This window comes from Miniopterus schreibersii (genome assembly GCF_964146895.1).
Source record: "Miniopterus schreibersii genome assembly, chromosome: 17".
Taxonomy (NCBI): domain Eukaryota; kingdom Metazoa; phylum Chordata; class Mammalia; order Chiroptera; family Miniopteridae; genus Miniopterus; species Miniopterus schreibersii.
Window position 1 is genome coordinate 35676740 of NC_138117.1, and position 576716 is coordinate 36253455.

General features: G+C 45.8%; 2 long non-coding RNA genes and 1 pseudogene across 8 annotated transcripts; 2 read left to right on the top strand and 1 right to left on the bottom strand.

Annotated features, from left to right (window-relative positions):
• Nucleotides 1–23916: 23916 nt before the first annotated feature.
• Nucleotides 23917–325925, top strand: LOC308547039. 6 transcript variants are annotated; one of them, XR_013997430.1, is made up of 8 exons: nucleotides 23917–24119; nucleotides 84306–84638; nucleotides 145942–146072; nucleotides 199425–199534; nucleotides 221520–221600; nucleotides 316997–317197; nucleotides 317414–317518; nucleotides 324295–325925. It is a non-coding gene; the product is annotated as an uncharacterized lncRNA (long non-coding RNA). The 6 variants fall into 6 exon arrangements; XR_013997431.1 differs by having other exon boundaries at nucleotides 316997–317193; XR_013997432.1 differs by lacking the exon at nucleotides 316997–317197.
• LOC308546909 (large ribosomal subunit protein uL5 pseudogene) lies at nucleotides 147225–147776 on the bottom strand (annotated as a pseudogene). Its single transcript has one exon. The product of its transcript is annotated as a large ribosomal subunit protein uL5 pseudogene (transcript).
• A 186375-nt stretch (nucleotides 325926–512300) lies between the features above and the next one.
• Nucleotides 512301–523741, top strand: LOC308547217. The gene is made up of 2 exons (XR_013997471.1): nucleotides 512301–512595; nucleotides 523327–523741. It is a non-coding gene; the product is annotated as an uncharacterized lncRNA (long non-coding RNA).
• Nucleotides 523742–576716: the final 52975 nt, after the last annotated feature.

A 576716-nucleotide genomic window follows, 5' to 3' on the forward strand; every position in this document is an offset into this window, starting at 1 on the left:
ATGCTTTGAGATCTGAAAGGAGAAAATAAGATTAAGCGGATGGTGAAGAACCAAGAGGCTGAAGAGGCTGGACTAACGCCCACTAAAGGGAGGGCATCCAGGCCTGAGCTGGTGGGATCAGACCAGAACCAGAAGTCTGGCTCATCCTTTAGACCCCAGACACCATCTAGTTCTTGGAGCTGCTGGCCTTTTCACACTGCAAATATTTTGCAGATGAAAATTATATCTTTCTTGTTGTTCCCCACTGTATCTTTAGAACCTGCCAAGTACCTGGTATATAGAAGATGCTCAGTAAAAACTGTGGGACGAATGAATACATGAATGAGGAGTTGTTAAGTATGTTCTAATGAGAAAAGTATAGCATACCTTCCCACTCACTTTCCTGTCTCCACCATCTCTTGTGGCTCTAAAATTTTCATAAAATGAAAAAATAAATAAATAAAATAAAATAATAAAATAAAATTTTCATAAAATGTATTCGTGAGGGGCAATTTGGTTGGAAGGGCTGACTTGAAGTTGTGTGAGGAGCACTTTACATAAGCTGGAAAAATAATAATTAGCCACAATGAAAGAAGGGGGACAATGGGCATTGCCGAGGAGAAGGTATGTCCAGCCCCGCCCCAAGCCCCCGTAAGTACCTGAACTCCACTCCTCTGGCTGACAAATTCTGCAGTTGCTACAATGACCTCAGCAGCTGGCATGAGCGCCAGCTCATTATTCAGAATATTGGTTTTCCTCAGGACAAGATGCCAACAAGAGCATCCCAAGCTAATGGATGGGAAGCAGGCAGGCAGACAGGGAGAAAGTCAGCAGTAATTAAACCTGCCTTGGTGCCCAGCAGCCAAGCCCAGAGCACGCAGGAGGGATACAGGCAGGAGCTGCCGAGCGCCAAGCAGCGGGGAAAGCGTGAAGAAACAGGACAGGAGGAACAGAGAAAGCACCGAGGGCCCGTCTCTGAGGGAACGGGCGATTTCAGAGACTCTCCTGATGGATAGGTGAGACAGCCAGGCCAGTGGGACGGGCGAAAAACACGACAGTCACAGATCAGATCGGAAGTTGGATTAGACTATATGTCAAGTTCTCTTCAGCCCTGAGACTCTCCATAGAATGGTGAATGCATTTAGCCAATAGCTTGTCAATTCCTTTACATTAATGCTGACAGTCATCATTTTCTAACATATGCAAGGACTGCCCAAGGTCAAAGGGAGGGAAAGGAGAAGAGACGGGCCACCGACAGGAAATGGAAGCTCAGGGAATGTTTCCTACCGGCCGGGCCCAGCATGTTCTATGCATGGTGCAATATTACACTGTGTCCACCCAGCGGGGTACGTCCTGCTACAACTGCCCTCCCATGTATGAGGAGGTGCAGGCAGGTTGAACTGTATGCCCAAGGTCACCAATAAGTGGGTGGTGGATTTAAGTTTGACAGCCGTCTGTCCGACACCACATCCCATCGTGGTGGGCACCGTGGCCCCCGGTGATACGGGTCACTTGGTATCCACAACCTGTGTCATTCCTCTCTCCAGGTGTGGGTTGGACCTTGTGACTCGCTTATAACAAACATAATAGAGCAAAAGTGAGGGGATGCAATTTCTGAGGTTAGGTCATACAAAGACTGTGGCCCTGCCTGGGGAGACTGTCAGGCACTCCCCTAGAGCCCTCGCTCCGGGGGAAGCCAGCTGCCATATAGTGAGGCTGCACCACGGAGAGGCCCACGTGGCCAGGAACAGAGTCTCCAGCCAATGGACAGGGGGCACCTGAGGCCTGTCAAAAGCCACGTGAGCAACCTTGGAAAGGAATTCTCCCCTAGGCCAGCCTGAAAACGACTGCAGCGCCGATTGGTAAGAATATCTCCTTTGAGACTTTGTGTTTCAGGTTCTGTTGGAGAAAGTAACTTGGCCCTTAATAAGTGCCCTTACCAAATTTTACTTCCTTCCTTCCTCAACTCAAAACCCCTTGAGTTGCTATTTGCTCTTGAACTTGCTCAATCATGTTCCTGGGTGACCTGGTAAGCTCAGAAAAGCATTGCTGCTGAGGAAATGGATTTTAGCTGCATCAGGAGAACCTTGGGTCAGAAGGAAGCTGGGGAGAGAGGGCCAGAGAAAAGGAAGTCACAGCTGTCCAGTGCTTGCTACGGAACTTCACGCAGAATCACAGTGGAAAGAGAAGGTGGAAACTCAGGGCTGGGAGGCGCTGGGATGTGTCCTGGGAACAGGTGTGGGGGACGGCCTCTGAGGGGTTTCCTGAAGAACAGGATGTGAAAAGCAGGAGGTAGGTTATACCAGTTGACGTTTAAAAAATATTACCCATCTATCTAATTTTGTATGAGCGTGGAGGACTTGGTATCTGGGTAGGATGATTCTCTGTTGTGGGCACTGGCCTGTATTTTGTAGGATGCTTTGTTGTAAGTATCTCTGGTTTCTACCCAGTAGATGCCAGTAGCCGCCCCTCCACCCCCAGGTCATGGCGATCAAAAATGCCTCCAGACATGGCCAAATGTCCCTTGAGAGGGAAAATTCCCCCCCTTACTTCCTCTGAGAACCATTGGTGTAGAGTAACAAAGCACTGGACATCATTTAGTGTCTGTTACGTACCCACAAAGAGTTTGGGGAAACAAAAATGCTTACAATATGGTCGCAGTTCTCACGCAACTTAGAGCCCACCCTCCAGTAGGGGAGATGGATGAGTGAGCACACGGCTGCTGCTCAGTGTGGCCAGCACAACAATCGAGAAATGAGCAGGAGGGGGGCACAGACTGGGCTTTTCTGCAGAGAGTACGTGGGTGTTTGGATGGAGCCTTGATTTGAAACTACTGACCACCCTTCCCAAAGTGGTCCCCTGTCCCCGCACTGTCGGGATTCTTTTCCAGACTCTGTTTCCTACACAGCAATGACTATAATTTGAAACAGATTTTTTTGTTTTGTTTCCTTGTTATTTTGTTTGTCTATCTCCTTCAGCAGTCTATAAACTTCATGAAAACAAAGACTGTTTCTGTCTTGTCTACCCTAGAAATTCTGGACCCTGGCACAAGATAAAGTCCAGAGGAGAGACTCTCCAACTGTTTACAGAAAAAAAAACTAAAAAGAAGAAAAGGAAGGAAGAAGGAAGGAATAAAGGAGAGGAAACCTAGGGATTTCCCCAGGCAGGAGAGGTGGGAAGAGCATTCCAGGCAGGGAATAGTATGTGCAAAGCCACAGAGGTGTCAACAAGACTGGCTTCCTAATTTGCAGTGCTCAGTGCAAAGTGAAAACACAGGGCCTCTAATTCTAATATTATTAAGAATTTCAAGGCAGCTAGAGCAGAACATTTGACTAAATGTGGGCATTTCTGCGTTCAGGGCCTGTGTGACTGCATGGGTCCCCCTCCCGTGAAGCACCTCCTAGGAGATAAAAAGGGGCCATCAGCAATCAAAGTAGCTTGTCTCTTTCAGTCCACACATCGGTCCCATGAGGTGACCGATGTGACCTCCAGAAACCATACCATGTCATCTAACAGCTGAAGCCATTTTCCCAGAAAGGAACAGAGCCCATCTAAGTGCATTCTACCGAATTCGATGTTGATATTAAGAAATACTGCAGGACAAGGGAGCCGGGCACAGGTTCCACAGAGTGTTGCTTGGAGGAAAGCTCTCGAAAACCCTCAGCAGGCCCCAAACAAAGCCGCAGTGTGTGGAGCTCTGGATCAGAGCCTGCTAGCTGGAGGCAGAGCGAGGACCGAGTTTCTACTTAACGAGGCTCATTCAGAGTCTAGTCAAGTCCTCCTCGACTCTGTGCCTGCGAACAGGACAATTTGTTATCAGCCCACAGCACGAGCTGCAGATAAATGCTCTCTGATCCTGTCTTTGGGAAAACCTATAATTTACAGGCTATCTTAGGGGATAACTTTAATTAGGACTTACATGTTGTGTTTGACTTCCAGTGTGATTACCTAAGTCATGTGCTCAGATCTTTCTAAAGGGTGCAAGCTATTGCGGAAATTCCGGCTGGTGACTGCTTTGTGTGTGGTGTGAGGAGTGTGAGTGCGTGAGTGTGTGGGCCTGCACACGCACAACCTCTCGTGAGATTTGCACATATCCGAACATGAAAACGATCATTGCTTTATTTGCTTTGTCTCTTTTAAGCCTAGAAAAAGTTGGTAATCCAAGAACCTTTGGAATGACCTTTCCTAAGGTAAGAGAGAATATGACTTGGTTAATGAGACCTCTTTCAGGAAGAGAAAGGAAAAGAAAGGACAGTCCCATTTACTGAGCACTTACCTCCCATCTGTGAGGCTCTTTCATGTGCATGATTTCATGGGCCCTTCACAGAGAGACAGGTGCTAAAATACCCATTTCATAGATGCACAAATGAAAACTCAGGGTTTTGGTGATACCCCCACCTGTAACATCGCATCATGATTATAACCCAGGGCCCTGATTCTAAAACCAGGTTCTTTCTGTGAAACCATGTGGCCTCACACAGGGAGTGAAAAAGGGATGCAAGAGAAGCAGACAGTTAATTTCCTTTCCTTCAGGATGAAAAAGCACACTTAATATTGCCCCATGATTTGGGCAGTAGCCTAGACTCAATCCCTCCCTCGCTGGCGCTGACAGTCTCATCTTTTCTACCTGTTCAACCCCAGAGTCAATAGGCCACCAGGCAGGCATCATGGCCCACAGAATCCATAGTAATGGAAAATCCAGAAGAATAATTCGGATGATGTATGATTTCAGAAAGCATCTCTCACTTCTTCTTGATGTTGAAATTCTGGTCATTTCCACCATTTCCAGCAAACTATTGATTCCACTCTGTGTTCCAATTCTTGAGGCTCTAATAGCTCTGCCCTCTCCTTCTGTGTGATTTTCAAGTTACAAGAAGAAATGGACGGTCCCTCCCTGCCTGCCGCTCAGAGGAAGGAGAGAGGACACCGGGGTCTGGCTTGAGAGAATGGACAGTCATTTGCTTCTCTTTGAGGCTCTTCTTCTTGCGGGCATCCTGCTCTGCCTCTGAGATTTTTGCCCTAGCAGAGGACTCAGTGAGACTCAAGTACCAAAATATGGGTTGGAGTGCCAGCTCTGCCAAGGACCAACTGTGTCACTTAACCTCTCTGGCTCTGTTTCCTGGTCTACAAAATGAAGATAATAATACCCAACATCTGTCATATACTATTGTTGAGGGAATTTTGAAATGCATCTACTTTGTTTTAACAAATCTACTCATAAAAATTTATCCAAAGGACATACCCAGACAAGTACACAAAATGATATAGGCACAGAGATGTTCCCTGAGACATTGTTTACAATATTGAAAACTTGAAGCAATCTAATGTCGGACCACATGGAATTTGTTGAGTCATTATGACATAGCCGTATGTTGCAATAAGTATAGGCATTTCAAATGATGCAGTAGATCTCTATTTGTTGAGATATCAACTTATCTTATAGGTGATATTATTATCTATGCAAATAATTTTTCCTTTGTTACACTTTTCTGAATTTTCCAAGTTGTTTGCAACAGGCAGGCATAAACTTACAATAATGAAATTGAATGAAAGGAAATAATAAAATCCTTTCTGTTTTAGAAAAGAAAAATCAACCTGCTAGGTCTAAACTCTGGTTTTTAGAAAACTCAGAATAGTTATGAGATTATTGTATTAGTTATCTCTTGCTGTCTAACAAGTTACCTGCAGACTTAGTGGCTTGAAACACCAGTGAACACTTATTGTCTCAAAAAGTGTGTGTGGGTGAAGATTTTAGGGGCATCTTAGTGAGTGGCTGAGAGTCATTCACAAAATTGCAGTTGTGAGCCTAAACTGCTGGCTGTAACCACTGCTGGCTGTTAATGAGTCTCAATTCCTTGTCACATGGACCCATCCACTGCTTGAGTGTCCTCATGACAGGCCATCTGACTTCTCCCAGAGCAAGTTTTCCCAGAGGGAGCAAGGCAGAAGCCACGCTACCTTTTATGACTCAGCCTCAGTAGTCACATGCATCCTCTCTGCAATACTTTATTGAGGCACAGAAGTCAACTCTATTCGGCATGGAGGGGACCACATACAGGTACCACAGGGTCACTGGGACCATCCTGGAGGCTGGCTACCATAACTCGACACATGAAGGGGCTTCCATGAGCTGCGAATGCTAGCCAGGTGACAGGGAGCCTGGCGTTTTGCCCTTCCCTTTCCCGGGGAGCATCCTGACAGCAATGTCTATGCGTTTGCACATCTGACCACTCACTGTTTCAAACCTGTGTCTCCAAAGAGCTTTTCCTTTGAAGAATTCTAAGTAACATAGAACAAAACAGGGAGTAGAGCCCTAAGAACTTACTGCCCATCTTCTTGTCCACGGACCCTCCATTTCTCAAACGGTGTCAGAACATTGCTCACAGCCACTGGTCCCCTTCGCCCACCTGTGCCCCTGCACACAGATGTCCTGGAGCGTCCCCGGAATGAAGAAATGAGCCCCCCCAAGCTCAAACAACCGGAGTACCTTTGGGCCAGTATGGGGGTTGTAGTCATCTCTCTATCCCAAGGGCTTCTCTTGCACAGTGCTGGCTCAGCAGCTGCTGGAGAGTCGCTCGCTGATCTTAATGAGCACAAGGAAACCGTAGTCGGAGAGGCAAGTCTGCTTTGGCTAAAAGAAGCGAATGCAACCGATGGCCGGATAATCACTCGGCCCCTTCAGATCTCACGTGCGCTGCTCTGTCTGCTCGCATCTTCTCTGCCTGGCCTTCAGCCCAGCCTCCCCCTGCTGCTTCTCCGCCCTTCCTTCCCCACCCTCAGCTCCTCGGGTCAAACCCCCGGTCCAGCCACCTATTAGCTATTTGATTTCATGCAGATTACTTGAAATTCTTGAGCCTCAGTTCCCTGACCTGTAAATCAAGGATAATAGTACTTCCTCGCAGAGCTGTAGAAAGCTGAAATGAAAGAATAATACGTACGGTGCCAGGAACTTAGGAGAAGTTAAATAAACATAATTTCCCTCTCTGTTCTTCACGTTGTCGTGAGTTTAGTTCACATTTCATTCTGTGGTTTACTTTTGTCATTTAATATGATTTTGCAATCATTTTTACAAGTTGTCACCAGGTGTTCATAGTTATATTTTTTATTAGCTGCATAACATTTTATCAACCATTTCCAATTATGAGACATTTAAAGTCTTGCAAAACTTTCGTTGTTGGTACACATGACATGTCTTCTTGGATTTTTTTTTTTTTTCCTTGCAGGGTAATTTTCCAGGGTAGATATTATCTGTCCACAGGCAATTTGAGTTTGAATTTTTTTAAGTTAATGTATAAAGTTTGGGTGCCCTTTTCCCAAGCTGGGGTTTATACCCCATTTTCATTGGGCAGAGCTGTGTGGTGGTTAAAGGTGCACATTTCGGGACCAGACAGACCCAGGTTTGAATTCTGGCTTTGCCCCTCTGAAATTCAGCACTCCCCATTGTGAAGTAAGGGACCTATATGGACACATGGGCATTACACCAGGTATAGATTTCTGTATCAGGAATCATCTTAAATCCAAATGCCTTAGGATAGCGGCAATCATTTATCTGGTTCATGTACCTGCAGTTGGGCAGCACTCGGCAGACACCGCCCACCTCTCCTCCAGGCAGTGTGAGCTGAGGTGGTTTGGGGGAGCTGCTTTCAAGACGGCACCTCACATGACTGCCAAGAAGGTCGGTGCCATCTGTTAGCTGGGAACTTAGCCGGGTCTCCTCCACGTGGATTTGGTCCTAGATTTCTTGTATTATCTTACAGTATGGTGGCTCAGTTCTAACTGTGAGTGTTCCAAGAGCTCCAGGCAGAAGGTGCATTGCCTTTTATGACCTAGCCCCAGAAGTCAGAGAGTGTCATTTCCGTTTTAATCACAGGCTCATCCGGATTCAAGCAGAGGGAATATTGACTCCAAATGGCACTGATAGGATGGGAGATTTTGCTGAGTAAAATCTCATATATTTGGAGAGTAAATGTGGCCACAGAGTTGTAAGAATTTAAAAATTAAGTGAGTAATATATGTTTAAATGCCCAGTAGAGTACCTGGTCACAGTAGGTACTCAATTCATGGTGACTGGTTGACAGGTGGACAGGAAACCAAGGGTAGTCAGGATCTCAGGGCAGACCCTGAGCGGTGTTCAGGGTTGAGTGATTTTCAAATTATCTATGCTGCAGTTATCCCATCCTTTTTTCTCACCTCATGGGAGTAACAAAGAGTGTGTCTGTCCTGGTATTTTGCTTTCCCAATCATTCTTGCCTTTTACAAGTTCATAACCTACTTATTTGGTCAATCATGAAAAGTACTAGGAACAGGCAACACTGTGTGGCATTGTTTAGCCACAGCCCATTGATCTCGTGGTTGGGTCTTTCCAAACTGTGCTGTGTGGCTTGGCCTCCAAATGGTTTGTCTATAGTGTGTAAAAGGGTGTAGTGATAAGACAGGATGTGAACCTGACCCACTGTCAGTCACACAGTAGGTTTTGGCTTGAAATGCTCCCCGGCCACCCAGTCTCAGCCTCAGAGACTCCAGGTCCTGGGTCCAAGGGAAGAACAGAGCTTGCTCTGTCTGACTGGGTTGGGCGGAATTGAAAAAAAACATGGAAAGGGACCCAGAGGCAAGATGGCATTTGCACAAGGTCATGGAGCAAGTTGATGTCAGAGTCATAGGTTACAGCAGGATTTCTCAACTTCTACACAATTGACATTTTGACCCAGACATTATTTGTTGTGAGGGGCTGTCCCGCACATTATAGGTTATTTAGAAACATCCCTGGCCTCTACCTACCAAATGCCAGCAGCATCCTCTTCATTCGTGCAGCCAAAAATGCCTCTAGACATTGGTAAATGTCTCCTTAGGGGCAATGTTATCTCTAGTACAGAACCACCAGACTAGAGCTCAGGTCTTCCAGCTGCCTGTGAATCTATCCAACTAAAACATCATTTTGATTTACAAAAAGTAAATTTAGGGCATTTGTACTTGTCTTTGTAGAGTAGTATGGCTTTTGCTAGAGAAAGACACCTCCCCGCAAAAAAAACACAAGCACCTAGAACACAGGAAATGTATAAAATAATTGCCTTGACCTCTTCAAAAAGCCAAAGTGATGAAAGAAAGAAGGTGAGGATGACTGTAATAAGTTAGAAGAGACTTATGACCTTGTCCTTGATTGGGTAACACACACACACACACAGTCAAAGATGTTTGAGGGATAACTGAGAACACTTGAATATGCAGTTATTGTTTAGTTTTTTAGGTGTGGGTATGATACTTAGTTAATAGAATGTCCTTGTTTGGGGAAAAGTTCATGCTGAAACACTTAAGAGTTAAAGAAGAATTATATCTGTAACTTACTGTAAAATGAATCAGTGATCAAAAGTAAGCACATATGGCCCTCCCCGGAGTGCCTCAGTTGGTTGGGTGTCGTCCCATGTACTGAAACGTTGCCAGTTCCATTCTTGGTCAGGGCACATGCCTGGGCTGTGGGCTCCATCCCCAGTCAGGGGTGTGCAGGAGGCAGCTGATCAGTGACTCTCTCATCATTGATGTTTCTTTCTCTCTCTTCCTTTCTCTCTGAAATCAATAAAGATATATATATATATATATATATATATATATATATATATATATATATGAAAATTTTATTAATTAAAATGATGGGGAAAGTAAATAACAAAAACTCCCACCTTAAGGCCTTTGCACTTGTTCTTCCTCCTGCCTGAAATGTTCTTACCATTCACATGACTCACTCCCTCACGTAGCTTTAAGCCCTTAAATAATGTTACCTTGTCTGTGAGGTCTTCCTTAATCTCCCTATTTAAATTTGCAAGGCCCCTGTCTTAGTTTGCTAGAGCTGGTATACCACAAAGTGGGTGGCTTAAACAACAGAAATTTGTCTCACAGTTCTGGAGGCTGGATACCAAAGATCAAGGTTTCAGTAGGGCCATGCTCTCTGGAAGGCTCTAAAGGAGAAGGTATCCCATGCCTTTCTCTTCTGAGCTTCTGGTGTCACCCGTAATCCTTGGTGTTTCTTGGATTGTAGATGCATCATGCTGATCTCTATGTTTGTGTTCCATTGTCCTTCCTTCGTGTGTGACTGTGGCCAAATTTCCCCTTTTTATAGGGACACCAGTCATAAGGGATTGGGGCCCATCCTACTACAGTTTAACTTCCTCTCAGTTAAACTAATTATATCTGCAATGACTGTATTTCCAAACAAGGTCACAATTTGAGGTGCTGAGCAGTAGGACTTCAATTTATGAAATTGGGGAGGGGACACAATTCAACCCACACCAACTCTCCGCTCTGCTTTTTTTCTCTGCAGTATTCCTCACCTTCTAACATATGGTAGCACTTACTCATTTGCTGTATTACCGTCTGCCTTCCTGCACAGAGTGCAAGCTCCACAAAGGCAGGACATTCTCCTGCCCTCTTCACGGCTGTGTCCTCATTGTTGCCGAGAACCATGCTTGATCTCTATTTGCTGAATGAATACAAAAAAAGAAAGAAAAGTCAATTTCTCACCTTTCTTTACAGCTTTGGACACCTGCTGAGGCTCGGTGCTAAATAAATCCACAGACACACAGGCTATCGGGGTTCTAAAGCTCTCTAGAGATCACCCTGTGAAGTTCTTCCATTTCACTAAAACTGAGATCCAGAAGCGGCAAGTGTCTAATCCAGTAACACAATAGGAGCAGAATCCACCTCCTCTTTCCCGCACTTGTAACCACGATTGCTGTCTTTATTGAATGTAATTTTCCCGGTAGCCAGGAAATTCCTGGAGGACCAATGACAGATGGGCACATGGTTCTGTTTGCTCTAGATAAACTGAGCTGATCAAGACATCAAAGACCTTGAAGCGGAGGGGCCAGTCCAACCAGCCTATGATATTTGGGGTTGATGTCAATCCATTTAAAAAGATGATAAACCAACCTCATTAATCTTGGCCATTTATAAGGAAATGCTTCCTTTTAACAGAACCTGCGCTTCTGGTTCTGGACTAAGAATTGCTCTCTCTGGACCTCAGGGTGGGGCAAGAGCTCACAAGACCTTCCATCTCACTTGGATTACCTGGGAGGCCGGGGGAAATAGGACACTGATCTCTAGTTAGAGCTGGAAACACCTAGTATAAAGCCTGGCTGGCACTTAGTAGGTCCTCTAAAGACATCAGCTAACTCTAACTTTAAAAAAACACTGAATGTTCTAGAGCGGTTTTCCCTCCTTTTCCTGGCAATCTAATGGTTACAATTAAGGGCTCCGGAGCTGGCTGAGTGAGCATGAAGAAACAGCAGGCGCTTTCAGTGCCTTGGTCTCTCCTTCTATAAAATGAGAATAATACCAGTGCTCACTTCATAGGTTATTATGAGACTTCAGTGTGATCACCCACAAAAATCACTCAGCCCAGTGTCTCGCACACAAATCAACTCTATGGAAGCCTGGCTATAGCTTCTCCCTTAGTTCACTCATTCATTTACTCAACCAGGTACTAACATGCACTGAGGACTTGTTTTGGGTTCTAAGCTCTGCGTTAGGTGTAAGGGATACAAAAGTACAGAGACGTGGTCCCTGTACTCCCGTGGCCCACAGCCCATGGCAGATATTGTTAACTGAGACTCCACAGACCCATGAAGTCGTGGGATGCATTCATGCAGATGTGCACAGGTATATTTTCTCAAGACGGGGGCTTGTAGTCTTTATTATTTTCTCAAAGGGATGCATGACCATCCCCCAAACAGATTTTTTAAAAATAGCTAAAGAACATCCTTGAAATAAATGGAAACAGATAGAAAATTCAATAGACAAACCGAAAACAATGTGCTCATGCTATACTTGGGGTTTGTATGAGGCACAGGGAAGCGGGGACCAAAGCCTGCGTTGGGGTCTCTGGCCCGGCTTTGCACAGAGATGGCCATCGTAAACGTATGAGGGCATCTTGGTGAATCTGTGGAGGAATGGTGGACTCTAGACCCACGTGGGAGAGGTAGGAGAGGGTGAGAATATAATGACTCGGAGATATTTTTGCTCTGGTTTCTGGGGAAAGAAACAAACTCACAAAGAAACTGAGCAAGTCTTCTTGTGCTCTGATTGTAGTAAGAGAGGGGTCAGAGAAAGGACATGGGCTTTAGAGTCAAGCAGACCTGGGGGTGAATCTTGGCTCTGTCACCAGCTCTGGAGAACTTGGGCAAGTTTTAACCTCTCTGAAACCTATTTTCTCAAATGAAAAATTGGGATTTGTGAACTAATACAGGGTGGGGCAAAAGTAGGTTCACAGTTGTGAGTACATGAAACACAGGGTTTATTCTTTTATGATTATTTATTAATTATTGAATTATTTTTCATGCCAACCTAAGCCTCCTTTTGTCCCACCCTGTATTTGTTACGTCCTCAATTCCACATCTGGCTCTGAAAGGTGCATGGATGATACTGCTTGTCGACCATTGCTCGTTTCTCTTCATTTCTTCGCTGCTTCCCCGTCGGGGGAATGTACTTCGGCATCCAGCGACTTCGGGCTGAGCCATGTTAATCTGAGCAATGGGCTGCGAGTGGGTGACATGTGTCGAGTCTGCTCAGACCTGTTAAGCACCTGTGCGGGGGTGCAGATGCCTCCCACCTCTGCTGTGGGAGCTTGCTCCATGCATGGGCCCAGCAGCTCAGAGCCAGGAATGAGCAGACGCATGGAACCAAGCTGAGCACAGTCACAGATAAGCTGCACATCGGCAAGAAAGGAAATTCCAGCCACTGAAATGTGGGGGATATTTGTTGCTGCAGCAAAAGCTGACTAGCACACTGACACATGAGGCTATTGGGGCTACGGCATTTTAAACTGTTAGACAAAACTTCAACTATAAAGACTAAAGAAGAGCATTAGCAAGGGGTAGGATGGAGTTGATTACAATGTGTACCAGAGCCTGTCAGCTGTCCACCAGGCCCACCTCCTCTTTCTCTGGGTACACAGCATGCCACTGGGTTCCTGCAGAAGGAATGTGGATGGATGTGATGGGAAGCACTTCTGTCACATTCGTCCAGGCTCTTTTCCCCTTTAGGGCGATTGGAATGGTGACCCAGGGCAACTTGCAAGCTACATATAAAGGATGCAGAGCTGTTATCAGCCCAGAGCCCCAAATAACTATGTATGTGGATCCGTTACTGTAAAAAATGAACACAGCCTCCCAAAAACATGAACACAGCCAGACATTAGTTTAAGTAGTGAAAACAGACTTTACTCACTAACTACCACCATAGGGGAAAGCACTGAGTTCACCTTCCAACTTATGCAGAGGTGACTGGAAGTTTCAAAGGGAGAAAAAGGGAGGGGGGGGAGTGGAGGGGCTCAGGAGTCAGGGAAGTGAAAAATTACAAAAAATGGGAAGGGGGTGTTGGTTGATGGGAAACCCACCTGGGTTTGCTAACTGGTGTTTATCAAAGTTAGGGTCCTCCCCTCTCTCAGGGATGGGAGACAGGGGCCTTATCTTCAGGTGTTGGCTGGAACAGCCCATTCTTCGGGCAGCCTTGGGTTTTCTCAGGCAGGCACTTTAAGGGGGGCTGGGCTTGTCTTAGGGATGTGGCCTTGAGCTGTTAGAAACTGTGTTAGTGTTTGTTCAGGTCTTTATAGGCCAAGGCTGAACCGAGAAAAGGGCTGAGAGGAACCTGGATGGAGCTTGGTCAAGAAGAGAAACTTTGTCATTCTCTCTCCTGGGTTTGTTCTGCTCGTTTACAAATGAAACCCAAGAAATACTAACAGATGGTACAAGCCAAGGGTTTAGGTACTGATAATTCTTGACAAATGTTTATTAAGAGCTTACTAGCTGCCAAACACTGTACCACAACCTACACCCACATGCCTCATTTCGCCCACTGTACAACTCAGTTTTGATCATGGGTCTGGAGAGTGGCAGAAGCAGACTGAAAGCAGTTAATTTGGGCTCCAGATTCAGTGTTGTGACTACACAGCATTGATATCTTGTGTTCAACAAATTGGAAAAGACAAGTAGATGCCAGGTAACTTGTTTTGACTCAAGACCCAGGTACAAAAATGTAGGACATTGTAAGGAAAAGATTCTACTTTTCCAGAAATGCTTGGGCCTGAGAGACCACTGAGTCTAGATATTTGGATGGTAAAGCATAGCGGAGCCAAGACAGACTGGAAGGTGGTGAGCTCAAGAATCAGGGCTGGACAAGCAGCCAAGGAAACTTGGTGAGAAGTGACAGCACATGCCTACAAGGGATCGGTTTATGTTTCATCCTGAATCAGTCATAAGAGTCACACAAGACCATTCATCTAACTTCCCTTAGCAGTGCACACTGGAGAGCCACTAATTTCTCCCCAAACAGAGACATGATATCTACGCATTCAAATGGACAGATAAAAGGCAGGGGTTCATCTAGAAAAAATAGAGACGTATCCTGGAGACAGAAATAATAAAGAGAAGTTAGTGGTTAAGGTGCCTGGTTTTAGTCTTGGTTTGGCCTACTAGCTGTGTGAACTTGGGCAAGTCAGTTTCACCTCTCGGAGCCCATGCATAAACAGGGGGTTAGGTTGGAAAATTTCTGTGGTCTCTTTTAGCCATGACAGTCTGGTCATTGGCAGTCATTCATTAAGGCCAGGTTCCATGGAAACAGATCTCTGTCAAGTGTCTTCTCTCCTCTGGCAGGAAAAGTAAGGTAACATGTGTGGTCTTTGTTATGTATGGGGTTATAACTCATTCAGGATCACACAGCTGCAGACTGAGATACCTGGAGGTGATCATCTCCTTGGACCCTCCTTATACAGATAAGGAAACAGAACAGAAGCACAGAGAGGGAAAGTCCCTTTACTTAAGTCACACAGCTCTGCACCAACCAAGCTGGAACTAGGACTCTGTTTTTGATGCTGTGAGTTGGTCTTATTCCAAAACAGCTTACTGCCTAGGTATTGGAGAAAAAGTAGGAGGGAATTGACATTTCCTGGGCACTTGCTATACAGAACTTAGGTTCTGTACTCAGTCTGTAAATACTTAACACGTTTTATTGAGCAACTGCTATGTACTAGGCCCTGGGGATACCGAGATGAACAAGACAGACAAGGTCTCTTTTTGGAGTTCACGTTCCCATGACGGGGCATGGGGATAGCCAGTAGGCAAAATGTAAGCATAAGGAAAGGTCAAGCAGTACTATTAAGAAAATACCCAGCCCTGGCCAGTTTGGCTCAGTGGTTGGAGGGTCGGCCTTCCCACCCAGGGGTCGCGGGTTCAATTCCTGGTCAAGGGCATGTACCTTGGTTGCAGGGTTGCAGGCTTGATCCCCCCCAAGGTTGGGGCGCATTTGGGAGGCAACTAGTCGATGTGTCTCTCTCACATTGATGTTTCTTTCCTCTTTCTCTCTCTTTTTCTCTCTCTTTTTCCCCTCCTTCCGCCCCTCCATTCTCTCTAAAAAAGAAATAAATAAGAAACACATCCTTGGGTGAGGATTTAAAAAAATACTACCCAGATGTGCTATCAAGAGTCTAAAAATGCTGCACACAGGCTGGGCAGCTATGTTACACAGGTGGACAGAGCTTTCCTCCTAGAATTTATCTTATCTCTGACCACATCCCCACGAGCACGCGGTGAAGTAGGTATTAGTATTCTCATCGCTCAGATGAGGAAACTGAGACTCAGATACCTGGCGAAGGTTCTTTGCAGATCCCCACTCAGCTCTCTCTGGCCCACAGCCCCCGCCTCGCTTCACATCATCCTGCTTTGAGTTGGTTTTAAAAATGAGAATATAAATACATAAAGTGCATACCTAAATGTACATACTATAGCAGAGGGAGATTAGGCACTTGACGAAATCATCTGGATTCTTCCTTGCAGTCGTCTCTATCTCTTGGGGTCATTTTCAGTACCTCAAGCCCAGCGTCTCCTTTGAAGGCCCTCCCTTCCGTGGGAGGCATCTCACTTGGTCTATGGGTAGGAGCTCAGATATAAAACAGACATTTCTCGATTCTGCAGACTTGCTAAGTTGGGAGTTAGGGAATGGATCCTACAAGTTTAGACTCAAGAGGGTAACGCTCTGACCTAGGATGCCACATCACCCAGTCCAGGACAAAACTCAGCAACAGGTCTTCCTAAGTACTCCCACCCAGGTGGGACCAGGGACACGGCTCTCAGCACAGACTTCTGGACATCAGCCCTCAGAATGCTCTGCGGGATTTGCTGTGTCTGTGTGTGCTTGCATATTCCAAGGCACTCATGAGGAAAGTTCTAGAATTCCAAGATCTAATAAGACTAAATTTCTGACAGATTAGAAAGTTTAGAAGTAAAAAAGGAGACTGTTAATACAACTAGAAGAAAAATATTCAGGCCTTCTATTTAAGATTTACTCTAATCATCAGAAACCCCAGCTCAAACTGGCAGACGCAGTCCCCTGATTAACACAGCCCAGTTCCGAATTCCTTCCCGCTCGGCTGCTTTGCTACAGAGGTTGGAAAAGCCAAGTGTCTGTGATTGTAACTTCATTTGGAGATAGCAATGGCCACGTGACAATTCTGGCCAAGGAGACCGGATGCCCACCAAGGGCTGGTGGGAAGACTTTGGCTTTATTTGGTAAAAGGCTCACTCTTGGCTGATGCCACTCTGTGTACATTTTTCTGCTTTAATGGTAGAGGTGATGCCTAAGGCTGCCCCAGCCCCCAGACAGCTACGAATGAGCCATTGCACCACTTTCAAGAGGTCTCCAGACTACTGGTTAATGGGAAATATAAGTTCTTATTTGTTTAGTCCACTTAATTCACCTGCCACTGACAACACCTCTAAGGGTAACAATGGTCTTAAACAACAAAGAAATGTACGTTTCTTCCTTTTTCAACCTAAGAAGAGAATAGCCTTCATTTCACATGCTGTTGTCCAGAATCGAATCAGCCAGTGCATCCCCAAACTGATCACTAGCAAGAGAGATGGAATACAGGTCTAGGCTTAGACTGATTATGGGTGGAGGGGGCATTGAGGCACCAACTAAGACGTGCCCTGTAGGAGGCAAATGTGATCTCAGGAAGAGTAATGACTTTTGGGCAAAGAAACAATAGACATATATCACAAATTCCAGGGCTAGTAAATACGAGCTTAGTGAGATTGAAGCATATTTATAAAACAATCCTTTATAAACAAAAAGAAAAGGCAAATCAGGAATCAGGGAGAAATATTTGCAATTTATATGGCAAATGAAGTGTTAATATCCCATAAGTCACTTCTGGGAATCTACCCTGAGGAAATCATTAAGGACATATGCAAAGATTTAGTCACAAGGATGTGTGTAGCAGTCCTGTGTTTAATAATGAAAATTTGCAAGTGAGATGAATTGCCAGCAATAAGGTACTGGTTAAGTAAAATATGATAGAAACTTGCAATGGAATGCTACAGAACTATTAAAAAATAATGCTGCAGAAATATATGTACTGTCATGGAAAGACAATTGTGATGTATTATTAAGTGACATGAGTAGAATACAAATAATGTATATTGTTTGATTCAATTTTCCTGATGAAAGACGTACGTGTGTGTGTGTATGTGTGTGCATGTGTGTGTGTGTGCACATATAAGTCTCCAGGAGCATACAGCCCAGAGTTAACAATGGCTACTTCTGGTGGGTGATATATTTGCTCATCTTTTTTTAAAATAGTGAGCTGCTTTTGAAAAAAGAAAGAAAAAAATAAGGAGGGAAGGAAGGACAGAAGGAAGAAAAGAAGAAAAGGAACTTAATTCTGAGAACAAATACCAAAAAGTAAAAGAACACCTCCTCAGAAAATTGGGCCATGGGCCAAAATGAAATATGTTCATTAACAAAGTGTGATGAGCCAATAAACACATATGTGAGTAGTCATTGTTGGCAATAACTCAACTTGCAATTAAAACAAAAATGTGATATAATTCTTTCTTCCTCCCTCCCTCCCTCCCTTCTTTCTTTCCTCTCTCTTTCTCTCTCTCCCTCTCTCTCTCTCTCTCTCTCTCTCTATCTCATTAAACTGAAATCCTTCTCTCCCTACACAAAGACCTTGGTTTGGATCACAAGGACATGTGCAAGCTCTCAGATAAAACCTTCCCAAAGAACAACTTGTTAGTAGACAGCTTCAAAAGCCTGAGTTCCCACTGACCCCACAGGTCCACTTAGGACGGAGACCTACAGAAGGCATTAGAGGTGCCCACCGAGACCGCAGTTCCGGCGCTTCCACGTCAGCTTTCTACATAGTGAAGGACGAGGACTGGAAGCGGTCCAAGTGCTCAGGGAGAGAGAAACGGCTGCATCTCTTATGCTGCATAGGCACCCAGGACATTATTAAACAAGTATTTAAAGGCATATGTGATAAAAACTATTTGATACTGGAGGAAAATATTCAGGATATAAAGATAAATTAAAGAAAAGCAGCTTATAGGCCCCTGGCTAGGAAGCTTTGTTGGTTAGAGCATTGTCTCTATACACCAAAGTTGCAGGTTCGATCCCCGGTCAGGGCACATACAAGAATCAACTAATGAGTGCATAAATAAGTAGAACAGCAAAGCAATGTTTCCCTCTCTCTTTCTCTCAAATCAATAAATTAAAAACACACACACACACAAACAGAAAAGCAGCTTATAGAGAAGCACATACTAATTTTGAAGAAATGAAACATTTATATGCTCAAGTTAGCATATGGTTAAGAAAGTCTGAAGGAATATAAGTAAAAATGTTAATAACAGGTGTCTCAAGTAAAGGGATTATGGACATTTTTGATGTTATTCTTTACATTGTACTTTCAAATTTTTTGTAATAAATATTCGTTCGTGCATTACTAACCAAAAAAAAAAAATCTAGATGCTATAAAGATACTCAACAAGCCCTATGTGACACTTGTTGAAATCAATAAACACTAATATCTTTTATAGCCTGCAAAGTGCTATATATGAATTGTTTTATTTCATTCTCACAACCATTCTCTGATGTAAGTAGCCTTATTGGACCCATTTTATAGATGAGCAAATTGAGGAACAGACAGCTGAAGGGATTTACCCAAGGATGCAGAGCTAATAGATTCAAATTCAGCTTTATCTGACTACAAAGCCCATATTCTCAACTAACTCATAAGAACACTACTGCTCCAGAGGGAAAACAATAAGCACATATTTCCACTTCAGCTTTATTGATTAGCTATTATCTCAAAAATATAGACAAAGAGTCTTTTGGGGCTTGATTGATTCAAGTGTGATATAAACAAATCCTCTGTGAAATTTAGGAAAGAGCAAGAGTTTTTTCCAGTCACTTATATTTTTTATCGAAATATAATCGACATATAACATTGTGTAAGTTTCAGGTATACAGCATGTTGATTGGATACATTTATATATTGCCGAAGTGTTCACTCATTGAGAGTCAGCTTTTTTTGTCTCTGTTGCTTGAAATACAACCATTCCTGGCAGGTGAGCTGTAAGGGACCCAGGCATTTGACTAGGTGTCAAGTACTGGTCCTGCTGCTTGCTGGTTGTCTCAGTCAAGACCAGTGAGCTCTCTGGGCCTCAGCTTGCCTGGCTGAAGTGGAAGGCGAGGCCTACTCAGTAGCTACTGAAGTTGCCAGGTAGGACTGGTGCCAACAAGACCATGACCTCTGCAAGGGGAAGGGCTTGAAGTCTATAATACTTTGTGAACTGCTTGTGGAAGAGGAGAGACTGGGGCCCAGACGCAAAGGACAGAGCACAGCTGAGCCCTAAAGAATGACACGTTAGGAGAAAAGAAAGCGAATGAGATAGGACAGTTAAATACCAGGTGGCTAGGGTGGGAAAGAGAAACCCACACCTTCATAAAGTAAACCTGGGGAGACTTTTTAGAGGCTGTCAGAGTGGAAATACTGGTTGTTGCAGAATCCAGAAGGAAAGGATGGAAGCCTATTCCAGAGTGATGACTTAGAGCACAAAGAAGGGTGGTCTGTAAACCCCAATCACTGGATGAACACTGGGAAGAGGAGAGTGCACAGGCTTAATGCCTCAGAAGTGGTGAGGCCTTTCTAACTGCTATCACGGCCTCTAAGGTCAGGCAGAAAGCAGAGGATTAAGTTTTAAATCAGAGATTTTCAGAGAACATTCTGACTATAAGCAGCCTCTGCCTCTTTCTTCCCCATAAATGTTCATTCCCCAGTGTTTGATCCTGGTCACTTAAATAGACGGGCCTGAGTGTATGAGCGCCTGGGTGAGCTCACTGCTGCCCGATGCGTCGACCACTGTTCTGTATGTTGATGATGCTAAGCTGATAACTTCAGCTGACACCCCTCTGGAGCATCCAGGTGGGATACCTAGAGCCACTTGCCTCCTGGACTCCACATGGAAGGCCCAAAGGTGTGTTCAACTCTACCTGTCTGCAACCAAGTGCACCCAGTTTCCCACCCAGATCTGCATCTTCTCTGCATGTTCCCCACCTGAATGAACAGGTCCAACCCCCAGCTCCTGAAACCAGAAACCTGGTCCTCACCCTTGATTCCTCCTTCCCCTCCCCCAGACTTGCCATCTGGTGGGTTTGTGTTGTAAATGTTCTTCGCATCCCCCCCTTTCTCTCCATTCCCAAGGCAACTGCTGGGGTGCAGGCTTTTTACTGGTTCTTATCGAGATTTCTGCTGCCACCTCCTAATGGGTCTCCTTGCTTCTCATAGGTCCCCCTGAAATCCGTTCTGTGTGTGGCAGCTAATGGGATCTTTCTACCAAGCAAGGCATCTCATGTCCTGGTCCTGCTAACAGGTCCTCAGAAGCTTCCTCCTTTTTTTAGGGCCAAGGCCAGTCCCTCAGCATGGAATTAAAGGCCTCTCAGAATCTGGCCTACCCTTCACCACTTTTCCAACAGTGATTTACGCTCTATCCACACTGAACCGCTTATAGTTTGTCAAACTGCACAAGCATACATGTTCCCTTTGTTTAAATGTGCCATTCTCCTCTGTCAAACTGGAGAACTCCAAGCAATTTCCAAGTTTCGGCTCAGTCCCCATTTCCCCTGGGAGCCTTCTCAGCCAGTGTCAAATAGATGGCTCCCTCTACGCTTCTACTGCACCTGACGTCTTTCCCTTCTCCTGCTGCTATCACAAGATCCAGCCTGTCCATTCATTCATTCATTCACTCGCTGCTTCTACAGAATTTACTGAGCTGGTGCTGGGGATAGAAAGGCCAGCTGAAGACACGTGACTCCTGGCTCAATAGAAACGATGACTGTCCCTGTTTGCCTGCCTGTCTGACTCAATAAGCCTTTGTGAAATGATTGATGATCTTGTTTCCATGTGCCTCTGAGCCTTTGCCCTTGATGTTCCCTTGGCCCGGAACACTCTCTCCAGTCTGCATGGCTGGCTTCTTCTCGGTCAGATCATCTGGAGTCACTTCGCCTCCTGCCCCTTCCCTCTCCAGCTCTTCATCCAGATTTACCCTCTCAATAGCGTTTATCACTGTTGAAAGAACCTTGCCAATTGGCTTGTCTGCCTCTTCTGACTCAAATGTAACCTTCTCAAGAGCCTGTTCTACTGCCCACGGAGTCTTGGGGACTAGTATGTGTCTGGTGCACGGGTGATAAATGAATGAGTGGATTTTGTAGATAAGAAAGCAGATGTAGAAAAAGGAAGGACTGGTTGTGACCATGAAATTATTTAATTATAGATCCAATACCAAAAAAGCATGGGGATTTCAGATACAGAATGGAGGGTGGCAATTAAAAAACAATAACACAGCTACCCATATAGGAGGTTACCTAAGGAAAGTGGGAGAAAATGTGCTAATGTCACAGCAGGGAGTGGCCTGCTCTCTGAAGTGGAGAGATCTCCAAATAAAACTCCATTACTTCACTCTCTTGTTCATCACCTCTTTTCTGATCCTTTCCAGAATTTTTTAGGAAAATGTGGTTTAACAAATACTTAACTTTTAACAATTCTTTCAGCTTCATGTTAGGTTCCTTTTCTTCTATTAAGAGAAAATGAAATATCTTGGATTTAAAATGAACAACTGTAAGGTGTTGATATTTTAAGATAAATTTATTTTTCCTATCTGTCAACACTGCACTGATCCATATACATGAATAATATATATGTGTATATATATTCCTATAATATATATGCCTAAAAATGTCTGGGATTTATCTAATATTCATGATCCATATACATATATGAATAAATATATATTTCTATGCCATATATATGCTTAAAAAGATGTCTGAGTTTTATCTAATATTCATGAGAGTTATTTCTGACTGATAAAAATTTGATTTTCTTTGATATCCTGTGTTTTCCTGCATAGTTTTAATTTTTTACAATGTACATGTATTGTAGCAAGTGATTAAAAATTTTGAAAGCAGATATATCTAAATGTAATTGATAGTCAATTTTGGATGATAGGAATATTAAGATAACTTCTTTGTATTTTTTTTTTCTGAAAATTTTTCATTTTATTTTTATTTTTTTTCATTTCAAAGTGTAATTTTCTAACAGGAAAAATGTGAGTCAGAGTCAAAGTCAAGATTGAGTGAGTCCTGCGTCAAGGTGTCTTTTCAGCCAGGAGAGGCCCCAGCACAGACGGCTAACAGAAAGAATCCTGTAGCCAGGGCCGGGACCCAGGGGCCGGGGAGGTTATTGAGAGCTGGGCCTCTCTGGCCTGCGGGCCTCGGGCAGGACTCCGGCTTCCCCCAGGGGACAGCCCTTGGTTCCCGGGGGACCTGAGCAGGGAAGGGCTAAGTTCTCGCAGCTCCTACAGCGCCCTAGACAGAGGCAGAGGTCTGGCCACCGTAGGGAACAACCGTCCAGCCCCTCTGGGGAGCCGAACACAAAATCAATGGTTCCAGGTTACAAACGAATGTGTGTAGCAGGCGGTACAGGAACATTAACTAAAGATTTTTTTAAAGAGGAAAACCTTTCGCGCCGGAAGAGCCACCAGAATGGGCCAAATTGAATATGACAGAAAAGGGAGGGTTGGGTGAAATGCTGGGGGATACATCCCAGCACTTACGCGGGGCCCTGGGCAGGGGACAGGGGCAGCCTTCCCTTCCCTAATCCTGAAGTCGCCCACTTGCGTGTCCATCTCTTCTCCCGACTGTGGCCTCCTTCTGCGGCCTGTGTCTAACGCGCTTTCAGTCCCTCCCCCACCGCCCAGCAGCGCGCCTGGCTCCCTCTAAGAGCTCCACCGTGTTGAACTGAACCGAGGCTGCTCCTAGCATCAGTCCCGTCCCCGGGATATGTCAGGAAAGCGAGAGAAACACATCCTACGCAGGAGGCAGGCGCTCTCTTGCTCCTTTGGGGAGACTGTTGGGGGTTGAAGGTTCTACTTTGATCCTCGGGGAGCAGCGCAGCCAGCCAGCCCTCTGCACCGTTTTGCAAACCTCAGCCTCGGGGACAGCTGGAGATGTCCAAGGAGGCGGCAAGGTGCGTGCGCCTCTCTCACCCGGCCCGCGGATGCTGGTTGGTACCCAAGCAGGCACTGGGATCACTAGGGATGGAGCAAAGCCAGGGGTCGCGTGCGCGACGTGTTCCCATCTCAGAGCATCTCGGTCCTTCCAAGCCGCTGGACTCGCCTTGCCGTGCCACATCTGGCAAGTGGGAAGGCTCCCCGCTTCCAGACGCCGGGGTGGGGAGGAGCGCAGGGAGCAGGACTGCGGAAAGCGCCGGGCGCTAGCGAGAGGGCATCCCCGCGGGGCTGGCGCCGGCTCGCGCGCCCCGGGGACCGCGCTGCCGGGACCCCATCCGGGTGCGGAGCGCGCCCTCCCCTCGCCCTCCGGGCCCGCGGCGGCCCAGGCCCGCCCCGCCCGCACGCGGCCCTCGGCGGCTCCGTGGCCCGCGTTGCCCCGGCAGCAGGCGCAGGGGCCAGCGGGGCTGCGGGCCGGCCGGGCGGCGGGGGCCGGGAGGCCGGGGGCGCGGGTGCCCGGAGCGCACGCGGCGGGCCGGCGGCGCGCGCGTCCCCTCCCCCGCGGCCGGGGAGCGAGCCGCCGTGACGTCACGGGCCGCCCGCCAGCCCCGCGCTGCACGGAGCCCTGCGCGTGCGGCCGCCGAGCACATGGGCCCTCGGGCCGGCCGGGCTTGGGGCGGCCTGCACCCCGAGGAGCAGCCGGGGGGCGCGGGCGAGGATGGGGTCCGGTTCCCCCGGGCGACCCCGAGTGGATTTCCACGCGGAAAGGATGTTGGCGGCCCCGGTGACACGGCTTGGACCCACCTTCCCGTAAGTTAGACTCTTGTCCTCTGCGTTTCTGGAACTCGTGAGCCTCGGGGCCTTGCGGGTAGGGATGCTCAGTGAGTAGCTGGGCGGAGGAAGGGGCTTCGGGTTCACACGTGTGTGGATCGTGCGCTTTCCTCATCACCGGACTCTAGACGGGCGTTTGGGGAGAGGGGGAGGGGTGGAGGGTGACATCGAATGCCCGGTGCAGAGAGATAATTCTGGGTTGTATGCACTTGATCCAGGGCTTATTGCCTCGTCTCTAAAAATAGACCATCTCCAATCAGAACCGAGGTGGGGTCACAGGTGTGGTTTGGAGGACCCCCTTGTGAAACTAGAAGCCTGGCACCCATATGATGCTCCCTCCATCCTCTGACCATCTTCTCCCGCCCCCTCTCCCCCAAGGTGATCTCGGAACACTCTGCAACTCCGTTCTTTGAAACTTTTGCAGTGTATTTCCAGATTTCCCGAGCGCCCCTTATCGTGGTGCTTCTTTCGGATGGGCTGTTGATTTAATTAGCTGTGCCCTCCCTCCGCTAATGTGCTCTTATTTATGCCAGTGTTTGCGGTCGGGTGTAGACTTTCAGGAAGGGCAGCCATGAGGCTGCATGTGTCCGGTGCGTGGATACACCACGAATTTTCCGATGGTTTGCAGGCGGGGGATATTCTTCTGTATACTCGAGCCCCTGACTTCAGGCCCCTCTAGAAGATGAGTTTTTAGGGAGAAGGGGAGGAGGTTCTGGTGGTTTCTCCTGGTCTTATATTTCCCAGAGAGAGGGTGGCAGCCTCCTCTCACCCACCTCACCACCACAGTTAGTCCTGGCTACTGGGGCTGTTTTGTTGTTGGAGGAAACCATGGAGAAAAGCCTGTTTGTGTGTGGTGGGTGGGCGGGGGCCCTGGGGACACAGGGACTGTATCGGCTTTGCTGTTGGTTACTGGATGATGCAGGCCTATTTTGCATACTGGCTGTGACAAGTTGAGGCTTGTTCACTTGACACAGTCCTGTGGTCACAGTGAATCTTCCTAAGGCTCCCACCAGTGGAATAGGGGTTGTATGGATCCTCTGAACCCGGAGTGGAACTTCCTGAAAGATTTATTAGGAGAAAAACCTCCCTGGGAGCAGCAGGAAAAACAATCCCTGGCTGGGCAGAGCCTCGTGGCCTGGTCTCCACTGTCTGAGAGGAGTTACATCGTGAAGGTAAGGACTGCCTCGTGGTCTAAGGCACTGGCAAGAGGGCTGGGCTGGAATTCCACGTGTGAGTCTGGGGATGGAAAGGCCGGGTGGGTCCAGCGCCTACCCTAAGGCTGTACCCGCTAACCCCAGAGGCCATTTGCTGTGTGGTCACATTGCTGTTTTGCCGGGTACTGGTGACTTTATGTTGTTATTGTTGCTTTACCTACTTTGAGTGCAGAATTTTGCATAGAGCAGGCTTCTCTTGAGAAGTAAATCAGTTTCTTTTTCTTATTGATTTTCCTCTCCCCTCCCCCGCTCCCCTATGCTGTCGTGTGTGCTCTTCTGCTCCTGGCTGGAGCTTTTCTGGTCTGGAAAGAGGGAGATTTTTCTTGGTTCCGGAATTTCTGACCCCCGATGGTTCGTGTAGTTGCTGGTCCAAAGACCTGGCGAATATCACTGTCCCCATCCCGTCAGTCCCTTGTGCTTTTAGTTTTTACTCTCCTGATGGCAGGAAGACTGGCTGGCTGGGTTTGGGAGCCCATCCTCACCATGCCCAGAGCCTCTGCCTGCCCAGGATGGACACTGTGCTCGGACGGCTCAGCTAAGGGGTCTCCCAGATGAGAAGACACCTTTCTTTCTTTCTCTTTGTGTGAGTGTGCCTGAATTTGGTCGGACCAAAGGCAGATCAAACCCTTTCCTGGGGAAGTGAGGACCTTGGATAGTTGCCTGGTCTGGTCCCTATTCCTTGGAGAGGTGGCTGCTGGCCTGTTTGCTTCACGGTGTGTGTTTTTGATGTTAGATACCCTCCTGGACACTAGGGCTTTTTATTTTGTATTTCCTTTCATAGTTGGGTATAAATATGGCACTCTCCCTATTTTTTTTTTTCTCCTGATGCTGGGTTGTGATCTCTGTAAGAGACCAAGAGCCCTATCTTTATACACCCAGTGTCTGCTGGGCACCCTGACCCTACAATGGGAACAGAGCAATAATCTAGAATAATTCTGACCATGGTGGGCCCCGTTGATGGTCCCTCCTACACCTTCCCTTAAAAACCTCAGAAATTCTAAGCCTTACAGGCCTGGAATGCATTCTTTCATGGTGCCTCCTCTGTCTCCTCTGTTTTTCTGGCCCCAAGTAACTAATGACAGTACTAGTAATTAATAACAATAACAATAATAGTAGTAGCCCCTATAATAACATTGAAATAGTATATCATGCCAAGTATATGTTCGTTGCAGTTTATGCTCCCTAGAACCCCACGGGGCAGATATAATAAATTGTCTAGCAATGATGACGTTCTCATAGTGGGCCAATCTCAGTTCCAAATGCTTTAGGTATATTATCTTATTTAATCTCCCAACAATCATGTAAGACAGGATTATTATTATTGCTGTCTTACAGATGAGGATCCCACAGATCAGAGAGGTTAAAAATATTCCCCCAGGTCACACAGCTAGGTAGAGGCAGAGTCCCTTGGATTTGGACCAAGTCTGCCCGACTCCCTGGGCCCTCTCCCAGCCATTAGAGGACACTGATATTCAGAACAAAGGATGCCTCTCGGCTTGTAGCAGGAGGACTGCGTGTGTTCTCCATTCTCCCCACCTCACTCAGGCACAGATAGAAAGCCCAGAACCTTTCATGAAGACACCACTTGCTTTGGCTGCAGGCTTGTTTGGCAGGCCTGCAGGCTGCCAACAGTGGGACCAATCTTGAGTGGGGGCTTCAGTTCAGGGAAAGTTCTGGGCTGAGGGTCTGGGGAAGGGGGCCTCTTGGGCCCCAGCAGGACCCATGGATAGATTTCAGAAACCTCAGGCTTGGTGCAGAATCTATGTGCATTTGCAAAAAGCTACACCCAGGCATCCTGCCTGGCTTTGTGACCAGCATGTCATTACTTTGCACCTTCACAGTGGATGGGAGCTAGAACTCTTTTTGCAAATAATCAGGTCACCTCCCCCTGCCCTCCGTCTGTTCTGAGTGCCTGTCTCTATCCTGGGTGTGTTTAGGTCCAGTAGCAACCCTAATAATACAAAGGTTGTGGTGGCTGCTCTCTTGACCCTATCATTAAAACCAAAACCAGCCCTGGCTGGTGTGGCTCAGTTGGTTGGAGCGCCGCCCCATGCACCGAAAGGCTGCAGGTTTGATTCCCGGTTGGGGCATATGCCCACGGTGTGGGCTTCATCCCTGGTGGGGGTGCGTGTGGTAGGCAGCTGACCGAGTTTCTTTCTCTCATCATGTTTCTTTCTCTCTCTCTCCCTCTCCCTTCCCCTCTCTCTAAAACAAAACAGAATGCCCTTCCGGGTGTGGCTCAGCGGTTGAGCGTAGACCTAGGATCCAGGCGATCGGGGTTCGATTCCCGGTCAGGGCACATGCCCAGGTTGCGGGCTCGATCAGTGACTCTCTCATCATTGATGTTTCTATCTCTCTCTCTCCCTCTCCTTTACTTTCTCTGAAATCAATAAAGATATATTTTAAAAAATAAATAAATAATAAATGAAACAAAACAGAACAAAACAAAACCAAAACCAAAACGCTGGGTCATAAAGCACAGTAGTCTCAGCAATTTTTTAATTGTGGAATTCTGAATGGACTTTATTTTCTCTTCCTCTTTTTGGGAGGGGTATTATGGGGTGTTGATTGGCTGGGGCCTGGTGGGGGATCTGAGCTGCAGTATTGTTTGTTTACCTGCCTTTTTCCCTCCTTGACCATGATCGTCTGAGAGCAGCCGCAGCCCGGGGTAGTCATCTTCACGGGTCTGTTGGCTAACCCAGCCCTGGTACTTTGCTGAAGCGGGCGGCTGCCAGAACTGCTTTGTTTTCAAGGAAACAAGTCATGCTTAGTCTACAGCCCTTACCCTGTTAGGTGTGAAACAGCCTGACATGGTGGGACGTGGAAGGTTTGTCCCCGGGAAAAGGACACTGGAGGAAGAGACCAGCAGAAGGCGTCTGCAGAAATTAAAGAGGAGTCCGGATCTGGGTTACTTTGGAGTAAGGTGCTTCACCTCTCGAAGCCTCGGTTTCCTTGTCTGTAAAGTTGGGAGAATAAAGCACCAGCTTCATAGGTTGCTGTGAGGAGGAAATACGAGAAAAGTCTGTGATTAGCAGAGAGCCTAGGATCACAGTACTGCACTCAGTACAAGTTAGCTAATATTATTAGTTATTATTATCGGGGTTTGTTACTTCCTGTGGCTGCCTGGAGTGGTGGTTTCTGAATTTTAATGTGTAAAGGCAACGTTCTGGTTTTATACAGACCGTAAGTGTCAGTGCCTTCACTGGAGCTCTTTGCAAGCATCTGAAAGGAGTGGTGGCTACCATAAGTAAGAAAGAGCTAGGAAGTCAGGAAGACTGCAGGAGCAGGTCCCAGAAAGGACAGGAACCAGAGGGCACCGGCCAGGTGGCCCTGCCTTTGCCCGTTTCTTAAGCTCTGTGTGCATCCATTTCCTCGGCTGCTGCTCAGGGAGCACGGTTCCCCCCTCCCTGGGATGGTGCAAAGCACTTAGCACAGAGGAAGTAAGCTCTTGTAAGACATAAAAGCAATTGCTATTATTTATTATTCCTCAGGACTCCCTTTTCCTGGTAAGGGAGCCCCAACCACCACTTGCTGTTCTGTTCAAGATGGACTCATTGATGGATTCATTCATTTACTAAGCACTTGCCGTGTGCCAGGCATTCTAGATGCTGGAGATGCAAAAGAGACAAAAACCCCTGCTCTCCCGAAGCTTCCGCCTAGTCCAGGCCAGGCAGTGAGGATGGTCCCTGAAGGAGCAGGGACTAGACGGCGACATGCAGGCAGAACTGCCCGGCACCACTGTGTTCAAGACGCAGGGTGCTTAGCGCAGGGCCTGGCACGTGGTAATTACCACATACAGGGTAATTGCTGTATTTGTTGTTATTATGATTATGATTTTCCTTTAGTGGCTGCCTCATAAAATGGCAACCTCCCTTTCTCCCGTGTTTCTTCCCGAGTTTTATTTTTCCCCATCATCCTTGTTATGGGCCGAGTGGTTGTCCCCGTCCAGAATTCCTGTGTTGAAACCTAACTCACAGTGTGGTGGTATTTGGAGATGGGTGGGGGGGCTTTGGGAGGTGATTAGGGAGAGATGAGGTCATTAGGGCGGGGTCCTCATGATAAGAGTATAAGCAGAGACACCAGAGAGCTTTCTTTACCCTGTGAGGACTGAGAAAGAGGGAAGGTAAAAACAAACAAACAAGGGGGAGAGAGAGAGAGAGGGAGGGAGGGAGAGGAAAGGTGGCTGCTTACTATCCAGGAAGAGAGCTTCACCAGAGACCTCATCAATCGCAGCCTTGATCTTGGATTTCCTAGCTTCCAGAAGTGGGAGAAAGAAATTTCTATTGTTTAAACTGCCCTGCCCACAGTCTTTGTTATGGCAGTTCCAGCAAACCAAGGCACTATTTACCGGGACTTGATATTCCAGATGCCTGTCTTCTCCCACCAAATTGTAAACTCTAGAAAGCTAAGGGCTTACAGCAATTTATTATTTTTTAAAAACATTTTTTTAAAAAGTTTATTATTTTTTTTGCCCATCACCGTTTACCCCCCATTTTATTTATTTATTTTCATTAATTAAACAAATATTTATTGTGTGTCTACTCTGTGCCAAGCACTGTTCTTGGTGTTGCAGAAAGGAACATAAAAGATTTCTGAGATTTCTGTGCTCATGATGCTTACGTGTAGCCAGCTGGGATGGACAGGTAAGGGACGGGGGACGTACTGAACGAGGACAGTAAGAATGTATGAGGGGGTGATGCGTCCTGTGGGGGTGAGGAGAGCCGGTCAGGGGCTGCGGGCTGGGTGGGCTGAGTGCGAAGTCGGCGGGGCAGGGCAGGCCGCGCTGAGACGCTGATGCGGAGCCACCCTGAAGGGGTGAAGGAGCTGGTTGGAGGATGGTGACTCAGGCCCTGGGCAGAGCAGGGCAGAGGCAGAACCCAGGAGTGGGCCTGCGAGGTGGGGGCAGAAGGAAAGGCTGGCAGTGTGGCTCAGCAAGGGGACAGAGGCACGGGGAACCGGGCTTTCCGTGGTGCGCTCGGGCCTTTCTGAAGACACTGCCTTGTACTTGGTGAAGTGGGGAGCCACTGAAGGGTTTTCAACAGAAAGCCGATTTGAAATGCTTTAGCTTTTGAAACGACCAGTCTGCCTGCTCTGTTGAGATGCAACTAAATCCGAGTCAGAAGCGTCAGGGGCAGACCTGCACCTAACGCAGGCGCTGGTCCAGGCTGGCGGCGGTGGCCGTGGCCGAAGGTCATGGGCTTCAGGACCCTTCCCCACTGTGTTCCCAAGCCCCTAAAAGTGCACTGTCCGATGTGGTGGCCCCAGCCTTCTGTGGCCACTGGGCGCTTGCAGTGAGGCTAGTCTGAATGGAGACATACTGTACATGTAAAATTCACATTGGAGTTCAAAGACTTTGTACCAAAAAAAGAATGTGAAAGAATTCATTAACAAATTCTTTAATGTTGATTACATATCTTGAAATGAAATTTTGGATTTATTAATTTAAATATGATATATCATTAAATTTAATTTCACCTATTTTTTAAAAAATTTATCTTTATTGTTGAAAGTATTACAGATGTCCTCCCCCCCTTGACCCCCTCAACCCACTCCCGCCCCCTCCCCAGGTCTTCACCACACTATTGTCTGTGTCCTTGGGTTATGCATATATGCATATAAGTCCTTTGGTTAATCTCCCCCCCGCCCCCCCCCCCCCCCCCCCCGCCTTCCCTCTGAAAAAGTCAATCTGCCCCATGCTTCAGTGTCTCTGGATCTGTTTTGTTCATCAGTTTATTTTATTCATTAGATTCTACACATAAATGAGATCATGTGATACTTGTCTTTCTCTGACTGGTTTATTTCGCTTAGCATAATACTCTCTCGGTCTCTCTACGCTGTCTGAAAGGCTAAGACTTTCTTCCTTTTTATAGCTGCATAGTATTCCATGGTGTAAATGTACCTCAGCTTTTTTATCCACTCATCTACTGATGGGCACTTGGGCTGTTTCCAGATCTTAGCTATTGTAAATAACACTGCTATGAACATAGGAGTGCATATGTTCTTTCTGATTAGTGTTTCAGGCTTCTTAGGATATATTCCTAGCAGTGGGATCACTGGGTCAAATGGCAGTTCCATTTTTAATTTTTTGAGGAACCTCCATACTGTTTTCCATAGTGGCTGCCCCAGTCTGCACTCCTGCCAGCAGTGTACTAGGGTTCTCTTTCTCCACAGCCTCGCCAGCATTTGTCATTTATTGATTTGTTGATGGTAACCTTTCTGGCAGGTGTGAAATGATACCTCATTGTGGTTTTAATTTGCATCTCTCTGATAGTTAGTGACGATGAGCATTTTATCATGTCTCTTGGCCAGCTTGCAGAAGTGTCTATTCAGGTCCTCTGCCCATTTTTTAATTGGGTTGTTTGTCTTCTTTTGTTGAGTTGTATGAGTACTTTACATATTTTAGAAATTAACCCCTTATCAGATATATCATTGGCAAATACAGTGGGTTCCCTTTTCATTTTGATGCTGGTTTAATTTCACCTGTTTCTTTTAACTTTTTTTAAAAAAACATGGCTACTAGAAAATCTAAAAGTACACGTGGCTCACATTTATTTCTTTTGGACAGTGCAGCTCTAGGACAGTGCCTGGGACAGCATTCACTGGTAGGCATTCAGTGAATTGAATGAGTGAATGAGTGCCAGGCACAGGGGATCCTGCAGCGAATAAGAAACCATCCCTGTCTTCAAGGAGCTCCCAGCATGGGCCTGAGGCAGATGGCTGGTAACTACTAGCGTGGAGGGGAGACTGGTAGAAATGGGCCCCAGGCAGCCAGGTGTCATATGCTGGGGTGGGGGTTAAGGGGTCTCTGGTCTCAGTAATGACCTTGCAGAGAGGTGAGAGCCCTGCACCTAGGGACTGTGGCTGAGGTGGGAGAGGCAGGGTCTCTAGGTGGCCTGGAGGGCAAGGATCTCTCAAGAGCCTTAAAGATCAGGCAGAAGCCATTTATTTAAAGTGCCTTGCAAACTCTGGGCACTTCCCAAGGACTGTAACCTGGGAGTAACTTTGCAGATTTACATTTAGAAAGATGACAGAAGCAGGCGGGCTTCTGTGGGAAGTTACCTGAGTGGGATTCAACTGTGACGGGAAATTTAAGCTATCTTTCCTCAAATGAAAGAAATGTAAGCTTAGCTTAAAATTCTGGAGAAAAAGTCTATTAAAAAAGATAAATTTTATTTCTTGGCTTAACTATACCACTGTTTTATCTTTATTGTTGTTTTAAATAACAGTTGTAATTATGACATACTGTACATGTAAAATACACATTGTAATATATGTTTGCATTCTGACTTTTAGTTATCAAGTTATAGGTATGTCTGAATATTATTACATATACTTTGTCCATATTATTTTTATTGGGTCGATAATATTTTATTATTCAGTTCCATGGCCGTTTTGTTGTTTAGTTAATCATTCTTTTGATTTGGATGTTTAGCTAATAATAGACTGTTTATATGTCCAGTTTTCTATTTTTCAGTTCACTTTTTATGGTAAATCCCAGGACTGGGATTATTGTATCAGAGCATCTCAATATTTTAAAAGTTTTAGGAAAATATTGTGGCTCCAGAGATTTACACTGAAGCTGTATTTTTTGGTGAGATGTGTAATGTTTTTGTCCATGATAAACTGCTATGTCATTAACATTCATGTACAGTGAAGACATATACATGCTACACATTTTTATGTATGTCATATGCATTTGTATGACTTTTTCTTTACTGTCATTTATTCAGCAGATATTTGTGGAATGCCTGTTGTGTGCCAAGCACACGGTTTTAGGTCTGGGGTTTTCAGTAGCAATCAAAACAGATAAGGTACTAGTTCTGAAGATTATTATTTAGTGGGGAGACAAAGAAGCAAACATCCACACAAAAAATAACATATTGTAAGGAACATGAAAGAATATGAAAATAGACTAATGGAGCGAGGGGATTAACACTGAAATCCTACATTTGAGTGAGACACGAAGGCTTTGGGGAAGTTAACCAGAAAAGGAGACAAGCATAAATAAAAGGAAAAGATTGAAAACTGTGGACTACATATTAAAGAAAAAAAGCACCTCTAAGTGCTGTTTATATAATAAAAACCCGTAATAATAGAGAAATAAAGAGTTCCCGAAAGCCAAAGACCAAAAAACCAAACAACCTCACAGCAGATGGGGAAAAGACATAAGTGAGCAGTTCTCAAAGGAAGAAAGCTGAATGCCCACGGCTCGCGAAAGGTCTGACCCTTACTAACAACGGCAGGCGTATCGAGGTCCAGTGCACATACAGTAGCGTTCACCCTTTCCAGGCGCGGGCTTGGCGTTTGCAGAAATGCACGCAGCTGTGTAACCTAGTCGAGTCCCGTCACCCATTTCCATCGCCCCCGCGCTTCCCTCCAGCCCCCCTGTAGTCCCCCTCTCCTAGCCACCACTGATTTGTTTTCTGACGTTACCACCTTGCCTTTTGCCTATAACTGGGATCAGCCATAGGGTGCGAAGCCCTTTTAGTCCGGTTTCTCTTGGGTGGCCTTGTGCACGATTCTCCCATGCCGTGGCGGGTATTGGAAGGTTAGCGGCTTAGGTTGCGGGGTACCGTCTGTTCTGTGGTTATACCTCTGTGTCTTTACCCATCCTTCAGTGGAAGGGCACTAGGCTTGTTTCCAAGGGGTAGATTCTCATATTTTAAAAAATGCCAAAAATAGGAAGTCTGACTCAAGTCTTGGCGAGGCTGGGTGACAGGATCCCCCACTTAGCTAGCTAGCAAGCGTGTGAGGTCTTTGGAGAGACCCGTTGGCAGCATGCAGTAAAATGGAAAACATCTGTGCACCCGCTCATAGGTGAACTTGAGAATTCACAGCCCATACTCTGTGTTGGATACTAAGAGATGGACAGGAACCCTGAAAAATGGGCGAGAAAGATCTAGGTCAAACTAACTGTCATCAGACAGGGAGGAGGGAATAGGGCTGGTGGTGAGGGTCACAGGTCACTTTAACTTCCCCTTTAAGGCTTTTTAAAAGGACAGTATAGACACATATGTCACTCACACTTTTTGAAAATATATGGAAAGGGAAACAGACTGCTAATGCATATGACAACATTTTCCATTGTTGTAAATTCTAGGTTCTTAAAATTTCTTTTAAAAGTGTAGTTTGAAGTAAGGACCCAAGACAGGAAAAAGTTCGGGGCGTTCCTATTATCAAGAGACTCCTGTGAGTGGAGTGGAGTGAACATCCAGGGGCCAGAGACACAGGATGGGGTCCATGGTGGGCAGGTGGCAGGGCCTGGAGGGCCCTAAGCACTATTCCAAGCCTTTGGGAACTGCTAACCGGATGGGGCCTGATTTGATTGACCTTTTTGTGGGAAGACAATGGGCTGGATGGTTGACAGTGGAAGTTGGAGGCCCCTTTGGAGGCTGTATTACTGCATTCTAGGATAGAGACCAGAGCCCTGGCTTTAGCAGTGGGGAAAGAGAGAAGACGGATCCAATATTCATTTTGGAGACTGAAAGGACTTCTGCCTGGAGGGCAGGGTTGAAAGGGTTCCAGGTGGGAGTAAAGAGGTAGCCAGGGCCCTTCCAGGCCCAGCAGAGGGGCTTAGACTTTATCCAGCAGGCAATAGGGAGCTATGGAAGGTTTAAGCAGGGGCAGGGACTAGATGAGAGTGGGCTTTCAGAAACATCTGTCCACACGTGGCATCGCCAGCCTGGAGTCTGAAGAACATTCTAGTTAATGCGGCTGTGCGTGTACCACAGGTACCCTCTGGCTGGATGCTTCACTTTTCCCATTTTTCAGAAGGACATGGGGAAGAGGAAAGGTCCCCTGTGAGGAAAGTCCCCTGAAACTATGGAAGAGCAGCTGAGGGAATAGAGGCCCCTTCCTGCTTTTATTGTGACAGGGTTTGTTACGCAGCCCCGAGTAAGTAATGACTCATCCAGCCGGGCCAGCAGCAGCCTTGGATCGCTCCTCCCACTGAGCGATTTCCAATCCTTGTGATGCTTCACTCTTTACAAAACAGACCATTGCATTTGGTCCATGGGGACCTGGGAGGCGGAGGCCGGAACGCCCGGCCCGGTTTACACTCCAGGCGCTAGGGACCCACGGCTTCCTGCCTCCCTCCCTCCCCTCCCTTCCTCCCTCAGGCTCTGCTTCCCATGGTCCCCCCCCCACCCCCCACAGGGTTGCCTTTGCCTCTGGAGCCTGGAAGGAGGTGGCTTCGCAGGAAGTGCCCTGGGAATAGAAAGGCCCTTGTTTGCTTTGGGCAGAGCTCCTGGCCGGCCTGAGCCTCTTCTAGCCGTCAGGTACGTCAGAGGCAGGATCTCTTCCCTGTCGTTTTTCTGCACATTCCACTCATGCTTTCTCCATCAGAGGCATTCCCCACATACTCACTCCGTAAAAAAGGAAAAGCAAAGAGTTTTTAAAAAGCAAGGGGTGCTGAGGTCAAGGGGAGATCCACTGTTTGAGTAATTGTAACATATGGAAACTGGCTTGGCAGCCACGACATGGATACCACAGTAAGGTGTTCACCTTTTATAGCTGAAGGATTTCTGACACCCTTGACCGTGATGTGCAGCTAACCGTTATCTCATCTTTGGTCCAGCCGTAAGACCTGGCGTCCCTCCAGCCAGAACCCCCCTCCTGGGAGCACCACCCTTCGCTTAGCAGGTCCTGGGTGTCTCCCTGCTCCCACTCCTGCCCTCCTGACTGGAGAGTGTGAGCTTTTGACGGGGCAAACTGTATCCTGAAACTCAAGGACTTAATAGCTTTTAATGGCTTCTCATTATTAGTTCAAGTACCTGCTATATAATAGGCCCTCAGGAGTATTGATTGAATTGCTGAGCGGATGTGAATAGTGAAACTCTGGCCAGAGGCAGCCTGCGAATCTGGGGCTTGAATAATGTTGAAGGTTTGGTTGCTGTGACTCTTCCAAGGACTGATGTCTGCAGATTCATCTCTAACAAGTCACGTCTCACGTGGGGAGGGAAGCAGCCAGCCAGGGAAACGGGACAGATTCCCATCTCTTTTTCCACGTAACTATTATTTACGCTTTATGTCTCAGCCTCCAGGTCACCTCGTCCAGGAAGCACTCCTTCCTCCCTAGTCTCCTGTGACCATCCCCTCCGAGCGCCCTGCATCTCGGTTATCACAGCTCCCGCCCCGTTGTATTGTGTAGCTGCGGGGCTTTCAAACTCTGCAGTTTAGGGAGGGTGAGCGGATTATGTAAATGCACCAGGTGGGCCCTACAAGAGGAAGTTGGCAGACTGGTAAACAACCTGCCCCTCTCTAGAGGGGGCCCCGGCTGCTCTTAGATCCAGCCCTATCCCCTGGCCCTTTTCCACAGGCCGGAAGATCCCTTGTTTCCAAAGCTTCCACTTTTTAAAGACAAGCCAGATATCTTGTTTTTAAAATGTAACTTTCCTGATTTTCAAATGTTTCAATTCAGATTCTTAAAGAACACCCACAGGCCAAACAAAACTTGTGTGGACCCTGTGCAGCTCCCCGGGGGCCAGCAGTTTGCAATCCTTGCTTATGGCTGTCTCTCATTGCACAAACTCCTCCAGACAGGGCATGATTTCTGTGCCCCCAGCGCCTAGCAGGGAGCCGGTCTGTCCTGGTGGACGCTCCCGGCTTCAGTCCTTGCTGACTCTAATGCCTCACCTGAGCAAAGACCTTCCGGCATGTGCAGTATTAACATTTTTCCCTTCAGAACTGTTTGCACATAATGTTATTTTGAATAGCTTCTTCAGTCCCTTGCATGCTTTTGAGATTGGCTGTGTGTGCCTGGAAAAGTAATAATTTCTGAGATTTTTAGACTGTTTTTTTTTTTTCCTTTCTCCCTTCCCTCTCCCCCTCAGCACATGTTGCCTTTTTTTTTTTTTTTGGGGGGGGGGGAGTGAGCCTTTTGTATCCAGCTGGGCTGGGAAGGTAGTTGGTGGGCTGTTAGCAGCTGTGGCTTCCAGCCAGCTCATTGACTTCTGCCTTCCAGTCGGTTAGCCATTGCTGATGGCCTTAGGGGGACAGGCATGAGTTCAGGTTTCTTGTCATTGATGGTGAGCTGTTTCGACAAAATTGGGTAAAGAAACGAATTAACAGCTCCCATGGTTAAAAAAGCCCACCCCATCTAGAGCAGTGTTTCCCCATTGTGTTATCTTTCTGAGCATAGTGGAGGAAAAATCAGTGAGGGCATGGCTGGTTGGGAACTGTAGGAGCTTAATATGTGCCCCGCACTGAATTGTATCAGGCTCTGAGACGGGGGTGCATAAAAAAGAAGGACCATGGATTTTTTAGTTTGGAAGATCCATCCAGTCTTTGCCTTCTAGAGATACAGAGTAAGAGCAAAAATGCACTGAGATGATAATATAGCATTAATGTAGTTACGATGCAGCACAATGTAGTTTAGTATTATTAATAGCTATAATAAAATGGCATACATATGGTAATTCCATGTTTAAATTTTGGGGGGGAGCTGCCAGACTGTTTTCCATGGCAGCTGCACCATTTTACGTTCCCACCAGCAATGCGCAGGGATTCCCATTTCTTCACATCCTTGCCAACACGTTATATTCTCTGTTATTATTATTTTTTTAATAATAGTAATCTGAACTATGAAGTAGTATCTCATAGTGGTTTTGATTTGTATTTCGCTAATGACTAGTGAACATCTTTTGAATGGTTTATTAGCCACTTGTATATCTTCTTTGGAGAGCGTTTTTTATGTTGTTGACTTGTAAGAGCTCTTTATATATTCTGGAAATTCATCTCTATTCAGGTGTATAATATGCAAATTTGTCCCATTCTGTGGCTTTCTTTTCACTCTCTTGAAAGTGTCCTTTGATGCACCAGTGTTTTTAATTTTGACGACGTCCATGTTAACCTAGTTTTCTTTTGTGGCCTGTGCCTTGGTATGAGGCTTGGCCGTTGTATGAAACTCAGTGGGGCCTCCAGCCAGAGGCGGCCGAGCGCACGCATGTCCTGACCAGCTGCGGACTGCCTGGAGTCTTCATCCTTTGGATTCCAGTGGCCAGTGTTCACCCCAGGCTGGTGTCTCCGTTCAGCTCTTACGTGTGTTATCTCATGTGTTATCTTGTCCATCTTCTTAGCTGCTCGATCAGCTGGCCGCTTTTACCTCACTTCCCAGCAGCGGAGGGGAACACCCAGCTTCCCAGGGGTCAGTGTGCCCCCACCCTGGACATTCCGACTCAACGCATCACTTTCAAAGGCGCCTTAGGAATTGCTTCTTGAAAAAGAAATAACTAGCAGACATTTTTGGTGTGACAAAATCGGTGAGCGAATTTCATATAACTTCAACAATTAGTTCATTATATTCTACTGAAATCTGTGAAAAAAGAGACATAATTTATAGGCTCGTCATGAGGCATAGTACATAAGCACCCGTGAGCTCTCCGCCCTGCTGAGGAAGCAGAATGTGGCCGGTTAATAGCAGGGCCAGAGCCAAGAGGTGAGGCCAGGTAGCCTGATTTTAGGATCTCTGCGCCTTAACTGCCATGCTCTCCTGTCTGCAGGCGATCTCTATCTTACCTCAGGGCTCCAGGTAGCTGCCTGAGATGAGCAATGAGGAAGAGCTCTGGGCACTTGGGAGAACCTCATTAATGTCGGCCCAGCCCGACCCTCGAGCACAGAGCAGTAGGGGGATGTCCCCCAAGGTGAGCCGAAGTGGCGGAAGTGGGATTCGAACTCAGAATGCAGATCTGATGGGTCCCATCTGGCATCTCCAAGGATCGTTCACATTCTTTCACCCTCAGGAATGCCGCTGGATTGAGAATTGTTCTAAGGGGAGGGCCGAGCTCTTGGGGTTTGGAACTCTGCCTTTTTCAGAGGTGTACTTGTAGTGTGGTTGCTCCTGGGGCTTCTGTCCTGAGCCCCCAGTTCAGCCAGCTTGGGGGTGAATCCCTATTTAGACAAGAAACACAGGTTCATGTCCAGTCATCGTCCCTCCTGCAGACCTGACCTGCGATGGGGAAGGGACGCCTCTGTGCCGGCTGGGACTTAGTGAGAGTGGGTTAGCGGCAGGCTCATTCCTTCTACTCTAGTAGGTCATGGGGTCCAGGGCAAACGTACAGCCTCCCAGCCAAGAAACTGATAGCTGCAAAGTTGTACCCTCCCTTAGACTGACAGGGTGGTTTTCTTTTTTGGAGTAATAGATTATGCTTTTTAAGAATGAGAATGTCTGCCAGCTGTTGAGCGATTTATACTTCCAGATGTTCCCCTGCCCAGGAATCAGAGAAGGGTGCAGGATTGGATCTCTTTAAAAGCTGATGCACAGACAGTTCATTAAATTCCAATGACTTGCCTTTGTCCCCAGGGGAAGTGTAGTATTTCCCTCTAGGAAAGGAGGCGCCAGTTTGCTAGGGTGGCCTGAGCAAGACACTTAGTAAGCAGTAAGTGAAGACAAGTGAATTGAATTTGTAGCCAGGAGGCCTGAGTCTGGTTCCCACAGGCTGTGTGGCTCTGGACTGGGCAGATGACCTCTCTGAGCCTCAGTTTCTGGCTGCATTTTTTTTTAAGAACTAGAGAAATTATCGTTGTCTGGTATAACTTGAGAGGGGCTATGCAGATGTCAGCTCTTATGATCTATGAAAGGTTGTGAAACTGTTTCTGACAATGAGAGAAGACATAGAGAATAAGTCCATCCTCACATTTAAAAAAAAAGTTTTAACATTATAAAAACATTTACCCATTCCCCCCCCCCCCCCGTTCCCTCCCCTTTGGCAACTCATCAGCTTATTCTCTGTATCTACAAATCTATTTCTGTTTTGTGTTTGTTTTTTTTTAAATTCTACATATAAGTGAAACCATATGGTATTTGTCATTCTCTGTGGAATGTATTTCAATCAGCATAATACCCTCCGGGTCTATCCATGTTGTCTCGTCGAAAATGGAAAGCTTTCATTCTTTTTCATGGCTGAGTAATATTCCATTGTGTATATGTACTACATCTTCTTTACCCATTTGTGTATTGATGGACACCTAGGTTGCTTCTCTACCTTGTTTGTTGTAAATAATGCTGCACAGTCCTCACTTTTCACGTAGCTATATGGAGGCCCAGAGAAGTTGGGGTTTGTTTAGGCCGTAGCTGGACCTTTGCCATCCAGTCTGGTTGCCAGTATGTGGCTGTTGAACACTTGAAATGTGGGAAGTCAGATTGAAATGTGCTGTGAGTGTAATATGTGCACTGAATTTCTAAGTCATAGTACAAAGAAGACAATGAAAAATATATTTTTTATTTTTTTAAAAAAATATATCTTTATTGATTTCAGAGAGGAAAGGAGAGGGAGCGAGATAGAAATAAACATCAGTGATGAGAGAATCATTGATCTGCTGCGTCCTGCAGGCCCCCTACTAGGGACTGAGCCTGCAATCTGGGCATGTGCCCTGACTGGGAATCGAACCGCCACCTCCTGAATCATAGGTCAATCGATGCTCAACCCCTGAGCCACACTAGCCAGGTAAAAAATATTTAATAATTGTTTATATTGATTACATGTTGACATGATTTACATGAGGAGATTTGGATATATTAGATAAAATACATTATTAAAATTAGTCTCACCTGTTTCTTTTTTTTCTTTTTAATGGGGCTATTAGAAAATTGAAAATTACATATGTGTCTTGCATTGTATTTCTGTTGGACAGTGCCAAGCCAGACTGTGGCATTGGTGGTGGCTTCATAGTTGTGCTGAGTAACAACCTGCACAACCTACGCGGCGGGCCTACCAGGTCTGGATCAGACTACCTGGGCTTGAATCCTGGCTCCACCAATATTAGTTGTGTGATGTTGGTTAAGCTGTTTAACTTCTCCGAGGTTCAGTTGTTCTACTTGTAAAATGCATATTGTAATGGTACTTACTTCATAGAGTTGTCATAAGGATTAAATTAAATAGTGTATATAAGGGTCTTAGAATACTGTCCGACCCGTTTTAGGAACTCGCTGAGTCTTGGCTGTTGTAGTTGTTATCATAGTGGTTTTTTAGGACCTGGAGACAAAGATGGAAGCACCAGTCTTTGGGAACCAGAAAGGGAAAGAGACAGAATATAAATGCAGTGATTATTAGAGGGTGTAAACCCATCCGAGCAAATGAAGGAGCATTCTTATGGAGGCAGGACGTAGACTGAATCTTAGAAGTGGAAATGCCGACCTCGTTGGCCAGACAGAAGATAGAAGGGCACTGCGGGCAAGTGGAACAGCATCTACAAGGCTCAGATGGGTGGGAACTGTTTTTCTGAGCAAACTGCAGTGATAGGAAAGGAACTTAAGTTAAAAGAAGCTGATAGCTAGGCATAGAGTCCACGCCGGATACTCTACGTGGAGAGCCAAGGAAGAATTTTGAGCCAGAGAGTGACATGATTGGATTTGGGGATGGGGCATTCCTGCTTTGAGGAGGTTGTATTGGAGAAGGGCAAGGAGCCCGTGGCAAGAAGAACACTTTCAAAAGCCCATGTAGTGTATGTTTTTCTGTTACAGGTAGAAGTCTTTATGTTCAAAGTGGCATGTGTAATACGACCCACAGCTGGCGTTCCTCCCCAGCTTGGCTGCATAAGCGAGATTCACCTGAAAGTCGCCTCTGGGTTTGTGCCAGGCTGCGGGGAAAGCTTGTTCCCAGCAGGCTACCTGCTGGTCCCTCTGACAGCGAACTTTGTCTGGATGCAGGTTTTGAAACACATTGAAGAGAGAGGGATGTGAGCATTAAAGTAGGAAGCTCCTGCTTACAGCCTGCTTGAATTCAGAGTCTAGTGCCTTTTTAAAAGAATCAGGCTTTTACTCAAGATAATACATGCACATCTAAAATCAAATGGGAAAGGCTTATGTGGAAGAGCCAGACACCCCGTCCCTTCCCGCCTGCACTTAGCCTTCTTCCCAGAATGAAGAGGAGTCATGGGTGGGGTAGGTCCCTATCTCTAAATGATAAGCTCTGCGGATTTAGGCCTTGATCCTGGGCCCTCCTGTGACTCACGCCTGCTGCTGAGGTATCAGCATGCCCGTCTCCCCTCTTCCTCCTCCCTCCCTCTGGCATCTGTGTTTCACATGGGCGAGGCATGTACCATTTTTACCCTCTCCCACGCCTGTAATTAAGACTTCTGCACTTGATCTGCAGGGTTCATTCTAAAAGTGGAAACACTGGGGAGAAGCCTCTATGTGATTACGCCTGTCAGTGGCCTTCCAAGCGGTAGACGTTGAGCATGTTTCCTTTCTGGCCAGCTCTCGGTTTGCCCTGGGATTTTGAAGCATTTTTCTACTTCCCACCCCCACTCCCAAACGACTTACAGGCTTTCTCCTGAGAGTAGCTGCCTTTTGAATTCTCTGCTCCATCAGTGCTCCTTGCCCTGTTTCTCGGATCACACTGTGGGGACCTCCCTGGCCCCTGCTCCCCAGGGTTCTGGTTACTGTGGACCTGCCACCGTGTAGCGGGTGCTGGGTCTTCCCTCCTCTGCTCTTCATGGCTCTTCTGGCTTTGAGCCACTTTTTACTGGATTTCCCCATCAATCTCTTTCTATGTTCGCTCCCTATTTTCCAGGGTCATGTAACTTATTAAGAGCATAATCTGAAAACTCAATGAATTCCTCTCAATCTTCTGTTCCACCTGTTATGCGTTTTCTCCAGGAATATGGGTCCTCATTTCTTTCAGATAATGCTTATTTTTATAACGATATTTTTCTTTGCAGAAAACCTGGGAAATGCTAGAAATGCTAAGAGTATAAGAAAGAAAGTAACATTAACACGTTTTACTGCATTTGCTTTCTTTTTTTCTTTGCATATTTCTTTTAAATTTGAGGCGACCTAATGTCGATAACTTCATTGGATTTTTCTCTGAATGTAAGAGAAGTGTTTCCACGTGGTGTTAAAAGCAGGCTTTTAGGTATCATTTTTAACACGATGTAGCGCTGTAACATCCCATTGCAGTGATAGCTTGTCGTTTTCCCAATTTTGCCTGCAATTTTGAGTATTAAGAATATTTCTTGTATTTTTTCCGCATCCCTAGAGCTGAGATAAGTGTGTGCGTGCGTGCGTGTGCATAAACAAACCTTTTTTCATCTTTCAGATTTCCTTAGGAGAGATTTTCGGAAATGGAATGACCAAGTCAAAGGTTCTAAACGTTTTAAAAAAATATGTTTTGATTTTTTTTAGAGAGAGAGGAAGGCAGAGGGACAGAGAGATAGAAACATCAATGATGAAAGAGAAACATGATCTGCTGCCTCCTGCACCAGGGATTGAGCCCACCACCCGGGCACGTGCCCTGACCAGGAATCCAGCTGGGGACCTCGTGGTTCATGGGTTGATGCTCAGCCACTGAGCCAAGCCAGCCAGACGAAGGTTCTAAACATTTTTAAGGCTTTTGATGCACGTTGTTAAGTCGCTTTCCCATTTGATTTTGCTCAGTGGCAGCCGCAAGTTGATGGCCAACACTGTCCCTGTATGAGCTTGCGTTCTCGTTAGGTTGGGTTTGTGAAGACCTGGAGGACAAGGCGATCACTCTTCAGCGAGTGGCACTGTTTCTCAGTATGATTTTGGTTTTCACTTAAATACCATATTTTGCTTAGAAAATGGGAGCAGCTCTGTAGGACTTCAGAGCAGCTCCTGCCCTGTGCTTTGCTGTGGCTAAGTGGAGAGAACCCTGAGCCTGAGCACCCATCGCTGTCTCACCTAAGAGACTTTGGAAGGTCACTCAGCTTCCGTCGGCCTTGTTTGCCCACTGGTTAAGGGTTGATTATGCCACGTCCTTTAGGGTTGCTGGGGGAACCGAGCTAATGGAGACTAGACTGCTAAAGAGGCACCTCCATATTCCATCCTTGGGGAAATCTGAGTCTTGGATGCAAAACCAAAGTGCTTAAGTTTTGCCTCCGACACGCTTGGCTACATGTGTGTTCCTTGCAGTCAGTCAGTCAGGCTCACTGGGGATAAATACCTATGTTATAGGTGTGCAGTTCCACCCTTGCTCTGTGTGTCCACAAGAGAAGTGCGTTTGCATCCTAGTTACCTACCACTTACCAGCTCAGGACCTTGGACAAGTTGCTTTGTTCTTGGACCCCAGCTTCTTTTCCTATAAAATGGAATAATAATAATAACACCAGGCCTGACCTCCGAAGGTGGTTGTGAAGGTTGGACGAGATAGTGCCTGGAACTTGCTTCGCCCAGTGCCCCATCTTGGGGAGGGCTCAGTAAAGGTTACTGGTTGCCCCTAGTGCACTCCAGCTGACGCTACACTTTCCCGGGGTTGAGTCAAACCACCCTCTGGGTGAGCTTCTCCAGCTGGTTGCCAGTGGCTTCTTGGCAGGTAGGTTCACAGTGTAGACTCTTCCAGGTCAGAGGGGGTCTTGTCAAGCTTGTCAGCTGATGGTTGACAGTCAGGCTTCAGATGCTGAGTTGTTAGTTCTTTTGGAATTTGCTCACTCTTTCCACTTGGGTGTAAAAGGAAGCACACACATGCTCACGTGCACGTTCGTACACATGCGCATGCACACACAAACCATCTGGAAGGACACACAATGAAAGTAGTGGTTTCTGCTAAAGGGCCCACTGGGGCCTCCTGGGGCAAGAGGGAAGCTTAGTGTCGAATCTGTGACTCTTCATCCTGTTGAAAAATTTCACCATGTGCATGTGTTTCTCAAATCAGTAAGAAATAACTTCTGAAACACCCAGCAGGTAGGGAAAGGTCTTTGAATGCCATCCCACAGGCTTCCTACTTGCGTGAATAAGAAGCTGTGGAAGTATTCGGAAATCTCTGTTTTATAGCTGTCCATCTGAACCCACGTCCCCTGAACCCCAGAACAGAGGGCTGTCTCTCACTCACAGACCACCTCCCCATCTCTTGCTGGCCTCCCTTTCTCCCTTGTGGACTCTGCCAACCCGAGTGCTGAGTCCTCCACACCCGCCCCTGGTCCCCAGGCAGCTGACCGCCTCTCTGTTCTGCCCTCTGGGGGAGCCCTGGGCCTGACTGAGCAGGCCCGCCGCCTCTGCAGCCCCCTTCCCAGCCCAGGCGCCTCCCGCTGCAGAAGAGCCTGTGCAGCCTGTTCCGTGGCCTCCTTTGAAGCGAAGCCAGTTCCAAGAATTTCAGGGCTGCTCTGCACGGCAGGGTTGAGCTTCTCCCCCAGGCCCCATGCGTGGAGCTGGCAGCTCCCTGGAATAATTCCTTTTCCTCTTTGTTTCTGGCGCGAGGGTGAGTACCTGCCCCACCCAGCCCATGCATCTCAGGGGTCCTGTGAGTTGAGTCCCGAGGAGCGTCTTGCTCTGCACCACAGTACCACAGTGGGGCAGGAAGCCTGGAACGCCCTGCTGCCTCCCTCTGAGAGCCGTGGATCTTCATCCTGACCGAAGCCCCCCCCCGCCCCCCCCATAGTCACAGTGGGTGAGCCAGGCTGTTAGCTCCACCCTTTAGACCTCATGGAGCTCAATGGCCAGCGCTTTCCTTTTCACCCTGGGACCAGTGCAGCAAACACAAAAGTGTTTATAGGCCCACTTGTGTTTTTTCATCCAAAATGAAAATAGCCATATTGATCCCATTTTGGGGTGGTGGGCAAGGGGGTGGTGTATCTTCTCAGTGTTTGGACTGTCCAGTTTAATGGAAAGAAAGCTGCTACTAAGAAGATCCAGCGCTCCCTCGCCACTGACACGTTGGCACATTTCAGCCGAGTAGACTGAAGCTCGCCTTCTCTTCATTCTCAGAGGAAACCTCAGGCCAAGGCTCCTTGCTATGTGTGTGGCACAGGTGAGGGAAACCGAGGCCCAGAGCGCATGTGACATTCGAGAGACTCTGTCGGGGCCTGGGTAGGTGAGATTTATAATGATCACTCCCTCTACCACTATAATAGTGATAATAGAATAATTTTCTGTAGGAGCCACCAAGTGGGCTCCTTTTATTTTTCACCTGGGACCCTGACGCCTGGTGGCTTCTCTTCTCCTCTCCTTGGCAGCCCTTGTCCTGTGGTGTTTGCATTTCTCCTTGGCCAGGAATTCGTTCTGAAATTTAAATGATAAAGCAAACAAGCCCTGGTTTCATTGAGGCTTTAGAAAACCTCTCCAGGGTGGTTTTGCAAGCCAAGGATAGGCAAAGTTTCCCTTCAGCATGGGGAAAGAGGGACATTCAGGACAGTCCCTCCTCGGAGAGAATGGCTGCATTCATCTTGATTAAGCCCAGGGAATTAGCGAAAGGATGATGCATGTGCTACCAGACTCACCCTTTTATGTATGTGCTTGTGGCCAATTTGTCTTTGCCCAAAATGGAAAGCTGACAAGATGGGCTATTTTTTTCCTGTTAAAAATAATTATACGCCAGATGCCGTTCCAAGTTTCTGCGCCTCAACCGGTTAAAGATTTTTGGATCTTTTGCCCAGAATGCCTGTTCAGAAGGTAAGCTCGTTAGCATCGGAGCCAAGTGTAATAATGATGATTCAGGTCAGGGACTACAAAGGACTCTGTGATGAGTAAAAATAATTATTGCATATAATGAAACCTTTTAAATATATATACATATATAGATACACACACATACACACACACACACAGAGGAGATGGGGTGGTCCTAGCAAAAAATAGAATTGTTACAACTGCGGAAATAAACCTCCTTCTGCCTTTCAGTTTGTTCTTAGAAATGGTTGGTAGTCATTCCTCTCCTGGTAACCAGAGCTTCCCAGAAACCCTTTGGAAGAAGAGCTGCCAGAGGCCTTTTAAACAAGCAGGTTTTCAGGTGGTGTTTCTCAGGCTTCCTATTTTTAAATGTTTTGCATCCCTTCTGTAAAAAGAGGGTGACTGCTGAGCCCAATGCGAAGAACTGTCTTCTGGGGCCCGACTAGGTTTACCTCCCGGCTCTGCCACTTCCCAGCTGTGTGAACTGGAGCAAAGGTTGCCTGTGTCCCATCTGTAGAGTGAGAACGAGAATTCTACCTTTGCAGGGTTGGGGCATGGACTGGAGAGCAATTTATACGATGCTGAATTCCTTTCCCAAGGCCAGTGTAACAAACTGGGTGGCTTCTAGCCACAGATATTTATTCTCTGTAGTTCTGGAGTCTAGAAGTTCGAAATCCAGGTGTCAGCAGGGCCGTGGTCTCTCCAGAGGCTCCAGGGAAGAATTGTTTCTTGTCTCTCCCACTTCTGCTGGTTGCTGGATATTCTTGGCATTTCTTGACTTGTAGTCATTGCAACTTCTGCCCCCATCTTCACATGGTCTTCTCCCTGTGTGTCTGTGTGCCTTTTTCTCTTACAAGGACACCAGTCGCTGGATTTAGGGCCCATCCTACTCCAGTATGACCTCATCCTAGCAAATCAGTCTGCAAAGACCCTGCTTTCAAATGAGGTCACATTATGGTGTTCTGGGGACACATGGATTGCAGGGGACATTATTCACCATAGTAGAGTTGCCTAGTATATTATGACAGGTAACATCCCAGCAGGTGACAGCTTTTAGTATTTTTATGATTGTCATTTACCAGAGGTATGGGTAGATATTTCTCAAATAAGATGGGAACACTCTTACTTATTTGAGGAACAGAAGGAGGGCCAGAAGGCAGAATCTGAGTGGGGCGGGGGTGGGGGTTGAATTGGTGGTGGGACAGCAGGCGGGACAGGATCAAGCAGCTGGCATTTCTCCTTGGCCAGGAATTCAGTGGAGCTGAGGAGACAGTGTTGCTTTATTACAGGTGAGAGTGATGGTGGCATGGGTGGGGTGGTGGCCAAGCAAGCAGAGAGAAGGTGCATTCTAGATTCACGATTTGTTGTGTATCCTCTTGGCCACTTTAGGCCCTGGTCTCTGCTTTGCTGTGTCACCTCAGATGATGAATGTTACTTAGGTGGAGGGGAATGAGGAGAAGGCAGAATGCTCTAGAGTCTGTGCGGCAAGTCTGACTCCAAGGCCTGTGAAGTGAATTGTTCTTTGTGGCCTCTGCACACAAGTCCTGGCTCTGTTTGCTAGTTGGCCCCTAGTGAGCCCAAGGGAATAAATGGGCTGGTGCTACAAGGATTGTTGATGGATTCGTCAGACTCTGCAGGTCAGTACTGGTCAATAATAGCAGGCATTCCATAATCCTATCTGCCGCAGGTCAGTCCTGCCCCAGGATTCAGCAGGATGGCCTACATTCTTTCCCAGAATGGGCGTGAGAACCCCTCCTCCCTCCTGCCCTCTGCTCCAGCCCCGCTGATGCTGACAGGCTGGCCACACCCGGGGTAAGTGGACATCCACCTTATGGGCAAACTCTTTTCTAGAAACTCCCATGTAGATCTCAGTATCTTGGCCTTAGGGGTTTGGGTCCTCTGGCCTTAGAGGGATCTGAAGAAGTCCCAGTGGACACATTTTTATGTTAGCTAATATTATCAGATATCTAATCTATTGCTTCTCAAACTTTCGTGGATCTCAGAAACATCCGGAAGGTTTGTTAAATCCCAGATGGCTGGCTCCACACCCAGAGCTTCAGGGTGAGGCATGAGAATTTTATCTTTAACAAGCTCATAGGTGACACCAAAGTTGAGGACCCATGCCTTATTTTGAATTCCACAGTTTAGTCCACTCTCCCTCCAAAGTCGTCTTCTCTCTGCCTCCAGTGTCACCACCCGAATCTAGGCCACCATTGTCTTTCACTGCCCATACATAGCATCTGCTTAACTGGTCCCTCTGCTTTGGCAAGAGCCCCCTTACAACCCATTCTGTATACATTAACTGGCAGAGTCCTAGCACATCGCCTGCCTAAACCCTTCCCAGGCTCCTCATTGCAACTCCCCACTCTTATGAAACCCTGAGCAGCCTGGCCCCTGCCTATCTCCCAGCCTCACCTAGGCCTCTCACCCAGGCCTCTGGTCTTTGGCTAGTTCCCTGACTGCCTACTCTACGTGCCACAGGACCGTTGCACTTACTGGTCCCTCCTCCTGGAATACTCTTCCCCCATCTATTTGAAAGGCTGATTCCTCCTAATCCCAACTTCAATCACCCCCTCAGATAATCCCATCTATGAAGTCGCTTCCCCAACCTCCATGATTCTGAATCACTGGGTTCTGTTGATTTTCCACTGTGGCACTAATCTTGTTCTGTAAAAATATAATTGATTTTGCTACTTGTTTTTGCTCTTCCACTAGAGGGTAAAAGCTGTGATTTTGTCCTTCCTGTGTTTGGTGTGTTTTCTGACACTTAATGGGTGGATAATAAATATCCTTGAATGAATGAGAAATGAATGAATGCTAGCATACAGACTGCAGAGGTCTGGTTCAGGTCAAGGATGAACCACATATTTTGAACTTTGGGGTGACTGCAAGTGACATTTTATCTTTTAAGCATAGAATTTTTTGAATACCAGAAATGAAGGAGAAGTTTAGAAACTTCATACTGGCTTTATGAACCGTTGCTCTTGGAAAATGGGCGTTTGAAAAATTCCCTCGATGTATTCTTTTTAGGAGGCTGTGGGTAAGTTTAATGTTATTATTCCCATATAATTTCCTAGGTTATCCTGTCAAATAGTTTGTTTTATTAAAGGAAAAAGAGAACTAATATTGATTGAGCCCCTTCTGTGTCTGAGCAAAATGGGTGTTCCTTTTACTTCTGGTAGAGTGGTCCTGCGGGGCGGGGGATGAACATTCTTACCTTGCAGGAGAGGGAGTCTCAAGGCAGGGACTGGATCGTGGCGGGGATTCAAACTCTACCCCAGCACTTCTAACCTTGGGGCGGCCAGATAGGATGGGTCTGTTTATTGCTTCCTTGACTTAGTTTGTTTTGGGTGTTAGTTTGTGGATATTAGATGTATTTCAAAAGTGGTCTGATTGTTTATGGATTTAAAAAATAGATATGTACGTATAATACAAATTTAATTATATCCAGCATCACAACTTGCTTAAAGACTGAGGGTGGGTCTTTCCAAAGCTATTGTCTTGAGAGACTGTGGACAGATGCCAGTAATGTGGCCCATGCTCTGAAAGTGTCGAAAACATGTCTGAAGGTTTGTCATCTGGGGGCCTATGGAAGAACTAAAGCAAGTGACTCAGCTCAAGCCATACGGGGTCAAGGGGGAGGTTGCAGAGGGTAGAGGGGATGAAATATGTGGTGACAGAAGGAAACTAAAGTTTGGGTTGTGAGCACAATAGACAGATGATGTAGTGTAGAGTTGTACACTTGAAACTTACATAATCTTATTAACTGGCGTCACCCTTATAAATAGAGTAAAAAAAATGTGGGGCCAAAAAAGAGATCTGACTTCTATAATAGTCATAATAGCTTGTATTTATTGAAGTTTACTACCTGCCAGGCACTGTTCTAAGTGCTTTCTATCAGTTAACTCATTTCACCCTAACAGCCCTAGCTGTTCTAAGTACTCTTATTTCCATCCTCATTTCACAGATGAAGAGGCTGAAGCACAGGATGGTTGACTAACTCTGCCCAAGGTCACCCAGGTAATAAAAGGCAGAGCTGGGATTTGGACCCAGGGAATTGGGCGACACAGGCTGGGAGCTTAAATGCTTGGTTAATATATTCAGGATGGGCCGGCTTTTCTTGCAGGTGTCATGAACAGACTCTGAAAGTCAAGCGCAAAGATGGGTTTGGTCATTTATTCAAAGAGTATTCCTGGATGTCTTAATGGCTTGTCAGACAAATGAGAAAGGATTCCCGTCATAGGCTGCTCCCCTTGCTGTGGGAGGGAACGTTGTTTCCTTTTCCATTGAGGCCGGGCCAGGTCAATGAAATGGGAGCAGAAGAGTGTCCCTCCCTGGTGGCAGCTTTAAGCTCTGGGCGCTTGCTTTTCCCTCCTCTGCCCTGCAGGTGGAGGGGTCCAGGCTGCGGCTGTGCCTTCGCCATGAGCAGGAGCCCCCAGTGGACCCGGGAGGGATGGGCCTGCATCGCTAATGAGAATTAAACCCGGAGCAAGGTGCTCCGTGACTGTTTCTATAGTGGGATCTCAACTGGGACAAATGTTTAACTTCCTGAAGTGATGGCATTTATGCAAAACCACACAGGTGTGCAGGCACAATGCTGTCACCTTCACATAACGCCGGATGCCTCCAGTCATAGTGCCCACTGTGCATGCAGATGGGTGACCCTCCCAGGAGAGAAAAGGTAATTTTTCCTTAAAAAGCAGGTTTCTCAAATTCATGAAATATATGCCCCGAAGGGTACAGAAACAAGTTCTTAGGAGTGACTACCACCCCACATTTGTGTGCTATTAAAAGTAATGGTTAGAAATGTAAATAAAGGGTTTTAAAGTGTTTCTTTTTCACAGCACCACAGACCTTTGTAAATGACCATGTTCCCCGAGGAGAAAGGCTTTGTCTGTCTTCTAATCCTGTATCCCCAACTTATAACAGAGAGGGCTCTTAACATTAGCTGAAATACTGTACAGTCTTTGACTTATCTGAGTAAAGGAGTTGGCCAGTCGTTCTGCTATCTCTATATATAGTAAGGTCAGGGTTAGGATTGAGGATAAGGATTGGGTTAGACTAAAAATATGTATATCTTTTAAAAAGAGTAGTAATAAGCTATCCATGAGGAAATGAATATTTTTAACTCTTTGGACTTAAATATTAAGGCAGCTGGAATATTTGAATTAAAAAACAATAATCCATCAGAAACTCACCCCAGCATTTGCCCTTCAGAGACATAATGATAGCTTCCATTTTTTCCTTTCGTGCGTTTTTGCTTTGCGCCAGGCGTTTTACATGCAGGGTATTGAATCTTCGTGGTAGCCCTGGAAAAACTGAAGATGATTCTTCCCATTTTACAGATGAGGAAACTGAGGCCTCAGAGGTGTCCAGTACTTTGCCTAAGGTCATGCAGCTGGTGAGTAGCCGAGCAGGGATGTGAAGCCATCATAGCTGACTCCAGACACTCCTGTTGCCTCTGGTCATCATTAGAAGCCAGCACAGGGCACAGGGTCATCGAAGCTCCCAGTTCCAACCACATGACCACCCCCGTTTGTTTGTAAACATCTGAAATCAGCTGGCTAGTGGAGGTGCAGATGGCTTGAGACAGCAGCAGCATTGTACATTCAGACACCAGGAGGGTGCTCACAGTCAGGCAGAGGGAATGCTTGCACACAGCTAGTTCATCAACAGCAGCATTTAGGCTCCAAGTCAGGACACGGACCTGCTGAGGCAGGGTGGGTCTGAGCGGGCCCGGAAGATGCTCTTTTGAATGGGAGCTGGCGTGCTGTGTTGGCCACTGTACATTTCCAGCGTCTAGAAGAGGACCTGGCATGCAGTGGGCACTCAGTAAATGTTGGTCCGATGATGGCCATAGCTAATGAGCTCAGTCTTACAAACATCTGTTAACAAGTTTATTCAGCAAGTACAGATCACTCATATGGCCTTGCGCTAGGCACTGGGAACAGAAGAGCAAAAGAAACAAAGTTTGTGCTCTGATGGAGGGAGAGGGAATTAGACTATATTAGGAAGTAGTTGGTACTACATAGAAAAATAAAGCAGAGAGAGGTCTTATAAGGGCAGGGGTTCAGGGACATTCTGAATAAAGTCGAGGAATGAACCAGGCGGTGGCTGGGAGAACAGAGCACGAGAAACACCCAGGTCAGTCATGAGGTTAGATGAGCCAGGGTCCCAGTGGCTCAGCTGAGGAGGGTATAATGAAGGAGCCACGGTTAGAGGTGTGGGAGCGTTAAGGAACCAACATGGGGCATCATGCAAGCCCAGCCCTGGCAGGGCTGTAGTGTGGAGGGACCCGGCCCCTGCTGTGCGGAGAGAATCCCATAATTTCTTCCTTGAACTCTTCCTCCTTTTGCACTCTGACCTCCTGCTGGTGCCTCCCATTGGCTGAGTTCAGCTGAAAACCAGAACATTAATGGAGCCCACTGGTGTCTATGCAGGGCACAGAGTGGGTGGAGAAGGGCAGAGCCTGGATTGGAGTTGGGGAGGAGGTTACAGGAGAACAGCCCAGAGAGTGAGGAGGTTTATGTGGTTGCATAGGAGTGACCAGGTGAGGGAGGGGGAGGTGGTGAGGTCTGAGAGGTGAAGGGTCTACACCACATGGGGCCTTTGGGTTTTATTTGGAGGGAAGTGAGAACTCGGTTGGAACAGTTGTATTTAAATATCGACACTACCATCAGGATAATGGCTCCCTGTACAGTGGCTTTGTTCAGAGGCCCCTTAGGGTGAGTGTTGGGACCCCAGAGCCAACCCAGGAGACGAAAATGTCCTTCTCTCCTGACCCCCTTGGGTGTGGCATTTGCCTGGTCTACGTGCCGTGTGCCCACCAGCCCTAAATGACAGGAAAGAGAAAGGAGCGGTACTTCTCAAAAGAGGATATTCTGGAACTCTTGATAATCAGATCCCATTGTGAAGTCAGGCTTTGAGTTACAGCACTGAAATATTTGTTCCAGTGGAAAACTTTTACAGACTGTCCCTGGTGAGCCTTGAATCCGGTTTGGATCTCAGAAGGCCTTAAAATAGTGTGGGATGCTGAAAGACAGGCTCCAAGGGGCAAAGGTCATGCGCTCACTGTGCTGGCCACACCTTGGAGGGATGCCCTGGCCACGGGGACTCCCGCCGCTCTCACAGCTGTGCCTGGCAGAGCAGGGCACACAGACGCTCTCTCGTCTGGTTGGGTTTCCTGAAGACGGTGGCTGCGAACTGGTCCCTCCCAGCCAGGGCATGAAACTTCGCCTTCTCAGGCCAAACGGGCCTCGTCCCTCTTGGTGAGCTGGTTCTCACTGGATGCCCAGGGATGGGGGGCGTACTCGTGGGTCTTGAATCCATGTTGAGTGGTATAGCAAGTGAGGAGGGAGGGCCGGGGCTCAGACTTCTGGTCCTGTCTGGTTCTGCCACTGTGACCAAGTAGGCTGGAAAGCTTTTGGAAGCAGGAATCCTCTTTTTCATCTTGGTATCCCCTAAAGCTTGCTCTGGGAATGGATGGTTTGGGGGAAAATGCTTCTCATCTTTCAGTCTCCATCTCCACTTCTCTAGAACGGGAATGATATCCATCAAAGAGCTATTGGGAGTGAGGCAAGGTGCCCAGCACATAGTATGTGCTCAGTAAATTCCTTTTCAATTCAGAATTAGATCTTATCCACCTCATTGGCCAGGAGGAAGGGGAGGCAGATACTACTGGCCCCGTTTGATAGGAGATAGGATTGAAGGCAAGAGGCTAAATACCTCCCTGAGGTGAGGTTATGGTGGGATCCAGATCTTGACCCGAGACCCTGTGTGCTCCACAGTAATATTTCACACCCATCACCTGACTGAAGAGATACACATTCCATTTAAAAAAAAATTTTTTTTAATCTTTATTGATTTCAGAGAGAGGAAGGGAAAGGAAGAGAGAGAGAGAGAAACATCAATGATGAGAGAGTTCTCATTGATCGGCTGCCTCCTGCACCCTCTGACGAGATCGAACCTGCAACCCGGGCATGTGCCCTGACTGGGAATCAAACTGAGATCTCCTGGATCCTAGGTCAATGCTCAACCACTGAGCCACGGCCTGCCGGGCCACACTCCATTTTTATTTGCAAAGGCACATTAGTGCATTTTTATGTTTTAAAACAACTTTATTATTATGACTATTATTCATTTATTTTTGTTATATTATTTTATTCTGTATTTTTAAATTGTTTTATTAAATTAATAAAACATAAATAAATGAATAAATAATACAGTCATAATAATAAATAATTTTAATTGCATTTTGGCCCTTTACATTTTTATGGGAGTGGCTTATGTTCACATCCTTGGAATTTTACGCCTTTCCTCTCACCTTTGATCCATTCTGAATACAAAAGCTGAGAAACTGTTTTGCCCTTTGACGTGTCTCTGTTTGCTAACGCCCTCTCCTGCAGCAATTCTGGATGGAAAGGCAGTGTCTCTGACCCAGTCCCCTGAAGGTCATCTGTCCCCTCCTTCCAGAGAGGGCCCAGCTGGGCTTGTAGAAACCAGTGTCCATGAGCCTCCCTCTTGCTTCAGGAAAGACCTGGTTTGTCCTCCAGCTGATTAATCAATCTTCGGACACCAGTATCTCGAACCATCCAGCTCAGTCACCAGCAGGTCACGGAGCCCCTCAGTCCCTCACTGGGTATGGAACGGAGTTGGACACGGTGGCCTCCAGGGTCCGCCCAGTTCCAGCAAGTAGCATAGGGGAGAGGGCCAGGTCACAGTCCTCTGTCTGGAACCTGCTGCGTCTGTAAGTCTGCAGGTAAGAAACCAGCTTCCTGGTCTGCAGACACGGCAGGCAGGACCCTGCCCACCACTCCAGGTTGCTGTCAGGATGAAAACAAGCGATGTGGTTGGAAGGGTTTGTTACAGGCCAGGTGTTCTTTAAATCAAACAGTTCAGGAGTGGCACTTGCCTTTGTACACAAGGTTGGAATCCCTCATCTGGACGGACCAGAGATGCTCCTGTGGAGCTTGGTACGGGCTTCTGAGAGAAGCCCCTTTGGTTCCAGAGCACTGCCTCTGGGCCACCTAAATCAGGCAGGGGTCTTGATGTTCTTCATTGGATCTTTGGGGATCCTCCTGGCCTCTGAATTATTGATGCATATCTGCATTATTAAAAGGCTTTATTTGCATTAGTTAGCTGAATTTGGTGCCTCTGTGAATAGGAAAGCTGCCCAGGGAAGGCAGTCCTGATTGCAGCCTCATGCTGGGTCTGAAATAATAAGTGTGAAAGAGCGGAGGAGAGCTGAGGTACTGTTATCCGAGACTGCTCTTTGGCGCTCATGTTACACATACAGCTTGCTTCCCTTTCTCCCTTGCCCACGAGGCCTTCCGAACCCAGCTCACCTCTTCCCATGCTTCTACAAGCCATGCTTCTACAAGCCACCTGACTCTCCTGCTACCTGTAATTCTCTGAGTCCTAAAATTGCAACTCCGTTGTCACCTCCCCCAGGAAGTACTCCCTGACTTCTAGACTTAGGACAGGTAGCTGGAGCCATTCTCATCCTCTTGCACCAAAATATCTGTCTCATCCACTAGACTGAACTTCTTGGGTGTGAACATGTGCTTTATATGCAGTTTACTGCCTGGCACAGTGCCTAGCAGGTGCTCTGTTGGTGAGAGGTGTTGGTTGCAGTAGTGGGAAAAGGCCTCTTAAAGGAGGTGGAATTGGACTTGACTAGAGTGTGAGAGAGGATATGTGTTGTGAGGGGGATGGCACTGGGGCCACAGTAAAGGCTTTATTGTAGATGCTGAGCTGGATCTTTTCCTTAGAGCCGATGGTCAGAGCGAGGGCTGCTGGGGACTGCGCTTGGAGAGAAGGTATAGGCTGGCTTACTGAGACAAGTAGCCTGAGCCAGTCGCGAGGGAAGAGCGTGGCCTTGAAGGGAAAAGTGGTACCTGAGGGCTTTTGAGCAGGCAGGCCTCAAGATAAGATCATCTCTTTAGTGGGCCGGCTGGGGTGGAAGTGAGAGGGCGAAGGCAGGGAGCAGGAGGAGGTTTAGAAGCATTTGAGAGCCCAGCCCAGGTATATATGCTGGCGGGGAGAGGAATGGAAGGATGAAGGTATTATTCGAGTCTAGGAATTCAAGGGCGCTAGCCCTTGACCCTAAGCTTACATATAGCTGATTCAGTGTTGCCATCTGCCATCTGCCGGAAGAGGTTATGCAAGTGATGACCCAGAGCACTCTGGAAGCTGGCAGGGCATAGATCGTACATCAGATATACAGATGCGCTGCCCAGGTTATCTGTGGTCCTGGGAAGAATTTTTAGTACACCTGAGCTGTTTGCAGAACAGAGTGTTCCGTTTTCCCATCCAGCCTCCAGGCCTGGCGCTGATTCCTGAGTGTGAGAGATTTCCAGGTGGACATCTCTTTTGCACCAGCGCGTTTCAATCCAGAGCAAAACTTGAGGACTGGCCACACTCGTGTTTGTGGGCGCTGCTTCACCTCCCATCCTGCCTGAGCTTCCACAGAGCCCGGCTCTCCCTGGGGGCCCAAGTGGGCCTTTATCAGCGACGCCCAGGAGAATCACCCCCCTGGGGTCCCCTGTCCAGCGCACCCCCGGCCTTGTGGGGACTGGAAAGTATGCTTTGTAAAGGCTTTTCAGGGGATTGAAGCTTAAGAGCTAGTGAACCTAAAGCAAACAGAGTAACTGGTCTCAGTGTCTGTAGAATGTCAAGAGAGAAAATGAGATTGGAAAGTTCCCCTCTACTTGCCCTGAAGACCCAGCTCTGTCTGTGGCTTGGTGTTCTGGGCCTTGGTGGGCGTCTATGCTGTGCTGCCTTTGGTCTTTCTTCCCTTCTAAAAGACCCCACCGTTTGTTTCCTGCTTCCTCAGGCCTCCTGGAACCTCAGCCTCTGTGGGTTCCTGCCCAGTGAGATCCTCTCCTCCCATCTCTGCGAGTTACAGACAATACTTGGAGGCTTTGGCTGAGTCCTACGTTCTAGACATGAAACCTTCCCTGTGACTCTAGCCACAGCTGGGCCTTTCCTTTCTAGAAGACTTCAAGTTCTTTTTTAAAATTAAAACAATTTTAAAATTTTCAATTACAGTTGACATCCAGTATTATATTAGTTTCAGGTGTACAGCATCGTGGTTAGACATTCATATAACTTACAAATCGATCCCCCTGATCAGTCTAGTAGCCACTTGGTGCCACACATGGTTATTCCAATATTATTGACTCTATCCCCCATACCACACGTTATGTTCTTGTGACTATTTTGTAATTGCCAACTTATACTTTTAATCCCTTCACCCTTTTCACCCTCAACCCCCTAGAGTAGTTCAGGTTCTTACCTGTGCGTCCTTACTGCCTGCTTCTGCAACTGCTGGCTCCCTTTCTGTGATCGGCCCATGTGCGTCCAGGCAGCGCCCACACCTAGCCCAAGGCTAAGGGGCAGCTAATACGCGGGCATCAAGTAACTCCTCAGGCTATGGAGACAGGTCACAGAAAAGGAATCCCGAAGGGCCCTTGAGCATAGGATGAGCTACCCGGTCACAAAAAGGGGAATATAAATCAGAAATTCCACTTTCCCCTATTAAGATTGTATAATGTACACGTTGGGGATGTACTCCGTTGTTGACAGAGCTGCGGAAAAACATGTTTTGAAGAGAATGCAAGTTGGTACAGAATTTTTGGGAAGACACTTGGCCCTCTCTATCTAAACGACAGATACACGCGCCCTTTGACCCAGCAATCTCACCTGAGATAGTTCCCTTCCTGCAGGTATCTGTGTGAAGCGAGCAATGCATGAGATTCGTCACGGTCGCATTTTTGCAGTAGTGAAAGATTTGGAGCCGCTCAGACGTCTGTGAGTGGAAGACTGGTTCAATCGATGATGGCCCCTCCTAGATGTGGGAAGGAGTAAGGAATTGCCCTGTGCACGACACGGGCAGGTGTCGGGAGGTACTGAGAAAAAAGCAAAGTGTAGACTAGCGAGCACAGCATGTCATCTTTTGTGTAAAAAGCGTGTGTGTGGGCATGGGGAGTAAGAATTTACATTTGCCCAGATTCTGTAAGGAGACACCAGGAACCTGTGTGTTGGGGGGAGACTAGGCAGAGAGGGAAAGGGTAGGCAGTGGCTTTGGACTGTGCGTCTTTGGGTATCATTTGAATTTTGAATCATAGTGAACATATTATCTATCATTTAATTTTAAAAATTATGACCTCCTCATGATTAGACTGGGGTTATGGGTTTTTGGCAGGAAACCCGCAGATCACTTCTTATCAACAGTGTGTACTATCAACACAACTTGTACACATCCCACCTGAGAGACATTTACAAAATACCAGATCAGTACTCCAAACTGGCAAGGTCACCAGAGACAAGGCAAGCCTGAGAAGCTCCCAGAGCTAGAGGAGCCGGAGACATGGCAGCTAAATGTGATGTGGGTCCCGGGACAGAAAAAGGCCACTAGGAAAAGACGAAGAAAATCTAAGTCAAGTACAGACGTTAGCTCATAATAATGTATCAATAATGTATATTACTTATAGGAAATGTACCTAACTTATATAAAATGATAATAATAGGGGAAGTTGGGTGTAGATTATATGGGAATTTTCTGTATTGTATTCACAAAATCTAAAACCATTTTAAAAAATTAAGTTTATTTAAACATAAGTTCAAAAAAATTTCATCGCCTTATGATTCTCGCGGTAGCCTATGAGTTATTTCTGTCTGACGGATGAGATTGTTGAGATTCAGAGAGGTTACCGATGGGCCCAGGTGATCACAGCAGGTGTGTGATGCTGGGAACCCAGGTGTGGCACAGCCTGGCAGTGAAGGTGCATGAAGTGAGTGTGGAAACGACCTCTGGGATGTTGCCAGGATGTGAGAAGGAGAGTGAAGTCCTAGCCTGTATGTGGATGTGGGGTGGGCCATTTTTCAGGTAGTGGGGTTGGAAACACAACTGGGGATCAAGTCCCAGTGAGAGGTGCTGAGTTCCCAGGAAGGGGATGGCAACTGGTCTCATTTCCTGGACCAACCCTGGTTGACTGGGTGGCTGCTGAGAGCTGCCCTGGCTCCGCAGGAGGTGTGTGATCACTTAGGAGGTTACCAAGGACAAGGGAAGAGGGCAGCAGGCAGCAGATAACTGCTGGGACCTGGGGACCCCGGACAGGCCTTAGCCTGGCGAAACTGGGCCATGGCTGCAGCCACACTGTTTCCTGTTCTTTTCCTTAGACCTCAGAAGGCCTTTATCGTCTCAGTGTCTCTGTAGTGGGGTCAGGCAGTTTGGAGATTGAGTGGTAGTAAGCCATGGGTGGAAAGGCCCCTGGGACCCTCCCAGGCTTGAATCCTTGGGGTGGATTTAGGATAAAGCAGAACTTGCATCCTGGCCCAGTTTTCAGAACCAGGTGTTCTGGGAGGTGGAAAGACTGGTTTTCAATCAGATAAAGGTAGAATCCTACAAAAACTTCCAGAGCTCTGCCTTCCCCAAGAGGCATCTGTTATCATGCTCTGGGCTGTTCAGGCCTGGCAGGTAAAAGGGGATAGAGGAAAAAACAAGGACACTTAAAAACAAGAAAAGGGAAAGACTGTGTGTCCTTGTGTGTGTGCCTGCATATAGGTGCCCATGAGTGTGTGTGTGGGCCAGGGGCTCGCATAGCTGTGTGCAGTCTGTCAGGGCTACAAGCTTCTTTAAAAGGCAGCCAGGCAAAGGAGAGAGCCTGGTGGCCAGACATCCGGGTTACAAAGTAGGTAATTGAGGAACAGCACTTTGGCACTAAAAGGAAACATTTCCTAAAAGAGTTTTAGTCTCTGTCGTTTCCCCGATACAACATTTGAAGCTTGACTTGAAACTCAGGCCACATATACCTGTGGGGGCTCATCTTTGTGTTTTAGGTGATGCTGTCCCTGCTCCTGGTTCAGGGACTCCAAGGATGATAACTAGTCATAGAACCAACAGATGTTTATATGGATTACGAAGCACTATGATTTGTCCTGTAACACACAGCAATGGGGCACACCTGGGCAGAGCCAGCTGTGCACATATTAAAAAGAATCAGTTTGCCTGATCTCTGTGGAGCTCGTGGCAGTTTTCAAAGCACGTGATTTGTGTCTACATGTAGGATTGAGCAATGGAAGATGGATATGTGAATTTTGTCCTTTGGCCTCTTGTGTAGACTCACCAATGGGTCATAGTCCCTTTTTCTTAAATTAAGGAAATGCTATGACAGTACATTTGATAGTAAAACGAGAATGCAGAAGGAATCAGGGCAATTCCAGAAACGAGGGGAGAAATTTCTCCTAAATTTTAAATATAAAACTTCTGTTAGGGTGGGAGGTGAATTTGCTGACTTATTTGTTGTGGTCACCTTCCCTGTGTTAGTCTAGCTGACACATTTGGGGGTGGGCATCCTTCCTTGGGGTTTTTTCCTTTCTTTGGGACACTGCAGTTGTGTGAGAAGAGTGAGGGCCACAGAGCTGGATAGTCCTGAGTTGTTAATCCAGACTCAATCCCCAGCTGTGTGACCTGGTTACTGAACCCCTTAAAACCCCCTCATGGTCCTTGTCAGTTCACTGGAGATGGTAAGTAGCACCCACCTTGCAGGCTCCTGGTTGGAATCAGGTGAGACAATGTATGGCCATGCCAGCCCAGCACCTGACACGTGATGGGCATTCAGTCCATGCAGAGTGATTCTCTGGATGTGACCGCTCCCATCTCCCGTGAAAGGAGGCAGGCCTGGGAGGGCAGGTCTCAGTGGTAAGTGGCAGGAGTCATTTCTTCTCAGCCTTCTAGGAAGGTGAATTTGGACCAGGTCAGGAGTCAGAGAGGAGATTCCATTCATTTTGAGTCAGATTACCAGGCGTTCTAGACCACGGGTTCTCCATGTAGGAGTGTGATTGGGACAAGGGGTCTTCGTGGGCTTTTGTGTCCTGTCCCCTGTGCTTCTGTGGACTGGCTTCATCACAGGAACCCATCAAGTTACTCCAGCCCGGATCTCTTGGGCTGTGATGAAGTCTGCTCTTGCCCTCCTACATGGGAAATTTGCCAAGTCACTTGTGCGAGGGCTCATCTAGATCCCCAAGTGCTACAACTGTAGCTTAGCCAGCGCTTTGCAAAGACCACCTGGAGCCTGTTCCTGTTGGCCGACCATCTGGGATTTTGGGTTGCCATGCCCAGGCTCAGAGGCCTGGGGAAGCAGTCTTGATTTCTGGCTTTAGAATTCTTGGGGCTGAGTCACAGTGGTAACTGCTGTGATGAATTGTGTTTACTTGGTGTCAGTGCCTGCAGTGGAGGAGAGCAGCTCTGCAGCTTCTAGGCAGAGCTGGGAGTCGACACGGAGCCACATTGCACTAATTAGGCCTCTGATCGCAAGGGGCCATGAGCCCAGCGGCCCGAGGGAGAGACATTCTGGCATGAGTAAGTGTGGAGCCCTTGGACACATCATCTGAATTCTGCTCAGTACATCATTCCCCCACTTGGAGGCTTTGGGAGAGAGAGCCAGTGATGTTTAGGGTTAGTGAATCGGCCCCCGGTGCTAGCCTGCCTGGTTTTGAATCCAGCTGTGATCTTCAGTATGATATTAAGCTCTCTGGGCCTCAGTGTTCTCATTTGTGAAATAGGTACTTAGAGCTGAAGGGGTTGGGGTCTTAAATGAGTTAACATGTAAAGTGAACAGTGCAGTGCCTGACCCTAGCAAAGCTGCTGTGAGGATGGGAGGAGGTAAGGTGATCTGAGGGGGCTCCTGGTGGTCGCAGAGGCTTTCTGTAGGGGTGTAGTGTGGTCCTGAATGCTGGGCAGGTGGTTGTGACTGAGCTCTCTAAAAATGAGTGGGAGAGAAGGAGAGGAGAGATGTTAGACAGAGAGGGAACACAGGAGGAGAACCAGAAGAGGTGAATCCAGAGATGGGGGGCCAGATGCAAATGAAGTCTGAATACGTATGGAGCAGTTTACACCTTGGCTTCCTACTGTCCCATGGGCGAACCCTTCTCTGTCCTGAGAGCAGTCATTTTTCTTTCTGACTTCTGGCTTCCCAGCCCCAGAAACCAGTGTGCTGGCATTCTGGCCATTTCCTGTCCCAAGAGCCACCCACTCTCCTCTGATCCCAGGCCCCTCCGCAGGCATGACCTCACCCTGAGGCCTGGAAGCAGGGCTCTTGCTCCCTCCTGTTTATCCTGGCAGAGTGACAGGCCCATCACATGGCAGCATCGCCAGGATGCCAGCTGCGTGAGTCGCAGGCAGTGGGCACAGGTGGGCGGGCGGGGGACATTCCTTGGGGCTGACTCTATCCAGGCCTGCCTGGCACGGGACCCCCTCTTTCTGGAGGCAAGTCAGGGGCGCTTGCCTGCCTGGCTCTGTGCTGAGTCATTGCCCTGAAGTGTAGCCTGAGTCACCAGGGCAGCCCTGTCCTCAATAGGGAGTTCTTTGTCGGACCCTCCTGGGCCACAATTTGCATTTGACCCTCTCTGCCACTGGCTACTCTGAGATCTCTTTTCCCCATTTATTCTACAGACCCATCCCAATGGCCTCGTAGGATTGGCTGTGTCCCTTTGAGATCCAGAATCCAAGAGTTTAGCTCAAGTCAGGAGCTGACTTATAGGAAAGTAGCGTGGGCAGATTGAGCAAGCTGGGGCTGGAACAAACAGGCAAGGTCCCAGGGGAAGAGGGCTGGGTCTCATGTTCTGACAGGGCCATAGGAGGGGCCCACAAATCTGTGTCTTTTGTATTTTGTGAGCATCTTGAAATGACCTTAAAAACCCACCTGTGCTATTGTGAGGGAGCAGGTGCAAAAATTGCATCTGTGTGTTGGCATGGGGCACTGTCCTCATTCCCATTTCACAGTTGAAGAAACCAAGGGGTTAGTAGGAGAAGACACTTGCTCAGTCACAGAGAGAAAGTGGCATATCTGGAATTTGACCCCAGACCGCAGTTCACTCTATTAGACTCTCTGATTCAGGTTTATTTGTTTGTTTCTTCCATTCTCTCTCTCTTCCTTTTCTTTGTTTCTTCTCTCTTATGCCTTGGTTGCTGGAATCTTCCTTAAGGAAGGCAGCTGTCCGCCCTGCAGGAAGCAGACTATTGAGAGGAGTCCTGCTGTCACTGTGGATTGAGCCAGCACGCTGAGCCCTGAGGGTGCACTGGGCCATGCACCTCAGCAGCAGGGATGGAGAAAGCAGCTGGAGGCCTGGGCTGGCGACTGACACTTATTTAATTTCATTCAAACCTCCCATCCTTGTGTCATCCCCTTCAGCGGATGCATTGACTGAGGCTGAAGAGCACAGTTTAGTCTAGTGTAATCAGAGTGCATGTCCTGTGCCTGCATTGTACTGGGTACTGGGATGCTGAGATGCGCACAACCTGTTGTGGACTCCTGTTGACGTTGTCTTGAAGAGGAGGTGGTCATTTTCCTTGGGAACTCTCAGTGAGTTAGGGACACTCCAGGGGCGCAGGTCCACTTTTTCTGACTTTAAGTTTGTTGCTTTTTTTCCCTTTGTGTGTTCCCTCCTCCTCTGCCCCTTGTATTGCCTGGTGCACGTAGGCATTCCGCCAATACTTACTGAGTGGGTGAATGAATATTAAATCGTGTGTGTTTTCTACGGTGGAAAACTCTGGTGTCTTGGAAACATCTTCAACACGGGTCAGTTTGTATGGTTGACTCTGATGAAGTTAAACCCAGGTTGAGAAAAGAGGAAACGTAGGTTTGAATTGAAGAAACTAAGATACTAGAATTTAATATTTGGAATTTTCTGAGGGCTGTCAGCCTGTACAGGCCTGATAGTTATCAATTCAGCTGCTATCTTGAGTGTGTAAAACCCTAGAAGACTCAAGTGTGGCACCATCAAGATGGCTGCGAGGTCTCTGTTTGTCCTGAGGTCACCTCCTGCAGCAGGTGCAGGAGTGAGTGGGGAAGTGTTGAAATGGACACTTTTTGAAGAGAACTATTGAATATTGGCAGAGATTTGGCTGAGAGCTTCAGGGCAGTCTTTGGTATGAGAGTGGTGGTGAGATCCAGGTTTCCAGAACTGTAGCTGGCCCGTAGACGGTGGCCAGTATTGCTGTTTTGAATGAAATCTAACAAAGAGTAGTGCTGTGACCTTGCGCTCGTCTCTTTTTCTCTAGTTACTACACCTGAAGACTTGTTTTTAATGGCACTTTTGTTTGTTTACTTTTTTAATGGCACTTTTACGTGAGGGAAAAACTGAGTATTTTTCCCTCTCAGTGCTGTTATGCTGTCTCATTTTGGACCATTTCGGTTGGTGACTTGGCTGCCCAGCCCCCGAACTGCACCCCTGGAACGTGAAGAATGGCTGAGTGTGGGTGCTTATCTTCGGAGGAATTGGAGGAAAGGATAAGCAGCCTTTCCTGGACGGCCGGGCAGGACCGTACAGGCTCGCCAAAGAGCCGGAATGTAGGTTAAGCGGCTCGCTCGCTGCCACACAGTGGCAAGGTCAGAATTTAAACTCCGGCCTCTGCCTTTTGAGCTTGCTTTCTTCCTACTACCCTGGGCTACTTCTAAATAACTGTAAGGTCAACAGAGCGCAGGCCCTAGTACATAGGGAGCTGGGACGTTGGGACAGAAACGTCCACTGCTAGCCTGAGGACTGTTCGCGCAGGTCTGACTCCCTGCCGGATCCTGTTCAGCATCTTTGTGCTTTCTGTCTGGGCTGAGCCGCTGTGAGGCTGTGTTGGACTTGGAGGAATCCGTGCAAAGTCAGATCTGGGCTCTAGAGTCATCTGGGGTTGGTCTTGGGCCTGCCCTAGCCTCAGTTTCCTTCCCTGTAAAATGGATGTGATGCCATCTGGGTCAAAGGCTGTTGAAGAGGACCTCATGTGTTAAGTGCCTGGAAAGTGGGAGGCCTTCAGCAATCATCTGTTTCTTTGTCCCTACAAGTAGAGAGGCGCTGAGTCACGAGTCCTGAGGGAAAATCGCTTTCTCTTTCCTCCTTAAATGTGTCATCTCCCCCTCCTGAAGCTTGTGTTTTAGGGTGTGGTGAGCCCCAGGAATAATGCTGCAGTACAAGCTGATTGGTGACATGAAACCCTGTGAAACTCCTCCTTTGATGCCGGGCCCAGTGAGTGGCTCGCAGCTGCCAGCAGTGACAAGAACTGGTGGTGCCTGAGGGACTGCGGGGAACAGTGTGTGCGAATCTGGGCAGGGCGACTTACTGGAATCGCAGGTCTGTGAAGGGACCTGGTTGCCAGGTGAAGAGAAGAGGAGCAGGTTCTGGTGGTGGATGTGGATGCTGCGGGAAGCAGGGCTCCTCCTGGCAGAATTGGTTCCCCGGTGTGGGCGCTGGGGTGCAGTATGGGACTGGGAACTGCTGCTCCCCAAAGGCACCTTCAGAGGGCTAGGAAACCCAGATTGGAGCATTTAGGAAATTCTGGGATCTTAGTTGCTGGGGCAGTGCCTTGGGTAGACTCCACCAGGTGGGTTGCCTGCGGACAGGTAGACTTTGTAGAGAAGAGGAATTGATAATGATGCGCTAGCTCCTGAGGCTCAGCCTCCTGTTTATCACTTTGCCATATGGCTGTTTCTTTCCCTCCTACTGTGTGACCATCTCAAGGGCAGAGAAGCTCCTTGCAGAATACCCTTCATATTGAAGCATGTTTAAAATGCCTCTTGATGATCCACAGTTATGATGTGAACTTGGGGGTGTCACTGTGGACATATCACACAGCCTTCCTTCTCCTCTGTCTGCTGCTGTTGTTTTGCTTGGGAGCTTCTTACCTCATCCTTTCCTCATGATTTCACCACATTGTTTCCTTTCTCCTATGCTTCTATTTATTCCTCCATCTATATTTCTTTTCTATGCTTCCTTCCGTTCTTCCATGCTTTTTTCTCCCAACCATCCTTCTGTGTTTTACTAAACCATCCATCCTTCCACCCAGCCACCCTTCCACCCAACCAGCCTTCTGCCCACCCAACCTTCCACCCAACCACCCAACCAGCCTTCCACCCAACCAGCCATCCACCCAACCACCCAACCAGCCTTCCACCCAACCAGCCATCCACCCAACCACCCAACCAGCCTTCTACCTAACCAGCCATCCACCCAACCACCCAACCAGCCTTCCACCCAACCAGCCATCCACCCAACCACCCAACCAACCTTCCACCCAACCACCCTTCCGCCCAACCAGCCATCCACCCAACCACCCAACCAGACTTCCACCCAACCACCCTTTTGTCCAGCCATCATTCCACCCAGCCATCTAATAGTTATTGCCTACCTACTATGCGCTGGGCACTGTCCCTGGCTCTGGAGATGCACAAATAGATAAGCGCCAACAGGGCCTCTACTCTGAAGGAGTTCGTACTCTGGTGCAAAGCCAAGCATATAATTAAGTCATTTTAGCATTGTCTAGCAAGTGCTAGGATAGAAGTATTAACAGGGTACACTGGAGCATGGAGGGGAGTGAAGGGAGTGAAACATTCCCCAGGACATCACCGGAGAATTGCTTGAATTAAGTCTTGGAGGGTGAATTGTTTTTTGGGGGCCAATGGAGGCCAGGGAGAGGAAGCAGAGGTGAGTGTGGAGATCCTGAGACCTTGAATTAGTAGAACTGTAAGGGATCAATGGACTCAGGCCGGAGGCCTCACTGCAGAAAGCTTGTTAAATCTTTGTTACCTTGTCATCCCAGTGCCCAGTGTACAGTATGTTCTTGGTAACTATTAGTTCACCTCCTTTCCTCTCCTTTCCAGAGGCTGAGTTCCTTCTGCATCCATGCTTTTGTCCACAGTTCTAGTCGTGGGCCTGGTTGGGAAGCAGCCGCTGTGAGAAGCATGTGCTCCAGTGGTGTGAGGGGGCTCGTACCCTGGCAGAATAGTTCTGAGCCTCCTCCGGGTCCACCATTACTCAGACCTCAGTCACAGAACTGAAGGTAATATAACAGGCAAACGAACTGTTTTCCCTGAGCATACTTATTTGTAGAAATGTTGGAAAATACAGGCAGAAAATAAAATCAGAAAAAATAACAGCACAACAAAGCAGAAAATATATGTCCCCTATAACCCTGACCCTCAGGGATAGCTACTTTAACATCTTTCTTCCTGCTTCCACATGGTTGCCTGTCTTGGCTTTGTTCACTTAACATATCATTATCATTTCCTGGTGTCATTCAAAGTTCTTAAAACTTGTTTTGAGCAGCGTTCCCAGATGTCATCATGCACCTCTACAAGAAAGGTGCCCTGAAATCAGTTTCTCCTTTGCAGGGGGCTTGAGCCCTTTCTGTGTGAGCTTGTTGTGAGGGATAGGTGGGGTAAGAGGTCTCACCTAGGACAGCTCAGGCTCAGTGCATGCAGGCTGCTGCAATATGACTGTCCTTGCCGCCATTAGCCAAGTCAGCACTTCTGGCCATTCAGAGTTCCTTCTACTTTTGCCTGTTATAACACACACACCTTCCCATGCATCTCTGCTGTTTCCTTGGCAGAGCTCCCCAGAAAGGTATGAGGAGTTCACAGAGTCTCGCTACATTGTCAGATTTCCTTTGAGGAATATTTCACCAGTGGCCACTCCACAGACAGTACTAGGAGGGGTTGCTGAGTGGGCTTCCTTAGGTTTCAGCATTCTAATTACTGCAGTAAACCCTCCAGCGGGAGTGCAGCTGTGTGGTAGGGGAGCACCCTAAAACAAAGCAGTGTTCTGTTGCTTTTCTCTGCCTTCAGGTGGGATTGACCAGCTCTTCGTGTGTGTTGCCTGTTTGTAATTTTTGTCACTTGCTCATTTACTCTGGGGTGTCAGCACCTTTTTTCTTACTGATCTGTAAGATCTGTTTTGATTAATGTGTGAATGTTGCTGGTGGGAGGGAGTGGGGAGCCCCGTGGCACTCTTTGTTAAGCATGCTCTTCCAGGCAGGGGCACCTCCTAAGGGAGACTTTGCTCTACAAATCTGCATCTGATTGGGGCAGCAAAATCCTGCTTTGCAAGTAAATGGGGGACCTGGCTTACTGATCTGGGCAGCCTGTTTTAAATGTTCCCACTTGAGTGGTATTTGCCTAGGAGCTTCTTTTTCTCTTCCTTCCATTTTCATAAGCAAATAAAAAATTCTGATAATTTTTAGGTGTCAGGATAAATGGCAGCTCCTCAGAGAACTTCCTCCTGGAACCCCAGATTAGCTATTGGGTGGTGGGGGTGGGGGTGGGGGTAGTTGGATGGACTTTTTATTCCCACCATCAGCTGCAGTTTCTAACTTAGTGGATGTTCATGTGAACATTTGCCTCTCAGTGGACTCGAATCTTGAGGGCAGAGACCATGTCTTTTATTGCACTGTATGTGTTATCCCAACCCTTAGTGCAGTGTTTGGAAATGAATGCCCAGGGTGGTAAAGTGACTTTTCTAATGCCACCCAGCTTGGACATGGCTGATCCGGGGCTTGACCCAGGTGTGTGTGCCCACCTCTGCCCTGGAACCCCCAGGATCCTTTGTACCTGTGGTCAGGGCTTTGCTTTGGTGTCTGGGTGAGCTGAGCAAAGGTTGGCTGGCGTGGCAGGGCCTTGTGCCCGGGCCCCACTGGCATCCGTCATTCCGGGTTATTTTGGCTCAGTGAGGACAGAGAGATATCTAGGGGAAAGGTTGGGACTTTCAGGTGAGGGCCCAGGGATAGCTCGCTGCGCCCTCTGCTTGGCTTCACCCACATCCTGCACCTTGCATGGCTTCCCTGAGCCTACCGTGGAAGGGGACAGAAGCTTCCTTTGTCACAGGCCGAGGCATGAAACTCATTGAGAACTCTGGTTCCTCCACTCCAGGGCCCATCCTTCTGGCAGGAGAAGCCGCAGGTGGGGTGTGGGTCTGTGCTGGGGGTCTGTGCTGGGGGAGGGAGAAAAAGTGTTCATGGTAGTCAGGTAACTTCCCTGTGGGTTGGAATGCTTGGTTCCTGGTGGGCAGGGGTGGGGACGCCTCATGCTGGAGGGGAGAAAGCCTGCCAGCTTTAATTGGGGTGCTGTGTGTTGGGCATGCTGCTGATCTCTCAGAGTCCCAGCCTCCTGTTGGTAAAGGGAAGTCTTCAGGCCTGCTCTCAGGGTTTGTGGGCATATTCAGTTCCTGGCACTTAGTAAGTGCTCAGTGAATGCTGGTTTTCTTTCCTCCCCCAACCCCTGTTTTCATAATTGACATATGTTGAATTTGGCAGAAAATTTCTAACATTGAGAAATTCACCAAGTCGATGAAAACTCACGTTGGAACTCCTCCCGCCCACCAGAGGCCACCCTGTGCTGGAAGGGACCCAATCAGGAGGCTAAACACACAAGCTCAGAACCAATCTGAGCCCTTGGGGTCCCTGTGGGGGCGTGGAGAACATGCTGGGATGAAGACCTGAGTTCCAGTCCCAGGCCCACTGCTTAGAGCCGTGGGGTCCCAGGCAACCCTCTTGCCACCATCTCCTCATTTGTGAGGTGAGCATGAAGGAGGGTTGCTGCACTTAACGCTGGGAGAGGATCCCTGGGATGTGGAGGAGGTCAGAACTGTCCAGGAGCCACTGGGGTAAGGGTTGTTTCGGGGTGGTGGTGGTAGGTACCAGTGTGGGAGCTGCTTTGCTGGGGGTTTTGTGGGTACTGAGCAGCAGCCTGGTGTAAATATGGATGTGGTTGGTGGAATAATGCCCCCCCTCAAAGATGTTCACATCCTAATCCCTGGAACCTGTGACTGTTAACATGTTACGTGGCCAGGAGGTATTAAAGTTGCAGTGGGTTGAAGGCCAACCTTAGAATTGAGAGATAACCCTGGATTTTCCGATGGGTCCCATGTCATCCCAAGGGTACTTAAAGGTGGAAGATGGAGGCAAAGAGGGGTCAGAGTGATGTGATGTGAGAAGTGACGTTGCTGGCTTTCAAGATGGAGGAAGGGGCCATGAGCCAAGGATTGTGATGAGTGGCCTCTAGAAGTTGGAAAGGTGAGGAATCAGGAACCTCTCAGAGCTTCTAGAAAGGACTGGAGCCCTGTTGACCCTCAGCGAGAGCCCTTTGGACTATTCCCCTCCAGAACTGTAAGACAGCAAACTTGTGTGCATGGAAGGCGTGAGCTTGTGGTAATTCATTCCTGTAGCCCTAGGAAGCTAATGCAGTGGATACAGCATTTGGTGGCTACGCTTTGCGTCATGCATCACGGGGAGCGGGAGCTGGAGACTGTCCGGGGAAGTGTCCTCTTGGGTGTGGCACTGGCAGGCAACCTCTTATTTGGGTGTGATCCTTGGTGACTAGGGCCACCGAGGCCAGCCCGGTAACTTGGCAGGGATGGCTTGAGTAACTAGGTGTTCTGAGATCCTGGGATAAAAGGTCCTGTGTACATGCCAGATGCCCATCGTCTCTCTCTCTCTGAGCCCAGCTTTTGGCTGGGGCAGCCTGGGGAAGGTGGTGTAATGGTGCAAAGGTATTGGGACCCCTCCCCTTCCCTCTCCCCCTCTCCCCTGTGGTTTGAAGTTGTAATTGCTGGTCTGTCAGAGTTCCGTATGTCTGTAAGCATCTTGGGAGCACTTCCCAATCACACATTAGCCTCCAGTGATGAGCTCGCCTGGCATGCTGGCTGTGTCCCACTCAGGGCTCAGCACCTCCTTGATTTTCCTGGATACATGTCCCAACTCCTGCTGACAGCGGCCTCCTGAGCTGCCCCCACTCCCTATCCTCTGCCCCCACTCCCTATCCTCTCTTCTGCCCTGACCCCAGAGTGGGATATCAGGCAGCAGGCGGGGATGGGGGCAGGGAGGTGACCCTGGCCCTGTCTGTCCCACTCTCAGAGTGTAGACGCTGGGCCTTGCCTCAGTGTCTGCCTCCCACCCCCACCTCCTGTAGCACCTGCTGAGGCCTGCTGGGAGTCCAGAGACGAGCAGGGGAATAAAGGAGGACCGCTGGTCAGGCTGGGTGGGCGAGGGGTGGTGGGGACAGGAGGAGAGGAGCCTGCCATTCCCTGAGTTGAGGGTAGGGGAGGCGTGAAGCAGTGTCAGAAGCTGCCTGGAGGCCCTGGAAGCTGCCCAAGAACTCACGCTGGAGGCTCAGTTCATTGCTAGTGAACACAGGCATCATGGGAGAGACTGGTCCTGTTATATTCTGTATAGACAGACACTTGTATTATTACAGATCTAGAAACTTAGGCCCAAAGAAGTAAAAACACCTTTCTTGCCTCCTGTTCTCTAGATCTCTGCAGGTGCTGCGCGCTTTTCTAGGAACATCTGCCACCAGGAAGCCTAGAGGCCTGGGGCCAATTTAGAAGAAGGCATGTTGTGTCTGTGAGGGGTATTGCACTAATACTCCATGTGTGTGTGTGTGTGTGTGTGTGTGTGTGTGTGTGTAAGGTTTGGATTCACTCTATGGGATGATATTAAAGCCTTATTAAACCCATCCGTTCATCCACCCATCCCTTTATCCATCTGCCTGCCTCGTTCAACAACAAACATTTACTAAGGATCTACTCTGTTCCAGGTTCTTTACTAATCCAGACGGTGAAGGTAGAAAAATAGGTGAGAGGCAGGGCCTGCTGTCCTGCCCGTAGGTGTCTGCAGCTCCGTGGGGAAGGCCCCTGCTTACTCACCCACCTGCCAGACTCAGATTTAAGCTAAGAATAGAGGCTTGGGCAAGACAGACAAGGTGGGGTGTGTGAGGGAGGGGCTGTGTGAAGTGAGCTGGAAAGGAGATGGCTCTGCAACCAGAGGCAGGGGAGGAACGCACCAGGAGGGCCTGGGGATGCCCAAGTGGGGAGGGTAGACAGTAGATGATCTGAGATGACAGAGAGGCACCAGCAAAACCACAGATTCTAGGCACTTGTGACCAGGTTGACCCCCCCCCCCCCCCCCCGCAAGTAAGAGCGATCCGTGGGTCAGGCTGGGGAGATGAAGCTGGGGCTGGACTGTGGGGACTTTAAATGTTGGGGTGGGTAGTTCAGACTCAGTCCTGCAAGAGGTGTCCTCTCTGTTGTGTCTGAGTCCAGGGAGATGTGTATAATTGATGTCCTGCTCTTAAGTGTTTCTTAAACGTTCCTTCTGCCTGTCCTGGTTCTAGTACCTTCAGGAGGATTCCGTCCCCTCATCCTTCATGTCTGGGACCCCAGTATGTGCTACTGTTCACTTCCTGTTTTTGTGTGCTTGTTTTGAACTTTATGTGTGGCCAAGTTGTAAGTACCATATTGCATTTAAGAATTCAAAATATGCTTACTCTGCCTCACCTCATGCCTGTCTCTGACAGTGCAAACACTGCCCTACGATCACGCCTTCCTGTTGTATTTCCCCATGCAGTTAATCGGAAATAAATGCATCCTTAACAATTGCTTTAAAAAAAGAAGCCTCATTAAAGCCCGGCCAGGACATCTCCCCTGTCATCACCGGTTGGGCCTGGCAGGTACCAGGGCCACATGTGGGCTGTCACCTGCAGGGCAAGGCCCCACCCGGTGGATTTTGGCCTTTTTGGGCTCAGCCACCCGTTATTCCAGGAATGGCTGGGGATGCTGCCCGGCTTGTGTTTGGCCTCAGCCAAGGTCAAGTTGTCCAAGGGGACTAAGGGGAAAGTCTCACTTAATGGGGAGGTTGCTGGAGGAGGTGGAGCCAGGCTGCCACCCGGCAGCCCTTTTATGTGCAAACCTGACCCTTCAGCTCCTTCATCCACCAGGACTGTCCCCACTCACTCTCACCGGTTAGCGGGTGGGAGGTGAGGTATTTGCAGGGGCGGGGGGCATTATCGCTGATCCTGCTGTGCGCGTTCCTCTGCAATATCCTGGGCTTGGCCAGCATGCAGACACCTGGCTGGAATGACAATGAGCGGCTGCTCCTAGGCCTGCCTCCTTCAGTGTGCGGGAGGATGCTCCTCAGGGCAGGGCACTGCTGACCTAGCACTTAGGTCCCCCCATCTCCATGTCTCTGACAAAGGCCAGGCCACTGGGGGGAGGGTAGTGCCCCCTGGGCTGGTCTTGGCTCCGGTGAAAAATGAACTTTGAGGCCAGCCCGTGAGGCTGTGCAATCTTATTTTTTATACAGGCGTGCTGGGGGTGGGGGTGGGCCCCTGGGCACGTGTGAGTAGGGGTGTGTGTAGAGGAGGGGACTGGGAAGTCCTAAGACCTGAAACCAAGATTTTCTGAATTGTTGCCCCTTCTGGGGCATCTCTTTTGATGCTAATGTGTCCGAGGTCCTAGGCCACCCATCCTTCACCCCCTAATAAAATTACTCCATGCGGCTTTCAGGTGAATCCAAACTATGCCTTCACTGAGGGTGGAAAGTCTGCCAGGACCTTTATAAAAGAAAAATACAAGAAAAGGCAACAACACAGGCCGGTGGCATTGTATTGGGGCTTCTCTGATCATTTCTGCCCTTGTCCACCAATCGTTCTTTTCTTGGCTTTTAAAATAATTCATATTTTTCCTTATCATAAAATAAATACTTACTTTGTATAACAAAAAATTGCAAAGCCTTTCTTATGAACTAGGCAACTGTTCCAAGTCCTGTGCAAATATTAACTCTTTAAATTTAATCCCACGGCAGTCCTGCAAGGCTGTGCTGATGAGACACACAGCTTAGGTGACATGAGGGGTCATAGGGCCGCTTCTTGGTAAGGAGCAGCAGTACTGCCTCCAGGTCTGTGGCCTCTCCACTCTGCAAGAGAGGAAACTAAAAATGTTAGTTCCACTCCCCAGGAACAAACGCTCTGAGTATGTCCACAGTATGGGGCATATTACATGGCTATATAGAAAGCATTTCATTGCATAGATATATCAGTTTATTTAACTAGTTTCCCATCATTTGAATCGGTAACATTTTCTTGAATGGTCCTGCATGTATACTTTTGCACCCTGGTTCTCCTTCCTCTTCATATATTTCTTTTCTCATGCCTTCTCTTTACTTTTGAAAAGCGTACGAAACTTTACGAATGAGTTAAGATTCCCCCAAACACACCCATCAGCACTACTGTGACCCCTGTGCATATGTTGGATTAGGAGGTTGCTTCTGGTGGACTGAGGGTAGTAATAAGCAGCTTAGGACAGTGCTGATGCCAGTGATCACAGTGACCGGAGGCCTGGGGTCTGGGCTCAGGGTGGAGTCCAGTGACTGACTCAACAGGTTTGTACATTACTGTTAATTATTTAAGTGTCATTAGTAAGTCACGGAGCTGGTGTTATTATTCTTTATTATTCAATAACAGAATGATGCCAGTGCTGTCAAGTATTAATTACTTAAGTCTCATTATTCAACATGAAGCTTTGCAGTGTTGGACTCACATTGAAAGCCAGAGGAGCCCGGCCGGCGTGGCTCAGCCACTGAGCATCGACCTAGGATCCGGGAGATGGCGGTTCGATTCCCAGTCAGGGCACATGCCTGGGTTGCGGGCTTGGTCCCCAGTCAGGGCCGTGCAGGAGGCAGCCGATCAATGACTCATCATCCATGTTTCTATCTCTCTCTCTCCCTTCCTCTCTCTGAAATCAATAAAAATATATTTAAAAAAAGAAAGAAAGCCAGAGGAACAAAGGTGTTAGACAATGCCAGCCATTTTCCCTTTTTATGTTACTTGTCTCTATTTTATGTAGTACAGTGGAAGCTAGAATTCACAGTTTAGGCAAAATTGTAAAATTTTACCTTCCACTGAGTGACAGCATAGTGCAAAAGTTTCATACACATGACAAACAGTAATTGTTTCATTTTTAAAAAGAAAAGTAAGTGATGGGTTGTGCTACAATAAAAATATATATTTGGTCTTTGTCTCAGCTTGCTGACACACTGCTCCTAAATCTCCATCAGGATTTTCTCCCTCTCATGTCCTCAGAGCTTCACCTGTTTGCTTGTACTGTTCCCTGCAGCTCCATATCCTGGAAGTGGGAGAATGTTTCTATAGAAGATCATAGTAGACAACTGTACTGGGTTGAATAATGCTTCATCCCTCCCCACCCCAAATTTAAGTCTGCCGGAACCTCAGAACGTGGCATTATATGGACTTTGCAGATGAGGTCACGCTGGATTAGGGTGGGTTTAACTTCAATGCTGGTGTCCTTAGAGGAGAGGAGACACAGGCAGACACAGGGAAAGGCCACCAGACAGCCCAGGCAGAGGAGGGATGCAGCCACAAGCCAGGGTCTGCGGAGCGTCCCTGCAGGAGCCAGGAAGAGGCGAGGAAGGATTCCCGAGAGGGCCGCCAGCATAGCCCAGCTCCCTTGGAGGCGAGAAGGTGGGTGAGAGAATGGGTACCCGCCCTCCTGTCAGGTACAGGCACTAGGCACGTATTTGCTGCATGAAGGGAAGACGAAGCTTGCTCTGAAACTGGTAATCGCATCCCCCCTCCTCTGGGTGCTCCAGAAATGTCTGTCCAAACACCCTCTTCAGCTGGAGGAGCCGCCTTCTCTCACCTACTAGCTAAGGGACCTTGAGAAAGAGACATACATCCTGGACCTCGGTGGCTTGTAAAGTGTGAACCTGTCCTGGGCCATGGTGATGATAAAATGCAGTGACAACTGCAGAGCCCCAGCGGGCGGTTAGTGCCGTGAGAATGTTGGCACTTACTATTGTTGTTTGCCAAAGAGGTAAGTCCAGCTGGTGTAAGTGCCCCGGTTGCTATTAATCCTGTAACTGCTGCAGTCACAGCTCACATCTCCCTCCCCACCACCACTCCTCCCCCCTCCATTCCTCCCCTAGATAATGTGTGTGTTGTCACCAACTCTTTCCCTCTCCCGACCCCTCACATGCTGGCTGGAGGGGACATAGTGGGGCTGCCTTCTGAGCTGGGAGGAGGAGAGGAGGCCTGACGAGGGTTAGCTGCTAGGCTTCTCCAGTGTGCTGGCTGGGAGTTTGAAACAACTTTCTCTCCGGGGAGCACTGGGGGGCGAGCCCAGCACTGCCCACTCTCTCTGCTTGGCTCCCAGTCTGCTGGATTTTGTTCTCGCACCTCTTCCTCCTGCGCCACCCCCTCCACTTCGGGTTTACCCAGGGTCCTGCGGGCAAGGTTGGCTGCTGCCAAAGTTTACTTAGTGGAAGGTGCCTGTGTGACTCGAAGCGAAGACCTGCTTCCGTGAAAGTCAGAAGTGCATTCCGAAGTCAGGAGCGTGACCTGCCGGAAGCCCAGCTAATGCAGGTTTTGAAGAGGAGCTAGAACAAAGGTGGTGATTATGGGAGGTGTGGAGCTGTGGGTTGTGAGAAAGGGCAGGTGCAGCAGGGTTGCCTGGTGGAAGCCAATTCTCCAGCTCCCCAGAGGGGGAGCTCAGGGTGCTCGGAGCATGACCCAGATCCCAAAGCGAGGAAGCGGGTGACACGAAAGACCCGGAGGAGACGTGTTGTCTGATGGACTGGGTCAGGCCTACCTCTTGTTATCTGCGTAACCTCGGGCAAGGTGCCTACCTTTCCCATGCTGCTGTTTCTGCCACTTTGGGGTAACAGACTGGACTCTGGGGTGTGAGCGTTAATGGGTATTGAATGAGGGGAATTAAGAGGGGCCTTTTCTGTGATACATGAGTAACAAATGCTGCATCTCGTCTTCCTCATGTTGAGCATAACCCTCTCCTACTCTGAGCATTCTTTCCTTCTTCCCAGCTCACGTACCTCTTAGGGCCACGTGATCCGTCCGTGAAAACCGCTCTAATCTGCGCGGAGTTCCCGAGGCCACCACAGCTTGTGGGCCTGGTCCTCACTTGGCCTGCATCTCATGGCCCCGTTTCTTCAATGAGATTTGAAGCTCTCTGCAGGCAGCGCCCTGTGTGAGACTTGGGTCTCCTTCAGAGCCTCTTTCCTGGAGAACAGGCATGCTCTAGACCTTCACCGCCTCTTCAAGGGTAGGTCTGGCTTTCTGTGGAGAACTGCCTCCTTGAGTCATTGTTTGATGGCTCAGGTCCATGGCACCTTCCCCCTTTGTCCTGGGGAGTTGATTGACATTCGGATCTTTGCTGACCTTTCCCTGAAGGATTTTGTAGGCAAAGGTAAACAGGAGGAACTTTGGAAAAAACCACATCACTTTTAAGGTTTGTCGTTTGTTGAAGGACGCTGTCTGTGACTTTCTCAGCTCATTTCGGTATCTTAATCACGTTCAGGCTGTGAAGGAGGGTGGAGGTGAGCTGATGAAAAGGAAGGATTTCTGTTATGGGGGACTTGCTCTGTGAAAGCGCTTATGCAGTTTACCTTGAAGCTTCCCCTAAACTGTGCAGGGGGACCCAGTTTGCAGAGATGGGTGTAGATACAGAGGCCTGAAGCTCAGGGTTTCACAGCTGTTTAACTGAGCGTGGAAGCTGAAATTCTCACCTTGCTCTGTTTGTCTCTAAGGTGCGGGTGATCACTCCCTGTCTTGCCCTGTCTTGTCTGTCTGTCTTGCCAGCCTCTTTCTCTATATTAGACTTGCTATCGCTGTTTTCAGGTCAGGTCTAGTTAATGGAAAAGAGGCTCCTGTGAGGTCATCCCAGGGGCCTGTTATGAAGGCAGCTGTGTTTTCCTGTGATCTTTGGGGCCTCGGTCCTGATGGGTCTGTAGATAGTTGGTGAGATGTGCCCACATTCCACCTGGACCACTCCCAGGTGTCTCCAGGAGCATTTGTCTTCTCACCTTCAGGTGGGAGAAGCAGTCCGGTCAGTTTGGTGGAGATGTACCTCTCCGCTCCCTTCACGTCAGCCCAGAGCCTGGGGGAAAGGATGTCATGGCTCCAGGCCACAGCTGGACACTCTCCCTCCTCTGACCAGAGCTACCTGAAGACGTGCGTCATGGGTGACACAAAGGACTCAGTGCAAGGAAGAGCGAGGCTTGGGACTCACTGACAGGCCATTGGGTTGGGGCTCTTCTGGTCAGTGTTGGGCAGTGGACTGTGTTGATGCCTCGGGAGTCTCAGTCCATTGCCTTTTCCAGCAACCGAGCTACTGCCCTCCCCATCTCTGGCTTCGGGGACCTGCTTGTCTTATCACCCTGTCCCCTAGCCTTTCTCACCGCACTATCCTTCTGAGGCAGGACAGCCTAGAGGTTAGGCACAAAGGCCCCGAGGCTGAGTGCCGGGGCTGGTACCTCAGCTCCGTTTCTGACTGCCTTTGTGGCTTTGAGCATACGGCTTATGCTCCAGCGTTCTTATTGGAAAAATGCGACCAGACCTCACACTTGTTGAGGTTACAGGACTTAATACAGTCAGCGCTTAGAGCGAGTACAGCGCTTAGGGGCTGGGCCTATGGTTGTTTCGCCTTCTGCTGACAGCGCCCCTTCACCCACCAAATTAAGGAGCAGTTCCTCTCCCAGGTGTTGTCTCCCCTGTCCACTTTCACTCGAGGTCTGCTTCTCATCCTGCATCCTGCAGGTCTTAGCTGGGCGACCTTGGGCAAGTCACTTCACTTCTCTGAGCCTCCTTTCTCAGTTCTTCGGTGATGAAATTGAACCAGATTATTTCCAGGGTTTCTCATGCTCTGATGTGCTGGGGCCTCTCACATTTGGTGTGGTCCAGCCGCTCCTCCTCCGCCCCACCCTCGCCACCCCACCATCGGAACCTGTACATTCCTGATGCACCTGATTGTGGACACGCACTGTCTGCGTGGCTGGTTTTCTGGTTCTCTTAGAAAAGCCCCAGAGCTCCCTGTAGGCAGGGATCCCTTCCTTCTGGATTGATGTGATTTTGATTTCCAGCTCCTAGCACCGTGCCTGAGAGCTCAGTATGTAGCTGTGATGAATCGCTCCCTATCCAGCCCACGTTTGTTAAGCCTCTGCTGAGTTGTGCGTGCAGGGCTTCTGGAGCCTGGCCCAGGAATGGCTGTGGTCAGTGTACCTGGCAAGGCTCCGTTGCACAGTACAGGTGAGGGTGCCTGGCCACAGGAGGGCTCGCTCTCTGTGGGCCCCCTTCTCACCTCCTATGAAGGCCACAGTGCAGAACATTGTCCAACTCACTAGCATTAGTGAACATACTGGTTTCGGGAGATACAGTTTGCATCTCCCGAGCCTAATTGGTGGAAACTGCAAAAATATTAGCTGGGTCTGGCCGGGCGTGGCTCAGCGGTTGAGTGCTGACCTAGGATCCAGGAGATCGCCGTTTGATTCCCCGTCAGGGCACATGCCCGGGTTGCCGGCTCGATCCCCAGTTGGGGGCGTGCAGGAGGCGGCTGATTAAGGACTCTCTCATCGTTGATGTTTCTATCTCTCTCTCCCTCTCTTTTCCTCTCTCTGAAATCAATAAAGACATATTAAAAAAAAATATTAGCCAGGCAGGGCTGTTATTGTGGTTGATGCTGATGCTTTGTCTAAGTTGTGAGCCCACCGCGGGCAGGTCTGTTTGTCAAGTGTTTTCTATACAGTTTCTCATCCACAATGAACCCCAAAGCACATGGATTTCAATTGCTGGTTTTTATTAAACAGATGAGGAACCATTTTCAAAGACCACAAGGGATGTTCCCATAGTCAGCAACTGACTGCAGTGTTGGGAGTCACACTTGGTTTATTTGGTCCCCAAGCCCCATTTCATCCCCTATCCCATGAATGAGCGTGTGCCGGGAAATTCCAAAGCAGCTGATCCGTGTCATCCCAGCACCCTGTGGGTAGGGACTGAAATGAAGCAAAAATACAGTCTGTCAGCAGGAGGACAGCAGACACTTTCTCGGGGAACAGATCTCCTTGATTTATGTTCCCAGGCTAGGCAGGCCCCGCCAGAGAAATCACTGCCTCTCCCTTCGCCAGAAAAGGGCGAAGCCGACACCTCTTCTGTGGCATCGGTGTTGGAAAAACTCTTACTTTACAAACCTGAGAGAAGAGAGTGAGGCCTGTGAAGGTGGGGAGAGCATTGCCGACCTGACTCGCCTGGGAGAAATGCTTCATCATCTCTCCAGCCAGCGCGGCCCTTGGCTCCCTCTCAGAGGCGTGACAATCACCCTGCTGACTCTTGCTCATACCAAAGTCAGCAACATAACTGCTGCAAGAGAGGGAAAGAGAGAAAACACCCACAGAGGCCAGGCGCCCTAGAAGCAGAGAGAGGGGATAACACACGTCACCCGCAGGCTTGGAGACCTGCCCCGTGGCTCCCGCAGCAAACTGTGCCGGGGACTTCCTGACCTGGCTCTGTCTCTGTGCCTGGTGCCCCATTCGCCAGGCTGTGCCAGCCCAGTGCACCTAAGTCTTCCGGTTACTAGAGAACCCCTATGCATCCCACATTTAGGGGGTGTTGGTGTTCAAAGATGCTGACTTGGAGTTGGGTAGGAGGTAGAGGTACCTGTTTTTCTGAAATACCTGGTAGGAAGGGTCAAGAAGGAAAGGACATGTTTGGTCCTGACAGCCCAGGAGGCAGAGGAGAAAGACTCATCCAAGAGAATGGGGCTGAGGGCCATATTTCCCCGTGGGGCAACTCCATGTTGAATTCCGTGTCACCAGGCTCCAGCGTTTTATTTGTAAAGTATCCCCCTTAGCTCTTTCCGGGGGCAGGGTCAGCTGGAAGGCAGTGGGGCATGAAGATACCGAGGACCAGGGAAACCTGGAAGGAGCTGATTCCCAAGCCTCTAGGGCTGTGTGTTGCAAAGTCTGCATTATTCCAGCAACATACTTTCACAGGAGAAATTAGAAAAAAATGTTAACCAACATTTTATTGAGGTGACATGCATAAAAAAAAAAAGCACACCTATCACACACTGAACGTCTGTGCGTAGCTGCCACCTGGGTAAATAGGACATTAGCAGCATTTCAAGAGCCCCCTCCCACCCCTTCCATCACTCACTGCCCCCCCCATCACGGATGACCTTGACCTTGTCCTGACCTCTAACAGCAGAGATTAGTTTGACCTCTTTATGAATTTAATATAGATAATGTCATATCCACTCCCTTGCACCCGGCTTCTCTCACTCAGATTACGTTGGTGGGTCCTATTTGTGTGGTGTGCAGGCGCAGGTCATTCTCATCGCTCTGTGGTACAATCCATTCTGCTGTTGATGAGCATTCAGGTAGCTGCCAGTGTTGGGCTGTTATGTCATGAACATACTAAGACATGTGTCTTGGTGAACACACATGCACATTTCTGTGAGTTTATACCCAGGAGTGCACCTGCTCGGTCACGAGGTGCACACATGTTCAGCTTTAGTGGGTGGTGCAGAAGTTTCCCAAAGTGGCTGTGTGTATTTCTTCAGAGTGTCTGTCCACCCGCAGGTAGGAGAATTCCAGTTTCACACTGAAACCAGTCCTTGGTATTGCCTGTCTTTTTAATTTTGGCCAATCCATTACAGAAAGAGCAAATGACCAGAAAGGACTCACATACCACAGGAAAGGAAAATGCTCCCGGAGAGAGGGTTCCCTTCAGTGATCCTAGAAGTCATGTGCAGCGCCCTGCGTCCTGCATCCTGGCCGGGGGATCCCATGGCAGCTGCCAACTGGCTGCGCCTCGGCTCTGCCCTGCCCTGGGTCAGGGACCACGGCTTTGCTGCAGTAATACCCAACAGAGCGTGCAATAATTCCTTCCCAGGTGACGGAGCTTTAATGTGCCCGACCCCAACCAAACAGACTTGGCTGTAGACTTGCCCGGGGGCCTCAGCAAATATTTAACAGACTGTCCTCCATTCTTTCCGCTGCCATCAACTGGGGCCAGCACCGTAAGTCACTGCTCCCTCCCTGCTGTAAGGAGCCCCCTCCGCTGACTGACTGTGTCCTCACATTGTGGGGTGATGCTGGCCTGGTGGTCCTGGTGTTTGCTGTGGGAGCCAAGGATGGCTACTCCAGCTCTCAGTATGTGCAGGCAACATGCCCAGGCCTTTCTGTTGATTATTTCACGTGGCTTCACAGCAGTTTCATGAAGGGAGTAGGTGTGATTGAGGATGCTAAGGGTTAAACATATCCCCCCAGAGGAACATGGCTAATCAATTTGGTAGTTTGACTTCAAATTTTAATGTTTTAACCCCTGTCCTGTACTTTTTTCTTACGGCTGATATTTAGACTCTTTTCAAAAAAAAAAAAAATCTTTATTGATATTTAGACTCTTAAGCCCCCTTTTGAACTCATCTTTTTCTTTGGTCTAAAAACTATGTCAGGTGGGTTTAAGTGGGATGGGGGAGCCCACCCTGCGACTCCTGGTCACTGAAGAATGATTAAAGTGGAGGATGGGTGTCCTCTGGGGTGGCTGCTATGAGCAATGGGCCTCCAAAGATGTCCATGTCCACGTCCCCAGACCTTACGTGTCAGAAAAAGGACTTTGCAGACATGATTAAGATTCATGACCTTGAGATGGAGAGATTATCTCGGATAATCTAGTTGCGCCCAAGGGTATCTCACGGGTCCTGAGAAGTGGAAGAGGGAGGCAGAAGGGTCGGTGCAGGAGGAGATGTGACAGTGGAGGCCGGCCAGAGAGATGCTGTGTTGCTGTATGTGGAGGTGGAGGAGGGAGGCCTCAGCTGAGGCATCTCAGAGGAGCCGCTGGAAGCTAGAAAGGGAAGGAGACAGACCCCCTTAGAGCCTCCAGAGGGAATAGTCCAGCCAACACCTGATTTTAGCTCCATGAGACTATGTCAGACTCTGGCCTCCAGAACTGTAAGATAATAAATTGGCATTATTTTATACCACTAAGCATTGGAAAATTTGTTATTGCAGCAAATTGGTCTTGATGGCAGTTGGTGCAATGGTCAAGATTTGGAGCTAGACACCCAACTTCCAACTCTGTTCTAGGATTTTCTAGCTGTGTGATCTTGGGCAACTTGCTTAACTTGTCTGGGTCTCATGTTCCTCTCTCTAAAACTGGGATTGGGATAGTCTCTAGTACATAGAGGTGCTGTGAGGATTACATGAGGATTCTGTGCATGGGAAATGCCCGGTGGTAAGTTTTAGGTACGGATTTCTGGCTAGGCGTCCCTCACTAGAAACGAGGGAGTGGATTGGGGTGCAGACATGGGAGCTAGACTGGCCTCAGGTTTGGGCTCCCCTCTTACTAGTTTGGAGCAAGGGAGTTGTCTGTGCCCCTGCTTCCTCATCTGGAACATTGAGGCAAGAGTTCCAGTGTGGTTAGGGGTTTGTATCAGATGGTGGTCAGAGCTCTTAGCAAGGCAAGTTTCAGGCACTCCATGAAGGGCAGTTACTGTTATCGGTGGGCTGCTGGTGACTGTTGGGCCTCCAGGCCTGTGCATGGTGGATCCATTTGTTCTTCAGTTATCTCCGTAATAATTTAGTGCACTGAGGTGAGAGACGAAAGCTGGAACAGTCCTGGGTACCTAGTAGGCGCTCAGCCATTGCTGAATGAATGAATGAAAAAGGGAACAGGTCCCAGGCCTGCCCTGAAGAACCTCTCAGTACAGGACAAGGCCTGGAGCCTCGCCAGGGCTGAGTGACTGTCTTTAAAAAGAAACAAAACAAGGAACTACTTCCTACCCGCTGACCCCAAACCCCCTCAGCTCACTGCCAGGACCTCTCAGACCTGTATGGGAGACCAGGGCTGTGTGCCAGTCCTGGCTGAGCTGTTAATTCCCTAAGCCAGCCCCCTGACCTTTCTGGAACCTTCTTTCCTCATCTTTATAATGAATGAATCTCAACCCCTTCTGCCCTCCCAGGGTAGTTCTGAAGAGTACTATGCAGTAGAAAGATCCCCTTTGAGAAGTCTGATGCCCTTGGGAGGGAGGCAACACTGCCCTGAAGGTTTCCTGGTCCCCTGTCTCACTTTGTTTGGTACCGGAGCTCTAGGGCACTATTTTTAGAGGGTTCCCCTCTAAGTATGTTAGGGACAAATATAACGAAAGGAGTATAACCAACTATGGCTCTGGGTTTGTGATTTTAACAAGATTGGTTTTTCTTCTTCTTGTCCCCAGGCGTGATCTTTTGACCAGAAAGGAATTAAAAAGATACCCCCATGATGGCCATACCTGTCAGCTGCATGGAGCTTCATCCAAGGATTTTCTGAGCTGTATGGATTTACAGTGATGTTCAGCTGCCTGGAAATAACACTGGTGGAAGCCCTCTGGAATTACACACATTTCTGGATGCTGAAGGTGGATTTGAGGAAGGCCCCGGTTGTGAGCTTCATGGATTCCTGCAGCCCGGATGCCCGAGGGGGACGGAGGACCACAGCTGCCTGAATTCTGATCTTGAACAGGAATGTTTGTTTGGGTCTCTCCAGCTCCCTGTGGGGCTCCCTAGGAAATGTAAGTCCTGCCTCACGTCTAATGCATGTCTGTCAAGAACTCACGTGGGCTTCAGGTGACTCTGGCCTGGCTAGTCATAGCAAGGTCACCTGATGTGGCTGGCTCTCAAAAGGAGCTGTACTTTAACCAGCTCACTCTGTGTGTCTGGCTTGGTGCTAGTGCTCTGGGAGACAGATGGAAATAGATAGGTGCTTCCTGGGAGCCACCCCTGTTTCCTTTGCTGACATGTGTCATTGTATCTGTCACCCTCACTGGTTTTCCCTGGTTTTGTGTCTGTCTCCATCTAGCTGACTGTTAGTGCTTGAAGGCCAGCCTCTTCCGTGTGGCTCTCAGTCTCTAAAACACAGCATAGTGCCTGGCATACAGTGTCTCTGCTGCAAGGACGGTGAATTAAGACATGATCATTGCTGAAGTAAGACACTGGAGAGTAAATAAGCAGGTAGCATTAGGGGGCAATTTTTTGGCTCTATGCTTAGAGCTACACAGAGCTGGATGTCAGCAGGGTCCCTGTGGAGCCCAAGGACCTGGTTTGAATCTCTGACCTGTACCTACTGTGTGACTCTGGGCATGGGACTACTGCATTCCTTTCCCTCTCTATTCAGTACGAGTGAAGTAATGTCATACTTCACGAGATTGGTGTCGGGGATCGCAGCATAGAGGCTGACTGATGTGCTGACAGCCAGCATCATGCCTGGCCTGCAGCAGACACTGAGCCATGTGAGGGCTCGGGGCTGCTTGGGAGAAGCTTCTGGGGAAGGGAGGCTTCGCTTGAGTCTTTCTTAGCACAGCCAGGTGGGCTGTGCTGGACTGTGAACTGGGCACTGCCGGTTGGCATGGACAGTTGATCAAAGGTTACAGCCCGTGGGAAGGCTGAGTGACAGGTCAGCAGCAGGTGAGGGAGGCAACAGCTGGACTTGGACTTGGCAACAAAGGCCTGTGGTGGTTCTGCAGTTGACAAGCAGGAGGCCTGAGTTGGCAGCTGTGAGGCTGGCAGCTCCGGGGACATTGCCTTAGCATTGGGCTGCCCGCGGGAGAGTGGCAGCTCCAACAGCCCAGCAGTCCCACTAGGTGGGCAATGGTATGCCCATTTTACAGTTGAGAACTTTGAGGCTTTGGGAGGCCATATAACTTTCCCAAGGTCTTTTATCTAAGAGAATGCAGAGCAGGAAGCCAAAGGGTGTGTATTTGTGTGTGTGTGTGTGTGTGTGTGTGTGTGTGCGCGCGCTCAGTACTGCCAGCCATGGCATGCTCTTGGGGTCCTTAGGACTGAGTGCCCTTTTCATCACCCTGGAGAGAGACTTTTCATAAGACCTCAGTCCCCCACTGCGTGAAGGAGGCAGGCACAGTGCTGGGCCCTGGGATGCAGTGGGGTTGGCATCACAGTCCAGCACCTGGGCCTCCTGGTCTTCAGGGAGCCTGTGCCCTTGGGTGAGTGGTGATCTGCAGGCCAGTGTGGTGGGTGCTGTGCTCATTGTCCGGTGGCCAAGCAGGGCAGGATGAGGAGTGATCCAAGGGGGGCTGTTCGGGTGTCGGGGCATGGAAGGCTGGGAGGTTTAGCTGGGCTTGCAGTGGTGGGCAGACTGATCCTGGGGTTGGCAAGGGCTCCGCTAGAAAAGTGAGTGGGGACGCCAAGGCCCAGAACTGCCCCTTTTGTTTCTGCCTTCACAGGGCTCTGGCACCTCTTCTGGCCATCCCTCCCCCTGCCTCCTGTTTTGGCTGCTGGCACCCTCACTTATCACATGGCTTGCAGCCCTGGATTTTCTCCTTTTATCAGTTACTTCCTAGAACAACCCCATTGTGGTGGTCCTGGTTATCTCTTGCTCCTCCTAGGAGAGTGAGGGTGGGCTTGGGCACCAGAAGACACAGAAGGGTCACAGCAAGAAATGAGACTCCTGCTCCCCCTCCTTTCTGGCTGCTCAAAGCACCTGCCCTGAGTCTGCGAGGGTGCCCCCTGTGGACAGCGATGGAGGAATAATCACTGTTTACTAAGCTGATCTCTGTGCAGGGTACGTGGCAGACCTTATTCTATTTCAAGCCTAGAACATACCGATGTAGTAGGCACTATGATTATGGTCTTTTTTAGTGCTGAAGTAACTGGAGCACAGAGAGGGAAAGCAGGTCTCCCCAGGCCACACAGGCAGGATTTGAAACCAGTTCCTTCTGATACCAAAGCCACTGGGCCAAATACCTGGAACTGAGAGATGCAACTTCTACTGCCTTCTTGGCCCCCAGGGCTGTGTGACCTTGGGCAGATCACCTTCGTTCTCTAGACCTTTCTACCCTCATTGGTAGGGAAAATGTCTACTTTCTCTTCTAAGCTGGGACACTTGAGACACAGCTTTTAGGAGCACTGTGACACTTGCTGTGGGACACAGTTATTGGAAGAATGTGGTCTTTGGAGCAAAAACCCCATGGCACACTCTTGAGTACCACTGGCTAAGAGCAGCAGGGAGGTAAAGGGTGACAGATTGGAGTGCACACCAGGTCTCCTCTCTCTCCAGAGGTAAGCTTGGCAGTTCTCTGGATCTCTCTGAACCTGTTTCTTCATATATAAAAGGGGAGGCACACCCACCTTGCCAGGTTGGAAGGTTAACCAGGCACATTCTGGACATTCATAAACACTGGCCATTAAGCTATGCCATGGTTGTCATTGAGAACCCCTGGTCTCCAGATTCATCCTGGAGAGCGAGTCACAGTACTTGCCTCATGGTGACCCTGTGCAGACCCAAGGGCGCCCAGGTGCCCCTGTGGGAGAAAAACACAAGGAAGTTTTGAAGCTTTGCTGTTTCATAGCTGTGTGACCTTGCTTTAGTTCCTAAACCTCTCTGAGCTGCACTTTTTTCATCTACGAAGTTGGGACCATAATGATGCTGAATCCCTGGTTCTTACCTCAGTGTGGCCAGCTACTATTTGCTCTCTAAATGTTAGTTCCTCCTCACAGGGGCCCTGTGGCTGCTGGTGGCTGCTGGTGGCTGCTGGCCTCATCCCTCCCTTTTCCCCAGGAAGCTGCGACCTGGCTTTTCCATCTGGAGCCTGCGGTGTGAGGATTGCAGCCTTTTCCTCTTGGGTGAGTGCTGAGTGTTGGAAGGCTTGAGAAAACACTGGCCTGTGGAATTCCAAAGTTAATGAAGGGAGCGGATTCCAGGAGGGTCTCTGCTTGACCTCCCACCTTTCTCCAACCCCCCTTTATCCCTGAGTGAGTTTGGAGGCAATTGAAGGTTTACAGCAAGTGCACGTAGAACTCTTGGTAGTGAGGCGGGATGATGGCCTTGGCTTGGCTACTAGAAACCTGGGCTAGGGTGGGTGAGTTTGAGCCTCTTGCCTAAGGTGCCTTGGTTAACCAGAGAAAGGCACTAGGAACAACCCAGGCGGGGAAAGCAGGCTGTCTTGGGAGAAGGGAGTATGTGTCAACCAGTTGGGGGATAATTCTCAGCTGTCAGAAGGAGGGGCAGAGTAAGGGGCTATGTGAGATGTTTGAAAGAAGACCCGGTTGCCTTAAACAAAGAAACAAAAATGAAACATTCATTATTTTTCTGACCGGAGGACCCCAGAGGCTCTTCACTTAGGGCTAGTGGTGTTGGGTAGAAAGAACAGGCTTTTGGTGACTGATACAGTTTAAGATGCATTCTCTGTTTTGGGCTTGTAGACCCTTCATGGAAAAGGCCCATGTGAGTGTCCGTGGGCCCCGGTTGCTCACTCTCCTGTCTCCTCCCTGGCAAGTGGATTATTTCCCATCATGGGGGTGGGCAAGCTTTGTTCCCTTTCTTGATCTTGTCAAAGTCGTTTTGCAGGGCAGTTGCAGGGGGTCTTTCTCTTCCATCTGTCTGTTACCATCTGTGCCACCCATCATATGGGGTGCTCATTCTGGGGAGAAGGGGTCAGCTCCACCGATTACCAGGAACTGGCCTGACCCGACCCTCCCCCGTCGAGGCTTATGTGGCTCCAATCAAAGAGCAGCTGCTGATGGTGAGGTTTCTGAGTCACTCCGAAGTTCTGGACTGGGTTTAGCGGAGGCGATGACATAAACAAATAAACATTCGCCAGGACCAGCTCCCAGCTTTCAGCTCCAGGAGCCCTGGAAACTCTTTGTCACATATTCAGAGGATGCTCATGTTCTTCATGAAAAAGAATTTTCCTGATGGAGAAATGTTCCAGAGAGGTTGTTGGGGCATGTTAGAAAACCCAGGACCTTGTAAGTCCTGGGGCTTCCTGGCTGTGTGACCTTAGGTAGGATACTTGGCTTCTCTGGGCCTTTATTGGCTCTTGTGTGAAGCCAGGTTATTGTGAAAATCAGATAACTTGGGATGAGAACCTGGCCCATTGTTAGTCCTGCCTCTGAACTTGACCCATAGTAAACCCTGAATCGAATGCAAGTCATTGCTTGGGGCCTCTCCTGTTTCCCAGTTGTTGAGTCAGCTCAGGCAATTCTTGGGACTGCTCTGAGGCTCCGGCTCATCTTTCAATGAGGTGGCGGTCCCTGCCTTGTGCCCCTCACATGCTTGTTGAGAGGACCAAATGAGTCACCTCTGGGAAAGTGCCCGAGGGCTGGACAGCACTGGCCTCGCAGAGCCTGCAGAGCCGGGCGGGATGGCTGAGACTGGTTCCTGGGCGAGGGAGTGAGGTGGTGACAGGTGATGGGGTCCAGCACATTCCTAAGGTGAAGTCCAGGCAGCAGTGGACAGCCGAGCTAGGCGTGTTCCAGACGCAGGCCGCTGCCTCCCTCCGCAGGGCTGGAGCGCTGGGCGGGCTGGCTTTCTCAGCCCTGCTTCCCTCGGTCCTCCAGACGGACTTGCTGGATGCTAGAATCTGTGGTCAAGCTCTGGGGTTGTTTCTTTGCACAATGTGAATTGTCCAGATGGGAATAGAAAACAAAGGGTCCTTTAACCCCTATTCCCACCCCCAGGATTAGCAAATGTAAACGGATGTGGCATGCTGGCTTCGCATCAATGCTCTGGAGAAATTTTAAGAAAAGGGGTAAAGTGAAGTGCACAGGTCCTGTTTTCCCATCCATTTCTTTCCTCTCACAGAGGTGCTGCTCTCCTGAACTTGGGCTGTAGAACGACATGCTCTTACATTTTTATTACAAATCTATTCGGAGGCTACTTGTAACACTATTCCGTGTGTTGAAAAGTTCTTGTGGAGGTGACGTAATGCAGGTGTGAGGTGACATAGTGTAGGTGTGTGGTGACGGCAATTTGCTCTGGTCCCTTTGTTTTAAGTGTGGGTGATGCCACTGCTCTGTTAGCTCCTCCACGCCCCTCATGGTGGATTTTGGGTGGTTTCTAGGTTTTGGTGTTGTAAACAGTGTTGGGGTGAACTTCCTCGAACACGTCCGCAGGTGCACGGATGGATGCTCCCAGGGGCACAGTGCACAGGGAAGGCACACTCTCAGCCATGCCCGAGGTGGCCGCACTGCGGTCCAGTTGCAGCGATCTGTTTACTGGGGCGTCTCCTTGGGAGCCTGTGAACTTGAAGGCAGGGGTGTGATGCTGGTTGCTGAATCCCTAGGCCAGGTGGGCAGTGCTGGGCCAGAACCAGTACCAGTTCATTGCATGCTTGAATGGGGTGAATTCCGGGAGATGAGGCAAGCTCCAAGGGAGAGCCAGACTCAGGATGCAAGGAGCATGCCACGGTGGCCCTGTGCTGCAGCAGCACTTGGTCAGCAGAGACGAAGCAGTGGGGCTGGTGGAGAAACTGAAGCTGGAAGGATAACTGTGAAGGAGTCAGCGGAAGTGTCTGCACTTGGATGGCTGGATGTCACTAGGACGGACATAGAGATCCCAGGAACCGTGCTGGGTGGAGTGTGGGGGAGCTGGGCGAGGCCCTGTTGGTGCGGCGCGGAGAGCAGAGCAGCACACGGTGGGGTGGGCAGGGGAGGAGGGCTGGAGCTGCCCTACCCTTACTCACCGATGCCCTCGGCTACTCAGATGTCTCCATCATGGGGGACGGAGAGTCACCATGACCACGGTCGGAGCCAGTCTCAGCCAGGAACGGGGTTGTCAGCAAAGTCTGCTGCTCAGGAGCCTTGAAGCATCGCTGGAGGGTGGTGGCCGCAGCAGGGCTTCTCGTAGACGGTCTACAGGGGAAGTTGCTGGAAGGAAGATCCGTGCTGTGGAAAAGCTGAGAGAAGCGAGAGGATGAGAGGATTAAACAGACACAAGGTTGAGAGATGTTTTCATCTTTTAAAAAATACGTGCTCAGAAACGGAAAGTTGGGTTTGGTAACGGGAGAATAATTGTGTTCATACTGTGAAATTGCCTCGTTTTCTTCTTAAGCGTTTTCCCTGATGATAAAATTAATATGAGGTTTTTGTAGAAAATGTAAGATGTATAGAAATGTTTGTAATAGCGGCTCCTATGAGTGGGATGACCGACTGGATCTGGAGGGACAGGGTGGTGTCTGGGACTTTCCTGGTTTCAGCACTGAAAGTCCCGGCTCTTGGGCAGGCCACGATGGTTGTCACCTTACCTATGAGATCAATTCTACCACTGAGGGTCAGGCATTCAGCCCATAAAGCATTGTAAGTAGCCATGTGTTTATTTGGCTCCAGCTGCGTGCAGGGCACGTGTGAGGCTGCAGGCAGTGGAAGGGACTCCAGGGTTGGTGCCCTGTTTTCTGTCCTCAAGGCGTTGACAGCTCATCTTGGGTATGGAGTAGGGAGTAAGGACGAGGGAGTGCTGGCAGCACCTTCCCCTGCAGCTTTGAGGTTTTCTTTCCCTTGGTGGGTGACCTGGTGTTGCAGGCTGGTGCCAGGAGAGACCTTGTCCAAAGGTTGTGTTTGACAGTTACCCTCCACCCCCCTCCAGTACAACACTGGGAGCACCAAGTGCTGCGCCTCCTTCTGTGGCCAGCTTACTGCGTCAGGGTGATGAGGGCGATGTCAGCACCCATCCTTCTGAGGTTGTGTCTCCCTGTGGTGGTATTGGACCCTCAAAGCACCCATGGAGTAACCAGTGCTGATAAAATAACCACATTTTCCAGGCAGCAAGCTGAGGGGGAAGCCAGCTCACGCTTGTCAGATGCTGAGCGCACGTGTCCCAAGCCAAGTTTGACAGCTCGGAGACAGGCATTCTGTCCCCATTTTACCTCCAGGAGACTGAGGCCGGGGAGGGGAGGCATTTGGCCCTGTCAGCGCCATGGCATGCAGGAGCAGCTACTTAATACTTGGGACTCAGGGCAAAATGAAATGCAGGCTCCCTGTTCAAAGTGAGTTAAGAATTCCCAGAGGTGACAGCACGGCACTAAATCAAGCCTGTGGCCCCTGTGAGCCTGGATCCTTGTGTGTCTGCACCAGCCCCATGTCCGTAACAGGCCCGAGCAGCATGAGGCTGGGACCTTGCATTCGTTTTCCCGGCCCCAGCAGAGTGAGGCCTGGATGTGTTTCGTGTGACTGCAGAGCCCTGGCCTAGCAGTCCTTGGGGCACTCGTAGGTGCCTGACTTCCTCGGGGAACAGTTACCGTCGTCCCTTCCCCAGGATACACTCACAGGCTCTCAGCTAGGAATCTGACCAGCTTCTGTCTGAGCGTGATCACATCCTGCTGCTCCAGGGGAACCTACTGGGGACACCTGCTGGGAGTGAGATTTTGCCATGCTCTCTCTCCCGCTCTGTACTACGCACACCGACGCTCCCACCTGCTCTTCTATGCGCTGTCTCTGCTGGGGTAGATTAGTGTTAGGGGTACACACCATTGGTGTGGTGCTCTGGGGGTGAATTCCTGGGCAGCTTCATCTGGGGAAGAGAATTCCTCTAGGATGTGCATTTTGTGAGTCCCTGGAGGGCTGGCATTCTTACATGTAGCATCACTTAATCCTTAGAGCACTGTGTATGGTTTTTACATTCATTGGTTGTGTCTCCATTTAGCTTATGCTTGTTGAGCACCTACAAAGTGCAGGGCACCGTGCTGGAAAATTGAGGCCCCACGGGTTCATTGAATACGCATTTGCTCTCTTTGGTATTTCTCATGGCTTCACCACGTTTAATCACTGTGGCAACCCGATGAAGTTGTTGCTGTTACCGCCATTTCCCAGGTGAGGAAATCAAAGTCAAGTAGTCGGGTCCCACTGTGGGTTTACCTGACATCACCGGCTCAGTCTTTTTTGACATTTCATATGCAACGCAGTGTAGTGCCTTCCAGGGGCCGGGTCTAATCCTGGCTCTGCCATTTGTGGCCTTGGGCAAGTTATTTAACTTCTGTTGATGTCAGTTTCCCTGTCTGTAAAATGGGTTCATAGCAGTCTTTCTGTTGCAGTTGAAGGTTTGTGTCTTCCCCAAATTCATGTGTTGAAGATTTAACCCTGAATGCAATGGCATTTGGAGATGAGCCCTTCGGGAGGTAATTAGGTTAGATGGGGTGATGAGAGTGGGCCCCCTGCAATGGGATTAGTGTCCTTGTAAAGAGGAAGACAGAGATCTTTTATGTGTGGGCACCAAGGGAAAGTCTGTGAGTGCACAGTAAGAAGGCAGCCGCCTACAAGCCAAGGAGCAGGATCTGCTGGTTCCCTGGCCTGCAGAGCTGTGAGGAAGAAATGTCTGTTTCTGAAGCTACTACCTCCGGTATTTTGTTATAGCAGCATTCAGAGACTGAGACAGCCTCCGTGCGAGAAGGTTTTGAGGTTTAGGTGAGATACTCTAATGAAGCAGTTAGCACAGCACCCAACACACACCAAGTATTGGATGAAACCCGATCCTCATTCTGGCCACCGCTTTATAAGTGACCTCCGGGGTGGATCAGAGAAGGTCAGGAACTTGCTGACGGTCACACAACCACTTTGTTGCAGCTCTCAGGATGGGCTGAGCTCTTCCTCCTCCAAGTGCCTTTCCTGCCCTGCCTTCATGGTCAGACTAATGACCACCTGGGTTAGGCCATTCCTGCAAAAGGCTTGAGAGCAAGACAAGGAAAAATGCCCGCTGCTGCTTGCAGGGTTAATTAGGCCATTCCTGGGGTTTCATTTGCTCTCTAGTTAGCACAAAAATAAATGCCTCCAAATGGCTCTGAGGTTTCCAGTTGACATTACATTTTGAATTCAGACAGCACTGGCATTTCTCATCTTCCTGAGAATGATAAGCGGTTAGATAGCAACAACGATACTGGTGAAAGGGAAACTGAGGGGAAATTCGGACTCGGGCTGAGCCGACCCTTTGGTGTGATGAGGGGGTGAGAAGTGGCTTAAGGACACGTCTGATGTCCTGTGCTCTCAGGTGTTGGGATGAGGGAAGCAAGGTAAAGGGGGGAGGGAGGGGCTTGTTATGCGGCCTGGAGAAGCCAGTGCTTGCTTGATGCTCCCGTGGTATGTCGGAGTCTCGTTCCTATCCATTCTCTCAGATGCTACAGCCTCCGGTACAGTGTCATAGAGGACATTGACGTGTAGATGTTGATGGCACAGTGCTTGTGTATTTATTCCCCTTTACCGAATGCCAGCCATGTGCCAAAATTTAAATACTCCTCCCAGCCACCCAAGAGGTAAATGGTGCCTGACTTGCACCTTATAGGTGTGGACACAGAGACTCAGCTAGTAAGGCCTAGGCTAGGATTCCAGGCTTCCCTGGGACCCCTGACCATGTTCCCCAAGATTCCGGGTCTGTACCCTAGAAATGTCAAAACTCATTGTGCTCAATGCCAGGACTCTGGTCCCGGATGGACAGAGGGGCTTGCAGGAGGCTGGATCTTTGAGCCTGATAGAGATGACACCAGCCTGCTATATTTACAGTCCCCGCTCCCCTGCTGTGTCTCCGGAAGTCATAATCCGATGGCCAGCACCGTGGGGGATGACAGGAAGTCATACCCCAGCTCTATTGGCTTGCTGGGTGCTTGTTGGTCTGGTGGCCATGGAGGAGAGGAAGGGCCAGGCAGGGCTGGCTACGAACAATTCAGACTGTTTTGTGTTTGGACAGATTCCTGGGTTATTCCATGGTGACTTAGATGACTGGATTTGGGTCAGGAAGCCTGGGCTGTAGAAAGATAATGTAGAATCTTCATATTTTTCCACAAAGAACTCACCATTTAAAAAGACTGTTTTCTAAGTCATCACCCTAGTGACTGTGGATTTTGGATTTTCGAATCCACAGATTTACGGAGATTGTGAGGAGGGGACTGGGGACAGGGGTGATAGCTGAGGAAAAGGAAGGCAGGACAGGAGTGTCGACTCAGCTCCTTCCTGATTCGGTCCCTCTCCCACCAGCGAGCGTGTGGCTGCAGTGGCCTCCCCTCCTGGCGCTGAGCTCCTGTGCCTTCCTGGGACCAAGGAGGAAATCCCGCTTCACTGACACTGTGGCCACGCAGCCTTCATGCCGTTCTCGGCCTTGATTTTGTGGTTGCATCATCTTTTTGGAATTTGCCTTTTCCTTTCTTTTTCTGGGTACTGTGTTGAGGCGACACGTGGTACGACTCCACGAATGCAGCCAAATCTGTCTTCCACACACAGTCGTCCCGGAGGCCTGGGCTTCACGTCGTGTTTGGAGGGCAGGTCCTCGTCACTTGTACACACACCTGAGTCTGTCCATCCTTGAGGGTTCCGTGTTCAGTTCCTAACTCGTGGTGGGACTGCTGGTTAAAACCATGGTCTGGACCCTTGAGGTAGATCTCAGGACTGCTGGTTTCCTGGCTCGCTAGAGTCTGATGAGAAATGCCCAGGGTTGTAGCTGGGAGAGCTGTCAGAGTGTCTGGACTGGTGGAACAGTAGGGCCACTGTCACAAGGAGGAGACACACCCCAGCATCACCAGTGGTGAAAGGAGATGGGAGAGAGAGAGACAGAGAGGGAAGGAGGGAGAGGTGGGTCATGCTAGCAGAAGCTCCAACAAAAACATTGCAGTCGAAGAGGATTCTGGGAAGTGATGGGATTGTGAGCTTTACTCCAGCCTCCCCCAGTCCCCAGTCCCAGGCCTGTGCCCAGAGAGCCCGGAGCAGGCGGGACCTGGACCTCCAGCTCCTTCCACCTGCTCTGAACCACCCAGGAGCGCAGAGGGGGCTAGACAGGCAGGACTGGAACTGGGTGACCTCCCCCTTTTATTTCCAGCCTGTACTCAGCTCCCCTTGGTAACTGCCCCCTCTTGGTGACAGCCACACTCCTTTGTTCTGCACGTGGCACTGGCTGGCCTGTCGATTGTGTGGGTCCAGGTGGGCCTGTGTTGGAAGCCCCCCAGGAAAGGCTGCAGCCCGAGTCCTCCCAAGTACAGTTTCTCCGACCTGCACAACTGACCCAAGTGGCCGCTGCTCCCATTCCCAGCTCTTTGCCTGCTTAGGGAAGCTGAGCTGTGGTGTGACCAAGGGGTCAGTGCTAAGGGTGACATCTTGGCTCTTTTCAGGCCTCAGACTCCTCTTATCTCAGGCGAAGGCAGAAAGGGCAGCTTTCCTTTCCATTAACTGTTGTAACTGAACCTCACCGCAGGTTTTTGGGCGGTGCTGGCTTCATGATGGATAAAGAGTGGGCTGGGTCAGTGCAGGGAAGCTGGCGGATGGGGAGGGGCAGGGCATAACTGGCTTTTGGAGGAGACCTGGATTTGAGCGCCCCTAGTTAGGTGAGCCTTTGGACTGTGTCTCTGCTTCCTCGAGAGGACCCTCAGTTTCCTAAGATCCCCAGTTTTGAAATTCTGTGACCTGTAGGTAGAGCACTCTGAGCATGGACAGTTAAGGGAGGAACTGTTTGTTTTACTGCAGGTATGTAATCATAATAACTATATTTTTTAGCATTGCCCAGGTGTCTTCTAAGTGGTTTACCTGCGTTAACTTGTAATGCTTACAACTGCCCTCCGTGGTAGGTACTGTTATCACTGCTCCCATTTCACAGATGAGGAAACAGAGGCTCAGAGGAGTTAAGATATCTGTCAAAGATCCCTCAGCAAGTAAGTGGCTGAGTGGGGATTTGAACCCTGGGGGAGGCTGCAGGGCCTATGCAGGTGAGCACTCCACTAAGGGAAGGACAGCCAGCCTTCTGGAGCTGACTGGTCCCACAGCCGTCCCAGGGGAGAAGTTTGATCATCCCCATGGTGAGAGATGAAAGAAAGGCTCTGATCGATTAAGGAATTTGCCCGAATTGGACAAGTTGTAAATGGTGGCATTAAGATTGAACCCAGGTCCACTGACTCCAAATATAAGGTTGCTCTTCCATTCTCCCCTCCCTTTCCTGCTAACATGGAGACTCAGCTCATGACACCTTGTCCAGCCGGCCTCTCTGTGCAACTGTCCAACTGTCCACATGGTGCCTGTGCTTTCTGCTGGCTTGCAGTGGGTGGTGTCCCCAGTGTCTTCCCTGTCAGTCGTGGACCTCTCAAGGTCAAACGTGATGCCCTCCTGACTTCTGATCCCCAGCACCTGGCATTCAAGCCAGGATTCCCTCTGCACCTAGGGTTATCAGAGACGTCATCCATGGAGCTAGGCTGGTGTGGTGGTGGGAAGCCACAGAGTACCAAGATTAATGCCAGGCCATGTGTGACGGCGGCCACATCCACCTCTTTGGCAAAGGTGTTTCTGTGGGGGGTGGGGGCCTGAGACCCCGTCAGGCACGGCTGCCTGGGTCCGTCCAGTCTGCTCCATGGTGGTCTGTGGTCCGTTCCAGGTGTTGGCAGATTCTGCCAGGTTTGGGCCTCATAAAGCTCTCCAGTGTCCGAGTACTTCCTTCTGCTTGGCCTTCCCCTCGCCCCTGCTGTGCACGTTTCCTCCTCTTCTGCTGAGGAAATGGAAACCAGCTGGCCACTGATGTCTTGAAGTCACCTACTTAGCCACTCCAAGCCAGAGTAATGTTATTAAGCATCCAGTCTTTCTGTCTGCACCCTCCTCTAACCTTCCTCACAGGTCCCACTCTCCAGGCCATTTAAGCAGTTCTTGCTCACCCTGGACCTTCTCCAGAGCCTCCAGCAGCCTTTCCCAGTGCAGGGCTTAGGGTTGCCCATGGGGCTGTCCTGCTCTGGGCCCGCATGTGGGGTCCTGCAGCCTGGCCTCCTGTCTGTCTTTGGTGCCTGCCACAGCTAGATCAGTAGTCTTGAGGCAGCCTGGGATTTTGTCATACTCCTGCGCAAAAATAGCAGAGGACTCCAGAGCAAAAAGACAACCAGCCCATTTAAAAATGGGCAAAGGCTAGAATAATATCTTCCCACAGAGAAGATATGCAAATGTCCAGCAAGCCCGTGATGAGATGGAAATGCTGATCAAAACCAGGAGATATCCCTTCATAAAATGGCTCAAATTAAAAAACAAACAAAACAAGTGCTGATGAGGATGTGGAGGAATTGGAGCCCTGTGTGTTGCCAGTGGGAATGTAAAATTGTGTAGCCACTGTGGAAAAAAGCTTGGTGGTTCCTCACAAAGTTAAGTATAGAATTACTATATGACCCAGCAATTCTACTTCTAGGTATACCCAAGAGAACTGAAATAGACCCGTACAGAAAAATTGGTACACAAATGTTCATGGCAGCACTACTCACAGTAGAAGGTGGAAACAATTCAAGTGTCTATTAGTGGATGAAATAAATGAATACACACAGTGTGACACATGTGTGTCTACATCTGTACCTACCTATGTAGCTATAGATACACACCTAGTGGAATATATATGTATATGTATTATGGAGTATGTATATGTATTCCATTATCTACCTGTCTATATCTACCTATCACCTATCATCTACCTATGTGTCTGTCTGTCTCTCCATCCATCCACCCACCCATCCATCAACTCATACACATAATGGAATATTAGTTAGCCATATAAAGGAATGACGTGCTGATACATGCTTTAACATGAGTGAACCTCAAAACATATGCTAGGTGAAAGAAATCAGGCACAAAAGGCCACATCTTGTATGATTCCATTTTTATGAAATATCCAGAACAGGTTAATTTACAGAGACAGGATGCTGGGGGTGGGAGGTGAAGAAGAGTAACTGCTTAATGGGTGTGAGGTTTTATTTTCGGGTGATGAAAATGTTTTGAAACTAGATAGAGGTGATGAATGCACAACATTGTGAATACACTAAAGACCACATGCCTTAAAATGGTTTATTTCATTTTATATGAATTTCAACTCAAACACACACAGTGGCATTGCAGGTCCCCTTAGGTAGAAAGATGAGATGTGGAACACTCACTTCATGCCAGGCACTGTGTCTGACACTTGATCCCACTGAATTCTGTGGAGATGGAATGGTCCCCATCATTTCCATTTTACAGATGAGACAATGGAGCCTTAGTCTGGGCTTATGGTTGATAGTGGCACAGACAGAAGTGGAATGGGTTTGTCTGATGCTGACCTGGTCACAACGCTTTTGTTTTGCTTTGCCTTAGATTCTTGGCTCATGTCAGGAGCTGTGTTAAGCCCCATGGGTACTGTACTGACGCCGAAGAGCTCAGCTCTGTGTTCTTTTGTGAGACGCCTGCCCTTACTTCCCACATATCCAAGTCCTCCGTGGTCCAGTACACTCTGGCACATGCCTACAGGGATTTCTTCCACAGACTTCTCACATTCCTCACAGGGAGGCAAAGCTTTGTAGCAGAAAGAAAGCAGAAGATGAGGGTTTGAGTCATGGTTCTACTGGGTGATTGTGGAAGTCTCTTAAACCCTCAGTGCCTCAGTTTTGCTAAATGTGCAGCTGGAGAGCCTGGGAACGCTCGCCTGCTGTCTCCCCCGGGTCGTTGGTAGGATTGACTGCGTCCATGTCAGGGAAGTGCTTTGAGAATGGAAAAGCACCATATAGACCTGACATGAGTGATGGGACTGATCACTCCTTCAATTAAGCTCAAGCTTCTTGCATACTCAGCAGAGAACAGACCTGAACTCCAAAACCCAGCAGAGGAGCACGTGGCTGGTGCTCGGCAGTGATTCATTACGTGAACGAGGGAATCAGTGAGCGGTGGGCAGTCAGTTCCTGAATCGTGGGCGTGGTGCAGGATTTAGACTTCTAATTGTCCTCTGGATGCAGTCGGCCGTCAGAAAATACTGCAGATTGATTGCCTGTATTCTTCATAACCAAGCCGGAGATGGCGATTTCATTCTGGCCTCTGGAGTTCGGCTGGTTTTTCTTTCATAGCAGGAATTATTGCAGGGAGATGGGACAAAAGAAGACCAAATGCTCAGTCAGCTCTCTTCCCCCCTCGCCCTGAAGAGTCCTGTAACTTGTATCAGGAGCAGGAGGACCGGTCGTCGTGGTGGAAAGTTACTGGGCTTGCCGTAGACCTGCATGCTTCTTCCCTGTCCCCCTCATCGTCTCAGTTCCGTCACATTTTTAGGAGCATTTAGCCAAAACAGTACCTCTGCGAGCGCAAGTCGGGGGAGGACCAGTGTCATTTTGGTTCTGGCAGCAGGGTGGTGACCATTTTTCCTTCTTATTGAGGCTCTCAAAAGCCCTGGCTGTTACCGTAGAGTCTCTCACCCTCAGTCACGTCACCTTGAACAAGGCGGCTCAAGTGGGAGTCATAGTCTTCACATCTGCAAACAAGGAGTGGGGGTGACACGACATCTTACAAGGCCTTTTGGTCCCAAACTTCCATGACTCTGGCTGCTGTGGTGGGCGGGTTTGATAGTCCCCGATTGCAGCCTCCTGTTTCTCGTTCCCCCTTTCCTGCGTGCACTTCCTGCCGTCTACGCACTTACCCCCCTTCCATCTATCCACTTATCCATTCCCCCACCCACCCACTCACCCATCTATCCACCCACCCACCCGTATTGACTAAGCAGCCCCTCTGGACCAGGTGTTATGCTAAGTCCTGAAGACACAGAAGATTAAAACAGGGTCCCTGGTCCTCAGAGCTCGCAGTCATGAGTGGAACATAAAAACTGGATGGAAAATGGGCAATTGACCGTGACCAGCACTGGATTCAGAAGGGCGCAGGCTACTCTGGTAGCAGCACAGGGTCCTCCATCTCTCCTCCAGATCCCTTTGGTGAGGATGATGGCCTGCCTCCTGCGACAACTTCAGGCAGGCTTGTCTTGCTGTGGGGCACTGTCGAGGACCTCAAGGCCCCTCTTAACCGCAGGAATCTGTGATGTGGAGTTTCAATTGCCAGCTTAGCCCAAGAAGAGAGAGAGAGAGAAAGAAAGAAGGAAGAGTCAGAGAGCTGGTCAGCCTCCTGCACATTTACGCTTCAGTCCCAAACCTCCGTTTCCTGGGGCGGCAGGCTGTGTGGGAGGCGCACAGCAGTGGCTTGGCTGGCCCGGCGCTCCTGCAGCCAGCTCCAGGGACGGCGTCTGCTGGCAGGGCCCTGCCTGTGCGGTGGTGGCCGCTGGCTGGACAGACCTCCCCCCGTTGGTTAGTCAGCATCCTGCGGCAAAGGGCAGAGTGGAGCCTGTGTTTCCGATGGCCCACCCGCCCCAGTGAGGCTGTGCAGTGATGCTGAGGGTGACGCTGGCATTTGCCCCCCGCTCCTGCCCCATCCCGCACAAGGGAGATTGTGGACAAGGCCGCTTTTCTAATAAGCAGCCTCTGCTTGCCCTGTAGGAGATGAAAGACGGTGTGTAAAAGTGGGTAATTTTGGGTTTTCCTGATGAAAGCAGTTGACATTTGTTAGGCCTCATGCGCACTGCAGCACGGCCTTTCATCTCTGCTATCAAAGCCTGGCCTGTGGCGGCCTGCATTCAGGGCAGGCAGTGCCACCGGAACTGAGTGGGGCCAGTGGCGAAATACCAAGGAAATGGTAGGCTGCCCTCCAAGGCTGCGGATGGGCGCGTGGAGGCAGTGGGCAAGTCCTGTTTCCTGGGAGAGGGGCTTCACTTCGGTATCAGGTTATATACTACTGCACCCGTGTCATGGAAAGGGTGTGTCCCTTGGGGTAGGGCAGGGTTGGCTGTATTGGAACGCTGGCCTCTCCACTTACTGAGCGAACATTTTCAGATCCGTGTCCTCATTTGTCGGGGAATATTACCACCAGCTATTGTGGCCTCCACAGCTCGTTTTGTGCATTGCCTGGAGCCTAGTAGGCCCTCAGGAATGTGCATTGGCTTCTAACCTAATGGATGAACTTGACCCATTGAGCTTTAGGTCCTAGGGGACTGGAACTGGGGACTTGCACTGTTCATCTGTGTTCTCTATATAGTGTCCACCACATATTAGGTCCTCCACAGATGTCAGGCTGATGGCTTGATGAAGAAAGGAGACTGCTGTGCCACCCACATGGCTCATCTAACGTGTGTGTGTGTGTGTGTGTACGAACAGAGTTAGGTTACATAATTTTAGTCTCTGAAACTAGGTTGTGCAACCTTCCCATGTATATTAGTAACACAGGGAACAAGTGCTCAGAGTTGATTCATTCACAGAATCCCTGCTGCAGGCCTGGCTAACCACCCATGAGATAAGTTGAATCCCCATTTATAGCAACTTGGCCACCTATATGTCCAATCAACCCTTGACTGCCTCTGCTGATGGGGAACTCACTACCACTGAAAGACAGTGATGATGGTTCTGAGCTTCTTCCTTCTGCTGAGTCTTGGATGCATTCTCCCAGCTCTGCGGGTTCTAGTTCTCAGAGGGGCCCTCTGATGAAACACCCCCCTCTCACAGACGGTGACAGCTTTCAGGTTGATGAAGGCAGATGCTAAGTCCCTTCTCAGTCTCTTGCATTGGGCTAACCCGTCCCTAGCTCCTGAGCACTATTTAAGGATGAGAGTAAATGAAACAATATACGTCCAGCACATGGGATGTGCCAAGTGCATGCTGGCATCCCCTCCCTCATGACACAGTCGCATGTGGAGGACAGGACCGTGACGCGCTGTCCACTTTTAAACGGAGCAGTGAAGCCTACGGAGGCATTTGTGTGTGTGTTTATTTTGTAAAGCTGCCTGCCGCTGCACCTCGGGCAGTACCCGGGCTGCCGGGAAGCGTGCACTTTCTAGCAAGGTGCCTTTTCAGCAGGTGGAGGGGCTGAATGTTCCTCTTTGATGTCAGTTATTCAAGAAATAGGGATTCAGATGGCAGGTAGCAAAGCCACTTCCTCTTCCTAAATCTCTCTCTGGAAAGGTGTTTATTAAGCAACACTGCCTGGGTTTGAACCTTTGGAGGCTGAGCATGTCTCCCTGGTTTTGTGAAATTGAGACTTTGGCCCCTCCCCTAGCAGTCCTTTCTCAGGCACTGTTGCTGACTGTGGCACAGCGTAGTAGAAGGACACTAAGCCAAGGACCTGGAGATCAGACACTTTATCTCTACTCTGCGTGGAAGACACCTTGGCCTCTGTTCAGGGCCTTCACCCTTTCTGGGCCTCACCTGTTTCAGGTGTGCATTGGCCTTTCCAGGCCCAGCAGCATGGGCATTCTGGGGGTCTCTAGGAAGATCAGAAAGTGGAAAGAGCCCGGCCGGGCATGGCTCAGCGGTTGAACATCGACCTGGGATCCAGGTGATCGGGGTTCGATTCCCGGTCAGGGCACATGCCCGGGTTGCAGGCTAGCCGATCAATGACTCTCTCATCATTGATGTTTCTATCTCTCTCTCTCCCTCTCCTTTCCTCTCTCTGAAGTCAATAAAGATATATTAAAAAAAAAAAGTGGAAAGAAATTCCCCGAGCCCTCCCCTATGAGCCCATTTTTAGGTTTCTCTCCCTGTCCGGCTACACTGATTGCCATGCATACCAGCAGTTTGGGGATTTGCTCAATCTTATGCCATTGGCTAGGAGCAGCAGCGGGCCAGTCGTTGGATATGAAGAGCATCTATAGACAGGGCTAAATCCAAGCCTCTTGACCCCATGCCTCTGCCCTAACTCTGAGCCCAGCCTTATCCCGTTCCCCCCCCCCCCCCTTGCCCCCACCAGCAGGTCATGCTCCAGTGACAACAGAAGTTAGGTCCTCCATGTCTGTGTTCCTGCAGACAGATGGCACAGGGAAGCAGAAGTCAGCATAACATGAAAATATGCTAACAGACTCGTTGCTAGCGTCCAGCCCACCCACATCCGACAGTAATCAGTCGTTTACTGATTGCCAGGCTTTGTAAACATCGGTCAGTCTAGGGCAAGAACTGCAGAAACTGAACTGATCTCCATTTGGCTCCCTCGCTGGAATAACAGCTGATGCCCATTCTCTTCCTGCAGCAAACTGAGCAAGTGCCCAGACTCCCTCGGGGCCGGTGGGCTACTCATAAGCCCAGTTTTTCCGATTCAAGTCTTTGTTCTGCCCTTGACTACCTGTGTGACCTTGGGCAAGTTACATAACCTCTCCGTGCCTGTATGCTTTATATGTAAAATCAGACTAATGCTAATGCCTCCCTTCCAGGGAGATTATGAGTATTAAATGAATTAATATGTGTAAAGGCTCAGAAGAGTGTTTCCTGGCACGTGGTAAATACCTGTTAATTGCTAACTGTTGATATTGGTGTGCCCAGAAGGCTTTTATCACCTGTGGATTTGTGTGCTGGCCAAACGTTAGTTGTATTGGTAATTAAATATTACATAAACTGATGAAACTTGGGTATAAAAAGAGGGTTGTTGCATGAAAACTAAGTTCAGTACTTTGGAAAGAATAGATAATACTGATTTGCTAAAAAGTTGTCCCCGAATCTCTCAGGGGACACAGTGGGAGGAAGGGAAGAAGGAACGGGGCCAGCAGGCTCCAGCAGGGTTCCAACCTTACTTCCTTGGGGCTGGCCTCCCTCTGCCTTTACTTATGGCCCATCTGGTGAAACGGAATGGGTGGGAATCCCTAGAATGAATGGGGAAGATGGGGTGGAGATTCTGGCGAAGCTGCTCTCAGTGCAGCAGGCAGTAGGGTCCCTGAGCCTTAGCCTCTCTCAGAGGTATCTAAACCCCAAAAGGAGTCATGGGGGACCCGGGGGAGCCTTAGTGGCCACCTCCCCACCCTGGAGTTTACCAGCAGCACAGATAGCGCCTGACGTGTGTTTTGGCAGTGTTTTGTAGTTTACCAAAACATTTCCTCATTTATTCTCATTTGCTGATAAGGCCACGGAGGCCAGCTGGGACAGTGACCGGAATAGGTGCCCATGGTCACAGCTGAATCAGAGTAGAGCTGGGAATCTAGGAATCGGTAGCAGGCTACTTGGTGCCAGATGCCTGAAAGTGCCATGTTATTTAGTACAAGTGACTCTGCGAAGCAGGTGGCCTTCTAATCATCATTTGTGGTGGGGGAAACTGAGGCAGAGTGGGCCGAAGCCGGATGTCCGATGTTCAGGTTGGGGTCCCGCCCTGATAAGCGGCATAAGCATGAGGAGAATGATTTAGGGGAGGCCTCGGGTTCCTCGCCCACTGTGTGTCCCTCCCTGCCCGTTTGGAGGCTCCCCTTTCTGTGTGGCAGGGACTCTGAAGGAAGACCTCTCCCCATAGCACCCCGCTGTCTCAGCAACCCCCACAAAACAAGAGCAAGGAGACCTGTGGCAGTTGGTGAAGAGGGTTCTTTTGTCTTATTCGGGGGGTATGGGGATGAGACTAAACACTGGAGACCCCCCACCCCAGGGCACCTGGAGGAGGAGGGAGCATCCCAGCTGCAAACGAAAGGGGGGAAGGTGAGGCCGTGCCCCCTGTGAGGTGCTTTGCTGTGTTGTGTAATCAGCTGTCACTCCAGCATTTCCCTGCATCGGGCTCTTTGAGTAAAGATTGGACATTAAACAAACAGCGACTGCTTTATAAATATTTAACTCCCACTGTTTAGGAATCGCTCGCGGCAGGAGACGAAATGGGAGTCTCTGGCTGTCCGCTGCGCGGCCCCTCTGCGGTGGTGGCGGAAGGTGGTGGCGGGTGGCGAGGTGTCCGGGGAGGTGGCTGGCCAGCCGCTATTCCCAAAGCCCTTTGGTTTTTTCTTGATGTCTCCCTCTTTTTCCGGGTTGTGTTTGGGGACACAGGCCTGTGTGTCTGTTCGTGGAGTTATTCACACCGAGCACACTGTACTCTAGAAACTACCAGCGTACGTTTCTGTGCGGGGCCTGGGATCCAGCGCGGGCTGTGCTATTGCCCTTCTTTCTTATGACAGCAAAACTCTCTCTTGCTTTAAAGTAACAGCTTTATGGAGATATAATTCCCATACCCTAGAAGTCACCCACTTACACTGTATAATTTCATCTGTATAATCTGTTTTAGAACATTTTTATCACCCCCCCAAAAGAAACCCTGTACCCATTAGCAATCACCCCTTCCGCCCTTCAACTCCTCCAGCCCCAGGAAACCACTAATCTACTACTTTCTGTCCCTAGGGTCCTGTCTGTTTCTGACGATCCTCTTGTCTTTAGTGCCTGGCTTATTTCACGTAGCATAAGGTTTCCAAGTGTCACCCATGAAACCTAGAGTGTATCAATACTGACCTCCTTCTTACGGATGAATAATAAATATTCCATAGACCTCGTTTTGTTCACCCATTCATCTGATGGACATGTGGAGATAGCAAAACCCTTTAGTTGACAAATCAAGAGGGGCTGATCTAGTATCATGTGGTTCAGGCAAAACCCACTCACAAACAAGTCTCTACCATTCTGAGCAAGGCCTGGAAGGTTAACTTGAAGTACCTGGTGGAGGCCGACAAGCGACTCAGCTTTTATTGAGCACTGACTGTGTGCCCGTCACTGTAGTTGGCCCATGTGGTCACTCGTTGAAATATCTGATTGTATGTAATCTCTTGAACAGATCTCCACAGTAACCATGGGCCATTCTGCTAGATTTTGGAAGGTGGGAGAGTGGGAGATTAAGTTTGTGTTCTTGGCCCATTTCATTGGCCTTCACACATTGAGTCTTTAGAAGAGAGGGGCAGAGAAGTGACTTCCCAAAGCATCCTTCTTGTCTCACCTCCCACCAGACATGAGTCTCTGCCTGTCTCTCCTGTTCCAGGGCAGTGTTTTCCTCATCTTCTGTGTCCCCCGCAGTCCCAGATGTTTTCAACACTCATTTGAGAGGCTGACTCAGGCCCGGCCCCGTCTCTGGCTTAGGCAGCCCGACTCTGCAGGAAATGTTAAAAAAAAATGGGGCTGTTATCATTCCTGGTCACCTCCCAGTCACTAATTATGACTAATTGTAGTGGATGTTGCCTCTGTCCTGCTGGAGGTCCCTGTTACCGGACCAGCACACTCACTACCAGCTGCTAAAGTGTATGGCAGCCCCCCTCTGGGGGTTTGGTGCCTCATCCAGGAAGTTGCTCACCCCTCTCCCCAGCCCCTGCTGACTCAGGGGTACAAAAGGCCAGCCCCCTTTTCCCAAGCGGGGTGAACTGTGGTGCCATTCACAAGCCAGAGCTCTGGTGGGGTCGGGCTGAGGCTGTTGTCCAGCTGAGATCATGTCCTTGCTGAACCCCTCCCCTGCCTGTCCTGTGCCCCTCACTTCCTTTCTCCTGAAAAGACTCCCCCATAATCCTGCAAACAAGAATTCCCACCTCAGGACCTGTCTAGGGAGCGCAGCCTAAGACACTGTCTGGTAACACTGTCCCTTTTCCGGGTCCCCTCCGATGACGTCTCGCCTTGGAGATTCTCTGCTCTGGCTTCCTGGCTTGGCCCGCCGGGTGTTTTGTTTGGTTGGTTTAGCTTTCAAAGTCTTTTCAGGCTAATCGGACACTTGGGAAGGCCTGCAGTGAATCACAGTCCTGGCAGGGTTCCCCTCCTTCCTTTCTTCGCTCCCTGCCTTCATTCCCCAGGAGCACCCTTTCCTGTGTCTACAGGGCCTTCAGCAGGAGAAAAGACTTGGAAAGACACATGGGAGGTTCATAGCCTGGGTACCACATGGCCCTGGGTCAAGTCCAAGCCCTGACACTTAGTTGCCAGGTAACCACTGGTGGTGGCTGATCTTGTTGCCTGTTTCTCAGAGTTGTTTGGAAGGTCAGGATCACTGGGGTGGCTGGTATAGTGCAGTGACTATCATCTACTTCAAGCTTAGTGTGCAGAGGCCGGGAGCATGTCCTGAAGGACCCCTGGACCTCTGTGATCATCCATCCAGGCCCTTTTGGGGTCTCATTGCGTTTGTTTCCATTGTACTTTCTTCCTAGGTTATTCTCACTTTTCCCTCTGAGCCCCATTGAAGGCAATGTTCAAATGCCACCTATTCCTGGATGCCTTCTCAGGTGCCTGGCATGCGGGATCAGTATTTCCCAGCAGAAGACTACCTGTGGGATAGCATAGGATCTGTAGGGTTTATGCCCTTGACTACACTGATGACTTCATGAACATGGGGTGTGTATGGAGGATGTTTTGCAGTCAGACAGGTGAGCGTTGGACCTCTGGCCCTGTCCCCCACTAACTAGGTGACTTTGGGGTGGGAAGCTGTGCCCACCCATAAGGCCCCATGTGCATTATAGGTGCTCCATCAGTGTTTTCTCAATACCTGCCACCCCTGGATGGGCTGGCAGCTGGAAGCGAATACAGGATCAGCATGTGAATTTAAAGAAATGTGCAGCTGTGCTTTCACACCTAGCTACGGGTTACACACTTTCAAAAGGTTCTGTTTGTGGTTGATGGGCAAGGTGGGCTGTTGCTCCTCTGGTCACCTTATAAAGGGGTGCAGGGGCCACCTCTTGCCACCTGTTTTTCATCTGCTTCTCCAGAGGTAGGACCCAGAGAGCTGAGCTGAAAGGGAGACATAAAGGACCACCACGTTCCTGAACATTGGGACCTAGACTTGATTCTGAGATGTGAGTTCACTCTGCTAATCAGTAGCATCCACCGCTGACCCCCCGAATGGGCACAGAGAGCAAGGGGGAGGCGAACGGGTCATGGTCAGTCTTCCGTCTCTGTCTCTGGCCTCTGTCTCTGGCTCTCTCTCCTCCCTTTGAAGGGACACAGTGCTGCTCACAGCCTGGCCCACTGCGGTGGCTGCGGACAGGGGCCGAGAATAAGCTTGTGTCCGCGGCAGCCCTCCAAATACAGCAGGGCTGGGCTGACCTTTAAATAGACGGGCTCCGGGCCACTCAGTTCCTGGAAGTTTGAAGAAAGTCGGCCTTTCAAGTGATGTGACTTCCAACCTCAGGAAAGATCCCTGTGTTTGCAAAGCCATAATTGCTGCTTCTGCACTCACTCTCTGTGGCCGCACAGCCAGTGGGAGCCAGCATGCCCGGGTTAGGAGGGGAAAATCCTCAAGTATTTTAATATCCCCCTTCTTAGAAGCAAGATAAACATACGTATTGTACTTTGTGACAGCGGGGACAGGGGGGCAGGGGGAAGGGAGAGGCCTGGCACCGCATGAAAGGTCTTTTCAAGCTGAACTCTGAGGTTTTTCTTTTTCAAAAATGGTTTTTATTTGTAAGCAAAGCTGGCATGAGCAAATGATGCCAGCATCTGTCCACTCGGCTGTGTAGGAACCGAAACCCCTCCCCAGACTGCAGACGGCTCAGTCCCTCCCTTGGTCATAAACTAGACTCCACGTCTTGCCTCCCTGATGAGAAAGCATGGGTTGAAGGTTGTCATCGATGTACTTTTGTCTGGGAAACCTTACTGCCCACTCTTGCTTTGCAGTCAGGCCAAAAAAAAAAATAAAAAAATGAAGTTGCATAATGTGAATCTAATCATGAGAAAACATCAGGCAAACCCAAACTGAGGGACATGTTTGAAAATAATTGCCTGTTATTCTTCAGAAGTGCCAGGGTCATGAGAGTTAAGGAATGACTGAGGGATGGTTACGGATTGAAGGAGAGTGAAGAGAGGTGACAGCTGGCTTGATGATGGGCCATTAGAGAAACTCGAGCAAGGTATAAGAATTAGATTGATCTATGTGTCAGTGCCGCTTCTGGATTTTGCTGGTGGCATGTTCTCACTTTGGGAAAGTACACACCCAAGCGCCCTGGGCCGATGGGGCATCAGCAGCCACTCGCTCCGGCACAGTGTAGGGAAGAGGGTTTGCACGGTACTTCTAACTTTTCTCAAGGTTGTGATTGTTTTTAAAAATCATAGTTACATAGTTTCAAACTGGTGGACGTTAACTAGTCTTATTGCGCTGATAATTTTGCAGTATATACATATATCAAATCATCATGTCCTATATTTGAAACTAATATAATGTAATACATCAGTTATATCTCAATAAAAAGGAACTCTAAACAAAATAATGATAATCATAATATAATTCAACTAACCAATGAAGGGGGAAATCCCTTTAGTGGAGAGTGAAACAGACTCAGGTTTGAATCCTGACCCTCTAAATGTACTCTAGGCAGGGAACTTTACCTCTGTGTGCCTTGGTTTCCTTGCCTTTCAACATAAAGGGGGTGTGTGTGGGAGACTCGTGTGTGTGTGTGTGCATGCGTGTACGTGGCAGCACCTCCCTTCACGGGCTGTGGCGAGGAGGAAGCGGCACCGTGACCGTGGGGCCCCAGCAGGCGCCTGGAGGTGCTGGTTTTGGGATGCGGCAGGTTTCTGCGTTCCGGTGCGCCATGTACCGCAGAGCAGTGGGTGCGTTTCAGACTCCACGAGCACTGACTCCCCCGCCTCGATCGCGGCATTGTGGGCCATGGCTGTGTCAGTTGAATTGGAATGAATTTTAAGATTTTGTTAAACTCTGCTAGTGTCTTCTTACATCTCCAGTAAAAACGCAGCGTCCCTTATTTTTCGTGCCCCCCTCCTATGCTGGCTGCTTCCAGGGAGGTCCTTGTCCGTTCGTTGCTAAGGTGCCCCGAGGAAAGGGCCATTCTGCTCCTCCTTCCTGCAGCCACGAGACCTGTTGAGACACTGCCGCAGCTCCAGGACCCTTTATTCTACTTGCTGTTTTGTCACCTGCCTTGAGTGGTGGGAGCAGTAAGGTGTTTGCTCCCAGCACCCTACTTGAAAGCTTATTTCGTACAAAGTGCCGTCCTGAGCACCCTGTGTGTCTGATGCCAGTTCATTCTCAGCAACCTCAGGATTCAGGTGCAGGCAGTTCCCTGTTTTGCAGATACGGCAGCTGAGGCACAGAGCAGGGGACGACTTGCCCAGATCACATAGCTGGTAAGTGGGGGGGTGGCAGCCGGCAGCCTGGCTGCTGAGCCTGAGCTTAACCACGGAGCCGCACGGCCACTCAGTAGCTGTGAGCTGATAAGTATGTGAGTTTCCGAGACTCCGAGTCGATTTCGTTCTTAGCGCCGAGCCAGCTGGGACTCTGGTTCAGGCTCTTTCCACCATCCTAATAAAGCCAGTGTTTACACAGGGGAGAGGTGCTCATCAGATGTTTTTGCCAATCCCCAAATACGGCCATGGCCAGAATGCGAGGGGGTGCCTGTTATGTAAGGCCTCGGCTGGTCCCCAGACAATGCCACTTCCTCGCTCGGCAGTGTGTAACTGCCTGACAGCGGGTTACTCATTTCCTTTGGGAAACTTGGCAGGGCCGCTCTGCCCCGCCTCTTCCTCCACATCCCTGTGCTTCCTCTGCCGAATGTTGTCCACATTCCTGGGAACTGCACCCTGGAGGGCTGTTGATGGGAAGAGGTGTTACGAGCAGGGCCTGCATCACTGCTGGGAGTGGGGTACGCTCCCAGCCCACCTGCCAAAATCCAGCCCTCCTGGCAAGCAGGGGTCCAGCCACAGGCTTAGGGAGACCCCAGGGTGTGGGTGCAGTTCAGGTGGGCAGCTCAGGCCATATTTTCACCCCTGCCCAATTTCTAACAGGTTTGCACAGCACCGCGTATCCGATTTAGCTACCTCCTACCCCTCTGCCCCTCTTCTGGCAGCGGGAAGAATGAAGGCATGAAGGGTGAGGAAGGGTCAGTTTGAGATGGACTGTGTCACGGGGCAGGAACCGTGCGGGGCATACAAAAAGCCTTTTGTTGTATGCGTCTTTCTAGCCTGCCTGTAAGACTTCGAAGGTGAGTGCTGGAGGAAATTGCCCCCGTTTCCTCCCCTCCCAGCCCCAGCTTCAGCAATCTCCCCACAGAAGCGGCTGAGCCCAGCTTGCTACGGGCACGTCACTGTCCATCACAGGGATTCCAGCGCAGGCTGCGCGGGTGAGCGGTCTGTGGACAGTTGACCTGACGAGTATCAAGCTACAGCTTTGCTGGCTGCACCTGAGTGCCCTCTCCCATTGTCAGTTAGAAAACAGCCACTTACACACATTACTGTCTCCATAAGTACACACACACACACACACACACACACATGCACAGACACACCACCCGCGCACGTCCAAGCACACATACTTTCCACAGTGCCTGTGGAGTATTGTGCTGTTATCCACACGTTTCTCTTTATCAACCATGAAGGTTGTTGGGAATCAGCAATATATTTATAGCGCCATGGACTCTGGTGAGCAGCTCTTCTCATGGGTTGTCCTTCCCACAGCCCTGGAGGTTGATATTGTTAGTCCCATTTTGTACATGGGACTTGATCAATTGTGTAATTCAGTGTCACTAGTATTTGAGTGCCTCTTGTGTGCTGGGCACTACTGAGTCCTGGGTTTAGAAAGAAGACAGCCCTGCTCCCAGCTTTCCCACTGAGACCCCATGTGTGTGCAGGGTGGGTTGGAGACAGGGAGCCCAGTGAGGGGCTGGTGGGGCAGAGAGAATCTTCCTGTGTTTGGTGGGGGCAGATCCTAGAGACATTTTCCCAGCGTGTGGTCGCCCTAAGATGGAGGGCTTCTGTTTTTGTTTTTTTAATCCTCACACGAGGATATTTTTTCCATTGGTTTTCAGAGAGAGTGGAAGGGGAAGAGAGAGAGAAAGAGAAACATGGATGTGAGAGAGACACATCAATTGATTACCTCTTGTGGTGCCCCGACTGAGACTGGGGATCTAGCCTGTAAGTGAAATATGTGGCCTTGATCAGAATCAAACCCAGGACCTTTCAGTCCACGGGCTGACACTGTAACCACTGAGCCAAAGAGGCTAAGGCGAGGGCTGCTGTTTTGATTTGCTTGCTGCTTTCTCTGGGCCTGTGCCTGGGCCCTGCCATGCTTCCAGCTTGGCCTAAGATCCTGGACTCGGGAGACAGGCAGAGCTGAGTGTGAATCCTGCCTCTACTACTTTGTAGATGAGTGACCTTAGCATGTTTGCTTAGTTTGTCAAAGTCCTGGGCCTCATCCATGAAATGGGAATGACATTCTCTGTCTCATAAGGTAAGAGGATCAGTTGCGATGGGCGTGTGGAGCCCTCAGCAAGGGACCAGGCCAGAGTCAGCCCTCAGCCTGGTGTGGGTGTCTGGAGCCTCATTCTGCCCACGAGTCGCCACTTTAGTTACCATACTACTACTCGGCTGCAGGGAACAGCACTGAGCCGATTTGACTCATTTCAGTGAGACTCTGTCTTGGCGTCTGCTGAACGTGACTGCAGGGGCCAGAGAAGCTCCAGTGTCCCATGGGGCATTTCACCGAGTGTCACTAGCTGCAAGGAGCCTGCTCATTCAGTCATTTAACAAAAATTGATCGAATACCTACTTTGTCCCAGGTACCTACTTTTGCAAAGGGCTGTAGAGAAGCAGCCCTGTCTTCCTCTTTAGAGAGCCACTAGTCTGGTGGGGTGTGGAGCAGTGCCCGCTAAGGGACTGGGCCCCTTGAACCCTTTACTCCGCGCCTTGTCCCCGTAAAGGCCTGGGCTCTGGGTGATCGCAGACTGCCTCCTTCATCCAGCACGGCCTCCTTGTCTCCGACTCTTTGTCTGCAAATTCCCCTTACAGCTTTGGAGCAGGATTGGGACTTTGTTCTCAGAGGCTCAGGTCTGCCTTGAGGTGATGGGAAGGTCCTGAAGCTGCTGCATTCTTCACGTTTCCTCCTCAGGGATTTATTGGCGACCGTGGAGCTGGGGTGGAATTGATGCATAATTGACGATTGCTTATGCGTTCTCCATGTTGTCACCCTTGGGGCCAGAGGCCATTGGTAAGAACACGTTGGACAGTTTTGTGTTGCTCTCGTTGCTGCACCTGGAGGCTCTAGTGTCCAACCAGGTTCTCCCAGGTTTTCTCTCCCTTTAGGTCTCTCCCCTCCGGAGGAAAGAAAACAGTAATCTACAGTGCTGGCTCCCCACAGCAGGGGGTGTTTTAAGGAGTTTCTTGCTGCGTTTTGTTTATGATGGTTAACTTGTTGCCTTTTTAGAGAAGCTGGGTCAGTCATCTGTCCATCTGTCTGTGTCTTTGTGTGTCTCATCTCCCCACCCACCCATTGAGTGGTTACCATTTCTAGTATCTACTGTGTGCGTGACGCTAGGGGGTACTTTCCTTTGTCAGCACTGAGCCACAACATGGAACACGCGTGATGAGGATCCTCGGGGGTAGAGCGGGAAGTGAAGCCTCAGAGGGATGCAGAGCCTGGTCCCAGGTCACACAGCTGGTAGGTGTCAGTCACATTTACACCCAGGGGCCTGGCACACAGACCATGGGAAGGCAAGATATGCATGGCCCAGTGGCACAGAGCACTGGTTTCTGGTGGAAGTTGCTTAAACTTGCTGAACCTCAGTTTTCTTACCTGTAAAATGGAATGATAATAGTACTTACCCCGAAAGGTCATTGTGAACATTGTCAAAGCCAGGTCATCTGTAGGGATGTACCAGACAGTGTGCATTGTGTTCCGACAATCATGGCCATTATGGTCATCATCCTGGTGGATTTGACAAAAGCTGGGTGACTAATTGGAGGCTGAATGATCCTGAGGTGTCAGTGTGCACAGCTGGCCCAGGAAGGAGCATCTTGTCAGGGGTGGCCAGACAGCTGAGTGAATGTGGTGGGGGTCCGAGTGAGCAGTGGTCTTGGCATGAGCCAAGTACTTTTTAAAGTGGGACTGAAGCCTTGTTGTGTCCGGGCTGGACCTCTGCTCTGTGATGTGAGCTCCCCACCCCGCCAGCCGCCTTTGCTTGGCTTTGATGGTCTTTCTCAGAAATGAGGAAGGCTGTGCTGGGTGTGGCCTCTGACTTCCTATGGTGCCCGACGCTGTCCTGTTCTGAACCTGTCAGATCTGTGTCTCTTTCTTGCCTCTGGCAGGAGCGAGACCCCCATGCCCTGACCCTGGAGACATTAACCCCTCCCCCAAGAGTGTCCATCCTCAAAGGCACAGGAGGCCCTGAGCAGAGCAGAGCACCTGCAGTGTGCAGGGCCAGGCTGCTTCCCCCTTTCCTTCCTCCTGAGGGGGCGGCTCATGTCACCTTGAGTATAGCCTCACCCTGAACAAAGTCTGAGCACGTCTTTGCTCCACAGCCCTGCCTGGGGATGCAGCCTTCTTTGTGACTTAGCTCAGCTCCTGCTTCTGCAGGCCACCTGCCCCACAGCATAGCTGTTCCTTTTAGACACCCTGCTTGCCTTGGATTGGACTTTTTAGATGAAAGGGACCAGCTGAAGTGTAACTTTGTTTGCATTCACAAAACACACCTCTGGATAGTTTTGCACAGAAAAGAATTTGAGATCAGGAAAATGACCACTGTTGCCTGACTCTTGTCCCTGATTTAAGTCCAGATCCAGCCCTTGGCCCATGTAGGCTGGTAGTCTGCATTGTTCAGTCACATTCTTATGGGTACCTAGTTGGCCTCTACAAATAAACTGGAAGCACGGTGACAGCCGGGACAAGGGCCGTGACAAATCTTGAGTGCAAGTCTTGAGGCGCCTCACTGCGTTATCCGCTGTAATCTTTCTGAGCATCGCGCAAGTTCAGGGTTATTTATGGTTCTAACCTGATGCTGAGAGAGATAAGACTTCTTAGTGTCACTCACTGAGAAAGCCACAGAGCTGGAGTGTGAGCCCAGGAAGTTCTGTCAGTCCAAATTATGACCTTGTTTTACATGCTCTGTCAGTTCGCAGCCCATTTGGATGAAAGCTGCAACGCCAGTCTCCCAGTCCTTCCTCTCTGGGCTCTTGTTCCGGTCTTTCAAGACCAGCCTCTGTCATGCCAGGCTAAAGCCACTGGTAGTCCCTGGCTTTAACCTCCTCAAGTGACCTCCCTGGGGTGTTACAAAGAGCAGACCAGTTCGGAGAATGGTTGTGTCTTTGCATGGGGGCCGGGGGGGGGGGTTGGGACCCGTGTTCTAGTTGGACCCCTCCCATCATTCCAGGAGCGAAGGCCCCCTTGGTTTACCAGCTGGGGCTGAGAGGAGCTGACAGTGATCGCATGTGAGTGATGCTAAAAATCTCCACACTTTCCAGGAACAGGACAGGACTGTGCATGGCTTCAGGCCCTGAGGAGGTCCTGTCCTAGGATGGAGAAGCCCGAGCTGCATCATGTTTCCTCTTGGCCAAAGATGAGGCTTATTCATTTCAAATAGCTGCTTCAGTGCCCACTCCTCAAGGGCGGCTGTGCAAGGTGAACGAGAGATGCCCCAGGGTTTGGAGGGGCTTGTAATGTGAGCCAGAATTAAAATTAGCCTTACCCTGTGGTTATATCCTGTAGCTACAAAGATATAAGTATATATATTAGAAAGTTCCTGGCAACCGAAGATTACACCGAGAGGCTGAATATAAGATTCCTTTGGGGTTCTGATTTTTTTCTTCAGGTGTTTTCTTTCTTCATTTTTAAAATCACACCTTTCAAAAGTAAGGCCATTTGTCCCCCCAAATGCAAAACTGGGAAAGGTTTAAGCTTCCCTGGGAAGGAATGAAAATCCTAGGCTGTTTCTACAGATGTTCAGTATCTCCAGTGTATTGCGCTTTTGTTACCTCATCCTGGGTCCCCACGTTGCGGGCGATTAAGTGGTGCCGGCATCTCGGAACACACCTTCTAGCTCACAGAGGATGTTCCTGTCTCACATGTCCTTTGAGTCCCTTCCCATGGTGAGGTAGACAAGGTGGGCATCATGCCCCTTTGATAGGTGAGGAAACCGAGGCTGGGTGGATCAGTGACTTGGGGCTGTGTGTTTCATTTCTCCAGCGGTGAGGTTAGATTGGCTGTGGAGGTTGTTCTAGGGGGTTTGCTTGCTTCATTTTTGTCTCTGCCAAGGCTTCGTGGTTACTGAGGAGGAAAGAGCTAAGTCTGTTTCAGCTCCTCAGTGATTCTTCCCTCCCCTCCCCTCTCATTTAGCCAACATGTGTTCAGAGTTGCCCATTAGATGGGTTGAGCCAGTGCCCTTCCCACCCGCTCCGGGGCTCTGCACCCTGATCTGGGAAGGGAAGGTGTACCAGCTAAAGGTAGCCATGCTTCATGGATGGGAGAGACGAAGAAAAGCGGGAGGTGGACAGGGGGTGGCCCGGAGGGGTGAGCTGTTCGGAAAAAGACCACTTTTAGAGGCATCAGGTGCAGCCACATGGGGTCTCTTGAAGCCCCCAAGACCCTTGGAATTCCAGAGTGTTCTGCAAAGCACTCGTAGTCGTAGCTGAGTCTTGTTCCGAGGTGCCTGGGTGCCCTTGGCTCCTTGGCACACACCGGTCATCATGATGGCTCTTGTTAAGTGGAGGCTGAACTCATGGGCTCTCTCCTTTGAGCTGGACGTCAGGTGGCCTTCTTGGTGTTTACATTTTACCTCCAAGGACCCTGAGATTTTGAGGCATTAAATGGCTTGCCCAAGGCCATGTGCTAATAAGAAATGGTAGAGACAGGCTCAAGGCCAGATCCAAGCGGCTGTGGCATTTCCCACACACTTCTCAGATCTCAGAGGCCTTAGGAAGGAGAGTTTTTTTCTTTTTTCAGGGAAGTCCAAGGTCACCTACCTGCTGGAACCACTGTTTTTCACCTCTTCTCACTCTCCCTGGGGGTGATATTCAAAATATTTAGGCTTGAGTAATTGGGATGTATGGCGCCAGTGCTGTGAGCCTCCTGGCTATGCCTGGCCTGACCCTGCATTTTATGGAGGTCTGGGGTGGAGGCTGGGGGCATGTGGCCCCAGGGGACAGGCCCAGATAGTGGGATAAGAGTTGTCCTCTTGGGGAAGCAGCCCCTTATCAATTGTTAGGTAAACATTTTAATCTTTCTGGGCTCATTTTCACTGCCATCATTCAGGCCCAGGCAGGCCAGAAATTTCCCCTCCGTTTTTCTGCAACAAGTTGCAATTGTACTATTTTATATATTTTTATTTTTATCAATTTCAATTATTTAAAATACTTGTATTTAAAAAAAAAAATCAAGCTCCAGGTAGAGTAAGTCCAAATTCAGCCTCTTCGTAGCCATCTGGGAACTTGATTTAGAATCATCTTTCATGAGACGGGAGAGCAGCAGAGTGGTCGTGGGGTCAGAGGCCCCTGGAGCCCCCCTGCTGCCCTTGGTCCCAGCTCTGCCCCTTGTTGGCTGTGTGGCCTGGGCCACTGTGATTCATCTCATCTACCCCCTAAGTGTGGCTATGAAGGCTTTTCCTCTAGTGAATCAGTTATCTATGGTGCCATAGCAAGTCTCCCCAGACTCAGTGCTTGCACAACACAAATTTATTATTGTGCAGTTCTGGGTGGCCTGGAGGAGATCAGAACAAAGCTGCTGGGTCCAACAGTGAGATTCTATGAGCTGACATCTTACCTGCGGTTATTATTCTTGGGAGCTGAGCCTGACTTGAGGCCTTCTCTGCCAGCTCTGTGATCCGTCTTCAGCTCTTATTTTATTCTGCCTGGTGTCTCTCTCCTGAGGTGCTGAAGGAAGAGAAAATGCTATTGTGGGGTTTTGGGCCTGAGGGCCTGGAAATGTCCCTGGACTGAAAGGCTAATGGTCTTCCCAACCCATCCAGTGGCTCTGAGACATGACCTGTGCCCCCCGGAGAGAAGGCACTTGAGTCTTGCATGTCACCGAGAGTGTGCAACATGGGGCCTGACACAGGAGTGAATTTCTTAGGCGATCTTGGCATCATTATTTCAAGCATCGAGCCTCACTCAAGGGCTCATTTCTGGCCAACTGATTTGAAGGCTTCAGTAGGTACGTTGGCCTCAAGAGTGATCCGTGTTCAGTTTTCATGCAAATCAGTAAGTATCATTTTATCGTATTGTGTGGTCAAGAAGTTCTTCCTGTATGAAATCAAGACCATGAAGAAGCTGAAGAGGCATGGGAGGGGTCTAGCAGGGTTTCTCGGCCTCGGCGCTGTTGCCGTTCTGGACCAGGTAATTCCCTCCGGGGGCTGCCCTGTGCACTGTAGGGTGTGTAGCAGCATCCCTGGCCTTTGCCCACTAGAAGCCAGTAGCATGTCCCCCCCAACCTAGTTCCTGGTTGTGACAATCCAAAATGTTTCCAGACATCGCTAAATGTTCCCTTGGTGGGGAGGCAAAATCACCCTTTGCTGAGATCCACTGGTCTAGAGTTAGATCTTTTGTGTTTCCCCAGCTGGTAGAGTTGACAGTCTCTTCTGCCGAGTCTGAGCACAGAAAGGCTTAGAGGTTTGGGGATGGGGATACTGGATTAAGTGTTCAAAGTGAATGTTATGCCAAATGCATGGGATGAGCGTTCTTCTGTTTCCTAACTGTGTGACCTTGAGCATGTTACTCACCATTTCAGAGCCACTCCCTCTTCATCTGTAAAAGAGAGAGGATAATCCCGTGCCCTTCAGGACTTCTGTGTGATTGAAGAGAAGATGGTCAAGTGCCTCCCATTCCACGGGCAGGTGGATTGGTAACAGGACATCTTAAAGAAAGCATCTTTGGCTCTTGTGCAGAGTTCCTTGGACCGTTTTTATGTTTAATTCTAAAGAAGGGAATATGTCATCGATCTCAGTGATAAAGCCAGTGTGGCTTAGAGGCCAAGCAGGGACTGGGGTCTGAAGAAGGCCCAGGTTCGATTTCTGCCTTGACCGCTTGCTAGCTGTGAACATGCTCAGAGTTCATAACCTCAGTTTGTTCATCTGTGAAATGGAGACAGTAAGAATACGGACCTCACAGGGTATTGTGAAGCTTCAGTGACAACATGGATAGGAATGGCTCGCCATGATTCTTGTTTAGAGGGGACCCTCTAGGCTCTGTTATGGGATCCTGGATTTTGACTTTCATCAGCCCCGAGGTGGCTTATTTGGGGAACTTTTCTGGGAATTGGATGCAGTTGTGTGGGGGAATTTTTTCTTTCTCCTTTGGCTTTCCAGGTCCCCCGCGCTGCTGGAGCCACACCTGTGGCACTGTTCTCACCTGTCCCTGTCATTCCTCGCTCTCTCTGCTGCAACTGACCCATGTTTGCTATGGTGACTTGAGTTTCATTCTGGGGGACCAGGCATTCGGGGGAAGGAGGGACCCCATATGGAGACAAAGGCACCTCGCTTGTCCCCTGCCACTGATGCTGGAGGAGATGTTGGCAGCAGAAAACTTGGCCAGATGGCTGGCAGGATGCCTCATTGGTAACAGTCAGTCCGGCCCCTTTGAAGCAGTTTTAAGACCAATTTGGTAACTTGATTTGGAAAGTGGTATCGATGACTCTGAGGGTGCAGGCTGCTCATTAGCCGCCTTCTGGGCATGGCAAATTGGGTTAAGTGGGATGAAATCAGCTTCTTCCCTCCCTGGGCTCATGGCTGAGTTCCAGCCCACTGTAACAGGAACCTCTCCTGGGTAAAGGACACTGAGGAGCTTTCCAGGGAGTCTGGCACTCTGTTTTCATATGTGAATTCCATTTTGCCCAGGAGGGCAGAGCAGTGGGTTGATAAAACATAAAAATGAACCTGGAGTGGACTAGCGAGTGCCTGGCAGGAGGTTGGGTCAGAAGAGAATGCACAAAGAGCAGTCATGGAGCAATTTTCAGGGGCCGTGATCCTTCTTCCCCTGGTGATGAATACTGAGCCTGATCCCCTCCCCTCCCCTCCCCTCCCCTCCCCTCCCCTCCCCTCCCCTCCCCTCCCCTCCCCTCCCCTCCCCTCCCCTCCCCTCCCATTCCATTTCCCCCCTGTATTATAAACAGGGCTGCTAAGACAGCCTCACGCCCGTGGCACATGTCTGCGCTCTCTGGGATTTATACCCTAAGTCACATTGCTGCCTCTGGGGCAGATGAACATATTCTCCATTTTACAGATGCTACCAAATCATTTTCCAGAACAACCATGCCAGTTCACATTCCCACTTGCTATACATAAAAGCCCCGTTTTCCCCACCTTCTCACCCCCCTTCAGTACATCTGATTCTCACGTTTTGCCAGTCTGATGGGTGAGATGCAGTTTCTGGTAGTTCCCCTGACGGCTAGGAGGCTGAGCTCCCTGTCTACGTGCACGTACCTGCCCCTGAGGAAGGACCCTAGAGGCAGCCCAAATGCTCACATCCCTCCCATTGACTCCACCCCCAGGGCTCATCAGTTGTTACCTGAAACGATTCTCCTTCCCGGCTCACCCGTGTTGTCAAGGATGTCAGTTTTAGACCTGCCACTAAGCAGTTTTCTCTACCATTTAGCCGCAGAGAGTTCTGAGTTCTTTGGGAAACTGTTGCACCATTGTTCCCATTTGTTCATTTCCCCCCCTTTAAGCAACCAACAGCCATTGAGCATTTTATTCAGTGCATGCTCTACAAGCGGAGGCCTGGGCTCCAGGTGGGCTTCCAGGGCTCCTGCTCTGTGGCCCAGGGGGAGACCCCCGAGCTCCTGGGCCTTATTTGTTTCTTTGCACTACAGGCCTAAAGCTCCCACACCTTATGGTCATGTGGAAAGGAGACATAGAGTTTGTAACAGACATGCATGTATACTAAGGTGTTTCGAGTTGAGCAAAGCGTTACGTGGAGGCAGTGCTGGCTGGGACACTGGAGCAGGCCCCGCAGACCTCTTTTGGCCAAATTGCTGCTGGTTGGCCTGGGCACAGGCCTGTCCTTTTGAATTCTGAGGCTAGATGTGCATGGAGAGAACGTAGTGATTGGCCTTTCTGCTCAAAGCTGTTCACTCAGACTTGTTGAGCAATGATCAGACACCAGTTATTCCATCAATTTTATTAAGTCCTTAATGTAAGTTAGACACCGTCCTAAGTGCTGGGGGTGTAATGACAGGCAAACAGATTCGCTTTCTGTTCTTGTGGGGCCTGTAAGTCTAGAAGCAGAAAACAGCAAAGGGTTAAAATGTGTGGGAAGTTGAATTCAATGTAAGAAACAGCCAGTCTCCAGGATGTTTCCAGGTAACCTTTTCACTCACAATAGAAAGGGAGCGTGGTGATCTTTATTGCTTCGGGAACTGCCCTTTATCTCTGAGAAAGTGCTGATTCCTAAGAAGACTAAAGAAAAGAGACCTTGGTAGGACAGTGGCAATAGTATTAAATAGGAATTAAAAAAAACACACCAGCTCACATTTATTGAGCACTCACTGTGTGCTTGACCATCTTGTTAAGTGCTTTGTACAAAGAAGGCAGGGAATATTATTACTTCCATTTTCCGGACAAGAAAACTCAATACAGAGCGGCAGTCTGTTCACAGAACCAGGGCACAGGGGTCAGGGTTTGGCAATGGTCCCTTTTATCTGAAAGTGTCTGTGCCTGGTGCCGTGTTGCTGGAATTTCGAGAATCCCAGAGGCAAGTCCTGGCTCTCTCCTGAGAGGACTGGTCAGCCTAGATGTGACCCTAGGTCATGACTCTCCCTCTGGCATTTTCACCTGGTTCTTGAATTCCTTTTCCCTTAGCTTTCTCTAAGCAGCAAGCCCTGGTAATGACTCTTTTCTTTTATGTAATACACACTTATTACGATGTTTTCACCATGGCTTCGCACAGTTAAACTCATGGTCACTTTTCCACAATGCGCCTTTTGTTTATGAAAAGGGATGATCTGTCCTTGAAGGCCTGTCACATGGCAGGTACCCAGACTTCCCTCACCTTACAGCTCTCGGTGGGTCTTTTCCTCAATTTGCACATGGGGAAACGGAAGCTCAGAGAGGTTAGGTAGCTCATGCAGTCACACAGCTGGGTTGAATGCATTCAGAGCCACGGGTGTCTGGCTTTTAATATCTGCACTCTTATTCCCTTATTGGGAAGGACTTGGACAGGTGATGGCATGTGAAGTTGGTCGAAGCAAAGAAATAATTACAGTTCCCCAAAGGCTGATATTGAAACAATCTGGGCAAAAATGCAATCGTGAACAAGCCCTGTAAAAGGTCTTTTGTGCTGGAATCTTATAGTCTGTACTTTCTAACTGCTCTTTCTGCTGTGTTTTCTCAGCAAGTAGGGGGCCGACCTAGCATTGGACCCTCGGATTTGGTCTCCGGAGCTCACACCCGATCACTGTATTGTTCCTGCTCCTGTTGAAATGAGAGGATGTGTGTAAATGTAGGTGCCCATGAGACCTGTTGAGGGTGGACCCCTGTGACCAGTACTTTCGTCTCTGCGTTGAGTTTGGGCTGTGTAGGCCCCAGGAGCTGTGTGTGTACACGTGTGCATGTGTGTGTATCTATCTATCTATTTGCCTCTCTTCTCCTCCCTTTTTGGGTCCCAGCCTCTCCTTCACTGTTACCCCTGCCAGCCTCCTCTCACTATTTATTCTTCCCACCCCCATCCCTGGTTTTAATTGACTTTGGCTCCTGCCCCAGAACTCAGCCTGGCACCCAGACCTGCCGTACTGTCCTGTAGTAACACCTCAGATGGTTATGTTAAACAAACAGAGGGCTGCTTTTGTTAAATGACACCCGCTGTGAACCTGTCCTTTCCTTCCTGGCTCTGTCTTTCTCACCGCTTGTGGATCCCAGGGCTCTGGAGTGTCCGCCTCTTTTAGGAAGCATCTCTCATCGCTGACCAGTGAGTGTCAGGCTCTGGGGATGGCACGGCCAGGCTTTGGAGTTACCCAGGCCTTGAGGTAAAAATGCATCACCCTGAATGCCGGCCAACCAAGGCCTCGGCCCAACCCAGCCCTGCCTGAGCAGCTGGATCCCGCCGGGCGCCGGCCTTAGTCACTGGCCAGAGACGCTCCTTGTTCAGGGTGAGGCCAGCCCTCTCTGCAGACAGCCCAGGTTCCTGGAAAAGCTGCATGCGTGGACCTTCCCTCTGACTTAACTCGTTAGAGCTCTGGTTCATTGAGCGCTCGCTGTGTGGCAGATAGCATGCTAAGCACTTCCAGTGCACCTTTTCATTTAGCCCTGGTAATAAACTTCTGGGGCACGTGTCCTCTAATCCCCCTCCTATGACCAGGACACCAGCTCGGCTGGGTGAATACTGACAGCAGAAAGTAGCTCACCTTGCCCGGGTGCTGCTGTGTGCCAGGCTCCTGGTTAACTCCCAGAAACCCTGCAGTGCACGCTGTTCTCATTATGCCTTTTTCCCAGATGGGGAGTTGGAAAGCCGGGTGTTTCTGGGTCTCCTGGCTCTCACGTGTGGTCTGCTGTTGAGCCCCTGGCCACAGAGCTGTGCAAAACGTGAGCTGGCCCAACTGGCCCCATCTGGAGCCTCAACGGTCCCACTCTTCCACGCTGCGTCTGCCGGATGGACCTGGGCTGGCTGGCTTTCTCGTTCTCAAATGGGCACCAGGGAAAGGGCTGGGTGGGGGCCAGTGCAGACAGTGAATTTACTTAAGGGACTCTTGAGGGAAGAGCTGGCTGGAGGGTGGGAGGAGGTGCCAGGGAGTCAGTTAGGGGGCAAGATGGTCACCAGAACTAAAGGTTGTTACCTGGCAGGACTGGCCTTTGCCCCAAGGGCCTGGGCCTACTTTTCCTGTTCCCTTCACAGACAGCCAAGGTTCACGGTGCAACCTTGGGACCAGGCCCTGTCTGTGGTTCCCCGGTGTCCACAGTCTCTTCTCCCTGTCTCTCAGTAACCAAGAGGAGCACCCTCCCTCCAGGACGGGAGGAAGGAGCAAGGATGGTTTTCATTGCTCAGCACTCTCACAGTTTCTGAAACATTTCACAGATGTGATCTCATTCCATTGAGCAATCACGTGGGAATATCAGCCCCCGTTTGACTGATCCCCAGCAGTGGCCCTGGAAGCAGGGCTGCAGGTAGGAAGTCTAGGCAGGGCCAGTGGGTGGAGTTAAAGGGGGCCTTCGTCAAAAGGAAGGTAGTGTCACTTGGTGGGGCTGACATTTCAGGGACATCAGGAGGTCACTGAATGAAGCTGTGGACTGGAGCTGAATAGACTGCTAGAGGAAGAGGAGAAGGCATGAAACAGGAGTACAGTGACGGTGACAATGGCCGTCCTGGGTAGTCAGAACCCACGCTCCTCACTGCGCTGGTCCTCGCACGGCCCTCCAAGGGAGAGCTGCTTGCTCCTTTCACAGACCGGGAAACACCTCTGAGCCCAAACCTTCCTGCTCCGCTCCCTGCTCTGCTCCTTAGAAAAACAAATTCAGAATTTCTTTAATGTTGCTCTAGGAAATTTATTTTTTAAAAATTAATTTCCTTTTGAGATGCCTGGCTCGTGACAGATCGTAGATCAAGAACCAGATCTTGGGTCTTTGCTGCCCAGGCAGGCTCAAAGAGGCTGCCCCCACCTCTGGTGGCAGAGGAGGCTGGGGAAACCCCCAGTTTCAATGGCTCAGCAGAGATGGAGGAACCTGTTAACCTGCCTTAGAAGCTAATAAAAGAAATCCCAATGAGATCATGTCTCTTAAAGCCCTTTGAGCTCCCTGAGCTCCGAAGCCGTATTAAGGCGTGCTTTCTTTATTGCTTACTCAGCAAAATTGTCCCCGGGCTGCAAAGCCCCTCCCTCCGTCCAGGCCCCTTGTTTCTTCACAGTTTTTATTTCATGTTCCCTTTGCATCTTGAAGACCTGCCAATTTTTTGTTAACCTGCTCTCTCCTAGAAGGAACCAGCATATGTAGGGGCAGTTGTTGACGCTATGCCTTTTTTATCCATTGACTCATTTTAACCTTACAGCCATCAGCGAAACAAGATGCACTTATATCCCCGTTTTCAGGGGAGACAACTGAGGCACAGATTGGAGAGGTCAGTGAGGTCGCCTGGTCACCAGAAGCTGCTCCGTTCTTCCTTAACTGGAGGAGGGGAAGGGCCCACCTGGAATTTGGCCCTGAGATGATAGTGATGGTGTGTTACTCATTTTTGCTGTGAAGGCAGGGCTGGGTCATTTCTGATTTTTTGAGTGGTTCTAGATATCTTGGCCCTGGTGTCCTGGGAAATCTCCCCACCGAAGCCACTCTGCGCAGGAACGTCTTTACCCTGCCCTTCCCCTGAGATGGATGGACAGGTGGGGCTTGAGGTTGGAGACACTTTTACCACCCTTTCCAGATGCCTTCTCAGATCTCCCATCTTCATCTAAGTGTGAGTCTAGCTCACCAATGCAGCCACAGAGCTGCTGCTGGCACTGTCTAGAAATGAGCTCAGTTTCATAAAAACCCTTAGAGCAGGAGCTATTTTGTTTCCCCCTTTATAGCTAAGTAAATAGAGGCCCAGAGAGGTTGACACATTTTCCCAAAGTCACACAGCTTTTATGTGGCAGTCTGGCTTTGTTGCCCACGTTCTGGTATGCAGCTAAGCCAGCGCTTGTCTTGTTCCAGGGGTGGCAGCTCGCGTTGTGCAGCTGATGCCACTGTGATCCCCAGAGTTGCACACAGGCAGGCAGTGTCCCAGGCAGTTCGGGGACCGAGGGGTGCAGGGTGCAGTTCCCAGGTTACCTGCCGCTCCTTGTTCCATCGGGAGAGGTCCCAGGGTGGGGCAACTGTGCCATCTGTGGGTGCACACGTTCTCAAACCCTGGCCACCGTTTCTAATATCCTGGCACCAGAGAGGCCTGGCTGGGTGATCAGAGCTGAGTGCACCTAATTGTGCAGGGGGACCTGCAGATGAAGTGAGGGACACAGGAGAGGAATAAAACAGGAACATACAGAGTGGCTGGTTGGCCTGTTGATCTAAGGGTGAGGAGAGCTTGTAATTCATTCATTTAAATAAATGTAATTGTTTAGCACCTACGGTCCTTAGCAAGCTTTGTGCTTTCTGTTCTATTTGATCCTATCCTCGGAAGATGCAGAGCAGGTTTTTATAAATCTATTTTCCTGAAGAGGCACTGGAGGTCCCTAGAGGGAAAGTCATGTGCCCGAGGCCCATGGAGGAGAGCCAGGATTTGACAAGGATTTAGGATTCTGAGTCCAGAGTTCAAGTGTATCTTGACCTCTGTGATCTAGAGTCAAGGACAAGTGCCTTCCATTGCTAAGTGACTCCGGAACTGTGACCATGCACCACCTCATTGAATAACTGTCGTGTAGCTGCAGGCCCAGTTCTAAGCATGTCACCTGCATTAACTTTTGGAGTCCACAAGGCTCCCTATGAGGAGTTACTGTCGCAGCAGGGACATTGAGGGCTCAGTAGGTTGTCCATGCTCACACAGCTGGAAATCCACAGCCTTGAGACTGGAGCCCAGCAGTGGCCCGGGTCCTGCACTTCTTTTGGGGCTGAGTATTCTGTGGCGTGGGGTGGGTGGGCACCTCTGAGACTCTAAGGGAGGAGATCTCCAAGTGATCAGCCATTGGAGTGCATTTGACACCAGTCCTTAGATGGCTTTCTGCCTGTGTTTTCATCTTATTCACGCTTTTACTGAGCAATTACTAAGTGACAGCTGTCTTCTAAGTGTGGACAGATTCTGGAGGTACGGCAATTAAAGACGTATGCACGCACTCGGGAGCTCTGCTCCTTGCAGACTCTTGAAGGAAGGGAGGTGGGAAGTGGACGTCTGTTCTGTGCCAGGCGCTGCTTTAGGGCGTTGCAGACATTCTCCGTTAAAGCTGCTCAGTCGATGAAGTTCAAGGAGGCTGAGAACAAGCCAGAGGAGATGGCTGGAGGGGTTAGGGCCAAGGTAGGCTGGCCCCTCAGGAGCCTGTGCTTCTTGGCCAGGCTGCAGCCTCTTTCTTGCTGCCCCAGATCAGCACACAGAAGAGGCCCCTAGAATTCCTATAGGCTGGACTCAGTCCCGGGAGTGGGAGATTGGCATGCACTCAACCGCCCATAACACGTGCCTTCCTGGGGTGTATCTGCCCCCATTATGGTTTTCCCCACATTCAGTTAGCAGTTCTCAGAAGGTCCCTCCTGAACTTGGCCATTTTGTCATCTGCAGCAAGCCCAGGATGACAATTCCTGGAAGCATCCCTGATTTCTTCTTTCTGCTTGACAGATCCCCTCTTTTGTAAAAGGGATACACAGAGGCAATAATGATACCAGTTTGGCTTGTCCAACCCAGTCCCTGAAATAATAATAATAATGATGATCATTGCAGTTTCCAAGCTGGAGGGCTCTTGAGCCCACCCCTTTCCTTGTACAGAAGGGAATGCGGGGGAGATGGAGCCCCTGAGAAATGGACTTGTTGGTCCCAGGTCACACTGCTGGCGGGTGGCAGGCCTGCAGCAGGAACCAGGATCTGGCCTTGGGGACAGAACCTTCCGTATGCCTCCTGGAGGTCTGTAGATAGGAGACACCCTTCCTGGAAAGACAACAGCTTAGGGACCTTGCAGATAAGGCTGGGTGGGTGGGTGTGCCTGGCAGGCCCAGAATAAAAGGATTACCAAGAGGGAGTTAGGGATCGACCTTCCTTGAGGTGGGTGCTACCGATAAGGATGCTTTTAAAGTTCGGTTGGCAGGAGATAGGATCTCTGTGGCAGAGCCTGTCACACATGCGCCCTGTGGATGGATGCTGTCTGATAGGGAAATCAGCAAGCTGAAGATAGAGACAGAGAACAGTTATCACTGGTGGCCTTTGAGGGGCTAAGTACTTCCTTCCTGTCCACCCTTGTTCTGGAGTCTGTCCCCACTTTGTATACGCAAAAACTGAGGCAGAGAATCATTTCCTGTTTTGTTTTTTAAAATCCTGATGGGGCTCTCATTGTTTCAACTTCAGAGGATACTTCAAAATGCAGGATGTTCCCCCTCCTGCAGCAGTTTAATTGGGCATATACTACAGGCTAGACACCGCTGTATTGTGGGGGCACAGAAATAAGGAGGATGCTCTTTTCCATTAGGGGACTTTTGGTCTCCTGGGAGAGGAGATTTAGATGAGAATTGGGTAATCACAGCAGAGGGTCCGAGTGCTGTGTTGGGGACACAGGTTGTCATAAGCACACAGAGGACCCTCCAGTGTGGACTCTGGATGGTTAGGGGAGGAAGGAGTTAGGCCAGAGAAGAGGCGGTCAGGATTGTTCTTGGTCAGAGGCAGAAGGGAAGAGGGAGCGGTAACCAGGTTAACTGCCTGCTCACCTGCTGTCCCTTCAGCCTTGCAGGCAGCCACCAGCTTTGCCTTCTCTGGGTCTCTTATACCTTTCTCAGGGTCTGGACCTACTAAGACCTGGTAACTGTTTGGTGAGCGAATGAATGCTGCTCTCTGTAGGATGGTTGTTAGTGGAAAGCATTCAATTCCTGCTCCTCTCACCCCTTCCTTCCTTCTTGTAGGAAAAATATGGGAGAGAAGCTCTCCAAAGTACAAACCAAGAGGGAATCAGTGCCCTTAGAGAAAATTTTATTTTTCTACTCAGAAGGCAGCCCCCTTTCAAGCAGTATTTACAATATTATGAATGACTTTGAGTATTCTTCCTCTGAATTCCGGATTCATTTAACAAACATTCATTCAACAAATATAGAACGTGCACCTACTGTGTGCCCTATGCAATTTTAGACACTGGGATGCATCAGGGAAAGATCTGTTTGGGGAGGAAACTGATCTAGCAAGAATTCATGTTGGGCCGGACGCAGAGTCTGGTGACAGTGAAGTTTTGGTCTGGATGCCTTGGGGTTGGTCCTGACAGTTCATTCTGCTCCTCTGACCCTCAGTTTGCACGTATGTGGAGTGAGCAGCTGGATTAAAAGTATCTTCAGAGTCTCTCTCTTTCCAGTTCTGGCATTATTTATTCTCTCAGCAGCTCTTATGTAGGGCTGGGTGACCAGTGGGGAGCTCAGGGCCAGTGGAGGGGACACCTGACCAGAGTCTTTGGAGGAGCATGTGCGAGGAACAGTGTGGGGGGGATTTGTGGGGGGCGGCTGTGGGACAGGCAGATGGGATGAGGAAGGGTGTACCCATGTCAGGTCCTAGGTGAGCAGCAGCTTCTAGGAGTGCTTTTCTCCCAGTTACCCTTCCCAGACTTGGGTGCCTTTTCCAGCATGGTGAGCCTGCTCCTTGATGTCAGAGCATGAGGCTGCTAGTTTATTTGTTCAGAGATATTTATTGGTTATGCCTTTTATGTGCCAGTCTCATTCTCAGCTTGCAGCCGACAACCAAGGCACCACTGGGACCAGAAACGGGTGACTGAGGTCCTTGGGAGGCGCTCGGCCACACCGGGCTTCAGACCTCATCTTGAGTTGGCACCTGGCTTATTTCCCAATGCTGGAGGCAAAGGTCCTGTATTAGTTTTCTGTGGCTGCCGTAACAATAACTGTAACCTAGATGGCTTGAAGCCACACGAATGTATCTTGTCACAGTCTGGAGGCCAGAATGTGAAATCAGGGTGTGAGCAAGGTTGTATTCCCTCTGGGGGAGAATCCTTCTTTGCTTCCTTTAGCTTCTGGTGGCCGCAGGCATTCTTTGGCTTGTGGCTGCATCACTCAGATCTCTGCCTCTGTCTTCATGTGGCTTTCTGTGTCTGTCCCCTTCTCTTACAAGAACAACTGTTAGATTTAGAGCCCACCCTAATCCAGGATGATCCCATTTCAAGATCCTTAACTGTATCTGTAAAGACCCTTTTTCCAAATGAGGTCATATTCAGAGATTTCAGGGGATATAGCTTTTTTGGGGGCGTGTGTGTGCTACCACTTAAACCCCTAAAGGTGCCTGCACTGTGTAGAAAGTTGGGAGTAATAAGCATATTTATCACCTGGGAAGGTGGCATCTTCCTGGCAAAGTCAGGGGCAGGCTGCTGAAGGTGCAGTTCTGTGCACCCCACTGGTGGCCACCCAGGCAGGGTTCCTGGAGCCTGTGCTTGTCCCTCTTCCCTCCCCCCAGTGCCTCAGGCACAGCACTCATTCAGTTAGGGTCCTTTGCAGAAGGTGATTCCTGGCTGCCTTTGGCCCCTTTTGAGCTGTCTCCACGACTCTGCCCCAAACCCAGGATCTGGCACTTTCAGCTCTGTTCATTTCACTGGAGAGCCCCAAGGGGAGGCCTCCACTGTGCCAGGCCCGGAGCTAGGCAAGGGGCCTCGAGGACCCCACTGGTGGGGCAGACAGTGCCATCGGAAGCTTGCACAGGGGTCACCAAGAAGGGTGGGGTTAGGCTCCTGTGGATGTGAAGTGGGAGTACTTCCCAAAATTCATGATGCCTGCTCTGGGTTTTGAGCCCAAATTGGAAGGCATTGCTCAGGTGGATAAGGCAGGGAGGAGCTGCAGACCCAAAGGAGCTGTGCTTGGGGCCAGGAAGGGTCAGCTGCGTCTGGTGCTGGGCATGGAGCAGGGGATGAGCAGGCTGTGCAGGGTCGCCTTGGGTATCTGTGCTTGAGGCTCTAAAGAACTTGCATTGTGTCTTCTCTGTGATGCCTCCTTAAGGGAGGAGGGAGCTACGAAGTTACTGGATTTGCATTTTGGAAGGATCACCCTGGTGTTACTGCAGAGTCAGGGATGGAAAACCAGCCAAAGAGAATGTCACAATAAATAGACTAATTGCAATTCCAGTTCTAGGGGTTTTGCAGGCGTGCCGAGAGGGTAGCTTGCTTGGTTTGTATTAAATTAAATTTCATTACTGAGAGGCCCATTAAATTCTGGTGGCTCGGTATAGCTGGCGTTTTCATAATGAGAAAAGCAGGATAATAATAGCATCTTGGAGAATGCAAACTGTAACTGTAGTTTTGTTTTTAATATTACCACTTTATGGTGTTGGGTTTACTTAGGTTTTGGAGTCACTGAATAGTCCTAAAGGTGCCGAAGGAGGCAGGGAGTGCGTTTCCACCACCATCAAATGGCTGAAAAAGTGGAGGCACTCACAGGTGACATGAAGTGCTTGTGGTCACACACCGGGTGGGTGGCAGAGCTGCATTTGGGCCTCAAGTCTTAGGTCTTTAGCCTGCTGTTCATTTGGTCATTTCTGAGCAATGGCCCCTCTCTCCCTGTGGATATTTCCCACCATACCTCTGGGACGCTGGGCGTACATTGGGGCATAGAAGTGGTGGGGCGGATCCTGTCCCACCTCCTACCGCCAGAGAAACCCCTGGCGCAGCATAGAGCTTCCTGTGGAGATGGAGTGTCCTGTACCTGCCCAGGACGATGCTGTCACCCCTACCCACAGGTGGCTGGTGAGCACTCGAAATGGGGTGATTGAGGAACTGCAGTTTTAATGTGAATTCATTTTCATTTTCTAAAATTTAAATAGCCACACGTGGCTGGTAACTACCCCACTGGACAGCCCAGGCCTGGCACTCTGGGGGCCTCCTGGCTGCTTTGGCTTCTCAGTATGTGCTTCTAAAAGGTTTCCTGGTTCTGAGCTCAGTGCTGCCGGTTAAGCGCTGGTTGGTGATGCTGAGCCCTTCCAGGTGGAGCTCTGGACAGTCCCTGCTCATCCTGCCTTCCCGGGCTCTGGCTCCCGTTCAGGTGGAACGTGAGAGTCAAGTTCAGGCCATAGTGGGGTGTAGGAAGGACTTTTGTGGAAACCACTTGTCTCTTTCAGGCTCACAGCAAGGAGAGCCTGCTGGTGGGGACACGAGAGTGTGTCTTCTTTCTTTCTCTTCCTGGGACATGCTCAGATGCTTTCCTTCCAGTACAGGTCCCTGAGCCATGGCAGGCATGCTGGCTGGTTGAGTGGGCCCTGAGCCCCAGGCTGCTCACGCCCAGAGCGAATCCCCCCAGTGGGCTGATGCCTGCTCTGGAGGACTAATTGTAGGGTGGGATACCTGACAGCTCCTCGGGGAATGAGTGTTTCTGTGGCTCCTGGGACATTGCCGCAGGCTGAGTGCAGGCTTTATGCTTTTTCAGGAATGGGTGTCTGGCTACTGTGACAAAGGGAGAGGTCAGAAGGAGGGCAGGGCCTTTCTTTGAATAGAAAAGCAGACCTGGGAGAAGGTCAGGAATGAACTGGAAGAAGGGGGATCGACTCCCCAGTGGAGATGGGGGCTTGGAGAAGGGGTGGAGAGAGGAGAGGATGCTGGGATTAGTGCCATGAAGGCTAGGCCTTTGTGTGCTCCCCTCTCACCGCATCCCCCAGACCCCAGTATAGTGCACACCGCATCCCCCAGACCCCAGTATAGTGCACACCGTAGGCTTGCAATATCAGTGTTGGTGAGAAGGAAGGTAAATGACAGTGGCTGGGGTTGGAGCTGCCCTGAGAAGGTGGGATGTTCTGCGTCAGATGCATGTTCTGGACAGAACCACAGGGTCGTACATGCCCCTGTCCAGCCCCGATAAAAGGCTCGATCCAGCCGTGTCCAGAGCGTGCTCCATGGCTCCACTGAGAGCAAGGCCACTTTGGGGCGAGCTTACACCATGTTTTCCCAGCCTCCTTTGAGACACCCCCTAAGGAAGGGACAGCTGACTTGGTCAGTCCTTCTCTTGCCTTAAAGAGGGAAAGGAAAAGTATGCTGAACACTTCAAGATTCCTTTTAATCTCAGGTTTATGCACCTAGTTAAGGGAATGACCTCACTACCAGGAGTTCTGTAACTTGCCCAGGGTCACACAGCAAGTCATTGAGAAATGCCTGAGCACACACATGGGCCTCATTATGGACTGGACACATCTGCCTGCTCAGTTTACCACAACTCACATTTGTCGGTGCCTGTGGTGTGCTTGGGTGCTTCCCTGCGAGGGCTCTGGGGTTGAAGGCCCTGGACTCCTGTGACCTTGGGGAGCCTGTCCCTTCTCTGTGTCATCCTTCTCTGTTTGTGCCCAGCCAGCAGTTGTGCACAGGAGAGGGGAGCTTGAGAAATGTGTGTGGGGGGCTGCCTGGCTGTCCTCCACACACACATTGCACAGGGTTTTCCAAGTGGCAGCCGGGGACAAGTTCTGGATCTGTCAGAACCATGTGGAAGGTCATGCAGACACCCAGAGTGGAATTGTTTACCCCCAAAAGGTATGCTCAAATCCTAATCCCATAATGTGAGTGTGACCTTATTTGGAAATGGGGTCTTTGCAGATGTCATCGAGCGAGCGACATGGTCATCCTGGAGTAGGGCAGGCATTCAGTCCAATGAATGGTGTTTTTATAAGAGAAGGGACACACACACACACACACACAAGAAGGCCATGTGAACACCAAGGATTGCCAGCAAACCAGGAGCTAGGAGAGAGGCGAGCAAGGATCCTTCCGTAGAGCCTCCGAGAGAGTGTGGCTCTGCTGCCACCTTGACTTTGGACTTCCAGCCTCCAGAACTGTGAGCAAATAGATTTCTGTTGTTTTAAGCCACCAAGTTCATGGTAATTTGTAACAGCAGCCCTAAGAGAGCAACATAGAAGGGAATTCCATTCTGTCCTGCAGTGCTGGTGTTCCCAGACTCCCTTTAGAGCCTACAATTATATGTTTATAAATTCAGCAAGGCCTAGAAGCTCCTGTGCCGGGAGTGGAGGGTTAATGTTTCATCCAGGAAGAGTGGTCCCCCATGTCTCTCTTCCTGGAACTTCATACCAAGCACAGCGCTGGCCACATTGGTTGAGAACTTTTTTGGGGGGAGGGGGAATGGGGAACACTGGACACATGGCATCTCAGCCCCCAGCAGCCCTGCAGGGGAAGTTGTACCCATTTCACAGATGAGGAGGGTCTGCAGGGGCTCAGGCTCACAGGTGTGATTCTCTGCACTTCATAGGTGGGCAGAAGGTCGGGGTGGGGCAGGGAAGGTCCCAGGGACTTGTTTCACCCTTGATGTGTCAGTGAGACTGCCCATGTTGGTCAGGTGCTTCCCAGTGGCCTCTGGGGGGCAGGTTGTTCCAGCTGGCCTGCTTTACTGCTTTGCAGGAAACCACTGGGCTGAGCAGGAGGGCAGCCAGTGGGGGGAAACACCTCTCCTTTTGCCAGTCACTCAGGGAGAACTTGACTTCCAGGAGGAGATATTGAACTATGGCATAAGTAAATGAAGAAAGACCGCAGCCTCGCACTCTGTTGGGCTTGGGGGCTTGGAGGAGAAATGACTGGTTGCTCTTGCCTGGCTTAGATGTGCCCCAGGCAGTGGCACAGTGGGACCAACTTTAAAAAATAACAATGCCAGGGCTCTACCCCCAGAGAACCTGATAAAATTGTGCTGGGAGGGACAGGATGTCCCTGCTTGTGCTTCTTGAAACAGCCAGGTGATCCTAACGGGACCCAGTGGGTTGAGCTTCATTGGGACATTTGTATGTGTACCCTGTCCTCACCGACTGCAGGTGCTACAGAAAGACCCAGGGAACATGCCGGTCAGACAAGGAGACTAAGAATGAAAGTCATGGGGACACCAGTTAGTGAGCGCACACAGTGCCAGACGCTATGCTGAGTGTACACATTTCTCTTAATCCCCACCACACCCCTACGAGGAAGTGTTGGTAATGCACCCATTTTATGGATGCAAAAATTGAGGCCACAGGGGTGAAATATCATTCCCAAAGCTATAGGGCCGGTAGAGTTGGAGTCCGGACTAGACTCAGGTCACATGTGGTTCCAAAGTGTTGACCTGACCCCTGACTTGACTGGCCCTCCCTGGGCCGTCAGTGGGGACAGCTGTGTGTTGGGATTTTTGTCCTCACTGGAAATCCCATCTGGGTCCCCCCAGAGAAAATGAAAGTTCCACATGACCCCGAGCGCCACGTGTAGAAACTGACCAAGGTGCCTTTTTGAAAAAGTCGTAGTTTAGGAAATTCAGTATTTAAATTATTTCTAGGCCTCTCAGCAGAGTTTTGTGTTTTAGGAGGGTGGGCATTTAAATATACACAGATCCGGGTTTTTGCGTTCCTGTGTGAGCACTGTGGGTGTGGCGGGAAGGCTGAGTCTCAGTCACACAGCTGAGCTGATCAGATACCGCCGGATGCACCGTGGGGCCTGGAAGACTGACGTCACTAATACATGACCCCGTGGGGTGACTGCAGTTTCCATTCTCTGATCAGAGATCACTTTTCTTTGCCATGATCTTCAAGTGCCTCTAGAGTTTTTGATCATTTCTCACATTGAGTTCTGTTTCTAGTACCCCAGAGTTCCGCCCCCCCATACACTATTGAAGTTTTACCCATAGAAAGTCATCATCATCATCATCATCATCACCATCATCATCAAGATTGTTGCCATTTATTACAAACACAGAACGGAAATGGATGAGAAAATGAAATAAATAATTCCTCCCCCAACCAATCAGATTGTTTTCTGATTTGGGCATAGGTGTAGGGGATATTTTGTAATTTTTTATCTGACATTATATCTTAAGTTTTTTTCCCATTTTGTTAAAACACCTTATTAATGATCATTTTTCAGAGTGTGTAATGGTTCATCAGATCAATCAATCATATTCTAAGCCAATTCTCTGTGGTTGAAACTTTAGTTGTAACTTGCTGTAATTCTTATGGGTACTGAGGACATCTTTGTGCATATTACTCTTCTCTTCTTGGGAAATCCTTTGGAAACATTCTCAGCAGATGAATTATTGAGTCAAAAGGCACAGTTTTATGACTCTTGACCCATATTGCCACATTATTTTCAAATACTGTTGTTTATGGTGCCACCATCTACGTGGGGATATACCGGTTTCACTACAGCCTCATCAAAACCGTGTATTACTACCTTAAGAAATTATAATTCAGTAGATGCAAATGACTTTGTTAAATTTATATTTTTTATCCTTAATGAGGACAAGTTTTCTTTTTCATCTGCTTGTTTGCAGACTCTCTTTGGGAAGGCTGGCTTTGGCTCCAGCTGGGTTCCTTGCTTCCCATGAGGATCCCTGCAGGTTGAGCCAGCCTTCACTAAAACGAGCGAGCTTCCAGATCGAGCGCGTGTGTGAAATGCTGTGGGCACACTGGCGCCGGGTCCGAGGCGGGGCCGGGCTGAGACACGGGCGGCCCTTGCTCACACCGTCACGTGAGTCTGCGCTGCCCTTATAGCTTCGTGACTTCAGACTCAAGAACAGTTGGTCTCCCTAGACTTGTCTTCTGAACACGGCAGGCTTTTTCTTCAGAAAGCTTTGAGATGTAACTCTTTCAACTATTTTTGGGTTTCCTAGCTATAAAACAGAAAAAAAGTCCCTGTAGGTTCCTGTTAAATTTATTTACTGGTGGTGCTGTTTGCGTTTCTAGATAGCTTTCTCTGATTTTCTCTTTGCTTCGACTCACCACATCCTGTGTAGTCAGGAGGCCCTGGTTAACTCGGCTGTCTGTCGTCGCTGGCCTTGGAGTCCTCACCCAGCTCTCCAGCTGGAACCTTCCTCCCCGGGAAGGCGGAGGCTAATGGGGAGAGGCCAGGATGGATATAAAGAGCCTGTCCCTAAGGAAGACTGAGGCTAACACCTTAGGATATGTAGAAACGTCTTCATTTCAGCTCAGGGGGGATAATTGGAATTTCGCTTTAGACTTACAGAATCTTACATTAAAAGAAATCTTGGGAGGTCAGTCTTCCCATCCTTGTCTGGAACAGGATTCCCCTGTATGGACTTTCTGATGGTGGCAGTGATGTTGCTTCCACCCTCCCTCCACCCCCCCATTCTGGACAATCTATGTCTTGCTTATTGAGTAAAATTTACCTCAGTCACGCTGATACCCTTAGAAATAGAAGAGTGCATGTGTGGGGGAAACAGGAGGGACATGGGCAAAGGCCTTTGCTGTGCAGGTCTTCTTGTATTCACACTGGACGCTGCGCACAGCGGGCACTCAAATCTGGCTGTGTCTTGGGGACTCGCTGAGCCTCATTTTACCCATCTGTCACTTGGGGACAGTATAGCTGTCTTTCAGGATTAGTGATCACACAGAAAGCCCACCAGTGCCTGGCACTGAGGAGGCTGGAGGTGACTGGCTGTTACAAGCGATTTCTGTAGGATTGATCTGTGCTATGATGTTAGGGTTTCCTTCCTTTTTGCTGATTCTTGAGTTGACAGTTGACCTGTGATCACTTGAGAGTATTTTCACTTGTGAGAAGTCTCATTCTTCTTCTATCCTCTCTACCCAGTGAGAAGTCAACTAACCGCTTAGATGGGTCTATACTATGGGCAGATGGAGACCCATGTGTAACTTTGGACAAGACCTGTCAGAGTATCCGGGAGCTGAGATTTCATGACAAGGAAGGGACTGGTTTCTCCTCCTTAGTTCCTTACCTCTCTTGTTCCTGATGTTTGTGGACTGAATCCCTTTCATGCCTCGACGGCCCCTCATTCAGCCCCAGCCCAGCTCTGGGAAGTTGTCCAGGGTAGACTGTCCCTCGCTGGGAAGTGGAGGGGGTCATGCCTAGATTGCTTCTCCACTTGACATCCTTTTTGTTCTTTGAACCAAGCTTTGAAGGCAAGGACTTGTGGACTTCCACTTGGGGTGCCGAGGAACTAGGGTCATCTCCTGCATGCTCACAGGGTGGGAGACTCATGCCTTTGAGCATTAGACCGCAGAGTAGGTACCCAGCGACTGCAGCCTTGGAACTGATGGCCTCTGTGTGAACTAGGGTCTCTCTGCATCTTCCGCGCCCCGATGACCCACTGTGTGAGATGAGCCCCTTGGTTTCTGGAGGCTTCATTTTTTTCTTATAATTAGAGCACAAACGTTTGACGTTATCTTACTTTCTCAAAGCCCTCAAACCCCTTGGGCATAACTGAAATCTATGTGCAGGCCTCATACAGATAACTGTTCAAAGAGAGCTATTTGGGTTAAAATGAGGTTATGGGCCTCCCATTGCCCCCACCCCAACTCCATCGAGTGCCCGGGGCGGCCTCACAGGAGACTGTTGAGCAGTGGGAAAGGGTATCCATGGGTAGCCTTAGACCTGGGACATATGATTAAACAACACCAGCATCGCTTATGAGCACTAGCTGTGTGTCCGGTGCTTTGCTTAGGTGCTGCTCAGCTCCTCCAGGCTCTCAGGGAGATAGCTTTACCTAACCCAGGTCACGCAGGAAGGAAGTGGTGGAGCCTCCAATCCAGCCCAGGGTGCTCAGCAGCAGAGCCCATCTGCTGAAATTCTGAGCATTACTGCCTCCCTGTGACTTGTGCCTCTGACCTGTCATTGGGAGTCCTGGCCTAGTGGTTGCTTTTTGAATTGTCACCCATCCCTACCACTTCTGATGGCCTCATTGTCAGGAGATTGCTCTGAGGAAGTTGTTCCCATCTAGAAATGGTCTGTTTGCCGCCTAGGTCCTGGGTCCTTCATCCTGGTGGCACCGGGCCTGAACGTCGCTCCTGAGAACCTTCTTGATGCAGATTGGGTCCCTGGGAAGCAGATGCTGAGATTTAGATTAGTGGGCAGGATGTTTATTGATGGATGCCTTTGGGATCAATGTCTCTGAAACTGAGAGGAAGAAATCAGGACTGGGCAGAGGGAAAAGTCGAGCTGTGACCATGTCTCAACAAAGGCCTTAGGCAACCCCATGGGAGCCCTGGAGCCCTTCAGAATTGTCCACAACTGAGACGAGGGTTGGTCCATCATTGTATGTAAGCTCCCCTGGAAGGATGCGTTCTCTTGAGCAAGGCGATTATCTTGAAGGTCATCATCTGCCATCCGCTGGCACTGTCAGCCACTGCCCTGGATGACGGCTGGCTGGATGTCGGCTTTGGTCACCATTTTATCCCTAGCACCTAGCGTACAGTAGGCACCCCCTATTTTGAAGGACGAATTACCTAAGCTTTATGGAAACAGCATGATTAATTCATTCAGCAAATATTTCCTATTTTAGCAATGATTTTTTTTGAGCTTCTATCACTAGGGAGGTCTGGGGTGGGTGGTGGTTCAACATTGGCTTCCTGGAAGAGGTAACTTCATTCTGGAGGTGTGACTTCCTGGGTGGTTGACCCTGAGCCAGTGTTGGACATGGTGCTTCCTTGGCTCCCTGGACGACGACTTACTGAGATGGAGAGTGAATGGGTAAGGGATGTTTTTCTTGGGGTGGGGAATCTCCATCCAGCCCACCTGTTGGTGCACCTGTCCGCCATGGGAAATTCCCTGCTTCACTTATGTTCACTGACGTTTGAACTCCCAGTAGCCTGGAACTTCCCCAGCGTCCCATTGGCCCAGTGACGTTACATCATTTAAGTAATTGGAGAATGGAGACACCACTCTTTTGAGCTGAGTGAAAAATATACGTTTTCTCCTCTCTGAGTCACCAAAAACTACAGCCCAGGGTCTAAGCAACCACTTGGTGTTTCCCCCCATATGTAATAAACTGTCATTGCAGCTCAGGAAGTAGAGACAGAGCAGAGAGGAGATGGAATCTGAGATTTCTAGATCCCCGGTCTCACCCCCCTCCTTTGCATGAAGCCCGAGTGGAGTGGGGAAGGGAATTGTAAGGTCATCCTGTGATCTGGACTTGGACAGAGGGGCCCGGTGTTTGACTCCCTGCAGAGTGTTTGTCCGTATAGGTCACTGCTTCACCCGGCCCACTCACCTCCCCTGGGGTCACCACATGGTGCTGCACAGACTGGCATGTGGCGAGTTTGTTTTTAGATGCAAGAAGCTTTTACCGAAAGCAGTGGCTTTGATGTTCTAAGTGACAGGACTTGTACTGGCAGGAAGAGGGGTTTTTGGGGTTGGTTTAATACTGTAACACCCCCGGGGTAGAAGGGGAGGTGGGAGGATGTTTGTGAGGGAAAGTTGAATGTAAGTGCAGCTACAGAAAGGAAAGTTTGAGGTGTCAGTGAAAGGCTTCCATGCTTCAGGGGAAGCCGCCTGGTAGGGGGGCCTCTCCAGGAGCCACCCTCCTCCCCCAGCGGCCACTGCACCCTCTGTTTCGATGGATTTGCAGCGCACTTCACAGTTTACAGAGCATGTTCATATGTGGTACTCCTTCAGTGCACGCACAGCTGCTGCCGCTGAATGCTGTCTAATTCATGCGTGCAGCTTTTAGGAGGAGCTTGGCTGCGAGCCCAGGAATCTCTGACTCCAGATCCTTGCTTCATGGGACAGTGGTGGGTCCTCACTCTCCCTCCCGGGGGAAGTGTGGGGTTTAGGAGCTGAGCTTCTGGAGCTAGACTTCTGCCCTCTGCAGAGAGCATGGGCACTTTCTTAACCGTCTCGTGCCTTCGTTTCTTGAGCTGTGCAATGGGGATGGTAAGAGTGCCCACCAGCCTCCTGTGTTGTCGTGGGGATGAGAGCACACACAGTTCCTGCACACATTGGTGTTGGAGAGCTGCATTAGGTAGGATTACAGGCACATCGCAGAGACAGTGCCTGTTCAGCTCCAGGCCACTGTGACAAAGCAAGAATCACAGTAAAGCAATCATATAGATTTTTGGGTTCCCCCTGTGCATAGAAAAGTTATGTTTACTCTCTACAGTGGTCTATTAAGTGTGCAATAGCATTATGTCTTAAAAAACAATGTGCATACCTTAATTAAAAATGCCTTATTGCTAAAAACTATCATCTGAGCCTTCTTTTTGCTGGTGGAGGGACTGACCTTGAGTGTGGAGACACACAGTATGTGCGAAGCACAGGAGAATGAGGCACGCCTGTAGGTTAGGCGGTTTTCCTGCATCGCTGTAACAGCTGCTTTGGCCACTCGTAGTATCACATCCAACACCCTCCAGTGTGATGGGTGACACTGTCCATCCCCAGACCTCTGTATCTCCACCCCAAAGACACCGATGTCTTCCGTTTGTTGGGTCCCCCAAATACTTTCTGTTGAACTCCTTGGAAAAGAAGATACATGTCTGTGAGTTCACCTGTAAACAGTGTTGAGCAGCTTCCGTGGACAGTGCTGGGCTGGCACTGGTGGGGGGACATGGCAGGGAGCCGGGGTCTCAGCATCCTGCAGCTTCCTGCTGCATTGAGACCTCAGCATTACTGGGCTTGGGGCCCCAGCACCAGGGGAAGGGCTGCTTTGTGGGCTCAAGGCGCCTGCCTCCCTTTTGCCTGTGGGAATCCCTGTGATCGAATTCCAGATCACCCACCTTGTAGATGAAAAGCCAGGCAAGCGCCTCCCTCTAGCCTCAGTTTCCTGCAGCGTGAAATGGGAATAACAACAGCATCTACCTTAAGGATTCTTGGGAGGATCAGGTGCCTGGCGATGGGTGTGGGCAGCTCTCCCAACGCTGCCTGGCACGCGGGAAAGCCCGCTGTGGCTGCCTTCATTCTGCAGCCCCTGCCCTCCTCCACGGGCCTCCCTGGTGTGCTGCTTGATGGCTGGCAAGGGTGCGGGCCCTCCACGCCTGGCTCTGGGGTGCAGAATAGAGGGAGCCATCCGTTTGTCTATCTTTTTCTTGGCGGGAGGGGTGGTGGTTCAAATTAAATTTCAGTTTTATCCTTTGTAGTTGTCTACACAATAAATCACACATTTTGCATAAGGAAGCATGGCTTTTGCGAGGAAAGGCTTGTGTTTTGGCGTGTGTGGGTGGTGGATACTCAGCCCTTTAGGTCTGTTACTCCTGTCCCGCTCCTCAGCTCGGGGTCATCTGGTATCTGGATAGGGTTTCAAACTGGCAGAAACAATTACAAAGATAGTACAAAGAACTGCTGTGCACTCAGATTCTTCAGATGTTAACTCACTGCCACCTGACCCCCTTCACACACACACATAACACACGTGCATACACTTAACACACGCACACACAACACACATAGGCACACACATGTACACATACTCGCACACAATTGTAAACATGTGCACACACGCACATGCCATTTTTTGGGAACCATTTCAGAGTAAGTTGCAGACATGCCCTTTTATCCCTAAATATATTCAAGCTCAGGGAACCGAGCATTGCTACAACTGTATTATCTAATCCACTGGCCACACACAGTTTCACCAGTTGTCCTAGAAATTGCCTCTTGGATTTTCCTGATTCCAGTTCACCGTTGCCCTCAGTGGCCATGTCTCCCTATCCTGGAACAGTTCCTCAGCTGTTCCTGACTGTGACATTTTTGAAGAGTCCGGGCCTGTTGCTCTGTGGAACGTCCCTCACTTTGGGATGGGTTCTCTGTATGGAAAGTGCATGTTGTACTACTTGTTTTACTATGTGTCCTGTAATCCTGGGTGGTCCAGTATGGCTGGTGGTCACACCCACATCTTGTACATGAGCAAACTGAGGCAAAAGGAGGTCAAGCAATTGGTCTGTGGTCGCATTCTCAGGAAATGGCAGAGCTGGGATTCAGACCCAGGATTATCTAACCTGCCTGCCCCACAGTAGGAGTAATGATAGCAGTGAGACCCTGAGAATAACACATATTAATCAAGCACTCTCTGTGATCTAGGCATTGTGCTAAGCATTTTGCATGCACAACAGTGCACCTTCACCCCATTCTTGAAAGTGACTGCTCTGAGCAGCCCTGATGTACAGATGGGGATCAGAGAGGTACAGTAAACTGTCCAGGCTGCACAGCTGCTAACTGATGGGCCTAGCTCTGCCCCGGGCAGCTTGTGTCCTTAGTCGGCACATGTGGCTTGTGCACTTAGGCCTGCTGGGCCTCATAGTCGGGGCAGCACGTGAGCCAGGCTTTGCCGACCCTCCGGTGTTTATGTTCTTTTCTGAAGCCCTCTCTAGGGGGAGTGAGCACGTCCCAAGGCCAGGGCTGCTCTCAGGGTCTTCCTTATCAGGAGAGGGGACCAGCCTGCTCTCTGCTTCTGTAGGTGCCTCTGTCCACCTCCGTGGTCTCTGTGGCAAACAGATGGCATTGTGATGATTTCCAGGCCAAGAGTCCCTGCGCAGTCGTTCATTTGATGGCTGGCTCAGTCTCTTCTGCTGAGCAGCCCGGGGCTCCTGCCCGTGAAGTGGCTGGTCCTAGCTGCTGGCAGTGCCGATGGGCGCCCTTGCTTAGGCAGTGTTCAGGTGGCATTTAAGGCGCTGCCCTGGGGATGAGGCAGACTTGCTCGCAGCAGCGCTGGTGACTAATGAGTCAGACCTGTGTGTCACACCCTGCGCCTCACCTTCTCATTGGAGAAAAGATATTACTGGTCTGAGAAAGCCCGTGGTTCCCTGGTTCAGATGCAAGTGCAGGGTATGTCTGTCAACCACAGAGCAGGTGACATCCTGTCCTTGGGACAGGATGGCCAGGGAGCAGCGGCCTCCGCACCCTCAGGCTCAGGCCTGGATATGTGCTGTGTCTGCCCCTACCCTGCTCCCTCTCCTGCTGGGCTGGATGGATCCTGAGGATCAGTGGCCCAGCTAGTCCTGTCACTGTGCTGGGCCAGTCTCCTTTTTCCCTGACTTGTCTCTATGTGTGGGAAGTGACCCTGCTGCCTGCCAGGCTCGGTGCATTGAGGTGGGGCTGCGACCTTTCCACTCTGACCACCTTGGCCGGCCCTGGACCACCTCCCCCTGCTCTGGCAGCGAGCCTGTGGTGGGCCCGCTCCTGGGAGGAACATAGAAATTCTAGTTCCCTAATTACCACGGAACATTGCTCCGTGGTTTAAAACATTAATTAAAAACATTAATCAATTTGGCTGCCTTGGAAGGAGGTTCCTTTTCGGCACGAGTTGACTTTCTGGGTTGTTGCTGCCCCCCTTACGAGGAGGAGGGGGTGGGCTTGTAAACCAACGATTCAGCTACATATTTGTTGATGTCAGGCAGCCTCCTCAGCCTCTCTGAACTTTCGTTTCCACATCTGTAAAATGGGCATGAGGGTTGTACTTTGACCTGCCCTCCTGGGGTCACTGTGGGTGCTCAGTGAGATTCCGGGAGGATATCCCTCAGCAAAGTGTCCTGCACGGAGTGCTGTTGTTAGAGTTCATTACATTTCTCTAGTCCTTACAGTTTCTAGAACACACCTTGCACACAGGATCTCGTGCGGCATGCCTGGGAGATGGTGAGGGTTACAGTCGGCTCCACCTTGCAGGTGCATAAACTGAGAAGGGAGCGTCATGCCAGGCCTGGAGCTGAGGCCCTTGGGCTCAAGCCCAGGCTTTAGCTCCATTCTCATTGGCTTTGCTTGCTCCCTGCACCCCGGGTACTGAGCCACGATGCTGACTGTGGGGAGATAGGAGAGGGGAGACCTTTTCCCTCCGTATTGGGAGGAGACTTAGAAGTAAGGCCCCACACTTGCTTGAGTGGTGTGCGTGTTCGCCCTTTGCCAGGCCACTCGCTCAGCTCTGCAAAAGTTCTTACTTTAAGAACAAACCTTGATGAGAAACTGAGGCTCAGAGAGTAGCTTGCTTAGGCCCCAGTTCAGTAGAACTGAGATGCCAACCCAGGCAGCTTGACAAAGAGCCTGTGGTCAGCTGGGAAGCTGGGCTGCTGCTTTTTGGGGTAATGAAGCCAATGTATTTGGACAATAAGGAAAAAGCGCCTTTTCTTTTGGGGCAAAATACCTGAGGAGTGTGGGAGCCTGCCCACGTGGGAGCGTGGATGTGCTGAGGAGGGCCTCTTCCTGAGCACACTGTCAGCCCGGGGGATTTCTCTCAGTGAGGGGGAATCCGTGTCTCCTGCTGGGAACTGGTACTCTGAGCAATGGATGGAAAGAACCAAGGCTTGAAGGGGGGAGGTGTCGTAGGTCCCCCGTGACACTAACACATCCAAGGGAGGAATGTGACAACCAGAGGGCTGCAGAGGAGCAAATGATGGCCAAATTTTTCTGGAAGAGAGAGGGAATTGATGACGGGGAATTCAGGCCACCTGGCCTCTGTCCTTGAGGCAAGGACATTTCTCTGGCTGTTTCCAGAATTGAGAGCAAATTCCCCTTCAGAACCTGTCAATCTTTATTCTGAGTCTGTGTTTACTGAGTCCCATCTTCTTGAGGATTTGGAATTCAAGGTGCTATGGAGTTTGGGGGGCAGGACAGAGGTCTGGAAGGGTCACTCCATTGGATGCAATTGTGTGGTTTTCTGAGGGTGCCACACCATCCCTTGAAGGAGAAGGACCCTGTCTGAGCTCACTTGCTGAGCATTTGGTCCTGCTCCAGGGTATCTTAGATGGTCCTCCCAGAGCTGGTAGGACCAGGGGGGCCCCCTCACCCCATTCCCGACCCTGTCTCTCCCCTTTTGGCCACTTCATGTAGCTGTTTTGATTATCAGTTAGGATAAGAAGCCTTGGTGAGGCTACATATTTCTTTGTTCCCTGAGTAATTCATGATGTCCATTGATCGCATGTTACCAGATGACTGTGGAGCCCAGATAAGGTTACAACAAAGTTAATGTGATACAGCTTCCAGGGTTTACATAATCCCCACTGTCTGCAGAATGCCATTAGGTATGTTTCTGATTCCCCTCTAGCCAGAATTCCCGGAATCAGATGAACGCAAGCTTTAGTGGAGAAGGGGAACAGGATGGATGGGTGAGGGCTTGGGAGTCAGGAGACCTGACTCAGTGCTGGCCTGGCCTCTCACTCGATTTCCGACATATGGAGCCATCAAAACCCATCTCATAGGATTAAATGGCTTCATGTATTTAAATATCACTGTACTTGACACCTCATAGTTGCTCAATAAATGTCTGCTCTCCGCTGCTTCTCATTTAGCACATAGTAAATAGATACTTGTTATTTATTTATTTATTTTAAAAAATATATATTGGTTTCAGAGAGAGGAAGGGAGAGGGGGAGAGAGAGAGAGAGAAACATCAGTGATGAGAGAGTCATTGACCGGCTGCCTCCTGCACGCCCCCGACCAGGGATCAAGCCTGCAACCCAGGCATGTGCCCTGACCGGGAATCGAACCGCCATCTCCTGGATCCTGGGTTGATGCTCAACCGCTGAGCCACACCTGGCCGGGCGGTACTTAATTTTTAAATGAGTGAAATATCTCATGTGGGCATTGATACTAATTATTCCTTGCCCTTTTCTTATATATTTGCAGAATCCTGTTATGCCTGGGATTTAGGTGCCTTTGATCTGAGAACACACCTATCCATTCAACACTCCAGAGGGACCTGAGCATAGGCCTTCCCTGAACAGCAGCTGCAGTATCTTGAGATTTGGAGAATGGAGGTAAGGGAATTCTCCTCTTGAGACTTACGGGACCAAGGATGGCTTTTGGAGTTGGTGATGTCTTGCATCACAACGTGAGTTGTGTGGTTCTTGACTCCTCGGCCTGGAGTGCCACTCCACAGTGCTGGGAAGTCGGCTTTCTGTCACCTCCTCCTGACACACAGGCCTGGCTCTTGGGTCGCCTGGACCATGTGCCTCAGGGACTCTCCTGTCCCTGCCACCATGTCCGAGGTGGCGCCCCACCCCTTTCTTCCTGGTGGAGGAGGGTGCTCTAGCTGTCCTGCTGTGACATGTGGGGACCATACCGAGGAGTGGGCAGGAAGGTGTGGTGGGGGTTAGTGATTAGGTCCAAATGCCTTCGAGACCATCTAGAAGGTGATCAGTTCCTCCGTCCCTGGGATGAAGGGTGTGAAGTGAACACAGGACTCCTGGCAGACCCAGCTTCTCCTGGTTTTGCTTCTTGCCTCCCCTTGGCCCAGTCACTCAGCGTCTCCAAGCCTCGGTTTCCTCATTTTAAAAATAGGTACTGTACTAGCGCCAGCTCAGGAGGGTGTCGTGGGGACAGTGGAGATAAAGAGCTTAGCATGCCAGGCAGCAGGGGGGAAGAAAGGCTCCAAAACGAGGTTTTTGTTTTGTTTGTTTTTTTAGTTTTTAAAAAAATTCATTATACGTTTTAGAGATCTTTCCATGCAGCAGGCTCTTTTGAAGTCCTTGGTCTGCTGTTCTCTCTGCCTCTCACCTGCTGCCAGATCTGCTTTGGGAAACTTGTGAATCACCTTGAGGGTGACGAGCGGACCCTCGCCCAGAACAGAGCTGGTGACTCCCCCGTCCGGCTGCAGCCGCGATGCTGGCCCACCTCCACTACTTCACGTGGGTGCTTTCCCCTCCCCTGCCCGCATCCCCAGCCGCTGGCGAGCTGGTTCCAGCAAGGACTGCCTCACAGGTCCTGGCACCCCAGGGTCGGGCCTCCCATTGTGCATGTTGTAAGAACAAATGGGTGAGGTGTTGAAAAGGAGGCAATAGAGAGGGGAAGAGAGAGCTACAGAGAGAACCAAAAGAAGAATGTTTTTAAAGATTTAGAGCAACGAATGAGGTCAATTGTAATTTTTTTTTTTTTTTTTTACATTTCACTGAAAATATTTTATTGGCCTTTTGGATAGAAACAGGAATTTATTTGCCAGGAAGGATGATCCCACCATACTTCTGCTGGAACTAGCGCATGGCCTCCTCTTTGCTGATTCTGTGTTTGGCCCCAGCGCAGCCTGTTCTGCATTTCTTGTCTGCAGTGCTGAAACCTGGCCTATCCAGCACCACTTAGAAGGCCGTAGATACCAGTGCTTGGGTCACATCTGATCCCCAGATCAGTGTGTCTCTGGATCCCAAAACCAAAGTTGCCAGTATCTGAGAAGTTATTTTTATGTAATTCCTACTCTCACTCCTTTAGACCTTTCTCCAAGACTTCTTCTGCCTTGGCCCATGAACTGTGCCGTGGAGGGCAATCTTTTCATTTCTCCTGATGCCAAAGGATCTGACGGGGTATCTGGCTTTGGAGAACGCAGGGGGTCTGGCCTGTGAGCTGCTCCAGGACCTTGGCTGCCTGGGTCAGTCTGCCTATCCTCTCCCCCACCCAGGTGTGGAGGCAGAGCTTGCAGATGTGAAGTCCCTGCACGGGGGGTTCTCCGTTTCGCCTTCATCCTGCACCATGAGGAGAAACAGGAAGAGCTGTCATAACACTTTTAAGTGTACAGTTCAGTGGTGTTAAGTACATTCATATTACTGTGCAGCCAATATCCAGAAATCTTTTCCTTGTGAAGTGACTGTGAGCCCTAGTGATGTCACGACGCGTCCTTGTGACGAGCCAGTGCGCCCCAGTGACGCGGTGCGCCCTTCAGCTGCCCTGCTTTAAAGGAAACGTTGACGAGCATAAATAAGGTGGTGGGAAGGAGAGCGAGCCCCACCACAGCTTCGAGAGCGACGCGAGGACGGGCAGGCGGGTGAGCCGTGGAGCGGTGAGAGGACAGCCGGGGGAGGCGCAGGGCGGGGCCAGGGCATCGCGTTGCTGTGCTTCGTGGGTCAGAAAGTTTTCCAAGCTCCTTGTGTTCAGCACCCTCGGGACAACGGGGAGGGAGAGGACGAGGCCCCGTCCTTCCTTCACCCAGGACACTCCACACTCACCAGAGAGGGCCCTTGTCCCTTGGGGAGGCTCCCCAAAGAGGGTGCTGCCTCTTCAGACCCTCGAGAGACGCGCGTGAGTAAGGCCCGCTGGGAGCTGAGCGGGCTTGCGGTGAAGAAGCCTCTCCGCCGCGGAGCGCCGCGCCTCAGGCCTGTTCCCACTCGCTTGCGTTTCATCAGCCTCCCGCTGCCTGTGTGACAGCTCTCCCGCTGCGAGGACACCCGCAGGACTCCCTGCGCACAGGCCCAGGCACTAGCCCGTCCTAGAGTCTGTCTCGGGAGCCCACGCTCCTGAAGCTCGCACTCAGCTTTGGGAGCAGGAGTGGACCAGACCTGCAGCAGCCTGTTCTGTGATCACCACTCCCGGCAGCACCTGGAGGGCTGGGGCAAGCTGCTCCGGGGGGAGGCGGTAAAGGCAGATGGGACTCCAGTCACTGGGGCGGAGGAGCTGGAAGCTGGAAGAGTTGTCTCTCGATGCCATGGCCGCAAAAGTGAGCGGGGTGGCCTGTGATCTGTGAATGGAAGAGGCTTGGCAGGTCTGTCTGGGGTGAAGGGAGAGGAATTTCCCTAGAATTCAGCTGCTGGGAGCAGGCCGAGCAGGGGTGGGTGCCGGGTTCAGAGGTGCACAGTCCTGAACACGGCCGAGGCAGGGCTGCTCTGTGATGGGGGTCTCCGGGGCCGAGTTGCTGTGTTATGGGGGTGTCTGGGGCAGGGCTGGTCAATGATGGGGGTGTCCGGATCAGGGCTGGTTGGTGATGGGGTATCTTGGTCAGGGCTGGTTGGTGATGGGGGTGTCCGGGGCAGGGCTGGTCGGTGATGGGGGTGTCCGGGGCAGGGCTGGTCGGTGATGGGGGTGTTCAGGGCTGGTTGGTGATGGGGTGTCTGGGGCAGGGCTGGTCGGTGAGGGGGTGTCCGGGGCAGGGCCAGTCGGTGATGGGGCTCTGATACAGGACCGAGCGCTTGTGCTGGGCCCATTTTCTCTTTGTTCTGAGGACCTTGCTCTCCCACTGGGGTCCTGTCCGTCTGCATCATCCCTGTCTAGAAACCGGCCCACCTGGGCTTCATGCCAATAGGAGGGCACTTGTACCTTTCCCATGCGTGAGCCTGGGCCATTTCACTCTTCCTGCCATGGAACAGAGGTGCCAGTAACCTGGCTTCTACCCCACCCCTCCTCCCACTCCCCCATGACCCTGGGCAAGTGCTTTACTGCTTTCCGAGCTCTTTTCTCAGTTGCAAAACCGACCAGTCTGCACTCTTCCACCTGCTTACCCGTCTGGCTCCCGTCCTTTTCAGAGTTACTCTGTCACCCAGGCCCCTCCTTGGACATGCACACAGGGTCGTCTTCCCTTTGATCCCCACCTTGCTCGTTCGAGCCCTCCCGTGGAAGCGTCTCTTGGCTCCTGTGTGATACTCCCAAGCTGACCCCCTCTGGGCCTTGGTCAGAAGCATCCAGCAGGCATCTGGCGGGCATCTGGCGGGCATCCAGCGGCTCCTGCCTGCTGTGGACAGGAGCCAGCGCTGGTCTTTAGCTACAGGTACATGTGTAAAGGTTGCTTCCTATATTCAGTGACCATGATACAGAAAAAACTCTGGCCCACTCGGAACTCTACACTGAAACAGATGCCTTTTTAATACACCTCTGGTATTGGCTCATTTTGTTATTGCTGTTTCTTGTGGTTTCATATTGAGGTTTTTGGCTCATTGCGTTTGACTGGGAGTTTATTTTTAGTAGTGAAGGCAGTTCAATTAATGTCTAAACATGAGAGCAAATGCAGAGGAGGGATACGTGTCTTGGAGGAAATTGTGCCTAATTTTGTTTCTTCTGATACGATCTGTCACACCAGCGGACACCAAGCTTCCTCGCGGTGCCTGCCATGAGCTCATGCGGAGGCAGGGAGCCGTGGCCACCCCTGAAAACAAAAGCTTTTCCGGGTTTCTTTCTGTCCCACTTGTCTAGCAGCTGGCCACTTGATGACAGCACCAAGGCTATTATGGGTGATCGTTCTCATAGTTAACATTAGAGTAAAGCTTGGACTTTGGAACCTTCAGCTTCTGTTACCTCCCAGTGGGTTTCATCCTGTCTTCAGAAGCGGCAGCTGACTGCCCTGGATTGGACATGTCTTGAGGGAAGGCTCTGGGCCTTGTTCTCGCTCTCACCCCGATTTCGGCTACTTGGCAGGCTCGCGGGTGTGGTTGGGGGGGAAGGCCTTCTCGGGTGGGCTGGACTTTAGGACCCTGGGTTGGGCCTGGCAGGCAGAAATGATTCAGAAAGAACCTCAAGGGCTCCTCAGCCTGCTTTGGGCAAAACGTAAGCACTGCTGTCTCCTTAGGACTTTACAGTTTGTCAAGCTCCTTCTCATCCTTTCTCCCTCTATTCCGTGACTGAGCATGTGCGCTGTGCCGCTGTGTGGGTGCCTGGAATAAAGCAGAGATTCCTTTGTGCATTTTTCTGCCGTCACAGAGCAGAGGTATGCTGGCTTCATGCCCGTGAGAAATCAGATGGGGGACCTTTAAAAATGTTGGGTTAAAGAAAAGTTTCATGAAAATAGAAGAAAAAAGAAACCCCAGCTTAAGTGCCATTCTCCCTGAGCTAGCTTTTCCCCTGGTATCAGCCCTGCCCTGGCTGGAATGGGAGGGGGGAACTGGGAAAGTGACTGGCCTGGGGGAGTGGGGGGGGGAGGGGTGCTGCACGGGGCACCTGGAAGGGGACCTGAGCCCAGGTCTCTGCTTTTGCTACTTGCCAGCCCTGCACTGGGAGGAAGGCTCTTGGCACTTCTGAGCCTGGGATCCTTCCTGTGCAGAGCAGGCCGTTCTGAGGGCCAAATGACATTATTGTCTGTGAATCCTCGAAGACACACACCTAAGATGCTTGGCCAATGGGTGTTGGGCTGACACATTCATTAGCCATTTGCTTCGGGTCTTTGAACCTGATTTTCCCCAACTATAATTGAAAGCAGGGGACTGGATGGCTGCCACAGTTCCTCCCAGCTTACACATTTCATGTTTATGCCAGTTTCTTTTTCAGGCTACTCAAATGTTTGAGTTTATTGGGGACAGGATAAAATAGTCATCAGGAGGAACAGAGATTAGAGAAACGGTTCCAGATGTCATCATTGTTTACCTGTACCCCCTACACTTCCACTCTGCTACACACATCCTCCACACACTTTTTAAACACAAACTTTACTTTTAGAACAGCTTTAGATTTTACTGAAAAATTGTGAACCTACTTTAGAATGGTCCCATATACCTCCCATCTAGGTTTCCCTACTACTAGCATCTTAAATCAGTGCGGCACATTTGTTATAATCAGTGACCAATAGTGATAAATTATTGTTAATTATAGTTTATATGTTTTTAGGTTTCCTTAGTTTTTATCTGATACCCTTTTCTGTTCCAAGACCCCATCCAGCACACTACAGGACCTTCAGTCGTTAGGTTCCTCTAGGCTGTGACAGATTCTCAGATGTTCCTTGTTTTTGATGACCTGGACAGTCTTGAGGAGCACTGATCTAGTATTTTGTAGAATACCCCCTATTGGCATTTGTCTGACGTTTTTCTCATTACACTGGATGATGGGTTTGGGGAGGAAGAACACAGAGGCAAAGGGCTGTTTTCATCACATTATATCTGGCTCTTTATTCTCAACATGACCGATCGCAGTGTTAACCTTGATTGCCTGGCTGCAGTACTGTTTGCCAGATTTCTCCACTCTAAAGGCACTTTCCCTGCCCCCATCCCCCTTCCTTATGCTTGGAAGGATGTCACCATATATAACCCACACTTAAGGGAGTGGGTTATGTTCCCCTGGACTGGAGAATCTACATGTACTATTTGGAATTTTTATCCATGTGAGATTTCTCTCTTACCCACTTATTTATATCAGTATGAACTCATGAATATTTGTTACATAATTTGGATTATAATTCAATATGACCTATTTATTTTATTGCTCAAATTTTTCTAGCTTTGGCAATTGAGAGCAATTTCAATTGTCTCCTATGTCCTTTTGATCTTTTGATATACCTCTGTCGTGTGTTTTTAAAATTTTTTTTTTTTTAGCATTTTCTTACATTCTGGCACTATATATGCTCCAGGTAATACATCTTGTGTATTATCTGCCCCAAACTTACAATTGGTCCATTTCTCCTGGGAGCTCTGGTTTGTTTCATTGGAGAATGATTTTAGAAACCAAGATATTGGTGCTACATATGCTCATTGCTACTGGGGTGTCATTGTTCCAGGCCTTCTCAGTTGAAAGAGCAATGAGATATACGTGTATATACTAACCCTTACATATACACATATGTACACATATTTCCATAGGTTTTCTTTTATAGCTATATCAGACTAACCCTGAGTTCATGTTCATGGTCCAGCTCTAATCCATGACCACACTCCACACACTTTTGAACAGACTTGGTTTTTTTTGCCCGTGTTGGGTGGCAAGAGGAGGTAATGAATGGTGAGGTCTGAAAGTCCATGTGGCCTGGGAGCAGTGGGCTGAGAACACTGGACTTTTCCCTGTGGGCAGTCTGGTCTCAGGAGCAGAAGTCAAGATGAGTTGGACGGACACTCAGGAACACATCTATTGCCCAGAAATGCTGGCAGATTGGAACGCTGTCATGCTCACAGGCCTGTGTGCCCTTCCTGGTCTCTCAGCCTCCCTGTCCTCCTGTGGGAAGCCTTCACTATTGTCCCTCCCCTCCCATGTCACCTCCAGTACATACCATCTCCCCTACCCCATATTCCTGGAGCTCCCTGGGCTAACCCCATCAGAAGTGCACCCACCTTGAAAAGATTATCTGCTTGTCTGTCGATCCCATGTAGACATTACCTGGGCAGTGCCTCATGTGCGCATCTGCCCCCCAAACCAAGGAAGTGGTTCATCCATTCAATTTGGGAGTTTGTAGGGGGAACAATGCAATGGACAAGACACGTGTCTTCTTAGAACCTGATGTATACTGAGTGCATGAAGGAGTTCACGTACAATGCAAACCCTTACCTGGTCTCCTTTCGGCCGGGGGTCTCAAGACTCTGGCGTCTGCAGGGGCCATGCGGGCAATATAAATAAGTAATGTGGGCTGGATGGTTAGACTGCAGGGATTAGTGCGGAGCTAGAAGGCATGCAGAGCTGGTGAGGAGCCAGGACACCTGGCCAGTGTCCTGTCTGGTGGCCCAGCGCCTGTACATGATGAGTTCTTTGTAAATTTCATGATGGCCCCTGTGCATGCCCAGTATAAAGGGTGCAGTGGCCACTCCGTGGCCACCAACTGTGGCCCTGAAGGACTGCTGGCCCAGTGTGGCCGGATCTGATTGCTCCTAAGGAGACTGGGAGCTGGGGGAGGGGGACGGCTTTGCCCCTTCCGATTTGCCTCCTGTCCCTGACATTGTCACTGTAGCAACACTTCTTCCCCTGGCAGCAGCCCTTGGCCCCAAAAGCAGCAGTTGCTTCCAGTTTGCAAGGTTTTTTTTGTCCCACACTCTGGGAACCAGCTTCATTGGCTGCTCTCAGAGATGACACCCCCAGCAGGAGCTCTGCAGGGCCCTCCAGGCTTCTCAGTTCTGATAATCTCCCTGCATGCCCCATCCCTAAAGGGCTGTGCTCGCTCTGTGCAGCCCACTGCTGCTCGGATACCTCAGGTCCCCCTTCGGCCTTTTCAGTAAACGGTTCATTCTTTATCTGAAATTCTGCCTGTTAAAATACCAGTGTGTTTCCTCTTCCTATGCTGAATCCTGATTAATACACAAGGTGTATTTCAGTATTTCCTAGCCTTCTTTCCTTTGCTCAATGGAGCTCGAAGCAGAGTTTCCAAGCTTGTTGCTTCAAAGGCCTGAGTGTAGCCCCCCACCGCCCACCGGCAGCCACTGCCCGGAAGCCCTGCTTCTCATACTCACTGCCTGCCCGCAAGCATGGGTGGTCCCGGGGGCTCACCAGCACCCCTGTTTCCACAGCCTGCTGCTCATGGAGGTGATGCTTTGGGTTTTCCACAGTGGTCCCCAGGGTGGGCTGGGCTCCGCGGTGTCTGCAGGGCTGTGTGCCCATGCGGGGTGGAAATAGTCTTGTCAAAATAAACTGGGGCCCTGCTACAGGGGAGTGAGGCTGGCGGGGAATGCGTGGGCCGGGTGCTCTTGGGGAGTTTCCTCTGGGCAGGTGCCCTGCAGAAGGCTGCTCTGGGCACTCCCGCCACACTTCATACCCACCCACGCTGCTCGCTGAAGAGTGTCTACGAAACCAAAACAGCTCTGCTGCCAGGATGCCCCCCTTCGTCCCGACCACCACCCATATTAGTGTCTGAACTCACCTTCCTGACCAGGCACGTCGACCATCCCCTTGTCACTCCGAGGCTGAAACTTGACGTTTCTCGGGGTACAATGTTACAAATAGCGAGATTCCTCAGGAATTCTCAGTGATCATGATCCCTGTGATGATCTACGTTGTCAGAGACAGGCCTGTGTCTGAGCATTCCACTTGCTGCTCATTGCTTTCAGCTTTACTCCGAGCGTCCACAGTGGGCTGATGTATCGGGGTTTGTATTAGTTTGCAAGGCTGCTGTAACAAAGTACCCCAAATTACCTGGCTAAAAATAACAGAAATGTGTTCTTTCTCAGTTCTGGAGGCTGGAAGCCTGACATCAAGGTGTCAAGGCCATTTCCTCTAAAATTCTAGGGAAGTATCCTCTTTTCCTGTCTTCCAGCTCCCGTGGTGGCTGGCAGCCCTGGGCTGGGCCTTCCTTAGCTTGTACTTGATCACTCTGGTTTCTGCTCCAATCCTCACGTGACCTTGTTTCCTGTGTTTCTGTGTCCCAACTTCCCTTTTCTTATAAGGATGAGATCCACCCTAATCCAAAATGACTTGGTTTTCATTCGATAACCTCTGCAAAGACCCCATTTCCAAATAAGGTCACATTCACAGGTGTTGGTGTCAGGGGGCACAGTTTGACCTACAACAGGGTTTTAAGAAAATGTTACAACTTCTATTTCTATTTACTTTATTTCTTTTTTTTATAAAATGTCTTAGATTTTATATATTTTATAATGATATAGGCATTTATATGTATTATAGTAATGTTAATTTCCTGATACATTTTGATAATTATATTGTGATTATATAAGATATCACTATTAAGAAATTGCAAGGCCCAGCCTTCATGGCTCAGTGGTTGGGAGTTGACCTATGAACCAGGAGGTCACTGTTCAATTCCCAGTCACAGCACATGCCTGGGTTATGGGCCTGATCCGCAGTAGGGGGTGTGCAGGAAGGGGCCTGTCCATGACTCTCATCACTGATGTTTCTGTCTCGCTCCCTTCCTCTCTCCGAAATCAATAAAAACATATATATATATGTGTGTGTGTGTGTGTGTGTGTGTGTATATATATATATATATATATATATATATATATATTAATGAAATTGCAAGGCCATGGGAATTCATTGTATTTTTTAACTCTTTTTGTGAGTGTGAAATTATTTCAAAAAGTAAGAAATTTTAAACACAAACAAGGTAAATTTATATATATTAACATGGAAAGGTGTCTGTAATCAGTTAATTGAAGAATAGTTGTAGTACATTTTGAATAGAATTGGACCAGTTTTGTCAAAATTGGAATAGTAGAGCACATGTGCACCCTTCTCCACACATGGGAGAAGTTCTGAGAAAGATACTTCCTGTTAACAAACATTTCTGGGAAATGCGGTTGGAAGGTGTGAAAAAGTGGGAACTTCTACTTGGTAACTGTTTTTTTAATCACCTGTTTTAATATTACAGTGGGGAAGTAATAGCGTGCGGCTTGTGCGTGTGGATGTGCTTCTGTACGTGTGTTTGGTTCCGATGCCCTCGTCCACTCCGCTTCTGTAGTATTTTCTTGCACAGGCAGTGCCGTGAAAACATTCTGACCTAATGGAAACTCACCTGGTTTCTGCTCCAGCCCCCACTTCCCCACATCGCATCCTTGGCGTCTGTTGGTTGTAGACACAAAGGTGACCCGCAGCCCCTGTTGGTTGAGTGACTCGGCTCACTCACCTTCCCTCATCTTAAGGAAGCTGGTGGTTGTTCATCCTTGGAAACTTTAGAGAGAACTTTACTCCTAAGCATGTAGCCTTGTGGGCTCCCCAGAGGGGTGCAAATTAGAAATGTGCCAAGTGACAGTCACCGTATTTGCTCCTCTAAGGAGCAATCGGTAAGTGGTGCTTGACAGCACTAAGCCCAGTTAGTGAATCGTCATCAGTTCCTCCCAGGAGTTTTTAATGTAAAATGAAGACTTAATATAAAATTTTGTTTAGGTGGATTTATTTTATTTATTTTTTGTTTGTTGTTTTTAAATTTACCTTTATTGTTGAAAGTATTACAGATGTCCCCCTTTTTTCCCCATTGACCCCCTCCACCCTGCATCTGCCTGCCCCTCCGCCCAGGCCTTCACCACACTATTGTCTGTGTCCATGGGTTGGCTTATATGCATCTAAGATCTTTGGTTAATCTCTCCCCACCTACCCATACTCGCCTTCCCTCTGAGATTCACCAGTCTGTTCCGTGCTTCTGTGTTTCTGGATCTATTTTATGTGTAGGTTTGTTTTCCCATTTCAGAGCAGATACTCCCTTGATCCAAGGAGGGAAAAGCAAGAACAAATATAACATCTTTTTTTTAAAATATGTTTTTTATTAGAGAGAGAGAGAGAGAGAGAAACATCGATCCTCTGCCTTCCACACGCACCCTGACCAGGGAATTGAACTCACAACCTGGGTGTGTGCCCTGACTGGGAATCAAACCAGTGACCTTTCAGTGCATGCAACGACGCTCAACCAACTGAGCCACACTGACCAGTGCGCAGCATAGAAAAGACTGGTGGCGAGTTGGGAGGTGGAGATGGGCCTTTCATGATGGTGAGACAGGTCAGGATGCTGTGGAATGTGTAGCAAATGGTCCTAATTCGTGCCTAGACATTGCAAGGAGACACTCCTGCCGAAGCTAATTGCTTCTCCTGCATTATTTCTTTATTTTACACACCTGATGCCCTGCACTTGCTGTAATTACTCACCTTTCCACCCACCCTCAGTATTTACCGACAGTCATTGCCTCGGGCTTGGGAAATGTGTTCTGTTCATTTTTGTGTTCCCCTTCTCCCTCTCTTGTCCCTCCTTTTTTCCTTCCTTCTCTTGGCTCAGTTTAGTTCAAGCAACACGTCCTGAAAATCTGTGTTAAATGGGTCACAGGAACGAAAAAACCTTTACAGAAGTCCTCACGGTCTTCTGGGAGAGTCAGCCATGTAAGTACACATAGGTTCGGACCACCTTGGCTGCTGTGACAGCTGTTGGTCCCTGAGGAGTGGGAATCCAAAGAGTAGTGGGCCCTTGAAAATGTATGGACCCAAAATAAACATGTCTGTGGCTCTCATTAAACCTAGTTTTTCGAGGTGACACACAGTAGGTCTGTATTGAATGCACGGAGAGTAGCTGGACAGACCGTCTTTCCTCTGGGAGCTTGTTCTCATCTCTAAGTGGAAGAGTAGCTAGTGTTTTGAAGCTTTCAGTCAGTGCTAGAGTCCTAGAGTCCTGTGATGGGTGCTGTCTCATCAGCGCTGCCCAAGAAGGTCACTGTTAGGCAGCATCCTCCGATTCTCCTCATTGCTAGAAGCTGACTAATTATGAGCAGGGAAGTGAGGGCCTTGAAATGCCCCTGTCTGTACATTTGGCCTCACTGTCAAGCTTAGGACTCATTTCTGATCACTTCTTTGTCTTCTGCGAAGCAGCCTGGCCATGTCTGGCTGTGGGTGATGCTCAGAATGAGCAGAATAGAAAGCAGACGGTGGTGGAGTGGGGGCAGGTGGCGTCCCAGGAGGTGGAGAGAATTTTTTTTTTTTTAGCTCATTTCAAAGTAATGAGAAGGCTTCGAGAATGGTTGGGGATATCTGCTACTCTTATTTGCCTTCTCTGTTTCCATAGAAAATGAAATTCTGGGTGGACTGAACCTGGCTAAGAAAAGGGACAGTGGACAGGAAACAGACGACAAGTGCGACATAGTTATTTCTAGAGTGCTTGGTACTTTTCAGAGTCTGTCCCCCTGAGCGTTTTTCCCCTGGACTCCCAGGGCGCTTGCAGCCCTCTTAGCATGTCAGTGGCTGGGCAGCAGGCGAGATTATAGACCTGGGACACTATTCAGGGAGATATTGAGAATCAGCACTTCACGGGCAGTGCAGTTCTGTCCAGTTTAATCTACCCCTTGGCATCTCAGTTACCTCATCCAGCGTCAACAACAAATGGTGGGACTGTTTCTTTTGAGTAGCTCTAGATGCTGGAACAAATAAACCTCAATGTTTAGTAGCTCAGCACAAAAGATGTCTATTTCTTACATAATGGCTCATGGGGGGTGGTTCTGGCCAGTGGGTGGTGTTTCTTTATGCATCGGAAGACTCAGGTCTCTCCATGTAGTTGGGCTGCCATACTTCAAAGACCTCGAAGTCTGTCCAGCTGGCAGAGCAGGCAAACACATCTTAAATCCCTTGTCCTGTGAGTGGCAAGTAGGCCCTTCACTTGCAGTCTATTGGGGAGAACTGGGCATATTGTCCACACGGGGGACATGAAGCAGCTGTCTTGGCCAGACAGTGGTAGTTTCCAGAATCAGATCTCCCGTGCTTCGGGGTCTGAAGTACAAAGGGTCCCAGTCCAGGTGAGAATGGGCACCTGCTTTTCCTGGGTTGGCAGCTCCCTTCTTTTGGCTTGGGTTTCAGAGCCTCAGACCATCAGAGAGGGGACCTCAGACACCATCTGGTTATCACCCCACTTCCCTCTGGATGGAAAAGCAGAAGCTCAGAGAGGTCGAAAGACTCATGGAGAGTCAGTGCCAACTCGGCTGGTCTCACATCCAGGGTCCCTGTCCTGAGGTAAGGCCTCTTGACCCCAGATCAAGCTCCTAGACTGCTGCTTTTCCAAACTTTGCATATGGCTGTCTCCTGGGCTATGTCAGAAGGATCTGAGTGCTCCGGGCAGTGGTGATGGTGAGAGAGATGATAGGTGGGTCCTTGAGACCCCGGCATTCCTGCTGCCTAGTTCATGATACTTGAGAATGATGTTAGCTGCCTCTTCAATTTTTCAGGCTGAGTTGATAGACTGGACACTAGCTCCCTCCTTTGTCTTGGCTGCTATATCTGCTGGGTTTCTGGTGTTCTCATTTCCCCACGTCAGGGATGACACCACATGTGACCAAGTGACAGGTATTCTGGGAGTTTGTAACAACTGAAAACAGGGAGGCTTGTCTCAGTGTTACTTTTCAGAACCCTGCTGTGCTTACGCACAAAGATGTTGGCGGTAGTGGTCTTTATCACAGTGACAAATCAGAAACGGCTTCAGTGTCGCAGAACATGGGAATGCTGAAGGAAATTAGCACGTGAGGAGAATTTATTATTCAGCCACTTAAACACCACAGTGGTGGTTAAAAAGGCCCACTTTACGGGACAGAAGGACAGGAGACAAATTGTTAACATGGCAGGGTGATATAATACGGAAAGACCAAAGTGCTATGAAAGTTCCGATAATTTAAATGGCCCACAGATTAGCAGCTCTGTGCAAGGCACCCAGGCTGCGGGGCGGCCGAGGCTCTCTCGAGCTGGGCAGCTGTGCGTTGGGCCTCTGTCTCCACCATTAGACTCCTGGAAGCCCCTGGCAGTGTGGCTCTGAGCTGACCCCCTAGAGAAATGCCAGGGGAAAGATGCTGAAATGTTCTAGGTGGAAACGCAGTGAATGCTGGGTGAATCAGGGAGTGTCTGCTTGGGGGGCCTCCGCTAGCCTATGGCCAGGTCTCCATCCAGCCTCCTGGGCAGGAGCCCACCTCTCAGGTCTGTGCTGTATGGGCTGTGATTTTGTGTTTTACCCAGGGCATCACAGATAAGAAAGCCTTCCATGGGCTGGGTAGGTGGTGGGTGTTGCTGCCTGCAGTTCAGTTGCCTTCCCGCTCACCACCCCCTTAAAGTTCTCTGGATCTAACAGCACAAAGGTCAGGGTTGGCCGGGGAGCAGAGCTGCGGCCCCAGAGAAGCTCTCCTGCCCCTTCACAACCCATGTATGATTCATAGTGATTGTAGCAGATGAGGCATGAGGTCTGCGTCTCAGTCTGCAGCTGATGAAAGTCTTTCCCAAAGGAGGCGTGCTAGCCTCGGGAGGACCTGGGGAGGACCTCAGCTGTCTGGCCGGCCTGGGCGGCCCGGGTCCCAGCAGCGTGGTCAGTGACCAGCAGCCTGTCGTGGGGCGGAGGTTCCCGTCTGCCTGCAAACGTCAGAGCCCGCTGCGCCCGGACCAGCTGGAGGCAGGCCTGGAGCTCTGGGTGCTGCACTTGCCTCCAGGGCAGAGAGCCTTGAAACTGGGGCTTGCAGCAGGCTGGCGTTTGTTTTATGGTCAGTATTTTTATATCTGGAAAATAATGTAAAAATTAAAAATCACTATAATTGCACCAATTTTAAAAATTAATAACATAAAGAAGAGAACTGACTGCCATCACTGTGAAACCCGTCTCATCTCTTCTTCCTGAGATATAGTCCCTATTACCTGGAAATACATGGAGACCCAGTGATGTACTACTGTTCAACCTTTCTCGAAGGAAAACAAGCCCTGAATTGATTTCTCTGGTGAAATCCCACCACGGCCAATTTCAGGCTACAAAAAGTTTAAAAACCAGCTTGCAAAATTCTTGAATATTTAACAACTGGCTTTGGAAACCGGTGCATGCTCACAGTGATTGCTGTCTGTTTTCTTTCAGGAAATTGGCGATGTGCTCCTCCGTATATTGGTCTGCATGCCACTTTCATTTCCTGTGTCACAGACCTCAGCTCCCTTTCCTTGCGGGATGGGGTTTCCATGAAGGTGCACTGTGTATTTCTGGAAGGTTCTTGGGAGGGCAGAATCACCCCGCCAGGATAGGGGAGGGTGACAGCAGCTCTCAGCATGCGGGGTGGCTGGCTCCCCCAACACTGTCCGCATCTGAGACCTGGCATGTTTCCTGAGTTTATTCTGGTTTCTGGCCTCTTCAAAACCTGTTATTCTAATAATCCATAGGCTAACGAGCTCTGGGGGTGATGCTTCCCTTCACTCCTGCTCGTCTTCAGATTCCATTAGATAATTTCATTTTTCTTTTGGCCCCTAGCCGATTGCCAGCAAAGAAACAATGCAGGGAACCTAATTTGGCCAAGGGCATGAGTGAATGAGCTTGAGGGTCCTTCCCACAGCCTCTGGTTAGTGCCCAACCAGCTGGCACCTTGCATCCAGCCTGGGCCACCCAGGGTGGAGAACCCAGCTGAGCCACCTCTCACTCTGACCCACAGAACTGAGGGAATCAATGTGTGTGTGCTGTTTAAACCCCTGCACTTGTGGTGATTTGTTTCGGCAGCTGTAGAAAACTAATAGAGCCATAGCGTTTGGAAACACAGGTTCTGGGCACGTTCCAAGACCCCCAGCGGATGCCTAAAACTGCCGATAGCACTGAACCCCATACGTACTATATATACTATGTTTTCTCCTATCCATACATATCTGTGATAAAGTTTAATTTATAAATTAGACACAAGAAGAGATCAGCAATAATAATAAAGTAGAATAATCGTAACAATCCACTCTAACAAAAGTTATGTGAATACGGTTTCTCTCTCTCAAAATATCTTGCCGTATTGTACTCAGCAGTGGTAGGAGGTTGTTAAGTTGAGAACTCTTACTTTTCGCTTAAAGGAAGCACTTACTGGCTTCTCTTTGGTGTATCTGATTTTCAGCATCACTACTCTTGTGTTTGGGGCCATTATGAAGTAAAATAAGGGTCACTTGAACAAGCGCTGCGGTGCCGTGACAGTTGATGTGATAACTGAGTGACTAAGTGACTAACGGGCAGGCGGAGTACACAGGACAAAGGGATGATTCACGTCCCTGGGCAGGATGAGAGGACGGTGAGAGATCTCATCACTTTATTCAGAATGGCTTGCAGTTTAAAACTTACGAATTGTCTATTTCTGGTGTCTTCCATTTAATATTTTTGGACTATGGTTGGCTACAGGTAACTGAAACCGCAGAAAATGAAACCACAGATAAAGGGGGAAACTGTATGTGTGCTCCTCCCCAGGAGACCTCAAGTCCCTAGTGTCTCTCTTTTGCCATGTCCCAGCCCAGCTTCTCCTCACTTTCCTGAATGAAGGGATTTCACCGTCTTCTAAACAGTTAATTTCTTCTGCCATCTATAGTCATCACTCAGTGGATTTTACCACCACAATGTGGGGTTCAGCCCCTGATGCCAGACCTCCTGGAAGCTGTGGTCACTTCCTCAGGGGTCTCCCAACCTCCAGACCTCCCCTTTTCCCACCCTCCACCATGTGCCCAGATGCACCTTGCTGAAGCTCACTTTCCAGCATCACTTGTCCCTCAGGTACAGGCATCCTGTGGTTCTCCTGTTCCCAGTGCAAACCCTTCAGCCGAGAATTACAAGTCCTCAGTGGGGACAGGAGCATGCCCTCTGGAGCCAATTTCTCGGGGCTCCCTCTGGGCACTCGCCTTCTGCTTTCGTCCCCTTGCACTCCCCAGCTTTCCCAGCTCCATGTTCCGCAGCTCTACAGTTCCTGCAGGGCCTTGCTCGTGAGCCATCTCGTCCCTGCAGCCTTCATGGAGTCCCCAGAGGTAGTACATTTATATGTGTGATACACAAGTGCCCATGAGACTGTAAATACTTTGTAGGGCCTCTCCTCCTTCCTCCCTTTCTTTCCCCAGTGCCTTGTGCATAATGACCCCCATCACCCTCTTCGCAACCTAGACACGGGATGTCAGAATGAAGGAGAGAAGCAATGGAACATTGGGGACCTTTTACCATATTAGGCATATCGCTTACAGTTGCTCATGGAAATACCTCTTAAATGAGTGTTCAGTGGGTTCATTTTGCACTGTTTTAAAATGAATGCCTCTAAGATCTTGAAACATCTCAGATGTATTTTTAGCTCATTTCTTTCTGCAATGGCATTTCTGTTTGTAGGAGTTGCATGTATTGACTTTGAAGATGGCTCAAACATTGGTGAATGATATTTTACTATTTATGACAGTATTATGTCACCAATTTTATAATAATAGCTAGCACGCATATTGATCACCATGGATCAGATCATTTAATCCTTACAACAGTGCTCCGAAGTTGGGACTATTAGTAGCTACAGTTTAGGAGTGAGGATGCTGGAGCACAGAGAGGTTAAGTGATTAATCCAAGGTCACACAGCTAGTTAGTATTAGAGCCCAATTTCCCACCCAGGCAGTTTGGCTCTAGAGCCTTCAGCATTTTGCTTCCTAAACTGTGCCACCTCCTGCTACAGCTGTCATTTTGTTCCACTCAACAAGGGGAGAACAAACTGAGTCCCTGGGTGAAGATCATTAGCATTATTGCTGTTACTGTTTTTAACACTTCATGTATGCACAGGGCTTTACAGTTTCAGAGATGTTCCCCTCGAAGAGAAATGAGGCTGGTGGACATGGGGAGGATGCTTCCCATCTTACAGATGCATCCCAAGTGAAATACCCAAGTCCAAAGTCACAATCCCTCTGAAGCCCATTGGGTGCAGAGGACTCGGGGCTCCAGGACCCCTCGTTTCCGGCAGGCTTCCCTTCTCCCACAGGCAGGACCTCTGACCCTGCCCCACTCCACCCACTCTGAATGCTGCTGTTCCCACACCAGACAGACGCTAGTCAAGTCCACATGAGCTACTGGCACAGGCCCAAATCAGAAGCGGTGCTATTTTCCTTAGAATTTCATTTTTGGATTTTCCATTTGTGAGTTCGCATCCCTGGCTGGCTCAGGGAAGCCCATTTTCATTCTTTCTTTTTTTCCCTTCGATTTTCCACCAAGCTGGGGAAACGTGGGGTGGGAGGGAGAAAAAAATCTTTCCATATTCCATCCTAGGGACGTTTGCCAAAGTGTCCGTCCTGCTGGCTGCTGGCGGGTGGCCCGTCCCCTTCCTCGGAAGCCACGTCCTCAGCGGGTGCTCTGCAGAGCCAGAGCCAGAGCCCAGCCGTGGTCCTCCATGGTGGCCCTGGCATTGATGGCCACAGGCAGGCCGACCCTGCCTTGGAATGTGCCTCTGAGAACACAGAATCTCCTTGGTTCCAGAACACCCCTTCTGCTGGGAAGCTGCACATTTCCTATTCCCAGTCCTATCCCCGCCCCTCTTCATTACTTTTAATAACTACACAGGAAGTCCCTTTCCCTCCAGTAAAGATGGTCATCACATTTTTCAGCCTGGGTGTTGACATTTTCTTTGAATCCCCAAGAGCCTTGACAAAGGTGCATGAATCACATTTTAACAGAGGCGAGAGCTTGAGCTCTAGATTAGACAAGACTGAAGTTCAAATATAGGGCTGGGCCTTGGACTGGCTGTGTGGCTGTGGGTAAGTTGCTTAACCTCTCTGTGGCTTCTTCAGTTTTTTTGTCTGCAAAAGGGGAGGACATAGCCCCAGCAGGGTTGTGTGAGGAGGGCATGCTCCTCACCGGGGTGCACACAGTAGCCCCGGGACAGTCACCTTCCTCATGCCCCTCTCTCCTCCTCTGTCTCGCACAGTGGCTTGACGGAGAATGGTGGAAGCTGCTTGAGAAGGTGGGCAGAAAAAAAGAGAGGTACTATGACTAAGCCATTCCCCATTGAATAGGCTTCTGTGAAAGGGTTAATGATCTCAGCAGCTTTGCTTTAAGGAACTGGGACCACAAGGCAAGTTCAACAAGTCTGCTGTCTTCTCTGTAAGGCACGCAGTGAGGCTTCTGGTGGCAGCAGCAGCCTCTAGGCACAGGACCTGGGCTCTGGAGTCAGAATGTCCGCTGATGCATCTGGATTTACTAGCTCAGGAACTTCAGACATTTTCACTTCTCTGTGTCCGATTTTCGTCATCTGAAAAAACAGCAGTAAAAACCTCCCCTGCCGTTCAAGATTATTGTGAGGCTTAGGTGCGATAATGTGTGCACAGGCTTAGCATAGTGCTGCCTGCTAACTGCTGTTATTACAGACCCTCTTCTCTGCAGTGCCCCTGGGTGAGTGTGCACATGGGCCATGCGTGGGCATGTGGGCATGGGCGTGCCCTCGTGTGGATGTGTGTCTTTCCCCACCAGAACAAACATGCGTGCTGCACAGCTTTTGGCACGTGTGGTATCTGTAGGATACGGAGTGATTTGACAGCTGCGTTCCTCCATCCATCTTAGGGAGAAGGGGTTCAAAATGTGATCTGAGGAGACCAGAACCACTGAATCGATGCTGGGCATCAGCATGGACCCCCGTTTGGCCTTTTCTTCCTTGTTAGCCCAAAAGGGACAGCAGGGTTGCAGCCCCTGTGCAGACGTGGCTCACTGCACACTCTCCTGTCCCCAGTAAAACAAGGACACTTGGGGGTTGGGGTGGGAGGGGTAAGTCAGTTAACTTGGAGCCTTTGCTTGACTTTTACTCGGGATTTATGAAGCTTGGAAACACAGGGAGGGTTGCATTCCTTTCTGCAAAACTGCTTAATTCATACCCACTTTCCCAAGTAGGGCTGCTGGTTGATTCCAGCCACTTAACTCATTGCTATTTCATCTCGTTCTGTATTGGGTAAAGGAGAGCGTTTGATGGCCAGAACCTGTGTTGGTTCCCAGCCCTCAAGTCTTGGCCGAGGTGGTGTTTCCCTGCACTCACTAAGGCCCTGCATACCCGAGATGCCCCGCGATGTTCCCCGGCAGGGCCCAGTCTGGCACTGGGTTCACTGTGTTGGTGTTCCAAGTGATTGCTGCCTCCCCTCCATGCCCAGGCTGTAGTGGCAGTGGATGGGGCTTAGCACAGTCCAAATGGCCTGAGTTCAAATCCTGCCTGGGGCACTTAGCTTGGTAACTTTATGTAAGTAACAGAATTATATGCACCCTCCCTTTTCCCTCTGCAAAGTTGTGTGGTGAATCGATGACATGTACGGCCCCCCACGCTTCACCCACTTCCCGCATCTCTGATGCTGGACTAGATTATGTGACTTGCTTTGTCCATGGGGGTGTTAACAGACACATTGCCAACAGAGCTTTGAAAAAAGCATTTCCATTTGCACTGTTGGACCTCTGCCATCACCAAGAGAAGGACATTCTGAGCTAACCTTCTAGAGACACATAGAACATAACCAAGGTGCTCTAGTCCTCCTAGCTGAGACCAGCCTAGAGCAGCTGACAGCCAACCACTCCCAGACCCCTGAGTGAGCCTAGCCAAGAGCATCCGAGACGCCTGCCCGACGACCACCCAGATGCTCGGACGCTTAGTGCTTCTGCCGCTGAGGTTTTGTTACGCAGCATTTTTTGGTGATGGATACAGTGGGGATATCAGTAGTAACTATTTGATGGCTTCAATTCTGCAAGGCCGGGGCTGCCTGCGCAGAACGCGTTGCCTGACATATCGGATCCCTGTTGAATGACTGAATGGCCTGGTAAGGATAAATTAGGTGACCCCCTGTGAAGGCCTTCACAGCCCCGCATCTTGCCTGCGTCGTCTACTCAAGAACATCTTTATTTGGCTGGGATCACTGCTGCTCCCCACTCAATAGGTTTTCTGTAGAAGGAGAGGTGCCATTTGCTGGACAGGCATAGAGTGAAGCAGTGAATGAGAGAAAAATGGTAAGGGTGGGTGTGTGTGCGTGTGTGTGTGTGAGAGAGAGAGAGAGAGAGAGTTTAGGAGTGGAGTAGCCGAGGTCCTAGTTTTATGTAAGAAGCGGAACGAGAAGTTTCTGTTGACCCACTGAATACTTTGGGTCCTAACCCCCAAGGCAAGCCCGTCATGTTCCTAGGCGGGGGGAAACTATTTGACACAGATACCAGTTTAAGAACTGACCGTGGGTGAGCTAGAGAAACACCGGCCCCCATATTTTGGCCACGTGCTCTCCAAGCAGAACTTTTTGGCCATTCTTTTTGGATTCTCACTGCGGGGGAGAAATGGTCCTTTCCAGCATAAAGATGAAGGACCTCACTTCAGAGGCTTCAGGTGAATTCCCGGGGGGAGCAGCTGAGGAGCGTGAGCGATTGCGTGGAGGGCTGCCTACCAGCAAGGACGGCTTCTTTTAAACCCCATCACGCTCTGCAGGGACCTCAGCCAGTTCCCAGGCAGAACTCCCCCAGGAGAAGGGATGTGGCTTGCGCAAGGTTACCCGTGTGACTGGGTTACCTGACACCCCCTGGTGTGTCTGGTTGAGATCTCATGGATCAGTGGGCATCACGGAGAGGCCTTCGTGAGTTTCCTAGTCTCCACCTCAGCTCCTTAAAATAAGCTAAACAGAGCACTAGACAACGCCAGAGCCACTGGTATATACTGCGGAGGGAAGCCCCTGTTCGGGCACCGACTCGCCTGTCCCCCCACCCGCCAGCTCCGACGGGGAGAGCAGGGCCAGGCCAGGAAGTTCACTGGGCCTCGGCTCAGGCAGGCGCTGCCGGGCAGGAGGCGGAGGGAGCGGTGGCAGAAACCCTGCTTGGCCAGCTGCCCCAGGCACCTGCCATCCTCCTGTGTTTGCTCAGCGGGTCAGGAGAGGAAGCAGGATGCTGTCTCTTAGGCCCTGGGCGTTCCCGGCCTCGGGGGCCAGCTGCTGGGCTGGCAGCTTCTCAGAGGAGCTTCTCTTGCCCTTTCTGTACCTCCCTCTCTCCGCTACCTGACAGGCAGGTAATAATCTCACCGGCACCTAAGGTAACCCTGGGAGAAGGCAGGCAGCCGGCTAGTGTGCACGGAACAAACACTGGCAAGGTGCCCAGGAGCTCCATGTCCAGCACCTCAGCCCTGGAGGGAGAGGGGACCCCTCCAGGCACCCCAGGCACCTCCAAATGTCCTGCCTTGCACCCTTTCCCACCTAGTCTTGCCACGTCAGGAAGTATTTGCTGTTCTGGCCGGACCTCTGGTGATACACAGCCTGCCTTTGATGACACGAGGAGCTGTTGAAATCCTTCCAGAGCTTCGGGACAGCCCCCTTCCTGTTAGAACCCCGGGAGACTGGTTCCGAGGCTGCGGTAAGACAGCACTTCAGTGGCCGACTGTGAGAGCTTTATGGTTGGCGGAGCACTTTCCCAAACACCAGCTTACCCCTGGGGTGTCCACACGCTGTGCATGAGGCATTATTAATGGCCCCATTTCACAGGTGAGCTAACTGAGGCCAGGAGAGTTTGAGTGACTGGCCTGTGCCGTGCAGGTAGAATAGGCATCGGAGCAGAGACTGGAAGCCGGGTCTCCCTCCAGAAACCCAGGCTTCTTTCTTACTCATTCTTTGGTAGTTGCGGACATGAAGGAGCACAGGGGTTTCTGTCTGGGATTTGTGCTCAAATGAGGTCAGAGCGGCGAGAAAGGAATGGACATTTCCATGAGCTGCTTTGGTTTAGGCTCAACCGTGTGTGGTGTTAATCTCCAGAGGCAGGTCTTATTTGCCCCAATATTATGCCGCAGAAGCTGGGACCCCCGAGGTGAAATGGCCCTCCCCAAGTTCCACATTAAGCAGAGGCAGAAGGTGGCCTCCAGTGCCTCGGCCTTCCTCTTCTCATGCCACATTGCCTCCTGCTGAGACCAGCTGTGCCAGTGCAGGCTATGGCATGAGGAAGCTGGCGCTCCTCCTCGGAGGGTTGGGGCGACACCTGGAGCTGCTGGCACTCTGCTTGTCCTGGGTGGAAGCTCAGACCTCAGCCTTCTCCCCACAGCCTTCCAGCCCCTGCAGTGCAGTGTCATAGACCTGGTGGGGGGGGGGAGCGAGCTGGCCGACCCTCTGTTCCCGAGCCCTCACTTACCAACTGAGAGGTCATTTGCAGAGATGTGCCTGGCCCTGGCCCTTGGCAGGGGCGGCAAAGCTTGGAGTGGAGTCCAAGCCCCCCGAGCCCAGGCCTGGCTCCCCTTCTGCCACCTCCTGGTCTTCACCTCGAGCTCTCCTATGGGTCACCTGTTGTGGCTGTCATCTTCAGGAAGAACGTGAGGACCTCAGAGGCAGGGGGCAGGTGTGACTGTCTTTGGAGCTGGTGGAAGTTGGGGCTTCAAGTTGGTGGAACCTGGCTTCCGACCGTGCCTGTGTGACCAAGCGCAAGTTGCGTGTTGTCACTCAAGTTAAGTGACAGCCTCTTCCTACCCCTTCCGCTTTGTGATCTCCTGCAACAGTGATGATACCCCACCTCGTGGCTCTAAGGCTGGCTCCCCTCCACGTGGCGGTGAGTCCCCTGGGAGCTGGCCAGATGAAGCTAGACGAGCATTTTACTGGGGATAGGATCCTACATCGTGGGCTTACCCCACCTGCCAATGTGCCACCGTGCTTGCTGGCCATTGTCACTGAACATGTGGTATGTGCCAGCCCCTGAGGCTCGATGGTAATTCACATGCCCAAGGCTGTAGGTGGTGGTGAAGTCAGGAGGGAACACAGGCGTTCTGTCTTTGGCCCCACAGGGGGCACCTGACTCCTGTGTCTTGCGACAGGGCTCTTCGTTATCTTCCTCCTGGAGAGGCCATGGGATCGCACCTGCGCAGGGCTGGGGAGCTGCGGGAGTCGAGCTTGCTGCGGCAGGGCCCCTGCGGCTCTGGCTCACGGCCGTCCCTGCGTCACTGAGTCCACGATGGGCGGGTGCAGAAGTGAAGGGGTGAATGTTCTGAAACGCACAGACGCCTAACCCACTCCTTTGCATTTCTAGCAGACACAAGGGGCTGCCCTATGCTGCCCAGTGCCACCTGCCAAAGTGTGGCCTTCCCCAGCCTCAGGTGCCTCCTCGTACAGAGGACACACCTGGGACCTCCTGCTGGCTGCCCAGGGCTGCCTGCACCCAGTCCTGGTCCCGGGCCCTCCCTCTGCGGCCTCCCTTCCCGCTCTCTGTCCCGCCGCCGGCTCCTGCCAAACCAGCCCACAAGGGCCTCCTTTTGTTCTGTCATCTCGGTTTCAGGCCGACCAGCCCAGCCTGGTCCCCCAGCTTGCTTCGCACACCCCTTTGAAGCCTTGACAGGCGGCCAAGGGAGCTGGCCCGGTGCACGGGGCTGGGGCTGGTGCCAGAGCCTGGCAGCCACTTCCCGCCGGGCCGGCTCCCTGGACCCGGCTTTTCTGGGGCCCATGTACACGGGGCAGAAATGCCCGGATGTTCGCCTCACTGGCATGGACATTCATCCAGGGCTGCTGGCGGGACCGTTCCCACAGCCCAGAGTCCTTTCTCACGGGTCCCCCATGGTGAAGCTCTCTGCACAGCCCGCAGCCTTTGGTCCCATAGAGGAGGATTGTGGCAGGAAGGGCCTGGCTGCGTTCTGAGCTCTCTAAGGAGAGGCAGGATGGGACAGGGGACAGGAGCTCAGGCCTCGGCTCCAGACACGCTTTGAGCACCTCGCTCTGCCATCTCTAGCTGTGGGACTTACCTGCTCCATGCCTTAGTTTCCCCTTCTGTAAACTGGGAGAACAGAACACCAAGTTCACAGACGAGTTCCAGGGAGGAGGAAGGAAATGCTGTAGGTTAGCGTGTCGTGAGCATCTGATAAATAGTTGCTGGAGCTTGTTGTCAGTGCCTGGGGTCGTCACGGGAGTTGCTGAGGGCATCTGAGTGCCAGGAAGAGCAGGAGGCCACACATGAGCCCAGCTCGGCCTGCAGAGGCCCGGCCTTGTCCCCTACACCATGGGCCACCTACCACTGCTACTGCTGTTAAAAATCCACATGCGAATGAGGGGTCTTCTGTTCTTATTTAGTAATTTTAAAATACATGGTTACGGCAGTTTAGGAAATTCAGATAAGCAAAAGGAAAAACTAAAAACCTCTTGTCATCTACAGCTCAGATCAATGTAGCCAGGTGCACACACATGCAGTGCTGGACTGAACGTTGGAGTCCCCCCCAAATTCACAGGTTGAAGCCCTGACCCATGTGATGCTGTTTGAGATTGTGAGAAATAAATTCTGTTGTTTAAGCCACTCAGTCTGTGGTATCTTGTTATAGCATCCTAAGCAGGGTAGGACATGTATACACTGGAATAGCCAGTTTATAAGCTATTAATTTTTATTTTTTTAATCCTCACCTGAGGATATGTTTATATTGACTTTTTTTTTGAGAGAGAGAAGGAAACACTGATGTGAGAGAGAAACATCAATAGGTTGCCTCCTGTACACGTGAGGACTGGGGGTCAAACCCTTGACCTAGGTATATGCCCCGGCTGGGAATTGAACCCACAACCTTTTGGTGTATGGGACAGTGCTCCAACCAACTGAACCACCAGGTCAGGGCAACTACTATTCATATGTAACAATTCATGCACACACACACAAACACGCATATTCTTGCATATACGTGTATTTGAAAATGTAAAGAATTTGTTACCAGCTTCTTCCATTTAGCATAAGGTGAACTTTTTCCTGTGAAGACATTTGTCTACATATCAAGGCCATGGTATATCATAATACAAACGTGCCTAACCCATTTCACAGATGAGGGAGCTGACCCACTGAAAAGCAAGATCAGGCCCCAAGATTACCCTGCTGCTTGGGGCACGGCTGACACCCAGACGCTTCTCCTTGAAGGTCTTTGTGGTTCCCCAGTCAAATTTCCCAAGAACCTAAGTTCCATGAGGACAGGGACTGTGTCTTGCTCAGTCACCATTGTCTCCCTGGCACCTGCCAAGAGGTGGGCACTCCTCACAGTTATTGAGTGAACGAAGCCATGTTCTCTTTTCTTTGACCCCATTTCTTCTTGCTCCAACCTCATCTCAGCATTCAGCATGTCTTCCCACGTGGTCCCCTCACTAGCTTGTGTACCCCTCAGGTCAGGACCGTGTCAGATCAACTTGGAGCAGGCTCTCTAAATGAATGCTGAACTGTGGAGGCAGGACTCTCTCTATTCTGGATTTGAGGCTGCGCTCTCCTCACAAAGCTTTTCTGAACTCTTTCATCACAGGCAGAGGTTAAGTTCCCTGGATCCATCCAGTTGCGAGCGATCTGCCTGCCACCATTGGTCCAGGAACAGCTTGGATATTGGCCCCTGCCAGTCACACCTGGGATTGGCACACCTGGGCTGTTCTGGAGCAGATCTCATAGCTGAGGGTTATGTCACAGCTGGAGCAGTTAGGAGGCCAGGCACCTCCTTTCTGTGTCTCCTGGGCTGCATGGCGGGTGGCTGGTAGCTGGCGGGAGAGGGGCCCTGGGCACCGCTGCTCCCTTGTGTCTCCTGCCAGCCGGGCCTTTGATGCCCACAAGGGCTGCCCACCCAGCTGAGGGTATTGTGGAAGACAAAAGCTGCAAAAAGCTGCACAAATAAAATGGAAATGACCTGGGAACTGCCAGGGAGCGTATCATCTTGTTGCCTGGCTGTCGGTGTGGGTGGGGGGAGGTGTTAGGGAGCGTTCTGGGCCTCTTGATGGTCTGCATATTTTGTGGTCTCTGGTGTAGTGAACACTGCATTAACCTCAAAGCTAGGGAAGTCCCCTCACCTCTCTGGGCTGCAGCTTTTTCAGGTATGAAATGGGTTTAATGAGACCAAACTCTCAGAACCCTTGGGAGAATAGGTGAATTGAGATACTTGAAATGCCTACTATGTGGTATTCTAATAATAGTAACAACAGTAGGCACAACAGTGGCAGCTAATACATACTGAGCATGTATTATGTACCAAACACTGTTTTAATTGCTTTGCCTGTATTAACTAATTTAACCTTCAGAATGACACTGTGAGGTAGGTAGTACTTTTATCTCCAAGATGAGAAAACTGAAGCTCAGAGGTGTTAAGTAACTTCCCTAAGATCACACAGCTCATAAGCCGATCCGAAATTCAAACCCAGCACTCTGGCTGTGGATCACATGTGTATAACCACCTTGCTACACATTTCTCCCCCCTATTCTTGAGTATTATGTTTCTCTATTGATTATGATGGTGATGACAGCCACGCTGATGGTGGTGATGATGGTGGTGAAGACGGAAGAGGAAGACATGTGCCTTCATTTTGTATAGCGACTTTCTAGTTGCTGGAATTTCAAACTCATTTTCATATATGATCCTCAGCAAGCCTGGGAGGAGCGATTTTGAGATTTGAGGAAACTGAGCCACAGGGATGGCTGAAGACCCCTGCAGCCATGTACCTGGACACGGTACATGGGGTGGGGCTGTCCCGGTCCACACGGCCAGGCCTGGGGCTCAGGACGCAGCTGGGGTGGGCACAGGGCTGCTGCAGCTTCTGCTTCACCATACCAGGGGCCCAGCAAGGAGGGAGACCTGGGGCTGTGGTGGGTGAGGGTAGTGAGATCACCCCAACCCCTGCTGCGTCCTCCGACGTTGGCCTGCTCCCTCGGGGCAGTTGACCAAAGCTCTGTAGTCTGTCCAGTGGTGACCTCAGACCCTCCAATGAGGATGGTGGGATCACAGCTCCCATTCATTCCATGTGGACACTTGCCTATCTCATTTAATCTCCACAGTGGCCCTGGGGGCTCCTTATTGTTACTACTTTCACCTTACAGGTAGTATCAAGGCTTTATCACCTCAGTAATGCCGAGTAGCAGACAACAAGAGGGCCTCAGTGGCTTTCAGTAATAAGCATTTACTGTTCGTGCAGCTGGGGTGCTTGGCCCAGTGGCTCTGCTGATCTTGGCTGCACTCCCCCCCTGTCTGGGGCTTGGTCGCTATTGGCTGGTCTCGTTTATCTGGAGTGGCTGGGGTGTCTCGGCTCTGCTCTGTGTGTCTTTCATCTCTTGGGACCCGCAGACCAGCCTGGGAATGTCCTTCTCACGGTGAGGGCAGAGGGCAGGAGCAAGACCACGCCCACCGAGCGAGGCCTTTTGAGCTTGTGCTGGCCTCTCTTTTCCCAGCACCCCGTTGGTGAAAGCAAGTGACACCCCGATCCCAGTGTCAGAGTGGAAGGGTACTTGGCAGAGGGCAAGGATGCAGCGAAAGGGCGAAAATTAGGACCCTTTCACAAGTGGTCACAAAAGATGTCATCGCAGGTGTCCCTCAGACGTCTCTGAGCTTTGCTGTCATCCTTACTTAAAAATAATCACAACAAGAGAAAGAGGAAGGAGATGAACAGGCAGCGAGCATCGATCTGGTGTCGGCACTTCACTTAAAGGGGTCAGGACTATGGTCCCCGAGGCTCCATGGTTATCCAGCCAAGAAGTGGCTCAGCCAGCACGGGGATGCCGTCTGCCTGTTTCCCGTGTGTGTGTGTGTGTGTGTGTGTGTGTGTGTGTGTGTGAGAGAGAGAGAGAGAGAGAGAGAGAGAGAGAGAGTGAGAAAAGCCCAAACCTGCACCAGGTTCGGCTTAGGGAAACTTGGCAGCCAGTTCTCCCATGCGAGGTTTCCTGGGGACTGGGCTGGGAGGGAAGACAGGACAGTGACCTCATCTTCTGGGGGGGGTAGGGCAGGACCATTGGTTTCCCACAGGCTTCCTCTGGGTGGTCATCCCAGAGGCTGGAAGATAGCGGAGGACTCCTTTGTAGCCCTGGGAGCTTTCTGGAAAGGGGCTTTGGAAATGTCAGTGTCATGGAGAAGTGAGACCCTTCAGCCATAAATTAGCCACAGTGCACAGGCTGGGCCTTGTCAGTAAGAGAACTTTCCAGCCTTGAGGAAAAAAACGAAGTCAGGGCTCTGATTTTGAAAGTGGCCTTAAAGTAATTCCTTGTTGTACGATTGGAGCCGTTTCTCTCCCTGCTCTGCCCCCTTCACCTATGGCAGAGCCCCAGGGAGTAAGAATGCCAAGTTCAGTCTCTGACCTCTATCTCAGAGGCTGCTCCCTAAGGAGCCCTGTCTCCACTCGCTTGCCTCAGGCCCCGCCACCCTTTTTTGTGCTTTCCCAGGCCCAGAAGACACGTCTGAGGGTGACTGCTGGGTGGCCAGATTAGGAAGTCTGGGCAGCCAACTGCTTGGCCAGCCCACCTCCCATCCCTGCTGCGCTGTGAGCTTAAAAGTGGTATCATTTGTACCTCTTTTGTCCCTGACCTTTGGCCTGACAAAAGCAAAGTGCAGAGCCTTGAATGGGGGAGATAGAAACAAGAGATCTTTTTTCTCCTTCCACTCCTCCTCCTCCTCTCCTCTCCGAATTTATTCTGTGCCGAACATCAGCCCCGCTATTTATTTATATTCCCAGTAAACTATAAAGGTTTATAAAGAAGATACCCATCCTTCTGCAAAAACCAGTGTTCTCTTCCTCCTGGAAAACTCCTATTCATCCTTCCGTACCTGGCTACAGAGCCCCTTTCCCATGAGCCTCTTGCCCCCAGCTGGCATTGCTGCCTCTCTGTTTAGGACCATCGCATCTCCAGGGCTGTGTTCGGGCCCAGAGAGCACTTTACAGCGTAGTTCTGGTTTATCTTCATTTGAAGGCAGCGACTAGGGCTCCTTTGTTTATCTGTGTCCCCAGTGCCTTCCACAGTGCCAAGCGCTCACAGAAGTAAAATTGTGTGTGCAGAGTGGGTATATGAATATGTGAATTGGGATCATCTCAGTTCGGCAGAGACCTTGGGCTTCAGATCTCTCAGCTCTGGAAGCTGGAACCCCTGCCTCTCGCACCCAGCACCACTACAGACAAAGCCTATGGCTCTAGGCACACAGTTTGACCCTCACGCTTGGCAAATTTGTATCAAAGTTAAAGAGTCCAGTCTTAGAGTTTCATAGACGCAGATTTGAGTCCTGGCTTGTGTTTTCCCAGCTGGTGACTAAGTTACCACTGCCCCTGCCTCAGTTTCCCCACCTGTAAAATGAACATAGAAATCATCCCAAGGTCTCTGCTGAACTGAGATGATCCCCATTTGCCCAATTTGTAGAAAAGAATAGAGATGATGTTTGCAGTGCCCTAGCATGAGCAGTAGCTATTTTGGGGGTGATTTGTCTGAAAAGGAGTCTTCTTTACTGTCTCTTGGAGGCAGGGGGACGACAATGAAAGCGTTTGTGGCAAGGGCACAAGTATTTGGAGGCTTCTCCAGTTTTGTTTCCTCTCTTGCAGGGAAAGTGCCTTCATCAGGCAAGCAGTAAACCTGCGGGCTACTCCAGCCCTGCTTGGAGTCCCAGGGAATCTCAGGAAAGGAGCCACCCGCTGCCTGCTGGCCTGCTGTTCGAACAGCAGTGACTGCGGGAACACACAGGGGCAGGAAAGCAAATGCATTACCTTCTGGGGACTTCGTCCTCAAGCCAATAAGCTGCTGACACCTTGCAATTTATGTGATCCCAGTAGATGCCTGTGTGCTCATTGAGCCTTCTCTGCTCTCATACTTGTTGAGGGCTCAGGGATGATGTAGGACCTTTAGGATTGTGTGTCCACCTTGGTCTCCTTCCCTGCTTCCTCTCTTTCTGCATTGGCTGGGCACTCACTGCAGAGTGGGCTCTATGCCGGATGCAGGGATAGGATGATGACTGACACATAGTGCAGGAGTTGGACAAGACAACCAGTGAGGATGGCTCAATAGTAGCCCCCCCAACCTAACCCCTGGAACCTGTCACTGGTGGCTTCCATGGCAAAGGGGACTTTGCAGATATGATTAAGTTAAAGAACTTGGGATGGGGAGACTCTCCTGGATTATCCAGGTGGACCCATTGTTATCACAAGGGTCTTTATAAGAGGGAGGCAGAGGAGGGAGCTTTGATGACCAGAGGAGAAGTGACGCAAGGGTTGGAGTGATGTGGCCAGGAACCATGGAATGCCTGCAGCCTGTAGATGTGGAAGAGGCAGGGAACGCATTTTCCCTTGGAATCTTCAGAAGGAACCAGCCCTGCTGACACCTTGACTCTTAAGATTTATTTTGGACTTCTGCCCTGCAGAACTAGAAGAGAGTTAAGTTCGTGTTTTTTTAGACATGAAGTTCATTATAATTTGTTACAGCAGCTGCAAGAAACTAATACTCCCGGTGCCATCGCCATATCATGTGATAAGCGTTAACTCAGCCTTCTGTAGTGACCTGGCCTGGGCCCTTAAGTTCATTATCTCCTTCGATTCTACAGTAGTCTTGTGCATTCATTCAGGCACACAGACAATACTCCTGGGGTACCTACTCTGAGCCCAGGCCTGTGCCAGGCTCTGGAATACAGTGGTGTAGGAGGCTCCTGGATCCCTTGCCTGCAGGGATTTTAAAATCTTTACAATTAAGAGGCTGCCACTTGGGAATTAAGAGTTCAAATAATCACAACTTCTGAGCAAACACCAGGAATGCTAGGAAGAGACCACTCAGCTCAGCTTCTCACCAGAGATGGTGTTTCTCAGAACTTCCAGAGCTGCAGGGAGCAAGGGGGGCGGCTTCTCTCTCCAGCAGCATAGGCTCTGCAGAGGGCAGGAGCTTGGCGCTGTCAGGAAGCAGGAGAAAGCCTGGTGGTGGTGGTGGTGGGACTGACTGTGGGGAGAGGTGGGGAAAGGCCGCAGGTGGGTTCAGAGAGCAAGGCAGGGATCATGGCCAGGAGCTCACGTCTTACTGTGGTGACCGCCAGGTGTTGGCGTGAGATTGCAGCTAAATCAAGAATTGAGCCCCTTCTTCCTCCGTTCGTTTTAGAGCCCAATGTTCTGCAGCCTTTTGGGGCTGGATGGTTCTGAGATGGGGGGGGGGCTGCCTGCACATAGTAGGACGTTTAGTAGCATCCTTGGCCTCTACGCACCAGATGCCAATAGCAACACCTCCCTAGTCATGACCATCAAAGTGCCTCCAGACATGGCCAGATGTCCCCTGGGTAGTGGGGGGAGAATCACCCCCCATCAAGAACCACATGGGTTTAGACTACTATTCCCAGTATTTGCAACTCCAGAAATCCCTTTTATTGGTTTTCCCTCCTTGTGAGGACTTTTCAACTGCACAAACTTTAAGTATTCATTTGTCCACTTTCTTATTTAAAAATCCCTGCCAGTTGGGTTTCTGACCTGTGTCACCAGGTAGAGTTGGTACCGTTCCAGCCATTGCCAAGTAGATTATGGAGGCCACCTGTGGCCTCACTGAAGAGGAAGGGCCGGTTTCTGGTGGGCTTTTTGACTGGTTGAAAAATAGCCTGAAGACCCCAGTGAGGAGTCCTGAGACTCAGTTGGAATCACTGGTCTAAGCTTCCATTTTGCTGTTGAAATCGAGGTTTGAATCAAATGTCCTTGGAAGGTTCCTTGAGCTCCTGACTTCTCCAGCGCTCTCCATCCGCCTTCTCCCAGTTGGCCCTGAGTAGCATTATTATTCAACATGTTTTCATTCAGCGCTTGCCACATGCCTGACACTTCCCTGGGCGTGGCCGCTGCACTAACAGGACCATGGCCAAGTGGGCAGGCAGATGACAGCAGGAGGCTAAGAAAGAAACCATCAACTTCTGGCCGTGCTAAGTGCCAAGAGAGAGGTGTGGCTCATTCGTGGGCTGAGGGTGGTGGTCTCTGGAATTTCAGGACCCTGTAAATGTCAGATCACCCTCTGGCCAGCCCCGCCATCCTGCTCACTCCTTGCTTGGCTGCTTTCAGGATCATCCCCTGTGTTCATGGACAGGGCCCAGTTCTCCTTAGGCAGGGACAGAATCCTTTCTTGCTTGGAAGGAAGCATAGCAGGCTGTTCTGCTAATTGAGAGGCGTTTCTGAGAAGTGGTCAGGGCTAATCTCATTAGGCACAGGGAGAGGAGGCCCTGCAGGGGCCTTGTACCTGGCCTGGTTGGTGAAGCAAGTGCCCTGTGACTTAATGTTCTGCAGGAGGAGAGATGGCAGTTCCCCTCTCCCTCCCCAAAAGTCTTCAGCCTCAAACACAGAAGGGACCTCTTAGTGGGTTTGAGCCTTTGTTCAGGTTCTGTGGGAGGGAGGAGAGGGACACGGGAGGGTGGGGCATGGGGAGTGAGCTCCCCTTTGCCAGGCTCTCCACTTGGCATTGGGTGTTTGCCCCTCCTCTTGCTATTGGAGGCTTTCCTCCTCCTGCCACAATCACACCGGGCCGTCTTTCTGTCTTTGTTCCCTGGATTCCGCCATTGTGGCTGTGTGACATGCTTGTCACTTGGTAGCAAGCTCCTAGAGGTGGTCGTGCACCTGCACAGGGCTCCCCTCTCCTCCTTTACCCCCTCGCTCCTCCCACTTTCCTTACCTGGCAGCCAGCTAATTCTTTTCCTTTCAAAATCCAGTCTAGAGAAAAATCCACAGCAGCTGCCTCGGGGGGGGGGGGGTTTCAAAGACACACCTCAACCCTGCTCGCCCCTGCTTTAGTTAATACCCTCCAGTTCCCCCGCCCCTCCCTCCCATTGTCCTCAGGCTGATGTCCTAATGTCTTCATGGTCATTGCTTGGCTTCTAAGGCCCTGGTGGGTGCTGGCTGGGCTTTAGGAACTGCCCCATCTGGGCACTAGGAGATGGCCAGGCATCCCCCAGGGAGAAGGGCGGTCTAGCCACCAAGAGCAGGACAGACTCATGGATGAAATGTCTCAGAGGCCCTTGTGGTAGGGATGTTGGCTCTTTCTCTGTTGAAAAGGGGCCACTGCAGGCTTCTGGGCAGATCAGACTTGCCTTGTAACTGGATCATTCTAGCTGCTGTGCTAGGAATGAAATGAAAGTGGCCAAGATGGAAGCAGTTCGACCAGACAGGAAGCGTTGCAGTGACCCAGGGTATTGCAGGACTCCTGCGAGGAGGTGATGGTGGCCTGGCTGGAGACTGTGAGAAGTGATCAGATATGAATAGACTGTGAAGGCAGAATTTGCTGTGGATTGGATATGGGGTATAAGCAAAAGGCCGATGCCAAGGCTTTATCTTGAGCAGGTAGTGAGTACAGTTTTCATTTACTCATATGGGTGATCAGCAAGGGGAGTGGGGGTTTTTGTTTTGTGGCTAGCGGTAGAATCATGATGTTTGAGATGCTCATCAGACTTCCAAGTGGAGACATTCAGGAAGCAACTGGACATACTCTGGTGTGCGAAGGTTAATTTTGTGTGTCAGCTTGGCTAAGCCACGGTATCCAGACATTTGACCAAACACCAGGTTAGATATCACTGTGAAGGCATTTTTTAAATGAGATTCACATTTACATCAGTACTCTTTGAGCGAAGCAGATTGCCCTCCATAACGTAGGTGGGCCTCATCCAATCAGTTGAAGGACTCAGGAGAAGACGACTGAGGTCCCCCAAAGAGGTGGGAATTCTGCCAGCAGACTGCCTTCAGACTCAAGCTGCAATACCACCTCTTCCTTGGGTCTCCATCCTGCCAGCCTATCCTGTGAATTTCAAATTAAGGGATAAATATTTGAGTGCATGTTTATAAGTCACACTCTTTAAGCCTTGAGACTGGGTGTGATTACCAGAAGAACAAGTGTGGACAGAGAGGAATAGTCCATTGAGCTTTTCAACACAAGTCAAGAGATTCTGAAGCCGTGTGTGTGTGTGTGTGTGTGTGTAATATTTACTGAGCACTTACTGTGTGCCAAGCATCCCTTTACTCGATGCTGCCTCGACTTAAAATCAGAGCCATCTATCTCCTTATTTGTTATGGAAGTTTGGGAAATTATCCCAATGGAGCCACCTACATGTTTGACTGACGTTTTCAATTCCTGTGTCTTGGCGCATCCAGCAATTCCATCTCCTATGTCAGAAATTGATTGTCCCAGCATCTTCCTTTCAGGCCATTTTCAGATCCCCTACCCTCCAGCCCCTGAAGCCATTTCATGCCTTTTGATGCCGAGTAATCTTATATATTAAGACAGGTGGAGCTTCCTTACCTACCAGTGTTGGTAGAAATAGTCCTGCAGCCCCAAGAAACAGGGTCACTGATCTTAATGACCTGACCAGCACTTGATGTGAACTATGAAAAGTGCGCGATCATGGTGGTGAATCCCCCTCACCCTTTGTGCCTTGTTTTCTTTGTGAGGCAGAATGTTGAACCCATATTTTCCAAGAACTGTGTAGGCGGGTTGCTAGGGACAATTGATTTTTAGGGAAGTATTGTTTCCCTGGATGTGGAAATCATGAAGCAAAGAATTAACATTGAGCAAGAGGTGGCCGGGTGACTGGACCTGGGCTCATTGTGGTGCCATGTGTTTGGGCCACTGTGTTGTGTGAGGTGTGACTTCTGCCTGAGATGGATTTTGCTCTGGACCGAGGGTGACCCTAAGAGCCTTGTTATAACCAAATGTTGAATGGATCGTCTACTTTCTAAGGTTGGTTCTCAATGAGAAGAGGCTTAACCCGGCAGGTAGAGGGGACCCAGGTCTTTGTGTGAGGAACCCTGAGCTCTGGCTCCCACCCTGCCCTTGGCTTGCTGTGTGAGCTTGGGCAAGGCTCCTGCCCTCTCTGATTTTGGGCTGAGGGGTGAGACTGACCAGTGGTGGAGCGCCTGTCCTAAACAAAGGGCCAGCACTTCCTCAGCATCCAGCCAGCTGTTGTGTTATGTGGGACCAGTGCTGCCCGATTAACTTTTGGACTTTGTAATGTAATGAAATTTCCTGAATTTTAGAGGTGGACAATGAATTCAGAAATACTTTCAACATCCCATGAGGGACATCTGTAGCCAGATGGAGACCATAGGTCTTTAGTTTGCAACCAGTGGGACTGCACTGTTTTCATGGGTTATCACAGGCGGGGGGAAAGGAGGTGAGGGAAGCGCATTTGTTTTATTTTGTTTGGAAATCAGTACAAGTATTTTCTTTTTTTAATTAATTATTAAATTTTTATTGCATTTATTGGGGTGACATTGGTTAATAAAAGCATATAAGTTTCAGGTGTACAATTCTGTAATACATCATCTATATATTGTATTGTGTGGTCACTACCCCAAGTCAAGTCTTCCATCACCTCTACCCTCCTCTACCTCCTCCTACCCCATTTCCTTCTAGTAATCACCATACTGTGTCTTTGTATAAGAGTTTTTTCTTTTTTTTTTGCTTAATCCCTTCACCTTTTTCACCCAACCCCCCTCCTCTCTAACAGCTGTCAATCTGTCGTCTGTATCTATGAGTCTGTTTCTATTTTGTTTGTTAGTTTATTTTGTTTATTAGATTCCAAATATAAGTGAAATCATATTGTACTTGTCTTTCTCTGCCTGGCTTATTTCACTTAGCATAATGCTCTCCAGGTCCATCCATGCTGTCACAAAAGGTAAGAGTTTCTTCTTTTTTACAGCTGAGTATTGTAGATAAAAATGTGGTGGTACATGTACAGTTACAAGTATTATCAAGGAACTGGGGGAGCAAAGCCAAACTGGAAGCCAGGTCACAAGGTGGCTGTTGCCTAGAGACTTAGAGTTAGGACATGGCTTTTCTTTCCTTGTGGGTGGAAGTGTCAGCCTGAGGCCGTGGGCTGGGTCAGCTCATCTCCTGGAGATCTACCCCCAGGCCCTACCACCAGCCCAGCCACCTGGCTCCATGGACTGTGGCATTCAGAGCTGGAGGGAATCACCTATTTCAACATACTCATTTTCCACTCAGCAATATATCTTGCAGACCTTTTGTGTGTGTACACAAACATTATTTTTAAACTGCTGTGCAGCATTCCATGCCTTTTTCAACTATTCCACATTAATTGACATTTTCTTTTATCCATTTTCCCCTTTTATTTCTATTTCCTCTGATGTCATAGAATTTCTTCTTTCCCTCATGCTATACTCCAAACCTTCCGCCCACCGCCCCCTGCTTTCCTGTTTTCCTAGGCATGTACCCTGACCCAGAATCGAACCCGCAACTTTTTTGTGCAAGGTCCGGCACTCCAAGTAACTGAGTCACTGGGCCAGGGCTACAACAGTCTTTTTAAAGGAGCTCTCTCTGGCCTAACGGCCTCAGTCACCTGAACAAGCCATGGTTTTGTCCTTTGTAAAATGGGGAGGTAGGAGGTATCCTGTCTTCCTTCTAGGGATGGCGGAGAGGGTAAAATGAGTTTTCTATGAGGAACACCTAACCTAACCCTAGAATGGTGCCTGAGCACACACACACACACACACACACACACACACACACCCATCTCCTTATCATGGAAGTCTTTCCTGGCCACTCTATACAAACAGTACTCACTCACACCCCCATCTCCCTCTCTGTTCTTTCTTTATTGATCCTTACAGCACTTACCATCATGTGACCCACTCATTTATTTGTTTGTTGACTATCTGCCCCCAGGCCCCTCCCGAGCTCCACAAATGCAGAGACTTCTGCTAATTTCGTTTAATGTTTTATTCCCTAGAACCTGGGTAGGTGCCTAGTAAATATTTGTGGAATGGATGAGTCTCCAGGCCCAGACTCAGGTACAGACAGGTAGAATAACTTGCTCAAGGTCATCCAGCTACCGGCAGGCAGTTGGCCAGTCTGGACCCAGAGCCTGTTTTCTCATTTAATCCATTAACGCCTCCCTGCTGGCAAAACCAAAAACCCAAAGCAACACGAAGCACGTGCCTGCAACACAGTGAGGATTCCGTGAATGTTAAGTGAAATAATAATGGTAATGCCTCAAGCACGGCCCCTGCCCCAGGACACCCCGTCTGGTTTCGCCCAGCTATTCTGAGTGATACTCATTAATCCCGAGTGCTGGCTCTCAAAGGGAAGATGCTTTCCTGAGGTGTAAGTGGGGCGGAGCCCAGGCCTGTGGGCAGTGGCAGTGCCCCGATTACAGTGGGTCATGCCCCTCTCACAGGGCTCCCAGGCTGAGGGCACCAGGTTCTGGAGAAGACAGTGAGCCCCTTGCCTGCCCGTTTCCACACTCCTGGGAGCTACTGGAACATGCCAGTTTCTCTCCTGGGTGTCTTTCCATTTGCTGTTGTGTGTTTTTCTTAAGCCCTGGTCGGGGCTGCAAGGATCATGGAGGCAGAAACTGTCTGTTGTCTGGTCCTCATACCAGTTGTCCTCTGGTGGCTTTGCTGTTCCCATTTTTTGGATTTGGACACTGAAGTTCAGGGAGGTATAAATACTGAGGCTGAGGTTGAACCCAGGCCTGTGAGGACCCAGGGGCCTCATCCTTGCCTGCTCCTTGGAGCTGTATTTGGACTCTGGTCAGTCACTGGTTATGGAGCAGTTCCTGCAGGCTGGGTGCTTGCTTAATAAACTGTTTTCTCCAAACGGGGGGACTGTGCCTGTGAGGGTTACATGGGGGTGGATGCTCTGTCCTGTTACCTCTGGTTCTGTGGATTATAGCAGTGAGCTGTGAGGAAGGGGCCCACGCATTGGAGCAGCACTGTCCAGGATTCACATACAAGCTTGGCTTCTTAGTTGCTGTGTGATCTTTGTCTAGTAATCAACCTCTCTGGGCCTCGGTTTCTGTATCTGTAAAAAGGAGCGCGATCCCTTACTCGAAGGGGACACTGAGGATTGGAGGTGTTAAATATAAAATATGAAGCACTCTGCCTGGTGCATACTTGGCCATCCATGAGTGGTGGCCTTTATTGCTGTTTTTATTATTACTGTATTTTAACACACAGCGTTGTAACTAGATGTTACTTCCCGGTCTCTCCTGAGGGTGCAGACTGAGCCTCATTCATCTTGGCACCTCCACCTTCTAACCCAGCTCTTGGCACGTGGCTGAGGGACACTTGTAGGCTGCATGAGTGAATGAATGGATGCATGAGCAAAGGAGCCACTGGTTTGTCGGGGCCACTCTGGCCAGTTGTCGGGAGATGTGTTTCCTGGAGTCTTATCCTCTGTGGTCAGATTCAGGCCAGGACAACGCTACGGTTGCTCCATTGTTCCTAGATAACATTTCCTATCTTAACGTCTCCACGGGGCAGCCCGGGCCACACCCGCCGTCCTGTCCTATCACCGACCCCCACTTGGACCCACTGTGCAGAAAGCTTTCATGTGGCCACCTCTGCTGCTCTCTCCTCCCTCCCCTCAGTTCCAGCACTCGTCTAAGGCGACGTTTCTGTCCAGAAGTTTCCATGTTCCAGTGAGGGTCTAGAAAATGTTAAGCAAAAATGCAGACTCTCCATCGTGTGACCTACGTCTTCCTGCTGGTGCAGCTCCGTCACCTCGTCTGATTGACAAGTTAGTCCTGTCCCTAGCCTACCGCGGAAGACGCTGACGCTCCAAAGGGATGGGGCTGCTGTGACAGAGCTGGTTAGTGAGAGAGCGTAGGCCGTCACCAGCTCTGTACCTCCCTCATGCTTTTCTGTACCCTTCCCTGTTTCCTTTCCTTCTTTCCAGAAGAGGTTGGAGGGTGTGTCACAAATTGAATGATCCAGGGCACATTCACGTCTGTTAGCTCCTTGCCATGTCCCAGCCGCCCTGGATGCTGTACGGCGTCTAGGCATTGTCATACCCGCCTCGTGGGTGACAAATGGCAGCCTGGAGAACCCACATGGCTTCTGGAGATGACACAGCTCAGAATGGTGCCATTTTCCCTTCTGCCATGTTCCCCTTTCCTCTTGAACTGGACTCTTCAATCAGTTGCTCTCAAACTGTGTTTAACTTTGAAATCACTGGAAGAATTTCAAAATCTTACTGCAGGGACCTCACCCCCGAAGATCCTGACTTAGTTACTCAAGAGTGGGCCTGGGCATTGGGGTTATAACATTTCCCCAGGTGATCAGAACCACTGTCACAGGTCAGCCTCCTCGCAGGGATGTTGGGAAGCTAACAAGAAGCTAGCAGTACCCAAACTCTCTTTTAGACTGTTATTCCAGCCCCCCTAAAGCAAATGTCCACTCACCCCTGCTCACCGTTGCTTAGATTCATGGTAGCTCACGTTTCAAAAGAATTGATAGCGTTGAAAGAGGAAGCCAGGGAGCAAGGAGACAGGAGCTGTCCCCAAAGCCGTCAGGTGTGTGCCCCTGTTGTGTGCTGGCTGTTCTAAGCAGCTTCTTTATATTAACTCATCCAGTACACGATCCACACTTAGTAGCACTAAGAGTCTGCTGATATATTCTCATTTCACAGATGAGACGCTTGCACACAGAGTAGACACGGAAATTGCTCAAGTTGGTAGGGGCAGAGCTGGGATTTGAGGACACAGAGCTGGCTCTGGAGGCCCCCATCACAACCACTGTGTGCTGCTGTGCGGGAAGATGTGGGACTGTGGGATACTGGTTCCCATGGGGCTGGGGCTTGCTTTCACCAGTTGATCCTTCATGGTGATGCAAGGGCATAGACCTACTCTGTCACTGTGCTGCTCAAGAGCCTGGGACCCCCATGGCATCTGTAAGCGACAGGCAAGCTCTGCGAGGGACGCCCTTTACAGGCGGTGGTTCTTTCTCGCTCCGTTACCCATGCTCCCTGGGACCCCTCTCCGCCTCTGCCTGGTGAGCTCCCACGCCCCAGTACCTAGCTCAGATACCCTCCTCTCACGCAGGAGGCCGGCGGTGCCTCCTCTGCTCCCGAAGCTCTTGGTCTCTCCCTCCGTGACCCCAGGGGGCACGGCCTATTTCTCACAAGCTCCTGGAGGAGGGGGCTCTGCCTTGCCCATGTTCCTCTCCCCTCAGCGTCCATCATGTTGTCTCCAGCCGATGGCCCACCTCTCAAGAGTGGGGTGACCTCCTTTACCTTTGGTTCCACTTCTTTCAGCCTTGGAGACACTTTCCCCGTATCTTCTGGCGATCGGAGGATTTTCTGTTCGTAATGAATGCTTTCCTTCAAGGCACCTCAGGCAGCAAATTGCATAATTGGTATTTATTGTGTTTTCCTAGATGTTAGATTTCCTAAAATTCGGGGCTGTGATTTTAGAGGAATTCTGGCTCCCTGGAAATCTGCCTATTTCCAGCCTTGGGCGCTCTGCATTCCTGAACACCTCAGGGCTCAGAGGCAAAGGGAGGAAAGCCGGCCATTTCTGGGAGCGGCCTGGCTGGAGAGGTTGGTGTCTTGCGTAGTGGTCAGCGTGACCCCTGGACTGAGCGAGCCACCATGGGCCAGAGGAGGTAGGGGCGGCAAGGTGGCTCCTTGGAGACCAGGAGTGGAATATGTTTGTGTCCTCAAGTGCTTTTGTGGAAATGCCAGCAGTTGCTCAGCAAGGGCGTGGTGAGGCCCTTTAGGAGGAGAGCCCACCAGGCTGTGAAGAAGGGAGGGCGGGCACATGGGGGCCATTAGCCTGTTAAGGCGCAGCGGTGGGACGTCACTATTGCCACAGAGCAGTGGACAGAAAACCCAAGTTTAATAGATGCTGGGTGAATTCTTACAATTTATTCTACAGACATACACGCACAGGTGCAGATGACCTGAATTGGATCTTCATCTCAACATTGTTTGAAATGGCAAATGATGAGATGATCTATCTGTGACGCAAAATGCCTAGTTTTTAATCAGATCATTGGATATGTAAAAAATACAGAAAAGTGTGACTCAAACTTGTGGGGGAGGGGAGAACAGTCAACAGGAAACAAAATAGAATTGAGATTCCAGAGCTAAATGCGCACTTCTGTGATCAGTTGACTTTAAAATTACATAGTGTTTTTTAGAGTGGTTTAGGTCAACAACAAAACTGAGTAGAAAGTACAGCGAGTTCCAGTTCCGACATACTCCCTGTCCCCACATACGCACAGCCTCCCTCAGCTCAGCATCCCCAACCAGAGTGGTACCTCTGTTCCGACTGACACACCTGCACTGACGCATCATAACCACCCAGAGCCTATACCGTATGTCAGGGTTCACTCTTGGAGGTGTACACTCAGTGGCAAATGTGTAATGACCTGCACCACACTGTAGTCTGTGGAATAGTTTCACTGCACTAAAAATCATCTGTGCTCCCTGTTCATTCCTCCTGATGAGACACAGTTTAAATGCTGCTCTGTTGAGGATTAGTTGATTAAATTGTGATACACCCAGAAATTGGAATACTATTATAGCTGTTTAGGAGAATTAGTGGCTTTATGAGGTATATGAAACAATCTTGAAGCTATATTAACTATCAGAAAGCAATGTCAACCTTAACACTGTTTTTTTTTTAATTTTTTTAATTTTTAATTTTTAAATATATCTTTATTGATTTCAGAAAGAGGAAAGGAGAGGGAGAGAGAGATGGAAACATCAATGATGAGAGAGTCATTGATCAAGCCCACAACTGGGGCATGTGCCCTGACCGGGAATCGAACCCCGATCGCCCGGATCCTACGTCGACGCTCAACCGCTGAGCCACGGCTGGCCGGGCAACACTGTTGATATACAAAAAGGAGAGAATAGAACAGTGTGGGGAGGGTGCCAGCAGCTATGCTAGCGCACAGCCGCCAACCCCAGGTCAGCTTCCTGTGCTTCCTGCGTCTAAGCTGGACACACTCTGCTGTCCCTGGGTCTTTACTGACCTGGAAGGCCAGGAGGCAGCCCACTCTTTTTTTTTTTTCTTTTCACTCTGTGTTTATTGATTTCAGAGAGAGGAAGGGAGAGAGAGAGAGAGAGAGAGAGAGAGAGAGACATCAATGATGAGAGAGAGAGTCATTGATCGACTGCCTCCTGCACATCCCCGACTGGGGATCGAGCCCGCAACCTGGACATGTGCCCTGACCGGGAATCGAACCTCGATCCCTGGATCCTAGGTCGATGCTCAAGCGCTGAGCCACGCCCAGCTGGGCAGGCAGCCCACTCTTTGAGGGCAGGGCCTGGTGTGTCCGTTTGCAGGGAGATCGCTGAGGCTAAGCCCAGAGCTCGGCATATCGGTATCTGTGAATGCACAAATCAGTGAACAGTCGGGGGGATTTTCTTTCCATAATTTCCTTCTGTCTGCTACTCCACAAATGCATGAGGCTGGAGTGGAAGACCAGAAGTCCTTTCTCCCTCTCCTGGGTACTGTGCCTGCCCTCCCCTCCCATGCCTTGAGTTGCTGTGCTCTTCAAGGTTCCTCATTATTTCCCAGGTTACAGAGACACAAGTCAATGGCGGGATGGCTTGAAATGGACCTTTGAGATGATACCGTGTAGCTGACATTGTCAGTTAAGTCAGGTAGATCTGACCTAATTGATTAATTTAGTTGTAGGAACCCCACAGCTGGGATCAGACTTCGATGGGACAGCGTACTGGTGAGTCAGACCTGGTGGCGTTTGAGTCCACGCTCTGGTGTGGCTGCCTGTGTGACCTTGGCAGTGTTACTTAACCTTCCTGAATCTCAATTTCCTGATCTGTAAAAAGAGGCTAGAAATGCTTCTCTTGAGGTTGGCGTGAGGATTAAATGTGACAGCCTAAGTGAAAGTGCCCTTTGAGAAAGAGGAAGGCGAAAGTGCTTACTGTGCTGGGAGAAAGTGAGGAGGGCCTCCTGTTGTTCTCAGGCGTCTCATCCTTCCCAGGGAAAATCCCAGCTCCAAGCAGAGAGGTTATAATTTGGCACTTACTCTTTTATTCTGTGCCCTTCTCTCAGCTGCCCAGGGCTCTCAGCTTAAGCAAATAAATTATCTTGCTCCGCCCGGCTCTGTGTTCTGTAGCCAGCCATATGTTTGAGCTTGATAGAGATTCTTATCGGCTGGGTAATATTACCCAGCAAGGGATGACATTTCTTATCAGAGGCCCTTCGGAATCAGATAGCAGCCCTTTCTTTTAGCGGCAGCCAGGCCTCCGTGTGCAGGGCTGGCAGGGAGGGCGAGGGGGCCTCTGGGACCCGGGAGTGGGCAGCCTGGGCTGCAGTGGGCATCATCTGGCGCTCATCTCTTAAGACAGCCATTCCCAGTGGTCTGCCTCGTTGGAAACAGGCCATTCTGAGATTTTTGCATAAGATAGAGGCTAGGCAGGGCCCTGGCTTGTGAATGAGGAAGGAAGACGGGAGCATGATGGGGCTGGACCAGCTTGGGGTGAAGGCAGAGCCTGCGTGGATGGGGGCCTTGAGCTTGTACAGAGAGGAAGGTGGTTTCCTTGCTGCCAAGGGCACCTGCCCTGTGGCTCTGCAGAGTGGAGGCAGCTGAGGCCAGGTACCCACCAGTCCAGCTGTGGAAGTGGTGAGGTGCCAGGTGCTCTTCGTGTCTTCTCCAGATCCCCCATGCCTTTTCCTGCCCTGCTCTGTGCCCAGGGAGCCAACCTGTGTGGATGGATGCCACACCGAGCTCCTGTGCCCCCTGACCTCTGTGTGGGAGACACCAGCGGGATGGGAGTAAGGTCAGGACATTTATTCTTCTGCTTCCTCCCTGCTGAGTCCCTGATTGACACAGACAGGGTCTACACAGAGGGCCCTGTGTTTGAATCCTGATTCTGACATGTACTTGCCGTGTGATATTAGCAAGTTGTTTAACCACCCTGTGCCTCAGTTTCTGCATCCATGGTATGGGGGTGATGACACTTTTTTTTGCTGTTTCTCACTGTCGCCTTTGGGTCTCACTGATCTCTGTGCCTCTCTTTTGCCGTAAGATACTGGAGAAGAGCACTGCTGGGTCCACCGGGGCCTGTGCAGGGCCACAGCTCACTGCCACGAGGCTCCAGTGTAGCAGAAGAGGTTGCAGTAACCACATGAGTTTGGTTCTGCAACTTCTGTTACCAAAAATCCCCCCTGATTTTTGGTAAGTTCTGCATTGCCCAGCCCTACTCTCAGGTAATAATCTTGTGTCATCGGAAAGGCGAGGGGAAGAGCTTTTTCCTTCTCCCTGGACCCCTTCCAGCTAGGGGTCCGCCTCTGCTTCCCTCCCGATAGCCCACTCCCTGTTTCCCTCCATCCCACCCATCTCCAGTCCTGAGCCTCACGCGGGGTGTGTGGAGTTTCCTGGCCCTATCCCTCCTCCTGATGGTCAAGTCCAAATTCTGAAAGCTCAGCTTTGACCATGTCCCTCTCCACTCAAATGGCTTGATCTCTAGCATGGCATTTAAGGCCCACCCCAGTCACCCTACCCTGTGATTCCATCCTGCTCACCTGAACTTCTCGTGGGGGACATGTAAGCATGTCTTGTCCCTGTCTTTTGAACCTACACAGTCTTCTTTCTTTGACTTTGATCTCGTTTTTTCTCCTTTGATGCTAAGGGTAGCTTTGGTAGCTTGGTTTTATTGCACTTCACAGCTGTTGCATTTTTTACAAATGGAAGGTGAGGCCCCCTACCAGCAAAAACATTGGGCTCACTCTATTGTGATACTCGCTTTATTGCAGTGGTTTGGACTGAACCTGTAGGATCTTGGAGGCACGCCTAGGTGCCCATTGGTATCACCTGCATTGCAGCCTTAACTTTCTCACCTGCGAGACAGTGAGAGGTCGTCTCATCTGACGTCCAAACGGGCTCCCCAGAAGGGCTTTGTTTTCTGGACTGTATTTTAGCCCTTGGTCCCCGATGGACAGGAGGCAGTGGCTTCTGAGACAGGAAGGAGCTGAGGTCAGTTTCCCAGCTGGTTGTGGAGCAGGCCAGATGCCCTTTAGGGTGATGATAATGCTCCTGATTAATTATCATGACGAGGCTCCTGTCATCCTCAGTCAGTCCGCATAACCCCCAGTAAGGGGGACTGACTGCGGGGCTGGGGAGCTGGGGCAAGGCCAGGCGGCAGCCCACCCCTATCTCCACGTGCCCAGCTGGTTCCGTCCTTGCATTTGACAGCTCCCTCTGATCTTCCCGCATACAATGGCTTGCAAGGAAAAAGAAACTTCCTGGTCTGGTTGATACCAATTTGAAGGAAACTGCTGGCTTTGATGGGGGCAAGGAAACAAAACCCAGGGAGGGTTATAACCTCCTGCCAGTCCGAGTCTCTCGTTAACTGGGCTGCTGGGGTCTGCAGATCACGTTCTGGGGCGGTGGGAGTTGGCACTTTCCTACAGAGGTAATTTAGAGCCCAGTGTGGGAGCAGAGCGGCAGTGACCGGCAGGAGAGGAAGAGCCCGGGTTGGGGATTCCTAGGTTTGGAGGTTCCATCTGTGACTTACTCTGAGTGACATACTCTGTCCCCTAGTTTCTTTATAGTGGCCAAGCGGAGTTTGCTGGACTTTCCCCCCAGTCAAAAGTAAATGCTGTGGCCATGGCCTGTGCGGAAAGTGAAGCTAAAGAAAACCATAGGAAGAACTTGGAGACCACCAAGCTTACGTGGGGACTGAGGCCCAGAGAGGTGATGAGTGGTCCAGGGTCACACGGGCAGCTGGGGGTGAAGCCAGGGCCTGGCACCAACCATGGTTTCCTTCCTCCCCTTCCAGTGGACCTCCCTGCCACAGCCTTGTCCCTGTCACCTGTTGAGGGGAACATCGCAGGTCGACTTTGTACTCTAGGTTTATTCCTGAGTGGCTTCAATGTGGCTGGTAACTTCTTGCCACATGCTTCAGGCACCTCCGGGTTTAATTGACAACCTCTGACTGCAGGTCTCGTTTGTTTTGCTAATTGTGTGATTCATAAGGGAATCATAACTGTGGGGTAGGGATGCAGGGTCCAGGTTGCAGGGCTAAGTGGCAGTGTGATGGTTGCTGACAGGTGTCAGCTGTTTCTCTGGAGAAACCTGATAAATACATGCAGACTTTAGAATGAGACAGATTGAGGTGCAAATCCAAGAACTGCCACCGCTTAAAGTCTTTACTTCACTGGGCTTCAGTTTCTCTGTCAGGAAAATGGAAATAACACGAATACCTGCTACGCGGGTGGCAGTGAAGACTGAACAGGACGATGAATGCAAGCGTAATGCATGGCCGGGCACAGTGCGCAACAAGGTATATTGGTTGTTGTATAACTTATGCTTGTCTGCAAGCCATGTAGGTGCAGGGATCAGCTACTCTAGTTTGATGCATCACAAACCACCCCAACACTTAGTGGCTTCAAGCAAGGGCTGTTTATTTTCTGAGTCGTGTAGAGTGGCTGAGTTCTGCCGGTGGTTCTTCTGTTCCCCTTGGGGTCATCTGTAGGCTGTCGTGGCCGAATTCATGGGCAGCTCTTCTGAGGCCTTGTGACCAGCATGGCTTTGCTTACAAGTCTGGGGCCTCAGTGGGGCTGGCTGACTGCAGTGACCGGGGCCTCTCTTTTCAGGATGGCAGCTGCAGTTCAAGCGGGTAACATAAAAGCTGCCCAGCCTTCCAAGGGCTAGGGGCGGAGCCAGCACGCATCCCTGCCATCGCAGTCTACTGCTTGGGCAGCCACAGGCCAGCCCAAATTCAGTGGCAGGACAAACCCACCCCACTTTCAGCATGTGTGTCAGAAGTGGGAGGAATGCTTGGCAGACATCACTGACTCAGTCCCCTCGGGGCACAAGTCACTTTCCATGTTTATGACCCTCAATCTCTACTCTCTGTAACCTCCTGGGTTATCTGAGAATGTAGTGAGTATGGGCAGGAATTCTGGAGCCAGCCTGTCTTGTGTCCAATCCTGCCTCTGCCTCTAACTAGCTGTGTGACCTGAGGCAAGTTTCTTATTCTCTCCATGCCTTAGGTTCTTCCAGGAAAATGGGGATAATAGCACTAGGTAGAGTGTGTGTGAAAATGAACTGAAATACATGTGTGTGTGCATACGCATGCCTACATGTATGTGTGCACATATGCATATGTGAATATGCGTGTATACAGAGGTATATGCATATACACAAGCGTGTCTGTATTTGTGTATATACATGTATGTGTATATGTATACATGTACACATGTGTTTATGTGTATATATAAACTTAGTGCATAGCTCATAAAGATATTTCCCTTTTTCTACATATGTTTGCAGCCTGCAGGGAAGTCCCAGCTTGCTTTGCCCAGGGCCTGGTTCCAGTGTTTTCCAGAAAATTTAAAGTTGGATCTGAGAGCTGGCTCCCAGCTGGGTCTTGAATCGAGGCCTTGCACGGCCAACACCTGGTGCCTTCTCCATCACCGGAGGGTTCCCACGCCTGCCCTTGGGAAGTATCAAAAGTACCCGTGGGTCCCGGTAAAATACACATTCTCCCGGGGCTCTGCCCCTGGCCTGCTGACACGGAGAGTCTGAATCTTAGCCAGCTGCTCTGGGGTTATTTTAACGGAAAGCCCCACCGCGCTGCTTCGGCTGCTGTCCTGTCCCAGGCTGCCCGGTGCTGCCTCCAGTGGTACCGTCTTCACTGGTAGAGATGCTCGCCGTCCCCTCCCAGACACACCTAACGCACTCTACTCAGGCACGGCCGCGATCTCAGTGGGGGCGCAAAGCACGGGCCGGTTTCACGTTCTGATTTTTGGTCTCATCGCGCTTTCCCACATCACCGAGAAAGACACGGTATCCTCCCCTCCTCTTTCCTGGCTGAGCTGAGGTCAAGTTTGGCTGGGCGGCCAGACCACCCTGGACCTCTCTCCCTTTCATCATGAGCTGATTTCCCCCCAAGGCACAGCTCTGGGCAGTGCGACCCCGTTGCTTTGTCGGTTCCCTGAGTCGTCCCACTAAGAAAAAGCAACTGCCATTTTTTGAGTATCTATGTTGTCTACATGTATTGCTCTAATTATTACCTGCAGGAAAGACATTGTCCTGAAACTAAGAGATGATAAATAATTTACAGAAGGACACAGCCAGCATTCAAACCCTGTCCCCCTAACTGGAATGCCTTTCTCTTTCTAATACATGAGGTGAGATAAATAAGATTTCTTTTCAAGACTGTAGGACCTAAATACTTTTCTTTCACGTAAGTGAACAAATCTTACAGAGAAAGTTATTTTCCCATTTAAAACATACAGACTGTGCTTGGGGTTATAAACGTGTTCTGTCCCTGTGCTGGCCGAGTTGGAAGGCGGCACCTAAGGCGTGAGTCCGGCTGGCTCAGTGGCTTGGGGCCATGCTGCTCATTGCTTCCTCTGTCCAGTCCTTCAGCTGTAAACATGTTTTCCTCCCCGTACTTTGGCATCTGTCATGATTTAAAATTCCAGGTTGTCAACCCTTGTAGAAAGGGGTTCGGATCTGGACATTAAATCACCCCGGTTGTGTGTGCAGGCCTATGCAGTGTAGAGCGCTCTCCGAACCTTAGCCAACCCTCCCAGCTCCCTGGAGAGGGTACCCACTTCACAGATGAGGAAAACAGAGATTTACGTGTGGGGTTATCAGCCTAGCTTTAAGCCCAAATGCCAGTCCCAGCATGGCTATGAGGATTCCTTCAGTCTTAAGAGATCATTAGCTGAGTGTGTGGGAAGTGTAATCGAGGCTGAATTCAAATATAGGAAAGGATGACTCCCTTCTTAATGAGCTGAGAGTGCCCTGTGCCAGTGCTGCAGAGGAGCCGGCCACCGAGTACATTGATGTGGGCACCTGGCCGCTTCCCCACGGAGCAAATGGAGCTCTCTCTGCCTCAGCCACCTCCACTGTCCGCACATCACCCAGCCCCTGCCTTGGGACAGTCTCTTTCTAAGGATGCACTGGATAAATGAATGAACAGCGATTCCACGTTACCAGTCAGACCGTGTGGGAGTATGGAACTCCCGCCTGGACACCAGCCATCCTTTATTTCTTATTACAAAGCACTAACGATCTCTTACAGAAAAAATCCCCAAATCCAGACAGATGAAAGGAAGAAGTTAAAAACACTTGTGATCACTGAGAGGTGACTAGTTAAGTGAAAGGATGCACACACACACGCGCGCGTCATCGTTTGGTCATATACACATTCCCTTGTTAACAACTGTTTCACTAAATACATGAAAACCGTCTTCCCACTTCAATGCCTGCTCCGCCCCGTTGGGTTTGTTGGACCCCAAGCTTCACCGTTGTTCAGACGTAAGTGGCAGAGCTCCTCCCATTTTTCTTAAGTATGAATTCACCTTTACTATTCTAATCAGTGCTTCCGTGAATATTCTCATAATTGAAGCTTCGCCACTGGTATTTTCCTACTTCATTAGGGTATATTCCCATAACATAGGGTGGCTGGAGCAGGGTCCATGTAGGCTATTCAGTCGGGCCCATCCCCTTCAGGAAGCTTGGGCCGGTGCCTCCTTCCACCGCCACCTCCTGAGCCCCTGCGGCCCAGGACCTGCCAGCCTCTTCTCTTTGGCACGTGTCACGGCACCAGACACCTGCTGTTCTCAGCCTGTGAGGTGCCCTGTGGTTCCCTTTCAGCCCTTGGTTTCTGCAACACAAACCTCCAGCGAATTAAATCACAGCCTGTCGTGTTTGGAGCTGGCCTGAGTGGGTCTGGTTGGCTGTTGGGCCCTGGCAGCCAGCACGGTCAGAAGCGAGGGCTCGCGGGAGACCTGGATCTGCTGTGGCTCCGCCACCTCGCTCGCCCCCGTCTTCACCTTCCCAGTTACGTTCCAGCCTCGCACGATGGCGGTGCGGTCTAAGTGCCAGACGGCGCGTGAGGGCCCAGCCCGCGGTTGAACACGTGTCGTGGCCTGGGGCGTGGTTCCTGGGGGCTCCCGAGCGCGGCCTCCGCCCCCAGCACTGTTCTGCATGCTTTCCATGAACATGGCATGAAGTGGGATTTATTGGAACACAGCATGCCCTTTCCTTTTTATGAAAGATATTTTAAAATTGATTTTAGAGAGAGGAAGGGAGAGGGAGAGAGAGGGAGAGGGAGAGAGAGGGAGAGAGAAAGAGACATCAGTGTGAGAGAGAAACATCCATTGCTTTCCTCCCGTAGCTGGGGCCGCTCATGGTTCCACCCTAGGGCAGGTTATTGGTGTTCGCAGGTGAGGACATGAGGCACAAAGAGGTGAAGTCGTGCAGTTGTAAGTGGTGGAATCAGGGTTTAGAACCAGTCCAGGGACCTCAGAGTTCTTGGCTTTTCTGTCGTAATGGGCTCTTTCCACCCCTCCGGGCTCCTCGCATCACCTGCTAGCCACAGGACCAGTCGCACAGAGGCATTCGAAATGTCCTTAAAAATGCAGGCGCCTGGGAAATATGCAGGCGCCTGGGAAATATGATGATAAGATTAGATGTGGTTCTGTGCTTTCTCCTAAACACGAACTCCGTTAGTGTTTGTGGAAGGAATGAGTGGATCTGGTGAACACCTCCTGGACTCTTAGGAGTTTGGACTCTGAAGACAGGACAGGGACCTCTGGGAAAAGCAGCAAACCCCACGACCTTGTCGTGGGAAGGAGACCTTCCTGGACACCAGTCGTACGCCCCAGGTGGTGTGGGAATCTTGTGTCACAGTTAAAATTCCACTGCAGGGAACTATTTTCCATGCACACAACTGGCTCTACTTTGGTTGATTCCAAATGTTTGGTTTCTTTAAGTAGTTTTGTTGAGATTTAATTTACATACCATACCATTTACCAATCTTAGAACATTTTCACCATCTCAAAAAAAAAAAAGTCTGTTCCTTTTATCTGTCACTTCCCCAACACCCTCCCTCCCACCCCACATTCTTAAGCACCTGTAATCTACTTTATGGATCTGCCTATTCTGGACTTTTCATAAATGGAATCATGCAATGTGTGGTCTTTCATGCCTAACTTCTTTCACTTAGCACGGTGTTTTCAAGGTTTATCCATGAGGTCTCAGCATCTGTATTTCTATGCATCACTCCTTTTTATGCCTGAATATCCTTCCATTGTATGAATATAATACCACATTTTATTTGTTCATTCATCAGTTGATGGACACCAGGTTGTTTTTATTTTTTGGTCATTATGATTAACGCCGATCTGAGAGTTTATGCACAGGATTTTGAGCGAATCTGTGTTTTCATTTTCCTCAAGTACACATACCTGAGAGGGGAAGTGTTGAGTCACGTGGCAACTGAATGCGTAACTTTCTGAGGAACTGCCAGACTGTTTCCCAAGGCACTACTGTATTTTTCGTTCCCACCAGGAACTGCCTATTCATGCTCCTTGTTCATACTGCTCTTTACACACAACACGGATCCATTTACGAACGTTTAGAGAATGCCAGATTAATCAGTGGTGCTGGGTTGCCTCTGGAGAAGAGCAGGCAGCGAAGGAAAAGGCACTTTCTGGGTGAGGGGCATGTTTTCTCTCTTGGTGGTTTGGTGTTTTTGGTACATGCATTTGTCAAAACTCATCAAACTGTTCATTTAAGATCTGGATACGCCATTACATGTTGATTATGCCTACATTAAAGAAAAAACATACACATAAAAAACAGGTGGAGGAGGGAAAAAGAAAAAAACTATAAATTATCTTACGACATGACTTACCTTACCCACCTTTCCCGGAGCCCTGGCAGGCAAGGCCAAGTGTGAAAGTCTTTCAATTGATGTGATTAACTCCGTCTCTATAGGGAGCCTCATTAACACCCATGGGGAAGGAAAGGAGGGTATTTTTCACTCTCCCAACCAGGGGATGTCTGGATGGGGGTTATGGGGGGCACTTGGAGGGATGGTCCTTGCAGTGGGGGAGGAGTCTGTGCGAGGTCTGGTCCCAGACCCTTCTGCATAGTAGAGCTGCATCTCCCTGTGGCATTAAGATACATTTTAAAAAAATCATTTTCTCAGTTGCTACAAAACTTATTCTTTTGCACCTGTGGGAGGAGGAAGCTAGCCTGATTTTTTTTTTTTTTTTTTTGCAAGGCTGCCATGTCCACCAGAACTCAGCACTTAGACGGACTAGGCTTTAACCCTCCCTAAATGCATTAGTGGGTGATGAACTGACAACAGGAAGCAAACAAAAGAAGTGAAAGGTGTGACTCTCCCCATTAGAATCTGCGAACAAGTTTCATGGTTTGACATAAATTTACAGACTAGGGTTGGGCAAGCATCACTAATTACCCACGTACCAGCATCAATATTACAACATTTTGGATACATTGCAAAAATTGCATCATTTTATTTGTAGGCCAGGAGAAACGTGTATTTGACTAGAAAAAAACCCAGAAGTATAAATAGCACAGTTATTTTGGGGAAGATGTGATTACGTGTGTGGGTTTTTTTTTTTTTTTTTCTCCCTGTATTGCTTATTTGTGATTTCTGTGATTTCTGATTTCCAATGGCTATTTACTGCTTGTGAATTAAATTGTTTGTTAAGAAATTGTTTTGGTTCTCTCACTGGTTGGAGAGATCAGTTTCCATAGGCTTCCCTCTCTCCAGAGCAGACTCCCCTCCCTCCTGCCACAATCACCGCTTATGAATTTTAAGGCAGGTCTGCACAAAGCACCGACCGTGAGCTTTGGGGTTTACTAGGTCAGGGTTTGATCCTAGGATCTTGAGGAGGCCACAGGTCTTTTCTATGTCTTGGTTTCCCCGTCAGAAGGATGGAACTGATAACACTCTTGGGGATGAACTGCTGTGAAACATACGCTGGAAAACTCCAGCACAGTACTTGGCTGTTCTAATCAGTTCCTTCTTTTCCAACCCGCTCTTAGCCCAGCACCGTCCTGCACCTGCTAGCACTCAGCATGACAGTCTGGATTGCTTCTGGTGGCCGGGCTGCCTCCCTAACCGTGGCGGGAGCTTAACTACACCTGCACGTAATGTTTGGGGGGTGTGTGTGTGTGCACGCACATGCAATCAAGCATGTGTGTGTGGCTTGACAATAAGCGAAACCTCCCTCCTGTGGATGAGTTGAGACTGCTCGCTGCTGGAACCAGTTATCTATCACAGACCAAGGGTAGACAGGTTGCAGCAAACATCTGGGTGACGGCGTTCTTTATATTCCTCCCTGTAGTACGTCGGTCCCTGGCAGCGGTGGCTTCTGTCTCCAAGCAGTGTGCCCGTTAAGTTGGAACCGGTCTCTTCCTGCAAGTCAGAACAGTTGAATGCCATCTCAGGCTGAATGTGAGTATCGTTGTTTGTTTGTGTGTGTTTTTTTTTCCAGGTCTGCGGGAAGGGCCAGCAGAGGGTGAGTCAGGGTTTTGCAGTTTGTTTAGGCTGGTGGACCTTGTGGGGCAGAAGTGATTTGCAGGCATGCAAAACAGGAGCCATGTGCTGGGACCTCTCTTCTGCCTTCTTCCTTCAGCATTGCCTCCCCCAGCCCCTGTTCTCAGCTTCTTTTTATGGCAGTGGTTTTCAAACTTCAGTTTGCAAATGACCACCTGGGAAGCTTGCTAAAATGCAGATTCCTGAGCCTCCTCTCCCTCCCCACCAGTTGTTCTAGCTCATTGGCTCTGGGTGGGGCCTGGAAAGTGACATTTTTGCCAAACATCTCAGGTGTGTCCATTTGACCAGGAAGGTACTGGGAGTAGAGTGCCTGGGACCTGCCAGGCTTTCACAAACAAGTTTGAGAACAGATGCAATTAGTAGTTTCAGAATATGAAAACAAAGCTGAAAAATTGAAACAATGATACATAATTATATAACTTTATAGCAACTAGTCAGATGCTGCTCAACTTTTGCAGTCAAACAGGAAATATTTTTAATATACCTCTGCATAGGTTTAATGTATTTGATATGCTGTTTGCCAGGTCTATGGAAGCCTGGAAAAGCCTTAACGCCATGGCTCCAGCTCTGAGGAATAAAGCCCTAGATGACTTTTTAATTAAATTAATGGGGTGACATTGGTTAATAAGCCCAGATGATTTCTTGTTTTTAGCATTTTGATCTGGAAGGGCACTTAGAAATGTTCTTCAGTGCCCAGGGTTTACTATCAGAAAAACTGGGGCCTAGGAGGAGAATGACCTGCTCAAGGTCACACAGCAAGTTTCTGAACGTCCAGACCAGCACACAGCGTATATAGCTCGTGCGCGTGTGCACAAGTGTGCAAGGGCTTGCTACGTGCCCCCAGCGGTCTCTTCCCCATCTCTCTTTCACTTTGGTTTCTCTTCTCTTTGGTCCCTGTGTCCTCCATCTAGTCTCTAACCCTGAGGAGAGAGGGAGAAGGCCGTGGGGGTCTCAGGGTGGACGCCGCTCACCAATAAGCATCACCAAAGGCATCGTACGTGGCAAGGTCTGTCTTCAGCCTCATCCCTTGCAGAGGAATAAGGGCTGAGTGACTCACTTGAAACTGAGGCATGAGAAGCTGACAGACTTCTCAGCACCCATTGAGCACCTACTGTGTGCTGGGCAGTGTGCACAGACAGTGGGGGACAGCAGGGAGTAAAGCTGATGAAGCCGTGCCCTCAGGGAACTTATGTTCATTCATCCACTCTGATACCCACTGAGCACCCCACATGTACCCGGCACCCTGAACAAGACAGATACGGAGCTTAGGTTGTCGTGGGGAGACAGGCGGAAAGCGAGATGACAGATCCATACAGCACGAGGACCTTTCAGACAGTGCCAGGTACTAGAAAGAAAGTAAAAGAAGACAGTGAGAAGGGGGGCTGGGCCACATATGCCCGGGGCCAGGGCCGAGCGGCCTGCCTCCCTGGACGCCCCAACTGGTTCCTCTAGTGCATCCCGAGCGCCCCTAGACCGGCCTCCCGTAAGCTCTCTCCTTGGCTGCACCGCTTTACAAATCTCCACTCCTCTCTTTCCCAGCACCACGGCCCTCAACATTCTGCACCTGACACACACTCCCAGGACCCCCAGATGTTTGCTTTCTGTTCTAGGGCTCCTCGCTGGCCACCAAGCAAGCGTCCCACTTCCCCGCCGCAGGCTTTGATCACTGCCCCCCTCCTCCTGAAAGCTGCCCTCCCGCCTGCCATCCACCGGTACGGCCACTTTTCACATTGGGCTCTCAGAGGACGTCCCTTTGCAGCTAGGGCGACCTGCTGTCCTGCACCCAGACCACACGGTGCCCACACTCAAGCCATCTTTGGCCCTCTTGTTATCTTTCACTTCATTCCTCCCTTCGAGATTCCTCATGCCGAAACCTTGACTCCCTAAAGAACGGCCTCGGAGCTGCGATTCCTCACTGCAGTCTCCTGCTGATAACAGGCACCTGAGAAATGAGTTTGCGAGGAATTGTTTGGAGGGGTGGTGCAGGGAGGGGAGCAGGAGGGGAAAACTTCCCAAAGCAGAGTCCCCCCGCGGGCCTCTCCCTGTCCTGTCTAGTCTGTCCTGGGGCTGGGAATTCATTCTAGGAATCTGTAGGGAGCCTGGCTCAGACCTCCGGTGCTAGGGGCAGCATGAATTGGGTTTTGGAAAAACTGTTTATCAGGAGCCATCAAGGCATCACTTTGACCTTGTGTCCCGACTGGAGGAATGTATTTCACAGACACGATCCAGGAGAAGGGAAGGCAGGGTATGCAGGGAGGGGATTTTTGAAGCTGGATGCATTTAGGGGCAAATCTGAAACAAAATGCCACCGAGGGTACCTGGTGCTTCTGCATCCCTCAGTCTTACCCAGGCTCCAAGGGCTTGCGACGGAGAGGAGGTGGCCACCTAAGGAGAGCAGTGACGGACTGTGATGTGACACTCGCATACAACATGGTGTTCTTCCCGGGATTACGGAAAGTTAGAAAGAGTGATGTGCTCTTTGTTGGAAAAATGAAGATTTTGTCTACTTGGGGGTCATATGACAGTTGCTTTTTCTGTTGCGTTCCTCTCTTTTCTTTTTGGTAACTTGCCTTATTCAGTTAAAAGATGACTTTTTGCAACAGAAAAAAAAAAAAAATATATGTATATAGATTTGTAGGGCCCCGTCTGCCCCCAGGAGTGGCGCCACAGAAGGCCAGCCCGACATCCCCACCACTCCCTCGGGCTGTGCACAGGACAGGGCAGGCGTCCGGGTGAGGGGTGGGCGCTGCTCCCTGGTTCGGGGGCTCCGTGGGCGAGGCACACGGAGATGAGCTGAGCCCCCAGCACAGCTCTTGGTACAAACACGGCTCCCTGAAGGACGTGCCCTCCTCTGTGTCTGTCAAACTGTGTCATCACTGTGCGTTCTGTCCTTCTCACGTCTTGTCTCATTTGAACTCGTCACAGTGGTTCTAAATGGGACCGTTGCCATGTAATAACCCCCATTTCACAGATGAGAAAACTGAGTCCTTAGTTGGCACCCAGAAAGCCTCTGCTGAGTCCCAGACTCAGGCTCTCAGCATGAATCTCCTTGGATGCTCACGGGACAACTTAGGGCCACTCTTCATATTTGCTTTTCACTGTGGGGAAACTGAGGCTCTGTTAACTTATTTCCCAAAGGGCCGACAGGCAGAAAAATCATGGGGACATTTATTCCTGGGTTTCCTGACCCCAAATCTGTGTTTTTCCTTTTGAATTGTATGTGAAAGCAAGGCACATTATCATTGGTGTCCGTAAGACCCCTCTCTCTTCTTTTCCTGTCCTGCCTCATGTCCATCGCCTTGGTCCTTGTGGGCAGCCACCCCGGCGTGTTTGCTGTATGCCCGGCCTGTGCAGTTGCCCCTGTGTTGTTCTGATTGGGTATCTGTGTTTAATTTGGACAAACGGGATCCTGCTACAGATCTCTCCCTGCTTTTTCTTTTTATTCAATACAGTCTTCCTTTGGTATCCACAGGGGATTGGTTCCAGGATCCACTGGGGATCCCCAGATCCACAGATGCTCAGGCCCCTAGACTGACATTATAAAATGTCATGAGTATTTGCATATTACCTATGCACATCCTCCCGTGTACTTCAGATCATCTCTAGATTACTTATAATTCCCAATGCAATGTACATACTGTGTAAATAGTTGTTATACTGTCCTGTTTAAGGGAAAATGGCAAGAAAAAAAGTGTGTACATGTTCAGTACAGATGTGACCATCATAGGCCGAACTGCACAGTACACGTCAGCAAGAACACAACATTTTTTCCCCAAATACTTTCGATGCATGGCTGGTTGAGTCCACAGATGCGGTACCTGTGGATATGGAGGGCCGACTGTTCCGTCTTTATTAGATCCCACCTGGTTGCTCCGTGTGCACCTAGCTCATAGGAGGGGTCCTGCCCTCTTGCCTGGTCTTGTCCCCTGCTAATGGACAGGAGGAGAGCCCAGCCCCTTCCCCTGATGAGCAGCGTGCACCTGTACTCGAGTGGACTGTGGGAGAGTTGGAGAAACTCTAAGTGAGATGGATGAGTCATTGTGCACAGTCGTAGTTGATTTCACAGATGCTGCCAGATTGTTTTCCAGAATGACTGTACCGTGTGCACTGCCACCGGTGCGCCCCGAGTTCCTGTCTCCCCACGTCTTCCCCAGCACCTGGTGCTATCAGATGGGGCCAAAGGGATGCATTTGATAGCTCAAGCATGTCAGGGCACTGGATTAGCATCTCCGAGAGGCTCCTGTTTACTGCAGACATCAACTTACCGTAACAGCATTCTGAGCAGGAAGAGTCCCGGGAAGGAAAGAAGGGGTGTCTTACTTACTGCAACTCTGTCTTCTATTAGGAAAGACAGTTTCTCCAGAAACCCGTCATAGACCGAGTGGCCTCCCTCAGCCAGTCCCTGACAGAGATAGCGGGTCGCGTGGCTGCCAGGCCCCTCTTCCCCACACATGGCTGCCCGCCCAGGGCCTGAACAGAACTGGGACTGTCTGAGAAAAGATGAAGAAAGCAGTGGCTGAGCACTTACTCGGCCATAGAATCTTTCACACCAGATCTCTAATTTTGCCAGTTTTTTGTTTGTTTGTTTTTAGCACATCTTGCCTCTTCTGTTGAAGGGACTGTCCCCTTCCAAATCTGTGACTAATCATTTGCAAAGTTTCTGATTGAGTTGACCAGCACGTGACCATGACCTTGGGAACAGATCTGCCCAACTCATTTTGGAATTTGCCATGTTGTCAGCCAGACCTGTTCCCATCCCAGCTGCCCCAAATTAGGTTTCCCTGTAGGTTCCCCGTGGGAAAGGTCAAGGCAAAGGTTCAGGGGGACGAGTTCCGAAGCTCCCACCTGTCCCTCAGTCCCGAGGCAGAAGGCCAGCTGAGGAAGGTGGGGAGGTCGCCTGTCAGGGAATCGTGCCACTGCAGGTAGCAGCTTCCCCGCAGCCTCTTGCATACTGCAGTAACTCTTGTGTTTCAGCCTAACCACAGAAATTAAGTTCTCCAGGAACCTAGGAGTTACAATTCGTTGAGCACTTACTCTGTGCCAGGCGGCCCGGAAGCATTTTATCCCGATGGTCACGTATAACTTCCCTGTGAGAACATTTCTGTGGTTTGGCTAAAGCACAGGCCCTGGTCACACTGCCCGTTGAATCCCAGTTCTAGCACTTTTCGGCTGTGTGGCCTTGGGCAGATTACTGTACCTTTCTGTGCCTTAGCTTTCTCATTTGTTCATGGAGAACAAAACAACATGTGACAACTACTCGATGAGTTAATAACCAGTAAGTCCTGAGAGGGACACTGGCTTAGTGCACACGTAGTTCACATCTGGTAAATACCAGCCGCTGCTGATGCCATTTTTAAAAATGAAGAAACCGGAGTCTCAGAGAGATCAACTTGCCAAGTGCCAGGCAGCTGGGAATAGCAGGGACACAGCTTGACCCCAAGAGTTTCTGTCCTGAAAGCTGGCCTCTAATCCACCCAACTGTACATCATCAGTAGGTGTGTGGCCCGAGGGAGCAGGGCCATTACTCTATAGCCTCCAGCCACCGACCATAAGGATACAGCGTGAGGTTTCCAGGGCCTGGTAGGTGTGCAGATCATTTCTGGAAGGTGGCTGGGGACACTTGGACATGACAGGAAGGGTGTGTCCGGGACAGTGAATGCACAGCCTTTAATTCCTGATTCCAACACTAGACTTTGCAGGGCCTCAGCCTTCTTGTCTTCAAACCCCTTTCTATCCTGTTTCCCAGCGGGAAGGATTGGGGAGTGCTTCTTAAACTGAACACAGCCGGTGCCATGGATTCAGAATTAGGGTTTTACATGGGACTTAATATTTTCCTTATTTCAGTCCACGCTTACAAACATTCATACGACATATACGTGTGTCTCCCCTAAGCCCATTTCAGTCACTGGAAGGCTCTGCAAACCAGGGCTTCAGAATCTTCTGGAAGAGATTCTCCCCTGCCTAAGGTAAATGGGCTGGAGTAAAGAGCCGCTGGGATTTCTAGAGAGTGGGATATGTATAGTGTCTCTTGGTTTGGGGGCAAATAGACAAGGTAGCTCTCTGCCACCAAGGACATTCCTCACAAGAGTTTTGCCACCTTAGCATTTTAAGACATGAATGCGTGTGAGGGACCCAGTGCTCAGTCTGAACGAAGGGTTGCAGACTAAGTGGTTTGAGCAAAAATGATGATGGCTTCATGCCCTGAATTTCCTGGGAGGACATTTAAACCTAGTCCTGCTTAACAAGAGACTCAGCTATTTTTTATTTTTTTAATTTAAATGCTCCTCCCTTCTCTTTCCTTTTCTTCTCCCTTTCCTTCTCCCTTCCCTTCCCTCCCTCCCTCCCTCCCTCCCTCCCTCCCTCCCTCCCTCCCTCCCTCCCTCCCATCCATCCAAGGAAAACATTCACACTGTTGAAAACTCAGAAGGTCCAGAAAGATGCAGTGAAAGTGAAGTGTCTCCCTCAATTTCCAGTCCCCAGCCACTGGCAGGTCTTCCTTCCAACGAGACAGCCAATGTCAGAAGTACCTTGTCTGTCATTCTAGATAGGATTTGTGCATGTACAAGAAAATCTTGTGCGTGTGTGTATAACGTCTCCTTTTGTATTGTATGAAGTCCTTGTGTTTTATGGCATTTAAGCTCTGTGATTTAGGCCATAATCAGGGAAGAGAAGGGTTCTGTCATACTTACCCATTTCCTCTGAGCTTCTTGGCTTCCATTCCCAGTTGCTGCTTCTTACCAGCTGTTGCCATTGTCCTCTCTGCACACAGGACCTATTCCCAGGCATGTGCGATGACATGGGGACATCTCTGATGACCTTGGAGTTGTCCAGCCCAGCTGTGGAAAATCTCTTGGTTTCAGGAGGCCCTGGGCTCTGCCTTGATTTTCCCTTCTGCAGGCAGGAGGCAGGAAGGCTGGACGGTGTCCAGGGTGGTCTCCAGAAATGTTCCCACCACAGGGGGCCCTTCGGGATACTTGCTTCTCCCCAAGGGCAGTTTTTAGATTACTTTCTCTTGACTTAGGTGACCAGGCACAGAATCATGCACCTAAGAGATGGCCGAGGTCATTGTTCCTTAAGTGAAGCGACATGCCAATCTCCAGGAGCCCTTGTTAAATGCAGAGTCTCCGTCACTGTATCTGAGCAGTGCCGAGATTCTGCAGGAATCGTGAGCTTCCAGGGGATGCTGATGCCGCTGGTCCCCATCCTGAGCAGCTCGGACGCATCTCCTCGTGTCCGGCCCTGCTCGCACCATGCGCAGTGCTGGGCCGCGCGTGTTCCTGCGCTGTCGATGCGTATTGTCATGTTTCATCTTCCTGACCATCCAGTGAGGTGCAGGAACATAATCTTTATTATTTAAGGTGAGAAAACTGCCCCTCAGAGAACATGGCCATGTTTCCCCAGGTAGGAGAACCCTGCCCCCTTCTTACATAGCACATAAGACATTTTCTCAGTGACTTGGTCACTGCTGAGCTCTCTTCTGTTAATGTGGTTTTGACAGAATAGCAGGTCTGGAAATTTTATTTTCAATTAAACTTCCTTGTTGAACTGCCTTGGTTTTGAAAGGATTCCATTAGGGTGGCTAATTATAAAGCAGTTGCTACAAGGAGATATTTGCACTCAATTTCAAGCTCTTAGGTAATTCTAATCCAATGCTCCTCCTTGGAGCCACGAGCCACCCTCTTTTTCTCACACCACAGGCTTCTCAAGAGTTATTTTTAGAAATCCAGATCAAAACAGCGATTTTGGCAGAAGCCCCGTCTCGCCTCGCACAGTAAACCGTGTGTACTGATGAGAACAGCCAGAGTCCGTGCCTTTGAAAAGTGGCAGAACCATTGCCTCCTGTTTGTGGGGGTTCAATTTGGGGAAGCTGAAAACTACCCTTTGTACTATTCCTTCGTGAACTCAAACTGGAGTCAGATCATCGAAATTCCTGTAAAATTACTCAGGATTTGCTCATTTGCAAATGACTGCCATGGTTGTTGGGTTTTTTCAAGATGGCAGACAGAATTTACCGGGGACTCTGTTCCAGCCTCTGTATCTCCTACGAAATGTGGAAATCTCTTTATTTTCCCACTCTGCGCTGTTTCCTCCTTTCATCAGAGTGCATATGGCATGCCAGACAGGCTAACCTCCCCCTCCCCTGCTAGAGCGGATGCTCCTTGTGGGCAGTGGCTGTATTTTTCATCTTGGCTTGTGTCTGGCATGTAGTAGGTGTTCAAATAGTTGAATGCATTGGTAGATGAATGAATAAAATCCTATGCCTGTTAATCTCTTTAGAAAAAAATCATTTGCCCAGTCAGCGTGGCTCAGTGGTTAAGTGTTGACCTATGAACCAAGGAGATGGCGGTTCGATTCCTGGTCAGGGCACATGCCCAGGTTGCAGGCTCGATCCCCAGTAGGGGGCATGCAGGAGTCAGCTGATCAATCACTCTCATCATTGATGTTTCTATCTCTCTCTCCCTCTCCTTTCCCTCTCTCTGAAATCAATAAAAAAAAAAATTGTTTAAACTTTATAAAAAATCATTTATTACATAAATAGCAAATGAATGTTTTCACCTTGGGGGGAAAAAACCTCTCCAAATAAGGCTAATGTGTTTTTTTTAATCAATGCTCCCAATTTTTGTTTCCTTTTCATCTCTGTTTAGGTTTTCACCACTTTGGAGCACATCCTTGCAGCAGACCTTTCTAATGCACGCACACGTTCATGCACACACACACACACACACACACACAGAAACTTTGTAGACCTTTGATAACAGATTATTTTGCAACTTGCCTTGTCCCATTAGCAATATATCAAAGAGTGCCTGCTATCCATGTCAATTGCCTTATATTTTGCAACTGCTATGTTGTACACAGTACACTGTACATAGTACATTGTGTGGGCATACCTTTTATTTGGACCAAATACATTCTTGATCTGCCTTTATGCACATTATAGCTCAGCCTCCCTTCTCACTGACATGTTGACAAACTAACCACGCCCACTGCTATCTTTTGGTAACTACATCATCAAAGTCAGTCAACAACTGCTTTGGAGATTATGCCAGCCCAATAGACAGAGTCATGGGAAATGCTAAGGGTTCCCTCGTCTACAGAAAGTAGAGAAGTGCATGGTGCCCTGGGAGTTCCTCAGCTCCGAGTGGTGAGTGATATTGGAGCCAGTGTCTGCTCTGCTGGGATTCCTTGGTCATTTCCTTTCCCTGGGCCGCCTTTTTCTCATCCGTACAATGGGCTCAGTGGCCTTTTTCAGCTGTTAGACTCTGAATAATACGGCTTCCACAGTGCTACCAGGATTGGAACACGGAATGCAGTATTAGCTTCCTTTCTACTATGTGTCGGGACAGGAAAGGGGCAGGTTTAAAATCTTTTAAATTTTATTTTAACTTTAATTAATTAAATGTATTTTATTATATTTTAATTAAAATGTATTTTGAGCCCGGCTGGGCGTGGCTCAGCATTTGAGCGTCGACCTGGGATCCAGGAGATCCGGGTTCGATTCCTGGTCAGGGAACATGCCTGGGTTGCTGGCTCGATCAATGACTCTCTCATCATTGATGTTTCTATCTCTCTCTCTCCCTCTCCTTTCCTCTCTCTGAAATCAATAAAGATATATTAAAAAAAAAAAAATGTGTTTTAAAATAAGGTTTCACCCAGAGCTGTCAGCTGAGTCAGTGTCACAAAGAGTCAGTCCATGGTTGGCCAAGACTTTTCTTGCCTGTGGGTCTTGTCTTTCTTTCTTACTGCTTTATTATCTAATTAAAATGTGTATTTCCCTTTGCTTCGTGTGGTCTTTTTGTTCCAAGCAAGGCAGTATGGTGTTGGGGAAAGAGAAGGACACCTGAGATGTACTTCCAGGTTTATCTAGTTCCAGCTGTGTGTTCTTAGACAGGACACTAACCTTCTCTGGGCTTCATCCAGTAGTATTGTGATTCCAAATTAGCCAAGTATTCACTAAGAGAAAAGTTAAAAACCACACTCACTTGTGAATGTTTCCTCTGGCATTTCTGAGCCTTGTCACCTGCAGAGAGATGATCTTGTGAATTGATGAGGCATCCTAAGAGACTCAAAACCCATGACATCGGCTTGTTTCACACCATAAGCGTGCAGCTGCTCTGGCCCCTGGTGACACACACCCAACCTTTCAGTGGGTTCCGAGGGAGGCCCAGAGAAGGTTCTCGCTGCCCTGACTCAGAGGTAGAGTTTCCCCCCTGAGCCCCAAGGCGCTGTTGATCTGTATTCCCCTGATTTGAGATGCAGGACCACAAGGGTCACAGGTTCTGATTCACACGCTGCCCGTGGGTTCCCCGGTGGTCCCAGTGAGGCTTTCCCACGTGGAGCGAGAGCTCTGGCCCCTTGACTTGGTGTTACACGCTGGTCTGGAGACAGTGCGGTTCCGCAGGTGAAAGGTCGAGGTGAAGGGGTGTGAAAGCTGCGTGGGTGTTGGAGCCCCACAGGTCTCTGGGGGTTTTGTGTCCCTTCTGTGAGCTTCTGTTTCTGAACATCCCCTGGGCTGCACTTCCCCGGGTTGAGCAGCGCCGCGTGCACAGGAATGGGGCCGGTCGTGTGAGCACCTCTGCGAGTCCTGGGGCAGGTGACTTCACCTCTCCCGGCCTCCGCTTCCTGCCCCTGGGTCTATGAGACCAAGTGAGACTGCAGTAGGTGCTCAGCCCAGGTCACCTTCCTTCCCCTTCCCCTTTCACATATGTAAAGCAATTTTATGGGCTCTGTAACTGAGCTTTCAAAGCCCACCATAAATATTTTTCACATTAACCAAAATACAGCACGGTGGATGGAGAGAACATCATTAGCATGGTACCTATCTTAAATTTGATTTTTTTTTTTTTTTTTTTAAAACGGGCATGGGTCATTTCCACTTGCTAACCCTCACTCACTGCAAATTTTTTAGCAGCTTTCGCTACCCCTTCCAGTACTTGCACATCTGGTTTACACTGTTGCACAGAACTGACAGCAGGTCGGTTCTCCTCTACGTGATCAATAGCCTTTTTGTTCACAGCCTGGAAACCAAGAAATGAGCCAACCTGACCTCTGATTCACAGATACTTAATCAGAAATGCTGGATGTTGTCCGGGTGGTGGGAGGGAGAGTCAGAAATAAATTCCCTGACCCTTGAGTGCATGGGTGTCGGGGGCTTGTGGCACTTTAGGTCACCACATGCCCAGGGTGGCTGAAAGAGTTCGAGTTTATGCCTGTTACTCCAGCCTTTTTATACACTTAGCATGTGCCTTCCCACTGTCGAGTGTCACAGCTTGGAAATAGAGGGTTCTGGGGACACTAGATTGGGAGTTCTTAAAGAAAGTGTTATTAACAAAATCACAAAGATGAGAAAATACATTTACAGTACTGTACTTATTTACTGAAACAATCCGTGTGTCAGTGAGTCATGCAGTTCAGACTCGTGTTGTTCAAGAATCTACTGTATTATTTCATTTCCTCGCACAGCAACCCTCTGGTTAGTTACCATTACTAGCCACTATTAAAAATAAGATTGAGGCTTAGGGAGGTTGAGTAACTCGCCCGAAGCTCTATAGCTATTAGTGTTAAGTCCTAAGTATGTCCATCATCTAGAGTCGTGGGGCTCCCATCTTGCCAGTCTTGTGATCTTGACCTTGTGGCTTCTAGCTGCAGTGTGCCCATCTGTAAAATGGGGATAGTAATACTTACCATGGCAAGTGCTGTCTGTTGTCTCCTCAACAGGTGTTGCCTCTCCACTGTGTAGTGCCTTGAGACGTTCAGGTGGTAGGGAGAAGGCCCCAGATCTCAGAGAAGACAGACCTAATCCCAGCCTCATGAGATGAATCAAGACTTGTTTAAACCAGATATGGTAATGGCGACTATGGTAATGGCAGAGGGGAAGCTGACTTTATCTTTTTTTTCCTGCCCGGGTCTTGGGCATGATACTTGGAGGTGCAGCAGCCACCTTGCAACCATGAGGTGATAAGCAGCAGCCTAAATGGGTGGAAATGTTCCTAAAAGACAGGAAAAGCCTGGCTGTATGATGGCCTTGTTAAGCTCTCCCACCAGCCCAGGACAGAAGAATGCCTGCCTCTGGGCTTTTTGTTATGGAAACAATTCCTACTTGTTTAGACACCCTAGGAGAGTTGGTTTTTTTATTTGCAGCTGAAAGCATTTCTGATAGCTATACAGATGACAGATTTCTACCAAAGCACGGCATTGGGTGGCTTAGTGTGGTAGTAAAGAGCCAAGGTTTCTGGGTTCTGATCTTGGCTCTGTCATTAGCTAGCTGTATAGCCCGGACAAGTCACTTAGCTTCTCTGGGACTCACTGCCCGCCTGTAAAGTGCTCAATCAGTGCACTTCGAGTATTGAATGAAGGGTAGTAGGAGTATTTGCCCCATATGATGGTTATGAGCTTGAAGGACAAAGTATTTTATAAAGCGATGGGAACTTTGACACATAGTAAGTAGCTATGTACATGTTTGTAAAAAACAAACAATTGAAAGTAGTCACTGTTGTAGGCTTGGGTTTGCACCTTGATCTGGTCACCGGGCCACTTGTGCCATTCAAGAGAACCTTGACCCTGTCACTACTGAGACTCATGGCGCATGAAACTCCCCCTAAAGCCTGTCTCAAAGCAGCAACTCTGGTGGTTTCTTTTTGACAGAAAAGGCTCCTAAGAGAACAGTGACTTGTAAAAGAAGGAGGGGCTGTGACTACCAAGTCGTGTCATGCAGTGAATGACCGAAATACCCAACTGGCCCATGCAAATGGGTGTGGCTCTCCCGACAGCCCTTTAGAAGGTTCTGGGCTTTTTTGAGAGAGTCTTTTCAGCCAGTGGCTCATTCTTTTGAATCTCCTCACATCTTTCTTGCTGGGAGGTGGGGGTGTGGGGAGAAAGAGGTGGAGAGGAGGGGGCAAAGTCTGAGTTCTAGGCCCTTTTATGCCATGAGGGACAAGACCCCTGGCCAGTGTGTGCAGGAGTTGGTTGGACCTGGGGTTTTTTTCACTTTCTACCACCCACATGGCCACCCTCTGTAGAAATCAGATTTGAATTTGGACAACAATTAAGCATTTTGAGGACGTATATCTTGTTTGCCAGGTTAAAGGATTAACTGGTAGATATGTCCATTGGCAAATCCTCTAGAATCTTCCTTCAAAATAGAGGCCCATCCGCCCCCTGCTCTCCCTCTTCACCAGTGACAGTCCAGACCAAGCCACCTCCACCTTCTGCCTGGGTTACTGCCTCCTAACTGGCCTTCCAGTGTCTACCCTACCCTTCTTTCTCTCTCAGCAGCCAGGGAGATCCTTTAAAAATATAAACCAAATCGTTGGGCTCACCTGATAAAAAACTTTCCAGTGGATTCCTCTCTCACTTAGAATAAAACCCAAAGTTCTTACCGCGTCCTCCAAGGCCCACCCTGCTCTCCCCACTGGCCTTCGTGCTGTAGGCCAAGCATACCTGCCCCTTCTGGCCCCCGGGCCTGAGCACAGAATGTGACTGTGTGGAACCCTCTTTCCCCTACATACCGGCCTGCTCATTTCCTTACTTCTTTTAGATCTCTGCTCAGATGTCAGCTCCCTGAGAGGCATTCTCTGACCACCCCTCTGACACACATTCCCCAGCGCTCATTTTCTGTCATTATCCATAGTCCTGAGGACTTGCCAATATCATTAGAGATAACTTTTTGCCTCCCCCATCAGAAGATAAGGCCTGTGAGGAAAGAGGCATTGTCTTGTTCGTTAGAGTATTCATAGAATCTAGAACATTCCGCAATTGCTGTGCTTAGTAAATATTAAACTAGATATAGCCTTTAATTTTTTGGTTAGAAATAAGGTATGTCTGACAAAGTTCTGAGCCTGAGGCCTCTTGTGAACCTGATACATTTGCCCCAGATCCACTTCCCAGAAAACACCAGACCAGCCTGTTCAGAGTGGATGCTCTGAAAGAGCCTGCTAGTGATGGTTGACTTCTACCACATCTGCTAGAAAATGCTCCTAATCGCATTCAGTTCTTTTGCTCCACTTTGCTCCTGGGCACCAGACAAGCGATCCCAAATATGGTGTCTGTACCGGTCACACCAGGGTTCTCACCTCTGATGGTTTAAAAACATGATATTCTCAGTGAAAGATGAGGTCTATGTCCTTTTGCTGAGTCCTGTGACTGCTTCTACAAGTAGAGCCACCAAAGGTCATGGAGCTCCCACCTGGCTTCTTCGGCCACTCGCTGTTGGGGAAGTGATGAGACTGTCAGAAGAGGTCACAGGTGGGTGCTGTGGTTCGTGGTCTCAGCCGAGCCAGCAGCCAGCCCCCAGGTTGGCCGATGGCCATGGGAACTGCCATCTTGGAAGTCTAGACCATTTGCACTTTCAAGTGACCACAGCTGGTCGACATTTGACTGCAAGGTCATGGGAAACTCCAGGTGAGAACCACCCAGCCAAGCCCTTCCCAAATTCCTGACCAAAAACACTTGAGTGACATAGCATGGTGGTTATTTTACAAGGCTAGTTTTGCAGTAATTTGTACTCAGCAGTGGTAACCAGAACTCCACCCGAACTCTTCCTCCCACGTACAAGGCCACCTGGAGCAGATTCATCTTTAACTAAAACTTTGGGCTTCAGATTTCTCATATTTTTGTGGTGGTTGTTTAGTTCAAAAGCAAGTTTTATTTCAAACCTAGCAAGGTTTCTAGCATATACCATATTTCCTCCAATCTAAGATGCCCTCAATTATACAACTCACCCTAATTCATGTGCCACTAAGAAAGATATGCTTCCAATGAAACTCCTGATGCCACTGGTTATAGGACATGGAGCTATTTAGGCGATGTTGAAATTTAAAAAGATGTATATCTTAGGATCTTTGACTTAAAGAGCGGTGAACACAGACATCTAGTTAAATTCAGGCACAGAACAAGACCCCCAAGGTTTGAGTTTGCGTGGGACAGGAGGTGAGCATAAAGCAAGTGCAACTTTGTATGCAGATCTCCAGTGTCCAGTCCCATTTTACCTGATAAAGCCTAACAATCAACAGAGAGGACCTTGTGGTCTAGGCAGAAAGTGCCTTTCTTGGGCAGCTGGTCAATGGTTAGGATTCATATGACACCATGTCGCAGTTATTTAGCAGAAATGTGTTTTGCAAGAGGGATGGAGTTAGGTCTCTAAATCCAACTGTGAGCGGATGAGTTCTTCTAAGTGGAAACTCATCTCTAGTACTGGCAATTGACCAAGCCCATTTCTCTGTGGGTTTTGGGTTTTTTCTTTTTTTGAACAGTAACGAATATTTCCCTGGGAGGTGTCAGCTGTGAGCAGAAGGGGTCTGGGTGGTGAGCAGAAAGATGACAGGTGACCCGGGCCACCCCTAGTGGAGCAGAGACCTGAAGAGCATCAGAGTAGTTTTGAGGCTCAGCTTTTACATGAGTGCCCCACTTAGTGCAGCCACGAGTGTTAGGTTGGCCCCTCAGGACCAGGGAGGTTGACTTTCTTGCTTAAAGCCACACAGCTTTATTATGTCAAGTTAGTTCACCAGACACAGGCCTGTGCACTTACAGTGCCATGCTGAGCAGAATTTTGGCAAAGACATGGAAATAAGTTCATACGACACTCTAGCAAGCCCAGGGCCTCGGCACACTTCCTGAGCAGGGAATTCCTTTTAATAGCTCCTTGCCTTTGCCACTGTGAGTTTCCACCAATAAGGCTGTTGTCTTCTCTTCCTGGTGGAAATCAAAACATCTTTCAAGCCTCAGCTCAAATGGGACACCTTAACCCTTGTTCCCACAGGGTAATTCCTGGCTGCCCTCGGCGCCAGTGAACTGTCCCTGGGGCACTTGGCTGGCCCTCCTGGTGGCGGTGGTGGCTGCTGTCCATCACTTCTATTAGACTGGAAGTTTCCTGAGGCTCTGGAGTTAGACTGAGTTTGGATCCCGCCTCTGACTGTTGTTGGGCAAGTCCCTTACCTTTCCTGGGCTTTAATTTTCTTATCTACAAAATGGGAATAACCTTGCTGTCTACTTCTCAGGATTGTTACCAACTTAGGTGTGTGCTCCGATCTCACAGGGAAGGTGGCATGTTGGTCGTGATTGTGTGAGAGGCACTTGCTAAGTATCTTCATACTTCATCTGACATAGTTCTCACAACCACCCTCTGAGGTAGCTTCTTTTCCCCTCATCTCCAGTTTATAGATGGGGAAATGGAAGTGAATCCATATGTCCACTCTACAATGTGACAAATCGGGGCTCCAATCTTACCTTTTCCAACTCCCTTCTCTCCACGGGGTCCCAGTGGACACCACCCGCAGACCACGTTCTGAGGAGGTTTTGCCAGGTACCAGCCTCTTCCGACTTGCTTTAATTCAGCACTCACATTCCACTGTTCTTGGGTAGGTGGTCTTTACCCTGATTTTGTAGGAAAATGGTGCTACGACCAGTTTTGTCTCAGGAAAACATTCTTGTTTTCACAATGCAGGTTTCTGCCAATAACAGACTGCTGCACCTTCCGGCTCTTGTAGGAGGTGGGCACCAAAATTGCCCATTTAGGTAGTGAACCCAAAGCATGGTCAGATGATCAGCTTTGAAAAGCTCCAGCGAACCCTTAAGTCAGATTCGGATCCCACTTCGTTCCCCAACCCAAAGGATGTCCGAGCCACCGTTGCGTTTCCCTGGGATGACTGGCTGGTGGGTTTCCTCCTGATTTACTCTGTTGCTGATCTCACGGGGACCCCCGGCGATAGCAGGCGTAGGGGGGCACTGGCTTCATTTTCAACTCAAGGTGTTAGTATAAGAATGTCCAAACCTATAGGGAATCTTCATAAGAGTTTGTTTGAGCCAAACAGGACATTGCAGGGAAGCAAGATCTTAAATGCTCCGGGGAGTGACAGTTTTGCAGTTTCTTTTAGGCATTTGGAATTAAGGGGGGAACTTAAGGAAGAATACATGAACGTGGGAGACAGCAAGGTGCAGGATGAGTAGCAAGATTGCGCTTTCCTTTGAGGGTGGTTACACTTCCCAGTGGTCTGAAAAACAGGCATTTCAAAGGTGTGTTAATCTAGATGCACAGAAACGATGGACAGGGCTTGCTCAAGGCAAAGATAAACCTTTTACTAAAGTGTTAAAAGCCCAGGGTGTGACCACCCACCTGATCTGTCCACTAGGAATTTATCACCAGATCACCCTGGGAGGTCACTTTCTGTCACTGGACTTACCAGATTTATTACAGAACCTCTTTTCATCCACAGTGGGGTGTCAGTTAAACTCCTTAAACAAAGTGAATTGGATTCTATTTGTTGGAGAACATTCTGAGTAAATAGAGCAATGGCCATCCCCACGTCGAGCTCTCGCTCCTCGAGAATGCTGGGGCTCGCTCAGAGTGGAGAGTGGGGCGCGCCCCATGCTGGCAGGGATCTTCCTGTCTGAGTGAGTTCAGATCTGGTGAAAGGTGAGAGGCAGAGGGGCTCCAAGGTCGACTAGTTGTCCCAGCTCACGGTGCAGACCAGGCAGTGGTGCCACCATGGATGGCCGGTGGCCTTCACTTTTAGCCACAGCACCAGGACTCTCACTGTAATGGAGGGAGATATCAGGGCAGGGGTCGGAAGAAGGAACTACGGTCATCGAGGGCCTAGTCTGTGCCAAGCCCTGCGTGAGGTTCTTCAGATATCTGGGGGTTTATTTCCACTGTCCTCAGAGGTGTTCTGTGTATTTCAGTCCTTGGACATGTATTGAGACCTCAGCCTGTGGTCTCTCCTGAGGAATGCTCCGTATGCCCCTGACAAGGACGTCTCCTCTGCGGGTTGGGGGTGGGGTGGCCCCTAGACACCCGCTGTGAAAGGCCCAGTGCTCTCCCTGGCATGGAGCCTTCGCTCTGCCACGCGCCCAGCAGGGGAAAGGGGAGAGTCTGTGTGGGTGAAGAGGTGTGCCAGCCCCTGACCACAGGACGCAGATGCGATGCCAGCTTGTCTTCCATGTGGCCCAAAGAAGAAGAAAAGGTCAAGAACTGTAAACAGGCATCTGAAGCCAAGAGCAACGTCCAAAGCTTTGCTCGAGGAAGGAAATTTACCCGTGGAGATGAGGAGAGGCCGTGTGCAGTCACACTTCTTCCCTCGGGCATCCTGCAGACACTTACCAGAGACGTGCTCGTCCTGGCTGCTGTCCTGGATGTTGCGATAGAAGATGCATCGTGGCCCCTGCCTTCCCAGAACCTGCAGACCATGCGAGAGAACATAATCGAGCAGGCAGTTATGCCTACAAGGGTAGGGGTCATAGTGGGGAAAGTATGTATGTATCGGAACACAGTCATTCTTGCTTTGTTTCTCCCTTTCCCTCTGTCACACAGATCTGCAGATAAAACAGGACTTCCACAGGCAAGCCGACAGGTGGAGGCGACATGGTGCCGGCTGTAAACCTATTCGAGACCTTTAGGAAATAGTTTCATGAAGGGCAAGGAGACTGTGAGTTCTTAGGGCCAGGCACACCAGAGAGCACTGGAGCTTTTATTTAGGTGGTTTTTTTTTTTTTTGGTGCCATGGGCCCTTTTGACAAACTGTGAAGCTCTGGAGACCTTTTCAGAGTAATGATTTGAAAACACATAATGAAACACTCTGGGTCACAAAGGAAACCAATCACGTTGAAATGCGGCTGCGCTGTGCATGGACTCAGTCCCTCTCCCTGGGAGAAGGGGCCTGCAAGTTCATGGAGTAGAGGACAGATCCTTTGCAGAGAAGGAAATAAGCTTTCCTGAGGAATTCTATGTTTATGGCATCAGTTACCTACAGGGAGGGCCCAATGGGTGGTTTTACTTTCCATAGAAGACTCCTTGGCCTGCCCCTGGTGAACTCATGATTTCTGTTTCTTTTCTCACCAGACTGTGTGCCCAAACTTCTAGAGAATGGCCACATTGACTTGAATTTTCCACCTTTTACATTTCTCTTGTTGCTTCCTGGGTGGAAGGAGTATCAGGAGCAGGCGGGGCGGGGTGGGGGGCGGGGGGGGGGAGGGGGGGAGGAAAAGTTGAAGGCTGACTTTGAAGGGAGGAAAGAAGCCCTGGGGCTGGGTGATCCGGGTGGGTTTTCCGTAGCCTTTGTTAGGCTTGGGAACCCGAGCTGGGAGTTCACGGAGCAGAGAGTGCACCCAGCAGGGTGGAGTGACTCTGTGGGAGCTGGAGAGAAGCCTGGGGTTCAGGGAGGACCCGTGCTGTACTCTCCGAGGTGGTAGAGGCTGTGGGCCCGTGAGACCAGACGCCAGTTACGAGGGAACTACTGCAGCCACTTTTCCTCTGTCTTCCATTCTCATTACCAGCCTGGGACCTGGGGAACCCCCATGCTACCACGAGACAGTGGACGCTCAGCATAGTTAATCCTCGGTCACCAGCTCCAGCTAAAATGACAGAGCTGAGCTCTGACTCCATGAAACCCCAGGCTCCAGGATCTGTGTTTCCATTGCCACATGCCCAGCTGCCTGTCTGCAGCACAGAGGCCCTGGCTACAGCTTCTGGAATCTTCTCCTAAGATCAAATCCCGGATCCACTCTAGAGAGCACAGTGATCCGAGGAAAGTTCCTCATCCTCAGCTTCCTCATCTGGAAAATGGGAAGATTTTATCCCCTAACCCAAGGTCTGTTCATGGTGCACTGTTGAGATAGTGTGGTGCATACAAAACCGGGCACACATGTGCCTGACATGAAGTGCTCCTCAAATGTTGGTCACCGTGCTCACTATTAGCCCTGCAGGACTGGGAGGGATGTCGGGGTCCCCAGTGTGTGATCACCCTTCTGTTTACTCCTCCGATTGGCAAGCGTCCGTGAGTTTGTTTTTCTGGTGCGAAGGTTGCCTTGGTGTTGTGGAGTGACTAGCAGGGCCAAGGCTATTATACAACCCTGCACGCTTGGCCAAGTTCAGTGCTCGCCTTGGCCGCTGCTAAGCCTGTGCCACTGTGGTTGAGAGAACCCTGCCCTTTAGCCCGCTTTCTCGCTCTGGAAAAGCCTTACATCAGTCCCCGTGTCACCCAGCTTGGTCTCCCACTCCTTCCCCCAGCAGCCAGTGTCTCCAAGACAGTTGTTTCTCTTTCGTCTCTGTGTCTTGTCCCCTGGGGTGCTTGTCAAATGCTAGGGGCTGATAGGAAGGACGTGGCAGTGTTGAAAGACAGGGCTGAGCATCAAAAAGCCTGGACTCTATCCTGGCCCAGTAATCAGGACAGGACAGACAACCGTTCTTAAGTCCTTGTTGGTATAACATGCAATATTACATGTTACATGCATGTTACACACACACCCATAATATATAGTAACTTCAGGTTATGGAGATTAAATGGTTAGATAGGGTAACCTATGGAAACACACTATGAGTGCTCAGTGCTAATCATTATTAACCAATGCGATCAGGATTAGTCATAGGAAAACTCGGTGTATCCTCAGTCTAGGCTTTGTGGCTTCTGGGTCTCAGTTTCCCCATTGATAGCGAGTTTGTGAGAATCAGGATATGAGGGGTGTGAGGCAGCTGGGGGTCAAGCACTGACTAGTTCTCTCCTCCTCTCTGCTCAGCCTGTACCTGAGCTTTAGGCCTAGGAGGCATCTAAATTCGCACATCTCCCCTGTTGGGGTTGGAGGTTGTGTTTTCTGGGCTGAAGCCCAATGCCTAGGCCAGTGCCTGGCCCGCGGTACCCACACAGCAAACACCTATTGTTGGAAGGAGATCAAATATGGGAGTGCCTGCCTCACAATCGATTCTCATTAAATAGGCATCTGGCAGTGTCTGTTTCAGACGGGAGTCAGCAAACCATGGCCAGCACGCCAAGTCTGGCCCACCACCTGGTTTTGTAAATAAAGTTTTATTGGAACTCAGCTTTTTGTCCCTTCTTTTACATATTGTCCAGGGCTGCTTTCCTGCTACAATGGAGGAGCTGAGTAGTGAGAGAAACGTAAGGCCTTCAACACCTAAGACACACTCTCTGACTTTTTACCATAAATCCCCGCGGCTCCTGCTCTGAATGCCAAGTTGGCCCTGTCCACAGGTGACTGCAGATTTCATTTTTCCCTGACGCAGGTGTGTGGGCAGTTGCAAGTTGAAAACAAGTAGCAGCTTTCTTGATGCCCTCTCTCAGATATTTAGTCCTTTGACGCTGTAATCCCGCCACACTATTCGGGGATGGTCAGAACTGACTTTTCCGTGCCCCCCCCCCCCCCCGCCTCAACCCCCAGCTCTCAAGTGTAAAGTGGTGTTACTTTCATTTCTTTATAAAAAGAAACTCAGGCCACCTGCCAGTTGTTGGCTGGCACATTCATTAGGGATTGGCCATGTGTCCTGCAACAAGCCTAGGTCTAGGGCATCTCATAAGAGAAGAGGCAAGATAAAAACAGGGTGACCTTGAGGTACGATTTGCCATACAGTGTCGATGGATAGGATGCTGGCAGGGAACAGGGGAGAGCCACTGTGTCTGGGGAGCTCGGTGCATAGGTTTCTGATTCCCTCTCCCATTGTTAGGAATGGAATGACCTCAGGCATTGTAGTTAGCCTTGCTTAGCCTCAGCTTTCCAATCTGTAAAATGGCAGCAGTGATACCACATTGAGTTGTTGTGAAGACTAACTTAAGTGATGTATCAGGCACCTGAAGCATAGTTAACTACTCAGCTATTTTTATAATAAAGTCAACCCTTTATTTCTGTTTAGGGGAGAGATACTCAAAGATCTCTGCTTCATATTGACACTCCTTTGATGCTGAGAGCCCACAGTTAGGAGCCTCTCGGGACCTCTGTGTTGTAGGTGGTGAGTGGGACCTTTTTTGACTGAGCAGCATTATCAAGAACTCTGAGGTCTTCCCTGAAGGGCTCCCTGTCCACTGTGCCGGCTGAGCGATGCATGTGGGCCGTTGTTCTGTGACCTCTTCATACTCAGCAGGTCTTTTTCTTCTTTTCCCTCCAGAAAGACTGAATAACATGCTCCCAGAGTCCTAAGCCCCAAGGAGAGGGACGCCCAGAACCACTGAAGGCTGAATGCACCAAGGTGAGTCATCTTTGCAACCGGGACAGGAGCCCAGCTCTGGACTGGCAAAGGTGCAAGCATCCAGCCAGGACCTCCAGGTGGAGAGCCAGGGCCTTCTGTCTTATTCATAGCTTAGAACAACACCTGGAACATAGTGCTTGCAGATGTTTGCTGGCAGGATGAATGGTCATCCCTAGTGAATGACACACTGCCTGCTGTCCTCAGAGGCTCCAGCTTCAAGTGTCTCTTAGGCTTGGTTGCCCATGATGCCAGCAGGTGAGCCCCAGGCTCAGAGCAGGAGCACATGGCAGCCCTGCCTGCTCCACCCCAGAGGCCTCCAGTCATTGCCTGGCCTGGTCCTCATCACCGAGTCTGCTAGTCCCCCTGTGAGCAAGGCTCTTCCCCCTGCAGTCCCTGGTCCAGCCCTGCGAGGAGCAGGAAGCCAGCCAACATGCCTCATTCCCCAACCATATGTACATCTCCGGGGATTGTTGAACTATGGCCCCTTGGCTAGATCAGCTGAGTGGTCTGTTTTTGCAAGGATCTTGAGCTAAGAATTTCTACATTTCCAAAGGGTTGGAAATAAAAGAATATGCCACAGAGACCATATGGCTGTCAAAGCCTAAAATATTGGCTTTCTGACCTTTATAGAAAAGGTTCCTCTACTCCTGGTCCAGATTGCTCTCCAGAATGACAGCTGTGATGCCTCCTTTGTGCACCTGGCACCATCTAAATCTGCAGGCAAACTGGTGCATGTCCTTTCTCTTATCAACACTGAGGCAGGTATGATGATCCTGTCCTTTGTAGAGATGGGGAAACTGAGGCTTAGAGAGGGTAATTCACATTCTTGAGAATCTAATAGGTGGCAGAGCCAGGAGGCATACCCAAGCAGCCTGACTTCAGAGTCCATGCTTTCTAACCAGGTGCTGTTTGGCCTCTGGTTGTGGTCATGCTTCAGCTTTAGGACTCAACCTTGCTCTGTGCCATCCTGGGGCTCTGTGCCATCATGGGGGTGGCTTTAGAAAATGCTGCCCATTTCCCTCCCTCCATTAGTTGCTGCCCTCCTCTGACCTACAGCCAGTGACCAGGTGTTGTATTCCCCAGAGGCAATGCTTAGAGAGAGAGAGAGAGAGAGAGAGAGAGAGAGAGAGAGAGAGAGATATTGGAGTGAGAGACAAACATGGATCAATTGCCTCCTGCATGACCCACCAGGTATCGAACCTACAACCCAGGTATGTGCCCTGACCTGGAATTGAACCAGCAACCTTTCAGTGCACAGGACAATGCTTGACTAACTGAGCCATCCCCACTGGGCTCTTTGAGGAGCTCTTCAGGTGAGGGAAGGAGGGAGCAGCGCCCCTTCCTTGATCCTGCCAGCTGAAAGGTAGAAACCATGAGCTAACCCTTACCCGGCAGGGCTCCCTGCTGGTCCTGAACTGCCTCCCTCTAGGCTTCATGTATATGAGAAAAATACATCTCTGTCTTGTTCAGCAGCCAAGCCTGATCTTGAATACAGTGACACACATCTCTGTGTCTGAAGTCAAAAGCCCTGTGTTGCCCTTTCATTCAGTGATTGATGCTTTTGGGAGGCCATGATTTGTTTTAGGTACCAGAGATGCAAAGACAAAAACAATTTTTTTCAGTTGGATTAGTTTGCTAGGGCTGCCATAACAAAACACTGCAGACTGGGTGGCATAAAAAGAAATTTATTTTCTTGCAGTCTGGAGCCTAGAAGTCCAAGGTAGGTTTGGGCAGGTTTGGTTTCCCTTGAAGCCTCTCTCTTTGGCTTGCAGATGACCAAATTCTCTCATGGCTTTTTCCATGTGAGGTTAAATCCCTGGTGTCTCTCTGTTGTGAATTAGAGCCCCACCCTAATGACCTCATTTTTACTTAATCACCTCTTTAAAGACCTTATTTAAAATAAGGTCACATTCTGAGGTACTGGGGGATTAGGGCTTCAACACATGAATTTGAGGGAACACAGCTGAATCTGTAACACCAGCGATTGGACGTCCAATGGGAAGGACAGACAAGAGCTAAAGTGAGATTCATATTTAAGATGATCAGGTAGTTATTGTGTCTGGTGCCAGAGGTGAGAACAGAGCATCCATGAGCGTCAGGAGAACCCCTTGTCCTCATTTTCAAAATGTAAGTGCTTTCTTCAATGGTTGTTCGGAGGATTTTTTTTCCTTTTACTTGACCTTAAACTGCCTTTGGCACAGTTAATAACTCCTCTTTGAAACGTGTCCCTCCTTTGGCTCCCAGCACCCATCTGCCTGCACTGCCTCCTCCCCCTCGGCCCCTCCTCCCAGGCCCCTTTGGCTGATTTTCCTCTCCATAGCCCCAAATTTTAGAGTCACAACATATGCCTTGAGGCCCTGATTCTTAGATGTCCTCTCTTTTCTGTTTGCACACAAGTCCTTGGAGAGTTCCTGTGGTCTTAGGGATGCCCATGTCCTCTTCACATGGAATCTCCCAAATGCTCCCTCCCCTGGGCCTCTAGACCGGTACAGTCAGCTGCCTCCACCTCATCTCCAGCTGGGTGTCTAACCATCACCACAAACTTCTGATCTCTCCTCAAGCCTCCCCATTTGTTGACTTCTCCATCTCATTAAAGGCAACCCCATCTTTTCAGTCACTCAGGCTACAGCCCTGGAGTCAGTCAACCTTCGACCCTCCTCATTTACCCATCATAGCCGGTCCATCAGCAAAATAGATCCAGAATATCACCGCCTCCCATTGCCCACTGTCCCTGCCCAGGTCCAAGCCACCAGCATTTCTCACTGGCATTATTGCAACCGCCCGAGGCACCTGCCTTTGTCCCTCTATAATCTTCTCTCAAACCAGCAGCCAGGGTGACCCTTTGAAATGGAAGCCAGAGCACATAATATCTTTGCTTCAAAACCCCCAAAGGCTTCTCATCCTATTCAGAGAAAAGCCACAGGCCTTGTGATGGTCTTCGAGGTCCCTGTGGTCCAGCCCTGCCACCCGGATCATGTCCACGTTTTTTCACTCGTCGCACCTGCCACCCGGGCCCGTCACCGCTCAGACTCTCAAGGGCTCTGCCTCCGGGTTTGCACCTGCTGGCTCTCTATCCTCGCTGCCCACTCTCTCACCTTTCCTGTCACTGCTCAGCCATCACCATTGGCACGGGGCCTTCACTGGCCACCGCATTTATCATTCAGAACCCCCCCGGGTTCTGTGGCACTCCTCCTCTCTCCTGCTGTATTTCCCTCCCTTTTCTTGGCACCTTTCAGCGTTCCTCACAGTTGTTTGAGTTGACCCATTAGCTCTCCCATCTCACTAGAAAGTCAGCTCCAGGAGGGCAGGGATTTTTGTCTTAAGCTCCTACGGCACGTGGCACTCTGTAAATATTTGTGGAATGAATGAATGAATGAATGAATGACCTCGTACCAATGACAGCCTGCACAGAAAATAAACCTTTATTTCAAACATGAAACTTTTGGTCTTTGAAATATATATGCCATATATGTGTGTGTGTGTGTGCGCTCATGTGTACAAACATAGTGATAAAATATGCCTTTAAGACTTCAAGCATGTATAGGTATATCATATATATAGCATATATATCAAGATATTTAAAGTGTGTGTGTGTGGCATATGTATCGCTCAGAGACCACACTATATTTTATATGCATAGCCCAGGTGCCATGTATTTGTGAAGGACACTTTCTGATCTGCCTGCTGCCTGCTGCCAGGCACTCAGGCAGCAACTCTGGTAAATCGGACACTTTTAGTGTCTGGATTCCCAGAGCAGGGGGTGTGTCATTGCCAGAAAATTCTGCCTCACTTCTGGTTCTGCAGAGGGGCAGGCCGGTCACATTACAGGTGCATCTGACTGGAAACACATAGCTGCCACTCCCTGCCCATATGTCCACCTCTTTGGGGCCCACTCCAGCCTGAGCAGAGAAAGGCAGGCCTTTCTCAGAGAGTAAGAAGCTGGTGAGTTCCCGGTAGCTCTTCCCTGTCCCCTGGTTCAGTGTGATTGTGCTCAGACCCACTTCTTTCCCCTCCCCTCCCCTCATCTCTGGACATGCCTGCTTCTTTGTGTCCCCTAAGACCCCATCTCCTGCCCAGCCAGTTTTGTCTCCAGCTTAGGGTTCTGCTGGCTGCTCACCCATCTATGTTGCTCCCTGTAGTGCGTAGAATTGGGTCCCCCAAAAAGAGGTGCTCAAGTCCTAAGCTGTAGTACCTGTGAATGCAACCTTATTTGGAAATAGGGTCTTTTCAGATGTAATCTGGTTCAACATAATACTGGATTGAGGTGGCCTCTAATCTAATGGCTGGTGTCCTGATCAGAAAGACATGGCCTTCCACAGGGAAGGATCTTATCCTGCAGGTTCCCGAACTGTGAGAGAACCAATGTCTGTGTCAAGCCACCTGGTATGTAGCAGCCCCAGTAAACTCAGACACCCCCTCTCCTCTAATTCTCACCCTCAGTGCTGCCTCCTTGAAGGGCTCCCTGGACTCCCAGTCCTAGCTAGGTCCCTTGTTACCAGGTCCCCTAGTTACACACTGCAGCTGCTTTTACTGTTTCTCTACCCGGAGCTTGTCACATGCGCTATTCTCTTTGGAAAGCTCCCCTGATGAGTGCAAGCCATCACCCGTGTCCCTGTTGTTTCTGATGTGTCCTCAGTCTCTAACAGAGCACCCACACTGGGTGAGCAATCAGTATTTGTTGGATGAATGCATGGCAGTCCAGGGAGAATCTTCTGGGCTCAAAGGTTTTCTTTATTTAAATCTGCCTGTGTCAGAAGATCCCCAGTCAAAAGGTCACCCTGGGTGCTTCCCCTGGAAATCCTCAGTGCCATTATTCAAATCAAGTGCTCAACTGTGTCACCCTCGGGTGCTGCTAATACAAGAGAGGAGGAACTGCAAGGACTTTCCAACTAGGCCCATTCTTACTGTTTAGCCTGAAGATGTTTTCCTGCTAAGAACATGAACCAGAAATGAGTTTTACCTTGTGATGAGATGAACAAGACCTTAAATAGAAAAAAAAAAAACTCCAAACATGTAAGTTCTGTCACAGGAACCCTCTTCCTCAGCTTTTTCTCCGTCTCTCATCACCAGGACCTCCTAGTCTTGTTTCTTGGGCTGTGATGCATGGTGGCCCTATTTTTGGACCTCTCCAAATTCTGCTGTGTTTTCCCTCTTTGGTTTTAGATGGCGGTGTCTGGTAGGTGCTTTTTAGGTGATTCTAGAATTGACATCTCCCCTGAGACTCATCTATCACATAGTATGTGGGTTTGGCCTCTGATGGATTCAGAATGGTCTTTATCAAGCACCTACTATGTGCTAGCTCTTACACTTGGCAGTATTAGACTCCATGGCTTCCTTTTCACTTAGTCTGTTCCAGAAATCTGTGTTCACTCGGAAGTGCTCTCACTTCAGAGCCATTTGCCTGGTGAGAAAACGGGAACTCAGAGAGGTTAGGCATTTGTCTAAGGTCACACAGCCAATTAGTGATAGAGCGCTTTTCAAATCTAGCCTGCCTAACTCCGAAGACAGTGTTCTTTTCCCCTAAATTTTACAACTTAACAAGCAACCCTAACTAGAAATTGCCCTATTATAGCAGGGGCTGTATTTTATAAGGATCGCCTTTCCTCGACTCCCAAGTCAGGTTATCCAGCGGCTGTTGGGAGAGACATCGACTGTTGGATTTATGGACCCAGGACCCCTGGGGTGTCCTCAGGACACTCCACAGACCTGGCAGGCACTCTGGTCAGGATACCATCTACTCTCGGGACTGTGCTTTCCGGCTCTAGAACATCAGGCTAGCCACTTCTCTCCTCCAGCCTCAGTTTCCCCAACTATAAAGTGAAGACTCAGGTTGCATGAGCTCCATGCTGCCATCCTGCCCTGACAATCTAGGATTTCAGCATCCTGGGACTGGGACTTACCAAGTTTTTCCCATCTCTGAAACTCAAGCCTTCTGGTTATATCTAGAGCCCACGGGCCACGCGAAAGGCATCGGTGTCGGTCCCTCTGCCAGAGGCCCCATTTTCACCGTTTCTGCTCATCCCCTGAGCCCACATCCTCTCCTCTCCTGGAGTCAGTCCTACTGGGGTCCCTGAGGCAAGTTTCTTAACCTTTCTGAGCTTCCATGTTCTTTTCTCTGAAATGATCTCAAATGAATGTAAAACCCACCTCTTTGTCTGTGAGGATTACAAAATGAAACAGTAACCACTGTTCACTTTCTTGGAGCTGTCGCTGCCCAGCAGACAGACTCCGGAGCGAGGTGGATGCCTTCCAGTGTCAGCGCCCCTGCCTACCCACTGACCAGCTGTGTGGGCTTGGACAAGTTGCTTTACTTCTCTGTGCCTCAGTTTCTTCTTCTATAAAGTGTGAACAGTACCAACCTGCCTACCAGCTTGTTATGAGTGTTAAATGAGTTTATATTTATAAAGCACATCAAATAGTGTGGGGCATGTACCAAGTCCTGTGTAAGAGTTAGCAATTATTATTAGGTCATCTAATTCTCAAGTCAGCCTGATGTAAGGGGTGCCGTCACAGTCCTCATTTGTAAGTGGGGGAGCTTGCTAACTTGGGCCAAGGCCCTGAGCCCACATTGGCTGGCAAGGTTTAAATAACTGTCAGCCATACTGACTGGCAGAAATCAGCGGGGGCTGGAGGAGGCGACCCATGCTTGGGGTTTAATGGTCTGCCATAGCCATTTTGAAATTTTTAATAATTTTCTTTTTTAAATTTGTGCTTTGTAATAAAGTCCTGCCTCTGATCACCTTCTTGCCTCCCTCAGTGGATTCCTGGAGGCCTCTCCCCTGCCCTTGGCACACCCAGCCTCTGCCTTCTGTTTCTGGTGGGCACCTGGGCACAGGCATGGGAGGGGCAGGGTCATGGGGTCAAACCGTGGGTTTCTGCGAGGGGCTGCATCATCTGCAAGCATTCCTGGGCCCGAGGGAGCACAGCATTAAATAGCCAATAAAAACCGCGCAACAGATCGATGCGGAGATTGTGGAATAACATTAAAAGCTGTTTTCTTCCTCTTTGAACCATTTTGATGAAGGCTAGAAAGGCGGCCTTCCTGCCACTCCCCAAAGAGATGGCCTCCCAAGCCTCCCAAGGCCTTCATATGATTTGCATCCAGCCAGCAGCCCTCCTCTGTAGCAATGATAGGGAAATCTTACTTTTTTCCTTCTGTTGCTAGAATCCTCAGGAGCAGAGTGTTTTATTTAAAAGACAGCATGGGCAATTACTTTATGCATATGCAGGCATCTTCATGCCTGCAAGGCTGGGCCAGGCCCTGGAGGTCTGCAAGGTAGACCACATGGCTGGGCAGGGGACCACCAAGGAGGCCCTGCCAATCGTCTCAGCACCTTCCGCCGCTGCCCTCAGGACTCCTGGCAGCAGACTCAGGGCACAGCCACACAGGGCGGAACCTCGGAGCCATGGGGTGCGAGCTCTCGTCCAGAGTCTCATGTGCAACAGATGAGGCTTCTTGGGGGCAGAGCGAATGGCAACCCCAGGCTGGTCCTGGAACCACTGCAGATTGGTGTCCAGTGAGAGACCCCAGACAGAGCAGAACAGCCAGTGCGCTCTGCTGGAAGCAGTCTCCTCGCTTCTGTGCAGGCCACAGCACATCTTGTGGATGGAACATTCCAGAACCGGGGGGGGGGGATACAGGAGGAGCCCTCTGGGGAGACCAGTCAGGGGGAAAGGTGGCCTGGATAGGATGGGAGTATGGGGTGAATTGGGCCTTAGCCAGTTTTCCTCTCTTACAAACTGGCCTGCCTTCAGGAGCCTGCTGTGCAAACAGCCAGGCCAGTCTCCTGCCCATGGCTGCGCCGGGCATCTTTAAAACTCCTGATGTCGCAATTTGGGCTTTGGATCCTCAGAGGATCCGTGAGTCTTTACTGTTTAGTGAACCTCTTCTCACCACTCCCCAAAGTCACCGTGTCCTGGGACCAGCATCTCCCTCCAGCTAAACATACCTTTTCTGTGTCTCCGCTTACAGGAGAAAGTAGGTAGGGTGGGGGCAGGGCACAGAAGACTCAGCTTAGGGTGGTTCCCTTTGGTGAGTTTTGCCGGGTCTCAGAGAATTTCAGAGTCCGGATGAACACTTTGAACTCCCAACAGGGAGTTGGATAATTTAGATGATTTGACTTGTTTTTACCATTTTCTGACAGTAGTTGACTTTACCGACTTCTCCAGCTTGTAAACTTGGCCCCTTGCTGAGCGCTCTGCGTACACGATCCCCTTTCGAGTTTTTCTGCACAGGTACAATCCCCACAAAGCAAGTCGCAAAGATCTTTAGTCCAGAGTTGGGCGAATTTTGACAAATGTGTACACGCTCGTACCCGTCACCCTAATGCGGGAACACAGGACATTTTCCTCCCCCAGGAGGTTGCCCATGCCTCTTTCCCTCCTGCCCACCCTCGCACGGAGACGACTGCTGCTCTCATTTCTCCTACCCACGTTCATTTCTCTGTTCTAGAACTTACGAATGGAAGTTTTACTTTTTATAAAAACATCTGGCTTTCACTCTGCACAGTGTTTATGGTACTTGTCCAGGTACACCAATAGCTGTTCCTTTTTATTGCGAATATCCCTTTGTCTGGATATCCCAAACTCTGTTTATCCTTTTATCTAATCAGGGGCACTGGATTGTTTTTAACACTTGGTGACTATGAATAAGCCTGCTTTGTGCTTTCATGTTCAAGCCTTTTTATAGACGTACGTCTTGGAGTGGGATTGTTGGGTCATACGCTAAGTTTTAACTTCGCAAGCCACTGCCACACTGTTTTTTCCAAGTGGTTATTAATATTTTTTTTACTCCTACCATGAGTGTGAGTTCCAGGGGCTCCATATTCTCACTAACGCTTGGTATTAACAGTCTCTTTCATTTGGACCATTTTCGTGTGAGTGAATGGGTGTCTTGCTGTTATAATTTGCATTTCCCTGATGATTAATGGCACTGAGCACCTTTTCTTTTACTTATTGTCTATTGGTTCTTTTGTGAAGTGTCTTAAGCCTTTCTGCATGGGCAGGGTTTGTCTTATTATTGAGTTGCAAGAGTTCTTAACGTATTCTAGATACAAGTCGTCTGTCAGTTATATGTGCTGCAGCTATTTTCTTCCAGTCTGTGCCAATCTATCCCTTTTAGACCTCTCTGAGCCCTTCAAGGAGGATGTTATTTATCCGCTCTGTTTTAGAGAGGCAGAAACGGAAGCACAGAGAAGCTAAGTGAGAAGCCCACAGTCACACAGTGACTCAGTGGAAATGCAGAACCACTTGTGTGTGATTCAGAGCATCAACTTCCAAACATCCCAGGCAGAATCTCTCCACACACCAAGCCTTGTGCCCCCTGGCAGCCTGGAGGACGTGGTTCTCAAGCCCATGCCCGGCTGGGTTACTTCAGTTCATGCTCGCTCTATCCTGCACATACCAGGCCATCCTGGGAAGCAACCGCTCCCAGCACGCAGTCGGGAGCACCATCTTCTCAGAGGATGTCACGGGGCTCTGAGCTGCTCCAACCAAAGACAAACTGCGGGTATTTTTATGGGCCTCTGAGGATGCTGGCAGGATTACCTCATGCCAGGAATAACAATGAGGGGCCCAGCCAAGCACTGCCAGCCCTGCTCTGGGAGGCATCGCCGGGGGAGCGAGCCAGGCAGTAGGAAAGAAGGGGCCTGCGGTGGGAGGGCAGCCTGGGACACCACAGCTGTCCCAAAGGAGGCCTTCCGGGTGCCCAGGGGACGGGGTCCCTGTGGCAGAAAGAGCAAAGGGCTGGGAGGTTTTGTGAGAGTGGGAAGCACAGTGACTCCAACCATCAGCACGCTGGTCAGAAGGCGAGGCCTTACTGAGCACCCCTGCCTGCCAGGCACCGTGTCTGTGCTTTGCATCCTTGTTGGTGCCAGATGTGGTCAGGTGTTTCGCACTGACTGCCCATAATAACCCCATGAGATAGGTATTATTAAAATGCTCACAGGAGGAAACTGAGGTTCAGAGAGGTTAAGAAATTTGCCTAACGTCACATCATTTGTGAGTGGTTGAGGCATGAATAGAGGTTCAGCTAATTCTAAAGCCAGCCACTTTGATCCTATGCTCCGCTGCCTTTCTGTGTAACAGACTTGGGTCAAATGTGTACTTTGTGGAAGAACTACCTTCGGTGTCTTGGTGAGGTGGAGTTAATGTTGAACAGCACCTGTCCCTTTCTCTGGGTACTGTAGTGGATTGAATGGTGACGTCCTCCCCAATCCCTGCCATCACCACCACAAAGACATGTCCCATCTCTGAACCTGTGAATCTGAGCTCATTGGGAAAAAAGGGTTTTTGCAGATGTAATTACGTTAAGGACCTTGAAATGAGATCATCCTGGATTACCTGGGTGGCCCTAAATCCAATGACAAGTGTACTTACAAGAGACAGGGGAACAGAGAGGTGGACAAGGCCATGTGAAGACAAGCAGAGACTGGAGTTATGCAGCCATAAGCCAAGGAATGCTGGGGCCACCAGAGCTGGAAGAGGCAAAGAATTCTCCCCTTGAGCCTTGGAGGGAGCATGGCCCTAGCATATTCCCTTCGGTAGCTATGAGTCACCAGGTCCACCCCACACACTGGAGGAGATTATACCAGGACTTAAATGCTGGGGGGCAGGGTCACTGGGGACATCTTAGAGGCAGGAGGCAGGAGTCCCACCTTCCATTTCTCTGGCTCTCCCAGGGCACCTGGCTCCGATTGCACATTGACCATGTGTGAGCTACTGAGCTAGATTCTTTAAGCACATCACACGATGTAGCATCACTTAACCTGCACAGGAATCCAGCAAGGGGAGGTGTTCACCCTGTTTGACAGAGCGGTGACTGAGGCTCCAAGCTGAAAGCCACACGGTAGTGTATTAGAATAAGCCAGTGGTGTGCAAACTTTAGCTGCATCACAATTACCTGAAGACAATTTCTGGGCCCTGTGCACAGAATTCCTGATTCATAGGTCCCGGGTGGGGCTGGTGAATTTGCATTTTAAACGAGTTCTCTGGTGAAGCTGATGCTGTAGGGTCGTGGATCATGCCATTAAAATCCTGGAGAATCACTGTTGAAATGACAGGAACCCTAAAGTGTTAGCGGATTCACAAATTGAATATATTTCCCACTCAGGTCACAGTCCTACTGGGGTGAGATGGTTCTCCATCCATGAACGATTTGGAGCATGTGGGAATCCAGAGTCACTATGGGAGGGAAAAGAGGGCCGAGGGTCACATGGGATGTTTTAAAGGGCTAGACGAAGTGGCTTTCCCTTGCTCACACTCCATTGGCCAAAACTCAGTGACATGGCCCCAAACTAACTACAAGGGAGGCTGGGAAATGTGTTCCCCAGGAGGAGCAGATGGCTTGATGAGCACACAGCTGGTCAGGACCAGCCTAGGACTTGATCTCAGGGGCTTCCCTCCTTCATCTCTTTCCTTTTCTCTGGTCCAGGTGCTTTTAGTGGGCTTTCTCATATTAGCTAATGTCACGAGACTTTTTTCCCCCTTAAAAAATGAGAAAATAGTAGAGGAAAGAGATATTTCTTGTGTCCAGCAGCCCCTTCTTTGCCAGCAGCCTTCACCATTTTAGAGGCCCAGGTGCTTAGCTTAACAGCTGACAAGCACTTAGAAAACTCCCAGAGTGTCTCCGGTGGTTTCTTGCATGAGTTTTATTTCCACCGTCTTTTGCAACGCAGGGCCTTCATCTCCAACATTTGAGCAGACCTCTGGCTACTGCTTCTCCAGTGCCCAAACCCTGGACTTAGGACCACAGACAAGCTCCAAGTGGAAAAGATGCTTTTCCTGCCACCTGGCCCTGCTGCTCCAGACTGCTCCAAATGCAGCTTCCTCACACATCTGCAGTTTCCAGCTTTCGTGCCTTTATATACTCTGACATCTGCCTGAATTCCCTCTCTTCCCTCCAGACTCAAACGACACCAGTCCATGAAGCCTTCATCCATCAGTCATTGTACAGCTTGCCCTCCTTCTGGAGCCCTTGCCTCTTGGTGCCCTTGGCCCGGCACTTCTCAGGGCCTCTGTAGACTCGGAGGCCTCTGGCCACACCTGCCTCTCCTTGTAGAATGTGGGAAGTTCAAGAGCAAAGACTGTGGCATCCTTTACCAGCCTCTTCAGCAGCAGCAAGACTGAATCTGGAAACCGTCCTACGAAGTGCCAAGCTCCCTCCAAGACCCAGCGGTGAAGTGTGAAGACTCGCATTGGTTTGAATCCCAGCTCTGCCACTTGCGGGCTGGGGGACTTTGGGAGAATTATTAGCTTCTCTATACCTCAGTTTTCCCATCTGTACAGTGGGACTAATAATGTGAATTTTTAATGAAATAAATCACCCAAAGCCCTTTCAACAGTGCGAAGCACGTGGAAACCACTCAAGAAATGCCAGCGATGTTTTTGGTATGATTATCACTCTTGTCATTACCTCACTACTGCTGCACACACCAGCCATACCAAATTACTTGTTGACAGTTTTGATGGTCTTGCAGGTGTCTTTGCTTTTACACTTGATATTCCTTCTGCTTAGAGGTTCCTCTTTCTCATCTACTCATTCATTCATACTTAGCCCTTCATTTATTTAACAAAGTTTTTGCTGAGCTCATAAAGATTCAACCTGTATATTCAGCTCAGTCAGCCCTTGCTGGCCATTCCCACTGGATTTCCCACTCCTGTTTCAAAGGCCCACTTACTCTTCTGTATCTCTGTGAACTTGAGAGCAGTAAGGGTGCCCCTTTCCCCACAGGGTTTACTACTTTGAACCCAGTTCCTAATGTCATGGCTGGAACATAGTATGAGCTTAATAAATGTTTGCTGAATGAATACGTGAATGTTGCTCATTTTGGAATCTGTCCCCAGTGCCTAGTACATTGTAGGTACTCACCCAGGACACTTTCACTTGCGTGAAACCAAATCACTCTGAATTCATATCACCTAAAGGTCTGGTTGGGGGAAGGCCACTTTTAAGGCATATCTGCATTTTGCCTCTTTCTGAACCAGAAGGCTTTCCCTGGTCCTGTTTGACGAAGTTTAAAATGACAGCAGGGGTTGTTTTCTGAAGGTGCACCTGTGTTCCTTGGGCCACGCCCAGGGTCATCAAGAACTGCTCAACTACCATGTTTGCTGACACACTTCAGAATGTGTCTCATGGTCTCTTGGAACCCCCGTGCCTAAAGCAGTGCCTGGAAACTGAGGAGGGAGGAAGAGGAGGGAAGGAAGCAAGGAAGGGGCCCTTCTTCACTGGCCAGTATCTTAGAGAGGACGATCTGGAGTCAAAAACATTGTCCCACTAGTCTACTGGGGTGGATGGCAACATGTGGCCAAAACAGTCCCTTAGGCCCTTCTTTCGTGTGTTGGATTTTTTTGGCAGCTGAGCTCTGGTCTTGCTTAGCAAGGTGGCTCTAGAGCGTGATCTGCCCTCTTTCTGTCTCATCTTCTGCAGTTGTTTGGTTTCTTGCCTCTTGGGGGTGGGAGGGTGGGAGGTTTGCTCTCCCCAGGGCAGGCCAGGATAGAACTTTCCGAGCTGGTGATGGGCTTATGGGAGAAGGTGGTACAGATGGTGAGGTTTGGAAGGGCCAAGTCTGGCTTGCATCCCCCAGGACCTCCTTAAAGGGACACAAGGGCTATTGCCTGTTTATGTGGAGGGACTGCATATGATATTTTGGACATTTTTCTTTTGTTTCTAATAATATTTATACATAGTTGTTCCAAAGCCATCCCAATTTTTACTAATCAACCGTCATGCCTAAAACCACACATAGGTTTGAGTATACAATATTCTCCCCCCATGAATCAAAAATCATATTAGTTGAGATTTCACTATGTGGCAGAGGCTTTGCTTGGTATTTTCGTACCTGTTGTATCATTTTTTCTTCACAGTAATCCTGCAGGTAGATATTTTTAGTTCCACGTCACAGGTGAGGGAATGTGGCTCACAGATTTTAATTACAGGTAGCTAGTAAGTGTCTTTTCATTACATATCTAATCTGCCTGCCCCTTTAATGGTCCTTGCAGGCTCTTTCCAGGTTATTTCAGCATTCGGTTTCCTCTGCATCGCACATTACACGTCTAGACTGCTGTGCTTATATTTCATGGTCTCTTGTAATAAACTCTTCTGAATGTGGGCTTGAACACTAATTTGTTTGTAGTTATTATTTCCCAAAAGGAAAAAAATGTCCACTTATGTCTCTTTTTTTTTATCTTTCCAGACTCTGAAAGGCTGATTCTCTGTGGCCCTTTTGGGGGCAGATGTAACCGAGAAATCAATACAGCTGTGAGATTAATCCATGGCAACCATAATGTCACTGCATCCTCAACCCATGATGTTGACAGGAATGTCAGAGCTAGGAGGAGGGAGGTACTTAAAAGAAGGGACGGGAGCCTCTGAAATGAAGGGGAGAATTAAAACCCCATGGTGCCTCACTTAGTGAAGGAGAATTGCAGGTGGCTGCCTCCGGCATAATTAGGTCTTTCTTCAGAGAATGCAGTGGCTTGAGTCAGGCATGGCAGGGGGGTCTGCAACATTCTGGCATCTGCGGCCCCTTCAGGAAGATGAAATCAGCAGCAGGGTACAGCAGCTTGAGCTGGAATCTCTCTCCTTTAGATGCCAGGTTCTCAGCACCTCCAGAGGTGGGGATTCTGGTGGGCAGATGTCATGAAATTTCCTTCTTCCAGCGGGTTTGACCTTTTATCATCATCATCATCATTAATATTTCCTGAAACAGGGAGGGAAAGCATCCTTTATAAGCACAGAGCTTGCTTCATGGAAAGCACTTGAGGTATACTTGAAAGGTGACTGTTGGTCCAGTCTACAGAGCACTGCAGTTAGTTGGCAACTATGTATGGCATTGAGTGTCATCTGGATGTCAGGTGCTGCTCTAGGTTGAGGGAGGGAGCAGGGGTGGGAGTTCTGCAATAAACAAAATGTACAAGACCCTTGCCTTCAGGGAGCTCACTTTCCAGTGGAGAGTAGGAATTGAGCTAAGCTATTAGCTTGAATTTCCTTTCTCCTACAGAGGTGGCCAGCTGCCCCCCACCCCCAAATCTTTTCTCCCTTTCTTTTGTAGAGCAGTGGTTCCCAACAGGTGACAATTTGGCCCCCAGAAGATATTTGGCAATGTCTTCAAACCAGCCCTATGGAATGGGTATAATTATTACCCTTGGTTTTTAGATTAAGGAACAAATGCTCAAGATGTTAGCATGGCTGTAACTAAAAATTGCAGGGTTGGCTGCCTGCTGCAACAAAAGCTATAGTCGTGAGACAGATGCTGGTGCAAAAGGAAAGAGGCTTATTCAGGTGCTGTGTGACCTGGGAGAATGGTGGACTCCCGTCTCAGAGATCATCTCCCCTTCCTGCTCAAGCCCGTGGTTCTTATAGGGATAGGGAAGGGAGGTTTTTTTTCCTATCTAATTATCTCTCTTTCGACATGCTTGGTCCCTGTCCATTCATCATTCTAGCTTTTGCCAGCTTAGTGTAAGGACCTTCCCCTGAACCAGCTTGGCCAGTGGGGGAGACTCCGGGGGTGTTCCAAATGACTGTCTATGGTAACATGGCAAGTAACTACCATATGGCAGTCTTTTCCAATATTATTGGTTAATAATATTATATGAGTAATATAATATTAACACTGGTTAATAATATTAACATTGGTCAATAAACTTACTGAGGTAATATTGGTTAGTAATATTATATGAATAATAATATATGAATTTCAGGTGCACAACATTATAATTCAATTATCTGTACACTTTATTGCATTCTCACCACCAAAGGTCTAGTTTCCTTCCGTTACTATTTTGACCCCCTTTACCCAATTCACACTTTGACCACCACCTTCCCCTTCGCTCACCACCATTCTGTTGTCTGAATCTATGAGTTTGTTTTATTTTGTATTGTTGGTTCATCTGTTACTTTTATGATTTTTGTTTCACATGTGAGTGAAATCTTATGGTTTTTGTCTTTTCCATCTGACGTATTTCACCTGTAGTGATACCCTCAAGATCCAATCATGTTGTCAGATGGCAGCATTCCATCTTCTCATGGCTGAGTAATATTCCATCGTATCCATGTCCCACATCTTGACCCATTCATCCGTCTGCGGTCATGTGGCAGTTTTTTTAAAAAATTTTATTTTATTTATTTATTGTTGATACTATTACAGATGTCCCCATTCCCCCTCCCCCTTTACCCACCTCCAGCCAGCTCCTGCCCTCCCTCCCTCTGGTCATGACCACACTGTTATCTGTGTCCATGGGCCATGCATATATGTTCTTTGGCTAATCTCTTCACCTTCTTTCATCCAGTCCTAATTTTATGCCAGATTGCAGTCTCAAGCACTGGCTCACGTTCCTGTCTCCATCCTTACTATCTCTTCACTTGGGCGTCACCATCTCCATTTGGGGTCACTGTAACTATTTCCTCTGCTTCCATTTTGAACCCTGTAGGTAGAATCACTTTTAAAAAACCCAATCTGAACTTGCTTCTTTCCTGCTCGCTTTCCTTTTGTGATCCCCCCCCTTCAGGATAAAGCACGAGCGGTCCCTCTGTGACCTACCGCAGCCTCCGCTACCGCTTTCTTCATCCCTCGTCCTTTGGCCGCACACCCTGGGCTGCGGCTGCCCTGCAAAAGGAAAGGGTTATTTTTCCAAAATCATTCTTGCTCTGCAGAGGGAATCACAGTAAAAGCAACAAGCTTCCCCTTGTATTTTCAAGAGTTCAAGCAAGGATTGTTTGACCATCTCCTGGGAACACCGTTGAAAGGATTCTTATATTGGGTGGGAGGTTTGTTCCAACCAGACAGTGCTACGGTTCTTCCAAACACAGCTAATTGCATAATGTAAAGTGAGCCCAGTTTTTCAACTTTGTTAAGCTCTCAAATTCTATTTGTTCTACTAAAGACCATATTGACTTTAGAGAGTAATTTGGCAGCATTACATGATAGCAACTTTACTCCTAATTATACTCCCTAGAGGATGCTCATGTGCAAAGGAGAAATGTAGTATTTGTAATAGCACAAAACTGCTGAGCTAAATGTCCACCCACAGGAGACTGGACAAAATAAACGTATACAAAGAGTATTATGTGAGAGTGAAAATAAATGAACTAGAGCTACATGCGATAAATATAGATGAATCTCAAAAACATAATGTTCTGCATAAAAAGCAGTCTGAAGGATAGGTATAATATGATGTCATAAAAATGTTATGCATTATGCCAGTCAGGGTGCCAGTAGTCAGCAGAAGGTACAGTGGGGATTCTGAAGGAAGGGAAGGGGCCATTTACAGTGGTGGCAAGTGTGGTAGATTGTTCCATGGCCACAGAATCCTCCCATCCCGCTATGTAGTGCCCCTTTGTTGCCTTTCCATCCTGAGCTGGAACCTGTTTTTCCATCCCTTTTCGCCTAGGCTGGCTTTGTGACTTGTTCTGACCAATAGATGTGGCAAAGGTGACTCAGAGTGAGTCTTAGAGCCTTGTAGCTTCTGCCTTCGTTATTGGAATACTTCTGACATGTGAAGAAGCCTGCACTAGCCTCCTAGAGGCCTCATGGAGAGAAAGACTCAGCCACCAGCCAACACCCACCACTAGCTATGTGAGTGAGGCCATCTGGGACCAGCGGCCCCCAGCTGACCACCAGCTGGCTACAAATGTATGAATGAGTCCAGCCAGTACCACTTTGAGCAGAAAAACTTCCTAGCTGAACCCAGTTCAAATTACCCACCCATAGGAAGCACCACCTTCCTCATCCAAAAAATGGGAAGAGGAAGGGTGCCTCGCCTCCTGCGTGTTGTAAGGACCAAATAAGATAAAGCAGGTAAATCCCTTTAGCTCCAGGCCTGGCACACGGTAAGCGCTCGATAGATGTTAACTGTTGGTATTTTGTGGGAGCCACCCAAGAGACTGGTTTTTCAGAATAATGTGACTGGTTTCCTCTTGGACTGTGCCCACTGACAGTGCAGGGGATGACAGGTGGCCAGGCACCCTCGGGATTTCAGGAGATGCTCTGAGATTGGGGGGGGCCTTAGAACCCTGGGGAAGGGGTCAGGAAGGCACCCTTCTGGGGCCTCTTCTCCATGCTCCATGGAGACAGCACGGACTTGGGAATCAAACCTGAACTGGATACCTGGTGCTGCAGTGTAGCAGCTGCGTGACCTATGGCAAGTCTTTGAGCCTCAGTTTCCCATCAGCTAGAGATGATCTCACAGGATTGTTTGAAGATCCTGTAATCTGTTACATACAAACCAGGGCCCTGAATTCATATGCCTTCGGAGGCCAGGGAAATGGGCCTGGTGAAGACAGTGGGCAGAAAGGACCATGGAGATGTGTGCATGTGCCCTGCATAAAAGCTTTCAAATTAAAAAAAGTAATTGTCTTTAACATTGTGTTGCAAGACAAAATAATTAGTCTTGAGCTATACCTGCCTGTTGAGAACCCCCCTCAAAGCCCCAATAAATGAATGCTGTCTCTGTGCACTGGAGGTGGTAAATAAATGCTAGCTATTCTTAATGCAGACATTCTAAGCCTTATGTTCCTCAGTTTCCTCATCTGTTAAATGGGGTAATATACCCCTTGGATCTCCCTCCCATGGTTTCAGGAGCAATCAAATGAATTCTAAGGACTGTGAAAAGATAAAGTGTTTTTACAAATGCAAAAGATGTTATTATAAAGTATTAAAGGGATAAATGTTCATGTTGTTTCATGACAAATACTACTTTAACTTAAGTAAATATTCCTGCTTTTTAAGGGCTGAGGCAGGTTTCAGACACATCCTGGTGGTCTCTCAGTTAGGCAGGTATGAGCAGGTGGACAGGTGGGTGTGGAGCAGTGCCATTGTGATCCATGGCTTTCCAAAACCGTTACTGAGAGCCCCTGTGGTGGTGTAAAAATATGTCCTTAATTTTTCAGCATTCTCCACTTCAAAAGATGGGATCTAATTGCTTTCCCTTGGAGTGCAGGCTAGACTTACCTGCTAAAAATAGAGTATGGAGGAAGTGATAATGTGTGACTTCCCAGGCTGGTTCCCTCCTTGCCTTCTCTTGGATCACGGGCCCTGGGGAAGCCAGTGGCCATGTTGTGAGGACACTCAAGCAGCTTTGTGGAATGGCCCGAGTGCCTTTTGCACCCCAAAAAGCCCCTCCCAAACTCCTGAACCGTAGAAACTGTCAGAAGATAAGTGTTGTTGTTTTAAGCTACTACGTTTCAAGGTAATTATTATCCAACTGTAGCGCCACAAGTGGGGAAAGAAGGAACAGAGTTTCCAACGTGCTTGCTGGGCACCTGACCCTTTGTCGAGTTCTTTAGAAACAGTCTTTGCAAGGACCCCCGGAGGCCTGGGCATAAACTACCTCTCAGTCCCAGACTAGGGATTAGAGGCTAAGGAGCTTTCCCAGGTCCCCTTGCTTGATGCAAGGGCTGCTGAGTCTCAGATTAAAATCCACGGATCTCTAGCACCTTTGCCTGGATGAAAGACCCTCCCTGGTGTCAAGGCAGGTGCCAGTTTTGCCCATGTCCCTCTGTTCGTCCCTCCCTCCCTCCCTCTTGCCCTTTTCTCTGAAGCCGAGAGTGGAGGAAGAGATAAAATGATCCCTGAAAATTATTTGGCTAAAAGAAATGCTTAAGATACAGCCAGGTGTGTGAAGCCTGCCTTTTTAAATTGTCCCCTCAGCACCTGGCATAGGCGGGAGCCGCAGGCGCCACAGTGATCGATGGGGGTGCTTTCTGAATTCAGCTGCCAAACCAGAGCAATCATCCCTGCCTCCTGGCGGAGCAGGATTTACAGTTTCCCTCTTTATGGCATCTTCAGCCAAACAGGCACTTCTGTTTCCATGGAGAACCCCTCTTTCTTGCTCTGAGCTAGGTTGCCCACCTGCCCGCCTGCCTCCCTCCTTTCTCTCGCTCTCTATTTCTCCCATTCCTCCCTTCCCCTTCCTCCGCCTCTGCCCTGTCCTCTTTCCCTGGAGCTTTGGGTGAGCTGCGGGCAGATGACACCTTTGATCTCACCCCGGGGAGGGCAGTGCTCGCCCCTCCCTCGGGCCCCTGCGGAGAGGTGCCACAGCCCTCTGGGGCTGAGAAGTTTTACCCCAGATCTTTGGATTTGTTCTTCGAGCTTGTTTAGCAGAAGGCTTGGAGCAGTGGACCTGGGCCCGGGCCGGGGCGGCTGTGGCACGGCCTCGGTTCCTGTTCCCGGGACATGCATTTGTGTGGCCACGTAGCTGCGTGACCTTAGGCGGCTCACTTCATCTCTCAGCTTCTTCCCCTGCAAAGTGAGAACAACTCCCTCCAGAGTGACCCTGAGAAAATGATAGGGAGCGATCCTGAGAAACTAGGTTCCCCTCTGTAGGTGTCACTCAGCTGACACCTCTGCCCCCTGGCCCCGAGGTTCATCCATTACCAGCCCCTGGGGGAGGGTGGGAGGCTCCTTGGAGTGAGCCCTGAGAGGGTGGAACGAGCCCAGGCCCTGCCGTGGGCTCGCAGGCAGGCTGGCCGCGCGCACCCCGGGGCTGCGTGTGCACCCTGCGCTCGGGAACACCTGCTCGTATCCCTGTGCGCCCTGCCTGGGCGTTTGGAACCGTAGACAAGGGTACCGCCAATCTCAGAGGTGCCCGTGAGCATTATAAGTGCCTGCCTCGAAGTGTGTGTTTGTGTAGTGTGAAGGTGGGTCTGTGCGCACCGAGCGTGCCCACCGACGCGCGTGGCTGTGCCCGCACATGCGATCGCCCACCCTCTTCCTGCTGCGCACGCAGTTGCCGGGCGTCAGGCTGGAGGCTCCGGCCACGGGCTACAGAGCCCTCAGTACAAGGTCAGCGTTCAGAGGCTCAACCAGAGAGGACGAGGCCGGCCTGGGACACTTGGTTCCCGGAACAGAAGCCCGTCTGGGAGGGAGACCTCTGCCTGAGAGTAGGTTTGTGTCTTTGAGACTCATTCTGTGTGGAGAAGGGACTTGGTGCCAGGGACCCAAGTTCAAGTGTTCACATATTTCCAGAACTGACGTCTGATTTCCATCAGGGTTGTTGTGGGGAACTGTGTGTGTGTGTGTGTGTGTGTGTGTGTGTGCTTGGCTCTAGCCAAATGGGTCAAGATGCTTCTTTCTTTCATCTTCCCCCCTCCCTCCTTCCTATACTCCTCTGCGCCAGGCCCTGTTCCATGGGCTAAAGACACACAGATGGTTCAGAAATAGCCCCTGTCCTTAGGAAAAGTCCAGTCTGTTTAGGGAGGAAGCCACACCAAGCATAGCTGTGGAGGGGCCACAGGGTGTCTGGGAGCCCAGAGGGGAGCCCCTTGTCTCTCAGGGGCCTCAGGAGAGGCTTCCAGCATGGTGATTCTTGAACTAAACCTTGAAAGTGGGGGAATTCACCAGCTTGGATGATGGAAGAGGCTTTGTGAGACTGGCTGCTATTTTTCAGTGGTACTTAGGGGAGCAGGACTGAGTCAGCTCATTTTTGGAAGACTCTGGGAGCTCCTATAGTCCTTACTAAAAATGATTGGGCTGTGGCGCAGCTTTGTACTAGAAAGATGCATTAAGAAGAATGACAAGCTATGCAGGGACAGCAAGGATTAGGAGAGGAGCTCCCTCTGCCCCCATTATTTGCTGACTTAGTCTCTCAAAGTAGGAAGGAAGGAATGTGGAGAAGGTAATGAACAATTCCTGAGCTCCTGCTGTATGCCAGCTGACTTCAAACATTATCTCATTTAGTTGCCACCAAGAGTTAGCCAGTTAACCCCATTTTACAGCTGGGGAGACTGAGATTATGTCAAGTCCCTGCCCAGGCAAAGGGCAGGACTTTGAACCACAATCTATATGGCTCAGCTTCCAAGCCTGTGCTTCTTTGCAACAAACTCTATTGCTGACGAGAATCTTCTCTAGAGAACATAACATTGTGGCCAATAGACGTCTTGTCAAGGATCATAAACTTAAAATTCAATATAAAGTGGCTATTATTCCAGAAAAAAGAAAACCCCGGATACTGGCCCCTTTTGGAAAAATTGCATGCCTTAGTGAGATGGACTATTAATATACACTGTTATGACATCAGTATTGCAAGCTAGTTCTTTTGGAACGCCAGGATGCTGCTTATTTGCATACTGCTTTGCATTCATTTGCATTCTCTCTCCATATGCAAAATCAAAGGCAGCTAATTAGTGCAACCTTGTTACAATGAAAGTCAGGCTCAGCCTTCTGTGCCAGGGCATATGGAGCCCAGAGCAGGGACCAAAACCACCCAAAGCCAGTCATGTCCTGGGTCGGACATGCCAGAGAGATGAGGGGAGATACACACCCTGAGTGAAAAGTAGAGTAGCTGAGCATCATTATTTTTGAAATATTGTCCCTTTGAAGTAATTATTGCAGAGAGAGAGGGTGAGAAAGAGAGAGGGGGAGGTGGAAGAAGGTGCCAAAACTCTGCTCCGGGCAGGATTTCATTGGAGAGAGAGCACAGGATTTGGAGCCTCAAAGCTCAGGCGAAGTCAGTGTTGGAGTTTGGCCAGGCTGCTTACCAGCTGTGGGATCTTGTGCTCCATGGACCCGCTGGGATTAAATAGGAAAAATGGATGAGAGTGTATTTTGCAAATGTTAAAGCACAATACAGGTGTGAGGGCCCTAGGTCATGCCACTTCATGACAGAGGGCGGTACCAGATCCAGTGGGGGTCTGAGGCTCACAGCCTGGCAGGGTCCAGACCCTGGATGTGATGGCAAATGTGTCTACATCTATGTCTATGTCTGCCTCTGTATCTGCACCTATATTTCTATCTATATAATGTAGCATCTAATGATCACATAGCACATATGGACCAGGCACTGTGCTAAGCACATCACAATCATTTCATTTAATGGGTCCCATGACCACCCTAAGAAGTCTGTATTATTATGACCCCATCTTACAGATAATCACCATGGTGAAGACATGCTTGCCAAGTATACCAGGATGCTCTTGCCAAAGGATTAGAATTCTTTTCCTTCTGAGCAATGATGGGTGACATTTATATTTTATGTCCCTGCCTCCCCCTTTCCATACGGACTATGGTCTTTCTACCAAATGAATTCTTTTAGATTTGCCTTTTTGGGATCATTTTGATTTGGTCTTGGCTTTGGTTCAATCTCACCTGAGGACTCTTATTTTCTCAACTGATCATTTTCGTTGGACACGAGTGTTTCAGCTCCATAGTCACATTCCATTACTTAGGACAGTCCATTCTGTAAAGAGCGGCTCCCACCTGCCAAGGTAGATGGATTAGGGTTCACAAGTAGTCATTGCATTTCTCGGGGGTAGGACTCTATTTCCCCATCCCATGGATATACAGCCTGGCCATGTGGCTTGCTCTGGTCAGTGATGTGTGAGTGGAACTGATGCATGTCACCACCAGGAAGAAAATAGCATGTGGATTGTCACATCTTCTGAATTGATGTCGGGCAGTGTTCCAGGTAGTCTGCTCAGCAGTGTATCCTGGAGTGTAGGCAAGGTGGGACCGACAGTGGGAAATTTTTGTGAATAAGAAATAAATCTTCACTGTTGTAAGCCTTGGAGATGTGGAGAATTATTTGTTAATAGGAGACTAATTTAGTCTGGCCTAATAGAAGCAGCCACTTTCTACTGAGTGTTATGATTTGCTGTCACAGGTTGGCCTTTCTCTTACACCCTGGAGAGACATTAGTGGAGCTCCCATGAACTGACTGTAGTTGTTACTATAGGTAGCTAGACACTAAAAGTATTTTGTATTTTCATTTTGGAAACTGCTTTAAAATTATACAAGTACTACTATGCTACTAATAACAGCTAATGCTTCACACACATTATCTTATTTAATCTTGGCAACAGCCCTGGGAAGTAGGTACTCTTAGTTTCTGTTTTCCAGTCAAGGGAAACAGCAGCTTAGAAATGTTCAGTAACTCATTCAAGATCACACAACTAAGAGGTCTCGATGAAATCTGCCTTCCTCTCAGGGACAAAACCGAATGTCATTATTTTCTACTTGTACATTTTCCCCACCAAAATGGATATTAACTGGCTGAGTCACATACCTTACTCATCAGAGGCAGCTACAAATATTTTGGCTGCTTATGGAAATCAAAATAACTATTAAGTAGTGAAGATAACATGGGACTTGATATTAGGAAATATGGGGTTAGTTCGCAGCTGTTTCTTATAAGTGACCTTGGGCTGGTTGTTTGTTCATCTGTACCCTGGTACTTTCACTTGTGAAATGGAGCACTTTGCCTCAGACCACATGGTCCGTGGATCTAACCGATGGGATCCTGCTACCTCCAAAAGTGTATGCAAACCGTGTGTGTGTGTGTGGTGTGTATTTTGGGCAGAGGATTCATAACATTCGTCAGGTCCTGGAAGAAGTCTGTGATCTTGACCCTGGCCACCCTCGAAGAGGAGCTTTAATCTCATATTTGTTGAGTATGACTCCTTCCTTTCCCCAGAAAAAGTGGGTGTGGAAGCCGGGAGAATTCATTCTGACTGAATCGCAGCTGAGTGGTGCGCGGTGAGCATCTGATTTATCAAAGAATAACTGAAAGGCAAGCTGGATCATTTCATTTAACATTTCACTAAAAAGTGTTTCTGTCCCACATTCCTGTGGCTTTCTGCTGCTTACTTTGCACAGTAGCTGTTCTTTTGTGTCCCTGGCCAGCGACTGACTGTGTCATTCGTTGTGGCTATTGGTCATTTCCTGTCTCACTCGGCCAAATAATCATGTTGTTTTGACTGGGAAGAGAATGAGCCCAGAGCTGAGCACTTAGTCTCACAGTAACTGGCAACTGCGTTTCCTTGAATGTGGGAGGAAAGGATAACAGGGCAGGGAAATAGCATTCACGGAGCCTCTAGAGGATTCCAGGCTCTCTGCCGGCAATTCATTCATTTATTTAGTGACACATGTCTGTTTCCAACCAATATTTATTGAACACCTATCATACTTTGGCAATTGTTCTAGGAGCTGGGGATATAGAAGTGAGCAATCAGACAAAAAGAAAGTTCCCACATTCCTGGATTTTATGTTCTGGTGGGAGAGATAAAATATATTAGTAAAAAATAGGTAAAATATATATGCTTCACGTGTGCTACTTCAGGACAGGATGGCGAGATGTCCTGCATATTATAACTTCCATATTGCAGATGAGGAAACAGAGGACTAGACTTGAGGTAACTCCGCCAGTGTCACGTAGCAGGTAAAAGGCTGACTAAGCTTTCCAAGTTAGGCCTTTCTGACTCCCAAGTCCACAGGAAGCGCTGGCCACTAACTAAAGGCCTCGGTACGGTCAAATGTTCCTGAGGCTAATTCCAGCCAAATGGAGATCTGAGTTTATGTGGAGAAGGCTGACTCCCTTACCCTCCATACAACCCTACCTTTAGTAAGTCATGTAAAACAACTACTGAGAAATAGTTGTCCTGCCCAGCCGGTGTGGCTCAGTGCTTGAGCGTCAACCTAGGATCCGGGAGATCGGGGTTCGATTCCCGGTCAGGGCACATGCCCGGGTTGCGGGCTCGATCTCCAGTGGGGGGCATGCAGGAGGCAGCCGATCAATGATTCTTTCATCATTAATGTTTCTCTCCCTCGCCCTTCCTCTCTCTGAAATCAATAATGACATATTTTTTATTATTTTTTTATTTTTTAAAATACATCTTTATTGATTTCAGAGAGAGGAAAGGAGAGGGAGAGAGAGAGATGGAAACATCAATGATGAGAGAGTCATTGACCGGCTGCCTCCTACACACCTCCCACTGGGGATGGAGCCCGCAACCCGGGCATGTGCCCTGACCGGGAATCGAACCCTGATCGCCTGGATCCCAGGTCGATGCTCAACCGCTGAGCCACGCCCGGCCAGGCAAGACATATTTTTTAAAAAAATAGTATTCTTTTACCACATCAGCAGCCCTTCAGAAAACACTGCAATGAGAGCCGAGAGGAAAGGGAGATAATGATAAGGAAAATTATATACATCAGGTCTATACCAATGAATCCACAAGCTCAGCCAAACCTGAGAAAGCACGAGGCCGTAAAAGGAAAAAGGAGGCTCCCCTTCAGCTTTTGGTCGTCACAAGTCCAGTGCAGCAGTGTTCTGGAAAGCGAAGAGTCTGGGCAGTAAAGGGACATCAAGAAGAAATGTCTTTATTTTACCTTCATTTCTGAAGGACTCTAATAGGGTGCACAACTCTTGAGTGATAGATTTTCTTTTTTCTAGTTGCACTTTGAATGTAGTTTTTCAGCATCTTCTGGCATCCACAGTTTCTGATCACATGCCCGTCTCTTCCGTTAGCCTCCAGTGGGATGTGCTGTTTTCTCTGGCTGTTTCCATGCTTTTAGCTTTATCTCTGGCTTTCAGAAATTCTTCTATGATGTCTTTGGGAGTGTATTTCTTTGTGCTTATTCTGCTAAGAGTGTTTTAATCTTTTGGGATCTTTAATGCTTTCGACCCAGTTTGGGAAGTTTGGAGCCATTATTTATTCAATTAGCTTTTCCGCTCGCTTCTAGCTCTTTACTTCTTTTTGGGTTCTATTTACACACATATTGGATCTTGCTTGATATTGTCTCACAGGTCTCTTAGCCTCTGTTTATTTTCCTCAACGTTTTTAATATTTGTTGTTTGAATTGGATAGTTTCTACTGATCTGTCTTTGTATTACATATTCCCCGGTTGTGTCCTTCATTCCTTATTTGATCATTCATTGCCACCATATTTTGAAACCTTTGTCTGATGACAGTATTCTTTCCCATGAGATGTCATTTTCTATTGCCTGACTTTTTATTCTGAGTTAGAGTTCCTCTTTTTCTTTGCATATGTAGTAACTTTTGGTTGAAAACTGGACATTATAGATAATACATTACAGTAATTCTGCATTATATTGTGTTCTTCTGAGGATTATTGGATTTTTGTTACTGTAAGCAGCTAACCTGCCTGAATACAAAAGTATGGAGTACCTGATATTTTTGCTCTCTTTTATGGCTTTCCACTGTTCCTTTTTTAGCCCGGCTCCCTGGGGGTCACCCCCGTGCCTGCATAACTTGGTTATTTGCCAATAATTTGGGCAGCAATAGGACCCACACTGTCAGTAGTCATCTTTTTCTTCTTCTAGGGTTTCCCCACTAATTTCTTCTTTGTCTGCCAACCTCAGGTTCTGTTTCCTGACATTTCAAGCCCATAGGACTTCAGTTTTCTGCTACCCAAGCTGTACAAAAGTGGGAATGCACTCAGTTAACTAAAACAAACAGAAAACTCACATTTTAGCTCTGTCTTGAAGGAGCATACCTCCTTCTGGTCTCCGCATGCTTTCTGCTGCCCCTCTGCCTCTCTCCCATAGATGCATAGGTGAGCAGTCAGCCAGAGATTTGGAAAGAGTTTATACTTAGTGTTTGCATCTCACTACTTCTGTGCTTCTCTCATTGCCAGGAATTCCTCTTTAAATTTTCACTTGCTCACATAGCCCTGTATTCCGAGCTCTGGCACCTTGGACCACAAAGGCACTGGGCTTTTACATTTGAGCCATGAAGGTTGTGGGGCACCCTTAGGCCAAGAAGCCCCAAATTCCCAATTCTTCTTCACAGTTGTGTTTTTTATTTTTCAAGTTTAAACTATCCTCTAGCTTTTTCTTTCAGATGCTTTTTAAAGTATTTAAATCGTTTTTTGTTTTTTATTTTTAAATCCAGTTTTTATAATGGTCATCTGCAGGAGGACTGATTGACTGCTTCATTCCTGTTCCATTGCTCCTAATTAGATTTAAGTCTGGGAAAAGAATCAGTTTTTGATGTTCAGAGGGGGTGAAGTGTTTGTCTTCTTCAGACTTCCTTCTAAGCCAAGTCCATCCTTGGGACTGGTGTCATTTCATTCCTCTTAGTCCCCCATGGAAGTCATAGAGGCTGTATCTCTGAATAAATTATATGCACTTGAGGTGAGGGCTCTTTGTACAATAGAGCTAGAGTAGACCAAGAAACAATAGTGGTCGTAATTATGCCTGCAAGGAGAAGTCAGTCTTCCTGGGGTGACATGTGGGTGAACCTGAAAGAACTCTGAATAAGTTTAGCGCTGAGTAAAGCGTTCCTGACCACCGTGCTACCTTGCGGCCAGATCCCATTTGCTTTGCAAAACACTGGTTTAGAGGTGTAAGGCTCAATGTAATGAAAAGCACCTGGACGCCTTCTTTTGCAAAATGAAGTTTATCGAACCCTGTCACTTTCTTCTTTTGAATCTAAGATTGGCAATGTGTTGTTTCTGCCTGCCCAGTACCAAGCCTCTCTTCTGGTCAGACATTCCAATTTCTCTTTGGGGAACCATCCCTGACTTAACCACATGAAGGGTGATCCAGTGGGGTGGGCAGGCACCCAGGCTAATTAGAGTGTTGCCATCCTCTGGTTGCAGTGATTAAAGGAAGTGAGGTGCTTCCAGTTGCTCCACTGAGATTTATTCCTGAGATTTTTGTTAGAAATTTAAGGAAAAAGAAATTTTCCTTGATTTGGGATTGATGAGAAGATAGGATATAATCCCCATTAACTACCTTCCACCAATAACTACAGATAAACTAAAAGCCACATGGACTTGGTCATTGCCCTATTGATCCTATTTCTGGAGCTGTGGAAGCCACCTTGCCACCTCTTGAGATGAATCAGCTTCAGGAAACTCACACAAGAGGAATCTGGGCACCTGGAAGAAGGCAAGACTGAGGGTTGTTTTTTTTATACCTAAGCTTTTTAGTGACCTCAGTTCATAAATTCCTATTATGCTTAAGCCCGGTTTCAGCTGAATTTCTGTTGCTTATAACCCAAGGATCCCTGGCTGAAAAGTACTAATTCTTTTTCTTTTCAGCCTCTATAAGATAAAGTTTGAGTTGATAGGCTCATGACTGTAGTGGGCTGATAGTGTTTCCTGGAACCTCAGACTGTGGCCTTATTTTGAAGTAGGGTCTTTGTAATCAGTTGAGGATTGAGATGAGGTTATTGGATTAGAGTGGGCCCCAAATCCAATGGCTGGTGTCCTTATAAGAAGAAGTGAGACACACAGACTAGAAGGTGATGTGATGGGGGAGATTGGAGTGATGCATCTACAAGCCAAGGAAGCGAAGGATTGCCAGGAGCCACCAGGATTTGGAAGAGGCAAGGAAGCATCCTAAGTAGAGCCTTCAAAGGGAGCATGACCCTCCCCACACCTTGATTTTAGACTTCTGGCCTCCAGACTGTGATAGAATGAATTTCTGTTGTTTTAAACCACTCAATTTGTGGTGATTTGTTATGACAGCCCTGAGAAATGGACGCAGCGTTCTCACTCCTGCTTGCCCTTCCAGCCTCATTGCAGAGGCCACAGAGCAGAGCGGGTAGGAATACAGGCCCTGGAACTGGGCTTGCTGGATTCAGACGTTGGCTTTTTCAAACGTCCTTTCTGAGTCTCAGTTGTCCAATGGAGCTAGTGATGGTAATAACTCACTTCAGCCTGTCATGAAATGAAATGAGTTTATGTTTTAAGGCATTTAAAGCAGTTTGGGGTCCAAATGAAGCACTCAGTAAATGATGGCTATTGTAGTTATTATTGTTGCTATTGTATATGTTCACCATCACCGCTGTCTCCTGCTATATCCCCACAAGCACTGCCAACAACAGCTACAGAGAACTATTTGCAGTCCCTCAACTGCCACTTAGGCAGAGAGAGTTCAAGGAACTTCTGGCCGGTGATCCACCAGCTCCCATGCGTGAGATCTGGACCACAAATCCTGGTTGGCCTGCGTTCATGTCAGGCATTCTGCACCATCCCAGAGCAGAAGCAAAGAATGGCCTAGAAGGACTGTCTTTATTCCCCTCTCCTCCCCAGTATCCCGAGCCCTTTTCCAGCTCTGTCAAGCCTGATACCGTGCAGTCACCAAACTGTGGTCTTGGGGGAGGGTGTGCACCTTGAACAGGGGCTGTGACTTTTCCTGAGGCCAGCCGGAATTTTCTTTTCTAGGATAATAGGCCCCTCTTCCTGTCTCTAAAATCATGAAATAGCTTTGTTTTTCTGTGTGTGTGTCAGGGGGTGGGGCTTAAAAACTCATCGCTTCCATTTGTGATCTTTGCTGTCAGTAAGATATGCCCTAAAAGCACTTTTATAAGCTCAGAAAGAGACAGACCGGGAAGGAAGTCTCATAAACCTGTAGGGAAATTTCTGATAAAAGCGTACGGGAAACCTGTTCTTATTTAACTGAACCTTCTGCAAACTCTGCTATCGAGACCTTGTATTGATCTTGTCTTGGTCTCTGTCAACACTGTTACCCCTGGGTCAATACATCCTGATTACCTGCCTCAGAACAGTTTGGAATGAAGAAATGGCCTTGTGACATTTCCACCCAAGAAGTTTTTTTTTGTGTTGAGGACTTTTTTTTTAACACTCTGTCAAAAACCCAGAGGGGGCCACCAGCATAGATAAAAAGATAGATAGATGATAGATAGATGATAGATAGATGATAGATAGATAGTAGAGATTACACACACATACACCTGTATACACATACAAATTATTTTATAAAATGTATATAAAATATATATTTTACACATACAAATATATTTTATATATAAATTTAAATCTTGCCCTGGCCAGTTTGGCTAAGTGGTTAGAGCTTCGGGCCTTGGACTGAAGGGTCCCGGGTTTGATTCCAGCCAAGGGCACAGACCTGGGTTTCAGGCTTGAACCTTGCAGGCCCAGGTCAGGGTGCATCTGTGGGAAGCAACCAGTCAGTGTGTCTTTCTCACATTGATGTTTCCCTCTCTCTCTCTCTCTGAAAAGCAATAGAAAAAATATCCTTGGGTGAGAATTAAAAAAAAAATAAAATAAAATCTCCCGTTCCTCCCTCGGACTGTCTTTCTTGATTCCTTCCTCCTGCCCGTGTTTCTCCTCTGTCTCGGTTTCCCTTTGCCAGTCTCTGCACCTGTCTCCATGACTCCCTGCGTTTTCAGTTTACCCATTTCTCCCATCTGCATTTCTCCGTTTCTGCCTCAGGCCCCTTTATCTCACAATAAAACTGCCATTGGCTGTCTGCCAGGAGAAAATAATATTTCCCCCAGGCCTGGGGAATTGCCAATCCCATTAGCTTTCCCTTCTCCGAAGTTGTTACGTGTGCATTAAGAAGTTGTGTTTATTTTTTTCTCCCCTCCTGCAGAGTTGCCGTCCTGTGACATCAAGTTTTATTCCGGAGGACTGTAGAACAGGGCAGCGAGCATTTCCCGGAGAGGACCAGATAGTAATTATTTTAGACTTTGCCGGTCTGGGCACGGTCTCTGTCGCAATCACTCAGCCTCTCCGTCGTGTGCACGACTGTCCCCCGAAGATGCGTCTGTGCTCCGATAACATTTTACTTACAGGATAAAGCGGTTGACCAAGCCCTGAACGCTCCTCTGGCGTCTTTCTGAGTTTCTTCCCCGGTCTCACCCCTTTGGCGTCGTTTCCCAAGATGACATGGTGGGGGTGCAGCCTGGGTTTGAACCGGGGCTGCCACCCCAGCTCATGTTTGCTCTAACTTCTCCCTTCTCTGTGAGATACAGTTACGCTCTGTGGTGGCTGATGAGGTCCCCTCCCTTTCCCCAAACCTTCAGTGGCTCTCCGTTGCGCGCCTGACGGTTGTCCCCTTGGCCTCACATCCAAGTCCACAAAGTAGGATTCCACCCGCCCTGTTTCGGCTTCCGGTCCACGAGGCTTACCTAAGACTTTCACCACGTGCCCGCGCCGCCCACTGTCTCTCCTCCAGACGGGTCAGGCGCCTTTCCCTCGCGGCCTCAGGCCTGTAGGGCTCCTGCCTGGAACTCCTTTTTATTCCTGTTCACTTTCTCTACTTTCTTTCTCGATCTTCACGTCAGGTGGAATCTGGATCAGATCATCTCTTAGGTACTTTTTCTCTGGATTCCTCTCTTAAAACTCTCTAGTGCCTTTCTGGTGCAGCTCCCCTGTTCTTTGTCCACTGACTACTGTGACACCTTCCCTTGCCAGGCTCCTGCCTCTGCACACTTCTACTTTTGGGTGTCCCATGCATGTCAAGCACTCCCCCACCGCAGTGACATCTGCTTTGTCTTTTTGTCCAGAGGACTCTGTAGCTTACTTCCTCCCACCATGTGAGTCTCTACTTCAAGAGCCCTTCTCTAGCTACCTAATCTCACAGTGTACCCCAAAGCTGTCCTGAGACCCTGTTTCATTGTTTCATAATCACTTGTTTTTTCTTTTTCTCACAAGTACGTGAGAAGCTCCTTAAAAAGAAGGCCCTCGATGCTTTATTCCCCAAGCTGATCAAATGCTGAATCAATATTTGTTGACTGAGTGACACCTTCAGTAGAATGAAATTTACGGGGAAAACAGAAAAAAACACTTCAATCATCAGATGAGTGGTTGAATCAAATCCCTTTATAATTTCTTCTAACTCTAAGATTTGGTCATTTGGGGCGATACCATCTTTCTCTGACTATCGGCTCATTCTCCTGACTACTGCATTTCTACTGATGGGCCCGCCGTTCACTCAGCCAGCCAAGTTCAGACGCTCAGCCATCTGTTACAGCGTGTCCTCAGGCTCGCTCTGCATCCTTCAGCTCAGCTTCCCAGATACGTTGGCTTCGTGCCACAAGCAGGCTGTCTCTCTGGGGCAGAGAAGATGGACACAAATATTTCCAATCCATTTCCTCTTCGTTTAGCAACATCAGCTAAAAAAGGATCTCTCTTGCCCAGTGTCTGTGTATCAATGCAGGAGAGGATTCTCAATGGCCCTTCTTGAGTCATGTGCCCACCCCTGGGCCAGTCATTACTGCAGGGGGCTTGGTTTTTATGACAGGGCTTTTTTATCACTCCCGAGAAAGGATTGGGGTGGGGAGACCACCCTGATGGCAGCCTTATTAGGACCATTTGGAACAGAGGAGGGAAGTTTCTCTAAGGAAGCAGAGGTATTGGGCAGACAGAAGCAGCATATGTCTAGGTGCCTCCAATGTTCTCAAGATGCAGCTTTGATTGTGCCACATCCCTGCTGAAAGAAACAAAGGGATCGATGTCTCAGCTTGGGGATTGAAGCCTTGGGCATGACGCTCTAGGTCTGTGCAGGAGGTTCCTGGAAGAGTCTGTGGGTCACTGAGTACTGAGGCAGGGCTCTTTCTACTCCTGAGCATGGTCTTTTGATGACTGTCAAGATGGACCTTCCAAAAACCACCACCCAAGTCCCATCTCCTTCCTGTTTGCTTCTGATTTTCTCTTCCTAGAATGATCCCTTCCCCCACTTCATTCCCACCACCTGAGGGAAGTGCTTTACTCCAGATGCAGACTAAACACCTTCTGAAATCTGTTCTCATGCCCCTGCCCTTGGACCTTCATAGCCTCTGATTTCTCCAGACCTTCATTTTGTGCACTTGCGTTCTCTCCTCTAGGTTAACACGTTGATCACCAGAGTTTCCTTTCTGTAATTCATTGTTGTGTCCTCTCTTGTTCATACAACATTTGTTTCACATAGAAGACACACTTCATATTTGTTGGACTGGATTTCATTGAACTGAGCTGAGCACGCCACCCTACCCAGCTTCTACCATCTGCATCATTCATTTCGCATCTACGTTTGCCAACTCCTATCGTTAATTACTTCTTTATGCATATTTGTCTAAGTTGTATCACCATTATCTAGCGTGGGCCTTCATAATATTAGGTTCTCAAAAGATGTTTTATTCAATGTGATGAGTATTGATTGTCTGCCTGTTACGTGCCAGGCACTACGTTAGGTGTTGTGGCTACAGCAGAGAACATGGCAGGCCTGGTTGCTGCCTCCATAGAGCTTATAGTTTGGTCTGGGAGTTATGTAGTGAAATGTGCACTTCTAGAACTGTGTGCTGAGAACTAAGATGGATGAGAAATGTGGGTGAGTTGAGGGAAGGGTAGCTTCATCCATACAATGAATGACTTAGCAAAGTGATTTCCTCCCCTGACTGGATCAGGCATCCCCTTCTCAGTCTTTCTCTGAACCTGCACATAGGGCTAAGCCCCCTCTTAGATTCTTCTGGAGTCCACGGTCATCTCTTTTCTCTTTTCCAACTGCATTTAACACATTATATTGAAATCTTATATTTATAGTCTGACTTACACACAGAAAACAGATTGTATCTTACTCCACGTGTCTAGCACTATGCTTGGCTCAGCAAGTGTCTGTTCAATGAAAAAATGAACTAACCAAGGTGGGCTTGGGTTGACTGGGGAAAACAAGAGGTTTATCTGAAAGATGCACAGATGGTGGCTGCCTTGTGTCTTGGATTATGTACCCAAGATCAAAGAGTTCATGGAGAAGGGCCCTTTCTTACAGAGGAGGGGTAAAGGAGCCTGGAGGACAGGGGCAAAGGCTGACATTCTTCTGTTGTTATAACCAAGATAATCTCAAATCGGGAAGCACTTGACCCTTTGTGCTAAACCTGGGACATGAGTCCTTGACTGACAGCTGGGGGATGAGAGATGCTGTTATAATCTTCAATCAAGAGGTTACTGGAAAGTCCACCTCCCTCTCAATTCCTAAAAACCAGGGCAATGGCCTTGTCTAGGGCCCTGTCTTGCTTTTAAGAAGTCAGTGCTTTGGCACTTGCCTTTGTTTTCCTTCTTCAGAAACAAAAATAGCCTCAGTCCTCAGGTAAACTGTATTCTCTGGTGGGGGAGGGGTGCCAAAGAGGCATCTGCAAAAGTTGAAAATGGACACTGAACTAGCAGCTGCCCTCAGGCACTGTCAGAGGCACCCCAGCTGGTGTGGGGGGATTGTGCTGGTTACCTGTTCTCATCAGGAATGTGATAACTACCAATTATTATGATTATTAACATTTCCCATTCTTTATGCCATAATTATGTGCCAGACACTGTGTCGTTCTCTTTATATCAGCATTCTTATTTGTTCCAGAAAACGACCTCACGCAGTAGGGTCTACCAGTACCCCAATTTTGCAGGAGGAGGTAAGCACATCCTCAGCTAGCTGGCCTGTTCTGGGTGGCTGGGCTCGGGGACCTGAGGAAGCACCAGTGTGTGGGTGGTGACATTTCTGTTTAAAGACCCCCATGTGTGGACCAGTTTATCCAGTGGTAAGAAGAGAGAGAGCCAATGACTTGGACTCCTCCCCTCCTTCTCTAACTTTCCTTCCTATCTGTACACAAACTTACTTATAGACCACCTTGAAGAATGGTGAGGAGGACTTGCTGAAGCCCCTTAAAAAGCATGCACCTTTAAGTTAGACAGCTGTCGCTGTTCCGTCCCTTCTGCTGAGAGACCACGAACCTCTGCCAAAATGCCTCTCAACCGGAATGTTCGCCTGCTGGCTCTTCATCTTCTATTCCACGCAAACCGATCAGCTCATAGGCCCTGCTCTCCGAATTCTGACCTGACCCTACTCGAGAAAATGGAGGTATCGTGAATTCACATACACTTTGTAGGGTCCCACAGTTTAATCTTGGATTCACATTTACCCATATGCTACATGGTCAGTTCCTGACACATTCTACCTTTTCTCCTGCCTCAGGACCTTGCACGCGCTGTTACCTGGACAGATCTTCACCCCACACTCAGGCTGGCCTCACAAGGCAACCTCCTGCTGCTCCCTCAGGTCTCAACCTTACTGCCTCCTGTTTGAAAAGACCTTGCTTGTCCTCCTATTTGCAGATTGTACTATTGCTCTTCTCTCCCCGAGCACCTTGCGCTCTTTCTTTCATACCTTCATTGCAATGGTTAATTGTATAGTAATTCCTTCCTTTGTTGCTTGATGTCTTCTCCCCTTTATAAACTCTACAGTGCCTGGAACAATGTTTTCATCTCTATACCTAAACATTTATCTGATCCTGCGTCAAGTAGGTAGTTGGTGCACAATGAACCTTTCTGGGCAGTCCAGGACTGAATAAATTAAGAAGTTGTAAGTAAAGTGGGAAATGAAGAGGGAGCTGCAGAACGCAGAAATGGTAGTTTCCCTGTGGAGTTTGATATAGGAGGCATGTGTGGCTGACTTTCAGAGGCTATGGGAGATATCTGTGTGGCCGTTGAGTGCTCTATGACTGTATTGCAGCCCTAGGTTCCTAAGGGTGCTGCTGGGGCTGGGAAGGGGATGTCTGGTGAGTGTGGCCCTCCCTGCAGTGTGCAGCTGCTGCGGAGGCCGAGGCCCAGCCCGAGCCTGTTGGAGGCCTGGCAGGTGGAGCAGCCTGCAGCATTTTTCCTGCCTGGACACTGGCAGCTCTCTGACTTCAAAGCTGGAACATGCTGACCAGGAACGCTGTGACCTTTGGCACAATTCCCTCCCATCCCTTCCCCTGCTCTCCAAGCAAGGAGGAAGGAGCCCATCTCCTAAACATTGGATTTCCCCTGCTTGGAGCACAGGTTTTTTAAATCCAGAGACTGGGTGAAAAGAGAGAAGGGGAGAGCCAGAGGCAACTGCCCTCCAAGCATCAAGGGAGCCAAATTGGATTCCGCCATACTTGGCATTTTGGTAAATTATATGTTGGCTTATGAGGCCTTCTCTCCCCAGGCTCCAGCTTTGAGTGGGGCCTGCTCTTTGGATTACCTGCCTAGACTGTGGAAAAATGAAAGAGCAGGGCCACCTTCTGCCTAGCAGTCCCTGTCGTTCAGCCTCTCCAAGGCCATCTGGTTAAGGATGAGTCAAATTGGATCTGATTTAGCTGACAGTTATGAAGGGCTCACTGAGCTTCATTTTTCTCATCTTTGGAATGGAGGTAACAGTAGAAACATCCTAGGAACACTGTGAAGATTGGAGCTAATGTGCTTGAGTGCCTGACCGAAGGCTTGGCATGAGGCAGCAGCGATCGATCAGTGATAGTCATCATCATCATCATCATCATGAGAGTGATCTCAGTGATCCTAGGCGACCTTGGCATGGATCGTCCCTTATCTCTATTGACGACTCTAGGGAATAGTTAACATTATTGACATAACCACTTCTCAGCTGAGGAAACTGAGGCTGGGATGTTATCCAATGACTTTGCCACAGTCACATTGTTAATACCTATTGAAGTGGGGCTTGCACATCCAGGTCTGTCCCACTGCAATCCTGCTTTTGTAAATGGAAAAGAAATCTAGAGAGTATTGATACAATGACTTCATGAAGACACTTCGCTCTGAGTTAAGGCCTTATTTTCATGTGCCGGGGAGTGATTAGCTATTTCCTGAGCTATGTACTTATGTGACCTGATTTAATCTCAACTCTGCCATTTATGGGCTCTGTCTCTTCATCTATAAAAAGAGGATAATTATAATAATATGAGGCAATGTATAAAAACTGCTTTCACAATACCTGGCACACATAAAACTTGATAAATAGTAAATACTATTATTAAGCTGAGAAATACTCAAGTTCTGTTCTTAGCCTTTTTTTGCAGCAACTGGGTAAAATTGGACTAAGAAATATGACGTTAGAGACTACCAAGGAAGTCTGTAAGCCCTGGGAATTGAGCAGAAACCCCCAAAGTTCTAGGATAACCAGAAATAGCAATGACCAAGGGTGTGGTTTTGGTTCAGGACCAAGGACAGTTCCAGACTCACTCCCCGCCCCCTCAGTGGGGACACTCTATGCCTGTAGTGTCTGAGGAAGAAGTTTCCACATCGGGGCCTCCCCATTCTGTCCTTGTCACAGATCTCCCCACTCCTCTGCCCTCACTCATGCCATCATGCCACTCCTCCCATCTGAAACGCCTCTGCTTCCCCGGATCATGAAATGCTTCTGATTTAGCTCTTGCTAAGCTGGGGAATAGAACATTCACCTTTGCGCCTACCACTCCAGTGTAACTCATGTTGACATTTTGCCACAATTGCTCCTGGTATTTTGTTTTGTTAAGTGAAACTTGGCGGAGGCCGTTGAAATTCCCTTTGTGGCCCTCCCCATCACGCCTCTCCCTCCCTCGGAGGCGGCCCTGTTCTCAGGCTGGCGTGCAGCCTTCCGCATCTTCCTCTCACCACCACCAGTTCCCTTCCACTCGCCCAAGTCCTTCCCATTCTTTTTTTTTTTTTTTTTAAACATATCTTTATTGATTTCAGAGAGAGGAAAGGCGAGGGAGAGAGAGAGATAGAAACATCAATGATGAGAGAGTCATTGATCGAGCCCACAACCCAGGCATGTGCCCTGACCGGGAATCGAACCCCGATCGCCTGGAGGTCGATGCTCAACCGCTGAGCCACGCCCGGCCGGGCTTTTTTTTTTTTCCTTCCCATTCTTAAGCGCCAGGCCAAGCCCTAGTCCTCAGACTCATGAAGACTTTTTTTGCAGAGCACCGTTGGACTCAGTTTTGGGGGCTTTCTAGGATTTCTCATTTATCATCTTAATCATCTATCAGACATGTGCTGGACAGCCATGACTTCAAGGCAGCAGTCTTCTACTTGCTGGAGTTGTAGAAATGACTTCCACTTGGTCCCTGCCTCTCAGAGCTCACAGAACGTGTTTTGTGGCTTGATATTATCCAGCAGTGAGAAAGAGAGCCTGTTAGGAGGGTTTCATCTTCAGAAGTCTGCTGCCGCTTTCACAGGAATTAGATCTCACATAATCCTGGGGCTTGGAGACCAGAAGACCAGAAGCTGTCTGAGACTAGGAAGCAAGGTAGGAGTTCCTGCAATGGCAGGCCCCATGCTGGCCCCTTCTGATATATCATCTCATTTTATATTCCACAAACCAGCGAAATGAGTGTTGCTACCTTCCTTTAATACATGTAAAGAAAGGCAAGGCTTGGAGAGCCACATACACACATACACATACAAGGTGGGGCAAAATTAGGTTTACAGTTGTTTGTATGGAAAAATAATACAATAATAAATAAATAATAATGCAAGAATAAACAATGTTTTGCATACTCACAACTGTAAACCTACTTTTGCCCCCACCCTCTATTTCTTAAGCATCTACTATGTGCCAAGCAATGAGCAGGATGCGGGGGACGGAGGCAAGATGACTTCCTGCTCTCATGGAGTTACATTCTGGAAGACAGAGACACGGCACAGACAAGTGAACCAAGATATGGACAAGATCCTGGGAGGTGCTTTACAAAAATAGCGGGCTGGAGAGAGGGTAACCAGGGGCACTCGTGCTTGACAGGATGGCCAGGGAAGGCCTCTCTGAGGAGAAGGCACAGGATTGAGACCTGCGTGACAGGAACGAGCTGGGCAGGTGAAGGTTGGCCCGAGAACCCTTCAGGCAGAGAGAACTGCATGGGCACGGAGGCCTGGCATGTCTGAAGACAGTTTGCATGTTTTCACTTAATTGTGTTCAAAGAAAAATATGTGATATTATGGGGTCTCATGTACAAGTGGTATGAGTGAACATACAGCTACTAAGATCATTTTCCCCTCTGTGCATATACCATAATCATTTTGCCTAACACGTTTCCGGAAAACTAATCACTTCCTTTAGACCCACACTAGAGAACTCAGAATCACGCTAGAGGCACGAATACCTCCCAGCCTCAGAGTGTGTCTTTCTAAAGCAGGGCTGGGTGACTCCCGGCTTGATCTCCCTTTTATTCTAGACGCCACAGACACCTTGTCTCTGCGCATCCTCTATCTTGGGATAGATACCTTAGATCTTTAAACAGTAAGTTAATGCGGCTTTTAATTTCTGCAAACTCATCCAAATAGATTTCTGACTTTTGTAAAACTCTGGCACTTTCTTCTGTCCTTGGTGAGGTCCTCAACCCTTAAGGATCTCTGAAATTTTAAGACTTTCCACCGTTATGTGGGGCTTTTATTAAAATTCTTTCTCTGGCAGTTTGTAGGTTTCCACCCAGCGAGCCAGCTGAGCCAGAATCTGCTTAGTGAAGCTCCACTCCGCCCAGCCCGCAGATCTGTCCCCGCCCTGTGGCCTCAGATGCTAATTGAAGAGCTCAGAAACAGGACCTAACGAGGGGGCTTTCCGGTGGGCAGCGGTGAATCACTGGCACAATCTCTGTTCGACAGGCCGGGATGGGCTCTTCTCGCCATGGATGAGTCATGGCTGTGGCTGAGGGGGTTCACCCAGGCAGATGGTGTGTCAGTGTCTGTCCTCTGCCTGGTCCTGGGCATCCAATCAGTCTACACTTCCTTCCGTCTGGGTCCACTGGAGGCATCTGAGCCAACTCTATGAGAAATTTCAGCCAGCGAGGAGGGTAGTGAAGTCCTGCTTTCTAGAAGTTTGAACTGAAGTTTAAATCTTGTAACTGCGCCCCTCTCTACAAGTTTGCCATCGGGTCAGCAGCCACCTAAGCCATGTCTTACTGACTCAGGTCCGTCTTATCCATAAACATACCTGCTCTGTCTTCATCCGAATGTGTTCTCATCTTAGGTCTCATTTCATTTGTCAGGGAACAATGCAGAGTGAATGAGGGCACTTCCTATAAGGCAAAGCATGCTATAAAAACAGCTTCTGTGGATTAGACACTCACCCCCCGGGGCACCTGGCAGGAGGACCCTGTTTCCCCCTTCTACCTTCGAATGCAGGCATTGCTCTTTCTGGGATGCAGACCATGAGCCTGAGGCTCAGAGAGTTTCAGCCCTCTCCCCAGGTTCTCACAGGTAGGAAAGGGAAAGCAGAGTTTGGAATGAGGTGACCATGTAACTTACCATCCAAATGTGGCCCCTTTTGAAAGTGAAGAGGGGGCCTGTTGGGAATTTCACCAGCCACTGGATGCAAAGGTGGAACATCCCAGCAAACCAGAGTGTGTGGATGCCTGAGGTCTGACCCAGTCTTTTTGGCTTCAAAGCCCAGCTTTTCTGCACCTGCCCTGTTGATTCCCAGGAAGGTAACCTGAGAAATTTGCATTCGGCTCACGGAGGCACTCTCGTGTTGCATCTTTGTCGCTGTCACAGAGGCATGCAGTAGGTGCCTAATAAATGTTCGGTGAATGCATGAATCATTGAATGAATGAAACCGTGTACAGAGGCAAGCAAGGATGAGCATCCCTGTGTGTCTGGAGAATATAAATTAGTTTGGGGATGCCCAGCATGTAAAGAGAAATGAGAAAGAGGTAAGCGGTGGGCACACCGGCCAGGCCGAGCTTTGATTTCCATTTCAAAGCGGAGCCCCCAGGTTCTGAGCAGGAAAGTGACACGGTCCGATTTGCACTGTGGAGAGAACACTCCCTTGGTTGTGTTCCAGGTTAAGCCCACAAGACACTGGACACTGAAGCTATTTCAAACATGTTTTCAAAAGGGCTACTGAGTGCCCAGCATAATATAACCTTTTACATATTTGAGAAATCTCCAGGCTGGGGTTAGCAGCCCTTGCTCAGCATCAGCCTCTGGACACACCTTCTGCACAGTAATTGGTCACCTTGGTGGGGCACGTAAGAGCCACTCAGTATTTCTACAGTGTGGGTGGGTGGGAGATAGCCACACAGATTCAGGAAAGTGAGGAGCAGTTTCTTTGGCCAGAGTAGGGCCCTTCATGGGGGGTTTTTCTCTCATTTTCTCTCCATGACCTCCACGCCATCAGGGGTCCTCGGCATGGCCTTGCAGCTCTCCGGCGGGGACAGCATGCACGAAGGGGTTTCGGATGTGATCATTTGCTTTTTCCCCTGAGCCCGCCTGTGGTTACTCTTGATCCACCAAGGCCCCCCAGGGGACCTTGCTGTTGGCAACCCTGTGTCCTGGGGCTTCCCGCAAAGCTGTGCCCTGTCTGGCCTGCAGGCCACAAGGCAGTGCGAGATGAATGGCACTGTTCACACTATGGCGACTGGAACGCTCTCTACATAAACCTGGTGATGTGGAGCCAATTCATAAGTCCGACGATGAATGGTGGGTCCCTGGTACTGACCCTGTAATTGGCTTCACTCCAGGGACAGGCTTCCCTGAGAGGGTCTTGAAGCAGCCTGGGGTGGGGGTGCCCAGGCCAGTGCTCAAGGGTGCCCGAGCGTGTGTTCTTTCCTCTCCGGCCAAAGGCTGAGTCCTGCTGCCACACTCACGCCTCACTTCTCCAGACCCTGTCTTCTCTTCCAGCATCACCCGCCACCCGAAGCCTTCTCCTACCACCCTGGCGCTCATCTCCCCCGTTACTGAACTCTGACTCACGCACAGTCTCTGCCTTCCCACGTTCATTCCACAAGCACCTCTGCACCATTTGCCAGGCCTTTCCCTCAACACTCCACAGAGACATTACAGTGTAATCCTGAAGCTTAGTCAGCATTTACCCGAAGTCTTCTGCTTGTGTCTCTCGGGCCAGGATGAATCACACCCCCACCCCCATTTGCAAGGAGGGCTGGGAACTCTGAGATTTGCCTTCCCAGCTTGCTTCTGGGAGGTGGCAATGGGGGAGGGGGTTGGGAAAAGGTTAGTCAATCTATAGTGTTTGTGTCACAGCTACCACTGTCATCCCCGTTTGGCAGATGAAGAAACCAAGTCACACAGAAGAGAGGTAGCTTGCTCAAGGTCACCCAGCTCAAGGACACATGGTGCCATCCCAGACGGAGAACTCCCGAGTCTGCGCCTGTAATGACCAGGCCTCCCATGGAGACCCTCAAAGGGAGAGGAAGGAGTCAGTATATTCCTGGTATATCAAGAGGCAGAATTGTTAAAATAGTGGTTTCTTGTCTTAGAGAGAGTGGAGTCAAGGGCAAGCCCCCGATTCTGCCTGAAATAGGACATACTGGAGCATCACCTGAAAATGTAATTAATAATATCAAATTTTTAAGGGACTTCCACATGCAACTCTTTTTATATATTGGTTCTGGTTCTGATAACAAATTTGCATCTTTATCTTACTTTAAAAAATGAAAAATCTGGGGCTTACCAAGGTTATGTGATTTGCACAAAGTCACAAGGATAGTAAGTAACGGCGATAGCTGGACATGAATTGGGTCCGTGTGGCTTTAAGTCCAGCCGGTGATTCCCGTTTCTTTGCACTGCCTTCTTACAAGGGGAAATGAGAACAGGAGGCACAGCGGCTTCCGTGAACCCCGTGTTGTGGAATTCCTGTCCCTTCTGGACTCGAATTGTAAACAGAGGTTCGCAAGCCAAAACACACAGGGGCAGATGCAAAAAGCAATCCAGCCAGGAGAAAGCTGCATGTGTCCTGGTGATGTGAGTCCGCCTGAAGCATGTGTCCCCACGGACCCCTGCTGTCTCCGGGCCCAGCTGCCTTGGGCCTGGCGGCCTGCAGATGGCCACCAAGGAGCTGCAGGCTGTCCAGCTGCATCCTGGGTGACCTGAGTGCCGAAGGGGCAGGACAGCAGCTGACAGAGCTTACTTTTGTTTTTTCCAGTCTCTGTGCTAAGTTCATTTAAATGGAAGGGGTGAAATCAAAAAAGGTACTTGTTATAGGAAACAGAACATCCCACTTGACCAATGGCTATCATTTATTCATTCACTCAGAAAATATTGATATTATTGATTGAGCTCCTGCCATGAGACAGATTCTGTCTTAGGTTCTGGGGATGCTGCAGAGAGTGAGACAGAATCTTTCCTCTCAGGGAGCCTACAGCGTAGTGGGCGCAGACAGGCAGTTGGGAAAGGTGCATATAAAGGTATCATATGGATTATTTTTCAAAAAAAAAGTGATGGAAGGTAAAGGGAGGAAGGATACAGAGCCTGAGGAGTGCTGTTTCTAACAAGGATAGTCAGGGAAGACTTCCTGGATGGGCAGGGAAGACCTTCTGGATGGGCAGGGAAGACTTTCTGGATGGGAGGGAAGACTTTCTGGATGGGAGGGAAGACTTTCTGGATGGGAGGGAAGACTTTCTGGATGGGAGGGAAGACTTTCTGGATGGGCAGGGAAGACCTTCTGGATGGGTAGGGAAGACCTTCTGGATGGGTAGGGAAGACCTTCTGGATGGGCAGGGAAGACCTTCTGGATGGGCAGGGAAAACTTTCTGGATGGGTAGGGAAGACCTTCTGGATGGGCAGGGAAGACTTTCTGATGGGCAGGGAAGACTTCATGTTGAGCATGATGACTCAGGAGGGTCTGGAGGCCATGGTGTGGGAACAGGTGAAGGAGCAATATGTTTAGGGCAGAAAAAAGAAGACGTACATGGGTCAGTGCAGCTTCTTTCACATAAAACATTCAAATACAGAAGAAAAGTTAAGATTTTTTCTAGGTGATGCCAGACATTGGGACAAAAGACTGGTTGGTAGAAATAACTGGAGACTGATTTCAGTTCCATAAAAGGTGCGTTGAAAAATGCTCAGAACACCAGTTTTGGAGATAAGAGATAAATATGAATTAATTCATTTAGGTATTAATTTGGAACCTGCTGTGTGCTCAACAAACACGTGTGCAGGATTCCGTTTTTGTGTGTGAATCATTATTTAAATGAAATCCATCCACTGCAATTGGTTGATAGGTCTCTTAGATTTCCTTTAATCATATTAGTTTGTCAGAGCTGCCATAACAAAGTACCAGGGGCCAGGTGGCTTAAACAGCAGACATTTATTTTCTCACATTTCTGGAAGCTGGAAGTCCAAGATCAAGGTGTCGGCAGGGTTGGTTTCTTCTAGGCTGGTCAGCTGGCCACCTTCTCCCTGTGCCTCCACATGGTCCTGCACTTCTGTGTCTGAACCTCCTCCTCTTATAAGGACACCAGTCATACTGTATAAGGCCACCCTAATCGCCTCATTTAACCTAACTATCTTTTTAATGATGCTATATCCAAATATAGTCATATTCTGAAGTCCTGGGGGTTAAGACTTTAATATATGAATTTGGTGTTGGTGAGGTGGGGCTTCATTCAGTCCACAGCACTCTCACTTCTTCACAGTTTATTTATTGAAGACACTGAGTTGTTTGTTCTGTGTGGTTTTTTCAAGTTGTATCCCTGTGGTTTACTATATTTTTTGTAAATGGTACCTAGGCACTTGATAGGATTTCAGTCAAGGATGCCGCATTAGGTGGTGGTGTGTACTCCTGACAGGAGACAAATGATGTCTGATTGTCTGTCTTTCTGTGATGCACACCAAGAAATTTAGATAAATGGGAAATCTGTTGCACCTCGAACATTTTGATGACTAGTGTTTGTATAGATGATTTCAAGACACCTGAAGACACTGATGTGTTTCTGACTCAAACTAATATTCCACTATATACAGCATCATTTTAGCAATAGGTATTTATTGGGATTATTTTACAGAAAGCATTAAATTTGTATGACTTGTATGTGAGATGAGATTGTAGGCTGGACTAGAATCCCCCACTGGTCTGTCATGCTTAGGGACAGGACTTTTATGAAATGGCAGCTGAGTGTGAGGGGGAAATGTTCCAAGTCACTCAGACCTGGGTCTAGATCCTGGAACTGCCCTGCCACATACTAGAATTGGGTCCCAGCCAAGTTCCTTAAAACCTTGAGCCCAGTTTCCTCATTGGTGAAGTTATATCAGATTTCCATCTCCAAAAAATGCTTCAGGTGTTACCTCTTTTTCCTGCTTTGACTTAAAGCTCCTCCCCAGGACACACCCCCTCACCTGCTGTTTACCTCCAGCACACACTTAGGTTATGTGTAGTTATTTACTTGTGTGTCTTCTCCCTAGACTGTGAATTCCTTCAAGTTCAGCTCCTTCAAGTTATAGGACTGTTTCCTGTTCATAGTAGTTGCTCAATAAATACTTAAATGGTCAATGACTAAAAGTATTCTGAATCCAGGATACAAATGAGAACTACCAGAGAGGGTTTTTTTAAAGAAAGCAGTGCTTTTTTTTTTTTTTTTTTATTCATTTTAAAACCTTTCTATCAATTTTAGAGAGAGAGGAAGGGAGAGGAGAGAGAGAGAAACATCAATGAGAGAGAAACATCAATTGGCTTCTGCCTGCATACTCCCTACTGGGGATGGAGCCTGAAATCCAGGCATATGTTTAAAGTGTAGTTTGATAAATGTTGGCATATGCATACACTTATGCAAACAATACCACAATCAAGTAATGAACACATTAGTCACTCCAACTTTTTCTGCAGCCTCTCGCTGTATGCCCCCATCTGCCTATCCCTAAGGCAATCAGTGATCTGCTTTCTATTGCTGTACATTAATTTTCACCCCCTAAAACTTTATATGAATGGAATCAATCATAATATACTTTTTGTGTGTGTGGCTTCTTTCGACAAGCATCCTTATTTTGAGATTCATTCATGATGTGGCCTATATCAATCATTCATTCCTTGTTACTGCTGTGTGATATACCATGGTTTGTATGTTTATTTACCTGTTGATGGACATGTGGGTTCTCAATTTTGGTATGTCAGACAAAGCTACTATCAACATTCAAATTTTTAAAATTTTGTAATCCTCACCCCAGGATATGTTTATTGATTTTTAGGGAGAGAGGAAAGGGGAGAGAGAAAGAGAAACATGAATGTGAGAGAGAAACATCAATCGGCTGCCTCCCCTACTCCCAGACCAGGATCGAACCTAAAACCTAGGTATGTATCCTGACTGGGAATCAAACCCACAGCCTTTTGGTATAAGGGGACAACGTTCCAACCAAATGAGCCACCCAGCCAGGCTATAAACGTCCTTATAGAAATCTTTGTTGGATATCTTTTTTAAAAAGATGTATGTGTAACGTTTTAAGAAGCTGTCAAACTATTTTCCAAGGTGGTTGTGCCACCAGCAATGTAGGAGAGTTCCTGTTTCACTGCATCCTCATCGACACTATGGTCAGTCTTTTTCATTTTAGCCATTACAATGGGTGTGTAGTGCAGACTTCTGAAGCTTCCTCTTTGTGTCCTGGGTTCTGTGAGCTCTAGCCACATTGTTCTACCGGACTCCCAGCTTCATCTCCTCAGTTCAGTCTGTCTGCTAGGCACTGTCCGAGTTCTTCCTCCCAGTGCTGAGTCCCAGACACTTTCTCAAGGCAGTAAGCAAGGGCGACTGTAAGGCTCATCTGAGCTAGAACCCAGGTCTTGTGCTTCCTCGGGTGACATACAGTGGAGGAACTGCCCTACAGCCACATAGTCATTTCACAGAGCTCAGCATATTAGCATTTCCAAAGCACTTTCTCCTATTGAATCTTCTGGAGTCCCAAGGTTTGGTTGTTAGCATCTCCATTTTACATGCAAAGAAATAGAGATATGGAAATACAAGATGCAAGATGAGCAATGACAATGTCACACAATATGGAAAGGAGAGCTCAGGCAAGAGAGATATTGGCTGCTGTGTCAGTCCCACCCCCTCCTGAGGTCCAAAGAGGTGAGATGACTTGCTCCAGGTCAGCACAGACAGAGACAGAGTATTGACTGGAACCCAGGTCTCTTGACTCTCAGTACATGGCTTTTCATTTATCTCACCCATCATTCAAAACATGTCAAGGATACTGCCTCCTTCTGGAAACTCTTCGCCCCTCCGTAGCCCAGAAAAGTTGAGCATTTCTGTAACATGAAAGCATCCTCCAAGCTCTTTTTGTTATTACTCTCTATTACCATGTATTTCCCTTTCCTACTAAGCAGTGGGGGCTGGGACAGTCTTCTATCACTGTATTCCTGTTTTCCAGTGTCCAGGAGTTGTAGACACTAACAGATGTTGTCTAAATGCATGATTCAATGAATCTAAGAGTGAGCAGACTAGATCAGGACCTTGTGGAAGTGGAGGGACTTGGGTTTGGCTTTCAATGACAAGTCGGAGTTAGAAAGGCAGAGAAGACAGAAACAGCATTCTCAGTGGAGACCACTTCAGGAGCAGAGACCTGAGGCAGATGGAGGTCTGTATATCAGTGATTTGGAAGAAGGCTTGGCCATAGTAGTTTGCTTCTTAGGGAACAATTTGAAATAAGGCTGGCGATGGAAGCAGGGAACTGACATGGTCCCTTTGGGTCCCCAACTTGTTAGATAGCATTGGACTGTTCCTCTTGCATCTAGGCTGCTTTGACCTGGAAGTCACCAACTCTGATTCATGCCTCAGTCACCCCTAGTCTGGATTCCCCTTCAAAGTTCTATTTTATAAACCCCCACTCACCCCAGATAGACACTTCAGCTGTCACTAGATGCTTATTAAGGGGAATGAGTCAGGGTGGTGGCTTAAGACACAATTTCCACCCTGCTCCATGCCCCTTTCCTCTCCTCTCCCTTCCATGCTATTTCAAGCACACAAACTCACAGGTTTTGTGGGGAGTGGAAGGAGCATGGGTTCTGAGCTCCCCGCCCTCCCAGCCAATTTCAGTTCTGCAGATCACCTGACCCTGAGCAGATTGCTTATCCACTCTGAGCTTCAGTTCCCTCAACATAATGCAGAGTCGCCGTGAGGACTGAAGGGGGTAGGCATGAAAGGCTTTGCCTAGAATGTGGGGGTACATTGGGTATGCAGGAAGTGCCAAGGATGCTTGTGGCTTGCGGTTCTGTGCCCCGATTCTCCCCACGTCAGGATGGAGATGACAGGACCACCTTCATAGGTCTTCAGCAGAATCCTGGGAAGCCATTTCCTCCTGGCTGGCTGTTGTGGATCATCTTTGCAATATTCCTTTCTGCGGTTCCCTCGGTGGGAGGAACAGGGCTCAACTTCTCCTGAAACAGGAACTTTTCACAGCTTCTTGATCAGCTGCCAGCACCCAGGGCTGGCAGGGCCACGTGAGCTGGTTTCTGCTTTGTGGATTTCACTGAGTTGTCCCAAAGCAGAGCCTCAAGTCCTCATAGCAACTCTTTGGTGACATGGGCAGGCACCAGAGCAAGAACCCATCCCCTGAGTGCCCCTCCTCAGGGCAGGAGGCGCTGTTTGTGGAATTTGCTCTTGCTTCCTGACATCTACCTGGGCTTTCGGACTGCTGAAGGGCTCGCCCACCCAGCAGGCCCGACTCTGCGTGGAGCCCTCATCTTCCTCCCTCACCTCACACAGTCCCATTGGGCCCAGTATATTCCTGCTTCTTATACATCCAGCCTGGGGCATGCTGAGATTATATTCCCTTTTTATCAATGTCCCCTGCCCGCAGCAGTCAAAACTGCCCTGTTGTGTGCCCTGTCCACTCAGGGATCTTCTGTCCTTGACTGTCCTGTTGTTTGGAGTTGATGGGCACACATTCGTTAGTTATCCTTCTCTGGAGGCGGAAAGAACCACTCTCACTCCCCAAAAAATAACTCGAAGGGAGGGAGTCGAGTCACTGAAGTTAGAGTCATAAAACTGACATTCTCAGCTCTACTACTCACAGGTTTTGTAATCTTGGGCAGATCGCTAAACCTCCCTGGCCACAAGCCTTCATATTTGGAAGAGTGGGACTAATGTTAATTGCCTTGTTTCCCTCCCTACCCCCAACTCCCCATTTACTGTGAGAATCCAATGAGATAATGTCTATGAAAGTGCTGTGTAAACCAGAAGCTGTTATTATACAGAGGCGACCTGTTATTATTCAGAACTGGTTTTCCCGATTCTCTCAGCTCTCCTCTCTCCTTCCCCTGTGCTGACTTGAGGCGAGGCTGTGCAGAGCTGTACCTTCAGGGCCAGGAATTGGAAAAATCTGCTCTGCTCACCAGGAGAGTCTTCTGAGTTGCTGTGATTTGAACAGATGAAACCAAAGAGGAAAGATAAAGGAGTCTGACACCCAAATCTTTCCTGGTTTGGCTTTTTCGTATGCGAATGGGAGCTCCCACAATAAGCTCCACACAGAATCCAGAAAGAAAACCCTGTTCTCCCACATGCCCAGGGGTTGCTTCCAGTGTGGATAGTCTGGGCCACTTAGCTCCTCAAAGTCTTCCCCATCCAGGTACTTTCTGTGTCCCACTGTTACTCTCTTGTTGGGACTACCGTCATCTCCCAGAAGCTTCTGCCCTCAGGCTTGCTTCTCTCTCTCTCTCTCTCTTTTTTTTTAAATATATCTTTATTGGTTTCAGAGAGAGGAAGTGAGAGGGAGGGAGAGAGATAGAAACATCAATGATGAGAGAGTCATTGATCAGCTGCCTCCTGGCGCCCCCAACCCGGGCATGTGCCCTGACCAGGGATCAAACCTCGATCTCCTGGATCTTAGGTCGATCCTCAACCCCTGAGCGACGCCCGGCCCAGCAGGCTTGCTCCTCTTGATCCATTCATGTACCCGATGGGCTCTCTGAATGCCAGTCTCTTCCTATTACTTCTTGGCTTAAACCCTGAAGTATGGGTCCTCGTCGCCCTCAAGATAAAGTCTAATTGTGCTTACAGGAGCTCTTGCTGAGCTTTCCAGTCTGATCATGACCTCTCACCCTCTCACCCAGGACCTTGCTCACCTAGGATCTTGCTTGGGGACACCACCTCCTCCTCCTGTAGGGTTTGGCTTAGACGGCACCCATTTGTGAAGCTTACCGTTACTCCCCTTGACAAAGTGGGGTGCCCTGCAATGTGCTTCCATAACATCTTGCTTTTCCCCTGTAGTAGGAGTATCTACCTTTGGTTATCGTCAAGTGTTAGTTAGGATCTCTCTCCTCCAGGAAGCTGCAGCATCCATTAGGCCAGGTACCCGCACTATCTTGCTAATTCATTATAACCATGGAGCCCAATCCAGGGCCTAGCGCTAGATGAATACATGGAGTGTGTGAGTCAATGCTCTAAACTTCATCTCTGAGACCTGGGGCAATTCAAAGGTCTTCATGGATAGACACAGATGGGCTCTTTTTGGGAGAATTAATTACAGAGCAAAGTCTGCAAACCTTAGTACTTTTCTTCTAGACCTTTCTTTTCGCAGATGCCAGCTGGCTAATCCTGCCCAACATTTATTGAGTTTGTTCTGTGCTGGGCTCTGTGCTGAGCATTTCACATGAGTCGCCTCCTTCAATCTTCGGTCATGCTCAGAAGTTGGTCCTTCTATTATCCTGCTGCCACTGATGGGAGCCCTATGGTTCCGAGAGGTTGAATCACTTGCCCACGGTTACTCAGCCAGCAAGTGGAGGAATATTCTTGAGCCCAAGTCTGTTTCCCTCTAAAATTCAGGCTTTTAATCACTATCTCTGATGGTAAGGATTTTGGTATCAGAAAAATCTAAGTTTGAATTCCCAGGAGTTACCAGCTGTGCTAATTGAGGGAAGTTAGTTTTCATCTCCTTGCAATCCATTCCTAATTCATTTTTCTGTGAATTAAACAAGATGGTCTTTGTCACATACCTGGTGATGAGAAGGTGCCCAACCTTAATTGCAAGTCAGTAAGTCAGAGATAGAGTTTAGATTTTAAAAATTTAGGCAATCCTAAAATTAGGATTAGTTGCTTTCTTCTCTAATATCCCTGAAGAATGGGAGAGGTCAGCATATATCTGAACTTTTGACACTGTGGGGAACCTACCTTTTCTTGAGGCAGGTTAATCAATATATCCCTTGGCAACTGAGTCTGTGGGAAAGTGTGTTGCATGTACAGCGGAAGCCTGCTGCCCTGTGGTCCTACTTGCTCAAGACCATTGGAGAAAGTCCAGTCACTATGCCACAGCCTTCAGAGGCTGTCCTATCCCCACTCCTGTCTCTGGAGTCTCCCTTCTCTAGATAGGATGGTTCCTGTCAGTCCGTCTGTACTTTTCTCAGGGAATGAGGCTTGAAGTCTCATTATTCCACCCAATGGCTAGCCTAGAACCAGCCCCAGTGCTTCTGTACCTCCTAACAGGTAGGAACAAGACAGAGACTTAGCAACAAGGATGTTTATGGTAGCATTGATTACACTTGTGAAAAACTTAAGGTAACCACTTAAATATTCAATGACAGGGGATCTGTTGATAAATTATAGCACATCCACTGTTCATATGTATGAGTACTGAGTAGATATCAAGAATGACTAGCAGAATAGGGGTTTATTGACCTGGAAAGATGGTTAGGGTGTATTGGCAAATACAAGAGCAAGTTGTAAAATAAAATGTAATGTATGAACCCCAATTGTGGGAAAGCAAATCTGAAAGTATTTAAAAGGTAAAAGTGTTTATCTCAGGGTCATGAGATGATGGGGGATTTTCTTTGTGTTCTAAATTTTCTATTGGGGGGAGGAAGTATAGCTTAGTGGTTATGAAAATGGACTTTAGAATCAGCCAGACCTGGTGTGAGTCTATTTTCTGCCACTTGAGAGCTTTGTCACCTTAGTTTCATAATTTGTAAAATGGGTAGACTGATAGTACCTCCTCTTAACATTGTTGAGAAGTTGATGGAGAGCTTGCCATATGTCCAGTGCTCTGCTAAGCAATGGACTTGCATGGTCTCTGTCACGGGTCTCCATTCTACAAAGGAGGAAACCGAGCCTCAGAGAGCTAGAAGGCCCGGGCCCTGGTCCTGCTGAGAGGGTGAAGATTACTGTCCCACCCTTGTCACTTCAGTCCTTTCAACGTTGCTCAGTTGCAGTCAGCTCTCCTGTCATCCACATCTCCCTGCTGACTCATCCTTGGCCCACTTTGACTACCCCCCCCCCCCCGACATTTTCATATTGGTTGAATCTTCTCTATCCCCTAGTTGTGCTTATCTTTATCACTTTTTTTTTTTTTGGACTTGAGTGAACTTATTATGGAGCAGACAGGTGGATGAGAAACCTGAGCATTCAAATCACACCATTGACTATGAGGAAGTCCCAGAATACGCCTGGTAATTTGGTAGTGAGAGGTTGTTAATCGCACCCACTTCACCTGCTTCGCCCCAGGGGTGGTAAAATGCAACAGCTTTGCATTTTCCTTTTCAACTCAAAGAGTGACTTCTCCTGATGTGAGAGGGAAAGTGGAGCGGCCAGGCCGGGGCTGGTCTAGTGAGGGTGTCACTGGCCTGGCCGGGACTCCTGGTAGACGCTGAAGGACAGCGGTCAGTGGAGCGGAGTGCCAACCACAGCTTCAAGAGCAGGAGCTCCGATGCCTGGCAGATTTGAGTGCAAATGTGCCCTTTGTCTCTCACCAGCGGTGTGACCCTGAGAACCTCACTAATTCTCTGAAGTTTGTCTTCCCATCCTCAGTAGTATTTCTTTGGTGGGGGTTTTAGGAGAGAGTGAAAATGAGATCATGCAACTGAAAGGCTCAGCCTAGCACTGGGACCAGTTTTAGTTGCATCTTCTCTTCCCTTGGACCCTTCCCTTCCCTCCAAAGTGACCCAGTAAGTGTCGATGGACAAGAGAATCTGGACCCAGAGGTCCCATGACTGGAGTGAAGAAACCACACAGCCCAGACTCTTGGGGCTGCCAGGGAGAAAGAGAGCCTCAGAGGTCAAAGTGCCCAAACCCATTTTTACCTTCATTTTAACAAATCTATTATTTTTCAAATCTTACAATCGTTTGTGGTGAAAAAAAATCAAACTATCCAGGAGCTTATAGAGAAAAATAGTAAAAATTCCTTTGAATTACCCTCCAATCCTATTCACATCTCCAGAGATAACGGGCCACCTTTCTAGACACTTTACTAGAGATTTGGAACATGCATAGTCAGACAGAGAGATTTCCTCACCAAAGCCATGTATGTTCTATGACTTGAATGTTCACGTGATTTTCATGAGGAAAATAAAATGCCTGCTTACCAAGAGAATGGCTTCACTAGCTTAGTGGTTCAGCACAGCTTGTCTGCCCAGGGTGGACGTTAAGAGTCCAGATACCCATGGAATTTGGAACTGGTCGGGAACCCTCCTGACATTCTCTCTTTTCCACGTGGCTAAAGCTTCTAACTCAAGTCCTTGAGCTTCTGCTTTGGAGGCTTTTGCCCTAGACCAGGTCTTTCTCCCAAGTCTTGGTCCCTTGGGCTAGAATGGTCCTTCCTCTTCCAAGAGGAAATGGGACAGGCCCAGGAGGAAATATGTGTCTGGATGACAAATTGTATGAGTCAAAGGTACTTGTGAAAATGACCAACATTATTTTAAAATATAATGCTGTCTCCAAAGGAGGAAGGTAGTTGCTTCTGCTTTCTTTAGTTTTTAGAGAGTGAGTGGGAGTCCGTCAGAGATGATGGTGGGAAATGGGTAATATTTAAGGGGTGGTATTGGCCTTACTGCTCTTTTTGGCCACTTAATTTTATAGAATGTTATTCGGGATCAACTCGAATGCTTTGGGATTGTTGGGGTACCACAAAATCTGCAGAGATTTTCATTTTTAGATTGCTCTTCACCCACTTCCCCTAAGGCATTTACTGTGGAATGTGGTTCTAACTAAGGGCAGGGGACAGTTCCTTACCTAGTAGGCACCTAATTGCTGTAGATTCATTGACTCAAACTGTCTGTATTCTTACCCACCATTCATGTATTCATTTGCTCATTAATCAAAATGTATTCAGGTGATACTGTTTGCTAGGCACTGTGCTATGTGCCATGTATCAGGGTGGGCACAAAAGAGGAAGTGACCAGTTGTCCTTAGATCTACAGCAGGGACGGGCTTTTAGCAGAGTGGATATTTGAGAAGCATTTCAAACTAGGAATAATTTTCCAGGCAGATGTGAGGGAAGGGCAGGGACGCAGTGCTGATCAACATAGGAAATACAGGAGGAGGGGACAAGGAGTCCTGGCCCTAACTGATTGACTGGCTCAGGTTGTCCTATATGGACAAAATCTCAGCTACTCATTAGAGAACTGTCTTCTTTCAATCTATCAAAGTTGAGTTCCACTGAGCCCCTGATTTAACCAAAAAAGATTTATTCAACAACTATGTGCTTTGCACTGTGCTGGGCATCAGGAACATAATACCAAAGTTTCACTGGGCGGTGATCACCTGGATCTTCAACCTATGACAAAGCATCTTTCTATTTAAGGGGCAGCTACACACAGTACATGGCATTATTATTTATGTTCTCGAAAATGCTAGGGAGAATTGGACACAGTCTTTACTACTTGCTCAAAATACTAATCTAGCTATCAGTGTGACTTATTGCTTTATCTGTTGAGGATATGCCAGTATGATCCAACCCTGTCCTGTGACAGATAACTTATGAATGTGGTTACGGAAATCACAGCTATGGCCTTGGACACAGTCGCTTGGTTCAGCCCTTTGTCACATGAAAGAGAAAGACTTGCATGAAGTTGCACACATTTTATCAGACTGTGAAGGAGGAGCAATGAGGCTAATGCCTAGGATACTAGTAAATCAAGCAGCTCATAATCAAAACAACAGTGGGCTGTGCCCTGAAGTCAGAGTTATTGCAATCCTATCTCTTAACCCCTCCCACCCCACCTCTTCCTCCCAGCTCCAGGGAGTGAAAGGGCAGTAAGCTCAATCCTGAACCCCCTGCCTTTGGTCTCACCCTGCCTAGGATCTCTTGCCCGCCCTCACTTTTCCAAAAAGACACACTTAACTTTGTTCTAGAATCTTCTTTGAACAGCCCTTCCACTTGCTACTCTAAGTGCCTTTTTGATAAACAAAACTGCCAACCCAGATGGGCAGTTAGGAATGAAGGGTGACAGTGCTTTGGCCTTGTTTCAGCTAATTGCTGTCCTGTGTGAAGGATTGCACCATCTGTGACAGCTGGCCCGAGGAATCACACTCTTTCAGCAGTAAGTGTCACCTTCCGTGCAGTAGGGACTTCCAAGGCTGTTTTGACCACTGTGTCCTGCAGCCTGGTGCACCTGAAAAGGTGTTATAGATACTCATCGGTGGTAGAGCAAAGCCATCGAGTTCCTAACATCTGCCAGTTCGATTTACTTATTTCTTTTTTCTTTTTTAAATTTATCTTTATTGTTGAAAGTATTACAGATGCTCCCCTTTCCCCCCCCTTGATTTCCTCTCCCCGGCAACCACCCCCACCCCTCCCCAGGCCTTCTCCACACTATCTTCCATGTCCATAGGTCATGCATCTATGTGTATAAAGTCTGATTTCACCTGTTCGGTTTAGGTTAAGTGTTTTATTCTCTAGAACCTCTGTGTCCTGACCCTTGTGCACAGTACCCTGCCCTTGACCCCGTCATTCTCTGCTGTGGATGGCACATGGCCGGCGACGCTTTCCTTCTGTACTGGTTTTGGAGGTAAAGAGGGGGTGATGTGATTTGCATATGGTTACCCAAAAAGCTCTGCCTGCCATTAGTTCTTTGCTGTCTGGGGCACTGAGCTCTGGAACATGCTGCAAGGTTTAAGTGGGCTTTTTGGGTATGCTGAGTTATGTTCTCATTTATACTAGGGTGGCAAGGACTGCTACCATGACTGTTTAAGCCAAAGTGGGAGGGGTCCCTGGGCAGAGTACAGAACAGGCAGTTAGATATCCATATATATCACTCTTAGAGTTTTTGGAAATAAGGGATTGTAGCAGTTTTTTGTTGTTTTTCCTGCCTCAAACTGCCAGGTACAAACCCAGAGGAAGGGGAAGTTAATTCACATTCTTGCTTTCTTCTAAGGGCAAAAAATCCACCAGTCTGTTCCCAAGGGCTCATTTTCCATCTCTGCTCTGCTCATCAGAGTGTATTGTGAATCTGTACAAAGGCCTTGGGGGAGGAAGGCTGTCCAAAGCTCACTTTTGTGTCTCTGTCTTCCTTGATCTGAAATGTGCCACCTCCTTGCTCCCCTGGCCCAGCCAGCTCTGCCTCTGCTCTCGGGACGGGTGTGTTTATAGTGATGCAGTGAGCCGGCCACACGGGGCAGCTGCAGGGGGTGTCCAAGTTCACATGTCTCACATTCCAGGCGAATGTTTTTGACATTGAGCAATGGAATGACTCTGCCAGGCTTAGGTCTGTCCGACTGGAATGCAATCGAAAAGGAAAGTCCCAGAGTGATTCAGATTCTCACCTCCCCACAACCCCTCCTGGTTTTTAAGGTTCCTTTAAAATTCTCCATGACAAAGGCAGCCCAGCACTTTTATCAGCTCCATGGCACTTGTTGGTGCCGATAAATGCGTCTTCCCAAGAGATAGGGATGCAAATCCGAATATTTTGTTGAGTCATGTGTACTCAGCAGCTCTTTCCCAAACATTGCATCAGGCCCGTCATTGGCAGCACCACGGACTCTGCTGGATGACACCGAATGTCCAGGAAAAACTCAGTTCATTTCTTGAGAAATGGACTCTCACTCTGTCCGTGGGCCTGCTTGTGGTATCCTGTCCTTAAGAAAGCCAAACCCCTTGAGGAGGCAAAGGCACAACTGTTCTTGTAGATAAGTTTGAAAAATATGGCTATTGGCCTTTCCCACCCACTCTGGTCTCTTAGCAACAGGACAGCTGATGGCATCCACCAGGGGAAAAAAGCACCAAGCCTATGGGGGAGCCTGTCTGAATTCTTGCCTGAAGTCTGATTTATTTAAACCTTCCTGCATTCTTGGGTGTGGAGACCCAGGAGTCATGTTGTGAGAGAATTCCCCTGCCCTTCTTGTGACCCCAGCAAATGAGCAGGCAGAGAAAAAATCTCTGAATAAGATAGGCTTTCTCCTGCAGAATCTGCCTTATCTGGGCCAGGCATTTCCTTTGATTTGGGGAGTAACCATTGGAAAAGTTGCACACATTTATATACAGAGAGCTGGGGTGGGGTGGGGCTCTAGATAGAGCACTGGGCTGGGGGTGGGGTTCTGATGCCCCCTGTTTTAATGGTGACTATTCTCCTTCCCTGTGGGACCTCGGGCAGGAAGTTCCTGGTGCTCTCCTTTTCACCCACTCTTGGCTTTTGAGAAAAGTAAGGAGAGTGAATTGGATGTTCTCTAAGGTACTTTTCATCACCGAGTCTATGGTGGTGGTGGTGGTGTGTGGGCTTGCATGCATATGCAAAACTTCCTTTTATGTCATTTGTCCATCTGGTCATCTCTGTCACTTGAACTTAAAAGTTATTAGTGGTAGAGCAAGACTTGAGGCCAGGTTTGGCCAAGTCTGAAGCCATGCTCTTAGCTCTTACCTGACCCTGCTAAGATATACACAGAGAAGGGCCAGACAGTTGGTGTTTCACGTTCTACCTCTTGATCTTTACATCTATTAATCCTTGGAAGTAGGGCTGGGAAGCTGCAGAGATCCAGGTTCACGTTCTTGCTCTGCCTCTTAACAGTTACGTGGCCTCAGGATTCTCAACTGTAAAATGGGAATAAGAAAACCTGTGTGATCAGGTTGCTCTGAGGATTAGATGAAGTGATGTCTGTAAACACACCTGCCACATAGTAAGTGTTCAATAAAAAAGGGAGTGATGTTGAGATATTGATTGATTATATAGGTTTCTTGATGGTAGAGACTTGCTTTAGTTATCATGAAACCCCAACACATTTTGTGGCCCCGAGAAGTTGTGTTTGCTGAGCCAAGCAGATGCAACACACACACACACACACAAACACACACATCAAAAAATGATGGATTTTATGACTTCATATTGCTGGAACTTCTTGGTAGGACTTTTCATTTTAGATGACTAAATCATAGCTGAGGTAACCAATGTGATTTGGCTGTGGTTGGCTGTTTGTTACACAAGTTGAATGTTCTTCAATTATTTTCAAAATATGAACAGTTGCCTTCAAAGCACTTTGATGTTTTTTTACTGGATGTTATCAGGATCTCTTTCTCTGTATCCGTACTTTTTATTGAGCATTTGCTATGCAGCAGGCACTGTGCCAGGTGTTTTACATTTGCTATTTCAACTATCCTCGTAGCATCTCTCTCAGATGGGTTGTGTTATTTCCATTACTCAGTTGAGGATCTCGAGTCTCAGAAAGTCTGAGTCATTCCAGATTGCTGTTAAGACAACAACTGTAAGTGGAAGAACAAGAATTTGAACTCAGATCCCTCTGAGTATTAAAATAAGGGTTGGGGACAGAGAGAGCAATTCATCCCTTGTTTTATTATTGAGCCCACTCCTTTGGGGCAAAAAAGCCATCGACTTCCTTATTATTTTTAGAATTGTGTTCCTGGCTGTGCTAAGTCCATTATATACTATCTTATTTAATGCTAACAATCCTGCAGGGTAGATATTACTATTAGACCTAAATATCAGAGGAGATAATTATTGATGTGTAGATAAAGTAATAAGCCCAAGTAACTATAATTGGCACAACCTAACTTAGGTAGCCTGACCCTACAGTAAACTCTTCTCATAAGTCTCATCTACTGATTTTGTTAGTATCCACAAGGTAATGTTCTCCATTATTCTGGGAACATCATTATGGCTTATCTAGGACTTAACTTCCACTCTTTTTGGTGGTGCCCATAACCAGCCTCTCCTCATTCCTGAGAATGAACAGTGGAAATGAGGGTGTGGAAGACACAGAACCATAGGCCAATAGTTTTAATGTTGAACTACTTTTTCAAGAGGTCATCTAGTCCTTCGGTTTCTAACTGTGGGGAATGACCTGTGTAATGGGTTGCAAAATCAGTTTAGTAGTTCATGACCAACATTTCAAAATGAAATAAATAGAAAACATAGAGTGTATTGCACTTAGGGTGAAGTAGTGTTGAGACATACTTGTTTCAGTTATCTGTGTATGTGTGCTCTGAGTCACTGCTTAGGGAGGATCACTCTTAGCTAAGTTTGAAAGATGCTGGCTTCATTCAATGGTTTTCAAGTTTTGTTCCATGGCCTCCAAGGGGGCCTCAGATACCTTAGGGGAGATTGGGATTGGAGAAGTTGAGTAGCAAGAACTTCAGGAATGTTCACTCTTCTACCTAAAGTAGTCCCGTGTTTATCTGGTTTCCATGTTGGATTTTCATGTAGTATTTCATCTTAAAAAATAAAAGAACTTAACTGAAAAAAAGAATGGAAGAGCCACTGATTTACCTCATTGGAACTGTGTTGCATTGAATGTTGATTCACTTTTGCGTGACTTCATGTGGTAACCAAGGACCAGCTGTGTGCCCGGCACTGTGATGGCTTCCATAGAATGTCCAGCAATGTTAGAAAATGTGATCGTCCCTGTCCTTAAACTGCCAGAACCAACTTGATAACTACTTGTCACTTAAGCCAGTTACAGTAAAGAAGTACATGAAGATGTTGTCCAGAATTTGGCAACTTCTTTGAAAAGGCATAAAAAAGATTATTACAGGAGGGGATACAAGAGGACCCAAGCCAGCTGAAACAATGAGATGGAATACAAAGGATTATACTTTGGTTCAGATCAACAACATAAATACAAATATAATGTCAATTTCCTTGGCAGTAGCTCCTGACTCAAAGTTTGAGGTGGTTAATCGGATTCTAACTCTAAGCCAGCAGTGTGGCATAAGCCAGAACACAGGGTAAGCCTGGCTGCTTTCCATGCATTCATAGCATGTATTATAGAATACCCCTGGAAGGGGAGATTGCAAAAATGGCCAAGTACTTTGCAGCTTTTCCCATATTAGGTAAAGTTTATTTTCCTCCTTCTTGATTTTGGGTTGGCCCTGTGATTGGCTTTGGCCAATGGAACGTGGTAGAAGGGATGTTGTACCATTCCTCAAGCATGCAGCTTCCATTCTTGGACTCTTGGACCCCGGATACTGACACGTAAATAATCCTGGCCAGCCTTCCATAGGAAGGCAGACAATGCGGAGAGAGACCCCAGGTATCCCAGCTGAGGCCATCCCAGACCAACCAACACCTAGCCAATCTGCCACCTGATTACAGACAACAAGGAAGCCCAGATGAGTTCAACCACGCCCAGCCCAGACTGCAGGAATTGCCTAGCTGGCTTGCAGAATCACAAGCCTACTTTTGGAGTGTTTACTAGGCGTCAGATTCTAGCAGAAGCACCCACTGTCCTGCACTGGCAAATCCACAGTGGAAGACAGTACCATGACCACATCTGATTGACAAAATTAGCTAGAAATATTAATGAACTAGAATGTATTCAGGGTGAGAAGGGTCCTAAAAACCTGGTGCATAAGAAGTTAGGGAAACTTAACCTGGAAAGTAAGGATTTCTGCAGGAGAATAAGCTCTGCTTTCTGAGATTTGAAGTTAGTGGGAGAAGTGGGATGAATTCTTTATAACTTCTCTGGTGGTTTGAATGATTGGCTGCAATTTGTATCTCCTTGTCTCTCTTCCTTGTCATGGTCTTCTGGTGAACACAGTGTACTCTCCTCCTGAATTTTTTTGTTGGCATTGGGCTTGGATGTGACTTGATTTGGCCAATGAAATGTAGGCAGAAGTTAGAGTGCCATCGCCATAATAACAGTGTGTCCCAGTTGGCCTGCTGGTCCCAGAGGCGGATGAGAGACAAGTAGATCCCAGCGACCCCCACCACCCTGCAGCACGCAACGAGCCTTTCTAGCGAGCCCATAGAGTCACGGGCGAGAAATGCTTATTGTTACGTACTCCTGGGGCTTTGGTATTGATTCATACTCAGTCATATTTGACCGAAATACTTTAGAGATTAAAATTAGTATCAATGAACAGCTGTATCAAGGAAACAAACTTCCATCGCATTTAAGGAGGGCTCTTTTTGCCAAGGAAAAGAACTCTCCCAAGATGAGACACGTGTAATTAGGAGTTTCTTCTTGGGATATTCAACCGTCAGAGAGATGTACGTGGTCTTCTTATTTAGAATGGGGTCAGACTTTCGCTTCAGAGTGACTAGGATGCTAAGCGATGCGGGGAGTGGTTAGCAGACAGTCTCAGTTGTGTTTCAGCACAGAGGGAAGACGAGCATGGAGGGGTAAGCATGTGTACAGAGGTGTCGGTTGGGAGGAACAGAGGCTGTGGGGAGCTTTGAGCACCCAGCTTCAGCTCTGACCTTTGATTTAAACCTGTGCGCATTTGTTATTCAGCCGGAACCTCTCCCTCTTACCTCCAAGTTCCACTCATTCCTGAAGATCCTGCTCAAGTCCAGTTTTCTCTATGCAAATTTCCCTGACCTTTCCAGTCTGCAGGGTCCAGCCCGTCTCTGAACTCTTCATCTGGGCTGCCTCAACTTTTTCCTTGACTTTTTAAAAAAATTCATATGCTGTCTTAACTTTTTCCTTGACTTTTTTCAGGCTGAGATAAATGTTTTCCATGTGCTCACATAGTGTTTCCTCAAATTAAACAATCCACTGCCCTGTACTGTGCCCTTGCCTCTCCTTCAAACTGTGAACTGGCTGAAGGCAGTGAGTGTGGCTTACTCACCCTGGTGTCCCTCTTATCTACCCCAGTGCCCGGTACACACTAGGACCTCAGTAAATATTTCTTGAGTGAATAGATGTGGATTTCTTTCATCTTTCTGATGCAACTGTCAACTCCTGAATGGCAACTGGTACTTACATTCTCACAGTGTTCCAAGGTCTGTGCATTTATTGTCAACAAATATTTGATGAATGAGTCTAACTCTGGCTTACAAAACCCTGTGTCACCTGGATCCTACTTACCTCACTGACATCATCTTGTGTAACTCCCTGTCACTCACTGACCTGCTGAAGGCATACGGGCTTTTTCTCAGGCCTTTGAACCCTTAAAGCTCATTCTCACTTCAGGGCTTTCCTAGTCTCCTGGACTACAGTCTCTTCCCTTTGATCATCTAAGGCATCCTCCTTATCATTCAGATCTCAGAGTAAAGGCCACCTCCTTCAAGAATCCTGTCCTGAATGCTCAAGCCATGGTCCCACCCTGCGTCTCTTCATTACATCTTCCATCCCAGGTCTCTGAGTGACATTCATGACTTTTTGATAATTTTATTTCCTCCCTGTCCTTGTTCCTGTCTTCTCCCCTCCCTCCCTCCCTCCCTCCCTCCCTCCCTCCCTCCCTCCCTCCCTCCCTCCCTCCCTTCCTCCCTCCCTCCCTCCTTCCTTCCCTCCCTCATTAATATGCTTTTTTATTGATTGATTGTCTCAGCTAAAATGTAAGCTTCATGATAACAAGCAACTTTCTGATCTCGCTCACCGCTGTATCCCTAATGCCTGATAAATGTATATTGAGTGAATGGATGAATGAATGAGCATGGGCCCCATACTCAGCTGTGCATTGAGAACACAGTGGAGAGAAGACAGACAAGATTCTTGCCTTCAAGTATTTTACAATTTTTGCTGAATGAATAATCATATGCATGGTCCAGCAGAAGAACCCAAACCAAATCGATAAACAGCAAACACAAAACAAAACAGACTGGAGTGTCTGTGGCCCATCTGATGTACTTAACTCTCAGCTTCCTCTGTGAAATGAGAAGAGTAATACCTAGTCTGTAAGTGCACCATGAGGATTAAGTGAGATCATGAATTGGCAGCACCCAGCATCCTGCCGGGCATTCGGCAGGTGCTCCGTGAATGGTATTCTCCACCCCCCCCATCTCCCCTGGGACATGTGCAATCAGATGTATTAAGAAGCTTATATTGGTCTACCCAGCTGATCCACTCCAGAGAACTGAACTGAGCTTCATTCCAAGTATGGCTCCCAGGTTTAAATCCAGTGGTGACAATGCTTCTGTCCCCAGACCTCCTAGAGTGTTAAAAGGGAAGTGGAACTGATACAGTTCATTTATACCTCATTGCACCATGGACTCTGATTCCTTCGAAGCCTTTGTGGAACCCTGGAGTCTCGTTAGTTGCTGTTGCAGCACATGTGGTGGGAGCTATGTGATCATTGACCTCAAGCCACCAAAAAAGCATGAAGAGTCTGGAAATGCTGTAGAAGGGCTGGTCTTCTTAGAGGTGCCACTGATCACTGCTGGTGGTGCCTGAAGCACCATCATTGGAGTCAGTCCTTTAGGTTAAATCCTGGATGGATTAAAACAACAGCAACACCTTTAGCTGTCACTTGCATGTTAATAAGTTTGCCGAGTAGCACTGCTCTGTTTCAAACCCTTAGATAGATGTTCACTTCTAACATCCAAAACCATCGTGCTAGAGTGACCAGTGCTCTGATCAGGGTGAGTCCATGTCTTGGGTAGCTCTTTCTGGACACTGGGTGGCTGCGTGTTTAGTGGGCCAGGTCCCCAGAAGCCTGGGAGCAGGGGCACGTTTGGCCAACGGAGGAGTGAGGGCAAGGACAATTGCACAACATAACTCCCAAAGTTAACTCATATCTGTTTCTAATCTGTTTCCCCTCCCCTCTCCACCTACACAGATGTGCCCTTTAAATATTTATTTGCTCACCTCTGCTGCGTGTGGCAGACTTTGTCTCAAAAGTCAGCTCGATCCCTTTGAAGGTGTTTACTAATTAGATCAGGCGGGGAAGTTAGGCAATTTCGGATATATTTATCCTGTGGAAGGCAGTTCCTGGGCACAAGACCCCTCACAGCCCTGGGAGGTCAGCCGCAGGTCCCTGGCTTCCTTTCTTTATTGGAGGAAGTCCCAATGATTGCCCAATTAAGCCAAATGACAGGGCCTCTTTCTCTGCCGTTAGCTCCTGACACAATTCTAAGACAGACATCAGAGTGGATGGAGCCACAAGGCTAAATGCTCTTAGCAAGGCCCATTATGGATGAGTTGTGTGCTGGGCTCGATTTGACACAGTCCACGTGAAATTCTTACTCAGTGACACAGCATCCGGGCCGTCAGTACGGACTCAAATCTGATGCTGGCTTGAAAGGAAAATTGCTGCTGGGATAATTCAGGTTCAATAGATCTGCAAGTCACTGCCCTCAAATACTTTAAAGTGACATTTACTTCTGGATAGTGTGTGCACATGTGTGAATGTATGTGTCTGGGTGTATGTGAGTGGGGCATGTGTGTGCATGTTTGATGTCCAGCTGAAGGAGCTGGAGTGAAAAGCGAGCGGGAGAACTCTGTGTATCGTGCTGGGTCCCAAGGCAGCCTCAGTCCATGGGTCAGGCTCATTTGATTCCCTTCAGCCACTTTGGCCGTTGTCACCGCTCTGATAGACAGGGAGACAGAAGCAGCTGAGGGTGACTGCATGGAATGTCTGTCTGCGGTCTTAGAGACAAATGCGGTCTTGTGCCTCAAATGTCTTAGCTTGTTCCAGCAGTGAGGCCAAGCACTTCCTACTCATAGATCAGTGGCAGGAAGCCCCCCTGAGGGCTCCTAAAAGCATGCTGGGAGTGATGCCTGCCAGCTGGTGACAGAGATGTAGGTGCCCATGGGCTGTGCTTGGCATGGCCCTCCTCTCCCCAACAGAGCCAGGAGCACTCTCCCCCCTGTTCACAGGTCTGCCGTGGTCCGTAGTGTACAGTTTTCTGATAGGTTTACTATGAGGTGGGAGCACCTTAGCCCTGTGACCTCAGCTCCTCACTCTGTTCCTGGGTCAGCAGTGGGTGTCAGATGGACCAAACGGACACACCTCACAGGGAGATGGAGGCGTCTAAGCTGTTAAAGAACATGGTCTCTCTCAGAAGGATGGACAGCAGGCTGCCCAGGCTGGCACTGGATGGAGAGCCAGCAGGGCCAGCTTCCACCTTTCCATCCGGGGAGGGCGGCTCCCTTTCACTTCCTGCCACCCTGCTGGTGTCACCCTGCTTCCGGATTTCGCACTTGGGCTGAATGTATAGATCAATCTCCTCCTCACGTTTCTGGGATTTGGGAGTAGAGCTTAGTAGTTAGAGCTTCTAGGCACGAACTACCTGAGTCTGAGTTCCGCGTCCACCGCGCTGTGTGACCTTGGGGCACTCACCTGTCTCCCTGTGGCCCCTCGCCGGTCCCTCCAGTGGCAGCCGGAGGTGGTATCATTACTTCCCAGGCCGCTGTGAGGAGCAGATGGGGATCTCAGCGCAGGCCTGAGGGTCTGGCTTAGCGCCCTCCTCGGAAACACCCCCTGTTCCTTCCTGAGCACAGGCCTGTGCCCTCCATGTCACCCGCAGCTGTGCGGAGGACCCGAGAGAACGGACCCAAAAAGCTGGAGCCCACGAGTGGGAGTTGTTACTGTCGTTATTATTGGCTCCCCAGAACAGATAAAAATAAATTTTAAAAAAAAGTCAAGAAGGTTTTGTAACTTCCTAAGGAACTGCACAAACAAGTGACTCAGAATTGAGCTTCGAGAACACCTCCGCTAGTTCACTCTCAAGGTTATAGGTCTCGTATACTTTTGAGGACAAAGAGACTCAGCAAGGAAACCTCTCTTTTTAATGCTTCATTTCTGAGACACACCTTTTTTCTTGGGGGATCGATAGCAGGAAGGATCTCTCACTTCATAAAAGACCTTCGTCCTTGGCTTGGGGCTAACGTCAGAAATGCCCAAACTTTGGGCAAAACCATCACCACCGCAGTGTTTCTACCCCAAGCTATTCCAATACCTTCACTCCACTAATTTTTATCAGATTTGAAATAGGCACACTTATGAGCCTATGACTGACAACATGTTATATTTTTGAACAAAAATGCAATTCTACCCCAACTATTATTTTGAAATCTTTCTACACCACGTCATAATATATCATAGACTTCCTATCAGATCAATGAAATATTTTTATGCCATTTTGAGTGACTGCTGAATATTGCATAGTATGAATATACCAGAATGTTCTCAACCAAATCCCTATTTGTAGACACATAGGCTGTTTCTAATGTTTCCTCATTATAAACAACACTGTGATGAACAACCTTATATTTTTATGTTTTTTACACCAAATTGTGAGCATGAAATATGTCACTGGTACTGGCCTTTCTGATTGAGAGGGCACACATTTTTTGAGACTTTTGATAAATACTGCGTAGTTGTCCTTCCAAAAGGCTTTACCAAGTCTCCAAAAACAAATCTATGAATACACTTCCCATTTTTTAAAACTCCTTGGCACACATAAGAAAGGCTAGAAGGCAAAGAGAAGAACCTGCTCAGAGGCACCAACTGCCCTGGGAGCTTCAGCCCAGAGGGTGGAGGGGAGCAGTGCCTGCATGACCTTGGCTCGTCTCATGCGTACCAGTGCGCTGCTCCGTCTGTTGAGCTGTGCTGATCCATAAGAGTCTTCATACCTCCCAATAGCACTGGATTCTGGTTCAGAAAGAGGCCATTTTTCTTAGGAAACGGGGCTAAGTGGTGGTGTTGGCAAGTGAGTGGAGGAAAGGCAGGTGGAGGTGAGGTGTCGACCTGTGAGCTTTCAGTGGGCCTAACCAGTTGTTGTGGCTTAAAACTCAAGCACATTTTTCAGGCGGTACTTTCTGAGAAGTCGCTGGTTTTGGTGGGGGCTCACTGTTCTCTGCACCTCAGCGGAACTCCCAAGATGTGGGAGACACAGAAAGGAATCTGGCCAATATTTCTGTTGAGCGTTTATTACAGATCTGATGGCAACAGCTGGTCTTTACGAAGGCGACAGTGGCTCATAAAGCTTTTACGAAGTCTCTGTCCCCCCCTGGGTAAGTCCTGTGTCATGCAGAAGAGTGCTGCGCATGAGGTCCAGCCCACCTATGACTTCTCCAGGTTTCTGCTGCTGCCAGGGAGGGGAACTCAGCATTGTTGGGCTCCTGCCATGAAACCAAATCGTTGAAGCTATGGGACTTGTTCCCAGCTGTAAGATCTTGTTTGATGAGAGTGACTGTAGCCTTATGGAATTCTGGGGCTTACTGGCTTGAGTGAGGGCTCCCCAGCACCTGCTGGAATTTGATGAGAGAAGGGTGCAGGGAGGAGGAATGGAGAAGATGGGTGTTTATGGACCTAACGTAGCCTTGTTAAAAAATACCGACTACATATATGTGGCCTCTGCGTTAAAAGAAAAACATTTACTGGCTTGCAGGAGAGAAAGTGGATTGTCATTTACTGCAAATCCTCCTAGGTAAGCAGATGAGTGTTCACACCTGTGGCAAAGAGAAAAGTTGGTTCAACCACAGGTTCCCACATGGTACAGCCCTACCACGGATTTCCTGAGGCACCTACAGATCAGATTTGCTAGGGCTGCAATTTTCTCTTTGTTTCTTTTTTCTCTCTCCTCTCTTCTCTGTCATGTGGGATAACAGAAAAAACCCACAGGTCACTGGGAAATATAGGGCTTCTCTAAGCCTCCGTTTTCCCATTTGCAAAATGGATATAATGAGGCCTGCTTTTCTGTTTGTTCATTCACTGCAGGTAAACTGACTATCATTCACCCAGTTAGCAACAGGGTAAACCATTGGCTCCAAAGCTTAACACGTGTTAGTTTTTATATTTTTACTTTCTGTTTTTCAAGTTCTGCTGCTGCTTTTCTGCTTCTGACTAGACCTCTGGCTTGCAGAGACACATCTGAGCATCTTAGCTCCACTGGTAGAGTTGTGGGTCCTTGAATTTGGAGGTCATTAGAAGATTCCTCCCCACCCCACCTCTGTTTTTGGTGTAAACTACTGCTCAGGAAATAATGTGGCAGCTAGAATAGTCTTTTCTTTTTCTTTTTCTTTTTCTTTTTTTTTTTGATGTCTTTTTTCATTGTTTCCAAGCTTTCTATAGTTTCTCTATTTTACTTACATCGCCTAGACTGCTCTTGTAACAGGCTCATGCCCGGTGTCCTTGACTTTCTTTTCTGTTTCCATGCCAGTGCATCCTACACGCAGTATGCATTCATCCACTCACTTAGCAAACGTGTGTCAAATACCTGCTAAGTTCCAAAAACTACAGTGGGTGCCTGACATTTCTCTAACTAGTTCAAGTACCTCCCTTGGATGCCCACTGCTTTTCATATAAATGTGAAGCCCCTTTACCTAGGACTCAAAATCCCTGTATGTCCCTGGGCCCTCTGCTTTTTAATTCTCTTGCACCACGTAACATCGTCAGCTCTCAGCTCTCAGCTCTCAGCTCTAGCTGGACCAGCCTCCACGTTGCCTCCGTGCCTTTGTTTTTACCGCCCCCCTTCCAGGTACCCCCCCATCACCATTTCAGCCCTACGCTTCAGTGGGGAACCTCAGACGTCTGTTCTTTTGTGAAGCTCTCCTGACTATTCCTCCTCAGGACCCTTGCCGTTTAATATATGAATCAATACAATTCAAATTGCTAGTTGCCTTTTCCAGAACATAGAGAGACAGTGAGATTTCAAGGTGTTTGAAAGAAAACAGAGAAACATCTTGGCTTACACATTCTCGTGTGCTCCATAAGATCTAGTATGGTGGCATCTTGTTCAACAAACACTTGCCAATTTGTTGTTTGGGCCATATAATGAAACATAAACTTTGGAAATGACGCACTGTTGGAATGATCTCAGTAATTGCTTCCCTTTCATTTTGGGGGGTGATTTCAGATGCCAACTTGGTCCAAACCTTTGTCAATAGCATCCTCTTGAATTGGCTACTATGGCACCTTCTTTCTTTTTTTCAATTTATCTTTATTGTTGAAAGAATTACAGATGTCCCCTTTTTTCCCCATTGGCCCCTCCTACCCCGCACCCACCCCTGTCCCAGGCCTTCCGCACACTATTGTCTGCGTCCATGGGTTATGCAAATATGCATATAAATTCTTTGGTTAATCTGCCCCCCCCCCCATGGGGTCTTTATCCCTCTTCAATCAAAGCCCTCTGGAAATACAGGGTTACGTGGTCTCTGGTACTAGAAAGAGCTGCAGCTTGGCATGCATATATATCTGGGTCATAATTCTAACTGTAGACTCTGACTCTGGAAAAGTTACCTTGCCTTTCCAAGTCTCAGGTCCTTCTTTTATGAAACAGGATCAATAAAACTCCTTGCAGGGCTCTTGTGAACAGAAATGTGATAATATTTGTATGTAACACTTACTACCTTGCTCAGGTCATGCTAGGTGCTTATTAAATATAGATGTCATCAATGTTGACCATGATTGCTCGCTTGCTCTACATCTTCTAGGACTCCTAAGAGCCTCTGGATAATAAGGATGGATACCAACCTCATTCATGTGGGGGCTCTCAGAGACTTCCAGTTTCTGAGCTGCCCAGCATCCAGCCTCCTCTTTTGTTGATAAAGAATATCTTTTTTGTAGTCTTGCTGGAGGGTAGCAGCCTCCACCTACCACAGATGTCAGAGAGTTTAGGCTCACATCTCATTCCTCAGCTGGGCCCGTTGGGTGCTTCTGAGACCTTGCTTCTTGGATTTAAAATCTTGGTTGCATGACTTCTGTTTCTGGGTTTTGAAGCCTGAATGGATGTTCCAAGGTTAAATAGTGACTTAGAATTGACTCACAGCTAAGGCAGCTTTGATAATGGTGTTCAGCTGCATTCTCCCTTCTCCAAGATCGTTGTTAAGCTTCTTCCTCTTCAATCATCTAGACTGTGATGGTTCTTGTTTTCTAAACCTCCTGTTGCTGTGAGCCTCTCCCACACTTCCAGTGAGTCACTTACCTGCCCCCCTCCCTCCCATTGCTACTTGAAAGCAAGAACTCAGAATGACATACCATATACCTCAGGCACTTCATTCAATGACAGAAAATCCATGGTGCGTGGCCTGATCTCTAATCCCATCCCCACGATAGCTAGGTGGGCTTTCCTGATGCCATTGTCTCTGTAGCTTGGTTTCCATTATTTACTTTCTGGGAATCCTGGAGAGAAAGGATGCTGAGCTACCCTCTAGCTCAGAGTCTGTCTTCACAGGATGGTACTTCTCACCTTGAATTGTTACTATGTTCCACCCTTGCACTCCTGCCTTGGAAAGGTGCCTCAGCCCATGAAACTCTGATGCCTTTTCTTTCAATACTTGTCCTCAGGAGACACAGGTTCCCATCCAACCTTTGCTGTTGATAACTGTGATGTAAGCCAGTTGATCACCTTGTCCTTCAGCCCCCTCACCTGTAGACTAGGCTGAGTAGTAGCAGAGGGTTAGTTTGAGGAGAAAATAAAATGATTGTCATGCTGAGATCTCTGCAAAGACTGATGTGATAACCACCACATGGTGCTATGAGTATTTTTCAGAATAGCAATGATGATAAAATCGATGGTGGAAAGCTAGGAAAGATTAAGTGGCCATTTGGGTTTTGGTTGTTAACTACTGAGACCTCTTAGTGAATGACAGTGGGGGGCTGGGGGTTGGGGTAAAACTACTCTTTTTTTTAATCAAGTAGTGACCTCTTCTGGGGAAAGGAAGCACTGGGGGACTTACAACATCTGCACCCAGGCAAACAAGCAGCGATGGAGTGTATGGTCCCTGGGGGGAGGCACTCTCAGGTGGATGTTTACCCTCGGTGACCAAGTGAAAAACAAAGAGGAATGAACTGAAACCAAAAATGATTTGCCCAGTAGCTTCCTCTGGGAGAGCCCTCATAGAGAGAGCCAGTCAGGTCTTGTGGACCTGTTGCATGCATGGTGGCGAGGCCCCTGGTCATGCAAGCTGCCCGGATCCCGGGCCCTAGAGCAGTCTTTAGGGAGAATGGTTGAAGAAAGGCCCAGATGGGAAATGTATTTTTGTCTCTTCCTAAGTGGAAGAGAAAAGAAGGGCAATTTTAGATGCACAACACAAGTCTCAGAGAGCAGTGAGGTCTAGGAGAGCAAGCGGCTTTAGCTCAATGGTCTTTTGGGAGACGGACAGGGGCAAGCTCCTAATGCAGTCTTGGACTGCGAGTGCCTATTGGACTGGGAGTGATCCAAAAAAGATGCTTTTTTCTCTCTCTACCAGATATCACCATCTTCATGTGATAGTTCAGGCTCTTGGAAGGAGGAAGAAGGAAATCCTTCTGGAAGCCTTCCTGGAGACTCCAGCCCCCATGGCATCCCTCTGTCCTGTGTGCCTGGAGGCCATAACCTGTGCTAGCTGGCGGAGCATTTGACCCGACGTGGTCTGTGTCAGGCAGTGGCGCATGTCATGTGCCCAAGGACACAGGCCATGGCTTCCCCATAGAATCATGGGTGGCAAGGTGCAGGGTTGATAGAAGTCATATTATCCTGCCCCTTGCGCCATGAGCTTTGGAAGAACTGGACCCCGTCAGAGAAGAGAGAGGACTTGCCTAAGACTAACTCAAGAATAAAGGTATGAATTTTCTGACCACCCTTTCCTTCCTGTTAGCAGTCAACCCTTGTCCACTTCCCTCCAACTACCCCGTCTGCTAAATTGATTAGTAATATTAATAATACTTGCATGCTAGTTTGATTAACCTTTAATAGGGGAGCAACAATTTGTTAAGTATTTACTGCTTGTAAGTCTCTGTTCATTCACTTATTCACAAATATTTATTGAATGCCTACAATATGCTAGATGCTGGGGTCATAGTACAGTTGTCCCTTGGTATCCATAGGGGATCAGTTCCAGCATCTGCCAGAGATACCAAAATCTGCAGATGCTCAAGTCCCTTATAAAAAATGGTGTGACATTTGCATATAGCCCATGCACATCCTCTCGTGTACTTTAAATCGATTAATTGCAATACCTAACGCAAAATGAACGCTGTGTAAATACTTGTTACACAGTACTGTTTAAGGAACAATGACAAGAAAAATGTCTGTTCATGTTCATTCCAGACGCAACCATTGTGAGCCTACATAGGCCACGTGTAAGTTAAGCCCAACAGTGTAACCTTTTATTTTTAGACTATTTTTCTGCGGTTGGTTGAATTGATGGATGTGGAACCTGCGAGTAGGGAGGGCCAACTTTAGTAAGTAAAAAATTAAAAGCTCAGCTACTGTCAAAATTTTATCAACAAAGATAAAATTAAAAGTGTGCAATTTCTGAAGACGAGAGCTCTGATGCCGTGAGAGGCTACAATGGTAGGGTGGGTTGGCAATCCAGGAGAGCTTCCTGTAGGTAGTGGTCATTGTCTTCATCTAGTTGCTCAGACCTAACATCTCCGAGTCCCCCTTGCCTCCTCTTTTTCTCCTTACACCTTACATCCTGTCCGCCAGCAAACCTGGCCGGCTCCGCCTCTGAAATCTGTCCAGAGTCCACTTCCTTCCCATCACCGCCGCCTTTCCTCTCCACCCAAACACCCCGCTCTCTCACCTGTGTTGCTGGCACGTGGTCTCTCTGCTGCTGCTCTTGTCTCCTCGTGGTCAAATATGTTCGTACAATTCTGGGTCAACAATGTTTAAGGCTTGTACAGCAGGACTTCTCAGAGGCTTTCATAAGCCCATCAGTATAGCGAATCTCTTAACAGGCTGATACGGTATCCAGCGTGTTACTGACATATATAATCACATGGAAAGCCTTCTGGATAATGCATAAATTATCTATGAAAACATATTATGTAAATTATTATTATTATTATTATTACCCCACCTGATGACATAATGGGAAATGGAGCCACTCCCGGGTTTCGCTGACCGGGGTTCAGGTTGACTGAGCTCTAGCCCCGGTTAGCTTCTGAGCTGCGGAGCCTTGAGCAAGCTATTTAATTTCTCTGCACTCAGTTTCCTCTTCCCCATGAAATACAGATCCTAAGTCCTGTCCTGTCTATTTTGTCAAGCTGTTGGGAGAATCAAATGAGATAATGGACATTGAAGAAAGGGCATCTCCTTCCCCCCGGTAACCAAAGCAAAACAAAACCCAATACTACTACTGTGCTACTATGGGCTCCTAGAAAAACATTCATATTTCCGGTTACAACATCTCTGCACTTAACCGTAATCAATGAGCGACAAATTAACATTTGGCTTATTTATTTGAGCAACTGGGAGTAAAACCCAGGAAGTTGCTGGCTTTTGGCTAGAAATCAAACAAAACAGAGAATTAATTGGAGCTAAGGCTGCGGAGGCTGCCAGCCTGTGTCTTGCAAGAAAAGCCAGTTGCCTGGACAGCAGAGCAGAAAGACCGAGCCAGGATGGTGCAAATTGGCCTGCGGAGATAAGAAAACCTGAAAATACAGCACTGTAGGGGAAAGGCTATAAAACTGCAACGATGCTGATAAAGAATTTATTGTCACCTTAGCTAACATGGTGACACGGTGTTCCACACAGAATCACGAATGGCGTTGGGTGTGGTAATTCAGGGCAGGTCAGTGGGGCCGCATGGAAACTCTAAGCTGGCAGAGTTCTGCTGCTCTGCAGAAAGTGCCTGTCCAGAGAATCGAGTCCATAGCAGGTCAGCGAGCTCTGCGGATGGCCCCTGCCAAACCCAGACACCACCAGGCTCTCTTTTTCGCTAGGGCCTTTGGCTGCGACTGAATAGGTGACCTTGGGCTCAGGTCGGATCTCACAGACTAATTCACACTCAGCGAATACATCTTGATGTATTTGTGGGCCAAGCCTCTGATGACGATGACAACAATATTGAGGATGGAATCAATAATGATAATAAAAAAATATAACATTCATATGGCAGCTTAAATGCCACTCAGATCCAATCCCTTCAAAATATGGCCTGAGGGTGGTATTAATAACCCCACTGACCTGAAAGGAGAACCCGAGGTCCAGCAACTTATAGAGGTCACATGGCCCGCGAGAGGCAGGACTGGGGCGGGAACCTGATTTTTGTCCCTCCATCCTACTATCTTTGTTTTACATGATGTTGCTTCTCTGGCCACCACCCAAGGAAGTCAGTAACCCTTCTTGTCACCCAATCTTGGAAAAACTCTGGCTGAAGCCTCTCCCACCTGGAATAAATACCAGTGGATAAGAAGTTTGGGCGCTTTTCTAGGGGGAGGTGATCTGGGCTGACAGCAACGCTGAGCTGTCACCAAACCTTGAAATAAATTCTCATTGTAGAGTTTGGTTCAGAGGCTTTCCTCTAACTCATCTTTGAATGGTAATTCTGCGCCTCCACTAGGCTGAGCGGGCCTGAAGGGCGGGCACTCGTCTTACTCATGTCTGTACCTCTAGTGTCTGGTGCACAGAAAGCCCCAAAGAACACTGTTAGCTGAATGTGCAGATGGATAAGCACACAGTGCAGCCAATTTAGAAGCTTTAGATGAACTATTTTCCATCACTTGTTTCTGGATCTGTGGGGCCATAATTTCTTCTGAGACAGTAAAAAGCAAGTAGGTGGATATCTGCCTAAAGCCTTGTTCGACCTGCATTCATACTGTAACCGGTACGTCTTAAAAAAGAGCCAGTGCTCATTGGTCAGACACTCTGCGGTTAATTATTTGTGTTATCTAGAATGTTCCCTGATTAGGTATTGATCCACGAGGACAGAGGCTACGCTCTGTGTTCTCTTATATCCCCAACACCCAGGAACTGTGGCCGTCGACGTTTGTTGTAAATAAATGGCCTGTGTGTGTTCTTTCATTTTTGTTACATGTCCATTGATCAGGAAGTTTCATTCCAAAGTGCTTTCTCCACCTACACACAAACCTAAAGATTGAGGTGTCAGTGTCCTAGGAGAGAACTCAATAGACTTCAAAAGGTTTCTGTTTGCACAAAGCTATTTACCAGGATTACTGAGCAAACAGGAGAAATGGAACAAAACGATAAAAACAATCTGTGCTGCTTTCCTGTGGGATTTTCTTCCCGGGCAGGTCCAGTAACTGCTGAAATTGACTTCTTGGAGGAAAGAGAAACAGCAGGAAAATAGACACATTATCACGACCCTTTGTCTCGTGTGGGTTTCGTGGCTCTAGCTGACCGCGACCCTGCCCAGCCCTTGCTAATCATTTCTTTTTTGGAGTGACCTACAGTTGGGTACATAGATCAGGAGCATTCCCTGGAAACACGGTGAGGCTGGGGCCAGGGAATATGGCTGTGAGTGGAGTGACCTGGCCTTTCTCAGAAATGAGGGTTTATTAAGTAACAGAATCCAGGTGGCAGCACAGCCAGGGGGCAGGGAGCACTGGCTGGGCTCAGGTTATCAGCGGTGGCACCTTAACTGCCCGCAGCAGAAAGGGACACAAATATTTGGGTAGCTGCTGGGTTTCTCACAGCTAGGAGGACCACAGCTTACAAAACAAGCTGGCAGCTCCTTTAGCTTGAGGTGAACACTACTGTCCCCGTGAATAGATGAGGAAACTGAGTCTCAGATTACTTTGAACTTGTCTAAGGTTACTCAGCCAGGAACTGGCAGAACGTGGATCCAAATCCTGAGCTTTCGATGCCACACTCTGAGCTCTTTCCCTACAGCGGAAATCTAAGAAGCCTCAGCTTTTCCCAGCCACCAGCTCAAAGATTGGGCGTATTTCACTTACTGTCATCACCTAATTACCAATTGGCTCTGAAGCTGCCCTCATCTCCGGGCACCTTCTGGGATACAGGCACATTCAATAATGACAATAGATGGTTTTTTCTAGGGGTTGAGAAGCACAGCCTAGTGAGAAAATGCAGGTTAAATGACCCCAGGGACTTTCTTGAATCATAACTTGCAAACATTGAGCACTTACCGAAGGCTCTACACGCAGGGGCTCACTCTTCCTTGCAATAACCTTGTGAAGCATGCATCGTGGTCATACCCATTTTACAGATGAGGAGTCTGAGGCTTGGGGAGATTGACTTTCTCAGGACTGGACAGCTGGAGAGTAATAGAGCTGGGAATTGACTCGAGGCAGCTTGAGCACTTAATCCTGACTCTGCAAATACTTTTTCCATACTAGGGCAATGCCTGTGGTTCTTCTCAAAATGATCTTACAGCCAGCCGCATGGGTATCAACTAGCAAGTTGTTAGAGTTGCAAAGTCTTGGCCCCACCCCAGACCTACTGAGTCAGAAACCCTGGAGGTGGGCACAGCCCTCCCTTGCATTGCATCCTATACTGATGTACTTGAGTCTGCTATACTGCTGTGCTCTGGGGGAAGAACGGACTTAGAACACGGGGCACCAGGTAAGCTTAGTCTTGGGAAGATGTTTTTCCAAGAGGTGCCATTGTTTTAGGCTGTGGACCACACCTGAGGGACTAGAGCAGAAGCAGGATCTCTCCTGAGAGAGGATTTGCTAAGAGGAGAAGGTGGGGAGAGGTGACATCCTAGTCTCCTCCCAAGAATATGTTGTGTTTGTAGGACAGGTATTGTTTATCCACCAAAGCTCACTGAAGTCGAGTGACTTGGGCAGGGTTATGTAATTAGTGACACACAGTGAAAAACCCAGACCCCCTTATGCAGAATGTTACCCCTGCATTCTGTCCTAGAGGTATGGTGAGTCCTAAGGTGTCAGGACTGAATCATGAGAAATTCTCCCAGTAACTGTAAGAATCTTCTCCTGAAAAGATAATCTGGAATGAGGGGAAGAATATAAGGGACAGGAGGTTGGTGGTCCCAGGAGGGAGAAAGGTTGGGGGAGGGTTTCAGAAAGGGGCAGAAAGGAGACAGGAAGGATTTCATGGTATCGTTCCACAGGCCCGTGACTGTCTCCTCATCTTTGTCATTGTTCTCACCATTTATTGGACTGTAAGTGCTCTAGTCTGTTACAGTGTAGCACAGGTGACCTTGGGGTTGATTCCTGACTTTGACATTTTCCCTAAACAACTTATTTAACCTCTCTGAGACTAGCTCTTCAGCTATAAAATGAGGATTATCAGGATTGGAAGGAAGTTTTAAGAGAGTGGATAGTGTAAGGAACACCCTTAGCAGATTGCCTGGCTCATAGTAGGTGCTTGATGAACATGTAGCTGTCATCTTGTCCAAGGGCTGGCTCACAGGAGAGCAAGACATCCTCAGTGAGAGAGGATGGTTACTCGGCTGCGGCTGTTTGCTGCCACAGAGATCTCTCCCAGGCCATATCCCGCATTTAGAAAAAGAGGTCGGAATTTGGAGTCTCGCATTCTGCCTCTGCCTATATGACTTGACCAAAATACTTGGGCTCATTCATTAAGTAATATGAAAAGCTATAATTTCTCGAGCATTTCACTGTGTGCCAGGCACTGTTCTCAGTGCTTTATGTGTATTTACTCAAGTAATTATCTTGATAACCCTACAGTATAACTACTGGTATAATCCCCACTTTACACATGAGAAAATGGAGGCACAGAGAGGTGAAGTAGCTTATCCAGGGTCACACAGCTGGACAAGCAGTACTCAAATACAATTTTCCTTCTTGACCACTGTAGGATGCTGTCTCTCCAAAGGGGACAAAAAGCCTGAGTGAGGATAGAAAGAGGTCTGTCTCTAACGTCATTTTGGAAGTTGAAATTCTGAGTGTGCCATTAACATGGTCCTTAGAGAAGAGTGTGGGCAAAGGGGGTCTACAAGGATTTTCAAAGGGGTTGAGCTATTTGGGGCTCACCTGTGAGTAAGGATCGTGGTGAGGTCTGGAAAAAAACACCCCGGGAGTTGATCTTGTCAGCGCTCCCCCACGTTTCTGTTACAAGCAGAAAATGAAGATGTCTGTCTAGAGATGCCGAGAAGGAAACAGAAATCACCCAGGTGGCACATGTAGAAAGAGGGGCATGTGCCAAAGCCAGGAAGGGGCTTTCCCTCTTACAGAAGAGCGAGAAGAGATTTGAGTGAATGCCTTCATGTTAGCTCAGTATTTCTTACTATCAGCTAGTAGAGCTAATTTTCTGAAAGTTTTATCTTCCACACCCTCATCTCAATACATACTTGTATCTCCTCCAGTTTCTGCCCAGGTATCTGTCCTTGCAAAAAGCAAAACTCCCTTAAGGGCCCAGAGCAGAGCGTCAATGCTTTATATTTTCATAACTTAATAAACCCCCTTTCCAACCTAAACTTGACCCTGACCTTTGCTCCCTCTCTAGTACCCTATACTTTCAACTTCTTCTAGCACAACTGGTAGTTCTATCATCTATTTATCTATCTATCTATCTATCTATCTATCTATCTATCTATCTATCTATCTATCTATCTATCATCTATCTATCTATCTATCTATCTATCTATCTATCTATCTATCTATCCACTCACACATATATATACACACATATATACATATATGTTCAAGTAATTATCGTGATAACCCTACAGTATAACTACAGGTATAATCCCCACTTCACATATGAGAAAAGCAAGCACAAAGAGGTTAAGTAGCTTATCCAGGGTCACACACATATACATATGCGTTATATATATATTTGTGTGATTATTGATTTAATAACAATCTCTCCATCCACCATAAGCATCACAAGGAAAAAGATTTTATAGGTTTTTGTGGGTTTTTTTACCGCTGTGCTCCTTGCACTTAACACATGACCAGAACATAGTAGTTGCCCAATAAATATTCACTAAATTAACGCATATGTCTGAACTTGAATCTCTGCTTTGCCTGTGTTGCCTTTGTCAAGAATTAAAGGTCTGTAAGCTTCACTTCCCTTCTTTCTGGAAAATAAGAGTTGGGTACCCACTTCAGAGGCTTCAGAGGTCCTGCGGCCTAAATGTGGTGATAAATGTAGGTGTTGAATAGCTGATAATAATGACTGATATTGTTAACTAGCTTAGTGCCCGGCCATCTCTTCCTGTTAAAGGGCCAGATTGTAAATATTTTAGACCTTGTGTGACAGATGATCTCTGTCATAAAGACTGGACTCCGTCATTGGAGTGTGAAAGTGGCCATGAATAATGTGTAAACAAATGGGCATGGCAGTGTTCCAATAAAACTTTATTTACAAAAATGGGAAGGGCCATATTTGGCCCTTGGGTTGTAGTTTGCTGACCTCTGAGCGGTGTGAACCTGCAAGTTTGTAGGAAGCCACATGAACAGACTTTAAATATTCTTGAACTTTCTCAGGAAAGCTCATTCCTCCATTTCTTTCCAGGTAAAAGATGAGTGCGATTTTCCTGGCAGGGAAATCTGTGTTCTCAGAGTCTGGTTTTGTTTATAATATTTCTCTAACAAGTGTGAGTGGCGAAAGCCCTCCCACATCTTTTCTCTCTAACGCCTTGTTTCCTGGTAACGGTGCATCTTCTGCACATCCCTCCAGAACTAGTCTGTGGTGACAAAACTTGGCCTTTGGAAGATGGGAACTTTGCTTGTCTCCGAAGCACAACCTTAGTTATATGGTAAACCTATCTAGAATAATGCTTTCCTGGTAAAGATATTAAACAGATGGTCTATTTAAAAAAAAAAAAAAATTTGGTCAAGTCTTGGAAGGAGAGCAGATTTAAAAATATATATATATAATTTTACTAGCCAGTGTCACCCCAATAAATTCAATAATGGGATCAAGAGAATAATACTAGTGTGCCTCAGGGAGAACATGAGTAGTTCTTCAGGCCTTACTATGCATCAGGTATGCGGGAAGGGGGCCAGGACGTCACGGTTGATGGTTCACCCAGAATCCCGTGGCATGTGGTTTCCCATAGGAAAATTGAGGTGCTGGCAACAGAGAAGGGGGAGGGCTGCTGGGGATAAAGAACCTGCAGGTGACTTGAGTAGTTATGAGGTGGCTGCCTCATGTTCCTCCAGTGAGCGTCAGGATATCTCTCTTGTGCTGATGAAAAAAGATACTGTGAAAAGCACCTTGCTCATTGCCTGGTATAAACTAGAGCTGGAATAAACGGGTACTAAGGTATTCACATTTGTTTATTGTAATTATTTATAAAACATAGCACTCCACGAATCCTCAGAAGGGTTAGCTTGTCCGAGCTGATCACATGCTTGCTGGATTCAATGCATGTCACTCTGCGCACCTTGCTGTTCTTCCATCCGCTGAGTTTTGGCAGTGACTCCCCTCATGGTTACAACGCAGCTGCCTCGGCTCAGCTCCGGGGAAGGGAGCAGGAGGCACAAAGGGACTCCCTCACCTGATTCTCTTTGTGTCAGGGAGGGAAATCTTTCCAAGAGGTCCCTTTGCAAACTTCTCTTTATGTGTCGTTGACCAAAGCGTGTCATATGCCCGGCCCTAACCCAGTCGCCGTTATCGGGAGTGTGATAGCCGCGACTGACTGAGAAGAATCACGGTTCATCCACCAGGGCGGGAACAGGAAACAGGGGACACGCATTGGGTGGACGGGGCTTCCGGACCTCCTTTGTCACCTGTCTCCTTCTCATGGCTGGAGAACACGTCATTTTGTTCACCAGTTCCTAACAAGGTGACTGGCCTGAAATAGGCACTCCTTAGATATTTTTGGGGAATGAATCAAATAATGGATGGATAAATAGAATGTTCTTTCCCTCGCATTTTTTCTTCTGGTTTCCTCATTTCTCTGAATCTGGAATAGACAGTCCTAGATCTACTTTTCCTGCCTGAAGAAGCCTCTTGCCAAAGACAATGACCTATCACACTGTCCGTTTTTAGCCTTTGGTGTGTGTTGACAGAGGCAAGCACAGGGTGGGAGAGACTGGCGGTGAACTCAGGGACTGCATTGCATGCACAGGCCCGACCACGCCCATTTTCAGCAAATTTGGAAATTAAGATGGTGTGCTCCCTTTCATTCTCTCTCTGGGAAGTTCCTATGACTTCTCAAGCTCCATTATTAGAATGTCAACAAAATAACAGGGATCTTCAGAAAATGTTAAAAAGAAATGGTTTAAATGCATCAGTACCTTGAAAGTATTTATTACCAGGCATTTAATGAGATAATTATAAACCTTTTCCACGTAGTTCAGAGCTCAAAAGGTCTAGACACCCTTCCTAGGTATCACATTATTAATCTAGTCTGAATGAAACATGGAAAAATATTTCTTTGAATAAGTGTTTATCCTGGATTATTCATGATATCAGTCTTGTTGGCCACCATTATTGGGCCAAAATGGGGACTTTTATGCTCAATTCTGGCATATCCCTGGGAAGGAGATAGACTGACAGAGTGGTTGTCTAATCTGCGTTGAATCTGATCTGTCACTTATTAGCTGTGACACACTAGGCAAGTTGCTTAATATCTCTAACCCTCAATTTTCTCACCTGCAAAATGGGGCGATGATTGAGAGTGGTTCTGGCAGTGTCTGCAACAATGTAAGGGTGCAATAAATGCTATCTCTACTTGCTTTTGCCCACATGTTAGTCTTTCGTCTGCCATTGAAATGAGCACCTTTTACAAAGACAGCTGTAGTTGTCATTTTTAAAAAAAAGATTGTGCCATTTGGGAAACACGATATCAGTCCATCCGACGACAGTCAGGCAGTAGTTGTGAGGCACGGTTTGTATTCTTCGCACTGTGCTGGGCACTGGCATTATACTCACAACTCAATGGGGCCTTTCAGGTTGCTGAAAATAATTCACAGCAGTCAATTAAGGATGGTTAAGAAATACCAAGGAATTGATATTTATTTGTTTTACAGAAATGAGGTTCTTTGGGTAGTATTTTCTGATCATGTCACTCAAAATGGTCACTTCAGGTTGCCTGAATCGATTCTGTCCTGCAGTTGGGGGTGAACCATAGAGTCACATAATAGGGCAGCACAGAGAGCGTGGAAGACCAGGAGCTGGGGAGTGTCGGCCTTCACCATGCTGAACACATCATCACTGCAGGCAGCTCACCTGGCCGTTCTGGGGCTCCTGATCCCTAAAGGAGCATGTAAAAACCCGCCCATGTCATTTAGCTGCTTATTTCAGAGCGAAAGATGAGATTATTTTACTGTAGTCATTATTGAGAGTTCTTTCAGATGCTAGAAGTTCCTTGGGTCAAGGAGTAAGAGAACGATTTTCCCTTTGTGATCAGTTCTTTCCAGCTCTCTGAATAAAAATCAAACTGAATGTAAGAGGAAATATTAGAAACAGCTCTCACTTGACCACCTGGAAGTCAGGATGGACTAATGTGGAAGTTTGGGTCCTTGGAGAAGCATGGGCTAAGACAGGATTAGATTCCCAAGAGATCTACTGGAGGGGACACCTGTGAGGAACAGGGCAGGAAGTCGGAGGAGGCAGGGAGAGCCTTCAGACCCGATGCCACTCCCACACCTGTGAAAGGAGAGGAGGGGGCAGGAGGGGCAGAGTCCCAGACCGGAGTGCATTTCTAAAATTCAGCATTTGGCTAGGTCAGTGGGAGTTCTTGAGCCAAAATTGCCCACAAAAGCAGTTCCTTATCCTGCAGAAATGGGCCTGGACTAGCACCCGGCCCATGCTTAGTCACTGGGGGGAGCATCCCCAGGGAGGTGTGGCCTTGGCTTGAACACAGCAGTGGACCCAGCAGCTGGGGCGTCAGTCAGCTGTGCTTCCCATCGCAGGGGACTCCAGCAGTATGTCTTCATGGCCACCCACCAAACTGCCAGAGGTTTCTTCTTAAACACAAACCCATCGCTGGTAATCATGTAGGTTTTCCACCCCAAATCAATGTTCCATTCCCTTTTTGACTCTCACTTCCCCCCGTTTCAGCTCGACCAATCAAGTTGAACACCCCACCCAGCTTGGTAGAGTTCCTCATTTGATTATTTTAAAGAGTCTGTTTGTGAATCAGCCACATGAACTTCCTTTGTTTTACCTTCTCAATGAGTTATGATTCACTCTCCTGGGTTTCATATATTTTCCCGCTGTAGTCCCTGCTGGGATATTTCATAAGTTCTCTATACACACTGCATTACCCTTCTAAAAACTAAAAAATGATGAATACAAAACATATCAAGATACGAGTTTTTGGAACTGGACTAATCGGTTACCTTTAAGGGGTGTTTCTAATCCACAAAGTGCATATGTTCACATGCCACAGACTGCTTGGTGCTGCAGGCAGCAAGGAGTCACAAAGCCGCCTTCCAGCTCTCCAAGCTCACCTCGCTTCACCCTCATCTTTCTTGCAACCGATGTGCTCTGTATACAGCGTGGATACACTAGACGTAAGATGATTCATGTCCTGGATGGGACACATGGGACAGTGCAAGATTTTATCATGTTACTCAGAAGGGCGTGCAAGGTAAAACTTAAGAATTGTTTACTTCTGGAAATTTCCGTTTAAATTTTCAGATCGCAGTAGACCATGGGTCACTAAAACCGCAGAAAGCGAACCTGGGATGAGGGTGACGAGTGTAACAGAGGCTGAAACAGTAGAGAAAGACTTCCAATAGGCCAATGGACTTCAACTCCACACTCATTCATTGGGCTTTGAGCGATGGCTTGGAGGATCGACACAGATTCTTAGGGAGACAGCGTTACGTAGAGCAAGAGTTTTTCTTTTGGAGTCTGACTATCTGGGTGGTGCGGATCCTGAATCCACTTACTGATGTGTGATAGTGAAGTAGAGCAAGTCGCTCCTGTGCCTCAGTCTCCTTACCTGTTAAATGGGAAAATGGGGTAGCTCACTCACACGGCTGTTTGTCTGTAAAGGGCCCGATGTTAACAGGCTTTCTAGGCTATGTGGTCTCTGCTGCGGCTACTGAATGCCACCATTGCAGTTTGTTAAGCCTTGCGTGTTTGTGTCCCCCTGAATCCATATGTTGAAACCCTTCCCCCCAAATGTGATGACATTTGGAGGCGGGCCTTCAGGAGGTAACTAGGTTTAGACGAGGGTGTGAGGGTGGTGCCTATAAGAAGGGGAAGAGATTGGATAGCTTTCTCTGCTCTTCACCGGGTGAGGACACAGCAAGAAGACAGCTGTCCGGGCACCAGGAAAAGGAACCATACCAGTCGCCGGATCTGCCAGCACCTTGATCTTGGACTCCCCGACTCCACACCGTGAGAAATACGTTCCTGTTGTTTACGTCGCAGGGTCTGTGGTACTGTGTTATAGGAGGCTGAACGGACACAGACACAGTGGAAAGCCTTGCGGACAATAGGTAAATGAGTGGTTGTGGCTGAATGTCTGCAAAGTTTTATTTGTGGGCGATGAAATTGGATTTCAGATCATTTTTACATATCACAACACATTGTGTTAATTGTTATTTCCTCCCAATTATTAAAACATGTGTGCCATTCTTAGCTCTCCCACCACATAAAAACAAGTGGCCTGCTGGCTTTGGGCCAGGAGCCATTGTTGCTGACCCGAGGTAGAGCACCGAGTAACTCGTTCCAGAAGCTAGCCCCACTTATCAGATGGGAAAAAGGAATCTAGGGAACTCATGCAAGACTCTGGGCAGGAATTTCTGTTATGTGGACCTTCGAGTGTCCTGCCCAGTCAAGTGGGAAGAATTGCAACTATTCAAGGTAGCAACCCCGAGCTCCTTCCTCACCTTGGATTTCTCTCTGCAATCAGCTGTCTTTACATATTCTTTTTAGAAGTCTCAGAATGGCAGCCACAGACAGCCAATCTCTAAAACAGAAGCAAAAGGGAACTACGATGGCCCTGGCCGGTTTGGCTCAGTGGTTAGAGTATCGGCCGCATGGACTGAAGGATCCCAGTTTCAATTCCAGCCACGTACCTTGGTTGCAGGCCGGACCCCTGGCCCCGGTTAGGGTGTGTGCAGGAGGCAACCGATGGATGTGTCTCTCTTGCATCGATGTTTCTCTCTCTCTCCCTCCCACTCTCTCTGAAATGGAAAAAATGTCCTCAGGTAAGGATTAAAATAAAAGGAACTAAGAGGAAGGGAAATAACTTCTCTAGTGAACACTAGTTGCTTACATTGGATTCGACCACTAATCCTAGGACAGAAACGAATGACAATTTACCCCAAGACGTGTAAGCATGAAGAGTTAAACAGAAAAAAAAAAATGGTTTGGACTTTTTAAAATACACTTCTGAATTGGATGGTGTTTGGCTTGCGCCTCTCCCTCGGCTCAGCAAGCTCCCTTCGGCACTGCCCTCTCCTCCCCACTTTAGGGGGGATGATGGATGTTTCAAATAAAACCAGGTGTAAGTCACCCTATGAATAAAGTGAATAAATCGGATGTGCCTGGAACCAGTACTTAATTCAAAGCTGCGTTTTCCCCTTAGCCTGAGGGGACGCATATCTTACACTTGCGTGCCGCCTTGGTGTTCTGCAGGCTTCTGTGTACAGTTAGCTCATTTGTTTTTTGCAGATTATTTTAATTGTAAAAAAGGTGTTTGCATGCTGCACCAGCTTATCGTTTCTCCCTCTTCCACCCCAGGGTAAATTGCACGGTCAGTGAATCACATGAGCTTTCCTGTAGCTGGTTGCCCTGCCCCCTTCTAGTCTCTTAGTCATGCCACATGGACTCCGAGTTCACGTCACTCTATAGTTTACACAAGAGTCATTGCTGGCTCACATCTCTGTGCCTTTGCTCACACGGTTCCTTTGGAATTGAGTGATTTCCACCCCAAAATCAGCCTATCTTGGGTGTAGACCAGAAAGAACAAAGGATGCAAATTAGAGGAAGTTCTCTAGTAACCAAGCCTCTCAGATCCCCCTCACTCCCTTCAAACACCAGGAGGATGCCAAGATATTCTGGGTATATATGTAGTTACCTTTTTGCAGAGAGGTCAAAGGCCTTTGCCAGCTTTAAGCTTCAGTGCTCCCAGGTGGCTTTGGAAAGGAAGGACTTACAGATATATGGGCAGTAAAAAAGAACTCTACGTGAAAATGAAAATAAAGAATTACCTTTATTTGGACATTTTCTATGGAAGTCAGTACTACGTTGGCCAGGGATGGACCTTGATTCCTGGGCTGATAGGACTCTGACTAGATCCTGATTCCTACCACCTGTCACAGTTCTTCTAAAATTATAAGTGGAACATTTCTTATTTCTAGCCAACAAACATTTTGAGGGCCCAACTAGGCATGAAGGATGCGCCGTGTGCTAAACTAAGGGTTGTAGGCGGAAGCACAAAATACAATTAAAATTGTCCTTCTTGAGGTCCGTGCAGTCTAAAGGGGGTAGATACATGTGTACAGACATTTGCAATGCAAGGAAGGTGTTAAGGGATCAGATAGCAGTAAGCACAGGGGGCCATGGGAACCGAGAGGAGGAACATTTTAGATGGGAAGGGCCAGGGAGGGTTGTCAAAGGAACCAGCACCTCAGCGTCTTCTCTACTATTGCTCCAGCTTCAAAATTCCAGCTTCTCAAAGCTGGCTATCCCTGCAGTCACAGAGCTGTTATCACTTGCTTAATTATCTGATCTACTGTAAACTTCAAAGGGCAGAGACAGTTTGTATTTTGCTCATAACACGTCCTACCACGTAACACTATCTGACACCTACTAGGTACCTTACAAATGTGGGCTGTGTGCTAAGCAAGAAAATATTAACACATGAGTGCCCCCCCCCCAAGTGCTGAGGGGAATTCTGTTGTAATATTTAATGACGTCATGCCGCATTCCGAACTTTGAGCCACGTCTCGAAGGAAACAACAAAATAAGGAAAAACATGTCAGAATGTTTGGACCCAAAGGAACCTTGGACGTCAGTTGATCCTATGTCTTGTTTCTACAGATAGAAAGGTGAAGTTCCAAGAAGTTGTGCTGTAACTATTAGAACAGATCACCCAGAGGTTAGCATCGGCCTAGGATCCAGGAGATCGCAATTTGATTCCTGGTCAGGGCACCTGCCCGGGTTGTGGGCTCGACCCCCAGCAGGGGGCTTGCAGGAAGCAGCCGATCACTGACTCATCACTGATGTTTCTATCTCTCCCTCTCTCTTCCTCTCTCTGAGATCAATAAAGGTATATTTGAAAAATAAAATAAAAGCCAGGTATCCTGATTTCCAGGCTGCAGGTCCTTCCGGGGGGCCCACGGATTCCTCTGGCAGTCATGGGCGTGTAGGGGGAGGAGTGAGGATTTGAAAAGGACTCCTTCCTTTGGCTAGCATACAGGCGACTTCTGAATTCTGCAGGAGCCTCATCTTGCCAATAAGGCTTGCCAAACAGAATATTTTATGCGATAGGATTATGTTCTACAAAAACCAAAAAAAAAAAAATTCAAGGATGCTTTCTTAGGCGATAAGTAATTGCTTCTGGCAGGAGAGCCTTCTGCTATATAGAAAAGGCTCCTTTCCGCGCTTTCATCTGATATTTCAGTGAGGCCCCAGAGGGAAGTGTTGGGAACAAATGCTTGTTTGAGCTATAATATTCCCTTGAAAAGTGAAGCTTGAAGTCTTTTAGGGATCCCAGTGTTCTTTCAGAATTGATTTTGACACTGTAGAACTTGCATCCTAACTAGCTTCCATGCCAAAATATATTGTGACTAGCGATTGGGTAGGTTAAAGAATATTAAAAACAACAGTTCGTGTCAAGAGCCAAAAGACATAGTTTGTCTTCTGTGACTTCGGAATTGTCCTTAAAGAGCACATTCTACAGTGGTGATAGGAAAAAATTGTGAGAGTAAAGGATTAATTGGGGGGGGATGAGATTCTTTCCTAATAGAAAAACATTAAATGACCAAAAAAAAAAAAAAAGGCGGGGGGGACAAAATAAGAAAACTTTTTATTGTATTATCAACAATAAAAATTCATGATTTCTAAGATTTAGTAAGCACTCAAGATGTTCTGGGCACCGTTGTAAACTCTTACAGGAAATAATGCATTTAATTTTCACAACAGCCCCGTGGGGAAGGTACAATTAATATCCTCATTTAAAAAAGAGTGAACAAGGCACAGAAAACCAATGGCCCTCGTTGGAGGTGATGTTCTAGGAAGTGGTGCAGTTCATGCTCAAACATAGGTAGTTTGGTTCTAGTGCCCATTTCTTCCCTTTAAGTCAAAAATTTAAATCTTAAAGTCACATAGCCCTATGGGAATACATCTTGATCTCAAAATTCTACTTACATGAATTAACAGAGACCCATACGAATATTTATGTACAAGAATGTCCTTCAAACCATCCCTTCCAATAATGGAAACTGGAAACATTCCAAATGCTGAACAATTAAGGACCTATTAAGTGCTTGATTTAAAGATGGAAAAAAGAAATCAAAGCACAAAGAAAAATATGAAATCACTCATAATTCCTCTACTTTGAAATAACCACAAAGAAATTGCTGAGCAAATGTTTCCAGCTTTTTTTCTGAATTGCATTTCTGATATGAAATTGGGATCATACTGCATATATTGCTTTATTATATGACCTTTCTTTGTAGATCATATTAGAAATCATTTTCAAGCCATCAGTTATCATTCTATCACTTATTTTAATGGCTTCATGGTATTTCGTCATTTGTACATACCGTGATTTATTTAACAAACCTTTTATTGTTAGATCTGAGCTCTTTTAATTATTATTCTGTGATGCCTCAGTGGATCGTAAACCAGCGATCATAGAAAGTGGCCCAGGATCTCTAGCGTGGAGTTTAAGACCTTACATGGTCTACCCTAACTACTCCAAGTTCATCTCCCTGTGCTTTCCTTCACTAATCATGAATTGCAGCCAAGCAGAATCACTTGCTCTAGAAGTCTAACTGGGCATCACTTAGGCACCCATGCAATTCCTCTTATTCCATGTTTTTATCTACCTAATGCTCTAGCTATTTTCTACTAGGCTGAAAACTACTTAGAGACAGAATTACTGCTGGAATGAACTTCTTAACACCACAAGCCAAAATTGTGTCTTGCACTTAGTAGATGCTCAATAAATGTTTTTGGAATAAACGAAAGCAATACAATATTATTTTTATCAGTGTAAGATTGTAAATCATTCAACTATCTAACAATAGCGCACAAGTTGAGTAAACTATAACATATCGGAACTAAAAAATTTTGAGTGTTAATTAAAAGAAAAAACATTGTAACAAAAGAAAAAAATGTCTGTAAGTAGTGGTAGCCAAAAAGAAGAACATAAAATTAAATGCATGCTAGAATTTGGCTGTTTTAAGTTGTAGGTGTGGGGAATGAAAATGGGATGGGAGTTTTGGAGAAACGTGAGAGCTAGGTGTTGGTCTGGATGGACTGGGGGTGGGGGTGAGGGATTTTCCTATCTCAACTTCTTGTAATATTTTAAACAGAAGGAATGACTGAATGAATTACATTTATCAACATATTTACAATTTTGAGGTGATTTTACTGGATAATGGAACATAAAGCGTAGCGTTTTCTAAACTTGTTTTGAGTATTTTCTGTATTACTCAAACATTAGGCAACTTTGTGTGCTTTACATTGTCTAATTCTCAAAATCATCCAATGAAGTAGATAGTAGCTCCTGAGGTAGAACATCGAAGTACAGAGATATTTAGCAGTATTCTCAAGGTCGCACCACTAGGAAATGTCAGAATTACAACTTGTGGGCGAGGCTGTTGGACTCCAAATTTCGTGTGGGCTTTACCACCCGGAAGGTATCCACCTGATATATTAAGGCTGGTTAGGACTCAAAGAAGAAAACATCAGCTCATTACTAAAAAACAATATTTAGACTCTACATTTGAGAGGCCTAAGGTTTTGTTTTAAAATCATTGCCTACATGTATGAAACACTATTGGGAGGAAATGTGTGAAAATTCCATTATGGCATGCTCTTCTACTTTTAGATGTCCAGTGAACATCTGCTTATCCTGTAATACTCAAATGCCTCCTTCTGGGAAAACACTTCTTCACCTCTTGCCTCATCTAAGTGTCTCAATCTTGATTCATAGGGTTTCTTGTTCAAACTTCCACTATAACATTTAGCATTATATTGTCATGATCTCTGGAGTGTGAGCTTCTCCATGGTTGGGAAATGTCTTACCAATTTCTGTGTCTCTGTCTACCTGAAACAATGGCCAGCAAAAAATGCATTTTTATTTTTCTTCAGTGAGGCTTGTTGTTAGCCCTTCACCACAACTATTCTTTAGAAAACCTCCAAACCTCAAAATGTGGCATTGCAATTTATTGATGCTAAACAAATGTGTAAATTTAATAACTGTGGTTACCCAGTTGTTCCTGTGGAAGGAAGGCTTCCTTTCTTTAAAAATCAAAACAGTCAAGCACTTTGATTTCTCATATTTCTAAAGCATTATGTGTCACAACTTCTTTGTGCCATGTTTGGTCCCCTCATGTCTTCTTCACCTGGTTTTCTTCTTCTGTCTCCTGGAACCAGTCTAAAGGGGAATACAACATCCGGTTCAACACCTTCTTCAAGTGGGATAGGCAGATCTTGTTGCTTTTGCAGAAGAATGATTTCCAATTTGTCTTCTTATGATTCAGAGACTATGACTCATTACCCAGGCCTCTCTCACCTTTTCTCCCTTGGTCCATCTCTGGGATGACATGGTTCTTTATCCCTCCCCCTTTACGAGTTATTTCCATTCTCCACCCGAGATACTACATCCAACTCTGTGTTCATGTTCCAACATGGCCAGCTTGGAGAGGGTCATGTGGAACACGACACACTGATCTCAAAAAGGAGACTGGGAGTGACTAATGAATTGACTGTCAGGACATATGTAGCATTTTATAACTCCTCCTTCCTGCTCTTCTAATTCTACCTAATATGCTAAATATTTCTCATATCTATTCCTTTCCCACTGTTGTGGCCCTCATATATTCTTGCTTATATTACTGTAATAGTCTCTGATTTGGTCTACGTGCTCCTGATCTCCTCCCCCATACTAACATACATTTTACATTGCTGCCTTTGGGAAACAAAGTGATCATGCCATCTTCCTAATTCAGAATCTTCAATGGCCTTGGACTTTTTTATAAAATACAATATAAATCATTTTAAAACCAGATCCCTTCCTACCTGCTCCATTCATCTGCTCACTTGTTCTTAACTTGATCTGACTGCTGTGAATGGTTTGCTGCTCACGAGCCCACACTTCTTAGCATTCTTCCCCTCCGTGAGTTTCTGTAGCTTTTTGTATCACAGTACATGTAAGAGTGGCCAGAGCGCAGATAGGGGTCAAGGAATGGTTGTTGAATGATGATATATGGGGAGATATAAGTAGACTATAAGACGCAGGGCTCTGGTCTTGACATTGGCATTATTATTTTCCTATCTTAATAAGTTTTCCTATACTGTACTTCTTGAGTTCCCAGGAGTACACACAAAAATTGTGGAGATTACAATGGAAAAAAAAATGTTTAGTCTTCTGATTAATGTATAGGTTCATCAAAATGTTAAGTTTCTCTAACTTTGCCTGAATGAAATCAGTTTAGTGCAGCAACACAATCTTATGCTAATTAGAAACCCTAACTGGCATCTTTAATGAACAAAACTGTGAAACACTAAAATTGCTTAAAAATAATATTTTAAAATGGATACATAAGCATTTAAAAAATTAAACCTGTTGGGATAAAAATAATTAGTATAAAAACTGGAAACTGCCTTAAAAAAATCTGGGACTTAGTTTTAATATCTGTAAAATGGAGATTGATTGATCACCTAGGTACCTTCTAGTTCAGATATTTATAGTTTAGGAATAGACCAAAATTACCTTGGTTCTTAACTTTATCCATTGTTGTATCACAACAGTGTCCTATCTCTTTGTCTACCCAGGGATGGGCCACATAAGGCCCTCAAAATCATTTGGTCTGGCCCTGTCAAGGCAACTGTAGGTGGGGCTCAAAATTCAATAAATCTAGGAGCTTTTATTCATAGCTAATTTTTAAGTTGACAAATTTTGTGTGGACCACGAATGTTATAAACATCCAAATGGCCTTTGGCAGAAAAAACGTTCCCCACCCTTGGTTCCCAATTCCTGAATAAGGATTGGTCTGTACTAGGTGCTAAACAAATATGTGTTGACTAGATCTAGCTGACCAACCTCTGAACAGTTTCTGAAATGGAAAAAAAATAATTGTATCAAAGATATAGGTGGACCATTTAGGTAGTAATGCTGAGATAGACCTTACTGACATTTACAAAAAAAGAATTGAGAGGCCACCTGGAAACACATAATTGGCAAACTGAATAACTGAATTGCTGGTGGGAAGGGAATTAGGAAGGAACACAAGGAACCAAGCCTTCCCTTGGGAATGGCTAAGAGCGCAGGCGGTGAGAACAAACGAGCAGCACGTTTTAGAAGAAACCCAGGCGACGGCTGCCCACCGAACTGAGCCCTGCAGGCTCGCGCACGCAAGTCTCTTTCTTTGGAGCCTGAACGAAGAAATAAAATGAACGTGACCCACAGTAACTGAGGCAAAGGCTCAAAAGAGAATGTATAATATGATGATGGTGGTGATGATGCTTGTCAACAGTTTATGGTCACCTGCTGTGTATGACTCCTTGTATAATGGAGTAGACATAATGAAAGGCGAGAAGACGATAGATTAAGGGGAATGAAATGAGATTATTAGCTAAAGGACAGTAATCTAGTCCATCAATATTAAGTCTTCTTTTCTCCCATTAAGCTCAAATAGACCTATATTAGAATACAAGCACTCCGACTACTAACCATGTGACCCTCAACCAGTTGCTTAATCTCTCTGAGCTCAGATTTACTATCTGTAAAATGGAAAAAGTAATACTTAGTTAATAATACCGCTGTGAGGATTAAATGAAATATTCTATGCAGAAGTAATTTACTTCCATGCAAATATGACTTTCATATATTTATTCATATTACTAAGCAGTTAGATAAAATATATGCAGCTAACCATGAATAATTATCAGTAGGTGATTATGTAGGAGGAGTGGTAAGGAGAGTCATGTGACAAAAGTTGTTAGTGAGATAAGGCCAGAGAAGTAATGGGGGCCAGATCACGTTGGGTGTTGTAGACCACTGCCTACAAAAACTTTGACTTTATTTGAGTGAAATGGGGAGCCAGTGCAGTATTTCGAGCGAGGGTGGTGGTGGTGGTGATAAAATAATATATGTCTTAAGAGGATCACTTTGGCTGTAGTGCTTATAGAGACTGTAGGAAGTTAAGGAAGGAGGGGGAAAGCCAGGTTATTGCAGTAATGCATAGGAAGATAATGATGGCTTGAACCAGGGTGGTAGTGGTGGGACTGGTAAGGAATCATTGGATTCTGATATCTTCTGAAGAAAGAGTCAGGAGTATTTTCTGTCCGATTGAATGTGGGATACGGGAGCTCCCTCAGCACAGATGACACCTCTTCCTAGATTTTAGCCTAAGCAACCAGAAGGATGAGCTTGCCATCTGTTGAGATGGGGAAGCTGCAGGTGGCCTATTTGGGGAGGAAAGATCAGGAATTGAGCTTAGAACATGTTGAGTTGGAGAGGTTGGTTAGCATCCAGGTGGCCACATCAAGTGGAGAGTTGAACAAACTAGCCTGGAATTTGGGAGGTGCGCCTGACCTGGAGATAGGAATTTGGGCTTTGTTGACATGTAGGTAGATGGTATTTAAAGGGATGCCGTGCATCTGACAACTATTCTTGTCCCAGGACTGGTTGCCCTTTGTTTTAACTCAGGTCCACAAGTGGGAATTCTCCCTTCCTTTCTCCTCTCTTCACTCCTTCAGCCTCTCTGCTCTACCCCATGACTCCTTGCTTCTGCATAGGACAGGGCCACCCATCCACATTTTGGGTCCCTTGGGCTTTGTGTTTATTCCTCTGTCCCTACTCAGCTTCCCCCATGACATGACTGCCATGTTTGTTTGGGATTTTGGTTCAAGCCACAAAAGAAAACGGTGAAGCTGAGGGATGCAGGAAGAGAACCCATGGCCTAAGATTTGGGAAACTGGTACACCAACCACTGAGAATTCACAGACAGGATTTTTTCATAAGTGTCCACAGAATTAGGTGTTAATCAGCACCCCTAATTTCAACAAAACCCCTATCTCAAGTGCAGGTTAATTTACTCTGTATATTCTGGGGGAATTTTTGGAGAGGATACAGAAGAATTGCCATTTGCCTTCAAGCAGTGTGTGCTTTCGTGGGGGAAGTCGGTGCTCACTCATGAGAAACCATGATGTATTCAAAAGAAAAGAATGAGACGGTGGGTGAATGGAGGGGTTACTGAGAAATGAATTATTCCTATTTGACCATCACATTCCATATTACATGTCATATCATCTGCAAAGTCCTCATTAACTCCCCATAAAAATGGTCAATGAATCCACGGTGCCCCAGAAAATGAATCTTATTATTGTAAAAATCACATACCTCTTTTGTAAGGAAAAAATAAGAAAATGAAAATTTAAAAACTAACCAATAAAGAAAGAAAATTTCCTGACCAGAGATAACCATGGGACTGTCCTTTGGGTAATTTTTCTATGTACATATTTGTTTTACAAAAAATGAAGTCATACTGGACTTTTTTGTAAACTTTTTTCTCATGAGACAGCAGAGCTAAAGAGTTTTCCATGTCTCTAAGCATTCACCTATAACATCACTTGGGTACCTTCCAATTATGAATATTATGGCTTTATCATGATGGCAGGATTCTGACTTGTTTTATTTTATGTCTCTTTGGCATCCAGAACAATAGTGAGTGACAGGATGTTCTCATAGCCACAGAATCTTAGAGCTCAAAGCTCCCTCAGGCGTCATCCAATTAAATTCCTATTTTGCGGACGAAAAAGTTGAGGCTCAAATTCTTCAAAGGATTGACAGGTCAGATGGTCAGAAAGCTACAGAACCAGAATTGAAACCAAGAGCCTGAACTCCAAGCCCAGGGTTTTCAGTATAACATCCGGAAATTGAGTCAACCCAACATCTGTGAAGTAGATGTGTAGTAAAAGGAGAGGGTATAGTTTGCAGGACAAGTTTGGGTAGAAGATAACAGCAGAGGTGACTGTGGTTCTTTTGGAACTTTCAGTTTTACTTCAAACCCTGAGACCCCAGAGTTTTATAGGGGGTGAAGTTTCAGCTTGAGGAAAGGAACTCAGGAGCTCGGGTTTGCAAAACCCGCAGTTGTACAATAGCTCAGCTCTAACCAACACCCTGAGGGGTGCAAAAAAGACCTAGGAGAGTGTATGGCCGCAGAGTCTCAATTCCAGTTTCACATCATTTCTGAAGGGCTATCTTAGGGCTGAGCCCTATAAAGCCTATTCACATTTCAACTTTGCTTATCCTCAGGGGTGATTTTCAGTTTTGATTTTGACAACCCAGAATGTTCTTAACTTCCTAGAATCACTCTCCAAGACTCCTTGCTGTGGAGGGAGGAGAGTGGTGGTCTGGAAGCTTCTGTGAATGAAGCTCATCCCTGCAGAGCTGACAACACTGGGAGTGCTGGCCAGAGTGTTGAAATAAAACACCATACTTTCAGCTCCTCTCCACATTTTCACTGGTGGGATTTACCTAAAATGCGTACCTGGCCAGGCTGCCTAAAACCTTCCCTTGGCCTCAGGGTAAAGTCCCTGTCCCTCTGTGTGGCACGCAAGACCCTCCACAACCTGGCCTTCGCCCACCTATCTCATCTCCCTGTAGGTGTCTGCACAAAGCCATTCTAGTATTCATCCAGTCCCTGCTTTCTAGAATGCACTTCCTCCGCTTTTACCCTGGCCAATCTCACTTAGCTGAGTCTGGTGTCCCCACTCTCTATTTAAATAACTTGAAAATGCTGTCATCTGTGATAGCTACTGAAATATTTTGGGCAGTTTTCAGTCAAATGATAAAAACTTTATCTTAAATCTTATACTCCCGTTAGGATCAGTGTTTCACCCAGTGGCCCCTGCTGAACAAATGCAGCATTAATGCAGCAGGGAGCACCCATTCGCCAGACTTAGCATCCAGAGAGAACCCTCGTGATCGTTTTTCCCAGCTGCGAATGATCTGGAAGGCGTCGATGGTGTTCTCTAGTGCCGCACTTAGGAGATTCCCTTTGATGCTGGCGGCGGTGAAACGGTGGGTAAGAAATCGCACGCTCATCGCAAGGCGGCGGCCTGACAGAAGTGCATAAACATGGTTCTCATCTCAGAATTCAATTACCATATGCACACGGTTGGGCTTGTCATTTATGTACTTGTATATTTATATACCCATCATCCTTAATCACCCACGAGAATGAATGAGTACATTTAAGAACAAATGCAACATAAGCTAACGGTTCTAAATTTCCTTTTAGGGGAGAAAGCTGAGAGACAACTGGACCAGACAGAAGCTCTTTAAACAAGCAAGTCCTGCTACTATTGTACGGGTCGATTTTAGCTCAACCTAAAGGAAATTCCTGGTGAGATGCTCTGCAAATTGCTCTCTTTAAAGCATGCCAGACCCAGCACAGAGACAGCTCAGCTTATCAGAAAGGGCCCGAATTTAGCACCAGGAACCGTGAGGCCAGCTCCTGGCTTAGCCGCGTCTGGGCGTGTGTTCATACGAAATTCATGTAACTCCTCCAAGTCTGTTTCCTCATATTTAATCCAGGGGCTTTGCTACCAGATTCGAAAATCACCAAATACATGAACTTACTTTGAGGTTCTAATTAAACCTTATTTACACTAATATGTTACTTTTTTTTACCCCCATTTGCATCTTATGAAAACCAGGGTCCTAGAGTCCAGAAATACTACTGTTCCTGCTGTTGCTCCTATTACAATGACTACTGCTATTAATAGCAGATATTTATTGAGAGTTTATTCCATGCCTGCATTGTTTTAGCATTTTACATGAATTCATCATGCATGCCTCATAAAAGCCTTATGAAGTAGCTACTGTTATTTTTCCCCTTTTATAGACAAGGAATTGGAGATCCAGAGAAGTTAAGTAACTTGTCTAAGATCATACAGCTAGTAATTGAAAGACTGGGATTTGGATCCAAGCTTGGACTCCAGAATTTAAACATTCACAACCACCTTCTATCCTCTGTCTAATAATAATAGTAAAATTAGCTTATGATTGGACGGGCTTTGTTCTTTCATGGAGATAATCTCATTTTATCCTTGTAGCAGTCCTGTGAAATAGTGGTTATTCCTATTTCACAGGTGTGAAATGTGGGTCAAAGAGATGAAGGGATTTGCCCAAAGTCACCCTGCTCTGGGATAGAAAAATTAGATGGCTGTCCCAATTGTTAGAGACTAATAGTTTCTCCCATCCTGTTTCTTGCTCTCCTCTGCTTTGTTGGTCCCTCCCCAATGCTTATTTGTTCTACAAGGACCCCAACTGCGTCTTCGCATTTTCAACTTGCTTTGAGCACTTTCTTTACCGTCCGTCTCTGTGACACTCTGTCCATGATATATGAGACTAATTGTTTCAAGTATCTCAGGGTTCGGCAGAGCTTAGAATGAGTTACCATGAACGTCTAGCTCAGATGTTACTGGCATTTAAGGAAATCACCTTGGGAGGACTACTCCAGGTGAACTTGACCTCTGATGCCAAGGTCATCTCCCCAGGTGCTGAGTCCCCACTTATCCTACTTCCTCTGAAGGAAATTCGAGGCCATCCTTAAACAGAGCATCCACTATGTCATTGCTGTCTGCAAATTTTCAACATGTATCCCATTTTCTGTGTCTGCGATTTTGAATGCTCCATAACCTGGCCTTGATTAAAATGTCTAAACCTTCCAGCCTGTTGTCTGCCAGTCATGTTTTCTCTGGGTTGTCATAGCATCTGTCCTTAGGGTGTCCTTTCAACGAGAGCTCTCCTCAACTAACCTTTGGCTTGGCTAACATGGTATCAGCTTAGTCATGAAACAAAACCTCACAAAACCTTCCTTGTCTCCCTAAACCACATCTCTGCTCCCCTTTGCTCTCCCATCTCATGTAATCTCTTTTAAAAAGACTCTCTGCTCATCCTAGCATTTATTACATTGTCTTGAGACTGCCTGTTAAGTTGCCCATCTCCCGTGATTAGCTCTTTGAGGGCAATGATTTTGGGTATGATGTCTGCACATAATAGATGCTCAATAAATAACTGTCGATTAAATGCTTTTATCTCTGAAGTCACCAAATAGTTTGAGAGGATGCCTTTATTGCTGTCCCTGCCTTCTAGACTATGAGTTTCCTGAAGGCAGACATTCTGCCTTATTGAAAGCTGTGTCCTCAGAGGCTGGCATGGAGGAGACACTCAGTAAATGAGGACCTGACCAGAATTTCGGAACCTCTAATCCTACCTTCACCCTGCCCACAGCCTGCCCCACCTCTTTTGAAATGCATTCCTCTACACAACCGCCCATCTTCCATTACCTCTTTATTCTAATGTTTTCATTTATGGCCTGATCTATGAAATTTAGCATTTGCTTATATTATTGGCCCTCACTGTTCCTGTGTTGTATGTGTTCATACCCCTCTCCTGCTAATGCAGTTATAACCTAGGTATAAAACGGGATACTACTTTTTGTATCATTATAACTTCCACTACTTTCTTTTCATATTTTAAAAGTTATATATTTATCAATGATAAGTGTCCACATTTGATAAGCTTTTAAAAGGTGCTGCTGTGTAAGTGCTTTACATATAGGTCACAGTCTTCACAATAATCATAAGAATTAGGCACTGGGGAAATGGAGGCTAAGTAAGCCTATGCCTGATCCAGATGCTGAGTGACAGAGCAGAATTTAAACACAGAGCCTGTGTTTTCAACCTTTTCTACCTCTGCATCATGGACAATTTAGAAAAGCAGAGAAGCAATAAAAATAACATTAAAACATCCATGATTTCAATTCCCTATTAGAGGCAAACAAGGCTAACATTTTGGTACATGGCTTTCCAATCTATAGTAAGCAGCCTCTAGCATGACTCCCATGACCCCTACTTCCAGCTAGTTAAACCCTGTGTGATACCCTCCCCTTGAGTGAGGGCTGGACTTAGTGACTCATTTCTAATGAAGAGAATGAAGCAGAAATGATTGAATATAACTTTTGAGATTAGGTTACAAGAAGACTGTGGTTTCCATCTTGGCACTGTCTCTCTCACTGGGAGAAGTTAACTGCCATATTCTGAACAGACCTATTGAGAAACCCATGTGGTAACGTAACTGAGGACTCTGATCAATAGCCACTGAAGACCTGAGACATAGGTGAGCTTGGAGCTCCGCCCTAGCTGAGCATAGTGATGACTGTCCCCCCCGCCCCAGGCCCCTGTGAGAGAGAGTGAGCCAGAGACACCCAGCAGCTAAGCTGTGCCTGGATTCCTGACACAGTTTCTGTAGGATAATAGATATTTGTAGTTTTAAGATAATAACTTGGGGGATAATTTGATACATAGCAAAAGGTAAATAATAAATAAAATTAAAAATAATAAACAAAATTCATATAAATTTATATAAATATGGTTAATCTGTTTTACTCTATCACAGATCAAAATTTAATTTATTGAATGAAACAAACTGATAACTCATGCTTGCATTTAACAGCCTTCTTTAAAACACTTTTTTAAAAAAATTGTGAAATAATAGCCGCATACAGAAAGTACACAAAGCTCAAACACGCAGCTGTAGGAATCACAAACAAACACCCTGATTCTAATTTCAGTAAATTTTATTTTTAAACAAAATAAATCTGCAGCTTAGATGTAAAACTAGTAACTGTTTCATCTTCAAAGAGAAGATGAAAAAGAAAACTGAGCTGATGTACCATGTTAGGATGTTTTAGAGCCTGAATCATATTAAATATTGCCATACATTTTTTAACCATTGAAAGAGGAAATTCTTAGTTAAAATTAGTCATTAGGAGGAAGTCTAGGAATTGTGCCACAGTGGAGCGCACATAATGTGTGGGACAGAGTGGGGCCTCAGTACACAATTGATAAATGAAGCCGACTTGGAGTAAAAAGCATGGACTTGCGCTCCCTCTCAGTCACTTGGAAGTGTGTGATGTCATCGCTTAACTTCTATGAGCTTTAATTTCCTTATGTTTTCTCCCATGACTCTAAAACCTTTTGTGAAGACCTCATGAATATTTTTTAAAAATTTTCAATTACAGTTGGCAATATTATATTAGTTTCAGATATACAACACAGTGACTAAAAATTTATATAACTTACAAAATGATCATCCTGAAAAGTCTGATACCCATCTGACACCACCCATAGTTATTACAATATTATTACCTATATTCCCTACGCTGTACTTTATATCCCCGGAACTGCTGAATTCCTCATCTTTAAATTGAGGACATGATCATGAAGTTGTGAGGTTTAAAGAAAATGGCATTGTTTACAGAAGGCCGTTGGCAGATCACTTGGCACATAGCAAGCCCTCAAGGCATCAATTACTATTGAGCAATAATTCTGATTACCGGATGCTGTCAAATCGTATATATCACTCTATAAAACTTAAGTGAGCATATGCATTTTTAAACATAATAACTATTATAATTGATAAACTTGTATAATAAAATAGTTTTTAAAAATATTTTTAAAATACAAAGAAGAGAGCAACAAATAAAGAGAGATGACTCCAAAATTCCACCACTGAGAAGTAACCAACGTTAACTCTTGGTAGACACCATTCCAAATGTCTCTGTGTACAGATAGGTTGGGATGAGGGAGAGGGAAGGCTATTTAGGTAGATAAATAACTAGCTAACTCATTAGCGATCATGCTAGACATACTTAATTTAATAAAACCAACCACATTTACTTAATTTCACTTGAACATAGCCAAAGAAAAGTCAACCGAAGTGAAATTTGGATTGTGCTCTTTTCTCCGTTGCCTGTGATAGTATTTTGTCAAATATCTAAGTGAGATTAAGTAAAAATTTAATGAAATCACATAATTGGGAGTTAAACTTTTCCTTCTAACATACATCTTTCAGTTTTTCAAGAAGTACTAATTAACCTTCTACTAGAAAGTTCAAGTGATTCAAACTCCGATATTTTCTCCCATCTCCTTTCTTTTGCCTCCTGCTTGTTGTTACTTGTATAATTTTAAACCTAAAATGATAACGTGCTCTCTTCAGCAATCAAAGTGTTTGCTGTTGTGCTATTTACACTTCTGTAAGTGAATTTAACCTTCATCTGTATTTTTTGACTGTAACTTCTTCACTCTAGAGGGATGTGTGTGTGTTTAATAAATTCGTCTTGTCACTGGATTAGTCTTCCAGTGTATTTTCCAAAAGGGCTCATATAGGACCTGAATTCTCTCATGTTTGACAATGCCTTCAGTTTTAACATTCTTGAGTTACATTTTCCTTTATTTGGGATTTGTGGGCATTCCTCTAATTTCCTTTGGAAAAAATATCAGTGTGGAGAAATCCGGGGCCGACATGATCCCAGCTCACTCCCTTTTTTGTCTGGATGAAGTCATTCTGTATAGTTAAGGTGGATCAGGATATGTTCTGTATCTCCATGTAAATTATATTTTTCTAGTATATTAATTTTTGTCTTGCAGATTTACTATTTTTTCTAATGTCAGAACAAGCCCTGATGAATTACATATCAAACACTCTTCCATTTATTGGGTGCTCTCCTTAAGAAAAGCAGCGATCTTTCTGTAAGCCAACTTTGAAGTACGCATTGTCATCATCTCTAATTGATTTACTCAGTTTATCTTTTCCCTTGCAGTTACTGTGACGTCCAAAGCCTTTTCCTTTTATCATTGTTTGAATTTTCAGCCGTGCCTCTTCTGTTCCTCCCTAGTTTACATTTCTTTATTGGACTCCGTAAGGATGTTGCTTTGCCCTCAATTGTTTCCTTAACCCTGTAATCTTCCTTTTCGCCCCAGCCTATTGCTTCATCATCTTGTTTTTGAGTCTTGTATAAATGACTCCATACTGAGTTTTTTATTGTTCTTTTGCAGATTGTATTTCCTTTCCCTTTTGCGTTCTAGGATGTTTGCATAGTTGAAATGCCATTTCCCCACTTTTTTCTCATGCTTAGCATGAAGAGCCCTGCCCAGACCTCTTAGCTCTGATCCAATGTGGAAAAGACATTAGTGTTCCTTTTTGGCTTCGTCTTTGGTGAGGTGGTCTGGCCTTGTTGCTTTTAGTTTAATTGGCCAGGACGGATGGATCTTTCTGAGCACTATGTGGACCCTGAGGATACAGGGCATGGGGAGAGAGCTCAGCTCTAGTTGCTGGCTGACCCTGCATGGGTTTTCTTCTAAGACCTCACAAAGTATCCCCAGCCATTTAGATGCGTGCTGTTCATTCCACCATCTCAGCTCAAATCAATGTAAAAGGCTGGCCTCCGCTGGCCTTTGAACTTTCTGCCGAAGTCCTCTGTGCCTCATCAGTATTCTACTTTCAATGCAACTGCCATAACATGCCTTTAACGTCATGTGTCATGCTGTGTCACTCCCTTGCTCAGAATCCTCCAAAGACTCCCCTCTCACTCAAGGCCGAGGTGAGCCAGTGCCTCCTGGTCCCTCTGTGTGATGGCCCTTGTACCTGTCTCCTGTCCCTTGGCTCACCCCCTGCAGCCACACTGGCTTCCTTGCTGAGCCTCCACTGTGCCAGGCCCATCTCTTCCTCAGGACTTTCCACCAGCTCTGGGCTTCCTGGTAAATGTCCGTCCTGCTCCCACACCATGCTGGGTAACTATCCCTCCTGCTCCCACACCAGGCTGAGTGTCTTGGAACTTGCTACTTTTTCAGGTCCAATCTGGCAAAGAAAGCGCAGGTCTTCTCTTCTAGGAGCCCTAATATGGGGGGTTCTGTCAGTTCCAACCTCCATCCTCACCTGACACTTAGGTGACAAGGCATGAGGCCCCCTTTCAAGGCATCCCCTCCCATCCATCCCCCCTCCCATGAAATCTGTACCTAATTTCAGGGGAGAGGAGGCAGCCTATTTCTGATCTATTATGTAGCCTCTATGTCTGGGATCAATGTTAAACTTTGGGAAATTAAAAAACCTTTTCTCTTCCCTGAATCATCTGATGCTACTATGTCTAACCATCAGAATGGAAGAAAGTCAGGGAAAGACTAGAAATATCAGGAAATACAGGGAGGTCACTCTGCTTAATATATAAGAATATCATCTCTCAAGTGGACATCCAGTGTATACCAGAGACTCAGTACATTCATTGTAATCTTCTCAACACCCTGAAAACTTAATTCTACCACTCCCATTTTACAGATGGAAAACCTGAGGCCCAGTGAAACCTGAAAAAACCTTAATGGAGTCTTGCCATCAGGTATGTGAGCAGAATTTATTTGCCACTTGAGTAGAAAGGCAGGAGAGAAGTGGACTCTCACAAAGAGAATCTGAAGGGCCCGCTGTCAGACACGCTGCAGAGGCTCCTACTTGAAGCCTAAAAGATTCCCAGGCTCTCGATGAGTTTGTTTTCTGCATCTGGCTTAGCGAACGGCTGAAGAGAGCTAACGTGCTCTGACTTTTGCTCACACGCATGCACACATTGCTCTTGGGAGCATGGCAGGAGCAGCATGGACGTGCCTGGGAGCAGCCTGGCTCTCCTCTTGGCTCTGCACTGAAGCTCGGAGCCTCGGTTTCCTCAGCTGGAGTGTGTGGGTAACCATGCCTCGTTGAAGGAGCTGGGAGAGACTTGAAGGGGAAAACTCGGGGCAGAAACAGGTTTGTCCTCCATAGAAGACCAGATACAAAGAAATGCGTGTGGTCTGCCCTCGAGGAAGGCGTTACTCATCAGCGCGTGGCCCGTTCCAGGTGAACCATTTCAGCACATTCTGCCACCATGAGTGAGCAGAACAGGCCTCTATCACCCAGGCTGGTCATGTCAACACCTGTCCTCAGTTGGTCCTTGGGTGGGAGAGACAGGCTGGTCATCTCTGTCTAGGCAGAGGGCAAGCTCAGGGATTGCCACCAAGGACCGGCCATTCTAGAACATGAACGGCTTCCCTTCAGCCCTGAGCCTGAGCCACGCTTGTGACTGAGTTGGCCACATAGTCCTGCTTTCTGCAGAGGGAGTGATGAAGGTGTGCTTGCCCTTTCAGTAACAGGCTCTGACTTTGTCTCCTATGATTCCTCTTGTGTGTTGCAGCCTGGGAAAGGATTCCTGGAGAGTGACAGGACTAAACAGTAGCATGGAGAGCCCAGCAATAATATGCCTGAGCGCTCTTGCTGTCAATAGGTAATGTTAACAGCTAACACATGTGGAGCCTATATCTCTTAAAGAACTTTGAATATATTAACTCATTTAAGCCTCACAATTACTTTATGAGGTAGATACTCTTATTATCCCATTTTATAGATGGGGAAATAAAGCACAAAGAGGTTAAATAAATAACTTGCCAAAATTCATATAGATATTAAGCAGCAGAGCTGGGATATGAACCTGGGCACTGCAGAGCCTTCAAATGCAACAGCTGTCATGCTGTTCTTACTATGAACATCCCTAACCATGTTTGTTTCTTTTCAAATTTGCTTTTCTCATGGTATGAATTTTATATTTTCTTGCACGTGAGACTCAACCCCTAGACTGGATGGAGAGCTCAGAGCTGGAGAGGAGGTGAAGTTTGGAAGGGATGGAAGGTAATGGTGTCTAGAATTTACAGTGGAAGGTCAGAGAGCATGTGTGGTCATCTTCCTCCCAGGGCCCTGAATGCGGGCCCCCCCGTGAGAAAGACAGAGCCTGCCCTCTGTGGGCTGTGTGACTAGCTGCGAGGATGGGACTTCACAGACCCGCGGGGCACGGAGCAGAGCAGGGGAGAGCCCCTGCTGGGACCCGCTGCAGAGGCTCAGGCTGAGTGAAAACCACACTTTCAGTTTGAAAGTCTGTGAAGAAGATTTACAAAAAATAAAATAAAATAAAATAGCAAAATAAAATAAAAATGTGTCACCTTTGTTCTCTTGCTTTGTGAGCAACTTTTCAACCAGCCTCTGTAGAAGAGAGAGGGATAGATAGGCCACATGGGCTTTCTCTCTTTCTCTCCCTCTCTCTCTCTCTCTCTATATATATATATATCTCCTTTGAGGTAACAGCTACTTGGAAATTGGGCAAATTCAAAGTAAGCTGCCCCTTGACTTCCAGTTCCAATTGGCAGCCGGCTGGCTGCTCCCAAGGCTGTGCCCTTGAGCTCCTGAAGCGGCTGCAGGTGAGACAGGACACTAAGGCCAGCAGCGCAGCCTGGTGCCAGATCTGCAGTGGTGGACAACAGCGAGGGGGTGGAAGGATCTGGATGGAGGGCAAGCTACCTTGGCTCCAGTGCATGGCACCCTCCTGCTTCCCTCCATGAAAAAATCCCCCTCCTCAGGGGTTGTTTTCATAAACCCAGTATTTCTCCTTTCTCTGGCTCCCTTTTCTCCCACTTCCCCCAATCCAGGCAGATTCTGGGAGTCACTGGAAATCCCTGGACGGAAAATGGAGAGGGAGTGAAGTGAGCACAGGGAGGCAGGGGGCCCTGGAGAGCTCTGCAGGCAGCTGCGAGGCGTGTGCCCAGCTCGGCTCTTTCTGCTCCCGCCCGCAGGCTGGCGCTGAGAACTAGGAGCTGAGCAGAGGCCGGGAAGGGGAGGGACAGCTGGTGCCCGGCGTCCCAGGTGCCTGCCGGCCCTTAGGCAAGAGCTGGACTGAAATGTGTGGGCAGAAACGCTGGCTGGAGAAGAGAATTTGACTCCCAGGGCAGTACCCAGAGTAAGTCACCCCTCCTGGCTTTAAAAATACTGACAGTCAAGATGACTGGATAAAAAGCCTGCGGTACACTTACACAGTGGAATACTACTCGGCTGTAAAAAAGAAGGAAGTCTTACCTTTTGTGACAGCATGGATGGGCCCGGAGAGCATTATGCTAACTGAAATAAGCCAGGCAGAGAAAGACAAATACCATATGCTCTCACTCATGTGGGATCTAATGAACAAAATAAACTAGCAAACAAAACAGAGACAGACTCAGAGAGCAGGTTGACAGTTACTGGGTGGGGCTGAGTGGAAGGATTGAGCAAAAAAGAACAAAAACAGAGAAAGAACTCATGGACACCGACAGCAGCTTTGCGACTACCGGGGGTGGGGGGCTGTTTAGGGAGGTGGAGGAGGTAAAGGGGGGATAAATGGTCATGGACAGAGACTTAACTTGGAGTGGTGAACACACATACAGTGTACAGGTGATGTGTTGTGGAATTTGTGCACCTGAAACCTGTATAATTTTGTTAACTAGCATCACCCCAATAAATTCAATAAAAAGGAAAAAAAATACTGAGACACACAATACAATATACAGGTGATATAGATTTGTACACCTGAAACCTATATAATTTTATTAACCAATGTCGCTCCAATAAATTCAATAAAACAAAAAATACACACTGACCTTGTCTTGGCCAAGGATGAGTGAAATGAACAGCATAATTATTAACAATAATAAGGAGCCAATGAAAAACCTGCCCAAAAAATGGTGTGGGAGGAATAACTTCAGTAAGGCAGAGAAATGTTGAGAACGAACGATGTACCCCAGGATCTCAATGGTCACTTCAGCACCTGTGGCACTCTCACAGGTCGCATGGAGGTCTGTCTGAAATAGGAGCAGAATGACCATGCAAGATCTGCAGGGGGAAAAGGCAAAGGAGTTAGATGGAGGCATGCAGATGGGATAGAGCAAGAAAATGTGTGCTCAGTGGTTAGAATTAGGTCCCCAGTAGAGGCAGAAAGGGCAATATTGGTATTTCCTGCTGCATGAAGGGCTATCACTGGTGCAAGCCATGTATTTAAGAAAGTCTCCCATGATTTGGAAAAATGGGACAAGGACTTGAGAAGGGTGAGAGTAACCCTAGTGGAGGTCTCAGAAACAGTGGACAGATGTGGAGCCCGGTGACATAAGTAAGCATTCCCAAGCTAGAGGGAAAGAAAACTCATGCCAGACAGAAATAACTGGCCTTTGTTCAGGAAAACTCAAGGATAAGAGCCTCACATCCACGTAGCCTGGTGAAAGCATGAGCTTAACTGGAGAAATACAAAATTCCATGAATATCCATACATGCAACAATGGGTTGTTTCTGATGATCAACATTAGCCCAGCCCATCTTCTTCCCAGTGCATTGAATGCCAGAGGACAACTTGGTAGCATCTATAGAGTTTAAAGCAAAGGCTAGGACCCGGGAATGTTGCATATAGGGTCCAGTGAGCACTCACATATGCAGGGAACATTGATATCACTGGAGATGCAAAGGAGACGAAATAAATGATCCACAAACCCTCCTTGAAAAAGTTCTTGAAGACATTTGCAAACTGAGTAGTGAGAGCTCATATCTAGATGGGCACCATAGAGAAGGCCTGGCAATGAGCAGTGATACAGTCAAGAGATAAGAGCAAACGTCACCATGATGGTTATAAAACTGAATGGAAGCCTGAAATTCATTCAGGGAACAGAGTGTTTATGAAATATCAACTAGTGTCATAACAGTGATCTGGATCCCTAAACCTCAAAGAATTATTAAGGACAGAGATGGTCCTGAAGTGCTGAGCTCATTGTCTTACAAAGGACCCATGAATTTTATCTTAGTAAGGTGTTTATAGATTTTATTTTTCTTTCCGCTTACCTGTACTTTCTATTTTTCTAATACAAATAAGTAATTATTTGATTAATAAATAGTGAAAGGTAATACACACACACACACAAGAGATAAAATACCCTAAGATGAATTTTACCTGAAATTCTGAAAACCTACATGGCTTCTAGTATCTAAGGAGCCATCTTTTTTTCCCACTTCTGTGGGGAAATGACTCAGAGGTAGGCTGGGGTGGAGGTAGAGTTCTACCCTAGCTATTGTGAGATCCGGCTGTCCCACATTTTCCTGGGGTAAAGGGGGAAGGAAGGAGTCATGAAGGATGGGCTCAAGTTTCTGCATGGTTTCGCAAAGCTAGGAGGATGTTATGACCTCCGTGTGACCCAGGACCACCCCGTGGAATTTAGGATTCACTTGTAGTAGTGGAGTGTGGGCGTCTCACCATTTTCTCTGGGGGGAGGAACTGCGGGTGTGTGACCCCAGAAATGTTACTTTACTTTTCTTGGCCTCTTTCCTTATCTGGAAAGTGTGGGTAATAGGCTTTTCTCAAAAGCCCCTTAGAGGATTCAACACATTAGATGCACAAAGCATCTAACATAGCAAGAGTTGCTTACTTGCTGCTGCACCTTTACCTTCCCAGCACTGCAAGGTTTCGGTGGCTCTAAACTTTGAGGGAATCAAATGGGTTTGTTATTTGGAGAGTTCCCGATGTGTCTCTGAAGAGGAGAGGAGGGGGCTACCAAGGAGACAGACACGGGGAGATGTTAGGGTCTCACTCTGTGGGTTGCCCTGACAACCCCTGTGATTGGCAGATTCTCCTTCCCTTGACACAACAATCCCAAAGGGCCTACGAAATGCGTTCAGAGAGAAACCCTTCGCCACTTACACTGCCAATGAGGAGAGCTATTGCTGTTGGATTTAGTAACTGTAACTCCTAACATTCTTTCTCCAGAAAGGAAGAGTTGCTTGCAGTTATCCATTTTGAACTGAGAAGGGTGAGCAAGTCAAGCTATTTATAGGTACCTCCTCATCTGGTTGCATAAGATAAGCACTTCTTGGGAAGGTGGTACTTCCCTAAGTTAGGCTCTTGCCATCTAGAAAGGGAAACTCTTTTGATGAATCATTGACTGGGGCTTGGCCAACCTCCATCTTTCAAAAGCCAGCCTCTGGCATCACATTCTGTAGGAAGGCTTCTCCAGTCTTCCAACTCAACCCTCTCTCCTTCCTTCTACCTGTCCCCCTGCACGGGAGAAGCTAGCCTGGACCCACATCCCCTAGACTTTCGCCAGCAGGGCTCAGGGCTGGAGTCTGCCAAGGAGAGATGCTGGCAGGGTGTTTTGAAGGCTGAGGGGAAACAGGAGTTCTCATGCTCAGCAGCAGCTGTCGGGGGGGGGGGGGGGTTCATGAGATGCAGATGTTGCCAGGGGCTTCCTTTCACTCATCTTCTCGAGAATTACCTACTTCAGTACTGTTTTCTGGATTCCAGTAGCAGATCCCTGGATACCAGTCCTTGAAGATTTCCCTACCCATCCCACAACTGTTTAAACTTTTCATTCCCTGTATTATTAAGTCCCTTTTTGCTTGAAATACCTGTGGAGACCCCTATCTTCCTTCCCCAACTTGGAAGCACCCAGACCAAGGTAAGCACTCTGTTCTTGTCAGCTTTTTAGTACATTATTTCTGGTAGCACCCAAATCAGTAACTCAGAGATTGGGTCCATAGACTGTGGAGTAAGGCAACAACTTGGACAGTTTTTTCAACTGCTGAGGGAAACCAAAGGCTCTTTGTATTAAAGAAAAAAAATCTGCAGGCAAATTAAAAACCTCTGCAGTTAACATTGCTGTGCATCAGGAAGTTCTCAGCCGTATTTGGAGAATGAATACAGTGAGCGCATGGGGACTGAAACCGATGAAATCAATAATAGTACAGTCACGGACTCTGATGAGTCATTTCAGTATCTCAGGGTTAACCACTCGGATACGCTGTGACTTTTTATTGGCCTCATAGAATCACTGACCTTTTTTCTTGTTTAAAAATCTAACCAATTGATCTGTCGGTGGAAAACCAATGAAGTTTCCCCACTGCCTTCCACTTGACAACCACATTCTGGTTTTGTTGACCTTGACCACCAGTCACTAGCATAAAGAAGGGTGGAAAGCCCTAGCTGGGTCGTCAAGTTGGTTAGAGCTTCGTCCCCATATTCCAACGTTGCAGGTTCGATCCCTAGTCATACGAGAAACAAATAATGCATGCACAAATAAGTGGAACAACAAATCGAAGTCTCTCTCTCTAAAATCAATAAAAATAAAAATTAAAAAAAGAAGGGTGGAAGGAATTTGGTAGAAGGTGATCCCTAGACTTCTTTGGAATAAAAGGTCCTCCTTCTTTCAGCTCTTCTTGTCTATACACCACTTCATTTTGGAGCTCTCCAGGACAAAATGACATGTGTCAATCATCTTCTGATAAAGTATCACTTATACTCTAAACCAGGGGCTGGCAATTTTTTTTTTTTTTTTTTGTATAAGAAGTAGATATTTTTGGCTTTGTGGAGCATACAATCTCTGCCCTGACTGCTCCACTTTGTCATTATAGAGAAAGTAGCCATAGATATATGTAAATAAATGAATGTGGCTGTTTTGCAATGAAACTTTATTTACAAAATGAGAGGGTAAGACAGATTTGGCCCAGGGGCTGCCCCTTGCCAACCTCTGCTCTAAACTGTCTCAATGTGGTTAACTACTTTCTTCTCCTGATCTGAAGAATATTCTTCCCTCACCCTTTGTTCCTCAACTATAGGAGTTGGCTTCAGAAAAGGCACAGCCACTGTGTGTGCTTACAAGTCCTTGGACAACTTGTGTACAAGTAGAGGAGAAAATGAACACTTACTCAACCCCTGCTACCGAGGATTATTCATGCTTTCCGGTACCCAGGTGGAGCAGGAATTATCATTCTCGTGGAAGAGGAAATTGAGGCCCAGAGAGGGGAAATAATTGCCTGAGGTCACATGGCTGAAAGTGGTGGACCCAGGGTTTGAACACGGCTCTGTCTGGCTGCTTCTAACAGATCTTACAATGGCTAGTGTAAGGCAGCCGGACTCGTCAAAAAAGATAGCACCTGTCAAGAAAGAAAAAGAAAAACAAAAAATAGAGTTTGGGCAACACAAACATGATAAATTCTTGAATATAAAAACCTACTTAAGAGACAGGGTTTACATAGAAAATTTTTCTTGTTTCCTTTTCCCCCCATCTTAACAATTTTTAATCGAACAGTTCAGTAGTGTTAAGTACATCCACGCTGTTGTGCATCCGTCCTCTAGAATCTTCTCGTCTTGCGTAACTGAAACCGTGTACTCATTACACAGTGATTCTCTATCCCCCCCGCCAGGTCTCAGCATTCACCCTTCTACTTTCTGTTTCTGTGAGCTTGACTCCTCTACATACCTCATTTAAGTGGGATCTCACAACATTCGTCTCTTTGTGACTGGCCTGTTCACTTAGCATCATGTCCTTGGATTAGGCCACACCATAGCCTGTGTCAGAGTCTCCTTCCCTTCAAGGCCGAGTATTGTATGTGTAGATCACATTCATCCACTGATGGGCACTTGGGTTGTTTCTGCCTTCTAGCAACTGTGGGTGACCCTGCTGCGAACATGGGTGTATAAGTACCTCGTTAAGAGCCTGCCTCCACTGTTTCTGGCTGTACACCCAGTAGTGGACTTGTTAGGTCACATGACAATTCTGTTTTTCTGTTTTCGTGGAAGCCCCATGCTGTTCTCAGCAGCTGCACCATTTCGCATCCCCACTAGCAGTTCTAGTTTCTCTGCTTCTTCATCACCACTCTTGATTTTGTTTTTGTTTTTGTGTGTGTATTTTTAAAAAAGAAAATAGTAGCCATCCTTAATGAGTGTGATGTACTTCTCCATTTCTTTTGGTGAAAAAAAAAATGGAGCCACACAAGTTGAGAACCTGCATTTTCCCCTTTAATATCATGAACATATTTTTAAGTCAACAAATATTAATTTATAGTATCATTTCCTGCAGCTGCACAGTTCCCAACTCCAGGGGCTGCCTCTGCCACCCTGGCCAGGCTGTTCACCCTCTCCCTGCCTCAGGTTCTGCAGAGGTAAAATGGGGTGATAAATATTTAAGAGACTCTAGAGAATGCTCTGAGGGTTAACTGGGGTGATTACATGAACAGAACTTACCATAGTTCCTGGCACATTGTCAGCAATCAATAAATATTATTATCAATACTTTCTATTATTATTTGCCCACTGCTTTGATGTATCTAGCTAAGTAATTCTTTATTGACCTTGAGGTTGGTTTTTCACTGTGCAAAAAGACATGAACATTAGCTACATAGCTGCAGTCTTTTTTTTCCCAAGCCACCCCAACAGGTCCCCTTTTCCAGGGATGACCTGACCGAAAGAGAGAACCCCTAGGCCATTCGAGACCAGGCTCTACTCTTGACTTCCTCAGAGCAGTTTTTGGTCATGTAAAAACAATCTCTGCTCTGCCCTGTGAATACACAGCCCTCGAGGTTGGTTTTAAACAAGCCCCCTCATAATTCATTGCCAGGGTATCTCAGCAGCAGATCTGTGGACCTGAAGCTTCTCGGGGGGCTCGGCACGATGATGCATGGCCTGGAGAAAGCTTAGTCAAATATTTACACTGAGGAATGTGGCATTTCCTTCCCTGGTGCTCAGATTACCATCCGAGTCTTATCTTTCCCCACAAAGGAAAGTGTGGATATGTATTAAATTGTCAGCACTAGAAAATAAAAGGTCTGGAACAGAGATCCTGGGAGACTCCCCGTGTTCTATGTACCATCATCAGGGTAAGGAGGAGGTTCCTCTGGAAAAGGAAGCTGGGGCTCTCCGAGCCCGGGAAGCCTATGGGGTTGGGTACACTTGCCTTCCCATTAACCCAGGTTATTTTTGAGTGGTCAGAAGACCCTCTGCGCATTGTTGTCATCAAGGGAAGAGAACTGCTAATCACAGGACAGAGCCTTACCTCTAAATCGACTATTTCATGCCATAAACTGACATTTACAATCTGAGCAACATGGTGGACAATGGGATTTTAGAAGTGGAAGGAAACTTAGAAGCTGACCGGTTCGAACCTCCCTGATGCATGGAGTCTGCAGCTGCGGCCTCCCAGCTTCAGGCTCATTTTCTGCAGTCTCATGGGGTTCACGGCCCACCTCCACTCCCAGCCCCAGGCGGCCTTTGGACAGCTCTGACAGTTTGAAAGTCTTTCCTTATGTTGAGCCAATATTTGTCTCCTGGTAACTGCCACAAAGCCCCATGGAGTTAATCCTATCCTTCTGCATGGCAACTCTTCAGACACTGGCAGTCACCTTTCAGGTGACAGGCAGACAGGGATAATCTTAGCTTCACATAGCACAGTAGAACACTGGGGAGTTCTGGGACTTGCCTGACTTCAAGAAGGGACTGGATGTGACATTGAGGGCATGGTGAGACTGGCTCATTTTGGATTTATTTGGACTTTAACTAGTAGCCTTACTAATTTCACTGGAATTTATATTTGGCAATGTCCTCACATAGACCTGATGAGATGGCCCAGAATGGTTTATTATTTTCATTTTGTTCATAAATAAAATAAGACTCCTAGAGGTGGTGTGTTCAAGGTTACCCCAAAAACATCTGGTAGAGCTGGGACCCAAATCCTGAGACCTTGGGTATAGAACAGATTCCACCCCGTGCCCTTTCCCTTCCTTGCTATTTGTCCTACATCCGGTCGGTCCTTCCCATAATCTACTTTATGGTTTCCCCTTAGAACTGTCTTCTTAAAATATTGACTACATTGTATCACTTCCTTTATCAAAAATCTCCAGCAGTTCTTCTTACATTAGGGATATACCTCCAAGTCCTTAGAATGACATTCAATGCTCTCAAAGTTGTCTGCATGCTGGGAGTTTCAGGGATGGTGAGGTGGATGGATGAAATACAGCTGAACACTCAACAGTGATAGTTAGGGGAGAAACACATGCACAGGGTATTTTGAAAACACAGGAGCAGGGTGAGGGTTAGAGGAGGCTTCCAAGAGTTGGGGATGCCAGTAGGTCATCAGCAGGATTCAAGAGGACTTCGAGCAGACACAGGCAGATGGCTCTGTGTGCAGGAAACTGTAATTTGGTGTTGCTGGACAGCTAGGCAAAAGACTGGGCTCATAGTAGGATGAGGCTGCCTGGGAAGCAGGGTCAGGTCCTGTAAGCTGTCCAAGTAAGGGGTTTGCACTTTATCCTGCAGGCTGGGATGCACCCAGTAGGATTTGAAACAGCCAGTGGCAGCTGCGTTTGGGGTTTGCATTTGACAGCCAGCCCTTCGGTGGCCCTGGGAAGGAGGGTGGACTGGAGTTGGAGGTGTGGGTGGGTGGAATGGGAACCAGTCTGGCTAAAGGGAACATAAAGGAAACTGTTGTCCTGATTCAGGGGAGAGAAGACAGAGGGCAGTGGCAGTGGTCATAGAAAGAGGAGAGATTTTCACATATTTTAGGAGAGAAAACCAGAAAATCTCACATGACTGGTTGGCTAGTGGAGATAAAGAAGAGGGAGGAGTCGGGCTGCTAAGATGCTCTGAGGGGCTTCCAGACTGGGAGCAAGGGGACTGGCTTTCCCAGGGCCACGCCGCGCCTGCAGCCAGCCTGCAGGGAGGCGCTGCAGGCACATTGGCCCACTGAGCTGGCTTAGGACCCGGAGCTCCCTCTCATCCCTCTCATGGCCCGGCCTGCTGGCTAGTCGCCGACACCGCTTCCTCTCCTTCCTGGGGACTCTGGGTGGTCTTCCTCCTTCCCTTGTTTCTTTAAAATTGTTTTTGGGTTTGATTTATTTTAGCTCTACTGAGCTAGAACTGATATATAACATTCTGTAAATTTAAGGTCTACACCACGATGATTTGATGTATGTACACATTCTATATTTTAAAACGAGCACCACAGTAAGCTCCGTAAACACCTCCATTACCTCGCATAGTTATCTTTTTTTGTGATGAGAGCTTTTAAGCTCTACTCTCTTAGCACCTTTCAAGTGAACAATACAGTATTGTTAACAACAGTCACGGTGCTGTACAGCAGGTCCCCCGAACACATTCGTTTTGTAATTGGAAACTTACACCTTTTGAATGCCTCTAGGTTTTCAGGAACTTTTTGTCTTTGCTTTTTCTACCATTTGCAGAAAGTGAGATGATGATGAAGGACAAGAAGGTGCGAAAGGGAGTGAAGGAGAAAGAAAAGTTAACCAGTTGAACTCATCATTTGTTCAGGTCTAACTTCTGGGAGTGTCAGCTCCATTGACTGTTAGGAGCACTGGGCTGCAGAGGCATATTCACAGGGACCAGAGCCACCACCGGCTAGCGTTTTGAAAGCAGTGCTGTCTTCCTCTTGGCCCAGTTCTCATATCCTTTCCTTCCATTTGGGTCTCTAGGCTTTAGCCACCCTGATCTTTCGGTTCCTCAAACAAGTCAGGTTCCCATGAATTTGGAAGTGCTATTTCCTTCGCTTGGAGTATCATTGTCCCCCATTCAGTTGGCCAACTTGCACTCAGTCTTCTGCTTGCTCCTTAAATATCACTTCCTCAGGGAAGCCCTCATTGACCCCGAGGCCAGGGTAGGTTTCCTGAAAACCAGTGCATTCTAGACGTCGCCTGTCCGGCAGTAATCAGAATTTTCATTATACTATAACTCTTATTGGTTAGTGGTTATGTCCATTCTTTCCCAGTAGACTGTCAGCCCCGTGAGGCTGGGGATGGAGTCTGTCTGGTCGGTTTTTCTATCCTCAGAACCTAGCAGAGGGCCTGGCACATATAGTCACTCTATAAATAGTGGGTGAGGTGAAAAGAAGATATTCTCAGTAAAATAATAAAAAGTAAACTTAAAGAAAAGCTGCTCTTCCAAATGACTTTCTGAGAAGCACGCTACACATGCAGAATTCTGAAATGAATCAGGCTACCTGGTAACTTGATACTGACTTAAATCTAAACCAAGAAAGGAGCTGTCCCATTTCACAAGTGAGGAGTCAGAACCGCGAACGCCAGTGGCAGAATCCCCCTGGTCATGAGTCAGTGGAGAGGGTGTCTCTCACCCTGGGCTATCTCTGCTCACTCTTGGGCACTTTCTGTTGGATGTTGACATGATGGTGGCTTAGGAGGCCTATGGCAGTAAGCCTTTGTCCTAAAGGAAAGGAGTGAACAACAGAGGTGGAACTCGGGCTCAGCTACTGTAGGAGCTGTGTGACCTTGGGCAGCCCTGAGAGAATATTAGCTTTCCAGAGGCTAGGTGTAGAGTTGTTGGCAAAGCTCAAATGTGGGTGGAATCAGCAGGTGCTCGAAAAATATTAACTGACATCCAGAGCTTTCCCAGCATTGGAGTCTATTTCAGATGCTGTGGACACTTAGCTTGCACGAATAAGTCGAAGCTCCAAGAATAAAGAAAAAAGGTACTTGGTCTATGGCTGGTGCATAAAAAGGCTGACTTAGTTCCTGGGTCAATGGCAGAGGCCTGAAGACAATGATTTAATTCCCTAATCTTGAACGCATATCTGTTCCACAAAGGCTGAGGTGTGGTGCGGAGCAGTGCCCTAATGGGGCCGCTTCAACGAACCCACTCTTAGAAAGAGCTGGTGGGTGACTTGTTCGTTGTTAGCAGACGAGATGCTGTTAAAGAGTTTGTTTCTCTAGATTCAGACATTTTTTGAGCACCTCCTGTGCCAGGTACACTCTGTTCAACACTTTTCAAGCTCTGTTTTGTGTGCTCCTTACCCTACATGAATTATTGTCCCTTTTTTCATGATAAAGACATTCAGATTCAAAGGGATTTAGTCACTTGCTCTCAGTCACACAACCGGCAAGTGGCAGAGCTGGTGTTTGAACCCAAGCCTGCCTGAAGCCAGGTGCCATTGCACTTCGAAACAGATCACAGTCCCTCCCTAGGAAAACCCATTCCATGGGGACTGAGGACCAAGGGGACAGGTAGGGAAACCTACTCCAGTTTTATTGTTAATAATGATAACTATGAATATTTATTATTGCCCGATAACTTCGAAAAACAACCAGTTTTCTTTGGAATGTAGAACTTTCCATTTCCTTCTATAGAGCTCACTGTTTCTGATGTTCTCTTTCTCTATTTGAAGGTGCATGAAGCCCCCTGGGGGAGGAACTGTTCAGCCGGGTGGAGAAAGCACTGGACTGGGGACCTTTTCTAGCCTGGATTCTCTCCTTTGGGGAATCCATTCAAGATCTCTGATCCTCATATTTGTTGTGTGTGAAATGGGGGCAGTTATGCTGCTTACTTTCCTGCATTTATGGATTTTTGGAGGATCTACCAAGATAATTGTTGTATAATGTGATGCAAAAGACTCCATGCTACTTTTTTCTAAGGCAGAGTTGCCAGATTGCTCCTACAGATCCTCCTGGCTTCTCATTTCTGATGAGAATTTGTGGCTAGCTGGCTATAACAGCTAAATCTCTCTTCCTGTGACTTATATGCATCCCGATGTGTTTCCATGTTTGTATACAGGAGTGTTTTCTGACTGGACAAGGCACAATTCTATTTGGAGGTTGTGGACTCAAGGCGCAACTAAACTGAAATTCATTTGCTTCCACTGACATCAAGTGAATCCTTCATTTGTGGACAGCTTTGCTGCCCAAACCCAATCTGTTATTGCAGTCAATGGCTTTATCTGGTGAGTCTTGTCAATGTCAGACTCAAAGCCAAATATTGCAGGGACTAATGGTGTCACTGAGGTGGTCGTTTCTGTGACCACAGAAGCCTGCTGTGTAGGTTTCTGTCACTGTCAGAGACCCTTGATGGAATTAGAGCCCCTTAGTTCATTTTTGTTCTTGTTGATTATCTGGATAAGCTCTGTGCTCAGCCCTCTGCCTTATCTGAGGAGCCAGAGCCAGCGTGAGTGAGTCACAGGCCCAATTACATTTCTACAATTTTATTAGACTGGCTGGGTGGATTAGCTTTATTAGACATGGAATAATGTCCTGGATGTACATCAGAGACTCTAGAGTTTCTAGAGTAATTGTGTATGTGTGTGTGTGTGTGTGTGTGTGTGTGTGTGTGTGTGTGTGTGTTTAGAAGCATCTATTGAAAGAGAGCAGGACAGGGAGCCAGGAGACCTGAGTTGCAGGGTCATGATTCTGCTAACCCCAGGGGTAACCTTGAGTATGGACAGAATCCTTTTGGTCTTGCTTAGTAGTGTGGACAAAGTGCCATGGAGCTCAGGGGTTGGCAAGAGAGAGGCAGGGAAAGTTTTTCTGGGGGAACATTTGAAAGTTGGGTTTTGAATTATAAACTTGATTTCACCAGGTAGACAGAAGCTAGGGCAAGAGTGATTCTTCACAGGGAAGCTGACTGAACAGAGCAAGGGAGAGTTCAAATTGACAGTGGGTCACAGGAATGGTGCATCTTTGTGGTGAGAGGGATGGTTATGCTGGTGGAGCCTAGAGAGGTAAGAGGTTGAGGCCAAGTCATGAAATGCCTTGAGGACCAAGCTCAGGCGATTGCACTGGGTACTGGGCAACTCTGAAGGCCTCAGTCACAGAAGAGACCATATGTCTTTGTGATTCCCCCAAGAAAAGCCACAGAATAAGAGACTTGGAGCCTTAGTAGTAGGGGGCCTTGAAACCTCAGTGTGTAGATGGGAGAACTGTGGCTCAGAGAGGTCACATAACTTCTTTAAGATCACACAGCACAGCAGAAAGATATCATTTATTTTGGGCAAAGGAGAGAATCTTTACAAGAGGGTAATGTTTCTCCATACACCACCTAGAAGCATCTCCGCTAGTGTGTCACCCTTGAGCAGGGCTTCCCAGGACTTCCTCGATGACCTTACCTTTTAGGGCAGGCTTAAAGTAGACATGGCAGGTTGCCAGATTCATCACTCTTTATCTCAGGGCAATTTACAAAGTTAAGACTTCCTTAAAGTGAATGCAAGTGATATTCAAATGAACTAAGCTTTGACCCTTATGGAAAACAACATGAAATGTCTGCCCTTATTGTCTGCACTTGATAAACATAAATAGCATAGGGGAGCCCTTGGGGAAAGGAAAAGATCAAAGCATCTTTCATTCTTCCTCCTGGTGTCTGCAGCATTGTTGACCATCTGCAGGGTGCAGCACCCCAAAGTGAGTGCAGCAGGTCCTTGCCTTTGGGGATCAGAGTTGAGGCTGAATTTGGGGTCATAAGCCTGAGTAACTGAGCTCATGAGTACAACAATCTTTGCTGATAAGTGGGTGCCCAGCTTGCTGCCAAACGCCACCCACCTTGTTGCCTTTGGGTCTTAAAATAGCTCTGCAGGTGGACAGACATTAAATTCCCATTTCACAGACGATGGTTGGAGACCTTGAGCCATTTGCCAGGGTCACACATTTAGGAAGAAGAGGAAACAGATAGGATGGTGAGGGTGCAGGGCAGGGGGCCTGTTTTTCTTCTGTTTGGGGCTGGCAGGTGCAGAAGGAGCTAGAGGCAGAGTGGAGGCAGAGCTGAAGCTCAGCTTACTCTGGTATCTGTCATTGAAAGTTGCAAGAACAAGTTTCTCAGTTCATCTTGAATTATGAGTGACTAACAGAGTGAGAAGGAGAAAAGGAAGCCTGGTTTCTAATTTTGTCTTCTGTCGCGCTCTACCAGAAAGCCCCTCAAGGTGGCCGGAAGTTGGAAGCCCTCAAGGCACAAAGCCCTGGAGTGACAAGCAAAGGCCTGGGCAGGGCGGGGCCCCGGAGATGCCACCCCACACAGCAGCTGTGAATGGGTCTCCGGCTCTAACTAGCTATTAAGGTTTCTTCCCTCTGGCTCCTCCTTTGCATAATGTCATCCCCAGATGGTGTTGTTTTATTTACCTCTTCTAAGGGAGTGACTATGTGGGAGGAAGGTGGAAGCCCTGACTTTCTGTCCCTCCTGCCCTCCCACCCTCTCTGTCTGTCTCTCCAGCCTTTGCCCCTCTCTGTTGCCATCTTGACTTTTATGAATGAGGACCCTGCTTGAGTGATAGGATCCACTTCTTGCTGTGAACGATTGCCCGCGGGTGTGGAGGGTTTTATCTCAGTGACGTTTCCAGCCTGCGTGAGGTTCAGGGTGACCCACTCCCATTTCTTCCCCGATGGAGGCACATTTGGAAATTTAAGAAGTGAACCAAGGGAGGTTCTGCTCACAGACCAAATGCTTGAATCACATGCTGCTTTGCTCTTCTTCTGGGATTTCTGGACTGCGCCTCGATTTTGCCATTTTAGGCGTGGATTTTGCAATTTACACACAGTTCCTTAATGCGCTTCAAGACAGTGTTCATCCCGTGTCGGGGGTAAGAGGGAACAAATATTTTGACCTTCCCTTTTTCTTGAAATAATTCTGGGTGACTCAGCTACTCAGCCATGTGTTCTTGGCTCACTAGCCTATGGTGGTCAAACACCTGAGAAGTATTAAACAACAACTGAAAAACAAACAAATAAAAAAGGCCTTCAGAGGTACAGCAGAAGGAGGATCTGTCGCTCTTTAAAATACTTTAGTTCCATGTTTATTTATTAAACAAGCATTTATTTTAGGTGCATGCTGTGCCCGGCACTGGGCTAGATGCCCAGGATCCAGAGTTGGAGAAGATCCCGCGTCTCCTTAAAATCTGTTCGTCGTTTGCTAATTTCACAGCTCAGAGGTCACAGCTGCACGAGAGCTACAGGAAGGAGCCCGGGACAGGACTTCAGGAAATTTGTGAACTCTCTCAGACACTTAATGCAACACATTATTTATATGTGGGTTTTTCTGGGAAGAGGGTTCGTAACTTTCATTGGATTCTTAAAGCATTCGTGATCAAAACATGCCTTAGAACCATGGCTTCTGAAATCACAGCAAAAATTCTAGATGACCCACCCCGGGTTGCCTACAGGGGGGATCTCCCTCCTTGCTCAGTCTCTGTGCGTTATCTGCACTGAGGGCCTGGTTTTTAAGTCTATCTTCTGAAAGTAAACTTCTGAAAAACTGGGTCCATGCCTCTGTCACCTGTACTCCAGCTCAGGGCCTTGTATCTCTTTTTTCCATTTTCCATAGGGCTTAGCTCATGTCTTGCCAATAGGAGGTCCGTGAGAACTGTGTTAATTAACTGTGCTCCAGCCTCATCACCCAATTCCCTACTCAGGTGTCCATGTTCCTGATTCTGCCCCATCTCTGGCCACCATGAAATATCCTGCCTCTCTCAAGGCAGGGTGGGGGTAAGGAGCATTCCTTAATTGGGGTGTATGCACACACATCAGTTCTCTAACGCTCGCACCCTTAATGCTTTGTTCCTTAACTAGCATGTGGAGCGAGATGTTTGGACACCACATTAATAATAGCTCTTAGCATGTATGTAGCACATTCTATTTTCAAAGGCATTTATAAACATTGAAAGATGAGAGCATGCACCACCCATCTTGGGAAAAAGGGAACGTTAATCACCACCTTGGCTGTTCCTTGGAGAGGGTCACAGCAGCTGAGAGTTGGAAGGGATGTCAGAGGTCATGGTGAACTCTCCATCCTAGGGGGATTCTCTTTCTTCTGGAGCCCATCGGGTGGGGCATTCCTTAGGCTCTCTTTCATGAGTTCACACAAGCCCTGCCCTTGTGTAACCTTCAATAATAGCTGTTTCTATCTCTCTTTTTTTTCTCTCTCTCATCTATCTATCATCTATCTATCTATCATCTATCTATCTATCTATCTATCTATCTATCTATCTATCTATCATCATCATCATCATCATCATCTATCATCTATCTATCATCTATCTATATCATCTATCTATCATCTATCTATCTATCTATCTATCTATCTATCTATCTATCTATCATCTATCTATCTATCATCTATCTATCATCTATCTATCTATCTATCTATCTATCTATCTATCTATCTATCTATCTATCTATCTATCTATCTATCATCTATCTATCATCTATCTATCTATCTATCTATCATCTATCTATCATCTATCTATCTATCTATCTATCATCTATCTATCTATCTATCTATCATCTATCTATCATCTATCTATCATCTATCTATCTATCTAATCTATCTATCATCTATCATCATCTATCTATTCATCACTTCTCTCCCTTCCTCTCTTTCATTCATTTTGTCCCCTCCCTCCCCCCTTCCCCTCTCTCCCTTTTTCCTCCCTCTCTTCCTTCTTCTCCTGTCTTTTTGTACAGCCCTTCCAAAATTGTAGATACATGAACAAAATGATGTTGTTTTAAGCCATTAAACCTGGGGTGGTGTGTTATATGCTGAAAGAGAGCTGTGACGCCTGGGCAGACTGGGATAGGCGACCCCCCTGGCTGCAGTGGCGTTTCAGGCCGCCGCGCCCGGCCTCGAGTCTCCTTCCTCTGCTGCAGCTCCCGTAGGTGGGGGCACTGGGATTTCAATCCCGTACCTTTGCTCCTCTCACCCAGCGTAGTACCTTCAGACGTTATTCTTGTGGCTGCCACCCTGCCACTCCCTGCGGCACTGACACAGAGACTTTGACTAAGCTGTCTTTTCTCTTTTTAGTTAAAGGGACCATGAAGGGCCCGCTGCCTCTCAGGTACTGTGGTAAGTGCTTTTCATGAACACAATCTTCATCAAAATGCTATGGGGTCGATGAGAGCCCTCATCCCCTTCCCAGACCAGGAGGCTGAGGCCCAGAGACATTAAGCAGCTGCCCGAAACTGCACAGCTGAGAAACAGCAGAACTAGGAATCGAACCCAGGTCTGCACTTATCTAGAACCATACAATTAAAGTCATACTATTTGTATGGTGTGCGAAAGGTATTTAATAATTATGGTCCATTATTTTTTACCCTTTGCCCCAAGCATTCCTTTCATTATTTTTTCCATCATGAACTGTTTATTTTTAAAGAGTTTATCCATCAAATAACTATATAAAATAAGTTATTTGTTTTCCAGTTTTTCATTAACTAAAGCTATCAGTATTTTAAGAACATTTGTAAAGTGCCAGGTGTCATTTCATTAACTCCTCAATAACCCAGGGAAGGTGACCTTACTGTCCCTATTTAATAAATGAGGAAACAGACTTCTTGAGGGGTCGAGTTCTCCATGAACACATAGCTAGTAAGGAGCAAAGCTGAGGTCTACACCCCATGATTATGGCGACTCTGTTCCTTTGAGCTGGTTCCTTGCTTCTGACGGTCATGACATCACCAGAGCTTCTAAACTCAGCTAATGCACTTGCAGCCAAACAGCACAAAGAATTTTTTATAACTTTAATTAATCTATGCAATGATATCACAAATAGCTGTATTATTTTCAGGTACCCCATTTTTGTTACCACAGATAACCAGTTAGTTTGCACTAAGATTATCTAGAAGAGAGATATTAGCAGTATTATTGCCAAACTTTGCATTCAGATTTAACACAGTTTTGTGTATTAAATAATATTGAAGTTCACAAATAGCAATAATAGACTAATAACTATTATTAATCACTGATATCTATGAAGACCTACCGTGTATCCAGCTTTGTGGTAAACACTTTATTACATTTTCTCCTTCAAATCTTCCACCCACAATATATTTTACAAGAAGGTCAGTTTCTGAGAAGTTAAGTAAGACGTACAAGTAGCGCTAAAGGAGGCCTTGGGATTTGGGCCCAGGTCTATCTGGCCCCAAAGCCTGAGCACTTGATCAGGGCAGTATGTTAGAAAACATCATCCACTTTGAAATAAGCATGAAGGACTTCTAGGCACCATCATATGCAGTTGTCTGATGCTGGTTTTAAAGCATTATACCTTTGGTGACATAGGATGGGGGTTGTTGGTGGTTGGCACTGTCTAGAAGATGAAGATGGGGGTGGTTGGCATTTTCCAGGTCCAGAATTGTAGTAGTGGCCATTCTAAGTCCTTTCTATATCTTGGTTCTAGGAAACAGTTGTTCCACTGGTACTCATCTTTCCCATGCGACACGAAGCTTCTTGAGGACAAGCTCCTTGAAGATATTTTGTAGACCCCAGGTACAGTGTCCGGCACATAATAGGACTTCATCAATATCTTGAGTTGCTGTGGAGTTATGGGAGGGAAGAAGAGAGTTGCTATTACTTGCCTGGGATGTGGAGAGGGAGAGAATGCAAACATCCTAGACCTCATGAGCATGAAGACATTGTCTTTGGGGTAGGAGGAGAGGAAGTTATGAATGAAGCAGATGGACAGGAAGACAACCTGTGGGCTCCTCCCTGCTTTGCCACTGATTACATGGTTTTAGGCGAGTCCGCTTTTCCTCTCTGAGCCCATATTTCCGGAGGAGATAATGCTACCTGATTATCTTTACCAGAAAATAGTTATGAATACCATAAGACCGCTTACACGAAATGTATGGGAAATGATAAAATGATATAAATGCAATGGGAATGGCGTCAGTGACAGTGGTGATAAGAAGTTTCCTTGCGTTGGTCTCCATCCTAGCGTTCTCCATACAATGTCTTCACAACAACCCTGTGGGTCATTATCTCTAGTTTACAGATGAGGAAACTTTGAGATATTATCATGTTTAATTATGTAATTATCAAACACACGCACACACACAAAATCCTGACATTCACTCAGTCCTTTGGGAGATGGCCGAGTAAGAGAGCTAAGGAACCAGAGATGGCCCTTTGTTGGCCAAAAAGCAGCCCTTCCAATTAAGTCTATTCAGATTGTGATGGGAACACCTGTGTGACTTTGGGTTCACAAGGGATCCTTGCTTTTTAGCATACAAAAAAATCTTTATTTATTTCATGTCTCCAACTTGATTAATCCTGTAATAAGTATATACCTGTGAAACCATCACCACAATCTATGTCATAAACTTATCCATCCCCTCCAAACATTTCCTTCCATCTTTTTCATTATAATAATTATTTTAAGGGATTCTTAAAAAGTGGGACTTGCACCTTTAATGAAACACTTTGTACTCCCGTAGTCCAGGGACATGCCCAGATCCTTCTGGAATGGACCCACCGGGTATGCTGAGTTGAATTGCAGCAGCCCATTCGGAAGCCAGCTGGCCGGAGTTAGGGCAACTCCGTGACCTCATCCCCTTGCTGTGTTGAAGAAACAAAGATAATGACACTTTCCCAAGGCTGAGGCTGCGTAAGTCTTAATTTGTGAGTGTTTGTAAATGGCTTTGAAGATGGCAAAGGTTATTTAAGTGCTAAGTATTATTTATTGTGGTTCTGAGCGCTGTGTCTCCTCCCCATTGTCACGCTACAGAACAATAAGGGATATGGTTAAAGAGCCTCTGAAGTACCCAACCATTAATAGATTAGGTAACCTTGGCCTGAGCCCTGTGATGGTATCTGTAAACTTAGCATTAGCTTTGCAGCATTTTTGTGTGGGCTGGTGGTTGCCTAATTTGCCCTTAAACATGCCAGCAGGAGGCCCTGGCGCAGGTCTGGCGTACAGGTGATGCAAGCGCTCTTTGGACAGACCTCGTTGCTGACATCATGCTTCGCTGTGTGCTCTTTGAGATGCAAATTAGGTGGTAGAGGAGCCCCTGGTCCTTTCATCATTGACACTTAATGAGAGAGAATTAACAGGCACTTTTACGAACATGATCTCACTTATTCTCAAAACACTCCAGTGAAGTGGGTATGAATGGTCCCATTTTACAGATGAGAAAACCGAGGCTCATGGAAGTCAAATAATTTGCCCTTGATCATGTATCTAGTAAGAGGCCTGTCAAGTATTAAAATCCAGGACTGTCTGGCTCCAAAGGCCATGCTCTTTTGTTTTACTAAACTGTAGGCCTAATGCCCTACTCTACTCTCCACCCCAGCAGCCTGGTCAAGTTTCCCTGAATCCCCTGCTAAAATCTCTTCTGTGCCTTTCCACTGCTTTAAATGGAAGACAGTCCCACTCCTGCTATGGCCCTTTGAACATGCCAAAGCCCCTTCCTCTGGGCTTTTGCACAAACTGCCTTCAAAAGTTTATCTTTTCCTTTTACTGCAGTTTGTTCCTGCTAACCCTTCACACATCGTTCCCTTGGGGATGCCTTCACTGACACTCCAGACCAGGCGTTCTCCATTGTGCTCCCCGGACCAGCAAACAGCAGCATCACCTGCAAACTTGTGAGAAATGCAAATTCTCAGGTCTCACACCAGAATCAGAAACTCTGGGCAGGGGGCCCAGCTCTCCAGGTGATTCTTTGTCTTCTTAAGTTTGAAAACCACCAGGGTTTCTTCCTCGACATTGTTGATATTATAGGGTGTTTAGCAGCATCCTGGCTTTTATCTGCTCAATGTCAGCAGCACTCCTGTTCATGCCTTTGCCTCCCTCCAAGTTGTAAGACCCCAAAATGTCTTTAGACATTGCTTACTGTCCCCAGGGGAGAAAAACTGCCCTTGGTAGAGGGTCACCTCCTTAGACTAAAGTATGTCGCCCCATGAGACATTCCTATAACCCCTGTAACTTACTGGAATTGTTTCCCACTTGTCTCTTCTGTCACATTGGCAGCTAGTGCACTGCGGGCCCCTAGCAGGTTGTCAGGACATGGCAAGCTTGCACTGCACCTCCCCAAACCCATCCCTGTATCTGAATATTTTGGAGGTGACAGGACTGGAGTGTGAACACAGGCAAAATCCTTGAAAGACTTCACCACTTAAGTGCAAGTCTCCTTCATCAGAGCCCTGGGAGCAAAGGGGCTCTTGCAAGCCCAGCTGAGCAGATCTGAGTACTGCTTCTTTTACAATAGAGTGACAAGAATGTGATTAAATGCAAGAGAGGAAGAAATGGTTCTCTCTCAGAATGATGCAGGAGGCCTTCAAAGATGGGCTCGGTGCTACTGCCACCGAAAGAGAAACAAAACCGCATTCTGCCCGCAAGAGCAATAAGGAGATTTTTGACAATGAGACTTGACTCAGCTGCCTTGTGGTGGCTTAGGTCATTGTGCCAGAACTGCTCTCAAACTAAAGAGGAGGGGAAGGCAGCTTCTGACCCCTGCCGCTGCACATTTCCTCGGCCTGAGAAACAATTCCTAGAGCCAGGGGGAAGGGGAGCTGCGGAGCTGAGGAAGGATGAGGGCCTGCTGGTATCCCTTTACCAAGGGAATGATCAACTTCACCGTCCCGGCTCCATAGGGAGTGCCTGTGAACACGGGACACATGATTTGAGGCAGACACGTATGACACTGGGCATCGCCCGTTGGTCTCTCACTCTGCACCCTACAGCATTCAGAACAATTCAGCTTTGATTAGAGTTAAGGTGTTTTTCTGCCTGAAACTTTTCTTTCATGCTTACTACATTCGTGAAATCCATCTTAAAGACTGGTAAAAACAATGCTTCCCTCCCACCCCAAATAAATTCCACCCCCCCCCCCCAGGGCCGGATCTCTCCCTGCAGGAGCTGAAGGTAATTTGCAGGCATGCATATTTTCTTACAGAGCCAGGTTACTGAAGAGAGTTCTAACCTGGTTTCAAATGCTCTTGGGTTTCCTCACTTGGAGCTTTTTGTCATCGCAACTAGAGTGGAGGAGACTGGTTCAAAAGCCAAGTGCGGCTGTCCGGCGAGCAGGTGATGGAGAAAACACAGAGAGAGAACTATTTCGCTTTTTTCTTCCTTTTTTTCTTCTTTCCTCCTTTCTCTCTCTTTCTCTCCCTCTCTCTTTCATGAGGCATCTATTTAGTCTGAGTTAGAGTATATGGCAAATAGGGATTCATTAGGATAATGGATACACTAATATCACTATTACATTAGCCTTGGCTTGTCCTGGCTGAGTGGCTCAGTTGGTTAGAGCGTCATCCTGATGAGATACCTCAGGGTTGTGGGTTCGCTCCCTGGTCGGGGCACATATAAGACTCAACATGCGTAAATAAGTGGAAAAACAAATCAATGTTTCTCTCTCCCTTTTTCTCTCTCTCTAAAAATTACAAAAACAAAGTAAAAATAGATAAAGAAATAAATAAGCCTTGGCTTATTCACTGGTTAGGGTGAAACCCAAATTAGCTGGACTGATAGATAAGTGTAACTTTTGGCAAATTAAAATTTCAGATAAATCAAGGATATTTTGATGATCTTTTTCTCTCCTTCAGCTGTTGTTGAAACTCTTTTTCTCCCTGAAGTGCATCAGGTTTTTATTTTTTAGGACTAGCCCTGTGATGGCAATTACATTTTCTTAGACAGAAACCTTATAAAATCTTAATTATGTATCAGGATTCTTGTATGGAACTGAAGATGCAGTTATGAGAGACTGGTCCTCACTTCTTTACCCTCCAGGGCATACTCTGGAAACTGCCATTTTTATGTTTTTGTGCTGATTTTATTTCCCCATTGCCACAATTTTCAACCGGTGAGCCACAAGGATTTTTAAAACATGTAGCACCTGACTGTTTAGTCACGGGCACTGACCTCTTTTCCTTGAGATTGTCAAATAAAAAAAAGTCAACGGCCAACACGACAATAGCCGTCTTGTGTGAATGAACCAAAATTATGCCTATTTTTTTTGTCAGATTGGCAAAAAATATAGTATATTTTTCAGTGTGCCGCAGAATTTTAGTAATTAGTGGATGTGCACATGAGATGAAAAGGGTTGAAAATCGCGACCCTACTGTGACGGAGACTGGGTAACGGCACAGCACACCTGTTTTCTTCCTGGGCACATGGCCTGCATTTCCCAGCCTTCTTTGCATGTAGGCGTGGTCACGTGACTGAGCAAACATGTGTGATCAGAAGTGACATGTGCCACTCTCTAGTCCAGCACATAAAGATCTCTCACGGTCTCTTCCGTGTTCTTCCCAGTCTATGAGCTTGGGGCAGACACAGACAAGCCATTGGCCTTGGGAGCCTGTGTTGGAGACAATGGAGCCAAGAGATGGGGGAGTCTGTCTCCTGGAGTCAGAAAGGGGGCCACTTGCTGATCAACACCACCCATTCTGGATTTTACATTTGTGAAAATTTCCATTGTGTTTGGCACATTATAAATTTTTTGAGATTTGTTTATAACATCAACTAATAATACCTTAAGTAATATTCTTATCACTTGCCAACAAAAGTAAGGTCAAAACCCAAATTTTAGTTACTGATGTTTATGATGAGTTGACTTCCAGAGAACGGAAGTTTTTCTTTCTCTTCACAATCAACGCAGACGACATTCTGTCTCATGTTTAGAGTCAGTCAGTGACAAGACAGGGGGAAAGGCAAGGGCCTGCAAGGTGGGACTGAGGGGTTCCAAGGGTCTTTTGGCCCTTCCCTAGCCTTTCCCAGACAGAGGACTCATGCCTTTAGTGAAGGGGAGGAAGAGGGTCACCTCGGCGTTTGGCCCTTGTCTCTGTTAAAAGGCTAGTCCTCAATAACACGTTGAGCTTTCATTTATCATTTAAACCATTGTGAGCAAGAAGGGTCTGAAGAGCAGACAAAATTAACACTGGCCTTCAGATAACACCTGTGAAGCATGTTGAGATCCTGGCTAAAACACAGTGTTCTGTTTCACAGCTGAAAAGAAAAGGATTATCTGAAAGAAGGGACAGCCTTTAAGTGGAGAACTGCAACATAGGAGACACAATTCTCCTTCCCCATTTGATTGCACACTAAGTTATTGAGGCGCATCGGTGGCCTACATTGAAATCAGCCCTTTGGCATTCAGAGGTACAATGTGGGGGGTTGATGTATATAACAGAGTCAGTTAGTTTCTGTCTTCCAGTGGAGAGGTTTGGTGGGGGCAGGTAGAGGACAAAAATCCAAGGTTTTAGGAAAGAGAAATAGAATTTGAGACATTCCTCTCAATACAAGAACTAAGCAGAGCAATGAATGACATCCTAAGTATACAACAGAAATTCTTTCCCCACAGATTGTTGCTAAATTTCTCCCTGTTTGTCTGGGCTGATGAGGCACTTTCCGCACTGGGTGAGTAACTTCTTTCTTCTTTGTAGACTGATTCTCTTGTAGGTCCTAAAATCATGTATGCCATTCATAAATATTATTTGACTGGAGGTTGTAAATATTGAACTTGGGCTCATAAATATGCCCTTAAGTTCTTTTTCCTTCAGTGTTCTGATTCCTTTCTATCTTTCCTATTTCCCATCAACCTTCTGAGCCCCTAAGTTAAATGGAATTTGCATATATACACATATTTTATAGATGTATTTCTTTATCACAAGGAGTCCTGAACTGGAGTCAGGGAGCCTTGATTCAAATCATTGCCACTAATTATGCGGGGACAGGTCAGGTTGATCCCTGCCTGCTGGGAGTTGCAAAAGAGTGGGGACTGTATTCTTCGTGAAGTACCCGCACAGTGCCCAAGAAGCGTGAGTCCTCTTTTCGTAGCTTGCCTTCTAGGTGCAGCATTCCACGGTCAAGTGGTGCAACTTGTCCTTGATTGCAGCTTATTCTTAAATTTCCTTTCTCTGTTTTCTCTTATTATCCTGGAGGGATCGCTTGGTGGTGGAGCTAGAATGATGGCTATGCTAGAGCAGCCGAACTGTTGGCTCATCAGGAATTGCCCAGATTGTGGGCCATTCATTCAGTCATTAAACATTCATTGAGCATCTACAATTTGCCATGCATTATGCTAAGTGTGATTTTTAACCTAATTTTAACTGTATTATTTACCTTATTGCACAAAGAACATAGGTCCATTATAGTCTTTCCTGAAAGTACAAAAAAAAAAAAAAAAAGAAGAAATAATTTATAGTCCCACTTCCTAGAGTTTACCATTACTAATAATTGGATGTATATTTTTGGAGGGTTTTGACTATGTAAGTATGTACCTAAAAAAGAAAAAAATATGAAAATATATCTATTGTACATCTTATTTTATAATATGCATATATTAGCCTGATTTTTTCACATTAATAATCCATTTACTTCACTTTACTTTCTCTTCTCTCTTGGATGGCTGGGTTGGAAGAGGTGACTTTTCTCATGTATGATATAAAGTCTCTATAGGATGCATATGCTAGGAAAACACTACAAGAGTCCACTCCGATAGACTGTAAGTGCAAATTCCACATTAAATGAAAAGGAGCTGGAAACGCAAATCATGTCCTTAAAGGTTCTTACTTTGAATGATTTACTGGAAACACTCTGGGGAAGTCAGAATCGTTTTTTATGAGTAAGACGAAAATTGTATGACTGAGCAGATTCAAGAGTGAAACATCTGTGTCAAGGTGTGTAGCCCAATAAGATACACATGCAAACACACTACCCTTTCCCAACAAGGAAGTGTTTCAGGTGCAAAATAAACATCTGAAAAATCTCTCAAATGTTTTCTGAAATAAGACAGGAGGTGGCCTGCACATACGGGATGCTCTCATCCAGTCATAGTCTAGCACCTATTATTATTACTTATAGTTTTCCGTCATTATTATTATTAACAATTTTCAGACATTAATGTGCCATGTGAATTATTTAACCTACATTATTTTATTTTAAAAGTGCTGTCCAGTAGGAACTTTTGCCCTTATTTTAATGTAGAGGAAAGGCAAACTCCTAATGATGAGGGAATTTATCCAAAATCAAACAGCTGGTAAGGAAACTGAGGAGGCAAACTGAAGGTGCCCGACTCTACAGCTTGAGTTCTGAGATGGCACAGGTCACTGCCTCTGCCATGTGAAAGGACACAAGCCATATTGAATGAATGCATGAATCCACTTATCTTACAGTTTATCTTACAGATGGATCTTAATAAATGTTAATTGACTGGGAAGCCACAGCTCCTTCTAATTCTCTCACCAAATTTGATTCTCCACACTGAGATAGATAGTAAATTACATGTAATGAACTAGCTGACCAAACTACATTTCCAAGTTTTTGAGACCAGATGAGCTCTCTTGGGGTTAGCAATGAGACAGTGAGAAATTGCTGGAGGCAATACTCTTCCAACACAACATTTTCCCTCCTCAAGTTATCATGATAGCATCAAGCTGGGGGCCCTCCTTCCCAGACTTTGTTATCCAGCCTGAGGTTGGAGCCAAGGGGTAAGGATTTGGCACATCACTGCTTCTCAGGGTGTCTTGACACTGACTCTATCTCTGGACCTGTTTACTTCACTGGAAAATGAGAAGGTTGATTTGAAGATGACAGAATAGGGGTTTGGGGAGATTCTTTGCCTTCTGCTGACTTCCAATGAAAACAACAAAGAATCAAAAAAATATGAGTAAAGACTTCATTGGAACTAATGAAATTGCCAGAGATCAACTTTACAACTGCCAAATAATGGTGATGTCTGAGCTAAGGAGAGGAAGTAACTATGCCTTGACCTTGAACAGAGTGGCAGTTATTCCCAAAACAACTGTCAATATCCCCAAAGGCTTATTCCATCGGCCTTTGAATGAGTCACAGAAGTAAGGTCAGGGATGGGTCTGGGGGAAGGTGAGATATGTCCCTCTGGAGACTCAGTTCACCTCTGCAGAAAACTATGAAAGAGACGCCAGGCCAACAAGTCATTTCTACTATCCATTCTCCTCCTAGCCAAGGAAGACTGATGATGCCATTTTGTCTATGAGTATCTACCACAATGCCTTGCTCATAGGAGGTTTAATAATCTGAAGAAATAAGTTGTAAGTGTGGTGGACAGTGTTGAAGGACCAATAAGAACACTTTAAAGTCTGTGTTGGGTTTGGATCTCCAGCTTAAGTTTGTCCAATGATGAGGTTTATCTGATCCTCTTTCTAAGTAGCATGGTCAGATATGAAATGAGAAGAGTGTGATGTCTCTCCTTAACTCTAAACTCCAGGGCCTCTGTTTCTTTCAGAGGGTGTCTGAGGTGGCTGATCTCCTGCCCAATCCCCAGCTACATCTGTGGGCTTTGTGGTGGATGAACATGGATAGTTAATCCACTTTCTCATCAACAGGAGAATGAAGACTGGTGATGTCATCTCCTCTCTGACATCACCATGATGTAACGCCCTAAAGACTCCAAGGCTCTTGTGCAGGAAAAAGCAACCTAGGCTTTATTTAACCCAGGGCTGAATATCATTGGGCCTTCTGTGATGACTCTCTCGAAGCCCAGGGATGTCTGGAACATGTTGTCATTAGCTCTAATGAGTCTTGTTGGAAAACCTGTGGAGGACAAGACATCTTTATGTGTTGGCCATTGTGAGAATTTCCGGAGAACTGGACACCAGAACCATGGGGGGCTGCTTCTCGCAATTTATCCTATTTCTCCAGGAGCTGGTGGGAGAACACACGGCTTCAGACCCTTCTCTGGGTACTGTCCAGTCTATATTCTGGCCCCTCATATTCACTCAACCAATGGTGGCTTAAGGGGTCACCTTTCCCAGGGATCAAAACTTTATGTAGTAATAACTAGTTTCCCTTGACTACTATTTCCCAAGAGCACGTAAAGGTTTTACGTGCATTTTCACATTTCACTTTATAAGGAACATACTTTTCTTTTTACTTTAAGACAAATGAGGCTCAGAGAGCCTAAATAACTTGCCCAAGATCACAAAACTACTGAGTCCTAGAGCTAAGAAATGAACTCAGACCTGTCTGATTTTACAACTTAACCTGTATTCTCTCTATCTTCAGTAACTGTGCTGGTGAATGTTCAAACAGTTAATAAGGGTTTTGGGGGGGGGGGGGTCATCTATGCCTTCCCAATGCCATTGGAGCCAGAGGACCTAGGCTTGAATTCAATGTTTTGCTTACAAGAAATAAGTGATTTAGAGAACCTTTTTTTCTATTTTTTTTCCTTCTTTTCCCTCTTTTTTCTCTTTCTTTACTTTTGAGTTTATTTCTCTCTAAATTGGGGCCACTTTTCAGTTGTTTGACTTTAGACAATGACTTACCCTCCTTGAGTCTCAGTTTTCTCATATGATATTTGGGAGTGATAATAGCATCAACCTTGATGGGTTGCCAGAAGGATTAAATAAAGTAATGCATGGAAAGTGCTTGCCCAAGTACTTGATCCAGAGTAGGTACTCAATAAATGTTAGCTATCATTATTGCTGACTCTGTCACCCTTTCTTTTGGACAATGGAATGTGGCTGAGAGGACAGTTCAGGGCATAAGCATGTTGGTGTCCTCAAGTACCCCACTGACTGAGACTCCTTTGCCTGCCACTCACCCTACTGGGCATCAGCCCAGGGCTCTAAGGGAAGCCACGACTTATTCTAGCCAAGGGCATTAGCTGTCACTTGACTTGACATTTTGTAACTGGGCTTCACCAGTGGCAATTATAACTCCCTGGGGTCATGTGTTACCAGGTCATACTTCCTGAAGATCCTTTCTTTCCCAAGGACCTGGGATTCAGCAGCCCATGGGAAATATCTCAAATGCGTTGTGCATGTTGTATGCTATATAAAAACATGTTGGAGATGGAATTGGTTCAGGAAGGATATGAGGAGAAAGAAAGCAATGGGGTTGGGGACCACAGGACTGAGGATCTTGGCTTTGCAAATCAATTAATTAACCTCTTGAGAAATTCTTACCCCTGAGAAACTGGCCTTAATAGGGCCTTGGTATGGTACTGGAATGGACCAGGGATTTGGGGTCAGATTAGAGACACATAAATAGAATTTAATTCAATTTATAAAACTACCCTATGAGGTGTCTGTTATTTCATAAATGAGGAAACAGGCTCATGGTGTCCAATTTGAGATGATTTGAACCTACTTTTCCCCTCCTGTCTCCCCGAAGGTGATTTATCCAGTCACAGCAAGATTGACCATCTATATAGTAAAAAGCCCAAATCTCTATTTCCAGCCTTGCCCTTTCCTTTGAACTCTGGAACCATGTATCTAATGCCCACTTGACAGTTCTACATGGGCATCTAATAATTATCTCTAACCTATTATGTCCAAACAGAATCTTTGAATTCCCTTCCCAACACTCCTGGAAGATTGCTCGTCACTTAACCTCCAAATTTTATCGATTGACAACCCTATGTATCCAATTCCTTAAGCCAAAACCTAGGGATCTTCCTGGATTTCAGAAATCCCCCTATGCCCACATCTCCTCTGTCATTGAGACCTTTTACATCTATCTTGAAAACATTTTCCAAATCTGCATGCTTTGCTTCTAATGAACCAAAACCATCCTAGTCAATTCCCCACCCTCACCCACCTTGGCCACTCTATTACCTTCCTGACTGGTTTTCACCTACCTTTGCCCCCTATAATCTATTCTCTACACACTTACCAATTAGATGTTTTCCCCAATGAAAATAAGCTTCTCTGGTCTGCTCACTACCCTCAAATGGCTTCTATAGCACTTAAGTAAAATCTACATTTCTTACACCAAGCCTATGCGATCCCTTTAGATCTGGTCCCTGAATCCGTTCTGGATTTCATCTCCTACTTCACACACCTGGCTCTGATCCAGCCAAACTGGTTTTCTTTATGTTCCTCTAACACCCCAAGTTTTCATCAGTGTTGGGGGCTTTTCACCCACTGTTCCCTCCCCCTGGCTCCATTTGGCCTCAGATTTTTACACCTGGGGTCCTTCTTATGGCCCCTTTTCAGTCCAAACATAACTTTCTCAGGGCCAACCCTGTCCACCCAGCTTAGTATACACCCTCCACCTGCATAGCTCTCTTCCAAGTCACTCTACTTATATTTTGTCCAAGTGTGGGCTCGATCTTGTATTATCTTATTTACTTGGGTTTGCATTTATTACCCATCTCTTCCAACTTGAAAGAATGTGAAATACAGGGGAGCAAGGATTGCCCCTCTTCATATTCACTGCCATGTCTCCACTGCTGAGCAAATGGTCTGAAACAGAGTACATTTGTTGACTGAATAAATGACTACCATTCTAAGGCTTCTACAGTTGTTTCAGGTTAGAACTAATTCTAGAGGGTTTTCATTAGGGAGAGGAATCAAATGGGTGTATAAATGTGGCCACAAATATTGTTCCAAACTCAAGTAGCATTTAAAATTTTTTTTTATTACTTTGGGTGCATTTTGGAAGAAGCCAACATAAAAATACAAAAGCCGTTTCCCCTCAGTGTTCTGATCTTGGTCTTGTACACCTTGGTCTCCATAACAAAAACAAAGCCCAACTTAAAAACAAGACATTCTAAACAAGTGCGTGTCTCGGCTGTGTTTTTTCCTGGGTGGGGAGCTCCGGGCAGGCAGAGCCCAGGCTGACACTTGACAGCTGGCCCTGCCTGCTCCTCGCTGCCCTCAGCCTCAGCACGCTCGCCTCCACCCACGCCCTGCTCTTGCAGCGCCTCTTCCCAGCACATCCTGCCTTGGCTGCTTTTCCTGCCCAAGTCTGACCCCTCCAGCCTGGGATGTACTTCACCCTTGCCCCAGCAGCCAGGTGAGCTGAGTTACTGGCTCTGGGTTAAAATCCTGGCTTTGCTACTTGCTAGATGTGTCATCTGAGCAAATGCTTTACTGTTTCGGAGCCTCCGTCTTCTGTGTGCAGAGCAGTCGTGAGGAAGCGATGGCGTGGAACTGGGGAAGCGCTTGTAACAGTGCTCCCTGCGTGCTAAGTGTGCCCGTGAGACTTAACTGGTAATCCCTTCTGCGCTGACCCTAAAAGATGGTATTTTCCTGAATCATTTGTTATTGGAAATTCAACTATTCAATTTGAAACTTCAGTAGATTTTATTTGAAATTACCAGCTCTATTATTTGTGGAAGTCTTCCTTCTGTACCAGGAAGTGGGTTTCTTGAGAGCAAGAGCCAAAAGACACAGAAGTACAAAAACACTTTTTCCCTTGCTTCTTAAAATGCTTCTAGCCCAGGCTAATAATAATGGCCAGCATTTGCAGGGTGCTCTACATTTGGCTGCTGCTACTACTGTTATTACTCCCACTGCTGTTACTATTACTACTGGTACTAGTCATTACGGCTTCTGCTATTACTCTTACTGCTGTTGCTACTACTGCTATTACTAATACTAGCCAACCTTTATTGAGGACTTACTATGTGACAGGTGATGGTCTAATGCACTTTACATTCGTTTCCTCACTTAATAAGCACGGTAGCCAGTGAAGGAGGCGGTGTGCATAGTGGCTGGGAAAGCAAATTGGAAGTTAGAGTTCTTGGTTCCAGTGATGAGTAGCTGTGTGATTCTAGGAAAGTTGCTTAGCCACTCTATGTCTCAATTATCTTAAAATAGGGATATTAATCGTAGAATCGAATCAATCAGATAATGCAAGTGAAAAGTTTTGAAAATCTCTGAACAGCGCCTAGCATTTAATGAACACTCATTATTGTTGGTACTAAAAACACATTTTAGTGTACTTTGGGGTTATTTGTCCCTTACTACCCTGCCCTCCTCTGTGCTGCCACAGCACTGTGTGTTGTTTTTTTTGCACACTGGTGCATTTCCTACAGGGTTGTAATAGTCTTTTACTTTTTGGATTCTCCTACCAGCCTGGACTTTCCTTTAGAGTAGGGGAAAGAGCCTTGTTCACTGTTGTATCCACATCACCTAGCACAGGCCTGGCACATACTAAATTTTCAATACACACTGGCTTGAATGGATTAAAGACTGAATTTCTAAGTGTGTATTGTGAACCAAATCTTTTGCTAAATTGTTATAACATTTAGTGCACATAACAACCTGATAAGATGCAAGAAATTCCTGCCTGTGTTCTTCCCTTTCTTCCATTCTTTCTTCCTTAGTGGCAAAGGTCTTACTTTCCCATTTTATAGATGAGAAGACTGAGACTGGTGATGGTAAGTAGCCAGGCCAAAGCCAACCAGCTTCTCCATGGAAGACTCTGAATCTACAACTTTGGACTCTACATACGTAGGTCGACAATAGAGAGTCAATAAATGCTGGATAGACTGAAATGGAATTTGAGAAACTCAATGAATGTTCCTGAATTATGTGGCTGTTCTATTCCTTTATTTGAGAATAGCATCTTGACATCACCAGAAAGGGAAAGAATATAGCATTCTTCTGAGGGCCTCTGAGCATGCCCAACAGTGAAAATCACTGAGTATGCCATGAATTATATTTATGTGATTTAAAAAAGTACCTCAATCTGTGTGTTTGGGCTTTTGGTTGCCAACTGAGTTGACTCCATGGCTGACCCACACAAATGTAGGCAAATTGTCTGCTAATCTTTTATTACCATTTCCTTGTTCAAAAAACTCTGTTCCTAATTTGCCTGTAGTGTGTGGACCCAGTAATTGAAAGAAAGTAAAATATTGTTTCTAGCCTAGGAGCAACCTCCTGGTTTAAACATTTAAATGATTAAACATACATACACACTCACATCTTCATTAAAAAAGGTAATAAAATAAACCATATAGTAGAAAACTTAGAAACAAATAAGAAAAAGGAAAAACATTACCATTGATCCCATGACTTCAGCACAATTACTCTTAGCATGGTGATGACTTTTTTTCAGAACTCTTCCTACTTATTTTTACATTTTCATTTGTTATAATAGTATTTATATAAAGCTGTCTCTCTACTTTCCCTTAGCATTTTAACAAAATAATTTTTCTTATTATAATACATTATCACACCCTGATATTTAAGTAGTTAAATAATGCTCCCACAGACCACTGTTAATTTCCCAGTTCTCAGTATAAGAATGGCTTATTGGATCTAATTTTGATTTTCAGAGCCAACTGTGAAAGGCATTGGAAAAACAGGTTTTTCTTTGCCATTGGTCAGAGCTCATAATATTGCCACATTCCAGGGCTTGAAGCTTCATGATCTTCACGATTTGTGGATAAAAACAGTCACAAAGTCCTAACAGCTTGTGGAGGAACCTGAGAGACCATGTCATCCCATTACATCATTCGGCAGATGATGAGGTTGAGGATGGTTCATCCATGTGATGGTGGACCCAGGTAAGAAGGTGTGTGTCATTTTTAGGAACAACAAGGAGGCCAGTGTAACCAGACTATAGTTAACAAGGGGAAGACAGCAAGGATAAAGACCAGAGAGAAAGTGTATGTGGGGGGGGAGGGGGCAGGGGACAGCTCATATAAGGCCTTATGATTCCTAGAAAAGACTTGGGCTTTTACTCTGATGAGGAGAGACATCAACACCACTCTAGCTGCTGTGCTGAGAAGGGAATGTAGGGGTGAGAGTGAAAGAAGGACAATCATTGGAGGCAATGCAGGAAGGGAGGCAAGAGGTGATAGTAGCTCAGGCCAGGGTGGTGGCATGAAGGTGACCAGAGTGGTCACTTTCTACATACATTGGCTGAGATGATGGTACAGTACTTGATAGTAGATGAGGTGATAGTCTAGATAGATGGGTTAGATATGGAGTATGAGGAAGAGAGGAGCCAAGGGTTATCTCCAGGCTCTTTTGACCAAATGACTAAATATCTGGTGTTTCCATTAATTAAGAGTGGAAAACTTCAGCAGAAACAAATCAGGGGAGCAAAATCAAGAATTCACTAATAATTCAATTTGGAACATGTTAGGTTTGAGATAATTTCCAGGCATTTGAGTGACGATGTCGAGCCAGTGATTGGATATGCAAGTCTTCGGTGCAGGAGAGAGGTATAGAGATATAAATCTGGAGATTTTGGGTCAGTGGTGTTAAAAGCTATGAGACTGAATGAGATCACCTCATGGGTGAGAGTGGAGTAGTTAGAAAAGAGGAACAAGGACTCCTCTTTGGAGAGATGAGGTGGAGTTCGTAGAGGTGGCCAAAAATAAGCATGTAGTGAATTGTGTAATACTGCATACCGCCCCGCCATATGGAGGAACTATAATTTATTGAGCCATTCCATTTGGGAAGGACATCAAATTGTTTTCTATTAGTTTGTTTTCCATAAGCACACTAATGTTCCCGCTACTGCATTGTAGCAATGCTCTCTTGTATTTCCTAGGCCTTTCTCACAGACGTCAGCTATATGTTAGGACCTGGTGAGCTGGTGTCTTAATCAAAGCCCAGGGGATACCTCATTAGATCTCTGAGTAATTCAGTATTTTGTATAATTTATTATAATTAGGCTTGAACGGAGGTAGCGTTAACCTTTACACTGTCTCTGATGAGAGAGAAATTCATTCAATTTAATCCAATGATGCTCATTAATTGTATAAATTAGCTATAAGTTAGCCATGAATCAGTTAATCTATATTGGGTAATGAACAGTAGAAGCAGTATTGGCTGTGGGCACAATCGACTTCCAGGAGTGAACTGCTTACCAAGGCTTTCGTGCATTCATTGTTTGGCTGCAACGATAGAAAATTGGGCACTAGGATTTTAACTTCATCTCCCAGATAGCTGACCTTAGACATTCCCTACAGAAGTCCCAGGACACAGGGGAGAGGAAATCCCAGGCTGGGGGATCATCCAGGCCCATATTACAATCCAGTCTCCTGCTCTTTGGTGGTGTCACCTTGGGAAAAGTGCCTTGTGTCTATAATGAGAATACAATGCTAATAACTACTTTAATTTAAGAATTAGATAAAATATGGTATATAGAACATATGGCGCAGAATAAGTTCTCAACAAAGATGAGTTTCCAAATTTTTCCTGTGAGTTTAGTCTTCAAAGCCCATATAAAAATGCTATTTCCTCTAGAAAAAAGAATTAGTTGTTCCTAGTTGCAATGATTGATCCACTCTGGAAGCTCGGACAACATGCTAACTTTGCCTCCATTTTGTGTTATTTAACTTTATCTAAAAATGAAACGAGATATTTGCATGTTTCGTTCACCCAGGAGAGAACTTAGGTCTCATTCATGGCTGCGTTCTTCCCGGACCCTCTAGAGTGGTGTATAGTATTGTGTATGCTCAATATTCTAACCCATTATATTATTTCTATCCAGAGAGTTTCAATGTGGCTGTTTAATGAGTAGAGAGGTAACTGATGTTCCCACGTGCATTTGAAGGTAGTACAATCACATTTTTTTTGACAAAACTTTAAATTCAGGATCTGCCCTTTTCTCTCTATTAGCCGAGATCATAGAGGCTGACTTGAACAAGTTTAGTGGGGCTCTCTTTCTTCTATGGGTGTTCCTGTTTCTTGGGTAATTTAAAACCACCACCATCTAAACCAAGAAACAACCACAAGCGCTGCTTAGAAAGAATAACAAGTGTATAGCTTTTCACTAGGCCTGAATTCTTTTTATATTTCTCTCTTTATTTCTTTGATTAAATGACCCCCACTCTCCCCCTCAGGCACACATATATACATACACTTAACAACAATGAATCACTTGTATAGTAATTGACTCATTTGTATAGTAATTGATAAACTCTGGAGAAGGTGGTATATGATTAAGCACTAGTTTTTTAACCTCAATTGCAGTTTCTTTATAAGTTTGGGGCAGAACAAAAATCTGCCTTGCAAAAGAAATATCTGTGATACAGTCTTAATGAGTATGATCTTGCTTATGTGCCTATATTTGAACTGGAAAAAGATCATTCAAGTTAGTGAGTATTTACATGGGACTATTGTGTACTGAACTGAGAGGTATGTAAAAGAAATAAATAATCACTGTATTAGAAGCACAAAACTACCACTTATTGAGCTTTTACTGTGTACCAGGTACACAGTAAAAGCTCAGTAAAGCTAAGACTTATACACACATTTTCATAATTACTTAGTGTTCTCATAACAGCTGTGAAATAGATTTTTTTTCTTGCTTAATTTATACATGTGGAAATGGAGTCTTAAAGAGGTCATTTTACTAGTCCAACCAAGGTCACTGGGCTCAGAAAGGATGGAGCTGGATTTTTAATCCACATGTGCTTGTTCTGAAGTCTGGGTTCATGGCCACTGCTGAGTACCTATTTTGTAAAAGAGATTCAAAGATGAAACAGCCACAGATAATGTCCTTCAGGATCTCTCAAGCTAGCAGGAGCGATAAAATATATGAAAAAGATAAAACCCTGTCATGCAAAGGAGAAAGTTAGATCTTAAGAAAGATGGAGAAAAATACCACTTTTCATTCCATTAGAATTTATTCCAGTCTTACAATTCCTTTGAAAATCTTATGGGTCTTCCTCACCCTACAAGTCTCTAGTGCCACTGGTCCTCTGCACACACCGCACGCCCTTCCTAGGTGGAGCCGAATCTCATTACTCACAGTGGTGACATTCTATAATGTTGCTGTGAACACTGAATAAGTGAATTCTACACCATTGCTCCTAGGGGAAATATAACGTTAGGTTCCTGTGAGCCTCTGGTCACAATGTTTCCATCAACTGATCGGCAAATAATAAACTTGCTTTATGTGTGTTTCTACTGAAAGTCACCTTATTTAGTATGTATTATTGATTCATTAACATTAACTCATGATCAACAGCACTACAACTTATGTCTGAGCAAAGCTCACTTACCACATGTATTTTCTCCAGAAGGCACATTGCAACCTTCTTGTGCTTAGAAACACCAGGCAGCACCTCAGCTGTACCATGAGGGGTCATTCTAAACCTGAACCAACAAAGAGCACAAAATGAGAAAAAGGAGACATGAAATAGATCAGGAAAAGGACACTTATTTACAATAAGAGAGCAGAAACCAGGAGGCAAAGCATCACTTTGTGAGACCAGAGCTGGGGATCTGCAGGATGGAACCGCCGATTTTCTACTGCTCTGCCCATGTCAATGAATGACCTGAAAGTGCTGTGAGTATTGATTTTTGGGTTACAAATAAATCTTAACAAGTAAGCAAATTCACAAATATGGAATCCATGAGCAATGAAGATTGACTATAGTTAAATGTTTAACAGGACTAAGTTATAACATCCCATTTGGCCACTAGGTGCTACCATATAAACCAAGAGTTACTTCAACATTGAGTTTCCTTCAAGTTCTTTAAAATGAACCAGGCTCTATTTGATCAAGTTTGTGTTTCAAGCCAGTGAATTTTTTTTTATTAAAAAAATAATTTATTTTTAATTATAGTTGACATACAATATTATAGTGACTCAACACTTATATACCTTACAAAGTGATCACCACAAAAAGACTAGTAACCATATGTCACTGTAAATAGTTATAATGATATTATTGACTCTATTATTACTCTGAACACGAGATCCCTGTGACTTATTTTACAGCTGGAAGTTTGTGCTTCTTAATTCCTTTCATGCCTTAATAACTTTTCCACTCAACCTCCCATCTCCCTCCCCAGTGGGTTTTTTAAAAAGTGGGGCGAGTATCCTAAGAAGGCATTTAGAGAAAATGCTTTCTTTTGCTACTAAAGTCCTAGGCACCAGAAGTCAAGATGTTTCATAGCAAATGTTTACAATCACTGTCAGCAGTTTGCCAAGTACACACATAAAATCAATTTTCGGAAGCAGTAAAATGGGAAGAATTAATGTAGGCGGGAACAGGTGCAGGGAAGGTGCCCTCCAGGAGATGTCATTGACCAGGGCTGAGCACAAAGCATCACTGTTGAGTGGCAGGAATGGCTGTCTTTAGGCTGCAAAGGACACTCAGCAGAGGCTCTGCGGGTTGTGTGTGAAGATGTCCCTCAATGGTTTTGAAAGTCCAGATTCAGCCTGAAAGAAAACATATTTGTTTAGCGATTTGCTTGCTGAGTAAAAATGACCTCCCTGGAACTGTTTTTAGCTGTTTCTCATGGAGGGGCATTCCAGCTTGTTTAATGGCCCAAATGTGTTTGGCCAAGAGTAGGACTGATTTTCTCCAACACCCCTTTTTATCCACTTGCTCCACAGTTCAAGGTAAAAGTGGATCCCTAATATACACAATCAAATTCCCTGGCATGTTATCCTGAGACTGATACAGTATGACCTTGGCTTATTTCTCACGTCCCCCCAATCCTTTCCCATGGCAGCTATGGCTAGGCTTTTCTATGTATCCACTAAACCAGGTGCCACATGCCTGCCTCCACATTTTTGCACCCCTTGATCAACACACATGCGTTTATTTCCGTTTTCTCACCAACTGAGGAGGAAAGCCCATTCTTCAGGGCGGAGCCTCGGTCCCAACGCAAGAGCAGTCCTTTCTGAACTCCTGATGGCACAGCGACCTCTCCTTCCCTCATGTGACTGGATGCGCTGAGGGTCCCTCTAGCTCGGAAATCCTGCCTGTGCCCTGTCATCTGTGTCGCTCCTCCGGCATGAATTTTTATCCTTGCAGGCTGCCACCTTACAGACGTCGTGCGGTATGGATTTCAGTGTCAGTTCATGTGTATAACTAGATCGTGCTCCCCTCTGTGGGCCGGGCTCCGTGTTGGCTTCTCTGTTCCTCAGTTTCCCTATCTAACTAGCAATAGGGGATCGTAAGAGGAACCGCATGGTAGGGTTGCTGTGAAGACTAAATGAGACAGAAGAGAGCCCTGATTAGGGAATATGCTCCATTCACTTATTAGTCGTTTTCTGCTTTTTTTAATCTACTATCCCCAGGACAACAGCATCATAAATGCTCAACTTCTATTTAGCGTGGACTTTTCTCATCTATTTAACTCATGCAAATTCAACTACGCACGCTTTTATATGTAATGACACCGTATACAATTCTATTTCTGCACATATACTAATTACTATTTACATTATATATTGACATGTGTATATTACCGTGGCAGGTTATATATAAGAGAACCTCTGTATTGTCCTTTCTGGGAAACTTATGGGATTCTCATGGGTAACATTAGTTATATGTAACTTTTCCGTGTCATATGAGATTCACTTCCATTACTATGTGTGAGATGCTTTACATATACTATCTCATTTAATCTGTGTGCCCATTTATTTTGCAGAAGAGAAATGTAAGGCCCTTGGAGATTAATCAACTAGCTCAAGGTCACACAGCTACAAAAATCAAGATTTTAAAATCAAAATAGTCTGAAACCCAAGCCTTTGATTATTCATTCCCATCCTGGGGCTGATACAGGTTGTGGGTAACAGGAGTGCCCCCACGTGAGCGGGGGTGAGTGGTCAACAAGGGAGACGGGGAGCTGGTCACCCGTGAAACTGTGGCCTTGTCATTTGACACCTCATAAGAGCTTTGTATGAACTTTGTGACTGAGGGCATCGACTTGAGACTGGGGACAACTCTTTTACTCTGATCTTCTGGTTCCCTCAGGGACATCTAGCGTGGCCTGCATGTAAATGCAGCTGTGGCTGGGAGCCAGGCCTTGACTCCGCATCCACTGGCTGATGTAGGCGAGGCTCTGATTTCATCAGCTTGATGTCACTTAATGTTTCTTTTATTGCTCTTGAGGAGACATCTGCTGACAGCACCTGATGACATTGTTCTAGGTGGAAGGTTGCAAGGCATCCTGTTCAGGAATATTTTTAGCCCAAATATTATTTGACTTGAGAGAGTAACTAATTGTAAGAGAGCCAGTTCATATCAGGACTCCCCTAAAAAACTTTGTTATCCGAATAGAATAGTAACATGCTAGTTGCTAAAATCAACAAACATTCACTCTGTGCTGAGTCCCAGGCATAGAAAGGTCAACAGGACATGCTTCTTACACTCAGGGAGCTTATAACCATCCACATATAATCCATAATAAATTTCACATTTCCTTTGTACTAAGACATATTACTGGCTGCACTTCTGCATAGTTTGCTCACTGTAAGTTCTGTTTGTCCATCCACGCTGGTGATGCTTACCTTCACTAGAAAGGAAGAGTGACCAAAATTTGGGGCAGGACAGGTGACAGAATGCTCACTGAGTTCTCCCTGTTTGCTGCGCGACCTGGGACACATCTCTCCAAGCTCTTCTATCTGTAATGCAGATAACCCTATTGTCCCCCCATGGCCCTGTTCCATACTTGATAGTGTCCTTCAGGGTGCTCTGTAAGCTGCATGGTATTCTTATTTTATATAAGGTTAAATGTACTGCATTCTATAGAGTCTACATTTTGTGAATCTAGAAATCCATCTTTTTTGTCTATAGTATTTTAACTCACCAAACTGTTCAATTCATGAGACGATTTCACCCCTGACTTTTGGGTAAATGGGAGTTAGTGCTTATATTTCCTGTCTTTTAAAAGCTGGCAATTAGTTGAAACACAGTGATTAAACACCTTGGATCCAGCACCTAATATGATTATTCTTTCCAAAACAAAGACTTGAGACAGTTTGAGAAAGGATTTTGGGGCTACCTTTGGGTACAGAGAGGGCTCCTGCAGAACTGATGAGATCTCGACTACAGTTCAGCGGCTCATGAGAATTATGATATGCACTATTTGAAGCTGGAATTAATCCCGGTACATGTGAACTCACCTTCTATCCCTGACATCGGGCTCTGGATGCAGTCTTTCATGTCAGACTGTGCGGATGGGATCACTGGTGAGTTCATATGGGAGGCAGGAGTGTTTTGACCTACTTCCAGGGACCTAAGTTTGATATAAAGTTTATTTCTTCTAAGCAATGACTCTTGTTCAGGACAGAGGGCATGTCAGCATGAAGTCAAGATCTTGTGTTAGAGAATATTAATCCCTAAGAAAAAGTGAATGGGCTTTGGAGCCAGACTTGGGTTTAAGTCCTGGCTCTGCCGCTAAAGAGCTGTGTGATGCTGAGCAAACTAGTTATACTGTCTGAGGTTTTTCCCCCAGCTGTAGAATGGAATATGAATAGTGTCCCCTCCTAGGGTTGTTGTGAGGAGTAAATGAGATAATGACTGTAGAATGCTCGACATTTTGACAACTCCTCACCATCATCATGATTACCCTCCTTCTTTATTGCCTTCATCATCATCATCATCATCATCATCATCATCATCATCATCATGATCAGCTGCCTTGACGTCACCACTTATTCCTGTGGCTCAACTGAGGTCCATCTCAATTTTTCCATTTCGTTCTAGCCTGTCATCTCCCGTGTCAAATAATGGTTCATCTTTTCTCAAAAAATATTTCCTTTTATGTCTTCTCAAACATCTGGCTCAGCCATCTGAAGCTAACTGTGGCAGACAGGAGTAGATTATGCCTTTTGATTCCCATAGAAAAATGGCCAAAAATCCCACCTGGATTTTCCAAATTCCAGCAATGGGGAGTGAAGTATGGTTTCCAGGACAGCTGTGGTGCGACGCTGCTTTGGCTGGGCCCTCCCTGCTCCTCTCTCACACTCATCCAAGCGGTGCCTGGAACCCAGTGTGGGTCCTTCAAACCCTGCGGAAGTAGTCCTCTTGACGGCTCTGGGTGCGAATCTGTACCATTTGCTTCTGCCTTCCATTCTCCTGTTTCTCACTTACCCATTTTCTCACTTATTCATGTCTCTCCGACAGTTACTTTTGCCATGTCACGTGACCGACTAGGGGTGGAATGGAGAGAAATGATGGCTTCTTAATGTGACACGCAGTCTAATGACAGGTGTTAAAATGCAAATAGCTGACTACAGTGCAGCATCATAAAGGCTACAGAGAAGGAAGGTGCAGTGCCGGGAAGCACGGGAGAGGAGGGCTGCCCTGTCTCAGCGGGTCAGGGGAGGGACAGGGACACAGCTGATGTGGAAGCTGGGCCTGGCTAGTTCAAGGGAAGGATGCAGGTGGCCCAGCCAAGCGGACGGTGTGAATGGAGAACTCCACCTTCTGGCTCTCCCTGGGCAGCAGCAACCAGCTGCTCTCAGCTGTCTAGCACTTTTATTTGAACTTCCTCTGTTTTTGAGAACTTGACCAAATACCTGAAATGAGGCGGTGGGAGTCACAGCCACTAGCCAACCTTGGCATCTCTCCTCTGTGGCCTTTGAATGGAACATACGAGTTTTCATGCAGAGATGCCTAGGGACTGTGATATACTCAGTCCAGACCCTTCGTGACCTGCAAATCTGTGTCCCTTCTTGCCTTAAACTGAGACAAGCCTCTGCCTCTGTCTCCTTCCTTTGCTTCTTTAGTCAACACAAACTCTACCTGGGACTTTCAAACAGAGTGGCAAAGGGAGATGTCTAGAAGTAGATGTACAGCAGGTTCTTAGTGAGCAACACTGCACAAATAATGAATTTTCGAGCTTCCAAAAATTCCCCCTCACTCCTCTTCTACCTGGAATGCCCTCATCTACATCCACCCAGGCTCTCCTGGAGTCTCTCTCTCTCAGTGGTATACTTGCATTGTGCTGTAACTTTAAAAGACTGTAAGGACTGGAACTCGTAGTCATCTCGATAGCGTCAGCAAGTCATAGGTCCTGAGTGAACCTTGCTGAATGATTCGACAAACAAATCCCAGGGATGCCTTATTTTATTTGTGTCTAGGTGCCTTTTAGTTGAAAGCCATCTGCAAGGTTCTGTGTGTGTGTTTTTTGAAACTGCACAGAAGGTCATGTCCCTTCCAAACAAGCTTTTATCTTGACAGTGTACACGGGGCTGGGGAATCGTGTGGGCCTGGCTGTTGGGCAACATGCAAACAAAAAACTCTCATGATGGATGGGAGCAAGATTGCCATCGGGTACGTGGACTTGATAAACCAGTATTTTTGCAGAAGCAAATACAAACCGTGGTTACCAAGCAGATAAATCCTGGGAATCCTTTGTCCGTCTTAAGCAGGATTTCCTTGGTGGCTTCTTTCGTCTTCTTGCCAACATCCCAGGGCTCTCTGCTGCTTCTGATTGCAACCTTCAAGCCCAGGGGTCTGAGTCTGGGCCCAGTGTCTGGCTCAATGATGAGTGATTTCAGAACTGAGAAGGGGTCTTTCCTTAGCTCTGTGCAGCATAAAATTAGTGCAGCAGAGATTTTAGAGTCAAAAAGAACTGAGTCTTCATCCTGGCTTCACTATGGCAACTTTGAGCAAGGTACGTTGCTTCTCTGAGCTTCAGCTTCCACATCTGCAATGTGTGATGTTTTCCTGAGAGGGTTCTGGAGAGAATTAAATGGGCCAACTAAAAGGGATAACACAGTGAACCCATAGGCGCTTGGCGCTTGGCGCTTGGTAGGGTGAATTCCCTCTGCTCCCTGGGAAGTGAGGACCTAAGGCAGGCAAGAGGTGGTGAGATAACCTTTCAGGAGAGTGCTAAAGCTGCTGAGGACTACGCTTTTTTTTTTTTTTTTTTTTTTTGCACAACCGGCCACTTCTTTTGCATCTATTTTTGCCCTTTTTTGGATAGAGGCGAGCGAGGGTCAGTGTTTTCCCCTCCGATAGGCTGTCTCATTTCCCTCTTGCTCTCACCTCAGCTGCCTGAAACCACCAACTCTTCTTTTTCTGAATGGAGCCCCTGTGGTCCCCCCTTCCCACCACAGTGGTTGTTTGCACCCTCCCCCCAACTCTTACACCCCCGCACCGTCCTACCCCCACCAGTGACCATTTCCCAAATACCGGGAACTCAGAGGGGCTACCGCGAACTTGGCTATAACTTTGGCCTAGGGCTTTGACCCAAAACAGCACATCCTGTTAAAACAAAATAGGTACTGAAAGCGGTAATTATAACACTGAACACCCCTCCCTGTCACCTCCCCCACCCTGTGAAATTCCCCCAAGAGGTGTTAAAGGGGAGAAGTTAGGGGGATCCTTCTTGGGGGCCAGGAGGACATTCAAAAGAGCTTCTCCTCTGCCCACTATTTGTTTGTATATTACAGGCCATATGCTGCCTATTTCCTTGAATTGGTAATCTATGCACATAGAACAAAATTTAAAAGCTGCAAAGTGGCATCCAGTGAAAATCTCCACCTGAGGGCTGGTTTCCTGTCACCCGTTTCTTGTGTCTCTGCAGTATTCTAAGCATATATAGGTTAGCATTTGTCACATGAAAAATGCTCTACACATGCCTTGTGCAGTTAGCACTGTCCTGAAGCTCACCTCCGCAGCAGGAGATATAGACCTCGCTCCTAAAAGGAGGGATAGTGCTCATTTATGTGTATGACTCAGAGTTTATTCAAGAGGTCATCTGCTGATAGGCATTTAAATTGTTTGCAAAAATGCCACGAATAATTTTGTGCATAAGTCATTTCCCTTGATTTAATCCTAAATCCATTAGGAAATATGAAGGTGGAGGTCCTGTAAGCTGGCTCATGGCTCAGGAGCACAGACATTTCTGGAATGTTCCTTGCTGGCTCTGCCTGTTCTTCTAGGGAACTCACTCTCCTTTGACGACCTGGCTCATAGGTCACTTCCTGCCTTAAACCTTTCTAAACCAGCACCAGTCAGGGAAAGCTGCTCCTGTATTCGTTGGGTTTCTGGAAGGTGCTTCCCAAGCTGTAGCTATGTAAGGATGGCCTGATTACTTGTTAAACCCAGATTGCTGGGCCTTGCTGGCCCGTTTCTCATTCAGAAGGTCAGGGGTGGGGTCTGAGACTGTGGACTTCTGACAAGTTCCCAGGTGCTGCTGCTGCTGCTCAGGACCACAGTGGGGAACCCCTGACTGAGTGATTTCCCTCTCTGTGACCACTGCGTAGTCCATCTCTTACTAACAGTGCCCCCTCCATTCCCACCCCATGCTCCAGGTGGGTCAGCTCCTCTGAAATACCCATCTTTTCCTTTTTAGGCTGAAAACTCCATGAGGACAGGGATTGGCCATATGTTTATTCTACACTCTATCTGCAGGGCTTGGCAGAGCCCCAAGAACATAGCAGGTGGTCAATCCAGATGTGTTAAATGAATCAAGGCATTGAAATGACTAGTGTACTGCGCTTCTGCTTACAATGCTAAATTTCTTAAAGCCAGGGCCTCTAGGTCCTTAACTACCTCTGGTCTCCGTCCCCATCACCACCAGCTGGCCTCTTAGCTGGTCGTGGGTCGTAAGTGGTCTTTCCAGTTTGACTCTTACCTTTCTCACCCCTGCTTCCTAAAGCAGACAGGCTGATATTCTCATAGTGTAGATGGAAATGCTGGCAAGTACCTTTATTTCCATCAACAAGGGGCAGGTTGAATAAATTATCCTACATCCACTTCAGTGCATAAAGAATTTTTAAATTCTTTCTTATAGGTGCATCCCTTCTCATACCGGTGTGTTTTTGGTTAGTTAAGTGCTATGGCATTAGAGGGACAGGGTAGTTTGGTATGACTAAATGATGTGTCCCAAATCTCTATTTCATTGAGCACATTTCCATTACAAGTTTTTTGTTTGTTTGTTCTTAATTAATATTTTTATATTGACATAAATTGTGCCTGGATCTTCAGTAAAGTATTTGAGGACATCAAGGTGTGTATTGGTGGAGGATTTGTTAAGGACACTAGTGAAGGAACAGCAGAGTCATATCAAGAAGGATTTTGTTGTCTGGGCTTAAGAGCTTGAATTTTATTCTAGGGCAATAGAGGATGTGGAAATGCACAAAGTGATAGTATATGGTTGGTGGGAATTTTAGAGGAGCCCCTCTGGCTGCATTGTGGAGCTCTGATTTATAAGAAGGAGGGAGACCAATCAGGAAACTCCCCCAAAAGTCAGATGAGCAATGATCAAGTGCTCAGCTGAGGAGCAATGGCAGAGAGTTGGAGAAGAAGGGTGAATATGGAAGCAAAATGGACAGCATTTGTTTTTTTCATATGGGGTGTGTGTGTGCATGTGTGCATTTACGTGTGTGCACATACATATGTGTATAAAAGAGAAGCATGTGCGTGGTTGAGCATATGTGCACGTGTGTGTGCACACACGTGTACAGGAGAAAAAGCATGTGTGCCGTTTGTGTGTATGCGTTTGTGGTGTGTGGGGGTGTGTATGCATCTGTGTGTTTGGGTCATGGAAACGATGCTACGAGGATCAGTGAGCACTGACAATGACTCCCTAGTTCCTGGCTCGGGTAAGTGGATAGTTGGTGGTGTGACATGTAGTCTTAGAATATGGTGGAAGCAGCTTTGGAGAGGTGGGGAAGATGAATTCTGTTTGGGCCATGTGGACTTTGAAATATGTAGAAGAGGGGCCCTGTAAAGAGTTGGATATTCCCACCTGAGGCTCAGAAAAGAGGTAGAGCAGGACAGATATCTGTTTGAGATCTTGGTATATTCAGGCGGGTCATCCCAGAAGAGCCTGGACAGAATTTAAAGGGGTTCGGAGATCACCAGTGTTCCAGCCAGGCAGAGGATGTGGGTTCCAGGAGGAGACAGAAAAGAAAAGTGAGAAAGGCAGGGGGAAGGCCAGAGTGAAGGCAAGAGGAGGGCTCGAAACCAGTGGAACGGTTGGACGAGGAGAGTGCTGGTGATCGCCGGAGAGAAAGCGCAGCCATGGGGTCCAGGAGCCTGAATGGAGTGCAGAGAGGAAGGTGAAGCCAAGGAGAGGTCAACCTGGCTCTCAGTTCAGCTGCAGAAGGGCAGAGAGCCCGAGATGCAACGCGGTGCTTCCCTGCTGGGTAGCTGAACATGGCTCGGCTTTTGTTTGCTGTGAAAACTGAAGGCATTATGTGGGAACATCTATAATACCGCTTAACCATGTTACCACTGAAAAACCCTGAAAACGTGAAAAAAATGCAACAAACCCACAGCTTTAAAAAAATAGGAGAAAAAAATCCACTCAGAAGTTGTTTGTTGATTTCCGTGGCATTTTCTTCCAAGCTCTGTGTCGATCGTTGCCGAGAGGCAGGATGAGCGATTGTTTTAAGCATCTGCTAAAGTCACCTGGCAGTCAGATTCCATAAAGATCCATGCTGAAAGGGACTCCTTCCCCAACCTCACTCTGCATCTGGGTGACCTTGGGCAAGTCATTTTACCTTTGAGGGAGCTGGTGGGATTTCTCATCAGTACAACCAGGTGCTTGGGTGAGAACAACTCCAACAAGGCAAATTATGCCTGACAGCTGGGAAGGACTCCACTTAGTTCAGCCCCAGCTGGGCACAGATCAAGAGGAAGTGATGAGAACTTGGGAAATCTTCTCTAGTCCACACCTTTGTACTTAATACAGTGACCCGCTGTTCTGCGCCAGGCACCAAATGCCAGCACATTGTAGGCTGCCTGGCTGATCAGATTTCTAAACGTTTGCTGCCATCTTACTTTTGCAACTGACTTTTCCAAGGTCAACATAAAATTGCTTTCAGAATGACCTATAGTTTAAAGCAGCAAACATGGAAAATGTATGAATTCACACCTGGAATTTGTTACTATTAATTATAAAATGCTGCAGCAGAATTACCAGGAAGGCTTGTGATAAACCAGAATGCTGGGCCCCAACTCCAGAGTTTCTGATTTATTTTTTTTAACATATCTTTATTGATTTCAGAGAGAGGAAAGGAGAGGGAGAGAGAGAGAGATAGAAACATCAATGATGAGAGAGCCATTGATCGGCTGCCTAGCCAGCAACCCGGGCATGTGCCCTGACCGGGAATCGAACCCTGATCTCCTGGATCCTAGGTCGATGCTCAACCACTGAGCCACACCCGGCCGGGCAGAGTTTCTGATTTAGTGGGTCAGGGGTAGAACTTGAAAATGTGCATTTCTCACAAGCTCCCAGGTAAGTGAGGATGATGCTGCTGGTCCAGGGACCACACTTTGAAAAACACTGGTGTGGAGTAAAGAGACCTGGCCTTCAGATCACAGGTGATTCAATGTCTCTGAGCCTCAATGTCTTCATCCATGAAATAGGGACATACAGACACAACAAACCCAATGCTTAGATTTAAGAAGGAGGGAAGGAGGGAAGGAGGGAAGGAGGGAAGGAAGGAAGGAAGGAAGGAAGGAAGGAAGGAAGGAAGGAAGGAAGGAAGGAAGGAAGGAAGGAAGGCGATAGTAATTTTTCCTTTTAATTATTTGTTTTGGTGGCATTTTCTTCCAGCTGTGCATAGGGAAGGTGATCATTTTAAACACTATTTCAAGCATCTGCTAAGGGACTTGGTCATCACAATTCCTGAAATTTCCGTTCTAGAAGGAACTGTATGGATTGCTTCCCCTTACCTCAATCTACAGCCCCGTGACCTTGGGCAAGTCCTTCACTCCCTTGAAAACCACTTCTGCTTGCATCTTGTTGGGCAGAAATGAACCATGTTGCTACTCCCAGGACCCCCTTATTCATGGTATCTGTCTCCTTAAGGCTTTAAGGATGTTCAGGACTGGGACTGCCTCTCATCAATTTTGAAGGAAAGAAGAGCGGGCATATTATAGCATATTGGTCAGGAACCAGACAGAAGTAGGTTTCAACCTTGGCTATGCCCTTAATAGCTTGGACACGTGACCTGAACTCAATGAGACTCAACATTTTATCACCATATGAAAATAAGCATACAGCTGACTTTCCAGGTTGGCTATGGGGATTAAATGAAATCAGGAGTATAGATGCTTGGCATGCTTTTGACACACAGTAAATAATCAATAAGTGGTCATTACTGTGCACTTGGACATGCCTGCCGGTGACGTGGTTACTCAGCGCATCCCGGAACCCACCTGAACTAAATCATGGCCGAGAAGACAGGTGAGGTATTAAAGGACGAACCCAAACCACCAAGAAAAAAACTAGCCCGCCTTTCCTAAACAAAATCTCCTGAATGTTCTTTTGTGTGCAAGGATAGGTGGAACCCTGCTGCCCCAGGGAGACAAGGAGAGAGAGCCGGCACATCAAGGGAAAGCCCCGGCCCAAGCTTCTGGTCCCCTGCCCAGCAGCTTCTGCGGCAGTCATTCCCCGGGTCCTAGAGAAGGGAGGAGAGTCAGGGGAGCCAAGATGAGGGGGAGCAAGGGGAGAGCAAAGAGCCTTTGCAGTCATCCCCCTGAGGCTGTTTAGAATGTCATACTCCTCTCCTCCCCCTTTCCTTTTCACGTTGTAATTTTCTTCACAGAAACAACACAATGGAGAACACATTCCAGACGCTTGAGAGCTTGCTGCAAACTCCAGCACCGCAGACACAGGAACAGTTAAAGAAAAAAAAGAAACAGAGGCACCCCCACCCCCAGAGAGTGAAGCTGAGAAGTCCAGTTACACTTGAACATGGCCTTGCCCACCCACTTAACGGTTTCAGTATGATCTGTCCTGGGCGCTCAGTGTGTTTCAAGAGCTCTTTTCCTTGCTGGAGTCGGGGCTGTGCCATGGGATGTGCCCTCTGCCCCATCCGCTGGACGGTTTGCTCCACCTGGATGCCCACATATGTGTCTGACTGTCCACATTTTCTTCTCACCCGTCTTCAGCGAGTGGGGACAGGCCCGTTGCTCAGTTTCAGTGTGACAGGTGCCTTTGGGAGGGCGCGGGACAGTGGTGTGGAGGGACTCTGGGATGCAGGGTGCCCACAGCTTCTCCGCCTCCCGCCCTGCCCTCTCCCTCTCACCTTCTGCCCTGCCACTTTGTGCCGAGCCTAATTTCTGCAAACCTTTCAATCTTCAGCTCAAATGTGCAACCAGGCTTCCTTTTCTTAATCATTTTTTATTTTTCAATTACAGCTAACATACAATATTATATTAGTTCCAGGTGTACACCCCAGTGGTTAACATTATATAATTTGCAAGTGATCATACTGATAATCTTGTACCCATGTAGCACCGTACATAGTTATTAGAATATTATTGACTATATTCCCCATGCTGTACTTTACGTCCCCGTGACTATTCTGTACCTACCAATTTGTACATCTTAATCCCCTCACCTTTCCCGTTCTCCCAATCGCCCTCCCACCTGGCAACCGACACAATGTTCTCTATGTTTATGACTCTGTTTCTGTTCTGCTTGTTCATTTATTTCGTATTTTAGATTCAGTTGTTGATAGATAAGTATTTATTGCCTTTTGATTGTTCATATTTTTTATCTTTTTTCTTTCCTTCTTCTTAAAGAAGAACCTTTAACATTTCATAACTTTTCATGTCTCTAAAGGGGAAGCGAACCAACATTTGTCAAATACTTAAATACTTGCCACGTCCCACCACCACGCAAGGCATATTACATTCCTAATAACATTAATTCTCACATTGGCCACAGGAGACTGATTTTATTACTAACATAAAGAAATACTGGGGCTCAGAGAGGTTAAGTAACCTGCCAAATGTCACACAGTGAGTATGTGGAATAGAATTTTTTAAATGTAAAACTTACTCTTACCCCATTCCCAATGCTAATGTTCTACCTCGAATAATGCCTAGGTCAATCCCTTATCTGATGACATAAATCTTCAATTTGGTGATGATTTGAAAAGGCTTTTAATAAAGGAAGAGAGGAGGAAAGCCACCGTCCAACGAGGACATGCATTTTCAGCTGGAGAACAGTTAAAGTTACAGAGTTTATGGAATCACAGTGGGATAGATTAGCATGTGGGGTATGTAATGACAAGGCCCACAAACATTCCTAGATTGAAGAGTGTATGCGGGTCTTCCTGCTTTCACCAGCTGTACTTGCCTCTGATTTAATTATATGTTTAGGGTACAGATGCCTCTAGAATGGCAGACCATATCTTGCTTCCTAGGAAGGGTTATTTGTTAGAAGACACTCGGCTCATGGAATGCAGGGGAAAAATCTGTTGGTTTGTCCCTTAACAGTGGAGATATATGTGAATCATTGTGAGCCAAGAGTCATTCATTAATTTATTCAAAAATATCTATTGATTGCTCTGGTAAACATTTATTATCTCTGTTTACCTTAACAGAAAGGTGGCCAGTCGGAGTACTCCATTCTCCTAGACAGAATAATCAGTGCAGGGTTTGGCAGATAACCTAAATCCGAGAGAGTCCAATATCAGGAATTAACATGGACACTCAGAGAGAAAGTGTCTCTCAGATCTTAGGCTGAAAGTATCTTGGGATTGCCGGGGGCGTTTTACCCACCACGCTAAGACGGTCTGCCTGAGAAGGAAGTCAACACAGAGGAAACAGAGCCGAGACGTGAAGGAAGAAGAAACAGTTGAACGCCTGGATCTCGCCATGCCTGAATCCCTAGACTTCTGTAGCTTCATGGAGCGGATATCCTCACTGCGCTCAGTACTCGAGTTGGGGGCTGACAGCCGAAGGAATGCGAGTCCCTTTCCTTACCCGACTTCGACTTGTGCAGGGAAGTTCTGGAACAGTCTGCTGGAGGCATAGCTCACGTTATAGAGCAAGCAGAGGGCTTGAAGTCAGAGCTGTGGGTTTGAATCCTAGTTCTTGAATCTGTTCTTTTACAATCTAATTATAGGATCCACCGATCCGTTCCCAGGAGTCGGGACAATAATAGGCTATCCTCCCATCCCACAATGAGCTCCTGGTCTAGTGGGGCATGTGGGTTTACTAACCGGCTGCATTATTTTGGAAAATTAGTTGACCTCCCTGACCCTCCGTTTACTTGTTTGTAAATGCAGGCTACTGAGAAGTGTGAGAATCAGATGAGCTAGTGGATATGAAAGCACTTTGTAAATTGTGAAGGGACCACACCCAAAAGCTCCCAAGGGCAGGGCCTGCCTTAGTCACCCTGACCAAGTATTCATATAAGTACTAAACGCCAACAGCACGGTTGCTGCTCAACATGCTGCTTAGAGTACAGAGTAACTGAAATACACCCTCTTCAGGAAGATGCTAAAAAATCCCCCTCCCCTCTCCACTTCCTCCCCCTCCTCTTCTTTTTTATAACTTAGGTTAAAATGCATCACTGGATAGGGTCCAGCTTCCTTGGCCATGAGAAGCTCTGACCTAGAGGCTCCCTGGGTCAGTTAACGATGGCTGCCTGACAAACCACAACACTTACCCTGGAGAAACAAACAAACAAACAAACAAACAAACAGCCAAACCCAAACCAACCATTTATTACTGTTTTGGGCTTGTTTTTTTTGAGTCTGTGGGTCAGCTGGACAGTTTTGCTAATCTGAGCTGGGCTTGGCTGGTCTTATCAGTTCTCAGGCATCAGATGCCAGCTAGCGGGCCAGCTGGAGAATGGCTGGGACGGTTTGCCATCAGATTGGCAGTCCCCATTCCTCAACAAGCTAGCCTGAGCTTCTGCTCATGGTGGTGGCACGTTTCCAAAAGCCTGTAGAATCGCTCAAAGCTTCTCGCAGTCTGGCTCAGAACAGGCCCACTTCACAGTTTCCAAAGCCATGTGAGGCCAGCCCAGATTCAGGGGGCAGGAATACAGACTTCGCCTATTGATGGGCAGAGCTGTAAAGTCACATGGCGAGTGGTGCAGAATCAGGGAGAATAGAAATTGAAATGTGTTTGCAGTCATCAAATGACCTTTGAACTCAAGTGGGATAGTCACTTAATGCTGGGAACTCAAATGGAAAAATGTGGATACTCTCCTATCTTATCTCTTGATCTGACCGCTGCTCTTCTTGCGCCCTGGGGGAGGCTTTCATGATCTCTGCTACGTAGGCAATTATGGAAGCTCCAAACTCGCCTATCTGCCTTCGAGCCAATTTGACAATCACTTATTTAGGGTCTTCCGGCTCCCCAGTGCTGTGCTAAACTTTGAAGAAGAGACAGATGTTCCAAGACACAGACATACTACCTGTAACAGACTGATAGATGCTTCTGCACCTTCTCACTGCAAATCACTCTCCCTTTGCCACCAAGGTTCCTCTAATAAAGTTCTTTGTTGCCTACAAAATAATAACCCCATTTCTTAACCTGGCATTCCCGGCATTCATCAACTGCTCCCCATCCCTCCTTCCAGGCTCTTGCCCTGTCACTTGTGGGAGAGACTAGAATACTTCAGTTGCATCAGAATCTTAAGCGTTTCCTAGAGTCCCCCCGCTGGACTTCTTTGCATGTAACATTTTCTCTGTCTGTATATGCTCACCCCCCCTTTGCCTGTTGAAATCCCACTCACCCTATGAAGACCTTGCTCAGCTGTCGACCTCCACTACAGAGCCTTTCCTTCCCAACCTACCTAGAATCCATCTCTTCTTTTTCTCTGTTTCCTTAATCACTTTTTACTGTATAACTATTCTTGTGTTATGTACCACAGTGGATTGCAGTCACTTGAGGCCAGGCCTCTTGCCTGTGTATCCATCAGGTCAGCTGGTGTGTCTGCCTCCTGGTTGCTGAGGAATCAGGGCTGTGGGCCTGGCTTGAACCACTTCCCAGCTCCCTCCACTTGCTCTGCAGCCCTGCCTCCAATCTCAGAGCTGGCCAGAGTCACGGTCACTTTCCAGGACTCTGTTTAGCCAGTGGTGAAAGCTGCACTTGAGTTGGGATATGCCCTGGGCTGCCTAATTGGCATGAACTATAGGCCTAAAAACAGCCCTGCTCTGTAACAGGGGGTCGGTTACTAATTGTATGTAATTCCACCTCTGGCCACTTTTCTGAGGCTTGGACTCACATTGCCTTGCTGTCTTTATTTTTAGGTGTCTGGCAGTTTAAAAGAGGGCTACAACGGTCTTTGGTTTATTATTACACTATGAACTGTCCTTGGAAACCCAGTGCTCTGATTATGATGTGACAACCTGTTCAGGTGAGACTCTTCTTTACTCCAAGTTTGAAACCCCGTGTTCTAGATGAGTCGCTTTCCAACTTCAGTGTCAGCAAGAATCATGCAAGGTATTTGGAAGCATGCAAATTCCAGGGCGTTATCTTTAGACTTTCTGAATTCCCCAGTCTGGGCTGGGCCTTAGGACCATGTAATTTTCTCAGGCTCCCAGGTGATGCTGTTGCTGACTGACCATACTTTGAGAAAAACTACTGTAGAATTAGAAGCATCAGACAATGAAGAAAAATGTTGGCTGCAGTTAAGCAACTGATGTGATGACAAAATTATCATCCCATCTCAGAGATCAGGAAGGTCTCCAAACATCTCCTCTTTCATCATGCCACTCCTCTGCTCAAGAACATGCAGTGGCTCCAGCTTTCTTCTTCCAGATCAAGTCCAAACTCCTCCCCTGATGTCTCACCTGCAGGTGACGGGCTGTTTCACTTCCACTGCTTTGCACTCTACTTATTTTGAGTCCCGTCTCTTCTTCATTAAAATCACCAAAATTTTATTGAAAATCTCCTATATATCAGGCACTGGCCCTTTCATTAGTTACTTAACCTTCAGATCAGTCTTGGGATAGAGTTACTATCACCATCTCCATTGTTGCTGCACATGAGTTTCTATAACACGCCCAAGGTCACACAGCTGGTAAATGGACCTCAAACACAGAGTGACTGATCTAAGTGCCATTGTCCCCTTATGTGATACTGTGCTGCTTACGTGAAGCCTATTTAAATCACATTCTTGCTTTAAGACTCCAGTCAATTACTCTCTTCTGAACTAAGAGGCAAACTCCACTTTCCTCTTCTGAAAATTGGGTGTGCGTGCCTAGCTCGAAGAGTGCTGTGAGGGTCGAGGACAAAAAGGTACCTAATGTACTGTGCATGGTGTCTGCATAGTTTGGGAAATTAAGTGGGGCCACTCACCTAGAAGCCCACCCCAGGTCTCTCCAGGCAGGAGAGATGAAACTCTTGTGGCTGTGGAGGAATGATGAGATCTAATTATCAGGTTAAGCTTTCAGACACCAAAGCACGACTTACCCTTTTTCTTGTGGGTCAGAGGCATCGTTCAAGGATAAAGACATTAGGAATCATCCTTCCTGCTGGAACATATGTTATCTCCTCTTTAAAGAGTAATCTCAGGGCAGCTGCAGCCATGGAAACGAATGAGGCAGGTGCAGCTATACTCCGGATGAGAGGCCCTTCTCCCCCGTGGGCAGGAGAAAGGCTGCGGTCAGGGAAGGTAAATGGACCGAGGCGGTTTTGTCACGGTCTGCAAAGAGGACATTCTCCCAGTGCCCCCATCAATCAGACCCCGAGATGGAAGGTTCTCTGCTTTTACTTCCGAGTGACTTGCAGCCCTTCTGTGTCACCGTCGAGGGACTTATGTGCTGGGTGACCCAAAAGTGTGATGTAGCATGCAGCAGGGCCTGGCCCCCAATAAAGAGTAGATTTGTTTCTTTGTTCCTCCACAGCAGCTGGAAATGGAGGAGATTTGGAGTTCTCCCTAAGAAGGGCACCCTGGCGTGCATTTCCACAGTTTTGCTTGTTTGGTCAAGGGTGGACGGATCTATTACTATGGTCTCTCATGAGGAAAGGATAGGATGAGACAGTGGGGGGCGGTGATGCATGCTGCTTGGACCAGCCATCACAGTGGTGAGAGGTCAGGGGCCTTTGAAGCCACGCCAGTGTGGATTCAGATCCTGGCTCAATGGCAAGACACTCTGTGCCTCAGTTTCCCCAAACTATAAAGTGAGGGTGGTTGTGCTTCCCTTGTAAGGGTGTGGCAAAGATTTAAAATAATTACATAAAAAGTCTGATGTATAGTGATAAAGTACAGTAAGGAACAAAGCTGGATTCTGAACCTCTCAGTATTTAGTCTTCTGTGAGTGTAAGAGGGCTGTTCCTTCATCTCAGTTCAGCCAACACTTACTGAGAGCCTTGTGTGCGTGAGGGTGCTAGGTCAGCCTTGAGGACATAAATATGATGGAGATCTGGTCTTCATGATGACTTCATGGTGAGTCTATGACCAGTGTTTATAAGGCACCAGTGTGACTGGAGGAAACCAGAGCCCAGATAATTTAAGGGACCCACCTGAGGCCCCAGAGCTAGTTATTTCCAGAATTCTTAACCAGACCTCCTGATATGACATCCAGCTCTTGTTTTTTGTTTTGTTTTGTTTTTTAAATATATTTTTATTGATTTTTAGAGAGAGAGGAAGGAAGAGGGAGAGAGAGAGAAACATCAGTGTGAGAGCAGAAACATTAATTGGCTGCCTCCCCCAATCCCCCATTAGGGATCGAGCTGGCAACCTGGGCATGTGCCCGACTGGGAATTGAACCGACAACCCTTCGGTGCCTGGATGATGCCCAACCAACTGAGCCACACCGGTCAGGGCTGCAGCTCTTGTTTTAAGAAAAAAGCAGGGCCATTTATATCATTCTGAACAAAGGTCTTCCTAGTGCTAAGCTACACAGAGACCAGAATGGATTACTGAATAGAAATAACCAAATAGAAGCTAACTGGAGGGCTAAATATGATCACGTTGGAGAAGACAGTCATTGTTTGCCAGGGGCAAGCTTCTCATCCACTGGCTTAGGGAGCTCTTGACTGCCTCTTCCACGTCTAAGATCAGCAAACAGGTCAATCTGTTGATCCAGGAGATGTACCTCCAAGTATGTCAGCCTCCCACTAGGCACGTGGGACCATTATCACATGCACTTGACCTTCACTCTGTAATGTCCCTGAGTGTCAACCCAGGAGTGACTCAGCAAGGGTGAGATTTTGCTCCTCCTGAGGGAAGGGGGTCTAGTTTTCTCAAGACAAATGTTCTTGCTGCAGCCACTTGCCAACCCAGGTGTATGAGGTCGCAATTTTTAGCCATTTCAAACCCAATTTAAACTTTGCTGGCATTTTAGCTACAGGACAGTAGCTCATTGAGTTTGTTTCCCCAAGAGAACTAGAATGAGAATTTATTTTTTGCTTCTGTGGACTTCCTTTTCTCCCCTAAATTTTATTGTGAAAATGTTCAAATATTCATTATGAAAGTTGAAAGCACTCATACTCTAATCACCAAGATCCTACCATCATCATTGTATTATAACTTACTTATATTACCACTTATTTATCCATTGATCTACTCATTGATCTATCCACCAATCAAGCTATTTTATTTTTTAAAATAAAATTGAAGGTAAGTTGCAGACATCAGAACACTTTTTGCTTTCTACGTCAGCATTCTTATTATCTAAAGTTCAATATTTGTTTACTTTTTTGAAGGTACAGTAAATCTTAGGTCCAGTGCAAATCTTAGGTCTAGTGTTGATAATTCTGACATATGCATCTGCTTGTGCAATGAAGATCTCTTATGACACATAGAACTTGACTGGGACCCCAGAATGTTCTCTCAATTCTGTCCATCTCTGTCCCCACCCCATCCTTCACCAGAAGCAACCATTGTTTTTATGTTTTTTTTACCATGTAGATTAGTTTGTCCTATTCTAGAGCTTCATATAAATTAAATAATATTGTATGTTCTCTTATATAAGGTTCTTTCTCTCAAGATGATGTTTTGCGATTCAATTCCTATGTATTTAAAGCAGAGCCATGAAAATTGTTGTGAGGGTTAAAGAAAATATGACAGCTAAATACAATGCCTAGCATGTAGTGGGCATGCCATAGATGTTAGCTACTGCTACCGTTGTTAGTAACTATTTTATTATTATTATTATTTAATTTCATCATGTTTACCTATGTTGGCTGTAGTATGAACCCAGTCACCAAAGCAAGGCATTTATCTCAACTTCTTCATCTGGAAAGTTGACCTCAGAGAGTATTCTAGATCCTAACTTTCTACGGTTCAGAGCTCTTTGGGGTTATTTTCTAGAGATATCTCTTTATTTACTTTCTCAACTAGATCATAAGCTCTTCAGTGGTAGCACCCATTGTACTTGCTACATCATTTTCTCCATCTTAGTGTTTTGTAACATGGTAAGCATGTAAGAGATAATTAGCATATGCAGTTAATGCTAGCAAAATCAAGGCTCCACGGCACAGGAGTAACTTGCTCAGGAAATGTTATGTTAGTTCTGGAGTAGTTACCCTGCTCAAGTTCACATCCCTGGTGTGGGTGGTCAGAGTCTTGGTTTGAATTCTGGTTCCACTGTGAACCTGCTTTTAGTGGGATGGCTTACACAAGACTTATGATTGATTCGTATCACAGCTCTAAAAAATACATATTAAAATTTCCACTATACAAATGAGGAGACTAAGACTCATGGAAGTAGCCAGTAGTGATGGAACTTGAATTTGAACCCAGATCTTTCTGATTTAGAAATCTCATGCTCTACTCTTGGACTGATCTCTCTGACTTATTTTAGGTGCATATGGAGGTGAGAAGTAAAAATAAAAGAGTCGACCAGTTAATGAAGCTGCTGGTGTGAACAGTGAACAAGATTAATGAGAGCACCGGCTGGTGTGGTTCAACTGGTAAGAGCATTGTCCCTTGCATCTACGTGTCACGGGTTTGATCCCCAGTCAGGGCACACGCCCGGGTTGTGGGTTTGATCCCTGGTCAGGATGTGCATGGGAAGCAACCAATTGATATTTCTCTCACACTGATGTCTCTCTCTCTTTCTCTCTCCTCCCCACTTTTTAAAAAATCAATGAAAAAAAGAAGCATATCCTTGGGTTAGGTTTTAAAAAAAAGATTAATGATAAATGGCTCTCACATGTACACTCAGGTGTCTTAGTAACACTGAGTGGTTTTGTTTATTTGTTTGTTTTTGGCCTAAGGTAGCCCTGAGGTAGACAGGCAAAGAATATTGTTGCCCCTTATCAGGTGAGGGTCAGAAGGGTGACTTACGCAAGGTCACAAAGCTAATCCATGAACAATGGTTATTGGAATTGGCAACAGGTTTTCTAGGCTGTGCTCTTATACTTTGGAGGAAACATCCATGGATAAGATACATTTGAAATAAGAGTATGGTATTCCTTAATATTTCAAACGAGGTTGTCAAATATCTTTAAAGTCAACATGTTGACAATATATGTACTGAGTGTTTTCTACGGGCCAGGCCCCAAGCCTGTTGACCGCGCTTTCAGCAGACTTGACAAGTCGAGCTCTGCCGTAAGCAATGCTGTGCCTTCACACGTCCTTCTCAGGAGCAGCTCGGAAGACTGACATTTACTTCCTTTGTTCTCTCGGCTAAGCCCTGAGTCATTTCAGCAAGCGAGTGCTCCGCTTTGGCCCTTTCCCAGCCAACAGCTGCAAGGTGCCAGGCCGAAGCAGGTGAGTGGACGTTGGCTTAAATTTAGCATCACAGAAATCTGTTCCCGTGCACTCCTGGGGACCACTCAGCATCCTCAGGACGGGGTAGTCACCTACACGGCCACCTGTCCCAGGAGGGAGACCTTCTTTCAAGGATTAGCAAGGGCAGCGTGGTTTACCTTTAGCCATCACCTGCCTGGTTGGGTAGCATGACCCAAGTCCTTGTTTAGAAAACAACGTAGTAATCAGTGGGTGGACGCGGGGAGGAACCATACTGGGCAGAGGGAAAGGGAACATACGTTTACATGCATTTTCACAGAGTCCCATGCCTTCCTGGAGGGAAGGAGCACTTATGATCCCCATTTTACTTTGTGGCAGGTGCCCAGGTGCCCAACTCATTCTGGTTTGTCTGAGAACTGCCCAGGTATCTCACATCCTCAAATTCTCTTGGTACTGGACAAACTGGGACAGCTGGTCACCTGGGGTGGATCTGAGATTCGACCTCCATCGCAAAGAGCATGTTCATAACCCTAGTACTCTCCTGCCTCGCATCCATAATGTCATCTGGTCGTCCAACCACATTGTAATTTGGGGATGTTATACCCATTTTACTGATGGGAGGGAGGCTCAGGGTGATTGGTGACTTGTCCAGAGTCTAGAGACTGAGCAGTGACAGAGGCAGTTTGGAATCCAGCTGTCTTTGGCTCTGAGGCCCCTCCCTCCATGCCACTCTCCTAAAAGACCACTTGAAAGGTAAAGACTGACAGGTGTGTCATTGGTGACCATGTTCCCCCAGTCAGCTGGTTGTCTTTTCATTTCGCTGGTTTGCTTTGCTGTGCAGAGCTTTTTAGTTTGATGAAGTCTCATTTGTTTATTTTTGCTTTCGTTTCCTTGCTTGAAGGGATATAGCCAAAAAAACATTACTAAGAGCCATGTCAAATAGCTTTCTACCTATGTTTTCTTCCAGGATTTTTATGGTTTCAGGCCTTAAGTTTAAGTCTTTAACCCATTGAGTTTATTTTGGTGTATAGAGCAAGATAATGGTCCAGTTTCTTTTTTTTTTTGGCATATATCTTTCCAGTTTCCCCAACACCACTTGTCGAAAAGACTGACATTTCTCCATTGTATATTGTTGCCTTCTTTGTTATAAATTAATTGATTATATAAGCAAGGTTTTATTCTATACCTGAAACTCTTATAATATTGTACACCAACTATACTTAAACAAACAAAAAAAAGAACACTGACAGGTATGAAGAAAGGACTGCGCTTCTCTGGGAACTCCTCCATCTGCTCTCGAGAGCCCCCAGGACAATACTATTTTCAGCCAGTGAACTTGTTATTCCAAAAGGCCTCTATGGCTTTCTGCCCCTGGGCATGATGCGGAGTGGTTGGGAAGAAACACAGTGAAGGACTCAGGTTAAGACCTTTGGATTACAGGACGCACTGCGAGGAACCAATAGTGGGGATGGTCATTATCGTCAGATGCTTATCAGAGAGCTTGAGCCTGGGGTCAAGGCCTTGTGAGGAAGGGCCAGCTCAGAGAGGGTGGGGGACAGTGACCGAGGAGAGGCCAGAAGGCCGCGGCTAGCTCTCTCCTTGTGCAGCAGCTGATCTGTCCAGGGAAGAGCCTTCCTACACATGAGCCTGATTTGACCTGACAGCCCAGACCAGCTGGCAGGAGCTGAACACACTGGGAGTGTCCTCTGTCTGAAGAGTGTCCTTCCAATCATGTCCCCTCTGCTTCTTTCCTCCCAGAGCACTGAGACACATCACATCAGAAACTGGTTGCCAAGGCCCTGTATCTAGTCTTCCTCTCCTCCAACGTTTGCCTAGTGCCCATTGTGTGCCAGGGCCCTGTGCAAGGTGCTGGGGAGTGAGAGAGAAATAAAGCATGGCTTTTTCCCATGAGGAGTGACACTTCATTGAGAAGACAGATCTGGAAGTAGCTCGTAATGCTGGGAGGAAGAGCCATGGGCATGGAAGGTTCTCATACCTGGGTTCCCATCCTGGCTTTGTGACCTTGGTCAAGTTACCTAAAACTTTCTCTGAGCCCTTCTCATGTGTAAAATGGGGTTGATAATGGCACCTTAGGGTTGCTGTGGGGAGTAAGTGCGATGAGGTGTGTCCAGAGCTAGGTCCAATGCTTGTTACATAGTAATTACTCAAAGAATAATAGTTATTTTTCTAGTCCTACCGCTTACCAACTCTGTAAGTTTGGGCAAGTCAGTGAATCTCTTTATGCATCAGTTTCCCTCTGTCAAATGGGTGTAATCATCATAACTATATTATAAGAATGTTGAGATAATGAAATCATATAACACAAGTAAAGCTCTTAGAACAATGCCTGGCATACAACCAAAATGGAATATATAATAGTGATTATACACACACGGTAATACATGCCAACAGGTGTGGGCAAAAAATAAGATATTCTAGGAGAGAATCCTAGGAAAATGGCTGTGAAGGCACTTCAGGGAGGGCAGCCTTGTAGGATGTAGGGGTATGAAGAGGTACAGCAAGAACTGGCTCAACTTGGCAGACCAGGGTCACCCAATGGGCAGAGCGCGGATGGGCCTTAGAACGAGCCAGCATCCAGGTTCTGCCACTTATCAGCTAGGTGACCTTTGGGAAGTGACTTGTCTTGTCCAAGCTTCCTGCTGCTCCACTGTAACTGATAGCTAACGGTGCCTCCTCTTCCATGTCAGTCTAAGAATAAAATAGCATAATATCTGTAACTTCTCAGCCAGTGCCGGGCACAAGGGAAGCCTTCAATCGGTGACGGCAATAACTGTGATTTCTGACTGGGGGACATGATGAGGCTGTGAGGGACAATGGAAGGAGACCATGTTGGGCAGGTCCACTGCGACCAGGTCGGGAGGAGCAGTTTATGACAATCTAAAAAATGGGAGGCTTTTTCTGGAAGCAGAGGGGAGCCCAGTAACCACGACTCCCAGAGGCTCGCTCTCGATGCTACACTAGCGGCACCCCTCCCTGAGCCCAGTTTCTAAGCCCACACCCCTCGGTCTGGTCAGATTCTAAATTTACCCTCATGTAATGATTCACACTGTGTCTCCACAGCTTGCGAGCAGAAGACCTCTTGGAGGCCCCAACTGCGGGGGGGAGGGGGAGCAAGGAGGAAAGACAAGGGGAAAAAAAAAAGCTTCAGGCCGTAGGGCCTCGCAGTGTTGACTGCGAGTTGTGGGTACTGGCCAGTCCCCCGGAAATAGCTCCTAAGGGCAGAGTTGGCTCATGTGTCTTTGAACGTTAAAATTAGAGTGAACCAAGATTAAATGCTCCCGAGAAACTGACCAGCCTAACATTTTTCTCCTCCCTCTCTCTTTTTATAACTATGACCACAGTAGTAATTCAATTGGAAACGTATTCTGTCCCTGATTGCTCCAACACTGGCACTAGATCATTCTCAGGGCTTGATATTTTTATTAACTGAACGCTGCTGTTATTTTCTGCAGGGGCTAAAAATACATCTGACTGAACAGCTAAGCTCAGTTGGGGCCTCTTCCCTGCTCTCTTGGAGGTGGGGACAGGGAGGACCAGCAGATTGATGGGTCTCTCAATTAATTTAGGCAGCACCTCATTTCCCAGGAAAACTGCCCCAGATACTAATATACCTGTAAAAATAAAGATGGAGTTCAGTCTAAAAGGACAAATAGCAGGAGCTTATATTCCCATCCTCATTGATTACCAATCTTTTTCACTTCCAGGTACCACACATTATCATTTCAAAACACTTTACGGACTTTCAAGCCCCCTAGCCTTTGTGGATGCTGTTCCCTTGCCCAGAATGCTGTTCCTCCTTCTCCCTCTGGGAGTTTGTGATTATCTCTTAGTCTCAGTTCAAGCACTGTGGCATTTCCTGAGCCTCTGCCCTGATTGAGGTACTTCTTGACTGATACCCTCCCACCCCCACTCCCGAGCTCCTTCTGCATAAGCCTGTCAGAACTCACTTTTGCATTATAATCACCAGATTAAATCGGTCTGTTTGTTAGACCTTCAGTTTCTTAAGGGCAGGAATTGTGTCTCATTGATTACTACCCCTGAAGCATCTAATGGCGCTGAGCTCAACAGGCCTGGGAGTAGGGTGAGGCACTGAGGACATGGAATTTAAGGAGGGGCTTCCTCTCAGCGTTGACCCTGGCCTTGACTGATTCTAAGAGTGGCTGCTTCCTTAAAGGTCACACTCTAGGCTCCTAGCTTGTCTCTTCCGAGTTCCAGCTTAAAGTGGTGGATGAAAAATGATTCTTGAGTGAAGGTAAGTCAATCCCCTTTCCTTTTGGAAATTTCCTCTGTTGGTTTTTATGACAGCATGCGCTTCTAGTTTTTCCCCTCCCAGTTCCTTCTCTGCTGCCTTTCTGGGTTCTTCTTCCTGCACCTGCTCCTGAAATGTTGCCAATGAGATGCTGCTTCTCTGTGCTCCCAAAGTATTGCTCATGTACCATCCATTTGTTCATGCAGTCTCTCTCTCTCTCATTTATTTACTCAGACGCTGTCTGCGGAGCACTTACTGGCCACCAGGCCCTGTTCTAGGGGCCCTCGGACATGGCCGAGAGAAAGCCAGAGAATAGTCCTGCCTTCATGGGACTTACATTCTCATGGCACATACAGAGATTAGAATAAAATATTTCTAATACAATGTTAGTTGTTACATGGTTCCATAATTATTGAGAGCAAGGGCCTTGCTTTCTTCACCACCTGGCATCTTGTTGATGCTCAGTAGAAGTTGCTGAATGAGAAATCTATTTAAATAATTTACAAAGGAGTGAAATCACCACACCGGTGGTACTATGGAGGGTGGGTGGTCTCCATTCTTTTGAAAATCCCTGGGTGAACAGGTTATTTATCTTATGGTATAAAGAAATCGAGAAAATAACCAGGTTTGGAAAGGGTCTTCATCTTCACTCTAAATTCCTTATAATACCACAACTTTCTACTTTCTGTGGCTTTAGAACATCACCCCCTCCTGTGGTATTATAAGGATTTTAGAGGGAAACTTTGTAAAAGGCAGGGAGGTTCTAAGCAGCCCTGTTGCCCTACAATGCCACAAGTGCAATAGCCCAGTGAGAACTTCTCTCTCATATCAAAGAAAGAAGTTTTCAAATGGACTGTTACAAACACTTTGACTAGATTCCACATCTACCCCATGGTTGAGACTTAGGTCTGCTCCTGATTCACTCTGTGACCTTGGGCAAACCATTCTTCCTGGACTTAGGTTCCCCTTCTGGAAAAGGAGATTGTACTAGTTAATTGAGCAAAAGTCCCCTACAATTCTGACCCTCGGATGAGTCCATGAGTCTCCTCTACTCAGTGAGCTGGTTTGTAAGATTCCTTCTTTTGCCTCTGGATTGGTTAATGGGCATAAAAGTGATATTCGGAGGAAGTACTTCTTGCTGTCCCAAGATGGCCAATTCACAGCCAGTTGCTGAGCATTTACTATGTACCAAGATCTGCTCAGAGGGGATGTTATTGCAGAGATTGTGTTTCTACCCAATAAAGTCATTGTTGAAGTGTTTCAATCACTTAACAATCTCCAAGAATATGCTCTGATGTGGTCAAGTGGGAGTGGGCGAGAAGACAGGGCAGTGCGCTTTAATTAGGGCTTCCAGTCTAAGGGAGAGTCAAATACCACCCAGAGCAAGAACTCAATAAAAACTAACAGAGGCTCTATTACATACATTTTTATTCTGAAAGGCATCCAAGACCTATTATTTAGAATTCAAGGGGAAGAAATTCCTGAGAACTTGAAAAATTGGGAGAAGGGCTCCCAAACCAGGTGGAACTTGAATTGATCCTTGCAAGATCACAGGGCAGATGAGGAGGGTGGGGAGCCTCTGAAGTGAGCAGGGACTGAGAGGCCCTCCTTTCCAGACTCCAGTGCTGTGCACTGGTGTGTTTGTTCATTAAACTTACTGATTGGGAGCACACACCTTCTCTGAATTCCTGGGTAGATCAGAAGCTAAGATATGGGTCCAGTATCCAGGACTGGCTGGGGGCAGAGACACATATCTCATTGCCACAGTGATGTAGTTATAGGTGTGACAGCCATCAAGGTTCTGTGTGGGCAGGTGGCCTGTAAGAACTTTCTCCACCTTCCCTCTGCCTCAGTGAGTTGGACCGAAGGGGTCTCTTGTAGAAGGGGAAGAGATATCCATCTTTTCTCTCAGAGACCAGGAAGAGACTGAACATTCACAGTGCTCTCCTACCTCACAGTTAGGCTTATTTTAGCTCTTTGAGTCCTTGGCACTCAGAGTATGTGAGAGTGAGTCCTTTGCAATGGGGAGTGGGAAGAGCCTTCCTGTTCATTTGGAAGCTAATTATCTGAGAGGTCTTAGAGGTAAGACATTCTGGCTTCTATTACTAAGTAGGCAATCTGGCTCATAAGAAGATAAGCCTTATTATAAAATAGTGTGTGTGTGTTTGTGTGTATGTTTGCGTATGCGGTTGTATGTGTTTTGGTCATTAGTCATTTTCTTCTAAAAGTGATAAAAAGAGAGATATCCAAAATGTTAAACCCCTAGTAAGTTAGAGTGATTTATGAATTTTTTAAAAGTTTCTTTCTCTTTGTTGTTGAAAATATTATAGATGTCCCATTTTTACCCCCATTGATCCCCTCCACCCCACACCCATCACACCCCCCAGTCCTTCCCCAGACCAGTGTCTGTGTCCATGGATTTATGCTTATAAACATATAAGTTCTTTGATTAATCTCTCTCCACCCACTCCCCTCTCCCCACCTTCCCTCTGAGATCCCTCAGTTTGTTCCACACTTCTGTGTCTCTGGGTCCATTTCATTCATCAGTTTATTTTGTTTATTATATTCCACATATAAATGTGATCATGTGGTACTTGTCTTTCTCTGACTGGCTTATTTCACTTACCATAATACTTTCTAGTTCCCTCCATGCTGTCCCAAAGGATAAAAGATCCTTCTTTTTTACAGCTGCATAGTATTCCAGAGTGTGAATGTCCCACAGCTTTTTTACCCACTCATCTACTGACGGGCACTTGGGCTGTTTCCAGATCTTAGCTATTGTAAATTGCGCTGCTATGAACATAGGGGTGCATAAGTTCTTTGTGATTGGTGTTTCGGGTTTCTTATGATATATTCCTAGGAGTGGGATCACTGGGTCAAATGACAGGTCAATTTTTTATCTTTTGAGGAACCTCCATACTGTTTTCCATAGTGGTTGCATCAGCCTGCATTCCCACCAGCAGTGTACTAGGGTCCCCTTTTCTCTACACCTTTGTTGGCACTTGTGGTTCATTGATTTGTTGATGATAGCCATTCTGACAGGTGTGAAGTGATACCTCATTGTGGTTTTAATTTGCATTTCTCTATGATTAGTGACATTGAGCATTTTTTCATATGTCTCTTAGCCATCTGTATGTCCTCTTTGGAGAAGTGTCTATTTAGGTCTCTTACCCATTTTTTAATTGGATTGTTTGTCTTCCTTTTGTTGTATGAGTTCCTTATAGATTTTGGATATTAACCATTTATCCAATGTCTCATTGGCAAATATGTTCTCCCATACAGTGGGCTCCCTTTTCATTTTTTTGATGGTTTCTTTTGCTGTGCAGAAGCTTTTTATTTTGATGCAGTCCCATGTGTTTATTTTCTCCTTACTTTCTCTTGCCCTAGGAGATATATCAGCAAACATATTGCTACGAGAGATGTCTCAGATTTTGCTGCCATGTTTTCCTCTAGGATTTTTATGGTTTCATGTCTTGCATTTAAGTCTTTTGTCCATTTTGAATTTACTTTTGTGTATGGTATAAGTTGGTGGTTTAGTTTCATTTTTTTGCATGTACCTGTCCAATTTTCCCAACAGCATTTATTGAAGAGACTGTCTTTACTCCATTGTATGTTCTTGCCTCCTTTGTCAAATATTAATTGACCATAATTGCATGGGTCAATTTCTGGGTTCTCTGTTCTGTTCCACTGATCTCTGTCTGTTCTTGTGCCTGTACCAGGCTGTTTTGATTACAGTGGCTTTGTAGTATAACTTGTTATCTGGTATTGTGATCCCTCCAACTTTGTTCTTTCTCTAGATTGTCATGGCTATTCAGGGTGTTGTGTGATTCCATATAAATTTTCGAAGTGTTTGTTCTAGATCTGTGAAATATGCTGTTGGTATTTTAATAGGGATTGCATTGAATTTATAGATTGCTTTGGGTAGTATGGACATTTTAATGGTGTTAATTCTTCCAATCCATGAACAGGGTATATTTCCATTTGTTATAGCTTCCTTTATTTCTTTTTTCAGTGTCCTATAGTTTTCTGAGTAAAGGTCTTTTACATCTTTGGTTAAGTTTATTCCTAGGTATCTTATTTTTTTATTGCAATGGTAAATGGGACTGTTTTTCTTAGTTTCTCTTTCTGAGAGTTCATTATTGGTGTATACAAATGCCATTGATTTCTGGGTGTTAATTTTGTATCCTGCTACCTTGCTGAATTCATTTATTAAATCTAGTAGTTTTTTGGTGGAGTCTTTAGGACTTTCTATGTACAATATCATGTCATCTGCAAATAATGACAATTTTGTTTCCTCCTTTCCAATTTGGATGCCTTTTATGTTTTCTTCTTGTCTGATCACTGTGGCTAGGACTTCCAGTGCTATGTTGAATAAGAATGGTGAAAGTGGACACCCCTGTCTTGTTCCTGTTCTTAGGAGAAATGGTTTTAGTTTTTGTTCTTAAGGGAAATGATTTGAGTATGATGTTGGCTGTAGGTTTGTCATATAAAGCCTTTATTATGTTGAGGTATGATCCCTCTATTTCCACTTAGCTGAGAGGGTTTTTTTTTTTAATAAAAAATGGGTGTTGGATTTTATCTAATGCTTTTTCTGCATCTATTGATATGATCATGTGATTTTTGTCTTTCAGTTTGTTTATGTGATGTATCACATTTATTGATTTGTGAATATTGTACCAGCTTTGCATCCCTGGGATAAATCTCACTTGGTCATGATGTATGATCTTTTTAATATATCGCTGGATCCAATTTGCTAATATTTTTTGAGAATTTTAGCATCTATGTTCACCAGGGATATTGGCCTTTAATTCTCTTTCTTTGTAGTGTCTTTACTTGGTTTTGAAATTAGGCTAATGATGACCTCATAAAAAGAGTTTGGAAGTGTTCCTTCCTCTTGGATTTTTTAAAATAGTTTGAGGAAGATAGGTGTTAATTCTTCTTTGAATATTTACTAAAACCCCTGTGAAGCCATCCAGGCCAGGACTTTATGTGCTGAAAGCCTTTTGATTACTGCTTCAATTTCATCAGCAGTTATCAGCCTATTCAGGCTTTCTGACTATTCCTGACTGAGTTTTGGAAGGTTGTATTTTTCTAGGAATTTATCCATTTCATCCAGGTTGTCCAGCTTGGTGGCATTTAGTTTTTCATAGTATTTTCTTACAATCCTTTGTATCTCTGTTGGGTCAGTTGTTATTTCACCTCTTTCATTTCTGATTTTGTTTGGTTGGGTCGTCTCTTTTTGTTTCTTGATGAGTCTGTCTAAAGGTTCATCAATCTTGTTTATCTTTTCAAAGAACCAGCTCTTGGTTTCATTGATCTTTTGTATTTATTTTTAGTCTCTATGTCATTTATTTCTGCTCTGATATTTATTATTTCTTTCCTTCTACTTACTCTGGGCTTTTCTTGTTGTTCTCTTTAAAGTTTTTAAGTTGTAGGGTTAGAGAGTCTATTAGAAATTTTTCTTGTTTTTTGAGTTAGGCTTATAGTGCTATGAACTTTCCTCTCAAGACTGCTTTCATTGTGTCCCACACATTTGGAGTTGTGTGTTCATTTTCACTTGTTTCCAGGAAGTTTTTTATTTCTTTCTTGATCTCTTTGGTAACCCATTCATTGTTTAAAAACATACTTTTTAGCCTTTATGTGTTTGAATGTTCTTTAGTGTTTTTATTGTAGTTGATTTCTAATTTCATGCCACTGTGGTCCGAGAAGATGCTTGATGTGATTTCAATCTTCTTGAACTTGTAGAGACTTGTTTTGCGTCCTAACATGTGGTCTATCTTTGAAAATGTCCTGTGTGCACTTGAGAAGAATGTATATTCTGCAGCTTTGGGGTAGAATGTTCTGTAATATCAATTAAATCCATCTGATCTTATGTGTCCTTTAGGGTCACTTTCTTTGTTGAATTTTTGTTTCGAAGACCTATCCAGTGAAGTCAGTGGGGTGTTAAAGTCCCCTAGTATGACTATATTGCTGTCAATCTCTCCCTTAAAGTACTCTAGAAGTTTTAAAAATAAATTTAGGTGCTCCTATATTGGGTATATATATGCTTATCAGGGTTATATCCTCTTGTTGGATTGATCCCTTTAGTATTACATAGTGACCATCTTTGTCTCTTGTTATGGCCTTTATTTTGAAGTTTATTTTGTCCAACATGAGTATTGCTACTCCAGCTTTTTTTCATTCCATTTGCATGGAAAAAATTTTTCCATCCCTTCACTCTCATCCTGTGTGAATCTTTTGTGCTGAGGTGGGTCTCTTGTAGACAGCATATATTTGGGTCATGTTTTCTTATCCATTCAGCCACCCTATATCTTTTTATTGGGGCATTTAATCCATTTACATTTAAGGTTATTATTGAAAGATACTTATCTACTGCCATTTTATTTCTTTATGCCTATGTTTTCTCATTCTCTTTATTTTTACTTCATATTACAGCAGTACTTTTAACATTTTTTGTAATGCTGGTTTTGTAGTGATAAAGTCCTTTAGCCTTTTTTTTTGTCTGGGAAGCTCTTTATTTCAACATCTATTTTGAATGATTGCCTTGCTGGATAGAGTAGTCTTGGTTTCAGATCCTTGTTTTGCATTACCTTGAATATTTCATGCCATTCCCTTCTGACCTGTAGTGTTTCTGATGAGAAGTCAGTTGATAGCCTTATGGAGACTCTTTTTTAGGTAATAGATAGCTTTCCTCTAGCTTTCTTTAAGATTCTCTCTTTGTCTTGAATTCTTAGCATTTTAATTATGATGTGTCTGGGCGTGGGCCTCTTTGGATTCTTATTGCTTGGGAATCTCTGTGCCTCCTGAACTTGTGTGACTTTTTCCTTCACCAGGTTAGGGAAGTTTCCTGCCATTATTTCATCAAACAGATTCTCTAACCCTTGCTTACTTTTGACCTCCTCTGGCACTCCTATAATGCAAATATTGTTACGTTTCATGCTGTCCCACAGCTCTCTTAGATTGTTCTCCTGTTTTTTAATTGTGTGTTTTTTTTGTTTTTAGGTCTCCGATTGAGTGATTTTTCTACCCTGTCTTCTAATTCACTGATCCGATCCCCAGCTTCCTCTAATCTGCTGTTTATTCCTTCCAATGTATTCTTTATTTCTGCTATGTCATTCTTCATTTCTGACTGGTCATTTTTCATAGTTTTATATCTTTTTTCATGATGTTGAGCATCCTTACAACCAGTATTCTGAACTCTATATCTGAGAGAGTTCTTATCTCCATTTCATTTCGCTCTTTTTCTGGAGACTTCGCTTGTTCTTTCATTTAGGGCTTGTTTTTTGGTATCCCCATTTTGGCTACTTTTTTGGGTTTATTTCTATGTGTTAGGTAGATCTGCTAGGACTCTCAGTTTTTTTGGAAGGTCTCTGGTGCAGGCTGATGTCAGATGCAGTTTGTGACTGGCCTTGAGTGCCCTGTTTTGAACTATCAACAACCTTAGGCTTGAGGTCTCTTCTGCTGGGCCTGGGTGCATTTGGACAGGACCAAGATGCACACCAAAGTCTGCTTTTCTAAGGCCCGGGTCCCAAAGCAGATCAGGTAAAGACTCAGAGCACCCTGAGGTCTGCCTCTGCCTGTAGACTGATTAATCTGATTCTCTTAATGAGCCTCAAGCTGTAGAAACTCCTCTGGGCAGTGCGAGAGGCTTTCCAGCGGGGTGGGGCAATTGTTTCCCCTCTCAGGCAAAAGCCGAAAATTGGTCTCCCAAGAAAGATGTCCTCCACAGACTGGGGGAATGACTTGGCACAGGAATCTAGATGGGCATCCCCTGATCTCACTCTTCAGAGCACACAACCCCGGTCTCCCCAAGCAGTTCCAGTCCACTCCACATCCCCTCTGCCGAAGCCCAAGGTGAGTGGCTGCACATGAAATGTTGTGCATTGGCCCTTTAAGAGGGTGTCTGCAGTTCCAGCTACCTCTCCCTGGCAGACAGAAACCCAGCTGCTTTTCATAGCCAGCTGTTATGTGGGCACCTTTCTCAGTTCTGGTGCTCTTGGCTGGAAAGCCCAGCCTGGGGTTTAGGCTCCAGAGTCCTCAGTGGGAACCCCCACAGCTGAGATCTCCCTCCAGACCTTCAGCTGCTGCCTTTGGGAGCCCAGCCAGCACTCTCGCACCTCTGCACTTCCTACCAGTCTCTATGCGGTCTCCACTTTTCCTCCTTGGTTATGAGGGTGCTCTCCAGCCAGTCTCCAGTTGGTTTTCAGGATGGTTTTTCTATGTTTTAGTTGTAAATCCAGGTTGGTCCCAAGAGAGTATCAGTGTAGCTTCCACTCAGTCCACTGCCATCTTGGATCTCCAGATCTTTAGTTCCCTGATCTATGAATTTTTAAAAATTTCTAATAAGATATATATTTTTTTGAGGTAAAAGATATATAACAAAATTTGCTATTTTAATGATTTTTAAGTGTATAGTTCGATGGCAATAAGTACATTCACTCCATTGTGCAACTATCACTAACATCCATCTCCAGAACTTACTTTATCTTCCCAAACTGAAACTCTGTCCCCATTTAACAATAACTCCCTAGCCCCAGTTATCCCCAGACCCTCACAAGCATTTACTTTATGTCTCTATGAATTTGACTTCTCTAGGTAACTTATATAAGTGGACTCATACGGTATTTGTCCTTTAGCGGCTAGCTTATTTTACTTAGCATAATGTCCTTAAGGTTCATCTATGTTGTCTTATGTGTCAGTATTTCCTTCCTTTTTCAGGCTGAATGACATTTCATTATGTGGATGTCCCACGTTTGTTTACTCATTTACCTACTAATGAACACCTGGGCTGCTTTTACCTTTTGGCTATCATAAGTAATGTTGCTGTGAATATGGGTGTGCAGGTATCTGTTAGAGTTCTTGCTTTCACTTATTTGGAGTATATGTCAGGAGCAAAATTTCTGGGTTCTATGGTAATTCTATTTTTAGCTTTTTGAGGAGTCACCATATGGTTTCCCATAGTAGCTGCTCAATTTTATATCCCCATCAGCAACGCACAGGGCTCTGTGTACTCTCTCTACACCCTCACCAACACCTGTTATTTCCTTTGTTTGTTTGTTTGCTTCTGTTTTTTATCATATTCGTGTTCATGGGTTCCAAGAGATATCTCTTTGCGGTTTTGATTTGCATTTCCTTAATGATTAGTGATGTTAAGTATCATTTCATGGACTTCATCTTCTTTTATGTCTTTACTTTTACCCTTAATTTATAATTAAACTCTTCTTTTGAACCAGTAGGCTAATTTGTACTGAAAAACATTTCATTTATATTCAGTATTGTTTTGTGCAACTCCACAGGCATTTATGGGACACTTACTCTATGCAAGATATGGCATTCTGATCTCTGCCAGGACTCCATGGATGCTCTTTTGGGGCAATAATCCAATGGGGAAGACCTATAGCTACATCACTTGCAAACAAAGCAGCCTATAAGAACTGCCACAAGAGCTGATGGCCAAATTACTATACAAGTGAGGCAGAGATGACTGTTGGAATATGTAGGTCAACTCTTAGAAGACTCATTCATGCATGCATTCATTCATTTAGTAAAAAACTATTAAATATCTGCTTTGTTTCAGGCAGTGTGCCAGGTACAGAAAGGAAAAGTCTCTAGTCCAACTCTGTTCCTGTATGATAGTCAACTTTCTCCTTTATCTCTAAGTCATCACCAGAGAGCTAAAGTTCCCTGGGAATGACACCCTGTTCTCTCTCCCCACTTTTCCTCTATCCTAAGCCTTTCTACCTTATTCCACTTCATACTTTCCTTCTTTTCTTCATGGTCCAGGACATCTGTCTTCCGCTTTTACCTCTGGATTCATACTTCCTCTTTGGAACCAATGGTGTCTCTCTGACTTCATAGTGACTTTCTTTGGCTCTGATTTTCATTCCCCACTAATGCTTCATATAGTATCTTCTGTGGGTAATTCCTGGTCTGCTCCTGCATCCAAGGAGTGGGGACTTCCCCAAAGCTAGCTGTCCCTTGACCTCCAGAAAAGAGAATTTCACAATTCTTATCTCTAAGTGGACCATAGCTTGATGTGGAAGTGATATGTTAACATGTCAACACACAGTGTGACATGGAAGTTCTGGAATAGGAGGTGTATTCACAGAGCAATTTTGGGACTATATGGGCCAGTAATGGAAATTCTTACTGAGAGGAGCTTGAAGCTGAGTTTTGGGGTAGGAGATGCACTTTGAGCTAGTATTTAAATGCCAATGACAAGATATTGGAGCATTAAGAAGATGGTATTTTATTCATGAAATAATTCCTAATTTTTATGGGAAGCTGCAAAATCTTGAAGTCAGACATACCTTCTGATCCCAAACCAAGATCAACTCATTGAGTGTTATTTGGTGACTTCTGCTAATAAAGCTCAAGAAGTATGAGTCTATGACCTATATTTAGGCATGTGCTCTGAAATGGAGCAGAGCTTCAGAGTCAGCTGGGGAAGTACTGATGTTAGGATGAGGTCCCCTAATGAAGTTGTACACAGCCTGGAAATTTCTGACACCAAAATGTAAAGTCCTTTTATGCTGTTTCCGCCCGGGTTCCGGTTGGTTGATTGGAAGGTTCAGGGAAAACATTGTAAGCTAAAAAGAACCACTTGAAATATTTGCATGTGGGTTGCTATATAAGATTTTCTATATTTAAGGTAAAAACTGAATGAAGCCATTAGAATGTGTAGCTGACTCATTTAGAAAGTAAATTCTACAGATTTGCCACATGCCAGTAAATACCCGTGCCTTTCTGTATCTCTTCAGGTGGACACTTCAGGGCCTACTCTTACCTTAGTATGACTGCTTGGCACACTTTAGTTAGGGTAGAAAAAGCCATTTCATGGTGTGAGTGAACACCGTCCCGGGAATGAAAATTTCTACCTTCCAGGTCCTACACCCTCATTGGTTGTCAGAAGGGTACCTGTAGACAAGTCCTACAGGTGGACATTACTAATGAGTTGACATTGCCTTTCTGTAACATTGTCACCAGAAAATGGAAATTGAGTTAGGATAGCAAGAAGCAGTCTGGGCACCAATAGTCTTTTGATCTCACAAAAAATTAAATCTCTGCAGTATGCAATTATGGGTACTCAAGTGCAACAAAATTATTAATGAAAGAAACAAAATATTAACTCTGTTTTACATAATTCCCTCAAAACATATTCCGAAATCTCACAAGAACTGAGAAATTAGCATATTTAAAGCGGATTCATTAATTCATTATCTTCTTAGCAAGAACCTATTAAAGGGATGAACTGTTCATTGGGATTTCAGGTCCAATGTTAAAAGATACTATGTTTTGCTCATTTACTGTGGTTCAGGTACTTTGTAAACTGTTGACATTCGTTATCTAATTTAATTCTCACCACCAACCTCATGAGGTAGGTACTATTATTATCTCCATTTTGCAATGGAGGAAATTGAGGTTTGGCAAGGTTAAGAAACTTGCCCCAAATCTCACGGCTGTTAAGCAGAAGACATAAATATTGGTCTGTCTCATGTCATAGTTGCTGCTCTCAGGCACTGTCTGTGAAGTCCTTGCATGTGCAGAACCCTGAAGCATTGGTTTGTACTTATATTCCCAAGGAATTATTATTTTGGAAGGGTCTCTTCATTTAATACCTAACCAATGAATATATTGCCCTTTGTGATCCATAATGAGACGTTCCTAAAAACAGCCGGTATCTAACACTTTTCAGGTTATAGTTTCTGTGGTTTCCTTTTACTTTTAGGGAAAAAAATTCTGGCTCCATAATGTGGCACTTAATGTTCTTCTAAGTCTTTTCCCGATGTAACTGTCCAGTGTAAATGGTGTTGGAAACCAAACTCCCCACTTAGGTCAGACAGGTGCAGTCATCACCTTTGAGACCCTGTCTCCTCCTGTCACCCTGCTTACTTAAGAAGGTTCCCACTTATCTTCCTCATGCATCTAGAACATGTCCATTTGGAGGGGCTCATTTGCAAGGTCCCTCTCACTTTCCTGTCCTTCGGGGACCTATCTTGATGCATCTAATAGTGCACTCAAATGCTGTCTATATTCATTCACTCCCTCACTCATTCAACATGTATTGAGCACCTACCACACGCAGGCTTTAGTGCTAAGTGTCTCCTGGTAAACCAGGTAGCATTCCTGCCATAGTTATTTTTCTAAAATTATGATTTATCTTTGTAAAGAGACAGCAATCTTTTTGATAATAGGTATATACTTTTTCCAGCTTCTAGAATTAGATCTTTGTACTTTCAACACTGGCATATAGTAAGTGCTCAGTAAATGTTTTTGAATAAATTTCTGAATCACATTGCCTTTCTACCATACTTATTCATGTAATACCTTGGAGGTTTAAAACATGCATAAATCATTGGTGAGAATTTTATGACCAAAAATATCATTTGTGGGGAAATTAATAGGGTTTCAAAAGGGGTTTTTTTTTTTTTTTCTCAATACCTTCACCACAATGCAGGCATAGCACCCAGAAATATGTTATGTAAATGTAATAGTGAGGAACTATTTTTGGTGTCGTTTACTAATCTAGAGACGAAAGAAGCAGAAGCCAGGGAACTTGCTATAGTGACTTCCTTTGTTTTTCTATGGGAAATGTGCAAGATGTTTCTGGGTCAAAAATCCAGATGGATTTTGCAGAACTTTGGAGGGACGACTTCTTCGTTGTGGGGGTTTCAGCCTCAAAGTTGACATGAAGTATTCTTCAGTCTAACTCAACTCACCTCCTGTGGTAGCACTTGTAACCCTGCACATGGGATTGATAACTTAGTCACTGAGAGACAATGTACTTGCTGGTCATGGTCTCATCCTTAAGGAAATGGTCTTGTTGAGCGTGCCCTAGAGCTACTTGTCCTGAGCAGCATTTCCAGGAGGTGTTAGCAGAAGCAGCACACACACACACACACACACACACACACACACACACACACACACACACACACGAGTTTCATGCATTAGTTGGGAAGTACATCTTTACTAACTCCTTAGTAAATATCACAACCTTGGATATTTACTGAGCACATATGCATATGAATGTCACTGAGAAGTCCATTTATAAGGAAGCCTCGCTGACTTTTTTCCTTCCAAAAATGATCAGACAGACTTTACCGTATCATCTCCCTCTGCCATCCTACTTGACTGGTTTCTCCCCATAACTCGACTTCTTCATCCATTTATTTGGCAAACTTGCATCGCCTGACACTGTGAAGACACCAAGGTATAGATTATAGACCCTGTCTTCAGGCGCGTGTGGTCCCCTGGGAGGTGGCTAAGTATGTGGTGGCTGCACAGGACTGAGATGAGCCTCCTGACGGAGGCACTCGCCGGGAGCTATGAAGCAGAAACTGCGGTTGCTGGGGGAGAAGGAACTGAACCAAGTCCCTCAGAGTTGGAAACTGAGCAGGCCCATGGTTGAGAAAAGGAGATGCTAGGCAACAGGAGGCCCGGGAGGGCCATCAAATCAGATAATTAAGAAGTTTGGCCTGATTAGGTTACAGGGTTTGCACAGGGCACTAGAGGGACATGACATGAAAGGAGCAAGACCAGAGCATGAAGAATTCCATTTCTCACCTGGTTTTCCAGAGCTGGTCCTAAGCCTGAGCCTGGCAGCCCCAGTTTGGCTTTCTTCATATCTTCTTCTCAGTAGCAGGGAGAGGACATTGAGATGACTCAGAAGACGGGAAACCAGGTTCCAGAGTTGCAGGAGTTGTTCAGAACAGGAGACAAGTGTAGGTGCCTCTAGAAACTCCCTGAGGAAAGATGAGAATTCCTGATAACTCATTTCCCCCTCTACTAATGATTCGTGATAACAAAGAAATGTATGCTTTTATTCCGACAACACCCTGCTGTCCTCCAGACATGGGTGTGTGCTCCTCATGGCTCTGCTTGGGAGCTGTTGTGAAAATGGTTTCCATGTCATGAACCCTCTTTGCTGACAAGGGGTGAAATTGTAGCCCCGTTTCTTTCTTTTTAGATCCTGGCTGCATAACAGTACCACTTCCAAACATTTTCCCTCTCAGCTACATATATATGCATGTATTTGTAAGATTAGAGGTGATAATAAGTGAAATAAAAATTTATTTGTAAATAGTATTATGTTCTATCAAGTCCACGGGGGAAAAAAACCACAGCAAAAAGACCTGGAAAAAAGAAAACTCTCCAGGTGATTTTCCCCTCATTTATATAATGATGGGGTGGACTGCTTGGTCCCCGAGGTCCTGTCTAGCATTCATGAAATGTTCTTGGGTCCTATGGGAGTTACAGACATTTGAGGACGGCATATGTGGAGTAGAATTGCCTCGCTAGGGTACTTGTCTTTCACTGGGAAATGGTGGGCATGTATTTTATTGGTTGTTATGACTGGAAAATGTGAGCAATAACTTGGGTAACATCCACAGGATTTCCCCTGGGGTGTAAAGTACAAGTAAGACCCTGCAATATTACCCCTTGGTAACTGGTATTCGTGATGGATGGAGTTCTCGGTGGGGTTCACTGGGATTGGGACTGTGCTTCTTGTCATCAGGCTCTACTTGTCTGGGGGATGCCCTGGCCTGGGGTTGGTTTCAACAGTCAATTCATTCATCCATCTGATACATATTTATTGAGCACCAGCCACGTGCTGAGCATTATTCTAGGGGCTGGGGACATAAGGGTGAATCAGAGCTTACAGTCAGAGGGGGACGCAGATATGCATTGGGTGCCTAGGATGTGCTGGGCTCTTGACAAACAGAGACAAATGTGAATGAGAAAAATGATAGCTGATGTATGTGTTTAAGTTCTAAGGTTACTAATCCATGGTTGTGTAAGGCTCAGGAGCTCCACAGAGGAGATGGAATTTATTAAAGAAAAGAGGAAAGGATTACTATCTAAGAAGGCTGTTCCAAGCAGGTGGAAGGCGTTGCCAATAGTACAGGGGCGCGGAGTGGCGAGGGAGTTGCAAGTTGCTGTGTGGCCTCAGGGTGGCTTGAATGGGCCTCATATGCAGATTTCCGTAATCTGGAGAGAGATCAGGAGCCTCTGAAAGAAAGACCATGGCAGAAAAATGACTACTTCACTTGCTCATCTGCAAGGCAGAACCAGCAATGCCAACACTTATAGACTTGTGAGCATCAGTAATAAGCATAAGAGCAAATATTGATTAAAAGCTGCCTATAAACCAGGTGCTGCTTTGAACACTGTCCATGTTTTACCTCATTTCAATGTTACAATAATCCTATGAAGTACGGAGTATTATTGTCCCCAGGTTACAGGTGAGGAAACAGAGGCACAGAGAAATCAACCAGATGGTGGTAATGAAATAACTGAGTAGAAGAGTCAGGAATCCAGACAGTCTGAATCCAGAATCCTGCCCTCTTTTATAGTTTATTACATTTTAAACTTAAAATACTGGACAGTGAAACACATGTGGGTAAACGCACAAATCATAGGTGTACAGCTCAGTGCATTATCACAGGGGCAGTGAAGCTACAGCCCACAGGCCAATTCCAGCCTGCCACCTGTTTCTGTAAACAAGGTTTTATTAGATGGCAGCAGTGCCCATCATTTACGACTTGTCGTTAGCTGCTTTTGTACTTCAATGGCAGAGCTGAGCAGCTGAGAAAAAGATGTATGGCTCCCAAAGCTGAAATATTTCCTGTATGTCTCTTTACAGAAAAAGTTTACTAATTCAGCAGTTCCCCACATGCTCCCTCCCAAACTCAGATCCTTCTCCTGCCATGATCACCCCACTCTGACTTCGGACACCGGGGATTTGTTCTGCCTGTTCCTACCTTTCTATAAATGCAAAGTCATACAGTATGTGAGCTGTGCCCTCTAGACTACTGCGCTACCCTCAAGTGCTTGGCAGAAGACCACAGAAAATGGGTGACCCGTCTCATGTTCTGTGACCACACAGTAGGCGAGCTCCCCGGAGGGAGGCATGCTGGCCCATGCCTTGATTCTTCTAAGAAGAGGACATTTGGGGTTCACCATTTTTTTGGTCTATTGAATTATGGCCTTTTATGACTGCCTGTATTAGTTTCCTGTTGCTGCTGTAACAAATGGCCACAAATCCAATGTCTCAACACAAATTTATTCTCACAGCTCTGGAGGTCAGAATCCTGAAGGGGTGCTGAGCTAAAATCAATGTCAGCAGAATTGCATTCCTCTGGAGGCTCCTTGGTTCCCATTCTAGACACTCTCCCTGGGTGATAACTTTTACTTTCATGACCTTGCTTTGTGTCTCTACACTGATGAATTCCAAACCTCTACCTGTGTTCTGCTCTCTCTTCTGAACTTCACACCTGCATCTCCAACTCTGCACTTGCCTATCTAATACCTCCTCTTGAATATCCCTACACACCTTGAGCCCACCCACTTCATACAATGAATGCGTGGTTATCCCTTCTATGTTTAGCCAGCTCACCAGTTGGCACCACTCTCCACCTAATTATTGAAAGCTATTTTCCTAAAAAACCCCCCCAAAACAACTTTCTTGATTTTTATCTCTTATTTCACCTCTAAATTCAATCATTTATCTCATCCTGTCTCTTCGTTATCCTTAGTATTTTCAGAGTTTATTCCCATCTCCACTGCCATTGCTGTGGGTCAGCTCTCTAAGTTTTGCCTAGGTTACTCTACCTGTATCCCAGTCACGGTCTTGCCCCTTTCCACATGGTAGCCAAAATGGACTTTCTAAAGCAAAATTGGATCCTCTCCTTTTCCAATAGAGAGCTAACTCTTCAGAGACAGGCTTAATGCCTTGTTCACTATTGTACTCCTGACACCTAGCAAAGAGCCTGTAACAGGAAGTTCTTAATTAATGCACCTCTTACGTCCCCATCTGTCACAGGCTCTCCCTTCACACCCGTCTAACCTCCTCAGGCTTTCACTAGTTCTAAAGTCCTCCATCCTGACCTGGGCTCCCCTTCCTTCTCTCACGTCTGCTCTTCAAGAGCATCTTCTTTCCAAGAAAGCAGATCTCTGCCTTCCTCACAGTGCTTGGTCCACAGCAGACTTCTAACATGTGTTTGATGAATATATGCAAACTTACATGAATAAATAAATGAAGGCACGGGGCTGTCAGAAGACATTTTCCGCAATGAAAACATAGCCTATTTGTAGCTTCCAAGCGGATTTTGTAGTGCAGGAAATGAACAGCTGATCTGAGCCAGAAGGGGTTTGGAAAGTGTATCTGGTTTATGCCCCTGTCTCCAGGCAACAGTTTTTAAAGTACAGCACGTCCCATAAGATGCTCTAGAAACCTCGTGAATTTGGGCAATGATTCATCCTCTATTAGAGACTGACAAGAACAGGAGCACATGAAAGATGAAACAACTTGACAATAAAATAAGCTCCTTGACTTTCACCTTAGTTTTCAGTTTTACCCTAGTCTTTCCCAGACCTAGGTGCCATGGAGCCCTTTCTGCCCAGTAATATCTACTTACATCCTGCAGGTCCAATGTTCCAGTTGTATCCTTTGGAGACATTAGCTTAAGCAAACCTTTACTTTTTGTGTGATTCAACTTTACAAGGTGAAGGGGGTTTATTTCGATGAATATTCTCCCCGCTGTATGAGCTGATTGTGTTCAGAGGAACCTTAAAATGACATATTTTTTTAACCTGCCAGAGCAGAAGCAGGTTTTAACATTCCCTTTGTCAAAGTAAACCTTGCTGTTAGTTAGCGGGGAGCAAGAAAACAGAGGTAATTATGCAGTGATGGGAACTGTTCTTTTTTCTCCCTTTGAGTGCCAATGTCAGTCTTCTCGAACAAAGGTGCTATTGAAATTGTGAAACATAAAATTGGTTTTTCCAACTTTGGGGCACCAGCTGGGCTCAGTAGGAAAGGGTTCCTGGGACAGGGGAGGGCATTTTTAACCAGAGGTCCCTTATTGTGTCCCTCAAGGACTTCATGCAGCTATTTTGCATGCTGTTTGCTCATTTTACAAACATATGTAGAGCCTCCATCCTGCTAGGTGTTGGGAATATCTAGATTGACAAAACCTATTTGTGGCCTCCCTGCATGAGTGAAGACTGAATAAACTCCTACCATTATTGCCCCATTTTTAGGGCATTCATTGTGGACCATGGACCATGGACCATGGACCATAGACCGTGGACCATACTAGTACTTTTGTTGTATTGATAAGTCCTCACAGTTACCTGGGAGATGGTTAACACAACCGTACCTTAATTCCAGAAACTGAGGGTAGGGGACTTTGTCACATCTGACAGTTATTAGGGGGCAGTGTCAAAGTTCGTAGCCAAGGTGCATTCACCTAACGGCTAGTGGCTCTCACAATTGGACAGTGTGATGCCATTGGCGCAAAGTGTAAGGGTTTAGCATTTGCTAAGGGTCAAGTGTGGGCTAGTACCAGACAGCCACTGAGGCCTTTGGGCCTGTTTTCTGGAGCTATCACTCAGCTACAGCAGCAGTAGAGGAACTTTTCCATCTTATCTCAAGCCTCATGCAAATTCCCTCATAGCAACATTGGTTTTGTGCAGAATTACATTTCCTGCTGCAGTGATTAGATAGACAGGCTCATTTAAGTCCTATCAGCCAGGACTTAGCTGTGTTCTGCTGGGGAGTTTGGGAATCAGCCCTTCGGGCCAGCTGTGACCTTTTTCTGTAGTGGGGTGATGACCCAGGGCGCTTTGGTCTCCATTTCCTTTCATCTGCACCATTTCCTTTGAGACGTGTCTATTGCCCTCTTCCAAGACAGGTGGTATTACTCCATTCGTGAGGGGCAGGACTGACGACCGGAGGGGCCCAAGAACATGGTTGATGGCCACGCAGGTTAGCACCCCATAGACACCTCCATCCCAGCGCTTACCAAGTGCTATGACGCACCTTTCTCTTTGTTCCTTTTCCCCAAGGCAGTGAGAGCGTCCTGAGGGCAGGAGCTCCATCTCTCACCTGCATTTTCCTAGGATGTAGCAGAGTCTGGAACATATCAGTGCGTAATGCACTGATGAAATGGATCCTTGAATGGAATCTGGGGTTCTGATTACTCCCGAATTTTTACCTCCGACCCTGAGCACACCTCACATCTCCAGACCTATATGGTCTCCCCCGAGTTTTGTCACCCCAATGAGTAGCTTCATAGTCTTTCGTACCAGAAATGACTTATCCTGGATCTTTTTCTTTCTGCCGCCTTCCAGATCTGCCTGGTCATCAAGTCCTCTTGAATTTATATTCAAAACACATCCAGAATTGTCCGCTTCTTCCAACTCCCTCATTTTTACCTCAGCCCAAGCCACCGTCTTCTCTTATTTGAACCCCTGCAAATACGTCCCCCTTCGGTCCCCCTTGCACTATTGTCCTACGATCCATTCCCCACAAAGCACTGAGTGATCTTTTAAAAGGCAAATAAGATCAATTCCTTTGGTTGGACCTCAGTGCCACTAAAAAACAAACAACAAACAAACAAACACAAACTCAGGTTTCTCTCCTTAGATTGTGACACCCTCTATGACACGCCTCTGCCCCCTCCGCGACTGTGCGCTTCTCTCCTTGCATTGCCCGTCGCAGCCGCACTAACCTCCTCCACATTTCTTTCTTTTTTTTTTTTTTTTAAATATATCTTTATTGATCTCAGAGAGAGGAAAGGAGAGGGAGAGAGAGATAGAAACATCAATGATGAGAGAGTCATTGATCCGCTGCAGCCCGCAACCCGGGCATGTGCCCTGACCAGGAATCGAACCCTGATCGCCTGGATCCTAGGTCGACGCTCAACTGCTGAGCCACGCCCTGCTGGGCCTCCACATTTCTTAAATTTTCCAAGCTCACTTAATCCAAGGGGCTTTTACACTGGTTGTTCCCTCGACCTGCAGTGGCGTGTCCCCGCATCCTATTTACATGACTGGCTTCTTGTCATCCCAATCCCAGCCTAAATGTGACCTCTGTAGAGTGGGCAGCCCTGGCCACCCAGTTCTAGCTAGCCACATATCTACCCTCTATCAACTTATCTGATTTTAAGTCTCTCTTTGGGGACAGCACCTATCCTGCTCTGGAATGTGTTTTCTTGTGTCTTTTTGTCCACCTTTCCACCCTCTGGACCACAAGCTCCATGAGACCAGGAACCCTCCTGTCGTTTTCCTTGCTGTGTCCTTTGTCCGGTGGCTGGGATGCAGCAGGGGCCCCGTGAACATTTATGCCGTGGGTCTCAGAGGGGCCGCTTCACTCTCTGTAGTGACTGTTTCTAACAGCATAGATGGTCAGGGACTACAAGGATATTGTCTAAATTAATTCTTGAACAGCCCTATTTTTTCAGAGGAGGCAACTGGCACTCAGGGAGGTTAAGCAACTTAAGGTCAGTAGGACATAGTGACCAGTTAGAACTAGAAGGTGAGGGAAAGGATGGAATCAAAGATAAATCAGATTTCTGATGTGAGAAACCATAGAGCTACTTCCTGAGAGGGGGAAATCCAGAGTTCTGCTTTGACCACGTTATCTTGTGATGCCCGAAGATGCCCTCTTCATCCTGGCAAGAGGATCAGGATTTGAGCTTTAACTTCCAAACATCATGCTGATTTTCCCAACAATGTTTTGCATTTTTGTAGTCTCTTTCCTTCCCTGCCATGAGGCTGCTCCATCTGAGCAAGTTTCCATAGAGCTCAGAGAGCTGGTGGGCCATGCATTTCTGCAGTCTGGAGATAAGAAAGATAATATTCTAATGGGAAGTATAAGTGATACCCCTTAAAAGAAGGCCAAAAAGGCAGATTGCTTTGTACTCTGATGGTTGATAAGTGGGGCCTTTGAAGGTTCAGGGGAAGACGTGAGCTTCATGGTCAGAATGAGGAGGAGCGACTGCACAGGAAGGGTGACCTTCCCCTCAGCCCAGGACTCTGATAATAACGTCTCCTCTTAATGTGGACAGGACTTTACTGTTCCCAAAGCATTTCACAGAGCTTACCAAATATGAACCACATAACAACCTGCAAGTTCGGATGTTTCATTTCTGATAAACAAAAGAGGGAACTGAGCATCAAGAGAATTAAGTGGTTGTCCAAGGTTATAGAGCTACAGTGAGATGCGGCTGACCTTCAAGGCCAGGCTTTTGGTGAAAGGGCAAGGTTCACATGCTGCTCCTCTCTCAGAAGCCCTGTGGCCACTCTCCTCAGCCCCCCTGCAGAGGATCACTTTCCTCTCTCCCTTCTATTTATCTTTATATTTTGCCCACCCCAGTTCTGGAGTTCACTTTCTTGCCAAACTAGCTGCAAAACTGAGTTTATAACCCTTGGAACCTGTTGAGAGTTAACTACCAGTCCAGCTTCAGGAAAAGTTGTTGAGAAAGGACATCAGTCAGAGTGGTTGAGGGAATGTATGTTGGATGGTCACACCACTCATAGCTCTATTTATTGTGCTCTAAATGGATGGTTCTCAAACTTTAATTGGCATAAGAATCATGTGGAGAGCTTCTGAAAATCCAGAGTACCGGGTCCCATCTACCAGAGATGCTGATTGAGTAGGTCTTGAGAATTTGTATTTCTACGTTGGTGAAAGGGCAAGCTGCTGTTCTAAAGCCGGATCTACTGCCCTCCTTGGCGAAAGTCAGGTAGAGTCGATATTCTCAGATGGTATTGATAGACGTATCTGTTGGTATAACTTCTCTGGGGGGAGCAATTGGCAATTCCAATTAAAATCTAAAAATTATGCTTTGACCAACAGTCCCACTTCTGGGAACTTTATCTTAAAGACATAATTAAGGATATTAAAGGAAAATTGGAAACAATTGAAATATACAAATATCAAAAGAGATTAGTTGATGACCTATCCTATATCCTTTCGATTGGAAACCCGGCATCTTTAAAATATTAGAAAGAGTGATGACAATATAAAGATATATGAGAACTATTAGTATAATTTCATTTTGTTGTATATTTTCAAAAGCATTAATAATGACAGGACATCAGTTAATGCTTGCCTGTGATGAATGGTGTTTTCTATTTTTTGTTTGCAATAAGGAAATTTTATTTGCATCATTAAAAAATACTTGTCTAAAACCAGCATACAAGGGTAACTCTTTAACTGAGAGCTCAATTGTCCCATTTAGGAACATTTTCTGTACCTACCACCTTGGCGGCAGCAGGAGTTTTTAGGTGAGGAGAGAGTAATGTTCTTTGCCTTTCAAGAGGCTCTAACAATCCCAGTTAATGGAAACCAGATGTGTTTGAACCTCAGATTTTCGGCTGGGTTACTCTTTATCTTGGAGCCCACCTTTAACTCTGGCATGAGCTGTTATTCCTTATGGAGCTGATGTGCAAAGCTGGCTTTAGTGGAGGTGAGCACCTTGCGAGGTAAACATTAGCTGGCTTGGGCATCGTTTTGAAGTCAGCTTGAGTAGATTGTGTACGTCTCCTTTGACACTTTTCAATTAGTTGGTTAGTATTAAACAGCAATGATTGTTTGATCAACATTTCAAGAGAGATTATTGACTGTTGTTATACCTAAGAATCCTGAATCACTAATCAGAAAGAATATATGCACCCCTGTGTTCATAGCAGCACAGTTTACAATAGCTAAGATCTGGAAACAGCCCAAGTGCCCATCAGTAGCTGAGTGGATAAAACAGCTGTGGGACATTCACACCGTGGAATACTACGCAGCTGTAAAGAAGAAGGCTCTTGTACCCTTTAGGACAATATGTATGGACCTGGAGAGGATTACACTAAACGAAATAGCCAGTCAGAGAAAGGCAAATATCACATGATCTCACTCTTATGTGGAATCTAAAGAACATAATAAATTAATGAACAAAATAGATTCAGTGACGTAGAAGCATGGAACAGACTGACGAATCTCTCACGGAAGGTGGCAGTGGGTGAGGGGAGATTAACCAAAGAATTTATATGCATAAATGCGTAATCCATGGACACAGACAATAGTGTGATGAAGGTCTAAGGTGGGGGTGGGGTGGGGGTGGGTGCGGGGTGGAAGGGGTCAATGGGGAAAAAAAGGGACATCTGTGATACTTTGAACAGTAAAGATAAATTTAAAAAAATAAGCAATAACATTGGGACCTGCTTTTTCCATGAAAATAAATGTCACTAATAATAATCTCTATAGTAGACATGACATTGTAAGTACCGACTTCACCTGTTCATCTGTTAAAATGAGCAATGCTTCCTCTGGTTGGTTGACTTGTGGGCTAACACCTCTTTGTTTTGCAAATATTTTCATGGAGTAGGTAGCAGTTTGCTAATCACTAAAAAATGTAATAAAACGTGAACTCGTTAAAAAAGAGATGCTTACTATGGGAAAGGTGCAATTGGGTAGGTGGAAAATTGAAAATCTAACGATGGACATGTAGGGATTTGCCTTAGTTTCGAAATTTGTGAATTGTGTAGATTCTGAAATCAGACATTCAAGTTAGTGTTATATTTATCAGCTGTGTGACTTGGGGAGAAATCCTCAATTTTTTTGGACTGCAATAAACTTATTTGAGAGAAGAAAATCTAGAAACTTACATTAAACAGGTCTCTGTTCAGTAAATGTTTATTTACGGTAATGATGAGGGTAATAATACAAAATCATGGCAAACCTTCACCTCTCACACAGATTTAATCCTACTTGCTATCTAAGCCGGAGAAGTGAAAATGCATTTATACATATTATTTTCATTATGAGTAATAAATAACATTTAATTGGAAAACAGTTAAAAAGAGAACCAACAAGCTTCTCTACTGCTTTAGTAGTTTGTGGTGATTTTATACCTAATAACATCTATGAGGCAATCTGAGACAATTTCTATATATCATCTTCTTAGTCCTGATACATGATGAAATGTTCTCTAATTTTAGCAGAAAAAATTGAGAGCAATAAAGGTTTAATATCTGAGATAATGCACAGATGTTGGAAATGGGTAAAATCGACTAATAATCAGTGGAACGAAGATCCAAGTCAAAGTCTTTTCTTTTCTGCATTCAAATCTTATGCTACTTTTGCTGTGACCTCTCCTTCCTTCCTCCCTTCCTTCCTCCCTTCCTTCCTCCCTTCCTTCCTTCCCCCCTTCCTTCCCCCCTTCCTTCCCCCCTTCCTTCCCCCCTTCCTTCCCCCCTTCCTTCCCCCCTTCCTTCCCTCCTTCCTCCCTCCCTCCCTCCCTCCCTCCCTCCCTCCCTCCCTCCCTCCCTCCCTCCCTTCCTTCCTTCCTTCCTTCCTTCCTTCCTTCCTTCCTTCCTTCCTTCCTTCCTTCCTTCCCTCCTTCCCTCCCTCCCTCCCTCCCTCCCTCCCTCCCTCTCTCTCTCTCCCTTTCTTTCTTTCTTTCTTTCTTTCTTTCTTTCTTTCTTTCTTTCTTTCTTTCTTTCTTTCTTTCTTTCTTTCTTTCTTTCTTTCTTTCTTTCTTTCTTTCTTTCTTTCTTTCTTTCTTTCTTTCTTTCTTTCTTTCTTTCTTTCTTTCTTTCTTCCTTCCTTCCTTCCTTCCTTCCTTCCTTCCTTCCTTCCTTCCTTCCTTCCTTCCTTCCTTCCTTCCTTCCTTCCTTCCTTCTTTCTTTCTTTCTTTCTTTCTTTCTTTCTTTCTTTCTTCTTCTCTCTCTCTCTCTCTCTCTCTCTCTCTCTCTCTCTCTCTCTTTCTTTCTTTCTTTCTTCTTTCTTTCTTAGGAAATCATAAAATCGTAACTTTCTCGGGCTCTCCTTTACGCTGTCTCCCCTTCTGACGTGTGTGTCTGAGCTGGATTCCTGTGTGGGCTGCTCGCTGGGTTATTGATGGTGGAACATGTTGGAACCTTCGAGCCCTGACTGCTGGACTTGTAAACATCTTCTAAAGGGGTTTTTCTGGCTCCTGGCTCTCTGGAGTCAGGGCATCCTCTACCCCATGCGCCCTTTATAACGGGCTCTGTCATATGTGACATGTGGCTGAGAAGTCGGTGGATTTAGATGCTGTCCTGATTCCAAAGGTGAGGTGAAGTAATGGAGCAGGGGAGGAAGGGGTGTGTGTGTGAGTGTGTGTGAGAGAGAGAGCCAGGCAGAGACAGAGAGAGAGTGAGAGACACACACACAGAAAGAAAATCAGAAGTGGCTTGGCATAAAGAATGGGTAGAAAAAAGATAGAGAAGAGAGAGGAAGGGGAAGGGAACAGCAGAGGATGGTTGAGTGACAGAGACAGAGTGCGTGCAGAGGAGACAGACACAGTCATTACTACTTAATGATTAATACAGGATTTTAACAAAATATTCATGAAAGAAAATTGGAGCTATAGACAAACCCAAACTCCGGTTCCCTGGCCCCCACCTCCCCCTTCCTACTCAAAACGGAATTCTTTGGGGATTCCTGCCTTCCATTGTCATTACATGGAAACAATTGATAGACATAACCAGGAGAGAAACTGGTTCCTTTGATGGTATTTGGCTCCATGAAAAGCTTGTCTACTGATCTGCGATCTGCTTGGGTGGTGTCTGAGCTTCTGTGAGAGGGAGGCTCCTTAGAGAAGGCTCTTAGCACCTTCGAGGTGACCCAGACAGCTTCTTCCTTCCTCTGGACTCTATTTGTGGTGGTCAGTCCCCACATGTTTCTTGAACCAAGGTCTTTCCTGCTGCAGGACATAGCTGGAAACACCCCGAGGGTGCCCTGCATGCACCCCTACAGGGCTCAGTGCTGGTAAGGAACAGAAACTGCATGCATCCAGGTGTCCTGCCTTTTGCCACATGACCAGCCCAGTGCAAGCAAGACAATTGCATCACTTCGTCATCTCTGTGTCTTGCTGGTAGCACTGCCCATGGAGAACTGTCAGAAGTGATGTGACAGTGACAGTGCTCTCCAGGGCTTGGCACAAAGTAGAGGATTGATGCTTTCCCCTGTTCTTCCCCCCGCCTCCCTCTCTTGCTTGTCTCTCATCAGCAGGGGCTGGACTTCATCCCACTGCTACATCTTGTTCCCTGGGTAGTGATGCCAAGGCTGGTAGTTGGGAATGGGGTCCTTTACTGCTCCCCTCATAGCCGGTGATGCCTGGGAGAGGTTCGCCCTGAGAAATTGTGTGGTGCGCCGCCTTTCACACATCCCCCCACCTCCATCCACCTGCCGAAGGTCTGTCTGTCTTCATGCTGAAGTTATGAATGGGCAGAATTGCTGATTTGCCTGGCTTTTAAAGTACCATATTTCCTCAGCACCAGAGAAGTCAGGGGTCAATTATTTCAGTGTAAAATAGGCCCAGCTGTCAATTTTTTATTACAATGATGTCTTACATGGTCTCCTTACTTTCCGACTTACCTTACTTAGTCTTCGGATCTGTTTCCCCATTTAAAATGGAGATGATAATACGTATTTCCATGGGCCACCTGGGGGGTCGAGGGAGGGCTTCCTAAACTTTTAAACCTGTTCAGATGTTCAATACTGTGACACAGCCTGTCTGCCATCTCCCCTTCGTCTGAAAGCTCTGGAAAGACAGGAAGCATCTCTGTCTTTTCACTGCTGCATACTCAGTGCCCATGCAAAATACAGGCACATAATAGGTGCTCAGTTAACATTTTCTTACAAATGACTGACCTGAGGTCTTCAGAGGTTAATCTTTACTACCTCATGTCTATTCTTTCTCTTTTTTTAAACATTAAAGCTCGTGGCTTCCTATATCCTCGCTCCATCCCCTTAAACCACTACTGTCAGCCCCATCCTCGGTTCTGGGGTAGAGCTCATGGATGGCTCAGCAGTTCAGAGGTTAACCTGGGCAACAAACACCAGACCATAGGGCCTGCAAGAGACAGACACATGGAGGTTGGCCCACTGCAGGCTGATGGAACACAGATGAGACCCCTGTGCTATTCTCGGGAATAGGAGGGCTCCTCTCTAGCTTTGGGGAAAGGACAAAGCTAATTCCGAAAGAGCAGTGGTCTGAAAACGAGGCTCATCTGTATTTCCAGAGAGGTGCGTGTGTGACAGGCCAAGGATGTCTAGGCAGGTTGACCTTTCTAGGTACAAAACCAAGCGATTCAACCACTCTAGGTCCTGTCTTACAAACAGGAGCTGTGTACATTTCCCGTGATATTTCTAATTTCCCATAGCTAGGACATACATTTCTGTTTAAAAGGCCAGGAGAGCCCTACTCTCTGTGGGTGTTCAGTAGAGTTGATTGATTAAATAAAGGATTACATGCAGGAGGTATCCTGTTCCCTTTCCCTGTATTGTCTCTTCTCCCTAGCCCTTAATACTCTCTAACATGCCATCCATTTAAAAAAATTTTTTATCTTGGGTATTGCATGTTCTCCCCCAAATTTGTAAGCTCCATGAAAGCAGAGATAGAATTCTTTTTATTTGTTTGTTTTTATTTTTTTTCTCTACTATATGCTCAGGCTTAGAACAGTGTCTGAACATATTAAGCATGCACTAATTATTGTTTGTTTATTTAGTTAAACAATTAATTTTCTGCGTAAGTAGTGCTTACTCCTTTATGTAAAACAAAACCAAATAAAAATATTTAAATGCATCTTTTTTCTAATGCTAATGCCTTAGAATATATTACCCAATCCCTTGGTTTCTGAACAGAGCTTAAATAATAGGTAACATTTTAAATAGTTATTTCACTTAGTAATAAGTGCTTTATTGGATTTACTCCTTTGATCCTTGCAATAAGCTTTTTCTATAGATGAGGAAAATGAAACACAGAGAGGGTAAGGGACTTGTCCAAAGTCACACTGCAATTAGGTTACACACCCAGTATTTGAACCCAGGCAATCTAGTCTCAGAGCCTGAGGGCTTAACTATTACACTATACTGCTTGTTTCTGAACTTGAGTTAGGTCCTTTGCTAAGAGTCAGTGTCTTCGTCCTGAAGACCAAACCTTTAGTCACAGTGACCCCCTCAAGGGACACTGAGATAGGACAGGATTCTTGTCCCACAGCCCAGAGTATTGCAGGTTCTAATTGACATTCCTTCTCTTTCATTGTTAGCTGTGGCTCAGTGGTGTCGTCAGGACTTTTCTAAGAAGTCCTGCTGTACTGATGCTTCTGATCTGCTACACCCAAGAGGAAATCAGATCACGAAGATCTTATCTTATGCCCCAAGGGGATTAACTCAGTAAATCTTACTAGTGAGCTTCTGAGGAACTCTCTAAATTGTAGAAAAATCAACCTCTGAAGTGTGATCTCTCCACAGACTGAAGCCACTGAGAGGATGTTTCACACAGCCTTTGAGGACAGACAGATGTGTCCTGGTTTCAAGAGGCAAGTGACCTCATCAAGCACCCGTGCCTGCATTGCTCATGACCCTTTATCCCCGAGCTGTGATTGTGTTGTGTACTTGGTTAACATTAAGTGTGTGTGTGTGTGTTTCTGTCCTTAAGCACCATTGCTTTTCTATTCTCATTGTGTCCCACAAGGGAAGTGATAGGTACCAGCAGATCAGTGTGATACTTGCATCTTATTTATGAGGAACAAAGCCCTTCCCTCCCCCTTGGTGAACCAGAAGAACATGTTCATCTTGGAGATATGTCATGTTTTAAGAATTCCTTGAGTAATGGCAGCTCTGTACTAAGGCAGTGATATAGACTTTGGAACAATATAGTTTATTGGTATGAATTAAAGGTAGTCATGTGCATGGGCTTTGTGATGGCCAAAACATATTTGCCCTTCCATTTGAGTTTGTGGTTGGGTTGGCAGAAACCTGTCATCTATAGAGATAATGCAAGATTACATGAACCAGCTCACTGTCTTGACCTTATAAAGTCCATTCTCCAGCCAATAAGTAAATCACCAATTATATAAAATGTAGGTCAAAACAGATCTATAGCCACATATTTCTTTTCTAAGCATAGCTTTTTCTTCTTAAGAAATAAATATTGTCAAGTATGGGAAGAAATTCATTGATCATCAATATTTTCATTAGTCAGAATTGAAGATCCATCCTATAGGTACCATATTTCATACTTATTCCACACTGGGTATAGTACTAAGTGTTTGACTGGAATAGATCACTTAATCTTCACAATATGAGTGTAAAGAATAGGTGTAACAGCGTGGAAAGCCTTTAGGACAAGCTTCTCTCTTACTCAATATTGGAGAAACCAGCCTTGGGGAAACCTGTAAATATTCCCTCTGTTCAGGTATCTCCTCCTGACCTCCACATTCAAACCTTTAATTAACCAAATACTTCCTCCTCCATGAAATCATCCTCATTTCTCCCAAAGCATGTGATTTTTCCTCATAAATATCCCAAAGCCACCTGGTTGTACTCTCCTATGGCTTTGATTCCTGTCTACCAGGGATGTACAGTGTGCTGTGAGCAAGAGACTTGGAGTCAAAGACATTGGCTTGACTTTCCCAGGCTCCCTGGGTGAGTTGTACTAACTACAGTATTATCTACCTCAGGCGACTATGAGACAGAATCAGAAAACCTCCAGATGGCACTCTGTTAGCTGGAAGCCTTTACAGAGTTTGTTACTATTACTGGTGTGTAAACTCGGAGACAAAGGCTGGGCTGAGTTCATCTTTGGGTTTTCTCTGACACCTTGAGAGTTGCCTGGGAACGAGCAGTCCTACCTGATGTACATCAAAAAAATATTTCTGGAAGAGAGCCAGAGGCCTCCTTAGTCTCCAAGTGGCTCTGAGGCATCTCAAGAGCACCCTTTCCCCAGACACAGAAACAATCCAGACAGACTCTTGGCTGGTGTTGGGTTCTTTGAGGCAACTGAGGCATCATAGATCCTTTTCATGGCTGAGAGGAGACGAGACTGATGGAGGTGCTTTTGCCAGGAAAGGGGATGCCTTTTTTTTTTTTTTTAATCTACCTTAATGTGACAAAATCCTTGATCATGAGGTCAGAAGACTCAACTGTAGACATGCGAGAGGTGCTCTACAGCGGGCAGAATAACTCGTGGCCGAGTTCGAGTCCTAAATGCAGACTGCTGGTTGCTTTGCACTTCTGAAGGGAAGGCTGTATTCGGGAAGTGACAGAAAAATTTCCATGGCAACAGACTGTCTGGTTTCAGAGGAACAGAAATGAAAGCTGCGTGTGCCAACTGGGCATTCATGGGACGCTATCTTATCACGCTGCCTCCCCTCCGCCCCCTCCCCGGAGGGCCTCATCCCACGTCAGGCATCCTTCTCTGTCCAGGCGACGCCAGTGTAGAGATCACGCCATTCCCAGCAGCATTTTCACGTTGGAAGGCTGAGTGTACTGTTTTTGTCTTGTAAATTCGGGGTAGTCTGAGTGGAGCTGTTATAAGATTTCCTTCTAAACAGATCTTGCTGGATCTTCAGAGGGGTGACACGGGGATGATGAAGGAGGCAGCTGAGACCTGGGTCTTGGTCTCCTAGGGAACATGGTATTGCCACCTACCTGCCACCTTGCTGCAGGAAGAGGAGAGTGAGGAGGTGCAGTCAGAAGACCTGGATGAACCCTGGGCTCTGGAAGGTGGCCAGGCAGGTGGGACTGAGCATGAGGGCTGGTCTGTCCTGCTTGAGACCTCTGCTCCTGTTGCTAACGGCATCTTCCTGCAACTGATTGTCCCCAAGAGAAGCCCTACTCTCACATTTTGGTCCCAAACTCTGATGCTTCCCAAGGCTTTCTTACTATGATCTGTGCACTGGGCACCTCAAACCAAGGCTTTGCTTCTGGCTTTTTCCCTGACCCCAGGCTTCTCCACAAACCACAAAGCCCTATAACATTGCTCCTTAAGACTTAACCTTTTATGACTCGTTGTCTGCCCAACCATAGGCCCAGTGCCTTAAGAGAAGCCCAGCCACCCCTGATTGTTCTGTACCTCAGAGGGTGGGGGTCAAGCAGTGTCTCCAAAAAGGAAGTGCTTGCTACCACTGTTGGTCAGCAAAATGCCCACAGGGAATACTTTAGAGGTGAGTTGGCAGTGATTAAAATCATTGCACAACTCTATGGTTACACTGAAAATCATTGCACACTTCAAATGGGTGGGTTGCATGGTACATGAATCATATCTCAATAAAGCTATTTAAAATGAAATGAGTTAATAGAAAAATACAATAATATATAGAAATAGTGAAATCAGAATTTTTAAATATTTAAATTTAGATGAAAACTGAGTGGATTTAGAGAAAATATTTTATACATCCTAGAACAGGTAGTATGTGGATATGATAATGGAAGTTAAGGAAAACCTGGTACAGTGGGGAAAGCTTAGGTGTCCCTGCTGGTAAATCTTTCCTAAACTGCTAGTTGTCCCACACACTCTTAGAAACACTGTCTACTGTCTGTTAACATTGTCCTTGTCCCTCATAAGAGCCTTTGTGCCAAGCACTGAACATTCTTTCTGTGGGCTCCTTGGCACTTCGTATGGTGTCTGGCAGGCAACTTGTGGACTAAAGCTCAGGGTTTCTCAACCTTGGCAGCTTAGGCAGTTTGGACTTGATAATGCCTCACTGTGGGGGCTTCCTGTGCATTGTAGGTTGTTTAGCAGCATCCCTGGCCTCTGCCACTAGCTGCCAGGAGCACCAGCCTCAGATGTGATCATATAAAATATCTCTGGACACTGGCAAATATCCACAAGGGGGAAAATTACTCAGTTGAGAACTAGTGCTCTAAGTCAATCATCACTGAACGTCCTATACATATTTATGGTCACCTTCAACGAGCCAGGTACTATTTTAGTCAGTGGGGACACAGCAGTGAACAAGCAGGACAAAATTTTTTTCACAAGTTTATATTCTATAGAGGGAAATAGAGAGAAACCAAATGGGTGATTAATAAACATGTTGATTGAGATGGTGATGAACAGTAAAGAGAATATTGAGCAGCACTATGGAATTGAAAGTGGTTGAGGGTCAAAGACAGCCTTTCTGGGGAGATGGCACAGAAGAAAGACCTGAGAGTCAGGGAGGGACCAGTCAGGAAAGGAAAGGGATTGCTGTGTAGCCAGGGGACTACCAGAAGGCAAGTCTCAAAGGAGGGGAGGTGTGCTGAGAGTGTCTGGGGAGCAGAAAGAAGGCCAGCGGGACAAGGTCTAGGGAGAGAGGTGGGGAGTGGACCCAGGTCATGCTAGGTTTTAGAGTCCAGGGCAAGATGCTTGGAATTTGTTCCAGGGGAGATGGGAAGCCTCTGTGGGCTTTGAGTTAGCCTGGAGGGGCTTATGCATGTTGGCTGCTGCATGCCAATGTCTACCGGGCACACAGATGGGAAGCATAAGGTCAGCAAGGACACCGCAGCTACCATCAAGGGAACTAAGACGGTAGTGATGGAAATGAGAGAAGTGAAAATAGATTATAATAATAATAATTGAGGAGCGTAGTAATAGCAATAAAAAGATGAATGATTACCTTGAGAGGGCGGGGGAGCAAAAAAAGGGAAAACTTGGATTTCTCCCTGAAATTGGGAGTTCATTGGTCTTAAGTAGGCTAGAGTTTATTGAGAGGAGAAACTTGACTGGCTAATCGAATTGGACTCCATTCCCAGAAGATTTTCTAACCTGTGGTTCAACTTGAGTTTCTTTAATGGGAAGACCACTGTTTTTTTCCTCTGAAGGAGTTAATAGACTGTAACACCAGCTTAATTATACCTGCTTCCTTGACCGCTTTGTTTAGTTTAATATTTACTCAGCTTAGCATTTCTCATGTGTGTCAGTATAGGGTGAGGCCATTGAAAAAAAGTCCTGAATGCAAACCTTCAATACTTGAAACCCTGCATTAAAAGTGGGCGAGTCTCTTAAAGCAGATCTCAGGGAAAGAAAATAAAGTCATCAGCCTTCTTGGGTCTCTGATTATTGTTTCCCTTCAATGATGTGAATTTGATAATATTAATAACAACCACATGATAACTACAACTCCTACTCCTGGTTAGTGACACCTACTAAGCACTAGCTTATTTACATTCTATTAGGCTTAATCCCCATTGCAATCCTATCGGTAGGTGTGACTGTCTTCATCTAATAGATGAGGAAAACCTGGTTCAGGGAGGTGAAGTAACATGCCCAAGATCACATAGCTGGTGAGATTGTTACCCAGGGCTGCTGTGGCAAATTACCAAAAAGTGTGTGAATTAAAACAATAAGCATTTATTCCATCACAGTTCCGCAGTCCAGAAGCCTGAAGTGAAGGTGTCAGCAGGGCCATGTTCGTTCTGGAGGCTCTAGGAAAGGATCCTTCTTTGACTCCTGAGTCACTCTAGTCTTTGCCTCCATCATCACATGGTCTCCTCTTCTCCCTGTGCCGCCCTCTGGATTTCTCTTACGAGGGCACTTGTCATTAGTTATAGGACCCACACAGATAGGTGACCTCCAAGATGACCTCCTCTTGAAATATTGCACTAATTACATCTGCAAAGACTCCTTTTCCAGATAAGGTCACATTCACAGATTCTAGGTATTAAGACATGGACATATCTTGTTGGGGTGGGGGGCACCATCCTACCCATCCGATACTTGTACGTGGCAGAGGCTTTTCCTTACATTGTGGAGCCATGGACACTAAATTGGCATCATGGAAGAAACTGATGTGTCCAGCCTTTTCTTCTTTAGCCTTCATAGCCTCATATCTTCTTATAACTTGTTTTCAGAGATGACAACCAAAGAGCCAAAGGATTTTTTTCATCTAAAATAAATGTAGCAGCATAGTACAGTAAAAGTTATAATTATAGGTTTCCCTAGGGAAACCTTCAACGTGGTGGCAGGTATTTAAAGAACATACTCATGTCAAAAGGTGCAAGGTCTTGCTAACTAATTACAAAGCAGGGTAAATAATGTCAAAATATGTCTTGGGAGATTTCGGTGCAATAAAAGTAAGCATGAACAACTAAACGGCAACTGACATCTGGAAGACTTGACGATTCAGCTTTTCCCTTTCCTCATTCTTTATTTCCCCTTTAGTTAAAACTGAGTTGTACCATTAGAACATTAGGCCAAATTTTTAATCCTTAACAGCTTCCCAGCTTTCCCCTCATTTAGGTTCAATGTTAAGTCTTTGAGAAAGCGCCGCAGCAGCTGGGTCTGTGCATCACAGAATGAGGCAGAGAGCAAACGAGTCACTTCCTAAGGTGGCGGCACACCGAGCAAACCAAATGTTCTGGGTTGAAAGGAACTCCAGGCAGTGGGCTGCATAAAGCCAGTGGGTCAATTTATCTTTCGTTGGAGCTGTAATCTTTAAGACGCTTGATTAGTTGGCCATTTGTTGCCTGCTCTGCAGGGCTCCTCTCTCTCAGCAATGTGAGTGGGTCTGTCTTGGGTGATGGGTAGGGCTGGAATCTCCAGGCATGAAGAGCCACCCTCCTCCCGGCCACTGGAAGAGTGTTAGCATCCCCAGCGCCTAGGTAATGCTTAGCGAGGAGGGAAGGGAGGACACTGAGCACAGCTAAGGTGAGCCTGAGCCTGAACTCCCACTAGAGTGCCCTCCAAACTCTACAACTTCTATCACATCCTATCACATCCTATCACATCCTATCACTTTTTATCACCGAGCTCTCCTCTTTCTCTGTAGCTGTTCAGTTCCCATGTGGATTTTAGGGTCTACTAATTTGTGTTCTTCTGTTCAGGCCTCGCCTGTTCTAGGTTATATCCAGCCAATCGGGTTCATTGTTCAGCCAATGAGGCAGGGGCCTGCTGTGTGCCAGACACTGCATTTGGCTCTGGGGCTCAGCAGGGAACAAGGCAGACCTGTCACCACCATGGTCACCTCATCTTTCTGGACTCTTGCGCCTGACTGTGATCTTCTGCACCTGTACTCCTGAGGCACCCTCTGATCCCGCCTGTCGCAGCAGCTGGATGTGGAATACAGAATGAGTTGACACCCCCAACGAGGAGCATAGGAGTAAAGGTACCCCCTGCGCAGGGTAGCATTTTATTTTAAGGCAAGAGGATGTCAAACTTGGAAAACAACGTTGGAGCAACGCTGAAGTCAAGCAAGGGGCAGGTACACTAGCAATTGAGGGGGAGACTATTAAATTCAGAAACTTTGCTTTTGTTTTCTCACTCAATCCTCACAATAATCCTTATGGCCATTCTGCAGATGAGAAAACTGAAGCTGAAAACTGGTATTCACAGGAGCCCTGTCTGCTCTAAAGCCCAGGACCCTTCAACAACAGTTTTTTTGTTTTTTGTTTTTTTTTTCAGCATTGAACATATAATATGGGTCAGGGACTGTACTAGGAGCTGAGAATATAGATATGAATGAAAAATGTTTCTGACATTACAAAACTCACATAATAAGGAGGAAAACAGACAATAAACAGATAACTAAATGTATAATTTCACAGAGCAATAATGCTTCAGAGAAAAATAAAGCAAGGAGGCTCAAGGGCAAGGAGACAGGGAGTGAGGATTCTCTGTCCCCCTGCAACCACGGGGCAGCATCTGGAAACGCGGCCAATGAAGTGGATTGTGCCAGGTGTTCTCAGATCCTGAGATTCATGGTCCGGTAAGATCTTATGGGAAAGGGTGATGGGCAGACATAGGGCTGACAATTTAAATTTGGCAATTAAAAAATACATAGATTCATTAAAAACTCAAGCAACTGCTATATCTTATTATGAATTCATAAAACACATGTTAACACCAAAAAAGTGAAGGTGTTTAACTTTATGAAAAATTAACTTCATTGTACTTATTTTTCAAATATTATATTTTATTAGTTAAAATTTTTAGCGATTGATTGATTTTAGAGAGATGGAGAAAAAGGGAGGAGAGAGAGAGAGAAAGAGAGAGAGAGATCGATCAATTTGTTGTTCCACTTATTTCTGCATTCAATGGTTGATTCTTGTATGTGCCCTGACTTGGGACTGAATCTATAAACTTGGCGTATCAGGATGATGCTCTAACCAACTGAGCTACCCAGCCAGGACTGAGCTTATATTTCTCATTTTGTTGCAGACTGGTCAATGTTTGATTGTGGACTAGCATTTGAAAACTGTTCACTCTGCCCAGAGGTGTTCTGTGCTCAGAGGAGGGGTTGAAATTGGCTCTTAGTAGTTTAGGGACAGCAGTAACACGGGTGGTAATAACAATAGCTGATATTTATTGAGTTCCTTTACTGTTCCAGGTGCTGTGCCAAAAGCTCTTCCTTCACCATTGAATTGAATTCTCACAGCAACCCCTATAAGTTAGGATATGGTGAGGTGCTGGACCTTTTTAATGGTGGAGAAACTGAGGCTTGAAGAGGTGTAATAAATTCCCAAAGACACATAGCTAATGAGTGGGTGAACAAGATTTAAGCCGAGATCCAAGATGCTGCTTGGATCCCTGCCTGCTCCTTTTCAGTTCTTTGGGTTTCTTTCTTACCCTCAGTCATCTTCAATCCTTCCGATGAATTTTTTTTTTGCTTTTGCTTAGATTAGCCGGAGTCTGTCTCTCTTGCTTGCAACTGGATGGCAGAGTCTGAAGACTGGAAACCCAGGCTGTTAAATCAGATGAACTGCTGTTCTTATCCAAACCTTGCTGTTTACAAATATGTGACGTTGGACAAGCTGCTTAATCTCTCAGTATGTTTTCTTACCTATGAAATGGGGTTAAGAGGGCTGTTGACAAAATGAGCCACTACATACAGTTTGCTTAGCAGAGTACCTGGGTTTAGTCATGCAATTTGCTCAGCAGACTGCCTTTTCTTATCAACTCTTTAATAAATATTAGCTGCTGTGATTTGCCTTGGCAAACCAAAGAGCAGTATGTCTTCCCCTCTTTAAACCCAGACCAGATAGTCTGTACAACACTAAATATAGATAGATAATGATGGTGGTGGTGGGGGGGCAGGGATCACAAGAATGGAATTTTACAAAACCAGAGCCCAGCATAAACCAGAAACTTACCAAAGCAGAAGAATAAATATTAGACTCGAGATTTTACAGTTTTCAGAGTATTATGAATTTGCAAAATCATATGATCCAGTATCTTGACTTCAAGTGTTTAAAAGATTCTGATTCCCTTTTAACAGTTGAGGTTACAGCTGAATTTCCATTCAATGAGTATTTATTGAGTACCTACTGAGAGTCTGGCATGGGAACCAGTCTTATTTTTCCTTTGACAGCTGGTTCACTCAATCATTGACCCAAAGGTTGGAGATAGAGCTGACAATACTTGACAATACTGCCTCTGAGTCCTTATTTTCCATCCTCTCCTCCATCCTCTCCTCTCCTCTCCTCTCCTCTCCTCTCCTCTCCTCTCCTCTCCTCTCCTCTCCTCTCCTCTCCTCTCCTCTCCTCTCCTCTCCTCTCCTCTCCTCTCCTCTCCTCTCCTCTCCTCTCCTCTCCTCTCCCCTCCCCTCCCCTCCCCTCCCCTCCCCTCCCCTCCCCTCCCCTCCCCCCCTCCCTCCCCTCCCCTCCCCTCCCCTCCCCTCCCCTCCCCTCCCCTCTCCTCCCCTCCTCCTTTTCTCTTTCTCCTCGACCCCTCCCACATACAAGGGGGGGCAATAGTAGGTTTACAGTTTTTTGTATGGAATATAATATAATAATTAATAAATAATAATTCAAGAATAAACTGTGTTCTTCATACCCACAACTATAAATCTACTTTTGCCAAACATTGTATATGTGTTAGAATTTTTAAAAATAATAATGCACCACAACTTAGTAAAAATCTGCAAACCAATTTCCTTTTCCCTCCCATGGCACCAGGCAATTACAGTAATACATCAGTTATTTTTCCAGTAGTGGAGACAGACTGGAGACAGACAGGAAAAACCAATGTACCGAGAAACTAAGTAACCTCCAAGATCATGCTGCTTGGAAGTCACAAAGCCAGGATTTGAGTCTATGCTGTTTGCCGCTACTCTGAATTGACATTTTCGTTGAGACAGAAATGACGAGGCGAAGGCAAGCAGTGACACAAGGAAGGACAGCAAGTGCAAATCCCTGACGTGGGACTCTTCTGCTGGAGTCACAGAACATAAACATCTAACCTTGGAAGAGCTTCCAAGTCCATCCTACTCATTGCTCTTATTTAATAGATGAGGAGACTGAGGTCTGTCAAGGGGCAGGTCACCCAGCTAGACACTAAATTCAAGTCGCCTGGTGCCCAAGTCAGAGAATGCCCCATTATTCCAAGATCAACTCATGACATTGGGGTAAGAGGTTCTTCCAAACTCTAGGTTTTATTTGCTGGATCTTTGCCTTCTTTTTAACAAATCATGACAGTGTAGGCTTTGGTCTCAATCTATTTATATCCCTTCCCAGATCTTGATTTCCTTCCTGAGACAGAATTATTTGTTCATTCAGTTTCATTTTAATTGAATTTATTGGAGTGACATTGGTTAATAAAATTATATAGGTTTCAGGTGTACAATTCTATAATACATCATCTGAATATTGTATTGTGTTCACCACCCCAAGTCAAGTCTCCTTCCATCACCATTTCTTACCCCTTTACTCTCTTCTGCCTCCCCCCATGCTGTTTTCCCTGTTGTAATCACCATACAAGACTGTGTTGTTCATTCTGTTCTTACTGAGTAGCTGTAGGCCTCATACCCTGGGCCCAGGGCAGAGGATAGTGTTCTAGCATGAAGGTAACAGAGCCAGCTCTGCTGCTTATGAGATGTTTGATCATGGGATAATTAGTTAATTTTTCTTTTTCTTTCTTTTCTCCCACCTCTAAAATGGGCTGAGAATACTTATCTCATAAGTTTGTTGTAATAACAAAAGGGTTTATATATAGAAAGACCTTAGAACAGTGACTGGTAAGTATAAAGTTATATAATATCCTTATTTGAGAAGGTTATAAGCTAATGGAGGAAATTGGCATTAAAGATATTTACAAAACTAAAAGAGAAGTGTTGTGTTAGAGGGAAGCCCGTGGTCCTGCGAGACCATGTGTGATGGACATTTTATTCAGGCTGGAGGACATGGGGACTCCAGGAATTCAGGAGGACATCCCATCTGGACTGAATCCTAGGAGGCGATTCTGGAGAGGGAAGACCTGGGCAAGTAGTTCCACTGGCCCCTTTAGAAGCAGAGTGAGGGGCGGGTGTCAGGGAAGGAGTTGGATGAGCCCAGAGAAACACATGGAGGTCAGATCATGTGGGACCTTGTGTATCATGCTAAGGAGTTCAGACTTGGTCTTTAAGCAAAGACAGTAAAATTATTTGTAAAATCATTCGAACCAACAGTTTCGTGATGGGACCGTGGGAAAGAGAATAAAGATTCACTGAATGCTGGCGAGGCCTGGTGTGCTTTGTCTAAGTTCCCGACTTCGCCCGCAGCATAGCCCTAAGGAGGCAGCTTCAGGACAGACGAGTCAGCTGAGGCTCAGGAAGATCAGCTTCAGGAGGTCACAGAGCCGGTAGCGCAGCTGTGGTTTGTATTATTCCACCAGGCTGGGGAAGTTTTTTTGGTCACGAATAATTTGTTAATTCAAAAAGGAAAAAAACAAGCAAACTGAATAGAACTGAGAAAAATGAAAACTTTGCAAGGGATAAGAGGAGTTAAGCTTCATGGGCTCCAAAAGCATTACTGAATTTTTATGCAGCGATTATTTAAAACATTAACACTTCATTTACCCATTAAATACAAACAGTAGAACGCATGTTCTTATGTAATTTTTTTGCCTCAAAACCCTAAATTTTTCAGCTTATTTGAAGTGGCATTTGGGAAACAGAAGGAATTTATTTTAAATGCGGAAGAATGAAGGGCTGGTGGTGATTTTTCAAGAGACTGTGCAGGGAATTCGGCATCAGACTGCAAGGGTAACTTTAATAGGATTTTACAGGATTTCTTGAAACATTTGTCCGGTGATACTTGAGCAGGGACTATCTCTCCTCTTGACAGGGCACAAAGCAAGCTCATCGCTGAGAATTGCTCTCCAGTCTGGGAACTCCCCTGCCTTTGGAATTCTGTAAAGGTTTTTGGTGTCAGTTTCATAGATTTCATACTTTTTAAGAATCTCTTTGTATCTTTCAATAAGCCTTAGCTTTCAATACACAGCTATACTACCAGTTCTGTAACTAGATGGTCTATTTCCAGAATTTTCTATATGTTCTTTAATTTGGTACTTGTCCTCCATAATCAAACACCCAGATGAGCAGCTTCACTCCATCAAGCTCTTGAATATAATCCCCATTCCCTGCTTAGAATGCACCCAAGTGGTTTGTCTCAATTGTTTAACTGCTAGTGTCAGCACTTTCCATTTCCCTCTCACCTTTAAACATTAGGAAAAATTGCAATAAAACATGGAAATAGTTGCATGAACATGGCTGTAACCGCCTGCAATGCTACAGAATATGTCTGAATTCTGCTCAGGAGCTTGGTTTAAGGGCTTCCCTGTGAAAAGCCAATGTGCTGAACCCAAGAACTGCTTTAATGAATGCCTTCAACAAACTCACAGCCTGAAGGTGACTTCCCCAGAAGCAAATTCTAACTTAAGAATTTGTGTAAAAGTGACTTGTTAGGATGTGTTCCTGGAAAAACCTGCAGGGCGTTGGGGAAGTGGGACATGTGAGGAAGGAAGCCAATAGAGGACACAATACACTTACCATGGACACAATGAAGAAAAGCAAGGAAGGCCCCAAGGAGGGGACCTTTGCTCACTGCTGCAGGCGAGCACTGCAGAAGGCATAGGTCACACTGGAGAGCTGTCTGATCAGAGGATAAGGGAGCTGGAGTGCTGATACCCACCACCCCACTCCTCGGTCATTGGCTAAAGCCATATAAATTCCCAGCCTTCAGTCTTCTGTCACTTGGTGTAGGCAACTTCATCTGGGCTCCAGCAGCTGGGGGGAAACCCTCCCCAAAGAGAAGCAAGTTCTGGCTGTCGGGAGTGAGAACACTGTGGGTGGACGTATTTACAGACATGGTAAAGGGGTCCAAGGGAAGGTGGACAAGACCCTCTGCCAGGCACTCTTAGGATGCAATGGAGAAGAAGACAGACATTGTTTCCACTCATTCTCATGGAGCTTACATTTGGGTAGGAGAAAAAAAGGCCATAACAAACTGGTTGCAGATTGTTACGTGTGCAATGAAAAAAGAGGCAAGGGGCTGATTTGGAGAACAGCAGTCTACTTTTTACAGACGATTCATAAAGGATTCTCTCTAGAGATGGGGTCCAAATGATGAGGAGGGGAAAGCCTTTTGACAGGTCTGGAGGGGGACATTTTTTCATTCATAGAGTGCACACATGCAAAGACCCTGAGGTGGGAAAGACAATGGGACGTTCCATGAACTGAAAGAAGACCAGAGAGGCCAGAGCCCAGAGCCTAGAGGGTGAGGGGGTGTTTCACATGTGTGTTGATGCTTAGCAAACCACCCCGAAACTTACTAGGTTAAAATGTGAGTCTTGCAATTGCAGTCATTCTGGTGGCTGGATTGGGGTGGGTGGTCCGCGGTGCCTTACTCTGGGAGCTGCTACTGGGTCTTGCTTGGCTAGGTCATGTCTCTAACAGGCAAGTTTGGGCTTCTTCATATGGAGGCGTACTGGAGAGAGCAAGGGCAGAAGCTGCAAGGCTCCCGAGGCCCTCCTTCCACCAAATTCTACAGTCGAAGCTAATCATAAGACCATCCCAGATTCAAGGGATTGGGAAAATGACTTCACCTCTTGTTGGGAAGCAAGCAAAGTCTTCGTGACCATTTTATAAAATCAACCACAGGAAGAGGTCATGATTTGAGATGTGCTCCGGGTCAGATTAAGCAGGTCACTGTGAGCCTCGGTGAGGTGTTTGATTGCTGGGATCTGAGTGTCCAATAACCAGTGTCCATAGTCATTCTTGATCAAGATCTGAACCAATACAGCAATAAGATAGAAGTGTAAGGTACATGGAAATACAATTCTTTCTTTATCTCTTAGAATGTGGTTATATCTGTGGAGATTTGAAGTCTTTAATAGAGAACCAGAGCTTTCAGCAGAATTAGCCACCCAGTCACTGATCAAGATCTTCAATGATTAGATTGCTAACCATCCTTGCATTAAGAATAAAATCAAACAGTGCCGGCTAAGTGTTTAGTCCAGTCCATTGCTGGGTTGTGTGTTCAATGAAGTTTGCAGTTGTTATTAATGACAGGTGTCTCTGTGTGACTGACTTGCATAGAGTTCACAGAGGGTGCCAAGTCTACAGTTTCTTTCTTCCCTATGGCCTTTTGAAAAGACCCTATTTCGCCTTTTCTCAGTTCTTTTCCTCCCCTTTCCTCCAATCTTTTTGGGGTTTACCCACATAGATTCCTTCAGCATGAGAATGAAAGGGACTGCAGCAGTGGAAAATTTGCTGATCTTGACAACACATAGCCCCTCAAGGGTTATTATCTGAGTGAGGTTGCAAGTGGATTTTAATAAGCACAAGCAATAAATCTCTTTTCTTCCATTCTGAAGATAAAAGGTAGGAGAAGTGGTACTTGGTATCATCTGATGGGACTGTTTCTAAGGAGACAGACAATGAAATATTTCTTTTCAAGAAGACTCCATTAAAACACACTTATGTAGCCAAGTTGGAGTGGCTCAGTGGTTGAGCATCGACTAGGAGATTGAGGTTCGATTCCCCGTTAGGGCACATACCTGGGCTGTGGGCTCCATCCCCAGTGGGGGGTGTGCAGGAGGCAGCCGATCAATGACTCATCATTGATGTTTCTCTCTCTCTCCCTTTCCCTTCCTCTCTCTCTAAAATCAATAAAAACATTAAAAAACTCCCAATAAAAACACACTTTTGCATATGAGTGCAAGCTCTCATAGTCACACATCCAAGCAACTAATTTTTTCTGTCTTTAATCCACAAATTCCAAAATGTATTGGATGTCACTGCTCGTACAGGAAGGATGGTCATTATCTCAGACATATGTATGGACCTGGTTGATACTCAGTATTACAAAGGTTATTGGGGGCTTACATCTAGGCAAATGACTTCCACCCAGTGTCCACAGATACACAATTTGCTGGCCCCTCCTTCCAGAGTGAGCTTGCCAGATATGGAAAAATTATTTCATGGTTGAATGAAAAGGAAACAGAATAGCAGAAATAACGTCCATTCCTAATGAGCAATGGCCTATGGAACAGCTAGAGGGAATAAGAAAATGAACTTTCTCAATTGAAAAGGAGAAAAAGAAAGAAGGCACAGAAAGTGAGGGAGATGGCAGACCCAGGCTCCGAGAGGCTAAGTCCGTCGAGGGCTAGCACACTTGGAATTTTATCTTCCCTTGGATACTTGTTGCTCTTAACATCTCTTGCTTAATTTCCTCAAACTGCTTCCTGCAAGAACAATAGCTTATTTTGGAATTTTTTTACAGTGTGCAGAATACTTTTTACATTATGTGATTTGATTTTCACAGTGTCATGAGTTTGACCTTGCTTCCAGTTCCAGCTTACACATAAGGACATGGAGGCTCTGAATAGGTAAGTGACTCACCTCTACCGTGTGCCTGGAAATGGGCAAAGCCCGGGATCAATCTCAGCTCATTCAACTCAAGACTTGGTGTGCTTCTGACAATGCCAGTGTGCCTGGGGCATCAGTTCCTCCCTTATGTTCCTTGGTGAAAAACTGTGTCGTATACTTTCATTGATGTTCTCTGGAAAGTTTTTCACCTTCTGAGCACATGGTAGGAACTCAATATATGTTGATTAATGGAAAGTTTTATTGGCCTATGGGTAAATGGACACCCTTTTCCTGCTTTCATACCCCTAGCTCCACAGTTTTTTTGGTGCCGTGATCTTAGAAAATCTCTTCTTGAAAAGAATGTTTATCGATTGTTTGTAGCAGGGCCACGATTCACACCCAGGCAGACGGGCTGCAAAGCCCATGCTTTTACCGCTAGGTTCAGGCTCTGTGTCCTGGTTAGTTGTTAAACCTCTCTGAGCCCCATTGTTTCTCATTTTGAGCTTGGGGCTACTTTTTTACCTTTTTTAGCTGGCGTAAGGATGAAATCTAATTACAATCTAGACTGTTCACAAAGATCCTGGAGCTTAGTGAGCACTGATTAAATGGTAGCTACTGTTACTGTTGGCATGGTTTGCCCCTAGGTTTCAAACTCTTCAGAAACCCTCTAGTTTGAGTATTTCATGATATAGTGAGCTTCCTTCTAGACTCCCTCTCGCTGGGCCATTTCTACTTTCATGTGTCTTGTCCATGCTCACCTGATAGTGTCATGTGATGACCATGTCAGCTGAGCTTTCACAGTCTTCCCTCACCCTTCACTCTTACTCTTTCACATTTTTCTGCTGGGCAGACAACACTTAGAATTAGTTCAACCACAAAATTTATCATCCAAACCATGTCATCTTGAGACTGAAAGAAGAATCCAGATGTTGGGACCATCCAGGGCAAACCAGATCATGTAATCACCCTACCCATCATCTTTTGCAGGACTTGAAACTCATGGCTTTGTTCCTGTAGGTTTCCATATTGATTTGTTGTGGGAAGCCCATGCCCTGTCAGTCCAAATGATGCCACAGCAGTAAAAAATAAAATAAAATAAAAAAACCCACCAATGGATTTCTAGCCATTGCCTTTGGGAAGGCCTATATCACTGAACACTTTTAACCTTTTTACTTAAAAGTTTGTTGATCTTTATAGACAGGGTTGAATGCTCAACCAGCCTTACTGGTTGCTCAGATGTTGAAACATACTCATACTGTTTGGGAAATGACTGCTGGCCTGAGCATCTCACATGCTCACCACCACTCCCTGGCTGCTCCTCCAGGATCTTCAGACCTCCCACTATCCACCACCTAAAGAACTGGTAGATAGTGGGAGGTCCGGTCCAATACAATGACTAGAGTTTATCATAACTGGTTGAAGCTCATGCTAGCAAACCCCTCAAAACCTGGTTTCACAAGCAGTGCCACCAATCTCCGCAGGTTCTTGGGAGATTCAGGCTTGTCACCGACCAAGGTTCTTCTTAGGAGTGGGAACTCCAGGTAGGCAGCACCAGGAGGGGGGTGCTGTTGCTCACTTCCCTCCCACCTGCCCATCAGTGGGCAGTGGCTCTCACACATCATCTTTCATGCCAGCATGCTCTTTGTATAAAAGACACCCAGATATCAGCAGAGGAAATGGCTCCTGTTGTGTCTTTGTCATCCTCGTAGGAAAATGCTCACCTATACCATCTTAGACATTGTCCTTCACTCCCTATTTGCATTTAATCTGCTTGGGATCTCAGGCCAATCCTTTAACCTCACTTAGATCTCAGTTTCTAACTTAGGACATAGAATTACCATGAAAGCTGTAAGACCGCATGAGTACCAAATGCTTTGCAAGTGGTCATTTGTCACATGAGTATAAGATGATAAGGTTACTGCTGAAATTAGCACTACTTGGTTTTACCCCATATCCTACTGATCTGTTTTCAGGCAGTACTTTCATTCCAATGGGCATCTCACAGCATCTTAGATGTGAGAGCAGTAAAAGGAGTCAGAGATCATCTAGTCCAAAGATGGAAAACAGCAAAATACAGGGTGTCCCAAAAAAATGTACACATACTTTAACAGCTAATAGTTCAATTTTGAAAATGAAATGTATTTTAATAACACTGTTTTTATAATTACTCAAAGTATGTGTATACATTTTGGGGGAACACCAGATATGTAGACTGGACCTGATATTTTTTAACCACCCAGAATTCTTTTATTTATTTATTTATTTATTTATTTATTTATTTATTTATTTATTTATTTTATTCTCAGAGGGAAGAGTGGGGGCAGGAAGAGATTAACCAAAAAACTTATATACATATATGCATAACCTATGGACACAGACAATAGTGAAGCCCTGGGGAGGGGACAGGAGTGGGGAGGAGGGGGTCAATGGGGGGAAAAAGAGGGCATCTGTAATACTTTTAACAATAAAGATAACTTTTCAAAAAGAATTCTTTCATTTCTAAAACTTAGTTCCCAAGATTTAAAAATCAGGAGTGTTTTTTATACCATAATACACATTTCTGGTATCTTTTATAAAAAATGGCTTATATTCTAAACAAATTATGCATAGCAAATGTCAGCTGAGCTGCATAGGGGCTGCGTCTTTCCCAAAGTACACATGCGCTGCAGCTGGCCAGCTGGCTCCGCTCCGCCTGTGCTCCCGCTTCCTGACGTCAGGTGGCTGCTGGAGACAGGTGCAGCGTAGGCACTTGAGTGGGCAAGCTGGCCTCTGACCCCCCCCCACCAAGCTTAGCTTCTCACATTACAGATGAGGAAACCGAGGCCTCAGGTCACTCTTTCTTTTACTTACACATCTTTATTTACCACATTGCTTCTTATGGGTCCAAACTATCTTCTCAACCACATAAGAGAAGCCATGTTTTTTATTTTATTATTTTATTTTGTTGTATTTTGTTTCACTTCATTTCATTTTATCTTATTTTATTCTTAATTAACTGCAGAATTTATTACAGAATGATTTTAAATATATATTGACAGACTTTTTGCCTCTACTTCTCTCTTAAGCTATCTCCTAGGAAAAGGCTTTTAACCTCTCTTGAACCCAGACTACCAGGTCTATGTATAAATAGTATTCGTACAAAAGACAGTTGATTCTTTTTATTACTGCAGTTGGCAATTATCAGAGTACTTACATATTTATGATCTTGTTTGATCTGCAAAGGACCCATAAGATAGAGCTGGCAGATAATTGCATCGCCTTAAACCAAGCCACTATAAAGGGGTCTTCAAACTCCAAAGCTTTCCACACATGCTCTGCATTTTATCCCAACTTATGAGAGCAGAAAATAAGGGAGAGAGACAAAGGAAATGAGTCAAAAATAAAACACAATTGGGACCAGAATCAGCTCTCCTGTTTTTGTCCAGAACCCTGGAAATATACGGTTAAGAGTTAGAAAGAGTCTTAGGAATAACTGACTCCAAGTTCTTTACTTGACACAAGCAGAAATCAAAGCCCTGAGGAAGGGAAGTTACTGCCTCAGCTTTCTGTTACAGCTGAAAAGGCTGGGTTCAGAGTAGGGAATTTCTAGACCTTCACCAAGAATTCTTTCCTGATTTTCAAGCCAATTTCCCAAATACGTGGTAAGTTTTCTAGATAAGCAAATGTGAAGACAAAAAGAAAGGGAGCTAAACTAGTAAATGTTCAGAGGGTGAAGGCCACTGGCTTGTCTCCATGCATTTTAATTACCATTGATCAACGCACAGCAATTTTTCTCTGTTGCTGAAATCTGTTTTTTTCTTAAAGTGAATCGATATGCATTTGTATCTTCTGACTTTCCACCTTCCTTTTTCCTTCCTTTTTGCCCTAAGCGTCCTACTCTCTTTGTATCCAGGCATTTTCTCAGATCTTCTGTCCAATTTCATCTCTGCACTGAAGTGCGGTGGGAAGTGCACAGACCTGGGGCCAGAGGCAGTTGGATTGAAACACTTCAATGGCCTCTTACTGGGTGTGTCAAGTTGGACAAATAACTCATCTTTGACTTGCTGGTTTTTCTAGAAATACCGCTCTTAGCCTGGTAATGGCCATTCCCCACCCTTCCTTTTTTTTGCTTGAGGGTTGATATTTGCTCATAGACCCACTCTCCATTAACTAGTTTTGAATCTTTGCCTAGTTTCAGTGTTTGTGTGATATGATTACCTGAGCAGATCACCTTCAAGATCTGAAAGAGACAGAATAGTTCTGCAGTTTACAAGCTGTGCAAAACAGAACACTTTTTTTAACCTCTGTGAGCCTCACTCACTCATTCATTCATTGAGCAGCCCCACTGTGGCAGGCCGGGTTTTAGGCCGAGGAGACACAGCTATAGATAAGGCAGCAGGTCTCTTGAGGCTTACATTCTAGAGGGGGACACAGACCACAAACACACAGGCTAGGAAAATACCAAATTAAGAGGCACATTATGGGGCTATGACTGGTTGTGCACTTCTTATGTGCTCCCACTGGGTCTTGAACATTTTTTCCAAATTTCCCTAGTACCCTGGAATTGTGTTTATTTCCTTCATTAGAACCCAAGTTTATGAAAAGAAGGAACCTTTTCATTTTACTTTTAAATTCCCAATTCCTTGGGACGAGGTGGCCAAGTGGTTAAGGCTATGGGCTGCTAAATCCCCAGTTCCTCAGTGGCGTCCGGTGCAGTGAATGTGCCCACTAAAAGCTTGTCACACTTTTAATACTAACGTCAACCTTGACTTTATCATACTTTTCCCTACCCTTAGTTACTTTTTAACCCACTTCTTATCATACCTTTAAAAATACATGTGTTTTCATACTCTACTGTAAATCTCTCCAGAATGAGTTGAGTTTGAATAACTAAGTAGCAAACAAATAAATCAGTACGTATAGAAAATACCAAGAAGCGTGTTCAGGGTGAGTGAGTAAAGGTGATGAGTATGTAGGCTTACGTTAGACAAAGCATTTCCACTTCTGTCCAGCCAGCACTAGCTCAGGACTCATGATGCGAGGCAGTAAACCAGCTAAGAGTGAGGACTTGTGTCAGGCAGCCTGGAGTTTGAATACAGACTTTCCAACTAGTTCTGTGACCTCTGGAAAGTAGCCTATCTTTGCTGAGCCTCAGTGTTCCTGTCTGAAAAACTGCCTTAATATCTGCCTCCCCGGGCTCCTGGAAGGATTAGAGGGGATTATGTACATATAAAGAGCTCTATACGATAGTAATAGCTCACCATTTTGAATGCTGCCTTGGGCTGGTGCTTTATAGTTCATAAAGACTGAGGCTGGGAGTGGTTGATCAACCTAATAGTGTTATAAGTAATGCAGTGTTCTTGGCCATTACTCTAGATATTTAGGATCACAAAGTAGGCACTCAGGAAAAAGCGGCCACTGTAACTATTAAATTTATGACTTTTTATCGCATCATCTCTTTGGCAGTGTTGAGCAAATCCACAGAAAAGCATGCTATGAGAAATCAAAGCATAGAGCAGCACTCCTGATGTAAGGCACCAGGACCCCAAACTAAGGTGAACTGTGCCCTTGTTTGCCAGGGCCTATCCCTGCGTAGTCTAATGGTCCTGGTATAAGAGTGCTTTCTGCCCTTTTTATAAAACATCCTGATTTACGTACTCATCCTATTCTAACGGAATCACACCCAAGGCCAAGTGTGCATGAGCAGGCAAAGGAGACAGGGGAAGGGAAGAAACACAAAGCAGTTTCATCCGTACACAGGCTTTCTCATGAACACGTCCTCAAAGGAGGCTCTGAATTACGTGTCCTGATTCCCAGCAACTGGAGGTGTGGAAGGTTTGTCACCTTGGATCTGGAGGGCCTAATTATTTACACTCTAAAACTATGTCTTCACCTCTGACTAATGATAGAGGGATGTTATGTGTAGTATCATGTTAATAGGAGGGCTACAAAAATCAATGGGAGGATTGGGGATGGGAACCATTTAATCTTATTTCTGCAGCTAGAGATGCCAGCACATTCGTCTTTCTCAAGAGCATGCACACAGCTCTATTAGGTGCTGGGCGGGCCATAATTCCACTGTAATTGCGATGGCATTGTAAATTACTGTCATAACACCATGGAACGAGTGCGCCCGAGCTCTGGTTCATGGTGCTCTGTTTTCTCTATGTGCAACCACTTATTTTTTGGAGATGGTACAAGGAGCTGTGAGCATAAATATGCCCACAGCCTCATGTCCCATGATTACCAGTCTGCTGCCTGCTTCTCTGATTCAGCTTTGTACGATCCTGCAGTGAGCTGAGAGACAGGAGCTCTGTGTCCTATTCTCAGCACTACTAACTAGCTATGTGACCTTGTAAAAGTCATAGTCCCTCCTTCATTTTCATGGTCTATGAACTAAGTGCATTGGATTGAATCACATACTTCCAAATTGTAGCCATTTTCTCACCTTCTCATTTTTTTGGCCCTTTCTGCGTATTATCTATGTACTATTAATTTCTAAAAAATGTTTGCCTATGAACAATGCAAAATTGAGTAATCATGGAGCTCCACAAACAACATGCACGCTAGTGTGGAGAGGGAAAGAGCAGTTTTCTCCAGTTTGAGTGTTTGGGTGATCGATGGAGACAGAAAACACAAATGCCTCTTAATTAAATGCAGGTAAGTGTTTTCTTTGTTTCCAGAACTTCCGTTCTCGCTCACTGTCCCTGTTGTGAGATTGGTGCCATGCCCTGGCAGACACTCAGCCAGGTACCAAGAAGGTGTTTCTGGTGGCTTCTCTGCCTTGTATTCATTTCCACACACCTCCATGCTTTAGGATCCCCTGGGGTGAACCAACGACACCAAGAATCCCCTGTCTCTTCTACCTTCCATGGCTACTCTGGACACTGCGGGCATCCTTAGGGTTCAACTTCCTGTTGAAATAGAGTTTGGCCCGTGGTCTTGCTTTATCTTTCCGAGCTACCACATCCCTGCTGTGGTCTTCTTTAGCAACAGCAATTGCTTTATTAATACGTTTGGATTCATGACATACTTGCTCATAATTTTCTCCTGGTAAAAATCCTGTCTCTCATGGTACATTTTGCCTCTCTTTTCCATATTTTTCAATAGTATCTTTGCATGATTTTCTTGTTCCTGTGCTGTTACTCATCTCTTAATGAAACGGATTTTTTGAGATCAGCTATTTTCCACAGATTCCTGTGAGTGGGAGAGTAGCCCAAAGGTTCCACGCCCGAGTCTCTTTCCCTGTTAGTTCTCAGCATGACCCTGCAAATGTTGCTGATCTGTGTGGCTTTCTCAGTAGAGTTTTCTCTGCCTCTCAGCCCACTCAGTTCTCTTCCCTGTTGCAAAGAAGGGTGGTAGCTTACACACTTAGGCCATGAACCTCACATTTGGGAAGTGTGACTTTGCTCACGCTCCCTGAGATCTCAGTGTTGAGCCTCCTTGTAACTCAATGTGCTTTTCCCCCTTTCCCTCCAGTTCCCCTTCTACCAGTCTCAGTTTGGGGTAGCCTTTTATGTGTATTTTGGGTTTCATGGATCCAAATTTATAAAATGTAGGATTTTATGAATCCAAATATTTTAGAGTTTTTCTTAATACTCTCAAAACATGATTTCTTGCAAGAGAAGTGAAAAAATGCTGACTATCCTATTACGTTCATATGGGAAATTCTTGTTTCTTACTTTTGACTATTTCAGTTCTCATTAAAATTCTCTAGAGAGCAGATTGGCTAAATTCCCTAATTTTTTACACACTACATTTTCTGAAGTAAGGGTATTGGGGCTACTATTCAGGAGCTGGGTGAATGCAGGCAGAGTCAATCACCTTTTCTCATTCAGTCTCCTATGAGTTGTCTATGGTTAGAAGGGTGAAGACTATGAAAATAAAATTTACACCCAAAAGGAATTCATTTTGCCGTTGCGAAAAGTACTGGGTTTCACTAATCCTCTTGCTTTCTAGAAGATAATGTTTACTTACAATCACATAACATTACATCAGAGCGGGAAAAAACCACAGATGCATCTTGCCTAATATATCATGTGAAAGATGAAAAATCTGAGTGTAGAGTTTGGAACTGGCTTGCTCTGTGGCTTCAGGGCCAGAGTGTTGACCCAGAAGGTCATATGCAAAAATAAGTTGGAGAATATAGGGAAAGTGAGATTCTGGGACTCTACCCAGGCTATGTACACTAGTTGCCAAGATAACTGTATTATAAGGTAGCCTTCAGAACTGTGATACTCTATGTGAATTTGTTAAACGCTGAAGAAGTAATCTCTCGTAAGTACAGGAACCTGGTATAGCCCTTCACATTAACCCTTCAACTGAGTTACATGCTTTGTCGGCACTACATGAGCTTCAAGTGCTTCCTGGCTGTTTTCTGTTCTTCTGATCCCATCTGATAAAATCAAGAAAACACCAACATCACAACTTACAGCATCTTTGGAAGAAAATTCCAAGAGCAATATGGAAGCACTCTTAGGAAGTGGTGAATGGGATAGTACTCTTGGCCTAGAAGGTGACAGCACTGGGAAATTCTAAGTGGTTAAGAAACACTGTGCTAGTGCTTAATTGACAGTGTTTTTCTTTAGTTGTTCACTCAATAATTATGTATCTTAAAATCAGTGACAGATTGAGTGAAATAAGTTAATCAAGTTGGATATATATGGGCTGAACTGAACAATTTTACTTTATCAAAACTTATAAAGAACCAGTATTATGCATAATAGAGGCTATTGTTTTCTCTTAATGTCCAATAATATTAAAAATAATGATGTTACACTAAAAAAATAAGGAATCTAAGGGAGGCAACAATTCTACATAGGAGAAGCCTCACATGTTAGTCTTCCCTTGCTCTTCTCAAAGAGATGGTCTAGTGTGTGAATCTCATGAACTTCCTTCTACACTGGGCCACCCAGAGAACCTTGCATGCCTGGGCTTGAAGGGTAGATAGGTGAAGCTCCTTAGGCTTCTGTGTACTGTCTGATATAAGTCCTGTCTCCTGCCCAACTAACCAGAGAGCTTATAATTATAATCTCAGGCCAAAGCCCACCTAGTTATAATAAAGTGACACTTGCCATTTTCTCTTGTGCATCTGTCTCTCAGGCACCTTGTAAGAAGAAGGGGTTACTGAGCCTTGGCAGGGTGTAAGTATTCATTAGTCTTATAAAGACCATCCACAGGACCTCCAAACTCACCATAATCTCAACCAGGAATTGTCAGGATGTTTCAGCTATCTGTTTTGCTCTTTTATTCACTTACTGAAGCTATCTCATCGCCTATGTGTATAAATACAGTTTAGCAGGTCACTAGGAGAAATTCAAATTTAATTGCAGCCATGTAACTACTTAAGCAGAATCATATGTTTATCATTTCCCAATATTTTTAAAGCGTTGGTTCAATGTGTGCTGCAAATGCTTTTTAAGATGCATTGTAAACTGGCCAGGCAGAGTTCGGAGCGCTTAGATTATGACTAAATTAACAGTATGAGCAAATAGGCCGCAGCGGGGATGCGCACAGCAGCAGGACTCACGAGTTCATAATGAAGCCTCTGTTTGGTGAGCAAATTAGCACCTGCTCCCCTCCCAACATCACTGGAGCAGAGCGCTCTCCCTTCCTCTGTGCAATTCCCCTTCCTCAGTCTGGGGTTTCTTGCTTTAAGAAAAAAAATTTTTTTATCCAGCCTTTTGAGGATAAGAGTGGAAAGAAAGTTCTAGGCAGTGAAAAGTATAGACAGAAAAGTGAAATTAAATGGAAGAAAGTTTTCAGGACTATCAGATGGTTCTGTGTGGCTGGAAGTTCAGAGCAGGGACAGGGAGTGCGGGGAGAGAGAAAAGTGATGGGAGGAGATACCAGAGGGAAGGTAGGAGCTTGATCTTGACAGCCTACAGTGACTGTCCCTTGAGGGGTCATGGACAATATTCTATGGACAGTGGAGACCCTTAAAATGGTTTTATGCACGGGGGTGATAAGATTGACTTTCTATTCTAGAAAGCTTACTCTGGCTGCACTTTTGAGAATGAATTTAAAGGAGGCAAGATTGGACCAACGGTTAATTTGGAAGCTATGGTGGTCGATGAAGATGATGACGATGGTGGGGAGCGCAGGGCAGACACTGTGCTAGTCATTGTCGCACACTATGTCATTTCGTTCTCATCAGAAGAATTCATTATAATTTCCGCTGTTTTATGAAGGAGGACAGTGAAGTCACAGAGAGTAAGAGGCGGCCAGGGATGCCACCCAGAGGGTCTAACCCTAGAGGTTGACTCTAGCGTGGAGCACAAAGCATCGAGTGCCTGCAACGAGCCAGTCCGCCGATGCTGGGTCAGAAACACACCTATTCATTGGATTATTTTATTTCACCCCTTGACTCTTCCCTACTTTACTAGCTTGAAGTGTAGCATTTTTTTTTACAAGGATATTGTGGCGATAAGTGAGATAGTTTACTCGATAGTAAAACTTTTCTCCCCCACCCCTGGGAGGTTTCCTGTGAAGCTATAAAGAAGGAAGTAAAAATCTAATCCAGTATCTGTAAAGATTTTCAAATAAAGGGGGTTCTTATATTTATGGAGACGTTGGAAAATATTGTCCCAGAAGTGCTCTGAAATCCTTGAAGGCACATGTAAGGCAAGCAAATTACACTTAATAGTAGGGCTGATATTCCGGGAATAAATGAAATTTGGTCTGTTTTTTATTTCCATCAAAAAAAAAAATGAGTGCCCTGTGTTAGGTCTATTAGCTGAAAATAAGTCTCCTACATGTTAGATTCAGGAAGAGTCACATTTAGATGATAAAATTGAAAAATCATATAGGCATCCAATTTTCATAGAAAATGTGTTTTTTAACCTTTCAATAACTGGCAGTGTTTTTCCTTAAGATGAAAATAAGAAATGGATTAATTTTTCAAAACATCTTAAAATAAATTTAGCAGCTCTTTTATTTCCTCTCTCCTCTTCTCTCATCCCTCCTTCCTTCCCTCTCCTTGCCTCCTCCCTCCCTCCCGGCCCCTTCCCTCCCTCTCTCTGTTTTTAATTAAGAATTAACCAAAGGCCAGGGAAATTCATTTGAGGGAAAACGAGCTCTTCTTTCTTCCACCTTATGCTGTAAAATCTGCACATCGTTGACAGAATGTTGATTTAGAATTACACTAATTGACAGTGAAAGACTTCATATAATCCTGTTTATATGACCTCCAATAATGTTGAAAGATCAAATAAGAAACTTCCCCTGGCAATTTTCAGAAGCCGTCATAGACTATAAGGGCAATGATTTAGACGAATGAACTTCCAGTTTCCACAAAATGTGCATTTGCATTTTACACGAAACTCACTTCATCAGTCACCAGGCACGCTCCAGAAGGACGGCTTTCGTGAGGCACATTCGGGAAAGCCTTGTGCATTGTTCTAACCCACGCGAAGAACGGCCATTGTCCAGAAAAATTACGGCCGGGTTTTGTCTTTTATTCAGCAGGGACACTGGCTTTTGATGTCACTGCCAGGACCCAACAATAACATAATTGGCAAAAGCTCTTGATTTTTGCCAGGGTCATCGTGACCTTTAACATGTAGATATTCAAAGAACGAGTCAGATCTCTAAAGAAAGGCCTAAAAATACACAACACATTATGAGAGCATTCATTCAGACTTTCCTAAAGGCACATCCTTTTTTCATCTTGTTGAAAAATAATCTTGTTTATGTAACCTTCAACATATTGTGGTTTTTATAAAGCCTCAGACTTTTGTCTCTCCTACTCTTGGAATAATAATTGCGAGGGACAATGAGAGCCCAATGTGGCGTCAGCTAAGGAGCACCCTTTCCAGCAGGAGCTGGGCTCTGGTCTGCCGGGGCGAGCCCTGCCAAGGATGAACACAAGCTCTGTGAGCACGAGGGGATGAGAATGGAGGCTGGTGATGTGGGTGGCAAAGGGGCGTTGTTTTAGAAGGAGCTGCCAGGGATTTGAAGCAAGCTCTGGTGTGAGCCATGCAGATGTCTGGGGCAAGAATATTCTTGGCAGGAAGAGAAGGCCTGAGACCTGCGGTGAGAGTGGGCATGGTTGGAATAATGGTTGTCTTACAATCATACAGGGCCATTGGGAGGTTAGCATGTGGCAACATGTGTGATAGTAACTCGGACAACACAGTGGAGCTCAGCAATCACTTATCAAAAGAACGCTTAGAAAATGAGAACTCCCCTCAGTCACAAGAGTGTTGACCAATAAAAATGCTATATGTGTATGGCATTCGGAATCTGATGGTGCCTCTCGTCAGAGTTGATGTTGGTTTTCCATGTTCAGCTTTGTGGAACAAAGGCTGATTATCAGAATCTGTAGCTTGTGTAGAATCTGAATAAAGCAAGCTTGTGCCATTTATGATAATTATCATTTAACAGGTGCTGACTATATGAAAGTAAGTAACTGTAGCTGCTATAACAAACAATCCCCTGAAATATGGCTTAACACAAAAATGTTCTTCTCACGGGATTCAAGGTGGACGTTATTGGTCAGGTGACTCTCTTCCACACAGTGATTCCAGGATCTAGCCTCCTGTTATTTTAAAAATTTTTAAAAAATTTAACTTTAATTAGTATATAATATTAGTTTTGGGTATACAATATAGTGATTTGACATTTATATATCTTACCATGTCATCACCACGCTAAGTCTAGTAACCATCTGTCACTGTGCAAACTTATGATATTATAGACTATAATTTCCTTCACCTTTTTCACCCATTCTCCCCCACCCTCCCCTTTGGCATCCATCAGTTTGATCTCTATTTCGATAAGCCTGTTTGTGTTCTGTTTCGCTTGTTTATTTACATGGTGATGTCATCTTCAACATGCAGTCATTGTGGAAGGAGAAGAGAAATAACGTAGTAAGTGGAAACCCTGGGAGCAGACACACCACTTCCACCTACATTCCACTGGCCAAAACTAGTCATGTGGCCCCACCCAGGTGCAAAGGAGCTGGAAAACATAGTAGTCTTCAACATCCAGAGGAGAGTAGAATATTTGCTGAACGCATTAGCACACACTTTATAGTCATTATCTCATTTATGTCTATGAGGCAAGTGACATTACTCCCATTTATTTCCTGTGAAGAAATGCATAAAAGGTCACAGACCTGGGCAGTGTCAGCGATTCCATCCCAGGTCTGTGTGATAACAAGGTACCCTTAATGACCACCTACAGTGCCTCCTGAGCAACAAACAGGCATGATATCCAGAAGAGGCTGGACAAAGGGTTTGGTTGCCTGGGGCATCTTTCTGCTGTGTCCTTGACTAGCTTGGTAAATTTAAATGGTCACTCCACATCTTTGCATGTCAACTTCCTCATGGGAAATGGGACTGTTAGACCATTAACTTTTCTCCTGACTCAAAAATTCATTTACCTTTATTGATTTTACATGTTTATAAATATGTTTATTGGAGAATTACTTTGATGTCCCTTTTAATGGTTCTTCCAGGGGCTAGAGGATATTGGGGGGAATGCGGTGCTAAAATTGCATCCATATGGAATACTCAGCACCTTCTTCATTCCCTCTATTTCTGTTCCCCTTGAAGAATTTTCCATCTGTTAGCAGACTCCACTGTCAAAGAGCAGCTGATTCCTGTTGGTTTAGGAAAGTATCCAGCACGGCTCATGTTCAACAACCCTGGTCTCCTTTCCGGAGCACCCTGGGAATGGAGCCTGCCACATCACTTTCACCCTAAACTCAGCATGAAATGCGCCTGCCTGGGCTTCAGAACAGTTTAGCTAATAAAGCAGGAGATTGCTGATGAAAAGCGGATACTTGTGCTGCTTAGGAAGTCCGTGTGCCAAGAGCCCGCCCTCCTGGCTCCCCTGGGGACGCTGAGGTTTCAGGTTTAAAGTCAAGACTACAAGTATGGTCCACAGCCAGCTTCCTGCAAGGGGATGAAAGTCCCCATCAGAATTCCACTCCCCCTTCTTTGCCTTCTCTTCTCTGTCTGGTTGGACGGAACCTTTTTTTTTTTCCTGCCCTCCCAGAAACAAAAGGCTGTTTTCTGTTCCCAGGAATGAAGAACAGTGGCAAGAAATGATGTCAAACATGATCAAATATTATTAGGACAAGATGGTGATTTTTGCAGCCTGGGACATCTGAAATCCGGGCCTGTGATGAGTGAAGAATTTCCAGAATGTACTTTTTAAAAGTGTTTCACAATAAGTCGAATGCTGTAGGTGCTAAGGGTGAGAGGGGGACAGCATCCCCAGCAGCTAGGAAAGCATAGGGTGGCCACAATTTTTCTGTAAGCCGCACAGTAATCTAACCCCTTCCCTCCTTCCTTCTCTTGTATTGAACACCTCAGACACGCATTGGTAATGGAACAATAACTCTCACAATGGCCTCTCTATTCTTCTTCCCCTAAGTCCTCAATCCATTTTCTTCCCATATATAAGTCAGAATGGCCTTTTAAAAAACATAAATCAAATAATGTCACTCCCCCACTAAATATCTTTTAATTGCTTACTGTTGCCTTTAGATTTAGACCCTCAGTGTGGCCTCCAAGGCCCAGCTTGGCCTGGCCTGGCCTTGAGTCTCTCCTGTAGCCGCCTCGTCTCCCTGTTTCTTATCACTTCCCATCATGCTGGTCGCCCAGTTCCCTGCACACACCAAGCTCTTGCCTTAGCAGAAGTTTTGCCCTGGCTAAGCCTCCTACCAATTGTTCTTGGGCCAGTTCATTGTGGGCCTGCATTTTTCTTTCCCTTTAGGTCTCAGCTTAAATCCTGCTTCCCCCGAGAGCTCTTCTCTGATCTCCCGTGCTAAGGTGGCTCTCGTTTTCCTTTGTTCTCTACTATATCACTCATTTAGCTCTCTGCCTAGAAGTTATCACAATCTGTAATATTTTACTTATTAATGTGTTTGCTTTCTCCGTTATTGATGGCCTCCCTACTAGGATGTAACCTGCTTTTCTTTTTTACCAGTGAATAGAACAACAAAGAAGTTAAAGCCCAGCCCCTAAGACTGTCAATTTAGTGGGAGAGAAAGATGTTTTAAGACACAACCCAGATACATGGAGATAATGACCGTAGCAGAGGGAAGTCCTCAGCCTTCCAGACTAGGTGGTCAGGGGAGGCTTCTCCAATAAGGTGGATTCTGAGCTGGACCTTGACCTTGAAGTGGTCTGTGGATGGGAATATGGGATAGAGATTTCGGTGTGTTGGGTAATAAAGAGATTTCTGAGCAGTTGCAGCACAGTGTGCAGGGATTGGGAGGGAGGGATGAATTGGTGGCAGCTGTGGCCAGACAGGGTTGGGAAGGATGGAGCGTGGAGCTAGTGAAGAGGTGTGTTCCTCCTCCGGCTGACACTCAGCAAGGGAGTGACACTCTGCTGGTGGGAACCCACCTCTTGGTGTGCTTTTGAGAGGGAAGAACTCATTTAGCTGCAGTTCCTTTCTTGCCCTCAATGTTGTCCCCAGTTACATCCTTCATGTGACTTCAGGCCTGTCCGTGTTTAGCTTGGACATCTTCAGGCAACTTTGAAGAAGGGGATGAGAGAGGCCCGACATTATGATTCTATCTTTCAGGCATGTCATTCAAATACACCTTTGAAGAAGGATCCCGCCAGCATTACTGTTTGACTAAGGGATGGTTAAGGTGGCAGTGCGGTGGCACATGCCTCTTGAAAGGAAGGAGCTGATGTGCTGCCACTGGGCCTCAGTGCATTGTGAGTGTGGAGGTGTGTGAGCTGTCTTGTGGATGTGGTGGTGTTGCTGCAGGGTGTGTGCTTTCTTCACGCAGGTGAACCAGACACAGTGACATCTTCACAAAACAGGAAACGGGGAGGCCAACAAAGAATCTACACCATTTATTTGGTATGCCTCCTTATTAGCACTAACTGGTGCGATTACGTTTTTTATTAAGCCGTGGGGTCACGGCAGTTTGATTTTACAGTGATAAGTAGAGAGGCTGGCTAGGGACAACAAGGAATGGTTAGGAGCACACATTTGGGTCAAACAAGCCTGGGTTTGCTTCTTGGTTTTGTCCCATTTCCAAATTATATAATTTTGATCCTATTACCAAACCTCGCTGAGCTCTGGTCTCTCCTCTTTAAAATGGCATCATTCTTATCACAGAGGATTATCTAAAACGCTGAAGTGATGATGCATGAAGCTGCTGAGTAGTCATCTGGAATACACAGGGATGCAGGCTGGAGCATTAGCTTATTATGATGACGATGACCTTTATCCCACCACCAGGATGATTTCCGCATGTTTGCTAGATGTCACCCGTAGGCAGGCAGACTTCATATCTAATGCCTTTACCTCCTGTAGCAGCACAGTGACCAACACATAAATAGCCCTTGGTAAACATTCATGGAATGCTTTTTCATTATTAATACATGATTTTGATTTATTAATAGTTTCCTAATAATTTTAATTATTATTAAATTATTTGTTCAAGAAACATTTAACTAAATTCAAACTTTCTTTTTTTTTTCCAGTGGGTTTTAGCCAACTCCTAAGGGAGAAGGGAGAGACAGGGAGGCACTGTTTTGACAGGGTTAAGAATTGGGACTATGGAACCAGAGCTGGATTAGAATGCCTGCTGTGTGGCTCCTTAGAGTCAGGATTTTCATCTATAAAATAGGGCTAATACAGTAATCATAATTATGATGGGACATACTTCATAGGTTTGTGGCCCTGAGCACTTAGCTACATTATTTCATTGATGCTCGTGAAGGTGCTCTGATCATCTTTGAAACAGCCCTCTGTGTGGTACCGAGGATAAACATGAGATGGTGAGACACCTGGCTTGTAGAGGGACCCCAATGACAGCCCCTTCCATCCCTCCCTTCATTTCACTGGCACTGAGGTGTAGACAGTTTCTGGCCACCCAGCTGCTACAGGTGGGCTGGGCTTCCAAGTTCACCCAGCTGGTTCCCAGGCCTGTGCCATTTACACTGAGCTCTCGCACTTCCACCAGAGGTGGAAGATGGAAGATGTCTTTGAATGTCCATGAATCCCTCCCTCTCTCTCAGCTCGGGGCCACCTTCCCTAGTTACTTGGGGACCATGCAGAATGAGTCAGCCAGTTGTACACATGCTCCCAGGGTCACCTTCCAGGTGACAGAAACAAATGCCATCCTTGACCAGGACAGGGAGAACTGCCTGGACTGGCAGCCTTATGCCCATGCCCGTTGGAAGCACTAGCCAGCGTTGTCTGCCTAGCAGCTTCCTAGTGGCAGTGGCCTGCTGTGGAGTCAGTTAGAGGTCTCCTCAGAGCCAGCTTGTCTCTTTTTTAGTAGCTAGTGGTGCAGTGGTGCTGAGAAAGCCAGAGCGGAGTCACCTTGCATGCGAGCTTCCTTGGTGTCTGCAGCCAATTGCCAGAGAGGCCAATCTGCTTTTCTGATGCAAGGAGCAGCAAGCTTCCTTCCATCTCTGCCTCACTGCCACCCTGCTGCTGGCTCTGTCCTCACAGTTCAACAAACCACTTAGCCTGTAGAGAGAGAGAGAGAAGGGAGGAGGTGTGGGGGAGCAAGGGAGGGAGGGAGAGAGAGAGGCTGTTTAAATTGTCATGAAACCTGAGTCCTCAGGCCACATGGCTGGCATGACCGCCAGAGTCCTCCAGGTCCCATAGCTGGCATGACCAGGTCAAGTGCAGAAGTCTCACTCGGAGCCAACCTCCTTGTCTTCTGATCTTGCTGCTGCTGGGATCACACAAGCCGGGAACTTTGCCTTTGTCTCTGTAAAATGATGACAAATGTTGCCTAACTCACAAGGTTGTTGGGGGGCAACACTTACTGAATATGAAAGAGAAGCTGCTCCACTCCTGCCTGCAACTCTTAAGCTGGGTCTGATGTCTACTGCACACTTTCAAAGGCCACTCCCCTCCTTCTCAGGACCTTTCACTCTAACGATGTGACTAATTGTGCCTCTAGTTTATCTGTCATCCTTACTAGAACAGAGATCCGCACATGCTGGGCCAGTGTCAGGTTTGTTCACCACTCCTCTGGGCTGTCTCATCGAGTGTCTGGCAGCAAGGAGACGTACTAAATTAATATTTGTTGAATGATTAAACTGCAACTTGTTTGCACAGACTCCTAATGCTTTCCATCCGTGCCTTGCATTTGGCTTTTCCTCTCCCTAAAGCACACTGCTCAGGGGTGATGGGCGAATCTCTGTGAGTAGCCCCTCAGTTTCTCACGCTTTCCCCTGGGCTTCCTCTTCCTTGTATAGACAGGGGCTGTCTCCACTGCCTACCCTCAATCCCTGGTCCTTCTTTGAAGTTCACTGTCTGGTCATCCCAGTACATCGGGGCAGCTCCAGGACATTGTCCCTTCAGAGTCCCTCTGCCTGAAATGTCCTCTCCTGCTGGCAAGTCCTCCTCACACTTGCTCTTCCTGGTGAACCACTTCTTGGATTACTCTGTCTCCTCCGGGAAGCCTTTTTTGATTTACGCCTCCAAGTAGAATGGACCACTCCCTTTGCTGTGTCCCCAGCTCTGTTCTACCCTTCATTTCCTAGCTGTCACTTGCATGTTTGTCTTCCCTCCAAGAGATTGATCCTGTTCAGGAGGAGATCCAGGTGGGCGAGGATGGTAGGCAGTGGTGGGTAGGGTGGGATGGGGGGCCGAGGTTATAATGGCACCGAGTGAGAGGACTGTGAGAAGAAAGCCTGCAATGACAAGCCTGCACCAGAAATAGCGGCGCCTCTAACCCAAGACGAATGCAGGGCACGCTGCATCTGTCAGGGCACCTGCAGCCGCAGCAACTGAGGCCGTATCCCGAAATAGATTGCACACCAGGTGAGAGTGTGTGCCAGCGTGCCCGCGCCGAGGCTGGCACACGGCCCAGAGTCAGGCGCCCATCCAAATTAGGCTCGAATTCCCTCTATAAGCAAACAGTGGGGCAGGGAGCAGAGGCGCCTGCTAATTTTGAGTGGATCGATGGCTTCTGTGCTGGAGATGGCCTGCAGCAGCTCAAGAATGAAGCCAGCCGCCCTTGCTGAATCAGCCAGGCCCGGTGGTGCTAGAGGTGTGTGACTGGGGTTTTACCTCTCTGACTTTTTGCCTTCTGGACATTTTGAAATAGAAAAAGAAATTAAGGGCATGGTAGAAAGAACCAAGACTTTGCAATCAGACAGATCTGGGTTTTTCCTACTGAATGAATGTGGATAATCTCTTCACTCTCCAAGCCTTAGTTTACTCTTCTATAAAATGGAAATAATTATAGTACCAGCCTTATGCTTTACTGAGGATTTAACGTGATGCTACACTGTATCCTAGTGTTTAGTGCAGTGGTTCTCAGCTGGGGGCAATTTTTCTGCCAGGGGACATTTGACAATGCTGGGAGACATTTCTGATTGCCACAATGGGGGGAGAGGGGGTGCTACTGGCATCTAGCAAGTAGAGGCCAGAGATGCTGCTAAACATTCTATTGTGCGTAGGATAGCCTCCCCCATGGCTCCCACAAAGAACCATCCAGCCCCAAATGCCAACAGTGCTAAGGTTGAGAAAATCTGCCTTAGAGTGAAATGGCAGTGAAAATGATAGCTATTAAAACACACTATCTCTTTCTGCTTACAGGTACTGAATACATATTTGAGCATGTGGAGGAAGCTGACCCATGGAACATGGCTATACTTTCTTCCATGCTCCTTCCTTTGGGAGGTGGCATCTCTGTTACCTCTCCTTGAACCTCAGCAGGCTCCGTAACTCCTTTCAATAACAAAATACAGTGAAACTGGCAGTTTATACTTCCTGCCTCTTAGGACATCTTAGTTGAGTATCCCAAAATATCATGTGGGAAGTCTGGCTTCTTGAGATTCCCATGCTGGAGGGTCCAAGGCAGGTGACCTGGTTGACAGTCCCAGCTAAGTCCAGCCTTCCTCGTTGAATGCAAAATCCAGGTATGTAAGTATTTGGGTTCCAGTTTATATATAACTTCATATAATTTTACATATGTATGGATATATTTATATATCATTTATGTGTATATGTGCACATTATATTATTAACTGTGTGTATGTGTGGGAGGGGCTGGTGGCTGGCAATGCCTCTCAACCAACCCTTCTGTTAAGTTTTTTAAACCTTGAATTAGAGAATCCATTAAGATAGTACTGAGGGGAGGACCTAAATCAAATAGATTCAACCATCACATTAATTTACCTACTTGGAGACTAGAGTGAATCAGTAGTAGCTTCTCCCCAGGGATAATTCTTATTTGAATATGTCATCCCTTACATGGTCATTCAAGATAGCAGGGTCATCAGCCCATCAGGGATGCTTGGTTTAGCTGGTTAAAGATTAATGTTGAGACCACATTGGAGGTTGCAGGACCTGGGTGGGTCTGCAGCCCTATCACTTGTTTGATAACAGCAGTGGGTTCAGGGTAAGGGGATGTGAGCAGATCCCAACAATAATCAATTTTTTGTCTTGAAAGACAACATAGCAAGGCAGCACAGAATTTTCCAAAGTTCTGAAGTCAGATAATTGCGGGTTCAAGCCTGGTTCAGCTACTTATTTGTTTTGAAATCTTTAGTAAATTAAATAATCTTTCTGAGCCCGGCATTCTAATGAATGACAGGTGAATAATAATATTCTCTTTTAACATGATGATAAAGAGTAAATGAGCTTATATGTATAAGCATAATACAGTATCTCACCTATTGGAGGCAATATATGAATTATACCCATGTCTGTCTCTCATCTATCATCTATCTATCTATCTATCTATCTATCTATCTATCTATCTATCTATCATCTATCTATCATCTATCTATCTATCTATCATCATCTATCTATCTATCTATCTATCTATCTATCTATCTATCTATCTATCTATCATCTATCTATCTATCTATCATCTATCATCTATCATCTATATCTATCTATCTATCTATCTATCTATCATCTATCTATCTATCATCTATCTATCTATCTATCTATCTATCTATCTATCTATCTATCTATCTATCTATCATCTATCTATCTATCATCTATCTATCTATCTATCTATCTATCTATCTATCTATCTATCTATCTATCTATCTATCTATCTATCATCTATCATCTATCTATCTATCTATCTATCATCTATCTATCTATCTATCTATCTATCTATCTATCTATCTATCTATCTATCTATCATCTATCTATCATCATCTATCTATCATCTATCTATCTATCTATCTATCTATCTATCTATCTATCTATCTATCTATCTATCTATCATCTATCTATCATCTATCTATCTAATCTATCTATCATCTATCATCATCTATCTATCTATCATCTGTCTATATCTATCATCTATCTATCATCTATCTATCATCTACCTATCATGTATCCATCCATCCATCCATCCATCCATCCATCCATCCATCTCACAGTTATGTGTGATAGGTGAAAGTTCAATCTGCTGAGTTTTCCAGAGGATGTTGAAGCAATGAACAAAGAAGTCCCTAGTTGACACATTAGTGCTATGACTATTGATCCATAAAGTCTGACAGTGATAGGAACAGGTAGATAGTGACTGGTCAAAATTGTATTAGTTTTTGAGGATTTGTTTACTTAACATTTAAAAATTCAACACAACATTTCTGTAACATGTATTCTTAAACATATATATCTTGAACTTAATGGAATTCACAAAAGTACTTAAAAGAATTGTGTGCCTCTTCTAGATTCATTTTGTTCTTAAAAATATGCTCATATTTTTCAAAACCTTAACTTCAAAAGTATGGGAGATGGATTACATTGTTATGAATAATTATTGAAATCATTTGGAATGCCCTGTACAATTGGTTGTCATTGCTTTTCATTGACCAGCACTATTTCTGAATTCCTGTTGTACTCATGTATCCCCTGTATCCCATGTGCGGCCACCACTCACATTCACAGTACCACATCCTCTTCTTTAGTTATATATTTTAATTTTTGTATATCTGTACATTCAATTTATTCATCAATATATTGAAGACCTACTTTGTTGGTTTATTCATTCATTCATTTATCCAATCTCTATTGGAAGTGTAATATATTACAAGCATTAAATTGGGTTCTAAGGACACATTGTAAATTAAGACATAATCTTCCTCTCCAGGAAGCTTATGATAGAATGTGAATGGGTGGGGAGGCTGTATAAACTTTTAGGCAAGAACTGTGAGCCATGGGTCATTTTGGAGAACCAGGTAACCTATGGTAAACTTGGAGTCTGGGAAGGCTTCCTGGAAGAAGTGACACTTAAGATAAAGTAGACCACCACTAGATGAAATTGGGAATTAACACTTTAGGTAGAAGGAATGGCATATGTAAATGCTCTGTAGCAGAAGAAATGGCAACATTTTAAAAAACAAAGGTAGTCTAGTTTGGGTGTATTAGACATTGGGGTGTAAAGATGAGTAAGATATTTCTTTCTTGAGGGTTGTTTCCTCTGCTGTAAAGGACAGAAATATATCAGGGGATTAGAGAAAGCTGTATTAAGTTACCATATTAATACATGCAAAATCCAAGAGAGTGAGGGAGAGTGTTCCTCATCAGCCTGGCAGTATCAGGGAAGGCTTCACAGAGGAAGTGACCTCTCTCCTCTGCTTGATCATATGCTCCTCAAAGGCAAGGAGCATGTCTTTAAATTTTTTCATTATCTGTTTTTCCCCAGAGCAGTTACAGATGCCCAGTAAGTGCTGGATAAATCCCAGGTTTAATGTTATTTGCTGCAATGACCCTTGGGAGGCAAAGCAAAGGCTGGTAAGATGGCATGGTGGTGACAGGGCAGGTTAATATGAGGATGCTGCTATGCTGCCTGACTGTGGCTCCTGCCCTTGCGCTGCATAGTTTCTATTAATTCACTTTTATATTCATTCAATGACCGATTATGTGTTGGGCATTGGTTCAACATTGGTGAATGTAAGGATTAATTGCTCATGGCCTTGCCCTTGACAAAGCTGAGTATAGAGCTGGGGGACAGAGATGTAAACGTGGTTGATCAATGTGATGTGAGAAATGCTCTGACATAGCAGGAAGTATACGAACCCCAGAAAAAGAAGTGATGATCTTCGGGTGTTGGGATGATGAAGTGTGAGTAGGACTTGTCCTAGGTTTCCTTCTTTCCCTTCTTAGGACCTTCCCCTTAGTAGCTCATCCAGTGTCTTACTTTGTACTAACCTTGATGTGGCTGACTCCCAAATCTGTTTCCTCAGCATGGCCTCTTTCCAAAGCTTCATCCATATATATCCAATTCTTGTGTGACATCTCCACCTAATGTCCTGCTGACACCTCTAACTCAATTTCTTCAATGCTGAGCTCATCTTTTCCTAAAATACCAATTCATCACCCTGCTCCCTGTTTTGTGCAGGATCTAATGCTCGGTGCTAACTTTGATTTAAGCTTTTTCTCCAACTCTTTTTGGCTGATTCTTCCTCTGTGATATCACTCATGCCATCTTCTCTCATTCCCACCACTGTCACCCTAATTTAGGTTCTCATTTTTTCTCTCATGGGAGCAGCAGACTTTCCAGCACAAGAAAAACAACATGATATTTATAAAACAAATACAGATGTCCAAGATTTATCTCTTGATGGAGACTTTCCAGGGTAGAAGGGAGATTCTGGACTGGTGGTTCTCAGCCTCAGTTGCTCTTGGACTTACCAGGAGAGCTTTAGAAAACACTGATGCTGATGTTCTACTCTCAGAGACTCTAATTGACCAGGATTATAACTTGACGCCTTGAGGGCTTTAAAAACCTCTCTAGGTGAGATTCTCAGTGAAGTTCAGGTGGAGAAACCACCAAAGTAGACCAAGAGGACTCAATTATTCACTCTTTGATTGACATCCCACCACCACCACTCTAACTGGAAGAGTGGGCAAAACTCTTGCACATCAATGAGGGATGGAAATTTCCAAAGACTTTAAAAAACATTAAACTGATGGGAAATAAACACAAAATGCATACAGTACAAAAGAATCATTCTGATACTATGACAGTCAGCTTTCTCCAGTCTGACAGATGAATATGTACAATAACCATCACATCTGCATAAAAAGTAATATATAAACTTAGAGGCACAGGAGCAACCTTCTCTCTTACTTGTTTTCTCTGTTTTCAATTTCCCTCCACTTCAATCTCAAGCATTACTGCCAAATCAATTTCCCCGAAAAACACTTTTGAACATATCAATCTCTGTCTCAAAATGTTTTAATACCTCCTCATTCCTTACAGGGAAAAAAAAAATCAAAAGTTCTTTTCCAGCTCTGGCCGGTGTGGCTCAGTTGGTTGTGTCATCCTGGGCACCAAGAGGTCACTGGTTCTATTCCAGGTCAGGGAACATGCCAGGGTTGAGGGCTTGATCTCCAGTATGGGGCGTGCAAGAAGCAGCTGGCCGATGGTTCTCTTTTCATCCATGTTTTTCCCCCTCTTTCTCTAAAATCAATAAAAATATAATTTTTTAAAAAGTTCTTTTCCAATTTGGCCTACAATTCACTATTACAACTTTGCTTTTCTTTCATGCATTTCTGCCTTCACAGCTTTGTTTATGCTGTTCTGTATTATCAGTTCCCTTAATTCCACATATAATAAGTTTCCCCATCCTTAAAGATTCTACTCACATACTATTTCCTCCACAAAGCTTTTCGTGATCATTTTGGCAGGAAGCAATTTCTCCATCTTCTTAAGTAGCATAGTCTTTTTGTAATCTATGAAACTAATCTATTAATAATAAAAAACTTTCAAATTAAAATTTGTTGGTTCATAAAATTAATTAGTTCAACTATTCAACATTCATCAAGTACCTGCTATATGGGCCTTGCCCACAATAAGAAGCCCAGCCAGGTGCAAGGACCTTCATTAGACAAATGACATGATTATTTGTCTAATGTCTAGGAATTTGAGGCAGAAAAGCAAATGAGTGTCAGACTATGAACTTTTACTCTCTGATAAGAATGTAAGTCATCTTTCAAATGAAACAAATAGTTGAACCAATGATGACTTAGCTGTTAATTCTAAAAAGTTGGTCTGAAGTAAGTGAGCTAATGAAAAATAAGGCCCTGGTTTTGATGACACAGCCTTGGAAGAGAAGTATCAGTAAATTGTTTCTGGTAACAGGAGGTTTTGGGGAGCAGGAGAATCTGAGAAGGTTTCACCTTGCTCATAACCACACCTTCTGCAGTACTCTTCCCACTGATTGGATGATACAATTTTAGGAGTCTTGCTAAGAATAACCAGTTGGTGGGGACCCAATAAAGAACCAGATTGTAAACTAAGTGAGGTCACTAACATCAAATCTGGTACCAGTTGCATCCATTATGTAGAATAAAGTTAAGCCAATGAGGAATCTATCTTTTGACTTGCTACCAGAGGTGAGAGATTTGGGTGGGAAAGAAAGGGTGCTACTCCTTCCTGCTTTATCCACTAAAACAAATAATAAATTGTCCTCTCCTATAAGAGCTTGGTATTGAGCCTCACTGTAATGAGCCCTTGTAGCAGGGTCTGGGAGAACTCGTGTCCACTTAAATCCTCTAGCTAATTTCAAGGAGTGACAAAAAAGTTCAGAAGGCATATCTCTACTTCTACTTTATAGTTATTTAAATAATGTTTTTATCACCCTTACTAGACCATAAATCTCTTACAGGAAAGATCAAATGATCTTGATAGTCGTTAATATGCCTGCCTCTAGTTTTAGTACTGGATAGATGTCTAGGAATCACTGTTTTCGTCAACAAATTAATGAGCCATTAGTGTGTTAGTTTGCCAAGTCTGTTGTAACAAAGTACTGTACCACAAACTGAGTAATTTAAACAAAATAAATCTGTCGCCTCACAGTTCTGGAGGGTAGAAGTCCAAATTCAAGGTGTCATAGCATTTTCTGCTTCTGAGCATCAGTTGCAGGCCTCTCTCCTGGACATGTAGATGAACATCTTCTTTCTGTGTTTCTTCTCTCATCCTCCCACTATGCATGTCTCTGTGTCCAAATTTCCCCTGTTTTATAAGGACACCAATCATATTGGATTAGGGCTCACCCGAATGACTACACTTTACCTTCATTATCTCTATAAAGACCCTCTCACCGTAAAGGTCCTTTTTTGAGGTACTGGGGTTTAGGAATTCAATGTATGCATTTTTGAAGGGACACAATTCAACCCGTAACAATGAGTAAATTCTCTAAACTTCCACTTGCCTGTCTTTCTTCTGACTTCTCCATTTATCAGAAATCTTCTAGAGCAGCACTATCTAACAGAATTTTCTGTGATGAAGAAAATGTTTTCTGTCTGAGCCCTTCAATATGGTAGCCACTAGCCACATGTGGCTGTTGAGCACTTGACATGTGGTTACTGTGGCTGAAGAGTTGAATTTTGAATTTCATTTTATTTAAATTAACTTAAATTTAAATTCCCACACATGACTAGTGACTACCACATTAGAGAGCACAGTTCTAAAGATTGGGAGATTGGACTAACTACTCATCAAGAGTGAGAAATTTATATATCCATGATTGGAAATAGACTCTGTGAATATATACTTGGTGGTTTTTAATATCAGAGCTAAATTAGGAATAATACCCCTCTTAAGGATAAGAACCAGGCAAGGCAGAAGGAAAATGGAGATCACAAAGCTACACTCCTGCGAAGGCCAGCTGGCACCCAGCAGACACAAGGGCTGCAGCAGAACTGGAAGGCTGGCTCTGTTAAAGCAGGATTAGGCTCCAGTCCTGCCAAATGTTGACATGAGGGAAGGTAGTACCAGTATTGTTGGATCTTCTGATTTTCCACAAAAAGCTAGAAACCTGGGGTTTTTAATATTGGCAACTGATTTTAACATTCTCAAGGCAGTCTCAATCTGTTTCAAGTCAACACCAGCAAAACACCCTGGTGGCTGGACATAACATTGAGTCTCCCCGTTGGTGACTTCTGCTTTGAAGCAAAAGTTTCAGAGAATTTCTTAGAAGGAGTTTCCTTGATCATATTAACTGAACATGATGAGGCTCTTGGAAAACATCAAGTATTAAATAATACTCCTGAACAATGAATTCTTTTTACATGTTCCAATTTAGAGAACATCAACATGATGGACATTTGAAATTAACAAATTGTGAAATCCAGAATCGACTCGCTTCCAGAAGCTTCCAAAACTCACACTACATTGTGATATTCCAAGGACTGGCAGATATGTATCTTTCTCTGATCTTTCCCCATCAATTCAATTCAGAGAATGAAAAAGAGGAGCCATAGAAGGAAGACAGGCAACTTTCAGCTTTGCAAATGGCTCACTCTCTTTGACATATAGGAACTCTTTAAGAAGACATATGATGATCAGTGTAGTAAATTCTTTTTCCCCTATAAAGACATTTATTTTTACTTAACTCTTTTTGTTCATAAAATTAGTTTTTTAAAAAAACCATTTTGTATTCACTGAACAACTGTTTCATGCCAGTTCATGGGAAACATGCTGGGAATAGTGCACAGGCCAGGTCAGACATGGACCCTGCCCACAGCAAGGTTCAAAATTGAACAGGTAATTGGACTTTAGCAAATATTCTTCAAGGCATTAATTCCAATTATAAGTGTTATGAAATGGAAGTACTGAGTGCTAGGACATCACGTAACAGGGAGTCCTAATGTCATGTGGGGGAGTGAGTATAAGAGTGAGCTCAGCAAAGGGGGAGGTGAGAGCAGAGCAGGGCATCTGAAGTCCCGAATAAGGAAATGAACTTGGCACTGTCCAGAAGCTGAAACCATACCATTGTTCCAAGACAATGGTCTTGGATGCACTCTATGGCAAAAACAGTGGGCACAGGAAAGGTGTCCAGTAGAGGCTGTGTGGGAAGAATTGAACTCTTGCGCCCATTCAACCTGAGTCAGGGCTAGTCCTCAGTGAATTTTAAGCTCAGTACAAAGCACACAGCTCTTGTGCAGGGCTCCCCTGTGTTGAGCAGTTTAAATCTCTTTGTGCTGATTCTCAGTGGAGGTGAGTTTGCCCCCCAGGGCATATTTGGTAATGTCTCAAGACATATTTGATCGTCATGATTTGGGAAGGGAGACAGGTACTTCTGGCATCTAGTGGGAAGAGGTCAGAGATGCTGCTAAATATCCTACAATGCACACAGAACAGTCTTCCCACAAAGAAGTATCAGCTCCAGACACCAGTAATGCTAGGGTTGTAAAACCCTTGTATTGAGTGAACACCAAGGGAAGTTGGAATCGATGGGTCAGAAACAAGAGCAGGAGCCACAGAGAGTGAAAGTGTCCAGAAGTGGGGCCAGAGCCATTGTCTGCAGTTTTGTGGTTGTTTGCAAATATAAAATTGTATTAAAATTTTAAAAACTATGTTTCGGCTATTTGCTTCTTTCTTCTCAATCTACCAACTGCCAGTGGTGACTCTCAAAATATATATGATTGATCTAGGCCAGTCAGCCTAATATGCCTTAACCGTCCTGGCTGTCTCCTATTCTGTCTGCTCTGCATCAAAATAGGTGTTTAAAATATTGACTGAATAAATGGACATCGACTTATTTCTAGTAAATGAAATTTTGTACAATTACAATAACTATTGAGCTACTAATTTGTTTAGGCCACATTCTATACTTTGATCTAATCCTTACAGGAGCCCCTGAGGGAATTATTAACCATAATTTACAGAGGAAGAAACAGAGGCTCAGGATGTTAAGGCCCTTGCTGAAGGTCATACAACAAGGAAGTCTACCTGTCCTGCTTCATTGCTCTGAAAACAATTTTGCATCGAGAATGGCATATAAGTCTAATTTTATTTGCTTCATGTACCTGTTGAAATCAAGTATGGCTGCATATATGACAAAAATCACACAATATCTAAGGCTTTCATTTTAATGCACATAAACCAAGGCAAATAGAGTGACTCCAAAAATATCAGAGGTCCAGATTCCTTCTATCTTACCTAACTTTCCTTAGCACTTAGTTTCTATTCTCAAGGCTGCCTCGTGGTCCCTCATTGCAGGTGGAGCTCCAGCTATCACACCAGACAGAAAGCATTTGAAAGGGGTAAGGAAGGGCAGCAGGTGTTATCTCCTCCTTGATTCAGCTCATGTTGAAGCAGAATTCTCCTGGAATTTCCACTAAATGCTTCGCCTTACATGTCGTTGGCCACTCCTCTGCAAAGGAGCTTAGGAAATGTAATATTTGGCTGAGAGTATTGCTGTTATCAATGAAGAGGCAGGCAGCCATCTCTGCCAGACCACAGTAGCAACAAGGCACTTGAAGCAAAATTTAGAGGTTTCTCATGTGGTTTAAAAATCCCAGTTGAAAAAGTTGTATGATAATTTACTTACTGTAAGTTGACTGTATTTGGGCTCTTGTTGTTTTTTGAGAACTTGAATCTAATGAGGCACAGCCTTTTCTGTCTTTTCTTTCTTTGTCACTTCCTCTTTTGCTTCTGGCCTTCTATTTTGGTCTTTTTCCACACATGGAAATCCTACAAATTATTGCACATGTAACTGGCATCATACTCATGACACACCTTCTTTGTCCATTTGCCCTCCATCCTTCATCCCTGCTACTTTGTGGAAAATGTCACTTTTGTCCTTCTGCACTTGTTCTGCCTGATATATACTCTCCACCCAGGTGAAGGCAGCTACAACTTAAGATTTTCTTTAAGCTTCTTAGGAGGCAATCTTCACACTATTCCATGAATCTGCCTCTTGTGCTCTCATTCATTTATTCATTCTTTATTCATTTCTATTTTATTGAACATCTACTACGTGCCAGGCTCTTTGAAAGGCTCAGCAGATTCTTCATGGAATAAAACAGACAAGGTTCCTTTCTTGTAGCTCTTAATGTCTAGTGGAGGAGCTGCATACAAATCACGGAACCATCACTCATTCATAGTTAGAGATTTTGGTAAAAACTGTGAAGGAAGAGGTGTTATAAGAACATAAAAGAGGGGCTCTTCAGGTAAGGCCTCCCTTCGAAGTGACATTTAAGATGAAAGTGAAGGGATGAATTGAGTTAGCCAGGCAAAGATGAAGAGGTGTGTGCCAGCAGAAGAAATAGCACACATGAACAACCTGCAGTGGGAAAACTCCTGGTGCAGAGAGATTTTCGGCTCTGTGCTGCTCATTATTTTTAGATCACTAATAGAGAAAAATATTTGTCCTCATGGAACTTATATTTGAGCGATGCATATAGAGAATAGACACAAGCAAAGGTTATTTTCTGGTCTTGACCAATTTTATGGAGAAAAAATTAGTTGGAAGAGAAGGCATGTTTGGATGATGGCAAGAAGGTCGGTGCTGCTGGAGTGCAGTAGCAAGGAGGGGAGGGCAATGAAGGAAGATCTGGTCAGAGGGGTCGCTGATGGCCAGGCCACCTGCATCTTGTGAGTGATGGTAAGATTTTTGTGGAGGCATTAGGAAGCCTTTGGGATATTTTAAGTAAGAAGACAATATGATCTGATTCACACTTTAGAATGATCCCTGAGATGTTCCATGTATAAATGGAATGCAAATTCATGGGCTGGAGGAGATTTTTCAGGAGCGAAGACCAGGTGTCTAGTCATGAGCCCAGAGAGTATGCCAGCTTTACTTTGTGACCTGGGCAAGTTACCTAATCTCTCTGGGTCTCACTCTCCTCACAATAAAAATGGAGATTATGGTAATTGCTCACAGGATCAAAGTGACAACTTGATGAGATGATATTTTGCAGCAGCCTTGCAAAATACCCTGCACACGGTTTACGCACTAAACACCTTCTCTCCTTCAATGTTCATGCACCTCTCCTTCGATAAGTGAGACAACGTCCTGAGTGGGAACGTTTTGATCATGAGGCACCAATTTTAAATGGGGACCTAATAGGTTATATGACACTAGAGTTTCAACAATTTTACTGTCTTGAATCACTCTTAAATGAAAAGTGAGGAATAGGCTGCTCCATTTGTACTTTCAAGTCTCAAAATGTTTTGCAAACAACTCAAAGCAGCTTTCTATTGCTTCACAAACCTCAGAAACTCCCCACTATCTCTGCAGATATATGAGAAGAAGAGTTGATTGAACTGAAAACAAAACAAAAAACAGGCTCTTAGGGTCACTGTGGTGGCTGTGAGTGAGATCAAGAATTTCTTCAGAAAGAGTCTTCATAAGAGTTCATGAAGTCTGCTTCCATTTTATTTCTCTAATATTTCAGCTAAATCTTGGTGGTCAGCATGGGCTTGGACACTTCCAGCTCTCCACCTTTACTCTCTGACTTCAGGTCCTGTTATTTTGCTTTGTTAGGGATTCTTCTAACCTACAAGTCTCTGCCTTCAACACAGCTATAAAACCCAAATAGCATCCAGTGTGAAAGAAACAACCCACAGTGCATACAAGTGTGTTTCCTCCACTTTGCTGAACCGCATTTTAAACATTTGAAAGAAACACAAAGAGAATCAATCATTCCTTGGATGAGAAAAGTGATTGGTTCTAAAGGATAAAACAGGTTATGAAAGCTGTTGGGATCAAGTTTCCATGGGGAGCATTCAGTGATAGAGACATCTTTGATAAAGACGCATGTTCGAGGATGGTGGTGGCATAAAAACTCATTGCCAAGGCATTTTTTTTTTTTTTTTCTCTCAGCTGGAACAAGACTATCCTCGAGGAATTTTTTTGTTTGTTTATTTTATATTTTTCCCTGCTGGCCCCAAAGAACATTCCATTACCCAATGTTCTTACCTGAAATTATATTCTGTCCACGAAGCAAAAAGAAAGTAAAAAGTTACAAGCAGGAGAGAAAGATTTTTTTACTTTATCAAAGAAAGGGAGTTCAACTGGGTTCCTTGTCTCTGATGGGTTGTGCATAGTCAAACTGAGACTCGTTGAAACTCATGGAAGAGAGGAACTTCTGCTACCGACAGTGCTGGTTAAGAGGCTAGACTAGGCTGGCACAGATAGGTGGTCTGCCCTCTGCATAGTAAAGCAGAGGCTGTTTACCACGCAAAGCCTGGTCGCATGAAGAATGATGAGATGATGCAAGAATCAGAGCGAGATTAGGCCATGATTGATGATAATCGCAGTTTAGTGTAGGGAAAAATTACCAGCCTGTACCTAAGTGTTTATATTTCTATAAATCTTTCTCTAAATTGTGATGTATAGTCTATGTATTCTAGTAATGAACAGGCAAGTAGTTTGTATTAGTCCTTTAATAGAAAGATATTTTATGGAGAGGCAGTCTGTTCATCTAGCCCACTCCCTGCTGCTCAGTTTTACCTCTGAGCTTGGGAAGTCTGAACAAACCCACCACACTTCATCTGCTGGTTGTCTTCCAACTTGTTTCTTGGAAAGATTATAATATGTTTCTTCCGAATAGGCCACATAAACCTAACGCTATTAACCATTACAGCCAACTTGAGCAACACAAAGCAGCATGTTAGAGCAGGCTGCTCACAGGATGGTCTGTGACCCGAGGCTGATGACAAAGGTACAGAAATGAAAAGTTAGCATTTAGAGACTTTTATAGCAAACTGATGTTGCCACGATACCCAAACTAATCCCGTGAAATAACTTAAGCTTGACTCATTGAACATACCGGTGCCCCAGTTAGAGAAGGTGTCCCTTAGGGTGGAACACTTCAGCACAGCTCTAAAGGGTGAGTGGCAGTTATCCCAGCGAAGAAGTGGACAAAGAGGCCTAGGCAGAGGGAGCAGCAAGTACAGAGGCCCTGTGGCAGGAAGGAGGCCAATACGGCTCAGGTGCTAGGAGAGAGGGGCCTGTCTTCTAAACCTAAGACTATCTGGCTCTCACTTCATGCTTTTTTCTTCCCCATAAACCAAGAATTCCAAGTAATTAGATGTATGCCTATTCAGCCCTACGTTATAATGCCCGACTGTCACAAATGACAGTTCTTTTTTCCTCCTGGGAACTCCTCCCAGCCCATGGCCCGGATCTTAGGGATGGATTTTTTTACCCTTTTCTTCACCCTTAGACTAAATTCACCCATCCAGAAGTGCGTCACCTACCTCCTTTGCCTTATCAGTCCTTTGCATTGGTTAAACAACACTGCTAGTCAGTTGTCTCTAATGCTATGAGAGCTAGCTTGACCCCCATCTTGTATAGCACCAAATGATGGAAACAGAACACTCTCTTGGCTAAGAGAAGACTTCCTCTTATTGCTGGAACTGCAGCCCACCTCCTCTGTATTTCCCCAATTCACGAGTTTATTTAAAGCGAAGGGACCTTTTCTGGCTTTCTCTGGATCACCCTTCAGACATTACTTCTCTATTCAAATCTTGTTCCAAGTCATAAAACATTATGCAGTGAACAAAGTAAACTTTGAGGCCAGATCAACTAAGGCTCAAATCCAACTCTGATACTTGCTACCTATGTGACCTTGGGAAAGCAAATCACCCTTTCTGATCTTCAATGGCTTACCACAGAAACTTACAGAATACTTAGCCTCTAGGTTTGGCTGTGGTGACCATTATTTGAGGTGTTGTACTTAGAGCATCAAATTCTCAATGAGTGTTTTTCCTTGTTTGTTTGTTCGTTTTTTTAGCTATCCAGGTTGTTAAAGCTTATTTGATCATGACAAAAACTAACCCAGATAAAAAGGACACTGAAGCCGCACACCAGACAAATGAATAAAAACTCACATTGTCAATTACAGTCTTAGCCCTTGTCACAGAGGAACCTGACACAGGCACGTGTCGTGTTTTTATTAACATTTCATTTAGCCAACATACAGAAGCCAGTCTATCTTCATGAACTTCTCTTTAATTTTTTTATTAGCTTATTAATGGGATTGGAGAGATGCGTATCATTTAATGGGACATTTCTCCCCTCCCTCTGAAAAGCATGACCTTCATAGATTAAAGAGATCATGCATTTGCATCTGGCTGAGGGAGGTCATCTGGCTGGCTCTGATGAGATGATCTGTAATGTTAAATTTTGCACTGCTGTGAAGTCTGGGAAGTGAGGGAGAGAGCAAGGAAAATAAACTGAGTTGGGAAAAGAATACAGAGGAGTGGGGTCTATGAATGAGAAAGCAGCGGCAAAGCTGGCCCTAATACAAGGAGAGGAATTAAACGTGATGTGATGATATGAGTCTGGGTCGTGGCAGGAAGGGCTGGGAGTTCAGACAGAGTAGCCACCAAGGTTCTTGAAACAGGGCTTTCAGTCTGACAGGCAGGATAGGAAGGTTTCAAGAGAGCTGGAAAGTAAGAAATGCCTCTCAAATGCTTTTCACTGTGTGCTGTGTGTGGGTACAGAGATTCAAAAGGCACAGTTCTTGACCCAGAAGAATTGATGGCCTGTTGGAGGAGAGAGACTTTCAATACAACATTATCAGAACAATGCACTAGGTGCTATAATGGAACTATATTCTATGAGCATTGACCACAAAGATGTAAAGTGTTTCTGGGGAGGTCAGAGATGGCATCACAGAGGAAGTGACGGCCTTAGGTCAGCTCACCAGAAGCAGAGCCTGAGATGGGGATTTATTGAGAGTAGGCGCTTAGAGGTGCCAGGCAGTAGAGGAAGCGGGATAGGGCAGAGGAAATGCCTATGCAAAGATGTGCTTTCAAGTTGCATCACAGAGGCTGTCTCACCTGAAGCAAGTTGCCTGGGCTGTTATTCCCCCTCATCAGTCAGTCATTTGTCCTGGGTGAGCAGGAGGTGTGATCACCTCCTAGACTTCTCTAGGGGAGGTGGCTCCTGAAAGCCAAGGGCAAGCTCTCTGGAGAAGGGAGCATGGAAGAGTGGTTCACGTTAGCAGCCAGTACCTGCAGCTGCTGACGGTTGGGGGCATCAGCACTGTACCTAGGAACTGGATGGGACACACACGGCACCTGTTACAGTGACACTGGAGGTGATTCCTTTGCTACAATTGGTTCCAGAATTCCATGGAGATGCCAAAATGTGTGCAAAAAGCCCAAAAGAATTGGAGAGATCAGTTTCCTTAGAGGAGCCAGCAACCAAGTATGGGAGAGATGGGAGTGTGGGAGTGGTCATCGGAGGTGAGGCTGAGAGGACAGTGGTTGACAATGTGGATTTGGGAGTGAAAGAAATCCGGGTTTGAATTCTTACTGTTGCTTACTGACTATGTGACTTGGAGTGAGATACACGACTTTTCGTAGCCTCAGTGTCCTGATCTGTTAAGTGGGTATGACAAGACCTCTTTCAGGATTGCTCAGCGAATGAAATGAAATAGTAGAATTAAACCACTGACCACAAGACCTGGGACAGACTACTTTCAACAAATAGTGCTCATCCCAATTATTATAAAGCTGGAAATATTGACTGATTTTGAAGATCTTGAATTCTATTCCAAGGAGTTTGGATTTTATCCAGAAATAATGACAATGATGATGATGGCGATAACTACGGTGATAATAATAGTATTAACACCAACAATGGCAGCAATCAGAACAAAGAGGTGAGTGAGCAGCCAGTGGATGCCTCTAAAACATAGCAGGACATTTGCAGTCCTGTGCTTGAGAAAGAGAACCAGCTATGAGGCTCTCTCAATAGGCAAGAGACAATGAGGGTTAGAACTTGATTAAAAGTGTGGGCCAGGAAGGGACTGGGCCAGGAAGGGTCTGAGCCAAGACCAGAGAAAAGCCAATGAAATCCCATAGCAACAGGGCTCAAACTGCACACTTGGGGCTCTGGCACTGCTGAAATGAGTCATTCCTGCTACACATAATACAAACTCAGTAGTAGAGAGCATCATCATTCTCGGGGTAAGTAAGGCCTTTTAATGGAAAGTGGCTTTGTGAGATGCAGGTGGCCCTTGGTAAGGATGATTTCAACGATGCTCGTGAGCCTCCTCTGTCACTTTTATTGAGTTTCTGTGTACTCTAATTCATTAATAAAGGGACATAGGAGGAACATGGGCATATTTTACTCTCGTCATTATCTGGAAGAGTTTCTCGATGAAACTCATTGAGCATAATTAAATTGCTGCTGCTGCTGAAAGCCCATCTCTATATAGATTGACCTTGGTTGCAATTCCCGATGAAAATGGGGAAAGGCACTATTAGATTGGTCTTACAAAGGCCCTCTAGTGTGGCCCTGCTATGGAAGAAATCAATAGACATATCTCAATAGGTGAACACCAATAAAAAGTACTGCTCAACTTGGCTGAATTACCACCTGTCCAAAGAAGTCAGACAGTTAGAAGAAACCTCACTACCTCTAGATGATACTGAGCTAGATTGGGTGGTGAATCACGTCTCTTCAAGCTCTAATGTTCTGTCATTATAGCTTTCCAAGTTATATTTACAGTAGGAGAGGTGAATAGTTTTAACATTTATTGAGTTGTTGCTCTGTGGTAGGCACTTGCTAACCACTTTACATATAGTATCTTTAGATTTCATGGCAAGTATGTACAGCAACTACTAATGCAGTGACCATTCTACAGATGGGGATACTGAGGATTGATGAAGCCAGACAGAAAGGTGGAGGGAGCGCAGGACACTGAGATGAGGAGCCCACTATACTTGGTTCCAAACTTTGTGAATTCTGATTTCTGTCCCTTGTCTCTTCTTTTCACTCACTTTTAATAATTCTAATCTTTTGATATTCAGGACAAATGGCCCACCTGGTCATTTAACAAATATTCATGAGAAATCCAGTATGCTCTCCAATCTCTCTGACTCTCAATGAGCTATCACAGTGCTTGCTCTTCCTGTGGACCACAGGGACATGGTCCCGCATCCTGAGCTCTCCTCTTCTTCCTTAATGGGTGGGATTCTTTACACAGTAACAACCTAAAAGGCAGCAACTCTTTCCTGCTTTTGTTTCCCTCATATCATCCATCAACACGTTGATTGCAGCAAGGATTCAGAAATAGATATTTTTTTATTGGATCACATTTTTCTGGGGCGATTTGGTTGTAACTCTCCCGACTTGGTCCCTTGTACTTTCCTCACTGGTGAATGTAAATAACTCCAAGAATTCACCCTAGAAGAATACTTAGGCCATTGAGAAATGATGACAAACACTGGGAAGAAGAGCATCATATGTTGTGTGATATGTGTATATGTAGAATTGTATATAAGGAGACTTTATACATGTATTCTTTGATGAGTATACATGTACATTTATATTGTAGTTCAACTGATATGTAATAAGTGCCTGTTACGAGCTGAGTACTTTATTAGGAGCTATCATGAAGCAATAACGAGGCAGTGCTGTCCTTATATAACTTTTCTTCTAGTAGGACACAAAATAATAATACATGATTGCTTATATGTGCGGTTTTAGAATTTATATGTGGCATATATGCATGTTAATGCATGAATTTTGATAGATAAATATGAACCTGTCTGAATATATGAAACACATAACACAAATTAATTTATTCATTCAACAAACATGTATTGAGCATTTGCTACAGTACAAGACAACCCTTAGAGGTGACATATTCCCTTGTTTCCGAGCAAGAGGCATTTTATTATGAACACGATGTTGGAGTAAATTCAGAAAGATATGCACCATAGCCAAGTTTGAACTTCCACATGCCTTCCTTTGCATCCTAGCTCTCAGGAGCTATGAGATAAGTGGCTTTGGGCACATTATTTACCCTCTACTCAATCTCACCTATAAAATAGAGATGATAATGATCCCTGCTTCCTAGGGTTTCTGTAAGGAGTGAAAATATATTGTATGTTAAAGGTTTAGTTCAGGCACATTGAAAGCCTGTAATCTACCAGTTATTATTATTAAAAGTGTCGGAAGGTAGATGGGGAGGAGAGGAATAGCTGTTTAGTAGTAATTACTGCCTGATGGTTTGGAGACAACCTACAGGTTCTTCATGTCACTCTCTCTCGCAGGAGGAGCGCAGAGACTCAATGGACGGGATTAGAAGAGGTGTTGTCTGCTCTATGCACCTCTCACCTGTTAGCACAGAGCCAGAGCCCAGTTGGTGAGAAGCATGTCTGTTTTCAGAGAGCTAAAAATGCCCTTTTCCCTGAGCACCTTCCACATTAGGCTTTCAGAGCTGAGGTTGCTAAGGAGAGTCCTTGACAGGTCATTAGGGCCAGAACAATGCCCAGAGCACGGGGTAATGCTCTTACCTGGTGATAGGCTTGCTGGGTTTCTGAGGCATGATGTCAAGAATGAAGAACCCGTGTTTTTCAGCTGAGCCCAGAAATGAACAGCTGCTCGCTACAACCAGAGAGGTGAATTGAGTTTACTCTGGTGAAAGTTTTAAAACCTGACAGTCACATATATGTTTTCTTTCCTTCTGACCAAAGCTATCTAACATCTGAATGGCCATTTATACCCTTCAATGCAATTCAAACTTTATATGTAGTAGAGCTCTGTGTGTGTGTGTGTGTGTGTCTTAGCTCCCCAGTTGTTCCTTAGAAGAAGGTCACCAGCCTGTCTATCTCTACATCCCTGTTGCTTGTAACACAAGACTGGCACACAGTAGGCATTCAATCAGATGCTGTTATTACTATTTGTTGAGTTAATAAAAAAGTAACTTTGAACCTACTGTAGCTCCATATTGCTTATAAGATCACCTTTAATGGCTTCATTTTGGCAGTCATTTTTTCTCATGGATTAGGGGGTGAGAGAGCCACATCTTGAATACTCAGCTCTTCCTACCTCCCCAACCCAAGTGAGACTCCTCTAACAGGCACCTTCCTCTCCAAATGCAGCTAGCTCACTGTCACCTCTAGGTGACAACTCAAGAAGGCCACCTCTGACCTCCTCTCCCTTCCCCTCCCAGCTGGACATCTTTCAAATTTGGGGGGAAATACCAGCTACTATATTGTGCCCATCATGATTTCTTAGCTCACACTGATCACCTCTTGTCTGAACTTAACTTAGTAAACATCTGTCTCTCTCCCACATTACAGCATTTTCAATATAGGCCGTTTTCTTCCCTGCTTTGTACTTGAAACTATATTTACAAGACTGCAGGCTTCCCGAGGGCCAGAACCAGTATTTGGTTTTCCTAGAACCTTCTTGCACCTTCCCTAGAGCACCTATTGTGATATCAGACATTGTGTTACATTGTAGCATATATAGCGCAGTGATTACAGATTATTAGGGATTTGTTCCTTGTGGAGAACTAAGATAGTGCAAAGAGAGAGAAAGGGAGAGAGGGAAAGAGAAATATTCCTGGAAAAGGAGATTTCTTATGTCCTGTGGCAAGTCGTTTTTTTGTTAATAGTATCCTGCTCCTGAAGCTCCCCGTTCAAGGATGGAGTACCTATTACAGCCATCTGCATAAATAATATATGCTAAGATGCTTCTCTGTGCCACCAATACTGACCTTGTTTAATAATGGATGGCGGACTCCAGTGCTGCCCTGGAGCCATGCTGACACAGGCTGTGCCCTTGCCACGGGCTAATATTTATAGCTCTTGTTTTCTTAAGCCCGAAATTTACCTAGATTTCTTTATAGAAGAATATTTTCCTTCAGGGCTCTAATATGATACTAGAAACTAAATACAGAAAGACAAAAACAGCGTATAAAAACAGGAGGAGTCTCAGTCCACCTTTATAAAGAAAAGCCATGCTTCTTTCCTTTAAATGATGTTTCTGACATGTCTGTTTTTTGTCAGAATTTTCCAAAATCTCACTGTTGCCAAAGAGGAACACAAAACAGCGAAGGTTTAGTGAACACTTAGTAAGTGCGGAGTTCTCTTTTAAGCACTTTCTTGTATTGTTTCATTTACTACTCAAGAGTTCCATGAGGGGAGAACTGTAATTATTTCTATCCTGCAGATAAGAAAACCGGGATGTGGGAGGCTGAGTAAGGTGTTAAACACACCTAGTAAGCGGCAGTGTTATGATTCGACATCAACAGTCTAAGTCACTATGGTAAACTGAGCTTCTGCTGCTACATCCACGCAGTGCAAACGGCTGGGCTGCTTTCTTCTCACCACTTCCCATGGGAACAGCACTCCCCCTCCCCTTAGAAACCATCACTTGTAAGCTTTCTGTCCACACGTGGCTCATAGTGACTGACACGCTGATGAGCCTTTGACCCAAGTCCAGTATGAGCCTGATTGCCAAAAATGATCTCAATTTTCCACTTTCCTTCTACCCATGTCCTTTGCAACATGGCTTTGCCACTCTTTCTATCTAGGTCCTCTCAGTTTCTTTAGTGTGGACTGGCTTTGTGACTTGGTAGAGCCAATGGGATACAACAGAAACCGTCTTGTGCTGATTCTCAGTCTAGATTTCAAATTGTCATGTGAATTTCTTCCGTCTCTCTTAGAACCATCTTGCTGTCATGAGAAAAGTCTGGGCTAAGCTACTGAAGGACAGGAGACACATGGAGGAAAGCCCAGCTGTCCCAGCCAAGGTCACTCTAGAACAGCCAGTCTGCCGTTGGGCACACACGTAGAAAACCCAGACAAGGTCAGTGGAGCCAGCTGCCCGGAGCTCACCTCAGATGCATCAGTGAGCCCGGCTGAGACCAACAGGACCACCAATTCCACCTGCAGACTCATGAGCAAGAATGAATTATTGTCTTAAATAGTGAGTTTTAGGGGTGGTTTGGTATGAAGCAAAGCCAACTAACACAGCTCGCTGGCAAAGACCTGAAACGTTTGCTATAGCTATTGGAAAAGAAGTGATATCTATTTGCTGATATTGCTAAGCTGTTGTTTTAAGCTGAAATTTTTGGTGGTCATATCTAACTGAGAAGAAGTTACTTGAAAAAATGCTGGTGCAGAAGAAGCAGATATGAAAGATTAAAGAAACACATTTCTGATAATATTGTTTGAACACCTGGATTCACCAATGAATACAGTATACTCTTAAATTTTCTTGTAATATGAGCCAATAAATTCTCTCTCTCTCTCCCTCTCTCTCTCATCTTTTTATTTCCTTATTTTGTTTAGTTTGGTTCTGCTATCTGTTATAAACAAAGAGTTCTGATTAACATGATGGCTGTAGATGTCACAATAGCTTTTCATGAACATCATCAAGTTGCTTACCTTTCTCTGTCCCTTTGCTCCCACATGTCCTCAGCCTAGAATATCCCCTGCTCATATCTGTACCCATACCTTTATCATTCAAAGTCCAAGTCTTGCTTCAAAACCTTATGAAAGTAAAGTTAAGGAGAAAACAAGATTAATAGTAAGAACCAGAAGGAAAGATCCTGAGAATGGAGTAGGAGGAATGTGACACTTTGGAGTAGATATGAGCCGAGGTCAGGGTTGTTAATTTATTTGTTGAGCAAGTAATTATATCTAGGATTATACACATTCCATATAGCTAGCATTGTGCTAGGTCTTGGGAATACAGAGAAGGCAGAAAATATTCCTGCTTTCAGGAAGCTTACTTTTTAGGGAAGGTGACAGACAAGTAGAATAAATGCATAAGTGATGGACAAGATAACCAGACGAAGATAAATGTAATGTCAACGCAGCCAGGCAATAGAAGGAAAATGAGCTGTGTAGAGCTGGAATGGTTGTGGTCCCCCAGGGCTCTCTAGGAAGTGATATTCAGTGGAATCCTAAAAAGTGAGCTGCAGCCAACTTGAAATCAGCTGAGGAGGGGCATTTCAGGCGTAAGTAGGTCCAGTACAAAGGGTTGAGAGAAACCCAAGTTTCTGTGTTTTTGAGGACAAGGGAAAAAGTGTAGTAAAATGAAGTGAGCGTGGGAGGGCTTGGCAGGAGATGAGGCTGGGGAAGTTGGCCAGCGTCTTTAGGCTGTGGTTAGTAAGGAGTTTGGATTGAATTCTGAGCGCGAAGGAGAGCTGTTGAGGGTTTTTCATAGGGGAATGGTGGGATCAATTTTACAGTTTTAAATTGTAGAAGCTCTATGGAGAGTGGATTGTAGGATCAAGAGTGATCCCAGAGAGACCTGCAAAAAGGCGTTGAGGCAGTTCAAGCAAAAGATGACGGTGAAAGCTTAGATGACAGAGGAAGCAGTGGACATGCAGAGAGTTAGAAAGATTTAAGACTGCCACACAATAGGAGGAAGAGAGCAGGGATTGCCAAAGCAGCATTACCACACACAAACGTGCACGCGCACACACACGCACGCACGCACACAAACACCTAAATCTCACTGATAATCATGTTGAATTTAAAGTCTAATAAAATCACCCAAGTTTAAAAAAAAAAAATGAGAGGCTATTTTGTATTCCTTTTATACTTTTGCATTTCAAGATGATTATAAATTCATGATAAATCCCCAAGACATATTCAGACTCACATACACACATATATTTAGCATGCTCTTTATCTAATTGTATCTGCTTTTTCACTTGACATTAAATTTATTTATTCAACAAATAGTTGTTGAATGCCTGCTATCTGCCAAGTACATTTCCAGAACATGAGGATTAAGGGGGGAACAAAAGAAACAAAAAGTGTTTTGACCCTCATAAACCATGCTTCCCAGTTTGGAGAGACAAAAATAAATATGGTAAGTAGAATACATAGATTTCAGATGGGGATAGGAGCCAAGGAAAAATGCAAAAGAGTGTTTGGAGGCATCGCTATTTTTTAGAGCTGGAAGCCACAGCCTATATCCATTATTTTAAATAATCACCCAAACATTTTAATGACTTCTCAGTATCCATTATGTTAACTAAATTTAAAATAAAAACTACTATTTTCATTGACAGCATACACTATTGTATTTAATGTTCCCATTGAATTTGTACACTTTGGTTGCTTTTAATTTTATCTATTATATATAATTATATAGTTGACCCTTGAACAATGGGTGGGTTAAGAGCACCGACCCCACACAGTTGAAAATTCGGGCATGACTTTTCACTCTGCAAAAACTTAACTGCAGTTGGCTCTTTGTATATGTGGGTTTCATATCCATGGATTCAACCAACTGCAGAGTGAAAATAGTATTTTTGGTCCATGGTTTGGAATCCATAGATGTGGTGGGCTGACTACACTAATAGCCTTATGATATAATAAACAGTCAACACATAATTTATGTTATATGCATTACATACAATATTCTTACAATAAAGTATGCCAAGGAAAATAAAATGTTATTAAGAAAACTATAAGGCAAGGAAAATTTTGGGGAAAAAACTTGTGTATAAGCAGACCCATGCAGTTCAAATCCATGTTGTTCAAGTATACAATTCTCTAGAGACACCTTCAGCACAAATGTACCTAAGGCTCTTGAAACCTGTACCAAAATATCTTGCACAAAAAGATTTATAACCTGTATCCCAAACATCAGTGTTTGAGAACACCTTACTGCTGGACACTTACTTGGGGCTCCCGGTTCCCATGAGACCACAGAGGCAAGAAAACATTGCCAACTCTATAAAGCCTTAATGCACATTTATTTTGAACTAGGAAAGCTTACAAGATCCACTGAGCTCATTATCATCACTTTAAAGGGGGAGGAAATTGAGAACCAGAGGAAATAAGTGATTTGACTAAATCATCAGAGAATTAGTGACAACATCTGGACTGTATTCCAGGTTATCTAACTTCAAGTTCAAGACTGTTTTCACTCCTTGATTTAATCATTCTCATCAAATGAATACACCTTAAAGTGTTCAAGGAAATTTCCTGTATGAGCAGTAAAATTGCTTTTATAAAGCACCTCCCGGTCTATGCACCATGGTGTCCCTTACCCTTTTCTGTGAGAATCTTCTATTGCGGTGATCTAGGCAGCTTTCCAGTGCTCAGCACCAAGGAGAGCTCCAGCAGGCCTGTGGCCCTTGATGTTCTTTAGCCTTTGAAGCTTCTATCTTTAATAATTTATGATTATCTGTCTTTGTTTCTGTCTTTGGGGAAGAACTTTCTAAGCTTTAAAAGGTCTGACATATTTCACACCTATCTCTAAATTTCTTATTTTTTCCTTCCTTCTTTTGCTGGAAGAGATCATCTTATACCTGAACTCTCAATTCCATATTCTCATGGCCCCAACTTGATATAACAACTACCTGCTGTTTTCCTTATAGCAATCAGCCTCTCACTCTGCCAACCACAGTGTTTTGGGGGTTTTATGATCAAATCAATTCCCTTCCATCTCCATTTCCTTATTTCTGTTTTCATTGCTCCCTTTACCTCCATCCTATCTCCATTCACCACCAAGCCATGTGAAAGGTCAATCCATACCTACTGCTGACTTTCACTATAGAGTCCTTTCCTTTCCCTTGAGGCCTGGTGTGCGCCATGCCTTCCTAGGCTGGACTTGCTCCTGCAGTGGCGTTGCCAGTGGCGTTTTCTCAGCTCTATCCTTCTTGACTCCTCTCTACCTGTTGACCTTGCTCATCGCTTTTTCCTAATGGAATCTCTCCTCCTTAGTCATTAAGCTGATGGAACCCTCTAGATTCTCCACCTGTTTCTGTTTCTGTTTTTTGTTGATTCTTGTCTCTCTGGCTTTGTGCAAACTAAATATAAGTGCTTTCTGAAGGCCTGGTTTCAGGACCCATGAGCTCTCTTCTCATTTCAGTACTTTTACCTTTACGTTCAGGTCATGTTGAAATAATTGCTGGGCTTCAGATTTGCACAATTTCTATGACATTTCCCTCGTTATTTCCTCTTGCCTTCGTTTTCCAAATATTTATTACAATCATATGCCTTCTCCCAGTTAGCAATCAAATAGCATACCCTCTATAAACCCTTGAATCTGATATCATACCCTCTAGGAAATTTCTTCAGAGTCTCCCAGATGAAAACCCTATCTCTCTCTGAAATCAATTTACACTTTATTTATACCTTTAACATGACATATTTTTTTATAATGTGGTTATTTTAAATAAAGCCAGGTGCATAGATGACCCTCACCAACTCTTTCTGCCTCGAAGGAAGAATGATAGAATGAAGGAAACATCCAAAGGTACATTTTTCGTGGGTATTTGCATGGAACTGCAAACAACTAGCACATTGCACAGCCTGCACCCACCAGGATCTGGAGTATAAATTGCAGTTCACCTCCACAAGGCCTCATGCATCAAGCTCTGGGTGTGTTTTGTGCCATTTCCCCCCCTTTTTTGGAACATGATGAATCAGTCTCATCATGGTATCCGATTAATTCCATACAGCTGACTCCCAAGGGAGTTTGGACCCCGTGTCTTCTAGTGGATGATCAATCATGCTCTTGTGGTTGGAACCCAAGGCAGCAGGCAGCAGGCAGCAGGCAGCAGGCCCTTGACATGCTCTAGGTTGTCGAACAGAAAGTGTCCCCATCCAAGCAGGAAGGTTCCGGTGACCTTTGATGGCATTTGAGAGAAGTCATTTGCTCTGGTGTGTCTGAGGCCATATTGATCTCTGCCCAGGATTCAATTTTAGACAAATAGGTGACATAATTTATGTAAACTGGGCAGGTAATTAAACTCTCCTCCCAGGCAGAAAGGTCATAGCCGAATATTTAAAGTTTCATTTCTAAGGGGAATCAGCTAAAAAAAGAAAAGAAATCTCATTGGGATTGTCAGGTTGCCAACTGATACCCTATGAATTTTATGACCCAGATTATCTTCCTAAGAATAGGTCTGAGGTCCTTTTGCTGAAGTTGCTGTAAAAGGTGAGAATACTCATTAAGCACCAACTTTGCATATTCAAAATGACTGGGGGGGGGGGAGACCTGGTGTTAGATTGTGATGAAACCTTTCAATGACTTTTTCAGAGTGATTTCTAAACAATATCGGATTTAAATAAAAATGGCAAGTACTGTGTAAAGAATTTCCTTTCCCCCCTCCTCTGAACCATTTGAGAATTTGTCCATATGATGTCCCTTTACCCTCAAATAACTCTATTCATTTTCTACAAACAAGAACATTGTATAATCATGAAACAACCATCAAAATCAGAAGCTAGCATTGGTACATTGCTACCTGCAAGGTTAAGGTGGTGGTGCATGGACAAGCTAAATAGTCATCTCAGGTGGTGAATAAAGAAAAATTGAATTTATTTAAGGAAAAGGAACTGGGGGCTGGGGATATCCAAAGGGAGAGGCTATGCAACTCTGAGCCAAAGGGTCCTGAGTCCTGATGGCAGCAAAAATATACTTAGGACAGTGAAACAAGGAAGGGCACAGAAGCAGCAGTAGGAGAGCCCAGGCTGGGCTGCTCTGGCTCACTGCGGAGTCAGAGAAAAGGGGGCTTTGGAGACAGGTTCAGGAGGTTAGCCTGGGACTAGCTGACTCTACCCATTGCTCTCCTGGTTGCAAGTCTCCTGGGGTCCCCTAGGAGGGAAGAAGGAGATGGAGATGGCACTGGTGTGGTCCCCTGGTGGGGAGTACACACTGGGTCCTTTGTCTTGAGCCTATTTATCTCTTTCTTACAGGTGGGAATCTTAGGGAGGTCTCAGGGAGGGTCTTAATAGAATATTCATCAGTTTTCCGGGTGAGCTCTTTCAGTGCCCTGGTCTCCACCGAATGGTCGGTGCCAGGTCAGGAGTCATTAGTCAGTGTAGCTGGTCCTGAGGCAGCCATTTGTCTGGTTTTGCTGCTTTTCTGGGCCCGGAGCTGAAATACAACTGAGGCCTAGATGTTATATTTAGGGAGGAAATGCTCAGGGGGTCTAAACCACATGGCCAGCAATATGCTGGGGAGGATAGGTTACCTTGGGGACAAGGTTCTTGTTTTCCCAGTTTTGTCCCTTGTAGGCATCCTGGGCTTCTGCCCTGGTGAATTTCTGTATCTGAGTTTCTGTACCTGGCCCACCTAATACTACCGTCTAATCCTCAGGCCCCATTTAAGTTTTTCCAAGTGTCATAGTAATAGCAAAAAATGCAGTTTGGTGTTGGTTTTAGATATCAGATCTATCTAGTTTCTTTTAGTCTGGGACAATTTCTCAGTTCTTTTTTGGCTTTCAAGACCTGGGTATGTTTGAAAGATTACCAGGCAATTGTTTTGTGGAGCGCCTCTTGATTTGGGCCTGTCTAGTGTTTCTTTGTTATTACATTCATGCTGCATGCGCTGGGCTAGATTAGCCCTGAAGTGAGCTGTGTCCCTCTTGTCGTTCCCTGTCAGGTCACCATGGTTTCCCCTCATCCCATTACTGGTGATGTTAACTTCGATTACTTGATTAAATGGACCCTGCCAGGCTCCTCCTCTATAAAAGCCTTCCTCTTTCCATTGTGACTAATGTGTCTTGAAGGGAGGTATTATGTATGAAACTATGTAAATATTCATTACTCATCAACCTTTCAATTTATGCATTGATATGTTTATATCAGTGTAGACACTTAGATTCTGCTTTTATTCAATAGGTCACAATCTATTTCTCTTATTATTTTCTAATAAACTAATTGTCCATGATTTGCCCAGTGCAGCCCCTTTTGAGCTAGTTTTTGTGTCCCTTCAATATGCCCCCATCCATCTTAGAGGACTTCTTTATATTCAGGAAGGATATTTCAAGCTCATTTTGTGCTTTCCCTGTCCCATCCCTGCAGTCGGTTATTTCTCCAAGGACTCTGACGATTGCTTTTACTGGAAACAGTGTTTAGAAGCCAAGGTGCGAGTGCCACGTGTGATCACAGTTTCTGGAATGGTGCTCCTCTAGACCCTTTCTGTGTGCAGGGCTAAGGAGTCTCCCACATGCTCTAGATACCCCTGTGTGGTCTTTTGTGTCCCACTCATTTCTCTATGGATCTAGTTCTATATTAAAAACCATGACGTTACAATACCTCCAATTCCAATTCGGCATTACAGGTTCATTCTGATTTTCTCCCTTTTGATATTTTGAACTCTCTTTTTTTAGTAGGGAGGATCCTGACTCCACTGTCCTTAAGGCACTTACTTATGTGACCGTTCCTGCTGTATGTAGCCAATCTCCCGTCACAACTGCCACCCCTGGCATTTGCAAAGATCACCTGATCGCCGTGCTTGGGCTCTCATGCCCTCCACTGTGCCACTGTCACTCAGGGACAGCCTCCTCGCCCCAACCAGGCTCTGCCACTCCCATCTGCCACCATTGCTGCCACACACCTTCCTCACCTCAGCTGGGCCACCGGCGCTGCTGTTCCCCTGCATGGACACCTCCCTCACCTTGAGCAGGCTCTGGGACCTTGCACTGGGCCACCCTTACCCCCATGGGGAGGCCTTCCCCAGCCCTCTCAGGCTGTCTTGTGCTGGGACAACCTCTACACAAAACTTCCTTACCCTCGTTGGGCTCTGAGTGCCAATCCTGCCACCCCCTATGTGCATGCTCCCCTCGCCCTGCTCAGGCTCCAATAACCCTGCAGGGTAACACTCCCACACGAATGCCTTCCAGGGCCCACTCAGGCTCTGACACCCCAGGGCAGGCTGCCACTCCGCTGGGGTGCCCTCCAGCACCTGACTGGGCTGCAGCCATGTGTGCCGGGCAGCCCTGCCAGGCAGACCCTCTTTGCTCTGCCCGTTTTCCAAATCCTGTTCGGGGCTACCTCCTCTGCGCCTCTATCCACAGACACCTGCCTTACTCAGCTTATCTCTGCATTGAATTATTTGGGAAAGGAACAGGAAGAGAAACTGTTTGATCACTATTTTTAGAAAACAAATTTTTAAACTTTTAATTTGAAAATGAATGTGACTTTATTTTTTCCAGTTGAGAAGTTCTGGCATATTTGTTGGAACTCAGTCCTCAAGAAGCTAAGATATCCTGGCGTGCATTTCTATTTTCCAAAATCACTCTAAACCCTTTGTTATTTCATGATTTAGTAAAAACATCTGGTTTCCATAATCTTCTTAGGTAGGTGTGATCTCATGACATTATGATACTAACATCTGTAAACTCAGTGTTCCCAGCAGAAAACAGATGGCACATGGAAATTAGGATAATTGAAGCAGAGCCCAATTCCGGGACTACTTGTAAAGCTATAGATGAGGCAAAAAACCCACACGGGATCACGCCGGACATGGGGGCAGTGCCTGTAGACCATCATCACCAGCCCTGCCTCATGTTTGGATGCCTGCTCACCGTGGTTCTGTCACTCACCCGAGTCCCATCATGGGTGGGCTGTGCCAGTCTCCTTAGCAAGAAGGGTCTCATCCATGCTCAGTTTTTCCAAGCTGCTTTCTGCAACCAGAAGCTTTCTCTTCCGTATACAGTGTGGCTTCCCTCAGGCCCCACTCTGTGATGTCCTCCACAGTCACTCCTCCAAGTGCAGTTCCTTAGATATTAAAAAAATAAAGAAGAGACAGGAGAAAAGAAAAAACAAAAACAGCTGGGGAAAGTCTAGGAAATCCTTTCCTCCCTCTTGCATCAGTCTGGTTGTCAAGGTTATCAGCTCCCTGTAGACTTAAGCAAACGCCACTCTGTTTTGAAACCGAGAGCTTGACAGTGATGCTTTTCTTCTGAGCATTGTCAGGTTGGGAATGGCGACAGGGCAACCGAGAATAAACGGGGGTGATTGGAAACCAACACATGCTTGTTTAACATTTTATATAGATTCTCTCACTGTACACACAAGCTGTGAGATAGGTATTATTGTCTCTATCTTATAGGTGAGGAAACTGGGGTCCCAATAAGCTAAAGTAATTTGCCTAAAGACATACAACTTGTCAGGGGCAGGTCTGGGATTCAAAACTAGCTTTACCTGACTCAAAATGCATTTTTTTCACTATATCATGGTGTCGCCCCATCTCCCTCAAATGCATGGCATAAGCTATAATTTATGCCCACAATACATGCTCTCATCGTTGTTAAGAAGGGTCAAAATCACAGCTTGTTTTGAAAACTAAGATCATTGATATCTATAAAAACAACTACTGAAATTGTATTGTCATAGTCTTTTTTGGGGGTATCTTAATTAATTTAAGCTATTTTAAATGTGGAATAGTTGAGGTTGCTTAACCTATCTTACAAGTTATACATCTAGAAGGAAAATTAAGGTAAACCGAACCAGGTTATTTCGCATACAGTCAAAAAGTTCCCGTCTCCATGGCCTCATCTTTCGCTGTTCATATGTCTATCACAACATTTAGCTGATATTCTTAATTCAAATATTGCATCTGTTTCTTTAACATAAGCTCAGGTGTGTCAGAGCAGCAGGGCCTGTGCCTCGAGCTCTCCACAGCTCACCATAGCACAGCATGGTGCCAAGTGCTTCTTAGGTGCTCAAGCAATGCCTACTGAATAGATGTATGAATATGTATATATGAAAGTCGATGATATATCACTTTTTAATTATGTGTGCTAATCACGTCAAATTATTTCTTTAGATTTCACATCAAGTGCTATTCACATTGAACTGACATTAAGGTCACACAGGAGGGAAGAGTCAGCCTTCTCCGTTTTAGCTGGAGACAGCTTCTCTGCAGATTCACAGTGGCCTGGTAGAGGCCCAGTGAGAAGAGAAACCTCAGGAGGCTTGGTTGCCTGGAAGTTAGTCAGAATGGATTTGCCACTTGGACAATCAACAGCAGCTCTTTCATCTTGGTATTAGTCAAACGAGTGGCCCTGTGGTTGCTGCTTCCAATAACCATTCCTCCTCTGCTAACCACCCCACTGACCCCTTTTCATGCTAATTTAACCTTCTTACCAGAAAATATGCTTCAGAAATTTGTTATAACATAACTTTGGATGTTTAGACTAAAATCTACATAGATTCATAATATTCTGTTCTGGAAATTTTGTATGAGCATGAAGTTTGTATCAGTGGACATTATTTCATTCCCAACACTGCTATTATTAAATGGCTTAAATTCATTTAATTTGTTTTTGTTTACTTTACTTTAAATATGTTTGTAACATTTTTTTATCTGAAGTTCTAATCATAGAAACAGTAATGATAATCACACATGTGTGTGAAAGATTCTATATTTTACAAAGAACTGTCATATTCATTAGCTTTTGGGGGCAGACACAGTGGTATATAAATTCATGTGGATTAAGAGATTTGAACGAGTTCATTACCAAGGTCCCTTGATCTGTTTCAGGATGGATGCTTACAATATACGTTGATGATGGTGACTATGAAACCTCTCGAACATTCTCAGTACTCTAAGTGATGTGGAAAATATATCCTTGGTGAAGCCCATTCCTGAAAATAATTTTTTTCTGCAGCAATATGGTGAATGCCCCACAAGGCCAGTCATCCCTGGAAGGTGGAGGCCACAGGGCACTGTTGACCAGGCAGGCTGTGCCCTGGGAGTTCTGGGCAGGTGCCATGGCAGCAGGCTTCCTATCCTTGGAGATGAAGACTGAAACCAAGGGGCCATGGTAAGTACATTCAAAAGAAATGCTAGACAAATTATAACACAAATGCTTCATCTTTGATGGTCAAGTCAGTTGGAGTTACTTGAGGAATGATGGCTGACACAGAATCAGTAGAGGCCAAGGTGAGAGGAATTTCGAGGTGAGAAGAATGTCTGGGAGCAATTGCAGTGTGAGGATGCAAATGATCATGCGGCATCTTACCTAGGCCTACAGCCACTGCTTTGGTCTCTCCAGGAAAATTTAAAGCCATTGTTCTCAGCCTGACTTCACATTAGAAACACGTGGGTTGATTTGGCAAATATACAGATGCCTGGGCTTCATGTCCTGAAACCCCAGTGTAGTTGGTTTAGGATTGGCCTGGGCATGAGTATTTTTGAAAGTTCCTCAGACGACTTGATCAGTTGAGAACCACTGATCAAAGAGAAATGACAATTAACCTGCTAGACTTATCAATCCTGTCTGTTGTTTCATAAACACACAGATATTTCTGGTGGCCTCTTGTGGAAGATGGGTATGCATAAAGTCAACGCACTGCTGAGTGGATGCACCATGAGGTCAGTGCAATGGCAGTGAAGAACTCTTGCTTTGGTCCATTTAGTGTTGTTGAGTTCCGCTGTGATGAGTTCTTAGGATATGAACTCCATAGAGACAGGAACTGTTTCAGGCAGGATCTGGGTAGCGAACAGATGGTGCACTCAGATTGGGTACTTTGAGGGGAATTTAAATACATATTTACAATTGTGCTAGTGGGTGTGCAGAAACCCCAGGGAATAATTACCACCATGGGAGCCTTCAGCACTTCTGTCCCAAAATGGGAAAAGGGAGGCACAGTTACTGGGAACCAGTCAGGAGAGGGCTACAACTCTCAGCTGAAGGAGACACTTAGCCCTCACCCGTCCTTCAGAGATGGAGCCAGGGGAACAAACTCCCTGACTACATTCTGGCTCTCTAATGTCCTGCTGTTGCTTTCTACTGATCAAACCCAACCAGAAGGCAAAGAAACCTGTTGATACAGTTCATGTAGGTCTACCTTATAGGGCACAAGTCAGGGAGCATGTGGGGAAGGAAGGAGAGTGAATCTGGGAGAGCCAGTGGAAGATAGTCACACAGGGACCAAGAGTTCTTCATCTATCTGATCCCTCCCTCCAATGCCCACAGTGTCTGGTGTAAATACAATATTCTCAACAAGAACTGTGTGAATAATTATAATTAATGACACATCAGGTTACAAGAGGAGAAGAAATATTTATTAGCTGCCTTCTGTGTGTTAGATGTCCTGTTTAGTTTTGTTGAATCTCAGAACTTGGTGAGATGAGTTATTATTATTATTGCCATTTTACAGTTGGTAAAACAGCAGGTCAGAGAAGTAGAGTAACTTAAGGCAAGGATACATGCCAGCAAGTGGTGGAGCAGGAACCCCTGACAAGGCCTGGCTGCCTTTGGATCCCAGCTCTTTCCTTAATACCACACAGCCCTCTTGCCCCAAACAGAAGTACAGGTCATAATCACAAGAAATCCTGAGCAATGTTTCTGTGATGAGGTCAATACAAAGTCTGATTTAATTCATTTTATTAGGTTCCAGGAAAATCGAAGTTCAGGGCTTATTCCTGCCCTCACAGAGTTAGTAATATTGTAAGTGTCAAGGTTACTGCACAGGTGGCCCCCAATTCCAAATTAAAGCTCTAATTCATAATTCATTCATTAATTCATTTATTTATTCATTCACCAGTACTTGGCATTGTTTTAGACCTGAAAAATACATCTGTAAATAATGTAAAGTCCCTGATTACACAGAATTTACATCTTTGTGGGAACAACCAAGCAATTAAACCAGAAAAATAATGATTAGTGGTCAATGTTATTCAGAGAATTAAAGAGGTGATGTGATAGAGAGTTATAGGCAGTTACATCACTTTGGGTGGTCAGGATGGGCTCTTTCTAAAGGTTTATATCTCAGCTGAAATCTGCACGGTTTGAAGGGACCAGCTCTGAAATATCAAGGGCATAAAGCTTCCCAACAGAGGGAACATCCAGTGGTGTGTCTCTAAGGCAGGAATTCTAGGAAATGAAGGAAGGCTGCAGGAGCTGGAGCATGGTGAGCTAAGAGAACAGTTACGTGATATGAAATCAGAAAAGTGTGCAGGGTTTAGATCATACAGGATTTTGGAACCCATCCATAGGTGATGGGAAACCACTGAAGACTTGGAGCAGCGGAGGGGGGAAATCTGATGCAAAGTTTAAAAGCTTTACTCTAGCAGCTGTCTAGACGACAGATGAAAGGGGGAAGGAGTGGGATCAGAAAGATCTGTTAGAGGACTTTGCAGGGAAAAGGGGGGAGATGCTGTAGGTTGGACTAGAGTGATGGCAGTGGGGGCGAAGAGAAGAGGCCAGACCCAGATTATGATGGGGAGGAAGATGGGTCAGGGGGACTTACTGCCTCATCAGGTGTGGGAGATAACGGAAAACAGTCCTTAAGGATAAAGCCATTGAGATGGGAAAGGTTAGGGAAGGAATAGATCGGTAGAAATGAAAGAGAATGGAAGTCTAGAATTTTGTTCTAGCTACGTTTGTTTTGAAACGCCTGTTGAAAGCCCAAATAGAGGTGACACCTTGGCAGTTGGATGCAGACATCGGGGAGCTCAGGGCTGGAGACCGGCTTTGGGCTTAGTGCTATGTAGACCATAGGAAAGTCACAGGACTAGATGAGACCCCTCGGAAGGAGGTAGGAAGAGAGAAGAGGGAGCACCTCAGCTGGAGCCCCGAGGCTTTCCAGCGTGTCGAAGGCAAGCAGGTGGGCCGCAGAGTGCCGAGGACTCGCTCCTATGACAGGCGTCAATGCTCTGACGTTTCGGACATAGAGGGTTTTATGAGTGTAAAGAGAATTAATCCCTGAGTAAATTCATGGACGTGAAGCCGTCCTTTTTTGCCCAGCTCAGCACTGTGAGCTGTGAGGGGAAATAGAATTCCTTTTTCCTTTTCATGACAGCAGGGTGTGCTTGTAGGCACACATTTTACAAGGCATTTTGGAGTATATCAGTTTCTTTTGACGGCTCCCAGTGTGGGAGTTGGGTGCTGTTATCCTCTGCTCACCTCTTAAAGGGGCCATGTGACTCTCCTAGCTTCTCGCTCACAGGGAGGGCGGCAGGAATCGGGGCGGGGCAGCCGGCGCCAGCTTCCTCCCGCCCGCGGCCTTCCCACCTGCGCAGGCTCTCGGGGTCCCCCTGGGGACTCGCTTCCCCGACGGCATTCGGCGGAGATCACAGGTGGCTCTACTTTCTCGCTCTCTCTCTCTAGCTCAAAGAAAGTGAACATCTGGGACCTGACTTTCCAAGGCTCGGTTAGATATGCTGCTCCCGTGGAGGCTCCCATTCTGCTGTGTCCTAGAAGGCAGTGGACATCAGCTTTGAGTCAGAGGGTTTTGTTTAAATTCTGGTCCTGCCATTTATTAGATGTATGATATCACACAAGTCACTCAACTTCTCCGAGCCTCTGCGTCCTCCTCAGTAGTAGGAAGATAATGTCGATCTCTAATGGGTATTTATTGATATTGCTGCCTTGCATCCATTCTTTCCTCATTTTCACTCCTACGACAACATCACAATTCTGTTTTTATGGATACCCTACCCTTGGTTCTTGTGCTTTGGATGAAACTCTCTCTATCCTTCCCCTCCAGGATGCAACAGGTGACCTAAGGTAAGGGTAAGCCAATCAGTATAAACCAGGGCATCCATCCCTCAGGCTTCGGTGACTGGCTTAGAGCCGGTCACATGATCAAAGGCAGGGCAATTAGAACCAAAAAAGTTTAACCCCTTTTTGAGCTGATGGAAGAAATAGATTCTCTCTTGGGTGGGGTACTACATTTGTGAGTTTAAGGTAATGAGCATCACCCTAGGGACCCTGAGAATATAGCCCACCTAAAAGAAGCAGGTTGAAAAAAGATTCTGGGGATATCATTTGAGCCCTTGGTTGAGCCATGTCTGAGGTCCCTGGAGTCTACCCTGGACTTGCATTTGAGTTAATAAATTTTTCTTTCTTGTTCAAGCCAGTCTGAATTGAGTTTTCTGTCACTTGTAAGTATAAGGATTTAAATTGATAAAATTATCTTAAAGGGTTGTAGGAAAGATAAAATTAATAATTATGAAAAGCACTAATCCAGCAGAGACTCTCAATAAATAGGAGCAATTATAGTGATGTCATCTTTAGTTTTCTTTAAGTGCTACACTCTTTCCATAATGATTGGAGTGTTCTCAAAAATTGAATGCTCTAAGGGGATCTAAGCAGAGCCAGGTGCTGCAGGTTTGTGTGTATTTTCAAAAGTTCAAAGCATCGAGCCAAAATGCCAGTTACTCTGACGCAGACTGAATATTTATCATCAAAAGTATATGGGCAGAGCACACACACACACTCACACACACATACACAACACTATAAACATTCACCCTCATACCCAACAAAGATGTAAGCCTTCCTGGGGCGAAGAAGAAAAGAGCAAGGGTTGGCACATCCTATCAGATTAACTCAGGGGAGTGGCCAATGTAGATTATGTTAATTCCAAGGCTAATTTTAATATTTGTAACTTGATATAATACTTGATAAGATTATGAAACCTTCTGACAGCTTGTTATCCGGTGCCATTAAAACCAAATGTCAACTTTATCAACTGCTGTCAGTGAAATTAGCAATGAAACAGTCTCCAAGGGATGGAGGTTCAATTTGTGTGGGATAATGGTGTGAATAATCACTTGGATTTATATAGCACCTTTTCTCTGAAGGGTTTAAAGAGCTTACAGACATCTATTCTCACAATAACCCGACCAGAAAGAAGGGACCAGGTTTATTGCCCGTGTGTGGTTTGTGGTCACTTTACAGCTTTGAGTCGGAGAAGCCAATGCTCAGAGTAAGGTTTCCACCCCCTCATGTGCTTGGCTTGCAGTGAGGATATTATGCCATTGGGTGTGGAGAGAGGCCCACATAGAAGAGACTAACAGTAGACAAAGAGAATGGGATGCTTTTCCACTTTGTTATACCTGAAAATTAAACTATAGCTATTACATTTATGAAAATAAGTGCACAATTCTAACATATTTTGAAGAAATGGAAAGCTGAGACCATGGACTAATAAAGTTGGAAGAGGCCTTAGAGAAAATCGAGTCCAGTGTCCTTATTGATATATTTTGTTTTTGTGTTTTGCATTACAAAATGTATTTTGCATTTTGGTGGCCATTTTTGCATTTTCTCCCAGCACCCATTCATCCTCTTGGTTCTGATATTCTAGTTTTCCTTAGGGAGTCACATTTCCCACTCTCTGTCCACACAGTTTGAGTGGGGATGAAAGTAATTCTGGTTCTTGGAGTGGGGACCTGACCCAGACTTAGCTAATGGGAGAACTGTATCCCCCTGGCTGCACCTGCTTTAGAAATAAGCATGTGATTCCAACAGCTTAGTGAGAGGAATAGCTGCATCTTTTCCTAAAAATACCAGGAAAGAAATTTTCTTTTTTCACTGCACTTGCTAATCTTGTAAAATGCAAGTCTGAAGCCATCTTGCCACCACTTTGGAAGACCCTGCCTGAGAATAAGGACACTGTAGAAGAAAGAAGAGCTATGAAGAAAAAATATATATATGATTCTCAATGACCCCGTTTTAGCTTCTGGGTCCAGCTGCGTATGAACTCTACCCCTTTTTTCTGAGCCAAATTAAATGGGCTTTGAACACTTGCAAATCAACTATTATGCATGTGGTGCTTACTAAATCTAAAGTGTCAGTGATTACTGATTACCCAAACTTGCAGTTCCCCAGGGTAGATATGTAGTCAGGATGGGGTGCCATTTGCTGAGGTAATAAACAATTCTGAAATTTCAGTGGTTTAAAACTGCAAGTTTTTTCTTTCCTAGCTCACATGTAAGTCTACAGTAGGTGGGCTACAGGCTTTGCTCTGTGTTTTCTCACTAAGGGTTTCAGGCATTCTGTCCCGGCTCCAGTGTTGGTGGTGGAGATCACATATTGAAAATGGCAGTCTCCCAAGTTGCAGGAGCTGGGGTCACAGGAGAGCCACAGATCCCCACAGACTCATGCAGTGAGCGAGACATAAGCCTATATGCTAAGCCATTGAGTTTTTTCTTTCTTTTTTTTTTTTTTTTATAGTTAGTGTCACTTTTTCCTCTCACATATCAGAATATATAGAAACAATTGCACCCATTTTATAGTAACTGCTTCCTTGGATTCCAGGGACACAGGAGTACCCTAAAGGGCATTTGATTCAGACTAAGTGGTCAGAAATTTCTTCCTAGATAAGGTGATAGTGGAGCATTATAGAAGGTGACGGCAAACAGAAAGGGCATCCATACACAGGGGACAGCTCGTAGGACATGCAGCCATGAACTAGCACAGGGAGACTTGGGAATTGCTAATTGACCCATATGAAGAGAGAATGCATTGTCTCTTTTCCCACATAGAAATCTAATGATTCTGCTAAGGAAGGGATCATCATTTCCATCGGAAGCTATTCTACTCATCTTCCCCAAAACGGTTTTTTCCTGGGTGCCCACATGCTTTGTGTAATAGTCCCCTGGACTAACTCAGAGCCCATTCTTGCTAACTGCGCCCTCGATCTAGAATCGGTTCACCTATACTTTTCCCCACTTTCTAAAAACCAAATCCTCCACATTTTTTTCACTTATGTCCTCATGATTCAGTCTCAATTTTAAAAACTCTCTTCTCATAAACACTAGATAGGAAGACTATTTCACTGGAAGGAGTTGAGATGACCTCCAGAAATTTTTATTTATGTTAAATGCAATTTTTGGAGGTGTCCGTGTGAATGTGCCACTGGTTTACATCCCGTGTAGGTGTAAGCACAGAGCATTTATATATTCTGAACCCTCAGAAAGGAATGGAGAATGTAAGAGGGATTGCAGGGGCCTTGCTGCACAACACAAATAGGAATGAAGGGCCAGGACAGGCTTAAATTTGCGGCATCTTTAATTAAACTTTATCTTGTTCAATGGTAGAGTTTGAGCATGGGACTCTTTTGAGCTGGGGATTTTATTCCAGAAAGTGTACACATTCCCACAACCATAGATAATACATTGTCTGTGATTCTAGGGGAATTATAGTTTTTGAAGTTCGTGCATGGATTCCTATGAGTTAAGAATTGTGTTCTAGTCTACCCTGACACCTGGGCTGGGATTTGCTGGAGACCTCTATGTTAAAATCTATAAAAGTACTTTCCCAAGACCCCAGGGTTTGTGAATATTAAATTTTGAGAACATAGGACTGAATACATGATAATTCAACCAGAAATGCAACCTGCATATCTTTTCACTTGAATAATGCCTTGGAAAAAATTTTTGATAAAGCCTCTTTTGATATCCCCAGGGATGAAGTTGTGACAGATGCTGCTCAGGCTGATGTTGTTGGCAGATGAGTTGTGGAATGAGTTAAGGAATACTGATAATGGCCTGGTGTCACAGAGGAGAAGTGTCTGGGGTGGAGACTGATGACTAGGGGCTATTTAATAGTTTTGTCTGTTACTTAGGAGATGCCACAGAAAGGATGCATAGCGAATATCAATTCAAAAATATATATAATTCCAAATGACTTTAACCAATTAAAATGCTAAAAGAGCCCTGGCCAGTTTGGCTCAGTGGTTAGAGCATCATCCTGAGGACTGAAGGGTCCCGAGTTCAATTCCAGCCAAGGACACGTACCTCGGTTGCAGGCTCTATTCCTGGACCTGGTCAGGCCATGCTGGAAGCAACCAATCAGTGTGTCTCTCTCACATTAATGTTTCTCTCTCTCCCCCGCCACTTTCACTCTTTCTGAAAAGCAATGGAAAAAATATCCTTGGTGAGGATTAAAATAAATAAAAATAAATAAAATGCTGAAAGAAACTAATGAGGTGAATTAGAAAATTGAAATCCATCATTTAGGATGATAACATGAACTCAATTAATGGAAATACATTGAACAGGTCGCTGTCTTCCACATTGGCTAGACCACTTCTGAGGCTACTGTTGGCAATTCTGCCTAAAAGACACCAATGAATCGAAGCGAGCGAAGCTGTGAGCATTCACTACGGTGATGGCCGGTGATCGGGGTTGAGTTGGTCTGGAAATCACGAAGATTGGCTACAGGAGATGAAGGACCTTTTCCAAGAGTCAAGAAGACTAAAGAGAGATATAAATCTGCTCTCAAATACTTGCAGAGAATCTATGTTATGGGTGGCTCTTGAAAGTGAGCCCCCAGCTTGTGTGTGGAAGTAATAAGGAAATACTTTTCATCTGTTCTCAGGGAATAAAAGTCTCCACTAGGTTCCTGGGTATGTAACGACTTGTCCGGGTGTCTGGTGAACTCCCATCGTCATTTGCAGTGGTTACAGGATAGCCATTGGCCAGGTTTGCTAGAGAAATAATGTTAACATTCTGTGGGTGATTAGGTTGAGGATTGCTAAGGTTTTAGGTCCTTACAACTCTAATATCCTTTGCATCTGTGATTTAGTCTAGATCTTAAAAGGTCGGTCAAGCAAAATGACTCTTGTTTAATGGTTAAATGATAAGCAGAATGATAAATAAATAACGATTTGCACATTTTAAAAATGATTGTCCTCTGGTCTTATTATAAAACATATGAGCTTTATTTAGAACCAGGTGTTTCATAAATATTTCTAATAAAATAAGTATTATTCGCTGAGTGCCTCTATATGGCAGATGTTTACATAGCACCTGTGAGGTAGATGTGACATTATTTCCATCACAGAGGATTTAAGTAAAAGGGTTGACTGTGTATAACAAGTGCATGGCATGGCTAAGAATCAGGACCCAGGTGCTTCACCAATCTACCATACTGATGCCACTTAATTTTTCTGGGACTTGGATTTCCTGGGGCTCTAACATGTTGTGCCTGGCATACATAGCCTTTAGGAGTCTCTGTTTTTGCCCATTTATTGCGGGTCATTTTCACTGCTTGAGTTCTTTAAACTTTAATGGGACCAATACAAATGCTTGAACTGGACAAACATTTGAAAAGCAAACATCAATGAGAAACATATAAAACCCTTTAGTGGGCTCTCAGGAGTTTTCCTAAGTGAATCAGAGGAAGCTGAGAATGGACCCTCTAGTTGACCATTAGCACACACTTTGAAAAGAGTCGCAGATGTGATGCTTTACAAAGTAGATTTGCATTCGTTAAAGGTCACTCTCCACTGAGTGTTTGCACTTATGTCTAAGACACAAGGAGGCCACTCTACCTCGCTCCTCCAGTTTGTCTGTTCCATGATCAATATCAGAGTCTAGACTAGGACGACTACAGAATCTCACTGATGCTTGATTTCCCACAAGATTAGCTGGGCTTCCTGAAACATCTGGGGTACGCATCAGAGGAAATGCGTTGGAGTGCCAAATGTCCCGGTGCCACTTTAAGATGCACAATTAACAGAGCTGAGTGCTTCCTGATATTTTTATTATTCTCCTGGGACGCCCCGGAAAAATGTTTATATCTTATTTACCAAATAAAGAAAATGCTACCAGAGTGAGTCAGAGAGCCCTGCATTTGAAGAAAAGTCGAAGATGGGTTTGGCGCTTCACACTCTGTCTAGCAATTGTCTGAAAGTGTCACACTCTCTCTACCCTCCTTTTCCCTGGTGGACCCTCTTTTAAGGCTCTGCTCAGTCTCAGCCTCGAGCGCTAAAGCTCTCTTTATTTGAGAGACTTAAAGGAGCCCCTGGTAAGTCCTCTATTCTTCCTGCTCTTAGTCCTACCCTGCCTTAGTCACTCCCTTGACTGGCCTCTGCCTGGCCTGAGACCATATCTCATTTACACCTAGGCTTTTAGGTACTTAGCTCTCTTCTTTTCCCTGTGTCCAAATTCCTGTGTCTTTGAAGACTAGGTCCTTGCAGCTCCAGGCCTAGGCTACATGTGACTATTCCAGTTAACAACACTGTATTAATACTTTATAGGTGCTAAGGTGCTGAAGACACAGTGATCAGCACAGTCAGGACATTTTCTGCTCTCATGGAGTTTAAAGTCTAGTGTAAGGAGACAAAAATAAACAAATTCTATAAACAAGATAAACAAGGTGGAGAAGGAGACCCCTTTGAGGAGATGACAGATGAGCACACTCGATGGCCCATGGAATCCAGTAAGCAAACGAGCGTGAGAAAGTTCCCAAGGTGAAGGGCAGTGAAAACTGAATGAGTGAGGAAGCCTGTGCTTGGTGTGTTTGAGAAAAACTATAAGGTCAGATGTGGCATAAAAAGGGTCAGAGAGGGAATGAATGAGGCCGGCGTTGTAGCCAGGGTTTTGACCTGGTTCGCTAAGCCTCCGGTGGGTTCCAGGATTGTTTGTATAAATGCTCCCAGTTGGATTTGAGGAAAAGTAATGTAGAACCTCTGAAGCTGCAGTACAGATGTTTTATTAGCCCCATCAGTGGCAGAAACATGTCCTGATCTGAATGGCATGTTAAATGGATCACCGTCCCTCCTGCGCAGCCTGCCTCAGTCTCCTGGAAACTCTGTAAAAATGTCAAATATGCCTTTGTGTGTGTTCTTCCTTCTACCTGGATTTTTTTTTTTTTCTCCATTTCACCCGGCAACCCCTGCTCATGCTGTAGATCTTAGATTAAACATAGTTATTTCCATAAGCCTCCCTGAGATGGCTCAGACTTTACCTCACCCATTTTTCCTTTCCCGTGGCCTCCCGTATCCCTCATTTGTACACATCATGTTTGTTATTTTATATAGCTCTATATTTTCCCTGCATTGTGTTTTCCACCTCTGTTTTGGTCATATCAGTACCCCTTGTGATTAGCATATGGTCTGGCCCATAAATGGTACTTAATAAGAGCGACCTTTTTGAGCTCTCACTCTGTGCCAGGGGCCATGCTGTCTACGCTCAGATCTTTCCCTCACTTAGACTCACCCTTCTCTGTATGACAGAGGAGTCGGTGTAGCCAGTGAAACCCTAGTGGGAAAGTCAGTGTACTTGCCACCCTCGGTGACTCTGGCTGGAGCTGATATGCCTGCACAGCTCTCCCTTCCACCTGTCAGTCTCTTCCTTTAAGTTCCCATTTGTCACCGTGTAGTCCCACCGTTCTGGCCACCCTCTGCAGCCCAGCCTCTGTGCTCTGGTGTCACCGTGTCCCTTCACTCAGAGTGGAGCTGCCGGCTTCCTGCTGCTGTACATCTCTGAGCTGCCTGCTTGTCCCATATTTCACATAGATTTTTCATCACCTGAGTAGCTAATTCCAAGTGTTACATTCTCTTTATTGAAAGATCTAAGTGATGCCCATTTCTTGGCTAGACACTGCCAGATACGTATGCAAAGCACTTTGCATAAATTACCCTGTTCAGTTCTTGATCTGATCAGCAGGTGAGATGGTTGGTAAGAACTGTCATAATTACTACCATCTTCCAGTTGAGAAAATTCCGTTGAGAGAATGTGACTCCTTCGACATTAAGTAACTAGTAAGTGGTGGAGTCCAGGCTTAAATCCCAGCAATCTGACCCCAGGAAACATACCACCTGACCTTTCTGTCTCATTTGAATAAAGGTCTGGATTTTAATTTCTTCTAGGCTTTGACATAGTTTGCCCTTTGAAGTTTGCACCTCTTACTTTTTTTCTAGTTTCTAAAAATAACCTTGATTATAAGATTTGCCTTTTCTGAGTATGGCACCTAATGGATTTTTTCCCTCCTTCTACCGCCCACAGTCTGCTCTCAGCATGGCATCCATTTTTTCAAAGCTGAGTTGATCCAACTCCCTGAGTCACACAACTGGGAAACTGAAAAGGCCACTTTCAAACTCAGGCTAATTTGAGTTTCAGTTCCAGCACCATCGTTTTCAAACAGTATTGCCCAGAGTAACTTTCTGTGGTCTTTGTAAGTATGAGATGGAGATATATCACTGGCTGCTAAGAAGAGTAAGTGAGTTAACATATGCCAACTTGAACAGGTTCTTGAACATAGAAGGGACTTGACTGTTAGCTGTAATTAATCAAAATATACCAGACTTACCAGTTTGTTCAACTGATTACTTGACATTTTTGTTTGGCCACATATTTTAAACTTACTATTTTTTCTCCCCTCTCATATCTGTTCTTTATTCAATGTTTTCTGTTTCAATAAATGGCACCACCATCCATTCAATTTTCCAGAATGACTCAGTCTTCGTCTTAAATTCCTATCCACAGTCAGTCATGAAGCTCATATGTGTCCATATAGGGTGATCAGTTCATCCTGGTTTGTCCAGAACTGTCCCAGTTATGACACTGAAAGTTCCCTAATTGGAGAAAACTGGGACAGTTGATCATTCTGTGTCTACCTCTTAAACATTTCTCAAATAATTTTCCCCCTTTGGATTCCCAATCAAATCTATCATTTTACAGTGGCTACCCAGGGTGACATCAAAGTTGGAGGGAGCCCTAAACAGGATAAATAACATTTCGCCAGATAGTGGCTGGCTAGAGGGTGTTTTGCAGGAGGCTGGTGTAGTGTTTTCCTACATGAAGTTAACGCACAGTGTATTTGCCCCAAAGGTCTTTGGACTTGATATCATTTGAACTGGGGCCTACATTTCCACATATGTGAAAAAGGAGATATACCTGCCTTCATTCACAAACTCATTTGGAAAATCATGCAAGATGAAGTATTTTTCATAAAAAGTGGGTTTGTAGCTATCGTAAGTGGAATACATGTGGAAGTCCTATGGCAACTCTAAAGCACTAAACAAAAATATAATGTGGCATCACTAATACAATAATTAGCAGGGAAAACGAAATGATGCCAGAGTAAAGGGAGGGCCGTAGTGAAGGCCTTTTGAGCATCCACCTGAGTGCTTCCTCCTGATTTATGTTCCTAGAAGGAAGAACGCAGAGGCCTGCGTGCTAAGACATATCGGCTCCACTCCACATTTGCATATTACGGATTGCACCGAGCATGGACTCAGTGAAAATCTTTATGAAAAAAAATGATGCTGTTGCAGAAGGCTGTACTATGGCAGCTTTCATTCACCCTTCCCTGAGTATGTCAGCTTTTAAGGGAAAAAGGGAAACATTTCAAGCGAACTGTCTAAAATTGCCACATTCAAACAACAGCAAAACGCAATGTGTGGATCTTGTTTAGTCCTGATGCACATAAACCAACTGTATAAAGACATCTCCTAGATAATTAGAGAAATTCGAATACAGACTGTGCATAAGATGAAGTGATTGCTGTGTGTTTTACTAGGTACCTTGCTGTCGTGGTGTTAGGGAAACCATGCAAACAAAACATGAGCTTATCACTCAGAAATTCATACCGAAGCATTTACACATGAAATGATGCAGCATCTGGGATTTGCTTTAAACCAATCCAGCAGGCAAAGAAACAAACAAACAAAATCAGGGAGGGCAGTGATGGGTGAGAGGTGATATTGGCAAAATTATGAGCCTTGTTGAAGCTGAGTGATAGAAGGGAGTTCGTTCAAGTATTCTTTTTATGTTAGAACATTTCTACAATAAAAAAACTTCAAAAATGTTTATGTAAGTGGATGAAGTCATTCCTGGGGGCGTGGAGGAGCTTCTAGAAAGCCTTTGTGAACAAGGAGTACTTTTGGAAACATCATAAGCAGCTCATGCCAAGAAGGGAATTGTTGTGCTTCAATCTGGAACCCCTTCCTTCTGAGAGTGTGACTGAGAGATGAACTCCAAGCATGTGATTAGCACAGAAGCGCTGTATTAGGAAAATACAGTCAGTTCTAATTCAGAGAAGGGGAAGTGGGGGAAAGTGATGAGCAACAGACAGCTGGCCCTCAATCACTAAAAATAGTTTGACAGTCAAGCCTTTCTCTGATCAACCCTCTCTCTCCAATGCTAGCATCCCCCACCCCATGACTCTTGAATGCTCTGACATCCTGTATGCCCATTTATTTACATATGTGTAGTGTGTAAGTATATTCATATGCATGCTTAATCCACAAATACCCCTTGTCAGGGACAGGCAGACAAATGGTTCATCCAAAGCTGTGGAAAGATTGAAAGGTTCTAGAAATGGCAAACAGAGCTGAAAGGATATTAGTGATAATTAGTGATAATGGCTCATGCATTTATTGATTCATTTATTCATTTGGCCAAATTTTAGTGCCTGTATGTGCTTATGTGCTAGGCACTGGGAATGCAATGGGGAATCACTCATGGAATTTGCAGGTTAATGACCCCAGGACTCTGCATCTTGTAATAAATGAAGAAACGAAGGACCCAAGAAAGAAAAGTGTGTGTGTGTGTGTGTGTGTGTGTGTGTCTGAAATCACATGCTGGGAAAACACTGATATTCACAACAAACACAAAACAAACAAAGAAAAAATCCCAGTCACGATCCACACATGCATCTAATCTTACAACCATATGAAGCTATTTTTCTATTCCCTACATAGGTCACTCAATTTGATGTCTCCACATCTACTTTCCTGCTTGAGTTGGCTTCCCTTCTCCTTACTCAAAAAGGCCAACTTCTGGCCCCGGCCGGGTAGCTGTTGATTAGAGCATTGCCCTAATAAGCCAAGGTTGCCGGTTTGATTCCCAGTCAGGGCACATGTAAGAATCAACCCATGATGCATAAATAAGTGGAGCAGCCAGTCAACCTCTCCCTCTCTCTCTTTCTCTTTCTCTCTCTCTTTCTCTCTCTTCCCCTCCACTTCCTCTTTCTCTAAAATATATCAATAAGTAAAATAATAAAATTTTTAAAAAGCCAACTCTCCTTTATTCTTTAAAACCTAGAGTACATGTCACCACCTCTCAATCTTGCTGTGATGTTACCTTCTTGTTACCCAGAGGAATGACAGGCTCCCTCACCTGTATTCTCCTAGCACTCTGTTCAGACATGTGTTGTGGCACTTAAGACCTGTGTTGACATTTTTTTTGCTTATGTGTCTGGATTTCTTGTTGAACTCTGAAACTCCCAGAGGCGGAATCTGTATCTCATGCATCACTGTAAGATCAATGCCTAAGACAATGCTTGGCTCATAGTAGGTGCTCAGTAAGTGTATAGTAAATAAGTGAATAAATTAATTAATGAGTCATATCCAATGAGCCTCTTTGCTAAGATTTATTCCTCTGAGAGCAGTATGAAACTTTTTTTTTCAGCCAAAGTCATAAGATTCCAAAGTTGGAAGAGATCTTAGAGATCATCTATTCCAACCCCATATGTAGCTTTGGAAGACATATCATGATGGACTGGGCTTTCCTGGTTGGCAAAGAATGAATTGCCTTGTTATGTTTTGGTTACTTTAATGATTCTGTGTCAATAGATTAAGGGAGAAAATAGGAGAACCAGGACATATGAGAGGGAGTGGCAGGGAGAAGCCAAGTTAAAGTTAAACATTTACGAAAGGCTTATCTGCTCAGGGAAAATGGCCACATACTATCCTAGTGACCTCTGTTTAATACTGTAGGCCCATCCCCAACTCCGGGTACCTTCCCTGCACTACTCTAAGCTTTTCCATGGCACCTGTTGATTTTGAGCATGCACTATCCCTTACTTACTGCTCATGCCCACTGTTTATGATCTTCTGGCTCCTGATTTGGTGTTCCTTTCTCTGCATACATCTGTATCTCATGGCTTCTTATATACATAGCCAGCACTGAGTTTTTGGAGGCTGTATAGCCTGATGCTTTAGAGCAGTGCTGATCAAATCATGTCTGGTGAAGGACTGATGTTTCGATTTCCAGTCGCTCTTGGATTTATGTGTGGTCTTACTGTGGATAAACAGCATGCACCCGATACTATAACACATGAGCTTTGCCGTGTGGGCTCGACAACACCAGAACTGCTCATGCTCTTGGATGTCAGGAGAACACTAAATTGTTACAAATTTTCCTAGTGTTTACCCTCATTTTCTATACTTATCACACACTGGTAACAAATCATAGACTGGTATTAGTCTCCAGACTACACTTTGAGAAAAAGCGGACTCTGAAGTCCATTGGCCCAGGTTGGAATTCTAGCTCTACTCTTTCCCAGTGAGGCTTCCTAGGTCTCAGTTTGCTCCTCTGCACAGTGGTGATATTTATAACAACCCTGTGAAGGGTTGTTGTAAAAATGGCATGCGTTCATGCATGTAAATGCCTGAGGACAGTGCCTGGCACCGAGTCAGTATTCAGTAAATGTCAGCTCTTATTGTTACCACTTGCCCTTTTCTTTTTCTCAGTTAGGAACACTCCCTTCACTTCATGGTCACTGAATCTCACAGCCAAGAGTCATACTGGGAGTACAAGAGAAAGAGGTCCTCAGGATGGTCTGGGGGAGGGAGCAGGACGCATGTCTGGGGACTGAGAGGGTCTCTCTCTTTCCTTCCTCTTTCCCTCTGAGCAGCATTGGAGGTCATTTTGCGCCTCCAGCAGGGGAAGGAAAAAGGGCCCATTTTACTAGGTTTGAATGGCTGAAGTTGAAAAGAGATCTTTTTTTCTTGGTTTAGAGATCCCGGTGGATTCTCTCCATTTTGCAATGATGTTTTCACCTTTGCATGAAACTCAGCCTGTTCCAGAAGAGGTAAAAATGTTAGCAAGGTGAGAGCTCGCATTCATTTTCTGGACAGTTCAGAACCCAGCCTTCGTCTTAACTTCATGGGCATGGCCTGTCTTGCGTCAGAAAATTCCTGATGGAAAATCTCTTTGGGGAGACCCTTGTTTGAGTTGTTAAACGTGTTCTGCCAGGCAGTAGTGTAAAGTGTCCTGCGATGGCACTTCTCCAGCCTTGATAAACACCTATTGGTGAATGGGTTTGCGTATACAAGCCCAGCCCGCTTCCCAAAGAATAAACACACTACTTTGTCACATTGAACATTTAGAAGACATAAAAGAGAACAGTCAAGTAATAAATGAAGAGCAAATACATTGTTTACTAAACTGGTTTGCTTAACTCAACTAATATTTACGGGATGACTAGACTAAATTATACACATATACATACTTGTATTGTAAACTCTTGCAGAGCACATACCGTATCCTAAGGCACTGTTCTATTGTTCTTATATATCTTAACTAATTTAATCCCCTTTAAAACCACAGATAGGTACCAACGCTATCTCTGTTTAAAGATGAAGAAACTGAGATGCAAATAGGTTCGATCATTTCCTCAAGGGCACACAGGTGATGACGGCAGAGCTGGGATCTGCATTCAGACAGCCTGACACTTAACCTCCAAGCCTTACGGGATGGTCCGAGTTCCACTTAGGGAAAGCCTATCAAAATAAGTATATTTTTGTCAGGTAAAAAGAGGCCGGGCATTTGGTACATGGGATGCGTGGTTCTGCATGACTTGCTTCCTATCTCTGAATCTTAGTTTAACAGTCTTGTAAATGGGGTGATTTGATAGGACAATTTTGAGGGGCTCTTCTAGTCACCACGCAATAGGCTTCTCTGCCTCCAATCGCCACCGTAACTTCCTCCTCAGCAGCCCTGCTGTGTTTTGCCATCTCTCCTTTTCTGAGCCCCTCCTACCTTTCCTGATTGCCCCACTTATTGCCCTACTTCTGCTGCAACATGCTGGAAGGAATGTTCCAAATCATTTCCGTATAAAAGACAGGAAAATCACCAAGCACAGTCCTGGGAGAGAGCAAGTAGAAGGATTCACAAGTGGGACAGGAGTAAGGGTCATATTTACACCTTCACTGCGCCAGTGCTCCAGCTCGGGGGAGGACGCTTCCCTCTCCCTTCCCCTTTCCCCCGCACAGTTGTCCTAGTGAAGCCCGGGATCAGAGAGCAACAGAAAGATGATTTAAAGACATCCTCCAAAAACCGAGACTGTGTTTGTTGGATTCACTGATAAATCCTCAATGCTTAATGCTCAGCATGGCACCTGCTGCTCCCTAAACACTCAACGAAGTTTTGTAGTATAAAGGAGGCCACCCAGCTGCACTGCGGTTCTACACGCACCCCACCTTTGCAGTGACTGTCCATGTCTGTAGAGCTCGTAGAATGTAAAAGCCCCTTCATATCTACTGTCTCATATATTTGCAATGGTCTCACTTAATTCTGCTTACTTCCTAGCTATTTAGAGAACTTCCCTCTGCGAGCACGAACCCTCTTCCTCCCAGCCCTTCCCCTCCCTCCCTCCGGATGCAGATCAGGATTCCATTTAAGAAGCTTTTTTCCTGAGTGCCTAGTGGATGCCGGGCACCCTAGCCAGGCACTAAAAAGCAAAGCATAGCTCAACAGCCGACAACTGCAGCAGGTTGCAGAGACTTGAAGGGCAGGGAAAGGAAGATACCGTGTGGATTTCTTTCTTTTACTTAGTCGACGCAGCACTCAGAGCATTTGCAGAAACAGATGTGACTCACCTGGGATGGACCACACAGCCGATTCACAGACGGTCTGCCTTGGTATTGACGGTAGGAGAGAAGGAACTGTGGACACTTCCTCTGGCACAGATCGGAAATAATCAGTTTGGTGTGTTCAGGAAAATATTAGTCATGTCCTTCCTTCCCCTAGCAGTGGCTGACAGTGGAAATGATGGATGCTGAGCGTGAGTACAGAGATTTCTTCTTAATTATTTTATGCAATTAGTCAGGAAGACTAAAAACCTTGCTTTAGAGTGAGCTGCCTGCCCTTTAGTATGCGAAGCTCTGGTTTGTTGGAAAGATGAGTTAAATAATCTCTGATAATTGTAAAGTCCCCTCTATAAGCCAGAGTTTGGATTGGTGACAGTAGTAGGCATCTGTGGGCTTAATTCGGTCTGTACCTTCTTGGAAAATGGAGAGTGGATGTAGCGGTGTTCTGTGGTGGCACTAACTCATGTAGACACTCACTCATGCTGAATTAAATCCCTAAAAAATGGGAAGGTGTGGATGGCGATGATTTTTTTAGAGAATCATCCTGGTTTTCCATGGCTTAATCAACTTGGCTGAGGATCCATATTTATTTCTCCAAATAAATGGTTCTGCCCAAATGGAAATCCAACCATGAGAAAGTAGTTTGAGTTTCTCTGGGTTCAGTTTTACAAGGAATATTCCCTCGTGAGGTGATGATAAAGAGAAGCGGGACAAGCATTTTCTTACGCTTACTCCCAACCAGGGGCTGTATGGATATAAGCTCACTTAATGCTTAAAATTCCTTTGTAAATGATGAAGCAGATGTTCAAAGTGATTGTGTAACTTCCCCCAGGGTCAAGCAGCTAACAATATGTGATATGTGATGGAGCCAGCACTTGAACCCCAGGACTACAGGCAGTTTCATCACACCACACTGCACCCCAGTACCTCCATGTGGCTGAGTTGGTATCTCTCCTTATCTTGTAAAGATACTCAGCTAAGTACAGGCATTGGATGCCCAGGGAGAGTCGGGTGGGAAGAAGAGAAGCAGATGTTCCAGTCTTCTCCCCTCCCACCCGGCAAAGTACCAACTTTGGAACCAAGTTACAACCTGTCCTCTTAGCTGCTAAACGCGGGAGGTGAGCACCACCAACCCGCCCCCTGCTGAGCCCCACAGTCTGCGCCAGTCCTTTGGTCAGCGCTTTCTTCTTTCCCTCAGGGACACTTCAGACCTTTACCACTCTCTCCAAGCATCTCGTCAACCTCTTCTCAGCAGAAAACCTTACCCCTGAGACCATAAGAAATGAAAGCCTGCCGTGCTCTTCCATGAAGAGCCACCTGGCTACCTCCATCCACCCCATTCTTCTTTCCCTCTCTGCAGCCTGAGGGTGCGAGGTTTTCCTCCACATGGCCAAGGCTAACTCTTCCTTAGGGGCCCTTGATGCTGCCGCTTGGACTTGCAGCTCTGAGACCCACTCTGTATATCAATCTCTTTCTTTCTCAGGTTCCCAACTTTTTCTTCCAATTGTTTCCTTCATTCCACCTTCTGCCTTTCTCGGTATGCGCCCATCAGAGAGCCCAAGCTATGAGGCCTGTAATCTTCTGCGAGGGGCGCGGTGGAATGGGCCGTCTCCCAGGAAGCAAACTGCTTCTTTCCACTCTGTGGCCAATATAAAACTGCCTTCCTCATACTTTTGTTGAAGATTGGCCTTGACACTGCCTCTGTCTTAAATTACCCTCGAATTGCGGGGAGATAGCAAATCTCTAGGTGCGATTAAGAACCTTTTAAAGGGGCAAGGTTCAGAGGAAACAAAAAAAGTTCTGCACAAATCATAAACAGTTAGGGTCAGTCTGGCCTTTTTTATTCAGGGTTGTTAATCAGCTCCTCGCCCAATGGAAGGTGTGATATTTGTGCACATGCTAATCAGACTGTGCCAAGAGTTAGGCTCACAGGAGACTTAGCCTTCTGCAAAGTAAACACAGGCTGTTATTGGTTATCACCCCAACTACAAAGAGTTCTGAGCCGAGTACTATTGATCCAAGTAGAAGAGATAAAACCCGAAGGACTCAGTGTACATGTTCTTTTGCTTGGAGCAACTTCCCGCTCTCCAGTTTCACATTTCACAGCACCATAAAAATGAACTATGCGATGGCCCACGTGAACACAGCTGCCACTGACATTGCCAATAATAACAGCTTCTGCGGGCCGAGGGTGAGAGTAGGTACAGTATTGGCATTGTGAGAGGAGAGGGGCTGTGGAGCCAGACAGCTCTATTTCTGCAAATGTTATTATAGTGGGATCGCTTCTTCCGCCTGGGTGCGTGTCCACGGCCATGATCTGTGTATATTTTGAAGCTATTGTGTTAAGTGTATACAAATTTAGGATTGTTACATCTTCTCGTTGAACTGAATTCTTATTGTTATGAAATCTCTTTATTATTCTTTTAAGTCTCTAATGGTACTTCTTGCCTTAAAGTCAACTTAATCTCTGTCTGAGACAAATATGGCCACATAGGCTCTCTGCTGGTGTTCTTGTGCTGTGGCTTTTCCTATCTTTTCACTTCCAACTTCTAACTGCCTTTTAATTTTAAGTACATTTAATGAACATCATGTCAGTGCGTCTTTTAAATCTAGGCTGACAGATTTTGTCATTGAGTGGGAATGGGCCATCCATTGACAGTTAAGTAGTAATATTGGGCCTATATTTACATCCTCATATTTGTTTTCTGCTTGGCCTGTCTCTTTGCCCTTTTCCTACCTTCTCCTGGATTAATCATCTATTTTTAAAAATTATTCCATTTCATCTCTACTATCTTTTGAAGGAATATCTCTCTCCCTCAGAAGTTTTTCTCTTTCAGCCCCCAACCCTAGACAGCATCAAAATATAGCAAATGTCTAGCGTGGAAACCTGTTGGATGCGTGCTGTAGGCTACTTTTCCTATGGAGACTTTGTGTACTGAGTTTCTCAAGGCTACAGGAGATTTCGCTCTGCTTTTTCAGGCCAGTCTCAACCTCCATGCCTCCCCAGCACTCTGCTCGGGATCCCAGGGCTCCTCTGGGCACCAGTACATTCCACCAGCCCTTCTGTGGCTGTCCAACTTCCTCTGGTTTCTCTTTTCTCTCACTGGAGACCACTGGTCCAGGCCAAGCCCTATCCTTAGTCTGTGTCCAGAACTGGCAAACATCCTCAGGCAAGAAAACGATAGGCCCTCCCAGCTAACCTAAGAGGGACTCTTCCATCTACAGTTTTAGCTCACCCAGTCCTCTTAGCTCCCTAACTTGCTAATGTACTTAAAATTATGATTTTGGGGGTAATTTATCATTTTAATGTTTTCTAGCCATTTAAGTTGGAACAATGGCCTACAACTATCTCCCTAGAAATGGAAGTGCCATTATCATTGAAGTTACACATCTGAGATGCAGAGGCACATGTCAGAGGTTAAGCAGGCAGGGCTGGCATTCGATTACTTGGTTTGAATTTCTGTTGTTCCATGTAATCCTTGTTGGGCCCTGGGCAAGTGTTTTATTTAACCACGGGACCTCTACTTCTGCTCTTATAAAATGAGAGTAATGATAGAACTCATCTCCTAGGGTTATTGTGAGACTCTGATATCATAATAAGTGTCAAATATTTCACATGATGCCTTCCTTATACATAATAAATGATCAAAATGTTAGCTGTTATTAGGTAGTATTGATTACATTAGTTAGGATCCCAGAAATCGCTGGTTTTGAATCAGACACCACCACTTAGGAATCTTTGACCATGTATAACTTATTTAATCTCTTATGGCTCCATTGCCTCACTGTGAAACATTGAATTAGCAATAACATCTCCTAAGGGTTTAATTTTTAATTTTGTGAAGGCTCCGGTTTGAATCATGGTTGGTTGTGAGCCAAGAGGATGAAACCACTGAGGTCACAGTGGTTCTCAAATACTGGTCCGTATAGCAGTGCTGCTCATGAGCAAGACCCATGCACCGGTCTGATGCTGAGCTAAGGTCTCAGATACATTCCTCACTTAGTTGAACGAATAGCATTCAGGGCATTGTTCTCATTTCATTACATGAAAATAGATTTCTAACAATAGATTTCTAATATTCTAACTAAATATTTTAGTTCAACTTTATGTGAGAATGTTGAATATAGATGTCCAATTTCAAACAAGCATAAAAAAATTGTATACTTTTTAATACTATCATCTGTCAATGCATATTGGGATCTTTCTGTATTTTCATATATTTGTGTTAGTTTACCAGCTGTATTTTTTGGGAAAGACTGTCTTTTATTCTAAGATTATATTCTTCCTACTTGCCTAAAAAGTTAAAAAGATTATTGCTTTATGAAATGATGCTAGATAGCAGTTGTGCGAGTTTTGTTTTAAATGATTTTATTTAGCTAAAATAAAATCATGAAAAACTTAGAATAGTTTCTTAGACTAGTTAAACAAATAAACAAACACACAAACAAATGAAACTTTGTACACATCCATAAAATATGGAGGTCTGAGAACCACTCTCTTGGGTGTATCATAATTGAGACTCCTCCCAAGCTTTAGTTTTCTCTTTGCAGCTTCAGATCTATTGTAACACTTGCCAAGTATCTGCAAGTCATGAATTTCAATTTTTCATTTATACTTTTATAAAAAGTATACTTCCATTATTGCATTTTTATGAAAGAAATTAAGTGAGTGGTATTCAAAGTTTTAGGAATTCTCAAAAATTGTGGAAGTATTAAATTCAAGGACCAAGTATTCACTTTTAAACATATATATGCATATTCGATACCACATTGTTGACATTTTAAATCCTTTGGTTACAAATGAGACAAACTGAGGCACAGAGAGTTTGAATGGCTTGCTTGAAATTTTATGATTGATGTTGGAATATGAAAAACACACACACCCAATTTCATGAATTCCTAATACTTTCCAGGCAAATCTATGGTCTCTTTTCTGTTCTGAAGGCAGGGCAGATGTGAAAGAAAGTCATACGTCTCTTCCCCGGCCTGGCACATTTCTCTCCAGCCCCAGAAGCCATATCACAAAGTTGCCCTGTACCTTTTTGACTCCTGAATCCAAATCATACCCCTGCTCCATCTGTTGGCCTGGAGGAGACCAGCCACTCTTTCTCATCTCTGGAGGCCACCAATCAAAGGCCCAGATTCTAGCACCTAGTTCTTACCAATGTTTCCAGGAGGTGCACAGAAGACATTTTGTCAAACTTGCCCTCCACTCAATGGCCTTCTATTTTTTCTGTCATCAGCCCAGACTGTTCATCTGGTTCTTGCATACTTTGTGGTTTTCTCCTGTAGAACTTGGAGCCATGGTATTGCAGTCAGTTTTCAAGGAAGCAGTGGATTCAATGTGACTCTTTCAATGAAGCTCAGAATCACAGCACTTACTTGTGTCTTGATGTTGACAGCTGCATTTTTCTGGAAGGACTTTCTGGCTGGCGTGTGTTTTATTTATGTGGGCCTCACACGATGACAAAGTTCTAATCATTGAAAGTCAACTACCACACACTGGGTCTTCGAAGGTCCCCTTCTCAGCTCTGTATAAAGTTAGAATCATTGATTTTCAAACAAGAGTGTCAACATTTATTTGGTTCAATTCCTTGAGGCAGTAAGCTATTATTAACCCCATTGGTCGATGAGTCAACTGACTTAAACCAAGATAAAATTTCCCCAAAAGATCCAAAAAAGTAGAAGGAAAAAAGGAAGTGAGACTTGCTTGTTTTTAAATACTGTTAGCAATGAACCTTTTTCTCAAAGAAAATCTTGTATGGAAACCCAGTTTTTAAACCCGTGATAGCAAGTGGTGTGCTATTGTTTCAGAAGTTCTCGTTTATTATATTTGGTTTACTACCAATAAATGAAAAAATCCTGAGGCTTTTTCCATGAAATGATTATGTGGATTTGCAAGGATGAGATGATAATTATTTCATAGTAGCATCCATGCTCAATTTACTTTTGATTTTTGTTTCTTGTTTTGGTTGTGCAGTACCAAGACGCCTCTACTCACACGGGAACAAAGATGTAAAAATTACAGAAAGCCTGGCTGGTGTGGCTCAGTGAATTGAACCTTGTTCCAGGCACCAAAAGGTCACTGGTTCGATTCACAGTCAAGGCACATGCCTGGGTTGCAGCTCGATTCCCAGTATGGGGCATGCAGGAGGCAACCCCTTGATGTTTCTCTCTCATTGATGTTTCTATCTCTCTCCCTCTCCTTTACTCTCTCTCTAAAAAATCAATAAAGAACATATTAAAGTTACAATAAGGAAAAGACTTGTCTTGCAAATATTGTAGTCTTTGGTTATATTGACTAAGAAGCTTCAAAGAACATTGGGTCTTTTCTACTCTAAGTTGAATCACTAACAATATCTAGCTACTGCTCATATTTCTCATCATAAATAAAACACTTAGAGTTTTCAAAAGCTACAAATAGAAATGAAATGATAATGCCAGGGTAAAAACACGATGCTCTGGTGCTCCATGTAACACATGCCCTTTTCGTTGGAAACCTATTCCACACTGTGTTAAAAGTGGGCTCTGAGGACATAGAGTCTTGTCTGGCACTTACTGAGCACTCCTTTGTGCCATTTTAGGCAAGCAGATATGTGCAGACCTAAATTCCAAAAGAAGGCATTCCAAGTAAAAAAAAACCCAAAACATTGTAAATAAAGATATAATTTCATGAAGTTTAGCCATATGCACAGAGATGGGGAGAGAATTTTTATTCTCTTTAAGTTCTGCTCAAAAACTAGAACTTTGCCCAAAAGAACATCTTAGAGGGTCTCTAAGATTTTAACATTTAAGTCCCATGTTTGAGTGTCTTGTTACAGTTTTCAAAAATAGAGTGTACGTTGTGGATATTTGAGTTGAATATTGTGTCAGTGATTCTTTCCTGTGGTCTATACCTCTGTACATGTGGTGGCTTTTGGCTGCCGCCCCATCCATACCTTCTGCAATAGTCCCTGTGTCTTCAGCATAGTAAGCCCTTTCCCACCCGAGTGCCTTTGCATTAGCTATTGCTTTCTCTACTTAAAACTCTCCTTGGCATCTATGAACGCTTGTTTCTTAGCCTTTGGTTCTCCACTCGATTATCACTTCCTCAGGAGAAGCCTTCCCACTAAAGTATCACTCCTTCCAAAGTAACCCTTTCTCCACAAGCCACGCTCATCACATCACCCTATTAGGTCCTAAGACTCACTCCATACCTTCACTTTTTCCGTATTTGTTGCCTGCCTTCCTCAACTAGAAAGAGCACTCGTCAAGGACAGGGACACTTTATCTCGACAGTCCTGTGACATGCCTGTTGTTCTGGGCGATTCTTAGTATGGCCCCTTTCATTCTCTAAAGTGAGTCATTTTATACCCTAAGTTATGTGATCACTTTGGCCAGACCTGTCTTATTTCAAGCCTTATCCCCTCATTCTATCATAGTATATGGTATATACCAAGTGTTTAGTAAGCTTTTGCTGAAATTAATGTGTCCTAAACTGGAAATCATGAGTCCAGGGTTCCAGTTCCACATTCAGACATATAGTGGGTGTCATACCCACATATGATCAGCAAAGCAGGTGCAAGCTTTAGCAGGCAACATCCCAAGTAATTTCCATAGTGTGTGTTCTATCATCTCAGGCAGAATGGTTCTGTCTCTAGAGATCTACATAGAAGTTCCAAGTTAATGAATGGTCCAAAGCTTTCATTGACACAGGTGCAGACCTGAACTTATAATAGGAAGCCTTATAGGAGTCAGCCAATCCTCATGAGACAGTGAGGGACTGTACTGGGAATGCTCCGGCAACTCCCCAGGGCGGCGTATTCCCATGGAAAGAATGCCGGGTTGGATCGTCTAATCCTGGCCTGTCAATTAATAGCTGTGACACTTAATCTCTCTGAGACCAAGACTTCTCATGTGTAACATGGAGAATATAATTTTATCTTCCCTATCAGATCCTCATATTTTCTCTCTTTTAAGTTTGCTGGTAATTCTACAAGAGTTGATAAATTATTTTACTATAACGTGTAAGTGACAAAAATGTCTGCTGCCATATAAAGAGGAAGGCAGCCCAACATAATATGATTCATCCTGATGGCTGGCTGGATTTCAGGTCCAAGGACTGAGGGGTTGGGCGAAGCCATTTAAGGAGCTGGGATGTACCCTTCCAGAGCCTCTTGGACAGAGACATGTCTGTTTCTGTCTCAGTTTTGGGCTTTGTAAAGTGGGTGTAATAATAGTTGTTTTGCTTCCATCCCAAGATCAAAAGAGGATTTGGGGTGTGAATCTTGCTTGGGTGTGGGGAGCACTATATAAATATGAGAGCCTTGAGTTGTTGCACAAAATCTTATGTGTCCAGATGGGAGCCCTGTGACAAATATACAGGGGTGAATGAATTTCTCTTTTCTTCAGTGTGACAAAGTTGGAGGCACAATTCCAAAAGTATCTGACACTAGGAAATGTCATTATCTCCCACCTTCTGTGTTTTGGGGTGCTCTCCACTACCATAAGCAGTGAGGTTCTTGGGTTCTGACTTAGGTAGACACTTGTCCCTTCCATTTTTACCAGAAGATTTGGAAGCTGGAAAATGTAGAAATCAGGAGTCCAAGTTTCAGTGATCCACCTTTGGACTAGCCAATTACCCTGCCTGTGCCTCAGTTTGCCCATCTGTAAAATTAAGGACTTGGTTTCAGTAATCTCTAAATTTCTTATGAAGTTTACCTAACGTTATTGCATGAGCCACCTGTATTCTCCCTCCTATCCAGTGAGAGCTAAAAGCCCATCAACCCCATTTGCTCACACTGCTCATTGGCCAGTTATCTTTCGCACCCAATGAGATGGTTTCGTGTTTGGGTTAGCCTGAACAAAGGTATACTGGTTAACTGGAATTCCTTTTCTCCATGGTCCTGGGATTGGAAAGTGCTTTAGAGCTGTTTCCTGAGTACCTGATCCCTTGACTCAGGACCTGGGGAAGGAGCCAAGACTACTGCTTGAGTGATCTCCAAGCAGCCTGTCCCAGTGACATAAACCTCATGTTTTTGGTACTATGATGCAGCCATCTTTAAATGGTTCACACCTGTTGTCACTATATGTGTGGCTAAGGCTCAGATGCTTTGACATCCAAACAAGAATGGTTGCTGGGAGACAGAGCAAAGATGTAGCATTCATGAACAGCTGTGTCAGTACTGCAGAATGTTCAACAGCATGTCAGTGCGAGTAGCCTGTAGCACATCAGGGAAACCATCTAATGAAATACAGATATCAAAACGCATCTGTAGAGAAAACCTTTGACTCTTACAGTCAAAGGAGGCTGAAAAAATGATCAGCCACTCCGACTGCCATATGCGACGCTAGAATCCCCTTCACTATATTCCAGCCAATGATGTGTGAAGCTCCTGTTAAAATATATCCCCTGGGATGGGAACCTCACTTTCTCATGAGATTCTTCTAAAGTCTAGACAATTCTATTAGCTAGAATGTGTGTCCCTATAATGACCTGAAGTCTTTATGACCCTCATACAACAATTCCAGATGTACCCCCACTGATGCAGAGCCCAACGGAATCATTCTTCCCTGGGAAGCTCTCAGCTCTTCCCAGCTGCGTCTTTACCCCTAAGCCATTTTCCCCAGATCTACATATATCCTTCCCTAATTTCTCCTGGGACATGATTTCAAATTCTGTCCTACTTAGGACAGTGACCATAGTCAGTTAGGGAGGCTAAATCCTGTTGTTTATTAATTCAGCCAGCCACTAAACATTGATATCTTATGTGCATGCTGGAAGCAAGGCATTCTGCAGGATACGGAGACGAACCATATCTCATCTCTTTCTGCAGATGGTCTCAACTGTGTCAACTTTTACTTGCTGTGTGACTTTAGGTGAGTTGTTTCACCTCTCTGAACCTCAGTTTTCTCATTTTTAAAAGGTGGGTCAATTGAGCAACCTCACCAGGTTATTGTAGGGTCAAATACAACAATGTCTGAGACACTCTTAGAAAACTCTGAAACACCATATGAACATTGGTATCCTGATTAGAAGAGAGGAAGATGACAAACTCTCACATTAGATAGGAAGGTATCAAGATTGTAAAAGAATGACCAAGAATGTGCTAAGATTGATGCACTAAATGATAAGTGCACACTTCATGCCAAGAAAGCTTTTCTAAGCCACATCCAAATGTGAACTTACAAGCAGACAGAATTAACCCACAGCAAGAGTGATGGTGACTGTAGGGGAGAAAGGCAGAAACTTTACTGTACAAGATTCCAACTGGAGAAATGACTGCATTCAAAATTCTTTCCATGAGATGAATGGAAGCAAAATACTTCAGAAGGTGGCCTAAAACTAAATGCTTATGTGTGTGCCTATCTCTGTCTGTACGTACCTGAGCATGGGCCTTTTTGGTGGCATTTATGTTACATGCTCCCCCTCCCACAGCATGTACGCTATAAAAGCCAGTGGCCTGGCAAGAGCTCCACGGGCTATTTTGAGAGATTAAAGGTCTCCCTCATTGGAATGCCCCTGGATCTGGGGTACGGTCCTAAACATGGCCTCTGGTTGAATTTGTATCCAAGGCAGGAGCCAGAGCTATCCCCAGGGAGACAGAGGGTGGAGGGAAGATGACTAGATTATGTACTTTCTAAAATGGGACACTTTTGAGAGAACAAAAGGTGATTTTAACAATTGTGTCAGGACAACAGGCAGATCCTGGGACTGTCGCAGACAAACTGAGATGTGAGGTTTAGGGAAAGAGCTTTAGAGTCTGCAGAGACCAGGTTTCTCCTTCACCTCTGTGTCACTTTGGGCAAGGCACAGAACCTCCCTGTGACTGTTCCCTCATTTGCAAAATGGAGTTAGCTGTATCCCTTTTAAAGCTGTTTCTCAAGCACTGGGTGACATACTGCGAGTAGAATGGCCTCGCTCAGCCATGACCTTCTGTTGTAGAAGAGAATATAGGCTTGTGGAATATTGTGGGTCCCACCTCTCTGCCTCCTGTTCCTCCTTCCTGCCAGCCTGCCCTCCTCAGGTCTTCAGCTGCTGAAGCTAAGGTCAAGGTGAGTAGAGACATACTGAGTCCATCTGGGGCCTTCGTTACAGTGATTCTGGGCTGCAGGCTCAGGTGAGACTGAGGGCGGGAAAGAAGGGAGGTGCCATGGGAAAGAAGTCAGCTATAGGCCAGGACATTTAATTTATTGGAAGGTGGACATCTAGGGAAGTACAACATTGATAATGGAAATGGAAAAGGAAAGTACAAACATAGAATGCTGAGATTTATTCAATAGTTCATTCATTCATTCAAAAAGATGGTGTGCTGATTGGGTCTCCGACCTTGTGCTCGGCATGGGACATGTGGTGGAAGGTGCATAGGACAGGCAAGAATTCTGCCCTCATGAGACTAATAACCTAGAGTTCCAGGAATCCTGAGACCCTAGAGTGCTCCATGAATCTAAACAAGGGAGAAAATACTTCAGCAAGCGTGCTTAAAGCATTTTGCAGTTGCTGACGTTATTTTATTGACAAAATCACAGGGGGAATATATGGCAACATCTCACTCTGTTCTGTGGGATAGGGATTTTAGGAGAAAAAGTTGTCATTGTTAAATGCTATCAGCTAATGTCACATCCTCTAATCCAAAGGGTTTGCAGAATATAGTGTTTTTTGTAAATAAAGTTTTATTGGAACAGAGCTACACCAATTTATCTGTCTGGTGTGTGGCTGCTTTTGTGCAGCAGAATTAAATAATTGGGAAAGAAACCCTCAGACCCACATACCAAAATATTTACTGTCTGGCTCTTTAAGACAGACCCCTGACCCCTGCCCAGATGACTTTTTGGAGAGGCCCAAAACACATTTGTGCGCTAAAAACTCATAAGTTTTGTGCTGAAGAAATCTAATGTTGCTTAACCAAACACTTCTGTGCAAAGCAATTTCTAAAATGGTCCATTGAGTCCCACCTCCTGGGACTCATGGCCTTGTGCAATCCTGTCACTTTGAGTGTAAGCTGGACTTCAATTTGTTTTTAACAAATGTCATTTTTGAGATTAGGTTGTAAAAATCATGGTTTCTGTCTGGGGCACTCTGGTTCTCTCTCACTCTAGGATCACCGGCTGCCATGACACAAATACACTCAGTAAGCCTCTGGTGAGACCCACATGGTGAGTGTCCGAAACCTGCAAACAACCACCTGAGTGCACTTGGAAGTGGACCTTCTGCGGCTGCCAACAGCCATGTGAGGGAGCTTGGGAATAGATTTTCCAGCCTCATTGAGCCTTGAGATCATTGTAGCTGTCTCTAAGGACCTCACGGCCACTTCATGAGAGACCCAGAGCCAAAGGCACTCTCCTAAGCAGAGGCCAGATTCCTAACCCCAGAAACTGTGAGGCAGTAAAGTGCCTGTGATCTTAAGTTGCTAATCATTGAACTAGTTTGTTGTATAATAATAGACAATTGATACAGCTTCTTAAAATATTTAATCATTGACAACATTCTATACTCTTTCCTTTCAGTTCCTCTCCATGGGTCACCCATTGCCTTCTCTCTGATTGCTACCTGTCCAGAGAATACAGTTTAAGAATTGATAGTGTAAGGTGTTAAATAAGCGAATCTCCCAAACATCCTAAAATAAATAAGAATAAAGGCCCATTTCGTTTCCATCCTGGACTTGGATTAAAACCCCAAAGAGTTGGTTTACTGTCTTTTGTGTGATGTAGTAATAACAGGTAATCTTCAGTCTAAAAATTTATTCAGATCAAGGTTCTCAGAATACTATAAAAAAAAGAAATACAACTCTGGAAAATTATCAGAAATAACAACTGCTTCATCCCCTGCCCTCTGAACTCTGTGTTTTCCAGAAAAATAGAGAGATGCTGTGCTTTAGAGACATGTTACTGAGCACAAACATCTCCTCTGCACCCTCACCATGAGACATGAAACAGTGGCCCGCTATTGCTTATGAGCTCTGGCAAATGTCTTGGTTGTCCCGAAACTTGCTTTGGCTTCTGATTTAGGCACAGCTGACTCACAGTTTCATGAAGTTGGTTTTACTGACTCGTGAATCACATGGGTCAGTGATGTGTTTTTCCCTCACAAATGACCATAAAGGCTTTTTAATTGAGCTGGTCAACAGAAGGGACAAGGGCTCAGGATGATTCTGGAGAATTTAAATAGTCAACTCTATCTTTTGTTACCAGTAGACGTTGAACAAAACGATCAATTTCAATGATATCTTTATTTATTTATTATTATTATTATTATTGTAGATGAGGGTATAGGGGGATAAATCATGATGGAAGGAGACTCGACTTGTGTGGTGAACACACAATACAATAAACAAATGATGTATTACAGAATTGTACACCTGAAACCTATATAATTTTATTAACCAATGTCACCCCAATAAATTCAATAAAAAAGAAAAAAAGTGAAAAAAGTCAATGGTATCTTTATAATAAACTTGTCCATAGTATCCATTCTGTGCTCAGGGTTGGGGATGCATATGAGTTCACAATCCTATCAGTGAGGGATGCTAGTTCATTCCTAAGTGGGCCCCATGGCAACTCAAAAAATGTGCACTTTGGCGCTAGACATGAGTGAGTTTGAATTATAATTTCACCACATGCCAGATGTTTGAACTTGGGCAAGATGCTCAGTAACCCAAGGCTCTATGTTGCCATCTATAAAAGGTATAAAACTGTGGTTTTGAGAATTATGAAATACATAAAATGTCTTGCACAGTGGCTGGCTCATCATAAGCACTCAACAATGAGAATTTCTTTCTTGCTTTACTCCCTGACATCCTAGACTTACTCATCACAGAAAAGCACTGATGAGGTACTTTTTCTGCTTGGTGCCCTGGATGAACTGAGCCTCTGTTCTGCTTCTGTGTTGGTAGCTGCTCATCTGGTTATTGTTGGACCTTCATTGTGCAACTTTGTTTACTTTCTAATTAACACGTGCTTTCTCTGACCTGAAGAGTAGAAAATTTCAGCATTTTCCATACATGAGAAGGACACTTAACACTTAATAAAAATACTAACTTTAGGATTTTTACTAGTTGAAAGGTTACTGAAAACAATACAGAGCTAAAGCAGGGGTCAGCAAATGATGGCCCTAGGACTGAATCTGGTCCATTGTCAGTTTTGTAAGTAAAGTTTTATTGGAAAACAGCTATGGATTTGTTTATGTATCCTCTATAGCTGCTTTCCCAATACAATTGCAGAGTCGAGCAGTTGTGACAGAGATGGTATGGCCCACAAAGCCTAAAATATTTTCTATCTGGCCTTTTATAGAAAGTATTTGATGAGCCCTGATCTAAAGGGTTGATCTCTGGAGGCTACTTTAGGGGCTAGAACCCTGAAGGTCTGGACTGATAAATATTTCTGTGGAAGTAAATTAGACTTGAGAAAACAATAAACATCAGAACATGAGAAAGAATGGTCTGGAGCACTTAGAATTATGATGCAATTCCAGAGAATTTAGCTAAAGTGAGGGGAGGGGAGAATATGGGCACGAAGTCAGGGATTTAGAATCAAAAGACATGAATTTCTCTCACAGCTCCATCACTTTCAAGCCTTGTGATCTGGAACAAATGATCTTATTCTTGAAGAATTTGCTCCTTTACCTGCAAAATAAAGATTGTAGCAGTTCCTCCTTTAGAGAATGCTTATAAGAGTTGAGATAAAGTAACTTTAAAGCTTTATACAAAAGTTATTTTATATAGTTATGACTCTAATAGGCACTAAAATATATTTGCCGAATGAATTGAACCAATACTAGAATCACTAAGGTTGCTGGGAAATTTCTAGGGTTGTCCATGACGATCTGTGTTGCTTAAACAGTTAAGTATGAGTTAAAGTCATCCTTGCCCGAAGTCTCAATTCTGTTTTGCTTTTAACTAATGGTATTTTAGCCTTTTAAATTTCAGGTGAAATTCCAACAGAGACGCTCTCTAATCCCTGTAGACTGTGTTCTGTGTATAAAATGTTGAAAGTTGTGAAATGCCGCTGTGCTCCCTCCATGCTGATCAGTCTCAGCAAGGTTAAGCCTCCTGCACGCTCCTGCGAGGATGAGTCTATCACTGGGCCTGGGAAAAACAGCTTGTCTCAGAACCACGGGGGCTTGTTGAATAAAATTTTTTCCATTCTGCCTCAGGTCTGGGGACCTGACGAGACCCTGGCAGCTTAAATAAAACTCTTCCTGTTCCTACCAAACTCTTCTGATCTTGAAGCAGGTGCACAAGGCTCTCCATGTTGATTTGTAGTTGTCCACAAATAATATCTCCGGGAGGCCCAAGAAGAATCCAGTTGCTTCCAGCTCAAGAATGGGGCAGGGGAGGAAGAGTGAGGCAGTTAGGATGATGACAGAGAAGAGGGCCTGCCTTGAGACGGGACATGGGGTAAATTTAAATGAAAAATTACTATTCTGGGAAGACGCTGGCAGGATTCCCAGATTTCCCTTTGTGTGAATGGCGTTCGGTTCAATGAGGTTTCAGCCTGTGATGGGCTCCAGCTGTGATTAGTGCCTGCCATGTCACTGACTTACTCTCTGCCACTTTTAATCCACACATCCTCAGGGCTGGTGACAACACATACTGGCACCCAATTTGCAGTGACTAGTGTTGTTCTGACATCAAAATGTCATAAAATAGGAAGTGCCCATGGGGAAAATTTCTTGCAAATGTGGAGCAGGGAGGAGTCAGGGCATCCAGGGAAAGATACTTTAGGAAGACCTCTGTCAGGTCTTTAACATTTAAACTGTGCATAGTTAAATATTCTAACCATTTTATGAATGAGGAAACTGAGACTCAGGTCATGGTCACTCACGCTGGGTAGAGAGCCCAGTTCATCAGTATTTTTTTCATCAGAAAGGTCTATTCCCATGAGCCTTGGGTTGATCTGTTCTTGTCAAGAGTGTCTATTGTTTCATGCTCCTTACATTTCCTCCTTCCCGCCTCTCCCCTCTGCTTCCTTCTCACCTTCTTATCTCTCTCTTTAGGCTTTAGAATTGTCTAAGTTCCACCTAATTAGCCCCTGCTAACGAAGTCATTTTCTCTTGGTGGTGTCAGAATTTGGAGTGGTTGGAAGTAGAAGCATAGGAGCTCACTCATCACTAAACCCAGAGCCAAGTGCTCTGTCACAGAGAGTTGCTCAACTAACTTCTACCTCTGGGTTAATTTACAAAGGAGGGTTTGGTTAACTTTTTCTGTAAAAGGATAGATAGTAAATATACTAGACCCTGTGGCCATTTGGTCTCCTTCACAACTGCTCAGCTCTCCAGCTATATAGTTCAAAAGCAGCCATGGACAATCTGTAAGTGAAGGAGCATAGCTATGTTCCAATAAAATGTTCTTTACAAATTCAGGCAGTAGGCCAGATTTGTCCTATGGGCCACAGTTTGCTGACCTCCACTAGAATGCCTTCGGTTTCAAGTAGGTGCACTGGAATTTCTCTACAATCTATGGCAGACAGATAGGACAGAGGTAAGGAGACAGCATGGGGAAACATCTGATTGGCATACGTGCCTCCAGAGGGCTTCAGCTTCCTGGTCTTTGTATTCTGAGATGAAATGGATGACCACCATGACCTCAACAGCCAGAACAAAGAGCAACTGCCCTTGTGAGGCTAAGCATGGGGAGGTCAACTGATGGACTTCAGTGATCAGGGCCAGAACTGGGGTTGAGCTTGAGTACTGGAAGAGGCATTAGAGAGAAGATAAACAGGAGGCTATCCATGGTGGTGGTGGCAGTGGTGAAAGCATTTAGGGATCAGTGTAGGGACAGAAGTCAGGCCATTTCAACCATCTGCTCTGACACCAACATCAAACTTACTTTGAAAGAGAGCATGTTTACCCCATGTTCTAAGCAGTCAGGACATGTCCATCCATCTGTCCAATCACCCACCCACTCACTGACTGACTCATTCATTTATACATATTAATGATGAGTAATGTTAATTATTTATTATGTATTAAAGACCTGATTTACAGGTCTCTGTCTTTGAAAGGCTTAGAGTCCAATGGCATGGGACTGACAGGGAACTAACACCTGGAGTAACATCGTGTGAGTGCCATGGTAGAACTTTATATAAAGGTGCACAAAGGAGGCACAGGGGTGAGAATGTATCTGCCTGAGGTCAGAATACAGGGCTCGCCCATATCTCAAGTCTGGGAGAGTGATAAAGACTCAGCTTCAGTTTATGTTGCTTCTACTGAAGTTTACCCTTGAACCAGTAAATAAGCAAAGTAAATGCTTCCTTGGTTCCCACGGAGATGTCGGGAAGCTCAGGGATCAATACCTTCTGCAGAGAGTAGATGTCCTATCAGGTTGGAAAAGCAAAAAAATTGAGAGACTGTGGGGGGTGGCCACGCCATTGACTCTATGTGTTCCGTTTCTGTGGCACCAGGGGGCCATGTCAAACATGGCCACCCTCTCTTCTACTATGCCATAAGTTAGTCATGGGATAAATAAAGAAATTCATCTTGGTGTTTTTTTAAATACAGCTCAGTAAGTGTTAAGACCTTTTATTATCAATGTTAATATGAACATCTACACAGCAAATGTTTATACTGGTCTTTAGCATTTAAAAAACTATTTTACATCCATCGTATCTTTTATCTGATTCTCACAGCAATCTTATGAAACTGGAGGGAGAAACTGAGGCTCAAAAACATTCAGGGGCTTAGCCAAGTTCTCACAGCTTATTAGTGGCTGGAGCTTAATCTTAAACCTGGTTTCCCAATTCCAACTTCTGAAGTCTTGAGAACCTATCATGCCTTTTTCAGCTCTCTTGTCCCGCTCCCTTACAGCTATTAAATGAGCATAAGGAAGTATTAGCTTTTTAAGATAAGACAGAAGGGTGGGGAAGATAGAGTTCTGTGAACTTAACGTTGGGCGGGAAATCAATGGCTGAGGATTTGTTCTATCAGCTCCAGCCCTCCAAGTGGGCAGGGTGCATGTGTGGTCATAAATGGGAGCTAATCCTCTCTCAGCCCCTGGGAGGCTGTAAAACGAAGGCCTAAGGTGATAGGGAGATTTTGAAATCTCTAAGGAGACATCCAGCAATTTCACTCTTTTGGGCCGAAGATGAATGTTAGAATCACGAAGAAATGAGGACAAGTAAGCGTTTCTAGGTTTACTGGGAGTGTCAGGAGTGAACTCTGTGCTGCAGAAGGGAGGGAAGGGAGTAAATATAAACAGAAAGGATTTCTTACCACTAACAGGAATTTTCTCATTGATTACCACATTGAGTCCTCCACTCTGAGGAGTGTTATCATTATTTTTATGTAGTATCACCACCTTAATAGAGTAGAAGGGGAAACAGGTTTAGTGAAATGAAAAACCTCAATATTCACTCAGTAAGTGACGAAGCTGAGGTTTGTCTCATTCCTAGTTCTAGGAGAGGCCCATTCTTTCTCTCCTTTTAAATATGTCTTTATTGCTTTTTTAGGGAGCAAGGAAGGGGGAGGGAGAGAGAGAAAAACATTGATTGCTGTCTCTTGCGTGACCCCTACCGGGGATCGAGCTCACAACCTGGACATGCACCCTGACCAGGAATCGAACCAGCAACCTCTTGGTGCCTGGGCTGATGCTCAATCAACTGAGCCACACCTGCATGGGTGAGAAGCCCATTCTCTTCTTGGCTTATCTTTTTCTCTGCAGAGAAGCTGGTTTCTATTTTTTTCAGATAGAAGGAGGTCTCTATCTTTTCTGGCCTCCGGCCATTTTCATAGCAGGCTAGGGCGGCCTGCTAGATCACTGATGTAGGCACACAGTCTGGCGTTCCCTGATGCCTGACATATGCAGAAGGGATGCTCAGTGCTTGTTTGCCACAGGAGTGTGAGAGTGAGAAACTGATTGATTGATTAATGAATGAATGAATGAATTAATGGAACAGTACCTAATGGGCTATGAACATGACTTTTAGTGTCCTCTGGGGACTATTTATAAAATCCTTAAACGTCAGAGCTGGAAGAAGTCGGAGATCACCTAGACCAACTTCATGATATTGCAGACAAGCAAAATAAAACCACTTTGGAGAACCGTCCTGCCTAAAGCCACACAACTTTCCTCAGCTCTGTAGCCACTAAACATCCCTTTGTAAATATGTGCAAAGGTGCAGATGTTCATGAGGTTGGCGGGTTCAAGGAGGAAGCTATGCCTGATACCAGAGACATGCACTAGGGCTAATTATGCATGGGGTGACTGAAGGAAGGAGTCAGTCCAGCCTGTTCCTGCAAATGATGCTAAGTGCATGTCCTATTGAGAGTGAGCAGTCCTATCATTATTGACAGGAAAGGCGAGAGTGGCCAGGTGTCCATTCTAGAGAGGGACAGCCCTGGAGCCCATGGTCCAGCTGGTATGGATTTGTTGACCTCTGAGTCCAGGAAGCCCTGGCTGACAGGTACAAGTCTCCTTACATGGATTTGAAAGCCTTCCCAGAGCTACTTCGTTTGGCAAGATGTTCAAAAACCTCTCGTCTCTTTATCCATGGAGATTGGGGTTGGCTGAACTGTCCTCTTCTGCTTTTTGGTCCCCACACAATTCTTGAGGATCCAGCTTCCCCCTTTAGAAAATTACCTGCATTCTCACAGATAAATGCAATCACAGGGGGAATTCACATTTCTGAGGGGCTTATCTGGAATAGTGCTCTCTCTGTGTACGCTAAGTAAGTAAGGAAAAATAACCCTTTTTTTCTGATTTTTTTTTTCTGGACATTGTAATGCTGCAGGGATACAATTTAGTTCTCATGACCTTGAAAATGCAACAAGAGTAATGCACAGGAATGGTCAGGAACAAGACAGAGACTCCTTTCCATGAGGGCTTTTGAAAAACCTACCTGCACAAATGAAGTCCATCTCTATATATCCTGTCAAAGTTGAAGATGTGCTATTTCTGGAAATCAAACAATCAAACTTTTATAAATAATGGGTCATTTGTGTCTACATAATGTAGCTGAACACAACCTAGGCTTGGAAGCTGGCAAAGAGAGCTCTGCTCTGTCACCATCATTTCTTATTTGTGTGACCTTGGGAAGGCAGTTCCCTGATGTCCCCTGTAAGACTCCGTTTCCTTATTTGTCAAATGGCGATGATAATATCCTCGAGGTTAACTGTGAACAGAACTAGTGCAGTCTGAGGCACCTAGTTGGTCCATGGTTTGATTTTAATTTGGGTAAAAAACTTTTGGAAACTAGATTTCAGTTGAATGAATCAAGGGCAAGTATGACATTGGGCAAGTGTGCTCCACTGGACCTCAGCTCCTGTGCCTGCATTCTGAGGAGTTTAGATGAGATTCCTGAGAGTCTTTCCAATAGTAGTAATTATATACAAATTATATTATATGAAAAGCTCTTTTGTGTGTATGTGTGTGTGTATTGATTATTCAATATTCAACATGCCCTGGGAGTTAGATAACTCTCACTTTACAGAGGATGGAAGCAAGGTTGGGAGAGAGCAAATAGACATTCAGGATCACAACACTGAAAAAGGGCACTACTGGGATGTAAACCAGATCCAGAAGACTATCAAGACCCCACTCAGATCCACCATGTGATACTTTCATCTCTGAGACAGCACCACACGGAGTATTAAGGAATGTTGGAGAACTCCAGGAACACCTCGATTCCCATGCCAGCCACTCACTGATTCCAACACTGTCTTCTTAGGTCAAGTCTTCTGCAACCTAGACAAAATTAGACAAAAACTAAATAATCTACAATCTTTTCCTTCTTATTAACTTAAACCAATGATTAATCAGTTGGCTGTGAGCTCCCTTGGGTAGATGATGTCACCCACCTGGGTACTCTCAGCACCCACTGAACACAGGCAGGGCCTCAATGCATGTTACCTTCCCTTGAGCTTACCTGTACTTTGTCTCTGTTTGCTCTTCTCTTTGTAGCCTCTTTACTGACTTTCGGCCTACTTTTTGGAACTTATCAGAATCTTAAAGTAAGATAGCTAAAAGAGCATTTAGTTTAATGCTTTCTTTTTATAAAAAGGAATCTGAATTCGTGAGGTGAGCTGATGGTAGAGGAAGTTCTTGCTTTTCTTGAGGGCAGGGTTCTTCCTACCCTAGCACCTGACCTCAGGGAGTCTGCCCATCCCTCACTCCCTCTGCCTGGAGCCCCACTGCAGCCCTTTTTCCTTACACCTGGCAGGAAGCAAGAGGCAAAAGCATGTTGGCTTCACAATGTTAGAGGTGATTGTGCTATTTTTGCCTTATATCAGGTGGGTACTAGTAAGATGCTGGGTTTGGGATTCCTGACTATCATGCACTAGGTAATGACTCTAGCTTAATTTTGAGACCTACTGTGATATTATAATTTATAATAAGAATACATGTATTTGATTTTCCCCGTTTCTGCCACAGAGCTCCCAACACCCTTGGAAATTCTTAAGTGATGACAGTGATAAAAGCATCTTTGGTTATGTTAATGAGGTGACTTTGGAATGTCCTTAGATAAGCTAAGGATAGGTGCTGGTTGCCTGGAGGGGAGAGGGCCTGGAGGTCAAATCAATCGCCAGTGATCAAAGATTTATTAAATTATGTTTACATAATGACATCTCGGTAGGACACCCATTTGGAGAATGACTTGGATGTGTGGGGAACACTCCCTCCCTGACACTAGAATTGGGTGTCGAACCCTTACCTCCCAAGCCCCATGTAGCAATAATAAACACTGGCCAAGTGAGAGGTGCTGCCCACAGCCTAGGGCCCTGGGGGAAAGGAAGGGAAAGAAGAATCGAGAGAAAAAAATGTGTGGTCTAATATTTTCTTTATTTACCCCCAGTGAAAACCCTCTGTGGGCTATGCCATGTGACTGCAAGACAAACCCTGCCTGGAGATACCTTTCACAAGAAAAAACAAAAAAGATGCCTTCAGTTTTGTTGAGATTGGACTTGGACCAATGAAGTTTGTGCATCTGGAGTCCCTGAGACAAAACCTAATTACGGATCTCTGAGGAGTCCCCCAAGGGCACTCGAAAAGAAACCAAATTGGGGGAAAGAAAGGACGAGCATATTTATTGAGCACCTACTGTGCTTCCTGTCAGGATGGCTCAGGCGCTAAATTCACAAGCCTGCAAACCCAGATCCTCTGCTCTCCAGTTATGTAATCTCGCAATGTATTTAATCTTTCAGTGCGTCAAGAAGATTTTATGAAGATTAAATGACATGAATCAAATAAAGTTCTTGGAACACTTTCTAGCATGTAGTAACACTTGATAAGTTTTATCTCATTATGGTTTTTGCAATGTGTGTGTGTGTGTGTGGGGGGGCATTTTCAGGGGCCTCAATGACTGGGACTGGGGCAGTCATGGCATTTAGAGTTCAGCTTCCACAGATGTTTACTGTCTTACAATGCATGCAACAGACTTGCACAAAAGGGAGTTCCCCCCACCCTGAATGTCAACAAGACTTCCGTTGGGAAACACAGAGCTATGTCTTATCACGTGGGTTGCATAATTTTTAATCATTACTAATTACTGTAAGGTCAGTTATTATTACCCCTAATTCACAGATGAGGTACCTGAGATTCTTAATAATTTAGTTGCCCAAAGTCCAAAAGTCATCAGTTAGCATTGCCAAGCTGTGAATTTGATTTCCGTCTCTAAATATTATTATTATTATTTTGGTGTACTCTGCCTCCTTGATTACAGGCATCCAGGTACCAGTGCAGAGTTCTCCCCCAAAATGGAAAACTGGGGGTGAATCAATGAATTCTTACCCTAATCTAAATAGGAATGTGCTAACTGGGTGGGGAAAAGTAGCTAATCTATGGGGCAATTGTTGAAGTTTAGCAGCTTCAGCTAAATTGTGTTAAATTACAATTTTTTAACCTTCATGGCTGAAAGTCTTTTTATAAATAAGGTTTTACTGAGCCCAAAATGCTAGCCAAAAGACCCGCCTTGGGGCATGGAGTCTAAGCCACCAGCAGGATGGTTAGCTAAGAAAGAGCATGTCCACCATCACAGTTTTGCAAGAGTTTTTATACATCAAGTGGGGGAAGGGAGAAGGGAAAGGTAGTCTGAAAGAATTTACATGAGCTAAAGAAAGGGGGTAGGGGAAGGGGAAAGGGTGCAGCTCTGGGCCAGCAGCTCTGGGCCAGCAGCATCCCCGTAAAGAAGTGTCTGATCCTGCAGAACGGCTGGGGGAGTGGGGGGCAGTCTGGGAAGCCGGCCCGTGAACAAGGGAGGCTCCTGGAGTTAGATGGGGCTTGGCTAAAATAACCTGCGGACGTAGCCACCTGGAAATTACTCTGAAAACCCAACAGGCAAAGCGGAGATGTGAGAAATCTTTTGTTAACTGGTCAGCAGTCATTAACAGGTTAGCAGCCTGTGTCTCTCTCATTCCCTGGCTTCTGTAACTTAATTGAGAACATCTCAGAATTTCCTCCTTGTCACATGTGAGAAGCTGCTCATTAGCTAGGCGGGAGCTTGTCTTACTAATAACCAGTCTCTGCTATACCCGGGGCCTCTCCTATCAGCGCTGGTGTGAACACGCAGGGGCCACCAGAGAGCATCGTGAGGTGCCGGTGTAGGTGTCCGTGAAGCTGAGCTGATGTGCGCAGGTATCTGGTAATTAAATCAAGGGTCAAACACATCATAGAGGAAGGTACATCTGGGAAATATATGTTTTTCTCAGAATCTAAAAAAGGAAATCAGGAATATAGTCTCCAAAGAATTCCTACATCAACTTTCCTGTGTCAGAAAGATCCCTCCAATGGTGGGGTGGAATGCAATCCCCAGCATTCATTTATTCATGTAACAAATTCTTCTTGACTGCATTCAAGGACAAGACATTGTGCTAAGAATGGAGATATAAAGATGAACCTAACATATTATTGTCTTCAAGTGTCTGATTTAATGAGGGGAGACACACAATAAGAAACACTCATGGTCCGCTGTGAGAAAATTGATGATAGAAGGATTTGCAAGATGCAAAAGTATCATAAAAGCAGAAGAGAATGTGTCTCTGGAGGGAGGCCAACCAGGCTTCTGTCTTTCAGTGTTGACTTGGGCATGTGCCAGGTGTCCACTGGGGATGGACTTTGCAGGATGAGAGATCAGGTGCAACAGGAATTAACAAAGGTAAGAAGCTCAGCTCCAAGTGGTTTGGCAAGACGTGAATAAGGGTGTGATGGGAAAGTGGAAGCGTGTAAGGCTGGAGAGAGGCAAGGGCAAGGTCGTGAAGAGTGGATGCTGAAGGGTTTACCTTTATTTGGCAGTTAGTAGGGAACCAGTAGCCAAGTAAGAATACAATACAATAAAACAAAATTTAGATGCATCATACTTGTGGATACAGAAAATAAAAAGTATCACGATCTGCTTTTCTCCCCATGATGTATGTGCCTAGCAATATTGAATGAATCCCCAGATCTGTGTCTCTTGGGGTTGTGTGCCACATGTCTTTCCTGGCATCCCATCTGTGGTTCCTTCAGCCCAACTCCCATTCTTTTGAATTTGGAACACCACAGTGTCCTTCAGATCACTGCCTTCTCCCTTTAATCCATTGTGCACTATGGAGTTTTTCTAGAATCAGAAACACCAGGGAACGTGTGCTAACTAGGAGCTCAGTATGTATATTTCTCGAGGGAATGCTAATAGATGGCAATGAAAACTCTTATAGGAATTTATAATTTACAAAGCATTTTCTCATACCCTTTATATTTTATAACTCTCCTATGTTGTGTTCACTCAAGCACTGAAGATTGTGAGAAAAATAATAAACAGATAGAGTAGGAGGTAAAGATTCCAGACCACTGGGACAGGAGGTAAAAAGTTGATGTGGGTATGAAGTGGGTTGCTGAGCTGGGGTTTAATAAAGTTTTGAGATGGACACTGTTGTAGATCAAATTGTATTTCATCAAAATTCCTGTGCTAAAGTCCTAATCCCTAGTACCTCAGAATGTGATCTTATTTGGAAATAGGGTCACTGCAGATGTAATTAGTTAAGATGAGGTCAGATTGGGGTAGAGTGGGTCTCTAATTAATATTACTGGTGTCCTTATAAAAAGAGGAAATTTGGACACAGAGGCATGAATAGAGGGAAGACAAGGTGAGGAGATAGCTACCTACAAGTCAAGGAGAGAACCCTAGAATAGATCCTTCCCTCACAGCCCTCAGAAGGAACCAACACAGCTAACACCTTGATTTTGAACTTCTGGCCTCCAGAATTGTGAGACAATAAATTTCCGTTGTTTTTGACATCAGCCCTAGCAAATCAGTACAAATATGGAATTATGACGGTAGGCTTTGGGTGGTTTATCCACGTGACCGCCACTAGTGGATACTGTTGGTTCTTCAGCCTTATTGCCTTGGATGCCTCTTTCCTTGTCTCCAAGCCCTGCCTCACTCCAGTGGGCTTTATCTCCCTTCTGGAGAATAGTCCTCAGGCTACTGGAGCAGCTTTACCCTCACTTGCCTACTGTCCCTGGGAACTTATAACCTCCCTCCCTACGCCCAATGGCCCTTGACCAGTGACCAAAGGGTGTAGGAAGCAGTGACAGCCAGGTTTCTGGGCTCTCGGATGGAATCTACACTCCAGAGCTCCCCTGTAGAATTAAGATGAAGCTGCCTTCCACCTATTTCATTAGAAATCTTCCTCTTACTCTGCTTCCCTCATTCCCTTGCCAGGTTCTTCTCTACGTACAGCGTGCATAAGTCACTTGCATCTGGATCCTATCTTAGGATCTGCCTCTGGGGACCTCAGCCTAAGTCAATGTTGTACCTCTCCCCAGCACCCAAAATGACTAAAGGAAGTGCGATTGGTAAGGTCAGCCAAGGGGATAGCTGAAAGGCAGCCTGGACAGTGTGGACAGATACATATTAGATGCATGTGCCTTAGAGGATGGGGCTTTTTAACACAAGGATGTAAAAATAACAGATGGAGGTAGCAAAGGGGACCTGGGAGAATGTCAAAGCAGGCCCTGTATTCTTGGCTGGGGAGTCATATATTATTAAGAATAGCATGAGCAGTCGTAAGCAAGATGCAACAAGTCGCAGCAGGTAGCTTTAGTACTTCACTTACCCCGATCCTTGGCATGTTGCTTTCGCATTCTCATTGTGCTCCAAACGGCAGTGTGTCATTTGTAGCAAGGAAGTGACTTTTTCACCTGTGGAATTTGGCTCAGTGTTAGTTCAAGGCTCTGGAATTTAAAGTGATTTTTTTTCCTTTCTTTAAAAGGTCTAAATGCCGTGTTGATAAATGTCACAGAGAATAAGGAATATGATGGAATGTGCCCAGGATAATGGGAGTTACTTTCTAGTTCACCTGAGCCATGACTTGCCTACATTTAGGAAGGATAATGAATGTAATTTAATACAGCACCTTTGCAGAGAAGTGACTCAAAACACTTTTCAGAGTGAATATTAAAGTGCTGAATTATGCAATAAAGACATAGATTTAAGTAGATAATAATAGATCACGCACTTACAAAAACACACAGTGCAGCAGAGGGTACATTTATATAAATATGCATTGTATTGTTATTAGGTAGAGGGATGCACACAGAAAGAAAAGTCACCGTGGCATAAAGGAAAGGAAGGTCATATAGAAATTAAATAGCTATTTTAATGAATGGAGCCAGCACAGGATAGTGCAAAGAGCATGAAAGCCAGAGTCAGACAGAACACAGTTTGATCCACCACGGACAAGCCAGGTGGCTTTGAACAAGGCAGCTAACCTATTTGAACTTTAATAACCCTACATATGTAAAATGAGCTGATATTATCTGCTTCATAGGGATTTCATGGGGAATTAATGAGATAATATATACAGGGTGTCCTCCAAAAATGTATACACATTTTAACAGCTGATAGCTCAATTTTTTTAAAAAATATATCTTTATTGATTTCAGACAGAGGAAGGGAGAGGGAGAGAGAGAGATAGAAACATCAATGATGAGACAGCCATTGATCCACTACCTCTTGCACCACCCCCCCAATGGGAGTCAAGCCCACAACCCCCCACCCCCTCCACTGGGAGTCAAGCCCACAACCCGGGCATGTGCCCTGACTGGGAATCAAACCTTGATCTCCTGGATCCTAGGTCGATGCTCAACCGCTGAGCCAGACCAGCTGGGCTGATGGCTCAATTTTGAAAATGAAATGTGTTTTAATAAATACTGTCTTTATAATTATTCAAAGTGTGTGTATTCATTTTCAGGACACTATTTTTTAGCAGGTGCTCAATAAAAATAGCTTTAAAAATATTATCCTTATTATCAATCACAGCCACCTTCTCCCACTCATTAGGTCCTGCTTCCTACCTTAACATATGTCAGTGACGTGGCCTCTGCAAATCCCTAACAGTCCCATTCCTTCTGTTCCATGGAATATAGTCATAAATAAAATACTCTACAGAGCTTGAAGAAAAAGCATTAGGATACCCCTAATCCAAGCACCTCATTTTATACATAAAGAAATTGAGGCCCAATGAAGCGCAGTAATTTGTTCACAGTCACACATAAGCGTAGCTACTGTTTTGTTCCAGGGACCCTGCCCTACATTTTCAGTGCATTACTATACAGCAAAACCTCCATGTGACAGGCTCGTTCGGTGAGGGGATGCCCATTAAAGCTAGGTTTTCCAAATGAAGATGTTAAAAAATTGACAAATTAGCCTACCTGTTTTTATTTATGTAGACACCTTTGTGTAATTAAAATTAAGTATGTAGAAAAAGTTTCATTTCATAGAAAAGTTTACTATATGTATTACTCTCATTTTAAATTTATACTGAATAGGTCTAATAAATGCCTGCATTCTACAGTCACTATGTGTAAGCAAATGCACAGGGGCTGGGCCACCGCTTAGCGCACGTGGGAACATGGGAGGCAAGAGTTAAAACTGCTGCAGAAAATCACACCACACGACAACAGACCCAATTGCTGCATGCGATGCGGTGTGATCAAGTGCTAATCATTTGTGGAACATTGTTACTGAGTGGTGACACTCGGGTTTAAATGTGTAGACTATAGTTGTAGATCTGCAATATTTATTTATGCCAGGGAAATTATTACAGTGTTTTATCTAACATATGGCCTGTTGGGTAAAATTTGTTAGAAATAACAGTGAATTAATAACAAAAAAACCCCATGATTTAATTATAAACAAATCTTAGTTAAAAGCATTTTAAAATTAATAGGATGTTAATTTTCTCACATGACATAAGGACCGGAAATGTCCATTAAATCCGAAGGCCCTTAAATTGAGGTCTGCGAAATCGAGGGTTTACTGTATTTGATTCTTACAATGAATTTATGAGGGAGACATTCTTACTTACCCTTTAAGATAGTGAGGTACAGAGAGAGGAAATCACTTACCTAAAATCACACAGCTGTCCCATGGCCCAGCTGGGTTTTCAACCCAAGTCCAGCTGACTGCTTAGCAGGTGTTTTCAGTCTCCCTTCCTCCCCTCTTGCCTTCCCTCCTCCACAATCCTGCTGAATTTCCACGGGGCCAGGAAGCAGCTCAGCTCTTACTTACTGGTACTTATGCAAGCAGGCTGCTGGTTACTAAGTCCTTTCTCCTTTCCTAGAGATTTTCTGTGTCCCCGGTGTGAGTGAGAAACTTGGGAGGGTGTTGTAAACAGTACCGTCTCTTGTTTTGCTCTACATAGGAATTTCTGCCAAGGTTCTTTTCCCATCTCCTTTGCTCTCCTTCAACTCTGAGCCAAGGAGTTGAATCAGATAATCCAGGCTCTAATCTGTGTGTTTAGGTTAGTTATAAGGGCGTTCTGAGACTCAGCTTTCACATATGAAAAATGGGGTTGTAATAATACTAGTTCCATGAAACTTTTATGAAGATCAAATAATGTGAAATAATTTGAAAACCAAAAAGTGCTATATATCATTCATTTTTTAAAAATGCCAAACAAAAAGTGAGGCATAATGAGTTTTCAGATAATCCATATTTTACAAGTGAGATGTGTTTGCTAGCCCACCAGCCATAGGACACAAATTGAGCAAAAAAATGTTGAATTCTTAGAAATCATTATAACTATAGAGTTTTCTGAATACAAGACTGAGGTAAAATATCAGTTGTTCTGGAAATGACGCTTAAGGACACAGAACTTTCACATCAGGTCACCAATATGACTTTCTAAGACTGCAAGATTCTTGGCAGCAGCCTCTTGAAATAAATCAGCCTTGTCAACAGAAACAATGACCCTTCCCGTGGAACAGGACCAAAAACATCCCATTCTCCAAGGTGCATTTAGAGCAGAAGTCTCCAACAAGCTCCATATATCTCAATCATTTCCTATTCATCCAGGGCAAGTGCAAAGGACGGTGGAACACCTTCAGCCTAGTCAAGAGGTTGGCCAATCCAGAAGGGCCCTCAGAGACCCAGATAAGAGAGTGAATTAATTTTCCAGTGTAAATATCAGCATTCATTGGCCAAGGTACCCACTGTTACTCTCTGATGTGAATAGTACAAAGAATTTTTATTTGAATTGGAACCCAGGAAGCAAATAAAACATAATGGATCATTCCAGCTTCCTGACAACAATCAGGATGGGCTGGTTTGCTACTGGAAATCTAAGGGAAGTCAGATCAGCTGTGGGATGTTTTCAATTTCATAGATTTCAGAGATGAAAGACAGCTTATACATCAGCCTGCCCAAACTTCTTGTTTTACCTGGGAGGAAACATGGACCCAAGAGGCAAGGCCACTTGTCCAAGAACACAAAGCTAGTAATAGGCAGAATTAGGTCTAGTTGCCGATCCCTTCACTCTTTTTTCATTGTTTTACTGTAATACAATGTGGCCTCTCCAATTATTACCTATGACCCTGCATTCCATCATACATCATATATTCATTGAGTGCTTACTATGTGCTGAGCTTGTTTCCAGGACCAGCTCTGGGGAAAAAAGTATTAAGAAAACAATAAAAAGCTGTTTATTAATGTATATAATCTCATTTAATCCTCACAAACAGCACTGTGATTCTGAGGTAATTACCCCTATCTTATTAATAAGAAAACGAAGGCTTGCTCTGGTCACACAGCTAATTGATAACAAATCTGAGACTCAAATTGAAGCTGTCTGACCCCGTTTTCTAGGTTTGGCTCCTTATACCTTGTGGCCTTTCTCAGTCCAGATCTTCCCCTCTTCAACTCTTGTGCAGCTTACATACTTATTTCCAAGGGGTCTTTTTCTAACTGGTTGTCAGAGGTGTTCTAGAAGCTTACAAAGTGCCTGATCTCAAGGAGCTGACATTCTGGGGGCCACAGGCCAAAGATCATACACAAATACATAGACAATGTTTATCAGTTTGAGAGAAAAGCTAAGAAAGGAAAGGAAGCAGTGAAAAGGGGAGCGGACTGGCCCCTGTTGGATGGGCAGCCAGGCGAGGGAGGAGTCAGCACAGTGTCCGAGTAAGAGCATGCCTTCCAACGCCCATGCTCCTGGGATTAAATACCTGCTGGGCCATTTATTGATCATCTGATCTGATCAAGTTTACAGGAATTCTCTGGACCTCATTTCCTCCTTTCTAAAAAGGGCTTAATAACAGTGTTCACCTCTAGAGTCATGTGAGGACTAATTAAACAAATATTTGGTACACAGAAGACAATAAATATTGGCTGTTTCTTTATCTTTCTCTCTCTTTTGATCTAAATAACATGTTCATCATCCCCTTAATATCATCACCCTGGATTCTGTTTCCATACTTTAAACAAGTGTAGGACTTTTAACATTTTTGTCTTGTCCATAAAATATTATAAGGCTAATAAAATAAAATAGATGAGAGGGAAGCTCTGCAGGTTGGCCCCAGGGAGCAGCAGGCAAACAAGTCTACTCAGCTGCAGTCTTAGCCCAAGGGTGGTCCTGAGGAGGCCAGGGCTTCAGAGAACGCAGTTCATGATGTTCCCATTGGACAGATCTAACACAGCGATGGCATGAAATAGAGGCCGGACATGTAATCGCCAAAAGAATGTTGAAAACTGAAGAGTACAGCCTCTTGGCACTTTCATTTTTTAAGATTTTTTTTTTTTTTTTTTTGAGAAAAGAGATACGAGTCTATACCACACATCACTATCCTGCATGGGGTAGATGGTGAGAGTTGTTTATTTAGTTCAAGCTTAGTCACAAGTTCAGAACATTCTGTGGGTTTTACTGGAACCAGATATCATGGCTCACCCATACTCTGATCATTCTGGCAAAGGCTGCCAGGGGCCTCCAGTGGGCACTGGCTTGGATTCCCAGGCTCCACAAGAGGCAATGGGGCTCATGCTTCTTCTCCGGCCTAAGGGACAATCCCTGTGGCTTGCCCATCCCACCGAGCCTAGGGAGGCAAAGCTGGCAGGGGCCTTGGCAGGTGTGTTCTGTACCCCACACGGAGACCTTGCCATGGTGAGGAGCCTAGAAAGCCTACTGTTTTGGATTCTAACAATACCCCCATCAATACCTGGAGGTCAGGTTGTTTTCATAGCTTTGGGTGTCTTTCTCGATGTTGCTCTGAGTGTGGTTAGCCCGAATGTGGGTCTGTTGTTGAGGGTTTGTTGGTATCTTGTCTGTTTATTTCATTTCACTTCACCGCAGGGCTTACACCCTCTCTGCTTCAGAGTTCCTGAGCCTCACCCTATTCAGAGAGACACTCGTGTTTATTGAAGACACTACTATGTGCCTGCCAGAGGGTAGGAAAGTTCAGAAACCTGTTTAATCCTCTCAACAGTCCTGCAAGGAAGAGATAACTTCCCTCTTTAGAAGAGGAAAAATAAGGCCCCACAACATAAAATAAGTCACTGAAGGTCAAGTAGTGAATGAATAACAGTCATTGCAAACCAGTCAGATAAACTCAAAAGTTTCTTTCCTTTCCACAGTGTTGAGCTCTAATAAGAAAATCCACCTAATTAAAAAAAGTCTGATGTACAGTTTAATCCTCCATGAAATAGTCACATATTAAGACCTGAGGTTTACTTATCCAAATGAATTTTAGATGGAATAATTTAAGCAACTGTGTGTGCGTGTGTGTGGCTCAGGGAAAAAGTCAACCAAAATAAATAGGATGTTAAGGGTGAGATGTTCAGACAAGTGTCTTTCTCTTTCTGGTCCTCAGTTTCCTCAACCAGAAGAAGAAAAGTTTAGACAGCATTTCCAATGTCCCTCCAGCTCTTCATGTCGAATTCTCCCTGGGCGGAGGGGGACGGTCTCTTTTTTTTCTTTCTATCATTCATTTATGTTTAAAGACCTTTGTTTCTTCTGACACCACATCAAGTCGTACAGAAACATCATGGACCTGAGAGGGAGTTATTTCGTGGTGAGGAGGTTTTCCTGGGATGTATTTCTTGAGTTGAGGTGGGGATTGGGATGACTCTGCGTTTTCGGTTTTCAGCCCCCTTTTTCCCTAGTGACATAGGTGTAGATGAGGGATATGAGGAGGCCTGGATGGGTAAGAAATAACAATGTGAGCGAATGAGACCAAGTTCATTGTACCTCAGGGATACGGTTTTGGAAGATGCAGTGGGAAGGGCCAGTGAGGACCTCTAGCTGAGGAGAGATTAAGCATCAAGTGCTGAGCATGGTAGAAGCTTCCAGAAGGTGATGTTAAAAGTGTGGGTAGAGATTAACGGTGAGTGAAATAAATGGGAAGGTGATCCAAACAAATCCAAAGAGCAAAAGTCTAAGGAACAAGGTCTGAGGTTGGACCAAGATGTTTACATTTTACGAAATCTGAGCAGAAGTAGGTGTCCGTCCTGGACAATGCAGGAAACTGTGGTTATGACTCACACTGAGGCCAAATGTGGGCAATTCATGCTTATTTTTTACCCAGTGGTTTAGGAAATCTGTTTCATAGAAACAAGATTCAGAGGTGGAAGGGAGGTAGAAACTACCCCCTCTAACCTCTTTTACAATGCAGGAACCATGTCTAAATCAACATTCTTCTAAACCTCTAAAAATGGTCAGTACTCACCACTTTCTGCCAGGCTTTCCTGGTCCTCTCAGCCCAGTGTGAGCAACACAGGTAGCGGAGTGAACAGCTGGACTTGAAAGCAGGCCAGGACACTTAATAGTCGTACGGCCTTGGGCAAAACCGAAACTTTATGAACCTTAGTTTCTTTAAAAGAAACTGGAATTCTTTGTACTTTAGAGGGGATGTTGTGAGGATTAATTAAAATGTTTATAAACAGTTCAGCATGTGTCTGGCACAAAAAAAGTGTTCAATAAGTGTTAACTTCTAATATGCTTTATGTAAATTAATCTCATTTTATGCCTATGAGTAGCCTACGAGGTGGTTATTAGCCCATTTTATGTGTGAACAGATTGAGTCTAAGAGAATTTGAATTAAGTTGATCATAGTAACAGAGTTAATAAGTGGCAGAGTTGAGAAGTAAACCTAGGTTTATGTCTCTACAAAGTCTGTTTGTTGTCAATTAAACCACAGAGCCCCTCATGTTGAGAGAAATTTTGCTTTCCAGCAACTAGGAAACAATATAAGGCAGTTTTTAAAGACATGAGATAACACAGTCTTACAGTACTGCAAAATTTGAGGTAATGAAAATAAAATACCTTTGCACACTGGGCATGTAGTACTCACTTGTACTGAATTTCCACTAGCGTTTCTTCACTGGCAGAGCCTGGTACAGAACAGGTGCTCATTAAGTAATGTCTTAATATCGTTGGCATACACTTCGAGTCTTCGGAGCACCCCTGACAAAGTCTATTTCCACTCAGGCACCACACAGATATGAGAGGGCATCTATCATATCTTTTTCCAATTGCTTCTCAAGGCTACATGGTGCCGGTTCCCCCACCTTCCTACCAGCCATTTCTCATGCCTTTGAAGAGGGGTCACATGGAATAGCTGCCAGGGTCACTGTGGGAGAAACCAAAAGGAGAAAGTCACAGGTCTATTCTGGGCCCCAAGTCCCCCACCCCCTGGTCACCTAGCCTCATTTCCGTTTCCCAAACAAGACTCTTTGTGAGACACTTCCATTTTCCCCTACTCTTGAGAAGAGATGGCTTTGAAGCGCAGTTGAACAACTTAACTTGAGTGAAGCCCACAGAGTGGAAGATCTGATGAACCAGTAACACTTAGAGCGCAACCTGAGCCCCGCGCATTTGCGATGGGAAGTGGTTTTTCAGATCTCCGCAGAAGAGCTGCCTCATTCAGACCTTTAATCATAATATGGTATTAACCTGCTTTTACTCCTTAGCTTTAGTTGTCTGCCCTGAAACCTGCTCACCCAAATTGCTCTTTTTCTTCCAATATTAGAAAATGTAACATTGTGATGCGTGCAAGTGGTACGGCAAATCACAGGTCTATAACAATACTGTCAAAGGTGGGTGTTAGTGTCCCTATAATTCTAGCACACTCTACAAGCAGGTGTGGAGGGAAGCTAGGAAATGCTACCTGAATCCCAAGGTCAGGCAACTTGACCTGCATGTTCTCTACACCTGGATACCAGGGAAAGCCCACATGCCTTTAGTTACTGAATAAAATCCCATTGTTTCCATTTTGAGAGAACTCGGCTTTGCAGAATCAGGAATGCATAGCCTTCATATGTGAATGGCTAAGGCTTTTCCACCTATTCTTATACTCACTTAACAAATTTCCTGATAATACTAGCAGCATTTATTGAGGATACTTTCCTTTTGCTTTTGTTTGTTGTTGTTACACATCAGACATGATGCTGAGGGTTTTTTTTTATTTTCATGAATTATCTTATTCATCTGCATAACAATTCTAAGAGGTAGGTACTGGTTATCACCATTTTTAGCTCAGAAAAATGGAGTGCAGAATATTTATTACTTACTAGTGCTCCTAATTGTAGGATTGTTAAAACTCACCAATATGTGAGTGCATTATCAAATTAATACCCAAAGATGAAATCCAAGCCCATAAGGAGGAATTCACCCAGGCAATATAGCTATCTAGCTAGCTAGCTACATAAATAAGAGGGTTATTCTTTGAGATTTAACTCGTAATATCATGATCAAAGACAAAAGCTCAATTATATACCCCAATTAAGAAGAAGAAACTTGAATTTGTAATGACGGAAAATATCTGGGCCAACATTGTAGCAACATGTGAATGGATGTTGAGTGTAGAATAAGCTTTTACAGTTCATGGGTGAGGTTTGAATGCATCCTGTGTGATTAGAAAAATAAAATCTGGAGCCTGAGTACACTGCAGAGGTGACACATATCTTGCAGGTACAGGGCCCTTATGGGGCTTCATTTATATTAACAGGGCTCTGGGTGGGTAAAGAATGTCTTCCATAGGAAATAAAAACTTAAGGCTAGCCCTGGCCCATGTGGCTCAGTAGGCTGGAGTGTTGTCCAGTATACAGAAAGGTCTCAGGTTCAATTCCTGGTTAGGATACATACCTAGGTTGGCCTGAAGTTGGGGCTCAGACGAGAGGCAACTAATCGATGTTTCTCTCTCATATTGATGTATCTCTCTCTCTCTCCCTCTCTCCCTCTCTCTCTCTCTCTCTCTCTCTCCCCTATGAACAAACATGTCCTTGGGGGAAGATTAAAAATAAATAAATAAATAAATAAATAAATTAATTAATTAATTAAAAAAATAAAAAACAAGACTATACCACTTGAGGTTATGGGATTTGAGTTTACAGTTCCAAAGTGGCATAGGAATCCCAAACAGAGCTACCGATATAAAAATTAGTTGTAGAACCATTAACAAAATAGATGTTACTGTGAAAGAAAATATAAAATGTTCACAATTTGGCTTGTGTGATTCCAGCAATGAAAGAAAAACACTTCCACTGAAAGTGAGCTCACAATCACCAATCACCAATTATAAGCCATTTGAGGAAACATACACCAGGAGGGCAGTTCAGCATACCAAGACTTCAATATAGTAAAATAATCTTAGAGGGGCTATTAAAAAACCCTGAATATATTAAAAAGGAGTATAAATAAAAAAAATAACCCAAATGAAAGAACAGTGTACTATGAACAAAAGGCTAGGTTAGGTGCATTTTACAGAACACACACACACACACACAGAAATTTCTTAAGATGGAAAATATGTAGCTGTAAGGAAAGAAACTCAATGGGAAGGTTAAACAGCAAATCAAATACAGAAAAATAAAGAATTAGTGGGTATAGATCTAAAGAAATTACACAAAATGTGGTCCAGCAAAAATAAAGACACTGAAAATATGAAAGAAAAGTTAAGAGGTAGGAAGGATAGATGAATTTGTCCAACATATCTAGTAGGTAATCCAAAGACAAAAGAGAATACAGAGAGGGGAGAAAATAATAATTCAAAGGTCATGGCTTAGAAATATCCCAACAAAAGAAAGATATGAGTCTTCAGGATAAAGAAGCACACTGAGTTCTGAGAATCATAAAAAATGCAAACCTCAGTTAGACACATAACGGAAAAATACAGAACCTCAAACATGGAGAGATGGTTTTAAAAGCAAGCATAGAGAAAGGACAGATACCTACAAACATACAACAGTCAGACTGGCTGCAGCAACGGATGCTGCAAACCAGTGAACTGATATTTGCAAAGTGCTACGAGGCTGAGTGAGAAGAAGGCAAGGACCAATAACGAGCGGACACACTGAAAATCACGTAGGTAAATCTAAATACGACTTGACTATAGAAAACAGCAAGATGATTACTCATGGAGGTGCTCCCAGCAGGATGGAGTTAAAATACTAGTTATCAATGCCCTGAAAGGTAACAAGGGCTGGTAGGAGTTTACTTGTGATAAAATGTTTATATTTAGGGAGAGGTAGGAAAATGTACTGCAGTCTCTGACATTTGCTAAATCAGAGTTGAGTGTGATGACATTAAGGATAATCTCTAAAGGACAGCATCGAAGTCAGAACTTTTAAAGTGGAGCATGAAGAGGGACGTCGGAATCCAGACAACCCTGTCAGCCTGACAGAAGGCAGGGAATGGAGGAAAGGGGGAAAAGGGAAGAAAGGTGTTAGAAGAACAAAATAATCTGAATGGATGGAATAGAGGCCTGGATTAGACTTTGTAAATGAAGGCTAGTACATGGAAAATCCTCAGGAATGAACGGACCAGCCAATAAATAGCACTAGAAAACTGACCATCCAAAGTGCAATGAATAAATAAGGTCCTTACCTCACACCATCCGCAAAAACAAACCCCAGATGAATTAAGGACCTAAGGAGGAACAACAAAACTTAAAACTTAGAAGAAAATACAAGAGATTATTTTTACTGCCTTTGGCTAGAAAAGGAGTTTTTCAGTGAGGCGCCAAAAGACCAAACCATAAAAGAAAAGATTGATTAGCTTTGGACACCTTGAAATTCAAAGGATCAGCATAACAAATGGGCCAACATCAAAATGAAAAGGCACGGACTGGTAAAAATGATTAGCAAACCATGTCGCTGAGAAAAATCTGGTATTAAAAAAATATGGAGGAAAAAACAGCCTAGTTATACAACAAGCAAATTATTTACGCTGACAACTTATGATAAAGGAAACCAGAATGGCCAATAAATAAGATTCCATTTCACATATTTTAGTATTAACTTAAGTTTTAAAAAATACTCAGTGTTGCTAAGGATGTTTAAAAATGGCAACTCTCATTTGCTGTTGGCCGGAGTTTAGATTGGCATCCAATCTGTATCATAAAATTAAGAGTGCCCTCAATGCCTATCCTGCGGCTGCTCTCTCAGGTCAGGTCATGTATTTTAGGAAAGTTGACCTTACCCCAGGGTCTAAAGGGGGGGCCCGTGGCTCAATACTAAATTCTATGTATTAGAAATCCATCGATGGAATTCTTCTGCCTCCCATAGAAGAACCACAGAACTTAACAGGATCCAATCAGACAAGAGTCAAGGCTTTTATTTGATTCACTCCTCCTTGTGTGTTTTTGTCTGTTTTTGTTTTTTCTTTGTGAACCAAGAAACAAATACTACCCTGTACATCCCAAGCTTATTCTTTTCACACTTAGTTATTTCTTCTTTCCTGCCTGAATTGTAGGTGCCTTATCTATGGTGCTCCCCGTTGTATGCATAGAGCCCAGTTCAGGGCCAGGCACGCGGTAGGTACTTAGTAAATACGTGAATCAATGTGGTGTGAAACGCAATGCAGAGCTGGAGGCAGGGTCAAAGCCAACAGTTGGCAGAATCCACATAGAGCAGAACTGATTGGGCATCATATTTAGCCTGTTTCTGGGGACAAGCCAGACACGGCTAACAATGCCATAGGAAGAATGAGTGTGCAAATCCACTTACACACTCAGGTTTCCAAGAGAAAAGGAGGACTGGGAAGATATGTATGACTCTTACTCTGTGCCAGGGACGATGCTAAAAGCCTTGACTTTAACTTCATTTAATTGTCATGATATCCCTCCAGGTAGGTAGGATGATAGAACTTAGCACATCGTAGGTACTCAATTCATTGAGTAATAATAGTTGGAGAAATTAATAATTCCAAATACTTTTTTTTTTTATTCTAATGTTACTTCCCATGAAGATTGATTAGGTGCCTCTCCTGAGCCAGCAAACAAAGCAGTTGTTGAAGCAGTGAGATTAATCCTGGCAGATGGCAGTCCATTGATCTGAAACACCTTTTCCAGAGCTTGAGGTGCATGATGCTTCCAATGTTCCACCTGATACTCCCAACAAAGTTTAAGTCATGGAGAGAATGGTAAATCCAGCCTCCGTGGGCACAAGGAGACTTCTGCCTTCTTTAGTACAAAGAGTAACGTTTCGGAAGGTTATATTAACAGACCAGGTGAGAACAGATAAGAGAGCCCATTAAAACATAACACATTTCATTAATAGTAGTTAATAAAATTAATTTGAAAGGGGGCAGGCTAGTTATAACCCGGGATTGAGGCTGTTTCCATCATCGGGTGCTTGTAAACCAGTTCTGAAAATTGTAACAGGAATGAGGTAGGAGCAAATACAGACTCAAGACCATGGGGAGAGCCTATGAGAGTCAGAGGCATTGCCACGGGCAAGAGAACTGAATGGGAAAGAGTGTGGGTGGTAGAGTTAGGCTTCTAAGTTACTATGCATCTTTCTCCACTTCACCTTTACCCTTGAGAGTCCAATCTGTGAAATGGGGATAATCAGGCTTACCTTATAGGCACAGAGTGAAAAAAGCATTGCCTGGAATCTGATAATTGCTTGATAAATATTACCTGGGTTATTGTTTAGGGGTCTAAGATTAAGGACCTGTCAACAAGGATGGCCCAATTAGAATATAAATGGGGAAAGAATTGTATGTATATATATATATATATATAGAGAGAGAGAGAGAATCGAGGAGGTGGTAGGACTTTGGTAGAAGATGACCTGCTTCCTTTTGGATGTGTGAATTTAAATTTAGCACATGTTTATAATTTCTGTGTGCTTAGATCTGTACCCGACTCTGGGATGCTTTAAGGGAACCTACAACACGTACTTTCAGAAGCAACTGCACATGAACTGACAGCTTTGACTTCAGAATCAGACTGTCTGTGTGTGAACTCCTGTTTTGTCACTTAGTAGCATTTTATTTTTCTCCCAAATCTTAGCTTTCTTATCTGAAAAAAGGGGGTGAAATCAACCCTTAGGGTTCTTGAGAGGCTTCAAGATAATTTAAGAAACTGCCTAACAAAATGTCTGGCATGTACTAAATAGTAGTATAAATATAAATAAGAGTAATCATAGTAATAATGTTAACATCTGAGTTTCTACCTGGAGGCCAGGTGAGTCAGAGCAACAGTGTGAAGTGTGCGGCAGGTAACACAGAGGCCAGAATGGAGCCATGGTGGCAACGGGTCTCTTCCAAGGGGAGTGTCCTCAGGAGAAGAGGCAGCCTTCAGACCTGCTGGGCCTGGCACGTCAGCGCGGCCACCTGCCCTGTGACCGTGCGAGTGGGCTACCTGCTCTTTCTGGGCCCACTAACATCTTCCAGCCTCCCTGACAGTTAGGAGTGGCCGGGTGGCCAGGTTATAGCCTGGATGGGATCCGAGTAAAAAGCACCACTTTCAGGCTTGGCCCATAGTAATTTTCCATGGACAGTTCTGCCATTATCCCAGGCTAAATGAGATGACTTCCAGGATGCAGATGAAGATGATTCCCGAATAGAAGGCAACTCATTGCCTGAATGATGGGATTGTCCTGTCACCTCCCCATGACTGTAACTGAACATGACTGAGAAATAAAATTATTATATTTGGTCACTGATATTTTAAAGTCCTTCGTCACAATGGCTAAGGTATCTGACTAATGCTGTTAATAACTGCTCTGAACCTGTGCTTTTTCATTTTTAAAATAGAGCTAGTAATAGCTACTTACCTCACAGTCACACTTTTTCTTGCTAATGGGGCCTTAATTTTGATAGGTTAAGGGGCATTCTTTTGCTTTAAGGGAGTCTGGGTCCATCCTCAGCTCTAGCCCCGGCATGGGGTGTGAGTGTGTGTGTATGTGTGTGTGTGCACATGCACAGCATGTGTGCACCGATCAACTAAAGCCCCTTGTGGCAATTCCCCTAACCTTACCCGTGAATGACTTAATAACAGGCACACAACAGTGAGTCATGGAGGGCAGTCCTCTGGGAGCTTCTGGGAAATTTTTATTCATTCTTAAAAAGGGGCTCAAAGGGTGACATTTATTTCTCTTTTCTAATTTAGCACATTATTATGAGAGGATGTGATGTCTGGAACAACAGTAGCCACCTTGTGCTCACTGAGTGAAAAACCTGAAAGCTAAAGCTGGCAGGTTAGAAATGGCAACATCCCACAGTTGTGGGGCCAATCCGGGAAGCATCCCACTCCCAGAAGTGTTTTAGGTGAGATAATTATAGTTTCTTTTACTTGTACCATTCTCAGTTGCTTTTTATGCTATCTAGGTAAAAAACAGCACCCCCGTCCCCCAGCACGTTGGTTAGGATTAAGTCAGTGAAGACATAGTAATTGCAAGGCATGTAGTAGGTGATCGAGTATGTTATCATCATCATAACCACCATGATCATCACCATGGAAGCCTGGATCTCTGGATCCCATCCCAATACTTGTCTCCATGATCTCAATAGAGAAATAAAATCTCTTTTCCTACTGTGACACAGTGTGTTCCAAGGGGTAAGATAATAGCCAGAGAAAAATAACTAGAGTCTTGCCTCTTTTGGAAACTGGGGCTGTGGAGGAGATTGGGTTATTGATGGCACAGAAATGTGTCTTTTTAAAAATATATATTTTTTATTCGAATTTTAGAGAGAGAGGAAGGGAAAGGGAGAGAGAGAAATATCCACATGAGAGAAATATCGATCAGTTGCCTCATGTACATGCCCAACCGGGACCTGAAACCTGGGCATGTGCCCTGACGGGTAATCGAACCCACCGCCTTCCCATGTCTGGGACGACGCTCCAACCAACTGAGCCACACGGCAGGGTGGGAGATGTGACTTTTAGATTATGAGGTGTTTGTGGGGTAAAGTGAAACCGTTGGATAACAGGTGTCCTATACAAATAAGTGTATGACTGGCTGGATAATATTTAACAAACACTCCCTTCTTATCACGAGCAATTCAAGGCAATAGAATAGAATATTACAGTTCATGGCAAGCAGCAGGTGTGCAAAGCGTGGAATCCTTGACGTTACTGCTAGTCATTGATAAATACGGATGGATGCAGGGCCTCTGCCGTCCTGCTTCCTGCCAGCACTCAGGTCGTTCAGGCAGATGAATGCTGCTTTAGGAAGATAAGGCCAGTGTAAAGACTGTCCTCATGCCCCCCAAATCCAATAAAGGGGAGCAAATCAGATATGAGGAGCCAGATGAAGCAGGAGGCTATTTTCTTGCCACTGAATGACAGTGAGAACGATAAGAGCACTCATAGCACAGCAGAGGAGAAGACAAAGTGAAAGAGTAGGAGCTATATATTGTTCTGCTGTTTTCCTCTCTATCTGTGTCTTTCATTTATAATCCTCTCTTTAAAGTCGATGATCAAAGCGACCAGTGAAGTAGCCACCATTATCCGTGTTTAGCAGATGAGGAAATTGGTGCTCAGGGAAGTTGACGAATGTACCTGAGATCACAACCAAAAAGTACGGGTGCAGGACTTAGAGTCAGGTCCCCAAGTGCGGACACCGTGATGCTGTGCTTCACCACATTGCCTTCCATATCCTTCCCTCGGGGCCATGGGACTCCTGGGCGCCCAGGACTAGACACTCAGCAGTGACAGTCCCCGGCCCTCCCGGGTGCTGGCTGCAACGTGGGAAGGGACACCCACGGGTGCCATGGTACGGAGGGTCCGAGGAGGCCCGCTCAGGGCCCACACTAAGTACTGTAAGTGCTTTGTAATCGGGGGAAAGTGACTCTCTCAGCTTCTGTTTCTTTAGTTTTCCAAGCAAAGAGTTTCAAATAGATATATATATGTATTTAAATTACATATAATTATATATTTAAATTATGTAAAATTTAAATGTGTTTTTATTGATTTTACAGAGAAAGAAAGGGAGAGGGAGAAAGAGAAAGAAACATTGATGAAAAACATCAATCAGCTGGGGACTGAGCCCGTAACCCGGGCATGTGCCCCGATGGAATTGAACCTGGGACCTTTTGGTGCATGGGACAATGCTCCATCCACTGAGCCACACCACGCTGGGCTCAAATTTGTATTTTAGTGTAATATTTTTTCTTTGCTGTTTTGTTTCAGTTGACCCTTGTTAAAAAAGAAAAGAAAAAATAAATAAACTACTGGATGGTCAAGTGCACATCCCAGTCCTTCCAAACCTTCCAGGCTCTATCGTTTCTATGGACAATGGACCTGCTGGGATTCTTCCTCATGCCTCAGATGGGACACCCAACTGGTCTTCTCAAATTTTTTCCTAAGATGAGTTGGGTTTCCTTCTGGCTGTGTGGCCCCAGCTTCCCTCCCAGAGACATTAAGCGCCAAACACTATAGGTTAATGCAGAGCTTCTTCTCCGCCTGAAATGGCACTTCTGCTGGGATCTTGGTGGCAACCGTTCGTGCTACAGACCATGGCTTTGGATGGTCCTCATTCATTCCACAGAACAATCACAGCAGGCAGGGACTGACAGTCCCATTGCAGAGCTAGGGAAACGGGCTCAGAGAGATCCGATCCCATGTGCTTCTGAGGCTAACCTAATCCCTCTGCCTCCGTGTGTCTTTCTGCTCTACCACCTCTCTACAAATGTCTCAATGCACTGTTATCCTTGATGACAACCTGACCTCTAAGGAGCTTTGGATAAACTAACTTCTTTGCCTGATCAATTTATTTTCCCTGCCTCAGTTTCCCCGTCTATTAATATCACAACAAGTCTTAAGGCAGAACTACCTATGTTTGGTCTGTTGAAGTGGCTTGAAATTTTCTGAATCTGGGTGAAAGCAAATTGCCTTGTTAGTTCACTAATTAATGTCTGCTTGGAAATGCAAATATTAGTGAACAGAAAATAATAAGGCTCGTAGTTGTGGATGACAGTAATTGCTTTTGTTTTTTCCCTTACCTTCATTCGAGTTTATCTTCTTAAGTTATAGCTATCTCTGCAGGGGTAATGAAAAAATATTTAAAAATCTAAACAATAGTTTCCTTTCCCAAGGGTTTGGAAATTGATGAATCATAGTACTCTGCGTGCAGCATTCAAACTAACCGTGCCTGACACACCGGCGGAAAAATGGGCTCTTTGAAATTCGAGCTGAGTACAGATCTTGTCACCTGGTTGGCTTGGCTCGTGACCTGTTCCACTGGCCACCTGAACCCCTGGGCCAATGTCACCTGGAGCCTGAAATCTGGAAGTGGAAAGTCCTTGACTGCTGTCAGCAGAGAGAAAATCACCACCTGCTTGGTCACAAACATGCCTGGTGACTGCGTCACTGTTTGTTGAGTGAGATCAGCTAATAGTTGCACAGCGGGCCTTCAAAGTCCCGGCATGGCGCTGATGAAGTTTCTGCAAATGCTCCCCGCTCCCGCGAAGGCCTTGGACTTTAAATTTCAAGTGCACTGGGAGCAGTTTGAGTTTGCCAACAGGCTCCTGTGGACTCTGTCTGGTGCAGCTGCTGTGGAGAAGAGCTGACTTCATTTCCACCACCCTTTGTCTGGGTCTGTCTGCTCCAGCCCCACTCCTGCCTCAGGGTTTTTGCACGTGCTGTTCCCTCTGTCTGGACACCTGACCCTCCCCCGGATAATAGCATGACTTGCTCCTACATTTCACATATGAATTACTTAGACCTTCCAGACTGCTCTCTTTCTTTTACTCGGATTTTTTATCTTCATAGCACCTGATTCTATTTTATATACAGGGATGGGCAAAAGTAGGTTTACAGTTGTGAGTACACAATACACAGAGTTCATTCTTATATTAATTATTAACCTACTTTTACCCACCCCTGTATTTACTTTATTAGTAGTCTGTGGTTTGTCTTCTCCACCAGAACATAAGTTCCCCAAGGGCAGAAGCCACAGCTCTTTTGTCCACCCCTCTGTCCCCAGCGCCGGCAATAGGACCTGATCCACAGTAGGTTCTCAAGAAATATTTCTTGAATAAATCAATAAAGGAATGAGTGAAGAAATGATTTTTACCTCATTTTACAAGTGGAAAAAAACTAAAAAACAGGAAATAAACTAGTCAAGTTCTACAGCCATTTAGTGACATAGCATTAACATGTTGATTTCCTAACTCAAAATCATCAAGTAAGGTTTTTTTTCTTCTCTACAACACCATTTCCAAATACTTGGCAACTAAGTCTTCCTTTGGCTCACCATGTGTTCACCAGTTGCTGACCATTTAATGTCTATGGAGACAACTAGATCTTTACGAGGGATAAGTGCTTATTAACTAAGTTCTTATTGAATTTATCCATGTTACCATTCTCTCAAAGGCAAAGATGATTGAAAGTTACCTAAGCTATCTATTTCATTTTTAAAACATTTTGAATATAAGTGATTATAAGCATTTATTCTATAAATGTAAATATACATAATGTGTCAGTAAAATTTACTATTGTAATTCCATATAGAAATAGCCTTTGGTATATTTCATATATATTTAATAATTGAAATTATGTTGTATGCAAAGTTTCCCAATCTGTGTTATTACATGTTATATTTTAGACAGGTTCTGATGTCACTAAAACTAACATTGTTTTAAGGACTGCATATATTCCAATAGCTGGGTGTCCCATAATTTTAATCATTTTCTTATTATTGATCATTAAGGTTACTTCCATTTTTTATTCATTGGATTTCTAAGTTTTTGTTCTTTTATATTTCTAGGTTCAGTTATTGTATTAACATTTCCATACTTATAAAAATTATGCACAGAAACAATTGTCCAAGTTTTTAGGAAAAATCCGCACATAGTCCAAAAAACCTTGGGTTGCGAGCTCAAAGCTTCTCTTTGAATCAACAAGCATTGGAGATTTCACTCATTTGCTCTTCCAGTCTTTGAGGCTTGATGTAGGAGGCGGGAGCCTGAGGTCGGCCGAGCTGGATACATTGGCCAATTTGAGAGCAAATAGAGGCTTGGGGAGTGTGTTTACATTTCTGTCCTATGTGTGCAATCTGGCCTTTGTAGCAAGGGGAATAAAAAGCCAGACTAGTTTTTGTGGCGCCTGCAGACCTCTGCACCTTAATGACACTGGCACAAGTCATGCTGGTGGAGTCAGCCCCAGAGTGAAACTCAGTAGCTCTGCAATGCCAGGACTCTGTCCTACCTCCCCTGACAGTGGGGAAGGAGAGGGCCCCAAAGGGACTCTCAGTCTGAGAAAGAACCCTGTGTTCAAGCAGAGTGTGGCTTGACTTTGTGGAATAGCCCAGCCATAAGCCTGGTTAGAGATGGTCTTGCTACACACCTACCATGCTTGGAAAGCTCTGATCAGTGCTGCTTGCCTTGCATCAGCAATAACCACTACCACTGACTGAGCACCTCCTAGGTGCCAGCACACCATGCCAGATGCTTTCAAAGGGCCCTCTTCTTTAATGCGCAGAACAAGTCCTGAAGGCAAGGATTACTGGCTGCATTTTCCAGGTAAAGGCACTGAAACTCAGAGGGGTTAAGGGAGCCACCCAAAGTCACACAAGAGCTGGGGTTTCAAACTGAGCAATTTGACCTCAAAGTCCAGGCATTCCTGCACACCTCTGGTTCTGCAGAGTAGAGGTCTTTCCTTCTGCTCAAGTCCCATGACTCTTGGGACAGGTGCCATGGAATATGATGTGTTACATGTATCCATTCAACAAAGATTTCATTTACTGGCCACTTGGTGAGCACTTCCTTTCTGCCAGGCTCTCTACTAGTTTCCACTGAGAGAGTTGAATAAACTACTTTCCTTCCCTAAAAGAGAAGAAGGGTGAACACTAAGGAGAAGGTTGTGGGCTATTTCAGCCTCCACCCTTAGGACCTAGAGCCCTGCATTCACCACAGGAACTGGCTTATCATGGAAACTCAATATCGTGACAGAAGAGAAGAAACCAAGGGTAGGTGATACATCACTAAGCCCTTAAAACCTGGTCTGAAGAAAGATGTGGACTCTATTCTCAACTTTACTTTGTATTTGCTGTGTGACCTTTGGGAGCCATTTAGGCTCTCTGAGCCTGCCACCTTATTTGTAACAGTGGGATGATTGCCCTTGCCCGATTCCACTCGTAGGACAATTGTGGATGCAGGGCATCCACTATGGGTATTTGAACTATTAAAAATGTAAACGTCATCTTTCAAAGTGTCATGAACTATAATATTTGCTCAACCAACCTATATTTATTGTGTACCACATGCCAGGTGCTGAACTAAGGGCTTTACAAATGCTATACTTTTGTCCTTTTAATAACGACACTGGGTAGATGTAAACATGCCTGAGATGACACAGCAAGTGACGACAGAAGGAGTCAGGTTCCCATCTGCCTGACGCTGATGCCCCAGCTCTCATGGCTGATCCTATGAAGCCCCAGTAGCTTCATATGAAATACTTGCCATCAGAAACATGTCTCTAGGAACAGAATCCAAGCACTGGATCTGACACCTGCTGAGTTAGAATCTGCCACAGAAAGTCCGGTCATTTGCTAGAAGCCACCCCAGCTGCACAGCTTTGCAGATGCAGAAGTCTTTGCTACCCTCAGGTCTTCGCCTTCCAAATCCTTTCAGTTCTGAATCCAAAGCCATCTTGTTTCAGCTCTATCCATGTTTCTTTATATTTGCTGGGGGAGCGAAGGCTCTATGCATATTGTGTATGAAATTTTACCCAAGTGTCCAGAGCATTTGGGGACTGTGGTGAATCCTGAGATTTTTGCATGCAAGCAGCTTCCTGCTGATATGATATTCGAGGCTCTGTTCTGGCTCAAGTCCTTTTTTCTTTCTTTTTTAGTAAGTGCATTGGGAGTAACCTTGGTTAAGCATATTATGCAATTTTCAGGTGTACAAGGTTATAATTCGACATCTATGAACTCTATTGCATGCACCCCATCCGAGTGTTCATTGCAGCATTATTTCCAATAGCCAAGACATGGAAGCAACCTTAGTACCCATTGATGGATGACAGAATAAAAGAAAATGTGGTATAGATACAGAATGGAATATGACTCAGCCATAAAAGAGTTGAAATATTGTCATTTGAGACAACATGGATGAATCTTGAGAGTATTCTAAGTCAAATAAGTCAGAGAGAAAAGGGAAAAAACACCCTTATGATTTTGCTCAAGTAGGATATAAAACAAAGAGTAACAAACACACAAAAACATCGATACAGACAACAGGGAATTAGTACAGGGGAAGGGGGGGAGGTGAAGTGGGAGAAGGGGGCCACTTCCTTTTTTCTTAAATTTTAATCCTTTTCAATTCCTTCTTGACTGATTTCACTGCCCCCACGTCTCTGCTCCAACTCACCCTCCACATTTGCTGCCAATATTTCATTGGTCTTTGTTGGACACAGTTGAGTCTCCGCACCTTTCCCACAACCTTCATAATGCCAGGGAGAGGCACAGCACTCATTAATTTCATTCCAAGTTCTCAAATCCACCCTCACCCTTTGCTAATTCCAGCATGCCCAAGCCACTTGCAGGTCTTTGAATCCTCCATGGCCTTTTCCAGGCTTCTCTGTGCATTTTCTTATCTGGGTCTGGACGCCACTTCCCTTTTCCATGTTGCTTGCTAATCTCCTAATCCTTCAAGGTCAAGCTCAGGCGTCAGTTTTTTGTGTAGGACATTCCAGGTGGTGCTGTCTTGCTTCCTCCTCTGTGCTCTTGTGGTACATGGTACCTAAACCAAATCTGACACATCTCCCATTTTACTCTTGCTGTTTCTAGACGTGCCTGTCCATGAGCTCTGTAAGGACAGGGATGGTGTCAACACTCATTTTTATATCTTGTTACCTAGCACAGTGCCTGGTACATAGGAGCTGGTCAATACATGCCAGCCAAGTTTAATTGAGTCAAGAGCCTCAGATCAGAGATGAAGGAGAGCTGTCAATACATAGTTGTGTAAAATTTGGGAAAGAATCTGAATAGTCATCAGCAATTATTAAAGAGTAAAGAATGATGGTTTTTTCTTCATAATGGTCTTCACGTTGGGTTTTAAAAGATAAGTTTTAGGATATTAGAATGTCCAATGCAAAACAAACCCCTAAAAAGCAAATAAAAGCCTTTATTCTAGGCTTTCCCCAGGACTTTGCAAGAAGTCAGATTCCAATTGTGTATTTAATTAACCTCTATACTCAGTGGTTTCTTTTGATGACTTTCTGTTTGAAAGGCTTACAACACTGAATAGTCCTGACCCTGTGACTGATGTTGGCTTAGTTAGATCGATTTCCTGATTCTTGAGGATTACCATTAAGATTTCTTCATTAGGTTTCCTGCCATCTCCACCTGGTCATGCCACCAACAAGAGAAGGAAAGGACACAGAAGACCAAGTAGAAAAGGGAGACAGAGTTGTGATACTTCTAAATTACTTTTTATAATTCATAAGAAGCCAAATTTTATTGTTGATATCAGTTGTTTTTCAAGTGTCTTATTACTTATTGCTGAATTGCTTCTAAAAAGGTGTTTTAAAAATTTACACTTTGAGCTGAAATGAATGAGGATGGTTAGGTGCCTATACTCTTACCTACATTCAATATTCTTATTTTATTACAAAATAAGTAAAAATTCTGTTTAATTGCTTTAACATATTTTTTATTTGATTACTCATGAGGGTTAATATTTTTCCATATCTTTCTTAGCCAATTATAGTTCTAATTTTATAAACCATCAGTTGAAAGAATGAAGTAGGTTATAGCACTTTACTTAGACCATTGTCTTTGGAGATTTACAGCTAAAGGATTTCTCAAAACACACCAGAGTTTCACTGTAATATACTTGGGTAAAATTATTATCCTCAGCTATAAAATACGGTGTCTCTCTAGTAAGTATCTGCCTTCTCAGAATGGAAATATGGTCATTGCACTCATATTAGGTACCAGAACAGTATGTTAATAATCTAAAGATGCTCAAGGCATGGTCCCTCGACTCTAAGGGCTCCTAATTTCATAGGAAGAAACACTGAAATAATCCATTACTGTATATTATGATAGGTACAGGATAGAGCAGCTACATTGTGCTACGAAGTCTAGAAAAAGTCATCTAAATCAGATACAGAGCACAAAGAAGAACAAAGCACAAATAAGGTTGCACTGTAAGTAATGTAGAAAGAAAGAAGGAAGTAAGGAGTGACTGGCCGTGAAGCTCAGGACTTCGGAGCGGAGGTTGAAACTGTGTGTTGACTTCCAGATTTGCAAACGTTTCTTTCTCCTTACATCCCTTTACCTGACCCTTCCCCCATGTGTGGCAGGAAGAAATTTATTGTTTCAACAGGAATTAAGCAAGATTTTTGTTTGTTTGTTTGGAACAGGCCTTGGTCTTCTCTATTGTATAACCCCTACTGAAGCAGGGGTTTCTTTTGACATAAAAACACATCAAAGTTATCTATAATAGGTGATTGTTATTAAAGAATATATTTTTTAAAGTTTGTGGACCATGTCAAGGCTCTGTTCTAGACTTCAGCTGTGACTAGAAAACATACATCTTAGATGGTGAAGGGACAAGAGGATGCTTCCTCAGTAGTTTTAGGTTTTTCACCCACAGAGGTCAAGGAGAGGAATATTACCCGAGGTGGTTTATATATATCTCTTCTATGTTCCACTGCATCCTTGCAATAGGAGAGGGCCAGGGAAGTTATTTACACAAGTTATCGGGGCAGTCCCCGGTGGAGCTGAGACTGATTCCGTCCTAAAGCCCTTTAAGGGCTACCATCTTGAATCTGGGGTTGGGGTGGAGAGAAGGGAGGTGTTGGAGTAGATGATCTTCAAGGTCCATTTATGACCTTTGTGAGACGGATACACTCCAGAAATAGGTCTAGGGGCAGAAACTGCATAATTTCTTCTCTTTATTTGTGTAACTCACTGAACTGTCTTCTTCTTTCATTATGCTGACTCTTCATCCAAGAAATTTCAAGGCATTCTTCTCCCTCCACAGGCCTATTAAAGTCCATCATGCAACATGCGTGACCAAAATAAAAAACTGGGCCCACTTTTTGCATTTTTAGGAGTCCATTCATCTTCTCTTGTCTCTGACCTCTTACTTGAGTTAATTTCCAAAGCACATTTCCAGAAAACTGCTGACAACCCTTCAGATTTTAGAAACTGACTCATTTGTTAATCCTACCCAATCAGCAAAAGGCTAGAATATTGCTGCTGCTTTAGTAAGTAAACTGGTAAAGTAAGGACATTTCTGGTTACCTTTGTCTGTCCCCATTGCTAATCATCATGCCAAAGGACTTTCATGTGTCTAAGAAAAAAGATGGCAAAATCAGATTTTTGAAGCAATTTTCTTATTTTTTCTGAGCCAGACTATGAAGTTTAATTCAGTAATTATTTTTCAGAGAGTGATTAGGAGCAATGATTAGTTTCCTAGAAAAGATGTTACATTTAATTATAGTTTTAATTTTTTAATAACTAGTTCTGTATTAAATATAGGCTGAAAGATCTATCCAGTACTTTCCTTAGAAGCATTAATCGACTTTACCAGTTTTTTGGTAGCCATTTCCTACAAGAAAATGAGTACTTATATTTGTTTGTACAGTGTAATATTTAAACCACAGCCTTCAGAGTTGAAAATATCTTGGTTTAATTCCTCACTGTGACACTTAATGGATTATTTTAAATTAATCAATAATCAACCTTAGTTTTCTTATATGTAAAATTCAGATAATTATAATACATATCACATAGAGATTTTGTAATATTTAAATTAAACAATGTACATATAGTTTCCCCAATAGTACTAGCTGTTGGTACTTTTTGTAACATACACAAATACACACACACAAATAAACACAAAAGAATGCACATCTGAAAGATTCTTACTAAGTCAATGCGCTACCCAGGACACACCTTGGAAGGTGGAAGTCAGCCAAAATAAAGCTTCTGTGTTTTAGTAATTGAAGATTTCATGAAGACCTATTGTGTGACAGCCTATGGTCTTACTTGATGAGCAAGTCATAGCTCTTGCCCTCAAGGAATTTAAATTCTAGCAGGAAAGACAAGACACACAATTCTATAAGAAGTGGTAGTAGGAAAATGAAGAAAGAGGAGAGGAATAGGAAAACGTAAGGGGAAGGGAGAAAAGGGAGAGTGATTGAGCAGAGGAGGGGTAGGAAAAAATTCAGCCTCTGGGGTTTGTTTTGCCTTAAGAAAAAACACATTTTCTACTTATATGAAGGTAATGATGCCAGATGAAAATTTTGACCTGAATTGAGTTAAAGAAACCATGATTGAAAGACTTCTACCGAATCACTATGCTGATAGTAACATTTATGAAGCTTTTCCTGGGTATCAGGCACTGTGTTAAGAGCTTTATATATAATAACTCATTTAACTCTCCCAACAACCAAGAGAAAGGTCCCATCATTTCTCCTTTTACAGATGAGAAAACTGAGACTTAAATATGGGATGCATCTTTGTGAAGGAAGGTAGTTCAGTGAGGCCAGCATATGTCTAAAGTTATATGATTTGGGGAATTGGGAACTGAGAATCCAAGAGTAGAAGTTCAGAGTGAGCTGGGACAAGTAAATATAATACCTTCCTCAACCTCCCCAGAATCCTTGGAAATATTGGGAAGGCCTTGGAATTTCACCAGAACTTGTAACACTCATTCATGACCTTTGATTCTATGTCAAGGAAAAGGTATTTTGGAGACATACGGGTTGTATGAACCATTATAACACAGCTTAACCTATGACATGACCATGGCAGTCCCACGGAGCTGGGCAGGCACAAATGAGAAAGGCTGAGCCCAGCCTGGACAGTTAGAGAAGACATCCTTGGAAAAATGGCCTTCGATGAAATTTAAAGGATGAGTGGAACTCTCTAGAAAAAGAAAATTAGTGGGGATGGGAGAGGTATTATAGGGAGAATGAATATCATAAGCAAAAGCATGATATAAAATAGCTGGGTGTGCTGGAAGCCCTAATTAGGCAGGCAAAATGAACATGACTAAATTAATTGTTTAAACCTGGATTATACATTCATGGCAGAACCCAGTGAGCTTCATTCACATTCTAATTACTTGGTATTTTCTAGAAAATTTAGGCAACTTAATTCTCTGCTTTCCTAAGTCTCTGCAAATGGTAGGTGAGGTAGAGAAGGTGATATTAGAGACAAGTATTCTCAAAGGAAGTGAAAAAAATTACATATAAAAATAGAAAATAATAGCATAATGTGGCAATATAATACAGACAGGGACAGACTCAGGAACTATAGCAGGATTATTGTTTCACCAACAGTATCATAATGATTATTTGTTTAAGTTTGTTAAGCTGAATGTTTCAGTTTGGACTAGATCAAGAGGTCCGGACCTCCATGATAGAATTAGTGTCCTTAAAAGAATAGGAAGAGACCAGAATTGTTCCCCCCCAACCATGTGAGGATACAATAAGAAGGTAGATGCAATATTTTAATATATAAGAAAAATATATACTTGGTCATTCAGATAAGAAAAACATATTTTTCATGTATAGCTGGTCTTCACTCAAGGAAATTGACTCACAGCTCCCCTAATCCTTGGAATTTCCTAAGTGTTGTAAGCGACAAAAGTGTCTCCTTTGGACCCCACTTAAGGATGGAGGTTGATTTCCAGGAGAACCAACCACATGATTAGAGGGGTGGAACCACCCCAAACCTCCAGGTAGCTGAGAAGACCTGAAAGTTGAATCAATGCCAATGATTTATTTATTTATTTATTTATTTATTTATTTATTTATTTATTTAATTTTTACTTCTTGATTTGAGAGAGCGAGAGAAACATTGCTTTGTTGTTCCACTTATATATGCATTCATTGGTTGATTCTGGTATGTGTCCTGACCAGGGATGGAACCCACAACCTTGGTGTATTGGGACGATGCTGTAACCAACTGAACTACCCAGCCAGAGCCCCAATGACCATTGATTTAATCAGTCATGACTATAGAATAAAGCCTCATAAAATTCCAAGAGGACAGGGCTGGAGAGCTTATAGATCGGTGACACGTGGAGTCAGGGAGAGTGGAACACCTGGAGAGTTCATGGAAGATCAGTGTCCTTTCCACATACCTTGCCCTATGTATGTCTTCCATCTGGCTTTTCCTGAATTACATTCTTTAATAATAAACCAGTTATCAAGTAAGTATAATGTTTGTCTGAGTTCTGTGAGCTGCTCTAGAATATTAATTGAATCTGAGAATGAGGTTGTGCAGACCTCTGATTTATAATTCTGTGTCATTTGGGCAAACAATCTGTCACCCAAAGCAAGAATGGTTTCCAAAATGTTCCTAGAGTGTGGTGGACCACTCACATCTTAATGTGTGCCAGTGATGTATAACTTATCCCTTCAGGGGTTTGAGAACTGAGGAAGATGAGGCTAAGACCCTCTTAGGTTTGTGATTTGGGAGTAGATGGAAGGTGCTGCTATGAATGGATCATTGCATTAGGCAGAGGTGCTGGCTTGAGTTTGAGACACTTAGAAGATGACAGGGAGAGAGCTACCCAGCAGGCCTGAGAGTATCTGAAAGAGCAACTTAGATCTGACAAATAAGTGGTTGGTAATAAGTCATTGGAACAATGAGAGTGTAGGAATTTGCCCCAGGGGCTGCTTACCTAATGGCAATGGATGTCAACTGGACTCAGAGTTGTAAAAAATATCAACACCAGAGGTTGAGAATACCCAAGGAAACAATAAGATGACCTCTCTGCACTTGGCCATTTCCTCTGATACCCCGTAGTTTTGGATAGCTTAGGCCCAGAACAGCTGAATTTTCACCTGTCTTATTTGACCATCTATAGTCAACCAATGTATCTGTGTCTCTGCTAATGTTCTGTCAGCCAGATTCCACTATTGACTCATTTTGATTTTATAGTCAAACTAAAACCCCTGAGTTGTGTTTATATTAACTGTGATAAAGTCATGTTTCTGTAACTTATGCTAGTACAGTTGGTTTTTGACCTTAAATGTAAGTCTTGTCTAGATTTAATTTTGTATTCTTGGTTACCTAGATCATCAAGAAAAATATGTTGTGTTTTGTTACTTTGATGTAAGAAGTCAGGTAAATTAATAAAAATTATCATCCAAAATATTTTAATTAAAAACTGTGGTTTAAAGGCTTAGGCTCCAATGATCTGGGTGATGATAAAAAGTCATTATTTAATTAATCAATTCTATAAATGCATTCTAAATGTCTGCTGTTTCTAAGGCACTGTACTAGGGGCTGAGTAGTCAAAATTGTGAATAGTCTCATCTCTTCCCTCATGGAGTTTATTCTCAAGTGGGGAAGATGAACAGTAAGGAAACAAATATAAATATTTAAAAAATAAAAATATAAAATCAGTATAAGTGCCATGAAGGAGAAATACTGGCTCCCATGTGAAAGAATGACAGCGGGATGGATCTCCATTAGACGAGTGAGTCAGGGCAGCTTCTCTGAAAAAGTGGCATTAAGCTAAACCTGAAAGTGTGACTTAGCTGAGTGAAGATAAAATGGATAGAGCAAGACTTCGAGACAGATTGGGGCAAATGTGAGATCCTGAGGCAAGAGAGTAATTGTATGTCTGAGGACCCCAAAGACTATTAAGGTTACTGGAGGACAGCAAGGTGGTGACCCCAATGGAACTGGTACGTGGGGGAGAAGCCAGGCCATCCTAGCCAAGTATATCATGTTATGGACTTCTTTGTTCTGTTGTTTGTTTTGCCAAATGTACTGGGACGCTATCAAAGGGTTTTCAGCAAGAAAGTACGTTTCCTTTGAGAAAGATGAGACTGTGGGCCGAGTTAGAAGGTCGTTGCCAAGGTTCAGGTGAGTGCTGCTGGTGTCTTGCACTATGATGGCTGCAGGAGAGATTTGAGGATTCAACATTAGGCTTTCAAAGGGCGTGTTGAAGAAGGTATAACTAACAATGGCCAGGTTTTTGTCCTATCGGCTGGGGGGATGGAGGCAACATGTATAAGGTAAGAAAAACAAGGGTATTAGCGGATTTACAAAAGCAGGTCAAGATTTCCAATATAAACATGTTTAGTTTGAAAGCTTATTAGTTGTACTAATAGTCTTAAATGTAAGAAATCACACTTCTAGCTAGAGATAAAAATTTTAGAGGACTTGACATAGAAATGAAATTTCAAGCCAATAGATAACATTGTGTAGGAGAGAGTATAGATCAATAACTGGCTTGAAATCAATGCCTTAGGAACTTCAATATCTAGACACTGTGTAGAAGGACTTAGTTGGCAAAGCAACTGAGAAGAAAGAAAGCAAAAGAGCTGAATACTTAGACTGCAGCTTTTTGAAACACAAGAGAAATAGGTTTCAAGAAGGAGAGCTGATTAAATACTACTAAGAAGTCAAGTAAGCACTGTTGCATTAAGTGCTTCTGGCAAAAATAGGTTCTTGTAGGTAGACAAGACTTTCTTTACGTTTAGGCCTTGGACCTTGCCTCGTAGTCTCACATAGTGCATGCATAATATATTTTTGCTAAATTAACTAATGAGCAGGATAGCAACATTTTATCTCTTGTCAGAATTTTGCAGAATGTTTTTAATGCATAATTAAAATTCCTAATCACATGGTGCGGTATTTATTATCAGCCCCATTTTCCAAATGAAGGACTGAGCCCCTGGAGAAATTAAGTTTCTTGCCCAAAGTCAAATGTTTAGTGGGATGGTATGGCCAGGATAATTCTATTGTTTATACCAACTTCCCAATTTACTCAAGATGATGGATTAATGAAGTCACATAACTAGCTATTAACACAGATTAACATGCATTGTACTAACATTGTTAAGATGTACATATTGGAATGTAATTGCAAATGGTTATGTGTGTGTGTGTGTTTTTTTACCAAGACTTGAAAAAACAATCAAAGGCAAAAATCTTAGGGTTGGGAGTCAACTCAGGGATGGTGGTCACATTTCCTAGTACAAAAAGGGATGTGATTCTGAATAGTGTACTTTGGGTGTAGAGGTGATTAATGGAAGGAAAGGGGCTGACGTGTGAATACAGCTGCAGAGGGTTGGCAGTGAGTGGGGTGGGGGGTCATCAGCCATGGGGGCCAGAGAACTGGCCATCCTTTAGACGTCATGCCAGGACAGGCTTAACATGCCCTTGGTATGGAAGAGGCTGCAGCTGCATATCAAGAATTCTAGCCACATTCACACATGGGAAAGAAGTGCAGCTGCAGTGACATCTTCAGAGAGGAGGACAATAACCTAGAGTAAGGGAATTAGTCATTTTCACCTTCTTTGTCTCACATTGTTCATTTGTTGTTAACAACGGTTAACTGATGAAAAGATTGTGCCCCCTTCCCCCCTCCACTTCCAGTTCCCATCGCATCTGCAAATCCGCATACACCAGCCCCAAATGCAAGACAGCTGAGATTCAGGAAGTTTTGCTCAGTTCAATGGTTTTTATCAAAATTTCATATTTCAAATCTGCTTGTTCTGCAACCTTCTTTTCTCTTGATTCCTTTGCAGCTGATTAGGGAGTAAATGAGCTCATGAAGGATTCCTTCTCCTTCAGACACACGTTTAAAAAGAGAACCTCACGATCTTTTGTCCTTGCAAGAACAGGACTTTGTTATTTCCTAGAATTTTGATCCCTATAAAGTTCTAGCAGAGAATCACAAAATGGAACATAAAAACTCCCTTTGTGGCTCTTGGAACCTATGTTCTTAGAAGATGTGGTCTGTAGCTCACTACATAAGGTATTTCCAAATACCTGACTTTGGGTAAAGGATCCCGGTGATGCTTTGCAGAAGTGTTCAAAATAAACTCAGCAGGATCTGTACTCCGCAGCCTCTTAGTGGTTTAATGGGTGTGGACCATGTTTTCCCAGTTACACCTTTAAAGACTTCAGCAATGGGATTGTGTTAGAGGCCAAAAGGAGCTCTGCATTCTTTCAGATTATAAAAAGCTCAGAAAACAGCACACATTGATAGGCTCAGAGTGCTGTTAGGTAACATTCCCCAATGTGTGTTGAGTCCTGTAAGTGACCCTTTAAAGAAAGGATTCCACTGGTAAACTGTTTGGGACGTAATCCAACCATAGGCTCTTCCTGGATAATATAAAATCTCATTCTTGGTGCTAAGAAAATCTTATGTTTAAGAAACCAGGTACCTTTACTTTATTCTGTGCTTTCCAGATTTCTTTAACCATAGGATTCTTGGTTTCTTTCTACAACAAGAATGTGTTTTATTGAACACCAATTTGGCAAAGAACAATTAGTGCCTAGCTTGGGAAGACTTGGGTTCAAATCCTGGCTTTGTAATTTTCTAAGTTACTGTTCTGGCTACAGAGTTAAGTGAGCTTGGGCAAGTCATTTTAACATCTAAAGCTCATGGAAATAGCAACGCATGCTTCAACAACCATTGCAAGGGTTCAGTGAGGTAACATCAGCAACCTGTCAGTCACAGTGTAAAAGCCTACAAATATTAACTAAATCTGAATCTGAATCACTGCACTGAAGGAATCAAAATAAAAACAAACAAACAGAAGGCACGTCCCATAATGATGCAGATTCTTGCAGCTGGCTTTGCAAAATATTACACACACACACACCAAGGTCATGTAACCGCTATTTACTGTCTAATTCTTTGTAGCAGGTGGATGCAGTGGAAATGCCTAAGTAACTTGGCACACGTCCTTGAACGCTTTCAGTCTTCATTGTGAAGCTAGGTTAGTAAGGTAGATTGAAAGCCAGGCATTTGCATTGAACTTCCTCGAGGAAAAACATCCCAGAACTGGAGTGCTAGAAAAGCCATTTGAATACCTTCCTTGGAGATGCAAATCGTTTTCTAAATGCTGAACAGAGACATCATGACACTCCATTACCACATTAATGTTGGGTCTGGTCAGATGCCGTGCATTTATTTTATGTTGTGTGCAGTAGAAAAAACCCATTTTGCTAAGAAAGCACTTGTGGCCTGACAGGTTCAAGTTAAAAAGGAAGTTTGACTTCCAGATCTCTTTCACTTTTAAAATAAGTGAATACATTATTTTTTTGACCAGTAAGGAATTCATTTTTCCACTGACTTCTAAACAGAATCTCCTTACACTAGGGAAGTCCAAGTCAACCCTGTATTTGAAAATTAGCATACAGTTACCAGACTTTCGACCAGAGTGGAAATCCCTAACTGATCTCTCAACTGCACAGCACAATTCTGTCTGAAAAAAATGTGAAGCATCTTTCTGGGAAGGGTTATCTTGTCCTTGCCTGAAACTGGAACACATTAGTCACCAGCAGGCCTTATTAAAATCTAGCAAAACAGTGGGTAAAATGAAATCTCTGGTTGGTCCACTTAATTTGACTAGAAATTGTCAGCTAGCTTCCTGAGAACAGTCTGAATCAGGGGGAGGAGAGGCTGGATTCGGTGGGTGAGAAACGTACTCAGTAACAGCTTACGCCTTCAGGCATTTCCAATAAAAAGGGGGTGACATTTTCTCCAGACAGGTCTGGAGTCTGGAGGAGATGACTCAGATTCACAAACTATCTCAGGCACTTTACTTCACGGCCCTGAATGTGAAATGTGAGAGGTGGTGTCTTTCCAGCCAGCTGAGGGCCGTGTTAGATCCAGGAAAGGCACCTGAGCAGAGCCCGGACCCAGCCTGAAGCAGGGCTTCCACCACAGAGGCAGCCTGAAGCCTCTTGGGGACGAAAATCTGTCCAATCGACACAAAAAGCTAAGCACTTAAAATAGGGGCTCATGAACGGGCCTTAGGGACAAACGGTCTTGACCTAAAACTATGGAGAAGTATTGCTGCTCAAGTGTCCAATTTAGACCAATTATAAAGGATGACCTCAGAGTCTGGGGAAAGGGAAAGAGGGTGAGGCTCCTTAGAGGCACCGTGTCAGTTGATTTGCATACATGCTACAGGGACAGGCGAGCACAGAGACTTGCTCAGGATCACACGGGCAAAACTCCGGTGCAGGCCTCTGACTGTGAAACCCGGCTCCCTCCGCCTCCCGGCGACCGCCAGCGCCCGCTCTGTAAGTCAGAGGCCAGGGTGCTTCTCAGCCAGATGGCATTCTGTCCATGTCCCTGAGTTACTTCAGCATGTAGGGCTTTGTCCCCTTACGTTAAAGAAAATTAGAACAGCTAACACGTTCAATGACAGAAATGGTGCTAGAAACTTAACGTATATGATCCTTCATCTCTGTGAAAAGCCTGTGACAAGTTCTAGCTCTCCTTTTCCAGATGGGACAGCAGAGGCTCACACACACTCCGCCCAGGGTCACACGGGTCAGAAGTGGCCAGACCAGGACTGGAGGCCGGGTGGGCAGATTACAGCTCGGTTCCCTCAGCCACTGTGCCGAGGCTCAACGTACACGCATACTCTATGCGTCTGTTTTTATAAAAAAAAAAAAATTTAGCATGTTTTCATTGATTTCAGAGAGAGGAAGAGAGAGGGAGAGAGAGATAGAAACATCAATGATGAGAGAGTCATGATTGATCGGCTGCCTCCTGCGCGCCCCTGACTGGGGATTGAGTCCACAACCCAGGCATGTGCCCTGACTGGGACTCGAACCACTATCTCCTGGATCTTAGGTCAATGTTCAACCACTGAGCCACGCCAGGCCAGGCCCAGATGATGAGGTTTGATTCTGGGAATGCAGTGGCTTTGCAGTTCAGTGTTTCATTTTGGCTGATGGACTGTCATTAAGATGATGAACCTACCAGTCAAAGCTAGTGGCCTGCAATTTATGTATTTATATTGGCACCTAAATTATCAAAAAATTTCCAAAAGGCCTCAACAGAACCGCTTGCCGTAAAAGTGAGAGCCAGTGTGCTGCAGTGGGGAGGCTTGGCTGCACACCCTGAGACCCTAGACTGTAACCACAAGCGGGATTACCTACATAGAACGAAGCAGTGTGACTTCTTTAGAGCTTTCCTTTTACAACAGAAAACTTTATCAACATGACTAACATGAAGCATCTATAGGCTTCACATTCAATTTTAAAGAAAACAATCTCATATACTTTGATGCATTTGTCATCATTCTTAAATATTATCAATAACAGCTAAAGATATCAACTTAATTCATTTGCAGACATTAGGCAGACTTTACTTGTCCAGTAGAATTTGTATAAGAGCAAGGAAGGGCTACTGTTTCTTCTAGAAGAGATGTTGCAACTCTTCCTCCACCAAAGACCAAAGAGAAAATACAGTTATACATTTGTGTATTTATACTGATAGTAAAACCTATGTCTTAGTCATACAAAAAGTGATTTTCAATACTCTAATAGAACAGAGAAAATATTCATTCCAAAATGAGTCTAGCTAATAGAAGTTCTGTTGGGTGTTTCTTAAAGTTCAATTTTAAGTGTTTTATATTTTAATATCTGAGTTTGCTCCCAAGAAGAAGCCTATAGCTTTTCTAACTCATTTCATTTTTTCAAAGAGCCTGAATGACTTTCTCAAAATGGCCACAATGCCTTCATCCAAATTTCCCTTCATGGCCAGCAAGGATCCCACACCCTGACTTGTTCAGGACACTCAGGAGGTAGGGCCAAGCGTGCCGGGGCAGGGCTGGCCACTGGTTATGAGGTGCAAAGCTGGGGAGAGGCCAGCATCTCAGCTTGGAGTTAAGGCAGGCCAAGGAAGCACGGAGGATTAAGAGGACAGTCCTGAAGAAAGAAAGACATGCCCATTGAGGGGAATGTTACAGGGACCAGGTAAGGCTTGGGACTCAGAGCCTGGACAGACCCCCTGAACAATGGTCAATAGAAGAATTAGAGCCATTCCAGTTAATCCAGCATATTTTAACGAGTCTTGCAGGTAGGCCACAAGCTTGTTTAGACATCCTTGAATATAATCACTTCCAAATATAATTGAACAGAAATTAAATGAAATTTCATGCTGACGCAAGCTACTACTCTCACAAGTTGAATCTTCACATAGCAATTCTCTGTGTAAGCAGAGCGCCCCTCCACGCCCCCTTGTCATGTGAGAATGCGTTGCCTTGCCCTCGGCCCAGGAGCCCACTGCATTCTCTGGCTCTTCCCATAATGCTGACACAAAGAGCTCAAAAGTGAAAAGTGTCATTAGCCAATGTTTATGTGGCATTATAAACATAATATACAGAGTGTGGGGGAGTTTTGTTTTTTAAATGTAACAGTTTATTTTGATAAAATTATTATAACTTTTCATCTCTTTCATTGTGTTCCAAAATCTGAGCAATTCTTTTAATTAACGTAATTGTTTTTCAATTACATGTATGTGTTTCATAAGTGACATGGTTGTTTTCTCTGCATTTGGACAAGTCGAAGCCCCAGATAGACAAGAGTGAGTGTGCAGCTGATTCTAACTGTACTTCCCTGGGTGCAGCCTTAGTCCCTGTGTGGAAACAACTAACTGGTTCAACCAAAGAGAACACAAAGATTCCTCAGAAAAATGAAACCCACAGATCAGAGCAGAATGCCCTTGCAGCTCACATTTTAGCTCCTTTCCCAAGACCTCATGCTTTTAACTCTTTCCCAGGAGCTTTAAGGAGTCAGGAAAAAATTACCAGGTTTTAGTTTCTCTACTGAAATGAGATGGGGAGATAGTTACATTTGGCATCAGAAATTCTGGGATCAGAATCCATTTTCCAAAATCATGGAAGGGGTGAACATGGAGAGGTCTCCCCCTCTCTCTGGATCTTCACTTCCTAACCAACTAAACAGGGCGCCAAACCTCTCTGTCTGCACTGTCCCACAGTATTGATCCTTCTGTCAACTAAAAAACTATAAAATAGTTTAGTATGCTGGAAAGCACAAAGCAAATACAAGTAATGTTTATTATATTTTCTCCTCTTGCTATTTTGTAAAAAATGATAAAATCCATTATGTCCTCAAATGGCCAAAAGGTAGTTGATGGGTGAACATCAGATGTGCTACATGCAGCAGTGCAGTTTGCACACTGCACAGCTAAGACCGTCAGGATGGAGTGGAGAGGAGCTGCAGATCCAAGCCAAGGTCTACTGACAAAGTCATGGGCTGCTTTACTTATTTATTTTTCCTAATTAACACAAAAGGACAATTTGTGTTAACAGAAGCCTGGATGGTACAAAAGAAATCATGGCTTTCTGGAATCAGGCCTGAATATCAAATTAAATACATTTATAATATCATTTAATTACACACGTATCTCAAAGTAAAGGAATGAGAATCAGGAAACCTGGATTCTAGCCATGGTTTGCTGGGAATCAACAATTTTAAGCAATTTTTTAAGCTACTTGGGGCTTCTGCTTACTCATTTGTGGAGTGAAGAGGTTACCTTCCATTTAATCTGGATATTTAAATTAAATGTAAATATATTTCTTCAGTACTCTGAAAATATAGACATGTTCATCATTCAATGGTTGGCTGACTACCTCTTATTTAATTATTTGCCTTATTTAAAAATTTCTGACAATCTTTAATTCGTCCCTAGGAAGAATATGCTCAATATTTAAAATCCAGAAAGTTCATAGTCAGCCACCACCTGGTGCAAATGGGGCCCGGTGCTCTTCAACTGGCCAAGGACCCACACCCACTCCCCTACCTTCTTTCTCCATCGTGTTCGGTCTCCAGATTCCCTTACTCATTTCACTAAAAAAATTGCTTGCTGGCTGTTGTGGAAGGGATAATTGGTTTAATTATTTTAGCCTAAGCAAACAAAGGTGAACATCACACCATGGCATTAGCCGCCGGCGCCTCCAAGGTCTGAAGTTCTAAGGCTCCCAATTGAAGCTGCGCGTTAAATGGTAGGTTCATAGAATCGCGAAGAGTGGGAGGAAGGGGCCTTATGGAGCAGCAGAGTCAGTGTCTGTGTTTTGAAGAGAAGGTACAGAAGCTCTAAGTGAAGTGGGGACTGGGGACTGGCTACACATCGTCCTGAGCAGCAGCGCCCCGTCAGAAGCCAGGGTGCCTGACTCTGGGCGCATTGCTTTTCCAGTGACATCATAGTTTGGCTTTGCCAGTGATACCTCCTGGCCCTCCCCTCTTGCTCACTAAACTCCTGGACCTCCCAGGGCTGCATCTAGTGTCTCTGGGCAAATTAGGAACAGGTAGCTGGGAGACCATACGCCAAGGCGCACAGCTTCCTGAGAGACCATAAGCTGGCTGGCACGATACCTTCATCTGTGCCAGACTTGTTCCCACCTCGGCCTCCTCCTGCTTCCTCTTCTTGGGGCACCTGCTCTCCCGATATTCCCCTAGAAGGCTCCCTCTCCCTTCAAACTGGTACTTTCCTGAGAAGCCAATATCTACCACTGCCTCTGAAATTCTCGACCCTTCTGTTATCTTCTGTATTATAACTGTGCTTTAATTTGATTCACAGCCCTTATCAGTCTTCAGTATTATATTGGCATTATTTATTTTTACACTCGATGACTTTCTTTTCTTCTCTACTTGAAAAAAGGTTCCAAGGAAATATGAATTATTTTTGTATTTTTCACTTAATCCCAGTTCCTCGAAGAGTGTCTGGCATATAATAAGTGCTCAAGGCGAACGAACAAACGAGTTTATGAATGAGCTATTCTTAGTTTTCAGACGGTTTTTCTTTTACCCTCTTTTAGAAATGAGCTTGTTGATTTGGGTGCTTCTAAGAAATTAGATTAGCATAATTCAACCTCAGTTTGACACACTTTAAATGTCAACTCCTTTTTCTCTTAACTCGAAATTGTACTTTTTAAAAACTCTCAGTTTACAAGATAGTACAGTGCAGATAGTAGTAGACTCCGCATGTTTCTTCTTGGAATATAGCAGGAGGTTCAGAGGGCAGCGCGCTGTTTGTGCATTACATCTGTTTCAAATCGGTTGACTTTGAAAAGAAACCTCACGTTGTCTTCACCAAGCATTTTACTTGTTGATTCTTGGTTCACATTGTTCTGCTGACAAGGGTGCTCTGAAGCAGAATTGTGCTCTTTTCATGTCCACGGAGGTCTCAGCACATGGAGTCATGCTAATCACATTGTCTGCTTTAAGCCCCAAATGGTGATGGGCAGTGGGCTAAGGGTACCAGTGGAAAAGCACTGGCAGGACTTCTTACCTATTATGATATTTTTATTTAACTCAGTCTTTATTTTCTAATCTACTTACTTTAGTCACTTCATTTAAGGGGTTATAATTCATACTGAGAAGGTTTTTCCTCCTGTGGCAGAGAGAAGAGCCCGGAGGTGACGGTGCACAGGCAAATTCAGAAGCAATCCACGCCAGCAGTGTCCTCCGTGCAGAAAGAAATCCAGCAAACAGGAGATGAAACAGCATGGGGTGCTCTTTAATTAGTTCCTACTCACAAAGAGTGGTTTTAAGGGGGAAGGGAACACTTGGGTCGTACAAGTTTCTGCTTGTCCCTCAGGGGTTTCCTGTACCCTTGAGGGAAAATTTGTTTGCAGATGACATCTCTCCTTGTTTTAATTTGGTATAAGTTTTACAATATGCGTGTGTGTGTGTGTGTGTGTGGTTTTCAAAGACCCGATTTACTTAGTCATTCACAAGGCTGCACTGCAAGGTCCTCGGAGGGCAGAATGTACCCTTAATCAATATTCAGAATTTACACAGCACCTAGAGCAGATCCTGACACATAGCAGGGGTTCTCTAAGTGTTTGTGAATGAATGACTGGACGAGTGAGCAAGTAAAGGAAATCAGTGGATTCATTCTTCCTACCTGACTATTTATAGTAAAGAATGAATAAAATAATTCTATTGGTATAGTTATTTGGATTTATCCCAGCCCCTTGTCTCAGTCTGAGACAATTTCAGGCTCCCTGTAGAATCAACTGAGGTCTCATCAACTTCTCTGTCCAGTCCTCTCCCATCTCTTTCTTACAGGTGTGGTTCCCATGTGTACTTCATAAAAATCTTGCATGCCAATCTCGATGGCAGAGTCTTTCTCCAGGAAGTCCAACCTAAGGCACCATTCTGAGATTACATTTTCCCAGTTTTAAAATATAAAAGATTCTGTTTACCCTAGAAGGGTGTTGTGAAGATTAAGGGTAAAGTATAGAAAAGAAATGTCATAGTTGGCCATTAGGGAAGCTAATTTCTTTCCCTTTTTTCTCATAACCTGGACCATGTTTTAAGTCTTTTGCTGCCATAGATGAGTGATCAGCACCTACTTGTAGCATGAATAAAAAGTGCAAGTGTTCATTTAAGTGGAATATTCAGAATAAGTAAATACATAGAAACAGAAGGCAGATTAGTGGTTGTTAGGGGAAAGGGGTTACAGGGAGTGGGGAGTGACTGCTTAGTTTGTATACACATGTCTTCATGTGTCCTTTTTTTACAGTCTATGATACGATAACACGATAGAGGCCGGGATGCTCAAATGAAACCTCAAAGTTCAACTTTGGTAGAGTTTGCTTGTGATACGCTTGAGTTTCTCCCCATCTTAACTTAAAGAAAAGCCCAACAATTACACCAGGCTCCCTACCTCCTAGAGAGAGTAGCAAGAATTTTCTCTTTACAGCTCCCATGAACAGCAACTAGGTGAGTTATCTGCCCTGTAGTAGTTGTGACGGTTCTCCTAAGAATCTTTTGGTGACTCTTTGCACCTGCGTTCTCAAGCCTGACACTTAGACCTGCCTCTAAAGAAAAGCCAACATTTTCATGTTCCCCGCACTGGTTCTGCTTTGAGAGGGAACTCAAATCCTTATTGAGCTTCCATTGCATGTGAGTCAACAGTTTTTACAGATGACACTTGATCCTGTACGTATTATATATTTAATTTAATACTTAATTAATGGATTTTAAGCACCATAGAGAATCTCTATGCCTCAGTTTCTCTTCCTGCAGTGTGGAGGTAGATTCTCTTTGGTGATGAAACAGTAGAAATATGGTGTAGATGCATTCACTTAAACACACATTTCATTTTCAATGGATTCTTGATGCTAAAAGAAAAAGGGTAAGAAGAGTTACAACTACCACTTTTTGAGCACCTTTCGTGTGCTAGAGTCAATATATTTGGTATTAGTTGACTATTATAAACATGTTACACAGAAGAAAACCAATCCAAACAAAATACTTATGAACAACAAGCATTTGTTTTTATAGTCAGTTGTGGGACTTGACTATCATTTGGCTGATGTAGGCTTAGCTTGGCAAGGGGACCCTATTTTAGGCTGTGCATTTGCTGGGCTTGGCTCCAAAGGTGAATTCAGGGTATATCTGCTGTCTGTGTGTTTGTTCTGGAGCCGGGGGTAAAGGGGTCACAGTACTTGAAACAACCCACCCCCCAACAGGGCACACAACCCCCATACTGCAGTTCTCTATAGTGTTCTCCATGTTTCTTCATCATAACCTCTCTGTGAGTGCATAGCAGCCATCTGTTTACCTGAGCTTTTGAAGGGCAATAGGTCTTAATCACCTCCGGGTCCATTATACCTTGGAAGTTGCTTGACACACAAAAGATACTCAATAAATGTTTCTGAGTGAGCAGGTGCCTAAGTGACTATGATCTGCATAAATCTACACCAATACATTCTGAAGGGCTGTGCTAAAATGACGAATGCTTGAGTTACAACTTGTAATTAGGACAAGCTTGACCTGCTTGGGCAGTTTGAAATCCTTTGAAGCTGACATTATGGGGTGCAAATGACAAACGATCTTTTCCTGTCAGCATTAGTGCCATACACTGGGCAGAATGGGCCACTGATCTGACCCGGCATGTTTTCTTCTTGTATGCATTCATGGGAACATGATTAACTAATTGAGAGATTGCAACAAACGTCCATGCACGGCTTTGAGCTTTTTGAAAACATTGCATTTGGAATTATTAGGAAAAAAAAAATCTGTTATCTACAAAGTATTAAACAAGGAACTATTCCAGGAACTCACCCAATTACTCCTTGGAGAGCACTTCAAACTGATTCCATAAAGGCAAACAGAAGGCAGTCATGGGGAGCCTTCAGGTCAGAGTCCCAAGAGTGGGCTTGAGGGATCTCAGCTTTGATGGGGGAGGTGGGTGCTTAGAAATGGCCATAGGGGCTGTGAAGACTTAAGGTTTACTCCTCCCTACAGCTTTTAGAAGTGGGTGATGCTGAGCATCCTCTAAGTTCTTTACATCTCAATTTTCTCATCTGTAAAAGGGAGATAATAACATCTTCGCGTTAGGATGATGGTGAGGGTGAAAGGGAATGATGTGTGTGCAGGACCTGCTGATCTCCTCTTAGACTTTCCATGTGAAGTCATTTTCTTTTTAAATTTTGAAATCAGCGTTTTTTGTGGAATAAAAATGGAATTATTGGTCTCTTCATTTAACTTTCCTTTTGCTATTATTTTGGTTTGCTACAGAGGTATAACATTATTTTAGCATCATTATTTTCTATTATCAGTATGATGTGGGTAAGAGCGTCAGTTGAATTGTTTATTAGGTGATCTGAATTCTGATTCATTTATAGTCAGTTTCTGTGGCTCAGTTATTGTTCTGAGACTCAGTTTCCTCACATGACATTACATTTTTGAGTTTACTGAAGGTATAAGGGTCTATAAATTTGATATCTTCCTATCTATCTACTTATCACTATTTATTTATTACTTATGCATCCATCCATCCATAAGTCCATCAAAATCACTTTTTCTGCCATTTACAAAATGATCGTTTAATAGTAAATTGATCATTCATATTAATTTGAGGTTACAGGTAAACAACTAAAATGAATGAAAACATTGTCAAAACAGATTGCAATGAAGATAAACACTGCTGTAGTGGATGAGAGATATCTACACATTTTTATATACTAAAGCTTATCATTTAACCAAACAAAATTGTTTTGTTGGCAAAGGCATACAAAACATGCTTTAAGTTAACCCAAAAGATGAAAATTCAAGTTAAATAAATAAGTTAGAGGGTTATTAATATTCTAATCAGTCAGAACAAGAGTATTTTAAATAACAGGCTCTTCTGAGATATTAAAACGTGATTTACTTTATGAAAATATAATCTACATAAAGAATTTTTTCAAGAACACATGCTTCCTATAGATTAAGCCAAGGTGGTTTTATTTACCATTTGCATTAAATCTGAGCCTCTATTTGTTCTTAAAATATAGTTTTAGACCTTAGCTAATTCCCCTCTGAATGTAACCTCTCAGAAGATAGGTATTTCTCTAGTCTCATCTTCCATTTCCACCGGTGTTGCCACTAACTTGGTTCAGACTCTTGGGAATTCTCTCCTGGTGATCACAACAGCTTCCCAGCTGACCTCCCTGCCTCCGCAGTCACCCCCTTCAATTCAGCCGTCATCCAACCTGGTGATCTTTTCCCTTAGGCGAAGAACAAGCCTTGCAGCAGAGCGCACGTCAGTGTTCTGGCCCCATTTATCTTCATTTCTCACAGCACTACCACCTCCACTAACAGAGTGGTGAATTGAACGTCTTACTCTTTGAGTTTCTGTATGCTTCTGTGCCCTCCTGTAAGCCCTGTGCCCTGTAGGAAACAGACTTTTTCCATTAACACCGATGAATCCTATGTGATCAACTGATCAAATGCCTCCTCCTCCAGGAAGCCACCTCTTACCTCATCATGCATACTCTCATGAGTCTATTTTCCTGCTCCCTTTCCTTGCTTCGAAGGCACCTTTTCTTACCTTATTTGATGCTTAACACGCTGTACTGTTATTACCTGAAAAAAGGTTTCCATCTTCCCAGTACACTGCGAACAGCCGAGCGCAAAGGTCCATGAGCCTAACACGGTGCCTGGTGCACGTTAGGCGCTTAGTAAATGTCTGTTGAGTGAGGCAAGTGAATGAACTTTCTAAAGCAATGGCAATGTGGCTGTCATACAAAATTTCAAACGGGAAAGAAAATTACCATTCAGGATGACTTGTCTAAGTGCTTTGTTTACCTGTCGTATTACGTCAGGGACCAAAGGACAGCATTTTCCTCTTCGTGTTGGAAAGAGCTTTGTTTTTACTGTTTTGTCCCTGGTACTGAAGGGAGCTTTCGCGGCCGACTTAACAGGACTCGCCTGCCTCCATTCGCATCTCCCCTGGTTCCCTGCTTCCCACTGCAAGTCAGCAAGACCAAAACCTTCTCCTACTTACCTCCCCTCCCTGCTGAAATATCTGCTGCTGGGAAGGTGTCAGTTATGCTCGAGGTCACGGCGCCCGTTCTCACTGGGCAGGGCGGGGATGTCTGGACTTCAAAGGGCTGATGCCAACTGGGGATGCACATTGTAGTTCAATTAAAGCACAATGAAGGTGGCGTGCTGTATTCTGACTTCTGCCTGTCACAGAGAATTCATTCCAATAGCGCATCCTGTCACCTTTACGGGGGCTCCAACATTACACAGAACATAGCTCTTGAACTCTTCCAGTGCTCATCCACGCCAAGGTGGCACTGCGCAGGGCGGGGGCCAGGTCTATTCCAGCCCACATGTGATGAGCGGTGCTTTGGGCCAGGCCCAGAGGAAGCCTCATGTACACGACTCACTGATTCATGGTGGCAGGTGTTGTTATCCTCATTTTCAGAGGGGTAAGCTAAAGCTAAGGAAGTTTCTATGACACACCCCAAACCATGAGACTTGTTCACTGAGTCTGTATCCTTGAGCAAGTTTCCTAACCAATGAGATTCAGTGTTTTCTTCCGAAAGGAAATTAACACCTTCATCACTGGTCTGTGTGGTTTGTTATAAAACATGCCCACCCCACATATGTGTATGTCCTGTATGTGTCTATCATCTATCTATCATCTATCATCATCATCTACCTATCTATCATCTACCTATCTATCAATCTATCTATCTATCTATCTATCTATCTATCTATCTATCTATCTATCTATCTATCATCTATCATCTATCTATCTATCTATATCTATCTGTCTATCTATCTATCTATCTATCTATCTATCTATCTATCTATCTATCTATCTATCATCTATCTATCTATCTATCTATCTATCTATCTATCTATCTATCATCTATCTATCTATCATCTATCTATCTATCATCTATCTATCTATCATCTATCTATCTATCTATCTATCATCTATCTATCTATCTATATCTATCTATCTATCTATCATCTATCTATCATCATCTATCTATCTATCTATCTATCTATCTATCTATCTATCTATCATCATCTATCAATCATCTATCTATATCATCTATCTATCTATCATCTATCTATCTATCATCTATCTATCTATCTATCTATCTATCTATCTATCTATCTATCTATCATCTATCATCTATCTATCTATCTATCTATCATCTATCTATCTATCATCTATCTATCTATCTATCTATCATCTATCATCTATCTATCTATCTATCATCTATCTATCTATCTATCATCATCTATCTATCTATCATCTATCTATCTATCTATCTATCTATCTATCTATCTATCTATCTATCTATCTATCATCTATCTATCTATCTATCTATCTATCTATCTATCTATCATCTATCTATCTATCTATCATCTATCTATCATCTATCTATCATCTATCTATCTATCTATCTATCTATCTATCTATCTATCTATCTATCTATCTATCATCTATCATCTATCTATCTCTATCTATCTATCTATCTATCATCTATCTATCTATATCTATCATCTATCTATCGATCTATCATCTATCATCTATCTATCTATCATCTATCATCTCAAGTTAAGTGATCAACAGAATAGATGCTCAGGAACTTTTTTAGAATTATTGCCATTTTGTTGTCATTTTTGAAAACCTCTTAGTAGGTGACTCATCCAGCCTCAGTGTCCTTTTGCCTAATGACACATTAAACTTCATTAACTCTCTACACATTCTATGAAGGAGCAAATGGAAATGCCACTATTTGGTAGGTCTTGAGGGGGGCCAAAGTTTTGGCACCCCCAAATATGCCTTTTGGGATATTGATTTAAGCTGGTTATTAAAAAAACTTAAAAGACTCTGACAGAACCTTTGGCCCTCTCACCTTACCTGCCAGAAGGACTTCAAATAGAAGGACCTGCTTCAGAAAGGAAATCTTAGCATACTCACATTACATTACTCACCTTAGTCAATTTGAATTAACTGTGGTAGATGGGAGGGTCCAAGAAAAAAAATCTGTTTGCTAGATTTCCCTCTGCGGTGCATTGTCTCTGGGTGGCCCAGCAAGAATTTGTTTATCACATGTGTGCTCTTTCTCATCTACCTGTAAATTACTTGCTTTCCCTTTGAGATCCCAGGCCCTGGTACCCCTTCTCCTTAGTCCGGAATAAAATATAAACCTCAACTGTCCAATGTGTCTCTGGGTCTCATATCTTATGGCACTCTCGAATGTACATGGGCAGTAAATTTTTGACATTTTCTCCTGTTAATCTGTCTCCTGCTAATTCAATTATTAGCTCAGCTAGAAGAACTTAGATGGTGGGAGAAAGTTATGTTTTTGTGCCCTCAAAGTCCACATGGAGACTTGGTTCCTCTTATGAATGTCTTGTTCTCACAGCAGTGCCCCACGGAATGGTGGACTTAGATGGGTGTTTAGAGAAGGGTGTTGGGTCTCTCTGGAGCAGCTGATTTTCTGGTCACCCACTGATGGCTTGGTAAAGGGCACAAAGCTGGTATGTCATGATTAAGAACACAGAATCAGGAGTTGGGAAAGTATGAATTTATTTTCAGGCTCTGTCATTTAATAGTGATATACATTTAATAAAATGCAAAATTAGCTTCAATTCTATCATCTGTAAAATGAGAATGATAATAACACTTGTCACATTGGGCTGTTGAGAGGATTAGATGAGATAATACATATAAAGCTCCCGGCATTTTGTCTGCTCCATTCTTAGAATATAATAAATGGCCATTATTATGATTGTTATTATGATTATTACTATTACAGTGGTACCTCAGTTTTCAAACGTCTCTGTTGATGAACATTTCGGGTTACAAACTCCATAAACGGGAGAGTAAATGCTTCGGTTTTGGAACACACCTCAGAAGTCGAACATGCCACGCAGCTTCCGTTGAGGGCAAGACCCTGAGGCCCAGCTGTCGGCTGCTGACCCCTCGGTTTTCAAACGTTTCAGAGCTCGAATGGGCTTCCGGAGTGGATCACATTTGGAAACCAAGGTACCACTGTACTACTCTACATTCCTGTCCCTGTCTCCTCTAATTTCATCTCTTCTCACACACGCTCACTGTCACCCACCCTCCAACTCACCTCAGATCTTTAAATATTCTTGAAGGTGTTTCCGTGGAGTGGAACAAGTGAGTGAAGCACAGGTTGTGTGCAAATCACCTCTGGAGTTCATCCCACCCCCATCTCTGCATTTCCTTCAGAGTCACACTGCAAAGGCCCAAGTCTCGTGGGACACTTCTCCAGGCAAAGCTACGGTAGCACCTGAAGGCAGTGCCTGAGCCCCTTCCAAGCAGGCTTCCTGGCTGTCATGCTGAACCGGCCCCGGGGCAGACAGCGTGCTGTCCGGAGCCCTTTCAGGCCTGCAGGGTGGTCAGCGTTAACCTGCTGGAGCTGGGTGGGGGGGTGCGGTGAGCGGGGCTCTGTCACTGTCCGGGAAGCGGGGCGCCAGGGCTGGGCCTGGGGCTGGGCCTGGGGCTGGGCCTGGGCCTAGCAGAGTCAGCAGGCTCGCAGCAGAGAATTCTACTAGTGTTCCAACTACAAGGCAAGACGCAGTGGGGTAGAAATTTGCTTTAAATTTGATATGCAAATCTAAAGTCAGTGAGAGCCCAGCCGGTAGCTCAAAGTGTGTCCCCATACGCCGAGGCTGCGGGTTCGATCTCTGGGCAGGGCACCTACAAGAAGCAACCAATGAGTGCACACATAAGTGGAACAACAAATTGATGTCTCTCTCTCTCTCTTTTCTTTCTCTTTCTCCTTTCCTCTCTCTCTCTCTCAAATTACTTAAATAAATAAATAAACAGTTAAGGAGCAGAAGCCCAGGGAAGGGAGGGTTAGAGAGGAATGACAACGTGAGAGGGGACCCAGACAGGTGGTTGTGCAGACTTGGTCCTGCAGGACAGTTTCCTAAGTACTTGCTCTCTGCTAAGAACTTTCATTTTCCTTGATGTCTCCTATGCCCTTTCAGGAAAAGATATTTTTTTAAAAATTCCAACACTCAGTAAGTTCTCATAAATGGTATTAAAATTCAGAGAAAAAGATTCTCAGTTTTTTAAGAATTAGAGCAGGCAATTAGAAATTTGAATAGTTGGCAAGTTTTCAAATATTCCAAATTTACAGTAAAACCCCAGTTTTCTGAAAATAAGTGATTCCATGGGGCCAGATCATGCTAATAACTTTGTATTCAGTCCCTCAAGCACTAAAGAGACAGTATTTTGTTAGTGAGTGTGTTATTTCCCCTAATACATCTTGCATACTGCTTGGCCTTATGAAGCTATGATGTAAACACCATCGGGTAAATTAAATCTTGCCTTAATGGGTGAGCATGCTCATCACCACCATCAATTAAACCATACAGTGACTTCAGGGTCAACAAAGGTCATATATTTGTCCTACACAGGCTGGCCCAGGGCTGCTGTGTATTAAGAATTCTTCTTATTTTTATTTTATGAATTTCTTTTGTGCATTGCTTTGGACAATGCATCTACCTGGAAAAGAGCTTTCTGCCAGCTTTTGTCAGCTATGGCATAAAATAATAAAATAAAATAATAAAATAAAATAAAATAAAATAAAATAAAATAAAATAAAAACAAGACTTGATTTCTTTTCTTTCAAAACAAATGTGGCGACTATCCACTCCATGCCAAGTACGTGCTGAATTGGGGACACAGACATGAGAAACTGCAGTCACTTGTGGGCTAGTGAAAGGAACAGGCATTTGTACAGTTAGCCACAATGCAATAAGAGCACAGTGCTCTGACCAGGATCTGAAACTCAGATGCCAACAGAGGCTGACGAGAGAAGATGAAGTAGAGAGGCTCACGGGCTACAAACGAATCGAGGGCACTGTCCCAGGGCCATTTAGGCTGGTGCTCAGTAACAGCCCATTTTTGTTGCAACAAACTGGAGAGTAAGGGATGGAGAAAGGGGTGATGGCGTTCTACGGGCTTAATGCCACCTGAGATACTATACGTCTTATCCATTCGTATATCTGCTTTCCCTTTCCTTCCTCCAGGGTGAGGAACTTGGGACACTCAATACATAACTACTGAATACATTTTCAAAACCTCAAAGAAAGGCAGCGTTTTCTATATAATATGGATGTACACTTGTGTGGTGTGGTGCGTATAAGTGTCTGACCTCACTTCCTTCCTCACTTTTTCTTTTCACTTCTGCAACAAATAAGAGCCCAGAGACTATTATGCATCAGACACTGTTTTAGGTGCAGGGAATACATCAGTGAACCAAGCCAGCAAAACCCCTGTTCTCACAGCCCTTACATTCCAGTTGGGAACCTGTGGGCAATAGTCAAGCAAGTACATTCATAATGAGTGTATACTTTTAAGTATATATTAAGGCTTATATTCACTTGTTAGCATTCTATACATGTCTCAGTATATATGTTTACAAATTTATATATGCTTACCTATGTAAAGGTGTATATACAAGGTGTCCCCCAAAATATAGACACACTTTAACAGCAGATAGCAATTAAAAGAAAATGAACTGTATTTTAATAAACACTGCCTTTATAATTATTCAAAGTGCATGTATACATTTTTTTGGGACACCCTATATGTGAACATGAATGCATTCATTCATTAATTCAATGTCTATTTTTGAACTCTATTTTCAATCTTGTGGTATAGAGAAGAAATCTGGAGGTAAAGAGGCCAATTAGAGGAAGTAACCCAAGTTGGACTCCAGGTC